This window comes from Micropterus salmoides, unplaced genomic scaffold (assembly GCF_014851395.1).
Source record: "Micropterus salmoides isolate LMB-PRFRI ecotype aquatic unplaced genomic scaffold, ASM1485139v1 Ms_hic_scaffold_3, whole genome shotgun sequence".
Classification (NCBI taxonomy): Eukaryota; Metazoa; Chordata; class Actinopteri; order Centrarchiformes; family Centrarchidae; genus Micropterus; species Micropterus salmoides.
In genome coordinates, this window is record NW_024042261.1 from 25,539,488 (window position 1) to 26,116,203 (window position 576,716).

The following is a 576,716-nucleotide window of genomic DNA, read 5'->3' on the forward strand; positions in this document are numbered from 1 at the left end:
ATAGTATAAGTTACTCTCAAGTCCACAACATCATGTTCCACATCTTTCCATCAGGACTAAACGTTGAACTGTTGCCGGTGTTCTGACGATCTATGCTGCCTTACTGAAAAATGCTACCATAGCGCAAATCGATAGACTCGACTCTACTCGGCCCTGCTCCGTTTTCCATTGCAGATAGTACCCACAGATAGTACGTAGCTTGTCATCATACAGACGCCACACACAACTGCCGCGACGTAATGTTCAATGCGACACACACACCAGCGATCCACACAGCTTTCTCTTTTTTAAATTAAAACGTTTCAATATTACTCAGAATGTAAACGCAGATAAGCGGTATGAAAACCTTCCAGCTGTGTTTTGCTCTGCCGTTGTTGCTGCAGCGGTCTGTGTGACGGCGGGAGTGAATATATCTAGTCTTTTAACATTAAATTTGTAAATTCGTGAAATTACTGGAACTGACTAATACAGCTGAAGTCCTGCAGTAGTTCATTGTCAACAGCACAATAACATGTTATGTTTGTAAGTCCTTCAGGATTTCAAAAATAGTAACTGGAAGAGGCCCAGTTCAGTGGAAAAGTCATCATTCTCTTCAACTGGCCATCCAGAAAGAGAGAATATTGAGTCTTACAGTCCACTCACAGATTAAGTTGTACACTCTTTACTGTGACAGGAAGTCCGACTGCATCCTTAATTTCAATACAACACACTCCAAAAAGGTCAATGTCTTCTTCAGTCCTTTAGGATGCTGGATTCCAAACAAAATATAAGCACAGGAGGAGGCCCAGTGCCATTGAGATGTCCTCGCTCTCTTCTGTGATAAACTGGCTATCCAATGTGAGCCAAATGTGGTCACACTGCACAGCCTGAAGCCTTAACACACCATCTTAGGTATTGAGATGCCATGAGTGCTGGTCTAAGCATGGCCCTGGGGAAGAGGACAATAGCATTAACATCTTATCTCACATTTATTAGTCATGATGTGTTCTTCACCAAATTTAATACCATTTCTTTTTTTTAATTAACAAGAGTTTTAGTATGTTATTACACAGTGGATATTTTACAAGCATTGACCAGGTAAAGCAACACTGAACACACCTGGTTTAGTATAAAAATAATATCCATCCATCCATTAACTATACCCGCTTATGTTGTACAAGGCAGTGTAAAATGCCGTAGGCTTAAGCTCTGCAATGTTCACTGTTATGAATTGGCACTACATAAATAAAATGTATTTAATTTATTACAATGGTAATTTCAATGTGTGCAATTATTCTTATGTACTGTATGTGACATTAAAGGCCACACTGGAAATTAGTAGGCTACTGAATTTTTGAGTGTAGTGCTTAATGGTAAGGCAGAGGCTTGCTTTTAAAAAAAAATGTCATGTAAATTATTAAAAACTTTACTTACAGAATGATTCATTTAGGCCTACAAAACATAAAGATAACCAATGCTTTTCTGAGGTCAAAGAGTCTCCTGTGGGGGCCCTGGAATATTTCCTTAGACATGTTGGGGGAGTTTGAAGGAAAAAAGGTTGAGTACCACTGCTTTAATATGTTATCATCAGGAAATATACATTCTTTAAGTGTTGTTGTTTCTTCAAAAGACTAAAAAGAGAGTTTATAAAACCTCTTAAGAACCATACTGGGCTGAGCTGGTTCTTTACATGGTAGCGGTGCTATATAGCACCTCAACCACCCCAAAGAACCGCTGACGAACCAAAAATTTTTTGTGTATATCTTTGTATAGGCCGGTCTTTAAATATATTTAAAATAGACTAAAATGAACCCAACATTGTTTTCTACATTAACTGTTAAACCGGGGGACTGTGGAAAATCCATGATGACCATAAAAGGCACTCTTGGGTCTGCAAGTGACAACTTTTATGCAGCACAATTCACTGAATAACAGAATCTACAATGTTTCATAGTGATACCAAAACAAAAATTATAATCTAATAAACACACATTTGTTTTTTCCCTATAATGCTTTAATGAAACCAGATTACCGATTTATTTAATTGCAAATGGAGACAGCAAATGTTATAAAACAAAAGATCATTTGCAAAACACTTCCAGTTGAATTCAAAATTGAGTGGGCTAGAGCGTTCTGGAAGTAGTTGTAGCCTTATGGCAAGTCACTTCATTTGATCATTATAAATATCTCTTAAGTTCTTTGGATACCTTATCCACAAACATACCTCTCACCCACGCAAGATCCTTATAGAGCAAATATAAACTGTGGAAACTACACCTCTCAAATGTAGGTTACTCAAGAGATAGTATAGATACAAGGCTGTTTATTTGTCATTATAGGCTACAACACAAGGTTAGGCTATATAACTAAACAAAAGTGCGTAGTCCCTTCATGCTACACACACAGAACTTAAATTAAATGTGTATGAAAATATTGTTATTTATAGCCTTTATTTATAGCACAGTCCCCTCCAAAAGTATTGGAAGGGTAAGGCAAATTCCTTTGTTTTTGTTGTTCACTGAAGACATTCAAAAGATGAGTATGAGACAAGAGTTCAGAATTTCAGCTTTCATTCCCTGGTATTCATATCTAGATGTGTTAAACAACTCAGGACATATCACCCTTTGTTTGAACCCATTTTTCAAGTGAGCAAAACTATTGGAACATGTGACTGACAGATGTTTCTTGTTGCCTTTTAGGTTGATTGTCCAAACATTAAATTACTCTGCATGTCTAAGTTTTCATCCTTGGTTCAAATATATAAAGACTGCATTTCCTGTTAAAGAGGATAAACCAACATGAAGACCAGAGAGCTGTCTATGGGAGAAAGGCATGCCATTTTCAAGCTGAGAAAAGAAGGAAAACCGACCAGAGCCATTGGACAAACATTGGGCATAGCAAGCACAACAATTTGGAATATCCTGAAAAATAAAGAAACTACTGGTGTACTGAGCAACAGACGTCGACCAGGTCGGCCAAGGAAAACAACAGTAGTTGATGAGAGCTGTAAAGAAAACCCCCAAAACATCAGTAAGTGACATCACCAACGACCTCCACAGTGCAGTCCACAGTGAAGCTATCACAATCCACTGTTCGAAGAAAAAGAAATATATAGAGGCCACACCACAAGATGCAAACCACTCATCAGCAGGAAGAATCAGAAGTCCAGATTGAAATTTGCAAAGAAGTACAGAGATGAGCCGCAAAAGTTCTGCAACACAATCTTATGGACTGAGACCAAGATTAATCTCTACCAAAGTGATGGAAAGGCCAAAGTTTGGAGAAAGAAAGGAACTGCTTATGATCCGAAGCATACAAGCTCATCTGTGAAGCATGGTGGAGGTAATGTCATGGCTTGGGCCTGCATGGCTGCTTCTGCAACAGGCTCATTTATATTTATTGATGATGTAACTGATCATGGTAGCAGCAGAATGAATTCAGAAGTGTACAGAAACATTTTATCTGCCAATTTATGGAGAAATGCATTGAAACTAATTGGGAGGAAGTTTATCATGCAGCAGGACAATGACCCAAAGCACACTGTCAACAAAACAAAGGACTTCATCAGGGTAAAAAAGTGGAAGGGTTTACACTGGCCAAGTCAATCAGCTGACCTTAACCCAATAGAGCATGCATTTCAACTCCTTAAGAGGAGACTGAAGGGAGAAACACCCCGAAACAAACAACTGAAAGAAGCTGCGGTAAAAGCCTGGAATAGCATCACAAATGAAGAATGGAACAGTTTGGTGATGTCGATGGGTCGCAGTTGAGGCAGTCATTGCAAGCAAGGGTTATGGCACCAAATATTAAATGTTATTTACTTTAAGATTATTTGTTCCAAATGATGATATGTCCTAAGTTGTTTAACACATCTAGATGTGAATACCAGGAAATGAGCTCTTTTGATCTTAAACCCACATGTCTTCAGTGAACAAAACAAAAAAAAAAAAAGGAATTTGCCTTACCGTTCCAATACTTCTGGAGGGGACGGTATAGGCCTAGACTTAAACATGAGCATATATTCACAGTGTATTTTTTTTATTTGCGTCTGGGGAGAATGTAAAGCAGCAATATGCTTCATCTTTACATTAATACATTTAACATTTGGGAAACAGTGTCCCTCTTGACTGTGTTTGAGCACCCAGCATTATGATCTTTTACATCATCGATGTAAAAGACAGAGTCTCTGTAAAGATTTGGGCATGACAGATTTTCTGATTTCCCGTTGCTTTGCCAACACGAGTCTCATTTTGTCCAGACCAGACCTTTAGGAGCAGTCCATGCTGGGTCAACATGGCTCCTATGCCGGCTTTCTTTCCTCTCTTCTGAGATCACAGCACCTGCCGTGGTGTCTGGTCCGGGTTGATCTGGCTATTGAATCGTGGTCCGCTGCTGTTTAATCCAAAAAGATGAACATGCTTCTCCTAACTAACTAACTTCTCTTGACAAATTATCAACAAACTCACTCTGGTAATCTCCTTATACTGTATACAGGAATCATCATGAAGCCAGATAAATAAATAAAAGAGAGGCCTACACATTTTAGACTTCTTGACGGGTGTTTAAAGGTTCAATACAAAGTCATATTTAGCCTACATGAGGTGTCTGAAGATGTTAGCCTACATAGAACATAAAATTAACATGGTCAGATGGTTTGTTACACTGTGTCACAGTTGTTGAATTTTTGTTCTTCCTGTCCCATCCCAGTCCAGGATTCAGGAAAAAAATGTCAGCCTACAGGCTAATCAACAGTGTCAAGGAAACAGACTATTCAGTTTACAATGACCATCCTCCAAACAGACAAATATCAGCAAACAAAGGGTGTTCACACAATACATGAACCTCAAATGACATTGCAACAGTGGTCTTAATAATGTAGGTAAATTGTCTGCTTTGTATTTTTTCGGTATAGGATTCACTTTGACTCACTTGTTGAATTTTTGAATTCATCACATGTCCCATTTATGAAGCAAAGAAAAGTGATTTACTCTTTAACTGATTTTTTTCATGCAACCAAAAGAAGTTTTTGTTTTAGATTAGGTGGCAAACTATCAACACAGATTCGAGATTAAATGTCCTAACTGATATATTTATTAATTATAAAAACAATAGGCTATTAGACACACTTCCTTTGTAGAAACCTACACTCACTGCATTGGAGGAAAGTAACAAAACATCCTACTTATGTATACTTGTAGGCCTACTTGAGTATTTCCATTTTATACTACTTTAGTTTTTACTAGGTTACATGTCATAGTTTCCATTTAGGTCAAGATTCTACATACAAAACAAATGATCATCTAAAAAATATGTTTGCATTGTTGTAGATTAAACTACCCAACGGTAGGCTATATAAAAAGTAATATTATGCATCAGTGATTGTATGCAGGACTTCTACTTTATTTATTTTCACAATATCACTGCTTTGTAAAGGATACAAATATCTGCATTTATTTAACAGCTGATAGTTACACTGCACATTAAGAATTTAAGATACATTGTTATGGACTAGATAAAAATAAAAATGGTGCAGATACAGCAAATATTAAAGCAGATGTGTTACATTGTTTACATTTTTATTACCAGTTTAAGTAAAACATCTGATATTATTATTATTATAAGCTTTTTCTTCTTCCATAAACAGTGAGAACCAAATATAAGAGAAAGTCAGAAATGGAAAGTAACTAAGTACATTTACCGAAGTACAATATTTTGGTACTTGTAGCCTACATTACTTGAGTATTTCCTTTTAATGCCTTTTTCCTTTTGACAGCTTTAGTTAATGGTTACTTTTCAGATTTTGCATGAAAAAAATACAATGCCATGTCTAGTTGGGACCCTATATGCCTTCATGTCTTTTTTTTTTAAAGTGTTATTCTGCTACACACATATCTTAAAACTTTGATGACCACAACATGATAAACTTGATATATTCAAAAACATACTATAATGTGTTATAGTTTTCTTTACAATGCATTACAGTCTCAATAGGTTATGTTTACCAAAATGTGGGATCTAAGACCAAAACAGTGATTTCAGTTCTTGACAATATGATGAATAATATGGCTATTGCAGTGTGGTAACGCTGGGCGGCGATAACCACTTTGTTAACCTATTTTTCCACCTTCAGACAGAAATCAGAGAAGAAGAAACAACTCAGACAAAATGGCGGTGGGACAAAGCTAAGTGCTGTGCTAATGTAAACATTCACTAACTGTAGACTGCAGCTGGAGCGACGACAAGGTTACCCGATAGCTTTTTGACATCGCGAATGAGAGTGTATGTTGACACACAACTCGCGTAGCCAGCATTGAGCATGTTCATTAACGCAACGTCACTTTAGCTAGTTAAGTGTTTACCGTAGCTAGCTTTGTAATTAGCCTGGGTAAACATTGGTAGCTAGCTGTAGATTAGCTTGTTGATTTCGCGTTTTTGAGCATAAAACAAACTTTGCAGCGCGAACATACTTCTATAACGTTACGACAATAAAATACTATTCCACAACGAGGAAGTTATTGTTACTACGGGACACCGCTGTTTTGAGGGGAAATTATGTGTTAAAATAACTTAATTGCTCTGTCAGTTCAGTACAATGAGAGTCAGCTGCTGGCTATTAGCTAAAGTTAATGCTAACAAATACACAGGTCGAAGCCAGATACATTCACTTACACCAGATCTATTGCCCCCCCCCCCCCCAAAAAAAAAATCTAATTTTGGACTGTGCTAACTTACAAGAAAGAACTGTAGCGTTATGCCAAATTAGCTGGACGTGTGATGATATGGACTTGAGCTCGGCTACGAATCAAAGCCGTAGAAAGGTTTTAGCAATCTTGAATGGATTACTGAGAATGGGGACTGTCTTTTATTTGCACACGAAAATGCACCGTTTTGGTTGCAGGTCGTACTCACTGCTTTCGTTGTTTAAGTTTTCTGTCTTGTGGTCTCTCCAGCAGTCTCTTTGGTGAAGGATGATGAGCCAGCGGCGTGGGATTCATCTGGACCAATCAGAGCTGCTTTGCAAGAAAGGATGTGGTTTTTATGGCAACACTGGTTGGCAGGGCCTGTGCTCAAAGTGCTGGCGAGAGGAAAATCAGCGAGAAAAGCAAAAACAGATTCAAGAAGATTGGGCACTTGCTGAGAGGTTTGTCTGTTTCTCTGTGCCATGTGTACATGTATTCCTAAAAGTCAAATACTGTATCTTTTGTTCTATTACCTCTTTATATCTTTGTCTTGCTCCTGTGTCCGTCTGTCTTTCTGGCAACTACTACTTTCTTTTCCCTCCCAGGCTGCAGAGAGAGGAAGAGGAAGCTTATGCAAGCAGACATCAGAAGGCCCAGTCACAACCTATCACACCCTTCAGCAAGTTCGAGGAAAGAAAAACCAAGGAAAAGTACAGCAAAGTCAACACAGTCACAAAGTTTTTTACTCCTTCCTCAAAAACACCACCCAAAAAAGGTATATACTATTGCATATGTCCAACTATATAAGATGCTAGTTATTGTTTATCAGATCTTTAAAAAAGTTTTAAAGTATGTTGTTTTTTATTATTATTGTGTCTAAATACTATGCCCAGCCAAACAGGAACCAGAGTAGCAACATAAATCTCATGATGAATAATGTTAAAGAAATAAACCATATTGATGTTTTTTTCCAAGCTTTAGAAACAAAAACAGCCAACTTATAAGCATTAAAATTAAATCTGCCAACTTTAACAGCCAGAGGAAGGATTCCTGTTCTCGACTGTGTCACTAAAGACCTTTTGACTTTGTTAAGTTTAGAATTTTAAATTCCTGTCAAACATAAATTATGCTTGACTATATCTCTCTCTCAATTGTTGTCAACTCAAAGGATCATTACACTTAAAAATGTAGTTTTCCTTTCATTCCACAGCTTTTTAAGTTATAATTTCCAATACGGTTTCAGAGCTCCTTCTTTCCTGATGAGCCTTATTTTAATTAGATTTACTAGGTTGACATTTATCCATTTCTAAGATTAACATATCACAGAACTGATTATACCATCTATCAACTCAACTTTGTGTACAAGTTGTTACATAAAGTCCAACAATGCAGAGCAACACATATTGGAGGATAGAAAGAGTTCAATATCTTCTTTTTGTTTGAGTGACATGTTTCCCTCCGTTATTTCAACTCCAGCCTTAAATATAATCATTACTGTGCATAAGATCTGACACCAGACAGTCATGGGGTTTTATTAAATAGTTCACTATAGCTTTTCCTCTTACTGACATTGATGTAAAATTTTTTATTTGATTATGCCATTTAAAACAGCATTTAGAATCTGTAAGGAAGTCAAGAAATATTTCACCGTGGCTGCTCAGATCTAACTCTAGGTGGATCATGGTCCAAATCCGCAATACGACTCTTTAAGTTGCCATATACACTCACCTAGAGAATTATTAGGAATACCTGTTCAATTTCTCATTAATGCAATTATCTAGTCAACCAATTACATGGCAGTTGCTTCAATGCATTTAGGGGTGTGGTCCTGGTCAAGACAATCTCCTGAACTCCAAACTGAATGTCAGAATGGGAAAGAAAGGTGATTTAAGCAATTTTGAACGTGGCATGGTTGTTGGGGCCGGACGGGCCGGTCTGAGTATTTCACAATCTGCTCAGTTACTGGGATTTTCACACACAACCATTTCTAGGGTTTACAAAGAATGGTGTGAAAAGGGAAAAACATCCAGTATGCTGCAGTCCTGTGGGCGAAAATGCCTTGTTGATGCTAGAGGTCAGAGGAGAATGGGCCGACTGATTCAAGCTGATAGAAGAGCAACTTTGACTGAAATAAACACTCATTACAACCGATGCAGCCAAGCATTTGTGAAGCCACAACACGCACAACCTTGAGGCGGCCCCACCGGGTACCACTCATCTCCACTACAAATAGGAAAAAGAGGCTACAATTTGCAAGAGCTCACCAAAATTGGACAGTTGAAGATTGGAAAAATGTTGCCTGGTCTGATGAGTCATTAGTCATGAGACATTCAGATGGTAGAGTCAGAATTTGGCGTAAACAGAATGAGAACATGGATCCATCATGCCTTGTTACCACTGTGCAGGCTGGTGGTGGTGGTGGTGTAATGGTGTGGGGGATGTTTTCTTGGCACACTTTAGGCCCCTTAGTGCCAATTGGGCATCGTTTAAATGCCACGGCCTACCTGAGCATTGTTTCTGACCATGTCCATCCCTTTATGGCCACCATGTACCCATCCTCTGATGGCTACTTCCAGCAGGATAATGCACCATGTCACAAAGCTCGAATCATTTCAAATTGGTTTCTTGAACATGACAATGAGTTCACTGTACTAAAATGGCCCCCACAGTCACCAGATCTCAACCCAATAGAGTCTTTGGGATGTGGTGGAACGGGAGCTTCGTGCCCTGGATGTGCATCCCACAAATCTCCATCAACTGCAAGATGCTATCCTATCAATATGGGCCAACATTTCTAAAGAATGCTTTCAGCACCTTGATGAATCAATGCCACGTAGAATTAAGGCAGTTCTGAAGGCGAAAGGGGGTCAAACGCAGTATTAGTATGGTGTTCCTAATAATCCTTTAGGTGAGTGTATATAAATACTATCCGTGTCAAAAGAATTAAAAAATTAAACAAAAATTCCCATATAAGTTCTTTTGGTGACAAAACTATAATGCAAACCTCAATTTTCCACCACTCCACTCCACAGTAATATCGTCCACCGATTTGTCCACAACTTCAAAAAGTATTCAGAAACTTAATTTTTAACCAGAACTCCAACTCCTCACGAGCCATTTGGATCGCTTATAGAAAGTTATTTTGCTGTTCTTGAGTTGAGAGATAACTGGGTCGTTGTAGAGTGGTACTGATATTTTTATTCATTATTTGTTTTGCTTGATGTAAGCTTTTTTTGCTTTTTCTTCTGCATTATATGCGGAACTGGTTCTGGTGACCAGTTTTCCTGCAAAAATATTAAGCAAGAAGACTGAAGTTACTAAAACTGTTACTTTGGTTCAACCTCTTCCCTGGATTTGTAGCTTGATAACCCTCTCACAGTATGGTTAAAAGGGGCCAGCACATAGCGGCTCATGTGGTAAGGGATGTTAGGAGATAATGGAGTGTAGTGTTTGATTAAAGTAACATTAAATGTTTTCAAGCAGATGCTGCTCCTTTTGACACGCAGTCCAGCCCGAGCCCCAGCTCCTCTACAACCCGACATTCCTCTGTGGACAGTGACCAGGCAACACGAGAGTTCATTGACTTTCTCAAGCCTCTGAAGCCTGGCAGGGAGATCTTCAAACAGTGCCGGGCCTTCACTGAGAGCATGGTCTACAAGCGGGTGAGCTGAAGTGGATTACTCATCATGTTTTTGTGTGTTTGTGGAAATTAACTTTTAGGGAAACATTTCATTCTTGCCTATAAATAGTTGTGGAAGTCCTGACAATCGGTTAACAAATTACTATGGCTTAAATTCAGTTCTGCTTATCAAATTGTCAGCGCTCTGTGTCATTCATCCACTTTCTCCTCGCTCATCTTCCCCTTCATGGCTAAAGTGAAAGGAGTTTCTGTAGTAGAGCAGTGAATCCTTCACTATAAAAGGTGAATCAGCTCATCTGTGTGTTAGATGTTAATACTGTTAGCGTTAGCTGTGTCGTTCCCTCGTTTAGTGAAGCTAAGCCAAAATATTGAGTGTTTGTGGCAGTCTGCCATGGTCAAGGAATGTAAATCGAAGAACTCTCTTCTCGCATGCTTTGTTGATGTACTGCATAACAAATGATGTGACATTAGGTCCGCGTGGCAGGTCCTGGCAGATAAGTGACACTTTGATGGACTGTAAAATGCTCACTGCAGTTTAATCAGGAGCACGACTGAAAAATGCAATAACTTAGCAATAAGCAGAATCGAAATGCATGTGTTTTAGCGACGGTTCTTGTAAATTTGGTACCAACTTGGAACTGGTTCTCGATACCCAACCCTAACCACGTGTCAACTTGTTTATCTGTTGTACTGTGTCATTACCACCTGTCCTAATTTATTACAAAACACTTCTCTGTTTCCAGCATTGTAATCCCTGAATGAAACTGTCTCGGCTGAAATGCTTAAAAAAACATGGAGCATTTGTATTTTTCTTGACATTGTCAAATACCTTAAACAATTTTTTCTGCAGCAAGTGAAACCTTGAATGCTTCAAAGTGAGATGCTGACTGTCTCACATTGTTGCTGCAAATGAAAACAAGCTTCTGTTCATATATAATAGAGAAATAAAATATGCTCCTTCAGTTTTTTGAAATTTAGAATTTTTTTTTTTTTAGATGTTAACTATTTATCAATTAAAGCTTTCTAGTAATTGCCACATTTAAACAGGTAACATCAGAATTAAAATCTTGCACAATGAATCACTCTGTTTTGAAAACTATTCCTGTACCATTAGCAAATTTGTATGCTGAAATTCAATTAAATCTGATCTGAATTGTTCATTTCTGCTCCTTGTTTAGGACATGGGTGCAGATGAGCTGTCAGAGTGTGTGCAGGACTTCTACCAGAACCTCTCAGAACGCCTCCAGACCCAGTTCAGAGGTACTGCTTAACTCTTACACTCAAGAAGAATCAGCTATCATCGTTGAATATCGCTAACATTATACAGTGTACAATGTCTTGGCTCTGTATATCTCTGTTATTGTGCTTGTGTCCCTAGGTTCGTCAGACCATGTAGAGAGCATTATGGATGAAGTTGAGAAGTACATGATGACTCGTCTCTACAAGGAGGTTTTCTGTCCTGAGACCACAGACGATGAGAAGAAAGACCTGGCCATTCAGAAGAGAATTAGGTTAGAAACAAAGTTATAACAATGCTTTTAATTTTGCTGCATTCCCTCTGAGCACAAGCACAGTTGCAGGTAAAATAACTACATCTGAGAGTTACTTATTGTGTTCTGTTACAGATCCTTGCATTGGGTCACGATTGAGATGCTGTGTGTTCCTGTAGATGAGGAGATCCCTGTGGTGTCTGATAGTGTAGTCAAAGCCATCACCGGTAAGTGTCACTAGGTTTATTTTAGAGATTATTTTAGAAAGTTCCTTTAGAGATCCAGGGTACCCGCGGGGTCTTAAAAGTATTAAAAAAGTCTTAAATTTCATATTCCAAATATAAGGCCTTAAAAGTCTTAATTTTCATTACCAAAGTATTAAATTTTTTTTTTAATTAACATCATAAATGAATACTTTGTGAGACTTCATAATTTACTCCGTTTGGTGTGACTCTGATGTTGTATGGCAGTACAGGTAACATTACTGTTTACATCAGTGTTTAGCTTTACGCTTTGAACTGTGAAGTGTTCGCGGTGCAAGAGCTCTGGCATCCAGCTCTGCGCTAATCAGTCAGAAAGCCAGAGATACGAACAAGTTGGCGGACGAGGCTGAGTGCAGTGGCGCTGAGGTTAGCACGACAAGCTGATCAGTGTGCAAGCTAGTCACACTAATGGAACAGCAGAGCTGGAAGACCCGCAGAAGGTTACTGGTCACTGAATGATACAACAGCAACGGAGAGACAGATGTGTATGAGACGAGGACCGTGTCTGTGTGTCGGTGTTGCGCCGCTGTCGTAGGCTAACGTTATGTCAATGGAAACATCAAACGAACACACATTAAACTTATATCACCCAGATAAGCCGATCACGGGAACGAGGGAAAAACAAACCGGAGCCCAACTCCTTATCCCCGCTGCTTTCAAGCCATTACTATATTTCAAGCAGCCTTTAGATGCTTTAGAAAAACAGAACAGGATGAATAATCACTGAAGCAATTGGCATATTATACTCAGGGGTATTCAATTAGATTTCAAAGAGGTCCAGTTAGAGAATATTTCCAATATTCTGGTTTTGAACTGCCCGTGGGAGGAATGTACATGTAAAAATCTGTACATTCTAGATTAAAAGTCATGTGAAATCTCTTTTATCTTTCGTCTCCTCAATTCGGGTGTGTTTCCAAAACGTCTCTGGTGAATCTCGCGGACTCGACTCGCAAGCATCGGTATGCACAGGTTTGATTGGCTGAGCAGCGTCACATGAGACGATTGGAGCACATGCGATTGGTCTGTGAGTTTCCTGGTCCTCTAAACCAGTACAGTAAATGCTAGAAAAGCTGCGCGGGTTAAAATAGAAACGCTCCGTCACGAGGTAGTAAGTCTCAATAATAAATGGGCTGTAGGTCGGCGGTCCGGAGAGGCGGTCCGCCTATTAATGACCTCTGCATTACCTTATCGAGCCAAGGTGTAACTAATTGCAACAACTCATACCACACAATTTGTTTGTATTTTTGATTTCACCCCTTAAGAGTTCTTGGTGCACAAATATTGTATTAATTTCATAGGTGTCATTTACACTGGGGATACTGGGGACATGTCTCCATCACTTTTTATTTTAGTTTAAAGCATTTGTTAAATATGTTCTGAAAAATGGCTTGCAACAAGAAATGTTAAAAAAAACAAATGAAAATACTTTGAGGAAGGTTTATTTGCACAATAGGAAAACATGCAATGCAATTTTAAAGATAAAAGACACAAATGTGCATTGTTCAAAAAAGTTTAAGCTAGAAAAATCGGAATCACTTTTTTTTAAATAAAGACAATTCTACCATAAATTGGTGCAGAAAATGTCTCCAGAATGCAGGAAATTTTCTAGTGGACCCCCAGACCTCCATTTAAATATATTTCAGCAACGAGTATTTTATCAAATAGTGTTAAAATATCTTCTTGTCTTGTTCTTGTGAACCCAATATTGTGAATTGTGCATGTGAGCCAAGTGTATCGTCACACCCTTAATCTGAACCCTTATGTCCCCACCACTTTTCAACACAAAGTGACGTCATTGATTCATTTTATCTTATCAAAGTACAAAAACACCCCATGCTATAGTGTGTTAAATTTGAATGCATTATAATAAAATGTTTTATTAAATTCATGTAAATAATTTTCTCAGGCTTAAAATTAATACAGATTTTCCATTAAACGGCAGTGAAGTTGGTATTAAATTTCATCCTAGGTGGTATTAAAATGGTCTTTAAAAGTCTTAAATTTAACTTTTGGGGGTACCCTGAGATCCTTCAAGATTTTTAGATAAACAATGTATTATCTTGTGAAATCTCTGCATCACGTCAGATGTGATTGAAATGGATTCGAAGCGCGTGCCCAAGGACAAGCTGGGGTGCATCACTCGCTGCAGCAAGCACATCTTCAACGCTATCAAAGTCAGCAAGAAAGAGGCTGCGTCTGCGGATGACTTCCTCCCCACGCTCATCTACATTGTGCTAAAAGCAAACCCTCCGCGACTGCAATCTAACATCCAGTATATCACCCGCTTCAGCAACCCCAGCAGACTCATGACTGGAGAGGATGGTTACTACTTCACTAATCTGGTGAGCAAATGAGTACATGCTTGCTTGCATTTATGTGGTTTGAGTGTCAATATTTCCAGATTTTTTTTAAGGAAGTTGTGGTGCTGTTTTATTGTGTAGTGTTACACTTACTGGTGTTTCTATTATTTTGTCCATTCAACTTTATTTCAATGAAGGTCGGTGATATAACACTCCTCTGTAAAATTCAATGCAGTTCAACAGTGGCACAAACTGCAACCTCCAAAATGATCATTCACTTGAATAAAGGCCAATATATAAAATACTTTAAACAGAAACTTAACATTATAACCTTTACAATACTAGAATTTATTGAAGGACTGTTGTATTAGACCATGATGCGATGTACCCACAAGACATGTTAACATTTTGTGGAACATGCCTTACAGCTTTATTACTTTTTTATTTATTGAGCCTCTTGCTTCACTGAGAATATAAGTTACTATTAAAAAAGTAACCTACAGCCCTTTGTCAGAAATTACCTTCTGGAATTCACTGAATGTCAATAAAAAAGTTTTACAGTGTCTGAAACATTTAAGGATTAGGATTAGGGTCTGCTTTATTTTCATTGTTTTGTTAGTATAAATTGGTCATGAACACCAGAAGAAAATAATTAAGGCATACCCTCCCCCTCTCCTGTGATTTCCTATCTGACTCAGCTGTCCAATAAATGCCAAATAAGAAATGTTTTTAATCTAAGTGCATTGATGTTACAGAATGATGATCTCCATAGGTGAGGCTTTCTTCTAATGACTCTCTGCATCCCCTCTCCCCAGTGCTGTGCGGTGGCCTTCATTGAGAAGCTGGATGGCCAGTCTCTGAACCTAAGCTCTGAGGAGTTTGAGCTCTACATGTCGGGCCAGGCATCCCCTCACTGGCCACAGGCCACTGGGGCTTCCTCCTGCTCCTCAGGCAGCGCGGCTCTCAATCAGGTCCACAAACGGCTGGACCTTCTTACAGGGCTCGGGGAAAGGCAGGAGAGGGTCATGGAGAAGGCTCGCCAGCTGGAGAGCGACCTCATCGACTGGACGGACGAAGTGGAACAAAAGGTGCAGAGCGTTCTGGAGAGCTTTCCACCAGAAACACAAAACACTCCTGCAACAGCCAGTGGGCCAACCTCTGCGGCTTCATCAGCAATTGACGCTGATAACGTTGAGAATGAGCTCCTGCCCCCACCACTGCAACCGCAAGTGTTTGCTGGTTGATGTGAAGTGCTCTGCTCTAAATAAAATTTCCTTAGAGGCTTTATTCCACCCTCCCCCTTTTCCCTGCTGTCTGTATGCACATAAAAAAGACATCCAATATGGATCCCATTTCAGCTCCAGACATCTCTATTCCATCCATCCATTGTCCTAGAGAACCTGGAACTACACTATACAGATTTATTAAATTAAAGGAATAGTTTAGCATTTTAGGAAACACTTTTTTCGCTTTCTTGCAATGTTAGATGAGAAAATTAAAACCACTCTCGTGTCATGGTGAATATGAAGCTACAGCCGGTTAGCTTTTCTTTAGCATAAAGGTTCAAAACGGGGAAACCGCTATCCTGGCTCAGTCCACAAAAATCCACCCATCACACCTCTATAGCACAGAAATTAACACATTATATGTTGTCTGTTTAGTTCATACAAAACATATCTAGTTCGTTCAAAGGTGACTTGTTGCTTTGTGAGCTTTAAGGGTGCTAGTGGCTTCGAGTCTGTGCTAGGCTAAGCTAAGGTAACAGTCTCTGGGCTTCAGCTTCGTAATAACGGAGAGATGCGTGAGTGGTATCGATCTTGTCATCAAACTCAGCAAGAAAGTGAATAAGCATTTCCCAAAATGTCCCAGAGAGAGTCCCAGAGGCAAAGTATACTCCATGCCTTTTGTTATGGTTGATCAGTCAAGGCTCCAACGTAGCACCTGTGGTAACACATTCTGCAGTTTCAGGATAAGCAGATTTGTACTGACCCAGCCATTTACTTGGTTTTCCCAGGATATTTGGGAAATATTCTCCCATATAACCCCCCTCACCCCACACCCCAGCCCCTGCTTCTGACTGGTGCTTCCCCCGAGTGAGATGTGCAGGGAAACCTTCCACAGAGTGGCATCCAGGAAGAATCCTGACAAGATGCCCAGCCCACCTCAACTGACTCATTTTAATGCAAAGGAGCAAACTGTCTCCACTCCGAGCTCTTCCTGAACACATCTGCTGGTCACCCACAATGGCGTCTTCAGTACCTCAGTACTTCTTGGTCCTTGTTGTTACATTTGTGCAGGATAAATGTTTGGATGTGATTTTTAAAACATGATTTTTAAAAGATATTTCTGTCATTATTCACCACTTTTCAGACAAGGTTTTTGTTATTTTGTTGTGATGTCTCCAGGTGTAAATTGAGAAGCGAAGGCTGCAAAGTGACACTCAGAACCTCACTGCCCAGGTCATTTCTAATAACATAACAGGAATATTCAGCAAAATATGTGTTTGGCAGTGGAAATTGAGAAATGTGAATAATGCGAAACTTCCCCTTACTAAAATAGCCCTCCAGGCCATGCTCGTGATTTGTGCTGTATTTACTCTGTATTTCCATGTCCAGCGGAGAGATATCCGGAAAGAAAGAGATGTGCGTGGGTGCGGCGGCTGTGCATGCAGGAAAGTACGTGTGAATGTAAGCGTTTTGCATGGACATTCTGTAAATGTCGACAAATCATAAAGTCCTCCCGTTGTGTGTATGGATATTGTAGTCTTGTTGTCATGCCAAGCGTCTTACTCCAGTCATAAGCTGGATGTACAGAAGTGATTTTATTTTTCTATAGAGTGGTGGGTATCGATTCTTTAAGATGCAATAGGAGACATTAATCCTGTAATATTTACAGTAGTAAAGAACATTGCTTGAAGACATGTTACATGAATTCTAATTCATTGAATAGTAAAATGTTCATCTATTCATTTAATTTCTCAAAAGGGTGTCATAGGCATGCCCCATAAAAATAAAGGTTTTTGTTTTTTGTAGGTTAGAAGACAAGGATGTTTCCCCGTGAACACACTCCTAATACTGGTTGCTTTACTCGCACAGAAGAATCGACATAACATAACTGATTGAATTTACTTTAAAGCACTTTTCCTCTGTTTGATTTTAAAGCTCTTAATTCAGAAATACATTAATGAAGGAAGTAATGGCTACAGTCAGTTGAAAGGATAATTGGTGACTAACAGTGTAGATGTATTTCAACTGTGTCTGTTTGGCAGTCATGTAGTGGAAGGAAATGTTTTTGGAGAGTTGTATGTTTGCTTCCCTTTGCTACGATTTCCTTATGTTGCTATATTTAAATGTGCAGTTGCTGTCTAATTTCAGTTTGAGAAAAGACTTAAAGACTTAAACAATAGCTTGAATAACTTCGTATTGCACTGTATGCAGAAGCCATTTATCAGGTATTTTAAAGAAGTCTAAAACATCTTTGTAACCTTATAGGTTTGTTATTGTATCACTTGGGAGAAAGGAACTAAATACTGTCTTTTATTTAAATGTAACTTATTGTGGGCAGTATTGGTTTATTTGTATCTATGGGTGTATGTGAAAATGCAATCGTGTGCAAGTTCCTATCCATCCTGTTGTTTCACATGACTGTCATGAATTTGCAAGCTAGGATAAAGTAAAGAGTTTGACCCACTGAGAATTTAACTATTTATATAGCTCTGTATCATAGTGGAGAAATGAAAAGGATGGTAATAAAAGTAAAAGAAATAAAAGTTTTTTTCTGGAGATTGATTAACCTTTTTCCCCAGTGAAGTTAATGAATTTATGAAGTAATTTCAGATTTGCTGTAACAGCACAACAACAATATAAAGCTATAGGTAACATGAAGAACTATTCAAAATTATTAATAAACAAAGTAAGAAAATGACATTCAAAAGCAACAGTACATGCAAATATATCTGTGCCAAGTAGTGTAACTCCTTACTGTGGTATTAATCAGAGAGACAAAGAGTCATTGTAAAGTAGGAATAGCTATCTACATCTATAACATACATATATATATATATATATATATATATATATATAAAAACATAAATAATGTTAAATGTCAGCTTGTTTTGGAGGATAGTTTAGATTGATAGATAGATAGATTGTTTTTGAAGATAGGTTCACATATGTTTCTTAAAACGGTACTCGCATGCCCATATTTACAATGAAAGAGCTGAAATGTTTCTCCTGTGCACAGTGGCCACAAAGATATTCCCTCATAAAGGAATTTCAGTGTGAGACAGAATCCACTGTCCTTATTGTGTGTAAAATTTACAAATATAAAATCAAGGTTAAGATGATGATTTAATAGAGTTAGACAAATTAACTGGGTACATAGAAATACAATCATAAAATAATGCTAAAATAATTCAACTAGTAGAATTTCTATTGATGATATGAGTTTATTCAATGCCAAAACTTCCCCCCACCTCGTTGGAGAAAGATTTAAAATAAGCATTTTTTAGTACTTTCATTATTCTTCCTATATTTATTTCTCAATGGGCGTAGGTACATCATCAACTGAAACTCAGAAATCTGTGTTACTTTCTGGGTGTGTTACTTTCACTTCCCTTAGTTTTTCACGGGTTTCCAGGGTTGAGATATACTTCAAGGTCAAGGAGATGTAGAAGTAGAAATGACGAAAAAACTGAAAAGGATATAATTTTTGTTGTTTCTGAAAAAAGAAAAACCCCATCAGTTCCCGTAAGCTTGCTGAAGATAAAGATAAATGTATGTCATGTTATTTTTGAAAAAGGGGATATGCTCTGTGATGTTTTCATGCTCAGGAAAAACAACAAATTTTCACTTCCCTCCTCATTGGAAATAAAAGACTCTCCCTCAGTCTGTCTTTCGCACAGACAGAGCAACCGAAATGGACACGGTCATTTCCCTCCTTGGTGAGTTTTCTTCAGTTCATCCTCAATATTCCACAAATCTAACACTGTTTAAAATATTGTCTGTCTACTTTCATTTGTCTTATGCACGATTATTTTCCTTTTACAGTTCTTTCAGCACTACCCCAGCTTGTAGTACCTGATGGTATGTACCAATTAGTCTTATAATGAAATTCTAGATATGGAACAACTTCACAAAACGTTTGTGAGTGTGTTGTATACTGTATCAATATGTTGTTTTATATTTCCACTGAACAGGTTACTTCATGTAATTTCAAGTAGTTGAGTTGAACTTTCATAATCAAAACAGTGCAAGTATACAGATGATCAAGATTATTTTGGGATATATACCACCATAGCAAACCTTTATATTTTTGTTGTCATAGCTCCCTCTGTGACCTCATTCAGAGCTGTAACTGAGATGGTGTCAGGGGATTCAAGGATCTTCTCTGGGGAGAGTATCCAGCTGAAATGCAACATTCCTGACACCCACAATTCCTCCTGGGAATACCGGTGGTTCAGGGGATCTGAGCAGCTCTCATATTTTGGAAAGAACCTCATTCTGTGGAAATCCAGAGTTAAAGACAGTGGGAAATATTACTGCCAGGGAGTGAGGGACACAGTGGTGGGAAAAATTCGCACCCTACAAAGTCTGCCTATAGAGATCAACGTTGATGGTAAGAGCTTGTTTATCAGTATCGTGAGAAATCTCCTTGACTCGCATTTCAGAACCCCTTTTTCGTCTTTTTCTTGCTGCCCTGAACTACTTTTACGCATGCTTCCTGAGCATTTTTAGATTTGTGAAGAACTGAATGAATGTTAAAAGAAAAAAGAATGTTTTGGTCTCGTCGAGGTAACCTTCTCTGCAATCTTTGTTTAGGAGGGTGGGCTATCCTAAAAGTCCCCCTTCATCCCGGCCTTGTTGGACACACCTTAAGTGTGACATGTCGCGTCCGAGTTGGAACCCAACTTCATGAGGTGATTCTGTACAAAGATGGCGTTGAAGTTATGAGACAAAATGGCCTCAACCCACATTTCTACCTGACCAGGCTGACCCTCTGGGACCAAGGAATGTATTCTTGTAGAGCCTCCTGGGACACAGACAGACGTACACACTCTGTGATTTCAGCTGCCACACCAGTGCAGGTCTTAGGTGAGTTTATATACTGGGTTGCATACGCTGAGATTGGTTGTGGTTGCAGGTCCCATGTTGCATATAGAATTGATACTACTCTCATACAGTATTTTTCCATTCTATTTGTAGTAACAGCCAGCTAATCGTATCTTAGCATAAGGGTGCTCTGTTCAAAGATAACAAAATCTTCCTACCAGCACCTTTAAGGCTTATTAATTAACACGTTCTATCTTGTTGGGGTTTTTTTATGCACAAAAACTAAAGCTTAAAAACAACAATTTGTGGATGTGGGGTGTTACGTCCTGTACTATTTTAATGCCTGGAGCAGTGATTTGGTTATTTGGTGGAGTCTTCTTGTCAGATATTTCTTGCCCGGACAAGAAATAGTCCCATATACTGTCTAGCCACCTATAAAACCACAAATTGCTATTTTTACACCTATACCTAACGGTAAATATAAGGTTATGGCGAGCAGCCTGGACTGGAAACATGGGGAAAACAGCTATCCGGCTGCAAATTTGCGAATTTCCCCGGCTGTTTTCAAAGTAACAAAATCTCCATACCAATATTTCTCATTACACTTCAGTTTATTGAATTAATTAACAACTAAATATGACTATATAATTTTATAATTTGTGAGCTTCAAAGTTGCTGCTAGGAGGATTTTGTTAACTTTGAGATGTAGTGTTTTCCCCTGTTTCCAGTCTGTATGCTAAGCTAAGCTAACCAGCTGCTGGCTATAGCAACATATTTTGTGTACAGGCGTGAGCATAGTATCGATCTTCTCATTTAACCTCGGCAAGTATAAGTGGGAAACATACAACAGGGAAAAACACGTTCTATAGAAATAACTATTTCCGTGTTTTCTCTCCTGTGGCTCTATCTCAGAGGTTCTGTCACAGCCAATTTTGGAGATTGTTTCAGACAAAAACCTGGTTCCAGTAAATTTGATGAAGCTCATTTGCCACCTCCAATACAACGCCCCTGCTCCTGCCCCTCCATTAAACTACTATTTCTACAAGAATAACAACCGACTAGGAACAGCAACCTCTGAGAACTATGATCTGGTCAAACGGACTCCAGGCCAGTACCGCTGCAGGGCAAAGGTGCCCGAGTTAGACATCTTCAGGTGGAGTGAGCCCACAATCTTTGGACAAGTGACAGGTACTTAGAAGTTAATGTAACCTGTGTGTCCTCGACTACAAGTTTAAACAGTAATCCTCTTCCTGAATTGTCAAAATTGTGAAACAATGCGCAGCAGTTACGAAACATCTGAGGTCAACTTGTCTCTGACCCAATAGGACCACAGGTGATGATGCCTCCAATTCTTCGTTCCAGAGACCAGTTGTCTTTAGCGCCTCCAATCTTACTCCCAGACCTCTCCCAGCGTCTTGCAGCTGAACCAACAGCAGCCCAGCCCTCCCCTCATCAATCCACTGAAACTCCTACTTTTATTGAGCCTACTCAAATGAGCATCCAATCTAATCCAGGTCCTCCGCTGAAGCCTTCACAGTTAGCACCAAGCACTCTGCTATCTACAGTCCAGTCTCTCTACCAAACTGCTATCCCAAACTCTTACAATACATTGGGTGATACGTCTGGAGAATCTGGGGACATGCACGAGGAATCTGGTGACATGGCTAATGACTCTCCAGACACTTTACTATGGTAACAAGTTCATACATTACAGACCATTGCAGAAATTAATAATCCTAAATCAGAGTAATAACATGCAATTGTCACATCTTCAGCAAACTGATATCATATACTTATGCCAGTGCACACTTAATTGTGTAATATTCATGTTACAGATTACCAATCATCAGCTCCATGATCTCATCCGTACTAAAATAACTGGATCAGTAGTGTTAGTGATAATAACTAATGTCATACTGTGTAAAGCAAATAAAGCATTCCATAAATGATATGTACTACTGGATTTTATTTTCAACAAACACAATCTCTTTTTACAACCCTATTGTACAGTGATACTGCTTACATGTTAGTATTGGTATATTAACATGGAGAGTAGATTTACAGTAAGAAAGTTAATACAGTTATAGGTCACAGTGATATTCTCTGTATACTTGACACACACACACACACACACATATATATATATATGTCTCGTTTTTTGCATTTAGATATAGATGGCCGTGGTCATCAGTGATAGTGTAGATGGACAGGAAGCAGAGTTCAGAGTGCAACAAAGACAGCAGCATACAAGAAGAGGAAGACAGGAAGAACATGGTGACGTGGTGAAGGACCTTTTGGATTCAGACAAGTAAAGTGAGGGTGACATTGGGCCATGGAGGGCAAAGCTGCAGGTAGACCATCCATAAATACAAAGTATATTATTCAGCAACACTGTGCAGGGCTTGGAGAGGGCAACGCGTGTCCTCAAAAAAACTGGACAAAATATCTCTGCGTACTTGAATGTGTTACAGGTGCATTGGTGGGAAGCACAATTTGAAGAAAACACCCTACACACTGTCTTACTTACTGCTGGTATTAACAAAGTTGTGGTCTACAAGTATATGGATGTTGTTGTAGTACTCTCTGTATGAGGGCATTGTAAGATTTACAATGAATACTGGCACTTTTAACCTTTTAAAATGTCTGGTCCTTTAATTACTTGGTTATCAATATGCGTGTTTTCTCAAGATGTTTCACCCACAAACTGACCTCATTTTTGTCGGTCAAATAATTTTATCCTGCATCTATGAATGTATAAAGAACTGTTGTGATGCATGTTCATATACCTGATGAAGGTTGTGTAGATCAAAACATTGTAAATAAATATACCAGCAATAAACGAGACAGTGTGTGTGAAGTTGTTGTTTTTTTTCATTTTTATTTAAAACAGGTAAAATAAGAAGATACTAGTAAGGTGATAATACAATAAAGGTGGTCTTGATATGGCCAGTCCATACATTTTCAGTCTAATGTGCAGAACAGCTTTTGAGCAGTTCATCAGTAATGAGTATAGTGTAGCACCACCGGTATTTGGCCTTTTCACAGATATAGTCAAGTTGGTGGAACAGTCCAGTAGAAGAAAATAGTTTCAGTAGAGTGTCAGGCCTTGTCTGAGTAAAGCAGGAATCCAGAGAAGATGCTGTCATCCTCACTGCTGGCATATGCCCCATTCCAGTCTCTGAGTGTCTCCATCCACACCTCATCACCCACCGCCAGCTGCAGCACCACCAGTGTGGATGCCTGGTCGATGTCTTGACCATACAGAGAGTCCCGTGTCCTTACCCGCCGTGACCCATTCACTACCAGTGTGGCTCGCAGGGGCTGATTGCGTACCGTGATGTGGAAGGAGAAGACGTAAACCCCGGCATGGACGCATGTGAAGCTGTTGGAAGTCACATTGTAGTGGTTGTCTTCGTTGTAGAACACTTTGTCGAAGCGTATTGGAAAGCCAGAAGGAGGGAAGGACTTTCTTGGAGAGATACCCACGCTGAAGGCAGAGCGCTTCTGGGGAAACCCTGATCCCTTAGCTCCTTTGAATCCACGAATGCCCCGCTCACCTCTCATCCCAGGGTAACCTCTGTCCCCTTTTGGCCCCATCATCCCTCTCATGCCTTGTGGTCCCTGAGATCCTCTAACCCCTGGTTCTCCTTGTGGTCCAGGAGGTCCTTGATCCCCTCGGACGCCTACAGGACCAGGGGAACCATGCTTGCCGTTCATTCCTGGAATGCCCATCACTCCTGGGATGCCAGGATGCCCAGGATCCCCTCGCTCACCTTTCTGTCCTCTCTCCCCGAACGTGCCACACTCCCCCTTATCCCCCTTATCTCCCTTAGCACCTGACTCAACAGCCACACCCGGAGGTCCAGCTGGCCCCTCCTTTCCCGGTTCTCCTTTCTCACCAGCAGTCCCATTCTGGCCAGGTTCCCCTTTCTCCCCAATACCACCCATGACACCTTGCAACCCTATTTCACCTTTCTCACCTTTTGAGCCAACATCACCTGCAAGGTTGAGAAAACTGTGTCAGAACTATTGACTGCTGTCTGGCAACAATATAAAAGAATTCAACAATAGCCTGAACAAGTTTTTACCTTTATGTCCTGGTTTTCCTGGGATTCCTGGTGACCCGCCTGTTCCACTGCTTCCTCTGTCACCCTTTTCCCCTAAGAAATTGAAATAATAAAGCTGATAGTCCATAAACAAAATCCAACATAAGCAATATGAATATTTAGTTTTTCTCACTAGTGCTACTAGATGACGAGGAAGAATATATTTAACAGGCCAAAGCAGCATGAGCACAGGTCCAGAGGCTCAAAGGGTTGGGGGACAATAACTAGAGGTGTTCAGTACAAGAACAAATAAATATTCATTTCAAAGTGAACTGATAATACTGAATCACAATTGCAACTGACTTAATCATTAGCTTTTAGCAGTGGAGCTCACTGGTGACTGAGAGCGCCATTGTCAGCTCAGCTGTGATTCACAGTATGTTACTTCCTTGTTAAAAGATTATTAAGAGTCCATGAAAACCACAGAAACAATCTGATAAAAGAGTCAAATAATAGGCTGCTTAGCTTTTAACCTTACGTGCAGTGCGTGTATAGGTTAGTTTTGTACTGAACTGAACATAAACAGCTTGTACTAGCAACATACTGAACGTACTACTGAACTGAAGACAGTAAGAATCAGAGCTGAATGTCGGGCCATGTGAATGGTAACACATTGACTTACTGACATACATACTGAAGGTTAATGCGCCCATGTGCTTTATAAGTCTGTGCCCAGGGGCCCATTGTGTCATAAAACGTCCTTGTAATATATGAGATGTCGATGACTGCATTCTGCATTCTAGCAATATGTCATAAATATTTTGTAATAAGCCATTTTAAATGGGTTTTTAACCATATTATACTCACCTTTGTCTCCTCTTAACCCCATAGGACCACTCACTCCCTGTGGTCCAGGTAAACCAGCTGCTCCTGTAAGGCCTCTCTCACCTGGTGGCCCTAGATAAGCAAACGTGCAAAGTTAACAATGTTGAAAGCAAGAATACAAACAAATAAGTTGATTCAATTCAAAAGCATTCTCTTATTGCACTTTATCAGTGAGACTTATACCTGTCAGGCCTCTGTCTCCCTTTGGGCCCCTGGGGCCTCTCTCAGGTGGACAGCACTCACAGAAGTTGAAGTAACACTCGTTGTAATCCAAGGTGTAGTTCTCAGGGCCAACACCAGGGGACTCAGTGCTCTCTGTGTAGTACTGTGGAAAGACGTGATTTGGATAGGTGGTCCTCTCTGTGGTGGGCAGTGGATGGGACTCCACAGGATTTGCACTCGGCACTATCTTGAGAGTCTTGGGCATGTTGGTGGTCACAGGGTTGTGCACAGTGATCTGAGGGACAGGCTTCTTGGTGTACTGGTACTTTGGTTTCGGAGTAGTCTTAGCTTCAGCGCAGGACACCACAGTGAGTGTAACCACAACTACAGCCAGAAGGGTCAACTGACAGGAGATAAACCTCATGGTTGACTGGGATCTGAGAACAGATGAGTTTATACATGACACTTAACTTCTGTTCATCTGCACTAATATCATTTTCCATCTACTTAAGGTTGAAAGGCAAGAGGTTACAACATTAATACAGATCAGCAGTTCACTGCTGCAAATCACTCAGTACTAACAAGTTATGCAGACTTTACTGTTGTCTAATATCATTCTCAATATTGTTTTTACTGTTCTGATTCTTTTTCTCTTTTTCCTTTTGTACATTTCTTACATTGCTAATTTCCGGTTGGAGCTACATTCAGTCATGTGCCATTGTAACTTGTTAAGTCTGCAGTTTGACCATTCAAAGTTGATTTTATGGCTGCGTATCAGTAAATCCAGCTGTTACAATGCATTGAAAACCTGCATCTTCTTGGCTAATGATGGCACTGTCCAGTGCGCTTCTCAACTAAGATATGGCATTCCTTACACATACACTAATAATTTTAATAGGTTGTCCATCATGCTGACATTCAACTTTCTGTACAAAATGTATATCAGCAAAATTGATGAGACTTACCCAGTTATGCATAAGTGGTATGGTCATTTATCCTCTATAGCAGTTGCTTGGACACAGCACAAGGAGCTCCAGGTCTCTCTGATATCTCTGCCAGGCTTGGGCGAAAGAATATCCCCACCAATGGGGGTGTTTGCTGGAAGCACAGGGGGAGGTCTGAAATCCAACTACGACGGGCTATAGCTAAACCAAGGAGAACCACTGTGCTGTGGCCCATTCTCTGTACCCCTGTTGTGTAGAAAGGTGCTTTTGTGACATGGGATACAGCGCCTGCCAGGAGCACTCCCTCGCTGCGAGCTAGGCAAGGAGCAAAGGCCGTGGGGCAATGGGTCACCCGATATGGGAGGCATTCCTCCAACATCCAACCTACTACCCAGGCTCTTACAGTGGGACAAAGCCAAGCAAAGAGGGTTCTGTGACAGAGGCCAGAGCACTACAACAGCCTTTTTTCAATTGTAGGTTTGGAGTAGTATTCTGTAGCTGCAAGCAGGAACGTTTTTACAGATCTTTTATGTGGATAGTGCCACTTGCAATCTTGCAAGTTGATGGTTTGGTTTGAGATTATACCCAGATGGTAATATCTGCAGCAATTCATTTAAAATGACTTACTGTTCGATCTGACAACTGGCACGCAGCATGGGAGCTCAGTATTTACAATCCCAGTAGATTGTAAATACTTGGTAAACATCCAGAAGAAAGCTTTAGCCTAAAGAGCACTGATAATCTCCTCACTCAACAGTTGCTAAACATGAGCTGTTTGTCAAAGGAACCAGCTTATCTCCCTCAAATCAGTGCAGTGCAGTGCACTTTCTGCACATGAGCCCCTGGGACTGCTGGCAGCTGCATTTGCTAACTATGATTCATACTGTGTGGCTGGACAATGATTCATTCTTATGGTGTAACTAGATAGCATTAGGGTTTTTTTGTAGAAAAGTGTTTTTCTGGTAGCTGTCTCGTTGAAACTCTCGACTTGCCCGTGACAATGAATGCTTGAGCAGTGGACATGCCTCAGTTGTCAAAGACCTCAAGTCCTCAGACGGATCTATGACCAGCTATGAGTGAGCAGAAAGAAGGGAAATGAAATTTGGGAAACAGAGATGGGGTGATGATGGGATGGAGGCATGAGGAGAGAGCTACTAAACAGGAGAAGATTGCATTTATTTAAACACTTTTTTATCTTTTAACATTCACACTTTAACTTATCACCTCCACTTACGCTGCTTCCCAGCAGCTCAGGTGAAGTGTCCCTCATTTGCCCCTTCATAAAAGACGAACAGATGGAGTGTAAGATATGCAGCTGAGTCCTGAGAGAGATGGGTTCCTCTGGGGTTCTCCATGCCCAACCTCAACCCCATCGTCTCTCAGTTCCATTCAGACCACACACAACAGCAGCGGTCAGCTTACAGTGCCCAGCTGGTCACAGAGGACCCAGGCACCATTCACCTGTCTGTTAATTTAACACTGGCACCATGCCTTCACCCTCCATCCACACTAACTATAGAGCAAGGGATAAGGAAGGAGTTAACTTACTCAACGGGTGCAGCCGAGCAGAGAGAGGACCAAAGATGACTTGGATGGATGGAAGTGTATTGCCTTACATTAACCCTATTCATGTAAAGGAGATCTTGAAACTGCACTGAATGTGTACAGAGTGAATTAGATAGTGAGACAATAAGATAGAGACTTGTTTAGTAACCAACACAGCACCCAGTCACTCTCTGTATAATTATTCCCCTGCTGTGTTCACCAGTGCTAATAAGGCCATAGGCAGTTTTTTGTTCTTTACTGTGGAACCGTATCAAAGAAAATCTAGATTCTGTAAAATTAGCAGCTAATGACTTGGCAAGAGAGCTGCTGGCAATGAGAACACATCTCATGTGGTCAGACAGAGTACAAAAACACTTTCTGCTGCCACACTTTCTTTGACAAGCCTCCCTGATGTTAGGGATTGGTTTCTTATGACATACATATGACTTATATGATTTTTCTGATTATATCATTTGAGGTTGTTCTTCAATAATGTTTGAGATTTGACTTTTGCATGTCTTGACAAACTGTTCTGTTTGTAATGTATTGTTGATTGAGCTTTTCCTTAGCTTATTTGGACATTTTCTGTTTAAAGGACTTTCTTAATGACAGCTAGATGAAAAGATTTATACCACTCGCATCTGTCTGTTAAATATGAAAACAGGTTAGCTTAGCTTGGCACAAAGACTGTAAACAAGGGCACAGCTAGTCTGGCTTTGTGCAAAGGTAACAAAATCTGCCTTGACAACCACTCGCAGTGACAAGACTTTCTCCCAGCCAAAAAATATTGTGACATATACAGTGCCTTGCGAAAGTATTCGTCCCCCTTGAACTTTTCGACCTTTTGCCACATTACAGGCTTCAGACACAAAGATATAAAACTGTAATTTTTTGTGAAGAACCAACAACAAGTGGGACACAATCATGAAGTGGAATGAAATTTATTGGATATTTCAAACTTTTTTAACAAATAAAAAAATGAAAAATTGGGCATGCAAAATTATTCAGCCCCTTTACTTTCAGTGCAGCAAACTCTCTCCAGACGTTCAGTGAGGATCTCTGAATGATCCAATGTTGACCTAAATGACTAATGATGATAAATAGAATCCACCTGTGTGAAATCAAGTCTCCGTATAAATGCACCTGCTCTGTGATAGTCTCAGAGGTCCGTTTAAAGCGCAGAGAGCATCATGAAGAACAAGGAACACACCAGGCAGGTCCGAGATACTGTTGTGGTGAAGTTTAAAGCCGGATTTGGATACAAAAAGATTTCCCAAGCTTTAAACATCCCAAGGAGCACTGTGCAAGCTTCATAATATTGAAATGGAAGGAGTATCAGACCACTGCAAATCCACGAAGACCCGGCCGTCCCTCTGAACTTTCAGCTCATACAAGGAGAAGACTGATCAGAGATGCAGCCAAGAGGCCCATGATCACTTTTGATAAACTGCAGAGATCTACAGCTGAGGTGGGAGACTCTGTCCATAGGACAACAATCAGTCGTATACTGCACAAATATGGCCTTTATGGAAGAGTGGCAAGAAGAAAGCCATTTCTTAAAGATATCCATAAAAAGTCTCGTTTAAAGTTTGCCACAAGCCACCTGGGAGACACACCAAACATGTGGAAGAAGGTGCTCTGGTCAGATGAAACCAAAATCGAACTTTTTGGCAACAATGCAAAACGTTATGTTTGGCGTAAAGGCAACACAGCTCATCACCCTGAACACACCATCCCCACTGTCAAACATGGTGGTGGCAGCATCATGGTTTGGGCCTGCTTTTCTTCAGCAGGGACAGGGAAGATGGTTAAAATTGATGGGAAGATGGATGGAGCCAAATACAGGACCATTCTGGAAGAAAACCTGATGGAGTCTGCAAAAGACCTGAGACTGGGACGGAGATTTGTCTTCCAACAAGACAATGATCCAAAACATAAAGCAAAATCTACACTGGAATGGTTCACAAATAAACATATCCAGGTGTTAGAATGGCCAAGTCAAAGTCCAGACCTGAATCCAATCGAGAATCTGTGGAAAGAACTGAAAACTGCTGTTCACAAACGCTCTCCATCCAACCTCACTGAACTCGAGCTGTTTTGCAAGGAGGAAAGGGCAAAAATTTCAGTCTCTCGATGTGCAAAACTGATAGAGACGTACCCCAAGCGACTTACAGCTATAATCGCAGCAAAAGGTGGCACTACAAAGTATTAACTTAAGGGGGCTGAATAATGTTGCACGCCCAATTTTTCAGTTTTTTATTTGTTAAAAAAGTTTGAAATATCCGATAAATTTCGTTCCACTTCATGATTGTGTCCCACTTGTTGTTGGTTCTTCACAAAAAATTACAGTTTCATATCTTTATGTTTGAAGCCTGCAATGTGGCAAAAGGTCAAAGTTCAAGGGGGCCGAATACTTTCGCAAGGCACTGTAATTATAAAACCACAAACTTTTTTCAGTGAATTAAACAAAGAAAATAATGTGTTAATTAGTGAACTTTTAGAGGTGCTGATGGGCAGATTTGCATAAGCCAGGCAAGTTGTTTCCCTGTCTCCAGTCTTTGTGCTATGTTAACCGGCTGCTTGCTGTAGCCTTATATTAAATGAACAGATCTCTTTAAATACAATGCAAAGGAATAAGTCACTGCAAGCAGAGAGCACTGTGTGGCTTATTTCTTTTAGTCAGTAAACATAACTGTTCAATTTGATGGTTGGACAGAAGAAAGTCATTGCAGAGTTTCAGGATGCAAGTATCTGTGGAAATTTAGAAAACAAGTAGGGTCCTGTCCATTATTGGAAGAACAAATAGAAACGCAAATTATTATCAGTAAAGCAGAGGTTAAATGTTTAATCTGGGAAAAGAAAAGTGGCACTGCAGCACTGTGCTGTTAACATAATGTTGAAGATGGTATAGGGAACACCAGACAGGTTTGTATGAGGGCTGTCAGGGTGGGAGTTGTATGGGTATGGGACACAGAGCAAGATGATGAAGAATAATCTGAGGGAATTAGGGGTGCAGGAAATCACATTAAAAGGATTGCTGAGTATGGGTGAGAAAGCACAGGTCAGGGTACTGTTAGCTAAGGGTCACAGGAGATTTTATAGGGTATGATGGATAAACAGGAATAGGTTCCTAGAGTGGCTGACATGGATAGGGATTTTATAATAGACTAAGGTGTAAAGCATAGAGGATAAAGCATAGTTTAGTGTGTGTGTGTGTGTGTGTGTGTGTGTGTGTGTGTGTGTGTGTGTGTGTGTCCAAACCTCAATAGTGGTGGTAACTAGTCGGTGGTCTTGAGTCGTCCTAGATAGGCTAAGGATTCCAAAACCAAAAAAAGAAAAGTCTTGGAGGAAAGTACAGAGTTTAATGTGTGGACAGATGCGTTCACCACCAACGCTGCTGATTCACAGGTGCTGTGTCGAATTGTGACCACCAAGAATTAAGCCCTACATGAAGGCTTACTTCGCAGGAGTGCGCACAACGAAACGGTCAGTGCCAATACACCATAAGCAATAAACACTATGAGATTCCTATTATAGTTTGATTTCAAGTGTGTACTGAATGTTAAGATGCATTATTTGGTAGAACTGATAGTAGCTGCATCACCTGGTATTTAAGCGTAGGTTGTTATGTAGACTATCATATGAATGAGCCTATGAAATTCACACTGTCAATAATTTCATATTGGCTCATTCATTTGATAGTCTTCCTGGCTGAGATAACAGGTGGATGCAAATCTTGGCAGGTAGAAAATCAGTTTTGCTGAATAATGCATCCACCTCTTAAGTTTGTTTTCAGACACTTGAGGGTCAAATTCTGTTAGCAGCTCACATTTTGGGCCATTTTTAATTGACATTAAGAATTTCATACATATAATACTGGTGGATGTAAACCTTGGCATGTAGGCCTACAACATCTGCTCTGCTGAATAATGCACCCACATCTTAAGTTCCTTTTCATACACTTTGCTGTGCTCTTTGATCAAATGCAAATGCCCATATTTTTGACTGGTTTGGCTTGACAGTGTGAATTTCATAGGCTACACTTTGTAAGAGCCATATTTAACACCAACCTACACTGAAATACCAGGTGATGCAGCTACTATCAGTTAGCCTATACCTAATCATGCATTTAGCCTAACCAATAGGTAACCAATAGGCCCTTAACACTCAGTAGGCCTACTTGAAATCAAACTGTGATAGGAATCTGATGGCACTGACAGAGTTCATTTATCAACATTAATTTTTCTGCAATTAAAAAAATGATTTTAAGATAACAGTTTGTAATGGTCAATCATTTATCACCATTGATAAACTCCACAAAGAATATTATATTGTTTTTAAATAATACTTTGCCATAGAAATCCTTGCAATGTTTGGCAGTTTATAGCCTAGTACAGCCTGGCCTACAGTCTAGCCTACATTGGTAGGCACAGTGTGGCACAATACCTGTAACTTTTGCTTGATCTGCAGCGAGAAATTAGCATTGTATGGCTTAAATGTGGGTAGGCCTACAGAAATGTTTTGCAAAAAATATGGCTCTGTGATTAGTAAAGGTAACTAACACCACCATAGTGTTTTGAGGTCATGAGTTGTGTCTCCAGAGAACCCTACACAATTTTGCTACACAATAAAAGGGTAATACCAAATCCCACCTCTTGTTCCCCCTCTTCTTCTTTACTCCTCCTATCCCATCCTTCAACTCTACAGAGCATACCACACCTCGCTAAGGTACCTTCTCACTGCAGTCTTATGGTTTCACTCCTTCTTTATAACTATAACAAAAGGTCCCATACCTAGTACACTAACTGCCCTCATATGCCCCTAGATTAACTAAAACCCCTAAAAAGCTTCACACAGTCAACTTTTGTTCTAAGATGATTATTTGTGCTATCTCCTCCCAAGTGATCAGGTGCAGGTCACCAAACAGACTCCATAACCCTGTGAAGATCAGGCAGGTTTGATATATAGTGGAAATTACCTTACAAAACTCTGTCTCTTGGTACTCTGTCAAACATTCCTTCACAGCAGCTTGCACACATTGATGAAATGTCCCTCATTTCCGTGAATATACAACACCATACTCATTGTACCACAATGTAAACCAGATAGTCTCAATTGAATGCTAACTATTAGTACTAGAGTGCTTTCCTGTGTAGACTGGGACTTGTGATAATTTTACATGTGCAAGAATGAGATTATTGTGCTACATTTAGTAAAAGATTTCTTCTCTACTTGGCCACTTGGTGGCAGACTTGTGTTTAGGTTTAACCACAGGGATCCTCACAGTTAGGAACTTGAATTATTTCCATAGAAAGATACCTGATTAGACAAAGATGCATAATGTATTTGAGGTATGTACAAAAATATATATCAGTGCATATAATACCTTACTTGAGCCTTTACAATTTACAAAATCCAGACAGTGATATATTCAGGGCAACAATCCTGTAATCCTGCCTCATTATTGGGATGCGCTGCTCTTCGCCAACTTTCACTAGCCAAATGAAGCATATTTTCTTTTGTAGTGAATGCCCATGGACCATGTCAGGATTTTTGCCTTCAGCTGTAGTTTCACGCCTTGCTGGGCACAGGTTTTTATCAGGCCAAGCACTCCTAGCCTCATATTGACTGATTCACAAGTCAGATATACTGTGGTTTCATGAGGATGAATTCTTCCTCCATCTTTGATCAACAAAGAATTGCCATAATTGCACAATCATTCTAAGTGCCACAGCACAAACCTTGTCTGAATGTTCAGAGATCAGCCTAGAAATAAATCGTGGTTTTGACATGAAGTAGACATAAAACATATTAATTTATGCACAGACGATGATAATGTGTTCCTGATCTCTGCTGTAGATGTGATTATTTTCACGAATCATGTTGTTACTTGGGCCATTGTGTCTAATCTAATCTATATGCCTATTGTTTGCTCAGTGGGTGATTTGCCAATAGTGTGTCCAGAGATTTGTTATTGTTTGTATATGAAGAGTTTCAATTCAAAATGCCAACCATTAAAGAAGCAAGATGACTGTGGAAATGTACAAATACAGAAACCTTTTGGCTAACACAGTAGTCCCAGGTTTATGGTGTAATGGGAAAATTGATTTAACCAACCATACAAAATGTGTAGATGGTATGAATGGGACTTTTTGGAAACCAACTTGTCTTATCATTCCAAAGAAAAACACAGTGAAAAGAGTGTGTTTAACCCACCAAAAACACTATATAACAACAAACACAGAGACACACACCCAATAGTGCAAACAATGTTCCCTCAAAACAAACCCATTAAATTACACTATAATACATTACAATAGCAGGGTATTGTCTTTTTTTTTTATGTGACGGATCTCTACACAGGTGACTCACAAACTTCCCAATCATTGCTAAATTTATTTTGTTTCTCAAAGAATCACAAGACTGAGTCATACCAGTTATGTAGAAAACATTCAGCTTAGTTGGTTATATAAAATAATAATATAACTTTAAATACACTGATGTATGGCAAACTCTTTATTAAGCCACAGGCTGCACTAGAATAAAATAAAAACAAAATGTACACGTTAGGCAAATACTTTACAGTGACAGATTTTTGTCATATAGGCGCTACAGAGCTCTGTACGCCAAAACAAACAGACTCAGGAACAGTTTCTTCCCACAAGCCATCACTCTGATGAACAGCTGATTTCTGACTCACAGTGTCAGGAACAATTCCTGTGCAATAACCCAGTAACTCTGTCTCTAATCAGCCACCTGTTTACTGGTTTCCACTTATTATATTTATTCACCATTCTCTATTTCAGTGCTGTTCATACTATGTCATATTGTATATACTGTATACCAATACACCTACCTCAGGTCATAAGGTCATAGGTCTTATTTATTTTTTCCAGCATCCTTTGCACTGTGCTCCATCACACTGTGTAGATGTGTACATGTATGTGTACCTGTATATCATATCCACCTTCAACATGTATATAATGAGAATAGTTTACTCTTGCATCCTTTGCACTCTGATTACTGCACTATTTGTCAATTTGTCAATATGTCTATATTGTTTTGTTCATAGTGTGTATATTAGTGTTGTCTACTCTGTAGTTTGTGTCTGATTTTATTTTATTATATATTATTTTATTATTGTATAAGTAAGCACATCGTGAGCAATGTACAATCCTGAGTCAAATTCCTTGTATGTGTACACATACCTGGCAATAAAACTGATTCTGATTCTGATATGGTAAGGTACAGTACATAAAGCATATGTTTGGTGACTCTCAAAAACTTCTTAGAAGTCTATTTTCTTATAAAAGGAAACATAGGATATAAAAGTGCTGTCTTTTTTGTTAATGACCAAAATATAACATGTAATAATTATAAAACTAACCAGCCAAGTGTTAATCAGGGAATATGAAGGTATCATCACAAAGTTAGTTGAAAAAAAAACATGTGCAAGATGTAATGCCATGTGTGTATGCGTGTGTCCAAATGTCTTTCATACTTACAGTTTAAGGTTATCATCATGGACACATTCGCTTTAATGGCTCACATCTGTTGGAAGGTATAGCTTAACAATAGCACCTGGCAGGAGGCTGTTTAGTTTAGTTAGTCTAATTGCAGTAGCTGTGTTACCATGCACAGGTGTCACATACCTTTCTGTCTGTGGACCCGACCGCTGCTAGGAGTAACCCACCCCCACTAGTTTTATTTGGGAGAATCAGTCACAGCAGGTCACATGTAAAAACAATAGAAACAATACACCACCCCTCTGAGTGTTTTGAGAGCGTTTGAGTCTGCAGATAGCTTTGTTTACACTTTACCATCATGGTGATAACCTCTAGCATTGTCCTTCATGGAACACAAATTAACATGTAAAGAGGAAACAGAAGACAGTTCTTCAAAGACCCTGAGGAAGATGTTAAAAAAAAATAAAGTGCACTACATACGATGCCATGGAAAAAGCAGATTTTTTATGTGACTGGAGAGAAGAGGAAATGAGGAGGATAGAGGAAAGGGAAGCAAAGGAAGGGAGAGGAGAGGGGAAAGGGATTAAAAATAGCAGAATAAAAAGGAAAGCAAAGAAAGGGAGATGAGAGGAAGTGAGGTAAAAAGAGCATAGAGGACAAGAAAGAAAGGGAAAGGAAAAAAGAAATATGGTAAGCACAGGAAAAAGAGAGAGGAGAGGAAAGAAAAGGAGAGGAAATGAAATGAAAAGAAAAGAGAAGAAACAAAAGAAAGGGAATGGAGAGGACAAGACAGGGCTTCAGAAATGTTTTGGGATGAGCTTGGACGTGGTTGAGAACAAAAGATTCAGTTATTGTGTTTCTGTGGGGAAAAAACAAGATGGAGGTGTCCACTTACAAGGCACAAAAATAGTTACCTGTCAAGTCCCTCTAGTGCTGCTAAACAAAAGGGAGACATACCATGGTAAAACTTAAACCAAAGTTAACCAAATTTAAGTATTTCAAACTAACATTAAAGTATGAGGTATGTAGTCTGTGGTTTCAGTAGTAATGTATATGTGAAGGTGTTGTAGTATGCAAAACAAGATAAATACCACAAAGCAATAGTCCAACCAAAGAAAACCAAACTAAATAGGAAACCAGGGAGCCGGCCCGCAGGGAGGTCTGAACTGGCCTCCACAGCAGCCTCTTTGCAGAATGAGAAGACAGTCCCAAATACTCTACAGGGCAATTATCCCAGGTGCCCAGAGTTACTGCAATCAGCTCTTCCTCTACGAGAGAGAGAAAGGGAGAGAGAGAGAGACAGGCCACACCCACTCATGACCCCACAGGGTGTCACAACTGATAACCAGAAAGATTTCCTGCTCTCTCATCCGGAGGAAATCTGCATGTGCAGCACAAATTAATTTTAGCACCATTCAACAAGCAAGCCTTTAAAACAGGTTTTGCTTATCATCCTTTACATGAATTGTATCTGTTCCAACAAAGAGAGTGGATATGGTAGACTTTAGGTAAACAGAGCTTTGTGGGCATAGACAGGTTGCTAGTATCTGCAGTAGGGAAAGCAAAGCCCCTGGGTATTCATGCCTGCACTGTCTAGTGAGAACTGGTTTGGCTGTGCCTGTTATTGTGTGATTTCACTTTATGTGGTACAGTCAGTTGTGCCAGGAATGTGTGTACCCATAAACCTTTGTTTTGCTTGTTCTTACATTTCAAAACAGAAATGAAAGGCTGCACGAATACACAATTAAATTTTATATCAAAAACCAAACTAGAATGAGAACAGTTAAATCTCCAGAGATCTTTATTTTTTGAATATTGCAGTGGTGTGTTGCTATCATGTATAAATATACCATTAATATTGGTGAATGGTGAAAAAAAAATATTCAGAGAGCTCTTCATTCTCAGTACAGGAAATGTCTGGAACTACTGCAAATGTTTAACAAAAATGAAATCACACAAACTGGGAACAATATAAAAGCACTTTCAGGTAGGGATACCAAGTAAAGAACAAATTATGTGTTATTTATGACAACAAGGCAACACAGATATAAATAATCAAAGAAGTTTGGTAATTGACATTGTAACCAGCCAAGCATTTACCAGTGTATATAAATATATAATTTCAAATAAATAAAGTTAACTTAGAGATCATCATTAGACTGTAATCAGCGAGCCCTTGACCCAAAGCACAAATAATCAAAGATCATCTTAGGCACACAACTAAATGCAATGCTCGTAACAACTACCAGATACACTACGACTTGTTCTCTCTTACAGCTTCATTCTCTATAGATCAACTATAGGTAAGTAAAACAGTAGTATTGGTCGGCCAGGAAGGCTTTACTTTTCAGTCAGGACAGTTTGACTACAGTGTCTTTGCATTTCACATGTGACAGCAAACAGTTTGGCTTTGAGTTCAAAGGCTGTCCATTTAGTAAAGCTACGTCAATAACAAAGCCAAGCCCAAAATGCAAAGTTGCGTTATATCAATATTTGCTCATGCTCAGTGCTGAGCACACCTTCCTGACATGCCAACAGTTAAAAAACAGGAGATTAAAAGAGGGCTTGGTACACATATATGCCGTTAGATTGTCACCAGTAAAGCAACTACACAGTGGCTTGAAATGTGCAAGTTTGCATTACAGTGCATAATGGCAACTAAAGAAGATGATGTGGTTCTGATACAAAACCATATATCAACCATAAACATTAAGTGCATGTCACAGATAGACACATACATAACACACATAATCAAAGGGGTACCCCGCCGATTTTACACATCATGTTTAGTTTACTCATCACAGAGTCCTACTTAGACTGTGAAAACAGTTGAATAATTTCTTCTGTGGCTCTGAAGGGTGCTTGCCTATGGCTGTGTCTGAAATCACCCCCTCGTTCACTCATTCACTACTCTCTATATAACAAACACGCAATAGTGTCAAAGTGTCATTGTCACTTTGTGTCATCACTGGCAGGTGTGAGGAGTCGCACAATGGTAATTTTCATGCCATGAATACTACTTTTTCATTCCAGTATTTTGAACTTTTGATGGCACTATATAGTGTATAAATTTCACAATCAAAATTCTGACACTATGAAATGGCAGAGGGTTAATATAGTGAATTATAATGTAAATAGTGATTTCGGACACAGTCAAAGTATGAAAACAACCCAGATAATGTCAATAAGGGTTGCTTTGGCTTGGGTTTGGAGACTACGCATTTTTAACAGAGGCCATCTTGGGGTGTTGTGTTTAAAAGATGCTGTCTTCCAAAAGACCCTATTGAGTTGTATTGTGGGAAATGTACGATCCAGAGTACGGTTTTGACTAAAAGTAAAGATATCTCGGCCTCTGCTGCTTTCATTATGATCTCTCTCTTTTTAATCCGCTTCTAATGAGTCCCCAGATTTTATAGAAGCAACAAAGTAATTCGCTGAGATTCCCCTTTACAGGCTGTAGCTGAAAAGTGTTGATGGAAAGAAACAAGTCTAGTTGTATTTTGTAGTGAGACGAGCATGCAAATGTTCTTCCCACATATGGCCCTATCATGCAAAAACCCAGAGGTCGTATGCACTCACCCAGGACATAATGAGAGAAAAACAAAAACAAATACGACAAACAACATTTCACAAGATGTTTCACAGCAAGGGAGTGAAAGTAATGTACAGTTGTGTGTCTAATACCATGGGTAAAAGCCAGACGGTTCGGGATAAGGAGGATGATAAGGCTGTGATTTCCAAATGATTCTATTAAGATCTTCATGATTTCAGTCTTGATTAGCTGAGGTGACAGACCGCCATGGTTCGGGATGAATGTGGTGTAAAGACGTGCTCAAAATGCTCCATGAGCTAAGGAGGTGAGTTATAGGAAATATTTGGGGACTCATGCTAATCCACACATTCGCTGCATCTTTCCCCCAATATTCTCTACTTCGTTTAGGTCATGAGTGCCATGGTGCTCTCAGGCTGGCCTCCAAAGATCCCAGAGAAAAACACCAGTGCAAGTCGCACATGGATGGGCACAAAGACATATGAGGTGTAGATCACCATGGCAATGGCCGAGAAGAGGATGGAGTTGAAGATGGACTTTTCCCAGGGCTCCAGGACATAGATGCCAGTGATTAGCAGGTACTGGTAGTACAGCCAGGCCAGGTACTCCCTAAAGTTCTTGAAGCTCATCTTGCAAGCTGGAAAGAAGGGAAATGGAGGTGGATTGTTCAAGCCGTAAGAAAGAGATTGTGAAGGAGGATAAAAACACAGTGGAGGTGAGGGAGGAAGAAAACTGGATGATAGTGATTACAAGAATTTAAATAGTTTGTAAAAAAAGTACACTCTTATCTTATGAGGACACAGAGGCAGCATCTTAAAGAGGTGGTATTGTGCTTTTTGGCTTTTTCCCTCTCCTTTATTGAGTTATATATCTTTTTTGTGCATGTAACAAGTTTGCAAAGTGAAAAAGCCCAAAGTCCAGGCCAAAGGGAGTTCCCATCTCCCACAGAAAACTCTGCTCTGAACCGCTTGAAAACAGCTCGTTTGTAGTCCAGCCCTTCACTTACTTTACTTGTGACATCACAATAAAAACGCGTCATAAAGCTTGCAAAGCGGCTAGCAGAGGTCAGGCACACCCTCAAACCAAGCTAGTCTGAGCGGAGGCCCTTTGGCTCGACTAGCCTTTGTTTGGTTTTCCAATTCAGAAATGTTGTACCAGTACCTGCTTCCAGGTACTTTTTGTTCGTATCACCTCACCTCCATTGAGGTTCCAAGCAAGCTGAGGGATACTAAAATGTAACACGAAAACACGACAGACTGCTGATTGGTCAGAGAGAATATTCACTATTCACTGCATCATCATTGTGTGCACCAGGCAGAGGCCAGCAACAGGAAGTTTTATATTTTACAGTTTTCGTATGGAATTTCATAACTAAATCCACTTCTGAGAAGTTTTGAGGTGAGAAATCAGCTGTGTAGATTTCAAATATTGACAGTTTTACGAGAAGTGATGGCGGAACAAAAATGTGCTTGAATATTTTCGGAGTTGAGGAGCTCCGCAAGTGGCTGCGGGGGAAGCCTGTGCCAACCCGCGGGAGGAGCGCGTGAGGCCGGCCAGCCGCCCGCTCACAGAGCCCTCTGCTCCCACCGTCACACAGACCGCTGCAGCAACAACGGCAGAGCAAAACACAGCTGGAAGGTTGAAACGTTTTAACTTAAAAAAGAGAAAGCTGTGTGGATCGCTGGTGTGTGTGTCGCATTGAACATTACGTCGCGGCAGTTGTGTGTGGTGTTGCTATGACTACAAGCTACGTACTATCTCTGTCTGCAATGGAAAACGGAGCAGGGCCGAGTAGAGTCGAGTCTATCGATTTGCGCTATGGTAGCATTTTTCAGTAAGGCAGCATAGATCGTCAGAACACCGGCCACAGTTCAACGTTTAGTCCTGATGGAAAGATGTGGAACATGATGTTGTGGACTTGAGAGTAACTTATACTATCTGCTAGGTTATGGTCTCAGTCTGAAGCGGCTGTGATTTGGATCACGCTACCTTGTTTCTTAGGACCCGCCCTTCTCTGCCTCTGATTGGCTAGTAGTCCTTACCTGGGAACTGCGCATGTGCAACTCCCAACAAAGAATTTGTACAAGTAAGATGCATCACTCTGTAGCTCAAGAGCGGAGCGTACAACACATAGGGTGAAAAGAGGAGCTGCAGCAATGTGCAGTATGAGAAAAATATGGTGTTTTTTGAAAATGAAACCATTTAAACCTGTTCTGGTACAACCCCTAATTAAGATTTTGAACCTGAAAATGAGCATAATACCACCTCTTTAATGTAAACTTCTGCACTACACGTCCTGAATTCAAAATGTTACTAGAGGTATAGCAGTTATATCAGCAAAATGTACCCAAAGTATTAAAAATCGAAATACCCGTCAGTCTTTTATAATATTATAGCATTATCATTACTCATGAATTACTGTGTAAGCAGCATTTTAAAGCTACTGTTAGGTAGTTTAATCTACAACAGTGCATCACATATTATGAGCTGATTATATATTATAAATGTGAGCAACCTTCAAAGTTAGACATTATGTCCTAATAGCCCAATATTTATGAATACTCCTTAAACTGATTAATATATGTTCTGCACTGTGCAACCACAGTGGAAAATAATCCTTGTAATTGTGGCTGTGTGTTTATTAATTAGAAGGTGTGAAAGGGAATTAGGAGCTCTCCTCTAGTCCCCCTAAACCTACAGCATAGCCCTGAGGGGGCCATTTAGCAGGCCTCAGGAGAACTGAGGCACTTATAGAACTCAGTTGGGTGGGTAGGGCAACCCCAATGAAATGAAACCCAGGGCTCCCACATAAGAGTCCTCACTTACTTTTTTGGCACACTTATTCCCACACTTGACACACATACACGTGTTCTCCACACACATGGGACACTTAGAAATAAGTTTATGCACTAGGTAATGAGCAACGGGTACAGCACAGGCCAAAACACGCACTTTGATGTAAAGATGTAAAGCTGTCTTTACATGGGTTGAATCAATTAGAATTGGTTACTTTAACGTTTTCCAAATGTTTCATTAAAAAAGCAATGTGTTTGGCTGAGGTAAAGGCTAACAAAGCTACAAGATCTGGTAATGCAATACACGGGCAGGGGGCGGGGCCAACAGGTGCGCTGCAAGTGCAGGTGTAGGCCTAGTCATCTGGCTTTCTAGAATACAGGCTACTTTAAATAGGGAGGATTTGGGGGGGTTCCCGCCCTTTTCAGTTACTGTCTGCAACCAAATTAACTTCCCTAATGTAAATAGCTTACTGCAGTAAGACTGTTGTATTGAATTTACAGTTAAAGCGCATTTAGGTCGCATTTCGTTATGATCAGCATTTTTTAATCAGAATTAGGATAGGACCTTAATTAAAATGTCTTCCTAAATCACTCAATTAACAAGATTGGCCAACAAAACTGTAGAAGAAGTTATGTCCCGTCCAGATGGTATAAATGTGGGATAGGCTATGATTAATGATCACATATGATAGGCTACATTTTATACATCACTATTGCTGATTTTTTTTAAGTACACACAATATTTGAGGAGATATATCAGCTCCTGAGCTCTCACAGTAGCCTGTATTGTGTTGACTATAATCGAATCCATATATTGACTCACCTTAGTAGCCGACGTATGATCCCCTGGATATCTAAAGAGAAAACTAGAGAGGCGAGCTACAGACAACGGCCCGCGTCCTTCTGCTGATCCGCTGCTTTGTGTAAATGAAAAGCTGTCTCACTAGTTTCCACCGGCCTGTAGGTTATGCAGACTATGAGAATAACACCACACCCACAAACCTACTCGAGCTTTTACCACTCACCTGGCTCACAGATCATGGAGTGACTATAACGTGTGTTTACGCAGCACCCCCCCCCCCAAAAAAAACAAAACAACACAGTTCTTGGATCAGAAGGAGGAGCCGATGTGTTGATTGTAGCTCTCCTTCAGCCCTGTAAAGCCTGCTGCTTCGTGCAGCATCTTTAAACTTTCTCCAGTCCGTGTCGCATTCTTCTGCGCATCTGTCCCACCATGCTGCAGCCCGACGCCGCCCCGCAGTAGCTACCTTCTCTGACGTGTAGGGCAGCGGCAGCAGCAGCAGGAGCAGCAGCCAGGATAACAGCATGGAAAAACAAGCCGAGGCTGCACAGACGCCACACTTATGCACTTATACCGCAGCGTAGGGATGTTTATATTAGGCATTATAAATGCAGTCTTTGCATAGTTCAGAAACGTAGCTAAACCATTCACTAACATTCCTGTTTCTCTCTCCTCCTCTGTGATAGGTAAGGACTAAATAAGAAACAAACTGGACATATTTTCACTAGAATATATTGCAGATTTTTTCGCAGCCTTTTCAGTGCATGCAGAATGTACAGGACCTGTGTTCTCAAAGTAATTTTGGAGATTAATGTTATCAGCAATTTTGAAACAATTTCTCTTTTGTATATCTAGTCTATGCTTTTCTGCATTTTGGTGGCAGATACATGATTACATTACATGACTGATAATGCTATATTGAAACCAAGAAACTCAGGGCCAGAGAATTGACTGATGCGTTTGACTGCAGGTGCTGAATCCATAAACCTATCAGGCACCAACCACAGATTTTACTAACTCAAGCGGCAGCTGGGTCTCAAAAGCCTACTACGCACACTCACAAAATACACAAAATATATTCAGAAAAGTATTAATTTAGCATCTCTTCTCTTCAAAGTCACTACCTAAAGAGAAAAAAAAACACAGAGGGAAATCCAAGTACAAGCTGAGAAGCTGCCCCTTTGTTTTGATGCAATCCCACATACAGTGAGAAAAACTGTACAAGTGTCACAAGAATGAGGACTGGTTTAAAGTCTAGACGTATTGTATGAACATTTTCCACTTGCAGAGATTTAATACCTCTTTGTAGTATCAATATTGACTGTGTGTCTTTTCATGAACTGGCCTGATCTGCTCTGCTAAAAGTACTTTGGAAATCATTATTCAAATCAGACAGTAAGCCTCCTTAGACCTTAATAGCTCAGATGTTGTTGAGACTCAAAGCTCCAACAAGATCTCACTAGTCTTTTTATACTTAGAATGTGAGTCTGTAATACTAGAAATTAGGTTAAGGGGGTTAGAGGCAAAACATTGGGGTCACAAGGGGTCAGTTTGTGCACATGCAAAGATGCTGAGGAAACCAGGCCAACATGAGGGTGCTCCACACAGTTGTTGCCCACCCCTACCAAAACCAACCACACACACACACACACAAACACCCAAAGAGGTTTCACCTCATTCACTTTCCCAAGTAGATCTAATTACCATTAACAACCAGCTCAGGTTTGTAAAAAACAAGACTGGGCCGTTTCCTCCCTCTTCAAGTTAGAATGCAAGACATGTAACAGACTAATACACACTGTGATACACACATTCCTCCGGTGGCTTAGATTACATAAAGCTTCATATCAGAAAGGTCTCTGCACAGCTATGCAACAAAGCTAGAGACAAAATAAAATAAAAACAAACGCTTTAATTCTACGTTAAATAATGGTTTGGATTTAATGCAGCAGGCTGTGTGTGCGCAAATGTCATGGTTTTACCTTCCCAAAATGATCAGAGATCTTCAAAAATGTTTGTGATATAAATGCTGCCCCTTCAAGTTATTTTAAAGGGTGCATTATACTGCAACCAGATAATACAGGCACATTCTCCCCTGGGTTTCTAACTATTTAGAAGCGGCAATATACAGCTACCTTTGGTTAGGATCAAGATATATGCATGTGTGTGCAAATGTAATTGTGTCACACTATAGAGTGGAATCTAGCATTGATTAAGTGTGGATTTGTCAATGAGTGTACCTATGCAGTATAAATGGTGACAGGTTGGAGTTGGGAACTGTTTACACATGAGCCATGGCTCCAATCAGTTGATCATATCACATATCACTTCAGATTGTATGAGGACATCAGTGTTGTTAATAGGGGCCTTGATTCAAACCTCATAAGCCCATATCGCAGTACAGACAGCTCTTTCTTGGACTGAAAAGATGGTTCAGCCGGATGAGTATTTGAATATTGCCTATGTTAGCCAAATGATGCCATTAACAGGCCTGGCTGGGGTAACTATAAGTGTGGCTATTTGAATACATTACCCCCCTGTTCTTAGTGGCCCAAAGCTCCCTCTGGTGGATATGTACAGCCAAGATGACATGATGATGAAGATGAAGTCACCGTGTCCCAATTTCTACATACTGATTCGAAGCAAGACAGTATGCACACAAAAAACATTTTGACGTCTTTTAGCAAAGTTTAACTGGCAGCAGCTTTCCAAAATTGCCCATTGACTGATTTGACATCACACGTTTTGTATAATTTCTCTGACGATTATTACATTGTATATACAGTTCAGAATTAGTATGGATATGGTACACAGCTAATGTCTTGCATACGCAAACAGAAAATATTCATAAAAAGTGTGCATTGGGACAAATATTTATTTCGATAGTGAACCAGAAGCACTCCATTTCCACATCACTTCAAAATTTTACATGTCAAGGGGAAAAACACTACTTTGAAAAGAGCCAAAAATGTTAATTTTGTAGCGTCAGTGTGATAGATCCACTGAGATGAGGTGGACAAGATTAATGATCAGTTGAAACAACTGAAAGTCCAGTTTTTCAGCAGAAACTTATTTGTGACCATTATAACCCATAGTTTATGGGGTTTAACTGTATTGAGTCATTACACCACAGTCTGATTATGAGCTGTGGCTCTTTTCAGTATGAAACATTATTTGTCAATGGTTCAATCAGTCCTCAATCTGCTGTCGGGTTAAAATCAGAGGCCTCAGCTTTGTGTGTAATTGCATCACTGTAACATCAGCAGATCTGTATTTCACAGATCAACTGGTCTTTGTCACAGAGGCAGGATGGCGACTGGCTATTCTGTCATCATATCAGCACCCTCTTCTCCTGTGGCATCTGTTAGGCTGAGCTCCTCCAGCATCTCCATCAGGGAGATCCGTGGTGCTCCATCATCATCAGTGTCGCTCTCCACTGGGATCTTTGACGCATCTGAAATTCAAAAATCAACCTCCATTCATTCAACTATCTAATACATTGTCTAATAAATGGTGTATCATTAGATTTACCAGCAAACAGAAGCAGTCATTAACAGTAAATGAGCCGTATCTTAACTATTTAAGTTGAAACAATGGAAACAGAAAACATGGCAACAGAAGGACTTAAGTCTCTGGGGTTTCAAGCGAAGTGAAAAGGTTGTTCACCTCTGTAGATGTTAACATTTTTCCTCAGAGCCTCATCTTCCTCCAGGTCCTCCAGGAAGTCCTGGTATTGTCTGAAGACAGAAAAGCAAGTTACAGGAAAACCCATGTGGTACGACGAAAAAAAAAAATTCACAGGATACTTGGCCTTCTTGGCACATTTTCAAACTATTCACTAACCAAAACAATGTCATGTCTTAAGCAACCATTTCAGTTATGTTAAGTGTTTTTCCTTATTTTCTGCGCCAGAGACATTTGTGCAGAAAACAAACTCATAACCTCAAAATACACTTGAGGATAAAACTTGTTTATTCAGGTTGGTATTTTCGAAAGGACAGGGTTGTCTAATTTTATGCACCTAATTTTTTGCAACTGGATACGATAATTTAAGCATTCTCGCATTTAGGGATAAGCCTAGGGGCATTCTACATTTTTGTTATTGTCAACATGTCCCACAAAAAGACTAAAACCAACATGAATTGATCCTACAAACACATATTACCTGCGTAGCCAGATACGAGGTAGCCGATATAGCTTATTCCTTTGTCCAAAAACACATACATGAACCACACCGTTGCAGTGAGCGACATGTTTTTTCATCACAATGACCACGGGTACTGCAATTTAATTTGTCAATCCAAGAAACTGTTCTCCTACTGTAAATACTCAATAGAGGACCAAATATGTATTACTTTATGAATAAAAATAATGCACTATTTACTTCTGTTTGGCTGTGATTGCAAAGATACATTCTTAAACCTTTAAAGCATTCAGATCAAAAGAATTCACTAAATCTGCATTATTCTCCTACCTCTCATCATCTGAGTCCATGCCCTCACGGTCTCTAGGCATCTCCTGCAGTTTCCAGTTCCTGCGCTTCACCCTCCTGGTGCGGTCGTAGCTCTTCTTGATCAGCACCTTAGAGAGTCCACATTCAGGATGTACAAATTAAAACACTAGAACATAGTGCATACACACACTTTTCTTATATTATGCTATGCAGGAATGTTGTATTGTTCCAAGAATGTGATCAACTCTACAGCCAGTATTTCATGTTGCCACTAGGGGTCAGTGTTAATCAAGTCGACAACAGCCACTAAAGGCATTGTCCCCAGCCCAGGTTCATTTACTGAGGATGTTCAGTGGAGCGCAGGTGAGTCTTACCACATCAGGAATGTGGTGAGGGTTCATCTTATTGAGGTACTCATCATTGACGTTGGAATTGGCAAAGTCAAACCTGTAGGGTGAGAAGTCAGGTTTATTTATAAGGCCCCATGTTTCCCAAACTTATGGTCGGGACCCAAAATTGGTCACAGGCCCATTTTTATTGGGTCGCCAATTAAAATTCTTAATGTTACAATATGTAAATATGTGAATGAGCATTCTTTTTTACTACACGTGTATGTTCAACTATGGTTCAGCTCAGATGCTGTGTGAGGTTCTCGCTCTCTCTCTTCTCTTAAAACTGATCTTCAGTCCACATTCATACAAATTTTTTTATCTGTAGTCTTTGATCTGTCACTGTTGATCCTATGATGTCATAACTAATGTACAAGGACGAGTTCATAGAAGCTTCACTGTGTAATATGTGGAGAAGTGCTCAGGATTGAGGGTTTGGTTTTAAAATGAATAAATTGGACACATATCTCCAAACAAAACATTTGCTGTATCTGGGAAAGTCAAAACATTTTTTTAAATAAGTCTTTCATAAATAAATTTTAAATACTTGGTTTGTTTTGCCCGTAACCCGTAGTTTGTAAATGTGCATTTAGGTCCCAGGGAGATTTCTCTATCTGGTCTTGAGCTGAAAAAGTTCAAAGTGATGTAGCCCATTATCACAAATTTTTGTCAAGGAGCTACAGCATAAGTCACTCTGTCCTTAGACCCTCAATTCAAATGACAAAAAATAAAATAAAAAAACTTTTAATGGGGGAAAAAAACCCTCACTCCCAGGACAGACACCATGCAATAGATGTCGTGTGTAAAGAATAAACCAACATAATAAAATGACAGTATGGGCAATCACGACAACATTATTTTGAAAAGATTTAGATTTTTTGTGCAAATGGACTTCAGGTCAAATACCTAAGCCACTTAAAGTAAAGCTCACAGCCTGCTGACAATCTTTACTGCCAACCTGACAAACATCTGAACTTCTCTTCAATAACCTCACACTCACCCCATCACCAGGTCTCCGATGTTGAGCAGATGGCCGAGGAATGTACGGCAGTGATACTGCTGACTGGTGTCCATCTCTGATGTTTTCTGAACCCACACCTCAGCCAGGGTGTGCTGCAACACACACACGGAACATAAATTAGTTCCAAGACATTGAAACATTACTCTTTTCCTCCAATTGTTTCGACAGTTTCATCAATACTAATGCAACATTCAGACAGAGGAAAGAGATAGCGAACAGTTTCCCTACAAGCCTCATTCCCTCCGCCATCAAAACAAACGCTCCAGTGTGTTTCTGTCATTTTGGCTTGAATCCCGTATATACGAGGAGTTCAAGGATAATGTAATGGTTCGCTATTGATTTTGCTTCCAGGAGAAAAGCAATGTTCCACCATAATGCAATCTGTTCTGCAACAATACACAAACACACACACACACACACACCCACACCCTCACCTTATTGGACTTCATGCCTGCTCCAGCACCCAGCTTCTGGTCTCTGATGATGTCGATGTCCATAACAATGAACTCCTCCAGCTGCCGTGGGTTACATAGACTGTTGAAGGGGTTACGCCAGTATGTGTTCCCATCCACCTCGGCAACTAGTGAGTAAGAGATTATTTATGCATTTATTAGCGACAGTTCTATACTGATAAGACAAGTCTTTAGAGCAAAATGTGAGCATGAAATAAATCACATGCCTTTCATCCACCGTCATTTTGTAGAAAGCTTTTCAAGAGATGAGTCACTCTTAGTACATTTGATTGTTTCAGATATTTCTGAAAAGTCAAACTTCAACATATTCTCAGTTCCTTTATCAAAAAGCCATATGGGTACTACAAATAATGTGAATCCGTGCGTTTTTCCATCTGTACATATTCCAAATAAACCAGACAGAATAATGTGTTTCTATGTTATCCGATTAAATGAAACAAGCAGACAAACACACCGCAAATATTTTTAATACCGGAGTTAATTTCCTACTGCTGTCCAAATCTGCCGAACAGAGGTCTGCCTCGAGGCCGTTTCTGCTTCAGTTTGTTAAAAAACCTTCTGCAACAAAAATAGCCTGCTCTTTGAAGAGTAATTAAAAACGTGTGTGCCGCTTCCATAATGTCAGAATTCTGTTGAGGAGCCTCTCAGCCTCTCACACAATGAGTGATTACAGCAGATACAGAGGAAACACATCGCTAATTGTCACCATACTTGTAGTGAATATAAATACATCTAAATAAGCCGCCTTTGCTATGACAGCATGCATAACGCAAAACAAAAGAAAAAATTTGTTTGTGATGTTTGTGTCGCTTTGTCGTCGTGTGTTGTGCCGTGAGTGGGAGCAGAGGGAAGCTGTTGAGTTAAGACAGCTTTGATGAACATGTGGTCAGCAGACCGGGGTTCGTTTAAAACAGCACTGAAGGTTTTCATGCAAAACTTGTAGCAGTTATTACCAAAGTGTAAATTCTAAAATCCAACTCAAAAGCGTAATAAAGTGTCGAGGGGAAACAATTAGTAAATCAACAGAACATTATTGAGCAACTATTTTGATGATCATTTAAATGTTCAAGTCATTTATCAAAAATGTGCTGGTTCCAGTCTTATGTAACAGTAAACTGAACTTCACAGACATCCCCCGTGGGCATATTTTTACTACTTTCTGACAAAACAATTTAAAGAATAAATTCAATAATGTTGGTTGCAGCAGTTATGAAGTGAGCGGTCTAATCTAGGGCTTCAACTAGGGTTGGGCGATGTCTACAAAATTTCCATCGGACGATGTCTACACTGAAACATCAGGATGGACGATGGCATTGGGGGTGCACTCGCACACGTGTGGCGGGGATAGCGGTCGTCTTAAGTGTTCACTCACACAGACTTCAATTGGTTAAAAACTTGGTAGCCTATGACATTACAAGTCACAGGGGATATTTTACAAGCACGGACCAGGTAAAGCAGCAGTGAACACACATGGCGCAGATGTTGGTTTCGGCTGTTTGATAGGCTGCATCATAACAAGCCCACAAGCGGCTTACCTGCTGCCATGATAATAGATCGCTGGTGGAAATATGCAGAAAATAGTTCTGTGTCTTTTTGGCGACTTTATAAAACGTAGGCTACTGCTGATGAAGAAAGTGGATTAGACAGGTGAGGGGGTGGAGACAGAGAGAGGCGGGGCAAGCCGGTGTGTTTATCTGAAGTGTAGGCTTCTTGTGTGTCTGAATGTGGGGAGAAGAGAATTCCAAAGAAGGTGCAAAGCATATTTAAAATTTATTATAATAATAATAATAATGTTCGTGATGATTAAAACTTGCTTTCACATGGAGTTTTTTTTTTTTTTTTTTTTTTAACCGGGGTTACAATCATGATGCCTGCTCAACCATCGACCATCTTTCAGACATCGCCGATGGACAATGGCATCGTCTATCGGCCAAACCCTAGCTTCAACTAACGATTATTTCATTTCATGGGCAAATGTCAAATCGCTTCTGTGATTACAAGGTAACTTCTTCAAATTGCACAACAAACAGTAAAAAGTTATTCAGTTTACAGTGATTTAAAACGGAGTTAAACTCCTCTTGTCTTTCATAATGTCTACACATAGAGCTTACATTACTGAATAAATGCATGTAATGGATCAACTACAAAACAGGTGACTACAACCAGATACACCAGCTCCATTAAAACCACTACAGGATGAGATGTAGTTAAACCTGTTAATACTCAGCAGTACTCTGGCAGTAGAAATACTCACTTTGCAGTGTGTTTGGATCGATGAGGTGAATGGTGCTGGTGACACGGACGCACACACAAACTTGACCCATGTTCCCCAGGCTCTGCGCCAGTCGTGGTGAAAGGCACACTACGTTGTCCTGGAAACCAGTCAAAAAACAGACAACATGGGGTCAAACCGAGGTCGAAGGGAAAGTGAAAAGACTTTGGATTTGGTACTGAAAAAGGTCACAACGAGTCCAAAAGCTCGTTTCCCAAATGAAGGCTCTTGTTATCCTAAAACTGAGATAAAGGCTCTGTTGGGATTAAAACTTCCTGCTCTAAACAGTAAGAATAAGATGGCTGCTAAGATTTTGAATCTAATCCAGTTAAAATGATGATATCTGTGGATTGCAAAACAAAGAACTATTCAGATTCCTGTTTTCAAAATACCCTGTGTGACCCATGTTGCTCAAACACTGAACTTAAAGCTACATGTCAAATGGGAATAAGAAAGAACAAAATACACACCTGCCAAGAATCTAACTTATCACTACATTTTTTTAACATAAAAATTAAAATCGGCCTCGAGGCAGACAGCTCTCTAAAAAAAAAAAAAAAAAAACCTTTTTACCAAACTAACAAAGTAAAGGCTTGACGTGATGTTTAAAGAAATATGACAGTTCTGGCTTGTCTGAGGTGTTGAGCAGATACGGGTGTGTCTCAAAATCCCACTTAAATTAAAAGCAAATAAAATCACATTTCCGTGTACCTTGCAGACAGGTACAATCTCCATAGAGAAGGTGCTCTTATAGTTGTATGTGTTTGAATGGATGTCATGTGAGATGAGGCGCTGGGATGTCTTTGACCTTTAAAATCGAAAAGAAAGAATTTATTATTATTATTATTATCATCATCATTATGCAGAGACACAGCAGAGCAGAGTTCACATTGTCCCTGTTGGACAAATCAGAACAACAAAAGGGGCATTAACACAATAAGATGTTCCGTTCACATGGAAAAGAAAAGTATACTGTGCTTTTTTTTTTAGGAATCCTGTGGGTCAAGGGATTCCTGTGGGATTCCCGCAGGATGGGAGTCAATTTCACTATTCATAACGGGACAGGAAAAAAAGAACAGAAAAAGAAATGTCAAGCGGAGTGGGGGGGGCTTTATTTGATAGAACAGCTGAAGGGATAGAAAATTGGGGGGGGGACAGAGAGAGAGGATGACATGCAGCAAAGGGCCGTGGACTGGAATTGAACCCAGGCCGCTGTGGTAAGGACTTAGCCTTGTACGTGGTGCTTCTACCAGATGAGCTAGATGAGTGCGTACTACACACTACACACTACACACCTACTAGCAAATTATTTTTCTGTTACACTGCCACATTTGCCCATACATTTCGGGATTGTTGGATGAAGAGAGCAGGACAGACATCACTTTGAATCCTCTTATGATTTGCATTTAAATAAAATGGGGTGTGTTGTTCTAATTATGAGCACAATGTTTTCATCTGCACAGACTTGAAGCGTTGCTCACCTGCAGGGAACGGTGCACTGGAGGAAGTCGACCATCTTCTGAGCGTGCTGCTTGGTGCCGTAGTAGAAATCAATCCCATCTACGAGAAAAGAGCGATACCATCAAATGCTCCACCAGTAAATTCAACACATGTGCACTTTGCTGCATGCAAACAACACACATAAGAGAGCAGACAAAGATAGATGAATAAAATATGGCGGCCACATGCAACCTTCATAAAGCTTTTAAGTCCTGCCGAGATGTGGAGATGATTTAAATTACGCTCTCAGCCAAAACTCCACTTCACAGTCCCGTCCAAGAGCACGGAGAGCTGCTGCTGAGCTGCCACTCAATGCACAGCATGTGTGCTTGTGTGTCTGGATGCCTCTGTGTGTGTGTGTTCGCGTGTGTGTAGCAGTTAGCATCTCTAAATCAGGTATGGCATGCCTGTTCTGATTACAGCACGCTGATTAGATGCCCAACGCATGCCCCTCCGAGGCCCACATGAAGACAGCTGTATGGACTGATTGGCGCCAGGGATATGCATGCATGGCTTGCTGTCTGGTACGTGGGAGGGGTAATTAACACTCGACACATAATTATGTTCTGCTTAGTTCTAATCCACATTAGTTATGCTGGTGACGAATGAGACAAGTTTCCCACTTTTCAGTGTAATTTGGTTAGAGGCCCTACAGAACAGTGCAGGCCCCTCCCTTTAATGATAAGTACAGCATCATACATGAATACATTTATCATATAAATCATATATCATAGTCCTACCATGGATTTCTTTGATGTTGAGGGCATTCTGGTGGAGTTTATGCTTGAGGATCAGCTGCTCTAGGTAATAGAATGTCTTTTTATGAACAGTCTGTAAATAGAAAAAGATTTTCAGCATCATCATTATCATACAGCTCTATAGATACCCCCAGCCATGCCCCAATTATTTAAACATTTATAGGTATGAAACTCAGATGAACTGCTTGCCGTCTGCAACAACCTGTCGCCACCTTACACCTTTCAGGAAAACACACCAGTTTAGTACCTTTAGCCTCTAAGGCTGTACGGATATTTTTACTTCTACTAAAAAGTGTTGTTTGGAAGACGTACTGCTGGGAAACAAGTAAGAACAAGTAGGCCATTCATGATTTTAGTATGCTGTTTACTCAAAATTCCTGTTTAGCTGCTTTACAGTAAAAGCTTTTCAGTGAAGACAAATGACTTTGGCTTTTATAATGAAGTAGCTGCAGAAGTCGTTAAGCTATACAATTCCAGAGGGTACTATCGTAGCTTATTTGAGTTTAGTTGAGTGGTAAAAGAGGCTGATGGTTTTAATCAACAACAGGACTAAATTCGCCTGTTTCTGAGGAATAATCTCATATCTGTTGTCTCTGTAGCATGGCAGCTAAGCTTGGTTTACCTCCACACATCAGTGATAAAAGGAAAAGAGTGCGGGCACCCTCGCCCCATAAATGCTATTGGCAAACATGTATTTATGCGTCCCTTTGCAGCCCTTCAGTATCATTTAATTTCTTCTGTATGTTTCCAGCCCAGAACATGAGCAGTTTTTCAAGTGCTTTTGCTGCCTGCACAACCAGATGCACAGAATATAGCATTGACAATATAATGAATGTTTCAACTAATCAATAAATACTTCCCTGTTTTTAAAAGGTTCAAATTGTGAACAGAGTTCAGGTGAAATAGATAGATGGAAACAGATGACCGACAGATGAATATTTGTTTATACGATATTTCATGACACCACACTCCTACCTTCTGCCTAACTTGAACCACGGCCTTCCAGAAGTCCTTGGCTTCCACACGGTGGCAGTCGTCACACATCTGGTACTGGATGACAAACTCGACCACAAACACCTGCTGTAGGATAGCGCCATTCATCACCTGGAGAGGGAAAGATAGCAACAACTTACAACATATGCTCCAACGGCGAGGCAAACACCATGACAAAAACTCTGCGCTTACTCATTCATGTTACCATATCTGAGCCTTTTGGATATATCCGACCAGTGGGATCTGGAAACAGTATTATACAGACCCCCCCCCCCAAAGAAAAACACTAAGGAGCTGGCCCTGAAAAGCACAGGGCTCAGGTTCTCAATTAAAGGTCAAGGAGATGAGATGACAGGCACTGGCAAAACTCACATCCCTCAAACACACACAACTCAGTCAAGAACAGACGACTCCATTTTTAAGAGTTCATCTTGAAGTTGGTTGCATATATGCCACTTACAGCAGCTTCATGTGTGTTACACCTTGACATTTTTATTTTCACACATCTGTTAACCAAAAGGTTTAAATTCAAACATAAACTGTGCTTTCTTCCAATTATCACCTGAACAAATAACCCAGATAGCCTTTAGATGAAAAGCACATTGCCTATCTCAGGTCCCTAAAACTGTCTTTAATCCGTTAGTTTAAATGTCACGCTCCCACATTTATCACTTGCGCTCCGTTTTCTTACCTCTTTCTGAATGGTCACTTTCATCTTAATCCTTTTGGAGTGTGGCTCTGTCCAGAGGAAGCCAGCATCAATGAGACGCACCTGTGAGGAGTGAAGCGTTGTTGAATCCATGAAGTAGCATGAGCCCCAACTGAATATTCATTCTCACAGTACTGTGGTGAACATTGTCAAGACAAGTCAGACACATTGATTCATTCATGACAAACATCCTGCAAAGAATACTATAAACATGAACAACAATCTTTATTTTAGTTTGAACTGTTTTAAAAGGTGTAAATTCAACTTTGTGGTTATTATGAGGCCATAATTTCTTATATTGTATTAGACAGTATTAAATTAAATTTTTTTTTTTACTAAAATGACTTCTTTTTACAATTAACCATATTTTTAAAGAATATAATAAAAATAAGTATAAATAACAACAAGATGGGACTTAAACAAGCAGTTTATCCTCTACATCAAAATCATTGAATCCAAAGAGTAGGAGGAGACAGGGGGCTGGAATTTATACCTACGATATGTACATGTACACTTTAATCTGAGTGCAAGTATACTAGTAGGTGCGTTTGACTTCATGCAGCGCTGCCTTAACATGATGCATGCTGGACTTGCGGTATTTTTCTTTGCAATTGCCGCGAGAGTCATTGATCACAGCAAGCTCACGCAGGTAGAATGTGTCCGACTTGACAGCGCCGTTTTTATGCCCCGCCCCTGCAGTCACCTGCTGCTCACATTAGACTGTCAAGTCGGCGAAAGTCAGCCGCAGTCATCTCAAGTGCACCTACTGTCTTTTGTGAAGTTTAGAAAGAACCCCACTTACTTTGGTCATAGAGCTCTTAATCTTTTTCAGGCACAGGGCCAGCAGTTCCCTTGACTCCAGGGCACACTGCACCCAACTGGCTGGAGGCTGTAAGTACCTGCATGAAAGAGGAAGATGTACATTTAAGCCTCAACTTTCCCAATAAACTTTATCAAGAACATTTTGTACCTGAAAATGTTTTCTAGAGAGAAACAGTGAAATAATCTGTGAAACACACTGTAATAAAAATGTATTAAACTAACCTTTCACACTGCTTGCAGAAGTGCACTGTGACTTGCTTGGGAATCCCCTCTGAGATGTCTACCTGAGTACGCAGGCAGGCTACACACATGTTGGCTGGGTTGGGAGGAATGGGGACGCCACAGGTACAGCACAGGCTGGGGAGGAGTGACACAAATAGAAATTGATGTGGCATTTTACACCTCTATATAGTCTTTTCCCCACCTTTCCCCATTTGTTTCTGTTCCCTTTAGCATGCCATGCAAGTCAAACAGTTCATTTTTACATGAGATCATGAACAATGAACATTTTGATGTCTAAGGTTTTGTTGCAACTGCATTGTCGTTGTTGAAATTACGTAGTGTGTAGAAAACTCTGCCTAGTTGCTGTGTTACAGAGCATGTGGGAAACTTGGACATTGGAGACTTAAGAACTAGCACACTATCAGCAACCTGTCTTGTCAAAGAAGTTACCAAATTCATGTGTCCCAAATCTTATTCACCCATAAAACTTCATAAAGGTTGCTCTCAGCAGCTTAGCCAAGAACTTTTGTAGGAAACGTTAACATACTTTGTGACATTTTTCAATTATGCTTTCAACTGTAATACAAGGATCTAATTTTACCTTTGATAGATTATCAGATCTCCTTACAGGTAGATTATTATTCTGTTTGTCTTTCTTTAAAACTACTACAGAGGGGAAAGTGTCTGCTTTAATTAGGGCTGAGCAATAAAACAATGATACTGATCGCAAAAGAGCACTATAACAAATGTTCAATAAATGTTTTACTTAATTCATTTGAAACATGAACGAATTAGCCCTTACTATTAAGATATTTGTTTGGTTGAGAAACAGGGACTGAAAGTAGATTTTACTTAATTTTAGTCTTGCATATTTGTTGAAAAAATATAAAAATTGTTTTCAATGATCTACCTTAGATATGTTAAGTCATAACCATAAAAGAGCAGCTTAAAACCACAATTAACAATCTGGTTTCTTCAACTTTCCCCCAGGAGCAAAAATCAGCCTTTAAACTTTAAAGAAATAATGATTTGACATTTATCATGATATTTATCAATATCGAATGATATCAAATTTTTTATCATGATAGCATTTTTGCCCACATCGCCCCGCCCTACATCTGTCAATAAGGTAAACAACTGACAAGCATTTCTCATTGACAACATTTTGACTTAGCAAACAAATGTCAAAATGTCAGTCTTGATTAGGTCTATAATGTGTCAGGATCAACACGCAATACTTAAAATGTAAATGAAAAGACCCTTATTTTTTTCACTTACATATTCCCCTGGCTGCTTGTGGCAGGAGCTTGCATGTACTCCATTCTAGTCAACTAGACAGCTCAGTGTTCAGACAGGTCAGTGGATCTTTGTGTAGCCCAATAATCTCTGTGGACAGAAAACAACAGGACCCGTCAACGATAAAGCACAGCTTTGACTGCAGCAAGACTGATAGTACTAGGGAATAGCTAACGTTAGCTGGGAGCACAGTCTAACGACTACTTACAGCACCAACTGTTTCTAACAGCAGTTCAATAATAAATGGTCTCATTGTTGTTACAAGTTTAAACTCAGAAATAGATAGGCAGTTATAAAGACTGCTAGATCATTGAGAAGTTGCACTGCAGGCTCTCTGCACTAAAATCAGTATCAGACAGTTAGCATTAGAGGCTAACCTGCTAGTTTTCACGAGTGATTCTAGCTGATATTCGTGAAGAAACAAGCGCACAATGTCAACCGAAAGTATTCTATAACTAGAATTGTTACAAGCGAGCGATGACAAAACTTATTGGAGTTATTTTGATGGTAAATCCACAACATACCGTGAAGCAAAGTCCTCCACGTTTTCCCCACCGAGGACCGAGGGAGGCTTGATGACGTCGTGCAGGACTCAAGGACCCCGGGATTGTCTTTGCGTGCCTGAATAAATTTCCTTCAAAAAACACACAATTTTAATTGAAAAAGGTCAATAAACAAGAAAAGAAAAGAAGAACGGTCAAGAAAAATTTAAAAATAAAGTTTACAACTTTATTATTTAGGTCCAAATTTAGTCTAATGTATAGTCAAGTGAATTAATAACTTAAAAGGAAAATATTTTCGAGAAATGTATCCCACATTAGACTGTAAGACCTTAACTTGGACAGCAAACACTCGTCTACTCAGAGCTGAAGCTGAGTCTCTGAGCTGAGGGATCTGATTTGTAGTTTTTGATCATATTTAACTATTTCATCATTCTGACTGACTCAGGCTTGCCTGACCTGGTCTTGTTCAGCCTTACTTATACATACTTACGGTAAGAGGCAGGTGTCATAAAAAGTTTCTTGAAGGTCTTCATCATAATGAAACTTTCTGTACACAAGTACAAAACTATATATTAAAATAACTGCAAAAAATCTTTCTCCGCGCCCCCAACTCGGCGCTCGTATTAAAGGCATTCTGTCTCAAAGTCCTGGGCTGAATTTCAGTCCCAATAGTACATCCCTGCTTTGATAGCATTCCTTATGTGCATGTAGGTTTGTTTTAATGAATCACACTGCCTGGACCTATTTGCAAATAATTTTAGCAATGATTTTTTAGGAGGGAGTGTCTAGTAGGCTACTATTTATTTGACTGTTTTTGTTTGAGTTAAGTGTCACTTAGTAACGTAAAACCATTTATAGGGCTTGAACTTTCATGACCCCTCAAAATTTAAAATACAGAACTGAACCTCAACATTCATAACCAAAACCTGCATTTATTTTCCCTCTAGCTATGGCCAGATTAACTTGCCTGGAGGGCCTGGAGCAAAATGAGATGCTGGCACCCACTAACCCCTCCCTCTCTCTCAGATCCAGTCACATTTCTCTTATGCTGGAAAAAGAGAAGATAAGATAGACTTTATTGATCCCACACTGGGGAAATTCACTTGTTAAAGCAGTTCCAGACACAACACAACAGATATGAAACACAACACACATGAAATAAAGGAAATATAATAAGGAAATTATGTAATATGGAATATTACATGACCTAAAGTTTGCTGTGGGGTGTTTTGATTATTATCTTGGAATATGCACCATGTAAGCACAAAACTAATGAGGAAGACTAGATTTTGACGAAAGGACCCTCCACAAGACAGGTAGGCTAATCAATGCACCGCCCTGTCAGTTGGCCCTGTCAGTTGACATTTGGCTTTAGTCAGGAATATTCTAATTACAGTTAATGTTGTCAAATATTAGCACTCAAGTTTGGGATTTTTTTTCAGACAGAACTATCAGACTCAGGTTATTAATAAGTAGCCTAATCAATCAACGTTCTTTGTGCGCACCTGCGCTCCTACAGCATGGAAGCTCTGTGGATGCCTTCACATGGTATCGGAAATATCTAGTATTAACAATTGTGTCTTAATAGTTAGTGAAAAATGACAGGAAACGTGTGAATACTTACAGCTACGCTAAGTTTAGCATAGAAGCTTAGAAGCCATGTCGAAAATTTATGTTAGCCTAAACGTGTTATGGTCTTTTTTACGGGCCATTCATCCATCCATCCTTAACCGCTTATCCCGCCTACCTTAAACTTTTTAGTTTTTTTAGTGTTTTTTCAGAACTAAATAGAAACTAACTGAATTGTGCTGGAGCTCTGTTACTGCTTCAGCTTAAGTCTAAGGCTACCCATTGTAACCGCCAGTGATGTTTGTGGGTCCAAAATGTGTGTGTGTGTGTGGGGGGGGGGGGGGTCCTAAAGTAGCCTATCCGATACCAACGCTCTAGAAGATAGGCTACTCATATAGAAGGATCGATATCCAAACTCAGTAAATTGGAGTGAATGTGTGTTTTATTATAAGTATCTTACTGTCACCAGGATGGTCTAACTACTTGGTTGATAGGAACTACTTTTCCTTCTGCCTGTTACAGTCATGCTTGCCCTAAGGCTCTGTGACGGATCTTCTTTGAAGTGAGCCGCTGCAGCCCTTTACATTTCCAGTGATTGAATACTGACTGTAAAAACAGTAATTTCTGGCTGTATTTTAGCTGTGAAGGTAATAATGTTGGTCTGTGTGATGTGTGTGCAAAGACAGTGTAATACTTTGTTAACACCGTAAACTTTGCTAAACATCTGAGATTAAGTCAAAATAATATGATGATGTTATGAAGCAGCAGTTCTGAGCAGGATATTTTCATTATAATTAAGGAATATGACAGTAGTTTGATATCTTGTCATTATGCAGCTATTATTTTGAATTTTTATTATTGAATTATATTTGAATTAAAGACTCCTTTAATTTAACAGTTAAATGAGTCTATAGTCTCTCAGGCTTACGAGCTGCCCCTGAATGCAGCACCACTGTTTGGTCAGGCAGCAGCAGAGTCGCAGCCAGTGTGGCAGCTGGGAATGTGAGGGTTTCAACCTTCAATACAGACCGCTATTTTCAGGATAGGGGACAGTAGCAGCAGGGCTTCGTCCCACAGCTCGACTCCAGCCAGCACACTCGCTTAATTTGAAGTCCAAGCGTGCGACCTGCGTTTTCTGTCAGGGGTGTCGGCGCTCTCGGACCGCATCCGATGGTCAACGGACAGCCGTTGGTGGCTCACTGCGGGGCTGCACGCTAGAGGGAACAAGCCGGAGCACCCCCGGTCTGTGTACGTACGCCAACACGTTAACTCCTGCTCGGCGTGTCCGGTAAAGAATGCAGTGAAGTGTCACGGGTTTAGTCAGTACAATCTTTGATGTATCCCGGTGTGCAACGCTCGGTTAAATGTGCCTGTTTCACCGCTACCAAACCACTCACGCCAACGACTATGGACTGAAACCTGCGGCGGGGGCGAGCGACACACAACCTGCCGCGATTTCCTGCATGTGAATAAATAAATGATAGAGGATACAATGACCCTGCTGTCTCTGTTAGGTCGGATCATGCGTTATTTTCTTCTCAGACCGGAGACCTTGTTCCTGCTGTGTATCAGCCTGGCTCTGTGGAGTTACTTCTTCCATACGGACGAAGTGAAGACCATCGTCAAGTCCAGCCGGGATGCGGTCAAGATGGTCAAGGGGAAAGTGGCCGAGATGATGCAAAACGAGCGGTTCGGTGGGCTGGATGTGCTGGACGCCGAGTTCTCCAAGACCTGGGAGTTAAAGAGCAACAACGTGGCCGTGTACTCCATCCAAGGCCGGCGAGACCACATGGAAGACCGGTTCGAGGTGCTCACCGACATCGTCAACAAGAGTCACCCATCCATATTTGGGGTTTTTGATGGCCATGGAGGAGAGGTGAGGTGTCTACTTACCGCATCCAGTCTACATTACTCCTCACTCTGTCTCTCCAACACATGCACACATGTGGGGGTACCCCGGGGCCCTAAAGTGCCTGGATTAAGATGCACCAAGTAATCTAAAAGTGTGTATTTATCAGTGTTTTTGGTCTGGTTTTGGAAGCAGTTTTTAAACAAGACCAGAGTCTTTCAAAACTGCTGTCAAAAAAGTATTAAATCTGCATGGAAGACAGAGTGTAGCAAACCAAAAAATCTGCTTCTTGGATGTTGGAAAGGGAATTTTTAAGAAGAAGAAATTATCCTCATTATGACTGCAACTAACAATTAATACATTCTTCAATGATTAAATTAATAAGCAGCCTTATCAAATGTTAAAAATGATGTCAAATGACCATCAGAAGTGGTCAGAGCTGAGTTACTGCTGCTTAGCCTGTTCTTCTGACCAGCTGACAGGTTCATCTTTTCAGATCAAATGTTTGATCAAGCATCAGATGTGTGATCAAGTTGTGGATATTTGCAGGGCTGGATCAACCTGCCAGGGGGGCAACACTGAGCTGCTGGGCCCTTTAATACACAAAGTCCCCATTCCTCACACTGTTTTAAACAATGTGGATATTTTTTACTACCCAACCCCAGATTTGCTGTATGGTAACTGGAATAAATGCCCAAAATGCCCAAAACTGAAATACTGAAGGACTTTTAAACTAAATTTTCACACAAAGACCCTCTTTAAGACATGGCCTCAAGATCAGGTAAGAAAGCAGGACCTACTTTAAGGCCCTTTTCATTCCGTTGAAATGTGTGCGGTAGTGCTGCATATTTCCATACAAGTTTTCACTTGAATTAAGACAAACAAGGTGACGCACAGCAAGACTGGAGCTATCGGGGCCCCTCTGGGGCAATTGGTAATCCACCCTTGAGCATTGAGTTTTTGTGGATAAGTGGAAACCGGGACCCCTACTGTGCATAGGAGCCCATAATTTCTTGCTACAGCTCTGTACACACATGCACCCACACTTACTCTGTTCTCTTCCAAATGGCAAGGCAACTGCATCATGTCTATTCACAGCTTAAAAATCATGCCAGAAATATCCATCTCTCATATTTCTTTGCCAAAACAACATTTTTAGGATGCAGACAGCATAGGCCCCATGGTCTAACATGATTATAGCTGGAAGGAGGAGGATGCACTCAAATCAGCATGCTTCAGAGGCATAAGTACAGCTAGCTGAGCTCAGTATTATGAGCAAAGCATATCTGGAGTTGGTCATTAGATCACTTATTTGCTGGCCACGTCCACCCCCTGTCAATACTTGTTGGCAGCTGAGAAATCTCCCTTCTTTCTGCTTCCTTGGTGCAAACTAATGTTGTTGACACAAGTGCATGTACGTGGTAGTGCGTTCAGGGCAGCAAGGGAACTGCTTTGCAAAGCCGCTCACACTGAGACCCTTAAAAAAAGTTGTCAGTTAAAGGGACAAAGAGCATTTGAGATGATGCCACGGCTGGACGGGAACATGAAAACACTGATATCATGAGGTCATGGCATGCTTGAAAACTGGCATTGTCTCTTAGGACTTTCGCCCATGACCTCAGCTGACAGTATTGATGCAACAGAGCCACATAGAAAACTGTAAGTGACAGGGTATCCCATTTTGCTCTGTCTCTCAACTTCTCTTCCCTTCCAGAAGCATGTACATTAGACATTATACAGTTTTTGATCAGCCAGTTCTGGTTGCAGAGGAGCCCCATGCTGTTTTGGGCCTGACAGCGACTGTCTTCATTCTGAGTTTGACTGGTCTGATTGAGGCTGAACGATAACATGCTAAAAATAGGCAGCCAAAGGCATAGAGGATAGCTGTTCTTTTAGGGGAAATTAAATTTTAGTCCGTGGTGCTGACTGCTGCAGCTTTTGACCAAAAGTGGTCATTGGATTGTTTTTCCCTGCGGTCTTCTTCCCTCTGTGGAGTTTCTTTTTAGAGGCTGGTGACCTAACCTGTGAGCCCTGCTACAGCTACCACACACATGGTTAAGAGATTAGGAGAAATGGTGAATAGAAGATAAATATGTTTTTGACAGAAAAAGGAGAAAACGAGTGGGAGAGCATAAATGGTGAGAGAGTGTTCAGATTTGCCCATGTAGGCGAGAGGCTGTTTTATCACTGCATGTCCATGGGCAACAATTTGGTCTGTCTTCATTCCCACGCCCTCTTTTGAAGTGTGTGTGAAATGGTTGCCAGAAAGCAGGCTTCTGAAACAACTTCCTTCTAATTTTTTATTTTTTATTTTTTTTGTAAGGCGTTGAAGAAAGCAGAGAGATGCTGTGTGGCCCAAGGCAACCCCAGGAATACTGGCTGCCTCAGCTGGCTAGTTAGTGAGGTGTCAGCCGCTTCCATTTCATTGCGCACACACTCAACCAAACCACATACACACTCATTAAAGCAATGTCGGACTTGTGTCAACATCTATCTAGCATAGAAGACTTTGCATCAACATCAACAGGTCTTGGACACTGTAAGGGACAGAAATACATTTTCACTGGGGAGCGAGTGTGCCAACTAAAAAGAACAGACTCCACAAAAGCATCCAGGCAAAAGATAGTGGATCCAAATGCAATTAGGTCTGCAGCTAATGATTATTTTTATCATTGATTCATTTGTCGGCGACGAGACTCAACATGCAACTCTTGGTAAAACCACAAATTGTCGTTTTACATTCTGGTTGTGTATGGGTTAAACAAACGAGGTCTATGTAGATTAGTAGGTGGTGGGTGTACTTGTCACTTTTGACAGAGACAGGCCAGCTATTTCCCCCTGGTTCCAGTCGGTAAACTAAGCTAATCTCCACTTGGGTCTATAGCTGCATACCTGTCGTGCAAACATGAGTGGTATTGAGCTTCTCATCTGTCTCTCTTCAAGAAAGCTTATTTCTCAAAATGTCAAAGTATACCTAACAGTGTCAATCTGCATTACTGTCGTGGTCCTGGGTGGTTTGAATCCTGTGATGTGAGTCCAGCATGTTGGAGGATAGGAAGTTTTACCAGAAAACTGAATCCTTAAGTTCTACCCTGTCGCTCTTCTGCCGCCTTGACAGAGAGGGTGTTGATGGTTGACTACCAGATAAATCATAAGTCAGTGCTAAATAACATCTAGAAATAACCTTTTTTCTTTCTCTCTCGCCGCACCGCACACACGCACGCATGCACGCACGCACGCACGCACACACCAACTCAAATTACATTTTTAAAGTATTAAAAATCAGTGTTTAATGGGAACATATCCATTGGCGGTCTCAGTCATATTATTGGCTCAGAGAGGGGATTTGTCTGTTAAAATGGAGATTGATTTTTAGCTGACTTATGGGAATAACCTACTTGAAAAGTGATAACCCTGGGCTCTCCATCCATATAAAGGCAACATGAGCCATTTGTTCCTTACTGGCATGTAGAGCGTCAGCCAGTACTCTGCTCCTTCCTGCCTCAGTGTCAGGTTGTGGCTTCAGGCGCTGCATATTACCTGAACAGTAGAGGATAGTTTAACTTAAGTGCGGGCAGCTTTTCTGTTTTGCCATCCTTTTAGCTTTTGTTCTGTTGATTTTCTTTTTCTATCACTGCTCAGTCATTTATTTTTTCGATCAGTGGGTTTGTGAGTGGGTTGTGGTAGATATGGCCTCTTAACTGTGGAGGAGGCGATGCAAGAGTGTAGAATAAAGAAGCTGGGAAAACCGCAGGGACAATGACCATTTTTAGAGGGATCCTCTGTCTTTTTTTCAGCTCTTTGCTTGTCTGCAGTTAAGCTTTGCTTCACATTCAGGCTGAATGGCCATTTTATTTTCAGCTTCATTATTTATTTCTTGAATTGCAAAGTAGACAGTACTTTTGAGAGCAATTGAAGCATAGCTCACCTTCTTTGGCACTTCACAGTGAAGGACATTTATCATCAGAAAGGCTGGTTTTTGAATTTAAGGTATTTTAATGTGCTTATGTGCATGTTTGTGTTTTACTCCAGGATGGGGTGGTTTCTGTAGTTTAGATGCTAAGCAGTTTGAATTCCCCTCAGTTTTCTCTCACCAGAGAGATGAAAGAAAGAGCCGGCATGTGACTAATTGCACTGTTGGCATTACAGGATTTGAGAGAGAGCAAACGAAGAGAGGGGGTGTGTGAAGGCGACCAAGGACGTGTGTGTGTGTGTGTGTGTGTGTGTGTCTGAGAGTATGAATATTTATGTGCGGGTTGCAAGCTTTCACAAGAAGTACACTGCTTCTCCTTCATGGACGTTGAGGATTCAGACAGAGATGAGAGGGGCAGTTTGGTTTTATCTGGTCTTCCAGGCAGAGTCTATACTTCACTGTGAGAGACTGAAATGCCAAAGGCCTATCAGGACCAGACACCTGCATCACACTATTATACATCACGTTGTCAATCCGTGTCCCCCAGCAATTTTATAAAATAGACTTAACAGGCACTCATTTTGAAATAAATGACATCAACTAAATTAATTAAGATGGTCAATTGTATAAAAGTTATATTCAGCTATATTCAGTATTTTTATATTGACACTGGATCACGTGGCTTCATGTGAAAGGGCTTGCCCGCAGTGATGGACTAACAGAAAATTATCACACAGATCTGCAGTTTCCTTCAGCTCTACGGAGCTTTATAGCATCTTTTGGCTCATTGTTTGGTTTTTATGGCTCACAACTTTGCTGTTATGGTTAGTTTTCTGACATATCAGGCAGGCAGTTTCAGTAAAATATGTCTGTACACTACCTTCACAACACCAAATGGCAGACGGACAAAGTTAGCGAGTAGGGGAGCATTTAGCAACTAAAGAGCCAGATATTTCCCTTAGGAGTTGGTGAAGACCAAAAATAAATCTAAAAGAGAGTGAATATTGGACTTACCTTCATCAGGTGGTCGCAAGCACCACTCCAAACTGCTGGATGTGTAAATAGGAAATAATTCACACTCTTTCCATAACTTTAAAGGTGATAAATATGTCAATAGTTGACTTCATGTGGTGTTGCGCAGCGCTGAGTTAACGCCATGCATGCTGGACTTAAAATAAGGCATGCTGGTTAGAAATTGTGTCCGACTTTCGCCGGTGTTGCAAAACGTCGCCATAACACATGACATTGAAACCTTGTGGTCACATTATGCTAATTTTCAGGTTCATAATTTTATTTAGGGGTTGTACCAGAATAGGTTTACATGGTTTAATTTTCAAAAAACAGAATATTTTTGTGTTGCTGGACATCGCTGCAGCAACATCACTCCTGTTCAATCTTTGTTGGTAGTTGCACATGTGCAGAACCTAGATAAGGACTACTAACCAATCAGAAGCACGGTAGGGTGGGTCCTTACAAGCAAGGTAGTGTGATCCAAAACAAAGCTCTTCAGCTGGTAACCATGGCTTCAGTTCAACCGTACATGTTCGAGACCAAGTCTGATCCCGAAACACAGGCAGAACAACCTGAACCAGCTTCTCAACCTAGACTGGAGCAAGACTTTCAGAGCGGTACGTTATTAATTTGTAACAAATTTATCTTTTTAATTGTTACCGTCTCTACATCACACAACTTTATCTCCTCCTGCACTACAATCGAGCTGTTGTCAGGCAGTTCAGAGCAGTGTTTTCTGTGGGAGATGGTAACTCCCTTTAAGGTCAACTTTGGGCTTTTTCACTTCGCTAAAGGCCTCTCATCGCTAAAGGAAAGGGAAAAGGCCAAAAAGCATAATATGACCTCTTTAAGGACATAGAGTCCCTGTGTGGATGTGATTTCACCGGCTAGCTCATTCCCTTGTTTAACTATGACATGACTGTGACCGGCACATTTGCTCTGTAGGGTGGTACAGTAAATAGGGAGAGTGTCCATTAGGGGTATGACGATACACTGAGCTGACAAGACGAGACGATACACAATACAGGGTTCAAGAGGACAAGGCAATATTTAAACGCTACTTTTTAAGAAATCTGCAATGACAAATATATGACTGTTATATTCGTCTGAAAGTCACAATATGCAAAACAATGCAGGTGCATTTTGAAATGTTGCTTACGTATTGTTCGTGTCTTGTGTGTCACTCTGTCTCTGTGTAGTGTTTCCACCGGGTACACAAAATGGTTATGTGTTATGTTTTAATATCATGGCACACAAAATTTTGTCACACCCTTACTGTCCATTGACCACCAGGCTCAGGACGTAGCATTAACATCAAGTCCCCAGTCTCTCACACTTAAGTGCCCTCAAGTAGGACTGAATTCCTGGCAGCTCCAGCAGTTTACTCTGTACATTGACTGTACATGGAAAGAAAAGAAGAATTAAATAGATGAGGGTGAGTAAAATTGCTTATTACTACTGTTATCTTCCTGTACCCACTTCTGTCATTTGTGGCGAAAGCTGACGCTCAACATTTCATCCCGTCCTTGATGTCAAGTGAAGCGGAAAGTGGAAAGCACACAGGAGGTCATGTTCTGCTGGAAAATACTTGTGCAGCAGAGAAGAGACCGGAGAGCTGGAGGGTTCTGCTGAAAAGTCTTCTGACCTTTTGGTAATTTTCCCCCTGTGGTGAGGTTTGTTTTCTTTGTAGCGAGAGGACTGTCAGGGACCGGCTGAGGAGTGGAGTCATGGAGTAAAACACACCAAATAAATGGATGAATGGGGCTGGTGCCTGTCAAGCAACCTAAATGTTTAGCCCTGGAGTAAACATCTGTAATCTCTTCTTTTCCACTGTCACCCTTTCCATAAAATAAATGTCAGGCTCATTCACAAATCCACTAATTTTAATAATATTTTTGCCTCAGTGTGTCTTAGCATGTAAAAACCTTCTCCTCTCTTAAGATAAGAAAATTTAGTAGGTTAAAAAGAACATGCACTCCAGTGGTTTGATAGGGGGTTGTGTGTGTGTTTGCCAACAGCATGCAGTGCCAGATAAGGGTGCCTTCTTCAGCCTCAGTGTGCTATCCTTCCCTGCTGGCAGTGGCTGCTCAATAATTTAACACCCTCTCTGTCAAACACTTCTGCTAAAACCCCTTGACTAAATATACATGCACATCCAAGCAGAGGAAGCCACAAGGTCATTGTTCACACACACACATGCATCACATCACACATCATTGTGTATGTTGAGGTTTTTGGGAGGAGGTCTTGTCTGGAAAGTTGTTTGCGAAGTTGGAGCTTCATGGCATTTAGCTTCTCTTTGTCCAGCTCCCCTCCCCATCACCTATTTCCCCCTCCTCTCTCCTAGGGATTTGGCAGTGAATGAATGGGCCACAAAAGCTCCATCTTCAAGGCCATGTCAACCTGCTGTCCCCCTATTATAGCATCTCCCCCGACCCCACTGTGCCCACACTTGCCTCTGCTGTTTGCCACACTGAGTCGCTCGATGTGGTGCACCAGCATACTAACCCATGTGATGTGTTCCCTGTTTTAAATGCCAAGCATGCTGATTGTGTTTGAAGTGTAGGTTTAGAATCCAATTCGTCGTGAAGCTATAAGACTGGCTCTGAATGCATAATGCTTGCCTACAGCAGTACTATACTTGTCCAAGGCAATGTTATTAGATTGTACAGCTGATTAGCAGTCTCTAAATCTAATCACATGACTGGAATTGACTGGACTGCTTGGTCTTATCTACACTTTGTTTTGAAAGGGGGTCATTCTTCACATAGAAGGCAGTTATGTAAAATGCTGAAATGAAAGAGTGCTTGTAAGGTTTTGTTTTTTTTTCTATTGAGGATCATGTACAATTTGAATCATCTGACTATAGGAATCAGGAGTCTTAATGCCAGCGCCGGGCTCCACAATTGTTTGTTTGTTTGTTTTGTGTGTGTCGGTGATCGAGAAAATAGATGAGTCAGTTGGAGTTTGCCTGCTCGCTGTCTTGGCAGTGAAGGGCGGCGGCAGAAGAATGTTGGCTCAGGAAAGGTAGCAAGTCGCAGCTGTGCAGAGTTAGCGACATTGGCGCGATTGTGTGCACAAACAGACTGGGCCATGATTTTTCTAACGCTCACAGTTGTGGCTCTTCGTCTCTTCTCGCTGGCCAGATGGGCCTGTGGGGTAGGGCAGGTGCATCCGGGTAAATCAAAACAGGCCTCCTGGTTGTGTTTGTCTGCCGCCTTCTCTTCTTATCATTACACACTGTGAGTTCTCTCTGACGAAAATGAAACTGTTGTTTTCTTTAATGTAACTTGAATGTATGACTCCACTGCCCACATGTTTGTGTGTATGTTTGCATGCTGGAGCTGGTCTGCCGCACACATGTGCAACAAAGCCTTCCAGACATCGATCCATCCAGACAGGAGGAATGCGACTGATATGAATGTTTGATATTTGCACATGGTTTTTATTCACTGTGAGCTGCAAACCTTCAAATTGTATTCTGTGGTGTACCAACCCTGAGCCAGGTTGTCTTTAATTTACACTGTAACGAAAGCTCACAGGATGGGAGAGAGGATCTGACTCGATAGCTTGTCATTAATTTGTGCTTGTGATTAAAATTGGGAGGAAGAGGGATCTTATCAGCACACAAGTGTGTGTTTGTTTGTGTGTGTGTTCTGCATGCTTTTTTAGGCACAGTATGGGTGATTGTTTGTATACTAGGGTCTTACTGGATCTCTGCCATGTACTGTTGATTATGGTCCTTTGAGATTTATGACCCTTAAGAGTTTTTTTACACCCTGTTTTTCTCTGTGGTTCCCTCTCTTTTTTTTCAGGGCACTTACTGAGAAGGGTGGTGCAGGGGCAATCTAACACTGGTAAGGCTTTCTTGGGAACCATCTGCTGCGTAGTGGGTAGATAAAGTTCCTAGTCCTAAAGAGAAAACGGAAGAGGGGAAAAGAAGCAGATTGAGAGTTATTTGCAGACAGATTGAAGCCCACCAGTGGGATTTAAAGTTGGTTTCAATCTGGATTTGTTTGACCTTTTGTTTATAATCCCAAATTAAGTCAACAGTGGCTAAATGCCACAACTAGCAGTGTAACCCATGTACTTAGCCATGTCCCAGTAAAGAGATAGGCTATCTGCTGGCTGCAAGAGCTTAATATTTGAAGCCTCCAGAGGTATTGTTGGCCTCATTCAGAAAATCAGAAATGGGTTGTTCACATGCTCTGACCCCATTGACATAACTGCTCTCCCAAACATTCTTCCTCTTAACATCTAAACTTGTTTTTTACTTTGGCACTAGGGTCAAACTTACATTACATATATGTCTGACAAGATGAATCACAATACATATTACTAAAATAATAAACATATTATTGTAAAATGTAAATGTTTTAACCCAATACCATACATACCACTCACAAGTAAATGCAAATATTTGGGACACGTTACTAATTCTAACAAAATCACATGCAATTTTGTAAAACCAGGTTTTCTGTTAGCAGAGAGAAACAAAAAAACAAACAGCAAATCGTTTTCATGATTGATTAATCTGCCATTTATCTTAATTTATTTGACCAACAGTCCAAAACCTGAAAATATTCATGTAATTCATATAAAACAGAGAAGAGTATCGGAGAATTGGAGAAGCTGGAAATGAGAGAATGTTTTGTGTTTTGCTTGAAAAAATAACCTAAGCAAATAATCAGTGATAAATAATTAGTACATTAATTTCATCATGTCTGCTCTTTCTGATACGTTTACGGAAAATATACAGTCTTGGCCTTCTCCATCTATGCTTTTCCCCATACGGCCATGGCAGGTTATTACGTTAAATATGGTTATTGGAATATTGTAAAATAAACTGATGTGATAACTTTCCAAAGACATTGATGCGCTACCCATTAGGACAACAGATACAGTAGACATCAGATCCATTGTGTTAGTAAATGGGTCTCAGTTAAAGGAGCGTGTGTGTGTGTGTGTGTGTGTTCACTGAGGTCACGGGCTGGTGATGGCTTGGAGTGGATTGGAAGTTTAGAGGCAGATAAGCAGGGTTGGTAATTGATTAGTGTGGTGCAGAGGGAGCTTACTGTGATGTGAGCTAATGCTAACAGCTCAAGGCTCTTAGGATCCCTGCTCTCTTCCTGAGAGCGTCTCTAAGCCGAGGCTAAAAGGAGTAGAAGAGACAGCAGGGCAGATTAGATTTACGCTAATCCCACTGGGGAGATTGGGACTATACGTTCTCTCCATGGATTGAGTTTTTTTTTTTTTCACCATACCACCCCGCTCTTATGTATTTATTTATTTCTCCAATTAATTCCTCATTCTTCCTAGATTTCCCCCTCCTTCTTGTGCATGCGTTCACACATCCAGTACCTGCATGTGTTGCCCTGTTCTTGAGTTGATTTAATGAGCTTATCCAGCACCAGAATTGGCAGCTATACAACTGCTCAGAGGAGGGTAAATGCCTTATTGAGGGTGAGATGAGAGGAAAATGATGGCATGGATGATAAGTGTGGGTCAGGACAGAAGAAAACAGGAGGGACAAAGCAGCCCAGAAATAAAAATTCTACGGGTTTACAGAAGTATAAGTGAAGATAGTGGAAGAGGGAGCTTAAAGCTGCTGTTTGGAGGTGGAGAAAAGGCAGGGAAGAAGTTATTTCTTTCAGAGGATATGGGGATCAAAACATGGATGCCCATGACCTAAAGATTTTCCAGGCTTGCAGCATAACTTGTGTTAGTCAGAAAGTTTGTGTAGATTCAGTGGCTTAAAGAGTCCGTGTGAAGCAAAGAGTTGACAGGCTAAACATACTCTAACTGTACAGCAAGCTTTGAGTTAGATTGTGTATAAGTGCCAGTAGAGCTTTATCATCTTTTGATCATAAGTCTGTCAGACTAAAGGCCACGGCACCGTGGGCCAGTTCCTCCTCCGAGAAAGCATGACCTCCTTTTTCCACCTCCTTTCTTCAGTTTTTCATCTTCTCTCTCACACTTGCTCTCTGTCTCTGTTGACCTTTCCCTACAGCAACTGTCTCTGTTTTCTCTCTCACTTCTTCTCCCCCTCTACCTTTTCATCCACTCCTCTTCTTTCCTCCTTACCTGCTTATATCTTCTTTCCTTTCTCTCTTTCTGATCCCCATCCGATCACTTTTGTTTGCAGAAATCAAAATCTTGCTGTAGTGCCTTATACAGAATAAGACTTTTTGTTTTCCCCCATTCCTTTTCATCATGTCTTCTCTGACCTTTTGCTCTATTACCTTATATATATCTCTCTTCACCTCACTGTATCCATTTCTCCCACTGTCTCCCTCCTCCCTCCCCTCTTCACCCCTACCCGCAGAGTCACCTTATCTCTCTGCAGTCTGTCTGACTTATTTATCGCTGCTCTGAAATATTAAAGAGTCTGCTGCCTCCAATCCTGAGGGGAGTCCACGACACACACTCACACAACACATGCACACACAACCTATATTATAATGTCTTCTGAAGATGGCACATGCTCTGCGGCACAAACTTGTTGTCTTGCTGTTTTGGAGTCTCCCCTTGGTTCTTACAGACTGACATACTGAACAGATACAGAACCTGTAGATGCATGTGTACTGTCAGAAAAACTGTTGGCATGTATGCCTGAGTGACTTGTCAGTCTGCCCTTGCAAGTTACTGTTTGATATTAGTTGGTGTTGCAAAACAACAACGTTCTGACTAGAGCTGAAAGGATTAGTTGATATCATTTTTTATATATATATAATAATCTCAATTAGACGATTGTCAGAAAATGACTTGTCAACTATTCTAATAATTGAGTAATCATTTTTCACAATTAAAGTATATTTCTGTAAGCTGAATATCTTTGTGCTTTGGACTGTTGATTAATTGAGAAATGAATCAACAGATTATGAAAAGAATCGTTAGTTGCCATCCTAGTCCTGGCTCATCTGGCCTAGTGGCAGCACAGCATTCACCCTTAATAGCTCATAGCTGCTAGATGGTGGCTTCATTAAAACTCAAGACTTCAGTGACATGATTGTGAGAAAATCTTTTCTCAGTCAGTATATCATTCCACAAGGCATTAGCGCCTCAAAAGCTAATTTCACCTCTTGATATGATAAATATTAGATAAATATTGATGCAGAAAAGGCTGAGAGATCCTTATTTTATTCATAGCAGGCAGTCCATTGAGGGGGGCAGTGGTGTCTAAGGCTGGAAATAATGAGCAGGCTAAAGTGGAGTGGTGGTGATGGTACTGCACCTGCTTTCAAGAGCTTGCGAACCAAAAGTGAACAAAAATGATTAGAAGCATTTTTAATCCAAAATGATTCCCTATGTGGGCGTTCAGCATACAAGCGTTGATTTAATTCATTAGCTGGACGCTACTGAAGGCCGAGTTGTTGGACAGTCTCTGTGTAAAACTTATTGAACGTGGCCAGCCCAAATGGCCACGGTGTAGTTTAGAGCTTTAATGGGCAACATTTGGGATTGTTTTGGAAAGTGGGCACTGGGCTTGGTCTTTGGCTACACATCCTGTCCTCATTATGTTGTATGGGAACTTGGCTGCACTGATGATTCGAGCCAGCATGGAGCATGTGTCATCGTCACCACCTCATCTGTCATTATACTGTTTACCACGTAAATCAGTTTGTCCAGAGGGAATAAGTCAAGTTTAAGGTATAAATGAAGGAAAATGAACATCAGCAGTGTCACAGAGCCAATGTGAATTTTGTGTTTGTTGCTTCTAGACCGTAACTGATTTTTAGGCTCAGTCAGTGTCTTGTTTTCATTTGCAGACTGAAGAAAACGAGTGTTAGAAGATGCAGTGATCCTGGATCCGATTGTTATTTTTGTGAGACATCCGTTACTCTCAGGCAGTATCTCCTCTGCTGGAGTGTGGGAAGGGATGTCTCCCACAAGCCTGTCACACAGACTGATGTGATGCAGGATCTACCTTTGTCTCTGCCCTTTGCATCTGGCATGACTCACATGCTGAAAGTAGCAACTTCTCTTTAGTTTACTCATATCTGCCAGTCCTATTCTACTGTATAGTTCCCATATTCATAGCTTCATCATGGAAAGCCTTATCCCCATATGCACTTAACAATCCAACTCTTATGAGTGCATTAAATCTAATCAATCTTCTGATTGATAGGTCTATATTCTCCACAAATGGACTCCTCTACACACTGGAGATTTAATTTTTGTCTGCAGCAGTGGACAAAGTAGATGTGTATTGATTATTATTATTTTTTTATATATATATATATTTTTTTTTTAAATGAATGTCTGTATGTTTATCAGCCAGTGCAGTTTGGTTTTGCTCTATGTCACACACACAAACAAGCATTGCATTGATCACCATGTGCTTTTTCTTCTCTCTGAATGGGAATGCAGAGTGGGGGAGATGCCAAGAGGCCAGTGTTTGGACTAGTGAAGGGAAAGTCAGATTTTCAGCATTGCATATCACTGAATCATCAAGAGGACAGGGGTTAGGATTGGTGTTGAATAACCTTGTGGTGAACTCGTATTGCACTTGTATTTGTGGCACGTATTTTTTTTCTATGTCACTAATCAGGCCCAGAAAAGAGGCAGGCGGTTTGTAATTGATGTGATGAACCCAACATCTGTCTCCAGAGTGACAGCGAGAGAAAGCTGGTTAGGTTAAGAAAAAAGGAGGATTTATGTGGAAGCAGTGGAAGCAGTGGAAGGGGGGGGGGGGGCATGATCATATATTAGAGTGAGATGATGAGAAGTGAAAGAAAGTGGTGTTGTGAGCAGGAGGTGTATGTAAAAGTGTAAGGGGGAGGGAGTAATCCAGATGACAGCAGCAGAGTGTCATTAAAATGAAAAGCCATCAATTTATTCACACATGCATCTCCTGCAAAACAGATCAGCAGAAATCCAGGCATCACTCTGTTCCTTATTTATGGGTGCCCCAATTATAGGCCTGCCGTCTGCTGCTGCTCAACATGCTGTATGGGTATATGGAAATGAGTTAAATGTGAAATATGGAATGGTTACTTTGCACCATATGCCCACTGTCTGGTTATTTTTCATGTGTGCCATGTTGTTTAATTGAAAGAGTTGTTGTGCCAAAGAAGCCAGCTGTATGGAGATGAGAGCAATCATGAATGGATGGACACAGGAAGGGATGAATGGAGTCCAGGAAGCTGTTGACTCAGGATGGTGGAAGCGGCACTTGGCAGAGCTTGCTGCAATGTGCCTTGTGGTTGCAAGAGTCATTCACAATGCCAACGACTCAATCTGCATTTCAGTAATCATCAGGCGTCTGTATTGATAAAGGTTATGTGATATTTATAGCTGAAATGATTTGCTTAATAATCAATTAGTCGATATAAAGAAAAACATTTTATATAAGCAATGAGCAATTCAAGCAAACATTCCCTGGGAACTGCTTCTAAATGGGTGGATTTGATGTTTTTCTTTGTCACATTTTGACACATATTTGTCACATATTAAACTGACTGTGGGGTAGATAAACCAAGCAATCTTCATATGTCATGCTGGACACCTTGTTTAAATAAAATATTTTATGGAATTGACAATGGACAAAACTGATATACTTTTACTGTTTATCTTATATTTTTTATAACACTGGGAATCCAGTGTTATACTTTCATTGTGAGCACACATGTCTAGACCAGTTGATCAAAGTCATAAGATTTCTTATAAATCTTATGACTTATGAATGATAAATTTTGATTAAAATGTGAAGTTAGAGTTAACATTAATAAAATCATACAGTGTCTGCCCAGCATTATGCCATAGTTGTATGTTGTATCAATTCAATTCAATTTTTCAATTTTTTTATTTATATCACAATTCGATATTAGACTGCATGGTAGAAGGCATTCACCTCTGTCAGAAAGAAGTAATAGAGTGGAAAGGAGGAGCTGCAGGAACAGTAGGCCAGTGTTTACTTCAATCTGTAAACAACTCCATCCTTCCTTCCTTCCTTCCTATGTCTCTGTTTCCCTCTGGCCCACATTGAAGGCATTGTGGTGGTAAAACACTCACACAACAGAGGTGGTAATCTGTAAACAGAAAACTTCCTCTCAAACTAAAGCTTTGGTATTAACACTGAAATTCTCTTATCTGACATTCCCTCCTTTCATCTCTAAATCTTTGTGTTTCCTCCATCCACTGTAGATCTAACAGCGAGCGCACACTTTGTACTCCGTCTCTATTTATTTCACTTTCATTTTCTTGCCATGCTTACATTGCCTTTCTGTCTTTGATGAGAGCAGAAGATGTATTCACCTGAAGAAAGGATGAGGAAGGGAGTGAGAGAAACCAAGAGTTTTGAGTTGAGATTCTGCTTTATGAAGGCCACATGCATAATCACACCTTCAATAAAAGCACGGGAAGGCGAGACTGAAAAGGACAAGGTTTCTCCGAGAGTGAGTGATATGGTGTCGCCGCGTTGATATGCATTGGGCTTGCAGTGAAGTGGAGAGAAATGCAAATTGATATTTCAGATCAGAGGAGCTGTAAGAGTGTATGGCTGCAACGTGTGTGCGTGTGTGTGTGGAGAGAAAGAGACGGAGCATGGGAGCAATGAGCTGTGAAGACGTAGGAGAGAAAATTGGTGAGCGGAGATGACGAATGAACAATGACAGAGGTCCTGAATTGTCTCTCCACCACCAGCCCCTTAATAGCTTCCTACCCACAAATGGTGAGATTGTAGATTTATACTCCCACTCTAATGAAGTTGACAACATCAGCGTCCAACTAAAAACTCCAATAATGTGGAGAAATGCAGCTTCAGCTGTGGTCTTGTAAATTACTTACTGAAAATTCCTTCTTAATACATTTTACATTATATCAGACTGAATTCTAGCTAATGTCTTTTGCTAGAAAAGAAAGACTGACTCGTGTGTGTGTGTGTGCAGCTTGGTTCATTAGCTCGTGGTGAAAGACCCTGCTGTGGCAGCTCTCAACAGTTACTGTACGTGCATTTGGACAGTTAGCATTGTTTGGGAATGCATCACCATAGTGTGAGATACGTGTGTGTTTGTGTGTGCAATCACATTTGTGAGGAGAGAAGGGGCTGGTGAAGTTTGCCACTCTGACTAGTGAATGAATATTCATGCAGTTGATGTATCAGTGTCTGCCAGAGAAAGCAGGCTCCAGATCGCAGGAATACAAATAAGAACACTTGCCAAGTGAGTGAGTGTGTGTGTGTGTGTGTGTGTGTGTGGGCACAGAGGGAGACTATAGGCCCCGAGTGCATAAGCAATTGGGAGGGTGGAAGATTGTGATAGGTGTGTGTGTGTCAGAAAGAGAAAGAGAGGCGTAGCTGACATTTACTTAGCTCTTCTCCTCTAGGCTTTTTGTGCCCCACATTCAAATGAGGGAGAGGAACACTCACTCTGTTTTTTTTTTTTGTTTTTTTTGTTTTTTACTTTTGCCTGCTGTCTTCAAAAGTCAGCCGTCGTCATTACATTACATCCTGCTGTGTGTTCAGAGCGCATGGATAAAATAAGCTCTATGTGTGACAGTACAGTAAAATAAGAGATGAAAGACTGTGAAACATCACTGTTATAACAACTTAAAAAAACCCAGATGCTAAATGTCAACCAGCTGTTCAGTCAGTGTTATTAATAAACATCAGGTGGTTTAAAGGATAAATTCACTTTTTTCAAATCTGTACTGTACACTGAAAGAATGATTGGTCGCTGGAATTTTACTCTGTCTGGTTGTGAAAAGATCCCCAATGGAAGAGAATGGGGGCAAAAAAAGGGAATTGTGTACTAAAAAGACTGCTGAAGCCCTTGGGATGCATTTTTCCACACAATGAGGACTGTGGAATTTGTCCCACATTACCGGCATTGAAATTGCATTAAGAAGCTATTATGGACAGGAGTAATTATTATTGAGAATTGTAACTCTTTAATGGATATATGAGCATGTGAGTATATTCAACTTGAATTTTTCCTTTAAATCAGATTGAAGTGGTTAGATTTTGTTAGTTAGTGCTGGGTGTTGCTTGACATTTATAGATACTAGTGATAATATGGTTCTTAGGTTTCTGTACAGCAGCAAAAGCCATAATGTTTTTTAGATAAATTATCACAAAAGAAGCCAAACTTATCTAGCCTGGCTCAAGACCTCTGAATGGCTTCTTTTGTAAAGTAAACATCTCATGCTGTGGCAGTTTAGATCCAGTTATCATTGGAGATTAAAAATATGAGCAAGGAATTGTGCCCCACAGTAATTTTATTTCAATGGCATTATTTGGAGAGACAATAAGTGGTAATATTGACATTGTTCAGCCAGGTACACTTTGGACCTTTCAGTTGAAGAGAAGAGGCAAGGGTCCCTAAACAAGAATTATGAGTTTTAATTGCAGGAAACGTGTTGTTTTAAAGGTTTCTGCAAATACAGTTGCAATCAAGTGGTTGTCTGTAAACACACAAAAAGATGGAACAAAGGCAATAACAGCAGAAAAACAGACGACTGCAAAAACAAGAAGACAGCATTTTGACTCTGCATGTAAAGAATAATGCTGCTGATTAGTGTAATATAAATAAACTCCCTCAGGTTTTTCCTTTTGTGCAAAGCAAAAGGGAGAATGATGGCCAGTAAATGTCAACTCCACACACACAGAGAAATTGTGCAGAGGTGTCTATATAAATAGACCAGAGATAGGTGTTGGGGTCTGAAGGACAAGTGAAATTCTAATAGATGCTAAAGGACAAGCCTATGGAGACACCAAGCGGCTATATTTGATTAGTGTCTCATTCTTCTTCTCTATCTTACTTCGAGCTATAGATCAGCACTTTCCTTACATGTACAGCCCTAAAGAGTCTGTATTGTTACGTACAAATGTGTTTCAGAAACTTTTAATAGTGCTGGCTTTGTCCTCAGCACAAGGACATCTGTGAACTGATGGATATCTGAGAAGTGCTTAGCCAAACCCTCTGGGTCCTGAACAGAAGCAGTCATCATTCTAGTCTTACATCTGTTCATTTAAGAAAATTGCAAATGTGCAATAATTTTGTCTTCTTCCTGTGACAATCCTGTATGCTATGCCTCAAACTAAACAGTTTTTTAAAAAGATTTGGCATTATTCAGACTTTATCAATTAACTATCTGCTTGTCAATGTCCGTATTGATTCTTTACATAGATTGCCACCATTGTAGTTTTTTTTTTTTAGTATGTTTTTACCTTTTAAGTTCTGCAGCAAACAATTATTTTCATTATACATTCGACTGCTGATGTTTTGTTTGTTTTCTTTGGACTAATTAAGTTGTTTTGTTCATAAAAACAGAAACATGTCTGCAATAATTTTCCAGAACTCAAATTGATGTCTTCAAATTGCTTGTTTTGTCCAAAACTTCAAAGTATTTAGAATGACATAAACCAGAAAAAAGCAGCAAATCAGAGGTCGGAATCAGCAATCTAGAGCTGTAGCGATTATTGACATTATCAATTTAAGATGGAGAATATTTTCTCAATAAATTGATTATTTGTCTGTGTTGTTTACAATTTTCCTAAAGCCCAAGTCATTTTGCTTCTTTTGTCTGACCAACAGAAGAAAAGCGTCAAGTCTTTGCTTGATAAATGACTTAAATGATTCATGTCATGGGGCTACCCCATGCCTTCATTTAAGACTATGGTAGAATTGGTATTAGCATGCTAAGCCAATCTTAGAATGAACATTTTCATAAGCCTGTTAGCCATGAAATGGATCTAAGCATTACTGTTAGCATTAGCATTACCATTAGCATGTGGGCTTGCATCAATGGACACATGGCTTGTCATTTCATGTAATTTCATTTCAGTTCAATTAAGTACTAGTGGAAAGAGTAAAAAATCAGATAATCATGAATAACATACACAGTTAATTTCAAGTAATTTATTTTAGGTTATTGGGGTTACCCCAAGGTCATCCAAATGTTTGCTTGTTTCATTCAACTGTTTTCATCTTCAATTAGGGATCTAATCTATATTGATGTAGCCTGGGCTGAACGATATTGGAAAATAATCTAATTGTGATTTTTATATATTTTTTATTTTTTTAAACCAACATTGCGATTGCGATAAATGTTTACCCTCTGTATTATTCAAAATGGACAAGCAGTAAATCAGTGTATAGTTTGACCAACACAATATTAGATAGATTAAACATGTACTGTTCTTTCTTGTGGGTCAGGCCTACGTTATGATGAAGTTAGGTGATGCATGAATTGCATGAATTATTTGGAGCAATGGTGTAGAAGAAGTATCAAATCTTAATAATGAGAAAGATAATTTGAGAGTCAAGTCATGGCATTAAATTTATATGAAATAATATCAGGTCAGCCTACCTACAGACCACAAGAAAAACTAAGTTCACCACAGTGTATTATATAGTAAGCGCTCAATACAAAACCCACAGTTCAACCACCAATTAATGAGTCCTTATCTCAGTTCACATCTCCTAGGCGTCCATCTTTATGTATCCCAGTAAGCAAACAAAAAATACTCAGTTTGAGGTTCAATTCAAAAGTTGGCTAACGAAAATAAAACCAAGTGACGCCTCTCGTGTTTAATAGACAAGCTTTGGCCCCATCCACACTACTCCGTTTTAGTTTACAAACGGAGAATTAAAACGAATACGATCTCCGTCCACACCAGCGTTTTAGCTGCGTTTTTGGAGTTGATCTCCGTCTACATTAAAACGACTGAAAACGCACATCTATTGGCCGTTCAGGTACACTGGGCATGTGCGTGCTGGTGTAAACATGAAGCAGATGGTCTCTTCCTGGTTACAGAAGATTTGACGAAAGAAAAAATAAATACAGACGAAGAAGTTTTTTTTTTGTTTGTTTTTTTTTTTGCATGCACCAATAATGACTTCTAAGACCCAATCAGAGAGCCAAGCGTGAGCGGCTGCTCATCGTTTCTAAAGTCCTCCGTTTTGGCCCGTCTTCACTAAAACGCCCTCCAGAGTTTTGAAACGCAAAACGGGGACGGCTGCGTTTCTAAAGTTCTGCGTTTTAGGTCTTCGTTTTCGCCGTTGTAGTCTGGAGGGGAGGTGCAAACGTAGCAAAAGGTCTCCGTTTTAATTAGAAAACGCAGTAGTGTGGATGGGGCCTTAGTAATTCTCCGACAACACCGGAGTTCCCCACCCACAGGCTCCGATGCTGGTAAGCAGCACACTGGCTGTAACTCGGGACAGACTGGGCCTCTTTTCAGACTTGTGCATGTGGTTTGAAACGCCGTTTCACAGATATTTCCTGAGCTGTCTGGTGGCTGTGTGTATGACGCAGGCGCCGATCGCCACAATACGCTTACCGTACTACACGTGTCTTTGTTGTGGATTTTTCCTGTCCGTCAAAGCGGGGGATGGCCCAAAGATTTCACCCACCACCACCAAGTTACCCGCGGGTGCTACTTTAATTCCCTGTGTGACACTAAAGTTTCTGTATTTTCAGCTTCTGTCAAGCTTAAGGTCATTGTACAACAACAAGTCAAGGTATAGCGTAAGGTGTGAAGTTGATGCTTCGTCCGCAGACTGCTTTACTCTTGAGTGTCATGTGACCAGAGTGTAATCGCAGCCTTTGCGATTAGAAAATCTAATTTTATCACATCACCATAATATCGCGAATGCAAGTAATCGTTCAGCTCTAGTTTGATTGATTTCCAATTAACTTTGGTTTGTCTTGTAGGAGGGACTTCCGGTATAAAGGAAGGAGGCAGAGGTAGTTGTAGGTACAAATCCGTGCTGCCTGTCGGATCCCTATCTGCACATGAGCAAAAGTGGTCCTGTTTGTCAAAGAAGATTACCACAAATGTGCCTGATCATAATTACTGGCATGTTGTTGTCTGTTCTCATCTCAGGGCGTCAAATACTGACGCTTTCAAAAAGGCTGACAAAGCGCTAGTAGCTAGCTTGGTAGTTAGCTATGCTAGTAAAAAAGGCATTCACAGCTTCCCAAAGCCCCTTACCCTAACCACAACAGGCGTGTGTGCCATAATCTAAGCTAGCGATTGTATGCATGTCAACCAGCTTACCCTACATCTGTACACATCGATGTGCTAGCAGCTAGGGTTAGCCTCCTTTGTATTGCTAACGTTACTTTGTTAGATTGTCGTTATTATTAGAAATTTAAAATGTACTGTTGAATAAGGTTTTTCATATCTTAAGTATATAATTTTTACATCATAGTGAACAGTTTAATCTCCAGTTATTAAAAAAACATTTTGTTTTCTTGATTTGAAAGATTTAGTTGCATCATTTTGAATCGGCAGATTTGCGGTAACCTTCTTTGACTGACAGAACCACTATTGTGCATGTGCAGAATGGATCTGGCAGGCAGTACGGATTTGGCACTGACAGTAGTGATGGTGAGATGATGCTTCATGAAGCGTTCCATCCAATTGGTTCACTCATGGGCTGAAGCTTCATGGTGCTTTATTTTCTCTACTGTGCCATCAAGTGAACAATAAATGTAAAACAGGCAAAGTGATTATAATGGCACCATGGCTTTGATGTGTAAAGCTTTGAAGTGAATAAATTAATGAGTGATGTTTGTGATGCCAATACATAACTGATTAACATATTATGGTGTCTGTCTTTATGATACAATGACAGGGTCAAAGAGGAGGAGATGATTTTTACCTGCTTTAGAAAATTATTATTTAGGTAATATGGAGTAAGAGCCCTCAGTTTAATTCTTCTCAAAAAATACAATGTCAAAAAAAGAAAATTCTTACTTTACTAAACTAAATCAAAGCAATTCTGACATAAGCTGATGAAATGTTTTAGTCATTTAAAATAAGTTGTAGATACAATCTAATTGTGTTCAATTAAAAATCAAATCAAAAGTCCACAAAATATTGAGGAGGGTCCATTGCATTTTGCTGCTCCTTTCAAATCGCACACCAAACCCATAAACCATTTCCTGAATCAGTCACGTGGTACGACCGGCTCGCAAAAGCCTCGATACGCGCTTCATAAAAATAATCCTGGATCACTCGACACATGCTTCGAAGCCTCGATATGGAAGGATACATCACTAGGCAGAGGCTCCTCTGGGCAGAACAGCTGTGGCCTGGAAGGGTGGATGTGTTAGAGCCCAATAGTCAAAAGTTTGTAGATTATTTGATCAATCATTTAGCTGCTTGTTTGGTTTCCTTATTTTGTCCAGTTCAAACCCAAAACATATTTAGTGTAGTATAATTTAAGATAAGGAAAGCAGCAAATCTGGAAAATTACAACAATTAATTGATCAAAATGGCTGCTAACTTGTTTTTCGGTTGACTGATGTTGATTATGTTTCAGCTCTACACTGATGAACAAACTCTAACATAATATAATCGGTTGAATGAATAAGCCAGATAGGACTCTCATTCTTGTTATATAATGCCTTAGCTTGCACAATCAATAATGCATTTTGCCTGCCTAAAAGACGGAGGCATATCTGTGCACTGGAAATGTTGACCCTGCAACATGTGACATTGCTCTACTTGCTTCTCCCACATTGAGCCAATATGATCACAGTCTGTAGTTTTCCTAAGGAGACTTGGAAGAGGAGACTTGTGGGAAGTCTTCTTTGCTTGGTATTGTAGTAGGAATGTGTAATGTGTATTTATTCAGAATTATCATTTGTTTTTTTGCTGTAGTAGTAATGGCGTGGGATTATGGATTGTTGTTGGCAGCTGTTGGTAATAATAGATTTACCGGAGGTGGAGGATGAGAAAGTATCCAAACATATTGTCTGTGCTGAGATCACAACACGAAACCATCATACAGTTCTAGCATGTATTACCCCGTAATCATGTCTGAAATGTTGCTGTGCACTACACCATTCATTGGAAAATGGAGATCTAGAAATCAGCTTGGTTAAAAAAAAAAAAAGGTGACACTATGATTGCTTGTTGCAGTCAGTCGTGGCTCATTCTGTTGTCATTACTCCTCTCTGGTTGGAAGGAATAAACGAATGCTTTGTAAAAAAGAAAAGAAAAAAAAGTAATTGTCTTGCAAGTAAGCCGTATGACAAAAGTAAATACATTTAACATAAACATGACAGTAAGCACACCCACTGTGTATGTTTTAATCAGTCCCACACCTCAAAGAAATTTGCACATCTGCAGTAGGAAGTGTTTCTCTATTCACATTCTTTTTCTCTCCATCATTTTTCCTCGAATTCACCTCACTCTTCTCACCTAGGTGAACATCTAAAATGGTTTTATCACTCCTGCTCTCTTCCTCTCACCTCCTGATTTCATTTTTTCTTACTTCCATCACTCTCTTTTCCCCCTCACTGTGGGTGTTTATGGCCCGTGCTGATTTATGCCAGCTGGAGTTATTCTAATTGCCACCCCTCCGCTCTGTGAGACAGGCATGCGGCGTGTGGAGCACACAGGCCAAATGTAATAACTTTTTCTGTCTGTCTTGACACACACACACACGCACAAATATTGGCACATGCTCATACAGCACAAGGCTATTCCTCTGAAACACTCTGAAATGCTGCTTAGCACTCAGACCTATGTAGATTATTACCCAAGAAATTACGTTGCCGTAGTGCTTAACAAATAGCATTACATTTCACGCCGCATTTACTGTGTGTGTTTGTGTGTGTGTGTGTGCATGTGTGTATATGCGTGTGTATACGTGCATGTGTTTAAAAAGAAGGCAGCGAGTTGCAAGTCTGAATGTTATTTACTACCATGCTGGAGATGTGTCAGCATCAGTGCCTATGCACCCTTTGCGCTTTTTTTGGTGGGAGCAGTTTTCTTGCTGCTATCAGGTGAATATAGAAGGAAAACAATGTTACTGTGATGCAGATGCATTGGTCAGGTAGATATTAGTGGCAGATTTTAGTTAATCGCAGAACTCTATTTGCATATGTGATGGTTGATAAGTAGGAAAAAACATACGTTTTAGGTCCTTTAGAAAAAGCATTGCCGTTACACTGCTTTGTGGTGGACGATTTTCAGACACATTTATCTGTAATTTGCTGGTTGTGGCTCAGTACACATCTTGAACACAGGGATCCTTATCAGAAATGTTTATGTCAAAAGAATTAATATCAGCCATTATTTGCAAATATCCAGTATCAGTCAGGCTGTAATACAAGCAGCAGCTCAAATCCCTGCACGCTTCAGCAGGTATATGAATCAAGTCCTGGCATCACAGAGCCCTTGAAATGATGGTCAGCCTCCTTTCTATACATCACTCTATTATTGTGTACAGGCCGTAGACACCGACTAGGAAGCCATGGATCAGCCAGACAGCCACCTTCTAATAGACTGTTTAGGTTTAATATGAGTTTTCAGCTCCTTTAATGGACCCGGCTGTTGCAGGAAGGATGCACAGTGAAATCTTACTCCAAGTTATGTGTATTGTGAAAGGAGGGGCAGACTGATGGCTCTGAGTATGTTCACTGCCTGAATGTGAATCACATCCGTAATAGTTCCCTTCACTTTTTGAGTAAAGAGGGACAAGAACTGTCTGTGTGTGTGTGTGTGTGTGTGTGTGTGTGTGTGTGTGTGTGTGTGTGTACCTGTGTATGAGGGGTATATTTGGAGCCACTAGACGGTCACCTTCGCTGTAAAATCTGCTTTATTGGCAACTGAATGAGCCAACAACCTGCGGTCTGTTGTCCTCGAGGGCAGGTCTTTGTGTTTTACCGCAAGTTTGAGGGGACTTTGAATGAGGCTTGTGCTGAGGTGGGACAGATGTTCAGCCAATCGGGGTCTCTGGCAGCCGTTACCATGGTTCCCAGATGTTCTTATCATACCAGTCTTACACCTCTAATTCTTTCACAGTCAGAGAGAGAGCGAAAGAGAAAGGAGCTGGAGCAGACTCTGTTTTGCCAAGAGGCAGTATTTCATGTCAAGTTCTCTCTCTGAAGGCTGAAGGCACTGAAGCATTTCCTGCCACTTTTAATGGACTTCTATTCAACTTTCTAGTCTTGATCCACTTTTATAGCTCTGCTTTTCGCTACTGAAATCTTCATTCACTTTACAGAAGTCATTTCTCCTCTTTTACACTGTCAGCCATGCAGCACAGTGTTGGCCATTACATATATTACATATACCCTCTGAGACATAACTGGTATTTGAATATGAATGTTGCTCTGAGTGGTTTATTTTTGAATGTTTCTTGAGCGTGTGTGTGTGTGTATGTGTGTGTGTGTGTTTGCAGATAAAGAAGTTCACAGTACCACCACCATCCCCGCCCAACCCCAGCCCTCCATCCCTGAGCCCATCTGTGCTCAGTGTTTGTTGTGGTTTTGGGTGGGATTTAAAGGCTGGGTGAGCGAAATAGTTTTAGGATGCCTGGGTAAAATCTGTGTGTTTGGGCGCAAAGGGGTATTTTCAGGGCCACACAAACACTTTCAATCTGGCTCCAGGCTCACACTGCAAAGGAAGCCAATTATTGAGTAGCAATACAATCGTTTTTCTAAAAACAAGTGAAACGGATCTGCAAATTGTTTCAGTGTAGTTGTACTTGTTTGAGGACTATTCTAGCAATAAGTCAGTATTTTAAAAACCATACAGAAATAGAAAGAAAAGTGTTTATTTATTGATTTTGGCTCTTTATTTACAGGTTACAATGCAAATTATTGTCCTTTTTAAAAATAAAAAAACGTAAATGTGCTAAGGTTGGCTTAACAGGTAAGTTATATTGGAAAAGAATGGATTTTAAAACATTTTTGATTTAAAATAGTCATGCTATTGGATGGTTGGTTTCTTTTCTTAATACCAGTAATCAACATTTGATAATCAAAATGACCCATTAATGTAATCCTACAAAAACAAATAAATCATATCTACAAATTGGTTCCTGTGGTTTCCTGGAAAAAAAAAAAAAAAAACATTCTCACTGCAAGGTCTATTTAGTAGCTTTTCTGGAGCTTTCGATTGTATCGAATGATCTTCCCCAGCAGATCGAGTTTGCTCAGTTATGATGGAAAATGGTAAAATTCACATTTAGCATTTAGGACTTGTCGTCTATGTTAACATAACTATGTTTTGCGGTTTCCAGTGTCAAGAGTTAACTTTCAGTCTCAGCCTTTGAAATGATGACTATGTGCTGTGGGTTTGTGTGTTATTCACCCCAGCGGTGTTTTCCTTCATTCACATTGCTCTCAAGTACAAACAAGGGGGCTTCTATTTATGTTACAGTGACCACATTATGCCAGCACACACACACACACACACGCATATCGACACACACTCACAATGTGCTCTTGGCATCGCCTTGACACATACAAAGCTCAGGTGTGAGATAATGAAATGAGGACTCTGTGGACCCTGTGGACAGACTGAGCTCTACAATGTCATCCTGAGGAGAAACTACTACACATCTGCAATGAACACATGTTTTTATACAACACCAGCCCTTGCCCCCTTTTAGTTATCAATATAATCTATTTGTTTTAATCTGGTTAATTCATTTTTTCTCAAACTTTTTCTGTCACGCACTCTTCTGAAGCCAAAAAAAGTTAATGCCCCCCACCCCAGCAAAAGTGGATTTCATTTTTATCAATCATCAACAATACAAGCGATTTGAAATAAAGATTCAGATAAGCCTTGCTAGCATCAGAGAACTTTTGTTTGTTTAACACATAAATCATATTCATGCAACTTTAGGTCATTTCAACATCCACGACTCCCCGAAGTGGCTCTAACCCCCCCCCCCCCCCCCCCCCTCAGTTTGAGAACCGCTGGGTTCATTCAAAGTAAAGACAAATGATATGAAAAATGTCTGAAACATTACGCACATAGCCATTTATAGTCATTGCAGACTGTACTGGGATTAGAAAACTGCAAATATAGTATCCTCAGACATCACTTTTGTGATTTTACTTTAAAACATGTGAATTGGAAATCAAAACAACAAAGAGAAATATTTTTAAATGATCTTTCTCCAGACTCCCTCTTCTGTTATCCACTGCTTTCTCTGTATTCCATTGCTTTGATGATTTTTTTTGTCACTTATCTTGCTATTTAAACTGGGACTGTCTCTATTTCTCTCTCTCCTTAATGATGTGCTTGAGTGATGCTAATGAATGGTTCTTAGACTCCTCTTCACTCTTCTCCTCCTCCATTCCCATTTTTCTTCTCTCCATCTGCCTTGATCTGTCAGAGAGACCGCAGAAAGAGATTTTTCTACTTTGGTTATGAAACTCCCTCAGGGTGATTCTAAAGGAAAACTGATGACTCTCCTCATTTCTGCCAGTCTGCGACGTGATGGATTGAAGTGTTTAAAAGGCCTGACTATTTCTGTTGGACTGTCCATCTGAGTGGCTCACAGTTAGGAGTCAGGAGGGAGTTTTGGTGGATGATGCAAAGGGCGAATGTGTGTAGGTGGCCCTGTGTGTGGGTTTGTGGATTTACTGTATGTGCATACATGCCTTTGTGCTTGCATATGTGGTGCAAGTGAAGTCTGGTGTGAAGGAGAGGCCAATGTAACGCTCTGCACAGCCATGACTGATTGCACTCTGAGTCAACTCTCCTGTGTTGGGAGTGGGAGTCACAATAGTAATTTTTTACACTCCAAAAAAAACAATTGTTTGTAATAAGTTTTGAAATGACAACACGTTTTATATCACTTTTAAATTGAATATATCTAGGTTTTGGAATCAGTTAGTCAGCATTTTGTGTACTATTCTTTCATTATTATGTTACATTTTGTAAAATAGACAATTAATTGATTAATCTAAAAAGGAATCGACAGACTAATCGACAGTGAAAATACATTTTAGTTGCAGCTTTATTAGTTGTAATTAAGGACTTAAACTTGCACTAGGCTAGTTAATGTTTTTGTATTAACTGTGAATAAAATGACACATGTGTAATGTGAAAGGAGTCACTCATAGTGACAAAGCCAGAATCACCAGATTCTGACATTTCGGTGGTGAACAAAGCGGAGCTAAAAGGTAAGTAAATATTGGATTTACAATCATCAGATGTCTAGTTACTCATCTTGCAAAATAGTTTAAAGCGAAGTGAAACACCTAACAATACAAACATATCCAGTAAATGTCTTTTGTAGTGACACTTATTATGGTTATAAAGGAGTTTGACCACTAGTAGTGTATGATACAATGTTTTTAAGTGAGTACATTCAGTCCAGCAGTTGGTGGCGGTAACACACCAACAAATGTAGAAGTGCGCATACAAAGACAGGAAAGAAGACTGCTAGCAAGTAAAATTATTTCAAATATTAAAGAATGCAAATGTTCTGAGAAAGCAAATACATTCAACATGTTTGTAAAACCACTGAATGTAATGATAACTTAAAGAAAACACCTTTAACCCTGCCTTATTGCAGATTATTAGAACTTTCCTCTCTAAAACAGGGTGTCATACAGTTTGTTCATTAACATTTCTCTGTCTTTTTTCCCCATGACCATAGAAACTCATCTTAACTTTCAGTTTCAGCACGTTTTTACTTTCTCCACTGCTGTGCATTGGACCCCTGCTGCTTTGACCCCTCTTTGTCTTTTCGGCTTTCAGCCCTGTTATTCTGGTTCTGCCTTCTCATCCTTTAGCTCTTCCTGCAATCCTCCATTGTGCTTTTATGCCAAACGCCAATCTCATCCTCCATTTTGTTCCCCCCTGTATTACTATCCTTGATCCTTACCATCTTGTCTTCATCCCCATCCATCCCTGCTATCCCTTCCTCATCCGCCCTTCCCTCCTTTCATCCTCTAAGCCGGTGCAGATGCTTTAGCCAGGTGTTCAATGTGTTGATCTGGTTAGCCAGCAAGATAGATTGCCAGATAATCAAGACTTAGCCTCCACTTCCCATTCTGTCAAGGCTATCTGTCTGCTGTTTCCAAGCTAAGACACACATGCAGTCACACTGGCTCAAATAGTTTGGAGGAATGCAGCTGGAAAAAAAGGTTTAGTGACCACAGTGCTTTGTGAAGGACTGACAGGCAGACAATTAAATTGCTCGGTAATTGGCACAGCATTACCCAAGCAGACAATAGTCTTCCTGTTCTATTTATGACCTTTGAACTTAGTTTATGACTCCTGCTCTCTGCATGGTAACTGCAGGATGAAAGTATGCCAACAGTGATTGTCTTCATGCAAAAGAACGGAGTGTGTCAGAAAGAGAAGTAGAAAAGGTCCGGAGTGATTTTTGGACTGAACATCATTAGGGAAGCAGAGACAATGGACCCTGGGAAATGGAACATTTGAAGTGTTTGGGTTTCATGGTGAAGATAGGGGATGAGTGACGGAGCTTGCAGAAGAAAGCTTCAATAACACTCACAAAATATAACAAGAGAGGAGTAGATGAGTTGTTTTCATGTGTGGAGAAGAAGCAGCAGAGGCAGGGTTATCTGAGTCCTTGAAAGTAATTTCCCAGAGCAGTATGAGATATAGTTGGGGAGAGAGAGAGAGAGAGAGAGCGAGAGGGAGGCGTAGATAGGAGAGAGAGCTAAATGAGGACAGTGTATGAGCACTTGAGACATAAGGTTCATCTATGGTTCTCTGCCATATGACCTCAAAGCATTATATTCAGCGCCAGGAAATTGCAAATGTTTTTCTGCAGTCTTGACTGGCTCACTCTATTTTCTTAATCCAATGCTTTTTAATCGTTGCAGGTATGTCTACAAGTGAAAAGCAGGTATGAAATATGAGCTGTATGAATTGCGGGGGCTTCAGATCATTTGTGCTTGAAACTTTTTGAACTTCATGACCTTGGTCTGGCTTGTCTTCACTGTTTGGCACTGAGCCAGGGGGAGGGAGGCATTATTTGCTCTAAAATGGCAGTGGGAACGTGTGGGGGGAAAAACGGTTTAGTTGGTGTTACCCTGAGAGCAAAATGGATAGAGGTGAGGATACAGTTTATCTGGCTCAGCTCTATCCCACAGCAGGTGTGAGGTTGTGTGGGTTTGACTGGCGATGCACTTTTTCTTTCTTTATCTCTGTTTATCTGTGATTTATCTGTGATTTATCTGCTTCAGCAAGGCAGGAAGGACAAGCAGGTTACTGCCACTGTGGCCTGATGTGTAAGCCACTTGCCAAATACACTGAGTGCGGGTGCATGTTTATAGATATACATTGTTTTGTTTGTTTTTAAATCAACCGCTACGTAACAATATTCTGTATCAGTAATGTTGTAGTGTATATGTGTATGTGTAGCTATCTTAAAACTTTTTTAAATGCAGTTTTAAAGGGAGCATTTTGGAGTGGCTTAAGTAGCTTTCCCAGAACACACAATACATTGGCAGTCAGGTTTTCATTATGCCTCGGTCGGCCTTAAATGATTAGTTAATCAATAGAAAATCAACTTTTTTGATTATCAAGAAATTATTTTAGTAATTTAAAAATGGCAAAACATTCACTGGTTCCAGTCTGTCAACTTCTCATCTGTCCGTTTGGAAATGGTGACATAAGCATTAGCAACTCACACATTTTCTGTATTGATGATTAACCTACTGATTTCCCCACCCCCAAATTTGATCGTTTAGTCTATAAAATGTGACAAAAAAATGTGAAGAATGCCTGACAAAAGCTCCTGGAGCCAGAGGGGATCTCTTGAAATTGTTTTGGGGGTGTTTGTCGACCAACCGTCCAAAAAACACAAATGTTCCATTTAAATGTATTAATCAGATAAAAGCAGCAAATTCTCATATTTGAGAAGCTAAAAACCAGAGAATGTTTGTCGTTTTTTGGTAAATGCATTAACAATAAGTCGATTATAAAATGATTGATAAATTTTCCGTCCCTTGTTGAATCGATTAATTGTCTCAGCACTGGTCGACACCATATGAATTAATACTGCTTGAACATAGTGGGTTGAAAAAACAAAAGAAATTTGGTTACAGCTCTGATAGTCTTTTTGACCAAACAAATTTTTATCTGCAGCCATTTAACTTGTCTTCTCTTTCTCTGTGCACTTCGTTACCAGGCTGCTGCTGACTATGCCAAGGCCCACCTGACTGAGGCTCTTCGCCAGCAGCTACTGACCTACGAACGGGAGAAAGAGCGAGACAGAGAAAAAGACAAGGAGAAAGATGAAAAAAAGGGAGGGAGGTGGCCTGTCCTATCCTTCCATCTTGGAGCAGCAGATCCTCAATTTGGACAGAGAAATGCTAGACAAGCTCTCTGCCACTTACAATGAAGCAGGTGTGTGTATGTGTATGTGTATTTGTTTGTTATACATCACAATAGCCTGGACCCCCACCCCCCCCAATCTGTAAAAGCATGTACACATAACTATATACATGATATATTCAAGCGTAATCATGCAAACATTTGTGCATGTTCTTGCATGTATGAAAATTTGCAGATATTTTTTCTTGCAGTGGTTTTGTCTGTTTAGATGCTTCCCTGGTTCATATTAATTAGCAGTGATCTGCAGTGTGCATACAGTATATCAGCTTGAATGTGTGGCCACAATAGAGGGCAGAGGCCACATACAGATGGTTTTCATCCATGAGTGTTGCTCATTCCTGGGGACAAGAAAAGCACCAGTTAGTGCAAGACGATGCTTTTAAATGTCCCCTATTATTCTGCAAGCAAACTATTATTATTTTTCACTCCACTGTTTCACTTGACTGTTGTTGAATAGTGACTGTGAGCAGCACCAGGCCTTGCTTATTCAGCTGTTTAAATACAAGCTGATCTTCACAAGGCTTGTAGTAATTATCTCTGGAGGGAGGCAGGGAGGGCGCGGTGACGCGCAACAGAGAGAGTGATGGATGGAAAGAGGTAGGAGAAGGGTAAGAGGGAAGGATATATGTGTGGAAGGAGGACATTTTGCTGATAAGAGCTATATGTAGAAACGAATGAGAGACTCGTGCGAGAGGCAAAATGAAGGCAGAACGATAAAAAAAAGAAGTGCTGAGACAAAGGGTAAGGAAAGGGACAAACAGAAAGCTGGACGTTGAAAGGGCGAGGAGAGTGAGAACATAGATACAAAGGGTGATGAAAAACCTTTGTGGGAGAGGAGGAAGAGAACAGTGCAATGTACTGTAGAGGCATACAGGTTTCATTCATAAACATATTTGACTTTGTTCTAAAAGGTTTTGTAGACATCAGAGAGACAGCAACAGAACAATTAAGGGAGGGGTGCAGCATAGCAATGAGTTTCATGTGGTTTTCATCCAATGCTATTAATTTAACAGATCTACTATAGGGAGTAAATACTGGAGCATAGGAAATTAGAGGAGGCCAATACCATATGTTGACACTGGTGATTATGAATCTTTTTTTGTATATGGCAGAAACATTATTGGCTTATTGAACGTGCAGGGGAAAGATCTGAAATTCAGATTTTAAAATGATTACACGGACTAACTGTAGTCACATGCTGGGACCTCAAGAATTCAGCGTTCCTGTGGAAAGGTATCTTTTCCTTCCTGTGTCGCTGATTAAACCAACTCTCAGCTACGTGAGGAGCAGACAGTGCGCAGCTTCTAAATAGAGTTTGAGGTTGTTGGATTTTTTTCTGTGACTAACTGACCAATATAATCTTTAAGTTCAAAATGTAACTTTAAAAAGAAAGCTGTAGATAATCTATATAAACCTGATCATCTGACCACTTGCATTTCTTTCCCCGTTGGACTTTCGTGCAGCAGTGTCACCAGCAGTGTCTCTGTGCTCCCAGTCACCGGCAATTACATTGGTTATTGTTATCATAGCAGATAGAAATGATGGCCAAAACTAAGAAAATACCCAAGTTCTAATATACAGGAAGAAAAGATGAGGAGAAAGAGAATGTTAAAGTTTACAACTAGATTGTAGGTCCAAACAGCCTAAATGAATACCTGCATAGACAGCTGACATGTGACTCACATGTAAGTTGGTGAGGGAGTCACTGGTATGCAAGGGCCATTGAGAAGGTCTCACATCCTCCAGAGAAGGATGGGTCACATGATACCCTGATTGCTGAAGAGAAGAATTAAAATCTCCAGACCTAGAGTGCCCTGTCCAGAGGCAACAGCTGATTATTAACTCACAGAAAAGCTCAACATACTGCAGCTGTAACGCTTTTTGTTACACTTACCTTCTCTCCACCTCTTCATCTTCTTTTATCCTCAACCTCCTCTCCTTCGGTGCTTCCGCAGCTGCAGATAAAGCATCAGCTTTCTGATCCATGTAGGCTACAGCCACCAAGTAGACTGCCTACATGACCTGTTGCATCCAGACTCTAAAAAGATCTGTCCAAACCATTTTTTATTTGTCTGTATATTTCTATCATCCTTTATTTGGACAGCACAGCAAGAAGGACAGATACTGCGGTTAGAGATAAACTTACAGTCAGGCTCCATTACAGTGCAAAAGCTCAAAGCCCTGTGTTGTTGTCTAATCCAAGCATTAGATATTCAGGGATTGAATATGTTTCAGTCTTTGTCAGCATCTCAGAGGGGGATCTGCTGATCAGGTAATTGTTGTGAATTCTTCTCCCTGTATCTAATTCAACAATCGCATCATTTAAGGGGCACAGCTCCCTGCTTTCTGTCGCAATCAGGGCCAAATTAAGCTGGCAGGGAAGGAGAAGAGAGAGGGAAAATAGAGAGAGACTCTCTCAATTCAGCTCTCAGTCCCCAGGACAACAGTGTATCAGATTTATCCCTCTGTTATTTATCGGCTAAGAAAATTGCTTGAAAGAAAGATAAGGGAGATGGGACTTTGATAGAATGGCCAGAAGCTTAGAGTCTATTATGGAAACAGTCTCCTTAACGCTGTGTGGTATTCGGTTAGCAATCACCTTCATGTAGCTGTGTGTGACATGTCTCTCAGCACATGTTTGCACCCACTCAAGCACACAAAAGTGTCCAGTAGTGCATTTTTACAATAATTAGTAGTTAATGTGGCAAACAGCAATGTAGAGACAGGTTAGGGCATTTTTGAGATTAGTTAGCTTAGGTTAGATTTTTGTCCACAATGAGAGCTTGGAGTTCAATCATAAGCAATCAAAAACAGTTCAATAGACCTATTATAAAAAGTAAAATTTTAAACTCCACAAACATAAGACAAATGTATAAATTCAGCGAGGGGTGGGGTAAGGCGGTGGCCCTTACAATTACAAAGTGCTGCACAAGTAAAAAAAAACAAAACATAAAACACATTTAAAACACACAGAACACAATACAACATAGATTACACACAAACTAATGGTTCACAAGCAATCGAAAGGCAACAACAGAAGACCACACAGGTTTCATGCTGGGTTAAAAGCCAGGGGAAAAAGTGAGTTTTCAGATAGGATTTAAGTTTCGACCTCCCATTTTGGGAGAAACTGGCTCCGGGAATAGAAAAATATAAATATAAATAGTGACATAAAAAAGTGAATGCGCCTCTTAAGCAACATGAACAATGCTATGTCATCATTTCAAGGCCAGAAAGCCGAAAATTTTGGAAATCAAATATCTGCAAGAAGAAAGGAAATATTTCTGCCTAATGCAACAGGAAGTGTTCGTATTACTGGTGCCAGACTATTGATATTGAAAATGTATCAATATAGGCTACAGTATATCGCTATGGTAATAACCACATGCCTCTTCCCTAGTTCAAAGTGTTGAGCCTTTCCTGAACTACCAGAGACAATCTAAATGTTTTCAGAACACACGTTTTCTGAGGAAAACTCCCTTTAATGAATTACCAGGAATTTTGTTTTTGCCCTAAGCTTTGCATTTATTTTCTTATCAGATCACGGAGATAATCAGCTATATTTGTTATAATCACTTGAGCAAAATGTTGATGTAATTGTTCTTTATTGATACGAGTCATTTCTTCTGCTCTGACTCCAATGATTTGTTTGAATTGTTGTTTTTTTTTTGTGAAGTGATTACTTTTAAAAGTACTTCACATTCCATTCCCCTTTTTAAGTAAATGTTTGTTCACACCAAATATGTTTCCAGCAGTTTGTTCAAACTCTTCAGCGTCTCCTTCTTTAGATCACTTTGTTTGTAACACACAGTCAAGGCCATATGAACTGTGGTGGCACCAAATGGTCTTACAGCCTCATTTATGTACTCAAACTGGTATCAAACTTTTTTTTTTCATCCACTTGTGAATGTTATCACACCGTATTGTTTCTGAATTTTAATCATTTATTGCCATAGTAACTACTTCCACTCTGTGTGTCAAACACCAAGCTTCTCATTTAAAGGGTGACAGGGCAATAATTTATCACTCGTTTGACAATAGTGAGCAGATCTGAATAAAATGCACACTGAGGCTACAGCAACATGATCAAAATGTGTCTTTGGCCTTCGGGTAATGGAGGAAGAAAGATGAGGACCTGTGGCTCTTCCAAGTAATTTTGTTCAAAAGAAGACAAAACACAATTTTCTGTGTTACAGAAATGGAGACAAAGCAACATTTTTTTTAACACAGTTCACTGCTCGCTGTCAGTTTGGATATAGTTAATTGAAACTGCTTGCTGTGTAGTTGTGCGTGTCGCTCTTCGGTTCTATTACAGAATAGCATCCAGTGAGGCGTTTCTGTGTACCCAGCTGTCAAATAAATTACAGATGCGTAGGTGTACAATAAAGTATCAAAAATGGATCAAACTTTATAGAGCTGATAGCAATAAATAAAAAAAAGTGCCTGATACTGATCCTTGCAAATCAGATACAGGACGTAGTATTCAAGTGCCTAAATTCTATAGCCATAGGCGAAGCAAAAAAATGTGTCTATAGTGCACATTTATAAAACTTTAAAATGGGATATTATTTCAAGTGCACTGGGAAATGTGTGGCCTAGAGACATAACATCATAATTTTGATCAAATATTTGACAAAGACCAAACATGTTTGACAGGCTCTGACATCGGAGAGGATATAACAACACAGCTCATTATCGCAGTGGTTTTATGTCTGTTTCCTGAGCTCACCAAGGACACTTTTTAAAGCCGCTCCTGCTCACTGCATGACTGTGGGACCATTAGATAGCTAAGATGGAGAGTTTTTCATTGTGATGAATTATCTATCCTCTCAAGCAAGTTTCAAGTCTTTGCAGGTTTGTGTTGGATTTAAAAGTGCTCTGACTTTCTGACCTCCACATGAAAAACGGAATTTTTTGTGTTTAGCCATACTTTATGAGTATGTGTGTACTCTGGCACAAAAAAAACTTCATTTTTCTGCACCCACTTGGTTGTGTGAAGACGAGGGAGATTTAATAAGGAGATTGGTTATCTTAAAGGAGAACACCACCGATTTACAGGTCTTGGGGAGTACTACCAGAGACATTTTAGGAGGAGGAGGAGACACGCCACTTTAAGAATCCTCACTACAACTCTATAGGGAAAACCCGTAATGCTAAAGTTGGCAGTTATCCCGCCCCTCCTGCTAGAAAGCCAATTGTCTGCTTTTAACAGCTGAGTCTGAAACATATTCAGCCAATCTGGAGCCTGGTCTTGTTAGTCTGAAATAACTGCCCAGAGGCGTTACCAAGATGTCTGCTGAGTGGCAGGATTTGCCTATAAGGACTTTGGTATTACTAATTATCTGGGGGAAAACGTTTTAAAGCCTTTTGTGGCTCCAGAGGAAGTCTGATAAATTGCCTGAAGTAATGTCACTTGATGCATTGGTTGGAGACTGCAAGTTTGAGAATTAAAAAAAAAGTCTGGTGCTGAATTAGTTAAGTGAGCTTAGCAGTCCTCTCTAGCCTGCTGCTCACTGCTTACTCTGCTTGAAGCTAGCAGCTTGAGGCTACGTTAGCCGCTACTGTAGACTGAAATGCTGTTGTCAAGTTGCAATATGGGTAATGTAGAACTAGGTTTTGACAAAGAATTTGTGGAATAAAACAGACAATATCTCTGGTTCTGCTGCATTGATGTTGATCCTTCTTTTTTTCCCCCCACTCATTGTGACTCCCACAATGGTAAAAGAGTACAAAGCTAAATTGCTGGAGTACTCTTTGAAACCACTTTGTGACCCACAAGGCTGACTTTGTCAATGTTGCCATAATCACTTTGCATAATTAAGCAAGATCCATAAGCTTGTCCAATCATATTGCCCAGATATGACCTGAATGTCACTGTAGTTTATGATTAAAAATGATCTACCCTTCTATTTAGCATCTTAAAGATTACAAAAGGTACAAGAAATTACTGGTGGTCCAAATGTACACAGGAGCCCAAAGCACAATCTCACATCCAAGCTCCAAAAAGGCTGAGGCTGGTGCTGAGACAGCTAGTTATTTAGAATGGAAAGGAATGAATGGAATCAAAGCTATACGTTAAACATGACATAGTATGCAAATACAGAGTGTTGCACAGACCTGATAAAGCAGTTCAAAATAGTTTATGAAGTACAAAATGGTAAAAAAATAGCACTGCTATAAATGTTAACATTGCAAGTTCGAGGAGGGCAGATAAGACAGGATGGCAGCTCTTAGGGGGGAAACGGTCGCTGTTGTGGGTGAAGTAATGGGCAGGTAGTGTTTTTTAGAAAGGCTCTGAAGGAGACAATGAGCCGGGGTAAGCAGGGCGGTGGCAGTTCTACCCTCACATTTTTCACCTAAATGCTAAGCAGCTTGGTTACAAACATAAATAAATGGGATGTGTTTTGGTGCTATATGGACACTTGTACCCTCCAGACTTATTGAGATTGCAGACACAGAGTCTCTCTGAAAGAGCAAATCAGTGCAATGATACAAATTGGAGTGGGCGACTAACTGAGGCTGAGATGTTAATCTTAATGGAAAGTTGAAGTTGTGCCCAGCCAAGCTAACCCAATAATTAGCATGAGCACAGGGTGCATGCGGGCCATGGTGCCATTTTAATATGGAATGCTGAACGTAAGCTTGGTATGGCTGGGCTAATTGGGGAAGGGTGCGCTAGCAAGGCACCTCAGTCCATTATCTGTATTGCCATGGGAACTAGATAAGGATAATTAGCTGGACAGCATGGCACAGTGCAGCGGCAGCTATGGGCACAAGCAGCAGGATTAGGGATGCATACAATGATGAAACTAATAGAAATGGATTTTTCACAAACTGTAAAAGATTAAGTAATTTATGATTAAGTGGCATCAATATTCACTTCATTCATTCCAGCTAAACTCAAAGCTAGTGCCGTTTCTCATAGTTATTTTGTGTCTCCTTCTTTTTTTTGCCCAATTTTCTGTTTATCACTTATCATCCAAAGCTATAAATGGGAATAATGAAGACATTGTCCTGCTGAGAAGTAATCACTTGTCTTGTTCTTTCCTCACATCTCTCCTATTCTCCTAGCTATCCACCCCTGGTCAACTCTTACTATTCATTTCATCTGCATCCACTGCTGCATGTGTTACCTTCATCTCTCATCTCATTCCTCTCACACTGACTTGTATCTAGGACAGAGTAACTGTGGATAACCCTTCATGGGGGAGATAGATTTATTTCATTCAGCTCAACATAAACTTGTCAGTCGGTCAACATCGCACCAAGACATGGAACTTATGTTAGTAGGTCATCCGCATTCTTAGGATGGCATTTAAACCAGCTTTGTTTTAGTCTTTTCTCTACCTCCTGGGACATTCTGTGCACTAAAACCCTGAGAATATTTCCATTCTATGTCCCATTTTCCCATCTCTCTCTCTGGATCCCACCCCTATCTCTCTGTCCGGGTGGTCCAGACCAGTAGGACCCCCTACTTTCTCCGTTATTTTTTTCTCTCTCCTCTGTTCCCCTCTCTCTCTCTCCAGTTTTGTCTTTCTCTGTGTGAACAGATGGCCAAACAGGCAGATCTGTTCTTTCTCTACAGGATTTTGGATCTCACACAATAGGCCTCAGATTCTAAGTCCAGACTCTGTTTCTGCCTGGCTGGGAAGCTAAACAAAGAGAGGAAGGAGGATAAGAAATGAAAGCATTTTGCAGAGTGGTACAAGGAAGAGAGTTACTTCAAAGAGTTTTTGCAATGTTTGCACATGGTTTCATGTGTTGCACTTTAGTGCAGGGTGTGTATTGTACAGAACTTGTGCATCTTAACAAACATCGTTTTTAGGTTGTTATGTTTTATGGTTGGTTGATATGACAATATCACGGGGCGCTATCGTATACAGTCAAGGAGTATTATCAATGGGCGTCAACCAAAATGCCTCTGGATGCAATTGCATAGACCTACACCCAGTCAGAGCAACGAAATGTGTGATTTAGCGTAGTTGTTAAATTAAACTTAACCAAAACTTGTTGGAAGTACATCTAACACATCTTGTTTTTAACAACAATCAAAGCTTGTGCAGTTGTTTGTTTATCTTTTACAGAAAATACAGCTATCTTGGTTGTTGTCCGACCAGTAAGGTTGCACTCCTCTGTACAGTCATTGTGTCAAACCCATCCCATATTAGATGAATGGTTGTGATTGGCCCGACCAGATCCAGGACAGATGGAAATCTGTCTGAATGGAAAGGTGGCCTGATGTATCTGCCAGAGCAAATAAAACACAAGCTTGCAGATTTGTGTTGTTCCCAGGCCATCACATAATTTTTAAGCAGGACTGTTTTATGGCAATATTGGATTATTTTAGCCACTTTTTTTATTTTAGCATTGTGGTTCTATGGATGGCAATGCCAGCTTGTCAGTCAGTCCACTATTTTGGTCCAGACTGAAATATCTAAATGTATATTTATGGCCCCCAGAAGATGAATCCTAATAACTTTGGTGAGCCGCTGACTTTTCCTGTAGCGCCACCGTGAAGTTGACATTTAATGATTGCAGTTGAATGTCTTTACAATTATTGGGGATGGGCTGCCTTGATATTTGGTGCACACATTCATGTCCACATCAAGATGAACTGTCGTAATTTTGGTGATCCTCTAGCTTTTCATATACCGCCATCATCTGGTCAAGTTTTGAATTGTCCAGAACTTTGTTGGTTTGTTGGTTAATGACCAAATAACTGTAAAAGACATCAGCCTTAGCTCTACTCTGCCCTTAGAGCTAACTAGCAAATAGCATGCTAACTTGCACAACTAAGATGGTAAACACGGCAAACATACCTGCTAAACAGCATATTAGCATTGTCTCTGTGATGCATGTTAGCTAGCAAACTTTAGCATTTAGCTGAAAGCCCCTCTGTGCTGTACATAGTGCTGCTAGCTTGGCTGTAGGACAGTCTTAGTCTTGCTGTATGTCGATTTATGCATAAATATAATATTTTCAGGTATTTGATTTGCTGGATTAGACAAAAACTCTGATTCTCATCTTTCTACTTCCCCCACCCTTTCTCCTGCTCCATCTTTATTTTCTCTGTCTTTCTCTGCTGCCCCCCTCTCTCCTCTGTTTCAGGTACTACATGTCTGGTGGCCCTGCTGTCTGATAAGGAGTTAACAGTGGCCAACGTCGGAGACTCGCGTGGAGTTCTTTGCGATAAAGATGGCAACGCCATTCCTCTCTCTCATGACCACAAACCTTACCAGCTCAAAGAACGCAAGAGGATCAAGAAGGCTGGTGAGAAAATAGCTGGAGGCCAGACCAACAGACTTTTCTCAGCTAATTCTAAAGAACACAATAATGCTTTAGTTCAAACTTTGATGAACATCAAAACTCATGAAAGCATAAAATGTCTTTTTATGATCAAAGCTAAGCACCATTATCCCTTTTTTCACATCTTGTGTCTCTGTGCTCAGACTGACATCAAACCCCAGTGACTGATAACACAATCTGCTTCTAAAGCCGCATGTTATCAAATGCAGCCAGACAGTGCACAGTATTTAAGGTGTGTCTGTAGGCATAATTCTCCCTCCTACCCAATCTGCATAAACTCTGTGCTGAGAAGAGTTTGACAGCAGTTTGCCAGATTAGTCAGTCAGTGTGGTCACCATAAGGAAAGCCCACCATCTCCATCTAATGGTCTAAATGAGTACTGAACAAAAAAGCATTGAGATTTAGTTGCTGTTAACTTATTCCTGTTACATGCTTTGTAATTATTCTTGTACTGCAGATGCTTCCCTACTGTTATCAGTGACCTTCAGTGAAGGTGGCCACCTGATGTTTTAAACCTAATTCTCCTATACAAGAACCACTAGTTTACTAATAGAACTGCTTATACAGTAGCCCCCTCTCAAGGGGTGGCATTACCTTGTTACAGTGGTGTCTCTCTGTGACTCATCCCTAAACAGACACTCAACAACAATTAATGACCGAACCTTTAAACCCACAGGTTAAGCTCATGATCTGATTAGATTGTGGAGCACCTTGCTGCATACATCATTTTTAAACTATTGTAACTTCTAAATGCTAAATAAATAAAAGCAAAAATTCCATCCATTGAGCAACATGACAAAAACTCCCCCAAATTAGATCAACGTACTGTACGACCCACAGAATACAGTGAATATGTATTAGGAAAGGTTTTACTTGAAATATTAAATGCGAAATATCAGACTATTAACTTAATATTTCCTTAATAATTCATTAAATTGACTTAAATGTAAATTTGCTGTATGTAAGATTATTTTCTGTTTGTATATGAGATTTGGCCATATGGAATTTATTTTGTACTGCCTGACCAGTATTTCTATTTCCTTTTTTCCCCCCATTGTATTCTGGGGGATCTTAAGATACATTGTTGGTCATAATAGGGATCTTTTTAATCAAATATTAATTGCCCCAGGTGCTTGTGATTTTACTTACTTTTAGTTGGAGTGATTGCAGTCTGTGGTGGTTAGTTTGATGCCTGATGAATGCCTTTTTACTGAAAGGTTGCATTTTCAATAAATTTAGTGCTGCTGACAGTATACGGGAATGAAAACTAACTAATGAAATGCATTGATTTCAACTAAATACAAGCCATTAGACATATGAAGACACATAAATACTAGTGAAGGCAGAAATGTTTGCTAATTAATGAATTTATTAGCTTAACTACTGCTCTGAGCAGCTAATTGCTTAAGTTAATACCTCATAGTGCTTAAGAGAGACATTAGGCACTGTCTAATGTCTCATGTTTCTAACTGCAAAGCATTTCCCCAACAATGACATCAAAGCAGATGGCTAAAGAGACAGTAGCTACTATCAAGGACACAGAGATCATGTCCTCTACTTTTCTGGGAATTCTGAGATTTTAGCTGTTTATAATAGGAAGTTATGCATAATAGAATTTTCTATAGCCTCCGTGTTTTTAAAATGCTGTCTATGTCGTTGCTCACTAGGGAGGCATCCTGGCCTAGGATGGAAGTCTTCATCTTATCCAGTCATTTCCAGTATACAATTCCCTACTTGCAAATCTGTTGAAGCCACAGAGGACACACAGCTGTACTTGCAGGATGTGACATTAATTGAAATGTATCCAACAGAAACAATGATCCATATTATTAATTGCAATTTAAATGCAGCGGTGATAGAAATGAATAGACATTCTGCCAGTTGGTTAAAAGGAACAAAATAAACTTTTACCTTTGGTTTAATGGCAAAAACATGGAAATGTTTTGCATGTTTCTCTACTTGTCCTCTCACCTTTTGTGTTCCTCGTTTTTTGCTGTACTTCTTTCTCACATACTTTATAACCCTTCCTGCTCCTTGTTTTAATAATTTCCCAACTATTTCTCTTCTATCTTCCTCCTCAGGTGGGTTCATCAGCTTCAATGGCTCGTGGCGTGTCCAGGGCATCCTGGCCATGTCCCGCTCTCTGGGCGATTACCCCCTGAAGAACCTCAACGTGGTCATCCCTGATCCTGACATCATGTCGTTTGACCTGAACAAGCTACAGCCGGAGTTCATGATCCTGGCGACAGACGGCCTGTGGGACACCTTCAGCAACGAGGAGGCGGTTCGCTTCATCAGGGAACGACTGGACGAGCCTCATTTTGGTGCCAAGAGCATCGTCCTCCAGTCCTTCTATCGTGGTTGCCCTGACAACATCACGGTTATGGTGGTCAAGTTTAAAGGCAAGGCCAGTGAGCAGTAGACTGTCCGTCTACCACACACAGGATCTATATTATGTTTTAAAATCAGTAAGAATAAAATAGGCTTAAGATGAAAGTGTGAAAAACCGAGCCCGTAACTTTTTTGAACGAGAACTATTTCTATCACAGGTATGTACTTCAATGTCCTCCCCTGTCCTCCCTCTCATCCCCCCTCCTCTACTTTTACTGCTGAAAAAGTGGCACTTGTAAGAATATGTCTTTCATTTAGGCTTAGCCATATCGTTCAGACACCGCAATGCGCGCTGGGTCACTGTTATGCAAATAAACAGATTTAGCTCTGTGCAGCTGTAGGTGAGCCCTTGAGTCTGCGTGTGTGTGTGTGGTTGAGAGGAGAAAGAGTAATAGATGTCTGTCTTTGTGTGATAAACTTGCACACAAGCATCACATTAATCATAAATTCATTGTTTAGCCAATAATGAGAAATACAAGAGTATACAAGATAGCGTGGAGTTTCACTTCCACATCATTTCAAGCCTGATGTCTTTCCCTCAACTATTTGACTATTGACCACTAATTTTTATATTTTAAGTCTCTAAACTCAGTTTCCACATAATTTAATTGTATTGACGTCTACGAAGTGTCTGCACTGAAGAGTCTGCACTGAAGAGTCTGTCGTTTAAAAATGTTGACAGGTCATTTATTCCTGGATCAAATACATGTCACTGGTGCAAATCCTCAATATGAATTTATTCTCTTTATACATGAACAACTCAAATGATAATATGCATATGCTTGTTTGAATATCACCCTTTCACGTTGTACAGCAAGGGAACCTATTACAGCGTCATATCACACTTACTAGATGTGGGAATTCTCGATGTCTGAATAAAGTGTTTTGTCTTGAGTTGCCCAATTTTATAAGTTTAAAGTTTTAGTTCACTTAAAATGATTGCTGTCAGTTTCCGTGCAGATAAAGTCTCAGTTCTGTTGTGATTGTTTATACATTTCAAGACTTTTTAAAGCTGAGACTCCAGATTGATCTGTTCTGTCACTCTGTTTAGCATCAACTTATCAGTATCCACATAACTATTGATAATGTAATAACTGTTTGATAATTCAGTAGGTTGTCAAATTGTAACCAAATCTCACTTTAAATGGGTGTAAAGTGTAACTTTTAAAAGCAGCATCTTTTCAGATATTGTGGTGATAATGTTAACATGGCATTATTACTCTAACTGCTAATTATTATTTCTTAAGGTTTGTTAAGTTATATATATATATAATAACTTTGAGTTATCACATAATTGAAATAAAAACTGGCAGTTATGATTTTAATATAAGATGTACAACTATACATAACATAAGATGTATTTTTAATGGACTTATTTTTTACATATTGACATGCTATTCCTTTATCTGACTTTTCTTACATTATCGTTTACTACATTGTACATGAGATATAAATAAACTGAAATTGACAATTTACTGTTAATGTCATCAGTTAATGCCTTGCCATTTTAGTTCCATCATTTTGAGACAAATGTCATTGTTCAATCTCCATTTCCCTGAACTGTAACTCAAAATGGTACACGCCTTTCAATGAAATGTGTCATTGTTGCCTTATTTTTTTAACTGTTCATTTCCTGTGATGAAGTCTGCTGCCAAAACTTCTTCTCGGTTTTTAATGTAACGCAGTTGATCATATCATGCACACTGCACGACCTCAGTGTCATTCCTTGATAACTCACGTGACATTGTGAGATGAATGTACATACTGTCACATAATGTTAGTATCACCCCTCCACTGTTTATACCGCAATGAAGAACGCAATGCGCCTGTTCCTGGACTGTTTAACTTCAGAAATGTATACCTGATAAAAAAGTTTGTGCTTTTTTAGTTCACATTCTTCCTTGACAGTGTACATTACAGAATGTTTGTGGCATTTGTACTTGTTTTTGTTGACTTTAATAGACTGAAAAATAAAGAATTCAGACATTTTAAAATGTAAATCAAAAGGTAACATTAAAATGAGAGATGATCATGTACTATTCTATGTTGTGTGTGTGTTCTTTAAAGAAAATAAAAAGTAAGGTATACAGAGAGAATATAAACGACAACAACATAGACAAAAAATAGAAAGAGAAGACAAAAACAAAACCCTTATATAGTCTATATTCTGGGGACTCATTTCACAAAAAGGAATAATGAGGATGAAATTTTCCTTGGTTAAAGAGAAAATGCAGCAACAACTTCACTTGAAATCAGACTATGACCCTTAACTTTTGTAAAAAGCCCCCTGTTTCATCTGCTGGGTGATCAGAAGATGTTCATTACAGCAGTCAACACTATTATGTTAGAGTTTGGCAATAAACCAAGTTCACTGCAATGGGACATCCAGGCAGTGAGAACACACATTCTTCCAGTTGAGCCAAACATGGACTTTCTGGCTGCTGGTGTGTATGATGGTCTGAAGCAGGTGTGATGTGATTCCACTAACTGTGGTGTGCTAACCAGAGAACTGCATCACTTTGGATATAAATAGCCTTACAGAGGGGGAGGGACCACTCTGCCTGTGTGTGCATAAAGCATACTGATTGCACACAGTCTCTATAAGAGAGCAGACACACTAAGCCTACAGATAGACAGTACAAAGGAGCCACTGGGTGCTGACAACTTAGTTTTTACAGTTACGCTGGAAGAAAAAGCCACAGATTTTTGGATATACACAAGCTACACTTTTTAGACATGGGCATGTATGGATCCAAGCCTCGTAAACAAGCACAGGTCCTGATGCTGGGTCTGGACGGCTCGGGAAAGACCACCCTGCTCTACAAACTGAAGTACAACGAGTGCGTGGTGACCGTGCCAACTGTGGGCTTCAACGTAGAGACACTGGAGACAGACAGGAGCAGCCCGGGCCTGACTGTGTGGGACGTTGGGGGCCAGAAGAGGATGAGGCCCCATTGGAGGCATCACTATACTGATACAGCCGGACTGGTGTTCGTAGTGGACAGCCGGGATGAAAAACGGCTGGACGAGGCCTGCAAGGAACTTCGTCGGGTAATTAAATCAGAATGAATTCCTGAGTGAGGCTTAACGTTTAAAACCTTTATTTTGCATTAATATGCAGTATATGAACACCACCTCCCTTCATTCACTTGGATCCTTAACCTTAACAGTCAAAATCAGACAAAATCAAATATTCAGTTCATGTATGTTCAAAGAGATCAAAGCAGAGGACTTTTGTATGTCTTGAAGCATGTCTGGAGGGGGTCTTAAATAAATGGCTTATAGCACATTATAATTTTATTGTAAGCAAATATAGGAACATATATAAGTGCTTATTAATGTATTTGTCAACTATAACTCCATTACTTTGTATATAATTTGAATGAATTCTGAATGATAACAATAACTGATAAATAATAATACTGTATATTATACTTGTAATCATATTTATTGATATATGATGACAGATTATACATGTGATAAAGCATTCCTTCTTTGTACAAATCATTAACAAACAGGTTTATATGTTTATAAATGCATTAATCTCATGAAGACATGTTGATCTTGAAGGTTTATTCTTGAGTTTGAAAATAGTAGTTTGACCCAAAAAAATATTCTTAATTCACTGCCCACTTTCTGCTAGAGTTTTCAGCAGGACCTTATGGCCTTCAATAGGATGGAGTTTGCTCCATTGTCATCTAGAGTGAAAAAGAAGTATTTCTAAAAGCATACATTCTTGTATAAATATTATAAATAGATACTTCATATTTAACTAGAATTGTGTTATATGTGTTTAAAAGGCATAATAATTGTTAACAAATACCTTAATAATTGCTAAATATGTCCTTATCTCTGTTTTCAACAACTTTACAGTGTGTTAGAAGCCATATAATGTGTCTATATATACTGCTTAATGCTAAAACATCAAGGTTTAAGTAAAGTTTTCTTTTCCCCTGAACACTGTGTGCAATGGACAGGTTAATTTAATAGTGTGTTTTAAACTGCAGTAATTAATTAAAGTAATTATTGTTTGTATTAGGTCCTGAAGTACGAAAGCCTCAGAGGAGTTCCTCTTGTGGTCCTTGCCAACAAACAGGACCTACAGGGAGCTCTAAGCCCAGAAGCACTTTGCCTGAAACTGGAATTGAGAAGAGTGTGTGAGGGCAGGCCCTGGTTCATCCAGCCCTGCTCAGCCAGCACCGGCATGGGACTCGAGGAAGGTTTCAGGAGGATAGTCTATCTGATGAAGACTCCATTGAAACAAACTCAGGAGGACATTAAGGTTAAGATGAGATCTAAGGGCCTCAGTGTCACAGCTATGAAACAAGTCTTGCTCTGCAGCAGATGATGGATAAAAATCTTAAGGTTCATTTATACAATGTGTAGGATTCCTTCTTGCTGGCCCCATCAGCAAATGGCCTCACTCTGGCAAGATCAGATGTGAGGAGGTGATACCAAAAGGGATGACACGATTGCAGTTAGAAGTGTTAATCTCTGTGGCAGAAAGAATTTTCACTCGATCCTGGTGTCTTTGGACCATGGTGATCTGTACGTAATGAGGATGAGAACACAGCCAGTGTGTCACAAGCTGATATTAGCTGTTTGCAAAAAATATTCAGACGCACAGTGTACATACAGTCAATGGTCAAGTTTCCATGGCTAAAAGAAATGTGCTTGTGCATTGTCCATTTTTCTTTATTTCTTGTGTCTGTATTTGTATTTATTTGTATAAAATAAAAAATACTTCTCATTACTATTTCATACAAGCCTTATTTATTTATTGTATATATTAATTATAATGACATTACCAGTGTTAATATTGTTAATAGTGATGTAAAGTATATGTGTTGTTACATTAAAGACATTAAAACAACAACAAAACTGTGTGTTTTCAATGTTATGCTATTGCTGTCTCAGTATTGTTTTGTCTATTTGTTGCAAAAGTTGTTAAATTATGTTGACTTGAAAGATATCGGGAGTTTGGGTGATAAAAAAAATTGAAGAAGATAGGTATTTAGATTCTTTAATTGAGTAAAGGTTGCAATACAAGAATGTAAAAATGGCATGTAACATGTTACCTGTGAAAGTCCAGAAATTCAAAATCTTAGATTTTGACACAGGGCCCATACAAGCCATTAAAGGATAGTTTAGTCACTATAATTGTCCATTCTGACTTTAAAGAGATCCTCTTGTAATCATAATGTAGGAGATGGGGGACAAAGTCCTTGTTCTATAAAAAAATGCTTTTCGAAGTTAAAAGTTAAGACGAGGTTTTATCATCATCATCCAAAGTAACTGTGTTTCCAGCACAATATTCTGTTTTTGTTTTACTTTCAAGGTTAGAAACACTGTCCAGGGAAAACAAAAAGAGGGGATATAGCAAAAAATATTGTCTAACAATGAAAGCTGCTTTGTCAATCTGGTTGCAGTTGATCAATTTACCAAAAATCTATTAACGGTCTGTTTTTTGATGGTTGACAATCCAGCATTGTTTGTAGGCTATACTATTGGTAGTTTAATTTACAGTAAAACAGTGGATCATATTTTTAAGATGACTGTGTACTTTATCAATATTTTGATAAATAAAAGAATAATCTACAAAGTAATTATAGGCAAAAAAGTAGAAATACTCAAGTAAAGAACAAATATCAACATTGTACTAGTAAATGTACTTCCTTCTATCAGTGTATAAAATACACATGAATACAAATGCAGTTATGGAAAGTATATTTACTCAAGTACTATTTTTAAGTACACATTTGAGGTACTTGTACTTGAGTATTTTGATTTAATGCTACTTTAAAGTTCTACTGAACTAGATTTTCTAGGTAAATGTTGTACTTTTTCCTCCACTACATACATTTTTAATTACTAGTTCATTTGCAGATTTATATTATTAATATAAAAAATACATCAACTTATAAATTATGATATATTATCACACCCAGCAGTATATGAAGTAATCAAATTTAGCGCTCCCCTTTGCCAACTGTAACATTAAAGTGGTGTACACATTAATGCATCACTAATTATAATACAGTAAATTAATATGTATGATTCTGAAATGGGCCATTCTGCATGAGTACTTTTACTTTTGGTCAAGGGCATCACTTTGTGTTCAAAAGTGGTGGGGACTTAAGAGTTCAGATTAGGGGTGTGACGATACACTTAGCTCACGAGATGTGATGATGCACAATATTAGGTTCACGAGAACAAGATAAGAAGATGTTTTAGCATTACTGAAGAAATATTCAGTGCTAATGTGTAAGTCTGGTGAGGTTGTTCCCCAGAATTTTTTAAGCATTAAACACTTCTGGAGAAATTTAGAAAAATCTAAACATAATTTATAGTGGAAATGACTTTATTTAAATAAAGGGAAACACAAAATTCAGGTGGCAGGTGACAATTCAAAATATAATAATGTATCATGTAATATAATGCAGTAATCAGTAGCTTGTGTTTTTTAGCTTAAGTTACTGTTTTTGGACAATACACATTTGTTTCTTCTATTTTTACACTGCAGTGCATGTTTTCCTATTGTGTAAACAAACCTTTCTCAAATTTATTTAATTTTTTTGTTGCAAGCTATATTCAGAACATTTTTAACAAATGCTTTCAAAAAGTAATGGGGACAAAATCAGCAATTTCAAAAGGTGATGGGGCCATGTCCTTTTACTTAAGTAAAATGTTGAATGCAGGATTTTTACGTTGTGGTATTTCTACTTTTAATTTTTTTATGCAGGATGTCAACTACACTGGACAGATATTTGGAAGCCATTTTGAGCCATTTTAGTCATAGTACCATGTCTCAACCACCACATGGTGGACCCCCAAAGCCTTTTCCACAATTCTCTTTGATTACTATGTTTTACATCTCTGTCATTTTGATATACTGCATCATACATTTTAAATAGGGGAGAGAAGTGGAGATGCACCAAGTACCTCAGCAATAACTATTAAATCATTTTATTCTCAGAAAAGTAGAGTACAGTGTTCTGTGACTGAAAATAAACCTGTCCACTCCAGTGGTGTTTAAAATGATGACTTGTATAACTTTATGTTTATTTATAACACTTGCTTTTAATAAATGTTTTAAAAACATATCGTTTTTTGGACCTATACTGAGATCCACTGATTCAGTTTTGATGCCATTGATGCATGGTGTCCACATATGAAAATTAAATATATTAGGGGGAGAAGTTTATCAATCAACTTTTAGGTGCATATCAGTAAAATAAAATAAAATAAATATAAAGACACAATACAAGACACCCAGTACAAAATATGTACAAGCTCACATCATAACACAATCCACCATAATTAAAACACATATAAACAAAAACACGAGGAATACCTTGTATCACTTTTTGTAGATTTATATTTTTTCCACTTGTTTGAAAGTAAAAACAAACAAAAAATATTTCTTTGTGATTTAATAATTCATGCGTGAAAGGGTTACATACTTCTCCCACCACTGTATAAGCATATAACTGATGTAAATTGTCATTTATATAAATAACGATCAAATAGGCTATGAATTTGTATATTGTTATGTGGCGCGCCCTGCAGATCGATGTGAAGACCGAAGCCAATGAGAGTAAAGGGGATTTCCCCACCCTTCCTCTACGCCAGAGCTAGGCTGCCCTACACCACCGGCATTCCCAGTATGCACCGCGGACAGAGCAGCAAAAAATAGTCCGTTAGCGAAAGGCTGAGAAAAGGGAACCAGAAAAGGGTAGCACACAAGCTAAATCCACGAGTTAAACTGTATTTAACGTACCGAGAACTGCTAACATGGCTGACAACGAGAAACTGGACAACCAGCGGCTGAAGAATTTCAAGAATAAGGGCCGTGATTTGGAGGTAAAAGTTATGCAGATTGGTGTCGAGGATCTCCTCTTTTCCTCACCGCTCTGTTCACCAGCTTCGCCTCTTGGCTTCCTTGTGACGTCGTTTCTAATTTCCACTATCGGGAACTTTGTACCTAAAGCCTCGGCCGGGGCCTGTACGGATCACCCGTTTTCTAACGCGGGCCTTGCCTGCTTGATTTCCCTTTGAGTTTCACTGGTTTCGCTGCGCCACGAGCCCGCGTTGGTTATGAAACATGTCAGAAACGCTAGTCAGAGTTCATCGCCTCCGCTGGATGAGCTCTGCTAGCTTGCTGCTAACCAGGCCCACGGGGGGACATGCTAGTTTAACTGAAGCATATCATCCACCGGATCAGTTTGGGTTGATGTGTTAGCTAGTGAAATTGTTTAATGTGTTACTAAAAGTACATAAAATTGACCTTCAGGTTGTCCTATGGCTGGCATTTGCTTGACTGGTATGCTAACTCCGCGGCAGATTAGCATTATTTTGATACTGCAGTTAGCTAACCTGCGCGCTAGCTTACGCACTAGCCACTGTTAAGCTCGGTGGTTGGGCTTGATGGTGCTGGTGGCTTCAGTTCCACCCATCCCCCGTCTTTTATCATCAAAAACAATAGCGGAAACCAGTTAGCCTCCTAGCCAGTCAGTTACCTAGGTGTTTTAAGTTGTGGCGTAGTGTTAAAATTGTACTCCGTGGTTTTATTAACATCACAAATGCGTACAAAACAAGGTTAACACGACGCGATCACATGACTGATAGATCAAAGCTCTGCGTTAGCTAACGTTGGACTCATAAGTTACCAGTTAAATATATAGTCAGCCCAGCTTGCCCGTTAATTGATTAATGTTATGAGGGGATGGTTATGTTTCAGGCGGCTCTCTTAAGATGTTTATGAGCAGGATATAGTCACACATCCTGTTTGACAAGTATTTCTGTTGCGAGCAAGGCCACACTAGACATTAATTGTCTTTGCCCTACAAGCAACCTGTTAAAAGTTACTATCACCATGGTGGAGGTTTGTCTGTGATGAACACAAGCATTACCGACAAACATCTACTCTTTAACTGCAGCTTAAACAGTACTCCTCATAAAACATATAATAATCCTTATACTCCCACCTAGCTAAAAACTAATGCAAGCTAATACAACATTCTTGAAATAAATTGTATATATAATATTACATTTTTGTTGAACCTGTTTCAGAGAGGTGTTTATTCAACTTTATGGTCATTTCAGAGGCAGTAGGTGGTGGTGTACTTGAGTTTTATTGTGTTACACTGGTACGTGTTAGAAATACTTTTTGACTGGCTCATGAATGACAGTGCTGGTAGACTAAATATTGGAAGCAACTCATCATATAACGCACTACAGTTGAACTCGTTTTATAAAGACTGCAAATCAGAATTGGCATCTCTCTAAAGCAGTTACAACCAAAACTGTACATTATAATCTTCATGAAGACAGTGCCTAACAAATTGGCAACTGAGTGTATCATCATTGTATCTGTTGGATGCTTTTTGTGGTTAAGAACGCAAATAAAAAATGCTATATATCACAGAATGAGGACGTTAGCTGTCTTGTTAAGGCACATAAAATGATCTTGCAGTAATTTCAGCTGAGTCATATTAAGTCAGACTCATGATAAGTGGGTTTAGGTGCTGTCATATACTGTGTGTGTGTGTGTGTGTTTGACTCAGTTCTCCATATGTGACTGATACTGCTGATTAGGTTTAGTCGCACAAACTATCCTGATCTGAAAACTGTGCCCGGATTTAATGTTGTGAGTGGTGTTACTCTTTTGGGCAAAGGCAGGTTGGGATTTAATGTCCTTGTTGTATTATAATGTTAATATGCTATCTTGCCCATAGACTATGAGAAGACAGAGGACTGAGGTGGTGGTGGAACTCAGAAAGGTAAATACAATTGTGTTCTATTGTGCCGACTACAAACACCCAATGATTTTCAGTAACTGACTTTTATAGCTACATTCAATTCTGGCATTTTATCTGCAGTTTATCTTTGAAAATAATGTAGTGGCAAATGGTGAATTGTCCTTGTTATCATCATGACCTTCTGCTGGAATATACATAAAGTGATATTTCTGTTCCCTTTTTATTACAGAACAAAAGAGACGAGCACCTTCTGAAGAGGAGAAATGTGCCCCATGAGGACATCTGTGAGGACTCTGATGTCGATGGAGATTTCAGATCGGTACAGTTGTTTTATATACCACTCAAAATGAATCTTAAAGCTCAGCAGTAAATGTCTCAGTATTCATCCCTTCAATATTCCCTACATAATTTAGGCTAATGTCGTCACAGCAAATAGATCGTTCACGAATCCTGCCACAAAAGGTTTGGTGGCATTCCTGGATTAAAATTGCCACTCAGCAGTTCAGAAATTCAATCACAGTAACTACCTAGCGGTATTGAGGGGCTGCTTAACAATATATCAACAATGACATGCTGCTCTGATTCGCCTGCAATACGTCATAGAGGCTTTTGTGAAAAATTGTGAAGGCAAATCCAGTTTAAATACTAAACGAACTAATGATCACGGTGTGTGTGTGTGTTTTGTTGGTCTAAAATAACACATTAGTTGTGTTGCCTTAAAGACATTAGCTTTACCCATTTTGTGGTTCACTCTTTTAAATTTAATTGGACAGGCTCAACTTGTTAGAATATAAGTGCTCTTTTCTGATGTATCAGATGCTTCACAAAGCCTCACATTCCCTCAGTATTCTTCTAAATTGTTCTCAGTCATGGAATGTAAATAAACAAATATAAATCTGCTTCAAGTACACACACACACACTTGTATGCAGATTTGTATTTGCACAGGCAATCAGCTGCAATTACTGGCTATCGGAGGCATTGGCCAACTTTATTTAATAGGGGCCACAGTCATGGTCAGTGCTTGATTGAAAGTGGAAAAGTCCCCACCAGAGGCAGCCTACATTGGGCTCTGAACCCCCGGGAGAGGGCATCAGGTGAGGTTGCCAGTTGGCAAATTGTCATGTTGAATGCTGGCCTGCACGTCCAGCCTGCTGACTGTTACACCATAGTGGATCAAGTGAGTCTGCACGTCACTACGTTGTTGTGATTTTTTCCCAATCACCATCCTTCCCTTGCCGTTCTCAGTGGCACTTTGGTGACCTTTTATTCCTGCTTTGTCAGCTTCACATACAAAATGAGTTTTACTGCAGAGCAAGAAGCTAACAGATGTCTGCTCGCTCTCCTTTGGTACTCGTCTGAGTATTCAGATGGCTTTTGTCTGGTGGGCACCGCTGTGTTCGACAGTGCTGACCCCCCTTCCAGCAGTTTAAGAGTTAACAGTTACTGATCATCTTGAAACTCTTAACATCACACACTGTGTGTGTGTGTGTGTGTGTGTGTGTATCTACTAATGTGTGCCAAAGCATTATTCTAGACTAATGACTTTACAATTTTTGTTTTCTTTTTCAGCAAAACACCTCTCTTGAAGCAATAGTACAAGTAAGTAGGATGTATAATGTATTTACTTTTCTTCTACGGAATCTTATGGGCAGTGTATATATGCATTTAAAGCCCCCTCCAGCCAGTTTTAACTGCTGTTTTTGGCTTATGGAATTACTATAGTCATACGTCACAACCCCGTTTTAACAACTAAGCAACTTTTGCAATTTTGAGCACAAAATTAAGCTATTTGTCAAAAAATGTGGGTAATTAACATTGTAAGGAAATGACTCAGAAAAATATGAAATATCATTGTGTTGTGTTTTTAGAATGCCACCAGTGATAACCAGGGTGTCCAGCTGAGTGCTGTTCAGGCTGCCAGGTAAGAACACGCACACCTCACACTACTGATTATCATGTTTGTTTAAACTAGTAGTTGGAAAATTGAGTATTGTCTCTGTATCGTCATTTAGTATTGTCATGTTGTAATCTTGATGTCCCTAGTTAGCTAAATTTCTAGGGGTGCTTGGACACCTAACCTGTTAAGTTTGGTTTGTTTGGGTGCAGTGAATCAATTTCAAACTTTGGTGCAGACTATATAACCAAGGCCAAAGAGGATGCTGGTGCAGTTTATTTGTGGTGTGAAAGCAAAGTGGACCGACTACAGGATTTAACGCCTGACTTTAGTGTCAAGTCTAAGTAAATGCTACTACCGAATTTGTTTGCTGAGTGTGAAGTGTCAACAAGGCGATCTTTTAGTGATCTGTATAGTTCAGAATAAACAGAACTACAGGTGTGAAAGTGACTTAAATGACTCAGTGAAATTTGACACAGCATGAAATTTTCAAAACTTAAAAATCCCTCCTATAATACCATAGAAAGATAACTTGAATTTGATGAATATCGGTGTTCCTTTTTGACATGTGAAATGGTTAATATTGTCACACATCAATATCAAGACAATGCTGCCATGATTATCAGGATGTTACTATTGCCCATTGCACCCAAACCTTATTTTTTGCTACGTGTAAAGTACAGCAACTAAGTAATAACAGTTTGAATGTAATCCAGCTTCACATCTGGTTCATCTGGTATATATATGAACCAGAGATTCTGTACCAGTACACAAATTTTTTGTCTTAAGAGGTTTTCTGATTAAAATTGATGGCCTCTTGTGAAATACAGTCAAGTGTTGAAATTTAAGGGCCTAAATGTTTTTCCAGCTTGGTTAGACAGTGGTGATTTAGAGTATTGTCAGTCCTCTGATTAATGGACAGTGTAAATGGCATTGCAGCTTAGTAGTTCAGCCCTCCTGAAGTTGGATCAGGTTCAGCCTCCGGTAGTACTCATGAAACATGTTCACATTCCAGTATTTATTTTCCTATTTTTTATTATTATTGTGATTATTATTTTTTTCCCTTGAAGTCTACCCTGCATCTTTGTCTTGACACTGAAGATGTCATCACACTGTACCCAATGGTGTGCAGTGTGAACACAAGTAGGCTCCTGTCATCACTGATGGTGACTGACTTTCAATGTGTAGATACGTCAACATACTTAAGATGTTTTCTGTGTAATTGGTTCTTGTTGTTGGTATGTGGCAGTAAAGCTATGAGTGTGGGAATAATGGTCTTTTGTTTCGTCTTTTGTTTTTGTAGGAAGTTGTTGTCCAGTGACCGTAACCCTCCCATAGATGACCTGATTAAGTCTGGGATACTTCCTATACTGGTCCACTGCCTGGACAGAGATGACAAGTAAGCTGGCTGTAATTCTGTTTGTCTGCATGTATCAGTGAATCACGCTTTTTCATGAGCGATAATTATAATACAAGTTAGCCCCTTTTCCGGATCATGTCGAGTTTATGTACACTTCAAAGTTATGCAAATGAGCCAGCAGGGTTTAGCCCATCTTATATCTGCACGGTGTAGCAGTTATGTAAATGTGTTCTAGTTTTCACCTTCCAGTATTGGCAGAGATATAAATGACTCATCAGCAATACACTTTTGACGCCCCTGCCCAGTCACACTCACTCTTAAACGTTGCCTCTGTGGCCTTTGTTCATCTCTCATCTCTCTACAGCCCATCTCTCCAGTTTGAGGCAGCCTGGGCTCTAACCAACATTGCGTCTGGTACCTCAGAGCAGACCCAAGCTGTGGTCCAGTCCAGTAAGTGCCACTGTATCATGACACACCATGTTTTTCTTTCTCTTGATTATCTTTATTTTCTTTTTGATGTATCTTTCTTATCTTTGCCGTGTCCTAAAGATTTGGAATTATTTTTATGTTGGTGGTTGTGTGCACTTCTATGCTGCATTTAAACATGTCCATGTTTCTTTAAAATTAATATATTGCTATTAAATTTGATAATCTGTTTGGATAGTTATGAAACGATATAAACTCCACATTTTTTTTGGAAATGCTGATTGTTTCTGTAGCGCTCACAGCTCTATCTTCCTGTTTTACATTCACATCATAATCAGTTGATGAAATTCTAAACAAGGTGAAAGTACAGCACATTGGCAAATTGCACACAAGAATGACAAATGGAAATGTGTCAGGCACTATCACATGGATGCACAGGAGCAAGCTGCGACATAAAGCAATTGAAACACTTTGGTGAACTTCAGGATTATTCATTTTGACAATACGTAACATCATAATCTATGATTATGTATGCCGGCTTTGAATGAAGCGGATTTCATCCGAATTTTGAGCTTTCTCTGGTAACACTTTTGGTTCTTTCAGATCTAATTTAAAAGATCTGAATTTGTTTGGACATTGTTATATGTCCACATTAAGGAATGTACGAGAAGATGTCTGTTAGTAATTCTTCTACTCCCCCTTCATCCCTTTGTTTTCTTAGCTTGTTGTGGCTCTATTGTACTTTAGTCAAATTGCAAACGTGGCCAAATCTAGAGTCTAGCTCTGTCCCAAGTGGTCATTTCATGTATGATCAGATGATTAAAGTATCCCCATTTATATCTCCTACTAGGGCTGTTTATAAATGATGTGAACATGGTGTTGTACCTGAATTGAGGGAACAGATGTCAGACCATGTGATGCCTGTTACATGATTGACAAATCTGTTTCTTTTGTGTAGATGCTGTGCCACTGTTCCTGAGGCTGCTTCACTCCCCTCACCAGAATGTGTGCGAGCAGGCTGTCTGGGCCCTGGGCAACATCATAGGTGAGTTCCTGTTGGTGTGAACCTGAGTATGTTAGAAATAAACACAGTCAGGCCTGAAACAACATGCGCTCCATCTGTGTGTTTGTATGTGTTCTCTCCAGGTGATGGTCCTCAATGCAGAGACTATGTGATCAGCTTGAGTGTGGTCAAGCCATTGCTCTCTTTCATCAGTCCCTCCATCCCCATCACCTTCCTCCGCAATGTCACCTGGGTCATGGTCAATCTTTGTCGCCACAAGGACCCTCCACCACCCATGGAGACCATCCAGGAGGTGTGTATGTGTGTAGAGGGCAAGAATGAGTGAGCAGTTCATATGTATATAGAGCTGCAATCAATCAATTTGTCGGTTTGAGTAATTTGTTAAGGAATAAAAAGTCACAATTACATAATATTTTCTGTATTTTCTATAATAGTTTCTTTTCTCCTCCATGATAGTAAACTAAATATATTTGTGCTGTGGATGAAGAGTGAAAACATTTTTCAATTTTTTGAGATTTTATAGACAAAACTATTAAGAAAATAATTGACAATGAAAATATTTGTTAGTTGCAGCCCATGTATGTATGCTAGATTGCTGGGGAACTTGGGCCTTTATGGAAAGGCAGTTCATGTGTTTATGCACAGTGTTTATGTATAGGAAGCCAGTGAGTGAAAAGCCACCACCATGTCAGAAAAGAAGAGAGGAATGCTACATACTGGCTGACTATTTTAGGAATAAAGTGAATATATTTCAATCCAACAAGGATCTTACTCAGGTCACTGAAGTCAGGTCCGTCCTGGACACCTTAAACAAATAAAATAGTTGTGAACTTTGGGCAGCATATAAGATCCCTTCTTATCTTTAGGCCTGATGGTGAGTGCATGTTTACAGGATGTGTTGCAAACTACAAAAATGGTTACCACAGGAGAATCTTAACTTTACCTGCTGCGAATGCTCATTGCTTCTGTATCTAAGTGAAGGCACTGTGACTCTGACTCTCTGGAAGGGAGAGAGAGGCGGCGAAGAAGAGCTCCATCAGTGGTCTCACCTTAGCTGGTTTAAAAAAAGAGGAACTTTAGTGTGTTGCTTTTATGTGATGAAATAAGTGTAGCGGTTATTGCAGAATATGGGCCGTGCATCTGTCTCTAACTATTATTAAGCCTTTGTAGATTACATAGGAACCCTGTTGATGTTTTTGTACTCATGCCTTTTCCTCTTTTCACTTCTCTCAGATCCTGCCAGCTCTCTGCGTGCTGATCCACCACACTGATGTCAGTGTGAGTATACTGACTTTTCAATTATTTTTTTTTTTTAAAGCGAGCTGTGGTGCCTTGGGCCTCACTTAGCTATTAGCAGTGCTATAGTCCCACAAAATAAATCTCTAATAAATTATTACTGTTAAGAAGTTGTACAGGAAGGACAAATGTATTTATTAGTTTCTTTTCTTTGCTGCCTCCAGATCTTGGTAGACACAGTTTGGGCTCTGTCTTATCTGACTGACGCTGGGAACGAGCAGATCCAAATGGTCATTGACTCTGGCATCGTTCCTCACCTGGTGCCCCTGCTCAGTCACCAGGAGGTCAAAGTTCAGGTATGAAGTAGGGCTGTACATATCGATTATTTTTCAAGTCGATTAATTTAACGATTATTTTTTGATTAGTTGATTAATCTAACGACTAATTTTGTTTATTCTAAAGAAAGAAAAGTTGCCTATTACTCGATTAACATACCAATTTATCCAAAATAAATATCAAAAACATGTCTAATCAATAATCATCCAGATGAAGCACATTAGAGTAATGACAATAGCAGCAAATATTAAAATGAATCACATTTCCACGTCACTGATGTGTTGTGATAACAGACATTAATTAGGCTACTTTACTTAAAACTTTAAATGTTTCTGACATGGATTCATTTCAATATTAAGCAATGCAGTATGATAATAAAATGTATTTCTGCATCAGTGAACACCTGATAGGACTCAGACTGTTCAGTCACGGATTGTCTGTAATTAGATTCAGCTGTTTTCTCGCTCATACGTGGCCGTTAAATAAAAAGAAAATACGAAACAGCCGATCGTTACACAGGGTGTCCGCGGGGTCTTAAAAAGTCTTAAAAGGTAATAAATCAATTTTGCGAAAATTAAGGCCATTAAAAAGTATTAAAGTCTTAATCGCCATTTAACAAGGTATTAAATTTTGAAGATATTTTTTTCAATGTGAAAATCCTGTTTGTCCAAAAGTTTGTTTGCTAAAAGTGCAGGTGAACGTATTTATTTATAATGCATAGCCAAAAACACTAGACAGGCAGTGAGTAGCGAGTAGTGCGATTGCCTATTTCACTCTGAAACGCTCCAAAAAATGGATCTGTGCGAACCGGAAAATGATTTCCGAGTAAAACCATAAAATATAGTAAATAAAAAAATAGTCGGAGTGGCGATCAGGAGTAACGGGATTAACCCGGTTGGCCAGCCCCGTTCCTGGAAAATAAGCACCAGCGGAATCGATAAGACAGAAGACAACAGGGAAAATTCAAGGAGCGTGTGGGTTTGGCTAACGTTAGCTGGCTATTTAGCTAAATCTCTGCCTTTTATTGAAACGCATTCAGCTTTTCATAATGCCGATGCTCTCGTCAGTGTCACTTTTTGTGCACAGATCAATCACAGCCTGGGTGGAACGGGATTTTTTTTTAAAGTTTGATGTGCTGCAACAAACTTTTATAAATGTTGAACTCAATGTTCTGCATAAATGGTTATGATTACTGACAAGTTAGTAGCATGCCCACCATCAAGGTTGGAGACTATCATGTAGCCTAGAGCATTTTTCTTACACAAAGTTAATGAATAAAAAACAACCCCAAACTGAAACAGCTGTAATTTGAACTAATATTATACTAGTGGTAAGTTATATACTATTATATTGAATATAGTAACATAATGAATATATTAATATCAAACTTTTAGTTTACTATTAAATTAACAATATACTTTTAATGTTATATTATTATACTAATACAGTCATTTAGACTAGCTCCTCCTCCAGGTTGTGCCTGTGCTACACCGCCTACACTACTTACGTTATTTATTCTCCATCTTTGTTCCCTCCTGGCTTATTTGAATTTTGTTGTATTGATCGAGTGGTCGATTAAAGTTATCACACACCGTTGCAGGCAAGCTCACATTATCTAGTTTAAACCAACTAAAACACAAAATTACACTGGTTCACATGATTTGCTGTAATATTGCGTACATAAACATCATAGCTTATGTAAGACAGTTGCTTTTCGCAGGAAATCTGACCAGTCCTTCACATAGAAAACTGTTGGCCCATACAGGCTGTTATAGGCAACTGAGAAAGTTGGTGAATGCCTCAATTTTTAGGTGGGGTTACAACCTGATGACATATAGGCAATAAATATACTTAAATTCCTTTTAAAAACTCAAATGTCCCTTTTTAAAGGTGTGTGACTGATTTAATCGGTTACAGTTCAAATTGGCGCGGCAGTTAAAAATATGTTGAAGTCTTGAAAAGGTCTTAAAAAGGTTTTTTTACGTCAGGGTTCCTGTATATACCATGTTACATGACTCGCGGTGTAACATTATGTTACCATAACAGCAGCGGGGCAGAAATTACTTTTAACATGAAGGCAATGCAGAAATACTACGTGTCCTCGTGCTGATAATGTGCCGTGCTTGTGTGGCGACAGAAAGTAGTAAGAAGTAAGCGGTGCTGCAGTCTAAACAAAGTGCTGCGGGATACTTTCGTTTCACCTGTTCGTGGACAGCAGTTGTGCTGCAGTGAAGCTGTTTCCAGTTCACAGAGCTCACGGAGCAGCACGTTGTTGAGTGTCTGTCTGAAATACTCCAAACTTTAGACGGTTGAAGGCGCGGTCTTGTAGCTGGAGCTTGTCCGGGAGAATCCCACACCAGATGCAGCGAGGCGTCGACGCACGCAAAGCACGTCGACGTATTTACGTAATCGATTACGTTGACGAATCGCCCCAGCCCTAGTATAAAGAGATTGCTTTGGATTAGATTGATAAAACTTATTTTGGTATTCAGTTGTATTTAACAACATTACAGAAATGCATGTATAGTGAGACTTCTTCTGGATTTCAGCTGCGTGCATCTAGGAAAAGCAATCTATATATAAAATGTATTATTATTATAACAATTTCACACTCTCACCCCACATTCAGACTGCTGCCCTGAGGGCCGTTGGGAACATAGTGACTGGCACAGATGAACAGACCCAGGTGGTGCTCAACTGTGACGCTCTCGGCCACTTCCCTGCACTCCTTACACACCCGAAGGAGAAAATCAACAAGGTAATACATTCTGCTCTTCTCTTCTTCCTCCTACGTGTGTGCACAACCCTCATAGATCTCAAAGTACTGCAAGATGTGTAGTCTGGAAGTGATGAAATCAGAGACTTGGTGCAAGTGCGAATGCTGTGTGGAAGGTAGAGACGGGACAGATAGCTACTTGTAGCAATTCACAACACTGAGAATCGCAACCATGAAGAAGACGAAGAGGACATCAGTGGCTGGCTAGTTAGTGAGACAAATGGGTTGGGGTGGGGGGTTGTCTGTGTGCGTGTGATTTGAATGTGTGATACTATGGGTTGGTGGCTATTGGGTGCTGAAGACAATGCGTCTCTGCTGATATCGGAGTGCATCTGAGACCAGTCACTTGAAAGCGAGGCCCCCTGTTGTGACATGGACGATGATTAGAGCCTCAACACCGCCCTTGCCCCACCCGCAGCACTCGAGTCTCGACCAGAGGTCAAACTCTCAGAGTGGACCTCTGGGTTCTGATCCAGTTCAGACACACAAGCTTATTTTTAAGTTTTAGTCTTCAAGGAGCAATATGCTCATACCGTCATATTTCATTCTAATCAAAGTTTTGAGCAGGTGATTTCTCCGTCAAGTTTTCACTCTCTGGCTGATGGTGTGATACAGTCTTTGGTTTGGATAAAACCCGTGTATACACTTAAACCTCCATGGCTCAGCTGCCCAGCTGAACAGTACTGTCACTTACTCTTGGATCTTTGCTTTTTGTCCTGTAGGAGGCAGTGTGGTTCCTGTCCAACATCACAGCAGGCAACCAGCAGCAGGTGCAGGCTGTCATTGATGCCAAGCTAGTTCCCATGATCATTCACCTGCTTGACAAGGTGTGTATCCATCGCTCTTTATAAACTGTGTGAAATACAAGTGGATCATATATTAGTACTCTTGGAGAGCATATATGGAAATATGTTTTGCTCACAATGAATATATATTTTATTTTAGGGTGACTTTGGCACTCAGAAGGAAGCAGCCTGGGCCATCAGCAACCTGACAATAAGTGGGAGGAAAGATCAGGTAAGAATCTTGTAAACAAATCACATACTAATGTACTTTCACAGCTGCAGGCTTAAACTTTTTCAGCTGCCCTTTCAGCAAAAAAAAACAAACTATTGCTGAATTTTTGATCTTTGATTATAGGATTGCAAATCATGAAAAACTGTATGAGGCATTATTGTGAACACATGTAGTGGTCAGTGTGGTTGAAAAAATAGTTTTTCCGACGTTGAATTAGTTTAGAAATTAGTTTTCTGAAACTAATAAATTTAGACATTAAATTTGTAAAACTTGAGTTGACTTCTATTGTTAAACCTTTTTATTGGCTTTCTTTTAAATATTTTGCTGAAATATTCAGATGCTGCTATGAAAATAAAATCAGCAAAAACTGTAAATTTGAAATGGAGAATGACAAAACTCTGTTGGTGAAGCATTCCGTCCTTTTCTAGTATGTCTCAGATTACTGCTCTTCCTCATTGTCCCTGCCTGCCTACAGGTAGCACACCTGATTGAGAAGCAGGTGATCCCCCCATTCTGCAACCTGCTGACAGTGAAGGATGCGCAGGTTGTTCAGGTTGTTCTCGACGGTCTCAGCAATATCCTCAAGATGGCAGATGACGAGGCTGAAACGATTGCTAACCTTATTGAGGAATGTGGAGGTAAGTTCTCCTTAAACCATCAAGGTTTTTATCATGTTTTGTATTCGTTATCAATAGGTATTCATGCGTGATTGATTAGTGTGAAAATTTATAATTTTGTTGTTTTTGTTCCTCAGGTTTGGAAAAAGTGGAGCAACTGCAGAATCACGAAAATGAAGATATCTACAAATTGGCATACGAAATTATTGATCAGTTCTTCTCATCTGATGATGTAAGTTACATGTGAATGCAGATATTAGTAAAGTTGATTTTGTCACTACAGTTTAAAGCTTTCTTTCAGTTGTGGTTTTCACTTTTTTAAAACTCTTTTAATAGTACTGCTATGCTTTAGTGACATAACCTTTGAGTATTTTACTTTTTTAAAAAGTACCATCACATTTAAGTTATTGGCCGAAGTGTTGAAGATCAAATGATAACTCACAAGCTAAAGGTGGCATTTGCCACCAGTGTTTGATCTACTGTGATGTCTGCTGTACATTGTTAACGCTCTGTTGCTTCGTCTTTTTATTCAGATTGATGAAGACACCAGCCTGGTCCCAGAGGCCATCCAGGGTGGAACTTACGGCTTTAACTCAGCCAACGTGCCAGCCGAGGGATTCCAGTTCTAGACGGCATCTGGGGTATTCTGGAGTTTTGTTCACGATGCAGCACTCTGTTCAACATAAAAAAATTAGGAGAGAAAGAGCGAAAGAGAGCGAGAGTGTGAGAAATTTGATCCATTGTGCTTGGCTCGTGGGATCCATGGCTGCATCTTATCTGAGAGAAAAATGTGTGGATTTCATTTGGCATTCCAGGGGAACCAGCCCAAATGAAGTTTGAGATGGCGAGTGGGTGCGAGTGAGAATGAGTGGCTACATGTTGCAAAAAAAAGCAAAAACATCTACATCGAATGCGTTGAGAGACATGCTGACATAACTTCTGTTATTGGAGCTGTCGTCTTCGGAAAACTACTTCAAATGACAACCAAAAAAACGATGTCTGCCCGGGGAGAACCAAGGACATCCAAAAATAAGAAATCAAGAGATCTTAATACAACAAAATGCAGCAATGAATATAACTTTAATTATGAACTGAGATGAACCACGAACCATCACAATTCTGCGGTCCTCCGACTAGAGAGGGTGCCACCCTCAATGTGCCCCTCCCCCAATCGGCCACGCTATCAGACATGTGTGTGAATGGACCCATTATGTATGAATGTCTGGACTCAGTGCTGAGGAGCCAGGTTCATCTCCTCCAACGAAACGCCCCAACAGGGCGCCATCCTCTCCCCCTGGTGGGCGGGGCCAGGAGTCCGGCTGCGCGTGTCGCATGTGCGAGAGAATGGACGGATGAGTTGTGTGTGCTTGGCTGCGTGCGTGACTGGGAGTATGCAAGACTGGGTGAGAACGCATGCAGAGACGGAAGGGAATAAAATAAAAAAAAGATGAATACAACATCTGAAGAGAAACAAAATTGAGAAACGCAACAATGAGGTTAGCTAAGGTTTCAGGAAAGAAAATTCTGCCTTTGAAAGAGAGGCTGATCCTCAAGTCCCTGAAAGGAAGAACGTTGGATATGAAAAAAAAAAAAATCATCGTCATCACAAGGATTATTATTTTGTTTTGAATTATTTTTAAGTTAGTATTAATTGACACTGGACAATGCTATTGGCAGGTGTGGAGCAGCAGTGCATTGTATTAAGATGCATTTGGTGGCTTTTGGGCTTTTGTTTTTGCCTCCAGTGTGTTCCTTTTTATGATATTTTTGTTTTTTTTAATTTTCAGCTTTTAGTTTCATTGCTTCTGTAAAGGTGATTGATGACGATCGTATTCCACCCTCACACCAGAACCCTAACCTACGCACCAGACATGGGCTTGATGCTGTGAAATTCTGACACCATCACTATAATCAAGACAACCAAATGACCTGTTCCCCTTGTGGCACTTCATTACTTTCCCTTCAGCAAAATCACTGCTTTGCAGTATTGTTGCCATAGCTATGACTTATCACCAAGGGAGAAGAGAACAATGGCCATTTCACGTAGGATTGTGAATCATAACCTTTGCATGTACTAAACTTATAGCACAGTTATTTTTTTAGGGTATTTTAGTTTCCTTAGGCTGTGGATACAGTGTAATTTTCATTTTAAGTAAAACTGTGCTTAAATGTTACATGTTTCCCCTTCCCTTACCCCCCACTAGTTTCCGATTTGCTAAATAATCTATGGTTTTGCACATGTACTGCAAAGTGAGGCCTGAAATCTTTCTGAAGGTGTGTTGGTCGGCTTCATAGGTTTTGGCCTGCCAACAACCTCTACAATATGCATCACTCAACCACAATCTTTGTTGTCTTTCTAGAGTAATCCAATTATGCTTTTTTTTAGTGATACTTGAGAAAATAATGACTATTTCAGGAGCAGCGATAATAAATCTGCTAATGTATCTCGGCTAAACTAAGAGGGAGTTTAACGTCCCTTTTCTCAAGGTCAAAGGGTGTCCCACATGTCAGACTGGAGTTGTCCTAAGTGGGTTCTCCTGAATAATAAATAAACCCATGAACAAGTTTGCTGTACCTTGCGGAGCCCTTTGCCCCATACTCCTTTCCTCTTATACCAGCTAGGTGTCCTTGCTTACCCTTACCCATTTTTTTGTGTTAATTTCAAACACTGTAGTAAATGATTACACATTGTGCTCATACACCTTCTGTTGAACATAGGGGTATTTTTTGCAGCATTCCTTGTTAGCAAACTTGTGGTTTCAAATCTAAAGTTATGACATGGAAGAGAAAAAAAAGTGGTTTACCCAAAAAAAATCTTTTTGGGAGACAGGATAGGTAGGTTGTCTTCGAGAAAATAAATAGTGAAACCCAAATTGAGAGACTGTGTGTGTGTGTGGTCTGTTGTGAAGAAGTGGTGTGATTAATCATTTTGCGCTTATTTGCTTGTATAAGTTAAAAAAAAAAAAAAAAAAAAGTCTGTTTGCCTTCGTTTCTCAACGGTTGAGCTTGTTTTCAAATCAAGAAATGGCGTAGCCTTATTGGCTAGGGAAACAGTTTATGCGCATGCGTTCTTCGGGAAATAGAAATGTTGCATTCATACCTGTCGGAAATGGCGGTTATAGACGGGCATAGTACATTCATACCTGCCATAGCGCCAATATGTAATAATTTAAGACGTTACATAGGTTAACTATATATTTGCAGAAAAAAAGCAGATAAAATCAGGTGAAATCTGAAAACGTCAAACATTACATACATTTTCGTATTTTTCCTACACTAGCATTTGAATGCATTCTGGACGTTGGATACGTTCTCAAATTTTCATCTCCTGCAGGTCTCAGCAGTAGGAATTTACTGATAACACTTGAAGGCAGCAGGAGAAGGAACAGGAAATGAAAGCTTTGTTTTGGGCAGACACTTTGCTCCGAGCAGACGGTGAGTTTTAACCGAAGATGAACATCTTTTATAAAAAGTTTACGTTGTGTCACCAAAACTAAAACGAAGACACGATGAAATGAGTCAACAAATGTTTAACGTTACCAGGTTGTTGAAAGAGTGGCAACAGTAATGTATTGTGGTTAAAGTGACGTTACTATTAGTTGGGAGTGCCAAGTTAGTTGAAAGTAAATATAAAAAGGACAATTCAATATGTAGACGCAACATTTTCGGTTTGTTTGAGATGTCACCTAGTTACCTTCAAACTAACGTCGCGGAATATTTGACAATACACAATATAGAGTAAAAAAAAGAAAGGTGTCAGGTTTTAAAAATACATGCTGTGGATATGGCTTAAATGAGCTTAATTGATAGGATTCTTCTGGACACCCGTTTACCTGTTTGAATCTGGGCGCCTGATCGGCTGCAGTTTGACTCCAATGAATGCATCAGGTTTTGGGGTCAGTTGCACAACTGAGCCGCCTGTCCCGACCACAAAGTGTGTCTGTGCATGTGTGTGTTGGGACTGGGTGGGTGCTGGCATGAGGCCTCCTATTGTCACTGCCGTGCTGGCTGTAACTAGAGGAGAGAGGCGCGCCCCCCCCCCCCCTAACTGATCCTCTAATAGGAGCTGAGCCGTTTTTTTGGCTGTTTTTCCAGTACAAGATCTGCTCTTCCACACATGCTTGTTAGACTTAGTTGAGTGAGATAATCCCTATTAGTTAAACCTCCTGGTACTAATAGGGGAAGCACTAATTATACACTCAGTGGGCACTTTATTAGCTACACCTATACAGTCTAATGCCATCCAACAGTTGTTCTATCATAAAGTCTACTTTTATGATGCCTACAATTTTGAGCTTTTTTTTTTTAACATATAATTGAATTCAAACATATCTGTCGATGTCACCATAAACTTTACAAAAGTAAACTTTGTTACAGAGTACCTAATAAAATACCTAATAAAATGCCCACTGACTTTATAATACTCATTATAGGACAGTCATGAAAATGCCACACCCAAGTGTAGGACATTGTTTTTTGACTTAACCCCATTAGGGCTGCTGCAGCTACAGATTATTATTATTTTTTTAAATCGCGCAATATTTTCTCAATTCATAATTTTATCTCGAAAATGTCACAAAATGTCCTATGTCTGACCAACAATCCAAATCCCAAATATATTCACTTTACTGTCATGACAAAAAGAAAGCATCAAACCATTACACAAGTGTTGCTTGTAAAATTAATGAAACTATTAACTGATTATCAAAATTGTGATACAATTTCTGTTGATCAACTTACAGTAGTCACCAGGTTATATTCACTTTATATTTGCAGCAAGTTAATGTATTCTGCTGAACAGGTGCAACACGTAGCTTTTCATCCATCCTGCCGTCCTGAGCCGGGCCTCTTTTCTCCACCATGGACACCCTTGAGGAGGACCTGACGTGCTCGGTGTGCTACTCACTGTTCTCTGACCCGCGAGTCCTGCCGTGCTCACACACCTTCTGTAAGACCTGCTTGGACAACTTGCTCCAGGTGTCCACCAACTATTCCATCTGGCGTCCCCTCCGCCTGCCGCTAAAATGCCCCAACTGTCGCAGCGTGGTGGAGCTGCCCCCAGCGGGCGTAGACGCTCTGCCCACCAACGTATCTCTGCGGGCCATCATCGAGAAAGTAGGAGAGAATCCCTTGTGTTCAACCGAAAAACATTTACCCTTTCACTACCCATCAGTCTGAAATCCTCTTTATTTGGGAAATCTTTTTGCTGCTTCAGTTTGTGCTCATCTGTCTTGCATTTCTGTTCGCTCATCTGCTGTCTCAGTACCAGAGCGATAGCGAGCCGCGACCCCCTTCCTGTCAGGAGCACCCCAGGCAGCCTCTGAACATGTACTGCATCGAGGACCGGCAACTGATCTGCGGGCTGTGTCTGACTGTCGGGCAGCACCAGGGCCATCCCATAGATGACCTGCAGGCGGCATACATCAGAGAAAAGCAGACCCCATCGCTACTGTTGGCCAAACTCTCTGAGTGTAGATGGGCGCAGGTAGAGAATCTTGTCAATATGGCCAGTGATTGTCATGTGGAAAGACACTGTGCCACTGCAATTGATATATGGACATTTTTTAACTAAAGATAATCATATAATGCATGTTCCCCTCATCCTCTGTTAGGTGTGTGAGCTCGGGGAGCAGCTGGAGCAGGAGAAGTCTCACTGTGAGGGTCTGCTGAGGCAGGACCGCCAGGAGGTCATTCAGTTCTTTCAGACACTGGAGGCGGTGCTGACCAGGAAGAGACATGCCTACCTGGAGGCCCTGGATAAAGCTGGTGTGGAGGTGTCCCGGGCCTACGACCCGCTCATCCACAGAGTAAAGGAGCTGCAGGTGCGTTTCAGGGGCCAATGGCCGATTTAGATAGTCATCGCCCACGCCATCACCCTCACACATTTAGTATTTCCCACAAACTGCGTGCTTAAGCATGGACAGGTAATCACAGGAAATGTTTTCAGCGCTCCACAGCTGTGCAACATGTGCTCATTAGGTAGTACTAAAGACAAGTGTCAAAATCAAACTGATCTCAGAACAAGTTTAAGAGAGGTGCATGTGGCTGTTTAAAATGAAACAACTATCAGTCACTGGTGTGCACACTTGTGCTGCATTTATGGGATCAATGGTGGAGTTATGCGAGTGTTTGGCATCACTTTATGATTCAAGACGACGTTGGATTTCAGAGTTGGTTGTGTGAGGGTAAAAATACCGTGCACTGAAAATTTTGCACTATATCGACTGAATTTGGATTTTGCTACTTTCGGTGACAGACTTTGGCCAACATGAGGCGTCCATGTTTGTTTGGTTTTCAGGCACCTCTAAATTATTAAGCGCCATTATATGGTAATTACAGCAGCTCCCTAATGACATGAATGCTGCATTGACTTTTATTTATCTTGAAAATTGGTGTGGGACATTTTGTGGTTAAAATCAGTGTGTTTTATATTGTGGTTTATAGCGTCGAAACTAAAAAGGATTTTTGTTATTGATTGTTTAGTCTATAAAATGTTAGAATCTAATGGAAAATGTCCATCACAGGTGGAGCCCCAGGTTGTTTTGTCTGACAAAAGCAGCAAATCCTCATATTTAGAAGCAGGAACAAGCTATTTTTGTATAATAAATGACAAACAATTCACTGACAATCTGATTTTGGATTTGTTTTCCGTAGTCTGCTGACTTGATTAATCGTTTCAGCACCACTGGTGTGCCTTAATCATAACAGTCTCGTTTCCTGCAGGAAGAACAGTTGGACCTGGTGTCCTTGGGTTCATCAGTAGATGAGGAGGACTCGCCGCTGGTCTTCCTGGAGCAGGTGCATTTGTTCAGAGAGAGGGTGGAGGAGTTTATTAAAACACCTCTGCCCTCCATGATAAACCTCTCAGTCACCCCGCGGGCAGCAGAGCACCTCCAGCAGCACTGGCCAGCTGTGACCATCGGTAGCCTGGAGGAAGCACCTGTCCCTAAGGTGTGCTGCTGTTCCAGATGCGGCAGCGTGGAGACTGGTGTGGAAGTGGAAGCAGTGAGGGATCGGTCCGACAGCTGGGTGCAGAACACGTGGCGTCAGGTGCAGCCTTCTTCTTCGTTGGTGCTGCTGGGGCTGCTGCTGCTGGCAGCGCTGTGGATCAACCCGGTCGGAGGGGCGTCACTCAGCTTCTCTCGGTTCAGTCAGTTACTCCACGGTCTGAGCAGTGAACTGATCACAACTATCTGGGACATGGCAGGGTCAGCATACACAGTGATGGAGGCCACCGCAGAGAGGTGGAGCGCTCACCTCTCCTCTGTGGGTGAAAAGGCCTTCCAGCAGCTGGCGGCTTTATTTAAAACTCTGACATCCAACTGAAAGAGACCAAACTGGAACCCTCAACTTTCATTTAGAAACTGAGAAAGTCTCACGTGTGTTTTCACGAAGTGTTTTCCAAAACAGGGAACATAATATTTTGCTGTCAGCTTCACAACGAAACAAGTTTTTTAGATTTAGACCAACATTAAATCTTATGTGATGACAGTGGAGTTAATAGACCACAATGCAGTGCTGGTACTCTTCCTGAACTTGAAAATTCAGGTAATGAGATATTCAAGGCTGATTGAGGGAATATTTACATAAGAATAATAATAGAATTTAATATAACATTAATATTCATTCAACTAAAACAGATAGACAAAGTTATGTCTACTCAGATGGTGAATTTTCCCCTTCAGCCTCACTTTAAAGATTCTGGGGAGCCTATGCACCCCAGGGGGAGCATGGGATAGGATTTGCATGCTTGGGAACTGCACAGAAAATATTACAATACTGCTGTCGAATTCTTTTAAAAAACGCATGCTGTTTATGTATCTGTAAATCTTTTTACATATTGTAGCGTTATGTTTCTTTGTGGTCTATTACTGTTGGTTTACCATTTTGCACAATAATGGACATTTTTTAAACAGATTAAGGTTCGCTAAAATCCAAGTGAAAGTGTTCATAGACTTTCCTTTCCCATCATGCAGTGGGGCAATTCAGTTACTTTCCCCCCTTGTCAGAGAGCTCAGGACAGGAGTACAGATATACATGTATCTCCTTACACACGACTGTTTGCTGTATGTGAACTTTAGAGCCTGGTGAGTGGACCCGACTTCACCCGACCCGAGTCCACAGGTCATGTTGCAGTGATGCACAGCTGACGGGCTCCCTTGCTGTGCCTTTAACCCCCTTGCCTTACCTCGCCTCATTTAATAGCCTTATAGTAGTGGACTGTACCACCAGGATCAATAGAAAGTGCTTAGGACAGTACTCTTTTTTTACAATGGTACTGACATACAGTCTATTTTTAAATGAGTATAGTCTTTGGAAAAGTTTAACCAGCGCATCCAACAAATGTTAGTTATTTTGCTCAACCAGACTTCCCGAGTATCTGTCAGATATCAGTTATGTACACATATACAAACTAGGATCTTATGTTACTGCAAGCATCTGACAGAACAAATGGCACTTTGCTCAATGTTTCAGCAGTATATGGTATGTATATAGTATGGTGTATTTTTCTAAACTTTCTCACTTATATTTTAAAATTATCATAATACATTTCTTTAAATGCTTTGTTTTTGTAGTATTCATCGTTTTCTAAAGCCATCCATGTGCCAGTGTGAGAAGCAGTACAATTAGTGTTTCAGTGAACTCAATTAACTGATACAGTTACAGTTAATGCTACAGTTGTCTTTGTAGTGTGAAATATGATGTCCAAGCCATTGCAACCTCAGCAGAACATTACCAGTGTTCACACGTCAGCCAATCATGACGGTGCTGATCTAACACGTTTTCAGATAATTATTTAAAATTTATTTATTTAAATATAGCCTACTGTGAATTCACCATAATTGACTGACAAATATTAAATTTATACTTGACGAAAGTATATTCAAACCTTTTAAGGTTATGTTTGTATGTCTGCATTAAGGAATCTCTTACCATAAAACATTTATTGATTCAAACAGTTATAAAGAATAGCAGCAATTCATTGTAAAGGACAAAATAAAAAGACATGTAAAAAGGTGTGTGAAAAGGAAAGTAAAAACAGAAAAGATAGTCCTTAGTTCCATTCAGGTTTAAGCGGTGACAGCGTCGTGTTCCTTAAACACGATTGTCTTGGGGTTGATTCCCACGCTCTTGGTCGTGTTGTGAGTTTTGTAGATGCCAATAAGACGATCAGCGATCTCAAACATGTTGTTCCTCAGGGAGATGATTATGAACTGAGCGTTCTTTGTTTGCTCCTGCAGAGATGAGGGAGAGGGGGGAAAACATTGATATTCATCTCAATTGAGTTTTATATACTGTAAGAATGAAGTCAACATTTATCCAAACGCCTATAGCAACAATGGACACAGTGTAGGCTAACAGTTAAAGGGCTTAGCACTTTGTTTTGGTCCAGCTCCCAAAAACAGGTGATTTTTCTCAAATCCTCCATCATTCCAGTGTTACACAACAGAAACACTGAGCCAGTTATTACTGCACTGATTAGCTCCACACTTCTTAAACTGCCTAATGCACTTTAGTTGGATCACTGTAACATCCATCAGCAGCTCTCAGATTCAGTATCTTTCCCCAGGACACTAAAATTAAAGCCCCCCTCCAGTGTATTGACATTTCTATGATATTTCATATTTTTCTGAGTCACTTCCTTAAAATGTTGTTTACCCACATAGTTTGCCAAATAGCTTAGTTTTGTGCTCAAAGTTGCTTAGTAGTTAAAACGGGGTTGTGACATATGACTATAGTAATTCCATAAGTCATACATCATTCTCCAAGCTCACGCAGGCGCACTGTCATGCCTCGTTAAACTGTCACGCCTCGTTAAGTCAGAGCATCAAAGCGATAAACATCGTTGTGAGCTAGCTAACCAATTTATCATGTCATTTACTTGGAACTTACAGTAGGTATGTCTCACTGTGTCTGATTGTTGGTTTGTCGTTGTAGTTAGCTAGCATAGTTATTGCAGAAAGTTGTCATTTTATTTTTCCTCCTCTTGGTTTAGTGTGCTGTTCATTTTCATTATGGCATCTGTGCGTGCCGGTGTTGGAGGACAGATGACAGAAAACACGTCGCACTTTAACCTGCCACCGTCTTATATACAGTCTGCAACATGCATTTTACTGACGGCTGTTTCACCAATGCATCGGCGGAGGCACCCACCACACCCCCGCGGTAAAGTAAGCGCACCATAAAACGTAGTGGGAGTTATCGTTTGCAGTGCGTGACAGGACCATCGACTGTATGATTGATAACAGCTGATACTCGCACATTAGTTTCTGTCATGGTTAAGTAATAGCTACTACTGCCAGACAGTGAAGTATACTAAACTAATACAGTGTAGTGATGTTAACACAGCATATCGTTAATGAACACTGGTAATGTATTACGTCCGACTATTAACCACACCCCCATTCTCTGTTTGAGAAAGAACGTTAACCAGAAACGGCAGTTAAAACTGGCTTAAGCAGGTGTTTGCCACTAATTAGGCTTTTCATGACTTCGTGTTACAACATCTTGCTACTAAAATGTACTTTGAACTTAAAAGTGATAGATTTTGAACACTTCGCCATGCAGCTTCTCTTATTGCCTAATACACACATCCACACTCACATAAATGTAACAGGCCACAATGGAGACGTTTTTGAAATCAAGAGCAGCATCTATCTCGTCCATGAAGTAGAGCGGTGTAGGTTTGTAGTGGTGCAGAGCAAACACCAGTGCCAGGGAGCTGAGGGTCTTTTCCCCCCCTGACAGGTTAAAGATCTTCTTCCAACTCTTCTTTGGTGGACGCACACTACAGAGAGAAACAGAAAACCATTGCTTAAACAAAAGGACATGATTTATATCTAGACAAGGTTTTGAATCAACAAGAATCCACCTAATGCGCCGTTGGTCTCTGAACTATTTTTCTCCTCACCTGAACATGATGCCCTCAGAGAAAGGGTCTAAACTGTCCACGAGCTCCAACTCTGCATCGCCACCCAGTGTAAGCATCTGGTAGTTTTCCTTCAGCTTGTTTGTGATCATGTTGAAACCAGTCATAAACTCATTGAGGCGCTGTTTGCGCAGGTCCTCGTAGCCGCGTTTGAATGAGTCCCTCTCTGTAGTGATCTCGTCCAGCTGAGCTACACGCTGCAGGTACAGCTCCTCCTGAGAACGCAGTGACACATGTTGAAATCGTTGCTTGAGTAAGTTTCCTTTTTAATAACTTCAAAATAGTTTCATAATTACCCTCTCAGCATGGCTCCCTTTACTTTTTTTTTTTTTAGTTGAAAACTCTAAAACTTAACTAGGAAATGCGCCTCTTATGTTTATTTGCTGTAAACTGAAGAAATGCATCCAGTGTATGACTGATCAGGGTTCTCCAAAACACTTTAAAGCCAACTTTGCGGCCATACTGGCAAAGCCCCTTTAAGCCCTAGATTTACCAAGTAGCCTTGTTGAATTTAATAAAATATTTTATTATAATAATACTCGCATAGATTTTTAAACACACAATAGCTTTGTGAGGTGTGTGTTCACTATAATAAAATAAAATTAAAAAGATGCGTATTTTGTTGTATTAAGTGCCTCCACCCCTCTCCAAACAGGAAGTCAGATGGCATGCAAGTAGTCAATTGTAACAGTACACACAAAAAACATTTTTTATGTTAACAGTATTTATTTAATCCTAGGAAAAGTCAAGAAAACTACTTATTTTGAGAATTTTTAATACTTTTAAGACCTTGCGGGTACCCTGTTGATTAATGGCAAAACTTATAAACCTCAGCTAAAGTTAGAGAGAAGGATCCCTGGTCATATTTGTGCATACCTTCTTCTTGTACTCTGCAATGGCTCCGAGGTTGGGCTTCATCTGAGCACACTGGGTCTCCAACGCCGCGATCTTGTTGATGATGACGTTGGGCTCTGAGATTTCTGCGAGTTCAGCAGAAGTAAGAACGGGAAGTTCCTCTGCTGGCTTGTCCTCAATGGTATGAAGGGACAGCTTGGTGGCCTGAACAACATAAACAGAAACATTACATACATGAAGCATTTATTGCCCGTGTCAGTTACCCTGTTGATCCAGTTTTCAGCAATATAGCTGAGCTCCCTGTTCTCAACAATAGCTTTGGTAAGTATAATGTTATCATTACCAAAAGCTCCTAAAATCAGTTCCAAAAATAAAACCCAAGTTGTACTTGAATTCACACTCGCACGCACACACGCCGTTCCTCACCCACCTCTTTCTGCCAGTGTTTGATCTTGTTGTTGTGCTCAGTGATGGTGGTTTCTATCTGCTCAATGCGGAGCCGGACACTGAGGGACTCCTCCTGCAGTGCGTGCTCCTGCTGCTGTAGCAACTTTATCTCCTTCAACACCCCCTGATACTGCTCCTGCACCTCAGGAAGTGCAGCCTAAAGGACAAGACAAAAACAGCGGAACTTATTTAAGAATTTACTTACAATAAATTTAGATGTTGAGATTTTACAAAGCTAAAGCAAAAAAAATTTAATAAAAAGTTACTAAACCTAGAAATGGTTCATAATTACGAATTATCCCCACAGATATACAATAGTAAATCACTTGCATACTTAAAATGTTTTGACAGGCTGTAATACAGCAGCACCTTTGAAACACTTTAATTAAAAAGAGTAACTAAACTCATAACAGTTTATTGTATTTTCCTTTGGGAGTAATCAGCAATTGTTCTCTTTAGTTTTCAAATTACAAGATGCAGTCCTTGCTATCTGCATTGCAAGAAGACCAGATTTATAATAAACTGCTGTCAAGAATGTCGTCTTGGAACAGTAAACTACTTTTGGATATATTTGACATAATATATCTGGAAATGTTCTGTGAAAATCTGTAAAGAAAAAACAAAACAATGAGCACAAAGTGAATAAAGAGTGCTAACCTCAGCCTCCTGACAGGCCTTCATGACCTCCCCAGCCTCATCTTCCAGTTTCTTGAGCTGTTCTGTGAGCTCAGCCATCGACTTCTCGTTCTCCTCCAGCTCACCCTGCACTCGAATCACACTCTCCTCACACTTCTTCAGGTTGCTGCAGAGGGGACATGGGCAGCGAAAGACACAGATATTAGCCTCTGTCAGGGTAGCAGTTAGTGAGGACTGTGTGTCTGAGTGAAACATTACTGATAATGTCAAAACAAAAATGTCAGTAACCGCTTTTCAACTTTTGAACTTCTGATATTTATCACAGTTAACCCACTCTGAAACTACACAGGAGGAGTAATGTGAGCTACATGTTGCAATGCTGCAAAAATGGTAAACCCTCACTTTCCATTGTCAAAACCACATGTATTACAGCTATTATCAGGTCAGAAATGGTGTTGATGGAACATACTACACTTGCTTTCAGCACGATTAACCTATTTTGTCTCATCTTGTGCACTTACACTAAATTTCAATTTAGCCAAAGGCACATCCATTTCTGTTGTCAGGTGCTTAAAGTAGTGATTTGATGCAGCTCATACATACTACCCTACTCTAATTAATATGATACGCCTGTGAAGTCAATACACAATACAGATCAATGATAACACTTGCCATGAAAAAAATGACTAACAGGAAGAATTAGAGGCAATAAAATGCATCTCAGAATTTGAAAAGGGCTGGCTTAGTCTGGATGTAAAGCCAAAATGGAGGATTTCAGAGTGAACCTGGTTAGAGCAGACATGTCTCTTAAGTTCCATGTTGACTCCATTCAAACATTACAGGACAGTTATGAACACAACTGCAAAGTTTGTGCAAAACAAAAGATCTTTTGCCCTTCTAACTATGGTGGAAGCACTGCTGGAGAACAGTAGTGAGTTGGAAATAGGGATGCAGCGATTACCGGATTTCACTATTAACCGCGCTTTAAAACGTCACGGTTAATTAATCGTAAAGGCGCCGCTACACCGAGTGTTTCTGTTGCACGGAACGAAACTGTGGCAACTTGCTTAAAACAAAGTTACAGGAGCGGTGCACCAGCTTAAGTGTTGTGCTTATCAGAAGCTACTGTACACTGGCTAAACTATGGCAGAGGGGCCAAACTGTGAAGCTTTATTTCCACCAAAGAAACTGCTCATGGCGGCAGTGTGGGAGCATTTCGGCTACACTAAGACTGACCAGCGCGTTACTGAAGATAACTGATCACATGTTCAAAAACTTGCCGTTAAAAAGGTTCCTGCTAAAACAGCGAATAATTACATTAAACTTGATGCAGCACCTGCGGGATCACCACCTAGCTTTGCACGCCCAAATAAATTTAGGCCTAATACATTATATTGAATAACGTAGCAAGTTGGTAGGGAATTAAATATAAACGTGTCACTTACAATCGATGCCGTAGCGATGAGAGTCAAGCTTTCAGTGCAACGTAAACAAACCAAGCAGATGTAAACTTTCAGACCCACTGCAACGACAGCTCCGCTGCGCTATGAGGCCCATTATTTTCAATAGCTTGGTTTGTTGCTGCGTTGAACAACGTGCACCGCACGGCGAGCTTGCGCGGCATGCTGCGGTCAAAGTAGTTGAACTTTAGCTCTGAGCAGCTTCCAGTGCAAATCGCTTCTTTTCTGAAAAGGCCATTATGGAAGACGTAGTCCTCTCAAGACCTTGAGCCACTGAACACTAACACTAAAACACTAACATATATCAGGAGCTTATAGACTTTCAGGACTATAGGACTTAACTGCATTTCAGTTAACACTGCACTCAATTTCTTTCTCTCATTTTCACTAAAACTTGTATGGATGAGAGTCGATCACAGTAACAGTTCAGTTTATTCCCCTCCTTTATAACAATTTCCCCTGGGCGATAAAAGTTAATATTCCTCTTATAGTAATGACACTTACATATTATAGAAATATAATTGTTAATGTAATTAAATATTAAAAATCAACTTAAGTCATTACTAGTGTTGTGAAATTAATTAATGCATAATAATCGTGAAACCGTGATTATTTCTCTGACAATAATCGTACCAACAAAATCTGTAATCGTTGCATCCCTAGTGGGAAACTGTATCAAGGCTGTATTTAACATGAAGGAAGAGGCACGTTCACACAGGCTGCCTCTTTACATCTCAGTTTAGAATCTCCACTGGGTTCTTAACTGTCTGGACAGCTCCTCCAGCCAAACAAACCAAGTCACATGCAGCCACCAGCGTCGCTTTGCTCCAGCAGACTGCTTGCCTGGCTGGCTGTCCTGCCCACATGATCAATTTTAATGTTCCAGCTACAGATACTAATTACTAGATGTCCGTTTTAGTTGCTACCACAACATTGATCTCAAAGAAACCAATGACAACAACAGGAGGAAGAGAGGAGTCTAGTGAGCATTCCTGTATGCTGATGTTACTTATATGTGATGTACAACCTGACACAAATGTTGGCATCCTTAAGTGTTGGGCACAACTACAGAGTTACTTCCTTGCTGAGTCAGACATGCAGATTTTAACTACACCCAGAACCCCAGTAGTTATTACCAGGTACTGATAATGACTAAAATGTCTTAACTGACTAAAAGGTCTGCAGAGAACAATAAAAGCAGTTGTGTGTTCCTCTTGATAACATTATGTCAAGTTGTTTTTTTAAATAATTGTGTGACTTCAGTACAGTTTCATTTACAATTTAAATCAGATACCGTAACAAATACAGTCAAACTTAGTTGCTTAAAAATGGCTCAACAAGTGTGTGAACAATGTAAAACATGCATTGTTTCCTCACCGGTCAGCTGTCTTAATGGCCACTTGGGCCTTGGTTATGGTGGAGGAGCAGTCATCTAGCTCCTTGTTGATCTTGTCAAGCTTGTCCTGCTGAGCCTTTAGCTTGTGACTATTGATGTCTACAATCAGGTTGTGGAGCCTTTTCACCTCACTTTCCACCTTCCCCGCTTTACTGGATGCTGCCTCATAATCTGAGAGAGCAAGAGAGGGTAATGAAGGGACAGAACAGGGAGAAAGGAGTTAGACAGATTAAGTGTACTTTCACACAATCACAACTTAGTCTGACATGAGAATGAACATTTACAAAATGATGTTTTCAACATTTAACAACCCTTTACAGTTTACAGGGGGATCCCACCTTTTTTGAAGGCCTCCAGGCTCTTCTCCATCTGTTTCTGTTTGGCCTTGTCTGGGGCAGCAGCCAGCACATTGGCCTCAAGTTCCTTGATTTGAAGTTTCAAGTGTGCCTCCTGGTCAGCTAGGCTCTGAAGGAAGGAAAGGAGGAAAATGCTCAGTCACACAGGCTTGCTGAGAGCGAAACGTTTGTTTCACAGTGAATGAAAAGGAAGTGGCGTATTTGCTGTACAGTCATGCTGTTGGCGTATTTTTCCAGAGTGTTCTTCATATCTCTGAGCTGTGGCCCCAGGCGCTGGACGTTCTCCTCAAGCTGCAGCCTTCTCTCTTGGCAGCCCTGCAGCTTCAACACTTTCTCATTCAGCTTGCTCTCCATACGGTCAAGCTGCAAAAAACACATGAAAATCATCATCTCTCCTACACCAGTGGCTCTCCAACGATTTCACGCCAAGGACCCCAAAATTGAAACCAAATTAGCCACAGACCCTCTATTTCATCTGATTTTGTGTCAGGTTCATCCCTGTGATAGGATTTTTGCTTTTGGATGTTTCATTACAGAAAGTGTATGAAACCCATGACCAAATAGTCATAGTCTGCCATTGTATAACTCATGGATGTAATTATAGTTAAAATGAATGATTCCCCTTTTTGCTAGGTACCCCTGGGAACACCCCTTAGGACCCCACTTTGAGAACCACTGTCCCACACTAATGGCCTGCTGTGGTGATAGCGGGGTCCATATTCATCCAGCATCTCAAAATCTCTTCTAGGAAATGTGCTCAGTAAAACTTAAATACTACTGCCAAACAGGAATTACAAGTTATTTATGAAGCTTCACCCACTTGGAGTAAAAATTATAAGGCCTCCTTTGAGTGAATAACATCACCGTTTTATGATACTTATGATGATACTTAGAACTTAATGATGATGCCTTATAGTTTGTCTCAGTAGTTCTGGATAAAATCGGTAACAAGAAGAAATCTAATCCATTTCTTTGAAAAAGTTTGTTGCATAACATTTTATTTAAAACATTTTCCTATCTAGAAAAAAAATTAGCTAAAAGTTGCACCAAATATGCGCTGCTTTAAATTTTAGGTCAGTTAGGACTAGGTGTGTGACGAGATTTCATGAGATTAAATTGCGACAAGGATTCTCATCAGGTAAAAAGCTGTCTCGCGAGACTCACGCAAATGACATTTTTCACCCGCTGCCAAGCCACCCATTAATTTTCTCACACAGCGAAATACAAATGTTTAACTGATAAGATTAAACTCACACAGCGAATCAACTCCGCCCAGCTGATGCCACACCGGCGTACTACAAGTGTGTAATCAAGAGAGTAATCAACTGCACCTCTCGCGCTGTGATTCCAGACAGCTGTGAGGAGTGGTAACGTAGCTCGTAGAGTTTTGAAACATAAACATCTAATAACTGAAGCACAGCCTGCTCTGTTTGGGACTGTGAGCTGCACTTTATGAGCTGCTGAAGTTAATGTATGTTCCACTAGAAAACCATTTGACTATTAATATGACTATTATCAGATACATAAGGCAACAATAACACAACATCTGAACCTTTCTAACAGGATCTGTGATGAGATTTCTGCCTGATCAAAAGTGTTTTAGTTACTTTCAGTTTCACATGCATCATGCAATCCCAAACTGCGTCGGGCAAACTGTTTGAAGGGAATAACGTTACTACCAGCGGATCAAAAACATAATGCACAGCAGAATATTGGGCAGATAGACTTCTCATTAAATGATGACGTTAGTCTGGTAATATCCTGTCTTGTCTCTGGACATGACAGAACACAGATGTGTGGGAGAGATTCTGAATGTGCAGAAAATTTTGACCATGAGCAGAAATTCTGCTGAAACACAGGAGCTATTAAAGTCCAGCAGTTTATAACTATATTAAAATGAAATGATTTCACTACGATGAAAAAGGTGCCACAGTCACATTTAAAGAGGTTACTTCTAAATCATGAAACAGCGGGGATGATATTAAATAAGTTGATCTACAGGAGAAACAGATCTGATAGCAGCACAGAATGACTGAGGGCTGCACTGACTTATATTCTGTCATAGTTAGGTTATAGATTTTGAATAGTCATCTGCCACCTGAATTGTGTGTTTAATGCTCGAAATTTTCATATAATTCTAGTTAGGACCAACTTTCTACTCAAAGACATCCGATTAACACAAACCTTTTATGTGTGTATTTTGCACTCACCTCCTCCTGAGTGAACTCTGTGCCAATAGAGGAACCCATTCTGCCCTTCAATACTCTTCCTCCTCCAGTCATGGTTCCTGTGCAGCACAACCCAGACCAGTATTATTATCTTCAGTGAGAGAGCCATTAAGTATATGAGCTAGAGAAAAAAATGTTATGTTATGACCACCCACCAGCCATCTCAATTATCTGTCCCTTCAGGGTGACCACTCTCCAGCGCCTGTCTTTCTGAAAGGCCATCCTTGTGGCCTGCTCCATGTCCTGTGCCACCAAGGTGTCCCTTAGGGCAAAGTAGAAAGCTGGTCGTACACTCGCATCCTTCACTCGCACCATGTCAAAGAGACGAGGGCTGTCCTCTGGAGTGCGAATAGGAGCCATGTTCTTCTCCCACACCTTCATCTGAGCAAAGGAAGTAATGGGGAATGAGAGGGAGCTCAGAAAGGCGGAACCAAACTAGCCTCTAAGAGACAAAATCATCGGTTTGCAATCTCTTGATTGAAGTATAATGACCTTTACCTTGTCAAGACCAATAAAGGTGGCGACCCCGATGTTCTGTTCTTTGAGGAATGTAACACATTTCTGAGCTGTATCAATGGTGTCCACCACGATGTTGTCAAGAGCACCACAACTAGAGGAAATGGCCACGTCATACTTCTCGTCTATGGCTCCCAGGTCTCCCTACAAGCACAAAAATAAGTTATAATACAGCTATTACAGACTTCTGCTTTCCAGTCTAGACACTGAATGCTAAAATGTTAAATAAAATAAACTTGTAAAAAGGTGGAGTTGATAATTAATATAGCAATGATGAAATTCAATCTGTTGTGCACACCATAGATGATCGTAAACGAAACTGTAGCTGTGTAACCCTGTATATTTATATATTATAACTGCTTTTTACCAATCGTCCAAAGATGCCAGAGATTCTGCCTTTGTTCTTCTGCTGCATGAGGGCATCCAGGACTTTTCCTCGACTGCGGTTGGAGGATAGAGAGCTCTTGGCTTCATCCACCTTCTGCCTCATTTCCCTTACCACTTCTCTAGTCTCATTATCCATCTTCATCAGCTCCCCCAGCTCTCCCTCATCCTGCAGAGGGGGAAAAAAGGGAGGGAGAGAGGAGCAATTAAAGGAGAAGCTCACACTAATGACACCATCTACTGGGCAGAAATACGCAACAGATGTAGTGAGTACAGCTGGAATTGTAGTGGTTTCAACAGAAGTTGCTTATTTTTACAGATGCAAAATGTCCCATGTAAATGCTGCCTTAACAAAGTACCATCTAAAAACAATGTTGGTTTTACCTTCTTAAGCTCCTGTTCTTTCTGGGGTATTTTGACTTCCAGGTCTTTGATGGCAGCACGTCGCTCACGCAGTGTGTCAGTGGTTGTCTGAAGTGTCTGCTTGGCCGTGTTGAGCTGCGTCACAGCTGTGTTGTGGCGGCTAAGGTATATGTCAAGCTCCGACTGAGCCAGGTCCATACGAGACCGGGTCTCATTTACAGCCTTACTGAGCTCCATCAGCTCTTTCTCTTTGGTCTGGAGAGCACAAAAAGAAGATTTTACAGGAAACGATGCACAATGTTTACTATCGAAAGTTGAATAAAGCATGCAACAAACTAATACCAATATGTATACATACCTCTTTGTCCTGCTGCAGGCCGCTGGTCTCTTCCTTCAGACTCTCCATCACCTCCTTAAGTTTTTCTTCTTCTTTCACTTTTTTCTTCTCCAGCTCTTCCTTGCGAGCAGTTGCCTCAGAGATGGCCTTTTCGCTGCTGGCTGGTACACCGCGCACTTCCTCCAGCTAAAAGACGAGCCAGACAGGAGAACATCCAAAAACAGATGAGATGTGTCCGACTCTGGATTCTAAGCAATGGTGGCTTCATCTGTCTAGATTCAACTTGAGGACACAATCTATCAATACACACTTCAACCAACCACAGAGTAATAGCCCTTTACCTCTTAAATTAGATGTTGAGATAAAGGGATCAGTGAAGACTTTAGGAGACAAGAGGTATAAAGTAAATGGATTCAGTAGGGTTTTTTTTTTTTTTTAACCAGTGCCAGTTACAAGCAGCTGTGCTACACATTCAGAAACAGGCCAAAACACACAACTGTAATCAACTATAAACACACACTGAGCAAGCCCTGGTTAAGACTGGCACAACAGTCTGCCACTTGGCAGGGCTGAAACAAGGCAAGGAGTGGTGTGGTATATAGTCTATGTTTTGTAGGGTTAACTGCGGGTGAAATGTGAATGTGGCTGCTGGGAGTGTTACACAAGCCAGGCCATAGTTGACTACCACACAGCAGAACACTGCTCCCCAGAGGTCTGCCTGCCTCTGACCAAGTCGTTTCCAGAGCATAGCCATTGTAGGTGGAGCAGATGGGGGTTTTACAGCAGAGAGGGAGATGAGAAGCTATACCTACAGTTACGAGGGAACTCTCAGCTCCAGGTTTGTGTGAAAACATTTTTTAAGTAAGTGCGCAAGTTAGAGAAACATTCTAAAAGACAGGAACATCATTATAGTAAAACAGAGCACAAACAACGATCAACAGGCACACACTCTAACAATCAACTTGTGTGTTACTTCACACCCCCCTAGTGGCTAGTTTAAGGCAGATAGCCCTTCCTGCCATGAAATTTGATTTTCAAGTCAACAGGTCCCCCCCTTATATGGCTAATGTTAATAATTTAGAAATACAGGGATTTCTCCTTACCCAAGGAAAGAAAAAGTATGAAAAATGAAAGCACACACTTTTGCAAATGACAGCATAATTTTTCAGTAGCAAAATTTCACAATCTCTTTGTACAAAAGCCAATTTCACTGTACAACAACTACCATCCAAGGCTTTTTGTTGAAACACTACATTGCCTGACTTTTTTTTTTTTTTTACACAAATTATCCTTACAACTTAAAGTATAGTTGATTTTCATTAAACATTTTTTAAAATTCTTTCTCAAGGAAATGACTGTAGAGTCTATGTGTGGTTTTGAAATTGAAATGTAGACAACATAAAATGAACCAAAGTTTAAAAACACACACATTGTACACTGTTGTGTTTACAATTGTAAAACATAAACGAAATTTGATTGCAAACCAAATAAATAAGGCACAGATAGCAGTTAAATTGTAGTTTATCACTTATGTGCAAATTTCTGTAATGCCTTGACAAATGTCTTTTTCTTTAGGCCTCAAAAAACAGCCCTTGTGTTTTCTATAAGCAACGGAAATTGTATTTTTAGTGCCCATGTTTCTTTCTTGGCCACGGGACAAAATAAACAGAGTAACACTGGAGTGTCATACCAGTGGTGCTAGCTTGCTTTGATTTAGTGCAAGTATTGTAAATTCTTATAAAATGGCTACATTTACGCTCTCCTGACAGATTATGTGTCTGGTTGAACACTGCAAATCCCCACTGTGATATTATCAGAGTGAAATAATCAAAACTACAGCATAGTAGCAAACAGTAATAACAACTTTAATTAAGTCACTGAACTGTGTGTAATAGTGGACACAATTTAAAGGCCAACACACCTTTTCTTTGTCCTTTTCCAGCTGCTTCTGTAGTTTCTTGTTCTTGCTCTTTGAGTGTTTTATCTTCTCACGCACTTCAACGTCCTGCAGATCAAGCTGGGTGAACTTCTCCTTCTGGGTCTCAATGTACTTGTTGAGCTTGTTTTGTTTCCTGGTGGAGGAACATCATTTTTACTGGGTCAATCATGGAAAAAAAATTACTGAAATATTATATAACCTATGAGAATCTAAAAAAGAAAAACACAAAGAATAATAGGCTCAGTTTCTATAATATAACACAGCAAGCTCTTCACAGTAAAGCTCTGCCATTTTTCATTTCAAGGAAGTTTTGTCAGTTTAAAAAAAATAAAAATAAAAAAATCTATGATCACCGAAGCCAACAAATAGCAAAATTATGGTATCTAGAACGTCAAGTTTATACCCTTTTTTGGCAAGAGAACAACACTTTTTCTATACTTTTTGCAGCCATTTGTGGAACAATCAAATTTTAGGACACACAAATTACTACTGTTGCTTTTCCAGACCTGAACTGGAATTTTGCCTCTAAACAGAAATGTGAAGAGCAAGAGATGCCCTGACAACAACCACAACATTATTGATTTAGCAGAAAAGACAGTAACCTTCTAAGCATGTTACATTGGCTAATGGAAAGAAAGAAAAGGAACATGAACACAAAATGCCTTACTTCTCCACATTTCTGAGCTCTTGGTTCATTTTCTCTGTCTCCTGTGATATCTTTGCATTTTTCTCAGTGAGTTCTTTGGTGTCCTCCAAGATCTTCTGCTTTTCCTGTTCTTTATCCACCATACGTTTCTGCAGATCATGACTAATGGCAAAGAGATATCAGAAAATTTAATAATTTACACATAAAACAAAGAAAATGGGGTCCGACAAAGTGTCATGGTGCCCCTATTAAAGTTTAAAAATAGTATATTAATAAATATTTGCATTCATTGAACAGATTTTTTTCTCTCCTTTTACTGTTGGGTCTACACTGAAATTTAATGAGGTTATATTATTGTTTCATTGGTCTTGTAGGGAACAGAGAAACGGTGCTGGTGCTCACACATAATATTGGCAGAGCTGACTCTTGTGTTTGAAGATGTCATTCTCCAGGGTGAGGAAGTCCACAGCTTTGTTCTTTTCTCCCTCCAAAGCATTCTTCTCCTTTTCCACTAGCTTTACTCGGTTTAGCTAGAATAGTAAACATATTGCAGTAGTTAATATCAGGTGACAAAACTTCAACACAATTTCTACACATAAATCACAAGCATTGGTGACATGTTAAAAAAAAAAGAAAAAGGTACAGCATTTTTTAAAAGTTTCTCGATTGCTGATGCCACATACATATTTTAATAAAAGTTTTAATACCATTAATTTTTTTCTAATCGCTATAAATATATGTGCACAAAACGTTTTCAATGAAGAGCCATGAATCATGTCTGGGGTTGTTGGCCCACCCAAGTACCAACTAATCTGACATACTTTCGTTAAACACTAAAAACTGTATAATTTTCATCTCGGATATGTGCATGAAAAACTTCCCAACACATGCATATGTAAACAAAAACCTCTTTCAACACTAACCTCTACTGTATAAAAACAGCACAGCAAATGAAGTCAGGACACAGGAAGCAAAGTTGGTTAGCTGTGTGAGCAGATTATGTGTGAGTGTATGTCACCTTCTCTCCCCTCTGCTCATTGAGAAGCTCAATGCGACGGGCCAGGGTTAGGATGGGCTCCTTGAGGCGGCAGGAGCCGATAATGTCCTCCAGGTACTCAAGCATGCCCTCATCGTGATCTGTCTGACCTTTAGGCTTCATCATGGCAATCTGCTCCACTTCGCCCTAGTTACAGTCCAGAACACCACATGGACAAGAAATGTATGCAATCATTCACAGAAAACAAAGCTAAAAGTTCTAATAAAACAACCCCCCCATTTAATTTGTAGTAATAAAAAAAAATGCCCACAACACTCACTATTAAGATATGTGGTCAACTGAATTCATATTTCTAGACTTTCAATAATGCTGGTCTGCTACACACACAACTTGACACAAAATGCAGTCATGTACAGTGTACCAACATTTATTTCTAGAGATTCTCTTTGAGGCTAAACTGTTACAGCAATTCAAAACAAAAGGAGAACAGAAAACGAAAAGATTGAACTACATTTTCTTCATAAATAATGGATATAATTCAATTTGACAAATTAGTTCCAACACGTTTCACAACACAAGTATTAATGTTGTAATATCCACAGTCAATGGTAATATATCATCATCACCTCACCAACAATCACTACCCATTATAGGACTTGTGTTAAAATTATAATTAACCAAATTTAAAATGATGTAAAAACAAATGCTTTTCATAGCACGCAAATGCTGACTTCTTGTAGCTACACTTTGGTTGAATTTCCAATGTATACTACTTGCCCCTAAGTTCTCTCCAAACACTCCAGTGTAATCACATTTGTCTGAACATGTGTTCATTTTTATTTATTTATTTTATTTAGATAAACTTGCTTAGAATAACAATATTGCTACACAGTAAAATTCAAGGTAAACACAAATTCAGTCCAGATATAGGAAAAACAAAGTCTCAAATTATGTTTAATTTATATGTAGGGGAAACAAATGGAGCACACATATTATTTTTTGGTATGAAAGAAAAGAGAAGCCAGTAGTGGAAGGGGAAGAATCCCACGTCATCCTGTACTCTGACCAATGCACAAAATAGACAGTTTCCCCTTTAGCCAAAAGCCTAGAAAAGTGACCTTGGAGAACAGGCTAAAGTCTTCTCCCATAGCCATATCATAAACAGAGAGCTGAAAATCTAACATCCAACAAGAGTGAGAATGGACATGTGCGCGCACACACACACACACACACACACACACACACACACACACTAAAAAGGCAAGCAGGACACAATAAAGCACCTAACCACAAAACTAGTGTAGGGTAGAAACTAAATGTTCACCTGAAACTACCACACAGTAAAAATAATGAAATCAAATTCAATTTAAAAATTGGGACAACAGAGACTTAATAAGTCACTTTGTTATACCCATTACCTCGACATGAGTCATTGCCCCATAAGCCTTGGGGCAATCAGCAATAATGGGCAGATCACACATGTATTACAATCACAGGGGGTAGGAGTGTAACTAGTGGACTGGTTCAAACTGTGCAACACAATGCTAAATAAATAAAAAATATTTAAAAAAAATATGACAAGAAAAAAAATAATTAAAAATATACAGAAATGCATTACATTCACAGTGGGAGTAAAAAAAAACAACAACACACAAACAAAATGTTGAACCAATATTTAAGCCATGGTAATGGAGGGTGTTTGATCCGGTCACACTGAAGCAGCACTGCCAATATTGGGGTTGGGGTCTATTCTCACACGCCAATATTTACGTGCTGCTAAAGCGTGGCAGGTACATGGGAAAGGGAGGGGAAGGGAGGTCCAACCTGTCCCCAATGGAGGGTCAATCCCATCCAAAAATCTGAGTTAGTTGTTCAACTACAGCCACTTACATGCTGGCCCATTTATGAGGAAACTGCCTTTTTTCCTTAAAATTCTAAAGCAGCAAATAATGGTTCGCACCTTTTCCACATTGTTTCAAACCATGATGCGCTGCTATAGCAGTCTAAGGGCTGGCAGAGGACACATCCTCTCCTTTCCACTTCCATTGCAACAGGTTATTACCACAGACAGGCATGGCCTTAAGGTAGCCATGAAACATTTGACTCAAAGAGGACTGGGGAATGGGCAGAGAACGAAAAGCAGGAAATCTCTGACAGAATGGGATGGTCACAGCAAGTATAAAAAAAAAAGCAGAGTTAGAAGTGGAAGAGGAAATTACATGAAAAAAGTAAAATTACCTGTAAGATCAGAAATCTGTTGTGGTCTAGGTCAATACCATGGCTTCGGAGTAAAGCCCCCACTTCTTTGAATGTGGCTTTCTTGCCATTGATATGGTAGGCTGAGGAATTGTCTTTGTTGGCAGTCCTGGAAACATAGAACTTGCTGTTGGGGATGACTTCGTAGTCATCTCCTTCCTGGCTCAGAGGGGGGAGGGGCAGAAGACACAGAGCAGCTTAGAGAAGAACAGTTCAGAAGAAACTCACGTAGCTCTACACATCAAATGATAATACTCATAATACTGACAAAGCCACTGAGGGTGGTTAGAGAAAAACACTACACAGTACAAACAATTAAGAAGAAGCACAACAGAACAAGGCCAGCAACACTGCCATGTAAATAAACAATATCAATACTGAAGTTTATTCCATCATGTTACATTTACATTTAAGTTTTAACAACTACATGTTAGTTAAAATGATGAGATATAACTGCAATGCAAAAGAGTCAGTCATTTTCCTAAAAAATGTATTAATTTTAGAAGCAAGTCAAATAATTTAAGTTGTGTACACCACTCCTTAAAAACATATTTTTAAGTTTCAGAAATGGCAGATTGTAAAGCTGGCAGGGTTCATAGAATTATGGCACTAATTTAGCAAACTGATTTTAATTTATTGTGCACTAATGGACCAAACAGAAAGGCTTATATTTGACAGTGGGCAAGGCAAGACTTGCACCCCCTGCAGCAGATCAAATACAGAAACATGATAAACTCTAGTTATTTTTACTACAGTCAGTTTTCACAGTAATTTGTGATCTAATACAACAGAATAAATTTGTCTCTTAATACAAACACTCGTTTTATTGAATTTTCACAGTATATTCAAATAAAGTAGAGCCTAGTCACTAAATAACACATTTAAAAATTATTCAAAAAACACAGGAATCAATTCTAGCACATTCTGAATTGACTATGGTATGTGTGGGTGTTAGTTGTAACTTTCATGATCAATTTGAGTCTGTGTTTAGTCACTGGTGTGATAATCATGTAGCAATATTACCTCATGAGCATAGAAAATAAATAATTTTAAATTTGAGGGAAAAACAAAATCTGTCCACTGGTAAATATTTCTAATTTAGGAGAGGCCAGAGTGTGTGTAGAAGGTATCTGTGTGACTGATATATAGATAGATACATATATACCTTATCAATAATCTTTTGAAAATGCACCTCCACAGTACAGCTTTGCACATCTTTGTGTTTATCAGAGCTGTGAATCAGCACTGAGAGCTTTTTCGATCTGATCTTTTGAGCTCTGTATCCAAACACAAAGAGCATCGAATCTATCACATTGGACTTCCCACTCCCATTTGGACCAATGATGCATGAAAAGCGCTGAGAGAAAGAAGAGAGATGATGTAAAAAATTATATAAATAAATTATATAAATATATACTGCATCCACAAACAAATAATGTAAATGTCATAACATTAAAAGGCACATATTAACATTTAAGCATAGTAAGATTGAGATAGTGAATGTATTCCAAGAGGGTGTAGTTAACATTTATTTTAATATACAGATATTTGCAGAGCAATGAGGGGAGCAAAAAAAGGTAAAAATTTAAAATTTAATGAAAATCTTAATTTAAGGGAAAAGTCAGCACATCACTAGATCACTAACCCTTGTATGATAAACCCACTAGATCAAAATGGAGGAGTGCGACTTTTTCCTCTTTGAAAAAAATATTTTCCAAAAATTAAATAAATGTTTTAATGTGGTGTAATTTATATTTCTGTACTTGTTTGTGTCTACCACAACACAAGGCAACTGTGTTTGACATTTGCATAATATGAAATTAAAGAGAAATGAAATAAAATTGAGAAACACTACAAATAGTAGTAAATCTGTGAGCTTAACACAGCACACAAATATTTCCCACACAGGGTTGACATTTGTAACCATGTTTGGTCGTACCTTGTGAAAAGGCCCCAGAATCTGCTCGCCTGCGTAAGATTTAAAGTTGCGATTAACTAAATGTGTTATCATCAGGCGAGGAGCGCCCGGTTCATTGGTCATTGCTGGGGGCGGGGGTGGAGGGATGCAACTGAGAATCTCCTCCAAACTTCGATTATCAACCGCCTCGACAGCTTCCCCGTGAGACGGATCTGTGGCACAGAAAAAAGTACAACTTTTATTCCTCTGCGCGAGTCGTTTCAGGTGGGGGGCAGTGGTGCGTGGGGGAGGGGTAGAGGAGCAAAAAAACAAACAAACAAAACACTGGCAGCAAGTTACAACAGCAGTCAAACAACGACTCCCGAGAAAGTTGACAGACGTTATTTTTCTTTGTTCTGAAAACAAGAGCCAACCCAGGGAAGAAGAAAAAAACAGAAAGCGACCATGGCCGCTTATGAACAAACCCACATTATTATAGAAACGCTCTCCACGAGAAGCGTTGATACGTGAGAGTAGATGCGCCACATTCATTTCGTCGATGATAAATAACTAAAGTGTGCATTTCGATCATCAACGTCACATTTTCACTCATGCTGAACTGCACTGGCAACACAGACTGATGATAATGATGATAATGTATAACGTAAAAACGATTGTGTTGCCATCACACCAAGCCAAAACGACCTGTCCAAAATCTATTGTGCTCACACAAGCATAAACAAGCTATGGGGGTCGATGTTTGTAAATCTAATTCTTGTAGCCAGACACACAGTTAAGCATTTCAACATATTCTATAGAACACAAACATCACTTAATACTTACGTGCATCTTAAGCTTCGCATTCAAATTATTATACAAATTATAAATCGTCAAGTTGTAAGAATTAAGCCAAACACCATTTTGGTCTACTACATAAAACATTTCATTATCTTCAAATAAATTACCTCATTTGCTGAGAAGATCCGGGGAAGTAGTACACTCGACGATATCAAAATCATCACAAAAATCACAAGACATTTATTGATGACTGACACTTTGGAAAAAATATATCGGCCATTCTAACTACGTGTTGAGATTTAAGTAAGAAAAAAGCTCTACAGCTGTGCCAATTGGCCACTACCAACACAGCAATACACGCAACGCCATTAAGTGAACACAACTTATTTAGATTCAGACACCAAAACACCCTTTGTTACTTGCCAGTTGTCGGCGGTGCCTCCTCTTGGCCATTGGATTTGGTTTCTTGATGGGGTACATCCAGCTCGTCTTCGGAGTCATCCCGAGGCTGCGACCCTTTCCCTCTTGGCTTGGCGGAGGCAGTTGAGCTCTTTGCAGTTTTAGATGGCATGATTTGAAATCTGAAGGGGTCATTGGTAAAAAAGGCATATCTATGAGTGGTTTTTGTGCCTGTCAATCTCACAGCTCCACTTTAAGTCGGTCACACGCAGCTACCGATGTCAGGCTGAAATAATTACCACAGTCTGATCTCACTGCCGCCCATCTTACAGTTAGTCGGTATATTTTTCATATGGTAACAGTTTTTTACAACAGTAAATAAAGTAACAGCATTAGTAAAGTCTGAGTTGAACAAAGTGAGTTATTAAAAAAGCTCTTGGTCAAATAACGTTAGAAGAGATGGCAAGGAACAGGCTGCCAATCTGCGTGATGATTGTAACGAATTAGATGCTATTCTTTCACTAACCCCAAACAACAGTATAAAAACATAATGGCCTCCTTATGTGACAGATACGTTTGAGTACCCTTCTGCATCTTACATAGTTATTTGATTTGAGCGTCACAAAGTTGAACGGTTAAGGACCCTTGCAATGTTGGGTAAAACAGGAAAATAAGGTTAACGTAACGACAATTCAAAACAAATTCAGTTAATATGCAAATAGCTAAATAATCTCCCCACAGCTCTTAGCCTAACCTATGTTATGTGGCCATTGAATAGACGCAGCTCTCCGGACACAGCGTCCTAAATTGATCGAGGTCTCAAAATGACACCAATATTAACTTTAATCCCCTCAACTTTTATGTTGGGGGCGGAGGTGTAACGTTACACTGGGGCGACCTAACGTTAACTCGCTAGCTAACGTTAATTGGAAAGCACATTCAAATAAGGAATTTAACTTTATGATAACGTTGGACTGATAGTAACGTTATACGTTAATTAAACGCATGTTTGACAAATAAGTGATTTTGTACAGCTAGCGTGGCCACCGGATATTAAGAAAAAAAAGTGTCCACGTTACTGTCCTATTTTTACTTCGCTAATGTTAACGTTAAGTTAACGTAGCTGCCGTAGGCTAGCTAACTATGTGATCATACATAACTCAGCAAGGCTAAAGCTAACGTAATGGCTAACTGTGACTTGCAAACGTATCTGCGCTGTGGATCTGTAACGCAGACACCGTAACGTTAACTGTAACTTACTTAACGTATAGTTTGCATTATACGACTTGAAAGGGGTGCTTAACTTAAGTAAACTTAACTGAAGTAACGTTAACTTAGTCACCGTTAACTAGACAAATGTTTTGTAGCTCAAAGTTTAGCAACCACCAGTAAGATTAACGTTAACATTATCTTAAAGTTAGACAATCGGAAAAGTTGCATGTTAACGGTAACGTTAACTTACGGTTAGGGGTGTGTGTGTGCCTACGAAAAGCCTATTTGCGTTAACGTTAAATGTAATAAGGCAAAAAAAAGTATCCGGAGTATTGGTAACGTTTTCCACGGCAGCTAATGTTAAAACTAAAGTTAACGTGTTGTTAATGTTGGTTCTGGTTTGGAACTAACGTTTTGCATTTCAGCAAATAGACGGAACCCAGTCATTACTCTCAGCTAAAATGCTTCTATGTACCTTCCACAATACGGACACGGTCTGTCAAGAGTATTCCTTTCTGACCCAAATCACGATTTCGGAAAAAAAGAAGAATTCGTTAGTCCAAAGTTTGGCAAATATATTCCACAAAATTTCAGCCCCGTGTCATTCCAACTCGCTCTCCTAACTTGTAAATGGCGCCTAAACTGTGCTGTCGAACCAAATTCGTTACAAACTGACGCAAGGTACCATGGAACGTTCAAAGGGCAAGGGAAAAAAACATGAAATTCAAAAAAGGGGACGAAGCCAACTCCGCCTCGTTTCAAACAAACGATAATCATACGACAAAAACAACCAGACGAAACACGCAGAAAGCAACAATACTTTTGTACAATGTTATATGTTATTTAAGATTATTTGTCAAATTCAAAACCTAATGTTTCTACATGTTCAAACGGTTGCCTGGTTACAGTAGAAGGAAGTACCACCCGGAAGAATAGTTTGCATTTCAGGAAATATTGTTCAATGGATCAACTATTAATGTTAGTGTATTTTTAATTTTAATGAGTTATATTAAATACATTTGTTTTAACAGATATCATAATGTAGTTTTACATTGTCAAAATATCTATTTTCAAAGAAGCGATATTTGCAAATCTCGCGATAACTAATTTTTCAAGCTGTTTATGATTAGCAGATTAAATGGCTACCAAAGGTTAGCCTTGATAACGCTAGCGACACATTTCGTGATGGGTGGGCTTGCGCTGTACCGTTCTGACTCTTCATGCAACTTTTGCAGGAGTAAATGATACGCATGCAATTGCTGGTTGTCCCACAGTAAACTCGGAAACGACAGAACGATGTCTGGTTTAACCAGACAACCAATTTCACGTTAGCATAAGTTTCAAGACTCGGGGACATCTGAGGATTCACGTTAGCGACAGTGGCAGGTACCGTAGCAACTGCAGACGCTAGTTTCAGCTACCAGAGCATGCCAACAACTGACTCGCCTAATTTACGGGGTAGGGTTAATAGTTTCATGGTTTTTGTCCTGTATAGTGTTTCTTCTTGTGTGTTGGTTTTACATTAATCTGATATAAGAAGCTTTACAATTACAGTTACTATCACTAACGGACAATTTCTTGTTCGTGTAACGTTAGGGATCAACAGAGCAAACATCCACCATGAGACTGAAAACATCGCTGCTACAAGAACCCAAACATATCCTTTTTATAATGTCGTTAGTTATCTAGCCTTGTATTTGTGTTTCTGTGCAGCTGAAATATATTTTATGTAACAAAAACTTTGCTGACGTACCATTATTATTGTAGTTCTATCTATCTACTAGAAGTAATGATATAATTGTAGTAATAACCTAACCCCTAAGTTACCATACCAAATCTTGAATCTGTTCATTCTTTTTTTTTTTTGAAGACCCTATTTATTGCAGAAGCTACTATGGCATTTCATATGAACAACTAAAATACCTAACCTAATAACTCCACTTGATTTCACACTTTCCTTAACAGCAGATCACATAAGGAACTTGTGAGTTGTGTTGGCTGGACCACAGCTGATGAGCTGTACTCATGCAGTGAGGACCACCATATCCTCAAGTGGAACCTGCTGACGAGTGAGACCAATCTGGTTGTCAAATTGCCAGAGGACATTTACCCCATTGACCTACACTGGTTCCCCAAAGCAGTTGGTGGCAAGAAACAGAACCAGGCTGAAATCTTTGTCCTTACCAGTACTGATGGCAAGTCTCTTTATTCTCTAAAATTGGGCAAGCAGGCTATGGAGCTCTGTAGGAGTAAATAAAATGTATAGAGAAACTATTAACTGAGTTTTCACTCCTCACTTGTCTGCCTCTGGTCTTTTTTCCGCTCAGCTCCTCTGGTTTTATTCTGAGTAGGATGACAGTGTTTTGCTTAATCACGAGAAGATCTAGGCGACAACTCAGGAGTTCTTCTTTATAGTTAAGATTCATACCTTTGCAGTAAAACTGATCTCTAAACAGAATAATCCAGTTTTCTTTAGGATAACAAGTAGTATTGCAGAAAAGAGAATCAGAATCAGGTTTATTGCTAAGTTATTGTTAAGTAGAAAATATATATGACTGAAAGAGATGTACAGCTTTGTGCATTGATGTGCAGAATGTGAGGAGTGAGTCCCTATGCTCTAGTTTTCATGCGACCTTCAATGACAAATTACTAAAGGTGCATTTTCGTTTGTTTCTGTGTCTTTGTAATACTAAATTTGGCGACACATTCTGTAAGACATGAATCCACATTGCCTCTTATGTCTCTTCTTTGGCTTATATTAGATATAAACACACATAATATGGATGTACTGTTATGGCAGGCGATGTGTGGTCACAACACTAATGGCAGTGTAGGGTTGCATAAACACACCCACAAACTGAAGCAGCAATTTTCTCTGGCAGACTAGAGAGTAGTGAAAACTCTGTTACGATTCACTTTTTTGCAACTTTCTTCTGCTTCTTGCCGTGTTACAGTGAAACAAATATCAGTATTGCTAGAATTTCTTGCTTGAAAATAAATTTGTGTTTTTTATTGAAAGCAAAAACATGATAGACCACACAGTTTTATTTATTGTAACTATGGTGTGCACTGAAATACTTTGGCGCTAATTTTTAAATCTGGATTCTGCAGAAGGTGTTTAACATTTTCTAAAAGGTCTGTATGATATAGATGTAACAGAAGCAGTCCAACAGCCAGGGTTTTATTGTGTGGAGGACTCCATATTAATGTTGTGGCTTTTCTTAACCTTTAGTTGATTTTTCAGCCTCAGTCACCTTGTTTTTTTGTATAGTTCATGTGCAGTTTGACCTTTTTTCCAGTCACATTTTTTTATGAAAAATAGTTTTTTTGTGTTACATTATATATTGCTATTTTCTGTCTCTGCTTTTTAAAACTAAATATTGAACATCTAATTAGTTAAGAATGCATTCATTTTGGATGCCTAATATTTCTCCATGGCTAAGCACCACTGCATAGCTTAGATGCCTCATTTGCCATTCTACTACAAAGGATATTGTGTGGAATGGAAGTAGATTTGTCCCAAAGAGCACTAAATTAAGAATGAAGGATATCGCTGGGCCTTCTTTTTGGAACAAAAGTCTCATTCTCTTTTACCCTGTGTAACTACAATGTGGTGTCATAATATATTTCACACAAATGCGTTGTCAAGAATTTCTCAACAAACCATTTTAAAAAGTAAATAGCAAAGGGTTAATGTGTTGACATGGTATCATAAAAAACACCTCCCAGATAACAAGCAAACAAAAAAATGAGCAAACCAAAGGTATTGTACCCAGAATGTTTGGCTACAAAGATAATTACTGTTGATATGAGTGCACATGTAAAAGAAAAAGATATTATAAGTCCTTAAGTACAGCTGCACATTCCTGTTATACTCGGTACCTGCTGGGCCAGTGACATCCACTTTTGTTAGGATGTCCAAATTTAGAAATGGGAGAGAGCAGCAGTATGCTGATTTGCAGTTTTAGGCCGCCAGAAATTACATAGAACATTCAGAATTTTTTAATACGCACTGCCACAAAGTATATGTTAGGCTAGCGTCTTCAATAACTGTCTCCATGCCTGATCACCCTTCGTGTCTAGGAAATAGAAAATTGCCCTGATTTAATCAACAGAAACACTTCAGCCTCACTTATCCGCTTTATGCTATAAGTTTGTAATTTAGCTGGAGGGAGAAAATATAGCTTAGTTTATAATTGTTGATAAGGATCTGTGTTAGGGGATGGTGGTTAATATACTTTGTCAATTATTTCTCCTCACTGTTTTTATGGATTGGCTGTAAAAAAAATAAATAAATAAATAAATAGTTCGGCTGATTTGCCTCACACAGCAACCTCAATCACTCAAACTAATGAAACCCTGGTCTCTGTAGTCTGTGTAGAAGAGATGGAAAAGAGACATCCACATAGTAGCAGGGAATTACAGCAGACACTAGTGTTCTGAATTATAGATCGTAAGCACCCAGGCCTTGAGAGGCAATACAGTAAGCCTCTTTTTGTCTGTTCACAGGGAAGTTCCACCTGGCCTCCAAGATAGGGCGCATTGAGAAGAGTGTTGAAGCACACAAAGGAGCTGTTTTGGCTGGAAGATGGAACTACGATGGGACTGCACTTATCACAGGTAAAGATGACAGGGACAAACATATTTTTATTACCATTGAACAAATACTGGTTTAATCTGCCTGCTATATATTTTTCATCAAAATTAAATAGTTTATATCCTTGAGGTCCACTTAATCTTTGTCTTTAATAGCTGGAGAAGATGGACAGATCAAGATCTGGTCAAAAAGTGGGATGTTACGCTCAACACTAGCCAACCAGGGTAAGGCGAAAGACCCTTGCTTTACTTCACTGAATTTAAGCTACATATTTTTGTGAAGCTGCTATCTGTGATTTATATATGACCACTTAACCAAAAATGTATGAAAAAAAGCAACGCGGAGCAAATGGTTTTGTTATACATGCATCCTCTACACTGTATACAATTTTTGCCTGTTTAATGAGTTTAATATACTCTCTGCATGCCGGTGTGTGAGCAATATTTACACTTGTCCAAATATGATTTCTTGAAGACAGAAAATATATTCTATACACTATTACACTATATTGTTATTTTTTATATGTAAGATAGTATTTCACATGTAATAAAAGACCAACAGAATGGTGAGTGTTTCTGTAGGATTGCATCTCATCATTTTCACACAAACAGGTAGTTAGCAGCTAGATAATAACAGTAGATAGTAAACATCATTGTTTTTACCTTATCACCTTAAAGCCACTATGTGTCGTATTTGAAAAGAATTCAGCCCTATGCCAATATTTTTACATTAAAACTCTCACAAAACTCTTTAAAACTACACATGAAAGCTGGTACACTCTTAATGGCCTCATCTGCTGTTATCAGCTCATCCATCATGATAAAGTAACTTGTGACCAACTGTAAATACAGTAGTAATATCCTGAACAATAAGGCTAGACACTGCATAATCAAGGTGGGTATAGCCCTCATCTATAAATATTGATTGTCATCATTTGAACGTCGGTGTGAGAAAGAGCCGATGTGAGATTTAGACTGATACGATTTAAAACAGGTCACATTCATAACAGCTGCCAGCCAGTAGCAGAAGCCATGTGCAGCCAGACACTGACCAACCAGTTGCAGGCGTTTAGTAAACACAAAACAACATACTGACACCAATTACACCCTCTCTATCTCGGTCTGTCACACAGACACACACAATACTGATTTATTTTGGATTTTCTGGCTCAAAGACTGCCTCTTATGACAGAGAGAGAACTGATTAAAAGCACAGACACACAGAACTTTTTCGTTTTGTTAATGTGTATCAGGGAAGCCATCTCCTTTTCGCCATCTCTACTACACACGTTCACCTCCTCTTCTGCCTCCTGTTTGGCTGTCGCAAATAAATCGCTACACTTGACATGTTGCCTAATTCTATTCCAGACTTTCATTTTACTCTTTTTAATAATATTGTGCGTGCATTATAAAAGTGAATGTGTGGTTGTTGCAATTACCAGCATATCCCTCCCGTGTAAGTGTGTCTGCGCTTGCATGCTCGCAAAATGATCTGCAAGATTTGCATTTATGTTGAAGCCGCCTTTTTACTGAAGCCAGATCATTTAAAATGACAATCAAGGAGGAAATGGTTTTTTTTTCCCTCTCCTTGGCTGTGCGATAGTGTTAACATGCATGTGGTGTGTGTTGGGCTTAATTGTGCTCAGCCAGTACAACCAAAAGCGAGAGTTAGTCTTCCAGTTCTATGTTTTTTTTATTAAAAGTGCAATAAAATTTCAAAGGTTTATAGGAGTGGAGTTTTATTAAAAGCCATAAAAAAGACTCCTAATGATACATTTCTTTATCCAGCATTCACATTACAGATGGCTTACTTATTAATTGATTCATCATGCTGTTTGACTTATTAAATATTTTTTTCTCAGTTGTGGGACAGAAAAAAGATGGGGGCTGGATAAAAGTTGGCTTCTGGGGAAATGGATGGCACACTCCTGCTGAATGACGGGTGCTGTGGAAAACCTGGCAGGGGCACGGCAATTCAGCCCCTGTATGTAGGAACATTTTTTCTTAGCTGGCTGTTTGGAGAATGTTCTGCGGGGTGGTGGGCTGCCCAACAGACCTACAGAACACACCTGTATATAGTAGCGTTGATACACACCAACCTCCACATGGCACTCAGATCACTACAGGTGTTGCTGCTTTTCCACTGAGACGCCAACACACACACACACACACACACACACACACACTACAGCAGCAGGCTGTCCTTCATGGTTACTATGACCCATTTTAAGAGAGAGGGAGAGAAAGAGAGAGCTCTACAAAGACATTGGAAGTGAGTGAGAGAGAGGGAGGAGAGAGGAACTTGTCTCAACCCCTCTCTTCGCCTTTGTCAGATTTAGATCATGTGACCAGTTGACATTTGTGAGAAACCACATGCACCTGGAGTGGGGTTAAATGTCAGGCCCTCTCCCCTCCACACACGTGTAGCCACAACCCGACTCTCTCTCTCACACACACACACACACACACACATACACACACACGCGCACACACACGCACTTTTTCCCTCACACATGCGCACGTAAGCTGTATTGTAGAGGTTAGGCAGATTTTCTCAGCTGGTGTGGTGTGCCTGCATACTAAGTGTTCCAAAGGCTGAATGAGGTGAGATATTTGAGGGAATATGATACCTTCTAAAAGGAGGAATTAGCACTGATGTTATCCAGGAGCTATTGTTCATACAAACTCCTTGTTTGTCAAAGAGATACATTCGTACACAGTTTTCATTCACAAAAGAAATATTACATCAAGTAAAAGGCAAAGTCCTAATGTGTTATGCGCCCAATCCATTGCTCTAGGCTTGAGGTTAATACTGTAGTCATCTGCTGTGTACCTGTGTTTCTGCATATCTTCCAGGGTCTCCTGTGTATTCTGTGGCCTGGGGTCCAGACTCAGACAGAATCCTCTACACATCAGGAAGACAGCTAGTCATCAAGCCCCTGCAACCCAGCGCCAAAGTCATACAGGTACACTTTATGTATTCTTTTAAGAGGTAAACATCTACATTGGTTACTTAAGATTAGTCATAGAAGTCAAATTTTTGAAATACCTGTAAGTAACTGTTACTGGTAACAAAGGTAACCGTATATGACATAAAATTAAAAACTGTCAAAAATTGTTACTACATGAATCACGTGGACAATACCTTTATTATGGTCTATACACATGCTCATTTTTTTCTAATTATAAAGAGTAAATAGATAATTAATGTCAATGATTTTTACTTTATTAGCCACATTGGCTGTACTTGCTATGCCATCATCACAATGTGCTTAACTTGTTTAAAATGATTAATTAAATGAAAAATCGTTTTTTCAATAGATTCTAGGTCATTATTGTTGACCCTTTTCTCTCTGCTCTGCTCACCTGCCATTAACCGGTCTTGTGTCGAGTTGTGCATGCCCGCCGAGAATTGCATGTATGTCGAGGTTCCTCGTGGGTTTATTACAAATACTGTTTAAAAATGATATAATATTCTTTATGCGGTTCATTAATGGTTATAAATGATTTAAACATCCCACAAGATGCACACACAATTCAGCACAACACTGGCGTAGCTGGTGCTCTGTCTCTCTTACTCTTCTACCACCACATAAACTAATCCACACGTGCACACCGACGCCCCCTATCTTAAGGGTTAGGGTTAGAATTTTGAATTTATTCATGCACTTAAAAAGCTTCTTTCTTCTCACATTTTTATTTACAGCATTATATGTTGATATAGTAGTTCTATGTAAAATCAGGGTTGAGCACCCCCATATAGCCAAAATGACATGATGATGGTTTCTACATGTGTCACATGACCAGTAAAGTGTTGAGGGAGGTGAGATACCCTATTCTGTGACTACTAACGTTTGCCAGGCAGAGGTTGTAATTTAGCTTCTTTGCTGTTAAGATGGTTACCATTTAGATGTGTGCTATATGTCAAAGCCAACACGCGCCTTTATTATCCAGTTCCTGTCTTCACTGGAAGATTTGCAGGCTCTGTACAGGAGCTTTTGCAATTTCTTGATTTTTACTTCTGAGTATATCTTTATACAATACAGTGAAATTGATAGATTTCTTTCTTTATTGTGGCAAAATGTGAGCTTCCCAATGGATCGTTGAATTAATAGCATAACAGACTCGATATAAATATATTACTGTGTAATAAGCAATATTACTATGGACACACCAAGTCCCTATAGTAACCCTACAGTTTTGCACAGTGTTGTAAGTTGTCTTTTTTGAGTTTATGGGCTCTGTAGCTACATTCATGTTATCTGCTTTGCCACTTATGTAGTATCTAATGTACAGTGTCTTTTCTGTTGTTGATATCTTTGTGTGATAGTTTTTCTGTTGTGTGTGTGGATTTTGCTTATGATTTGATCTGTCGAATGACCTGACATCACTAGGCCCTTTGGCTCTTTTTGCGTCATTGATTTGTTATGCTATATAAAGGCTAAATAATAGAAATATATTGCTTTCAATAGATCTCTATGTCTTTGAGTGCTTCTGCATTAAGGAAGGGTGCAGCACTGAAGACCTTGTCCATATATAAATTTGTTTATTATTCTTCTTGAAGCCGAATAGCTACTGGGACCTTAGATAAACAGTGGAGGGTTTAATGTGCGCCTTCTCAACCCTTTGCTTTCTTTCAGCTATTATCACACATGCATGGGCAGGCAGAAGTATACACACACATCCAACTTCATCACCTCTCCTTGAGACCCCCTTGAGACCAACACAGTGATGCGAGTCAAACCTATGTGGGCTCAGTCTGAATGGGTCAACATGCATCAGCCAACTGGGGTTAAACATGGGTTGGACATAGTCTGGCTTGGGTATCTGATATGAAAGGGGTCTGACATACAGCTTCATGTAAAGAACCCCCGAAAGATCCTCTTTGACATTTGCATTCCCTTACACAACACACGTGTATTTATCCACATGTGTTTCCCTTGGATGCATGGAGTGAGCAAGTGGGGTACAAAAAATAGAAGGCGTGTGAGAGTAGGCATGTAGAGAGAGCAGGAGCAAGATAGGAAGGAACATAGTAGGATAAGGCTGGTGACAGGCTTTATGCTCTGTGTTACACACAGTGTAAAGAGTAAACTCTTAGTTAGGCTGATATGAGACATTTCATAAACTGCAAGACCAAGAATAACTGCAAATCTCTCTGGAGTTTACTCAATGGAAAAATGTTAACAGACGACAGCGTGCAGAGATAAGTTGTGATGATGTAGCATCGATATGTCTGTGTTGCTGTTTTTGCCATCAGAAACCAGAGATTCAGTTGGTTTAATACTGACTTGAGCGGATTCAACAGAACAGTCCACATCAGCAGCAGCCATCTTGGTTGTTTTTGAAAGTGCCTCAAAGGCACTCCTCTATATCCCATATTAGATGAACAGTTGTGATTGGCTCAACCTGGATCAGGTCGGTTGGAAATCTGTTTGAATGGGATCTGCCAGAGCTAAAAAACAGCTAGAGAAGTCATGTATGGATCATCAACGTCATTATGTTGTGTTGACATAAAATTGAGTTTGCCCCCCCCTACCCCCCACCCCACCCCTGTGTCTCTCTCCCTCCCTGTCTCTCTCTGTAGTGGAAGGCTCATGATGGGGTTGTTCTGAAGGTGGACTGGAACTCAGTCAATGACCTCATACTGTCAGGTGGAGAAGACTGTAAATATAAGGTGGGCAGTGTTTGAGTATACTTGTAGACGTCTCGGTGTGTTGAATTGTTTTTTACCTTTCAAACCATGTCCTCCCTCAATAGGTATGGGACAGCTTTGGCCGTCTGCTTTACTCCTCGTCGTCTCATGACTACCCGGTCACCTCTTTGTCCTGGGCTCCAGATGGAGAGGTGTTTTCTGTGGGCTCCTTCAACACCCTGCGGCTCTGTGACAAGACTGGAGTAAGAAAAAAAACCTTTATTCTCCATCAGTACCTCATGTTGTGTGCCATCAAATAATATGAAGTTATTCTTTTGCTACAGTGGCATGTCGGCAATTAGCAGCTGTAGAAACTCAAAACTGTTCATATTGGAGAGCTGGTAATTAGCCCTCCTCAGTCTAATACCCCTTTCACACTTGACCAAGGACTGTTAAAACAGTGATGGCAATTACATGCCATTGTGTGAAAAGGTAATGGATGATTTTGTTCTATCAAAGATTGCACCACGTCATTTCAGTGAAAGAAGTTCTGCTTGTCATTCGATAAAATGATGCAGATGCAGGTTTAAGGGAAGTTATAATCTGCTTGTCAGATGGTCTAATAGCTTCGGAAACCCCCTCCAGATTCAGCATCCAGCATCCAGAATGCTAGATGACACAATCCTGCACAAAACAAAATATGCATGCTCTTGACCCTAAAGCAAGGATTATACTTTCTGCGAGTACGCGAGGATCCGCTATGGTCTGCATGAAGAAAAAATCGTCATCAGAGGGTGTACGCGTTGGCTCTGTGAGAACATCCGCGTGCCTCCGCTTTTTTATGACCACGCGGACAGGTCTGCGTGCCAACTACACTACCAGGCCACCAAACGATCGACTGCGCATGTGTGGAACGAGTCTGCCAAGCTGACTCCAGAAAGTAGTATAAACAGAAGTCGTCCACATCCGCAGCTGTCCGTGTGCTCCTCCGCTCCCAAGTAAATTCAGGCCTTAAACAAATCCCTGATCTTGATCATTTTTTGAGGACATCGAACACTTTTAATTGATTCTTTGTTTGGTCCGTAAAATGTCAAAAATGTTGATCAGTGTTTCCCAAAGCCCAAGATGACATCCTCAAATGTCTAGTTTTGTCCACAACACAATGATATGCAGTTTACTGTCATAGAGGACAAAAGAAGGCAAAAATTAGTTACGGTTGAGAGGCTGAAGTAAAAATTACTAAAAAAGGATTAATCGATTATCAAAATAGTTGCCGATTTATTTAATATTTGACAACTAATCGATTATATGACTAATCGTTGCAGCTGTACTGACAACCTTTGCAGCTATGCAACTGTAGAGCTTTGGCTCCATGTTCTTTCTGCATATTGTAAGCTTCTGTTTTGTGTATTTTATTTGTTTATTCTCATCTACCAATATGACATTTATGCTTTGCAGTCAGTGAAGTCATTATCCCTAAAACATACTGTATCTATGGTACCCTGTCAACTTTTCCATTGCAGTATGGTTTATATTGTGCAGCTCACCACAGGCCTTATGCTTTCTATACATTGTTCATCTCTGTAAACCACATTCGGCTGCATGCCACATGTTCTTGTTACCTGGTGCTGATGTTAAGTGGAGTTGTAATGAGAAGGGAAATGAGAGAATGATGAATGGTAATTGTTGTTTTATTATTGCTGAATGTTTGGCCAGGAACAATATTACTAGTTCCCCACTCTGCACTCGTGGGACGTTAAGGGCTTCTTTGAGTTTACGTGGAGACATCCGTGTATTACTGTTTCAGACCTGTTGTAATGAAAACAAACAGCCAAGGCTAGGTTTTTGTATGCTGATCACCAGGCATTTCATGCTCCATTTTGATTTAATTAGGATCAAATGGCTTTTTTTTTTCTGGAGCACTAAAACCAATGGGCTGGAGAGAGGTCTGTGCCAACACATATGTCTTCTCCAGAAGAGTAAGGTGTGTGTTTGTATGTGTTTTGGAGAGGTTACATTAATATAATGTGTAGAGTATGAACATCCAAACTGAGACTGGGGAAACCTCTTAACCTTGACCATTTAATTTTGGTTTTCTGAACCAGGAATATCAATAGGTTTGAGGAAAATTGCCAGATTATAGTCGTGAGTTGATGAAATAATTCAAATGAAGCCAGCTTGTAGCCTTTTTCTTTGTGTAAACAAAAACAGAAATCATAGTGCTATTAAAACTATAACAGACAGAATTACAACTTGCTCCTTTATTTTTTGTAATGACCCGATTCACCTTACGTCCTCCCATTATGGGTTTGTTTACATGGTTGGTTTGTTCCATTGTTCCGTCATTGCACCACTTGCTTTGCTGTGGTGTGTCTTGGTTAAGGCGGTGTGATGATGATGACAATTATGATGATTATGGTTCTGCCCTGCTCTAACTGGAGGAAGGGTATGCTTGCATTCTCCTCCCTAAGCCCCTCTGAGACAGTGTGTACTGTAGCATGGCGTGGGAGGCTTGCTCAAGAAGAGGATGGGGGGGGGGAACAGAAAAAGAGTTTAGAAAAAGAAAATCCCCCTCAAAGGTCACTCCATCTGAGTTGCTTTCAACGTGTGGAAAGACACTCACTCCTCTCACGCATAAGTTAGAAAAAGTTGAACTTGTACGCAAAGGCACACTTGGTCACTGCACTGTAATTACGGCAATGTCATTCTGCGTGTGAGTTTACACACAAACACAGAAGCTATTAACCAATTACAAGGGCTTTACCTGTGTTGTTGCTGTGGTTTGTTTGCGGTGCAGTGTTAAGCAGTGCGAAGAGCCTTTTCAGTTACTAGCGTGACTAATGGGAAGGAGTTTCATTCTGTATCTGCTGCAATGAAACCTTGCACTTTAACGTATTGCTGCTGGCTCAGCAGGATCAGCCCTGCGCATTTAACCCCTTCACCTCCCGTCCAGCTTGGCTCTCCTCTCGTCCTAAGCTCAACTCTCTCCTACTCCAGATTTTCTCCCTCCACGCACCACAGGACAGATGTAGTGTGTAACCCCCCTCATTATCACCGTGGAGGGAGAGAGAACGCACACAGACACATACAAAGTTTACAGCGACGCTAAAGTGTTAGGAAAGATAAGTCTTGCTGTTCCAGCAAGACACCCATGGACTGAGCACAAAGTTTGTTCTGTTTGGCTTTTCCATAAAGCAATAAGCATCAACATTTAGTTATTATTGAATACGTTATTTAATTATTAATACATGTTTAATCATTTTATTTGCAGTTTTGTTGATTTCTTGTGTGTGGAGTACATTTTCTCTTCACAGGAGCTTTAACAGGACACAAGGCACAAAGAGGTTCCCTGTCCCTTTTACAAGATTTGGGAGAGACAATAAGTCAGTGTCTGTCTGTGTGCCTGCCATAGTATATGCATGTGCCCACATGCCTGTGTGTGTCTGTGTGTGTGTGTGTGCGCGTGTGTGCAACCATTGCCGTGCAAATGTGCCTGCGAGACAGCAGTCTATTTACGAGGCGCTGCAGCTGGTGTCTAGCGTCTGGACCCTGTCACGATCCCTGACACTGTCACTGGCTAACAAGTAGGACTCATTGTGCCAGGCGAGCACCCTCTCGCTTCTTTTTCTTCGCCTCCCCCCCGCTTTCCTCCCCCTTCTATTCCCTTTGCTTGTTTTTTTTCTCTTTCTACTGTACACCCATGCTCACATACATAAGTGTAATAGCTGCTTGGTTTTGCTTTTCCAATTCCTCCACAATATTTGACTCCCCCTTAATTTTTTAAAAAATGTAAAACTCATCGGTTGGATGAGAAATCACTATATTTATGTAAGATTTTCTTTGGTCGAAATTAAGCGAAAATTCTACTTTCTTAGAGGACAGCCGGACATTGTCCCATATTGTCCCAAGAGCTGATTGAAGTTCAGTGTTTTTGCTCAAGGTCACATAAACAGGGCAGAATATTGTAATCAAGAGGGCGTGAACACAGCTTTTATTATCGTTTCTTTTGGTTTTATGCTCATTTAGGACTTAGCGAGTATTCAAACTGAATACATCTCTATTCCCCTCCACTCTCCAACCCTCTTCTTTCTAGTCCCCCATTTTTAGTTTATACTGAACCACAGGCAAGCTAGTTAGGATCATCAGATGGTTTTAATATTAGCTCAGTTTCAGGGTAAGCTATTTCTTACAGACATCCTTGTCATGTGTAATAAATAAAATGTCTCCTTCTAAGTGGTTTACATGCTTTCATTTTTCCTTCCACACTTTGTATTTCAGGAAGGTTAAAATCAAGGGCAACTGGACTTGGTTGAAGATACCTGAAGAGGTTTTGCCTCTCATCCGAGGGGTTTCTTCAGTTCTGACTGCCTGGTGAGGGAATCCCAACCCTTTAACCTTTTTTAGGTTGTTATCAAGGTGATGGATACCACTTAGTTTGTTAGTGCTCCTGGCTGTTGTAACGACAGTCAGAGTTACGTGAGGCCATGTATGAACGACCGTGCTTGGCATTGTCACATAAGGCCAAATGTTAGCGTATGTTCCTCTGTTTAGCGATTGTCTTTTTTTTTTTTTGTCACCGGTATTGTTGGTGTTGTTCCTGGATCTTGTGGCTGTTTGGCAGTCTGGCTTTCCACAAGCTTTAGACGCCTCCTTCAGGTGTTGTATGCTCCTTCTCTTTGGCTTTGGCACTTGTTGGCATGTTGTCAGCTCGTTGGTGCAGGGTTCTGATGACCCCTAGCTAATGCTCCAGAGGGTGGTGAGAATCAAAGAGTAAATATTGGTCTCTGTGTGGGTTTACTCATTAATTTGCAGGCTTTTGTCCTCTTTAATGTATACGTCACAGTCCAAGAAGGCCAAGCTCTTGTTGCTGACATCCTCTCGTGTGAACTTGATGTTACTGTCCACGGAGTTGATAAGTTCTGTGAAGGCTTGCACTTTCTAGGTTTTAATATTGACCCATGTGTCGTCCACATATCTTTACCGATGACTTAGGGCTGTTCCTCTGAAGAAGTTCAGGGCTCTGCCTTCTACTTCTTCTATGTAGATGTTGGCCACACCTGGTTGACTTATTCACATACATATTCCACAATGTGATAACAGCTGTCACCCCCACAAAGTTTTGGGAGTGGTCATAAATGATGTATCAAAGTTATAGATCAAAATGTCAGCATTGTTCTCGAGAGTTGGTTAACACCACTAAAACCACGTATCTACTTGTGGATACTGTTATTTAATACAATGGCAATCATGACAATGAATAATTTATTATCTCTAGCTGTGATTTTCTTTCAGCTCCACTGTTTTTGGAAAAACAAAACTGCTTCTACCCTTATCTCCCTACCCACCCGGACTACTTTGTGCCTGTACATTGATCTAACAGCGATTCTGTATGAACTTAAGTGGGAGACTGACCTATATCATTTTCCTTCCTCTTTGTCTGTGAGAAACAAGCACACATTCCTTTTTAAAGAGGGAATTCTCCCATTTTGTGATGATAAATGTAAATCCCTTTCTATCTTTCCTCTTTTTGCTGCACATGCCTCACTCCTCCCTGTGTCAGGGTGTGTTGGACTACCTTGTGCTTCTCAGTGCTCCCCCTCTTGGCTCCCTTTCCCTTCTGCCTTCCCCGAGGCCCTCTTTACCTCCCTTTTTTCTGGGTGAGTCTGGGGGGTCCCCCTAGGGTCTTTGTGAGCCTTGCTCAGCACTACCACTCTGGGAATGGGTCCATGTCCAGCTGGACTTTCTTTCTTTCTTTCTTTCTTTCTTTCTTTCTTTCTTTAACGTGCAGCCTCACTCTCTATAGGATCTTTGTCTGCCATCCTTATAGCTGCCAATCATTGTATTCTCTCAGAGAGTCTATCATTCTTGACTGTCCATTAGTTTGTTGTTTTTAAGGCTCTTCTTAGCTGTTGACTGTCATCCTCTGTGACATGCCAACTTCTCCCTAATTCAGGGTTCCCTGTCTTCTCAGGGAGTCCCTCTAACAGTTTTCCCCCTCTCTCATTGGGAAGCATACCTGAGCATGTGCTGGCAGTTTGCTGCCAACCGCTGTCCGGCCAACATCTGGAAATTGTCGCTGCTGGAAGAGAATAAAACGGCCAGAGTTCTGGTCCTGATCGTGAACCACAGTTAGTGGAGCATGAAAAGGCAAAAGAAACCACTGTAGATTTATTAGACTGCAAGCCTTTATCTTTTTTCATCACATTAGAAGGGGTGCGTTTAGTACAGTATAGTTCAGATGGAGAAAAATGTCACTGCAAAAGAAGAGAAAGACAGCAGAAGTAGGACAAACAGACACACACACAACCCCCTTTTTATATAGCCTGTTCAAGACGGGAATGTTGCACTGTTATTCCTTCTTGCCATTCTGTATAAAAAATACAAACACTGAATGGGGAGGGGGCATTGTTGTTCCGCCATTAGGCTGGCAGTGGAGGTCGTAACAGTGCTGAATCGACGTCTGTGTAAAATGGGGGAGCCGGCAGGATGGGACACACTAGGCGACAACGCTGTTGTGTTACACGTCACGCGTCTTTTGCTTCCAGAAACGCCTGCATGCTATCTAAAATCACACACTGGGGCAGTATTATGCTGCCGTTGTTTGGCTGAGTGTAAAAAAGCAAAACCGGCATAATGACAGGTCTTCTTTATGGCCGCATTTCAGTATCTCTGTTTAAAAAGGGCTGTAGAGGATAGGGGTGGAAAAACAACAGGGTGGGGTGGGGTGGTTGTAAAGTAAGTCAAAGTGAAATTATTTGCACAAGTCTGACAAAGAAAGAGCATGTGCACTTGAGAAAAGATGGTGACTTTAGCATTTGAAAAAAGATGAGTAAGTTTGAGAGCGTGAGTGTGTCAGAGAGAGAGAGCAAGAGCGAGGGAGCATTGTCAAACAAAGAGAGTCCTGAGTCAGCAGCTGAGCAGTTTTCTCCCCAGGCAACTGGGCAGGGCGACTCCGCCCCCCCTCCCCCCACTTGTTTTACCCCTCCCTCCCTCCTCTTTCAAATCTGTGCTTTTGCATGCTATTTCTTGCTCTCTGCACTCTTCCTCTCTGTTCTCTCACTGTTGTAGGCCTGCTCTCTCCGTACACTGTGAACTGGTAGAAAGAGATCACAAGTTCTGAAAAGGGCAATTGGGGTCTATGTCACCCTTCAGAGCTCTCTTCCTCTGCCGTTTTCTGTCTTGTTTTTATAGGAATAATTTTACTTTTAAACACATTTTGAGGTTGCCAGGCCTGTTGAAGTTTGGTTTAGAGTGTGTGAACAGCATAAGACTGTAAGATGCAGTACTTACATGTAGACTTAATCTATCATCCCAAGGAGCTCATTAGTTTCCCTACCAGAATGGGAGGATAACGGTTTCTCCTTTGTATTCCAGGTTCTTTGTGCCGAACAGGCTTTGGTTTTCTGTGTTGCTGAACTTATTCTGGCACACTCTGTGGAACAGTGTATACTAAGGTCGTTCTTGCAGATGATTGACCCCAATTTTTTTGTGCAAGCGCATGTGTGTGTGTTTGAGCCAGTGACTGTGTGCACAAAGTGGGTTAGAGTAAAAGGCACTTGTTGACATGGTAATACTTTTACACCTCTCTAGAGTTCGGCTAAAGGCTTGCCTTGTTGGAAACCAAAAAGGAGGGGAGCCTGAAAAAGAGCTGAGAAAAGAGAGCAGTTGGAGGGGTGGGGGGCGGGGTAGTGTGGAACTGTCCAATATATCCTGTAAAGTTGGCCTAGGCAGTGAGGCTTGGAGGATTGGTCTCCATAAAAGATGGTGGTTTCTCTTTCCCTCAAGTTTCTCTCTCTCACTCTGCTCTCCTCCCTCTCCCTTTTCCCCCCCCCCCCCCCCCCCCCAGGCTGGAGTAAGCGTATGACAGTGAGACAGTGCCCTGCCAGCCCCTCTGGCAGAGTCATCATTCTTAGCGGCACTAAATCACTACCTTCACTAGCTAGACAAACATGTCACACTCACAGAGAGAAAGGAGCAGAAAGAGAGGAAAGACGGATAAAATTGTACAAGGAGTGAGGGTGATACTGAATGACGAAGGCAGGGAGCAAATAAAGTGCTTCAGTGGTGCACACAAATAAGCTAAAATAGAGCATGTGTGTTACTGGGGTATCACTTCAAACTTTACTGCCAACACAGAGTTCATTAAGGGCTGTTATTGAGGACTAGGGCTGGGCTGGAGGCAGTGGACCATGGTCCAGAAAAGGATTATTTGAAAGGGTTTAATTTTGGCTGCACCCTAGGGTTCCTCCCCCCTTCTGCTGGCTTCCGCATAGATCAGAATGTTGTTACGCTTTGACGTAGCTTAATGTGTGTGCTTGTATTGCTGTGTGGATACCTGTATTTGTTTAATTTCTATGAAACCAGTATTCCTTGGCCTGTGTGATTTCTCTTTATAGAAGACTAGCCAAGATGTAAGTATGAAATTTAGACTATCTATTATCAACACGCAATACATAACACTGAAGAACAGTTTAGAGGCCTGCTTGTCAGTGTCTTACAAAATAAACTCTCTGTGTCTGCGGGGATCCCTTAGAAAGTTGTCTCGGCTCATTGGCAAAATGAGTGTAGGCCGTTGGATGAACTAAGTGATCCAGTATATTGTAGACCTACCAGCAGTTGGGCACTAGGTCCATTGGAGAGTAAAGGGTCTTATGTGTTGTGCCATTTGTAGCATGCCAAAACACAGTCAAATACCAAAATTACCTGTGTGTGTGTGTGTGTGTGTGTGTGTGCATGTTTGCAAGCGCATGTGTGCATAGTTGGTGCTAATAGAATTCTGCTGTCCAGCTCACAGCTGTGTCCTGCTGATGAGTCCCAGGAGGCCCCAGCATGTGTCTATGGTTACTATGTTGAGGCTCCAGCATGAAACCATGTGTAGATCATTACTCTCTCTCTTTCCCCCTCTCTCTCTCGCTATCTTCTAGTTTGTCTTGCTTCCTCCTCGCTCACCCACCCCTCTATTTCTCCTTTTCCCCTTGCACGACCAAAGCTCCAACTTGTGCCACTCTGCACTCGTCCCAGGCCCAGCCTCTGTATCTCTTTAGCTGAGCCAAGTGGGTATTACAATACAGAGATTTGCAGAGCTGAAGTGGGCTTAAATTATATATATTGTTATTGTGTATTGTTGCAGAGTCAGAAAATGGAAATGGTTTATTGTGCTGCAGGCAGAGAAAACACAAAGGGCTGGTAAGTTCACTTAGTGTATGTTGGGTACTTGAACAGTTGGAAAATTACATTATATTATGTTGCAGGCAATAACTTTATAATACAAAGAAATAAGATTCAATTTCTAGCTTATCTTGCTGTGTACATTAAGCCTGGATTTCACCAGGCACGGCTGCATCTCGTTCTGCCTGCAATACAGCCGCCGAAGCTGGTTACGGCCATTCTAGACAATGCTTGTGGTTCCACCAGATGTGCCGCAGCCAAGCTGCAACCTCCGGCTTTTACGAGTGAATCCATCCAGGAAGTAACTTAAACTTGCATTCTGACTAACGCCCAGCAGGGGGCGACTCCTCCGCCAGAAGAAGTCCTGTTCCATTATAAATAATGGTAAAATGACCCTACTTCTTACCCGATTTATTACCTCACTATACACTTTCTATTGGTTTATGGTGTCAGTATCTAGTTTCAAGTCTTCTTCAATACAGCATGATGTTTATTTAGTAAATTATGGTCCTATTTAGGAGAAAATAGACAATAAAGCAGCTTTAGTAAGGGACTACTTTGTGATTGACAAGTCACTACCTTGGCGACCTGTCAATCAGGATAGACTGACTTGTATTAACTGCACTGTGTAACTTTAACCAGTACTGTTGAACAAGCTTGTTTGGAGTTGCCTGTAAATCTTTTCCAGGAAGTACATTTTGTTTTAAGCCTGTTTTTAGCTAGCCAAAATTAGCATCCCAGTTAAAATCACATGTAACATGAATAACAGATAACACCTAGCTAACCAAGCTTGCTAGCGCCACCGTCTCGTCCAAATATGGTCACCTGCCTGGTTGCAAAAAATCAACATGGCGTGGCCAAACTGCCAAACTCGAGGATTCAAAACGGCATCCACAAACCAATGGGTGACGTCATGATGACTATGGCCACTTCTTTTATACAGTCTATGGCCACAGCATGTTGTGCAGAGCAGATCAACTGGACGGGAAGTCAGGCACATAAAACGGAATAGAGAATCAAGTACATTTATACAATAAAACACTCACAGCAGAATCCTGATCGTTTATCAATAATAAACACAATTAAAACAGATAAAAAAGAATCAAGGTGTTATACATAATTTATCCACATTACCCCTGTTTTAGCCTCGCTCCACTGGCTTCCTTTCTGCTTTAGGATTGATTTTAAGATTTTATTGCTTGTCTTTAAAATTTTAAATGGGTTGGCACCTTCTTATTTATCAGAACTTTTACATCTACACAATCCTGTCAAAGCACTGAGGTCATCTAATCAGATGCTCCTCAATGTCCCCAGATCCAGGTTAAAAACTAAAGGTGACCGAGCCTTTTCAGTAGCTGCTCCATATCTTTGGAACAGTTTACCTGTTGAAATAAGAATTGCCCTGACTCCTGACAATTTCAAATCCTTGATAAAGACTTATCTTTATTCACTGGCCTTCAAACAGAGTTGAGTAGTGACATTTTTTACTTCTTTCTACTTTTGTTGTCCTGTATATTTGTTGTGTATTGTGGAAAGCACTTTGGTCAAGACACACAAGTTCTCTGTGAAGTCTGTTAGACATGTGCTACTGACAGGATTGATTGCATGTTTTGTAGTTCTTACAATCACAACCTTACAAATTCCTTAAAGAACTGCTTTTTGCTAATTTGTTTATAAACCTACATGAGCTAGAGCGTCAAAGGGTAAAGGTTGAGTTATAAATTTCTCCCGTTACAATATATCTCATGTGTATAGACCTGAGACTTGTATCTAGGTAGTCTGCTGCTCCTAGGTAATTTGTGAGTGTTCACTGTGTGTGCAGGTAGATGTGTGTATGTTAATCTAGTGTGATCATAGATGTTTAGACTATGCGGTGTCAGGGAACATTTGAAAGCAGTCCTCATTCGGTTTGATAGTTTGTAATTTGACACAGAGGGTTAAGCTTTAATATGAAGCACAGCCCATTAAATAGCCCTCATTTTCCTCCCAAAGAGCATATTACTCATTTACCATGAAAAATAATTTATCTTCAGGTATTGCTTGTGGATTTATGACGTGTACATTGCACTTTACAAAAATGACTAAGAACACAGTCTTGGTAGGGTTGTTGCATAAACATAGTAATTACTTACATAGAAACGTAGCATTAACTGTCACTGTATAGGAAATCAAATCTAGAGTGATGTGGCATTGCAGCACATTGGTGGTTGAGTAAAACTGTAACTCCACATTTAAACATACACATTCATTTACAGGTAATGAGGTTCATAGTCACAGCGTCATCTCTAGAAAAGCTGTGGTTGATTTGGATTGTGTAGTCCATCTTAGAAGTCAGTTCTCAGCCATGCATAGGTCTGACCAGTCCTGGATATAGGCCCAGCTTGTCCTTATCCTCATAGTCCACCCCATCCCCCATGGAGGGGTCAGTGCAAGCTGACATTTACAAGGCCTCCTTATCTGCTGAGAGATTGATGAACCCTCACACAAAACCACCTCCTCCTCCCCTCAAAATAAATGGCTTTTTTTAGTTTCATTTTCAAACTTTTCAAACTCAAACTTTTTCATCATACAGAATTGGTTTGGGAATGGGTTTTGTCTTGAAGAGTAGATTTGTGTCCGCTTTTTCATACATGCACACACTATGACTGTTTATGGCTAGATAGTTGCCTGTATATGTCTGGTGTCCATTACACTCAGACATGTGTGTTGTGTTTATTATGTGCATGGAGTTACACTCTGTACCTGCACTGTCAGGTCCTGTCCTGCACACAGACACACATGCAAACTGAAGCCAGCTGTCTTTGTAGAGAGTCTGCCATCTGTTCTGATTTATGTAAGACTGTTAACCCTGGACTAAGTTGGCTCCCACTAGCCCACTAGCCCAGTGATAAATTAACATAGAAGATAGCCCTGTGTAAAGTGTACACACTATTATAGGCTTGAAAAATCTGGGACTTTTGATGACAATATCTTTAATGTAATGATTAGAGAAACCAGTACTTTTACCACTTCTAGCAAAATTCTAATTTCATCTTGCTAAACAGTCAGAACACACATAGATGGTAAAAAGTTGGGTTGAAAAGGATTTAATTTCAGACCTTTGTCCACAATATGTATTACAACATAAAAAAGTATCAAAAATTTACAAGATATATGCGGCTTTAATCAATTGTTAGCAAAGGTCATTCAACATGTACAACATGTGAACTTTGTAACTTTTTATTTGTTTTCTTTTGTTTGGGAAAGTTTCTCTGTAGCGTCCACGGGATCTTAGATGTTGAACATGTTTATCGCACTCATTCATACTATCAATGTTGGCCACAGGAAAATTCCATGTCATTTAAAGTGGATTACACATTGGACTAACCCCTTGTCTATACTGTTGTCACATGGCAATGTGTAACTTCATGTAACAACTTATACTTGACATATTAAAACATTGCAATTGAGAGGAGTGGATTTTGATAGGGCTACAGGTCTATAATAGGTCGTCAATATTTACTGCAGTATAATTTCTTACTATTTATATAGTACTGTATATGTACTACATGTACATCATTGTGCTCATCTTTTTATACTAATGCCCAGCAGTGTTGTAGCTACATAAAGTGCAGGTTTTTAGCAGTGTCACAGACTCAGGTTGACCCATTAACACTAATCGATGTTTTAGTTTTTCCTAGATGTTTGCTTCAGTGTGACAGACCTGCCAGAGATGAAGAGATAGAAAAGCATAGAAAGTCTGGAAATATCATGTCCGCCATTTTGATTAGCATGTTGTTGACTTGCATTGGGGCTGGGGGGAGCAGAGAGCGGTCAGGGCAGACGTATTTAATGCTTGTGAAGTAATGGGGCTGAATCAGCAGATAGCTCCACTGGGAGCCATTAGTCCAGACATGTGTCATTAACCCTTTCCCTGGCCCGATCTCCACCCCCGCCCACTCCTATTCCCCTCAGCCTGGGCCATGAAGACCAGAGCACTGTTTCAGGTAGTGCAGATAGGGAGAGGGGGAAGGGGTAAACCAGTGGTACAGATACACGCTTTCATTTTCTTCTTTGACTGTGTTGCTAATGTTTTCCCTGCTCCCCTCTGTCTGTTTGCTTCTCTCTTTTTCAGTGCTTTGTTTTCAAGATAGCCTGTTCTGTGCATGTTGTTTCAGTCAATGTTTCATATTCTTGGCAAGTCTTACATATAACCATCTCCAGAGCAAGTTAAATAAGGGTGTTGGATAGAGTTAAAGTTATGCTCCACTACAAATATATATTTTATGTAGGCTTTGCCTTTAGTAACAGGTTTGGGTTATAATTTTGGGGGGTTCTCAGAGTAAGAACGTCCTTGCCTCTGAGCGTAACTTTTTTTTACGTAACCTTTTCACAGGCCTTCCCATGTTGGCTACGGCTGCAGGGCAACAATAGAGAGTAGGGGCAGGCCCACAACACCTGCCAGTCTTAATGGTAAACATATGTCGAGAAATGCAGAGAGAGTGAGGAGGAGGAAGAAGGGCGGAGAGAGAGGGCAAGCACACTCTTTAAAGAGGCTCTGGTTTCGTAGAGTGTGTGTGTGTGTGTGTGTGTAAATGTGCTGTTGTCTGCAGAACTGTCAGCATGTCTGTGTGGGCCTATGGGTAGGTTGCATGCTCCAGGCCAGGGTCTGTGGATCATCACTTGAGTCTGCCCCTGAAACAAAAAGAGATCCAGATAGTAACACTGTCAGCCAAAGTATGGTATATGGTAGTGCAGTGTTGTTATTTTGTGTGGTACCACAACATCCCACAGGGTCGTTTTACCAGTTTAGCACTCCAGGGTTTGTCACCTACATGCAACTAACGTCTGTGCGTCTGAGTCACATTAACACACACATGTCAACACACACAGGATGCATGTGTGGGTGTTTTGCTTGGTGCTCAAAGTGATCATCACAAGTGTTAAGACTACCAGCCTTGGTCTCCTGCCATGTTTTTGACACATTAGTACATGTGTGGGCGTGTGTGTTCCTGTCTGCATTGTAGTGTATGCCTAGACTTACATGCACAGCCATCCGTTGCTGCTATATGTACACACATGGTCTGTGTGTATAAGCTCATTGTAAGTTCGAGGGGGCCTCCCCCTCTCTCCCCCAGAGCTCAGCTGAGAACTACACGTCATGTCTGCCACCTTCTCTCTGACCACAAAGCTGCCCATTATGGACAGACAAAGTTCAGTGACCAGAGAGTGGACTCAAGCTAAATGAAGGCCTAAGCCCACTTTCCACATCCCACTTACCCCTCCTAAATCTTCATTTTGGCCATACTACACTCCTTTTACATTTCTGCTCTTTCTTCTCGCTGTATACAGTCTCTCTGCACTAATCTTGAATCTTCCTCCAGCCTTGTCCAGTAGAGTTCGCAGTATGTAGTTGAGTTCAACCCCTTTTTCGCTGCAATAAAACCAATGGCCAAACCAACTGCCACTGGTTCACCTTCCCATCTCCTCCATCTCCCCCATCTCCCCTATCATCGTAATAGTCCTCACATCCCTTGTAAGATCTGAAAATACAAGTCTGGCTTTGTTGTCTGAAAAAGAAATAAATGGCATTTTCAGAATGATGAAATACGTCTGCTCAGACACTGTAGCAGAAATGTGCTTATCATAGATGCTGATCCCACAACACAGGTGTTGTCATTGATGTGTATTTATGTGTATGTTGTCAGACAGTATTGCTTCTATAAATTAGTTATTTGATCAACAGTCTCAATGCAGTCTCAAATTGCGTCCAGCCGTCCAAACATCTAAACTCTTTACCAATAAGGAGAGAAGGAATAAATGAGAGAGATGCAGAGATTTTGGGTCTGAATGCTGCTTTGGAAAAGGTTTTCATATCCCAGGTTTCTCCTCTGCTGGCGCAGTCTGACCATCTCAGGACTGCTATAGGAATCCTCCTGTGTCCCATAGTCAGACACCAGCTGACAACTCTGACAGGCCTGAGGATTTTCACCTCTTTTACACACATGCACACGCACCTTCAAAACAGACACTGGACACTCATGGGAGGGGGTTGAGCTCACATTTCTTTCTCCCTGTACACACACAAATAAATTACTCTGATCTATTATCTTATCCTCACAATTACTGTATTTAACATTTCTTTCACTCATCTATACTTCCACTCTCACACACATTCACTCACTCACTCACTCACTCACACACGCACACTCACACACACGCAAACACGCACACTCGCACACACTCACACACACACACACACACACACACACACACACACACACACACACACACACACACACACACCCCGATATTCCCATTTGCTGGCTTGCCGGCTGGCTCTAGAAAGAGTCAAATGGCTCAATGTGTTAAAAGCATTACATAAGCATGGATCCAGCAGTGCTCCTCGGGCCGATATCGTATGTCCTGCTTCATTACAGTCTGGTGTATACATTCAGCTGCATCTCTGACCCTCCATCCATCCTTCTCCCTTCCATCCCTCCCCTCTCCTTTCCCCCTGGGGGGCTTTAACACAGAGCGGGCCATCTCAAGATGTTAGCCGAAGAATAGATGACATCTCTCATTATTGTAAATGTTGGCCCAAGCTGCCTGGCTGTGGAGCAGCACACGAACAAGCACATGGATGGACTGAGAAAAGAGAGAAAAAAAAAAGTAAAAAATTATATATATATAAAGAAGGGCTAATTCCTGTTTAGGATTTTTAAGTAAGGAAGCTTAGGAGTTGCAGAAATTAAAGGGAGAGGAGAAGCGAAAGAAGTTAAATAGCAATTAATTTAACTTTTAATTTAACTAACTATTTCTTTCTAACTATTTTGGGTCCTGATACGACATTAACTGCTGGGAGGTTGCTGACCAAAACCAGCTGAGCCGTGTGTGTATGATGCTGGCAGACAGACCAGGAGAGGGGGAGAGATCCAAGCAGCGGGCCTGTAACCTGTAGCCTGCCGACTGTTACCTCACGCCACACCTCACATCCCGCAGCTGCTTGTGTGTGAGGCAGCGAGCACACTGAGACCTTTTCTCCAAACTTCACCGCAGCACTTGGCCTGCTGCACCACACTTGTCTCTCCATCGCAGACAGCACTGGGCTAACATTAGCACTTTTCTTCCTTCATAAGCAGTTTATAGTGTGAATGTATGTATTTGTGTGGAAGATCACAGCTGAGAAACCCCTAATGCAACTCAGATCAGTCAACCACTTGGAGGTCAGGGAGGGCCGGGTGAGGATGAGGAAGGCTGATGGTTGTGGTGGCTGGTGGCTGAGCGAGAAAGTCAGCAGTAGTTATAGCAGAAAGATTCACAACAAATTATATTTGGAGGGGATAGAAACTTATTTAGTGTACCTAACTCTGCTAATGTAGCTACTGTCTGGCCTTATGAGTGATGGTCCTGAAAAATCACAAATTGAACAACTTTTAACTGTTGGTGGATCTAGATTCAACTGTTTTTGTGTTGAATTAAAGCAGAAGAATGTCGTGATACTCCACAGAAGAGGTGAAGGACATGAGTGTGGAAAAGCAGTAGCAGGAAACAGAGAAAATAAACAGATTACACAGAGAAAAGGGATACCTCAAGGGAAACAAGGACAGATGAGAGAGGTCTTGTCTTACATGCTGTAAAGGGCTTTGTGTCTCTCAGTTGTGTCTTTTGCCATCACTGACAGTGATCAACAGTGCAGAGTCTGGCTGACTCAACGCAATGCAGCAGACATGGAGACCCAAGCTCTACGTCTTTCAAAACGTTTATTATAAAAAGAAGGGCGGGGTCTTAATCAGCTTTTGGCTTCAGTTTGGGGGCTTGTATATAACCCCCCCCCTCCCCTTCCTCCCTTTCCCCCTGCCCCCCGTGTATGTAATAAATGAGGATAGCAGAGTGTATGTTTATGAGAGCGAGTGCTGGACTTGGCAGGGCCGAGCGCTACTTCAGTGTCTCACAGTTCATCACAGCTCAATGACTGACTGACTGGGCCCCTGTCTTTCTAGCAGAGTTTACTTTACGTACACACACATACGCATTCACTAATACATGACTCTTCACTCTCACCGTTTCTCTTCTCTAAACTTCTCATTGTTTCTAGATGCAAAGCTGCACCCCAGGTAATTGTTTGAGATTGTAGATACATTTCTGTAGCCATTAACCATATTGTTCTCTCTCTCCCATCCTCAGTGGTCCTATGCGTTGGAGAAGCCCAACACAGGCAGTGTGTTCAGCTTGGCCTGGTCTGCAGACGGCACCCAGCTGGCTGGGGCCTGTGGCAATGGGCATGTCATATTTGCCCATGTGGTGGAGCAGCATTGGGAGTGGAAGAATTTCGTGATCACCCTTACCAAGAGGAGAACCATGCAGGTAGAATGAGAGCCACACACACAACCCCACTCATGTTTCTGCTCCTTTTAAACTTTAAAAAGTCAGTTGTCTATGGACTCAGTGACTGATGTCAATGTTAAGTTTGAGTTCATTTGATGAAACAAAAGAAGTGATAAAATATTACCGGTATGTTAACGCATTTATTAATTAATGCTGACAATTATTTTATCACACATTAACGCAGTTTTTATTATTATTATTATATTATTTTGAAAGTCTGTTGCTCACTGGCTCTGAATACACATCAAACCATGGGTCACAGGAGGGGTGGGATGTTGATCAGCCTGCAAATCACCCACCCAAACAAGCAGTGGGGGGAGGCTTCAGCAGACTACTTGGATGCAGCATGTGGGAGAAGTAGATAAACAAAAGCAAGACAAGTGAACAAATGCCATAGTGAAGTGGATAGCTACACACTGAATGCTGATTAGTATTGGGGAAGATGTCGATCTTAGGAACGTTCTTAAAATCACAATGTAGTCGCTTGGCCCCATGGGGTTGCTCTTTTCTCCGGTGATCAAAAAGGGAGACGGTACTCCGCGAGTAAACACCAGGCGTTTTATGGATAGTAACCATGGCGATGGATTCTACGCGCTACACAGCTGTAGCCTATTTTACTTAAGTTAAAATTATTCATTACTTTACCTGATAGGCATTCATCTAGTTTTGCGGGGGTGCTCTGCCGTGCGAATTCCCTCCTGTTGATGTCCTATTTAGTAAACAGTAATAGATTCTGGAAACTCACAAACACGAGGATCAGTCTCTCTTCCAATGATTTGTGCTGGGTGTCGCGTACGAAAAGTTCAAGACAATTCACCTTCGGCGGCGGGCGTGTGCGTGAGGTGACCATTTCACATCACTCTAACAGGGACACTTGCTACTGAACATAAACTGTTTCTGCTGATACCTGTTCAGAAAAAAAAAACAAGGAAACAGATTTATGTATGTTAACCTGTTGCTAAGAAGGTGCGTCTTACGATGTTATGATCATGGCTCTCGACTCTGGTAACTTGTTTTATCAAGCTAGATTAAAAGGTAATGCCCTGGCAGTGGCAAATAGCTTTGGTTTTATATTTGATTTGATTACATTAATGTTTAAGATGAGATTTACAAGAAATATTTTGTTTGCTACTAAACTCATCAGTCCAGAAGAGGGCCAGTCTGTTACAGCCAGAGCACTGCTTATAAGCAGCATCGGGCGGCTGCAGGGGGGGGGACTCCAGTGTTGTCGGATAATTACTAAGCTGGTCTATTAGACGCGAGAGGCATCACTTTGTTTTATTTTTGTTGGCCAACTTTTGTATTGAACCTCAAACTGAGTATTTTTTGTGTGCTTGAAGGTATATAAAAAAAGGAGTATTTTGTTGAGATATGGACTCATGGATTTGATTCGCTTACTGTATAATACACTGTGGTGAACTTTGTTTTTCTTGTCGTTTGTAGGTAGGCCTACCTGATGGTATTATATATTATTTAATGCCATGATTTGACTCAAATTAGCTTTCTCTGAAATTATTATAATTTGATACTACTTCACCACCATTGCTCATAATAATAATTTATACAATTATGCATCATCTAATTTCATCATAAAATAGGAAAGAAAGAACAGTTTATTTTTAATCTACAACAACAAAACATATTGTGTTGGTCGTACTACACACTGATTTATTGCTTGTCTGTTTCAAATAATACAGAAGATAAAGAGCTGCCATTGCCATTTTGGTAAAAAAATTAGATTACTTACCAAAATCCTTCAGCCCTTGTCCATTATAAGAGTTATGGTTTTACATAATGTGGACAAATATCAGTAAAAATCAGCATGTCTGTGAGGAAAAGATAGATTATAGATTATATAGGATTATAGATTTTCACCAGGCCAACATTAACAGTGCCAAGCTCAGTTATGTGTTAGCATTACAAGGGAATTGAAAAGTACTATAATGCCATAGACAGACTGTAAAGAGGTGAGTGAATATGCTATGTAGAGGAGCAAATGTTTCCTAGACCTTGACTAGTTGTGGCCATATATTACGGTAGGACCCTCCCAGTGTGCAGCCCTTCAATGACAATGACCAGCCTGTCTAGCTGCCTCTCTCACTCCACCATTCTCTACTGTTTAAACTCATGCTAACCACAAGGTAGCGTTTACATGCGGTTAACACACCCAAATGTACATATACACACACACTTTTATACTTTGAGACACGGATACACACGCACACCTACAGAAACAAGGTCAGCACATACATGTGTGCCAACACACATGTGCATCTTTACAAAGCACAGCTTGTGTAAACCAAACAATCATAAGCCATTTATTTTCAGCCTTGCAGGCGCTTTTCTGTCTCCCTCCTCCCCCTCTCCTCCTCGCAGTCCTTTTTAAAAGTGCACATCTGCCAGTGGTTTGTGAATCAGCCAGCTAAATTTACCACCTTGCGGTCAAATGTTTTTTATTCCTGGTTGTGTTGCATGTAAATTTGGCTTGCTGTAGGGAGCAGAGGAGGAAGATTTGTAAAGCTGTAAAAATAACCCCACCTTTCACCTGGTGCTGGAAAAGGCCTTTTCATTCATTTACAGAGAGAGCTGGAGGGAAGTATTTATCTATGCAGGTGAAAAAATGAGTACCAACCACTGCACGCACACACTTAAAACAGTAAAAACTGCTTTCTCTGACCACAGTTACCCTACGTATACTTGGACATACTGTAGACAGTTTCTTGTGTATATTAAGGATAAATACACTCCAATGTTGACGTGACTGTATTCACCCCTCTGTCTCCCCTTTGTTGTTTGCGAGTTTAAATGTAAAGTGTTTGCTCAGTAGTATAAAGTTTATGCCTGTTCAGTCATTGCTAAGACCTTTATTCATTCCGTATCCTCTTTTTTTCCCACTTTTTTCGCCAGGTGAGGAATGTGATGAACGATGCAGTGGACGTATTGGAGTTTAGAGATCGAGTCATCAAAGCCTCTCTGGCAAACGGTCACCTAGTGGTCGCCACTTCCCTCCAGTGCTATGTCTACAAGTCAGTAGCCTACTCCTCCTTCACTTGTCTCCTCTGGTCCTCTTGTCCCCTATTAATGCTACATGGAAAATTTTAGGATTTCAGAATTTTCCTCACACATAGGGATTTGTGCAACATATACTCATCTTTTTCATGTATTGACCAAATCCTGGGGCTACTCCTCTGATCTTGCTGAAGTATACTTTTTGTGTTTGTGTAATCCTTTCTCAATGCACTCTTCATGCTCTATCTGTAGATTTATCTCCTCTCCTTTCATATATATTTCCTTTATTTTGTTGTCTGTTGACTTTTTGCCTTTCTGCTCTTGGTATTGTTTCTGTGGCATTCTCACCTCTACACCTAATGTGAGATGTAGCACTTTGTTATTAGATAACTGTGTTTTCACACATTTTGCTGTGTGTGTGTTTTTGTGATTATGCCAGCTCAAGAAACTGGAATACTCCCCTCATCTTTGACCTGAAGGAGGGAACAGTGAGCCTCATCCTGCAAGCGGAGAAGTGAGTCTCTCTATTCCAGGAGCAGTGCAACAAGAGAGAAAACACGCTGCTGGATCAGCTTCTCTAATGCTTCATTACTCTGCACTGACAACTCACCAAGCAGCCAACCAAGCACACACATGTAAACACACACACAGAGGCTGTGCTCTAGATTAGCCAGCTCTGTCATACAATATGGCTGTGAGTGAAACCACTGGGGGAAATTAGATTAATATGGAGTAGCTCTTGTGCAATACTCCAGTGCAGTGTCCCTGATACTCAACATTGAAGGTAAATAGATTACTGGCCATTCTGAAATCACAGTTGAGTATGATAAGTCTTGCTGAGTAAGTCAGTGCATTACAGTAACACATTAAATTAGCTGCTGTGTCAGTTGATTAACTGTTATCGACTCTTCATTTTCTTACTCATTTCATTCATCTCATGTCCCTCTTTTCACCCCTTCTTCCCACTTCATGCTACCCCACAGTCACATACAGTACACTTATTCCACGATCATCTATACTTTATCTACATAGTATATATCACTATTTCCTCTTGTCTCCCCCACCCAGATATTTTCTGCTAGTTGACGGAGCAGGATTGTATACGTTCTCCTATGAGGCTCGATTGATATCCTCCCCCAAGTTCCCTGGAATGAGAGCTGACATCCTAAATGCCCAGGGTGTCTCACTTAGTAATGACACCATTGCCATCCGAGACAAGAGTGATGAAAAAGGTGAGGGGACTGCTGTCGCCACTATAATTATATAAATATGATGGACTGTGCTTTTATGGTGTTCCTTCCTTTCTCCTCACCAGTCATCCTTCTCTTTGACACTCTGACCGGGAAAGCACTTGGCGATGGGAAGCCCTTGACTCACAAGGTGGGTAATCCTTTGCCCTTATATTGACCTTCTGTGTTTCAGCAACAAGGAAGTGTGCCGACTGAATTGCTTTGTTTTTTAACTTGCTGTCTAGACTGGCAGCGCGGAAACGTGTCGCTTTGGTTTTAATATAACGTGCAGTGCCAAAGCTGGAGGAAAATTTCTCTTTCTCTTACAACAGTCTGACAAACATTGATCACTATTTACATAGTGGCGCTAATTAGATCAGTTTTCCCACATATTGCTGGGATCAGCTTGTCATGGTACTGTCATAATAGTCATGATGACTGTTCAGAATGTGTTGGTATTTGTGTTTTATTATCTGTTTATAACAATGTGATATCGTAACAGAAGCTGTCTGTAGCTGTTCAAGACGTGTGTTAATACAATATTTCTTCATCCAAAACCCAGTGCACAGTGAAGACTAATTTAGTTACACTATTACACACAGGCCAGTTATCTATGACATGAACTCATTGATAGCTCATGGATATTACATAGTTTGGTGAAAAGATGTGTTTTATTACATTCCACCCCAGTAAATCAAAAATGCTCTGGTTGAGTGATGGTTTATGAAGAATGTAGATAGTTAATACTTAATAACCTGCATCATTTAATTGATACATTAGAATTAACAGCTCTTGATACTTTTCAACAAATATACTGCTGCACACAGTAAGCTATTTGTAAGCTAGTTAACGAATGTAATTTAGGGCATAAAATCTTTTTCTGTGGTGGATGTGCTGGTGTTTTCCCAACCTTGAGAAAATTTATTGTAGACTATGTGAACCGATCAGGACCACAACGTTTTACATGTATTTACTATAGCCAGCAATAGAGGGTATGCGCATGACATCACAGAATGCAGTTATGCTCACTGAGTGGCAGAAAGACGAGCAGCAGTGTTAGCTTGAATCAGCTAAAACACAAACAACACATCTAAGATGGGAAAGAGCTGGACCACTGGTTCTTTGGTAAGCAGTAAGGATCACTGTCAAGTCCAACTGCCTTTAATTTGAGCAAATAATCACATGTTTTACTCCCTGTTTGCTAAACGCAGCCATGGTAACAGATGTTTTGCCACTAAGTCCAGCGTGTTCCGGAAGGGGAAGTGACATCAACACATACCCTCTATAGCAACCTTAAGTTTAGAGGAAAAAAAAATGAAATGGGACCCCATAAGGTCAATAGAGTTGTTTAGTATTTTTATTTTGATAATGTAAATTTTGATTTTATTGTACTCTGACCATCAATGATACTTAGGACAGAAACACAGAGAATTTACCACTTTATCTACAGGATTATGTTTTTCATGGCTGTATTTGGTATTATTTGTGTAAATAAAATGTTAAATATGACAAGTTCCCATCTTAAATTACTAGAGCTTGTGACATCTTAAAGGCCCTACACACCCAGTCACCCACATAGGTGTTTTCACATTTGCCAGATTAGACAGGACTGTGTGTGTACAGACTGCGCTTGATTGACATCCCTCTTACTCTCCTCTGTTTTGCTACACCTTAGGGCGGAACACCCTACACCTTTATCATTCTTACTAGTTCATGAGATTGGCTGACCCTTCTCACAAACATCAATTGTCCAGCCATAGCTTAGCAATGTTAACAACCTTATTTTAGCAAGCCAAAGTCATGTTCATGGGGCAGTAGTAAGTGTAATAGCTGCAAATTTTGATGCTGACATGACCAGACCCTTAAAATGCTAATAAAAAGGCCTAAATCTCACTTTTGTTTGGCTTTGCCGAGTATTTTTTGTTATAGAATGCATCCAAAGAGGCAAATCTTTCAACTTCCGCTAAAGGTAGTGGGTAATTTTTTGTCCTAATCATTCAACAGGCTGTGTTTCATCTAAATATACTTTTTTGAGGGAACAGTCTTTTCAAAGTGGGAGTCTGTGCTAAAATAATATACTAACCCATATCCAGAACGGGGAGAGACAATAAAGACACAGGAAGAGAATGGGGGAAGGGCTTTGGAGTCAAACTATAAGAGGGCAAGAGACAAAAAGAAGGAAAGAATTGGAAGAGAAGGAAAAGGAGTGGAGGTAGCAGTACTTACTGTTTGTCAGCATGGCTTTGTCTGCCAGTACTGCACAGCTCCAAGACACTGCACTGAAGCCAGCTGGCTTTGGCCAAAAACACACACGCACACACACACACACACGTTCACTTACACACAGGTTCAGACACACGTAGACCCATTCGATGTCTCTCTCTCTCTTTCATACACACTCACACACATACTTGGCTGAAAGGCTGTTGGGTCACGGTAAAAACCAGCCCCCCCCGTCCTTTCCTTTCTTTTCCTGATCTTTTGTCGTCCCTCCATCATTCATTCCTATGTTCCACTCTTACCTTTGTGCTTGTGTGTGTGTCATTGTTCATATGTAGCTGGAGGTGGTGGAGATAGCTCTGGATCAGCGTGGTCCATCCACTGAAAGGAAAATTGCCTTAATAGACAAGAACCGTGACCTTTACTTGACCTCTGTGCATCATCTTGGGCGAGAACCCAAAATCTGCAAAATTGGTGAGACAAGGAGGCGTGAACTCACTTGGCATGATGTGTAGTGACTCTCTTTGCTTTTACACACAAGTGTAGGTAACAATGGATGAACATGATTGTATGTGTGCTCTGTCCCATAGGTAGCATGGTTCACAGTATGGCATGGAATGATGCCTCTAACATCCTGTGTGGAGTCCAAGACAACCAGTTAACAGTGTGGTATTACCCGAGTGCTGTCTTCACTGACAAGGAGTTGCTGCCAAAAACACTGTGCATAAAGGATGGCAGGTAGACATGTGCAGACCTTTGCTCTCACTGTTATACTTAGCTGATACTGGGTGGTTATGGTATAAGATAAGAGCTTAAAACGGAGGTAGAAGCAGCTTTTTCGCACCTTCCAGCTCATTCCCCAAGGTCCAACACATAGCGCTTTAGGCATTCTTTTTTGTTTTGCCAGCAGCTGTCAAACTGTACAATATTTCCTGCCCAAAAGTTGTCAGCTTCAGCCAGTACAGGAGGTGCTAAGGCATAGTGTCTGCACTGTCTATACAGGCGATCCTGAACTGTTTTTGCATGTCTCTGCTGCAGTTAACGGAACATTTGGTTGCACAGCTTTGTTTTTATTTGTCCTCATATTGTACTTAGTGTATGTTTCTTTATTTTGTTTTGCATCTTTTAGGGCTTGCTGTTAATTTATTATACCGTTTCAGATATACAGTTGCTCTTAATAGAATCATGTTTTGCAATTCTAGGTTACTTTTGTGAAAACTACCTGAATTTGTGTTGCTATGTGTCAGGGGCTTTTTTGTTGTAGTTTTGCTCCTACTATTTTGGTGTCCCAACACACAGATTTTATCATTATCATGTCATTAAAATCTTGTTTTTAAGCAATGTGCATAGAAATGTGCGCAAAACACCACATATACAGTGGCAGGAGCTAATAAATAAGCATATACAAAGACTCCATTTGTACAAATGCGTCTAGGTTTTTAGGATAGACGTTACTGAACTGTTTTGTCTTCCCACATGAGCATTCATACTTTTTTCACACCCACTTTTGATACTTGCAAACAGTCAAACACTGAGTATGTTCCTTGCTGGCTTTACCATGACAACAAAACTGTGAGGATGTGGTTGCATGTATTTTTTCTCTTTTTATATATATATATATATATATATATATATAGTGTGTGTATTTGTCCTTTTCAAAGCGAGTTTAGCCGTGCACCCCACATTCTGAGCTATGTTGGCACGAAGGTGACCTTACGCCAAGGAGACGGTTCACTTGTGTTCAGCACTGTACCTCCCTACCCAGCCCTCCTGCACGAATACAGCACCTCTGCACGCTGGGAGGATGCACTGCGCCTCTGCCGCTTCGCCAAGGTAAAAATTATAATAATAATACTATTTATTATAGAGCACTTTTCATGGTACTCAAAGACACTTCACATAGGTTAAAAAGGTCATTAAAACGCATTCAAATATATATGTACAACACCGCGTAAAAGACTGAAAAATTAAAGAAAACTCTGTAAAGTAAAGGCCATTTTACATAGGAAGCAATTTACGCCCCACGCACATGCCCTCCTGCTGCCGAAGTTGAATTGTCTTGAACTTTTTGTACTCAACATGCAGCACAGATCAATGGAGGAGAGACTCATCCTCGCTGTTTGAGTTTGCAGAAATATTATTGTTTACTAAATAGTTATCAGGACATCTACAGGAAGGAATTCACTTGGCAGAGTATCCTCGCAAAGCTGGATATATCTGGTAACGTTATGTATAATTTTAACTTAAGTTAAATAGGGTACAGCTGTGTAGCACACAGAGGCCATTGCCCTGGTTACATCCATAGAGCGACTGCCTTTTACTCGCAGAGCGCTTTTCTCCCTGTCTGTTCACATGAGAAGCGCAGAGCAACCCCGTGGGGCCAAGCAACTACGCAGGCGGAGTGTCGCTTCCCGTGTGAAAAGACCTTAAGAATGCAATCAAAAATATACAAGTAATAGACTATGTTTATCAATTAACAAAATATAAAGTGAGTAGAAAAATCTAAATCAAATTATCAATTTGGTGTGACCACCCTTAGCCTTCAAATTCATGATTTATGATTCAAACAATTAAACAGGTGCTAATGATCATAAATGAAATATGTAGGTTGAAACACAAATCATTAACTAAAACAGAAACAGCTGTGTAGGAGGAAAAAAATTGGGTGGGGAACAGCCAAACTCAGCTAACAAGGTGAGGTTTAAAGAAGACCGTTTACTGTCAAAAGCAATGCACCATGGCAAGAACAACAGCAATAAGAAACAAGGTAGTTAAACTGCATCAGCAAGGTCTCTCCCAGGTAGGACATTTCATGGCAGACAGGGGTTTCCATATGTGCTGTCCAAGCTCTTTTGAAGAAGCACAAAGAAACACAGAAGAACTGTGGGTGGTTCTCCAAGATGTTTGGGCCAAGCTACCTGCCGAGTTACTTCAAAAAACTTTGTGCAAGTGTACCTAGAAGAATTGATACTGTTTTGAAGGCACAGGGTGGTCTGGTTTTGAAAGCATTCTTTACAGGTGTGTGTGTGTGTGTGTGTGTGTGTGTGTGGTTTTGATTAGTTTTTTGAACATGGACAGATCAGTAAAGTCTTAGATATTTAAAATACCTACATATCTTTATTAATGTGTACATTCTTACATATGGTCTTAGTGTTTGTATACCCATTAGAATTTTTTCTTTACATTTTAAATACCTTAAACAATATTTTATTTTGCGTTTGTATTTATATAATTGACCTCAAGATACCGTGGGCTCTGGCAAAGTCCAGGTTCATGTGGCGTGTGTCACGCATGTATGTATGCATGCAAGAGAGTGAGACAGAGTCTGAAATGAGAAGGTAGTAGACAGGTTTATGGGACCAGAACAGCAGGCTTTAATTATCCTTCAATTAGCCTGGTGACACCATTTACCGGATTTAGCCTCCATAGACCTCACTCATAAATACATACTCCGTTGTATGCATGGTTAAACTCTCCACATGCATACATGCTCACGCTGAACTCAGTGTAAAGACTGTGTCTTTGCTTGGGCAAAGAGAAATTGACAGCTAGTGGCAAGAGGAGGGTGGGACAAATGGGATGGAGAGAGAGCACTGGTTTTAAGAGTTTTTTCCCTGGACCCCTCCCCCCTTCTATTCCTGGTAAGAGTCTGGTGGCAGCACGACTTTTCCCAGAATCACAGTTGTTGTTTTGAGTAAGCCCTCACCTGATAGATGTTGATACATGTTGTAGTTTAGAGCCATACATCCAAACTTAACAAGCAGTAGATGACATTAATAAAGTAATAATGATACAGGCACACAAAAGGAAGATTTTCCCTTTAATTGTGATAGGTGGCCAAGGTTTTGTGTCAAGTTTATGACCTCGGGCAGTGGCTGCCAGCTCTAATCGGAAACCACTCCCGGAAACAACAAATTACACTGTTTGTCTTGGTGATGGACACTGATTAAGGGTGGGGGGGGGGATTACAGAGTGGTGACTCCAGTGTGAAGTTTGCTGAACTGTTGGCGAGTTGGTGGTTAAAGCTTCATTTTAATGAGTGCAGCTGCACGGAATAAAGTGGTGACACATTTGTTTACATTCATAGATGTTGTGTACAGCAAATGTCTGTTTGTTTTTATGTGTGTCATGCAATGTTGTCATAATGGCGTGGAGCGTGACTACAATAAGGCCTGCCAGGATATGAGCAGGATGTGAAGGGGGCTATAAAGACACTGTCATACTCACTGTGTGTACACACACACATACACCTCAAACTGTTTTGAATCTGCCATCCCCATCATGCTTTGTTATATTCTTAATCCCTGCTAGCTAGTACTGACTTTGCATTTTAAATAAAACTTTTAGGACACAGTTAAATAAAATGTACATATGTTCAGATAGTATTTAGAATCCTGCAAAAATAGCTAACTAACTCAAACTCACTTCACTTTCAACATGACTGTGTGTCACTTACTTGTGCTTCTACACAGCAGTCTGAGCAGCAGCAGCTTCAGTTGTTTCAGTTCTGTGTCTACACAGAATGTGTTCAGGCACAGTATTGATTGTAGTTGACCTGCATTATGACTTTATGACGCCTAGAGTCAACACACAATACATTTATGCGCGCGTAAACTAAAACGAGAGCTTGTATACACAGCTGGATTGATAAAAGCGTATCGGTTTCGTCAGATTTGCATGAGATGAAGACAACTAAAAAAAGCAGCTGCAACGTTTTCTGTGCTGACACATCATGAGATCTTACAACAAGCTTTTCAATAAGGCACAAGGTCATGGAAATTACATATATAGAAACAGGGGAAACAGACTAGTAGACTAGTCTCCAAGTCAGTTTGTCAGATGGTGAGATTTTATTATTTAAAGAAGCTCACAGCCTCTGCTCCCCATATTTATAGGACCAATCTTTGTGGGCATGTCTTGCTTGTATGGCAATGGCAAACAGGGAGCTGACTACAGCGGAGATGGCCTATGCTGCCATTGGAGAGGTAAGAGCATTGGTTAATGGTTAATTCAGTCAAACGCACCGTTTTATTTCCAACACAATCACACATGTACATAATTGAATTCATTTCAACTTTAATTATATTAAAAGAATAGTTGAGTCAAAGCGACCAATTATAAGGTATCTCATTCACAATCTCTTTTTTTCCCCCTCTGCATTTCCTCTCTCCTTTTAGTTACCTAGGGTGCAGTACATCAACTTTATAAAGGAGCAGCCATCTAAGGAGTCATCTTTGGCCCACATGCTGATGTTCAGTGGTCAGGTCCACGAGGCTGAGGCCACACTGTTACAAGCTGGTCTCATCTACCAGGCCATACGAATCAACATTGACCTGTTCAGCTGGGAGAGGTACAGCTCAGTGTTTGTGTGAATGTGTGTACAATGGGACAGCTGGAAGGAGGGGGACTGTACGAGTCGTTTTGGAGGAGGCTTTTTCTCAGCCTTGTAAGCGAGCGAGAGTTAAAGTGTAGCATGTTTGTACATACAGGATGGATGTGTATCTACATATTGTCATCTTGTGTCTAGGGCACTGGAGCTGGCAGTCAAACACAAGACCCATGTGGACACCGTGCTGGCCTATAGACAGAAGTTCCTACAGACATTTGGCAGGAAGGAGACCAATAAAAGATTCCTGCAGTATGCTGAAGGGGTAAGTTATGGGAGCCTGTCTGCTGCACTGCATTAATTGATTTGTGCAGTGATCACATTGGATGCCTTTTTAGCAATGGAGGGTCTCTCTTTATAATTTTTTCCCACGGGAAACACTTCGGGCGCCAGTGTAACCCCCGCCTTATCATGTAATGTAACCAATTTAGCTGCTTTGCGTATCAATCCCAAACTGATCCGAGCAAAATACAGTAGCCTATCTAATCTCATTTCATCTCGTCTTTCTGTCTCTCTGCCAGGTTGAGGTGGACTGGGAAAAAATCCAGGCGAAGATAGAGATGGAGTTGTCTAAAGAGAGAGAGAAAGCTGCTAATGCCTCTATGAGGAGTAGCATGGCTTCACGACGTTAATGTTCAGGGGACCTTTCTCTAAAACATCAGCTTTGCAGAATTTGATTCCTATGTGTTTTTAACATTTGGTGAAGATTAGGTGGTTTGGCTTGGCCTCAGTAATAAAAAAATGTCTGTACTTGCCCACCGTTAGTTAAAACGTACATGCAAGCAAAAACAAAAGGGACCATCTGGAGATGTGAAGATCAGTAGGCCACGATTAATATGACACTCGACTTACTACAGTCGTGTGGCACATGTTGCATAATGTAAAACATTTGCACAATGTTGTACATGACATTCTGTTTCTGTGGGTGGATGATGTGACATTTGAACTGTATCTATATTTTTCAGCAACAACAACAATATGGCTTTCCAGTCATATCAGCTTCTTGGTGATTTCAGTGTGTCACATTCAAAGTTGATTGTTTTCCATTTGTCAAAATTAGCTTGGTATGCTCAGTCATGCCCAAACATATTGCTTTGTTTTTGTCAGTGATGTTTGATGTGTTTTTTATGTATAGATATTTTTACAGTTCATATATTCATGCCTTCTGTAAACACTAAAAAGAATGTTGGTTAATAAAACAGCTGGAAATGCTGTGTATATTCAGCCAAGATATCCTCTTTTATCTTGCTTTCTCTATTTTTCATATTCCTTTAATGTCTTGATGCTTCACTGGTTTTATACAAAAATAGTAATAGTATCTTTGAGATGTTTTTTCAGCTTTGCACATTCACCAGAGAGTATTTCTGGGTGCATGTGTGTTTTTTGAGTCCAATATATCTACAGTATGGGCTTCTCTTTGAGTTATTCTTGTATTTCCTTTTTTGCTGAGGTGTGAAACCAACTGCTTGCCATTCAGCTCCACCCCCTGGCTGGCAGCAGGCCAGTACGTCAGCAGACCATTATAGCCTATCCTTCCACTCTAGTGGCACAGGAGGGACAAACGAGAGAGAAGATCTGCGTCAGGCCTCCAAGAAACAACTGCTAGATCATATCACGATGATGTGAACAGATATGGTAGAATTTGATTGGCATAATCCTTTAAACTGTGAGAGGCCATAGATGCTGAAACATCAGAGAAAATGGTAGATGTAGGTAAATCTATCAATGGGTTCATTTTTTCTTGTGCTTGCTTTTTTTTCCTCAGCACCCTGCACTTTTAACCGCTTCTCGCCTAAGTCTCTCTCTGACTCACTGTCTTTCTCTTATTTTACTCCCTCCATCCGCTTTCTTTCTAAGCCTACTCACTGTGTGATAAACCATAGTCATCCAGAACAAACACCATTAATCTATGAAAAGACTTATCAGCGAGGAGTCAGGTTTCAAATGCATTACCACTGAGAACGACCACACACAGTGAAACAGCCAATTGTATTCATACTTCCTGTTCAACTATGCAATTCATACTGTACCCAATCTCAGTAATGTCACTAGGATTTTTTATATTATATATTTGATTCTGTATTAATATATATTGTCTGCTATGTAGCAGAAGGGAGTTATAAAGCTCAATTTCATTATATAATGTTATACTGTGACAATAAATGTACCTATCTCTATTGGTAATGAAAAAGAATTAACTGGACAATTTATTAAACCTATATTATGTATTTTTATGCAGTTCTACACTAGACATTTTGAGCCTCATCTGTATATTAAGAATAGAAAAGTCTCGTTTAGACCAATCTTAGTAGTAAGTATTTCATAATTGTGAAACTACACAGCACAAAATACTAAACAGATTCTGTACTTTTATTAAACCACAGAGCTGTATTCCCACTTTCAATGACTAGCAAGTTCTCATTTATTAGATTGATGGAACAAATCAGCTCCCCCAAAAATACACTTCCCGTGTATCATGGAGAATTTATGAAGATGTTAATGCTTATTGATTTGACCTTTATAGTTTATCTGTTCTTTGGTCCAGTGAGCAATAGAATGACTGGATCATTAGCGCAGATTCTAATGTTGCTTACACTAAATCCATTTTGAGTGTGTGTGTGTGTGTACTGTGTATTCATCGCTGTGTTTATTTGTGTACATGTATGCTTTTTTCTGTCTGTGTCTTTGTATGCGTCGATGCACATACAGTATATGTTTGGATTTGTAATATGTGTATTTGAGGAGAAGAAAACTCACTCTTCACTGTTCTCTTGCCTGCCTGGGCCAAGGGAAGTCACAGCTTTACGTTGTCTGATTTCAAGTTTCATTCTAGGAACTGTAAAAGACTGTGTATGCCCTCTGCTCTGCAGTACCACTGTCAGGTATATGAGCTGCTTCACCATGAACTGCAACAATTTTCCAGGGAGAGAGTGACATGCAACATTCACACCTCTTGAGTTGCACTAATACATGGATTCATGCATCCTAGTGTCACGTACTCTGCCTCATTTAACCAGCCATGGGTTTTAAGCATGGATTTAATGCTTTTAAGTCCAAACTCCACCCATCCACAAATGTCCTTCTGGAAAGGAAAGTAATCAGTGTTCACTATTGGCTCTGCCATCATGGTCTGCTAGTATTGGATTACACAAGCCACCACAATCACACTCAGGCTTTTAGTGTCAGGAGCATTAGAGGAGCTCAGGCCTCTAATTGTAAAGTCTAGGTTTGCAGATACAGATGCTTCTTCCACATTTAAGTAGCTAGTTTACTTGCGTTGAATAAGAATCTCTTTGATATCCTGTCTAGTATTACACTGTTCTAACAAGTATGCATTGGTCTATCTGATGGCACCCTGGATGGATAGTCACCCTGGAGCTTCACAGATAAACCAGTTGAGTTGATTAAATAAAGTAAAGTCACCAGGTGCTTTACACCTACTTATGCACTATTAAAAGAACCATTGAAAAAAGAAGAGTTAAATAAAGCTGCACAGTTTATATACTATATACAACACTTCCTATTTGGGACAGGTAAATAAATGAGTATTTGTTGGCCATGGGTGGAGAGATTTGTTTGATGTCATGGAGATTTGAGCTGAAATGATAATTATTTTAGTGGATTGACAGAAAATTAATTGCCGACTATTTTGATAATGGATTGAAGTTTGAAGTTTGTCATTTTATAAGCAAAGTTGAACGTGAGTTTTTGTAGGTTTTCTGAGCCTCCTATGATGGTAAGCAAAATGTCACTGTGTTTTGGACTGTTGGTCAGACAAAACAAGCCATTTGAAGATGTCATATTGGGCACTGGAAACCTATGGTAGACATTTTTCACTGTTCTGTGTCATTTTATAGACCAATGATAAGTCAGTTCATCATTACTGAAATTGGAAGGTTATTGAACAATGAAAATAATTGTTTTGTTACTTACAGCCCTAGTGGAGATTATCTTTGTAATGTACTTGCTGCCTTCTGTTTTGGCCTGGAACTAAAGGTGTGTTGACATTTCTTTAAGTCTGGGCTGGAGAGAGAATATGCTAATTGTGACCATTTACCCCACGCCCAGTTAATGTCAAAGTAAAGTAATCTCTAATGACAAATCAGCCTTTTCAATAATGAGGCATTTTAATGGCCAGTTAATAGCAAATACACCTAAAGCTTTAATCCAGGTAAACAGGCCATTACGCCTGATGTAATGAAGTGTGCAGTGTCAGCTTGGTTTTCAGTTTGTAGCAGCATATACTTTTGCCTCATTAGTCAGAATGCAAATTACCAGGGGACAGTTACAAACTTATGAGCCACATACTAGTAGATCTGAAGGTATTCTCAGTCTGCATCTTCAGACTACTCTGCCAGAACAAAAAAATGATTACCTCCTGTCTCTGTCTCACCCATTTTTACAGTGTTAGTTCTGCTTGGAGCAGCAGTTGTGATCTTGTCTGACATGTTATCATCAAAATACAACTTTGTTTCTTGGCAGCTGTACACCCTATCAGTATGCCAGCTGTAATCTCTGCCATTGTTTTTCCTGAATTCAAAACCTGGGAGACGCTGATACATGTAGCCTCTGGCAGCAAGGCTCCCAGGATGAGAGCATTTAAAAAAAAAAAAGAGAGAGGAAAAAAACATAACTTCTCTGCTGTGGCTTCAGCTTTTTGCAATAGGCATATCAGACATTGCACAGGTCACTGATAAAATGCTCATCAGTGTAAGCATGTGTGTATGTGCATGTGAGTCAGTTTGAAAGAATATTGCTTTCATGGTGATAAGCTATAAAAATGAACTGGCACTAAAGCTGGCTGATAATGTGTGCCTTAGAAAGTTTTTGAATTGATATTCTTCCCTTCACTCCCTCTTTCACCCCACATTTCAGGTTACTGAGGGGGAAAATCTAAATATTCCTCCTTTTGTATGCAAATTCAATAAATACTAAATAAAAGAAAGGGAGGTCTTTCAGGTCCAGCCGAATATTTAGCATTGGGACTAAGAAAGGACGAAAAATTTGACAGAAGAAAAACTGTTTCACGGTGCCACTTAAAATTGAGGTGCTGAAGTAAAACTTAATGCGATTATACCGGGGCCAAATTAGCTGTCCCCATCACAAAGAGCGTCAATTTCAGCCGCCTTCGCTTACTTTATAATCTCCTTTGCTTAACCCAAGCGGCCATTTGCATACAAAAGGCGAGAAATCCCCTAAAATCTTACAAAACACGTACATTTTCTCAGCTTCCTCCTTTATTCTTAACATTCAGGATTATAATTGCACTTGAGCTGATACCTATGCAAGATAATTACCCTGATTATATTAAAAATAAGAATGCTAAATTGTCTCCAGCTTTGTCTCTAGCTTTGCCCCATCTCTGTTCTCCGTCAGACGGAGTTCCGAGATGTCCTTGGGCTGAGTTGCGGTCCTGACACCTCCAGGACATCCCGTCTCTGGTCTCCAACTCTCGGTCCCGCCGCTCTCGCCCTGCCTTGACCGCCCCTCTCGTTTTCCGATAGCAAGTTATCATCGGACCGGTCTCTGTGCATTTCCTGCATGCTTTCCTCATACGTGGGCAAATATTTGACCTCGTCGTAGGCTGGCAGGTTCGGAGAGGCGAAGTCCCCGAGGCTGCACTCGGGGTACCGGTCCAGCAGGGAGTCCTGGGACGCCGATGCGCGCCCGTGAAAGAGGGAGGGCTCCTCGCTGCGGTCATTGTGCGGGTGCCGGCGGGGCCGAGGGCAGATGATCCGCTGGATGAAGTAGCCCATGGCAAAGAGCAGTAACAGGATCAGGATGCCCGACAGCTTCCGCGTAAACCAGCCTACGTTATCGAAGAATACGTTGATGGGGAGCTTGCAGCAGCGCACCGTGGAGCTGGCACTGCCGTTCCCGGTGACGATGGGTGGACAGCACTGCTGGCCATCGCCGCACTCTACCTCCCCGCAGCTCCGGAGGGCTTGACAAGCGGAGACGAGAAATGCCGACAAAAATGTGCCAGTGGTCCCACACCTTGTCCTGCCGCCGCCCGGCTGACGTAGTATCATATCTTGATCTCCCGGGATGGAACGTAACGCGCGTCTTGCGGCTCCCGCGCGTGCGATGCTGTAATGTTAAAGTCCGCTCAGGTGTTAACAGGTCTGCCTTTCTTCCCAGCTGTGCACTAATCGTGTGCTCTCATCCGCCTTCACAGTCACTGCAGCGCAGAGCGGGACAGCAGGTGCCCCCCCGCCGAGGACGACCTGTCTGTTTTAGTATGAACGATAGAAGAGGAGCAATCTGGAGGGAGCAGTGATGTGAATCATGAATAATCTTACATCATTATAGGTAAAGACATTTTTATCAGCTTCCTTGCATGTCCTTGTACCAGTGCAGCCCACAGATGTGGTACCCATCACGTACAGGGTCAGTGTTCAACCTTACCCAAAGTGTCTTGCCCGAAAGACTTGTGACTCCAGCTATTGTGTATCAACAACCCCCCTCTCAGATAAGTGCAATGTTTGCTGCAGAGCCCCATGATTTATGCTGTGTGTGTTGCAGAAGGGAAATCCCTTACATATAGGAGGGGTGACAAATACAGTTGGAATAGTTATAAATCCTACTGTGTTTGGATAGCCTATGAAACTAAATTAGTCCTCATTCTGCAGTGGTGCAGGAAGTAATGAGATCCGTTTCATATGGAAAAGCACAAATACTGCAATAAAGCATTGAAAATGACACTTAAAGTATCTAAATATTAGTATCAAAAGTAAAAGTGCAGGAACATGGTCCCTATGAGTGTGTGTATTTGTATATAATATCATTAGATTATAATTTCTAATGCATTGTAAGTAGCATTTTACTTTTGGTTGAGGTGGAGCTAATTTGAACTATTTGAAGCACTAGTTGGTAATTAAATCTGTAATAGTGCCTCCTTTTTCATCCTTCCATGTTTTGTAGGTAAAATCCTTAAGCTGTAAAGTTGCTAAAGTAAGAACTAAAGCTGTCAAATAAATAGTGGAGTAAAAAGTACAATATTTTCATCTCAATTTTAGTAGAGTGGCAGAATAAAGTACAAAAAAAATAGAAATACTCAAGTAAAGCACAAGCACCTCAACTTTGGACTAAAGTACAGTACTTTAAAATAAAGTACACTCAGTCCACTACTGGGGGCCTACAACCCTCTAAAGGATGCCTGCAAGTCCTCAGACCCTTTGTGACCCATTGCCCCCTAAAAGACTGAACCATACCTTTACTGAATCCTGCACGGCCAGATGTAACCAGTAAGGGTGAATGCCCCTGATATAAGGCGCCAACAGATCCACCCCTCTCATAAAAAATGAATAGTTCTTGCAATGTGGGCTGTAATGGCCCCCCATTAGAAGAGTGTCTGGATTCACATTAGTCCAGCATCACCCTAGAGGACAATGTGTCTGCAGCATTGAAGAACATAATCATAAAACTAAGTCTCCAGTTTAAACGACAGTCTCCTCACCCAACGTGTTAATTTACTCTAAAGATTTCCCTTTGGATAACATCCAAGAATGACAGAGGGCACGGTAAACTGCTCTACAAGTACTTAATATTAACTGATTAATTAAATCAGTCAGCATAATTGGCTGCATTGCAATGTAACAGTGACTGTATCAATCATTTTCTATAGTGCTTGTATAGCATGATCAATGTCACTTTCAAAGCCTTATACCCCTATTAGATTTGGAAGGATTATGACTTTTCCTCAGAGAATAGGATTTATGATATTAAGACAGAACAAAGAAGACTATAGCCTCTTACATTGTTAATAAAGGGGATCTTAGTGATGAGACAGTCTTGTCAAGTGTTCATGGTGTAAATCATGTAGCGAATCCTTTTTAAATTACAAGAACATTTCACCCCTTTCTGTCTTCACGTTACTCTTTGTCACTAATAGCCAGTCTGTATTCCTTTCTTTCCTAAACAAGGCCTAATGCACAGTACACCAAATCTAATTACTGGAGCATTATGACATGAAATTCAGTAGAAGGGTAACATCACGCAGCCTAATTTATGCAGCATCGTATTTCTTTCTACAATCTGCCTCGATTAGGGAAACGCGATCGCCGGGCTCCCTTGTAACCAAATAAACAAATACACAATCAATAGCCTGTGGACAGTGGCTCTGAGAGAAACCCTTTTCAGTTCCTTTGTTTCAAGGGCTTTCCCAGCACTTCTGCTATTCTTATTGACATGTATAGGGAAGAACAGCTATTTTTGATCACAGCCTTTCGCTCTTTGGAAAAAGGAGAAACATGCTGCTATCGCCACAGTGTAGAGGAATACTTGAGAGCATTTGACTTTTTAATCACACCCAAATCCAATCCGTGTAAGCAAGATAAGAAATAACATAATAAAGGATCTTATTCACCCTGAACAAAAGTGGAAGTATAAATTAAATATATTACATTACGTAACTTCCCCACTTTTAGTCTTTGATGTTTTTCACTGATCACATGTATTCGATGACAATATATTAAAATATAATCCTTTCCTTTTCCTGTCTTGTTTGTCTTCTTTCTCTGACTATTTCTCCTCTTCAAGTCTGTTTCTAACCCACCACATCCTGCTTCTTTTCCCCCCTTTCCCTGAAATCCACCACAAAGTGTTGTTCTTGTGTGAGTAAGATTGATTGAATAAATTCTCTTTTTTTTTTATCGCCCCCTCCCCGTTGTTCGTCCATCTAGGAGAAGCTTTCAGCAAACACATCAAACTAATTGAAGACCAACAACATCCCACAGGAAACGGAAAAGGACAAGTCTTTTTTGTTTTCTCGTAATGTGTAGTATATTCACAGAAAGCGGTGTTTCCGTGCTCTAACAGATGTCATGGGACTCGTGAGTCCTTGATGCACACAGGCAGAAACGGAGATACTGATAGAGTGATGTAGAATGTGAAAGGTGGATTGAGATGAAACGGTGAGACGTATGTACACAACAAATCTGTTAACAACAGCAACACAAAGGCAACTTTGCTCATGTTGCATTAACTAACACAATAATTTGAAGTTGCAGCCTCCTGTGTGGCTATCAAAGTGAAAACACTATACTATGCTATCACCGTGATAAATGTGCTGTGCTGGATGCTTCCATTAATCTGGCACAAAGGTCTCTTGTGTTGTGCTTAAGAATTCAGTCTTATGGGGTCCATTAGCCCTGCGTGATGATGAATGGCAGCGTTCATTTTCATGTGTGAGAGACGTTGATGTACAGACCTCCCAACTGTCAATGTCACGGTTATCACGTTTGCATTAATTATGAAACAAAGAGAGCCTTGTCAGGACTCTGGCTTTGTTAATGGACCCACTGATGGTTCTGGGTTTCGCTTTGTTAGCACCAGAGTTGAAGTCACAACCCCAGTGTTACTGCCCTGGGACCAACTTCACCCTCTTTAGCTTCTTTACTCACTGTATTTAAGGAAACAGTCTGACCTTTACATGATGTGAATGTCCACACATACATTGTATAAAGCATCCCTTGCTAGGTAAGCATGTGTAAGAATAGTTATGTATGGATTTGCAGACTATGGAGGATGAATGCACAAGTTTTGTCTTTTTTAATGTGTGTATGTTCTATCTGTGTAGTTCATAGGCCAGAATTGCAGGATACGTGTGGGTGTCACCAGCGTCTGTGAATTCCCATCAGCTTGAACTCTAATAAAAAGCAGGGCCTACAGTCAGTGTAGATTGTGTGAATCCAGAAAGTCCCACACAGCTATTTCACACCCACGTACTTCCTCTAATCTTATCGCTCTGCTGGCTCAGAGGTACCAGAGGTATGTGCGTGTGTTTGTGTTGAGAGTGTGGGGCAACTATATTTATGTTTTGACTCGTTTGTGTGGGCGTCTTTGTAAAGTCGCAAGCATTTTCCCCCTGTTTTCTTTGAGTCACTGAACAACATGTGGTTGAGAGGGACACGGCAAATGGAAGCCGGAAGGGATGACATGTGACATAGGTCACTGGACCGACTTCATTTCAAACACAGCGGGGTGTAAACTTTGAGCTTTCCCTCAGAATTCTACTGAACAAGCGTGTGGATGTGGTCACTTCTAGCAAATATGTTTGAAAGAAAGTGCGCGCCTCTTACCTCTGTGCAGCTTATTCTCCCAGCGATGTGTAGTTTTTGGCTCGGAGAAGAATCAGAATCCCGACTAACTTTGAGGAGAAAACCTGCGCTTTAAGAAGAGAGAGGAGTAGAATTTTCTTTCTGTCTCGGGGAATTACTAAGAGCTCTTAATAATTCTGATGAGTTGGGCTTTTTGACTTAACATCCCTTATGATGATCTTAGGCCATTATACATTGCTATCATTGTTTGATGGGTAATGGCACTAAGTGATTTGACTCAGCGTTGCTGCTTTCTCTTCAAATGGGAACATCATGTTGCCAGAAAGAATGTATATAGATGTGTCTCAACCACTGTCTTTTTACCTTTTCAGAATCCTGTCCCTTCTCACAAACCTGACTAATGTTACTTTCTGTGTAAGAAATGATGTATTAATTAACTCAACTCAACTCAACTTTCAACACCACAAGTGGAACCAGAGCTCTGTACAGAAGGTATAAAAGAGAAAATAAAAACACAGCAAATATATAACATACACAAGTTACAGAGCATTATCAAATGCTAAAGAAAACAAATAAGTTTTAAGCGCACTCTGAAAAGTACTCAATGAAGGACAAGTTTTTACAGACAGAGGAAGGTCATTCCAGAGCCTAGGAGCAGCAACATAGAAAGCCCGATCACCTTTACATTTTAAACGGGATCACTGAACCATGAGAAGCAATTGATCATTTGAGCGCAGAGATCTACTGGATTGACAGTGGCTGATTAAATCAGTAACATACTCTGGTGCGAGGCCACGCAGAGACTTAAAAACAAACAACAACACTTTGTATTTAATTCTGTATCATATGGTTAACCAATGTAATTTAATTAACACCGGAGTAATGTGCTCTCTCTTCTTAGTACCCGTTAAAAGTCTGGCTGCTGAGTTCTGAATGAGCTGCTAACGGGAGAGAGAAGCCTGACTCACACCCAGATACAGCACATTACAATAATCCAAACGGGATGACACAAAGGCATGAACAACCTTCTCCATATCGTCAAAAGAGAGGATAGATTTCAATTTAGATATTGATCTAAGATGGAAGAAACTATTCTTAACGACAGCATTGATTTGCCGGTCAAATTTAAGCTCAGAGTCAAAAATGACACCAAGGTTCCTCACGCTAGACAGTTTTTTCCCAGAAAACAACCCCAGGCAGTCATCATCCACACACCCCTTATTTCCAAATAAAATCATCTCGGTCTTATCCTCATTTAATTGGAGAAAGTTATTCGCAAGCCAACACTTAACTTCGGCCAAACATGCATGAAGAGACTGAATGGCACATTTCATATTCAATTTGAGAATCATCCGCATACAAATGATACTGAATCCCAAATTTCTCAAACATTGAACCTAGAGGGAGCATATAAAGGGAAAATAAAATTGGTCCCAGTATAGAGCCCTGTGGAACCCCACACACAAGAGGGGTAATGGAAGAAAAATAATCCCCTAAACTGACTGAAAAAGTCCTATCCTTCAAATAGGAAGAGAACCATTTCAGGGCTAAGCCCTGAATACCAACCTGATCCCTAAGATGATGATGACAATGAGAATGTTATGATCAAATGCCGCTGTAAGATCTAACAAAAGCAAAACAACACGGTTTCCAGAATCAACACCTCGTAGGATATCATTAGAGATCCTCAAAAGAGCAGATTCTGTACTATGACCAGCTCTAAAACCTGACTGGAATCTATCGGAAATCTTATTACTCATTAAGAAGTCATTAAGCTATGCATTTACAATTTTTTCCAGTATCTTAGAAATAAAAGGTAATTGTGATGAAGGACAAAACATTAATTTTGAGATCGGACAAAAACTACTCATGTCAGAGGTGTATAAACCGTTTTTTTAAAAAAGGGGCTGAATAACCGCATGCTTAAAACTAACCGGAACAACACCAGATGACAAGCTAATATTCATAATAGGCAGAATACTTGGGCCAATTGAATCAAGTACCTTCTTAAACAGAGAAGAAGGGAGCACATCACCAGGAGACCTGCTGGGCCTCATATGAGCAGTTATATCATTAAGCTGCTGCAAAGAAACAGGCATAAAACTAGTTAATTTGTTCGTAGGGTCAACAGAAGGAATAAAATCCATGCCAACAGATGAAATCTGTTCACACATGTCAGCAGAAGGAGTGAATGAAAGAGTAGCAGTAGGATGAAGAACAGCATTTACAGTAGAGAAAAGTACTCTAGAATTATTATAATTTCTGGAAATAATGACATAGAAATAATTTGATCTAGCCAATTTAACAGCTCTTTGATACTTGTTCAAACGGTTCTTCAAAATCTCATAAGAGACTTGTAATTTATCTTTAACCCATTCGCGTTCAGCCCTCCTACACTCCTGTCTAAGAGCACGGGTAGTACTGTTCAACCAGGGCTGTGATTTGACTTTTTTCCCCCTGACTGTGACAGGAGCCACAACATCTAAAATCTCTAAACAAGAAGAGTTAAACTGATCGACCAACTCTTCTAAACCCATACAGGGAGAGTGCGACTCGGTCAATGAAAAGGTATTAAAAGCAGCTGAAAAACTACTAGCTGTACATGGATTGAGAATGTGAGATGAAACCGAGGCAGAAACAATATTACCCAGCGCACCACAAGGAAAGTTAGAATTTAAAATAATAGTCTTATGATCAGAAAAAACAGTATCAACAATCTTCATGCTATCAACAGAGAATCCCAGAGATAATACAAGGTCAAGCGTATGACCACGTTCATGAGTTGGACCCAAAACGCATTGTAAAAAATCAAATGATTCTAATAAATTTAAAAATTCTTTGACCAGGGGCTATTGTCAAAAGAAGGGACAATACCAGGATGTTTTACTCTTTATAAGTAGGGGAGCTGTTTCTCTGTTGCATTAAACTTTGCGGTATTATGTGGCTGACACAGCAGGATAGTCAGCGGACACTTTTTGTTTAATTCTCTGCATATCACACAAATCTAATATACACACACACCAACCTCAGACACATTTAATGGGGAAAGTTCTCATCAGAGGGGGGTGATTATGGGGCATACTCACAGTTTTTCCTAGACTTTTAAAAGCCCCCAACAAAGGACAAACTCATTGTTCCCATATAAGATAAATTGTCTACCAACACCCAGCTGCTGATGACTCAGTTAGCCTACTGGGACTCACATACATACATACATACACAGGCAAACCAGACAGACACCTGGAAGTTAAATATAGGATAACGTTTTCCCATTCCCACATGTTTTGAGTGGAGGCGCTGCGTTGAGTCACACTTAAAGGATGAGGGGTGACTAGACAACGGCCTACGGTTGTGTCCCTCCTACCAAATGCCCGCATTAAATCCCAGGAACCCTCGTTCTTCTGTGGTCCCAGAATGCACAAAGTTTCCAGAGGGCTCCGAAATAATAAATCAACAACACAGAGAGAGAAAGTGGGAAAGATAGAAGCAGAACAAGGCCATAACATAACACACTTTAAACAAAAATGCTGACAGGCTTAGTATAATATAGAGCAATAAGTGGAGGGGGTTGTGTAAGAGAGGGCAGAATGTACCGGCTTCGACACTATACTGTAAAGACTTCTATATTTTTAAAATTAATTTACAGCATCAACAGTTGAAATAAAGGGGCATAATGAAAACTGGTGTTGTTATAGTGCTTTTTGAGAAACATGACAAAAACATCATCTAAATCACTGAAAATAGAAAACAAAAGTGTAAACTGTGTGGGTGAGATAAAAAAAACCCCGATGGACTCATAAAACATCTCAAGCCAAGGGGGGGGGGGGGGGGGGGACAGACGATGACAACAGCAAACCGAGGTGACTGCTGAAAAACAATAAAATGTATAAAAATAAATAACAAACAAATAGAGGCCGGGTAGATAATCAAAATGAAATCAAAGTGAAAAGGGGTGTTCGGTAGTGAGGTAAGCCGTAAGCAAGTCGCAAGTCACTAGCGTTTCAATGCAAGTCCAGGATTTGGTCTGCTATCAAATCAACTTACTCGTGATTCAAATCCCTGTATCTGAGAACAACACTGCTCTGTTTTGCACTGTTGCTGTCTCATATAGGGCATTTACCCTACTAAATGCACGAATGCATGAATTTTAAAGAAATGCCAACTGTTATATACACACATTATGCATTGTACCGTTGTGTGTGATTAAATGAGGTTGCATCTGAAATCTCTTGTGGCTGGACGATCTCCAGAGCCTCGCTCCCATTTTCTCAATGCAAAGGTGTTGCTCTTTGTCCTTGTTCACCTCTCTCCAGCTTCTTTATGCAGGCACGGCTCTTTTGTTACTATGGATCTTTCCAGTGATAACTCAACCCATTGAAATTGAAAGGATATGGCCTTTCTCATCTCCAGAGTAAGAGGACACCTTTTGTGCATCTCTGTATGTGAATACATGTATGTTATAAAGAGAATGTTTGAGCACAGAGTAATGGGTTTTCTTCCTGCCTGACTGAGTATCCTTATATGCAAGTGACTGTGTGTTTTTGTGTTATTCAGAGCATGTGTGCGTCTATGTGATGGATAATGAGTCTGCACAATGAGGGCTCATATTAACCCTCTAGGGTGTGTGACATCATCGTTTCCAAACAGGTTGGTCGATCTGTAAAAAAAAAAGCCTTGTCATAATAATACACACACACACACACACACACGCAGTGAAAATTTTAACTGAGCCACTGAGAGAAAGATTATGTCAGGGTTTCTTTTTGATAGAGACCTTTCCCAATACCTGTTTTTTAAAAATATCTCTTAGTTTAGATTTTTATGATTACAACACAATAGGGAAATATATAATTTCCAGGGCGGTTTTAAAAAAATATTTTTGGATTAAGTCCAAAGCATGTCTCAAGTCAAAAAGCAAATATTTCCAGTCTATCAATGGTTAACATGCTAACAATAGCACAATAGCCAAAAAAAAGGGAAACAGTGCATTAAATGTCCAGTTGCCTGTAATGAACCAAAGCATCTATATGTGAGTAAAATGCACAACAGTGTGGCATTATCTGTCACACTCAAGGCATGGCTCTATAGATCGGTCGGTAAGTCTACCGGAGTGGAGAATCTCAACAACTATTGGATAAATTCAGATTCCATTTTGTACAGCCATTCATGATCCCCAGAGGATGAACCTTGGTGACTTTGGTGATCGTCTGACTTTCCCTCACCACCAGCTGGTCAGAAATGATCACTTATCCTTAAATATCTCAACATCTCTTGATAGAGATGAATTGGCATAAAGGTTTGTACTTACATTCATGGTTCTGGCGGGGGGGTTGTGTCATAGTGCCACCGCAGAGGGGCATAGGTGTTGAGCAGACCTAAAGTTGCATGAGTGTAATTCATGAGGTGGCATAAACAAAGTTTATACCTGCCAGTACAGCCTCGCAGAGCTGCTAGAGTGGCTTTAGTCATAGTCTTGTTAAACATCTGTTGATCTGAGGTCAAGTCTCACTAGCTTTTTCTCTAAAGTCTAGTTGAATATTTAGGCAGACAAGTCCAAGTTTCAAGTTTCAAGCCTCCAGCTCTGATAATTTCATACTTGAAATGACTTGAATGTCTTCGTCTATTCTCTGAGCTAATCTTTTCTCTCACTTCCTCTCATCTCCTCTCCTCCTGACCTTCTCTGTCCTCCCCTCTGTCTAACCTCTCCTCCACTTCTCTCACTTTATCTCCTCTAATTTCCTGAGGTATTGGGGGTATCGTCTCACCACAGAGTCTGATGTTGTACTGTCTCTCCCTTCACTGAGGAGCTGATCTCTCCCTTTATACTCTGAGACTTGAATAATGTCCCTGTTAGTCTGCGGCATCTCTCTCTCTCTCTCTCCTCCCTTCTGCAAACTACATATCCAGCCATGAAAGTTGGACGAATGGATGGAAAGAGGAGAAAAGGAAAAAGATCAATGAGAGGAAGATCAATAGGAAAGCCCTTGATACTTCCCTCATTCCTCCCATTGGATCTCAGACGCTCACAGAAAGCTGTCCCTCTCTTGCTCTCTCTGATGGACAGTGAGTTTATGCCACAGATGGATACTTTGATTCCTTACACATTTCATTTAAACAATTTGCTAGGTTAACCATCGTGAATGTAGTTTGAATGTGTCTTCCGGTGCAAGGATATTTAGGGGAGGCATAGTTTTGCTGCTGTGTATGTACTTGTTTTGTTGTCTAATGTGACATCTGGTGGTGCCTTTACGGTAATGCAGGCATCTCTACAATCTGATGTGCACGTTTCCCGCTCAAAGTGACCTAGTTGCACTGTGGAGTGCTGGCTGCTTCTTTTATGTGCGGGAGAAAAATTACAAATATGTCCCAGATGAATGCAGACATCTTATTTTGAAAGCCGGGTAAACAGAATATCTGTTTTTCTTGTTATTTTCAACTCTCCTTCTCTTTACTTAGCCTAGTACTTATAAACTGTTGGGTGTGTAAAGTAATGCAAAAAACTTACTATGCATGGGGAATCTACAAATGTCTAAAATGTTAAGTGGTTTTCTTTTCTGTTATCATTCCACAAACAACAGGGTCAGACATGCAGCTGATTTTAGTATAATGTGTCACAGCGAACATCTCCTCATCTGCGCTACTAATCCTAAATATATTCTTGACATATAAAAAAGTGGTTAAAGCCTGGCTGTAAATCATCCACAAAACTTCACAAAGCTCGTGCAGAAGGCGGGATGCTGCACCACGCCCACACGTGGCGGTCATTGGTGTGCTTTCACGTACTGCGCCGCAACTGCGCAGCACCGCTGATCTTAAAGACTGCACCTTCTGCTGTAACCAGCGCAGCATTGAACAACATGATGTGAAGATCTGTTTTCTTAAACTGCTTGCACCCAAGCACAGTAGCCTATTTGTTAAAGGAAACAATACATCCACATTTACACTGCAGAACGACAGACTCGCTGTTTTCTTTTCAGATTTTTGGAAACTATGATCGCCTTTTTTTGTCACATCCAGATGTTTTGTTTTGCTGAAGAGGAGATGCTGCGGGACTAAGTGATGTTAAGAAGTAGTTCAGCTGCGAGGGCTCCGATATCCATTATTGCCTCAATTACCACCTAGCGCTTTAACGAGACACTGATTGCCAATGATAGGATCGTATCGCCTTTCAGGTGCTCTTAACGCGCAGGTGCTGAGCTAACAGAAAGTATAACGGGGTTTGCTTACAGAGGGAGGATGGTGGCGAAGATGGCGAGCTGCGGAACCTCTTGTCACTTGGAGGACGGGTAAGACTTTTTGTTGTTACCACGAAAAAAACAGATGAGTTTTGGCCTCTGGCTTTATATGAGTGTTTGTGTTTCATCGTGTGCAGTTTAGACAACGTAATGCATGCAGTGGAAGCAGCGCTAAAATCGCTCAGCGTCAACATAGGAAGTGCTGTCTTTTGTTGCTGTCGGGCAGTCGGGCTCTTGTGGTTGTGCTTTTTAAGTAAAATAAACAAATATACCATGAACTATACAATGCTTCCTTGTTATAAATTCGTATAACTGAATGTAGAAACAAAGAGGAAGAGGAGATCTCTGTTGGTGCCTCTCAGCGCTGCATGCTGCTGTGTTATTACAATGTGATGATTCACTGACAAGAAGAGACTACAGTGGGCGAGTAGCGTGTTTGATACCGTGAGATTACGATCTAAATATAGGTTAATAAACAGAAACAACTTTATAGGAGACTACTACAAAAGCAAAAAAAAATGCTACAGGAGAGAAAAACAACCAAATGTGATAATGTAACCTTATCTTACAGTAGACCACAAACAAGCACTTAAATGTAACTTGCTACTTACATTTTTATGATAATGCTCTGAAACACGTGCCATGTTACACACAAACACACACAGATGTTTTTTCTTACCAACACATAGTCTAATTTAAAAAAGTTTTTTTATTTAAAAACTGAGCATAATCCTCATCTGATTCTCGCCAATCTATGTAATAAATACAATATGTTTTAAAAGTTGTATTGTGAACCACAGACAGGTGAGGTGATACTGATGACTCATTGTCCTCTGTTAATGCTACTAAGTTGTCTCCTTGTCATCATTCACCCATAATAAGGACAAGGAAAGTCCCTGAACGAACAATACCACATAGGGTTTTACAAACATTGTACTACAACATATTAAAATGTTCAGTGAAATTACAATTAAATGTTCGCGAGGAACATGTAAATGGTTTAATTTAAAGGAAACTATATATAAGAAGGACGTTTATTTTTATGTTTATGACCCCACTATAAACATCATAGGGAAAGTAGTGAGGTTTAATATTAATGACTGAAGGTAGCAAAGGCCAACAGTTTTTTTTTTTTTGTACTTGTGTGCAGTAGATGCGGACCAGCTGACAGTTGTTTATCTACACCCAGATGTTTTCTCTCTTCAGTATGTTTATGGGAAGTTGTAGGAAGCATGAAGACCTAAATGTTATGGCCGTTATCTTTCAGCCAGACACAGACCAACACCCTAACAGAGGATTTTGTTATCTTATTTTGGATTAGGGAGGTAGAACGTCTGAGAACTCATGCAGGGAGTTTAATCATTGTCTGAAAACATTTGGCCGATGAAAAAGCAACCTTTTTTGTCAGAGGAAGAGAGGATTACCATGGCAACATATGAGCCTCAGTGTTGTTGTGGTGTGACTATTTGGCAGAGCCGCAAACGAGTTGACCTTGAACAGAAGAAAACAGTGTTTCCTGGACAGATGTTTGAAAACAAAGGAAACTACAGTGCCTTATCAGGATTAACAGACGCCAAATGAAAGACTACAAATTGGTCAGGCTTAATAATCCTAATTTCCTGATGCATCATTTTGCTTTTGATCACCCAGTTTGGCGTTTTTAGGAAAAGACGCCAGACGGGATATGACCTACTTTACTTCTGCTGGTGGTGAACTCGTTCTTCTTGTGGAGTTGGCTCTCTGTCTGTTCTCCCTGATGGATTTCAGGCGTGTTGCCTCTTGTTAAAGCTCTGTCTGCGCCAACAGGTTGCTCCAGTCCTCTGCTCAGATACAAGATTTGAACTATTGCACTTAGATCATTGTTTGTTTGATATACTACATTCCTGGATAGTCAGGCACAAATCACATATCAGAGGTAAATAGTCAGGAGGAACTGGTGTTGACGTCTGCCGTGCAGGGCTGGGCGTTATGGTTGAAGTTAATGTCACGTTAATAATATATATCACAATATAGCAGATGTGTCCAAAATCACAAGCAAAATAATCAAAATTATAATCAATGCAATGAAGTTATGCTTTATATGCTTTCATGTGTGCAAAACAAAGCTTTCAATTACTCATTTTTAATTACAGTGTGCTTAGAATCAGTCAATTAGACAGCAGAATTTTGCAGCTGACCATATGAACACCATATGATGTTGTCATCACAATATAATAGCACTAAAATTAAATAAATTATTATATCGAATATGAATCGTCCAGCCCCACTGCTGTGTCTGAAACAGAAAGCAGTGTCCACATGAATCTGACCAGCTTTATTTAATGGTAAAAGTACTCGGCTAGTATCTTTCCACAGCTGGTTTCCTGTGCTATCAACACTGCCCTGAAAGTGGGTCAGAGTGGGAGTTTGGGTGGGAAGGTGAATCTATCATTCGACAGGATGGGTTGATGTGAGAAGTGTGAGAAAGTGAGATGCAGGCCGCTTGTACACGCTTCCTGTTTTTCTAATTCATGCAACGGGTGTTCGTGTTCAAAAAGCAGAAGTGGTTTGAAGAGCCTGCAGCTGCACACTTTTAATTTAAAGTTGTCTGAATGTTATCTCCTCTGCCCTACAGAGACGGAGATATCCCTGCGCCTGAACACAAAGGTAAACATTAACCCATTTTCAACACCCTCCCTCCGTGTCTGTCCTCTGGCTCTTTTTAATATTTAAAAGGCTTAAATCCTATTATTTTGTCACTACTTTTGTTTTCCTTCCTTCCTTTGGCCTCACTGATCTCCATATCATTTTCCTTTAAAGGGCAGCAAGATTTATGCAGAGTCATACACTCACTTGTATCCCCAGTTTTGCATTTGCTATTTTTGCTAACTGCACCACCAGGTAGCTGCAAATTGAGCTTGCTGTATGTGGCAAGTCATGAACATGCTTTATTTTGTTTGTCTAGATCGGACTGTAGGGACAGAGCACAATGAGTCATCAGTTTCACCTTACCAGTGTTTTTTTAGGAAGAGACGCAGGGCGGGATATGACCTAGCCTACCTTTTCACGCCTGCTGATGGTGAACTTGTTTTTGGCCTATCCTGTCAATGGAGGGTCTAGATTAAATTTCACAGATTTTAAGTAGACCGTTTCTGAGTTGGTGATATCTCCAGAAATAATCTTTGTGCAGATTAAACTGACCCTTAGAGATCTCAAATTAACACAAAATTCTACTTATTAGATAGCAAAAAAAGCACTCTGTAGTTGACCTGGTAATAATAGATACACACGTACATACAACTGGTGATGATCTGAATTTTTCTCTCCTCATGCTGATGTAATAGGCTCAATACTGCCAAAGTTGGTGGCCTGCCATGTCTTAATGAATATAACAGGTAGCAGAAACACTGATTTTAATGACAATGACCAAGACACTGAATTTAGCAGACTTTGCTTCTTTTTCAGGAGTCATAAGCCAAAAAGGTTAAGAAACCACTGCTGTGCACCACACATCAACCCTTTCATGCCCTTGGTTTTGATATTTTTTTAGACCAGCAGATGGCAGGCAACACCCATTAAACTATCCAAACCTTTGTGGCTGTAGACAAGTGTGTGTGTGGATGTGGGTGTTTGCTCTCCACCTTGTTTGTCAGTCTGATGAAGGGAAGCGCCCATGCCAGAGTGAAGAGGGATGCCTGCTGGCCCACATGAGGCAGCAGAGAAAGAGATTGGCCATGGGAGGCATATGAGGACAAGGAGAGAGAAATGGAGGAGAGAGAGTGCAGAGGGAGGTGAAGCAGACAGATCGAGCAGAGTGGAGGAGAGAGATTGATGAGGGAGGTGCTGCGAGTGGAGCAGCGATGGCAGCATCTGCTTGTTAGTCTAAGATAAAACTCTGCGGGCCAGAGAGGATGGGCTCCATCCATTAGCCGGCCAGGCACCCAGCCAGATGGCTAGGCCCACGGACATTCACCGCTGCTGGGAAGAGAGGAGAAGCAGCTTCTCTGGACCCTTCTGTATAATGCGCCAGAATGTTAATGCATGGCACTCATCACAGGCGTCTTCACAGGGAGCCACAGTTCAGCTGCTAAGGAATGATGGATATGTAAAACCTGGTGGTGTATGTCAGACATGCTGAGATTTTTTGATGACTAATATGGATGAAGATGTTTTTGTTTTTTTTAAACACACACACAAACATAGAGGTACTCTAAAAGTAGAGGTCTCCACTGGGGCTGCACCTGTTAAAGAAATAGCCCCAGTGACAAAAAATAAAATTTGGTACTTTTACTCTTTTTTTCCTGACATTTCAATAGACAAGTCCATCTATTATTACTTTCCTTATGTAAGGAAATTCTTAAACAGTCTGTGTGTGGAGATGACGTGGCTGAACCTGAGGTTTTCTCTGATTTATGTTGCACGAGAAAGACAAATATGCTTTCCCCCTTATAAAACAAAACATTGGTTTGTTGAAAAGGACTGATGATAGCTACAAGCTTTACATATTATAGGGTGCTGTATGCTTGTTTTTGCTGTAGAATTATGGTTCCTTCTAAGGATAAATTAACACAAGACACTCTAGCTTTACTCTTCCTGAAGACTCTAACTGTTCATACATTAACTGTTGGGCAGTGAGTTGATGATGTGATCAAACCTTTAAAAGTGGTGAGTTTCCAAAAAGATGACGATGATATAGTTAACAAAAAATACTAATGACTAATTATTTGGAAATGTACAAGGACTTTTTTTCACATTTTGACATTATTGCATCAGTTTTTACTGACCAAACCGCACTGACCTCAAAACAATTGCTAATTTGTTACAGATAATCTGACAGAAAGTGACAACAGTAGTTCAGGTAAGCACATATATCACACCGGACATTTGTTCTTTCCACATAACTATTACAAAATCTTCATCTTCTTCAAAACTTTGCCATCTGCAGAAAATCTAATTTGTTCTGAAGATTAATTCCTTATTTTATTTCCAAAGTCATGTTACCTTCATGGCATGAATCCCTTTTACGCATCGTTCATTGGAAATTTGGTCTCTCACATGTCCATGTTGCATATTGTTTTATCAAACAGAGAACACAGGAACGTCCACTGAGGACAGCTCAGAGGGAGAGGAGGAAGATGAAGAGGAGGATGAGGATTCTGGTGAGAGATACACTTTGAATTGCTCCATTACAGCGCACATCTTAAAGGAATAGTTTAATTTGCTTATTCGGTTTCTTGCCGTCATATCTGTACATTAAAAATGAAGCTACTGCCGGGAGATGGTTAGTTTAGCTTAGCCTGGCTCTGTCCAGGGGTAGAAAAAATCTGCCTACCAACACATCTAAATCTCACTAAGTAACATGTTATATCTCGTAGAAGTGTAGTTTCCAAAATGTTGAACTACTGTGTTCTATTCATTTCTCTCTTTCTCACCCTACCCTACGTCGTGTTCTGACATTCTGACCAGAAGGCTGCGCTGAGAAGGATGGTGGAGAGGGAGGTAAGAACCAACATCCTATTATCAACCCTAGAAAATTATTTTTTAAGAACGTTTTAACTGAGTTAATCTCCTTTGTGTTCTTTGCAGACAACAAAGAGGCCGATGCAGAGGACAAACACGGTGCGATGCGTCAACATTGTGTCTACAAAATATCAGTACCTGTATTGTCAGACTATGCAACTTTTTATAACAGTCTTGTTAGTTGTTTACATCCAGACCGCCATGTCAGCTTGTTGTCGTAGTTGACATGACTTTAGTGGTAACTTAGTGGACGTTGGCTACAGCCTTATCTTAATGGCAACCCTGTTTCATAATTATAGCACAAAATGTCAGAACACAGAATTTGATTTGACATGTAATTGAGCCTATAATTGGACTTGTTTTATCCTCTAGAGTCAGACCCTGGGCCTGAAGCAGGGGTTTCAAATGGGAAAGGTAAGCAGATACATAACCAATGTAACACAACTAATCTTCTGGAGATAGCTTGTCTTCTAAATAACATCCCGTTTTTTGTCACACATTCTGACAGACGAGAGACACTTTAACATATGCTGTGACAAATGCAAAGCCATCCAGCAGGTGAGCTCTGAAACCAGATGTTTGTCTGGTAAAATGTGGTGATTTTAAATGTCTTGTCTGCCTGATGTTTTTAATTATACCTGATTTATATTTGACATTCCTCTGATATTGGACAGGACCTTGTAAAAGCCTTTCCTCCTTTGCGCATATCTATATATAGTATTTTAAAAATGTTTTAGCTCTTATGTTGTCTATGAAGATTCTCAGTCATCCAGGTCATAGTTATCCAACGAAGGTTAAAATCAAGGGCAACTGGACTTGGTTGAAGATACTGGAAGACGTTTCGTCTCAGTTCTCTGAACTGAAGAAGTCCTTTGGATGAGGGACGAAACGTCTTCCAGTATCTTCAACCAAGTCCAGTTGCCCTTGATTTTAACCTTCGTTGGATAGCTCTGATGTTATAATTGTCCAAACACATACCAACTGTGTTGGTTTGTCTGACAGAACCGTGGCTATGAGCTTGTTACGCCCAGGAGGATCACTAAGGGACGATTACAGTGAGTACCACTCTGATCTGCTCTGCACACATTTACATTGATTCTGTATGTACAGCATCACTGACTCTGTTTGTGTTTTAGGGTGCAGCTGGAAGGAGAGGGCACGTATGAGTGTTCGGTCACCGGCCTGGTGTTTGAAGCAGCGGAGCGGGTGCTTGTGCGGTACTCCGTCCTGTCCTGGTCCAAGTTCGGCGCCTTCCTCCGGGACTCCTGGAAATTTGCTGGACCCATCTTTAACGTGGACACAATCAATAAGGATGCGTCTGTCCTCAAGTCCATCCAGTTCCCTCACTCTGTCTGCCTTGCCGGTAAGAATGGATATCAGTGTGGTCTCAGTCTTATGTTATGAACATCCAATATTTCTGACAAAGATGTCACCTGGAGGTTGTTTTGAATGTAGCTTATGTCTGTGAGGTACAATTCTTTATTATTAAAATTACGACCCATTTGAAGGCCTTTACAGAAAATAGTTAATTTTAGTGAATATCATAATCTTTTATATATCATTTAAAGACGCTCTAGGTGAAAGATAAGACCTTCTTGTTCTTTTTTATCCTGACACAGATCCAGAAAATGAGATGATATTCAGCGTCCTGCACATAAAGGACAACCGTCCACTCATCGAGCCGACAATGGACCACTCAGGTAGCCATGTGAAGTGGAATGTCACATCACTGTCACCCGTGGGTCCCATCATTCAGACGAGCCAATCTGTAGAGCACCACGGGGTGGTCCTGGTCTACAAGCAGCTGGGCGGTGACAGCAACAACAATTACAGCTTCCACGTCTACCTGGCCACCAACAGTTCATCTGACATTAAGGTGAGTGTTGGTTAATAATGCGAGCGTCTTATTGTTACAAAGTCATCCCAGACATGGAAATTGATTAATTTCTTTAAAACAAAATGTAGGCTCAAGCAGGCTCTAAAACAAACGATTGATAGTCTTCCTACTCTTTACTAATGCAACACTGTCCGGGCAGTCTTTGCTCTGTCACAGTCTAATTTCTCCAAAACGTCATGTTGTTGCAGGATCCTATTTCATTTTGCCGCACTCAGTTCTTGGAAACCACATTCAAGTAGAGCCTTTAATTTGTCAGTGTTGTGACTGAAAAAAGAACCTTAATAATAATAATAACTCAGGAACCAGTAATATTTCAGTACCTGTACGGTGATGAAATTCTGCAATTATGTTAGTGGATACACATGTTATGTCTGAATACATACACCCATGTTTATTAGATGCACTTCTAATGCCCAGCTTCTTAAGACACCAATACATTTCACATTTAATTACCATTTCGTATGCATAAAACCGATAACAATTCACTTTTAAAATAATGTGAGTCAGCCAAAGTGTCAACCTTCTCGTGACTTTTCACTTCAAAGCACATTTTGTGTTTTAATTGAGGAATTTTTCTCTTGACGTGCCACGAAAGACAAACAAAAAAATACTTCCTTACATGCACGGCACAAAGAAATATTCCATTCATGAGATCATCACCTGAGCCTCTCTAAATTTTCACAACCTTTCTATCATGCCAACTAACGTACTTGATAAAACTCCAGCAAAATGCCTATGATACCTATGAAATTGTGTCTGAAAAGTAAGAACAGTATTAGAGGCAAAATGTAACTTTCACTTCATTTTTGGTAATTTCACCGGCGTTGATGGTGTAATACTTTATAGAACAGTCACCAGATTTCCAGGTTTGTGTAATACACCGAAGTGAAAATCTAGCAGAGAGTTGTTGTCATGAAATTATTCAGTATATTACAGTGCAAAAACTCTATGATATACTACATTATATCATATTGTCTATACGCATAAATGTGAGCATCTGTTTAAGTGATCATTGACTCTCTGGTGTTATTGACCTTATCAAACACTATGATATATATTATATGTTATTTTGTGCTTTTGTTTAGACTAGCCTTTATGGTCAAGTGAGAAATGTCAGTAGTATGTGTCAAAATGGTACTGATGCAACTGGTGTGTGTATTACTGTAAGCGCACCACATAATTATGACAGCTGCATGACAATAATGCTGAGTCATTTTTTAACACTGCGCTGCTGAGGTCACGCAGGAAGTGTGCTTGTGGTTGCGTGAGCATGTGTGTTGGAGAGGATGCAGCAAGTGAATAATCATACTTTATTTATTTTAACCTGGAAAATTGTAGTAATTTGTGTTTTCCCTTCTGATGATTTTTTCCATCACTGTGTATTATGCTAGCCTGTCCAGCAGTCACTGACCGGGGCTGAACTCTGAGTGGTTTGTTCTTCAGACACGCCTTCAGTTTTTCCACTTCAACTATGGAAAATGTGTTTTTTGAATGTTAATCACCTTTCAGCCTGCTAATCATCGATCTGCAAGAAACTGACTTATCTTCTGCCTCGTCTTGTCTTCCTGCTGTCCTTATGTGAACCAGGATGTAAACAAACAGGTGCGGGGCTACAAGAATCGTTACATTCAGATAGACAAGCCTCCCACATGTAAACTGGATGAGGGGACGTATCGTCTCATGAGCGAGCCAGAGGGAGACATCAAACCTCAGGTGTCTCTCTTTGCATGTGCATGTGTGTCTGCACACATGTTATCTTTTATATTGCAACTTATGTGTTGAAAACTACAGTATTGTGACTGTCAAGTGCTACACCATTATCATTGTCATCATCATCCTCATTAAGTTTGCATTTGTTATGCATTGACTACACAGTTACAGCATTTTTTATTATGTGTATGTGTCTCTGTGCAGGATTTGAAATTCACCCTTGCTGTGACTAAGATGAAGGGCTACTTTGAAGCTTTCTTTGAGCAGCCTCCTCCCTTTAAACTGTGTCTCATAGAGATTAACACTGAGGAGACTGTGTGGTCCGCAACCATCAGAGAAGGTACCAGTGCATTTAGTCACATTTGATGATTTACAGGTGAAAATCATCTAGGTGTTGTGGCTAAAATCAGGCTATGTTTGTTTGAATAGTCAAAGGTTTTGCAAACATTTTTCAAATGAACCAAAACATGTTCACATGGTGTTTTAAATGTTTCTTTGTTCGAATGTGGTTTCTACTCCAGAGTGATGACAATCTGTTTTTTCTCTACTCTTAGGTGACTGTGTGGATAACACAGAAAAAAAGGCAAGGAAAAGGACAAACAGTAAGCTGCTTGTTTTTCTTTCTTTTAATCAGATCTGTCCATCACAACATGATTTCAGCTTCTACAGGTTATATCTGGTTATATCTCTCCTAGGCAGACAGAGGAGCAGCAGCCCCTCAGAAGAAGAAACTGCCTGTAAAAGACCTCGATGGCAGGACGAGTCAGGTGACTTTCCACGTCTTTTACTAACTAGTAATTTGAGAGGAACTTGAAGCACATCTTTGTTTAGGCCCAATCAAGTTACCAAAACCTACTTCCAAATGCACCTCTCTGTCTAAAATTATACTGAAATAAAGTACCAGTGTGTGTTGTGTGTCTTTTCCAGATGGAGTCAAAAGAGTGATGACTCTGGGCCAGGACATGTCTGAGAAGCAGCTACTGCAGGTGGCCAAGCGGCTCGGGAAGGAGTGGAAGCAGGTGGCCATCTATCTAGACCTGAACTCCAGGGAAGTGGACGATATCCAGGCAGCAGAGAAAGATGTGACCATGCAGAAACTGAAGATGCTGGTGGAGTGGAAGAGCAGAAGGAGGCCAGGAGAGGCCACGGCGCACCACCTGTGGAAAAGTGTGGAGGAACTGGATGACTTGCCAAATGAGGTCCATCAGACACTGCACGGTAATAAACTACAGACAAACATATGAACCATCTAATAAATATAATAAAAAAACACCAGAGCTAATATGATCATGAGTCAATTCATTTCATCAATTGACCATCATTTTGATAATTTATAAACCATTCCAGCAATAAAAAAACTATCAAGACCAAGAGTCTATAGCCATGCTAGCAGCACTGTGAGACTATATTTAGACATAGTGGTGATTTAAGGTAAACGCTAATGTTAGTATTCTGAAAGACTCACAGTGACAATGATAACATGCTGTTTAGCAGATGTTTACCATGTTATCCATGGTAGTTTAGCGTGTTTGCATGCTAACATGTGCTAATTAGAACTAAATTACAAAGTGCAGCTGAGGGTGATGGGAATGTCTTCAGTTTTGCAGGTATTTGTTCATAAACCGAAGTACTGGACAAATTGACATTTTGAACTGATGGTGGTGGCGCTAGATAAAAACTCAGAGTCCTTGCAAACCAAAGACATAATAAAAAAACATGAATGTGCAAACCAAATTTTATTACAATTCATTCAATAGTTGTTGAGACATTTCGCTAAAATTCACAAATGTCAGCCTGCTGTGGTTGTAGTGGAAAAGTCAGGGTACCACCTAAGTCAGTATGATTTATCCTCTGGGGATCATGAATTTATATAGAAAATTCTGTGTCAATCCATCTAGTAGTTCAGATATTTCGGTCTGGACCTAATCCTAGCGTATAGATGTTGGGAACAGCATTACAAATGCTGAAATGTAATTATATTCTCACTCACACAGGAAAATAAAATTAATACTTTTATTTATTTAACTAGCCCTGATCCAGAGCTGTATATTACAGCACAATCTGCTCAAATGTGTTCCTGCATGTTGGTGGATAGATGTCTTCTTAGCTACCTATAAGCTGGGAAATATGAGTTAGGTGGCTGAAATACCAATTTAAGTCAGTACAAGCCATTAAAAATCAAAAATAGTTCAGGACTGCTTCCTTGCCCACTGCCCAGAGTGCTCAGTACTGTCACTGGTGGCCATAAGATATTTAATGTATATTATACTGTTCTACGGTTTGATCAAAATAAGGATCCATAGATTCATCATGGTTCTAATGACCACACATACACAATGGACAGACAAGTTATTCTGTTTTGTTTTTTGTCATTTTTCAGAGATGATGAACAATCGAGCAGCTAAGTGAAAGGCCACCATCTGGAAGAAAACTAAATCTCAGGAATACAACAAAGTAGAGTCGATCTACGAACCAAACATCAGCTCTCAGTTTGTGTTTCTCCTTTGTACGACATACCTAGACATGAAACTGACTGATGGGCTTCTGTCCTGCGGCATTACATGAAAGGGGCCATTGTTTATCTTTCAATGGGCACTTTCCCTCATTTAGTTCAAAGTTTGTGTAGCCAGAATTTGATGCTTAGAATTATCATGTTCAACAATAACCACGAGGTAAAGAGGTGTAGAGGTGTAGAGGTTGTTGAGAATATTTAGTAGCTAATCGTGTAGCCAGTAACACATGTAAATGTAGGTGCTGCAGTGTTGAAACTGCAAAAAATGGGAAAAATCCAACCTGTGTCTTGTTTCACTTTTAAATGTTATGTTTGTGGGACTTTTTAAAAAACAAGTAGGCATTACATCACATGCACATGCTTGTGACTGTCCAAAAACATCTTGGATGTTTTTTCAATTACGTTTTTATATCTGCAGATTTGTGCATATTTGTAAATCTCTTTTTTTTACCAACTTTTTCAAACCTGTGATCTATTTTTCTACTTTGTCTGTTTATGCCTATTTGTGCTGAACCTGTAGAACTAAACTGAGTCATCTAATTATGTTTATTTTGTTTAACTTGAATTATGAACCCATTCCTGCTCTCACGTGACTAGAATGCTCATTTTGAGTTTTGTTAAAGTGTAAATGTTGTTTGTTTGTGTGTATTACAAAAGTGTACACTGTTGGGGAAAAAAAACAAATCCTAAGCATTTGGATTCAGGGCTTCATTTAAGTAGTCTACCTGCATGAGTGCAGCTACAGCCTAGCAACATTCATATATTTTTTTAAGGCGTATTTCATATCTGTAGAGGTTAGAACAGTTAACGAAAACAAAATATACTGTAAGATGCCTCTGGACATATTTTAAATGTTCTCAACATCCATGCATTAGTGACAGATTTGTTTCTCTTTTACCCGTTGCCAAATGACACTGTTTCTAGATAACACTATTTGGGAAAAGCTGTAGAAATGGCATCTGAAATGTCGAATGTTTTAGGGTTGTCCATGCTGATATTATGCAGTAATACCACCAACAATCCAGTCCGTCCTTTTTGCACTTGGTTTCTATCCTATCTGAGTCCCTCCGAAGAACTGTGGAATAAATGTTGACTGAATTACAAAAGAAGGTCTCCCGGTTGTTTCTTTCTTACTTCTTTCTTCAGTAGTGTTATCTGTAATTACTGGTAAGTATCATCAGTTCTATTTTAATTCCAGTCAAAAATGACTTCCACTTCAACACTTGATACCAAAACATATTTATATTTATTTATTTTATATTTATATTTATTATAAATAACATCATGGGCCATCAAATAAATAAATAAATAGATGTAATAAATATATCACAAATAAATAGATAAATAAATAGATACATTCCCCCAAATATTGGAATACATTCATATATTTAAATGGGCCAAAATGGCCCCACTGCTAACCTTAGTAATAGTTTGACTGTCATTCAGCTCTCACTGTATGAAGAGTCTGGAGTCTGGCCATCTAGCTTATGCCTGAGCAGTAATCATGCAGTGTAAAGCACTACTTGGTCAGTAGTTGTAAATGATAGTAGTGAATGATCGAGAAGGCTTGTTTAGTTGGGATGAAATAAAGGAGAAAAGATATTGTGGTATTATGATGGTGGTGATGATGATGATGAGGTTGCTGGATGTTTACTTCCTGTGGTCTCCTGAGGAGATATAGCCCATAGCTCGGTTGATGGTGATGGTTCGAACATGGAAGCCCCTCATCATCTTACACATCTCCTGCCTGTTGCTGAAGGTGTCATTTCCCCACATCTGGGCAGCTTCCTCCTAAAAGGCAATGCAAAAAGAAAACACCATGAATGCACAATAATCACCTTCCAGTTTCACACATAATCACAAAAAACCCCATCCTAACTTCCCTGCATGTTTTTTTCAAGGATAGATTTTATCTCAGTTTTCCTCTTAAAGACAGAACGATGAGGAGTAAATAGGGAACAAACAAAAAAGAAGGAATAGAAAAATACCTCTGCAGAGTCGTTCTCTCCATTCGGCATCAGGGAGCAGTTCTGTATAAAGCAAAGAAAATTTCGTCAGGCGACTTTCAAACGTTATTTCCCAGGAGATTCTCTCTCACTACTTAAAATCATGACTCTGTTTCACTCTATGTATTTTATTTTTACCCCTCCCACACATGCAAAATAAACACACCATCCTCAGGCTCTGTATTATTCCCAGAGTTTGGTCCAGAAGTGGAACTTCTTTCTCAGGACTTATGAGTGTGGAGCTGCGGTAAGACTGAATAACAGCGGTGTAGTGGGTCAAGTCCTTCATGATGTTCCTCAGACATTCACTCTGTCAAGACAAACAAGAAAAATTACCCATCAATTGTCTGTCTGTATTATAAAAAATTTGAAAATTTGAACAAGTGATTGGGGGTAGCCTATAATGTCATAATTATGATGTGTAGAGTGGACAACCAAACACAAATGTAAAGCTTTATTCAAGTAAAATAGATACTGGATTTATAATTTATAATTATATATATATATCAATTTGGCATCATGGAGCATTAAAAAAATAAAGCATACCTCACTAAAGGATGAATTCCTTTGCATCATGCATCCTGTGTTCTGTGGGATAAAAGACATTTTAAACATGAGCCATTTATTGATGAACTAATTTCACCAGATGCCCATAAACATCTTTGGACCATTATAGGTGTCCAAGTAAATGTTGGTGAAAGCTGAGCTGAAATAGTGAGGCTTGAAGCTGTTTCCATTAATTAAGTACAAAAACAACTGAATCCTCATTTCTTTTTTGAAAAATTAAAAATATGCCTCAAAGAATCATTAGGATTTATAGCCTTACAAGAAAAGTAAAGATAATTCAATCATGAGCTGGTCTTTAAATAATAACTCCAAATTCATAATTGATCTCACTGTTAAATCAACAAGTTTCACCTGATTCAGAGTGGGTGCGCAGGCCAGTACTGTCTCTGATTTGCTCCTCACCACCACTGTATCAGAGGTGATGCCATAACACAAAACATCCTGTAAGACAAGATAATGCTATTCATTGTTAACAAACTACAGAGGTGTGTGGCAGAGTAAAACAAAGAAATAATACAGTATTACAACATAAAAATGCTACAATAAATTGTACTCACACCGACGAGAAGCCCCGTGAGATTCCGCAGGAGGTCCTTGAAGAGCGATGGACAGTCTCCACACTTTTCTGCGCTCGGAGTGCGCACCGGGAGTCCCGTGGATGTGCGCCAGCTCAGAGTCAGCAGAAGCACACAGCTGGCGAAGTCTGCATGACAAGAGAATAACAACCATAAACACATGCGTCTTATGGGTCTATACAATCCTACTGGTGCTCAACTTGCATGACTAAACACAGTAGAACCATATGGGAAAAAATAGTAGCCAATCTTAGATCTCATTCTGTGTTTCAGGCTTGCTGACTTACAGAAATTATAGATAGCCATCTTTCTGATCTGATTGATATCGTTGGTCGAGCCTGGTAAATCAACACTGTGTTGCTGCCTTCTTATCTGATGGATTTATATGTATTCATAGGGGATTCCCTCGGCCTGCCTGCAGGAGGGCCAGCAAATGAAAGCTAACGTAACATTGAAATTTCCTCATCGGTGTTCCAGCACACACAGTGAAAACGAGAAGTCGCAATGTTTGTATCATGAAAGCAACTACTGGTGGGAAAAAGTCAACTCAAAGTGTAATGCAACTGTGATTTAGATACAATAGCCAACTTAAGGTTTTGCATGCGCGTAGGCCTACTTATTTGATTTGCCTAAAATAAATAGCCTATGATTAGATGAGTAGGCCTACAGAAGATAAATAATAGATGAGTATATCATATAAAATAATTGTTTTTAGTTAGCTCTTATGCAGATTTGCAAGGAAGCGGCTGCAAACCGCACCAACATAAATGATAAGTAGCTGTATGATGATAAGAATGTGGTCCAGTCCGCAGCAGCAGTAGCACATGGGAAGTGGCAGCGTTTTATAAACAGTGGCATTAACCACAGGCTACCACAACATATGGGATCTATACCTTCTGTCAGTACAGCATCTGAAAAACACACCGAATAAAAACAATAGACAGGAATCTTATCGAAAGAGATTCCACCTCAGAAATGTGTGCAAATACTTTTTAACAAATACACATGTTGACGGACTACCTCTGCCCCGCATCTGTCTGACCCACCAGGTCATGCCCAGTCAATGTCACTGCGGAGGAGGGTTCGTTTGGGTTTTCCCTCTGCCCAGCACGGGTGGGCGGTGGATTTATCACTGCTCTGTTCTCACGTAAAGATACCAAGATCACGCAAACGAGCAATCCCAAAATGTTCTAAAATATATCTCTGTCCTCAAGCACTGTGATTAAGTAGGCCTACTATTTTCAGGTTGCTTCTGTTTTATACTACTTTATTCTTCTACTGCACCACATTTCAGAGGAATATACTATAATATTTCTACTCCACAATTGCTTTGCTGATTAAGATTCTGCATACAAAACATATGATCAGTTTATAAAATATGATCGATTAAACAACGACAGTAGTTATAATTAGCTCCATCTTAACAAGCAACTATTAAAATACTGTTTAATGCATCAGTAATAATACAGCACTCTGAAAGGAGCCATTCTGCATCATGAGCACCTTTTTTATTTGCAGAATTCTGCTTAGGCTATAATATTTCTGACACTTTACTTAAGTAATATTTTGAATGTTTGTCTTTTACTTAAAAGGCCAGTTTTTTTGTGAAGGATCTGAACACTTTTTTCCACCACTTACGTACTTATCCATGTAAACACAACACAAATGCTATTTTAAATTGATATTGAAAGCTAATTTTTTCATCTTATATAGACTACAATGATCTATTTGTAGGCTATATGTTGTGTGGGGATCTCAAAGTTCTTTGTTAAATTTATGTGGAGAATATCTACTGTAGGTTTTGGTATAATATATAAAATTTAATTAAATGCTTGTTTGTTATAATTTAAACATATTTTGGGTTAAATATATGAAACGGGAGTATATAATAAGGTTGAGAATTAACTTTCAATATTAACTGTTAAGCCAACGTGGACAAAGGTCCTCAGAAAAATGTATATTGAACCATCTACATTTCCATGACAACTGGGCAAATTCATTTGCTGTGATATGATTTAAAGCCCCAGAACAGCTACTAATGGGCCTTATGGTGAGATTATTTTGCCATTTTCTGTTTCCAAGGTCAGGAATGATCTTTAAATGTAAAGTATTTTTCAGATGTTAGGCTATATTATAGCAAAAGTTTGGTAATCAGTATTTGAGACGTGTTCAAGTCTCAAAATAATATGAAATTCATCAGTACATACAGCATGACTACATCCTGTCCTTTCACCCTTTAGTCCCTGTTTTTTTTAAACACATGTTTTTGTAAGGAAGTGCACTCTCTGAAATGACAGTGGTCAGTAAGTGGTTGACAGGAGTTTCCTGGCCTTTCTCTGGCTTCACTGCAGCATATGAAAGTGTGAAACTTACCATCACTCTTTGAAGACAGTATACGATCAGACAGATGACCCACCAGGGTGGTGGTAGGGGGGACTTCCTCAGTGAAACATGTATATTACATGAAAAATAACATTGTATTCATTACTAAATCTTCCAGTCATATAGAATACTTTCTGAACATGTATACCATGAACCACAAGTGACCATTCATAATATTTTTGAGAGTCCACAAGCTTTTTCACTTGAAAGAAAAATTCCTAATTGCAACTTTAAAGGGGTTGTCCAAATTAATATGGAGTCCCTTTAGAAGTAGTACACTAACCCCCAGTGAGAGAGTGATGATGAGGCAAGACCGAAACAGAGTTGAGTCATACTATATTAAATGTGATGTTTTAGTCTCACTGCAGTTGTGACCAGTGATTACACTTCCTACATTCATTAGAAAGAGGAAGCTTATTTGAAAGAGCAAATACCTCCAGCTGATTTGCAGCAACATGCAGCTTTACAAATTCAACAAATAGCACAACAAACCAACATATATGAAACAAAGTTTATTCTTTATTTTACATATCTGTACATAAACATTTCTTCCCTCAATAAAGTTTCTGATTACAATAGGATGAAAACAATATTAACACACTTATTCATTTAAAATGACTCGTGTCAGAAAATCAACATTCACAAAATGTTGAAGAGCAATTAGAGTGAACGTATTACCAAAAGCTACGACTCCACTACAAGGCAGGCATGTTTCCTTTACACTCTTTTAGCACCTTCAAATAAACATTTCTCAGTTGAAAACTACCATTGTGCAGAATAAAAACAGGTCGACTTTGAAATACTTTAAAATTACTGTCCAACTTAAAATGTTCTGAAGAAGTTAGTTTCCATCAGCTTTTTTTTATACAATGTTGTTTCTTTTTTCTCATGACTGACTTTCTACTAAATTTTGCACTATTATTTTATTTTTTTCCCACAATTTTTGCATTTGACAGTTATAATTTAGTGGCGAATGTAGAAAGTTAAAAAGAAACAATCGCAAAGCAAGGCCGATCACTGCACAGGAAGCTGGGGACAGAATCCATGACAACACACAATCAGTTTCCTCTTCTCCCAGGAAGCAGGAAGTGCTCCTCTGTCCTTAGCACTGGGAGAAATCACAGAAGCAAAAGAAAGAGAGTGGCCTTCTTCTGTGCTGCTGCTGGAGTCAATAGGTTGGACAGGAGGTTAGACATTGGGAGACGGGGAAGCAGCAAGGAGCAAAATACTTGGGACAAGCGGGCAGGATTTGGATCGACACAGGGCAGAGGTGGAATGGCCTAAGGGGAAAAGTCTGGTTTGGAGCAGGAGCTTAGCTTGGCACAGGGGAGAAAGGTGGAGCAGGGATGGGCATCTTATTTAGATAGGGTCCTCTCAGCCAAATGTTTCTGCTGGCTCTCAGCATGCCTGGAAAAGGAACATAAAGTCACGTAAAGCACACATCTAGTGATATTTTATATTTTTCTTCCAAAGAAAACACCCAAACCAACAATGAACTGAACTTAGTAACAAGTATTGTCTGTTTAGCTGAATTTAGTGAAGCTTATTCCTTTGTGCCGTTCCATTATTGTTCCATTGTTGTCCAAAAAACTTTAAACCATGAAAAAAACATACGAGTAAACCGTGCAGTTGTAGTGACATGTGACATGTTATTTTGAGTCAATCTCAAATACACCGTCCTGTAGCAGGATCACTAAATTGGTGGCTGAAAATATTCCCTAACTAACCGCTGGCAATATGCAAATGCACCTTAAAGGGGAACTCCACTAATTTTACATTTCGCATTTTATATACAGTCTGTTTACAGGTTACAGGTATTACTGTATATGTTAAAAAATGCTGTATGAAGCATTTTGTAGCTACAGAGGGAGGTACTCCAAGTCAGTTAAATTGCCTTCAAGTGACGTCAGTGTCGGCTGAATATAAAAGATTCTTGGGGTGTGAAGCTAGAAAGACGTGATCTGACCAGACCTCTGTAGTCCCTCCTCATCTCTGCTTGTGGTTAGCAACATGAGGCTACATTAGCCGCTACTAGCATAGTAGCACCCAAATCTCTGACCAAACTGTTGTGGTTGTGTTGCATTGTTGGCAGACGTAAGGTTTTGATTAGGAAGAAAAATGCGGAATAATATTTTTCCTACGTTGTTTTTTTAACTGAGTCATCATGAGTTCGACAATGTGATAGCAGTGAAAGATTAAATTGGTGGAGTAATCTTGAGTTGTTTCAGGAAATCTGTATAAATTTGGTAGTTATTTCTAAATATTTACAGCGTCAGTAGGAACAAATGTGCCCCCAACAGTGTAGGCTTTGCCAGAGAGTATTGAGAGATGGACTAACGCCTTTTTCATGAGATTTCTTGACAATATCTCTTTCCGACCTTATTCTTTAAAAAGATTTTTCGATAAAACACAAGATAAGTAAAAAAATAATAGTAAATGCAGTTCAGTAAGTTCCTCATTAAGAGACTCTGACCTAGTGAGGTCCTCTATGTCAACCAGCATGGCATCTTGCTCCATGTGTAGTTCATCCCGAATCAGCAGCAACTGTACAAGCTCCTCATTCAGACCTGGAGTGGTAGATAATATTACTTTAAACACCCCAATGACCACAGTTGACCATAAAACACATTCTCTTGTGACCTGCATCCATAGATCTACATCTACATGCAATACTGTACAGTATGTGACCGCCTAAAATCTTCCACTGTGGCTTCATAAAATGACCTCACAAAGCCATCAAAAACATTATGAGCTCTGACCACACATCAGTGGCTGCGGTTGTTTTCACATCACATGTTTGAGCTATTGTTCCTTCAGCTTTGCCAGACAATATGAAGAGCTAACAAAAGAGATTTTCAGGGAAAGTCTGTTTTGTAAGTAAAAACTGGCTAATGCTTTTGGACTCATGGGGATTTTTGGAGCTGTTTAATGTAAGATGACAGATTATTCATCCAGGATCAATGATCTGTACAGTGCGGTAACAGTAAATGCTGAGGGGAAGCTGTCAAGTGGTACAATTCTTTGAACTGACTAACATATATAAAAGTACTTTCACATCCACTTAGAGGATTAGGGGTCAGTATGCATCTGCATGTTTTTCCCCATTTGCTCTCTTGCTCATTTCTGCAATTGAAAGTGGAGGTCAGTGACTCTGCATATGTGTGTATGTACTGTATATGTGTGTATGGGGTCAACTTACTCTCAATCTGGGAGTGCAGGTCATTGACTATAACCTGGAGCTGTCCAAGAGTCATATCTCTCAAGTCGGTGGGCTTCAAGCTTCTCTTCATTAGACACTCACTGATGTGAGGCATATGTGGAAGCTAAAACACATGCACGCACGCACGCACACACACACACACACACACACACACACAGAGTACGTGAGAAATACATGTTAGACCTTATGCGTTCCCTATCTGAGGGGTTGAAACCTCATGACATGGATAAAAACAAGGTTCAGCTACAAAGAATGTTCCTGCTGTAGAATTAGTTTTTTGGATCTTTGTGTCATATGCTTCAGTTCTTGCAAGAAATAAGATACTGTATACTATTGTAAGCGCATGGACCTATTATCATCTGATCGTATATATTATTAAATAAGTAAGAAACAGAAAATGTATCATTCATCAAGCAACACTGCCAAACATTCACAGGTGCTAGGTTCTCAAAAGTGAGGTTGTTTTCTGTCTCTGAGAATGGCCAATTGGCATTTATCTCTATTTTCTGATATTTTATACTAAACAATTGATCTATTCACTGTAAAAGAATAATCAGCAGGTTATTTGCTAATGAATATAAGAGCTTAATGTAGCCCTAAATTTGCTGAAATCTGCTTGGCATGAATTATTAACAGAACAAGAGCATTCAAATTTAATCAAATCAGTAACTGAAAGAGTCAGCTATTTTGATCGACTGACAGTATCTGCTGCCTGAACTTATTTGATTAGTTGCTTTTTCATTTGTTGCTCTTTCTATAAGAAATGACTGCTTTTCAGTCTCTTTTTGCTTCTTCTGATAATGTCCCTGATGAAACAAAAGGGAATATCAACCTTTCTTTGAGGTGTTTGCCACTCTGCGTAGGGGGACTGTAAAGTTAGGGGATTCCAAGTAGGCACTGCTGTTTGGTCACAAACAGATTTTATACAAATACACAGTGGATGAACTCAGTGACGTTGTGATGTTTTAATACTGCTGTTCCTGAAGCCACTGAGTGCTTTTCCCCACAATGTACACAGACTGGATCAACCTGGTTCATTTTTTCTTTTCATATGGCTCATCTTGCATAGTGCATTTTGATTTCTCTTTTCATGGGAACTTTAAAAATTCCCTAGACTTTATTATTGAGCACAAACTCCCACTCATCCACAGTAGTGAAAACATGTGTTGTAATCACAGACAAAGGTGGAATGACAATAAAGTATGAGAAATTACAAATTATTTCCCTGAGTGAAAATAGAAGGCTTCCACATAATGCAGTGTCCTTGAAGTTTTGGAGTTGTGCTTGTATATTGTATGTCCATGTATTATTGTACTGACCAGTACCTGAACAAGTATGGCTCCAAACTGAGCTTTTATTTTCAGTATTACCTTTATTGTGTTCTTAGAAACCAAATAATAATTTCTCAAATGCTTCTGGCTCCGACTCTGGGAGTTGGCCCGTGTTCTCAGTCAACCTCAGAGTGTATAGCAACAACATGCAATAAAATCACAAAGCATCACATGTGCCTTCTCACTTTGCTTTTTGTTTACCAGACTCTCCCTCTGTCAACATTCCCATCCAACCGGTCTACATTCTTTCTCTTTCCCTCCCACTTCATCTGCAGTCTTGACAAACAGTAGGTGAGAAGCACGCATGTGCTACACTTTAAGCGTTTGCATGCGTTGGTGTCTGGCAGGCTCTTCTTCTTGCTAGTTTCTCACCCCTCTTTCACTTTCACATTGGCACTGACGCAACCGTACTTGAGGCTGGCATGTGTCAGTTTCAGTTTCGAGTGAGTGGACATACACAAGGCGGTGACCGAAGAGTGACATAGAGAGACGTGATGTCAGAGTGAGTGGGTGAAGGGAAAGGTTGTAGATTAGTGTCAGTCCTGACTCAACAGGCTAGTGTGCTGAACACAGTGTGAGTTTCTGTAGCAGGCTACTAAACAAAAATTGGGTGTCCAATACAAGCAAATGAACCTCTAGAAATGACTCAATATCACATTGAGGAACTACACTTCTCTCTGAATGAAGTTAGTTGATAATGGAGGTTTTACAGTGGAATCTAAATCTCTCCCCATCTTTTTTCTCGCTGACTTACTTGCTTTCTCTCCTGTTTGAACAGATTAAGGAAAAACCCACACACCCAGTACAGACATTTGGAGGCAGGCTTACTGTGCTGGCCAAATTCCCATTCTTTGCCCTTGACAAGCATTATAGTAAGACAATCCAGTTTAGTTGGAACTGAGTTATACTAAATGGCAGCAGTATAACTGCAGAATGATTGTTCTACAACTTTTTTCTTTTGACGTAAGCCCACACCTCTAATTTTATGAGCTCAAGTTCCAAATGTGTTTGTTTTAATTTATTTTGGTAATCAGAAATACTACACAAAGTAGATTGTTGCAATCATTATTTTATACATTTAAATAGTCCAGAAGCTGGATCTTTCAACCATTTATCCATCACTTATAGCTAATTATATAAACTGGTTATTGATTTTTTTAGCAAATGAATTCAACTGTGTATCCATTACTTCACTATTATCCTACATTACCATTTTATTGTAGCTATTTCAACCATTTATTCATTATTTTTAGCTAATTATTTCAAATGTTCATCGTCAGTCTACCAGTATTTAAACCATCATCCAAAGCTTTAAGCTAACTTTTTCGACTTCTTACTAGTTTTCATGTAATTTCTGTGGCGATGCGGGACTTTATGTTGGTACAACTGACTCAGGTTGGTGGAAGGTGAAGCCATCACACCAATTTGCAATCTTATTTTGATTGGTGCATCCTTTCAATAATAATCACAATTTACTTTTTTCATGTTAGTTGAGCTACTCCACAATACTTCCATGTACCCCAGGCAACTTTGGAAGTACCCCTTGGATAGGAATCAATGTTCTAGGGAACCATTTAGCATATGTAATTTTTGCAGTATATTGGATCTCTGGTGCTGTGGACATGACAGATGGCTGTAGCCTTAATATATTTTAATATTCACTGTGTGTTCAGTCTGGATGTGACAGTGATGTCTTCTGACTGCTGAGCACTGCTACATCCCTAAACACTGAAGTCAATGCTTTCCGGCATATGAATTATAGATGGACCTGGCCAAGCTGCCCTTCTCTTCTCTGAATAAGTAAAGTGGTTCTGCCTGCAAGTCCGGGTGGAAATATAGTTTGTGTGAGTCTGGTGGTGTGGGTGTCTGAGTGTGCTGGTGTTTGTGCTCCCAAAGAGGCAGTGAGGCAGATAAAAACGGATGAAATAATGATGAGCAGGGTCGTCATCACCTTCCTTCCTCTAAATGAGGGCAGAGGACGAGAGTGAACAGAGGAAGGGGTAGGGGGAGGCTTCCTGTGACACCAGCACAATATGTATATGACCCACTCACCTTCCATATAATACTCATATGTTACTAAATCACCCACCCAACTATTCTTACGTACTTTGACTAATGCATCAAACAATGGACCTGACATGTCACATGACAGACGTTGACCACGATATGCCTGACATTTTGTTCTAAAACGGTAAGAAGAAAATGACAAAAAGTTATATTGGATGTCTGTACACATTATTTCTGGTGGTTCTCTGCTCCAATTAGCTATCTTAATCATCTTTATGGTAAACATGTGACTTTATGATTTGTGTCCATTACAAGCCAGTGTATGCCATAACAGAAAAATGTCAACATAATGTACTGTCTTGTCACTGATAGAAAGTACTGGTTATTTCTGTTACAATCTTCTTCCTAAATTATCAGCAAAATGTGTCAGTGATGCAACTGAGCAATTAGCTGGCACTGCTGATATATTGTTCATGAATGTAGTTTTAAACCTGAAAAAACAGATTTTCTGGCCATCTGTGGACAGCAGAAATGAGTTGCAAACAAAACACTAGCACATTATGATCTTTTAATTAATACGACAAACTTGTTAGCAAGCAATTGATGCCTTACACATCCAGCACATCTGGAGCAACATTAGCATTCCTTTGGATGCCCACTTTCCACACCAGCTAGTCGCGAACTTTGTCTGTTTACTGTTTGGTGGTGGGCAGGTAGCTTACAGCAGGTTTTTTAGAGTATTTTTGATTAAAACAGCTGCTCATTTCCTGAAAAACTACACTGATGAGAGTGATAAGAGTAAAGCAAAACTGTAAAATTGTGGGTCGGGAAACCAAATTAACGAGCTGAAAGATGCTATAAAGCTCTGTAGAGCTGAGGGGAACAGCAGAGTCATATGTGATAATTCCACAAGAAATCATCACAACAAGAAGCCCCTTTCACATACAAGTGATTCATTTGTTAATATAAAAGTAAAACCAAAAGCTTGAAACAGCAAATACACCTTTTTTTGTCCATTTTTGTGGAAGTATAAATCAGTACATATCTTGGTTCCAATGTAATAATTTTGTGTTGTCTTTGTCTGCTAATCATGTTTATATAAAAGTATGTAACTCTTTCCTCTCCAGTGTCTTGCTCAGGGACACATGAGTGGGTGTGTTGCAGTGGGAATCGAACCCCTAGAGGCGTTGCGACCTCTGACATATATAGCAATTGTAAAGCTAAATGAATAAATGTAATTGTAATGACAATTAAAATTTGCCAGGTCTTTCCCCTTCTTTTTCTTGTGGAAAAGATGTCCGTATTGATGAAAAACTTCATCATCTGTCAAAGGGAGCATTACTGTGTAATTCTGGTACTGACCAGGTCGGCCACCGGTGACTTCTTGCGATTCTGTTTCTCCACCTCCACCTGCATCTTGGCCATGGGCTTGGCCATAGCCAGGGCCAGCTTCGCCTCCGCCTGCAGCTTCTTCTGTCGACTCAGGAAGTCCATGTCCTCCAGAGACTCGGAGTCGTCCTCTGTGGTGTCCCTGTCCGAGTAGGACGAACTCTGCTTGGACTGCAGGGATGATGTGGTGAAAGGAGGAAGAGGGACGACAAGACATGTATGGCAAGGTGGAATCAAATATGAAGAAGAAGTATTCTTGGCATTTTGGTGTGTAGATTTTTCACAACAGGATTTTTCACAGGAATGTCATTGCACATCAAATGGGCTGTGAGGAGAGCGAGGATGAACATGTAAAGAGATGATCTCCCTCTCTTTCTGTTAAATGTGTCTCAGGCTGACAGGAGGTTAATGTGGCCAGTCATCCATGGCCATGGGGAGCATATTCCAATTCACCTCTCGTTTGCTACCCATGAATTGGTTAACAGGCCAGAAAACGTGAGCAAAAACATTTATAGAGCGACTAAGCCAACAGTTATTGCTCTGATTCATAATGAATATCTCGTTTTCACCGCTTTCATTCTTGTTCTGTCTCACTCTCACTTTTACACAATAAGAGCTCTAAACTTCGACACTTTCACACCAGTCAGTCCTGTATCTCATAATACACATTTCACAGTGATTTCAAGATTTCTGTCCTTTTCTTTCATTCTTGAATTCTGAAGAAACCCTAAAATAACTCTATGTGGGTTTCAAAGTGAATACGAGGGTATCAGCGCATACCATGGGGGACAAAGGTGTGTCCAGACTGGTCTCTGTCTTGCTGTCATCTGCATCACTGTCCTTGTCGCTGCCGCTGTCATTGACAAAACAGATCTGTAGGTTCATTCCACTCTGCAGCCTGCAGAGATAATGATAGATTCAAACAGAGGGAGAAGTGTTAATATTAACAAAAATTGCAGATAAGAGCCATGTCAGTTCAGTGTTGGCTCTTTCTGCAGTAATTGACTGGGACCGGGGCCAAAACACACAGCAAGGTCAACAGCAGCTGCTTATACAAATGACCTGTGATGAGTTCAACAAAGTGCTTTGCCTCAATAAAGGATTTAGAGTGCTCTGACTATGCACACTGTACTGTGTGCACTACGCCATGTGTTAAAGAGAGAAAAAGTGTAAAACAATTAAGACAAATGCAAAGAAAATCCTAAGCGACGCTAGCTGCCTTCATCACCAGAGCAAGGTGCCGGCTGAGAACAGAATTAAGGAGGGCTTGTGTTTTTAATCATCTCCTCTCTTGTCTTCAATATGGATCGATCCAGGATGCCTCCGGTAGGTCTGATCCAATATACATTGGACTGGTGGGGGTGTTTTTGTGCCACGGAGGAGCAGAATATCACTAGGTGTAGATCCAGCCCACTGTGGATCAATAATCTTCTTATTCAATGCGGTAATTACAAACAGAGCAGACTGGTTACATAGCATAGATCCAATCAGTCCAGATTAAAACAGGACCTGAATGGTGGATTGTATTTTCCCCCATGAAAAGCAGCATCAAAATCTCCCTATAACTTGAATTTAATAGATTGTGGGAGTGTTTACTAACTTTTCAGATGACTAGCAGCTGATATAGTGTGATGCCTCTACAGTTTAGAGGCTCACTGATATATCTGCCAATATGAGCTTATTGCATAGCATTATTACCAAGGAAAATGTCAGCTGATAAGTAACAAGAAACAGTTGAGAAATCCCAAAGATATGTTTGAGTATCACCATTACATCATTTGTAATGAGTGTTATGAGTGGATTTATATTTTAAATATGAAATGTCACACATATCTTGGTCACAATTCTTTACAACTGAAGAGGTGTAATAATACACGCTCATCATATTTTCACACAGTACTGTCATTAAACTGTTTCCCCGTAATCATCAATAAGGTATTAAGCATCACAACCAGTCATTGATCTGTCGCAGCAATATTGAGAAAGAGCACTGGAGTGTTTACAGAATATCTGCAGAGTTCCAGTAAAGTATAGTGTAGGAGGTGGTAGTAGTGGATCTATGTATGTGTGTGCGTGCACATGTAGGTGGCTTTTGAGAAGTGAGAGCTAGACTGACTGTGCGTGGCTAACTCACGCTACGCAAATCCTCTCTGCTTCCTGTCATTCTCTTTCTCCCTGTTTGTCTTTTCTTTATTGGTGCCTGTGACATGAGTCATTTTAAAAAAAATATTTGTATACAGCTGATTTTAACATAACAACATCTGCTGCCATCTCCTTTCAGTATACCCTTCTTCAGAGAATTATGAGACTCCAAAAAAGTACCAGTCACATGTTTATTGGTTAAGAATGAATAAATGTGACAGAGCTTAGAGGTCTTACCGTGAGGATAGGCTGGGTTTGCCGCTCTTGCTGCAGCTGGTGTAGATGCCTGGCCCATCGTCAAAGAAACTGCCCAGAGCCAACTTCTGCCTGATAGACTCCCTCTCATTCTTTTGGGCCTGCAACAGGAGATGAGCAAGATGAGGTTACGTTTTCTGTGATGTTTTTGATAAGTTATTTTGTAGTTTCACATATGTGGTCAGAGGTCAGGGATGGGCTGGTAGGGATTAAGTGTCTTTGTCAATGACTCTTCAACAGGGTGGATGCTTGTTGTCATGGCACCTGCAACCCATGTACTTATATATAGCTTTCTGGCATGCTACATTACCCTCACACCCTTCTCCCCCACGTGGCTAGTTGCATGCACGAATAGAAGTTACCCCGAGCACTGACAGTCCAAATCATTGGTACAAGTATATTAGTAGCAGCAGCTTCCTCTCTATTTGCAGTAAGAGGTTCAGTGTCATCCTAAGAAGCTCTGATACAAAGTGTGGAGTCAGCTGAAGTACTAAATTAATGTATAAAAAATATCTAGGAATCATTACAAGTTGACATCACCAGTATTCACAAGCAGGTGGTGCTGTTGTCTCAGAGAACAACCAGGGAGCGCTACAGTACTGCACACACAATGTAGATCTTCTAACACAGGACTTACACCGGATTAAGTTTATGTATAGTAAACTCCAGATGAAGAACAGTATTAGCCATTTTATACATGCTTAAATCTGTAAGTATCCCTGAATTACATAATTCCAGAGTTGATCTCACTTGGCCTCTTCCCAATCCTGAATTCCTAACTCAGAGCAGCTTAAGGTTTGGCAGCACTTCACACACGCTCACACACACCGGTCCTCATATGATGTCTTGTCTGTGCCGATAACAGGTAAACACATCCAACTGAGGTGCATACGACTTATGAGTGGCTCAGAGTGTTTCTGATCAAACGGGAAGAGTTGAATTCTCTGTAGTACTTTTTGAGTAGAGCCCAGATTTTTGTCATGGCAAAACGACTTAGGAAGGCCTTTCCGTGGTCTTTAAGTTTTCAGCCTGCTAGCCTAAACACTGCAGTGCTCCTGCCCTTCTTCTCAAACAGAAATCACTAGGCCTGAAGGACACGAAGAATGGAAATAAAGTTTCACAAGATGTGAGCTATAGGAAAGTTTGGAGGTTCAAATCACTGGTTCTCAACCTTTTTGGCTTGTGAATCTTTACAGAAAAGCAATGCATAATGATGCCACGTCCACAACATATGGGATGGATGGTTGAGGTTGCCGTTGTTACAAAAAATCAGCTGGAGATGGATGTTTTAGCTTCTCATTGAAACCTGTATGAACCAGCATCTGGAGCAAAACTATATCATGATTAAACATTTGGATGGGGGTGGAGAGTGACAGGTAGAATATTAATATTCAAGTTAAACAAGAAATTAAAATAATTAGTTTGGACATCTGTAACAGAGAATGCCATGAAAGAAACTGGGAGAGATTGTGAAATAAAAAAAGAACTGTAGAAACAGGGAAAAAATACAAATAATTAACAAGACATTGTTAAAACCTTTATCTTATCCAAACTCTTTTTTTTTCTATAAACATTTTTTTCCACCCAACAAAATGATAATCAAACTAAACATACCATGGTTTAACTTCATTTGGGGAACAATCAGGAAAGTAACTAAAAGAGCATTAATGTATAAAAGCAAAGAATAGGGGGTTGGGTCCTGTAGAGCTGGATATTCAATTAAAACGGCTTTTGTAAAAAAATGTATCTTGAGATTGCAGGTGGCTAATTTCTTTTGGCAGACTTCCTGTAAGAGCTGTAGAATCTTGGAGCTGTTGTGAAACAACAAAAAAATGATTTTCTGTGATGAGGAGATACACAAGTTCCACCTGAATTATAACTTGGTCATGCATGGACTTAAAATGAACTACTAATCAGCATAGTTTGCACAAAAATATGGAAATTTTGATGTTCCATGACAATGAATCAGACTGTGATAGACAGCGATGGTAGTTAAAATACATACTGCCTGACCTCCTCCGGTGGAGAACTTTAGAGTCTCCCCTGGCACGTACTAGACACCAATCTCTAAAGCACTCTATCACATAGCACTTTAAATAATCACATAAGCAATAAAATAAGAGAGACTCCCACCAGCTTGCACTGGTCATTGGACAACAATTGTATTGCAGAGTTGGTCGTGTGGAGGTTAACAATACTGTGCATTGACAACATAAAACTATATCTATTACATTTGAGTTTTATTACCATGGACAGTGAACTTTGGGTGACCATGTATTTTTGGTTATTGGGCACTTCTGTATTATTAACAGCCAAGCCAGAAAAAGAAATATAATTCTATCTATCAAAATGTTTTTTCTACTTTTTTCTTAACTTGTTAACCATCTTGCAATGTCTAATGTTATCTTGACACCTTGGAGGGCCTTGATCCCAAAGTCGGGAACTACTGGTTTAAATATTCTAGATTTCAAGGTTTAAAAAGCTTGTAAGGGATGTCTGAGGCCTAATAGTTAAGACGTATACCACGCAACATCCTTGGTTTGAATCTGGCTAGAGACCCTCTCCCTTCCACCATATATTTCACTAAAAGGCAAAATGACTAACAAAGGGAAAAAGAGATTATGAGAATCAAGGTGAGATGGAGAGTTGCCAGTTGTATGTATGCCTGGAGTATAAGATCTATCCTTTCCTCCTTAGATCTGTCTCTTCCCCATTATTGTCCCTTTCCACTTACTCCTCTACTCATCTTCCACCTTTCTCATCTATCTCTGTTCCTCACAATCCCACCTGATTCAGCCTCACCAGTGTTTTGTCTTGCTTTATCTTCCTCATTATCCCCAATTCCACTCATCTCTCTCCATCAGCCTAAGGTCTCTCCTATTCTTCCACCAAGCTATATCTCTCTGCTGTCCATTCAGCTCTTCTCTCTCCAAATTGCTAATCACAGCTTCCCCTCTCTCCCACTCGTTTTCTCAACTCCTTCGCTGCCTCCTTTCCTCTCTCTCTGTCTGTCTCTTTTGACAATTGTGTGCAGGCGTTGGTGAAGAGTGCTTCCACCAAGGACAAATTAACATAATCCTACTCCACACAAGAGCCTGCAAGACGCACTTGGCGCTGCCAGCACACAAACTGGTATGAAGAGAACTGGACCTGGCACTGCTCCGTTGTGTGTGTATGTTTGAAAGATAGCCTGGGGAGTCAAGATGAACACACTGGAGAGTTTCATTTCAGTGTTTCAAAGGCGCAACGGCAGTCTCCGCGGTACGGTGCAGGCACACATGCATGTACACACGCATCACTCATACAAGCTGGACTAGAACATAGCTGTCAGTGAAGTTGTTTCGAGCAAAACTGAAAACCAGAAGCAGCAGGTTCACTGAGCATTGTTAAGTGTTTGCTCCCCTCATGAGGTGAGGGCTGAGAAAAACAAATATGGGGGGTTGTGCTGGGGTCCGGGGGCCCCTATACTATAAAGCATGTTCAACATACATCTACAACAACATCTTTTCGTTATCTGGTTTCACTAACCAATCGAGATCAGGCTAAGCAGTCACATGAGGCTGATTAATTTATTTACAACCCTGGAAAATCCAGGGTTAATCCTGAAATTAACTTGATAACCTCAAATCCTGCTTTGTAGTACAGGCCCCTCTTTACCAGTGATAATAACTTGTTTTTTCAGACCATCATAAAATCAGTTTAAATTAGGCCATAAACCGTATGAGGCAGTATTTTCATGCATTTTGCATTTTACATTCAGTGATCAGAATTGAAAGTTGTTTAAATATATGAGGCAGAGCATATGCTGTTGCAATGATGTAAAACGAAAAAACATTTCATACACTACCATTGGCAGGATCATCAGCCCTCAAGGTCAAATGTGTAACTTTCTGGATAATATTTGTGATTTATATAAACATGGGCACACAAAGACACACTTTTGCACAAGGCTACTGATGACACCCAAACATAAGGGCAGTGTTTTAACATAGTTAAATTCCTTTTGAGCTCTATTTATACTACCTTACATAAAATGATAGTCAGGGTGAAATGTATTGCTTTGTATCAGTAAGTGGTCAATCACATTAGGGCTTTAAGTAACAATTATTTTCATTATTATTATTATATAATCTGCTGATTATTTTCTTGACTAATCATTTAGTCTCTAAAATGCTGGAAACCAGTTTATCTCCCATTTGTTTTGTGTTGACCAACATCCAAAACACAAAGATATTCAGTTTACAATTATAAGAAACTGAGAAAAGCAGCAGATATTCACACAGAAGAAGCTGGAACCAGCAAATGTTTGGTGTTTGTCTTAAAATGACTGAAACTATTATCAAAATAGTTGCCAAATAATTTTGTGTTGATTGACTGAAAAATTATCTAAATCTTACAAACATCCGTACAAACTTAGCAAGTGGAATAGACTGCCGGCATAGTCAGGATGCACAGGTGAAATCAACTGGGGGAAAAAGCACCACTAGTCAAAAGTTATCACTGGTCAGCAGCTGGATTAGCATGCGGGACTTCAGCTCTGCACACCACACTTGCTTGACAACACAATTTAACATCATCTGTTGTATTGTGTGCTTGTGTGATTGTTTGTGTGTGGTAATACAGTCATCATGGAAGCCCCATAAACCATTTACAAAGGTGTGGAATATGCCACTGAGGCCCCAACCACACTACTGTGCTTTCGTTTTGAAACAGAGACCTTTTGCTACGTTAGCACCTCCCGACCAGACTAAAACAAAGACCTAAAACGGAGAAGTTTGAAAGCGCTGCCGGCCCCCGTTTTTCGTTTTGAAACTTGAAGAGCGTTTTAGTGAACACGGGTAAAAATGGAGGACTTCAGAAACGAAGACGCAGACACTCTTGTTTGGCTCTCTGATTGGGTCATGTAATGCAAAGTCATGCAAAGTAGAAACACGATGCTGCTGACAGAGTTTTTGACAGAGTATTTTTATTAAAATATTTTTTACTGTGTAAATAACACTTATAGCCTACACTTGTACTGTGTATGTTGCCGTATTTACTTTGCAATGACTCCCAGTCTGTTTTTCGGATACGAGGTTGATCCTTTTTGTGTGCTTTAATTTTCCAGCTAGAGCTTCTTATAAAACCTTGTTAATTGGCAAATAATCTGAATGCCTGTTTCCCTATGATGATGACATGGAAAATTGTCTGATACATTACATTAACATTTTAAGATGCATGTGTTAAAGGAAGTAGAGAGAGAGAGAGAGAGAGACAGAGAGAGAGAGAGAGAGAGAGAGAGCGAGAGAGAGAGAGAGAGAGAGAGAGAGGGAGAGAGTGACAGTCCTCCCTCATTTCCTGGCCTTGAGCAGAGTAGTCACTGTCCAAATTAGATTTGGAGGAACACAATTGGGCTAATTTGGGTTTTTCCTCAAATTCACCAAGCAATTTCCTCTACTGAAAAACCTCATTGACAAAGACATTTTCTCCTCTACTCTGCACTACAACCATTTAACCGCAGACCTTGAGGGTGATTTAGCGTTGGCTGTGGGCGACAGGGTACTTGTTTTGAGCCCTCAAATCTTCCCTGAAAATCTATATTAGAGGAAGGAGATGAATTTAATTATCTGTGCTAACAAAGAGCATCCTACCTCTTCCTACCCCAAATTGCTGGCTCTTGTGGCCAGAAATTGTTTAGTGGTTAAGATCTGAGATGTGTATAAATGTGGATGTGTGTGTGTGTGTGTTTATCGCTGCATGCCTACAGAGTTATGTAGGCATGCTTTTCTTTACTCTGATTCCAGTCTCCCATTTAGCTTCTACATTTGAAAAAACAAATGCTAAAAGGACCTTTAAATTGTGTCACCTCGTCATTTATTAATAGCTCTTTCTCCTTTCTTCTCTTTCCCCCCATTCCTAAGTGCTCTTCGTTTTTTTTGCACAATGGTGGCTTTTCACCGGCCGATACCTCACTCCCTGGTTGGAGACAAGAACCCACTGTTCACACAAATAGCAGGTCTTGTGAGTACAGTCTGTGTGTCTATTTAAGTGAAGCTACAGTGTTGACGTGTGTGTGGTAGATTTGGGACAGCTTCAGCACGATATGTATTCCAGGCCCGACAGTGAGCTGCTGCTGAGCTCACAGCTCTACAAACAGATACAAGGTCACTGTGTCTTCACGGTGTGTGTGTTAGTGTGTTTTGACTGCGCTGCATAGCTTCACAGTTCACACAGATGTTCTTGCAGACTTAGATTTGACTACAGCTGTATCTACTTGTACATCAGATAATGTATATTCCATTTAAAGGAATAGCTTGATATTTGGGGGAAATACACATATTCTCTTTCTTGCCGAGAGTAAGACAAGAACATTAATTCCACTCTCATGTTTGTATGCTAAATATGTAGCTATAGCCAACAGTAGGTGAGTTTGGCTAAACCCTGGAAACTCTGGGAAACATCTTCTCTTTTTGTGCTATCTGAGACCAGTCTGTCAAGGCAGAGCAGCATTCCATCCCAGATAATGGACCTGACCTCTGGCCCCTCATACAGTTCAGACTCAGGTCAGGACAAGGCTGCTCCTGTCACTCACATTGGAATAGAACAACTCAGCAAGTGGTAGAGGGCTACACATGAGTGTATGTGGTGGTAAAAGAAGTAGGGAAGCGTTATGGTGGGATAAAGGGCAAAAAAGATAAAGGGGGAGAATGACAAAGGGAGGGAGGAGAGATGGGGAGCATGAAGATGGTTTAGACAGGACAATAGGTCTCCAAGTGACATTTGAGCTTTCTCTGCGAGAAGGCCACACTATGGATTTGTGGGAAAAGATTTAATGGAGGAATCTGTTTTTTTACCTAAGACTGAAGCAGATTTGAGGATAAAATCCTGGTTACTCACACCATTATGTCATAGCCTTGACCCAAATATCTAAGCACTTTAATACCCAAACTTCAGCATTACATCAGCCTCAGTCTTTGGGCTGTATCACTCAGCTGCAGACAGCACATGAAACCCTGTTTAAGGAAAATTTTAAAATACGCTCATTTGCCTTCTTGCTGGGTGTTAGATGAGAAGATCAATGCCACTCTCATATCTGTCTGTTCAGTATGTAGCTGGAGCCAGCGGCTGGTTAGCTTAGCTTAGCATAAATATTGGGAACCGGTGGAACAGCTACCCTGACTCTGCCCAATCGGAACAAAATTGAAGAAGATATGTTTTGTTTCTTTTCAAATACCAAACAGTAAAAATTACAATTTGGTGTTCAGTGTTAAGGTGGGTAATGTGCTTAACTATTTCTTGACTGGGAGCAGTCATTTCCTGAAGCACTGTCATCCCCGTGAGGTTGCTAGTCAATGCTTCAGGCCAAGAATTTGTCCAGCACATAACCCACCACAACTTGTTATTTTCACACTTTGGTGTGGATTGGACAAACGTGATACGGCATAATAATCGATGAGCCTTAGAGGTGCCAGTAGACAATTTTTTTTATCACTATACAGAGCCAAATTAGCTGTTTCCCCTTGCTTTGAGCTAAGCTACGGTAACCGGCTGGTGGCTGTGGGTTCATATTTAAGGGACAGATTTGACAGTGGCACTGATTTTCTCATCTATCTCTTGACAAGAAAGAGAGAGTGTATTCACTAAAATGTTGAACTTTAACAAAACATAGCAAAAGTAGCTGTCTGTATGAGTGAGTGTACTTGGCAGACATCGAGAAGAGCAAACCTTCAAAGTAAACATAGCCACATGTATCACCCAAAATATTCCACCTCTATTGACCACGGATGTTTTTCCAGTAGTCCTCAGCTGGTGTTAGTTTAAATTATTAATGATTCAACTTATAACATATAAACATGGAATAAGAGACATGCAAACATGATATGGTCCTTTACCTCTTTGTAGTCATCACTGAGGTAGAGGCTAGATGTATGCCTGCTGACATCATCCACTCCACCACATCCGTCCATATTATCCAGTGCCTCCCTCATCCTTCCCTCCTTTCTTGTCTTTCTGCCTTTTCCTCTCTACTCCTCAGTCAGTAGGTTAGTCCAGACCGACTCCTGAGGTTGATTCCAGTCAGTACACATCATATTTCCAGCCAACTCACCCCTGCCATGGTCTGACATAAAAAAAAAATCTACTCCTCTACAGGTGGCTTCTCCTTGTCTTTCTCTTACATGTTGTGACACTATTTCTCTTTCACTTCCCTGCACTTTCTGACTACTCCTCTCTCCTCTGTCGTTCCGCCTCTCCCACAGGACTGTGAAAGCACAATGGTCAGAGGTAAGGGCCCTTTAGACCCTCCCTACCTTCCACCCTCTGGTCAGGGTGGCCTCTCACAGCCAGAGAGAGCAAAAAAGTGGGAGAGGGAGAAACTCACACTGTTTTTTTTTTTTTTCATTTTCACGCCCTGACGTGAGGACAGCAGCTGCTCACAACCAATTTGGAAAGACACACCTCAGCCATGGGATTGCCACAAAGTGTGTGTGTGTGTGTTTGTTTATATGACTCCTGGTGTGTCTGGAGCCTCTCCTGGACACCATCTTGCACGGCCTATGTTTATTCTCCCTCTGTTACACCCTAGGACTCCTTTCTGAATTTTTACTTTTAAGCTTCCTAACGCTCTAATCTAGAAATGCTTACAATTATGTGAACGTTTGTGAAAGAGATTAACCTAAAATGTTGATTAGCCTACATATTTTTGATTCTACAATGAACATGAAAGTGTGTGTGTGTGTTTATGTAACAGAGGAGGCAGTGTGCTCCCTTTCTGCCAAGGTAAAAATAGTACCCTGTCTGGACTCCAAAGCCAGCAGCCCCACAGCCCCGGCCAGCTAAATAAACCCTGACAGAGCACAATGGACCATTACTCTAGCACACAAACACACATATATGCACAAAGTCACCCACTCACTCACATACACAGAGATTGCTTGTGCTTTGTCTCAGTGACTTACATTTTCAATCTGAGCTCTCCACGGTGTGTAATGATCTCATCTTTGCAAGACGCTATCGACCCGTGACTCATATATTTGTCATAGCAGCCCAGACAGAAAATTATGTCCACATAGGGCTGCAGAATAACACTGCAGGGGAACATGACTTCACAAACTGGCTACACAGAAAAATGGGATATGCATCAAAACATGGGATCACATCCACCTTTTATACGGTATAATGATTAAAGAGGCATTATGAAGTTTCCAGCGGCCACTAGCGGTGCGGTTTTAAGATTGCAACCAAGAGTGTGCTCATATGCGTGCTCGCTTGAACTCATGAGCGAGCATAATCCGAAACACAACCACTTTCATACAGAAATCCTGCAATAAATGCATAAACACACAATGCAGGCTGTGGCTTTTCACACAGACATGTTCAGGCTCTGTTACTTCAACATTCCCGTCTCAGAGGCAGATCAACACCGGCGCCGTACCTTTCATTCAGCGCAGCGAGACACCGGCATATTGGCACAGTCCTCCCGAAAAAAGGCAGAGTGGGAGCGGCATTAGAGAGACAGGGAGACAGCTTCACACAAAATGGTGGAAACTCAGGTAAACTCCCACTGCAACGTTACAGTAATGTTTTTATCAGCTTGATGTAAAACTAATCCATGCTCGTTACATGATAATGGTACAGTGACTGCATTTATAACAAGATTGTGTCACACTTTATAACAGTTAGACTGCAGTAAGTAACTTTACTGTAACTAGTGTTAGTGGATGGCTCTTCCTCTGTGTTGTATATTATGTGGGTCACGTTAGTTACAGCAACTGAGAGGTGGAGAATCTGTGTACCTGAGTATCTGTAAAAGGCAATAAAATCTAAATTGAACGTTACGAAGCAAACAGCGGCAGGTCCGAGCTAATGTAGCATTAGCTGGCTGCTCCTGGCTGCATCACTATAGGATAATAAACAAATCGCTCTACATTTGCTCATTTCATCATTTCTTGCGTGTCGTTAGCTGCCGTGTTGTTGCTGTAGTGTGAGAGGCTCAGGAGCGCACACAGTGTCCTTACATTAAAAGCAGAATAGTGCCTGATGCAAGCCACGAAGAAAACAGGCGTGTGCTTCATTTCTAAGTGAGTTTTGAGCCCATTGACAATAATAATAATAATAATAATAATAATAATATCTATTTTGATAATTTTGTGACATTTAATAAAGCATAACGTTATTACAGCACAGTTATGTTGTGCTAAGTTATAGTTTTAACACAGTCGCACCGTAACTTTAGTCCTGCTAGTGTTTACAGCCAACAGCTGATGTGAGTTGTTCTGGGTCTGCTCCACTTCAGAGCGGCTCATTAAACCATTAAAAACACAGCCACATAGCAACGTTAGCGTTAGCCCTGTAATGTGTTTACAGCTAACAGCTGATCCGGTCCGCCAGAGAACGCAACTTAACTATTACTTTTTATTTATCGACAGAGCCGTGCTGTTGTTTCACCGCTCCTCACTGGTGAACAACCTGGCCGTGTTTCCGATTATTATTAAATTTGCTTTTAATCAAAACTGTACAGATTTTTACATGTAGCCTACATTCCTCCCACGGGCAGTTCAAAACCAGAATATCTCATAGATCTCAATGCTAGCTGGCAGGACAAACTAGAGCTCACGTTTCTCACTGAACAAGAGAAAGTAGGAAAGTGGTAGCCCTGTAAGAGGGAATGAAAGAGAAGAGCTGTTCATTTGATATGATGTGTTGAGAGTTTATTATAAAATTGGTTAAGACTATGCTTCATCACTTCAAGCTACACTTTTTATTCCATTTTTTCTAAAAATGAGGCACTTCAATTTAGTTTACTTAAATTTAGAATTTATTATTAGAGTAGTTATTTATTATCCCTCCAGTTTGATGTGAAAACTGACTTGATTTGACAGTCAGTTGTTGACTAAAAACATATGTTGATACAACTATACTATGGGACTGAATGATAAGGCAAGTTAGTCGTTTTGATGTTCCGGACCTTTTTCTCTAACTGGACCTCTTTGAATTCTAATTGAATACCCATGCTGTAGGGAATGTAAAATCGTGTACTAAGTACTATGTACTATATGTATTATATAGCTATAGGTCAAGGAAATGAAAAAATATAAACATATAATATATACAAATAAGACTACAATAAACTGAAACAATAGCACTTTTATAAGCCTCTGAGAAATCACGGAACTTTAACCCCTCCCTAAAGCATCAAACATCCACCTGCAGGCTCATTCAGGGGATAAATCAGTAAACAGTCAGAGATCTAATGGGAAGACCTGGATATCAGATAAGAAATAAAATAGTCAGCCAAGGATAAAGAGAGATGAGAGGAGAAAGACGAGAGGGAAGAGAACGCCAACTGATACTGATGAACATGAGTCACGTTCATCTGTTACTCTGCTGAGAGAGAGCGCGAAGACGAAAACAATGTGAGAAAAAAGAATTAGAGATGAAGACGGTTGGGGAATAATGCATTTGCATGATAACATCAAAGAGCATTTGAACGTATGCACACAGACACACACACACACAGGCACGCACGCATGCACGCACGCACGCACGCACGCACGCACACACACACAAACACACACAGGGGTTAAATGAAAAAATAGGAAGTGGGCTTAATTCAGTGTTGATCCCTAAGGATTATGGGTAGAGCACAGCGAATTGTCTGGCTGGCTCCTGAATCCACCCACATTGGACTGCTGCTGCTGGGGACAGTACACACACACACACACACACACATACACACACGCCAATAAAACTGGTGTTAGTTGTGAGTGAGAGTGGCCTGTATGGGGGGCTGAAGGGTGGAGCACGGGCTGCCCCGCTGGTTCTCTGCTTCATTACTGAGGCTGACTTCATAGTGAAGGTGAAGTCATTGCTGATTCAAATGGGATAGGCGGTCGAGAGAGAAGGGTTACCTGCGTTACCTATGAATGGGTAGCCGGCAATGGGAATTGTGGGAAACACCCACAAACACATGTGTACACAAGCACTGCATTAATCATAGACGTCAGCTGCATATTTGAGACATATACTCAGGTCAGGTTAATTCCTCTGATGCTTGACTGTTGGGTCAGCTGAGAGAGCAAGCAAATGAGAGGGAGAGAGCAAGAGAGAGAGAGAGAGAGATACACAGAATGGCTTATTGTTTCAAGTGAACAGAGGGTGACTGTGAGAGAGAGAGTTCCTGGCACCTCCTGTAAGCCTGGGATCCAAGGCCAATGGCGCTGTGCGTGTGTGAATGTGTGTGTGTGTGTGTGAGCACGAATATGTCCGATACGAGTGAACCTATACTTGTTATGCACTCACTCTTTTCAGCCTTATTCCATGTTTGTTCATATACGTTTCTGTATCTAAAAGTGGGCACACTGCTCCTTAATGGGTTTTTTTGTGTTTGCTTGTGTGATATTATAACACCAGATCACATTTACTGACACCTATGAAAGGAGTGCTACAGACTAGGATCTGGTCTTACTTTGGAAAGCAGGAGGAAAAAAACGGGGGCTGCTACCATAGCAACGTGTTGAGAATTTCTCCATGGCGTTGCTCTGTGTTCCAAACAAATTGGGCTGCGAAAGGAGCGTGGGGCGGCCCATCGGGAAGTCTGCTAACTCACACAGAGGCCAATGTTTGAGGGAGCTGACGTTTTGGCAAATTGTGTAATATTAAGACAAAGTATACTCTTGTTTTCAAAGGAAAAACAGACCTACTGCACAACAAATGTGTGATATGTAGGGCACAAATCATGTTCTACACAAAGTCAAAATCACATTACACACACAGCCTTAAAAATTGCAATTAATACAGAAACATCTAACTACACTTGTGTCCTGCTTTATCTGTGTGTATCCTGGGGCATGACATGCTCTTATTTTACCATCCAGTGTTCCTGTCTGTATAGATTAACAGGGCTTGACGATATGCGCTAAAGTCTATCCCATGATAAGTTCTCACATTTAATTTGATAACATTAGATGGATCTATTCATTCTTATGTATCTATTCAGTATATATATATATATATATATATATATACATATTTATACATATTTTATTTCCTTTTTTGTGTAGTACACATTGGCTTTATTCAAGAATCATATGAGTCGGTGCGTTAACTACAGAGCTGGAGGTGGGACATGTTGAGCTTAGCATAATGACTGGAGACCGCTAGCTTGGCTCTATCCAAAGTGAAAAGATATGCCTTCACTATGGTGAATTTTGTTTGTTTAATTTGTACATGAAATGACAATAGAGGAAGTTAGGTGCTATGACTACTTCCTGACAAACTTCTCCTTAAATTTATTTATTGTCTAGCAATATTGATCAACTCTGTCATTGTAGTAAGATCCATCAGTGGTATCGACTGTACTGCTAGTCATCATTTACAGTATAATTCATCAGGCCACATCTCATTTACTGTTACACTGACATTGGAGCACTCCTTTGTCCCTCTCCAGGCAAGCATGAAAAACTGTATGAGCTTGCAGACACATATGCATAATTTAAATACACATTAATCCTCACACACAGACACACTGATACTGTGTGTGACACGTTTCAACATTCAGTCCGAGTTCCTGGGGCCTCTGCAAGCTGACAGTATTCCTGTTGCCCGGGATGACACAGTGCGGGCAAGCTGATGGCCCTTCCACCTGCTAGTACTATTGCTGCAGCACACGGCAACATGGCACTGCGAGATTCATAGATTTACATGAGAATCAGAAAACAGGATGACATATTGAAACCTCAGCCTCTAGTAAACACACTGAGGAACAGCTTTTACTCACTTAAGCACTTAATAAAATGAAGAGCAACAACAAGATGAAGTGGATGGCTGCAGTAGATGATTGGTTATACTTGTGATCTGATGATCAACATTTCTTCGCTCTTTTTGCCTCATGGTTTATTTGGAAAAATTGACACGGCTGAAGTCGATAGATGGTTTTGGTCGACTAATGGGTCAAATGGCCACTTTATTGGTTCTCCCAGGGGTCAGCCTATGACTTAATTGGCTAATGGTTTCTGACATTAAGTGAGAGCTTGCCCCAAACATCATGGGGTGAGCAGTCAGTGAAGGAGAGATGTTTTCCATGTTTCTTGTCCTTTCCCTCCTCTACCATTTCTCTACTCGTTGCCTTAAACCGCAAAGACAGAACGTCGAGGACCACACCCTAATTACAGCACAGGAAAACAATGATGCTGATAACCTAAACAGACATCGCCCCAGGACATGGACTGTCCCAGGAGACAAACTGAAATACAGGGACAACACCCCGCCTACTTCCATCTACATCTGTTCTCTCCTTGTCCATTTTATTCCACTATTAACCCCTTCACCTGTTCTGTCTCCAACTATTTTCCTCTGTTCTTTCCCCCATCGCACTTTGCTTCTTTCCATCCCTCAGTGTGTGTGTGTTGTATGTGTATGAGGGGCGCTGTCTGCCTGCTGGTTGCCAGGTTACCAGTCTAATTGAGGGGCCTCTGGAGAGTCGCTGTTATCAGAGCCTGAACCCTGTGTTCTGCTTACCCCTTTCATTCTTCCTCTTATTTGCTCCATCTCTCTTTTCTAGTACATCCATTGTATTAAAGCCATCTCAACTTCCTTCACTTCTTTCAATAAACTTTTTTCATCTCCTTAAATTTACACTCTTTATATTTTTTCCATTCTCCCTATCACGTATCATCTCAGTTGCCTCAAAAAGCAGTATGCTATTTTCATTTCTCTATATCTCTATTTCTAACCATCTCTCCCTTTGTTTTGCTTAACCTGTGTTGTCAATACTTCTGTTACTGTTTCATCTCTGCCTTTCATCTGCAGTCTCCACCACTTTTCTCTGGTTATCTGCTTCTCTTTCCTTCCACCTCTCTGTCGCTCCATCTAGCTTTTATCTACCATAAAACATGGCAGGAAGTCCTTATCCCGTTACACAACTGGTCCCTCATCCCTACAAGCACAAATCCACCCTCCTGACATGCAAATACAAACATGTAGAACTTGCACCAAGATTAATACAAATGTTTTTGTTTTGTTGATGATTTGAGTCGTTTGAGGTTTTGTAACAGCAGAAATCCTTAACCACAGAACTGAGGGCAGTTTATTTATTCCCAAACCTAATCTCAAGCATTAAGAGGATGCATATGGAACTGACAAGAAATCAGCTTTTATAAATGTCGATAATGCCACAGAGGTGAATACTTCTAACAACAATTGTTAGCTCCCAGATGGAAGCCCTTCAACTTAGCTGAAACCGTAAGACTACACGGAAAGCAGCAGCACATACTAGATCAATCACATTATTTCCAATGCATACACGAAATCTTCTTCTCCATTTAAATCCAAAGGAAATGTAGGAAGAGAGAATCTAGAAGTTTCATGTTGATAAAACGCCCATAAGGCCCATTCATCTCTTTAGGACCGTCATGTTTCCTTCTCATCACTTCCTCTGCAGTTTTCCACGCATCTCTCTTTGCTTCTACACTTGCTTCTTGCCATCAAAGAAGCTCCATCTTTCCCCCTCAGTGCCTCCCCTGGCATATTCAGCTCATCTCTTTTGCCTTTCATCTACCTATCTGCTCTGTTCCCACTCTCTATCTCCACTGCACTGCAGACTTTCTACCCTAGTAGGGCTGGCTATAGAAAAGCACATGTATAGCTGTGATGTACTCGCTTTCCTTTTAATCATGACTGGATCATTCCTCCCAGTTCCTCGTTAGATAAAGTGGGGCACTGCTGTCACATGTCCCAACTGAATCACACACAATCATGTACGCACACATTTACACAACCCTCCAAGCAACCATTCACATTTAAATTCTCTTTATCAGTATGTTGTCCGGATCATACACTGCATCATACATGCATCTTCTGCATGAAACTCACAGCACAGAATACATTTGCGCACACACAGAGTTCAGTCATGACACTATAAACTTGCAGTAATATTCACACCTCATGCCTTCTTGACATGGATTGATGAGGCTGGATGAAGAGGAGGTAGAGGGGAGTTAGGGCATTATTCCCTTGAGTCAAGTGCTCTCTTAGCAACCAACCAGCCATCAGATTCACAACACAATCACATAACCACAAAATACAGAGAAATACTCCTGCACAGTTCCCCGCAATGACACACAAGTTATACACATGTGCAACAATGTTCTAGCTTCTACATGACATTCAAGGATGTACGATAAACTGAACTGAAGAGACAGAACATGATATACCCACATCAGCGAAGCTAACAACAACAAATTCAACAGGCAAAGAAGCTTCTGTCTGTAAAAATGGCAAAGAAATTTGCAATTAAATTAATGCAATGTGCCATGTGGCTCTGAGAACTACCTGGTAAGAACAGTTTTCCTGGTGGACCATCCTTCACAGCATCATAGAGCGGAACTGGCTGAGTTGGAGGAACAGGAGCAGGACTGGGATGAGATTCCCAGCCCTGCAGTGGTATTCCAGCGGAGAGGAGGGGAGAGGAGAGGAGGAGGGATCCCACTCTGTCCTCGATCCAAACTAAAAAATGTAATTCTCTCTCTCCTTGCCAGTCAGGTCAGCCGTCACCCTCTGCTGTCTATGTCTGTTTTCTGATTGTTTTCTGGTCTGTCTGTTTGTTAAGAGAGAAGGGCAGGGTCTGATCGCTGCTTCCCCAAAACCGAAAGAGGGAGAGGGAGTGAGAGACGGGAGGAGGGGTGTGAGAACGGGAGAGAGAGGAAAAGAGGGAGGGAGGGGAGCAGTGAAAAGCAGAGTACACTCCCAGTCGCCTTTTTCTGTCTGATTCGGACTGAAAAGGGGGAGGAGCTCTGGGTGCTGAATGTATGCAGAGTTGGCCAGTGGGGAGAGGGGATGGTGGACAAGGGAGGGAGGGTGAGGGTGGTGTGGGTCAGGGTGGGAATGTCATTCTGCTGTTTCATATGGAGTCATGCCAGACAGAGGGACAGCAAGAGAGGAAGGGAAGGGCAGAGGAGTGACTTTCTTCATTTACCTTTATCTTAATCCCTGTTTGTGCAGCATGATGCTACAATACTTTAAAACTTTTAAAAACAACAAGGATGTGGAAATGTACAAAAGAAATCACATTAATGTCTGGTTACATATGTAATGTTCTATTTTTTATTCGATCAGACAGTTTCTGATTTGAGTCACAATTTCATTTAATGTTTCAACTGATTTATCTGTCACCTTTGCATCACTATGTACTGTATGCATGTTTGTGTTAAGTATACACAGAACACAAGCATTGCATGGCATGTTGATCTTCTGCTCATTCTCTGTTTGTCTCTTTGTAGGATTATTATCTCATAGTGACAGATGGTAGGTCTATAATCCACATGCAGGCCAACCTACTCAGATAATCTCTCCCTTCTCCATCTCTTCATCCATTCCTCTATCCTGACCTCTACCCATTACTGTTAGAAATACTGTACATCTCTGTGTTTTCTGGTTTGCCCGTAGTTTTTGATCTCACTTGCATTGGTACAGATTATTTAGCAATTAACTGATTAACCATTTAGTTAGGCCAAGTAAATTTTATATGCAGCATACAACTTCTATGCTTAGACCATTAGTTAAAATACTTAAAACCTCCTCCCCCTACAAAACAGGAAAAAAACTCAGAACTGTAAAAAACAAAAGTGTTAAAAGTGTCTTCAATTTATATTGTTAGACTAAGTGTTGTTATTGTCAATTATCCATTTAAAAAATAAATAATAATAATCCATCCTCCATTAAAAATCCACCTTTTAAAGTTGGTTTGGTTTTATCTAAAACTGTAAACACTGTATGTTTATCCGCTATCAACACTCCCATTAAAGCAGTGGAACAGCTTTGCACCAGAATGTGGGGAATGTGGCATCCTGATGCAATTAAATCATACATCTGTTTCAGCTTTAATTTTTGTCTTTTTTGGCAAGGTAGCTAGCAACACACGCCTCCTGTTATCTCATCTCTGCTCTCAGGCCGGATCTCTCTATCTGATATTGATCTCTGCTGGGTGACGCTGCTTTTCCCCAATAAGACCACTCTTGGCTTTAATGACCCAGAAGTGGATCGATGAGCTCCCTGCTCGGATTTCTCGGCTCAAGCATGCACATCACTGGCTCTGGTTTGGCCTTCTGCCTGGTGCCCAGCTGGGGCAGACTGGAACAGTGCCCATTATGTCACACTAACCTTGGATATAATTATCTGTGGATGATATTCACCTGTGATAAACTTGGTTTTCTTACAGTGAAAGCTGTCAACTGGGCCTCGTAAAAGCACTCTTAAGCTGATGCTGAGTTTACAAGCACACGGTAAGTAGGGGAAAAACAGTAAAGCCAAGTGAAAAATGGAAGATTAAAAAGTAGCTGGTGAGTCAAACATATAGTATATGTGTGTGTGTGTGTGTGTGTAAATCTTTATCTATCTATCTACATATATATATACATACATACATACATACATACAGGTGCTGGTCATATAATTAGAATATCATCAAAAAGTTGATTTATTTCAGTAATTCCATTCAAAAAGGGCAAACCTGTATAATGTATACATTCATTCCACACAGACTGATATATTTCAAATGTTTATTTCATTTAATTGTGATGATTAAAACTGACAACTAATGAAAATCCCAAAATCAGTATCTCAGAAAATTAGAATATTACTTAAGACCAATACAAAAAAAGGATTTTTAGAAATGTTGGCCAACTGAAAAGTATGAACATGACAAGTATGAGCATGTACAGCACTTAGTACTTAGTTGGGGCTCCTTTTCTGAATTACTGCAGCAATGCGGCGTGGCATGGAGTCGATCAGTCTGTGGCACTGCTCAGGTGTTATTAGAGCCCAGGTTGCTCTGATAGTGGCCTTCAGCTCTTCTGCATTGTTGGGTCTGGCGTATCGCATCTCCCTCTTCACAATACCCCACAGATTTTCTATAGGGTTAAAGTCAGGCGAGTTTGCTGGCCAATTATGAACAGGGATACCATGGTCCTTCAACCAGGTACTGGTAGCTTTGGCACTGTGTGCAGGTGCCAAGTCCTGTTGGAAAATGAAATCTGCATCTCCATAAAGTTGGTCAGCAGCAGGAAGCATGAAGTGCTCTAAAACTTCCTGGTAGACGGCTGTGTTGACCTTGGACCTCAGAAAACACAGTGGACCAACACCAGCAGATGACATGGCAGCGCAAACCATCACTGACTGTGGAAACTTTACACTGGACTTCAAGCAATGTGGATTCTGTGCCTCTCCTCTCCTCCAGACTCTGGGACCTTGACTTCCAAAGGAAATGCAAAATTTACTTTCATCAGAGAACATAACTTTGGACCACTCAGCAGCAGTCCAGTCCTTTTTGTCTTTAGCCCAGGCGAGACGCTTCTGACGCTGTGTCTTGTTCAAGAGTGGCTTGACACAAGGAATGCGACAGCTGAAACCCATGTCTTGCATATGTCTGTCCGTGGTGGTTCTTGAAGCACTGACTCCAGCTGCAGTCCACTCTTTGTGAATCTCCCCCACATTTTTGAATGGGTTTTGTTTCACAATCCTCTCCAGGGTGCGGTTATCCCTATTGCTTGTACACTTTTTTCTACCACATCTTTTCCTTCTCTTCGCCTCTCTATTAATGTGCTGGACACAGAGCTCTGTGAACAGCCAGCCTCTTTAGCAATGACCTTTAGTGTCTTGCCCTCCTTGTGCAAGGTGTCATGGTCGTCTTTTGGACAGCTGTCAAGTCAGCAGTCTTCCCCATGATTGTGGAGCCTGCAGAACTAGACTGAGAGACCATTTAAAGCCTTTGCAGGTGTTTTGAGTTAATTAGCTGATTAGAGTGTGGCACCAGGCGTCTTCAATATTGAACCTTTTCACAATATTCTAATTTTCTGAGATACTGATTTTGGGGTTTTCATTAGTTGTCAGTTATAATCATCAAAATTAAAAGGAATGAACACTTGAAATATATCAGTCAGTGTGGAATGAATGTATACATTATACAAGTTTCACTTTTTGAATGGAATTACTGAAATAAATCAACTTTTTGATGATATTCTAATTATATGCCCAGCACCTGTATATATATATATATATATATATATATATATATATATATATATATATATATATATATATATATATATATATATATATATATATAGACATAGGACAAGAAGTTTAACAACTTAATATGAAGACCCTTAAATCTGGTGGCAAGAATCAAACTGAGTTTCTCTAAAGGTGTTTGTATGCTACGTCCAAAAGTGTGACAAACATGCAGACTTCATGCAGTTATTGGTCAGGTGCCCAGAAGCGAGATTGTCAGCAACACTCAATCACTCTTTTTTTATTCACCACACAACTACTGCACTTTCTTTACTTTTCATGTGTACAAACAAGGGCAACACCTTGAACGTTTTTGAGGAGAAATCTTTCAAATTTTTCAAAAGTGTGTGCAGCTATATCCATTTGTGTGATTCATCACATCTCACCACCCTCTCTTTATGACATTAGTCTTTTCACTCTACTTTTGAGTGGGGCTGTTGGGAACAGGTTTAAACACTTTGATGTGTCAGACAACTCTGTGCAAACTACTGAACGACATCAAAATGGAAGCCAATTTCCTGTAGTAGTGAGTCACCGAGGTCATGTACTAGCTCCAGCATTACATCTTTACAGCTTCACACGCATTAAAGCCTGACGCGTCTCCCTTTTGAATTTAAATGCATAGTACTGATAAGTCTTTATAGTGCATGTGCACATGTACACAGGAGAAAAAACTTTGATGTCCAACATCTGTGAGTCATGCTTTGATATAAGAAGCCACAGCAACCCCTCCTCTCTCTCCTCTATCACCATGGCAGCAGTCACTCTGAAGACACCCCCCCGCTGACCTTCACACGGTTGTCAAGGTTACAATCTGAGTCACAGCACAGGTGGAGACAGAGACAGCACCTCTTTATCCAAACTAGAAAAGAAAACAATATCTCACACTACCCAGACTGCATAGTGTATATCCCCTGACATTAGCCAACATAAATAGCAAAATAATAAGCTCCAAGAACAGACACAGCAAACAAACTCCAACAACTGTAGTTATGTAAGTGGCCTAAATCAACACAAAGAAGACTCAGAACAAAGATCATTAACTACAGACAGGAGGAGACAACAGGCAGGAAGACTGCAGTTTAATCTCCCACACACTGACAACATTATGAGATTTTCGTCTGGGTGGTGTAAATCTAAGAACTAAAAGACAAGTAGATTTCAGCAAATAGTGCCTTTCTCCTGTTATACCGCTGTATGCTGATTCTAATGCCAAACTTTAACATTAGCATGTAATGTATGCCTGCATGGAGCAGGAGAAATTACTGCTATGTGTGTCACTCTTCTTATTGTACTGTACACTGAGCACTGGGCCTCATATGGGGCTCTGTGTGTTTAACTCTGCAACGTGGGTATATTTATAGACGCAAACAGAAATAACATAACCTAATCATAAGTTGCTAATAACAGAGTGAATTACATGGTGGTTCACTCTTTTGTACTCGACTAGTGGGATACAGAGAGAGCTACAAATGATACTGTAGGCGGTAACACCACAACACTCTGTACAGCACATGGAAAAAACAGCATTCTCAGTCATGCTGCGACGCCTCCTCCCTTTCACTGACAAACAGCTTGCCCTCTCTCTTTTTAGCTTCCCTGCCATCGAGCCCTCCCTCCTCTCTCTCTGGCCTTTCAGTGTAGCTACATTTGCTTTCTTTTCACCACTTTCCTCCATCTTCCTCCTCCTTCCCTCTCTTTCTCTCCCTCTGCCTCCCTCTCCTTCTCAGCAGGAAGAGGGGAGCACAGATGCTTTCAGTGAGCTGACATTTTGTGCCAGTGTAAAAACACTGCATAGCAAAGCAGGTTGGCTCAGTGTGAGGGCCAGATTCTGGCGGTAATGAGCTCGCTCTGACAGCGAGGAACTGATGTGGAAGGCCAGGGAGTGCATGTGTGTGTGTGTGTGCTCGCTCTTATGATCAGCCACCAGAGGTTGCTCTAATGAGGACTGTCTAGAGTTGGTGGTGGAAAGACGGAGCATGCTGTGACCTGCAGGCTGTATTAATATTTGTTTCACATTTTTAAATGCGTCAACAAATTTGTGTACCAACTGAGTAAATGTCTATCTGACCACCAATTACACTTGTGCAATGACAAAGCCCATTAAGAAACAGGAGGTGTGAGTCACATAATAAGAATAATAAGCTGCTGAGACAGACTCGTTTTTTTCAATATGCTTCTTGTCGTCTTGAGTATAGATATACATTTTAGGAAAGCAAACAGGAAATCCCAAAACTGTGGGAAAGAACTGACTTTAATCTAGAGTTGAAACAATTAGTAGACAGTTTAAATGATTGGTCCATGAATCAGTTAGTTGTTTGACAAATAGTTTACCACTTTTCAAGCAAAAATGGTAAACATTCTGTGATACCAGCTCTCAAATATGAGGATTGCATTTGTTTATATAGGCCTTTAAAATGAAAATATGTGAACTGTTGGTTGGACAAGACAAAATACTTTTTCTATTTTCTGAGATTTTATAGGTCAAAATGATTGCGTATTCAAGAAAATAATCTGCGGATTAGGTTAGTAATGTAGTCGATTGCCAGGACAATCAGCAACTATTTTGACAATAGATTAATCGTGAAAGCTATTTTACAAGAAAAATTGCCAAACATTCACTAGTACAAGCTTTTCAAATGTGATGATTTTCTTATGTGATAGTTGATTGAATATTTTGGGGTTTTGGACTGTTGGTTGGACAAAACAAGCAATATGAAGATGTCATCTCAGGCACTGGTTGCCGATGGAATGATTATTCTTGTGTTTTGAGTATGTGAGGAGATAAAAGTGCTCTGTGCTGTGTTCTCTTCAGCAACAGATGAAGCTCTCTGCATGACCTGGCACAAAGTCACTGTCTCTCTCTCTCTCTCTGTGTCTCATATGCACACACACAAGCACACACAGTCACATGAACAACTTAGATAAGACAGAGCTAGAAACATGAAGGTAAAAATACCCTTGTTTTGTTAGGGTCTGTGTGGGTGTGTAGACATGACATGCCTTGTATTTTTAGCCCCGATATAAACAGACCAAGTTCACAACCCACTCTACCTCTCACATAAACACACATGCACTCTCTATAATTAGGAGCAGAAAAGACTAGTGTTTCGTGTTTACTCCACCCAAAGGAGCACACATGTCCATGCAAGCGCACACACACACACACACACACACACTCACCACAAACACAGGCCACTATGTGTGTGTCTGACTCAACCCTTTATATGCCGACAAGAGACAGGACAGGTGATGGATTGGAGTTTAAAATCCTTCACTGTTTGGAAAACATAAACCCTCTCAATTTCTCGCTCTCGCTCTCTTTTTGTTGCCCTCTTGCAATAAACCTTGTTTTTTTTAAATCTCCATTCTTACTTCTAAAGCCGGCCCGTGTGTGTTTGTATGTGTGTATTCGGCCCTGCTCTGTAGTGATTGTGCAGTATGAGGACTGACATGAAGTTATAACATTAGAGGCCGTCTCCTCACTGCTACATAAATCCCCATTTCCTCCACAGCACGCTCTGCCACTCACAGCCTGCGCCCCTCTTTGATAGTTTTCATAGGGTGGAGAGGGGGAGCCAGGAGGAGGGGGGGAAATGGTCTCCTGCTGTATTTGTGAGAACATTAGGCTATAATGCTTCCTGACAGCTTGAGGAATAGGACAATTAGCAGGGAACAGGAGTGGGAATGGTAGTGAAGGACAGTGGATGTCTGGAAGAAAAGAAGAAGAAAAGAAAAGAGAAAAAGGTGGAGAGCTGTGTAATGATATGAGTTTGAGACTTGGTATAAGCCTAAACTGACTTCCATGCCAGATAGGATATCACACATGCTGAAGAGGGGTTTGACTCTCAGACCTTTGTGAATCACGGTTGAATGAATCAGAGGAAGGGTGTGTTGTGTGAGCTTTTGTGTATCAATCAAGATGATCAACCAGACAAACACTGGTGGAATGTGTAGCTGTAGGCTATACCTTTCCACCGAAAACATTGTTATTTTATCTCCAATTATAGCAGCATCCCTATCTGATTTACCCACAATGCAGCTGGCTTGCCTTGGGAACATGACTCTAGATTATTAAATGCACAAGCATAGGTGAAATCCTCAGTAACCTTCCACCTGTCTGTCCACTTGTCTGTCAGTTCATCTACAACTACAGTGTCATTATATCTCATCAATACAAATTGGTGTGTATGTATTTGTGTTTGTTTACCTGTGCAGACAAGGAGAGATTATCATCAGGCAGCTGATTAAACTGTACTTTGACACCAGATAAGAGCAGTTTAGACAGCACCACTCCTGTCTTGAACTTAATAACCCGTGGTATTTTCTCTGACATTTGTGTTTCCCCTGGTTACAGTTTGTATGTAGTTTGCAAGAAGGACATTTTGACAATACCTGTCAGCCAGCAGGTCAATTTAAACAGTTTTGATTTCACATGTGGATATGCATACCCCCTCGAGGCAAAACATAGCATAGCAGACCACCTCACTTTTCAAATTACTTCACTTTTCAACCAAGCCGAGAGTCAAGCAGGCCATTAGGGTCAATGCTGTCTGACTTATTCTCAATTTGAATTGTGACTGTATATAAGAAGACCCTCTAAACATAATTACTTTCTTTTCTGTGTTGTTGGATTTGACACTCTCCTGTCAAATCTATATGCAGTTGCCAGTCTTTGTGGTGTGTGCAAGTGTAAAATTTCTTTTTAGTTCTTTGAGCTCGGCTTGGTGTTTCACAAACTTTGTCTACACCTCAAGGTTCATTCAACATTCAAAACAGGTGTATAGTACAAAGCTTTGCTTATTTAAAACAGGATTCAAATACACATGCACTGGATATTTTGCAATATTCTTACTTTGCCAGAAAGGAAAAAAAATAGAGGGCTACCAAGTACAAACCCACATATGGTCAGAGTCCTGCCAGCATGAACCTGCTCTTTGTTAACAGGTCATACAGAACATAGTTCTGAGGAAATTGAGATGCATTGACGGATGTGCAGCTGGTTCTACTTTATGTTCCATTCTCTACATATTTAACTTTTCTGTTACACACAAACTGAAAAGACAACATGTCACAGAAGAGAATTGTAGTGCCCTAGGCTGTAATTACATTTGGAGGTTTTGTGAAACAAGTGAATTTTGTATGAATTTTGTATAGCTTTGGCTTTGTTTGACTACAACCGCATCACATGTACATGTGCATGTACATGTTGAAAAGGTTCTGACAAACCGCTCAGAAAGCACACTTTTTTCTCCAAGAGGTCATACTCTGTTTTACCTGAGTTAAGTGCCCGACTTGCTGTGAGGAATCCAAGGTTAAGCTGAGATGAAAAATACTCCACTGATAAAAAGAGAAAAGGAAAAAAATAAATAAAATATACCAACACTCACGGACTGTCAGGATACAAAACTCACGGACTGTCAGGATACCATGAGAAGAAAAAGATATCCTTTGATTTAGAGAGGTGTGTGTGTGTGGACTAACAGAAAACTGCTTGACTCTAAAGCAGAGGCAGTGCAGTCAGTACATGCAAGAAGAGTGTGTTAGTTGTGGTGTGCAAAGGGCCGGGCGTGTTTCGGCTGGTACCGGCACATACGCGCACTCACATACACGAGGAACAGTGGCTAAGCCTAGGGGGCTGAACCAGACACCAGAGCCTCACAGGGCTCTCTCCACACCTGGCAAAAACCCTGCCCCCAATATCTGAAGCCAACTCCCACTTCCTACCAATATACTGTATACGTTGAGTATCTACTCCTCCAACTCTCTGCCCTCTTTGGCTCGCTCAAACTATAACTCTAACCGCACAAACCTTCTCTCACCTCCCTCCTTCTCCACAGATTCTTTTTGATCCCACCTATCACTGCCCCGTTTGTTTCCCCATGCAGGACCTAACACCTAATGTGACTGCTTTACACTCATTGTTTGTGTCCATTTATATCCACTGTAAGTGTACTCAAGACCTCTCAAACCCTACAATTTCTTCCTTCTCCTAACGTTGCCCTCTCTCCCTCTACATAGCACAGTCTGAGTACTGGGTGAAGGTAGTAGTTAGTGGAGGGTGGCAAGCACAGTTCAACTGTTGATCTTGTACATAATCCCAGAGCACAGAGTAGAGAGAGACACACAGAGAAATCTCTCTCTGCCTTTGCTCTTTTCTCTAACTTCTCCCTGCTTCTTTCTCATCCTTTTATTTTCTACTGCCCTCGAGTGCTTTTCTGAGGCAAAGCGCTCCACACTAGAGTTCAGTTCGGCTTGTGGCCTTTTTGCTGTTTATATGATACGGTGTGCTTGAGCAGCACTTTCCTATTAAGTACATGCTCGTTGACCTGTTACTTCCAGGTTACAGCTGGGAACAGACAAAGGTAAATCGTCACATCTGTAGCACAGAAATTATACATTTAGAAGCTTTCCAATTTGTTACAAGGCAGACTTGGCAATTTGTAATCTCACATGTAACATCAATTATGTGGTAACTTTGTTAAATGCCATTTTAAATTACATAATTATGTATTGCATTTGCATCCAGTAGTGAGACTCACAAGAAACAGATAAAAAAAAGATGGTCAAAATTGATGCAGCTGAGGCCGGCATATACTTTAATTTCCTAGTGTGAGTCAAGCTCCACAAACAAGGATCATCCATGTCCCATAATACAACATGATACAGTCTTTTCATTAGACCTTTCCAAACTCCATGCGTCCAGATTTGTACACAGGTTTTTGGTTTAAATTGTTACATCATCAGGGGCTATTCACTAAATTGTTTTCAACTGATCCAGATGGGGTGGGGCTCACATTTAAAATAGTGACAATATTTGAGAGGACATGCAGTGCTAAAGTATAAGAGAAAAACACTGCTGTTACTGACATGCACAGGTGTTGTGTTTTTTTTAGTGTATAAGGAGAAGATGTAAGTGTTGGTGGTGTGTTTAGGGGCAATACGCTTAATCTTTGTATTGTGTTGCATGAATATGTGTATTATGGATTTCAGACATGTCATGAGGTGTACGTGATTCAGTGTGTGAACATGTGCCTGAAGTACAAATTTGCTCAGTGCTTGATAAAAAACTATGAACTCATATGTGCAGCAAATACGAGATCAAGAGTACAGCAGATGTGTGTGTGTGTGTGTGTGTGTGAGTGTGTATGTGTCTGAGAGAAAGAGAGCTCTTCTCTGCACTTTTAAAGTAGGAGTGGTGCTGCAGGTCTCAGCACAGTCCCATATCTTACTAACCACAGTTTTCCCATGGGGTGTTTTTAAATTGTGTGAGTAAGTCTGAGTGTGTGCACAGACTGAAAAAAGAAGTAGCCTGTAGGCATGGATTTAATTCTTTTCCAGTATGTGCCTTAGACAACACACATGTACGTAGAGATAGCCACTCTTGTAGACTGACCCCACCTCTGCCTTTTTCAGTTCAAGACAGACTCAGAAGAATAATATTATTGTTTCCCTTTCAGGGGTGTGGAGCTAAATTGAGGCTTAGGGGTAGTGTTACCCCTAGTGTACTTGAGGTCCCTGCGGGCCCCTTTCTGCCATGCGACTCCAGAGTTCATTAGAAACAAATTATGAACAGGTCAGCATGCCCCTCATCCTCATGAATCCTCCTGACCCCACACCCACAGCCTGTAGGCAGATGATGAGATTACAGCAGCCACCACACCCTAACAAAACACACCTGCACCAATATGACTGGCTCATTAATACAAAAATGAAGCAACATAACACAACACAAGTGAAGGATTTTATGGCACAGACTAGTGCCATTGCCAAAGAACTCCGGGTTCATCTACAAGTAGATGACCTAGACCTACAGCACAAAGAAATATCAAGAAATAAATGCAAATCTGCTAGGTTCATGTTTACAATTTAAAATATATGTAGTCTTATCTAAATCTGTGTAGAAAACGACACAGGAAATAATCCGACAACCCGTAACTTGTTGTGTTTAAACTTCGGTTTTTGTGTGGATTAAACAAACATGATATAAAGTGTTAACAAGTGAGCTTTAGAGGAGCTAGCAGGTGGATTTTGGTATTGTTGGACAGTACGAGGTTACCTGTTTCCAGTCTTTATGCCATGCTAAAATAACCTACTGCTGGCTTCAAAATTATCATTCACGTATCAATCTTTTCATCAAAATGTTGAACCTTTCTTTTAAATGTAGCTAAATGAACTTTTCAAGACCTGCAGGCTCCCCTCTACTATGATTCAACCTTGTCATCGACCAGACAATGCAAAAGGGACTGTTGCCATGGAGATGTGGACGGGACAACCCCAATGGGGGAAGATGTCTTAATGATAGTGACTGTGCATGTGTATCCTGGCTGATGTGCTGTGTGTCTGATTTACAGCTCATTTTAAGTGATGTGTATGTATTGTACTGTAGCTACTGTGTCTGATTGGAGACCAACTAAACCAGTCTCCAGGCACTTCTAGCGACCACTACAGATTATTTAGCTTCACTGTTTCTTTCTGAAAGCACAGATGCTTTAGAAGCTCTTCTAAAGCATGAATATCTCTGTCCCTCTGGACCCCATCAACATCCCAGATAGACAGACCCCTTTATGAACCCCGTCTGAGTGGATGTCTAAATATTTAACAACATTTTAAAAGCTCCAGCCCCCATTTCCTCCAGGGTGTCTGCTAAGTCCTGCAAATTAAAGAGTTAAGAAACTCAGTTGCCTCCTGACATATAAAGACACCTGGAATGTCTTGTGGGAATGTCTCCTACTTGACTGCTTTTGTGCTCCTTAGCAGTTTAGCGGAGGGTCAGCACTAGCATTGTCTTCTTTTACCATATGTGGTAGCACAGATATAGGACTAAATACACCAGAATGTCAAAGTACATATCAGAAACTCAGTAATGGATTGTATTGATATGATGGTCTTTCCTCTACAGAAGTAGCAACAGCACTAAAATGATTTTAAGAGTGGTATTGTCCGGGATATGAGCTTGTGTCTCTCTTTCTGGTATATCTCCTCTGCTCCCTGGTCAGGTGGGATTACATGGCTAATTCCAATTTCTTATCTACTCAGGGCCATCATATTCTGAGGCCCGTCTTTTTCTTAGGGCTGATTTTTCCTTATAATAGGAGAGACAGGTGGAAGCTGTGGCACTTCAGGAGAAGGCTATCTCTATCTACCACATCCAGCCTAGTCTACAGTACCTTCATGTACACACAGGTAACACACCAGCTGAGTCCGAGAATGAGTCTATGGTGAAGAGCATGTGTGTGAATGTGTGCATTCAAGAGATTTTCTTCCACCCAGGTCAATTATATCCCACTGCCTAGGGAGAGAGAGAGGGAGAGAGAGAGAGAGGGAGAGAGAGAAAGGGAGAGAGAGAGAGAGAGAGAGAGAAACGTATAGAGCGCAGACTTTCCCCAGACTACAGCGAACCAGGAGGTGACCTTCTCATTTAAGACAGACAGCAGGTAATGAACATTGACACAAACACACGAGCCATGTGGCCCTGAACTGCCTGGTCCTAAAGATAACATCTTCGTGTCCTTTCCTCCCTCTTTCCTTCCTCTCATCCCCCACTTCTCCCTCTGCATTCCTGACATGCCTCCGGCAGACAGAGGGGGCCTCCAGGACGGACAAACAAAGACACACAACACACTCACAATGGCACTGGTTGCAGCCATTGTCTGTGTGCACTGAAGAAAGTGTCTTGGTGCTTGTATACCAAAAGAGAACACCAACCCCCTTTTCTCAAACACACACTTGCTTAGTTTTAGTCAGTGACATAAGAGCAAAGTGCCTGCACTGAAACTGTGGCTGCTGTAAACACTTTTCTTCTGCTCCTCCCTTGAAGCTACACCCTTGAAGCTACACCCTTTTGGACCCACAAACTAACAATAAACCATAAAACTCTGGCTGGGACTGTGATTTAAACTCAGTGATGTCATGAAATTGTAAATGAATCATAACAGCATTTAGTACTGTAGCTGATGGTGTGGCATGAAAGGCTTGCAGCAGCTTTCTGCAGAATGTCAATGCAACACTGACCTCTTCTGGTAGAAACACCACATGGCCACAACAAAGGACATCCAGATATCAAACGAAAATAGGTTTAACAGACACAAGACTGTAAGGTCAGCAATAAATCTTTGCTGTATAAGTCACCTGTCCAAAGTCATCAAATAATAACAATTATTTGTTATGATAGCTTTTACTAATACAAAAATTATATACCTACAGTTCTGAGAGTACCTAAGTCCAGTTTGCTTGCACTGTATAACAGAGGTTCTCTGAATCAGTGCACTAATGTAGCCCAGATTTCCATGATGGTCAAGTTAATAGCTGGGCCACATAGCTTTGCGCTACATTAGGCCACTAATCCCTCTTCCTTACTTCAGCTGACCTAACCTCATGTTTCCAGGGTGCCTCTGACACGAATTACAGATGCCCACCAGAGCATGGGAAAACTCAGAAACACGTATGAGATAACCTTTCATATACACATGTGGAAAAGCTCAAAACTTTAAAAAACCCACAGGAACATCGAAAAAATCCATAGACACTTACAGAGGTGTAGTTGGTCTTGCCCATGTTGTGGTTCTGGTTATGGTTGAGGTTCTGGTTCTCTTGCTCTCTGCACTGCAGCCCAGCCAGGTGTCTCTCCAGGGCTGCCCAGTCCATGGTGGGCAGAGGCTCCTCCTCTACACCCTCCTCCTCTCTGTAAACCCCCATCCTTCCCCCAGTCCCTGCACTGCCTCCTCCTCCTCCTCCACCACCGCCACCTCCGCCAGTGCTGCGGCTCCCCCTGCCTTGACTGGAGCTGCGGTGGCTGGGCTTGAGAGTCCCTGTGCCTCCCTGTGGTGTACCGGGGGAGTGGAGCTGGCTGCTCCTGGGCAAAATGAGATTGCCGTTCTGTTTCAGTTCATCTGGGACAACTGCGACTGAGGTTGCAGTACGTCCGCTGGGGGCCGGGAGGGGTGGGACGGTCTTCACATCCTGGAATTCTTCAGCGAGGCTGCGACTGTTTACTGTCTTCCTGTAGCCTTCGCCAAGGCCGTCAACCCCAACAATGCCTCCTCCGCCTTCTTCCTGACTAGGAGGCTGTGGAGAGGTGTAGTCCTCTCCATACTCGCTCTCCCACTCCTCTATCACCTTCTTCTTATACTCTTGGTAGTCCTCATCCTCCTCATAGTCCTCTAAGGTGACCAGGTCCAGAGAGGGGGAGGATTTGTAGTCCTCTAAAGTGGCCAGGTCAAGAGAAGGGGAGCAAGGTGTAACCTTGTTGGAATTAGACTCTGAGCTGGAGCGACTGGATACATCGCTCCCCAGGTCCATGCCATCCTCCCGGTAATCCTGCAATGACAAAGGAACAGAGAAAAAGAGTGAAATTGAGGAACATGTATGTAGAAAGAACAAGAGTTGTAGAGAGAGAAAGAAAATATGGGGAAGAAGAGGAAAAGAAAAAGAGAATTTAGGGAAGTGAGTATATTTTGATTAGTCACACCAGTATGGTGGTTTGAGACCAGCAACCACAAAGCACTTCCTGTCCCACGGGAACTTCCTTTCTGCGCATAATTTTGCAGTGACTGTCTCTCTTGGACTTGTTGTCCAGCCTTCTGCTATAGCCTACAACTGTACTTCTCCAAAACTTCCCAGTCTTACTAGACAATGCTAACTGATTCATTCCTCTGTACTGGTGAATATGTGTGTGTGTGGGCAACACTTAACACGCACAAAGCGAAGGCGGAGTCTGTGTGGTAGGATGTGTCAGAATATTATCCCACCACCCACTGCTACATCTGCACAGCACCACAGGGACAGAACAGGGTGTTATGAGGGGTGAGAGTGAGTGACACTGACATGTCAATACACAGCACACCAAACTGTGACATGGTCAGATGAGTAGAGTTGTTGTCTAACCTTGACTCTGTTGCTCCTGCAGAGACCCCAATCACCGCCTGACTGATTAGTTCACAGCTAATGAAAACGTCCGTGTTGTTTACAACCATCCACAAATCTCCACCTGACCTGAGCCTTCTCTGGCGGAGTTATCAGTCTTTTATCCACAGGAGCGCATTATCATAGTGCCTCACACCAGTTTTAAAAGTTAATGAAAAGCAAGGAGCAGCAAGATTTCTCTCAGGGCAAAGAGAAATTAGCGACACATTCCTACCTGATCCACATTATGAGTTGTTCTGGAAAAGGAATTAATTATGAAGATTGCTGATTACTGGTTAAGACCAGGAGGACTTACAGTAGTTTTGCCTCTTACACGAGAACTGCAATACATACAGTGTTATTCTAATGATAATAAATAATATTTCTTGAGTTATGGCTACTAGACCACACCTGTGCAGACACCGGCTGTTGACGTCAAAGGGAAATGCAGAAAATATCTCTGTTTGGCAAAGCAATATGACTCAGCATCTTGGACACTAGATACACGAATTGCTGATGCGGTGTAGAGACATAAGCCACTTTATGCTGAGGAACTTGCATTTCTCCACGAAATGTTAACAGGTCAAAGAGAATACAAGCAAAGCTGCTGCAGGGAAGAAGATGGGACTGGCTACACAAATGGGGCCACAAACGCTACATTTTGCTTTGACATGTCATAGATAGTTAAAACACTGTTATTTTCAGAAAAGCATTAGTAACATATTGCATTGTGACTGGGGTATTGGGACCTCCAGGGTAAGGATACATTTCAGTGTTATTTTATTCCCTCATAACTTTGATCAGTGCCAGAAGGTATGATTACTGTTTTGCTTTTTACCCCTCAGTCTAGACAGTAATAACAGGTTAAAACCACATATCCAGTTCCTTGGGATAATTTTCAACAATCTGTGGGGTTTTTTACATGAAAAAATTCAGGAGCCCCTGTAGGTTTACAACTGAAGGGGGAGGACTTAAGGGCACACAACATTACCAGCCTACTTGTAGCCTAATACTCTGAAATCTCTCAGAGCCAGTATTTTACAGTATTTGTAAAGGGCAACATTTAGGCTCGGAAATGGGTGCTCTGTATTTTATGGTGCAATATATTAATATATCAGTACAGCGGGGAACAACCTTACCGACGTGCTCATCAAACGCGCTGGATCACTTCACGGTCACCAGTCCCTGTGGTGTGTGAACCAGCCTGTCATCTTGGCTTTGTCACCCTGCTATAAAAACTCGGATTCAGGAACCGGGTGGGTTTTCTCTCCAAAGTAGGAAGATCTAAAAGTAGAAGCTGTAGTATCCAGGCTGCGATCGCGTTTCAAATCTCGGTCACTGATCCTTTCTTGGAAGTGCCGTTTTGTGCAGCCTCCAAACGGCGCTTGCTTTCCAGATATTATCGCGTCAATGCATGATGGTCACATGAGCCCGATTAAAATAATGTAATCATTTAAAGTGTCTGTGTAGGGGAGAGAGGGGGAGAGAGAGCGAGAGAGAGAGAGATAGAGAGACGGCAGGCTGGAGCATAAAGCTGATCCGCTGTGGGATTAACCGAAGCGCAGGCGGACCATACAGGCTGGATTTGGCCACAAAATACATGCAAATTGACAGCTGCACAGATCCCCACCCCGCATCCAGGCGGGTGTTTTTTTGGGGGGGCGGGGGGGCGTCTAATTTATGTAAAAGACTACCCTTCACAACTCTGCCCGTCGTTCCCTGGGCGGTTTGCAAGGGGACATCATCGCATACGCCCAGCCTTTACGTGCATCGAGTGCACTCCAAGCGGCATTTCTGCACGCATGACAGTTGCATGATGACATCTGCCATCATATAGGCTGTAATCGATTTGCATGGGGAGGGCATTTGACACATTATTCAGGTTGTAAACATGTGGATAATGCGCGTGCGTATTTGTCAGGCTACTCCTATGATGTAATGTTCCCAAAAAGTCCCGGGAGGAAACTGATATCCCCCCGGCAACAGCGGTGACAGAAACGCCCAATATCACACTATGACACGAAGGATGAGACCCACTACAGCTGTGACCAGACTGACACCTTCTGCCCCCCGCCCCCCATTCGATACACTCTTATCGGTCAAAATTAAAGTCACCGCCTGCATTAATACAACCTACCCTGGCAGACGAGCTAAAAGTACCCTGGGTGCAACATCAGTGCCATTTAAACGAGCCGATACTCACTGTCATCATCTCTGTAGCGTCCCCGTCGCGTCTCAAGACATTGTAAAGTGTAAATCCCAGCTGTTAGACAACGGCAATGATGCTGACTTGTTTCACAGCAGCTTTATTTTAAGGGCGGGTGGTGGTGGTGGATCCGGCTTCGCTGGAGAAATCACAGAAAACCGGTGGATAATTCAGTACAGTCATCGCTCTGAGTGAGTGTGTAGTCTGTCCACAGATGAGCCAAAATGAGTCTAGAGTCCTGATAGAAAATATAATAACGTAGATGTCTTCAAATCCCCGTAGGTTCTCTCCTCTACTCCCCGGCACACAGAAGAGATGCCCAACCAACAGTTCAGCCTGCGCTCTCTCGCTCCCACGTCAGCCGGAAAATAAATAGGCTCTGGGTTAAGTGCGTCCCTATATATGGTGGGCTTGCGCACGTTTCAGAGGTTTCACACAAACAGGGGGTCTTTATAACTCGGTTATTACCCAGAAACAAGATTTAAAACTAAGCGCAAAACAAGTATGCTGCTGCTCCCTGGCTGGCACAGGTTTTTTTTATGTTTGTGGTGGCTCTGTCTGTGTAAGCCGGCTCCCTGTCGCAGCCTGCAGCTCGGAGAAAGTGACGACGACAGAACAGAACTAAAGCCCAACCTTCTGCACCCACTGACCTTGCAAATGGCAGGGAGAGACAGAGTGATAGGGGGAGATTGAGTGTGAGAAGAACAGATGAAACTATTTAGGTGAATTATTAAACATACTTACTGGTGTTCTGAATTTAGAATAGCCTACTTCCAGACCTTTTTTTCTGTCACATCTAAAAAACAAGGATCTCAAGGACCCTGTTGTTACATTCAGGCTCCTATTTGGATTTAAAAAAAGGCTTTAATTTTCAGTTTAGTGATACACCTGTACAATCTAATGCAAGCAAAGCCTTGCAATAGATCCAGCCTTTGTGAAGCATATATTGTTCGGTTTTGGTTTAGACAGTCTCCCACAGGAGTGGATTCAAATTATACTACAAGTTACCACAGAAAACAGGTTCCAAACAAATATGATGTTTTTCTATTAAATCAGCTACAGAACAGAAGGCAAGTTTATCGTCAAACACCTACCACAAACCCAAATGTCACATATTGCTTAGAGACTTCAATATTAACAAAGCTGGTTGAATTCCCAACTGATCACAATCTCTCCAACACTCTATACACCATTCAGCACTACTGATATTCTGCCTTAGCCAGTACTTTCTCGAGTTTTCTAGTGAATATTAGACCTCTCTAATGCAGTACAACACCACTGACAACAGCCTTGAGAAATGACCATGATAAACTCATCTTAACATTTTGCCAACAACAAACTGAACATTATTAGCGTCACAAAGACAAAATGCAGTAGAATAATGATGAATTGTAGAAAAGCTAAAACTATTAGTTGATTAATCAATTAGTCAGTCGGCATAATATTCATCAGTTCATATTTTGATAATCAATTGGTTGTTTCAGCAATTCTTTAAGCAAAAATGCCAAATAATTTCTGGCTCCAATTCTCAACTGTGAGGATTTGCATTTTCCTTCTGTCATTATCTTTGGGTTTTGTACAGTTGATTGGACAATAAATTGGACAAAATATTGCTAATATCTTTTAAATACACATCAGTCTATTATTATATTTCATACTAGGGTCATTTGTTTATATTTTATTTTATTTTGTCTTACATGGGGATTGCTCCTGCTGGATGAATACACTGTAGTATACATGAGTTACACACGGACACGCACATGCACACACACACACACACACCACGTGCACACATGGCAGCTGTAGTGTCAGGGCTATAGAGGGTTTAACACCAACATGGCATGATATCTTCATGTTGCATGTTTCCTCTTGCAACAGCTGGCAATTTACATATTCTGAAATGTAGATCAAGTTGTCAGCGATATAGCAATGGAATCCACAGTAGAAGAACATACTCCAGCGTTTGTGTAACAAGTGTTTAGGAACCAGATCTGCGTCTCTTCAGTGGTAGGGCAAACATTTGGAATAACAAAAGTGCTGTGTTGTACTCCAGTGATGTTGTTGGGAATCTCTCAGTGAGTCACAACTTTTGCCGCTCTGCAAGGCCGGATGGGCTCAGCCTAGATTTGTAGCTGTTTGTAGGACGGGAGCTGTCTTCAGAAATGGTGCGTTGAATGTATAATAGTAGTACAAATGAGCTCCATCCATGTAATAACAGAGCAGTACTTCAAAGACCCCTGGCTGAGCCTCTCCATACACTACAGTAGGGACAGCACTAGTGGGGATCTCCCGAAAGAGGAGACAGCAGGAGTCCAGCCTATTGCTACCACGCCATTCCCGACCGCTGCTTTCAACTCTCTTATCAGCCCTTCCACTCCCCCCCTCTGCTTTTCCTCCCAAATTCCCCAAACATTAACTGGTCACAGTGATATAAAGAAAAAAAAGTTGTAGAGTTAACTGAATGCCTTCAGCTACTTCTGGGGGTTTTATCTTGGAGAGAATGTGAGGACTACAAGTTCATATGCTCACCAGGCAATTAACTTATCATTAACTTGTCAACAGGAGGCTGATATTGTTTAGGTCACTCTTGCACACATACAGGCGCGCACACACAGTTTGCTTTCTTTGAAGTTTCCGTTTTCCTTCAGAGTCAAAGCCTCTAAAGACAGTTTTGACATGGCGTCCTTTCCCTCAGTGAATTGTTTCACAAAACAATAAAAGCAGCAACAAGCTCCAAGTCAGCAGGACCAGATGAAGATGTCCATGGTATGTCACATCAAAGCTCTCTGATGCATGTCTTCATCACACCTGGAAGAAGAAGATGACTTTTATTGTACTTTTGATTGAGGAGCTGGTCAAAGAGAGTTCACCGTACAACACTTCAGGCACCTCGGAGCAATCACTCCTCCCTTTATGTTTTTCCACCCACTCTATAAGAAGCAGAGGTGCGGCGTCTGTCAAACTGCCATTCAGTGGGATTTACCAATCACTGAGGGCCAGAAACATGGGAAAAAAGCCAGGTCTAGATCTACAGTATCTGAGAAAGCTTTGCTCTATCTGCCTGCCTAACAGTCCATCCACAGCAGCTATCTCGCAGGAATCACTGAAGGCCCATTTCTGAAAGAGAGATAAGGCTGGAGAAAACAATGCCCCTCAGATAATATGGTAAAGTCAGGGAACATCTTCCTCTGCTTATATCTGTCTCACAGGCATTTAAAAAACAGGGAGCTCCTGACAGTTGGTGAGAAATTGAAACTGTCTCTGCCTTGTCAGGAACTCACAAACTCTAACGGAGAGACACCAAAAGTGACCTTGGATGATTCTCCCTCTCACTTTTTCTCTCTCCCTCTCACGTTTCAGGGACCAAAGGGGAAGAGCTTACCTTGAAATAAGGCTCGGGCCAAACCAGACGACAGAAAATGAAGCATCTGAAACATGACTGTGGTACAAGGACAGACCTGCAGTTGGGAAATGTCCTGCTTGGTTATGAGAGACACGGGGACCACAAGAGGCCGGACAATAGACTGAACAGCTAGGCATCTCAGCATGTCATGTCTTTTTCAGATAAAGAAGACCCAATCCTGGCTGCCATGAAAGAGATCTTTATACATGGTAAATAGTCTGTACTTGTATAGCACCTCTAGATGAAACCACTCAAAGTGCTTTCACTGCCAACTGCTCATCAGAATAGAAAGTAACAGTCACATACTAATGTATCTTTCCCACACATGCAGACTGGAGGAGCCAGGGGATCGAACTGCCGATCTTTTTATCCGCCGATCATTTGATCTGCTGATCTTTTGATTAGTGGGCAACCCGCTGTACCTCCTGAGCCTAAGCCGCCCCCATACCTCACTGCATACCTTTTTAATGTAACACTTGTACCACTTAAATGACTCCCTAGCTTCTACATATACAGTGCCCTCCTCAGTATCTATTATCTAATGCCAAAAAGAGCCCTGTGTACTAGGCTCTAAGAAAGTGATGCCTATGTAAGGGTAAATGGAAAATGGTAAACATTTACCAACCTATTACTGTCTGAGCAACACTGCATGATTCTCTGTGTCTCTGTTGTTCACTCTTGTCTGTAGAGGATTTCTACAACAGACTAAAACACCCAACATTGTTGTAGTAAATAAATCACAGGGCATATGTTCTATAAGAAGAACTAATTTGGCCTCATTGTACCACAAAACTCATTCTACTTAACCTAGCTGTCTACTACTACTTTTGTTAACTAGGAAATATACATTTACAGTAAGTTACCTTGCGGGAGAGTGTGCACATAGGAATGGGTGATATGGATAAAAATGGTATATGTAATGTTATGTTGTGATATCTATATATATTGTGATATAATAAATGTTCTGAAAAATAAAATAATAATAATTATGTTACTAGAAGAAATAACCATACATGAATGTCCGTTCTGACTAATCCAGCAAATTAACCTGGACCATGTCTGAGCAAATACAATCCTTTTGTTTGCCAAAATGTCACGTTACATAGTGAAGTTGCTAATATTTTGGGTCAATTAGAGAAGAACAGAATCAAATACAAATAGATTAATTTGACATTTAGGGAGAAAAGTGTTGCACAATGTTAAATACAAGCTGGAGTATCTGAGACTCAATACAGAAGCAATGTGTCATTTATTGTAGTGAAACATATCATCAGTTCAGGTAAAGTAGTAAAGTATCAAGGTGATAAAACAATGTTTTATTGCCAGGACAAGGCTCCAAGACCCAAACAGGACATTAGGGTTAAATACCTGATGAATGAAAAGGAATTTCAACCCACTATTGCGATAAAGCAGTCCTGCAACATTTCCCACAATGACCTAATACACAGAGAACAGCATGGCAAAATGTTTCACAAATCTATATGGTCATATTCTATCGCCAACCCTATGCATGTACATACACTTTTAAACCCCACATCTGCTGCAGCATGTACACAAAGTGCCACACCAAGCAGTCTCAAGTGCCTTGAGACGGCAACAGCAGGATGCTGCAATGTGCAATGGTGAATAGAGATGTCAGATGGCCACAAAATAGGTCGGATCCTTAACTGGTCCACTGACCTGCCGTTCTAAATAGAAAGGGTAGCTAAACCATTGAGACAGGGCATCAATCTCCTTCCTAACACAATGATAATTTACTCCATTCAAATCACTGGGTGACTGAAGAGGAGCAGAACAAGGAGGACCGTGTGTGTATTCATTTCCAAGGCAATTACATGCATGTGTGTGCACTAAACACTGGCACGTTTATGCATGTTTGGGTCTGATATGTGTTCACCCACTATGATGCATAACTGTGCACTTTTATGTCATGTTTTTGTAATTGTGTTTACACAATCAGTCGAACCCCAGCGGGTGTATTGGATTGCACCACTAATACCTAGGTGTAATATATTGATCTTCCCTTCCATACTGTATATCCAGATCACAATTTCACTTGCTAACGAAGTGTGAAATGAATTGTGTGAGCAACATCTTGTCCAATGTATATACAAGCACTCACAGCAATAAGATTAATTTAAATGGGAAGCACGTCGGGTTCCAGTCTGCAGTATGTGTGTGCTTGTCACCCAATGAGGACAGACTCAGACTTACCAACTTTATTTAATCTAGCGTGGTTTACAGAGGTTATATGAATGATTCAGTGGTAGACAGCATTTCACACAGCTAAGCATTTGTCAAGAAGCCTTAAATCCAAATGAGCAATTAAAAAAAAGGCCAGAATGTACAATATGGTCATAACCATAAAGAATGTCAGGGCTGAAAACAAAAAGCGATAAATGTGATGAAGGGAGAGGCAATAGTATTATAGAGGGGGAGGAGGAAGGAAGAGTATTACAGTGATGAAAAAGTTGAGAAAGATTTTGCTAATGATAATGTTGACATTTGCTACAGAAATCTGAGCGATCACGGCCATGCTTGTGCTGACAAAAATGATAGTTTCTTAGACTACAGTTACGAGTAAGGGGATGATCGTGATGACAAGCATGATTAAAACAAAAGCAATATGTTCTGGATACATACGGAGCACAAAATAAGACAGTACCCTCAGATTATACATTAGGGAAGCTAAATTCAGACCCATCCTCCTTCGGGACACTGGAACCAGCAGAGTTGGAAAAAGTCAGCCAAGTCGTTAAGAAGTTATGACCAGGGTCACTGCTGTGGAAGGAGATCTTAATCACCTGCAAGAGTGGAGGGCTGAGACCTAGTCCAGACCCATTTAGTCCACGGCACTCTAATGCTAATTAGAGGGAACGAAGGGAAGGTTTGTAATCTGTTCAATTAGCTCAGCCTGGAGAGGTGTCCTGTGGGGCTGAGGAGAGACTCAGACCCGGGGCTGTGTGCTGTGCTTTACACACAGCTGTTTGGGGCACTTTGCTGTAAAGGAGGGGGAAGGGAGACCTGAAGGTTAATACGATAGTCATGGTGAGATTTGTAACGCTTTTCTATTCATTTTCAAATTCACCACATCTCTCACAAACTAGATGAAATTTAGGTCAGACCTCTTTTCTCCTCCTCTCACTTCTCTTTCCATTATCCTACACCTTATTACCCTCCCCTCTTGCTCTTTCTGCAACGCGGCAGAAAACATCCACTGTGGTTAAAGAGTCAGATATAGAGACGGAAACCCTGAGAGTGTGTCAGGTCCCTATCCCTTGTCTCTCGCTCTCTCTCTGCTGCCTGTCTGGCACCCCTCCATGACTGTTTCCGTGCCCTGTCAGCAGTACAGCCAGGCAGAGATATGCATCCACCCTGCCCTGGGCTCAGCTCCGCACCTTGCAGTGCGCAGATGTCCACACAATTTACTGCCCACACCAAATTGGATCACTTCTCTGGTGTTTTGTGCAGGCCTCGCACCTGCTGTTTTCCACCTTCTCTCATAAATGACTGAACATCCAGAGATTGGGGGGAAAGAGAGAATGGAAGCAGCAGTAGTTGCTGGGTAGTTGATTTAAGGAGCAAATTAAACTAGGAAAGGCTGAATGAGATAGAAAAGAAAGGACAAGGGTTAATGTGAAAAGAAGAGGAGACTGTTCTTAACTTTTGCAGTAAATCCTTTTTGTACATACACACAGTACATACACATACATCTGTGAAAAGATTCCTTAAGTTGTTGTTGCTGGAAAATAGCGCCCACAGAAATACCAGAAGCCCAGCATCAATATAGCCACTGATGATCTACAGCTTGCACAGATTGACCTCAAAGTCAGCCATGTAGTCTGCCAGGTCACCAGTGTTGTCGAGGTGAAGCACAATCTGACATCTGATCAGCTGTGATGTGACAGAGTGATAACTGATTTGGTTGTGTAATAGATCATTACAGTAATAGGAATAAAAGACATGTATGCGTCTGTTTTTTTTCTGGTTATACACATGCCCATGTCATCCTTGAGGTACTCTGGCAGGTGGTGGCACACGGCCTAGATAAATTATTGATATCTCCTGGACGGCCAGGTGTGAGATACTACATCACACTTGTGACGTGGAATGATAAGTCACCATCGCAGAGTGGCAAGAGAGAAGAACCTAGCAGCAACAGGATAACGATTCCTTCACTCTGACTGTGTTGGAGGGCAGCTGTCATGCTGCATGGCAAACCCATGACCAGACAGATCGCTGATACTGGATAATAATTTTTTAAAACTTTGTTAAAGAGTAAGACAACTTACTGACCCACGTTTCCACCGTCATCTTGCAACAACTTCTTCCTGTTTTATTATTATTATTTCACAGATTAGGTTAGGTTAGGTTAACTTTAATTTTAAAGACATAATGAAAGGCAGTGACACTCCATCAACTGAAGGGAAGATTTTCTCAGCATTTCAGATAAAAATCTGTTTTTTAGTGTTGATCTTCTGTGTACAGTTTATTCAAGTAAGAGTTCTCCTTATCTGGTATGTATTTGATTTGAGTCAGTTACCTCTGGTATAATCATGAGCAGTCTGCCACGGAGCAACTTTTACAGTCAATCAGGTTATTGGGCGTTACAGTGTACAACATGCAGTCTTTGCCCTCTTTGTTTATCACAGTAATTACAGGGAGTCACTGTGTGTTTCCCACTGACTCTGACAGTTGAATGTTCATTCAACAGCTGGAAGAAGCTCCTCCATATGGATTTCACATGTTACCAGTTATCAAAGGAGTAAATTGTCATTCGAACGATGCTGAAATTATTCTTAATAAAATAATATCCCCGACTGGACTTTATTATCATCTTCTGACCTTTGTATTCTTTATATACATTTTTTCATTTAGCTGACACTTTTATCTAAAGCGACTTACAATTGCTGTACATGTCAGAAGTTGCACGCCTCTGGAGCAACTAGGGGTTAAGTATCTTGCTCAGGGACACACTGGTGGATGGGTCACAGTGGGGGACTGAACCTGGGTCACCAAAGGCATGTGTCTTATCCATTGCGCCATCACCACCCCCGTACTGTAGCAATATCTGTCTTTAATAGAGGTTAGGTTTAATTTTTGTCTTTATCTTATTGACAGGAATTGCATTGCCTTTTCTCTAATATCATTTTATTGTTGTTTGGTGACCAAACCGTATTGTTTCTATCTTTTCAGCTAATAGCCTTTCTAAATGTTTTCATGCTTCCTAAAAGCAAATCAAAATAATTACCCCTACCCTAATAGTGTGCACAAACTCATCACTGTCCTACTTGCTCTTTCTCCCCAAATGCAGCATTTAATATACAGTAATTTCCCCTCTAATTACTGGTGTTGCTGCCGTCCAGGATAACAGGGCCACATTTTCCTATAATACTTTAATCTGAAAATCTTCTCCCAAAAGTGCAGCCCTCCCCAAGGTGAAGTTTCAGCTTGCTCTGTTTTATATATTCTGACAAAATCATCAGCTGCCTTCTTGCACACTTGTTACTGTACATTGTTCCTCTAAAATATAATTGACTTCAAAGATTTGAAAAGTCCAATTTTATTTGCCACCCTTCTCATTATCCTCATTTTGTCTGTGTCTATTTTTCGGTATCTCTAACTGGATAAATGATGATCTTTGCACCATGTGCATTTGGATGGTCTTGTCTTGAATTTTGTAACACAAATATTCCTGACTTCAATCAGTATTTTTATTGCAACATATTCGTATTCCCCAATTTGGTGCAGATAGAGGACACATTCAGAGATTAGCTAAATGATGAAGCAATTGAGGAGACAGTGGAGGAAATGAGATCAGATTATAGCAGTTTAAATCATAATAGCCTTCTTTTTCAAGTGGATTATATAATACAACAGTGATGATTACAGCTAATCCATGACCACAGAGCATGGATAATGGAAGAATCAGTGAATAGATTGCCAGAGTTTGTATGAAGTGATGGTTTGGTTTCTGTAATTACATCTGTCATTTGTTAATGAAACCATTCTGTGGAGATCGGGGTAAATATTAGATCCAGTGGCCCCTGGTTTGGTCATCGCAACTCTGCTCTGTTAACTGGGCAGGTGGATTAGCAAGGAAGATAATCAGAGAGATTCTTTGAATAAAATCCAGCAGGATTTAAATATGTGTGATTAAAATGATGCTGAGCCAGAACAGTTTGCAGGATTTGTTTTAAATAAGAAGTGATAAGATAATTCATCCAGTAGCACCTTCAGAAATCCTTACTCTGCAGGTTTGAACATTTTCTCTACTGAAAAGCCATAATGTACAAAAGGAACTCCAGCCTGGACCACTGAGAGAGCCATAATGGTAACTAGCCACTCCTGCAGAGATGCATGCCCTGTCAGAGGCAGTGCCCAAAGCCCCCGGAACTAAAAAAGGAGGATGTCACCTTGGCCATTTTGGCACAGAATACACCTGGAGGGGGCTTTATCGCACCCATAATGATGAGCACTCTCCTCTCAAAACCTAGCCTACTTGTGCGCTCCCTTTCATTTGTCACATTCCTCCTTCATCAGAGCTTCTCAATGAAGCACTTGTGTGTCTTTTTTTCATCTTCACTGGCCCTATTCTTCCCTCTTTTAACTCTTTTGTATTCTACATTCACTACCTCTCTTCATCTCTCTCCTCCAGGCTCTATGTGCGATCTCTGATGCTTTATGCTTTATGCAGCATCAGAGATGCTGCTGAAGAGGCTGAGAGGGTAAATAGTCATGAGGGCATGAAGCCCACGGCTCTCTGACAGAGACAGGGGGGAGGGATAATCAGCAAAACATTGAGAAAACCACACTGACAAAAGGAATCAGACAGCAAATGGACCTTGCAATAGAGTGTGTTGAATCATTCAGAAGATAAACAATAGGGTAGAACATCAATATAGTAGCTAATAGGTGAATAGTGTGCATGCACGTGTGTTTGTGTGCGCGCGTGACTGCAAGTCATGTAAGAGTTTCCCATTTGCAGTACTAGATGGATTCTGATTGTTCTAATTTATAGAAAAGTCAGGTCACTGGGAGTTTAGGAGAGTAAGTTCTGTACAGTATCACTTGGATAAAAGCGTCAAACTGTATGTTAATTTACATTTGAAAGCATTGCTTGTTCAGTAAATAAACTGAATTATGGCTCCTATTTGTGTTATGTAGGAGGGTGAGATGAGGGAGGAGGTAAACACAGCACAAGGCAGTTTTATGAAAACATGCTGCAATTTTAATGGACACTAACGTCCTTAGCAGGCCCCCCGGTGAGGATTGGAGGGGATGGAGGAGATGGAGGTGAGGGAGGATGTGGGAGGCTTTCAGACCACTTTGCTCCTTTCAATCTGTCAATTTTGCCCTGCTTTCCCCATCCTCCCCCTCTCCTCATCTTCCCATCTTCTTTCACCCAAGGTCTACTCATGCATGTTATCACTAAGCTGGCAGCAGTGGGAGGCTACAGAGGAATTCTTATGCCCGAAATTCTCCCCCAGTGCCATCCAACCCTCCACCACTCCATCTCCATTTTTACTGCCATCGTTCCACTGCTGTCCTCCTCTCTCACTACTGTAACCATTATACCTTCCCTGCATCCAATGTATGTCAGCTAATCCTCTTCTCTTCTCTTCTCTTCTCTTCTCTCCTCTGCTCTCTTCTGCTCTCCTCTCCTCTCCTCTGCTCTCCTCTCCTCTCCTCTCAAAACTTGCTGATAAGCAGAGCAGACTTCAAACAGGTGTGAAAGGTTTGTATTTCCCCCACCACCAACTGACTCCCTCCCCTCCAGTGGAACCAAAACACTGCGACTAAATCCACTATCCTGCACCCTCACCTGCTGCTGGCGCTCCATTATACGCCCCTGCAGTTACTGTGCCACTCTGGGCCATATCCCAGATATGTGTGCCAGTCACCCAATGATTCTGCAGTGATGATGATGACAGCCCTGCACTTTCATTCAACAGCTATGTCCCTCAGACAAGTATTCACAACTTGGTACGAGTGGACCTCCCATTAGAAGAAATACAATTGAGTGAGCATAAACAAATGAGCCGCTGTGCATGCACAAACACACAGAGAGGCTGACACAGTACATGTTTGTGCATGGAGGAGGGAGGGCCACCCCTTGCTTGCAGTTTTGGTATAGAGTTTCCATCCACCTGTTGCTTTCATAACTTGAGTGGAAATTAGTGAAAAAGTTTTAAGCACATATGGCACCCCACTGGAGAATTAGCGTCACCAACTGTTAATCTCAATGAACCTCCTAATATTTGCACAACAGTAGTGGATGGAAACATTCATCACTCTGCATTTTCTGGAAATTTGTTTAAAATGTGTGCTATGTGCTTCAGTTTTTATTGTCTTCATTTTTGTTTGTTCCTTGTCCGATCATCATCATATTTCAAACTGTACTCTGTTCTCTGGTGTCTTTAGGTTTGGGCCCAAAGCCTGTTAAACCTGTCAAATCTGGACAGATTTTGTTTTCTGCAGGTTCTGCGAGACAGATGTCAAAACAATTGTGCCACCAAAGGAACATGATTTGGCTTTTAAAGTTCAATGCATAATTTAAAGTCCAGTCATTGTGTCTTCCATGCGATCCGCACAAGATCCACATGCTCAGTTACTTAATCTGTAGTTAAATAAAACTAGAGAAATAAATTAACTAAATAATATGAAGCACAGAAGTGTGGTTATTTTACACCAGTCTAGTGTTGCCTTTGCATGATTCAGTCAAGATGTAGATGTGTGCAATGACACTACACTTTGGCATGGCACTTTTCAAATAAGAAGCTACAGGAGGAACAAACATATTGCCTGTCTTGCTGCCATCAGAAGGCTATGTAGGGGGTTAAAAGCAGTTGTAAATGACACATGTACTGTACTCGTAAGAATAACCAATTACTATGAGGTGCCCCTAGGGACATTATTCAGAATTACCATGCATATACATGTACTTTTCCTCTCACATACACATATGAAACCAAACTCATTCACATACTATACTGAAAAGCTCACACACATACAAGTAAAATGCTTTTACATACACAACTGAAATGCTCTCACACACACAACTGAAAAGCTCACACATTTCTGTGGTGTCCGAACAATAATGCTGCGATGATGTGTTGAGAAGAAATCCGCTTGACACTGTTTTTGATCATAAAAGTTTATTACATCAAGGAGTTCAGCATCAATTACAAGCTCTGCAGCAGCTTGGAGAGTGACCCAGCCCGATGACCACTCTGTCTCTCTGTACATCAAACACAGCTTATATAGGACATGTTTAGGTATCTGCTGGATACCATATAAGGGTCAGAGTCTGCAAACTAAGGCTCCAATCCATATAAGGGCAAAGTTCTATAGGATAAGTGTAGACATCTTGTTGGACAGCAGATAAGGGTCTGAGCCTCCACGTAACCACTGACCTCCGCTCTCTCCTTAAAGGTCACTAATCCTCTATCCAGCTGCTACAGTGCTATGTTAAACTGTTATGCGTCAAATGCACATATGTTATACACCACACATACAAGTGAAATGCTCTCACACACACAACTGAAACGCTCACACACATACAAGTGAAATGCTCTCACACACAACTGAAACGCTCTCACACACACAACTGAAACGCTCACACACATACAAGTGAAATGCTCTCACACACAACTGAAACGCTCACACACATACAAGTGAAATGCTCTCACACACACAACTGAAACGCTCACACACATACAAGTGAAATGCTCTCACACACACAACTGAAACGCTCACACACATACAAGTGAAATGCTCTCACACACAACTGAAACGCTCTCACACACACAACTGAAACGCTCACACACACACAACTGAAACATATACATATTATTCAATAATATATGGATAATATGTCCAAGGGGAAGCAGATACAAGGAAAACAAAATGGGTCCTAAGACCGACCCCTGAGGCACACCATATTTAACTGGACAGAACGAAGAGACATAGTTGTTTACAGACACGCAAAACTTCCATTTGACAGGTAGGATGAAAACCATTCTAGGGTAGTACCAGAGATCCCCACCCAGTGCCTCAGTCTGTCTAACATGATGTTGTGATCAATGGTGTCAAAAGCAGCACTATGGTCCAGGAGTACCAGGACTGAGCACATACCTTCATCAGCAGACATTAAAAGGTCATTGGTGACTTTAAGCAGGGCAGTCTCAGTGCTGTGGTACTTCCTGAAACCAGACTGAAACTTTTCTAATAATTTGTTATTTTCAGTGCAGTGAGCAGCTGTTTGGATGCAATTCTTTCTAGAATCTTTGCAATAAAAGGCAGTTTTGAAATTGGTCTAAAATTTTGTGGGAGGGAGGGATCTAACCCAGATTTCTTTAAAAGCGGGTTCACGCAAGCCGTTTTAAAATAATCAGGGACACAACCAGTAGATAGGGAGCTGTTAAAAACAGAGATCAAATGGGACCCAACAGAATCTATTACTTTCAGTAAAAACTGTAAAAAAGTGGGCTGGAGGACACTCTCATTTGTGATACTGTTCAAATATCAGACTAGTCGATGGGATAAAACTGGTTAAAACTCTCTTGTTGCTGGTGAGGGAACTCTGAGTAAGAGGCCACGGGGGTAATAGAGGCTCTGATTGACACCACCTTATTGGTAAAATAAGATAAAAACAATTCACAGTCATCATTACTTCCAGCTGAGGCACAAGGAGGGGTTGGGTTTACCAGCTGATCCACAGTCTTAAACAGAAACCTGGGATTGTGTTTATGTGTAGTAATGAGTTCAGAAAAATAGTGTGTTCTCGCATCCTTAACCAAGTTATTGTAGTTAATTAATAAATCCTTCAGACTGAGGTAATGGACTTGGAGACTGGATATTTTCCATCTGCACTCTGCTTTCCTGCATTCCCTTTTTAGGCTGCAAATGCTGTCATTTATCCAGGGTTGCTTACTAGCTTTAGACGTAGGCCTAACCTTTAGAGGAGCAGTAATATTTAATGACAACAAGCAGATATGATTGAAGTGATCGACCAGATTGTTGGTGTTGAAATCAGACAGGTGATGGCTTTGGCTCTGAAAGAATGCGCATGTCACGATCCTGTCTGCCATGTCATGTTTTGTACTTTTAGTCAGTTTTCTTATCTGATCCGTATCAGGGAGACCCGATGTGCGGAGGAGAGGCAGCCCCGTCCGAGCCTCTCTTGCAGCCACGGACCACTACTTCAGCCCAGGTTGACTGATGCTTCGGAGTTGAGCAGGAGGAAAGCCTTGAAGGGTAGAGGGGTCCCATAACACGTTGTCCTGGATGTTAGCGGTTGCGCTAAGAGAAACAATCTGTTTGGCTTGTACTGAAGCCACATCCATAAAGCCAGTCACCAGGGAATCTTTCTCTTTGAGTTCCTCTGAAAGTCGTCAGATGTCTTCCATAAGGTCAGCAATCTTTTTGTTTGCTGTCTTAAGGAGTGTGCAGTCCTCATGGGGCAGAGTTATCTCGGCTAGCATATCAGTAGCGTTTTTACGGTCATCTAGCTTAAAATCCAGGTCGGATGACTAAAATCCTTAACCCACGTAAAACTTAAGTTAAAAACATAAGTTAAATAAAAAGGATATAAAAAATGTAACGTAAAAGTGTGGATTAAAACTGGATAAGAGTCAGGTTTAAGACGGAGCTTCCGACAGGTAGCTACAGACGCCAACGCATGCCCACATACAAGTAAAAGCATTTTACTTGTATGTGTGTGAGCTTTTCAGTATAGTATGTGAATGAGTTTGGTTTCAAATGTGTATGTGAGAGGAAAAGTACATGTATATGCATGGTAATTCTGAATAATGTCCCTAGGGACACCTCATAAACTACAGTTTTTCACAATTGCTAAGACACATTTCTTGAAACCTTCATACATTTTCTCGAAACTTTAAACACAAAACCCAGTCTTAAAACTACATTCACAAAACCCCTGACTCTTCTGGCAAAATCAAACAATCACCTCAAAACCATGTGATCTGTGCTCAAAATCAAACAATGCTTTCAAAACATACAGTTTTTCTCAATTGCTAAAACACTAAACCCTATTGTCTGAACCAAATGCTCCGTTGCCTGAACCCACTGATTGAATCAATCACTCTTTTGGCAAAACCATAAGCACTTTTCACCTGTTTAGACACAACTTGCCAACACATTTTCATTGTGATGCACACGTGCTGCATATTGGTGAGCACAGGTGACAAAACAATTAAAGCACAGGTGTCACCACTTGAACACAACAACTCAAAATTGATCACACTTGTGGCTAATGATGTGAGGGAACATATACAGTAAGCCAGTTCAGAGAGCACTGGTTTGTGAGGCCCTACAATGGATAGAAATCTGAGAGGAGGAGTTCGTGTGAGAGGAGGTCGAGGTGGTCAGCGAAGACAAAGAACAGTAATATCTGATGAAATCAGAGCTACTGTGATTGACCATGTTCTTGTCCATGGTATGAGCATGAGGGAGGCTGGACAAAGGGTACAACCAAACATCAGTAGATTCACTGTGTCCACCATAATCCGAAGATTTAGAGAAGAGAACAGGTAATTACCTTTTTTTGACATTATAGTATAGAATGTAAATGTTTACAGCAGTTACTGTATGACATACTATATACTGTACCACAGTATACTGTAAGTAAATATATGTTTCAGTACATCACTGTACCAATGTACTGTAGTATTGTAATGGAGGGTTGGTCTAACTGTTTGTAGGCCTAGTATTCCATGGTGTAGTATCCCCACACCAAGAGACCCTAATTGTTGATATGGTCCGTGAGAACAATGCCATTAAACTGAGTGAAATTCAGCAGAAGATCATTGAGGACCATGTAAATTTTGAGGGTATCAACAGTGTCAGCCTCTCTACTGTTGATTGTGTCCTCAAGCGCAACAGACTGCGCATGAAACAGCTATACAGAGTGCCCTTTGATTGCAACTCAGACAGAGTCAAAGAGCAAAGATTCCAGCATGTACAGGTTGGCATATATCCAGACACATTCAATGTTGATTACTCTAAGTAGTGATTTACTGTAGTGGCCTAAATCACTTTTTCCGGATCACTTACAAAACTATATCTATTTCTACAGAGGGTTTTTCAACTGGATGCAATGGAAAGACCCCATTAATACATCTACATGGATGAAGCTGGGTTTAATCTCACCAAAAGGAGAAGGAGAGACCGTAATGTGATTGGCCAATGTCACATTATGTGCTGCCATCAGCAATCATGGGGTTGTCCACCATCATGCCAACCTGGGGCCCTACAACACTCACCAGCTCCTCATTTCCCTCAATCACATGCGAGATGCTCTGTTAGGGCAGCAGGATGAGCATCCCATCTATGTTGTTGTTTGGGACAATGTGAGTTTTCACAGAGCCCTCCAGGTTAGAGAATGGTTCAATATGAACCAAGGTTTTATCAATCTTTGCCTTCCACCGTACTCCCCTTTCCTAAACCCCATTGAGGAATTCTTCTCCTCATGGCGGTGGAAGGTATATGAACGCCAACCTTACACCAGGGTAAATCTCCTGCAAGCCATGGGACTTGCCTGTGGTGACATAGGTGTGGAGGCATGCCAAGCCTGGATACGGCATGCCAGGGTTTTTTTCCCCCGTTGCCTGGCCAGACAAAATGTGGCCTGTGATGTGGATGAAGTCCTGTGGCCTGACCCAGTACGGAGACATGATGCTGTGGCTGAGTAATGCACTTATTTGTATATTTTTGTACTTTATTTTTACATGGGCTTACTGTACACAAGTGGCAAATGCACAAGATTTCTGTTTTGTCTTTTTGTACAAGTGCCTAATGCACAGGTATTTTTTGTTTTGCAACATGCATTTAGCCTACAGTGAACAATAAACATTTATTTCTCCAGCTTCATGTCCTGAGCATTGTGTTTTCTATTTTTCTACGTAGTGTTTAGTGACTGTTCAGTAGTGTTTTTAATTTTGATTGACTCGGGGCACGATTTGACAACATAGTTCAGTTTTGAGCACAGATTGAACTGTTTTGAGGTGAAAGTTTGGTTTTGCAAGAAGAGTATGAGGTTTTGTGAATGTAGCTTGAAAATTGGGTTTTGTGTTCACAGTTTAGAGAAAAGGAGAGCAGCTTTCAAGAGCTGTGTCTTAGCAATGGAGAAAAACTGTAAACACAGCCAGACAATATGACGCAAAATTAAAGTCAATGAGAGATTCATTCTACCTCAGCATCATGTCTTTGTGCTGGGTCCGGCCAGAGGACTTCGTCCACATCACATGCAACCTTGTCCCTTGCCCAGCAAAGGAGGACAACCCTCGCGTGTGCTGGACGCAGCCTGACTGTAACAACACTTCATACCTATCTCACCACAGGCCAATTCCATTGCCTGTAAGAGATTTTCCCTAGTAAATGAGTTTCGGCCATAGACCTTCCACCATCAGTCAGAGAAAAATTCTTTTGGATTGAAGTAAAGGCTGTAGGTTGAAGGTAATCATTTATGAATCACTGGTTGCAAGAAGTGATTTTCTCTCTGGGTCACCTGGCTGACGTACTGCGGTAAGCGTGTCGACTCATTTCCATTTCCGGTGCTTGTGTGTTGGTACCGTGTTGTGCTGCTCTCGCTAAATAATGGGATGGTGGGAACTGTTGGGCTTCTGTAAATAGCATCATAGAGTATGGTCTAGACCTGCTCTTTTATGAAAAGCGCTGTGAGATAACTGTTGTTGTGATTTGGCGCTATATAAATAAAATTGAATTGAATTGAATTGGTTGCTGGTTTACATTGAACTTCTTGCTTAGCCACAGTGAAAGGTGACATTGTCCCATAGACAGGATGTACTGCTGGCTGATGATCCTGCTGCTCATGCTCAAATACAAAATTCCAACGACCACCCAGAAAAGTAGAGAAGATGTTCAGTGTTATATGGCCCCAAGGTTGAATGAGGGTAGAGAAACTGTCCCTTACGTATAGCTTGGTCAAAGGGTGACATTGCCACCACGCCAGGGACTTGACCACATTTTGGTTTGATCACATCATTAGAAACAAGTGTGCAGAATTATGAGTTGTTGTGTGTAAAAGATGACAGCTGTGTTGTAGTTGTGTTTAACTTTTGCCGTATGTATTTATCATTTTGCAACACAAGTGCATCACAGTGCAAAATGTGTTTTAGTGAGTGAGAATGTGTTTAGAGTTTTGCAAAAAGAGTGGATGACATTTCCAAAATGTGTATTAACTACCTGAACTTGTTTAAGGTTTTGCCAAAAGAGAGATTGGTTTGACAAATGGGTTTAGGCCACTGAACATTGGGTTCAGAGAATGGGGTTTAGTATTTTAGCAGTTGTGAAAAACTGTAATCTTTAGTTTAGTTCAGCTCAGTTCAGACTGCCTTGCTGGCCATTTTAGTTAAGTTCTCCCACACTACAAAAACACATTCTTCCATCTTTCCTTGCAGAAAGTTTTGGTTGTTGGAGCAGCAGAAGGCACAAATTGTGTGATACATAATCTTGAGATGACAGTGTAGCAAGAGTGGGATATATAGAAGTTTCAGTAAACATGTAAAGATGGATGTAGCAGTAATTTAAAAGCAAGATGCAGCCATGCTTGTAGAAAATAGAAAGAGGTTAAGGAAGTAAAAAAAAACATTAGAAAAGAAATATGCTTGCAGAGGATGTTTCAGAAGTGTAAAGCAGAGGTCAGGAAGAAGGAGGGAGGGGGCTGGAGGAGAGGAACAAGTTTTGAACAATCTCCAGCATCCCTGTGCAGTGTGAACAAGGTGAGGTCATCACTGGGGGAGCTGGGGATGAATTCTAATCACAACAGTAAGGTCAACAGAGTAATCCCTGTCCGCTGAAATGTCATTGTTTCCCTGCTCTGATGCGGCTCCCCACGCACAGCATCACAACAACCAGCTATCGATCACATACTAATTAGGAATGGATGAGGCCTGCTGTATGCTGTACAGGATACAAGGGATACACAAATGTGGATATAACTCGCAAATACACGAGAGAATTAAAGATATGGCTTTTAAACACACACATGCTGACATATACTTATGTGACAAAATATTTGGCTTATATACACTCTCCTGGGATGGGAAGTCAGGTGTGTAATCTGAACCTGAATGGAGCATAGGCAGAGATGAAAAGGAAATGGGACTGCAAGATAAAGATGAACAAGCTAACGTGGTACACAAATGCAAAAAAGATGAAAGACAGTATGGAGGAACGTCAACATTTTATTTGGATCAGTGGTGCTCCTGGGAAATATTAGTTTATAACTAACTAACAGTGGGAAATCTGGATTATGGATTTTCATCAGACTGAGAATGCAATCAGAGGGTGAACTGCTGACCTCAGCTTGACATGCTTAATGGAAACTGTAGCAACTAGTAACTACAAATGTTTATTAGGGATCCAAGCGGCGAAGCTGCTGGAGCCCTATTGGTTTTGTTCTGATTCTTCTTCTTCTTTCTTTCTCCTTTTTCTCCGCTACAGGTGTTTAGGCAGTTTGCAGAGCAGTCCTGGGATATTCTTCCACTAGGGGGCGGTCATCTAGCTACACTTGCAAAAAGTTAATACCTCGTAATTCGCTGGATCGATTTGTACAAAATTCTGCAACCTATGGTCAATTCAGAAGTCAGTGACTATATTTTTCAGAATATGCTAATTAAATTAACATCTATATCTCCACAAGTCTTTCTTCAAACGCTACCGAACTCGACAGAGTCGTTCTTCAGATGGCCAATATCAAGTGTTTCAAAGGGTTTTCACATCAGTCAAATGGTGAGTCTGCAGTGATATCCAGTATCTTGCTGTAGCTTGTGCAGTATGAACAACATTTTCTTTTTAACTCAGTTTTGGATGAAATGCCACCAAAATAATACACAACACACCAAAAACTGGCAGAATGATGCATGATTTATTTATTTATTTTTCTCACCAACATCTTGACTGTTGTAAGCGTTCCGGGTCTGGCACATGTGACGTCACTATCTCAACTTGAGAGAAGGTGTGCCAAAACAGCCTCTCACTAGTCGCTCAGTCAGTAAGTCACCTAACCTGGAGATCTGAAGTTCCAGGATTCAAACCCCCAGGTGGTTTAGGCAGACTTGCAGACAGTGGGGGTGTTCAGATCATGGTAGTTCTCTATTTTATTTGGATCCTGAGACACTTTAGTCTTATTTTTCTCTGTTTAAATGTGTGCAGCTTAAACTTTAAATCTTGGAAACACAAAATGTCGCAGGTGGGTTGCACATTTCACCCAGTAGTCAACATATAATGACACTCTCTGATTTTAAGGTGATGCTGAAAAAATTAAGTTTGCGATTCCACAATTATATCAAAGTTCGAAGTTATCCTCTCCTTATTTTTTATTGTACATTCAAAGGATATTTTCTATATTATTTTTTACAGTTCATCTTTTGTACTGATCCAACCAGGAGAGTTTCATGTTGATTCAAACTGTATAAGTGCTCCAACTGCATTACTAGCATTATGAAAAAAATGAAGGGGTCTTCTACAAATCAGGGGTGCCCTAAATAGCTCCTCCTATTTTGCAACTATATGTGAAACTTTAAATCATGATATTAATGTACAGTATATTATGATATAGTACATTTTCAACTGAGAAAGCAATTATAGAAAAAAACAACATGGGACAACGTGAGTTGTTTTGCTAATCCACCGAAATAATACTTGAAAAATCAAGAAACTTCAATTACATTGATGCAAAAAATCCTATGTCTACACTGCCATAATGTTATCCTTCTGAATAATTTGCATCATATGCTGCAATGGTCTACTACCTGTATAAACAGGAAAAGCAGAAAAGCAACGTCCCTGGCAGATGACAAATGTTATGGTATATAGTAGATTGTCATGTTGCCCTAATTACAGTTTGTAACACCTCTCTCTCTATCTCTCTCTCTCCTCTCAAACACACACAAACACACACACACACGTACACACACAAACCAGCAGTAAAGAGGACCAGAGAGACGCATTATGCTCTGCCATCTTGGTTCAACCAATCTAAACTAACATCTAGATAATGGGAGCGACAGCATTGCTCGTGTGTGTGTGTGCGCGTGTGTGTGAAAAACACAGGAAACAGCCCTCGTCAGAAAGACAACAACTAAAGGAAAAAACAACAGCAAGTTGCAGCTCAAAACTGAGAAGGAAATGCCTGGAGAGAAAAAGTACATTCAAAAGACACAGGCAGCAAAGCAGCACAAAAAGTCGAAAGAGAAGTAAGAATAATAGTTTTTGAAAGGAAAGTATAAAAGGAAGTAAGTCTGGAGGATGGGATGCATTAAACTGTACACAAAGAAATTTATCAACATGAGAAAAAGCCACAGTATTTTTAAAGCTAGGCCCATAATGATTCTTAATTTGCATTGAGTCTGTATCCACGTCAGCAATATGGTATTCCATATGAACCTATGATTGATGAGCCTTGCTCTGATGACATTATTAAACTGATCCAACTCATTAACATTTTAACTACCTGGGTGCTTTGGTCAGAAAGGCAAAGAGAAGGAAAGAAATGCTAATGTAATGCAAAGATATAATACAGTCGTAAGTTTTATTCACTTGGGCGACGCAATTATATATATATATATAGAATGGGTTGAAGTGTAAAATTCACTCAAATTCACATGATGTGCTAGATTTTGATGGTGGCGTCAATATATATGTCATTCCCAATATGGCTTCATCTTTTACCTCTATTCTTTCATCTTGCCTCCTTTCAGTCAATTACCCTGAGTACAGTTTTATAATATACAAGCTACCAGTCTGCTGACTAAGATGCATTATCTATGCATCCACAGAGGATCACAAACAGATTATTGCTCATAAAATGCAACCAGGCTTTAAACCCCACATACACACACATACAGACAACACACCTACCTATGGAGGACCTGTTTTTCAATCAATTGTCAGCATGTCTGTGCAATCTAAAACTGCTTAGAGATAGACAGAGTGCTATATAAAAATGGGCTGTGAAATCTGGCCTCCATAACTGTGAGAAACAAAAAGCGGTGGCAATACTTACAACACTGAGCACAATTATACCACCTTTCGTCTGCCTCTGTTGCTCTCAGACAAATGGATAGGTAGATTAGTTTTGCACTTGAGTGGTTTTGTCTGGCAGCTCCAGGCAGTCCCCATGTTACGTGCTGACGACAAGGCCACCACTTCCCCAGGTCTGGTCACAGCTAGACAAACTCATTTGATCTGCTGCAGGGTCTTTAACTGTCATTGCCATCCTGCCTCCTACTCACAGTAAACAGGAGATACAGAAACGTATAGATGGATATATGAGGGACACATAGATGGCAATAACAAAGGCACTACAAAGATATAAGGGATGAATAGAAGGTTATTTGTAAGGATGGGTGCAGTGATGGATGAAAAGAAGGATTTAAGGATGGATGGATGATGAGAGGAAATAGAAACAGCCAGATTCATGGGAGGGGCATGCGATAAACATAAAATGTTCTATCAATAAAATAAGATATCTTGTAACACAACAAATATATATAACACTGAGGGATAATGACAAACTCAAATATTGTGACATTTATTTAATGCAGCTATTGGTGTTTTAGGAAAGACTTTCAAATTTGTAATATGAATATATGATGACCAAACAAGTAGGATGATTCATTGTTCTTTTTATTGAGCTTTAACACTACAAACAAACTCAGAAAAATTATATCACTCAACTGTAACAGCCTCAAGGCATCAGTATGCGTCTGACAGTTTTTGTAACTTTCTGAAACTTTCATATGTACAAACCAGAGCTGGACACTATCAATGCCTCAGAGGAAAGATAGCTTCCCTGATTGAATGTTTATCCCAATGAGAGCAGACTTTTCACCACGTCAGCTGTGGCCGTTAAGCTATGAACATTTTTGCCAGTTACCCTGAAGGGACATCGTTTAAAATATACCAACAGGTGATTTTATTGGAGACAAAATGCTGAATAAATGAGTGGAGAAACATAACAATATCAGTGAAGTTCTCTCTGCCACCTTTACCACTTTCAAAACACAAAAGGGAAGACATTTTGAAAGAATCATTCCAGCACCTACAACGGACCCTCTTCCCCCTATCCCGCCTGACCTCCCTCCTCCTCCTCCACACCGCCTCCTCTCCCAGTTTGACCTGGTCACAACTCCTGAAATCTCTAAACTCATCAGCTCTTCCAAACCCACTACCTGCTCACTTGACTGCCTCCCTACTCCACTCTTGAAGTAATGCCTCCCCGTCCTTTCCCCCTACCTCACTAACCTCTTCAACTCCTCACTGTCCCTTGGAACTGTCCTCTCTGCTTTCAGAACTGCCGCTGTCACCCCAGTCCTTAAAAAACCTGGTCTGGATCCCTCTTCCCTTAATAACTACCACCCAATATCAAACCTCCCCTTTCTGTCTAAAACCCTTGAACGTATAGTCGCCTCACAATTACAAACTCATCTTCATGCCAATAACCAATGTGAATCTTTCCAATCTGGTTTTCGCCCCCTCCACAGCACAGAAACTGCTCTCCTCAAAGTCTTCAACGACCTCCTCACTTCTGCTGATAACGGTTCCCTTAACATCCTTATACTCCGCCACTTCAACCTGAACTTCCACTGTTATGCTGATGACACCAAGATCTACCTCAGCACCAAATCCCCCCACAATCCCCCCCTCTCCCACATCAACTCCTGTCTGTCAGTGATTAAACAGCAATAAAACAGAATTCCTCCTCATAGGCTCCAAATCCACTCTCAGCAAAGCCAATAACCCCACTCTCACCATTGACGGCACCATTGTCTCCCAATCTCCCCAGGCCCTCAACCTCGGTATGATTTCTTGATTCAACCCTCTCCCTTGAGCCCCACATCCGTCATGTCATTAAAACCTCCTTCTTTCATCTTCGCAACGTTGCCAAAATCAGACCCTCACTCACACCCTCTGCTGCTGAAAGACTCATTCACGCCTTCATCTCCTCACGGCTGGACTACTGCAACTCACTACTCCTTGGTATCAGCTCAACCTACATAAAAAGACTCCAACTGGTCCAGAACTCTCACAACTACACTGGCTTCCCATTTCTCACCGGATCACATACAAAATCCTGGTCCTTACCTACAAAGCCATTCACCACCTGGCCCCTTCATACCTCACTGTCCTCCTCTCCCCCTACCAGCCCTCATGGTCCTATCCGTAGCCGTTTGTTGTCATGTTTTTTTGTCTGCTCTGTAAAGCGACTTTGAGTTCACTATACAAATTCAATTTATTATTATTATTATTATTCCCTCCAGTAGAGTTCAGAGACTCATAGAATATATGCCAAGGAGCATTGAAGCTGTTCTCTAGGCTCATTGTGGCCCGACACTAAGGTAACTTATACTATTTTTTTTATGTATTACCCATCTTGACATAATGATAACCACAGAATTGAATCTTACATCACAGTATCAGTATTAGGGTGGAGGAACAATGATGATGAATGAATACAAGCATGCATGTGAGTAAAGATACGTGGGTGTATGGACAGATAAATAGAATGTAGGAATGCACTGAATTAGGGAAGAATAAAGAGGTTGATAGCTACAGAGAGGAAGTGGGTGAGAATGGATGAGAACAATACAGGCCAGGGGAAAATCATAATGAACCACATGGCCTAAAAACCATTTATAAGTATATATGTCGAGGCTCTCTCTCTCTCTATCTGCCTCTGTCCCAGTGTAGACAGGTGTAGCTGCAGCCCAATAAACAGCATGGCTAGTATTTCAGTGTCTTGGCTTAATGCTAAGAATAGTCAGCCATGTGTCTGAAGCGCCAACTCACTGGGAAAGCCTTTCAGTTCACACATACCAAATGACCTCACCTCACACACAGCAGGATCTCACAGCTATACTGACGTGTAAACGGCATTTCTGTTTATGTGCATGCCCTTTACCCGCAGATACATGCACACCACATGCCCCATCTCGAACTATTTTGGCCGCAGCCACAGCCACAGCCACAGCCACAGCCACAGCCACAGCCACAGCCAGATCTCTTCCCATCTCCCATTTCACTATATGTATCTCTCCTGCTCATGCAGCACCCTCGGCCCCCGGGGGACAACAAGCTGCTGGGTTGTCAGACTGCAGAGCCCTCAGAGATGGGAGCGATGACAACGTACATCCCCTCTGGGATTGGCCAGGGACAGAAGGAGAGATAGAAAAGCAGCATGGAGGGACAGAGAAGGAGCGAAAGGGACAAGAGGATGCAGAAGTAAAAGGAGTTATAGTCTGTGAAGTGATTTAACCCCACAAGGTAATACAGTATCTGAGTGAAGACAGAAAAGGAAAATCCTAAACCACCTTCTCGGGCCCCAATTCCCTTTTCTTCAAAGTGATATATTCTCTGCCTGTCCCGGCGGATATGGAGCACATATACGCTCTATTGTTCACTTTAATGCTATCTCTACTGCAATTCCCTGATGAGAAAGGGACAATGAAACTTTATGGTATGAAGAGAAAAGAGTCTGTCTGCTCTGCTGTCATAGGCCATATTCTATAGGGCCTAAATACTCACTTAAATACAAAGAGACAGGCAGGACAGGGAAGCACAGTGAAAAAGCTAAAGCCTGAATAAAAGTCTGAAACAAATACATCAGCTAAATCAAATCACAGAATTATTCAAGATTTTCATAGTAAAAAACAATAATTTTGCATTGTCTAAATCTCAAAATATGAGAGAACAAAATAGCAACAATAAAAGTAGTTTTAAAGGTCACAAATGCCAAATCATCCTTGACATTGCTGGTCTTGGGTAAATCCAAATAATAAAGTGATAGCAGTCATTTCCTTGAAGTGTCAAAATATATATTTTTTGAGATTATTGTGCATTATCAAATAATGCCAACACATAAACTCTCATTCACAAATTCTACTGACTGAAGAGGAAGTAAGTGGAACAGGAACAACTTCCAGTAAGCATGTGATAATATACAGTGTGTGTCAGTTTATATGTGTTATGTGTGTGTGTGCGTGTGTGTGTGTGAGTGTCATTTGCCTCCAGCCTCTGTGCTGTCTGGCCTCTCTCTGGGGCCCATCTGTGTAACCATAGTGATTGAGCAGTCCCCATCTCTGTGTGTTAATCTAGTCTTCCCTGTGGGCAGTGATGTGTGTGTCCATGTGTGTGTGTCTGTGTGTTTCTGTAGTCTCCCCATAGGCAACGGCACAAAGGATGGTTATGGATTCATTATAAGAGCTCAGTAATTTCTTTTACAGTAAACTGCTGCTGGTTGACACCCACTGTCTGGAGGATTCTTTAAAAAACGTGGTGTGTGTGTTGGTCTGTGCTTGCGTCGGTGTGTGGTTACTGGTACATCTGCGTCATTTGTCAGGGGTGTGTGGAGAGAGCAGGATGACATGCACAGGGCAGCTGCTAGTTAAATTGAGTCTGAGCAATGTGCCATGTAAACAGATGCACACACACATAACTTTTGCCTAGGTTTATTTAGAAACACGTGGGCAATGTGTGACTGTATATATGTGTGTACTCTTAATCGCTGCACTCTCTGCCAACAAAGATCCATTATCAGTCTTGTGTTATTCTAGAAGGACTCTCCTCCACAACATAACTATCTGATAAATTTATGACACAACAGTATTTCCTCTGTGTCACAGTGCGAGCAGGTGGAGACAACTTTGTGAAAGGTGATGTTGATCTGTGGCACTCCATTAGAGGGAGGGAGGAAAAGAGAGAGTAGAAGGACAACAGACTGTGTGTTTTATGTTTAATGAGCAGGTCCATCACAGCTTCTACATCCTTCCTGAAGGCTGTCTTTAACACTGAAGATGAGAGGCAGCGTTTTTCTTGCTAACCCGTCTCTAGTCTAGGACTTAACTATGACTCAGAAAGGGTTCTCCACCTGCAGAGCATCTTCAGAGACCTCAACTACAGACAATATGTGGAAAGGTTTCCAGCAAGGCAGACAATAAGCCTTGACCGAACATGTTCTTGCTTATCCCTGCTTTTTCCTTTGAACCCACTGACCACCCTCCTTTTTCCTCCTTTTTCCTTTCCCCACTCCATTTGCACTCCTCTCAAACACTTCATCTACTTTACTTTTGTGCTTTCAGACACCTTTCCCACGAAGTACCCTTCCTCTCCCTCCTCCCAGGAGGTCTGTAACTGGCAATTAATGACGGACAGATCTGCCAGTCTTGGGGTACTGCGTACTACTACTTACTCATTTACATCCAATTACACATGTGCATGAAGGTTTGTGCATGTGCATGCTGAAGTGTGTGTGCATGTATGTGCACAGACCAACATATAACCCAATGTACAAGCAGGAACACGGTGTGTCTCACTCAAACACACACAGATAAAGAAAGTCCCTGTGTGTGTTAATGTGTCAGGATAAGTTTCTTTGACAGGTTGCAGAATTCGCAACTATGTCTGAGACAAATCATAACTCTGCATGCCAGTTCTTTCAGTCAAAAACTAATAAGAGATTCAGAGACTGAGATGGCTAGGGAGAGAGGAAGACAGAGGAGAGAGAAATCAAGTCAATAAAAAAGGGAGCCAAAGAAAAAGATATATACAGGAAGAAAACAGAGAGTATATAGCATTTATCATCCATATTGCGAAAGTTGATATACAGCTCCTCAGAAAGGCTGTTCCACTGGTCACAAGCAAAAAAGCCAGCTGGAGGAATTGCTTGACAAATCAGTCATCCTTGGACCACAGGGAGGAGACCTGAGTGGCGTAAGGACCAGAGGTGGCCAGCAAACTGCCTGACACATCAATCATCCGAGTCCTATGGGACACAAGTTTTACAGGGAGACACAGGTGGCTGAGAGGCGTGGGCTGGCAGGTTCAGTACACACAGAGATGTCGCCAAAAACTGCCTGACCCATCAGTCGGACAGGGAATGTAAAGCCGAACACTTAAACTCAAACTGAAGCTGAAACATTTACATACAAACTGACAGACAGAGACACCCAGGACAGAGAAAATGGACAGCTTGTAAAAAAAGTATGATACATCCATTTATTTTTTCAGAAATACTCTCAAACACACATACATATAACAGCAAACAAATGCAAGTTGGTGTACATATGCACATATAAAATGCAGCAAGCATATGCTTTTGGGCTCTTCTTAGACAGTGCACCCGAGGGAAATTAAACAATTTCAGTAATGTCTCTTCTTGTTCCCAATCATACTCCCATGACTCGATGTAAGAGTTTTAATATGGCTGTGCATATATGAGTGTGAGAAAAAAAAGAGAGAGGGAGGAAAGGGATGATAACAGAAAGAAAGAAACTATCTGAGGATGCATGTATACTGAATATATGAATATGTATTGTACTAGCAGATGGGCTGGCTGCGGTGTCAGGGGGTGCACATCATGATTTGACGATGAGAAGCTATATTTAAATGAATATGAATTTGCATACCCCTGACACATCCAGACCAATGAATTAGTGTGTCTGTCCCAAGCTGACAAGCAGTGCATCTGTTTGAAAAGCTGAAGAGATAAAAAGAATCACAATTGCTTGAAGTGTTCTTCCCTCAGTTTCTCTTTCATTTGTTCCATGGGTCACAAACTTGAACTATTTTTCAACAGTTGGGACTTGTGGGATTTTGCGCCACTGTTACAGGTTTCTTGCTTGAAGGGGTTTGAAGAAGTACTCAAAAGGTCTGGACTAGGACAAAAAATCGACCCTGTCATATTTGGCTGAGGCGGCCAACTAAAATCGGTCGGACACCCTTCACTAATACACCGTTGATCCATTTAGGGGGTCAGATTAGGGGTGTGATGAAACACTGAGACGTAACATTAGGCCAAGATTGGTGTCCATGACTACAAGACAAGAATATGTTAACAGACCATAAAAAAGTTGATTTATTTCAGTAATGCCATTCAAAAAGTGAAACTTGTATAATGTATACATTCATTCCACACAGACTGATATATTTCAAGTGTTCATTCCTTTTAATTTTGATGATTATAACTGACAACTAATGAAAACCCCAAAATCAGTATCTCAGAAAATTAGAATATTGTGAAAAGGTTCAATATTGAACACACCTGGTGCCACACTCTAATCAGCTAATTAACTCAAAACACCTGCAAAGGCCTTTAAATGGTCTCTCAGTCTAGTTCTGTAGGCTACACAATCATGGGGAAGACGACCATTGACACCATTGACTGTCCAAAAGACGACCATTGACACCTTGCACAAGGAGGGCAAGACACTAAAGGTCATTGCTAAAGAGGCTGGCTGTTCACAGAGCTCTGTGTCCAAGCACATTAATAGAGAGGCGAAGGGAAGGAAAAGATGTGGTAAAAAAGTGTACAAGCAATAGGGATAACCGCACCCTGGAGAGGATTGTGAAACAAAACCCATTCAAAAATGTAGGGGAGATTCACAAAGAGTGGACTGCAGCTGGAGTCAGTGCTTCAAGAACCACCACGGACAGACGTATGCAAGACATGGGTTTCAGCTGTCGCATTCCTTGTGTCAAGCCACTCTTGAACAAGACACAGCGTCAGAAGCGTCTCGCCTGGGCTAAAGACAAAAAGGACTGGACTGCTGCTGAGTGGTCCAAAGTTATGTTCTCTGATGAAAGTATATTTTGCATTTCCTTTGGAAATCAAGGTCCCAGAGTCTGGAGGAAGAGAGGAGAGGCACAGAATCCACGTTGCTTGAAGTCCAGTGTAAAGTTTCCACAGTCAGTGATGGTTTGGGCTGCCATGTCATCTGCTGTGTTTTCTGAGGTCCAAGGTCAACGCAGCCATCTACCAGGACGTTTTAGAGCACTTCATGCTTCCTGCTGCTGACCAACTTTATGGAGATGCAGATTTCATTTTCCAACAGGACTTGGCACCTGCACACAGTGCCAAAGCTACCTGTACCTGGTTTAAGGACCATGGTATCCCTGTTCCTAATTGGCCGGCAAACTCGCCTGACCTTAACCCTATAGAAAATCTATGGGGTATTGTGAATAGGAAGATGCGATACGCCAGACCCAACAACGCAGAAGAGCTGAAGGCCACTATCAGAGCAACCTGGGCTCTCATAACACCTGAGCAGTGCCACAGACTGATCGACTCCATGCCACGCCGCATTGCTGCAGTAATTCAGGCAAAAGGAGCCCCAACTAAGTACTGAGTGCTGTACATGCTCATACTTTTCATGTTCATACTTTTCAGTTGGCCAACATTTCTAAAAATCCTTTTTTTGTATTGGTAGTAATAAAAAGTAATATTCTAATTTTCGGAGATACCGAATTTGGGATTTTCATTAGTTGTCAGTTTTAATCATCACAATTAAATGAAATAAACATTTGAAATATATTCAGTCTGTGTGTAATGAATGAATATAATATCCAAGTTTCACTTTTTGAATGGAATTACTGAAATAAATCAACTTTTTGATGATATTCTAATTATATGACCAGCACCTGTATTTGGCAATAATATTTCTAGATAAAATATTCGATTGGGGGGTCTGGAGTACCTCCCCCAGAAGATTTTTAGCATTAAACACTTAATTTCCTGCATTCTGGAGACATTTTCTAATGTTTATTACTTATATTTATTACTTTTTACTTTTTGCTCTCGTTGGGTCCTGTCACTTTGTCCCTCTGTTTCGCTAACACACGCCTCCTCCTCTGCCTGGCAGTGGCCACCACAGCTCTTTTACTCCTTCAAGTGCCTGTGCCTGCTCTACGCAGGGTACTGCAGGTGATGTTGAAGCTTCTGCAGTGCCCACCTGGCATTTGCCTGGTATGCCAGATTACCAGTCCAGCCTTCGTACTCACCAAGAAATAAAGATGAATAACACTGACTGGACGAGTAAAACACTATATCTGATTTTCAGGCGCACCTGTTGAAATGATCTTGTTCATACAAGCAATGTAGAATGTAGAAAATGGAGGGAGGGACAGCGAGAAGTATTGCAGCTCAATAACGGGCTGGCATTTTTGCTCCCTGTCCTCCACTCACACAAGGATTACGTAGACAGGGAGAACCCCGCGTTTGCGCTGTAGCCTAATAAAATGGCCATCATATAGAGAGGCATTTGGGAGCAATGAATACCAATGAGTGACTACAGAATACATTCAGCAAACTGGTAAATGAAAGCCATGCATCACAATGACGGAGTATAATCCATCTGTTGGCTGACTGGTGCTCAGCTGTAGCTCAACATGTTTGCTTCCTTGCAGTGAGACACATCTTAGGAGAACCATTTTGTGGTCCACAGCAGAAAAAGGAAATTATGGAAGCTAAATGGTTTAGACTGCAAGCGTGACAGTGCCCAAACACACACACTACCATGGTAAGGGGGTCTTTCTTACCTGTAACTGTAAAAATTACAATATACTTCCCATATTCATACCTCAAGAACCTTGAAATACGATTTCAGACACCCTTAAAATGGACCATACTATTTCCATAACCTTAACGTAAGTTGAATGTCTTGTCTGCCTGTATTCACTCGCAGCTGCTCCAGTCCAGTGCATCATACGCAAATGGAGTCTGTAGGTTAATTTCAGTAGTTAACTATCTAGCTTGTTGTACGCTTAACTTTCCTACTTTCAGAGTTTTGTAATTAGCATTTCTTTCACTTAAAATGAGCTATCTGAATTTACCTATCTGATAGCCCACCCTTTCATTTCCAATGTTGGCTTGGCATTTCATTACCATTATAAAACATTACATTTTATTTAATTGTTAGCTAACACTGGTGCTTAGGCATGAGCAGTACTAGTTATTGTAGAGATAAATCAATATAAAATTTATTATTTCATTTTGAGTCTTTTTATGATAAGCACGCCATTTGTTTTCACTCTGGAATTCAGGAGTTTTACCTGGCAAGGTAACAAAATGTTTTAAAAAAGTTATTTCAAATGTATGACTGCTGCTTTATTGAATACAGATAACTTTTAATTCACAGTCAACATGAGCAAAAGGAAAGAAGTTATTTGCTAAAAGAAATAATAAATTATCATCATCTACAGACTGCATACAGACATTAGTTAAACAAGCAAGGATATTTTAAGCATTGTGACACAGTCCAATGTTTAAAACTGGGTATTACAGTATTGGGTATTACAGTATTTTTCTGTAAAGTTTGTTTTCATGCTGAAATGGTGAAAAATGAGGCCAGCAAAAATATAAATAAGAAAATGTGATTGACTTCAAGTAGACTATATTGGTGATCGATACCAACAAGTTGTGCCTACTATAAATATAGGCTAATTGATAGCCTACATGTAAAATCTGTGGTTCTGCTTCTTTACATATTTGAAAAGCCTGATTTATGTTTTCAAATCTGCAATAATAGAGTTTTTGGTCACTTGGGCGCAGGGAAATCCAAAATTCACTCTCCTTATAGCTCTGATTTGGTCTCAACTAACTCCCACAGGAAATATATGGCTCTTAAGCTTTTATATGCTCTACTATTTTCACCAGCGAATCACTGACTTTGTTGGCCTGCCATTTGGTGCTGAGCAGGCATAGAGTCGATTAATTTGAGTATTTTTTGCTGAAAACAGCTGCCGGAAAGCAGCCAGAGTGCCAGACAACCAAAATTAGCTAAAAGTCACTAAAAGCTTCTAAATCTGAGATCTGCAGAGTCTGGCAATACTATGACCTGTTCATAAACAAGAAGTCACGTGATCCAAAGTTCAAGGAAAACAACTTAAGAAGATAATAAGATAAGTTGCGTCTGACATTTAGAATGACATAAAGTCAGCAAATCCTCACATTTGAGAAGCTGGAACTACCAAATATTTGGCATTTTTGCTTGACTAATGGTTTAAATGAATATTTGGGTATCCAAATAGTTGCTTGTTAATTTTCTGCAGATTGATTATGAACACTAAAACAGAATTTCATTGTGTATGCTCAACACAGAAAGGTCAGTCTTCTCATCATCTAGAAGCAGAGTTGCTGCTGACATGAGACAGAGGAGAAAGGCAGATGGGGGGAGAGTCTCAGTGAGTCTAAGTGACGGACAGAGGAGGAGAGAAAGAGAGGGGGACAATGATGAGTGTGGTTCAGCTGTGTTAATAGTTCTGCCCTCGCTGGCCATCTCTCCCCACCATGCCAAGCCTCAATGATTTATGGGCTATTTGGAGATAGCTGGGCCACTGAATGTACACAATCCCTCACATGCAGCTGAGAGAGAGAGAGAGACAGAGAGAGAGAGAGAGAGAGAGAGAGAGAGAGAGAGAGAGAGAGAGAGAGAGAGAGAGAGCGAGCGAGAGAGAGAGAGGCTTCAGGTATATGGGGGAGATAGCTTGGCCGTGGATCATTCCGTAGAAAGAGAAAACAGAGGGCATTCGAAGGTGGCAAGGAGCACAGGAGCACAGGAGCACAGGCAGAAGGGAGAAGTGACCAGAAGAGGAGAAGTAAAGGGGAGTGAGTGTTGATGAATGCAGGGAGGTAAAAAGTGTCCGAGCAGAGAAACAGATGAGACGGATGGTTAGATAAAAGAAAGACTCAGCAAGAAGCTAGGAGGGGAGTGAGTGAAGGAAGGAATGAAGAAGAGCGAGGAAGGGGAGATGAACAGAAAGATAAGAGGTGGCCAGCACTTTGATCTGGACCACAGAGCATTGGTATTCACGTTCAACACTGCAGAGGGAATTCTCTCCCTCACTCATTCTACCTTTTTAGTTTTCTATCGTTATACTCCACACCCTCTTCTATCCTTATGTTTTTGCATTATTAGGGCTAGAGACACACAGCAGTTTTCTTAATTCTCATGTGCTATCTTTAATCTCATCAATATCTTTAATCACATTGATATTTTAGTCAAAAGAATTGTTGAATGCATTTTGTGTGTGCGCACGTGTGTGTGTGTGTGCGCGTGCATGTGAAAATAATAGCAGAGATGGAACAGATGTCTACTGGCTTCTTGAATCTCTTATTGGAATTATTTATCATTTAAATAAGTACAATTCCATTAAATTGTTGCAGTTTAAGTGAATTCCTGATATTTTGTAGTAAAATGTAAATCAGTGTGTGTTTACATAGCTTTATGAGAATATATTACAAGATAATGTAACAAAATTACATGATTAATCAAGCACTAGCAACTCTGGTGCAATGTGACATTTGCATCTGAAAAGGCATTTTAAATGAGGTTTTCACAACCATCAGAAATGCCACAATCCATATGATGAGAGAGAGGGAGTTGACAAGCAACAAGGGTCCTTGTCTGGACTTAAACCAGGGTCACTGACCTAACATATGCCCCTGTTCTTTTTATTTCTTATTTTATGGGCTTTCTAGCGGAGTGGAGGAATTTAACAGTGAAGTACAGCATGATATGAAACAGGGGTGGGCCGACAAACCTTTGGGGCCAGTTTAACACAAATTATTTATTTATATAACTGTTTTTTAAAAATGATATGTCGATATGTTTGCTACTGGGGCTGCAGCAGCTACAACATCAGCTGCAGTACCCAACGTAGTGCAGATGTATGCACTTGAAGGAGTAAAGGAGAACCGTGGCCACTGCCAGGCAGAGAAGGAGGCGTGTGTTAGCAGAGCAGAGGGCCAGAGTCTCTGTGACAGGGCCAGAGAGAGAGCAGGAGGAGAGGTGAAGGCTAAGCATGGAGTAGCTCAACCTGTAGGGAGGGAGCAGGGAGGTAGGGTCAAAGATGTAATTTACACTGGGGACGCTGGGGACATGTACCCACCACTTTTTGAAAGCATTCGTTGAAAATGTTCAGAAAAATAACTTGCACCAAGAAATGTTAATTAACAAATGAAAATGCTTTGAGAAAGGTTTATTTGCACAATAAGAAAACTTGCAATGCATTTTAAATATAGAATAAACCTCTGTTGTCCAAAAAAGTAAAAAAGTTACTCTAAAAAAATTATAAGCTAGTGATTACTACATTATATTGCATTATATTTTTATATTCTAAATTATCATCTGCCACCTAATTTTGTGCTTCCTTTTATATAAATAAAGACATTTCTACCATAAATTGGTGCAGAAAATGTCTCCAGAATGCTCAAAATCTTAAAATCCCTCAGACCCCCCAATCGTATATTTCATCAATGAATATTTTTTCTAAATAGTATTAAAATATATTCTTGTGTTGTTCTTGTGATCCCAGTCTTGTGCAATGTTACTTCTCATGGATTATGTGTTTCTTCACACCCCTAATCTGAACCCTTACGTCCCCACAAACACAACAGTAATGCCCTTAGGGTGTGTGCCCTATTGTAGTGACAATGATGATGACTACTTCAATTAAGGTCAATGATTATAACATAATCATAACGCTATCATAAAGTGAGACTGTCACCTACTGCTGGTGATCACTCACTGTCATACAGCGCTGTAAGCTATTAGACATTGTTTTTGTAGCCAGCATAGTTTCCTAATGCAGTCTTAACTTTGGCTAACTGTTCAAATGGCTGAGGTGAGGTTATTTTGTCAGCACTGCGTTGGCTAATCCCACACTGCTGTGAAAATGACTTGTAGGCTACTTGAGTATGAGCTGAGCACTCCATGGCCACCTCTGATTACCATGGAGTCAGTAAATAAGTGTGAATAAGTATACTGATCCACTTGCACTGGTACACTTATCCACGACATATACCACTCAGCTGGTTTGGGGGAATATTACAGTAGGTACACATGTTATATGGAAGCACGGTATATTGGTGAGGGGTGTCCAACCAATTTTGGTGGGCCGCTAGGGCCGATTTTTTGTTCCAGTCCAGCCCTGATATGAAAGCTTTGTCTAAGAAGAGGAATAATAGCTATAGACAAAAAATATACAGTGGAAAATGAGCTTCTGATTAAAGGAAAACAAGATGAATTGGAGAGCCTCTATTATGAATGTGTGAATGGAATTATTGTTAATTCACATGCGAATTGGATGAAGAATGGGGAAAAATGTACAGCCCTATTTCTAAAACTAAATCAAAGAAATTTGGCAAAAAAAAATATCATGAGTTTATATAAAAATAATGTTCTATTAACAAACCCACAAGAAATACTACAGGAAGAAATAGAATACTTTAAATCTCTATACTCTCAAGATGAAGAATTACAGCATCTAAGCAATGTGACTGAACAGTTCTTCCCTTCCGACAACGTTCCTAAGCTCTCCTCTTCCAAACAGTTAAGCTGTGAGGGAGAAATAACAGAGCAGGAGTTATTGGAGGCTATCAACTCATTTTCGTCAGGAAAATCGCCTGGCATTGATGGTATTCCAATTGAAATTTATAAGACATTTCTTCTAGAAATAAAAAAACCTCTGTTGACCTCATTCAATTATTCATTTCAGAAAGGAATATTATCTAATTCCCAAAGAGAAGGAGTATGAGTATCATTACTCTTAAAGCAAAACCCAGATGGCAAATTTAAAGATCCTATGCATTTAGAAAATTTGAGGCCTCTGACCTTGCTCTGTTGTGACACCCGAATTCTTTCCAAATGCATTGCATTAAGAATGAAAAAAGGGATTTATTGTATTATAGGGAATGAGCAAGTAGGGTTTGTAAAAGGAAGATTTATTGGTGACAATTTGAGACAGATACTTGACACAGGATTACTATTTATAGCAGATTTTGAAAAGGAATTCATTAAGAAATGTCTTTGTTATTTTAATTTTGGAGAGAATTTTATCAAATGGTTTGAGACACTCTATAAACACACCATCAGTAGAGTCATAAATAATGGGTATTTATCTACTGGATTTCCCCTAACACAACGGGTTCGCCAGGGGTGTCCATTGTCACTGTATTTGTTCCTGATATGTATTGAAATATTAGCAATTAAAATTAGAAAGAATACAGATATTATGGTTTTGAAGCCAAATGGTATAGAGACAAAACTTGTATGCTGATGATGCAAGCTTTTTTATACAACCAGAACAATCTACTTTGGAATCCTTGATCACAGATCTAAATATGTTTTCCAAAATATCAGGTTTGAAACCAAATTTTGAGAATAGCGATGATAAATGGTACAGATTTTAATTTAAGTTGTTCTGCTCCAATTAGATGGACAAACGGTTCTGTAGACATTTTAGTTATTCACATACCAGATAATTTTAAAAATATTATTAAATACAACTATGACAAAAAAATGCAAAAAGTAGATAGAATTTTACAGCCATGGAGGAGCAGTTCACTTACATTACAAGGAAAGGTCACATTGATTAATTTGGTTTAATTGGTTTATTTAATAATGACTCTCCCAACTCCTGACACTTCTTTTGTTAGATGCTTTGAACAAAAATTTTAAAATTTTTTATGGAATAGTAAACCAGATAAAATTAAGAGACAATATTTATACAATTCATATGAAAATGGTGGATTAAATTTGAAAAATTTCCAAGCAATGAACGGTTCTTTAAAAGCTTCTTGGGTTACTAAAATATATCATCACAGGCAATGGCTCACCAGTAAAAGATTATATACATCCTTTCCTTTCTTTGGTTCTGATTTATTTCCATTTTTTCAATTAAAATCATTACATATTAAAGAAATATTTCAGAACCAATTAAAAGAACTCTCACCCTTTTTTAAAGACGTACTTAAAGCATGGTTGAATTTCCAGTACCATCCTCCTGACACTCCAGATGATATGCAGAATCAGATACTATGGATGAACTCTGAAATTACTGTAGGAGACCAACCACTTCTGTGGAATACATGTATTCAAAACAGGTTAATTTTTGTGAATGACTTCTTAGATACATCTGGTCACATTATCTAATTATACGATTTCTCAATACAATTTAACAAATGTTTAGATTTGTATCGATTCAATCAGATTGTTTCAGCAATTCTGATTGGCTGGAAACAAAATATACAATATAAACACAAGCAATTGGTTTGTCTCCCAAAAGTACAATGCCAAAAATGGTTACATAATATAAAAATAAATAAAATAATTTATAATTGGAAGTTATATTCTGCAGGTTCTGCACTTTTTCCTCAGAAAATCTGCCAATACTGGGAAGATGAAATTCCAACTAAAAATACTAAACAAAAATTTTTTTACAAGATAATTGCAACTAAAATTTTTTTATATTTATGTCACATAAAGAAGAGGAAGAAGAGGAAGACCTATGGAGGAAGATTTATTTTACTTTTTCCACTGGTATATAAATTCTGGTCAAGTGTCCAAGTCTGGTTAAGGACCGCTGGAATAGAACTTACCATAACACCACAAACTATTGTACTTGGTCATTTTACAGGTAGTTTTTTAATTGTGTTTTAATTTTATTAATAGGGAAACTGTTTATTTTTAACACAAAGTATCACCAAGCCTGTGTTTAAGTCACTTTAAGAATGTTACAAGGTCTCATCTTCTTTTAGAAAAGATAATAGCAGAAAGCAACAATCAATTAGATAATAACTGAATAATATTTTATGTGTATTATAATTATATGAAACCATGTAGTCTTTCCTTTCTCTTTCATATCATATTTATTCTTCTGTTGTAATACATTTTGTAAAAATTGTTAAAATTTTGTATCCTTGTATAGTGTGAATGAAGCGTGTAGCGTTTTTGTAGAGTTTTGTTCTGTATTTTCTATTTTCTATTAATAAAAGAAAGTAAAAAAAAAAAAGAAGAGGAAGGAGAAGGAAGTACTGTAATGTCAAGATGTGTTAGACCTTTTTGGTTATATAATTCTCTGATATCACATTACTTTTTAGGAGATATTTTAGAAAATGAACATACAAATTGGTGGATGAGATTGTGTCTAGTACAGATATTACACTCACATGATGTCTAAAGTCCACAGGAAATCATTCCAGTCACTGAATCTTCTAGATCTTCTAGCTGTTTGTCTGCCTTACTTCTCTCTCTCTCTCTCTCTCTCTCTCTCTGTCTCTCTCTCTCTCTTGGTCAGTGTGTCACATTCCCCCAAATACCTGTCCGTTCCTTAGTCTAGCAATTACATGAACAATTTAAGTTGTCATGGTTTTTGCCACAGTTGTCTTTCATCCTCCATTTCCCTTTTACGAACACTTTCATCTGAGCTCTGGCTCTTCTAAACACACCTTCAACTCTTGTCACTTCTTGAAACAATAACACTTCTTCAGTACCGCCATCTTACCTCCACTCCTCTTTGACTTCTGCCTTGCTTTGCAAAACATCACATAACTGATTTTGTTGCTTTTATTTTTCTGTTTCCTTCTTTGTCCGTTCATGAATTTTTGGTCACCTTACTCAAACAGATCATAGGGGAAAAAAAGAACATCATTTTATTCAGCCTTTATATGAAAACCCAGGGAGGCACAAAATGTTCATGCTTTTAGTCTTCTAACAGTATGTTTTAATATTGCCCATTAATTTATGTTGAATAACAAATAACAAAATTAAGGATGCAGGTGTTTAAATGCATAACTGGTATATTTCATGTACTTCAAGGCAGAGTTCAGTTGTCTTTCATTTCAGGTAAACAATCCGTTGCAGCCCTCTCCTTCTGCTCTATTATACTGTCCAGCTGCTCTCAGTCAGTCCATCAAATACACTGCATGAAATAGCTTACCGACTGTTCTCCAGCCAAGAGTTTGACAAAAAACATCAACAACGAAGCTGCAGAATAAACAAAGAACAATGACCACTACACTGGACAGAAAGAGCCTGTCCACCACATATTCTCCACTAAATGAAGCAGGATTTCCTTTTCATAGTCTCCTGGCTGGCTTCTGACAGCCATCGCTTCCTGGCTTTACCTCTTCTGTGCTTTACTGCCAGATTCCCCTCCAAACAGCCAAGTAGTAATGGCACACAATGAGAGAGCTACTAACCTGGTTATAACCCTAAACAAGGAGCTGCCAAGGTGGGACACCTGTCACTTATGTGTGTATGTGTGAGTGCATGTGTGTGGGTTAGTGTGAGACTGTAAGCATGTCTGTCAAAGGATTTAGAACCTCATGGATCACAAACATGCAGTACTACAGTATATACACACATGTGCACATACATGATGCACACACAGAGGGGATGAAGGGAATTTTACTTCTTTGATCAGAGCCAATTAAAGTGTAGGCAAAACATCACTTAGCATTGTCTAGGAAGTCATGTATGTAAGAATATTCCACATAACATTTTTATATGTAATTATAGACTGTGCAAGACTGTTTCCAGGGCTTTCTAACAGTGAGGAAATGTAATGTGGCCAAAGGGTGCCAGAAACATGAGTAATGTTTACCTATACGGCTTTTAAACTGTAGCAAACTCAACATTGGACCTCTGGATAAAATTCTGCTCCTGCACACTCCTTGTAAACACTTAAGACTTGATGCTAAAACCAAATGATGATGACTAAACAAATAATTGTGTGCATGTCTTTCCTACTGGTAGCCTCATATTCAAGTTGAATTGCCATTCAATTATCAGTCTGACATTTGCTTCTTGTTAGCCTTTTTTTTCTGTCGGGGGTGGAGAGTTATTTTGCCTAAACCAATGTCTGTAAAAGGTGTATCTGTCCACTCCATGCCATTTTCACTCAATACAAGTCGTGGAAACAGGAACAGTTAACTTGCTCTTTATCAAACTTTATCAGTCTCAGATTATTTGTTACATGTTGAGCAATCTCTGATAAACTATCTAGTATTTACTATTTTGTTTTTGCTGTGCATTAAAAATTGTGCATCCCATTTCCTCAAGTACCAGCGGGACCACATGATCAATTCAACCTTTTCCCAAAACCTGCAGGGAAAACAACAAAATCATCATTCTTCTGAAGAAGCACATCCAGTGCAGGGTTCTGTTTCAAAGCTGTAATTTCACTTGTCAAATTTACAAAAGCCTTGATATCTGCGTTGAGTTAATCCATACATACATGGGCACTAACGCTCTGGGACAGTTAGAAAACATTCCCACCCTTATTCCCACCTACCTAGCTGCTAATTGGCTTTCTCCAAAGCCTCCAAATGCTAAATTGGAGATGTGGGTGGCGATTTAGACACCTGGAAGCAGCGAAGAGGATTACACAAAAATATGCACAACCTGTCAGACCTGTAATTGATTGAATCAGGCTTACCGGTTTGGAGGTAACACAGCGGATGAGAGTTGTTACTCAGCAGCTGTAGAAGAGTGGGATGCGCAGATAACTCTGTGTCACATTATGTAATAAATAAACAATGTAGAATAAAATGTATTAATCTATATAGCACTAGAATAACACTTAATTCTCTTCTCTATACACATACTGTATGCCAGTGGACTTATGTGCGTGCTTATGTTTTATGTTGAAGAGATTGATGAGTTGAAGGCCAGTGGGTTGCACAGTTGTGTGGGTGTAAAGCCAGCAGGCCTCTGTCAGTCTGTCAGAAAACTGAGGCATGCCAGCAGCTGTGTGTGTGCATTAGCAAGTGTATATTTGTGTGCAAGCATGGTGTGTGAGGTGCAGGAGTGTGTGTGTGTGTGTGTGTGTGTTTGACATGGGGACAGCCTGGTCTATTGCCAACAGCTCAACATGTGCCAAGTTTCCTCTCAATGTGACACCTGCTGGCCATGGGCAAGAACAGGACACACTGGGGACGGCCCTGATGGATGGTGGCAACTAAGTGTGTGTGTGTGTGTTTGTGTGTGACATTTGTGTAAAGACAAATCTATCACACATGTACAGCTTCCCACTGTGAATTTATGAATGTTTAAGCGGACATCTCTGCGTGTGTGCATGCATGCATAACAGCGATGAGCATGTTGGATCCCAAAGAATTAACATGCTCCTTTGGTGTGGGACAGAAAAAAGAGAGAGAGGGAAGCCCCAGGCACTTTAACTGCTGCCTCACAGATAAGGGAGCCTAAATCTGCAGCCCAGCCTTTTATGCTTTCATCTGTCCATCCATCTTCAACACACACACACACACACACACACACACACACACACACACACACACACACACACACACACACACACACACACACACAGGTCTCTGCCTCAACCTCTGTCTAAAGCTTAGCCTGTATTCCTCATAAATATCTGGAGTTTCCTTATTTCATTTTCAAATTTCATCAAACCTTTCCTAACCTCATTTAGTCTGTGCTGAGAGGCACCTTCTTTTCATTCCTATTTAATACCGTCCTTCTCCTATTCATCTAGTAATTTTCCAATATCAGTCAATATTTCCCCTCCCTCCTTCATCATTTCTCCATTTTCCTCCTCTCTCTTTCTCTCTGTGATTTTTTTTTGACTTTCTTGTCTCAAGGCTTGGCCATTGTTTTCATCCTCTGAGCTAATCTACTAGCAGCAGACATTGCTGCACAGACACATCTGCGTGCAAGCTCACATACACATCCATACACAAGCGTCCAGACGCATAAGAGCAAAATCACACTCGCACACACAAGGAACACAGAGTGCAGCCGCCACAGACATAAGGGCTTAAACAGCGGTTAATCCTCTAGCACAGTGTTTTTGTCTTCCACAGGGCATTTGGCCCGGTGCCATTCATCCAGATCAGTGTGAATTCACCTCCCATCCACTCCCCTTCCATTCACACAAACACACACTGCAGCGCTGTCACAGACACCACAGCACAACTCCAAATGTGAGGAAATCAGAGGTCTGAGAAGGGCAACGTAAAAGACAAACAGCATTAATAACAGGTAAAAAGGCAGGAAGATGAAATATGTATGTGACACAATGTGAACAGTGCTGTTAGTTTGGGAGCAGATCTGATTAGACAGAGTGGATACAAATAGGAAAATAGGATACAACAATGTGACATGTGGTTGATGGGATTGTAAGAAACCAGATGAAAACCTGGTGCCTACAATGAGCATGAAGGGCTTGAAGTATCTTTCGACAAACCTCTGACTCACGGAGAAAAAGGAGAACTGAAGAGAGAGAGAGAGAGAGAGACAAGTGAGCAGTGTAAATATGGGTCTTTTGAGTTATGGTCAGGCAGACAGATTGGCTCTGCATCAGAAACGCACATGAAAAGACGAAATCTGGGCGATTTCTCCATTTGCCATGGACGAGGCCTGCACAAATGAGACTCATCCATGTGCACCCCCACCAGCCCCACTCTCCATCGCCTTCCAGGAATCCTCCATCCATCCCTCCCTCTGTCTGTCTTTTACTCCAGTTCTTCATGTCTCCGTCTATCCTCCCCAACTCTAACTCTGTTGTATCTCGGGTGCCTCTCCTGCCAACAGTGCCTCTGTCACACCTTTTCTCCATTCCATATGTTAATCTGTTTCCATGATTCTCTCTATTTCATTACCACTATCTCAGAGTTTTTCTTGCTCCCTCTAGCACTCATTCCTTCACTCGGCTCTATTCGAGGTGCTTTAATGAGTCTGTTCTTTCAATTTCATTAGAGGGTGGACAATGATTGATGCAGGGAGGAGCTGAAAGTATGCAGGCTAAGAGATTGTGTGCACATGCAAACACAAGCATGCACACAAAGGTGCACAATCAACACCTTGACCAGACTTGCTGCGTGTGTGTGCGTTTGTAGAAAAGCCGGCCTCAATACATCTGAGAGAGATTGCCACTTTGCCAGGGCCTGATGGGAAGAACAGTTGGTAATGATCAATTGGCAAACACATATGTGAGTGTGTACGCGTGTGTGTATACATAAGTAAACAGCAATGCCTGTGGAGGCAGAATAGCTTTGTCTGGCCCCCTTTGGGCTCCATACTGGTTCTGGGTGGTCCCATTTGAGCAGGGAGTGCGCCCCCCCTCCCTCAGTAACACAAATTACAGAGACACTAAACTTGACTGCAAATCTACTGTAAGAGGGAGTGAAAGGGCCAACAGGAAAGAAAAATGTGTGAAGAGATTTCAAATCACTGTGAGATTTCACATTCTCATCCCACTCACACACACACATGCACATTTTTGATGAGTCAATCAGCATCAGGCCTCTCTGGGTGAAGAGGTAATTACAAATTGCTAATTGGATGTCATTATTATTAGTTCCTGATGAAGGGGAGAAAGTGGAGGGAAGGAGGGCAGATGACAAAACCAAAGACCTCAGCACACGGCAGTTCATGACAGGGAAGCCTGAGTACATTAGCCACAATGAGATGAAGGCCAAACGACACATTGTGCAGTATCTGACAGTAAAGCTAGTCAGAAAATGAAAGGTGATAATCAAACAGCCCACTGATATTAAATTTAGATATATAGGTGAAATTTAAAAAAATCTGGAAGGGACGACATTAATTCTAAACAGGAGGAGGGTAGTTAAGACATTGTACAAGTACAAACACAGATGGCATCTGAATGAATGTATTATCCTGCATTTGACCCTGAAATTCACAAATAACTTTACATTAATGTTTATCTGTTTGAGCCTTTGATATCAGAGGAAGCCCTAATAAACAAAACCTGAACTTGGTGGCAGCCAGACGGAGACAGGCAGATGAAACGCAAGAGGAAACATAAAAGACTATTTTGGTGTAATCATGCTGTTAAAAAGAGGGCAAGCACTGAAAAAGAGGAGAGAGAAGGTAAGGGAGAGGGGCAGTGAAAGACAGAGAGAGAGAGAGAGAGCGAGTCATAGAGAAAACTGGGGTTTGAGTCGAACATCAATCAGGAAGATGAGAGGATAGAAGAGGCATGAAAAGGGAGAAAGACACAGGGCGAGAAAGGCAAAGCGACAGGGAGTTGTTTGATGAGTTCACACGAGTCAGGTCCTGGCTGGCCTGGAGTCAGGGATTAGCTGTTGTGGAAAAGGCTGAAAGGTCAGTATTGATTGACACCTTGGCTTCATAGATGGATGATCTTTGTTTTGCATGTCCATGATGCAGCATTCCTCGCCTCAAATCTTTAACAAAATCTTTAAATTGATTTGTTTTCAAACCTTAAATGAGACCTATGTTTTTTTATTTTGTTTTTTTTAATCAAACAGTCGAATATATAACCCTAACTTAAACTCTGAACTGCTAAAAACCTTAATACAACCCACAGACCTAACCCTTAATCCCTTAACAGAAATATCCCTGAAGAAAGGACGGTAGTTGTGTATTATCAGGGATCTTCAAAAAGTTTGTGGAAAACTGTTGCATCAATGTTGATCTTTCTACTAAATTCACCTTTCCCCTGCCCACTGTTTTCTCATAAACAGGAACAAAGGGCATTTTATCTTTCTCTAGTTGAAATATGTCTGTCACATGGACCTATCCTCCTAAAGCCAAGTTCTCTGACCTATAGCTTGAAGCCCTCGATGGCACAGAATGACACTATTTGATGAGAAAATATTGTTACAAATTGTGTCACAATTTATATACTGTATTATCTACTTATACCACTTTCCAGCACAGCTCAACAGCCCACAAAACGCCATGCCCATGTTAAAAATCTGCGAGAATACAGAATGTTATACCATCCAACAGCTTATTTGTGCATGGTAAATGGCACTAAAATGCTCAGTAAAATATTATATGTGTGCTTGTGTGTACACTCATGCACAAAAGTATAGTGATGTGCAAATGAGTGCTCATTTGAAGGTGGAAAAAAGTGAAACCCTTCAGCCACTGCAATCAATCACTCGAACAGATCAATGGCGTGCGGTTCAGCTCAGCCAGCGCTGCAGAAATGAGAGGTGTGGTAGGTAAAGATGTGTGTGTGTGGGTGTGCATGTATATGTACTGCAAGTAGAAAAGAAGAAGATAGAAAGCATCTGAATGAGAAAGCAAGTGGTAAGAGAAGGTTAAATGAATTAGATTACAGTGTGATACAATCTTCATATCAGATGACGTGTTCTGCCTCTCCAGATCCAAGGAGCTGCAACATGTGACACACAGATGATGAAAAAGATGGCCATGATGATGATGCAGATTCTCATCGAACTCTGAAAAGGTCCATTGATAAATAGTCACATCTGACGCATGTGAGGAAAACCATATGTATCCATTTTTCACTCATGCATTCTGCCCTGTCCTCGTTCTATCTTTCTTCAAATTAAACCTCTAACACACTTTCACGCCCTTTCTCACGCTATGTGAATAAAGCTCTATGTCTCTCAGCCTCTCCCATCAGATGCTATACTGTAATGCGGTTTAGTGGGATGTGGTGGTGCAGCGCTTCTGGAGATAGACACTTCAGACACCAGTGGAATAGAGAAACAGGGGCAATTCCTGTGTCCAGCATCCTTTACACTGACATCAGATTTTTGAAAAGGCTGCTTCTCTTTCTCTGCTTGAACCAAACCAAGTGATAATAGCTTCCCTTAAATTGTGAATTTTTCTGATTCTGACTGAATTAGAAGTTTCTGTTGAGCTGTCATGTAGTCAGGCATGACTGTGAAAACTGACCCTGTAAGTGACGCAGGGAAGCCTATATGACTGGAGTGAGAAAATGTATTGGGAAATCACGTATTATAAAGCCTACAGCAATTCATCATGTTGGTGAGAGAAATACAAGATAATGCAAAGAATTGAGAAGGCAGCACTGGCATCGTTGCTTTCTGCAAGGCATTATGTGCTTTTTTTTAGCTGTGGGAAAGAAGTTAAAATAACTCTTTTTAGAACAAATTGAGCATTTACTTCCCAATATGTACATCTCATTATTTTCAGGTTTGTTTGGTGTTTATTTTGAATATCAATCAATAGTAGAAGAAAATGAGATTAAAAAAATATGATACACTATGGATTTTTAAAATCCATCACAATACAGGCACTTGGTGAAGCTCTTAAGCAAAACCAGCAGCTTGTTTGCATTTTCATTCTGGAACATTTTGTCATCAGTTCTCATTGCAGGTGGACCTTGTTTACAGTACACGATGATAAACAATAGCGTCTTGATGCAGCAGGAAGCTACTGTTTTGCTAGACACAAAACCATAGAGAGAATTGGTTTAAACCTATTTATTCCTTTTAAAACATTTTTGCTCAGTGGAAAGTGATAGTAATGATCAAAAACCACTTGATTCTAAAATATGAATTGTATGAATATATTTTACTTGATTTAAATTAATAGAAAATTCCTATAAATTCTATTTGATGCCTGAGGACTAAAATGTTCTGAATAAAGTGATGGACAGTTTGCAGAATTCTTTATCATTTTTAAGAGCCTTTTCAAAATGCAAGACACTTATTTCACTGTTAAACAACAATGACCCTGAAAAGCATGAAAATTCTTCAAAGAATTAAACCATGGGGAGAAAAAGAGTTTTCCCATACTAGTGGGGATATTGAATTACAAAAAAGGTCATCCTTGGACAAGAATTCCAGAGATAGTTTATAATATCCATACCCCACAGATATGATTAAGAGAATTAAGGTCAGGGAATGCATATGAGAAGAAACACAGGTAAGGGTTTTGTTAGAGAGAGAGCACAGGAAAAGAACATGCAACTGACTGAACTCATCCACTATAGTAAACTCCAGTCTACCCGTCAGTCCTAGAAAATACACTGTAGAGGACACAAATCCGTGGGTTCACACATGCAGACACACACACAGACACATTGTAGAAGTGAAGAAGTGTATGCAGCTGGTGAATTGAGTGGTCGGTCCGACAAAGCCATGAACTAGTGATGAACCAATGAAGTGCATTAGTAAGGGATCTACAACTGGGCTGGCAAGGAGGTCACTGAGGTGCATTAGATGGCAGAGGGATGCACTGACAAAATGAATATTGTATTGATCTTTCATTGGATGTTTTTCCAGTGCGGTCTGCCACGTGTGAATTGTATGAGAAGAGGTGTTAATAGGCTACTGTGGAGGAGCAAATGAGTGCAATTAAATAGACTGAATGGATGCAAGTGAGATGCAGCCTGTTGGGCTGAAGCAACATATCATGACTCTCATGATGTCTTTTACAAAAACCAGACAATGTAGAAAAAGTTAGCAAGCAGCTGTTGAACACAGTGTAGACCAGCATTAATAGGAGAGTTAATTGTATGTCAGGGGTCCAAAACCAGGACTGCAAATGAATGCTAATGTTGTCTGTGTGTGCTGCATATAGTTAATTTAAATGGGCAGTGGAGTTTGCATGTTCTCTCCGGTTGCTCCGGCTTCCTCCCACCGTCCAAAGACATGCGACCTAAATTGTTCGTAGATGTGAGTGTGCAATGGATTGGCAACCTGTCCAGGGTGTACACCGCCTTTCGCCTGATGTCAGCCCCCTCCGCGACCCTGTATGCAGGATAAGCGGTTGGCGATGGATGGATTATTTGTTAACAAACCTTTTATTACCTGCTATTTGCTGTATATATCAACAGTAAGTGGTGATGTCAATGTTGTGTTAGTGATGTCAATGTTGTGGTTACAGCTTGCTGCCCCAAGTGGCCAAACACATCAGTTAATACTGCTTTAAGCACATGACCCATGTTTACATTTTCCTGACAAGTGACCCCTTGTGATTGTATGTATAATGATTGTTCTCTCTCTGAGGTTAAGGTGGAAGCTGCAAAATTGCTTTGGGAAAGAGTCTGGGTGGCCGCATCTGACACCACAGGCCGTGGTTTCCTACAAACTGGAAGCTAGTTTCTTTTAACCCGTAACCCAACACTCCCAAGTCCTCACATAATGGAAACTGATGTAGTATAAAGAGCGACAAAGTCCATGTAGGAAGGTGGTCAGGGCGGATGGGTAGGTCAAACAAACAGCACACTTTCACCCAGGAGACTGATTCGTTTCACGTGTGAAACCAATAGTCAACGTTGACTTCTATTTAAGCTTAATATATGTAAGCTACGTAACGTATGTAAGCTATGTAATCAAGGTAACTAACTTAAGTTACGTAACTTAACTTACTTACCTAACATACTTATTTGAACTCAAACCATGATCTTTTCCTAAACCTAAAAAAGTAGTTTTGGTGCCAAAACTGCGTACATTTCACAATGTTTTATTTTGAAAGTCTAACAGCATATTTAGTGTTGCCTGGCATGTCTGGAAAGGGCAACCCAGTGTGTTAAAAAGTGACGCCAAGGGGTCTTGACCAAACGTATTTGTGACAACCTGGGATTGAGAATGCGTTACATGACCACCAAAAACGTACATTTCAACATTTACAACTAAAAATTGTGTCTTACCTTTGTTGTTTTGGTAGGTCTGGTCACTTAAATCCACTAGTATTATAACTCTTGGAATAATTTCAACTGCCATGTATTCATTTGTATTATATGCGGAAAACACTGCAGTAGCTGTAAGTGAGTCTTATACCAGTCTCTTCACCGCTATTACGTTATGTCAAGAGAGACTGCTGAGCCCTGTTCCACTGTTACATAGCGCAGTAGCAGGCACTGCGGGCTAGAGTGGCAATGATAGAGACACTATTCATCCTGTTACAAGTCAGTGTACCATCAAAATGATTTTGCTGTTATTTTAAGATACAGTTACTACATAATGTTGCATTAATATTTAAATGTTTTTGGGACATGTACAGTCCCCTCCAAAAGTATTGGAACGGTAAGTTGTTTAACACATCTAGATGTGAATACCACGAAATGAGAGCTGAAATTCTGAACACTTGTCTCATAATCTTTTGATCTTGAACCCAAATGTCTTCAGTGAACAACAAAAACAAAGGAATTTGCCTTACCGTTCCAATACTTTTGGAGGGGACTGTATAATATTTGTAACATGGCTACATGAAAGTAAATAGTGTTTTAAAATTCATCAACATGTCAACATGTAAGTAGTAAACATGGCCAAAACATGGAGACTGCCTGAGTAGATTTTTATAAATTGTATCATAAATCTTGCATTTTAGTGTCTTTTACATTCATTAAATGTACAGTTACAGTTGTAGTCAAGGATTTGGAGAAGACATTGAGTTGCATTATTAACTACAGGATCTTGGTTATAATGGTGACATTGCCTTTGAGATTTAGATTTTATACTAGACAAGGATGAACATTTCATCTTTTCTTTTATTGCATCTCCATTTACGCTGGAAAATATGTTTACTTACAATGGATTAATAGCTTCTGATCTATCAAAGGACACCAGAAATATGCAGATAGGCCTTATGTTTGAGGAGTTATTATTTTAGGTATGTTAATTTAGTTTATGCCTGGGATAAGGCTAGGGGAGAGGTGGCAAAAAATGCTCTCATGAAATCTTTTTGTAATAGTTATATGATTCATTTTGAAAGGCACTCTTTATTGTCCCCCTGACAGGGGCATCAGACAACACTAGGGTGGGAGAATTGGGAAGTCAGTGACAAACAACCTATTTTGTAATTTGGTATGACGACTTGTTACTTTAAGAATTACCTGAGAGATTTCTCCTTCCTGGGCTCGTAAACCTCTTTCAAACCCAGCTGAATTAGGTCAACAATGTGCTATTACCAGGCTTAAAACAAGACTGTTTTTTATGAGCTCCTGAAACGTTCACATTTTCAAAATACATGGTCTTCAAGTACCAATATCCAGAATTTCACTTGTGAGTCTTGTTTGTGATCTGCGGATGGTCCCCCAGAGGAATGAGTCAATGGTAATATTAGCAGTCAAGATAGAACATGTTTCCATAGCCTAACTTTCTCCTCCTTTCCAAAGGGTTTCTTGGCCTGCCATTCTATCTGTGGAAGAGACACCCAATATCGATCTGGCTCTGACACATCACCGATGACTCACTGAAGGGGGAGAGAGAAAGGGAATTTGTGTGTCAGTGTGAGTGTGTATGAGAGGGAAAGAGAGAGAGACTGGGACAGAAAAAAATGTGGGTCTTCACAGGGATCTTAGTGTCCTTCAAAGAGGAGTCATCAGGGACAGTTTATCTGGCTCTTCTTCTTTCTTTCATGGTACAGTTTGAAGTTAACAGAATGTTCAAGCTAATGACCTTGAACAATAAAAAAAGGCTAGGGACTGGTTAACACATGCCCATGTACACTTTTTATAGAGCCTGAACTCTGTCTCTCCTTACAAGGAGAAGCTGTCCCTCCCTCTGTTTTTCTCTATTTTTCTTCTTGTTGTGCCTTTGTGTCACTGATTGCCTCCTCTTCTTCACCTCTTGCTCTCACTGTCTCTGTCTGTGGCACCACTCCTTCCTGGTTTGAAGGAGATGACTGGCTGCGGTATACAGATTAGGTCCAAGCTTGCTTTGCTTTGTGTGCAATTGCGAGGCCAGTGGCACGGTCGAAAACTGGACTTCACAACACATTAGATGAATCATTACACCAGGGAGAGCGAGGGAGCAAAGTGGAGGAAGAGGGCAAAAGGAAGAGAGGTAAAAAGGTTGACTTCAAAACAAAATATTCCACTCTCACAAAGTGATTGCTGACATGAAAGTAGAACTCATGACTGACTATTTTTGAGATTTATTTGGACCTTTATTTATATTAATATGATGTTGAGAGTAAAAGCACAAATATCTATATTTGGAAATACTGAGTAATGAACATTTCTTTAAAAAATGGTTTTATACCCAGTATCTGGGAATGAAAAGCCTTTAGCAAGACAAGAGAAATGGAGAGGAAGGCTGAATTAGAAAGAGAATGATTGGAGGAAAGAAATCGAAAATGAAAAAATGAGAAATGTGATGAAAACGAAAGCAGAAAAAAAGACCAGGAGACGTTATTTGGACAGCGACGGCAGAGACAGAAACAAAGAAGGAGAGAAAATAACTGCGGCAGACACTTTATTCTCTCTCGGTTTAACAATGCAAGGTAGTGTTCCAGAGCAAATCACAGACAGCCTGTGCATACTAATATATTAATACTCCAGTCATTACTGCTACCATCAGCACAATGGCAAATATTCCCATAATTGCATATCACAGATAAGACTACAGCTTTATGTTGTTTATGTGTGCCTTTGTGTGGGTATGTTTGTGTATTTATCCATATTTGTGTGACTATGCATGAAGTTAATTGGCTGCCACAGATAACAAAGCAGTGTCACGTTCCATTGCTCTGCTCTATGCTGGATTTGAACATGTTTTAAATGAAATGTAAGAAAATAAAAATAAATTACCATGATAATTGTAAATAACATAATTTAGCAGACTGCATTGTGCTGAAATGATTAGTTGATTTGTCAATTAGTCAGTTGACAGAAAATGAATAACTATTAGCTGGTTCTAGTTTCTGAAATAGAAGGATTTGCTTCCTTTCTCTCTTTTCTAATTGTAAATAACAGAAAAATTTCTTTGGGTGATGGACATTTGGTTGGACAAAACAAGGAATCTTAAGGAATTACCCCATGCTCATGTCATCCTGTGCTTCGGGGGTAATTGGGATTTGCTGATGGCACATTTCAGATTTTTTCAAACATTTTATACATTTCACAATAAATCAATTAGTCAACAAGACTAAGAGTATAAAGTCATGCAAGCAGCTCTGTAAGGCTGTATTTAGCCACAGCTGTGCTCTGAGCTAAATGCTAACATCAAGATGCTAACATGCTTACAACGACAATGTTAACAAGCTTATGGTTAGCAGGTATACTGTTTACTATGTTCACCAGATTAGTTTGGAGTTTGTCGATTTGTTAATAATGACTAAACACAAAATAAAGTAGAGGCTAATGGCAATGTTATTAGTTTTGCAGGTATTTGGTCATAAACTTTACTGTCCAAAGGAAAAATCTTTTGCTCAGAATAGTCTTTCTTTAACTCTTGAGAAAGCACTTTCTGAGATCACTTCAATCTGAATTGTTGCTCCTAAAACCACATAAGGAGAAAAGATGAGATAAGGAGAGATTGAGTTTTTGAGTCTTGGGTAAGACAAATGGACGCTGAATTGAGACTACAATAGGAGAAATGGAAGTAACAGATGAGATCTCATCATTGTATATCGTTTTGAAATCACTTCAATCGGAATTGTTGCTCCTGGATTTGAACCCCAGTCTTTTTGATTTAAGGATGACAACACTGCCACTGCACCATCCAGTTACATTAAACAGTGAAGAATTGATTGTCTTTAAATATAGCACAATTTTCCTTCCTTTGAAAAGAGGAGAAATATCTATTAAAGTCGCCAAAATTCTACTCTACTCTAAAAGTATTCCATGGTGAATGTACTTAAGTGTCAAATGTAAAAGTGCTCATTCTGTATGACATTGTTATATCGCAGTTCTTGTGTGCATTCAGTCCTTAATGAATTAATCTCTAAATATCATGTCAAAGTGGTGGGTGTTCCAGTTATGCTGCCTGTGACTACCTCAACAAATTGGAAAACAAATTGGAAAATTGGATCTTCAAATTGGAAATTTGAAAATGCATTATTTTCAGCAACAACAAATACAACAAATATATATTTTATTCTTCCTCTCAGTAACTTGTAGCAGGGTTCAGATTAACAGCAATAAATACTCAGGGGAGTAAAAGTATAAAACCCTCTAAAATGAAAATACTCAAGTGCAAGTACCTCAACAGTAGAAAACTATTTGAGAAAGAAAGTGAGAATTTTATTTTCCACACCGAGATATTTCTTGGAGCTTTTTTTCCTGATCCACATTCCACATGGAGACTTAAATTACACTAAATTAAGATAATTTAGAAATCAAATCTTTTGAGTAAGACACAGATAAGTTATTTGCACCTGAGGTCACTATGAGAAAACAGACATATTTGAGAAGAATCATGACGTCCTAGGAGTCATAGCTGAGTTTTCTTTAGGCTCTTTCTCTGATCTCATGGTCCAATGTTCAGACTTAAATTAGACTAATTAGATTAGAAGTAGGAAAAAAGCCTTTGGTCCCGCCTTAGTATTAAAAGTAGCTCATTTGTGTCTAGAAGAAATGAAAGAAACAGCTATGAGATCTCTTGTTGGACTTTGCTTTCCTATAGGTGGAAAAAAATAATTTTTTGATCATGGTTTAGGATGAAAATAATTGTTAGTTGCAGCCTTATACTGCTACAGTATGTTGTGGTAAATATAAAGATCAGATTCCTCACTGTAATAATGAAGCAGCTACTTTCCTTCATTTAATGTGGAAAAGCTCTTTTGTTTTAGAAGCAGTATAATCAAGAATATTTGAGAGGGAATCTTCCCAGCTGCGTTTATATCCCAACATGAATTTGGACTTGCACTGCCAGGCTTTAGTGGTGCGTCAAGGATTATTCTCCACCATTGGAAAAGTTGGACACCCTGATTTTGCTGAAAGTTTAAAAGTAATGATGGACATGGCCTTTTTAAAATCTCTGATTGCAAGGACTGATAATTATTGAGAGCATTTTAATGACGTGGGCAGCAAGAAGGTCGTGGGTTCAAACCCCGGTTGCCCTGGCCTTTCTGTGTGGAGTTTGCATGTTCTCCCCGTGCCTGCGTGGGTTCTCTCCGAGTGCTCCGGCTTCCTCCCACTGTCCAAAGACATGTGGACTAGGTTAATTGGTGACCCTAAATTGTCCTTAGGTGTGAGTGTGGGCCTGAGTGGTTGTGGCCCTGTGATAGACCACACCCTGTCCAGGGTGTACCCTGCCTTTTGTCAGCTGGGATTGGCTCCAGCCCCCCTTGTGCGCAGGATAAGTGGTTGACGATGGATGGATGGATTTTAATGACATTTGGTGTCATTCTTTACAATTTATATACAAAAGGAAATGTAATAGGAAGTTAATCTTAATGTGAAAATCGGCTGCCCCATTTAAGTATGCTGTATTTTATTAGTGCCTTTGTTTGGTAATGATTGGTTTGCCCTATTTTATTTGTATTAGCTACTTTAGTTTAGCTTTGTCCAGGTTTGATCTGTTCGTTCTGTTACCAGTTCTTCAATGATTTACTGCAGGATGCATTATGGTCTTCATGGTGTTGGAAAAGTCAATAAAAAACTTACAAAAAGCTTTGAAAGTATCTTGCATAATGCTGCTTACTTAGCTGAGGATGCAGCCAAGTTTGACAAATGCTTCCAAATTTTGTTTACACTTTACAACCCGTTGAGCACTCTTTCATCGTGGGCTGAGTTGACATTGGAGTGACAGCAACACACCAAAAAATCTGGGAACAATACTCTGAATCTGAATAAATGAAAGAAACTAACATAATGTCTGTTCCCCCTCACCAAACACTTTACTAAACCATCCAGCCTTGTTTTCATTCATGAATATTACATAGTGTGTGATTGGCTGCCAGATCATTACACTGATGAGTGAGAGCAGGCCATCTGGTGGCTGTGAGAGGGTTATCACGACTCACTACCACTAAGCAGCCCACACTTGTGAACAGGTTTGCTATGAGAACAATGTGTTTCTGTGTCTGTGGGTGCAGCTGTGTGCGCCCAGCTGTGTTTGAATGTGTGTTAAAGTACAGCAGAGAAGAGATAAGACAGTCCCCAGCTTCCTAAACACAGAGAGAGTATGCAGCAAAATCCCCCCTCCAGAAACACAATCTCTGGGGTAGCTCTGGCTCTCCAGAGGGGAGGCAGGCAGGCTGGCTGTGTGAGGTATCTACTCAGTGGGAGAGAACTCGTGACAGGCTGCTTGCGACGGCATCCTGGCCCCCTTTCCTGGAACTCACTGCTCATTCACAGGTGTTGGGCTCAGGTGGGCGAGAGATGAGGAAACTTGGCAGGCAGGTAGAGCAGAGGAAGAAGTGAGGGCAGGATCGTGGGAGGCGGAGAGAGAAGGAATGAGGGAAAAAATGGAGGAAAGGTGGAAAAGGAAGAATCGGGTACAGTTGGACTGGTCTGTCAAACATACGAAGCACAATTTCTGCTTACATAAGTCACCTTACACTGAAGGGTTAAAAAAAATGCCTGGCTTTCTTCAGCGTCCTCTCTAGCTCTCACTTCTTTTTCCGCACTCTAAAACAAGCCTATATGCATCTCTAGGGAACACATGTGAATAAGGAGAGCTGAGAGGTACTCAGCGTGTCCTCCTTTTACATCCTGCACACATACACAAACGCAACACACTCATTCACTATTTAAGGAATACCAGTAACTACAGAGGCAAAAAAGAGACCAAGCCCCCAAGTGGGATCCATTCTAATTTTTCACAACATTCCCACACTTGGCTGCCATCTTATCTATTATCAGTGTGCCCCTCCCTATAGGCCATGTTCGCCTGTGCTCACTTGACCATCGCTGAGACAGTGTGTTCCAAATTGAGCCTGAAATGAAAATGGTGATAGTGCGCATGTTTACTGCGAGGCAAGCAATCCTGTGTGAAAAAAGATAGTGTTTGTTGACACGGCATCAATACTAGAAACTCCCTTTGGTGAAAGCCACATCACTGAGTGGGAAACACAATAATCATCCCATGATAATTTACCCCATGGGCAGCATTAGCGCTATTAAATGAACAGTAAGCAGCCTGACTTGTAAAATGATCAGTGTTTATGAGCATTTACACAAAAACCACTGGAGAGATCAGTCAGTTAGTTAAATCACCTCACCGCACAACAGAGCTAAGCCTTGAAACACAGCTAAACATCTTACACCCATGTATCAGTAACTGCTAATTCAATATAGGGTGGATTGGTTATGCAGCACCATCTGGGAGCCACTGTTAATTGTTCAGTCCCTCTAACAACTTTCCAATGTTTTACAATCTTTATTACTCTGTTGTGTGACAGTGAGATTAACTTCCCCTCTAAGTAGAGACCAGTTAAGACGATCTGATGTGAGAGTGTATCCTGCTGATTTCCGCAGATCCCTGAGGCAGGCCACCTAATCTACAAAGCCTTAACACTCATCCGCATGGATCAATGGCTAACCAGGCAAATATTAGCACACATCTCCCCTCATTCTGCCCGCTTGTCAAACAATCACTGGGTCTGCATTGAGAAAATGTAACATGTCCATGTCCACTGAGCGAAATGCCAGTTAACCTTGACAGCCCCTTAAAGCTGAAATTCTAAAAGGTTTGTAAATATTTACAAGGACAGTAACTGTGATTGAATATTACCTTATCTAAATTAAATAAAAGTTACTCTAAAAGTATTTATAGACAGTCAGTCTATGGTGGTCAAATTCAGCAAATATCTGTTAGTTAGTCTGCTAGCTGTCTATTCTGTGTGTGCTCTGAAAAAAGATCTGGTGTTTGGAGTTCTCCAAAATTGCTTGTTCCACGTTTAACATAGAACAGTTCAAAATCTGATGAAATCTGCTGAGTTAGATTAGAAGATTGATACCCCTCACATATCCATGAATATGAGGATATAGCCAGTAGCTAGTAAGCTTGATTAGCATAAATACTCGAAACAGGGGGAAAGAACTAACTTAGCTCTATCTGAAGATACCAAAGAAATGGCATATCCAACTATCAGCTCCTCTAAAGCTCACTAATTAAAATGTAAAAACGACAATAAAGACAATTTGTGGTGTTACTGTGGGTTATGTGAGTTCCAGACAACTTCACGGTGATGACGAGATTCCAAGAAGTTGCTGCTCCCGGCCAATAAACAGTGTCAACGTGTTGATTAGTGAGCTATATTTCATATTTCCCATACAGACATGAGAGTCGTATTAGTCTTCTCATCGAGCTATCTGCAGGAAAATGAATATGCCTTTTTCACAAAAGGTCACACTCTTGCTTTAAGTATTTCATTTCGCCTTTATTTTATGTCTTAGCAAGATATGTGTTTGGTGAAAATAAAAGCTTAAGGGAGCTCTGACTACAGTGCACCGATAGCTTTCTATTTTATTTTCATTTTGCATATATTCCCATTTTGTGATATACAGTATATTGCTATTGGAAACTAATTATTTCATGATATTGATTTCAGCCCTATTGCTCAGGCCTCTCTGAAAATAAAATTACATGGTTTTGATGGAGTCAAGATTCATGCAGATGAGTTACCACATTGCACTCACAGATTAAAAATATGTATGGTAACACAGATGGTCCAAATATTGTATATCTGTCTCCACTTTCCAGCCCTGTTGGTTTGGTAATTGAAGCACAGCTTAGGGAGAATGGTGTATGTGTCTAGAAATCTGAGCAGTTCAGCTTCTGTGGGATGTATAATGTGGAGTCTGGAAGATATAATGTTTCTTTAGTTTTCGTTTCGTTAGTGTGCGTGGGTATATGTGTGGTATGTTTTATAGGCTGTAGGGGGTGTTTTGAATATGGGAAGGAGAAGACAAATGGGTTTACTCTGCGCTGATAGTTCCGTGCCATCTCTCATCACATCCCTCCTTCTCTCTGGCCTTGCATCGTTAGAGTTGTTGTCTGGGTTGTGAGGCCCTGTGGTGCGATATTGAACATGTTGTAAAAGATTCACGCCCCACACATTAACTGCTAACACACACAGACACACAGAGAGGAAGGCAATGGCATAAAGAAGGTGTGTCAAAAGTTTTGAATTACTGCAGGGCTGTCTGGGGCAGCAGCGCAGAGAGGACAAAGCAGAGAAACGGGGAGAAAGGGAAAATAGGTTTTTCAGTCCTCTTTTAATTTTCCTCGGGGATATGAGGGGAGCGGCACCGTTCAGCAGATCAATAGCAAAGACTGTTGCTGTCAATGCAGAGTTCAGCTTGGAATAGAAGAGAATCAGGCAAAGGAAAAACAAACTTATGAAAAGTCACACACTTGTGCTGATTATGACCCTTACCTTGTCACACATATGCACAAAAGAGCTCATGCATGAGTGTTTTTTGTTCAAATGTGTAGCCCAACATGCATTGCAAAATCTTTGTGACACACAAAAATTGACTTATAAAGAAGAAACCTTTCTTTTGTAGGTGTACACCTTAAGCTGTTGCTCTACATTTCTAGCATGAGATGTATGATGACACTGTGTGTCACCAACTGTAAACTCCTCATGAACAGAGAAATTAAAAATAGGTCACCCTACTCTAAGTAAAAATGTTTTTGCAGTAACATGTGCTTGCATCATAGGAGTATGCAAAGGGTTACTGAGTATGTCTGTGTACTTGTTGCAGATTAGTTTTGGCAAGCCATGTGTATTTTGGCTCTGAATTAGGCAGGGTAATCAGCTGCCATTCATGTGAGGGGCGGGTGAGTTAAATTCGACTATGCTAAACTGTGAAAAAGGATGAAACAGCAAAGGAAATCAAGAAAACAGATTCAGAGAATATATTTAGACCGCAGACTGTGAAAATAATCCACACATTTGTCTTTCTGTGAATAGTTTATGAATAATTTGCACAATTTACATATGCCTGAGAAATTAAGCTACAAATCTTGAGTCTCAAGGAGGATACTGAACCTACGAGGGCTCTGACATTTTGTTTTAATTTACTAACAGAAAACATACAGTATTAGTCCCATATGGCACTTTTGTTCATGGGAACAAATAGTGAATGATGGTGCATGAAACATTTCTTGCAAGACTGAATTTGTGAATTTCTGGTTTGGGTTTTATAGAACACAGAGAGGGCACAGAGGGTAATAGGAGACAGAGATGTAACAGCATCGTATAAGCTAGTTTCAATATCATATATTAGACGAGGAGTGGTTTCGCAGGAAACTGTATTTGAGCTTGTTGCCGCTGCTGCCTGTCAGTGAGCACTTTTCTTGTAATTCACTGTGCACACTGGGTGCAGACAGAATATGACCTGCTTAATTGATGCTGACACGTTACAACACAGTCACACAATATGCCACTGACACATAACCTTCATATTTTCCTTTTGATAGTGATGTAGTGTGGTGTAGTGATTAAAGAGATTGCCCATCATTTCAAGGACTTGGATTCAATCTCCTGTGTTAGAAACAAAAGTCCACCAGGTTGAAACATTGAATATCAGTATTAGTTCAAAAGATTCTGCTCTGTGCAGCTCCTTGGAAAGTTCTCAAGCGAAAGTAAAAATGTTCAATATGTTTTTTTTTCTTTAAAAAAAAAACATACTCCTGTTGTATCTTTGTGTGTGAAGTCAATCTGCTTATGTTCTGCCAAAAAAAAGGAATTACTTTTCTTGGTTTTGAAAATGCTGCCACACTGTTTTGACTGAGCTCCTCTGCTCTTACTCTGTGTTCCACCACCCACCAAACAGCCTGAAGACTTGATTTGAACTCTGGCATGAGTGCAGCTCATTATTGCAATGGCACAGAAGTGGAGAAACAATCAGATGATACAAAATTAAATTTACATAAAGAAACCTTGAGGTGAAATTTAGCAGCTGATAGTATTAGTCAGTGACTTAAAATGACACCTTCCATATTCCTTTATTTCTTCACATTCTCAGTCTCCCTTAATCCTGTGAAGTCAAGGATTTAGTGGGTGATTAATTATCAAGTACTCTCTACATAGAGAACAGACATTTACCTCCTCCATTCTTATGGTTTCCTCCTCACTCCCCTTCTTCCTCCTTTCTTTTCCTCTCCTACCCAACATATCTCCTGTCTGTGATACACAGGGAATCAATAAACCCAGCGTCAACATTATAACAACATTATATCAGTTCTGTCAGTGCAAAGGCGGGCCAATCGTTACTGCAGAGATGAACGCTTGCCGTGTCAGTTTGGGCTGAAGCAACATTCTGATTGGCAGAATGCGGCATTGATTTATCTATTACTGAGAGGAGATAGCATTAGTGCTTATCACACAGACTTTATGTCCTGCCAGGACTGCCAAGTTAGGGAGACAATTGGTGTGGTTGTGAGAGTGATTACAGGAGGTGTGTGTGCGTTTTGGGGGTTATGTATTATTCATTTAGCCTATAGATCTAGGAGTGAATGTAAAAATGTGTGTGTGCATGGAAGCATTCTGGAGATGAACATTTCTTTTAATTAAAAGGCATTGGACAGGTTAAATTGGATTTGCTGCCTGTGGCAAGTTTAAAGGTCAGGCTTGAATGCGATATGGTGTTCCATTGCTGATGGGACTGCAAGGAAATTTCTTAAATGAATTAGAAAGTAACAGCTAAAATCATTCTAACAGCCTGCACATCGTTAAATATTCATTCTGTAATAATATGAAACAAAGCAAAACAACTGAGACTTAGATTTTTAATGTGCAGCATAATTTTGTCTTGATCAGTTAACCCACAAAAACGTAATTCTAGATCCACTGTACTGATACATAGACCAAAGGCAAAAAGCTCATATATGTTTTAAAGGTGTCAAAAAAAGAAAATGCATTTGATGACACATTGACATTATTTTTGAGAAATAAAAAGAAAAAACATGGGTGACAGAAAAGCCATGGCTTTAGTAACGGTTGCCGGGAAACTGTTTTCTTGTGGTCTGGTTCCCACTGTTGACAACCACTTGTCCTATGTTAAAAAAAATGACGGTATCACTTGCTCTTGTCATGAAATCTTCTGCCAAGGTGAATCAGAGGGCTGCTGTCACGTTGATTCACTCCTTGACATGGTGAAACAAGTGACATTATTACACGATTACCTGTAAGCTTCATAGAGTAATCCACATGACAATACCACTACCTAGATAAATTAGAAGTAAACACTTCATCACAGGTTAAAAGTTAAATATAAACCTGGATAAACAGGAGCAGGCAGCCACAAAATGTGCGCTAAACTATACATGGCCCCAGTGAACAAACACTTGAGAATATGAATGCAGCAAACAGGATGTTCTGGCAAAACACTGTTTACTGCTCTCACAGAAACGTCATCTGCTGCATCTCAAGATCAAAAACAGGACATGAAGTATTGTAAATGCACATTATAAAGCATGAAAGTATTTCTATATACAGCATTTCTATTTAACTTTTTATTTGATCTTTCATTTGATTATTAGTTAAATTTGCAATCATTCTTGATTTAAATTGAAATATGAGGTATACTGCTGCACAAGACCACTGTCAAATATGACAAACCACCATGTCTGTTACTCCCCTCGAGTTTTAATAAAGGCTCAAGTCATTCCTGGGTTTTCACGGGCATATTTATTCAATGACGGGCATGTCTTTACATGTTCACTTGCATTTCCAAATTGCCGTCAGAACTGGTATATAAATAAAACACAGAAAAACGTAAATTAACCTTAAATTCTTGACATACTTGCAAACAATACTAAACAGAATCACATAGAAACTAAGAAATAAAGTATACATTTATGCCATGTAAAATAATTGGCTTGTTACAAACACAGTCACGTAACACAAATAAATGACAAAGAAAGAGAAAATATATACCTCATTGGCCACATGAACCCAAGAGGGTAAACTTAGGTTATTAGTCTTCAATCAACGACAACAAAACTTATGGATAATCTTAACAATCTTCCATGGCTCTTGAGAAAACTGCAGCACATTCCTCTCATCTAGATCTTAGCGAGTGTACCCATACAGCGTCCCTGTAGCAACAAATTATCATTTCCGCACGGAACAAAAAAATAAGTTCCACCCTTTTCCTCACAGTTTTTAACAAAAGAAATAATCATGAACTTATTATTTATTGACCATGAAATATTTCAATCATATGATTTTTAACCTCATATATATTTATATTTTAATTGTGAACCATATTTAACAGAAATGCATGAGTTGCCTTTGATTGCAGCTACAATGTCATTTTAGCCAACCAAAAGTTTATGCCTGCTTGACTGCTTGGCAGCTTTTCAGAAACTTCCCTGAAAGGTGTAATCCAGCTCTCTTTCCGTTCCTCTCATGCTTTACTCTGCTCCATGCGACTCGCTCGAAGCATTATGAGAACCACAGTATGTGCCTGTCCATGAGCAGATGAGAGGGTAAATCCAATCTGTTAAAAAGCCACAACTCAACTCCAGAGCCATACGGCCACCATCCAGCACTTGACCCAAATCTGTGCAGCACTGCAGTTGTGCTGCCACACAGCACTCGTGGATGTTTTGTTTTTTGGGAACAAATGTCTTTTCTTGTGTGTGTGTGCCTGTTTTGAGCAAAGGACATGATGTGTATATAAAAACACTGTCTGGAGTTATTTTGGTCTGTAGGTGCTAATGAATACGCATATATGCATATCCTCTTATTCATTACCGAGACTCTTAGTGCATGCCCTGTATTAAAGTCCATGCATTGTGTTTGTTTGCATTTACTTGAGCAAATGCTTAACTCAGACCTTTGCAAAAAGAGAGTACCACGTCAATGAGCCACTAGATTACTGAGGCATAATTATGGCTTAATGGCCTGCAACAGATTTAGAGCAATGGACATCATTGCCCTACATTCACAGAGCATGGCTTGAATATTTACTGCTTTACTGCAGTTAATACGGCTAAGAGCACATGCAACCACCTGTAAGCCACTAAAATGTATTGATACTAAATACCAAAAATAGAATAACTATTTTAGGAAAAAATTTAATTCAGTTTGGCCACAGTATGTACAAGTATGTATTTCTGTTGGCAGAATAACTAATGAACATGCTTCAGTGGGTTAATTATAACTCTTCTTCAACGAGCAAATATAGTAAAAGTATGGCATGTACATTTGAACACACAACGGGCGAAAGAACAAAGAAGAGAAGGGAAACTTTCAGAAATCACTCATAGAAAACCACAAAGGTTCAGTACTTGTCGCTCACCTTAAGAAAACACCACAGATATTTATACATTTTCAGGAGGGGTGAGTGGATGGACGATATTGATAAAGAAAGAGACAAAAACAAGTATTAAAAAAGGAAGGAAAAGGCTGTCTTGATAAAGGTCAAACTTCAATCATCTGAAATCTTACAGAATAAGTCCATTATTAACATTGAAAAACAGAAGCTGTGAAGAGAGAGTGAGTACAGAGTAGTAGGTGTGTAGCAATGGAGAAAAGCAATCAAACATTCCTTGCTGTCAATAATTAACCACATGTTTTACTCACATGTGGCTTTCAAAAATATCTGCTTTCTCTCTCGGTATCTCTCCCCTATGCATTCCATCTCTCGCTGGTCTCTCTCTATTGGTTTCTTGTTCTCTCTGAAGTTATCCTCCTGGTCCCTGCATTAACACATCATCTCCATCGCTCTCTCCCCTACTCTTTTGCCTGTCTTTATTTGAACAGATAAAAGTGCTGTTGCTCTTTGACAAGTCATACTTGGTTGCTTCCTCCTCTGAGAGGGAGAAAAAGTTAGTATATGAGTGACGCAAAGAGGAGATGGCTGATATATGCAGGTACAAGAGTTCATTGCATTTACGCAGCCTTTGATCTGTTGAGCACCTGTCTGCAGCCCCGAGGGCACAGTTCACAAGGTCAGCCGTGCAAAGATCTGCCACTCATTTCTAGTACATGTGAAATATTAAAGCTGTAAGGTTTGCAACAGAGCGACTAGCTGCCACTCTACTCTAACAATGTTGGAAACAACACTTTCATCCCAGGTGTTGAGATCCACATTTTGCCCCATACTTACAAAAACAGTAACGCTAACTGGTAAATGGACAATATGGTCTTGATGATCTTTCAATGACTATATAGCTACATTTTCTGGTAGATGATCCCATACCACACAAGAGGATATACAGTATATACATATTTGACATAATTCTGTGAATGCTAGATGGGTATCAAAGGGTCTTGGACTAGGAAAGACAATCAGATTCAACAGACATCTTCTAGTAAAGCCAGAGAGATACAGCGGCACAGGGGAGAGGCCTCCTTGTGTCTGAACAGAGACTGCAGGATGGAGGTGGAATGGGGGGAAGCGGGCAGGAACAGAGGGAGCGGCATCCCCGACACAGAACTACAGTCTGTTTGGATTACATCACATACATCTTTCAGACCCATTACCACTCTGACTGGGAAGAAGGGAGAAGCGGTAGCAGAGATATAGAATCAAGGGTCGGACACTGAGAAAAAAAAAGGGAAACTGTGTGGGTGAGAATAGAGAGGCAGGGATAGAGAGAGACATATGTAGAGAAAGAGAGAGTAAGAGAGAGAGAGGGTAGAGGGAAGTAGGGCGATGTGGCAGAGCATAATTTATTATGGTTCCCTTTCTCTTGGAGAGAGCCCAGGAGCAAACGGCAGTGTGAAATATTCAGAGAAGGACCAGGAACAGAAAAACCGGCTCTCGGTGACGTAACGCAGCTGCAATGCTGGAACAATGCCCACAGAACTCCATGTTTGTGCGGCCAGCTTTGATATTCATTTCCAAAGTTATGAAACAATGAAACACATTTAGACTTACAGACCAACTTTCCTGAGGAACTCATTCCAAAAATATCTTATTTGCTACATCTCATTAGATTGTTTGATGCATTTGTGATGCAAATGTAGCATCTTGATTTAATGACTGTTTCAAACAACGAATCTAAATGAATATGCATAGGCATGAGAACCTTAAAAATAGGTCCTGTAAAAGTTTAAGTAGAAAAGTACCTCCAATAATACATGATCAGACGTTATCTCCATCACTCTTCATTCATAACATCTCTCCCACAATCCCTTTTCATGAAGGACTTTCACTATTACTCCTGTCCATCCCCTGCCACTCTTCTCCCCCTGCTAAACCCTAAGCTTGTCTTTCACCTCCTCCAGCCTTTAATCAAACTCAACCTGTTTGTCCCTCTTGTCTCTATTACCATCCCAAGGTCACTCATTCAATCATTTCCTCTCTTATCCAGTCAAATGTAACTTTCTACACCCCTATCCCAACAGACTCTGCTTCTAATATGTCCTGGGCACAAACAGAGGAGAATGTGTGTGCATGTGTGAGTGTATCTGCGTGTGTGTGTATGGAAGGGTTGTAACATTATGGATGACTTCATTTAGGAGGGCTATTAACAGAGCATGTCCCTGGGCTGTGGTCCTTTCATACGAGTCCTCCCTGGAGAGACAAAGTGAGAAAATACAATAGAAAGCATCTGAGGGAATGCAGAGGAAAGGAGATGTCATTGAGTGTGTGATGTGTGTTTGTATATGATTTAAAAGTCAGATTTGATAACTGTGCCCTGAATAATGCCCATTATGTCCCAACTCGAAGAAAAATGTGCGGTAAAACGTCCCAGGACTCTGAACTGCAGTGGTGTTGTAGAATACATGATCAGGTCCAGTGCTAATTTATGTATCCACTACTCTCCCATATAACCTTGTATTTGCAAAACACACACATGTGCACAAACAGTGCATGCTTAGTACACACAGTTTAGTGTTTGTGTGTGTGAAGAATATTGGTAATATTATATTATTCTGGCTTGATATAAGCCCCAGCACACCGTCAGTTTGCCTGCATGAGTGATGATACTCATAATATCATACTGATGTTGTGTGACCATCAATCATATAGATCAAGAGGGGAAAATATACAAAGAAAATTGCATGAAGTGAATCATCAACTGTACTCCTCCCATAGAGTTTATGGTTTGATTGTTTGTTGTATTATTATTAGTTGGGTGGTTTGGAACTGGCAATGTTGCTGCTATGAAGGGCCACCACAGCTAGATAAATGAACAGTAAAAGAAACATGAATACTTACAACTGCTGTATTCGTTAACCGTCACACAGACTGGCCAGGTTCAGAGGTGTAACAGAGTTTGTTCTGAGAAAGACTGAGGTGTTCTTGAGCAAAGCAGAAGGCTGTAAAACATGTCATAATATACCAGGAGACAAGAAGCACAGGCTCCTGCCCATTCTCTTAATCGCTGCACCTCACAGTATATTATAGCAACACCTACAAAATGGCCAGAGAGAGTGAGAGAGAAGGGGGATGAAGGTAATGAAAATGTGTCATTTCTGAGACTGTGTGATATGTGTTGACAAATGAAAAGACAAAAAAAGGTGTCTTTTTATTCCCATTTTTATTGCAAAGATGAATGCACAATACTGTAGACACATGACGCAGCTTGGTAGAGGAGCTGTGGGAATAGTGAACATGGAGGGCAGGATTGTTCAAGAGAAGGGCTTGTGGCGAAACCCGGTACATACATTTACATACTGTTTCCTCACCTCCAGTTGAGTGGCGAGTGCGAATGTGTTCAATATGAGGGAACAGGCCGTGAACGGGAGCAGGTGAATTGAAAAATGAAGTGATGGAGGCAGACTAAAGAACAGAAATCTAAAGATTATGAAAGTAAACAACACACACAGTTTCTGTACTAAACACCCATCCACCCACACACAGATTTGTGCTTTTCCATGAATTCACTTTCAGTCGCTCTGGGCTTCCTTGTCTTCATGGTAGTGGACAGTGGCAGTGGATGGTGGGTGGGTGGAGGTGAATGAGAATTGATAGAGTTAAGGAAAAAGAAGAATGCTCCTCTCCCACTGCATTGATACTCTGCTCCCTGGGGTATGGTCCTAAAGTTGTAGGCTCTGACCTGACACACAGAACAGCTTTAATTAAGAGAAAGACTCCTGCAGACCACCAGCCACCTTAAAGCTACTCATAAAAAGAACAATCTAATCTTAATCTCTCTGGAATGAAATGCATGTAGAAAATAAAATGCACAGCTATGGCTCAACATGTTATCAGTTTTTGTTGTTTTCTTACACTAAATTACATGATAATTAAGGATTTCACTGGCTGATCTATGCTTCTTTACTTATTAGGCCAAAGATTTACCACTGAAGGATTAAAAAAAACCGATTCATTATAAGTTGTACATTGCACAATTGTAATGGGTGACACAGCAGCTAAGTTTCCCTGTGCAAAGACTCAATTCAAATCAGCTTTATTGGCATGAATGTATAACAACAAAATTGCCAAAGCTAAAGCTACACTCTCTATTGCTCCCTCTCACACTCTTTGTTCACATCTTGTTTTCTGTGCAGTTTTGGTCATGTCTACTCTACTTTTCCTTGCAGCTGTCCCTCAGATCTGTGGGCTACCAGCTTCATCTTAGCTAACATAGCTAATTTAAAAGTTTTCCTCCTCCTAGCATTAATTGATTGACAGACACTGATACACTGAAACACACTGAAACTGAGAAACGATGAGACACTGAAACACCAAGAGACACTGAAACACTGTGATACATTGAAAAACTGAGAGACACTGAGAAATACTGAAACACTGAAAGACAGAGAGGCAAACGCTGAGAGACACTGAGACAGTAAAACGCTGAGAGACACTGAGACAGTAAAACACTGAGAGACATTGAGACAGTGAAACACTGATAAATAGTGAAACACTGAGAGACAGTGAAACACTGATAAATAGTGAAACACTGAGAGACAGTGAAACACTGAGAGGCACTGAAACACTGAGAGACACTGAAACACTGAGAGACATTGAGACAGTGAAACACTGATAAATAGTGAAACACTGAGAGACAGTGAAACACTGAGAGGCACTGAAACACTGAGAGACACTGAAACACTGAGAGACATTGAGACAGTGAAACACTGATAAATAGTGAAACACTGAGAGACAGTGAAACACTGAGAGGCACTGAAACACTGAGAGACACTGAGACAGTGAAACACTTTAGCTAAGTGTCATTATTGCTGTCTTTAAGGTTTGATAGCCTACTGGTGCATTAATTTAAAACGGCAAACAAACACCTTTGACTAGTTACTAAATAGGGTTGGTGCCGATAGACGATGCCATCGTCCATCGGCGATGGCTGACTTACGTTGAGCCCGCATCGTGATTGTAAAACCCCCGCCCCCCCAGCAAAAAAAATCTCAAATTTTCACATTATACAATCCTGTGGAAGTAGCCTATGCTTTGCACCTGCCTTGGAATTCTCTTCTCCCCACACTGTGACACACTCACACACACCTATGTGTCAGGTAAACACCGGCTTGCCCCGCCTCACTCTGTCTCTCTCGCCCCCCTCTGTTCCATTTACTCTTTCGTATGTTTTCTAAAGTCACCTAAAAGACTGAGAACTCGTCTTCAATCCGTTATCACGGCAGCAGGTGAGCCGCACGTCGGCTTATTAATTACGTAGCCTATCAAACAAATGAAACCAACATCTGCACTCTGTGTGTCCCAGGTCAAAAAGAAGTGCTCTTAAAGGCACTGAAAATATACTTGAAATTCACATAGTATGCTTATAGTACATTTATACTCCTAACATGCTTACTACAAGTATATTAAAGATATATTCTCCTGAGCTTTAACATACTTCTCAAAAGTATACTTTGAATAAATTGGTAATAAATATATACTTAATTAAACTTTTAATAAATATGCTTAAATAAAAGCATTGTTTTTTTTTTTTTTTACAACACTTTAGTCTATTTGTTAAAATGACTAGTGAGGTCTTTATCAGAGTAATAAATGCAACTAATATGTTGCTGTCTGTGTGCTAAAGGTTCACATTTTTATAGTCTACCTTAATACTCGCATGTCCGTGTGTACAGTAGTTATTGGTCACTGTAATCATTATTCCTGCCCACAGTCTGTAACGTTAAAGACATCACCACAGTTGTCATTTTTGTATAAATTCACTCTAAAATTTAGCTGAAGCTACTATGAATCATCAGCTAAGCATCTGTGTTAGACTATTCAAAAGTGGATATCTTCTAAAGGTACACTGTTTTTTTAGAGATATCTCTTCACTGCAACCATGGAGGGGGAATTATTACAGTGACCAATAACTCAGTTAAAACAGCAATGTTAAAGTGTACAACATGCGTATGTGAGAATTGTTTTAAGACGCGCTTGAAATAATGTTTTTATGTACTGCAATGCCTGACCACACGATATAATAGCATGTGATGTTATGTAAAATACTGCTCAACTTAATATCCATTTGTATGGTCATAGATCCTGTATTCAACTTTAACCAACTTAATGCTAAACCCAGAGTTGGAATTTCCTGCCTTAGCTCAAGAAAATGAAATAAAGAATAATAATAAAGATTTGCAATAAGAATAGTATTACAGTGTTTATAATGATACGCAAATGAAGAACTAAACTCATTTTACTGATTTTATTTTTATTTGAAGGTATTTTGGTCAAGATGTGATACATGCTGCTGTACATTTTAATGTACAGGAATTTATTTTTGTAATGTACACAAAATTAAACATTAATATACATAATATGTACACAAAATTATACATAATATACACTTAGTATAGTATAATTAAAATATGATAAGTGCATCCAAAAAAAGTGCTACTTAAGTATATTTCTTTTTCACTTGGGGTTCCCTACTGCTTTACTTGGTCCATGCGTAAAATTTCCACTGTGACTTGTGACGTAAGTTAATAGTCTACTTTTTTTTTTACCGACTGAAGACTGCGTGAGAACACATGAGACAACTGGCCTCCCATGTGCGTACACGTACCCGATGACATCGTCCATCCCGTCCGATGGAAATTTTGCAGACATTGGCCAACCCTATGACTAAAAGTTATACGCAACGCACCTTCCAACCAGATAGACTGAAGAATTTTTAATGGCCGATGCATGGGGGGTAGAGGTGAATCATTGGTTGGGGTCACTTGTAACAATCTTGTGAACAGGAGAGAAAACACTGCCCTGCCCTTTCTGTTGTCGAAGAAGTTAACTCATGTTTAGAATGGTGTCAGATGTCTCCAAACTTGACCTGTACTTTTTGGCCATGTTCTTGTGTACAAGACATGTGCAGGCGATTACAGGGCATTTTACTTGTGAATTGATGGAATCCCAAGTTCCCTCACTCTAACAGCTAACCTCTGGCCCTGCCAACTGCATCTAACACTACATTGTTATCAAAGAGGCAGCAATATTGCACAGTGAGGCTCTAGCACAGGAAGTGCAGAGAGACTCACCATGGTATCAGCTCGAAGTGAAAAAATGGAGAGGAAATTAGAAACAATCTAGCCTGTGGAAAGCTTGTGACCTCTTAGACTGGCAATCAGACACACTTACACACACATACACACACCACATCCCCCGCTCTTATTGGTCGGCTCATCTAATGACTGTGTCTCTTTAGGTCAAAGGCAGGAAATGTCAAACCAATTAAGAACATGACAGGAGAAAAGGGAGATCGCTGCTTTAGAGAAGGCAGACAAAGAGGAAGGAGGTGTGCTGTAAACAACACCTCTTCTGCAGCAACACATATGCAGTGCATTGCAATTTACTCATTTGTTTTTCACCAGAAAGGACACATATTTTCCATGAACTGCATTATTGTATCACTGCAGTTGTCTTGATGTTAAAAACAGAGCTCATAGTGCACAGCTGTGGTGAGAGGAATGAATAAAGCTGAACAGAGGCATAAAGGAAGACAAACTAATGTTGACACTGGGGTGTAATGATTCAAATTTTCTCTCTGTGCTTCAATGCACTCTCTCCCACACAATAAATGGATGAAAATGAGAGGCAATAAAAGGATGAGATGAAATCATTTTCAAAGGCACTATATTTATTTTCCTCCCATCTACCTCATTAAATGCTGCGCTCTGTTGATGATAACAAACACATGGACACACTAACATGCATGGGGACACATAAAGAGAAGGCTCACGTATATAGATGGGAAGAGATGGGAAATGGACAGAAAACAAACAATCAAACAAAAACAACCAAATATATAAATATATGGATTCATCAGTGCAGTACATATATACATAACGAGACATTGAGAAAAGGGATTATCATGAATTAGACAGAAAACCCTCCCTCTTCAGCCAATACATACACATGTGCCAGTCTTTTAATGGTTTCCCTACAGGTCGTTAGAGGGTGGCGGAGCATTGACATCTTGGCTCATGGTGGGTGCTTCAGGTGATGTTAAACAGCATGAGGCCCCTCTGACCCTGCCCTTGCTGCAAATAGACCCATTTACATACAAACCTTTCCCTGCAGCCTTTAACTAAGCTCCCAAGGCCATTCAAGGCCTAGAGTGGCTCTGCCTATTAGCTGAGGAGTGTTATGTTAGATTGCGTGTGTGTTTTTTTTGCTTGTGCGTGTTTGATATGCTACCACTAACAGCCTAATACACTAGGCTGATTATGTGATGCCAATTCAAGATTGATACTGTGGATCTCAGCGCTGCCTCAGCATGCTCTCATGAACTTTGACCCTCGAGGAGAAGAGAGGGGATAGTTAATAATGAGATACTTTCTCCCTGTGTTTTACAGCCTCTCAACATCACTCTCTGAATTTCCTTTCTTTGTAAGTACAGTAGATGGTGTTACGCATGTTTATAATTAATCATATTGCCTATTATGCAAAATAAGTGTGAAGCCATGTAAAATGACCCTATGCTGTACACAGCTTCAGATGTACAGCAGAGTAAAACACAGAAACAGATTTAATTCTCATCTCTTTACAATAAGGGAGGGCTGATGAGGATGCCAAAAGTCACTCTGCAAACTGTCAACAAGCACAAGTTTGGTGATGCCCCCACAGCATATCCACACTCTATCATGATGAATTGATTGTCAGATTTGTTTGTGTCAGGGGAACCAGGAGGCGTCCCGCTGCTGAGTGATTTATAGAACCAAACTCTGAAAGAGAGACACCCCTCTCACGGACGACAGCTCTGCTTGTCATTTGGTCAAGGGTGGACAGAGTGGGGTCTGTCTGTTTTTCAGCACAGCCTTACTGTATGTGTGTGTGTGTGTGTACATTTGTGTAGGTGGGAGGCTGGATGTGCAAGCAGGTGCATGCAGGCTTACTAGTGTGTGAAAAACGATAGATGTGTTAGTTGTCCAGTATAGTGTGTGTGTAAATGAAGAGGGCTAAGATGACAGTGTGTGTATTTATTTATCATTGCAGAGTTGTAATGTGTTACAGAAACACATTTCCCAATGACAACTGGTGTGAAGTTGGTACATTATGAACCCTTCTAAATATCATCTTGAGGTTTAACAAAAACAAATAATCAACTCCCTGTCCCTGAGTCACTGTCATCATAAGTAAAGTAGTTGTTAATTAGTTTTTAATTGAAAGGAAGAAATGCCCTCTTATTTGCTGCGCATAGCAATGAGCCCTCCGTGATGAAGCTTCTTTTCTCCAAGTGGAACTATTCAAGGTGCCTTGATTTAAAAAATATTTCCAGTGCAGATACAGTAACACACAATGTCACCCTACTGAAGTACCCACCCAGCAAAATGACAAGAGCAAACACTTAAAGAAAAGCAGAGGCTAAGTGCTCAATCAGTTTAACATCCATCAAAATTAGATGTCCTTAAGTCATTCTTAGGTAGAGTAAAGAGAAAAGTCACCAAATATTAAAAGTCTTTGTAAGTCTGGCATATTCATTTGTTAAAACACCAACCCGTCTCATCAGGGAGGACATAATAAAAACAGATTACACCTGGTACTCTATGTAGACAATATACCGAAATATCACAATAATAATAATAATACGTACAAAGAAACACATAAAAATAAATAAATAAATAAAAATAATAGCTAAACAAATCATATCACAGAATAATGCAGTTGTTTCAAATACCTGAAAGTACAAGCAAAAAGCATAGATGTATAAAGTCAGAGAAAAAAAATCCCATAAGCTGCAAATACTTACATTAAAAACTAAAATTACTTTCAGGGAGTACCAAGTATTTTAACTTTTAAAATGAGCAACAAATGTATCTTTTGTGCAACGAGCCAAACACTGTGCGCACTGGGCTCTGAAATGAGCGAACACTGTAGAGGAAGGCAGGAGGATCAGGCATGGAGTGGTGACAAGTGTTTGCATACATTATGGCATGAAACCCATCAGCCCCTTCTCCCATCCCCCTAATTCATTTCCTCCACCCCTCCGTTCTGACACAGACCACTGCCCTCTTGCCCCTTTCATGAAAATTAGTGCATGTGCACATACACACTTCCACTGGTTCATATGGCGACTACTTTATTAGTTTTACTCTGTAATTAGCATTGGAGGAGGAAATTATATCAGATTTTACTTTCCATCTGAGTCCAAATGTCAGAGGGCAGCAGCAGCATTTCTGTCATCACAGCACAAACTCTCTCACACGCAAGCTCATAAAGGAATGCTGATTGATTACACTCATAATCTCTCACCTCATTTACTTGTGCATGTGTGTTTGATATGTAGGCTTTTAATAATAAAAGCTCTATAATCATTTTGTGCTTTACATAATGTCCAATTTGGTAAATTGGAGCTGATCAAGTATTGCTGATCAATACTTGTCATGTGCAGTGCTCTCCAATCTTCGCTTAACAAGGAGCATCTGCTAGAGGCTTTAATGGGATCATTGATCTCAATGGGTATTATTTGGTTTGTTCAGGCTTAAATATCTTTATTGTTTTTTGTTTAATATCTGCTGTCTTTCTTGTTTTGTCTCTATCCAGCTCTTATACTCTCAAAGTCAGCCCCTGATTGTCTCTCTTTTCTCTTTTTTTCTCCTTCAGGCACTATATCTTAATATGCAAGACATTGTCTTGTTGTGGCTTGTTGTGGCAAATATTCTGTTTTGTTTCTCTCCTCTCCTCCCCATAATTAAGGTCATGTGAGCTTTAGTTGGCATATGCTCTTCTGTCCATAACACACACCTGCCAGGATGCACCTCCTGTAAGTGATGCTTTCTTGCACTTTCTTCTGCTCACAATGTCTTACATATTCCAACTTTCTCAAAAGCACTGAGTGGCAATGAACTTGGTCTTTCAGGTGTGTAGAATAAACACGCACACATTTACCTAGTCTGTAATCTCATACAAATGGTGGAAGACATTTTTATTTAGCTAGTAGCTAATGTTATTACAAATCGACTGTATGTAGGTTGGACAGATCGCCATGAATCAATGTGACAACAGCCATGCAGAAGGCATGTGAAGCACTCTGTGGATTTATGTACATGTGTGTTTATTATTGGTCCATGCACTCAAATGTGCAAATAATGCACCCGTTAGTCTGAAATTCTTCCCTGTTTGACTTATTTGCGGTGAGTTGATAGGTCATTAATCATTCAGCACTGTTTCTAGTTATAATGTCTCTCCTCTCTCTTGCTCTCATTCCCTTTTCTCTACTGGCAGGTATGTTAATGTAGCACACTATGGAAGTACTTTTCAGCCATGGTGGCTGAATGCAGCTGTAGGGTGCTGGTGTGCTTTGGAGTGAGCTTGAGGTTTTGCTCCTAGAGAAGTTAAGAAAAGATAAAAGTTTAATGATCCCCCACAGTGAAACTGGGTCATTGCACCAACAAATAACATGAAATGTATAAGATTCTGGACAATAGAACAAACGGAATAATTTTAATTTTGTGTCTTTTCCATACTAATGTATTGCTCAAATGTATCAAATGATTCTTACTTTGCTTTCTCCTATCAAATTGTAAAGTTATTGCTTTCAATTCTACAAATGGACAGTACAGATCTTATAATATTTGCATGCTCGTCATTGAAATTGAGCTAATTTAAATGTATGCAATTACACATACAGCCAACTTTTCAATTCACATTAATTCAATAGTGAACTGTGGTGGGCCCAGCGCACATAGAATGGATGTATGAGAACACATTCAACAACACTTTGGGCAAAATCCACGCAAAAATAGTTTTGAAAGTTATTTGTATAGTATTGTATAGCTCACTTTTGATTTTGAAGTTTGAATAAGTAAAAATGTTATGGAGCACTGTGTACAGACAATTCTTTCAATTCTACAAATTTTGTCAGCAATGCATATAAAAACTCAGAATGATGTGGGAGTTCAAGCTGGAGCTAGAAGCCCTCTCCAGGGTTGGAAATTCAACCTCTGCTGCAAAGCCAATTCTGTTTAATGACAGCATACCAAAGATTTAGAAATGATCTGATTTGAGAGTTTGTAAAAAAGTCCCCCTGCTGGTGAGAGGCAGGTTTGACCATCTGTATCACTCCATAGTCCATAGTCCATAGTGTAGCAAGTCAACTGGGGGTACTAGCCTACCACGAAACCCAATACCTGTCACCATACTCCCTAAACTTCAGCTGATTTTCACATCTGTGTAGGAGGTGGAGACAGATAGAGAGATAGAAAGGCAATATTTTGTTACTCTGTTAGCCAATCTGTGTAAAGTTAACAAAACAATTTCACCATAAGTTCTATTACTGTCTTGGGGCTTTCAATCCTAATTGCTACCTTGGTAGTGGCTAATGTGGATCCAAACAAATAAATACAAATCACGTAATCTCCCTTAAAAGTGAGCAAAAGCTCCAGAACAGCTATTAGGAATGAACTTCAAGCCAACATGGACAAGACGTCCTTAAATTGCTTAGAAGAATCCACAATTCTATGACAACTGAGCAAACACAATTTGCTGAGGAAGATTTTATTTTAAATTTTTAATTTAACCTTTATTTAACCAGAGGAAAAGACCCTTTGAGATAAAATCTCTTTTTCAAGGGTGCCCTGGCCAAGAAAGGGAGTTGGTTGGTAGTTGGTAGTTCCCCGTACCCACTTTAAGACCTGAGGAGACTGGTCTTTCCAAGCAGCTGCACCCAGGTTGTGGAATGCACTCCCTAGTTTGTTACGCACCTTAAACTGTGTTGTTTCTTTTAAAAAGCAGCTGAAGACTCTGTTATTCAAATAGGCGTTTGCTAAACATTAAGCTTGGTTTTAAAGTTGTCTGTCATATGTCAACGTGTTTCCGGTGTTTAGCTAGAACTGTATTTTGTTGTTTTATTGTGAAGCACCTTGTGCTCATGAAATCATGAAAAGTAAAGTCATGAAAAGTAAAATTGTGTTTTTTTGGGTTTTAGCCTTTAATGGTTAGGGAGCTGGACAAAAAATATACAGTATAACTATCTCTACAAGTCAAGGTTCTTGAGAGGATGATGAAGCAATAGGAGATGGGGTTGTGGGTATACAGGGTGGGGTGGTGTGGGAGACACTGACACTGATGAAGTGAGACAGCAGTCATGTGTTAAATCACTGCTTCACTCTCCTCTGCTCTCTGCAGCCAGTGTTGAGTAACCAGAAAACAAGATAGACAGGTATGGGCAGACAATTCCCTTCTTCTCTTCAGCTAAAAGGATCCCCCCCCCCCCCCCCCCACCCAACACCTCCCCCTCCATCCCCCTCAGGGAAACTATCTGACACATGGGATGGTTTTGTGAAATCCCTGTAAAAAGAAAAAGTGAGCTTCTTACATCTCTCTCTCTTTCCTCTCCCCTTCTCCGGTGCTTCATCCTCCTGAATGGCTGCCAAGCTCATTTCACTGCTACAAAGCCAAGTCTGATTTAAATAATCAGATCCATTGCAAAAAAAAAAATAGAGCTTCTTTCTTCCTCATTAATTTCCATTTGTCAATCCATTCACACACCTGCCTCCCCGTGACTGGTGTGTGTGTGAGCGTGCACGTGCTTGTGTACACAGAAGGGTGCTGTATGAATGAGAATTGGTGGCAAAGTGACAAATTGAGAAGAGCTAGTCATTGAGAGTAAGAAAACGTAAAAGGGTGATAGGGAGACAGTGGGAGAGGAAACATGTGGGACCAAGGGAGAAATAGGCCATGTGCTGTAGATGCAGACAATTAGTCCTTAAAGTTGTAGACAGCTGTGCAGAGGGAGTAGACGTGATTGTCCTTGTGTGTGAAGTATTTGTGTATATCTACAATTTTTTGTGTGCACTTCCTATTTTGAAACGAATAGATAATCATCCCCAGGCATTTTTCAACCACACACTTACTGTACATACAGCCTAATCCCGCCTTCCTTATTTCTCTACCTTATTGTTGCCATTACTTATCCGTGAGTATTTTCTTTTATAACCTTGCTTCTAGCCCTTCATCATTTTAATGACCTGGAAAAGCAAATGGGCTTCATGGGCCACTAACAAGGAGGGGGGGGGGGGGGGGGGGGGGGGGACACACACACACATTAATTAATTGATTACATGATCAATTATGTGTGTGTGGGCAAGTGTAATTAAGGCCTGCCATATGCGCCTGGCTGATGTGACCAAATCCCTCACAGAGATGTCCTGTCACTGCTGTACACACTGCCATTTGTTTCCAAGACAAAAACGACTGTGTGTGTATTCGTGAGCTCATTTCAGATAGACTTCTTCTATCTTCTTCTTCTATTTGGGGGTCTCATTATTGTATTTATTTATTTATTTTTGGGTGTGTTTATCTCAATTACATGCCAGACAAATCTGAATTACATTTGAGTATGATGTGAGGACGTGCATGTGTATTTGTTTGTGTGTTTGTGTCGTCTACTCCGGGCCTGCGGGCTGATAAAGACTTAAAGGTCAGGTGTTCCCTCTCATTTCTCTGCCTCTCCAGGTAATTACTCCAAAGCACAGTTCAAGGCACACAGAGAGACATGAGGCAGGTACACACTCACCATGGGGATCAGGCAGAGAGAGGGAGCGGGAGATAAACTCACTTCTGCTCTTGGAGCCTAACCAGAGAATTAAAGACAGACACCCGGATAAAAGATAAAAGCGAAGCCAAAAGGCAAAAAAAGAAAGAACACTGACAAAAGTTTTGAATAAAAGATGATTTGTGTGACTTCATTTGCACAGGTGAGTGTACTCATATAATTTGTACCATAAATTTGGTTAATACTGTAACAAATCATTCAATTCCGCACACACCTCTAACCCGTGCACAGAACTGTGTAGAGCATCTGGACTCGAGGGAACTACAATGCAGAGAGCTTGAGGCTGTCCTGATCAATACGTCAGAGAGCAGGGCGAGGCAGGGCACTGCAGTAAGGGCATAGGCACGTAGTTAACAGTGGATGTTAAAGTGGATACACATATAGAAAAGGGCTAAAATTGCAAGAAAAATCTCATGCCTTTTATCAGAGCTATTAAATAGCAGAAAGGGGAAAACATGCCAAAACACTAAACATAATACTTTCTTCTCTACTTTTCCTTTGCTGTTTTATGATTTCTTTCCCTCTGGTGGCAATGTGTGCTCACACTGTGGGTGGTATATGATGTGTTTTTGAAGAATCCTTTAAATAGTTGCATGTAATCTGCACTAATAATCCTCTTCCCTGAATAGCAGCAGTGATAGTAACAGTGCCGATTACAGTCTCATACAAAATGCATGTTGAGAAATCCTCTTAAAGCCAAAACATGCTGATCTAATTCAATCAAGGATCAGATGCAGTGGATGAGGGCTCAAAGATGATTTGCTATTAGAAATGTGCATGCATCAGTGTGTGTGTATGGGGGGGGGGGTCTCCAATATCAGGAGAGCTCTTACAGTTTGTGATACAAGTAATAGCTCTGTACACACACATACGTGCGCGTACACAGGCAGTAGTATCATGACGACAGGCTTAGTGTCGCTGAGAATGTGCGCATGTGAAAGAATCTCAGAACATCCCCATATTCCCAGAGAGAGGAAAATCTCATCACTCTCCTCTCCTTCTTTATCCCATTTCTTACAGCATCCTTGATCCGATCACCAGGCTTCTCCCGAGCTTCAAAGCATGCAGTGAAGAAAGAGGAATTTCTAATTCAAATAGGTCTCTCTCTTTCTTTCTCTTTACCCTTGTGTTTATCATTTGTTGCCTACAGAGGACTTTGGTTTGTCTGACAAACAGTCAAGACATCACAGAGATCCGATTACAAAGGCAAAGGACACAAGCACGCCAACACACATAAGCAGACACACACATGTACAGAGGAGCATTCAAAGAAAGCTGTGTGTTTATAATAGGCTTGCCTTCGGAGAGTGTGGCCCCTGTGCTTTTGTGTGGAACAAACTGAAAAACCTCAGACTTGCATGAATTCCACATCCAAGATACAGGCTGGATCACTTCTTTAAAATAAGGGACTCTGTATGTATTGAATGAAAGGATTTCAAAGGATGTTTTGTGTTCAAGTTTCTCGGGAATGTTGGTTGAAAACCTTGTTACCATGCTGAGCTCCAGCATGCATGAGGACGGCAAAGAAGAGAAATTCAGTGTGGAATTGAGACATTGGTGTGTAATGTGTAATTTATGCCCATGACAACTCTCTTTGCACAGTTTCTTACATGGGTGCATCTGCTGCAAGGCCACCGGCATTTTAAGCTCATCTGGTTGATACTGCACACACACAAAAGCTCATCATTTCAGAAATCATTTCAGATCTGACACTCACATGCAGACCAGGTGATGCTGACGATTGTTAAACTAAAAGACACACAGAAACAATCTTTGTTTGAAGAACAGTGTGTCGCCCTGACTTGATCTGCTGGGATTTGCAAGGACAGACGTCGGGCATGATGTCTAGGTAGAGCGCAATGCTCCGACAGCACTTTGACAGCTTTCCAGCAGCTCCTTGTCATCCTGCAGCATAATCAGAGCCACACTGTGCCCGATTAACCCTGTTAATCATTGTTATGGCTAACGAATGTACAAACATTACACACACCTAGCACCAGCCTCAGGATATCAGCCTGTCAGTAGCAGCTGTCAATGTTATAACCTGATTGAAGATAAATTCCCCATGCATGAAAGGAGGGTCTTTGGAATAACTATGTGAAAGACTGCAGCTTGATAAGGAGTCTTATGAGCTGACATGAAATGACAACTATTGACCGCTGAATCAGTGCTCCAGTTTCATCGCTGTGCAGGAGCAAAAGCCTGAACCTCCTGGGAAGCTCCGGTGGGACCAGGACTGACGAACACAGACTGTAATCCATCACTTTACTGTTCATGCATTAGAGTTGTGTCCACAGCAGAGCAGACCAATAGACCATTAGCTCTGTAATTAGCCAGGCACTAGCACAAAGAAGTAGGCAGCATACAGAAACACTATCTCAGCCACAATTAGCCAGGAAACTTTAATTAGTGTTGTGATTAAAGACAGAGAGGCAGAAAATCCTTCAGCAAATTCCTCAGCCTCCCACTCCCTACGAACTCTGACAAGAGCGTTCAACTTGAGCTGCGTTTGCGTTTTTCTAAACAAATATGTGTGCAAGCCTGTGGTCTATCTGGGCTTAAACTAACGCGACTCAGCATTTGCACATGCCGAGGATGAGGACAAAGCTGCTGACAACACAGCAAATACGGGACAGAGAGGGCTGCGCTGCCAAACAAGAGCATGGATTTGGTTCATACTCTCACTTGGCTGTATGAACTACAACATATGGGCAGCCAGAAACACGTGTGTGCACCACTGTATCTGCATACATACTGTATACACAGCGCTGAAAGAAGTATTCAGGTCCCTTACTTTTGTGAAAGTAGCAATACCCTGATGTAAATATACTCCTTCGTATTTGAAAGTCTTGCGTTAAGCAAAAAAGTTTACTTAAAGCATGTCATAAAAATCTTGATCTGGCTAGCATTTGTTTTGGGAGCAAGTGATGTAACAAATTTTTAATACTATTTTTATTCTTTAAACACAGCTGTTTGCAGGATGCATGATGAGTGATGAGGTAATGTAACTATTTGTGGCTGTGTACGATTAATAACTATAATATGACAATGGTGAAACAAAGTAAACTTTGATTTAATGCCATTCATGCAACTAGGTTACATGTAATCCTACAACTAACAGATTTGTCTTTATAGCAGTATCTAGTGGTGGAAGTACTCAATTTTCATACTTAAGTAAAAGTACAGATACCACATGAAAAATGTTACTCAAGTAAAAGTAGAAGTCATCCAGAATAAACCTACTCAAGTAAAAGTAAAAAAGTACCTGATTTTAAAAATACTTAAGTAATCAAAAGTAAAAATACTACACATTAGAATCTATTGATCTTACAAACCGCATCTATCTTTTTACAGCAATACAGCATTATAAGTTATAGTGAATCACAATAAGGACAACTGAGTTGCAAGAGGACAAGTAGGATATTTACTTTATGTGGGGTGGCCAAGTCTGCGTTATTGCTCTGCTGGTGTGGTAGTACCCCCTTCAGACTGTCTGACAGACACAGAACCCCATTTTGGACTTTGGGTATGTAAGAATGAGATAAGCAGATGGAAACCAAAACTAACTGAAACACTTCTTAATTCACAATCTCACCAAAAATCCACACGTTAACTTCAGCACCTGTCATAAAGTTCAGCTCACAGTCCCAAACAGAGCAAGGTTGGCTTCAGTTTTCAGATGTTTATTTTGCAAAACTCTACCAGCTACGTTACCACTCGGTCATAAACTGTCTGCGAGTCACAGTGCAAAAACAGAGCTGCTGCACTGTCACACCTGACGCCACAATGTTTTCCCTACATTCCTCCCTTTGTAAGAAGCTTGAATAGAAACCTCTTCTAGAAAAAAACAGTGCTGGTTTGAAAAGACCTCTGCGCACTAACTCAGACCTCATGAAGTCTGATAAGACTTGGGGTCAATCTGCTGGGTCATCTGGTGAAGCAGCAACTGTTCCATTAGGGTCTGAGCTTCTGGCTGTACATCTCTGGCTTTGCTCGTACTGGCTGAGGCTGGATGTGTTTCACCTGGGTCTGTGGGACCTGCTAAAGACATCTCGACTGGGTTTGTGCTGGTGATGGCTGAGGCTGGATGTGGGTCTGTGCTTGATGTGGCTGATGATCCAGCATCTACGCTACTGACAAACTTAAGCACAGCCCCTGTAAATTATAGATATTTTCGATATTTTAATGTTATCAGCTGCATCAAGCACATTCAAACGGGCTCCTCCAGGTTTCCTTCAATACATTTTCAAATATAAAATACTATTTATAAAATGACTGGGCTGAATATTTGATGCTTATTATTTACTGAGATGTGCATCCGTTTTGGCCAGTCTGTCCAGCTAATCAACATTTTAATAGTCAATGTGAATCCACTGCTTCCCATCTTGCATTAGTCCAGAGTTGTCACTGAACTTCACTGCCTTGTTTTAAAATAATGTATGAGGAGTGCCATAGAAAATGGTGAATAAATAAATAATAAGTGGTAACCTGTAAACAGGTGGCTGATTAGAGACAGAGTTACTGGGTTATTGCACAAGAATAGTTCCTGACACTGTGACTCAGAAATCAGCTGTTCATCAGAGTGATGGCTTGTGGGAAGAAACCTGCTTCTGAGTCTGTTGGTTTTGGCGTACAGTGCTCTGTAGTGCCTACTAGAGGGGAGGAGCTGGAACAGGTTGTGTCTGGGGTGAGATGGATCTGCAGTGATGTTTCCTGCCCGTTTCCTGACTCTGGAAATGTATAAGTCCTGAATGGAGGGCAGGTTGGCACCGATTATTTTTTCTGCAGTGCTGACTGTACGTTGTAGTCTGTCCCTGTCCTTTTTGATCCAAACTGACAGTGGTGGAGGTGCAGAGGACAGACTGGATGATGGCTGTGTAGAACTGGATCAGCAGCTCCTTAGGCAGGTTGAGCTTCCTGAGCTGACGCAGGAAGTACATCCTCTGCTGGGCCTTCTTGATGATCGTGTTAGTGTTGGGCTCCCACTTCAGGTCCTGGGATATAGTGGAACCCAGAAACCTGAAGGATTCCACAGCAGACACAGGGCTGTTGAGTATGGTGATGGGGGGCAGAGTGGGGGGGCTTCTCCTGAAGTCCACGGTCATCTCCACAGTTTTGAGCGTGTTAAGCTCCAGGTTGTTTTGACCGCACCAGAGAGTCAGCTGATCAACCTCCCGTCTGTAGGCCGACTTGTCACCATCCCGGATGAGGCTGATGACCGTTGTGTCATCAGCGAACTTCAGGGGTTTGACAGATGGGTCCCCTGAGGTGCAGTCGTTGGTGTAGAGGGAGAAGAGCAGTGGGGAGAGCACACACCCCTGGGGGGCGCCAGTGCTGATAGTCCGTGTGCTGGATGTGATGTTCCCCAGCCTCACCTGCTGACTCCTGTCAGTCAGGAAGTCTGTGATCCACTGAGAGGTGGAGGCTGGCACAGTGAGCTGGGTGAGTTTGGTGATGAGGCATCCTAGCATCCCCCCCGCAACATCATTCCGAGCTGCAGTTTATAAACACCATGGCTCGTCTGCGTTTATCAAAAATTAAATAGTTATATTTCACTCAACATTGTTCAGTCACAGTCTAGCAAGCAAACCAAGACACAGAAGGACAAGAGCTGCACTGCTCAGTTGGTTAGCAGGACAGACAGACAGAGAGATTCACTGCAGCTGCACATTAACGTTACTGTTAAGCTATCTGCTGACATCAGACTCTGAGAGGAGAGAACAAGTTTACCGGACTGCTGTTCCCGCACTTCACTCTCATTGAGTCTTTTCCCTTCTCGTGCTTAGAAGGATAGTCTCTCTTCATCCTCTCATCAAAGTTTTAAACATTCGCGTTCATGCGAGGGCGTCCAGCTCTGCGCTGGACTGTCACTGAGTATGTTGGTGACTCATCATCTGGCTGAAGTTGATTCGTGCCGTGTCTGCTTTATCAGTTTTACATTTGTTTTTCAGTGCTGCCCTACTCAGGTGCCATAGATACATAGGCGACTAATAACAATGTAACAAAGTCTCATGCAGAAGAAAAAGTTGGATATTTGGCTTTGAAATGTAGCGAAGTGAAAGTAAAAAGTTGTAACAACTACAGATACCGAAAAACAAATGTAAAGTATGTCATTTATCCTTTTGGTCTTATTGGTTGCCAACCGTCAAGAAGGGCAATCTACAGGAAGACAGAAAGGAGAGGTGGGAGAGAGGACAGTGGTGTGCTCGGGGGGGGGGGGGGACTGGCAAACTGGCGTATGCCCTGTGGGCCGACGAACCTTTGGGGCCAGTTTAACACAAATAATTTATTTATATTTATATATATTTATAACTGTTTTATGTTAAAATGGGCCAACGTTCGGCCCATAAAGTACAGACACCACCCACTTAATCCCATAAAGCACAGATAGCATGGTGGTTTGGGCGAATATTACAGTAGGTACACCTAGGCCAAAAATGCCAGGGCCGATATTTTGTCCCAGTCCAGCCCTGGGTGTGCTGGTGATAGAAAGGATATATTTTATTGAGACTGTGATAGACAACGAATGATATCCCTCATCCCTTAAGTATTTTTGGTTTAGCGCTAAGCTTCCAGTCCGGGCAGAGTCAGCTAAGATGATGGCTAGCTGCATAGCTAACTGAGCTCACTAGCTAGCAGCAGCTACTGTTAGCAGTAGTTAGCTAAAGTAACTTACAACAAGTAAAGCTGTCTGTCCATCAGGAAACTGGAAAATATCTTCTTCATAAAATATGATCCAGTTTCACCAAAATCAGTGAATAAAGTTATAAAGTTGCCTTCTTGTACTGTAATTAGTGAGGCCCAGTCTTGCATAGTCAGAAATATCACCACACTTCGATTCAGAGCTGTCCCAGCTATTTCCTGCCCCTCGGCTGGCATGCAGAGGTTGGCCAATCAGAAGAAAGTGGGCTTTTAAGGAGAGGGTCCTTAAAGAGACAGGAGCTAAAACGGAGTGCTTAGTGAGAGAGTGTGAAAAGAGGTGCTGTAACAATGGATAGTATGAGAAAAATAAATTTTTTGAACATTAAAGCATGTAAACATTTTCTAGTAGACATCCAAAATAAAAGTACATGAGCATTATATGCAACCTTTAACCTAAATGAAGTACAACCAATGCAAAAGACCTTCATTGCATGTTCTTGTTATAACCAGGAGGCTTGCTCACATACATCGCTTGAAGTGATCCATAATTCAGGCCATGGATGGACTGAGCAAAGGAAATGCTTGACAGGATTGACAGAAGTGTAGTGGAAGACTATTGCCTGGTTTGTTGTCTCTTGCTTTATCCACTCCACATCTTCATCAACAACCTGCCATAGGTCAGGTAGGCATGACTTGAACATGTAAAGAAGAAAAACAAAGAGATGTTGTATATATAATTGACTTTAGAGGAAAGAAAACATGAACAGAATAGAAAAAACAAATCTTTCTGAACAAAGTCGTATAGGGCCAAACAATGGGAGTAGCTAGTGACACAGCCCTTTCTGCCATCACTGCAGGTGCAATGATTCATTGGAGAATTCATCTCGGGATGAGCTGGCGGGCTATAAATCACCTCTACTGCAAGACGAGCCAAAACCCAGCCAGCTCTTTCTCTGTGTTTGGTGAAGTTTATGAATGCCCGTGTGCAGGTGGAGAGGCGTGGTTGTGCATGTATTTGAGTGTTATTGTGGAAATGCTGTCGATCATTATTTAAATCTCCACAGGACCCATTCTGTTGATCTTAGTAAGACTTAGCCCACTGATATGTGACTGAGCAGTGAGGCATATTTAAAACATGAACTGACGCTGTTTCCCCCCTCCTTCTCTCTCTGTCACTCACCCACTCTCTACTTGTCTGTCATGCATCGCAGCAAGTATGCAGCATTAGAGCTTGGTTAAAACTAAGTTGCTCTGTCCGTCTGTCTATCTCACACTGTTTCATTCTGCTAAACCTCCCTCTGTCTCTCTCTCTGCAGTGCGGACTGTCCCTCAGCAGTGAGCCGGTCTTTAAAGCAACTTATTTATCTCTGCATCAATGACATCACCAGTGAACAGGACAGCACAAACAGAAAGAGGGAGAGAGTGAAGGAATAGGAGAAGAAATAAAAAAGATATGTAGCATCCAGTCTGCTATCTGTCTGGCAGAGGTTACTCTCCCAGAGGAGAGGATAGGAGAGGAGAAAGTTTAGACAGAGGAGAAAAAAGACATATTGCTGTTCTTGTATACACTATGAGTTTAACCCCCCTTACATTATGAACATACACTAAGAAATCCCCCTTATACTGTAAAATCTCCCTTTTATTGTCCTTCAGCGCACCCTTCGAGGTTATCCTGAGGATTGTACAGGTGTCTCCATCCCAAACTAATGGACCCCTGCTGGCTGGGAGGGATGGAAAACGGGGGGAAAATGAAGGTGGTTAAAAACAGAAGCAGAAAACAAGGTGGGCAGAAGATCAAGCTGTGGAGCCCTGAGGAATGCTTCTCTCAAACAGACAAGCTGGCTGACCTTTTCTGCTTTTTAGTTCCATAAGAGTGGCTTTGGTATTACTCAGACAGCTTTCCCTTACTCTGTGTGTCTCTCTGTGTTGTTTCTTTTGTGGCCAGTGCTGCTTATCTATCTCCATTTCTCTAGTCTTCTTTCTGAATTGCAGTCTCTCGCTTTTAGTGCCTCTTTTGGTCCCATGGCTGTGGGTTAATACAACAATGCCAAGAGTCTCCACTGACGGCACACATGCACGCACACACGGTCACTGTCATGAATATGAAGGGGTCTTTATGAATGTTCGCAACTGTTGTCATTCGGTCAATTATGTCTTTTTTGTCGACATTGTTTGAGATGTTGTTGTTATGACTACTTGACATTAAACAAGACAACAATGTCTTTGTTATGGGAACTTGAAAATAACCAAGACAACATAACCCGCCAGAAATTCAATGCCTTCAGAAGGGAAAATCAGAATGATGTCCAATAAATACATCAGATCTCTTCCTAAGTGGTTGACAGGGTAACGTTTCTATATCAGAAATAAATGTTTGAAGCTTTTCCTAAGTTCTTCCCTACATGACAATGGTGTAGTGTACCTCTCATCTAGGGGCATTCCTGATGCTCCCACAGTTTTCACACATTTAGCACTCATTCTGGGAGCATTTTCAAATTCTTCATGTTTGATGACTGACTCTGTTACAAAGAATGTGATATTTTTCCCGCTACAATGATTGTGTAATATACAAGAAACAACATGTAAAAGGATATTTTTTGTATTTCTTGGGCTGCTTTGCTATAAACCATAACTATAAACTATAAACCTTCATAGTTTAAACACTCACTAACTGACTAATAATTAATCTTGTTTACAGATGGAGGTGTCCTATCAAGAGTTTACCAGAAGCCTCATTTATAATGGTGGTCTCTGGGTTAAAAGACCCAAGGCTTTTCACATCCTCTAGCTTTGGCAGAAACCAGGACTGCAGTGTATAGAAAAAGAAAGGAAAAAAGGATGAAAGAATGGCCTAAAGTCAAATACAGCACAAACAGTGCACAAGTGTAGTACCAGAACATGGCCCTGGTTGAGATAGTTATAGTAGCCTACATGGGAAGGTGGACCAGAGAACATGTTCATGTTGCTCAATAAAATAGGACTTGTAAGATGAAGAAGCCGGAGAGGAGAGAGTGGACACGGAAGTGAGGTGTGAAATTAACAGATTCAGTCTGACTTCATACAAGCTGTAGCAGTTATGACCCCTTGTTCTCCACCGTTGCTCTCATCGTTTCTCACACTCTATTCCTGTCGTCTTCCAATGTGCAGTCAGGGACATACTGGCTACTTTTTTATTACTGGAAACAGCCCCCCCCGTCCTTTATTTCCACACCATATCAGCTCTTCCTTCCACTGCCTCTCCTCCTTCCACTTGTCTGTTGAGCCAAATCCAGTTATTCACAGCTTGATCCAATGGGTCTTATCAGCCTGACTGTTTATCTGTTTGCATTTTGCAGCCTTATCTGCTGAGGTGTTGTCCATCTGTCCCAATCGACAAAACACTGGCTCTGTTTATTTTAAACCATTCTTTACCCAGGGAAAGTTGGCTGAGCAATTATCGTCTTTTCTACCATTGCACATCACATTCAGTTATTCACACCCAAGGCAACCACATCTTAGCCAATGGGCAGGTGCACTGGGAGTTTAAGGAACCGTGTGGCATTTTTGACCACTAGTGTTATGGAGCAATGATTTGGTAGTCTCCATTTTGATTGTATTTCATAATTTACTCATGCACACACACATGGAAACAAATGGTTGATGCTATACACAATGACAGCACAGGAAGGTATAGTAATTATGCAAGCCACACAACAGTTACAGTAAGTAAGAAAAGGACAAATAGCCCAAAGTGATGATGGCAAATCCCTTGATTTCCTGCCTTTTCTCTGACTGGTAGCAGTAACATTCTAAGACACGTAGCAATTTGCCAACAATGAAAAAAAGAAGTTGGCTGGCTTATTCAAACAATAAGGCAAGCCATATTCTATAAATTTGTCAGTGTCAACAAATCCTATTAAAAGAACACAACCAACAATACCATCTCTCAATACTTTCTTAATTCATTAGTAATGCAGGAACATGTCACCCAATGCAACAATGTTGCTCATTGAGTTTTTGGCAACAATGGCGCTCTATGGCACAGAGAAACAAGATATATCAGGCTTTGTATTCGCAGACAAAACTTGTTATTAGGATCAGTTCATTGTTGATTTTGGTCTTTTTCTGTTATTTGTTGACAATAAGAAAAATATAGCCTAGAATATCACCTTCCTTTTATCCTTTTTAACAATGCAAGATGAAAAATATAAAGACTAATTTGCAAAAACAGATAAACACCATTCATAAAATGAATAAGACAACACCAGTTTCATTAATATTTAATTGAGCGCATAATAAAAGTGCAATAATAAAACATGATTTATGAAAAAAAAATTTAGATATCTAAACAACCCAACACTTGTTTGAGTGCTATTTCTTGGAGTACAGCAAAACAAAAACATGATTTAGCAAAATAAATAAAAAAGGAGATATCTGTTTATTTGCAAATGAAGGCTTCATATCTAAAATATGTAAATGCTTTATAAGGATTGCATTCAACATATTTGTTAGAAATGAAATTCGCACATAATGCATTTTGGTAAGAAACACTGAATCAACACAACTGTGTTTGGTACTTTTAGGTGCCTTGCTAAAGGGCCCCTTAGTGGAGGTTTGCTGTGGAAGTGTTTTCTCACCCACTTTGGTCCACAATGGATTAAAATGGCTACATGCCCACTTCTCTAGTCTTTACTCTTCTACTGCCCCTTTTACAGAAGGTTTATGTTCATTTATCTGTCTGGCGAGTGCTTTCTGTCTGTCCTGTCCAAACTACTGACTCAAGTTTCCTGCAGCACACTATGGCTGCCATTTTTAAGTTTAATCATGAAGCGCAGACACCACTGTGTACTTGGCACACCTCTAATAGGTACCTCCCGTCTAGACGTGAGGGCTTATGTGGGCTAAATAGAAAACATAAGACATCTGCAGGGCACTATCCATTCAGTCTCCATTACCCCACAGATAGGCTTTCTCGGTCCCACACTAGCCATCATCATCAGTCAGTAGCCAGCCTAAGCACCCATATAGACTCTGTGTTCTGTCTCCTAGCCAATTAAGTAGTGGTTATGAGTCCAGCAACACAGCTCTGATGGGACAAATGACAAATAATCAGACATGCTCAGTCCAAAATGAGCCTGGGCCTAATTAGTGGACATTAAGCACACTGAGAGTAACTTGGACCAGACAGAAGTGTTAAATGCCTGTAACAGTGGGAGTAGGTGGAAATATGATTGGATGGGGGTGTGATGGCAAGCATTAGAACTAAGAAAGCCGGCATTTTGCTCTCCATTTTGCTGTATTGTTACTTTTATCTGTTTTCATTGTGCTCTTCCCTCCTCTTTCCTCCTCTTTCATACCTCTGCTTTCATCTTCCATACACAAACTGGCAGCCTGAAACACTTCCAGATGCAAACAGCCGTACAGGTGAGATCTTAAACCACGAAGAAGAAGTGAGCCAGACTTGAGAGAGAGAGAGAGTGGTAAAAGAAGGAACACCAAAGGGAGGAGCTGAGAAAGAGCATCAGGGATTGAACAGCCTGCAACATTTCATCATCAAAAATCCAACAAGCAGCTATTCAGAAAAAAAAGAAGCCCTGAACCGTGTCGATTTGTTTCGGAGGGTGAAAAGCCGGCGGTGAGATCAAACAGGCCTTTGATATTTCTGTCATGTATAAAGGGAACTACTCTTGGGAGGATACGGTGGTGAACAAGCTCTTCTTATATTCATTGTTTATCTTATGCTCTCTGCCAATGTATACATGTACCTCCATGGAATCAGTCCCAAAATATACTATGCAGGCTTCTGTTCCGCATTGCAAATGGATACAAAACCCTTGTGCTTTGGTTGTACTGTGTCTGTCTGTACTTGTCAGAAGAATTTACAGCTTCTTATTTCTTTGACAAGGCTTCCTTGGCTGTCATAAACCTCCAAAAGCAGCAACCAGTGGTTCGACACAATGCCACTAAAGCAACTTTTTTCTGTCTCTGTGTTGCATGGACCTCTGGCCTGGACTGATGTTTTATTTGGGCAAAATGCATCAAGAGTCTATATACTGATGAAGAGGAATGGCTGCAGAGTTATTTTAACATACTGTGGGCACAGGTGTTAAATGGCATGAAGCTGATGGGGACAGAGGAGACAAAGCGCTGTGCCATCAAATAACTTGCTATGAAAACAATTAGTGCTGCTGTGATATTGATGGATACTTTCTTATATTTATGCCTGGCTCTCTCATCATGGCTTGCGCGCTCTCTCTCTGCCTCTTTCAACCTCTCCCAATTACATAGTAGTTAATAAAGAAAGAAGAAACAAACCCTAGAGCAGGGGTCTGCAAATAAGTCTGGCATCGGGCCAAATCTTTTTCAAGCTGTTACACGGCGGGCCAGAACATTGTCAAATTATTTCAAACCCTTAGATACTCGTGCACGTTTAGCTCAGCTGGTAGACTGCAGGATTTCCATTGGGAGAGTTAGCCTATAAGGACACATTTGCACATGCTCAAGCAGGTGCTGCATTGTGTGTGCGCATCCAGGAGTTTGATCTGCATTCATAAACCTATGGACGCTTATTTTCATTTCCCTGAGGAAATTCAGGGGAATCCAATCATACGATTACTGACGGCTTTTTCAGAGGTGTGTCAAGCAGGCCAGAGACTCTTTTAAATGTCCTTCAGAACGTTTCAAAGTAAAAGCTCTCAATAAACTCAACATGAAGCATTGCTGCAAAAAACTTTCTGTGATTATGTGAGCAATTGTAGCTGTCATGGCTGAGATCTGTTTCAGCACCTGCCACTATCAATTTATTTATTTTTTATTTTTCTTCTATCAAAGCAATTTGGCCACTGGCCAGATATTATTGCTGGCGGGCCAGTTTTGGCCCGCGGGCAGCCTATTTCCAACCACTGCCCTAGAGTACTATCATCATATTGTCTCTCAACCTTTGGAATCAATTCACCAGTGAAGAAAAAATGGACTAAAAGTATGCAATGATAAATCAAATTACCTAGATGAGGAATCATTATTCATAAGCCACTAGAGCTGTCTGGCTTTTAGATTCATTCTGTTTTGTGGTTCAATAAGGCCAATAAGTTACTGAATAAACTCTGAGCTAATTGTGTAACTGTGTGGGTGTTCGCTCCTGCAGTTCAATGTTTGACATAAGTAGTTTTTCTAGATTAATAATAGTCTTGTATATGAATGAACATACACAAATGTTGCGCGCACACACACACACACACACACACACACACACACACACACACACACACACACACACACACAGAAGCTTTCAGCAGTAAAGGTCAGGTATAAATAGAAATTGTTAAATGCTTGTATCAACTCTTGGTTACTTTACAGCACAATGTACGGTCTGAAATAGTGCTACATCACTGCTATATATCTGTGTGTGTCTGTGCTGCAACGCATGTGTGAGTGTGTGTGTGATTGCGTATGACTGTTCTGACTTCATGGAGGATTAATTGATTGCTGCTCTGCTGTCATCCAGATTTAATTTCCTTCAGAGAGAGATGTGCATCCTAGCAACAATCTTACTGTCTCCACATATATCGTAGAGTTGCTTGATGGGAGCCTCTCTCTCTTTCTCTCTCTCTCTCACACACAGACACACACAGTCCCATTTCTCAGTATAGGTCAGCACACTGAGGAAACTCAAATCAATCTCCAGTGATCAAATCCAACTGCATTTGAATTCATTTTGAGGTTTCAGGACAATGAAGTAAAGTTTGAAATATCCAGCTGAGAGCCAATGATTAGGATATTATGTAAGTGCAGACCCACTGATTTATGGGAACAGCCTGGAGATGAAAGAGAAAATTGGTTGGGCAGTGGGAATGATTAGGATGAGTCATCAACCTAGAGCCAAGTCATGGTTGAGTTTCCTTGCACACCTTGAGAGATTTTATTATGATGCAAGGCAAGGAAATGTTTGATGCTCTAAAAAATACATGCTGTGTTGGTGAGGTTTGTATTGTATAGTTTTATACTTTGTAGACACCCATGTTCTATATTTATTATATATTATATATGTATGTAAATAGGATGTGCATATGCTTTATTGCAGGAAGAGGGAAAGGGATATAAACTGAGTGGTCTGTGCTTATGCCTACAGAGTATGTGTCTGCATGTGCAACTAAAGCAAATAGGTCTCTGTGGATATCTTTATGTGTACTGTACGTGCGAGTGTGTGACAGACTGTCTCTTGTGATGTTAGGCCTGATTACATCAGAAAACCATTTGGCTTGTGCTGAAAGTGCCTACTATAAATCCACAAAGTTCTCTCCGAGTGAGCTCATTTTATTCTGGTAAAAGATGCGTCCTCAGTTCCATATAGCAGCAGAACAGCTGGAGCTTCCTCAACTTGACAAAGCAGGTCCCAGTCTCTCAGACATAGCAGTGCTGCAGTTGAAACGATCCACTGCTTATCCAGGGAAACTGGACCAGTGGGAGATATTCAGGGACTTAGCTGAGTACCTCCCTCCCATTTGCAGAGATCAGTTTTTGGAGGGTTTAATTGGAAGAGGTAGAATGATGTCCGAGGAAGGTATTCTGTGGTGAAACATAATGATCCTGCGCCACCCCTCTTCTCCACAAGCTGCTCTCTCCTACATTACTTTGTTGTCTAATTACTTTCCTCGGTTCTCTACTGGTCCACCGGTGTCAAACACTTTTCTAGTTTGTTTTTGCTCACACATATTGTTCTTTGTCCTTCTCACATTATTCTTTTCTCTGTGTGTACTGACAGCAAAATAAACAAACTTGGTGAAAGCAAGAACTTAATGGACCCCTGCTAAACAATGAGAAAGTCCAGCCCCGATAAAAATCACTACACACTGGCTGGAAGCGCACTTGATTAACAAGAACAGACGTTAGAAGGTAAAGGAAGAAGAAGAAGCATAGAAATTCACTGTGGAGCTTATTATTTGGAATGAAAACGTGGCTGTATGTAGTGTTGATACAGAATTTGCTCGAGGCACAGAGTGAAATGTTGCAGCTGGTTACAGATATTGAAGCCTGAATTTTTGCCAGATTACCATATTATTTACATCAGTCTAATGGCTCCTCTCCATGCAATGGGGAAGGGGGAAGTCCTCCCAAAATACATAATGCCTTTCACCACAGGCCCTCAGCAGCTGCGACAAAGTAAATGAATGGATATGGGGGCATTAAAAATGGAAATTAATCAAAAGGAGTAATTACCTGTGGATTATCTCGGTGTAGTAATTAAACAGCATTGTCATATGCCTGACACTGATATGCCTGCAGAGCTTTATGAATTTTGCTGATGGCAGATCAGCCTGCAGCTATTGTTTTGCTTTGTGCTATCTCTGATATGGGCGGGATGTTACACCAAGGTGGCTAGGAATGGACCAAAGGGGATTCTACATATTTCTGTTTTCAGATGATGTAATCTAGGACAGGTGACAATTAGCATTTAGCTGTGCTTTTAGCAGGTATTCTCACTACTGAACAAAATGGAATTGATCTGCACTGGGAAATATTTGTATTGTCTTTCTTTCCAAGAATTGGATGAGATAGACATCACTCTCATGTCTGTCCATTAAGTATATGAAGCTTGGGCCAGCAGATAGTTGGCATTACTTAGCATAAAGACTTGAAACAGTGGAAAACAGCTAGACAGGCTCTGTCCAAGGGTCACCTCTAAACCTCACTAGTTAACACGTTATATCTTGTTTATTTAATCTGTACAAAAACAAAAATGTAAAAATGACATGTGGTTTTATAGGCGTCTATGTGTGGGACTACTCTTTGCCCAAATATGTTGTTCCCCGTGTTCCCAGTCTTTATGCTAAGCTAACTGTCACCTGGCTGAAGCTTCATGTATGTAATGTGTAATCAGAGTGGCGGCAATCCTCTTACCTACGGTAACTCTCAACAAGAACGCGAACAACTGTATTTCCTAGAATGTTGAGGTTTTGCTTAAAGGCTGATCTTTTATGCTTGCAGAAACTCTGCAAGAAGGGACAATTCACTCTGATCTACAGGATGAAAATTGCGTATAAAAAGAGATTTCCACTCAATTTTGAAAACCAACATTAAGACTGGAAATTAGAATGACCCCGTTCTATTATCCTGTTAAATGTCAGGTTTAATACCAGGTACATTTTGAATGCAGTTCAATCCTAAGCTTCTTTATAACTGCTGCCATTCCAGAAGATGTACAGCTGACCTATTCTCTCTCTAATCATCTTTGTGTAATTATGCTCATACCTTGTTAAATATTGTGCCATACAGTCATGGAACATGAGCTGAGTGGTACAGGCAAACCTGGCACTAATGACACTGGATGGTAGCAATCAGGTTCAACTGGAATACCTTGTTGCTCACTGTCGATAACCACTGCCTATGCTGTTGCACTGAGAGTACATAATGAAATATTGTATTAATTTTAATGAAGAGAAAACACGGTTCTACACTTATTGCCCTTCAGCCATTCTGGAACAGGCACGTGTACAGTTATGCACGCTCAAACAAACAGAGAGAGTGAGTGAGAAGGACAGACAGAGGGGGATGTGTCTTCCCATTGTGGTTCCCCAAGAGGGTGTCCATCAGGCTAAATGAGAGATGAGAGGTTCAGCTTGGTGTGATTTGGATATGATCCTAATGACTGAAACTTGGCTGACAGACAGACCAACCGCATTCAAGCATATGGAGGAGCCCAGGCAGACACGCATGCAAATGCACAAAAACGAACACATCAAAACACATGCACGCACACGCACACGCATACACACACACACACACACACGCTTACAAACAAAGAGGGACAATCCATGACTATTGGCATCTGTCACCTTCAATCAACATATTTTTCTTTAGGTCTGAGGGTGTGTTCATCAGAAAGATGAGGCAAGGACACATTTGGGTGAAAGCCTCTATAACAGCCTTCAGTTCTCCTCTACAACAATGGAAGAAAGAAGAAGAAGAAAAGGCAGAAAGAAAAGACCAAAGGGCTACTTCTTTTGCTTGATTACAGCCAAGCACTCTCACACAAGAGAAATCCCTTTAGGAGATATTTATAGGGCTTGCTCAATGATTAATGGCTGCATATCAGGTAGGTGTATGCAGGCAGCATAGCGTGACCATAGCTGTCCCAGTGTTCACACTACACAGGCATCAAACAAGGGTGCACACACATACACCTGCACGCAAACATGGACTAACACACATTTGCCACTGTGGATGTGGACGTGACAGTGGGAGTTAGGCAGGCAGGGCTGATCTACCTGTACTTTAGCTAATGGATTGGAAGGGCCCCTGCTGGGTGCTGTTCAGCTTGATTTCCCCTGGCACCACAGTCAGCCGGGGGCCACCACTGGATGATTATTCATGTCTGCACACACATATTACTCAGTAAGACCATAACAATGTTTATGTCTGCTCCAGAGAGCCTGTCGATGCTCTGGTACTCTCTGTGCTCTCAAAGCATGGTGTGTTGTCACAACATGTAGTATGCAACAATATGTCATTAATATCTTTGGTTTTAGTTTTTTTTAATTTATGGTTGGCAGAATTATATAAGATGTGTGTATATGTATTCACTTATCAAGCAAAATTGCCAAACTCTTAATGGTTCCAGCTTCTCAAAAAACAAGGGATATCTTGGTCTACAGGAAACTGTGAATGGATTCTGACCATGCTATGGCTCTAGGGATGGCAGTGTTTATTGGTCCAGACAGAAATATCTCAACAGCTACTGGATGAATTGCCATGAAATTTTAAAGACATTCATAGCTCCCAAAGGATGAATCCTTATGACTCTAGTGATCCACTTTTTGTCTAGCACCATCATCACATTAAATTATATTTAAAAAATGTTCATGTATGTGTATTTATTTACTCATTATGTATTTATGTATTACATATATACAGTATGTGTATATTTATGTATGCATGTACGTTGTCTGTCTGTGCAGGTATGTACACGTGTCACAAAGCTAGTTTGTGTGTGTGTGTGTGTGTGTGTGTGTGTGTGTGTGTGTGTGTGTGCCTTTATCTTTGTGTGTGCATGTGTGTTGACCTCTCTGACTCAATTATTATTATGCCTGTAGCAATAAGGATTAGAAGTTTTTCACCACTACAGAAAAAACTCAGTTCATTGGCTGAAATTATGACACTAAAAACGAAATTGGTTTACTTTGGCTGAGGAGATAAAAAAAAAATCTGAAAATAATTTTCCGCCCCTCCGCCCCTACATGACATTTTTCAGTTTAGAAAAGCTGTTTAGTTTTTATTTTCCAGGGAATACCACTTCACATAAAGGGCCGGAAGATTAAAGGACAGCTGTGCCTACAGTATACCTTACTGTGAACAAGACTATTGAGGGCAGAGGAACTTAGAACAAGGCTGGTTAACATGAGACACTCATACAGTAATGCTCAGTGAGGGCTGAGAGCAGCTATGGCATAATTTCAACAGCACAGTCCACATCAGTGTACTTAACATGGCAGCTGTTAGGCTTTGACACCTAGACAGAACACTGCAGAGTTTAAGGCTCGAGGTCATGGTGGTGGATGGACTTCTACTCTAAATTCCTTATTTTTTGAGCGAATTACACCAAAAAACATAAAAGTGAAAGATGATTGGTGTCACAAATGTCACTGGAATAGGCAATGAATACCTTCTCCCCCCTGCTGAGTGAGTAAATGGCTTGTGGGGGTCTGACTTAGTGTGTACTATAGCTTAGAAATGACTGGAGCAAATTTAACATGCAAAAAACATCACACACAAGGCAGCGCTAGGTTTTGATTTTGAAAGCTTTACTTAAAAATGCATTGCGTATGCATGTGTGTACCCACGTACAAAGCAATTTCTCACTGTAAAACATCACAGGGAACAGATTAAGACTTTGATTTTAAAATGCTTACTGAATGATGTATAATTGTGTATGTGTGTATGTGTGTATGCGCATGCAAAATAAAACGATTTATCTGTGGAACGGGGTATTTGTCTTTGTGGTTATCATTTCATATGAATGATTGGAGCAGACTTTCTCTCATCTATCGATCAACTTGACTCCATTACTTCTTTCTTCTGTACATACATTCAGCAATAATTGGCTGTACTCCATCATCCGTCTCTCTCTCTTTCTTCTTAACAAATAAACAAACTAATTCCATTTAATGTCTGATTGATTTCCCAGCTCTGTTTTTTTACATTTATCTTTGTGTTAATGCATTTAAGTTAATGTGTTGTCATCATCAGCATGATTGAGTAGTGGTGGTTCTTGGCCAGGCAAGTACTGATTTGTGTTTTCCAGAGTCCCTCTGAAGACTGAGTACTAAGCTTAATGAAACTGCACTGGTTCTGTAATATGTCAGAGAACTCTGCATTGCATTCGTCACACCTCATCACGTCAAATGTCAGCTAAGTAAAAGGCTGTTTAGACAACCGTCCTCATGCCAAAACACAATGATGTAGAGCACTGGATAAGCAGTTGCCTAAATGCTTGGCACTCTTGTGGATAGTGGGATAATGATTGGAAATTTACAAATCTCAAACCAGCTGGGGAAAGCAAGGCAGGGAGTATGTATGAAAAATGTTCCCCCGTCTGTATGCATACTCTACATGTGCCCTTGAACAAGGCACTTAACCACACCAGCTGTCAGCAGTGGAAAGTAACCAAGTACATTTACTCAAGTACTGTACTTAAGCGCAGTTTTGAATATCCATTTTATGCTACTTTACACCTCTACACCACCACGTACATTTCAGAAAGAGAAATATTGCACTCCACTATGTTAATTTGACAGCTATAATTATAAGTACTTTGCAGATAAATTATATTACACTATTATACTAATGATGAGTTTATAAAATATGATTTATGTTAAACCACCAAGCAATCTAAAATAATTAGCACTCCCTTGACTAAATACAACTATAACACAACTATCCATTCATCCATCCATCGTCAACCGCTTATCCTGCATACAGGGTCGCGGGGGGGCTGGAGCCAATCCCAGCTGACACTGGGGGTACACCCTGGACAGTTCGCCAGTTATAACACAACTAACTTTTGGTAATTGATAGTTTTCAATAGTCGATACTACATATTTCATTCAGACAGTCAAAAACTGAGGTTCAATACCCTCCTTTGGATTGTGTGGATCTGCACTGCTATGTATTTGAGGCAGGGCATTGCTCATAAGGTCATCGTAGTAAATCTAATCAACTATTTCCAGTATCACTGCATTAAAACCATGCCCTACAGTAATAACTTTAAAATGCTTTAAAAAAGTGAAAACAAGAAGCAGCAAGCCAGGCACCTAACTCTCCTCACTCCCTGAGGGCAAAACATCATGCTGGTTTCTCTGTGACATTAAGACCAACTGGCGTTAAAAGTCATTCTGCAACTGGGAATAGAGAGCAGCACCATCAAGTTAACTGTGGATGATCAGACATTCCACCTCATATGGTAAACAGAGACAGGCCCAGTGGTGAACGTTTTAACAGTCACAAACTCTCTTTCTATAACTTTGGATATCTTTTTACAACACAATCGATCCAGGCTGTACGACTGATGCTCCACGAGGAGAACAAGGTGGTGACAGTGTCGCTCTGTCTTTCCCTGAGCAATTATGTTCTCTTGGAGAGGGGGGGGTATCGTCACTTGGCCCACTCTTTTCACATGTGGTGCAATTATAGTTCTTTTTTACAGCACTCAGCCATTCTACACACATTAAGGCAGGAGAGCTGAACATATATTTTCTTGGCTTTAAATTGATGGCACTAAAAACAGGAGGGGAAATAGCCCCCTAACACACACACACACACACACACACACACACACACACACACACACACACACACACACACACACACACACACACACAGATAAAGTATTATCACCAAGATTATCACCAGATTGTAGTTTAGACATTAAATTGATGAAAGAAGTAAGAAGCACAATAACAGAAAAGGAGGATGGAGCTAAATTAAACAGAAAAGGTGCAAAAAAAACAAAACAGAAATAATAACACAAAGAAGGTAAGTGAATTAGTAGCAGATAAAGCAAGGAGATAAGATTGCCCAAAAAGTCAAGCAGAATCAGGAAAGGGGCAGGAAAGAAAAGCAAAAGAAGAAGATGGCAGAAGTTGAGGTCAGTAAATGAGAGACAGAGCTAGTCTTTAAGTCTGGGAGCTGCCTAATAGCCCATAGCTGCTGATCGGGCTGTTTCTGGGCACCGACACTAAACGTCCTGTTCAGTTGTCCTCAGTCCCGTAATCCTCTTATCCGAGTTGATTTCAGCACTGTGAAGTCACAAGCCACTGTTTGCTGTGAAACCATCTATGGCAGCTGTGTCTTCAGCTCAGGGAACAAAGCCCAGAAGAGCAGGGGATACAACATGGTAGATAGGGGTGGACATAAAGTGATGTACTGCGAGATCAAATTAAAAGCAACCAAAGCAACCTGAAAAAAAAGATTTGACCTGAAAATATTACTGTACTGCATTCCTAGGAGATGTAGCCCTTTGTATCTCACTGCACTTAAAACAATATTACCTGGAAAGAAGAAAAAACCATAAATCTTCTCTGTTATTCCTTCCAAGGTCTTCCACAGAGGGCTCTGTTAAATCAATGAAGGGGTGTTCTGAGATGACCGGAGGTCAAGGACTCACCCTTGAGTCACACCTCAGTCATGTGACATGTTGTATGAACTGGGCGCGACCTGCAAGTCAGATTTGATCACACTAGCTTTTACTCAGTGTCTGACTCTGGTTGGATCAATGCATGCAAGATAAATCATTGGATTGGATGAGACATATGAGGATGATTGTGCATCAGTGATATTAATCAAAAAGGGAAAACCGCTTTCGTGTCTTCAGGAAAGCTGCATTCGCATAAGCTCCCAGAACTTTTCATCACCCTTTCCACATGTTTTCCCAAAAAGGATACCTGTAGCGCTTCAATTTGGGAGAACCAAAGCAATGAGTGTTTCTGAGTGGCTGTGTGTGTGTGTGTGTACGTGTGTGTGCATGTGCCCCACTGTGAGAGAGATGGGCCCCCAGCTGATCAGCTCTACAGGATGCTCCATGCTCTGTTAAAGAGGATTGAGGCCTTCCAGCATGGGCCGCCTACATGCACACACACACACACACACACACACACACACACACACACACACACACACACACACACACACACACGGATGAAGGCCGCACGGATGAAAACTGATTGGAGACAGGGGCTCTGGAACATGCCAGGGTTTATAGATATTTACTGTTTCAGGGACATGAGTGAGCTGTTTTCAGGAATTTCCAGCAGTTACACACAAAAACCTTTCTCTGCAGGTGCCTCCTGCCTTCTGCTACTGCTCGCAAGAGAGAGACAATCAGTGTAAATGTCTGATCTTGTCACATTCATTCAGTTGCACTGTACATGTACGCTTATAGTCTGAAACTAATCTGCGCCGCATCAGAGCATTCATCTTTATTTGATCAATTTCTCCAATTATAAATGACCTTGTTAGGTTGACTATAAAGGAAAGAGATTTTGTTGTGCCTTTCATTTCTACCAGTACGACCATGCAGAAAAAGTGATAATGTACAATGAGGTAAGTATTTACTCTTTAAATATGCAGGAATTCTCCTCAACAAAATCGCAATAACTTACAGAAAAGCCTTTGTTGTATTCATGCAACATGTGCAAACGTGGATGTTTGTTTTTTTAACTGAATGAGGTAAAAGATGAAGTATTTCTCTGGGTGTCCTTTATTGTACTGCTTGGAAGCATGAAATATTGCAATATTTCAGGATTTTAGTAGTTGAACAAACAACACTTCTCTGTTGGTTCCATGTCTTTTGCCATGTCTTATATAATTGTGGTGTGACTCTAAGCAGTTCATAAACCCAGTGACAGCCAAATGTAGACATTATTCCACCCAGGTCATATTGTACACAGAGGTATTTTAATCTCTCTTCGTCTCTCTCTTTTATTTAATTAGAATGGGCTCATCTCACTCATCTTATACTGAATGATCACCAGGCTTACACAGGAGGGCAGATTGTGCATGTTATACCACGTAATTAAGGCTGTGGTGAGATAGCGGCCATTGAATCAATGGCCTCAGTATTAAAACCCAACGGAGTAGCTGTGATTTTCATATTTCAGCTGCGGGGGAAGAGTCAAAATGTTCCTTTAGTGATGGATTAAGCTTAACTATGCAATCTGGCAGCTAGTGGTGTCATTGAGACTATTCATTACAGATCCCATAACTCACATTTTCTCTCCACCCTTCTCACTTCTACTATAGCTACTACGCAGAATGGTCTTGGGTTTTGTGGGGAAACATGCAGAAAGTGTCAAGGCCATCTTTTCTCATTTGTTTTCAAATGTCAACAGCTTGGTTTTATACAGTAAATTTTTATTTAACTGAAGACAGCAGTCTACAGTTCATATATACAGAAATTCACGGCAGACTCTTTCTCTTTCTCCTCTTTACCTGTCTTATCCTCTGTCCGTCTGTCTGTCTGTCAGGTGAACATCTGTGTTAATAAAGCATTCACTACTACCTCACATAACACATTCTCAGTTCATGGTCTCGGTAGATAAGTGCTGTAGATGAGCACTGGGTGTACATCAGCCTCTACAAAGGAGTGCAAGATGAGCACAAACAGCTATGATAGCAGGCCTAAAGACATTGTATGCGTCCACATAATGTGCCCAGCTGTTTTCTATTACATAGGAGAGTAGAAGACAAAGCAGCTGAAATTGTTCAGATTGAGGACACTGTCTTATCTTATTTACTGTAATTAAACATCAGAGCTAATGAAAGACACGCACAAATGCAGACAGAACACACCCACATGTCATCACACACTCAAAAGTGATTTTAGCAGAAATTACTTTCTGTTCACTGCAAAGTAAACCACACTATTACTAATGCCACTGTATGATTGTCTGTGGCAAAACCTTTTCCCTATGTTCTTTTGTGATTTCCACTTCCCTCAGTGTCTGGTTAAGCACATGCGGTTGAAATGGATCCAAACAACCATGCTATGCGCATTCTCTCCTACAGGATAATTAGCCGTGCAGAGCCGAACAGAACCGGCTCACTGATCTGACAGTTGTTTAAGGAAAATCCCTTGCAGGTTCAGCTTCAAACTGTTAGGGACACCTGTTTGGGTTTTCATTATAGTGAAATCACATGCGTTGTTGCTTCCTAATGTGATACAGTAAACAGTTCTTCAAAGGAAATGTAGTTTTATTCTATTCTAACAACAAATCTTACAGTATTATACAGATGGCAAAGCGTGTAAACTTCCTTTATTACATATACTGTATGGCAGTTTTATTAACAAGTGTGCACAATTATATATTACAAGTTACTATCCTCCCATCATTTAACTTAACATGGCTATGTTTTCACTTTTTGCACACCGCATATGGACCTTTTTGACCCCAGTCCATTCTCAAATCTGAATCCACAGCAATGTAGACAGGCTTTCCATCATTACAGAGAGAGAATAGAGTGCTGCACAGAGCAAAGTGTGCTTTTGGGCAGAGCAATCTTCCTTAACGAAAAGTGAATTAGCTAATCTTAGTACATAACTGGCATGACACTGGCTGCACTGAGGCCAGCCATATGGAAGCACGGTCCAGTGAGTTCTACTTAATAGCACATGCAGGCATACCAGCATTCACACAAGCTAACACCAGTCTTTCTGTGTGCACTCACACAGGACTTGATGAAATATGTGTCCGCTTGCCTTGAAATGATAAAGTTTGCTTTCTGTCAAACCCTTTTAATCTCCCTCTCAGCCTGTGTTTGTCTCAAGTTTCTCAAGTCTTGGACATGTACACAGTTGCAAGTTTATTAGGTACACCTAGCTAAAACGAATGCAGTGTAATACAACAGTCCTGCAATCAATCCTACATTCATGAAGGTTATAGTTTCAATTTTTAATAAAACTATTTTAGAGGTATGGAAGCTGCCACACCTTGCCATACGCAATTGATGCCTATGAACTGTATTGTGCTATACTGACAGTTGTTACTGTTATTTTATTCACCCTATTTATATGAATGAGGGTAGGCTAAACAACTGACATTATAATGCAAATGAAAATTCAACAGCACTTCCAACATCCTCCAAAATGATCATACATTTGAATCAACAGCTTTCTGAAACAGTTACCAACATAAGAAGATGATGTTTTATATAGCAATATGGTATTTAATATAATAATAGAACTATAGTGTATGTTACAAGTGTATTTATCTACACCTTATCTACAACATAAACAACATAAACTGTCTAATCTTCTTGAGAAAAATGTGACTGAAGTTAACATAAATCAGTCTTGATTTGAATGCACTTGACTAAAACAGGATATCCTTAATGGTGTTATTTAATCAAATTTCAGTATTTATGTCCCCCAGCAGACACTCCTGACGTACATGTTTGTACCACCAAAGTCTTCTTATGCCCTTGACTGCAGTAATATATCAAATCAACTCCTGTTCAACAAATTAGTGTCTGCTTACTCATTTGTCATTTAATTATAGCTGTTGACTGAAATATGGTAGCTGTGCCTACTATGCTGCCTTCATTTACTGAACATGATGGATTTTTACTGGAAACCCAACACAGCTGTGTTGAATAAGGATTTTTGTGCTGTTCTCCATTCAAAATAGTACTTGTAAAAGCACAATATTGAATTTGTAAAAGACTCTGAAACATATGCAAATAACGGATGCTGGTATAGAGGTGTATTAGATATATATTGTGATGTTTGTGATTTTAATACATTCACTGTGTCAGAGAGATTCTGGTAATTCCCATATTCCAGCCTTTATGGCGGGTAGACAGCTGCCTACTGGAGAATGAAATAAAAACAACTGGTGTGCAGAGAGAAAGTTAACACAAATGTAGGACAGGAAGGAACCTATAGCAGTGATGTTTGACAAGATATTCATTTCCAGTACTGCAATTAATAAAACATAGCTGGAACTGGAAAACTTCCCTGTCTCTAAACTAGTTAGCTTCTCCTTGCTTATACCTGCTGAACTTTCTACCTCTGCTAGTCCCAAGTGAGCTCTGCTTACTACAAAGCAGTTAACATGCCTTTGTCTAAATAGTGATATGATTTCAGTTCTCAGCAAAACCTCTGTTCTCCCCACAGGAGTGGGACACCAGTGAAGAGTTGTACAGGAATAAAAGAGTTCTTCTTCCCTCGCATTCTCCCCTACATTGTACATCTCTCTCCAATCGCTTTTTTCTCTCTCCCTCTTTCTAGTTTTTCTGAGTTCGTGAACTCAGTGAGTGACTGATTTTGAGACCGTGGAGCTCTACATGAAGGGAAAAGCAGTGTCATATCAAAGCTGTCAGGCATTCTCTTTTTGCTCTATGAATTCTGCATGCATCGTTTCCTAGACAGTTGATGTGAAAAAGCAGACATTGTAGTCTGGGACAGTACGTCTGCTGTCATCCAGTATACAACAAGGGGACACAGTCATATGTACTATAGTACTGAATACAAAAACACATCCTGAATCCTTGACAAACCTAAAATAAGTAGTTGACTCAATTCTAACAAATACTATAAACTCTACTCTGCTGCCAGTTTATTAGGTATACCTATCTAAAACCAATGCAGTCCAATATAACAATAAATCCTACAAGAAGGTTAAAATGTTCAGGTTTTGTTGAAACTGTTTTAAAGAGATGTTGATCCAACTTTATGGTCATTTTGGGGTACCGCCATACAAATCAATGATGGTAGACTAAATATGTGAGGAGGCATTTTTCTCAAGTGGAACGTTCAGGTATCTTCGGTGTTCCTCAGGAGAGGATAAAACTTGTGAAACTGAGTAATCGCTGGTTAGATACAGCAATTGCAGTGCGCAGACATATCAGACTGTTGTGGAGAATAGGGAGCTCAAACGAGAAGAAAAGCTTGTTTCACAGGTTAAAGGAGGTGTTCCTGTCTTTATCAATAGCCATGAAATCTGGGTTTACTGAAAGAAAGATCTGAAAAAAGAAAAAGGCTTCTATACCCAACTCTTGGTGAGACAGAGTGAAAAGCTTGACAAACCCAGGTCTTTGTGCTCAGTTCCTGCTCCCTCCAGCCAATGGAGGTGATTTGAGCACCAGCTAAGGAAGGTCCTAAGTAGTCTACCCTAGGAGGTATTCTGTTGGAAAGGAGGAAGACATTCAAGCTATTCTCACAGAGACCCTACTCCCTGTAAGTGGCTAGAAAATTATTTGATGAACTTTCTTTCTTTATTTCTATTATTTTTTTATTCGCTGGTAACTCCTTTTAAATTTCTTAAAGTCTCTCCTCGTTTCCCTTATCCTTATGTGACCCTCACCCCTGCGTGGCACTCTCTTTCACATTAAAACTCCATGACATTATTCATAAAATCACATCTTGTCAACATCCTGCATTTCAGGAGAAATGCTGTTTTTCTTCCTAATTACCATCTTTCCCTTTACGCCTCAGTTTTCCTGTCGCCACATTTGACATACTAACAACATTTTGCTCTCCCTAAGTAATGTTCTGTGAATGACGGATTGTGCCGTGGTTGCTGTGAAGTCTCCCTTGCGACAGGATGGAGCGGCATAGCACTGTGGCTTCTGATCTTCCAGGTGGCTCTCATGATGATACTTTTGCTCACCCCGGTTCCATCTCTACACATCTTACGACACATTTTACTAGTTTTCAACCAGTTTTTCTTTTGCCTGCCTCATTCCTCTACTTACTGCGTGCGAGCACAGTTTAAAGACAAACTTAATTCTGCGTTATCCACATGCCTTGCTCCCCTTGACCTTTCCATTTGCCACTGGCTAAATAAGGAGGCCAAAGTGATGTGCTGTAATATTAGTGGAGCACAGGGATGGTAGAGATGATGATAAGCACAGCACAGCTGACATCAGTTTCCTGGGCTAATGAGGCATGATTGAATGATACACAATGCAGGATTTTCCTCTTTCCCTCATCTGTATGTGTTTTAAACTCTCTTTTATTTCTTATCAACTTACTTACTCTGCACCATCACCTGCCTATATCAACACTGTAGGAATTGTTCTCATTTTAAAGCTCACTCATTTGTTTGTCATTTTCTAAATTGGTAACTAGTGTTATGCAAACTTGTTGTAAAAGTGGAAAGAAAGTTACACAGGAGAAGGTTGTGACTTTGTATTTTGCAAGAGGTCAAGTGTTTACTTCATGATAGCACGTTATCTCTGTTCGCTCGCAGAGTGGTTGTGTGATGATAATACTGAAGAATGTTTTTGTGTTCCTTTTATTGGCTGATTTTTCCTTTATCTGCTCCATAATCATTTCCTACACACAGACATCATTAGTGAGATGGACTTTCTGGGGGAGAGAGTTAGGTTAGAGAAAGAAAGGGAAGGGAGAGAAAGAAAGAGAGAGAGAAAGCCTCTTCTCCATCTTTTCATTAATCACAAATCAGTATATTTCTCTCCGGAGACCAGATCGCTCAGTGGGAAGGTGAATAGGCTCTTTCTCCCCTCTTTTTATCTCCCTTCTGTTCAATACATTTCCCTCCCTTCTTCTTCCCGGGATTTCTGCAGTCTATAAATGCCAAACCAATAAACCGAAAAGCAAAATTCCCCTTCCTCTCTCTCTTCTTCTCAAACAGACTGCATGCTCAGTATTTTAATAAAAATCACAGCTTAGATGGTCACATCTGAGAGAGCAGGCACACACACTCAAACACATGCAGACAATATATTTCCAGAGTCAGTTTGGTGTAGCCCACTGTTCCACGCCTCAGCAGCCACTGTGACTATTAGTGGGATCTCGCAGGGCTGAATAAGCAGTGGAATTGTTCAAGTTGAATAACAACATAGCAAACTTCTCAGATATATGAGTTCAGACTAGGCAGTGAAAATCACAGAAACGGAATGGGAGAAGGCTGTAATTTTGACACGAAACAGGAACAATGCAGCAACAGTAGTAGGAGTAGTGAAATCATTTGAGCCACAGAACGGTTAATGCTCCATTTCCTGTTATTCCCACCTGTGTACACAGACAAATGTCTCCTTTCATGACCACATATATATGTCCTTGGTGTGCAACATAAACTGCATTCTATTATGTTCAACAGTGTGGTGTACATGTGCATGAAAGAAGACAATAAGTGAGTGGTATTCCACTGGTAGCAGAGTTGAAACCATAATCTCCTTTTAGATGTTTACCTCTGCATCTTCATACCCTGCAAGCCATTGGTGACAGGAGTGAAGACAAGTGCATATACAAACAGCCACACTAACCTAATTTTGTCTTCTTTTTTTTCTTACTGCCACAGGAATACTGCAACAAAAAATAACAAAACTTTGCACCTACCGCAGGTGCACATAGACACTCTGCAGTTAACTATTTTCTATTTTTTTTTGGTTCACATGTAAAAAGAGTGAAGAATAATAAGCATTCTGGGTGAGTGTGTGTGTGAGTGAGATGTGTGTGTTGATATTTTGGTGTGCCACCGTGAGTCCCAGTAGAAGTGAGTTAGTGAGGGCAGAGAGGAGAGAGGATAATGATCCTGCTGATAATGGAGGAGTGGAATCTGGTAAATGAGGCTCGATATGCACAGTGCTGCAGGCTGTTCCTTTACACCCAGTGTCACACACACACGCACACACACACCTCACAGCTCTTGAGGTATACAGTATGTGCAAAATCTTGTCACATACAAATGAATGGCAATACACTTTCCCTTACCTCTTCACTTGCCTGTGTGTATATGCATATACAGTAGATGTGTATGTGTGTGTGTGAATACCTGAGCTTGTGTGTGAGGCTGAGAGCATGGCCACTGATGATTTCCCTATTAATAAAACATTGTAAGCACCAGCACTGGCAATAAGAAGGCAGTGAATGCTTCAGAGGAACAAGAAGCAGCTTTACCCCCATCTCTACTCAGGTGATAGTTCTCAACATTGCTTTAATGGGGACAAAAATGCACTGGCAAAGTTAATGAGCTACAGCAGAGATTTTGTTGTTAAATTTTGGAAGGACGCAGCGCATGATGTGATAAATATCATGTTTCGTTCCAAAATGAGATATTCACTGTTTGTTGATAAACACTACAATCAGTTTTTACATACAAAATGACTGATAGCAAATTAAAACAAACTAAACGGTGCTCAGTAAATGGCATACCTACCAACACAATTGTTGCATTTGCAAAAGCATAGCAGTTTCAAATAATGCTTTACCTAATATCAGTTTTTCTACCATGCCTTATAACCATCCTTTCTCCACGTTCATTTAAATCCATTCAAAACATTTTAGCAGCTTTCCTTTTTATGCTAACAGACAAAGAAACAAGCAGGCAGAATGTGTCTACTACTACTACTTTACTGTTTGAATGTGGAAAGACCGGTGTAGTGTAGTGTAGTTCGTGCTTATCAGCTTTCAGCAGCAAATCGTGTCCTGCATCCATCAGCTGAATGATCCATTTAAAGTTTTTATAGAAATCTGACATGGATGATGTCTTCAGAATAAAGACACTTTGCAGCATGTGGCTGATCTGGCCTTGATTACCCCTACAAAGCTACAATCAATAGATTCCAGAGCTAAAATGATTAGTAATTGTATCAATCTGCTTCTCCTCATATCAACACGGTCCCCAATCAGGCATTAATGATCAATTATGGCCGCGTTGCTGGGCAAGCAGAGATCAATTAGATAATGTGGTGGTGGATGTGGGATCCGTAAAGAGAGAAAGGCTCTCTTGGTATGAGAGAAAGGGAGAGAGTGAGAGAGACGATAAGCAAAAACCAAAGGATAAAAAAGAAGAAACAAAAACAAAATGTATTTTGTTGTCTTAATGTTATATACAGTACAGCCAAACAGACAGTATTTTGGTTTTTCAAAGTAAAATATAACAACAGGTTCAACATTAACTGGATCAACCTAGTTTTTAAATAGGTGACCTGCTGTAAGAAAATACAATGCACACTTACAATATGTATCAGAAAGACACATTGTATGTTGCAGCATCAGCACAGTCATCGGAGTACAATTCTTATGGCCCCAAAAGGGTTTGATCCAGCATAGTTGACAAATAACCAGTCCATTATTATCATTGTCTAATTTTTTTTATCCCTGCATATTTAGGCAACACAAATGTATTTACATGTTATGCCAGAAAAGCAAGTTTTAAACAGAAACTGAAAAAAAAGTAAAAAAGGGAAGCAGGATATGTATATATAGAAGGCGCGCTGGAATAATCTGGCATCTTGTTCACAAGTCTGACGTAATCCTGAAACACTTTAATATTTAATTGAAGTGTCATGAAATTAAAAGGCTCAAGGAGAAGAGGCAGAGGGTGAAAGATAGAACAGAGCCACAGTGAGAGAGAGAGAGAGAGAGAGTCCTAAATAAGCCACTAAAATACAAAACAGCAGCTCTTTTTAATTACAAATGATACAAAAAATTGATAATAAGTTATTATCTTTGAAAGAACAAGCCCTTGACTAGTATTATCAAAGGGAAAAAGAGGAGGAGGGGTGCTGACTGACAGTGTCCTCTACACAACAACAACATCAAACAATTTGGACAAGATTTTCTGAATCTGAATACATCATGCTTTTAAATCCAGAGGAATGCCCTCCACAGATTAGAGGGTTGTTCTGGACCTGGACTAAACTCAACTGCTCTGCTGTTTGGCTAGTCTGTCCCAACAAAGCAGAACAGTGACCCCCTGTGGATTCTACTAGATAATACAACATGACATCACTCAGAAGCAAGAGCAGCTATCACTTGTAAACAACTGTCCTACAAACATCTAAATATATAAGTGTAGGTATAGTGCAGTTTTCAATTCAAAAGAAAAAAAATATTAACTGATGCTCTATTAGTTTCAACGAGCCTTCTTAGGCACTTCACGTATGAGAGACCATGCTGCTCCGGGGTTTGACTAATTAAGACTCCGTGTACATTCACACACACACACACACACACACACACACACACACACACACACACACACACACACACACACACACACACACACACACACATTGTCCAGCATGTTACATGGACGTAATGTATATTATACACCTCAGAGAGTATATGACATGACATGTCCCAGGTGTGAAAGGGCCCATGTTTGACTTGACATGCCGCTGGCAGGTGATTAGCAAAGAGTCAGGCCTCGCTGCCCCCCATCAGACATTATTGCACAGAAGGCTCCATCTCCCTAATACATGTTTGTAAAAGTCATATGAATGTCCTTCACATGTCTTCAGGGGGTTAAAGCATTTACAAAGAAACCTAGAGCTGGAGTGCACAGACAGAAAGGGTAATATTATTTTAAGTTAATTTGGTTGGTTGCAATCATAATTTTCACATTTTCACATCATTGCACATACCCGGTATATTTCACATATTTGTTGTTTGTTGTTAAGTGTTAATTATCCTTCTATATTTTATATTTTGTCAATCTACTCCATATTTATATGTTTCTACATTTATTTATGTCGACTGCATGTTTGTCTACGAGTAGCACCTTATCTCCAAAGCAAATTCCTCACACTTTTAAAAACTACTTGGCAATAAAGCCTGATTCTGATAAGACGATGTAAATTATGTAGCTTCAAGATATAGAGCCAGGTTTGCTCCATGTACAAGGTGGTGATGGAGTGGTGGTCATTAATGATTCTGTCAATCAATACCTTGGCTGGTGTGTCACAGCAGTCTTCTTACATTGTGCCAGGGCTGTCACTCTGCCCGGCCCACCTCAGACACAGTGGAGATACAGCACACACACACCTGCACCACTACCACACAGTAAATCTTATCTAGGTGAGAGATTATGACAAGAGGGATTATGTCAATTAAATCTGAAGCCTACAGACCCAGCATCCCTCCTCATGGAATAAGAAAAAGTATAAAACCATGTGTAGGCTGCCTCTTCAATCAATTTGCACCTAATGAATGAAGAGAAATGATTAAACACGTGAATTGCCTCCATAAGGCTTCAATAAACCTAAACTAATTCAAGTGAATCCTTAATCGCCTGACCCAGGCTTTTTGCATTGTCCCTGGTATTACTTTAACAGGATTGCAAAAGCATTGGCTCCAGTTACACCCATCCTCCAGTGACGAAGAGACTGGTGGGGGTTAGCATTCATTTCCAAAGCCTTATGTTGCATTTGCATAATTACCATAAATCATCACAGGGATGTTCTGGTCTACAATGGAACAGAAGTGGGAAATGCCATTGCTTGGAAAGGTGACAGTGTGCAGTAGACCACTGACTTGATAGCTGACTTTGTAATAATTGAGAATAATCTTATGGTTCTTGAAACAACGTTAAGTACATGACAAGGCAGGTCCTTGTGTCAAGTAAACTACAGGTTTATACAGAATCTATGCTCTGTATTATCTGCAGCATGTGATTGCTGCATTGAATGTTCATGTTAATATTATAAGTGGTAACTGCTGTAATAATAATGATCTGCTACTGATTTACTTGGGTTTTTACACGGAAGAATGTTTGATTTGCTTTGTGGTTTCTTTTTTCCCTGTTACTTGACTTGACTACGCTATGAGGTTATTGTATAGTAAATAAAATAGAATGGGGGCACCGAGAGCTGAGGGGAGTCATTCATATAATAAGAATGCTGAGGGCGTAGTGTAATAGTTTTCTACTGATACAATATGTGACCTTTCCTGCTTTTTTTCCATTTATAGTAATGAAAGGGTGGCTTGTAGAGTGAATAGAAAAGGACTGCAAGGATTAAAATGATGCAAGCTCAGTGACAGGGCAACAATTTGTACTCTGCTTTGGATTAGATGGGTAAAAATGAATGTGAGGGGTTAAATGCTTTGACAACGGGCACAGTCTGTGCAGGCTGCTGTCTCAGTAATCTGCTGAAGTTGTTATGCTTTGTGTAATGATGAATTTGAGTCAGCTACAGAAGCGTCAGTGGGTTATTTTAGGACAGATCCACAAGCAGACCTAAAAGTTAACCTGGAGACCTGACTAGGTAGTGCAACACTGCTGACTGTCTCTTATCTCTGTGGAGTCCACTATGTACCTGCACTGTACATACAAAGTAGACATACAGTAACTCCACAAAAAATCCCCACACTTTGCCTAACCTCTTTAATCTCTCCTGCCAGGCAAGCCAAGAGAACAGTAGGTGGGGTAAGCAAGTGATAAAGAGAAAGACACTGAAACAGAGATTGAGAGCCAGAATGAGGCTCTGACAGAAGCAAAAGGAAGCAGACGAGAAAAATAGAAAGACATTAAATATGAAAAGGTAAAGGTGAAAATAAACTATGACATGGCAGAAAAGATAAGGAGGAGGGGAACATTAAGCGAGCATTGATGGATGGAGAGGGCAGAGATGGAGAAGCCTGACAGCTGGCAGACACGAAGGCAATGCTGCACTGCTCAGCCCAGTCTCACTGCACCTTAGTAGGCCAGATGGACAAACCTGCCCCTGTGTGCCCTTCACCAGCCAACACACACACACACACACACACACACACACACACACACACACACACACACACACACACACACACACAGCCTTGTGGCACTATCTTCGTGGGGACTTCCCTAGCATTCCCTAGCACCTAACCATAACCTTAACATAATTATAACCTAAGTATGTTCAAGTTTGTTTATTGTCAATGATCCACATACTGGGTATAAAAATGAGTATAGTGTTAGACAGTTCTTGTCAGTGTTAGACAAGATCACAATTAATCAACTGGCTGCAGCATTATAAAGTAGCGGGAGTAATAGGTAAACAGTTAAATAAAAGCCCCCCCACCCACCCAGGACCACCCAGGAGTTATATTCCTTGAGATCTTGAGGTTGTTGCTTTCCCAAAAATGTCAACATATGTGTTTACAACTCCCCTTGTCACTCCACAGAAGAGCAAAAGTGCCCACTACTATACAGGATCTCCCTCTAGTGTCAGGACTTGGCTACTACATCACCAATCATAGTTCAGCACCAAGACAATGGACAGCTCCCATGACCAAAATGCAGGCAATCCATAAGGTAAGGAGCCAGACAGGAAACTGAACTTTATTCTGAAATCCAGGATTTAAACACATCAAAATTTTAACAATTAAAAACAAACATCTTGCGTAGGTGTAGATGTTCTCTTGGCGTTTGTTTTTGTCCTCATTTCTCAAGTAATTTAGTGGTAATCTTGCTAGAAAAACATTCAACCAGTCCCCAAACAGTATTGATGGATGTCTGGTTATAAAAAGACATCTATCATCCAGACAGTGTGAAATTAAAGTTGTAGTGGTCTCTGTGTCCACGTGCCTGTGTGTGTGTGTGCTCACTGTCCCTCGTGTGTGTGCATGTGTGTGTACTTGCAGGTGGTCTGGGGGCTGTGTGTTGATGTGGTACAGTATTATGAAACAATAAAATGTAGACAGCTGATTCATATCTTGGCATAAAAGCCAGAGTTTTGTTAGGTTCCTTTTTAATGAAACCTATAATTTCTGCCTCCCTCTATGGCGTTGCTATGGAGCTGAGGGATTGATCATAAAGAGAGATATCCGGAGTTGCTCTCTTTGTCAGGTTTGCCGTGGCAATGAGTGAGCCAAGTTACAGTGTGTAAGGTCATTTGCACAAAAAGAGTCGCATGTCAACTCTATCTCTCAGTCATACACTCCTGAGAACATTAACCGCATCCCTCTTGAGAACACATGTGGATGAAAAAAAAGCTTGCTTACATATAAAAACATAAAAACCCCTGTTTGATGGTCATCCCTCCATGGTCACACACACTTTTTGTCAAAGACTGATGTTAGAGGCACAAAGGTTACAAATTCAATCACTTTAGAGATGGATGCCACATCAATGTGTCTCCTTCCATGCACGCACGTGTGTGTGTAAGTGTGCGTGCGTGCGTGTGTGTGTGTGTGTGTGTGTTAGTGTGCGTGCATCCATATATGTATAGATCCCGGTGGGGATTGAGAATGTATCGCTGGGTCAACAGAAACAGAATGGTTATAAATTCAAACAGGGTGGAGCTGTCACATCCGCCAAATGCATTACTTTAAAGAAAGGACGATCAAATAGCCTAAAGAAAGAAAAAAAAAAGAGAGAAAAAATGTATGGAGCAAGAAACAGTTAAGATGATATAGCAGATATCATGTGGACTGTTGGGATCAGTCAGGTTTTTTTTTTTTTTTTTAAAGTATTGAACTTATATGAGAGGAGAAGCTGAGCCTCCATATCCCACAGAGGACAGCTGATCTACAGTATCAGCACATTTAACTGGAGAACCAACATCTGTTTTTCATCTTCCTTTCCCCTCTACCGCTGTACTCTATCTCCATTGACCTAAAGTACGCACGCACGCACGCATGCACACACACACACACACACACACACACACACACACACACACACACACACACACACACACACACACACACACACACACACACACACACACACACACACACACACACACACACACACACACTGTCAGTAGGTCTAAGTTACTGAGCTAAGCATTTCCTGGCCATCCCGAAGGACCTCAAACACAACCAGTATTTACTATATGTGTGTTTGCTGTATGTGTGTGTATAAGCTTACATAGAGCTTTATCCACAACCTTGTTAGTGTGAACACTGACCGTCAGCTACTCACAGGTTCATGTAAACCTAACGGCTCTGAAGAGAGCACACACTTATTCCAGTTACTCGAATTCTCTTCACTCAAAACCCATCTGCCACTCTTTTATCCACAGAAATCCAAATCAAACAGTCTTCTTCTGTGTAAAAGCTTTTCTCTGTAGCAACTGAGTGGACAAGTACCACCTAAGTGTGCTCATACACACAACTCACCCAGCTGTCTCTGAGGTTTAACCTGCCTGTTGACTTCAGGCTCAGAGATTAGTAGGGAAGTTTACACACACTTGCCATTCAGCCAGAAGGCTGCAGCCGACGTCAGTGTAGAATTATAATGAACAGAACAGACACAGTAGAGAAAGTCCTGGGGATTTATTGTGGTCTGGTTAAATGAAGGGAAGAAGAGCTGAATGAGAATGACTTTTCCACTGATTTCAGTTCTCAGTGTGCTGTTGCTGTGAGAGAGAGAGAGAGAGAGAGTGTGTATGTCAGACCAAATCCTTGTATATTTACTCTCTGTTCCCAGAGAGGAGGATGGTTGGGAGTCTGCATACTGAAGAAAATAACTAAGTGATATTGCCCCCTGCTGGAGAGGAATGGAACTATATGCACTGTCCCAATTTCTCCACATAAGGCAGCACAAAACTCTAAACTATGACATCTTAATATATGTCGTATATCTATAACACAAGTCTACACGCACAAAGCCTTATGGAGACAGTTGAAGAACAAATTTAAACATTGCTGCAAAAGCCAACATGTGTCCATTGGCAGTCCTACCTACACAAGTATTTAAGCAAAGACACTTACTGGGGTGCTGCCATCTGACAGGGTTGTCATGCTGATCGACATGCTCATCTTGTCAGAGGAGGAGAGAGACGGTGGGGAGGGGCTCCTCTTCTCCACATCCTGTCTCTGGAGGAAGTCACGCCAGGCCCGCTGGATGCTACATGTAGTGTTGAAAAGACGGCACATAAATACACGCACAGGTGAGCATTCAAGCTTTCAGATACAATGCATTTCTGAATTGCTAAAATGTTAAGATTAAAGTGGGTCAGTTCGCATGTGAATTTCCTTTAAAGTTCAGACAATTCGCAGAATCAGTCAGTGTATGCACTATACTTAATAATATACTTATTAATACTTTTAAAAGTTCAGTGTGTAATATTTCTGAGGATCTATTGACAGAAATGCAATATAAGATCAATAACATTATGTTTTCAGTGGTGTATAAAACCTTACATAATGAACCGTTATGTTTTTACCTTAGAATGAGCAATTTCTGTACCAAGGGTCCCCCATTCCATGGACGTTGCCATGTTGCGCTGTCATGTTTCTACAGTAGCTTAAAAAAGACAAACAGCTCTACAGAGCGAGTTTCTACTTCTGGTAGAATTCAGGCAATGTGGACAGTCATCACTATGTTGAATACGTATGTTTACAGCAGGGGTCGGCAAAATAAGTTTTACATCGAAGCAATTTTTTCAAACATTAGGTGGTGGGTGAGGATAGAAGACAAATTTTTTAAAGTCATTGTTACAGTGTGCGGATACCTCAGTTTGTAAAGTGCAGGGATCTCACAGAAAAGACTGAGTGTTTGATCCCACCTCGGGGCAACTTTTTTTCCCCCCAACAAATGGATTCTGCAGCAACTGTTTCTCACGCTCACGTTATGGTATGTGCTGCAGTGAGTGTTTCGGTGTTTGATCCGTATCCATCAACCTACAGACACTTTTTCATTTCTCCAGTATCTCCATGCAGAGGACATTTATGGGAATCACGTTTTCTGACAGCTCTTTCAGAGGTGTGTCACGCACGCTACAGACTCTTTTAATGTTATTCAGAATTTTTCAAAGTAATGCTCTCAATTCAACACAAGCTTCTCGCACTTTTATTTTGCAGGCAAAACCACTAAAGAGGAAGTGATTATGTGAGTAACTGTTGCTGTCATGACTGAGATCTATTTCAGAACCACTATCAAAGTATTTATTAATTTATATTTTTTGCTGCTATCAAAGCACCATAATCTGGCAGCGGGTCAGATTTTATTGCTGGTGGGCAGTGTTGGCGATGGTCCATAATCACAGAGAGAATGAATGTGTTTCCCTTGTCAATGTTTGTATAAACTTTATCTATTACGTGGTTTATTATGAAAAGTGGTGCAAAAACCGTGACAATGTTTCACACTCTTGGCTTACATTTTCCACATTATCTGTCAGTGGCCAAGTCGCAATAACATATGGTTTTACTGAATAATAAAGTAAATATAATTTCTTAATATATCTACCTAAAGAAACCTAATTTCTTGACTGGCTACTCTCTGCTGTCTCAGAAGACGACACTTTTAGTGCTGTGTTTAGTGCAGCCACTGTAGCTGTCCTACGCTCTTTGACAGGGTAGGGGGCAGTGATCGACTGGACAGTTGGTTGCAATTCGCAACCTCACCGCTCGATGCCACTAAATCTTTCACACTAAACCTTTAAAAGAGGTAGAAAAGTCCTATCCTGTAAATCACTGACCAGGATTTATCTTGCTACCTCATGGAGGGGTCTTGAATCTCAGGTTGGGAACCACTGACTTAGAGGAAGGATTAGAATTACAAAAAAGGTATCTAGGAGGCGGGTTTCTGCTTTATTAGATAGCAGTATGTAATCAAGATTAAATGTGCTCCATTTCAGCTTTAGATAGAATATACTCACATCAACACCTTGGTCTCAATGGACGGCATATTGATGTTGATGTTGTTGTCTAGGTCCATGGTCAGATGATTACTGAGCCGGGAGAGAAGGGGAAGGGGAGTAGGGGATATTCAGAGGACACATCTCAGTCTGGGTTATCAGTAATTAAACAAAGATGGCTTGGTCCCCATCTGCAGGGAAATGGGCTTTCACAGCAGAAGAAGAGCAGACTGCTCATTCTGAGTCTGTGTTGTATTTATTGTGTGTGTGTGTGTGGTGTGTGAACCCACCTCTGCAGCTGGAAACCTTCATAATTAACATGCTTGAAGCCACTCTGGAGGCTCTTCAGCTGCTTCTGTATGAGAGAGGGACAAAATGAGAGACATAGAGACAAAAATAAGAAAGCACATACGTGGCTTTGGTGGAGACACAGGGAGAAGCCCTTGCAGTAAGAGAATATCTCTACAGTGTATGTGTGCCAGCAAATATGAGTGAATGTGTTTGGCAGATGTGTGATCATTGTGCTGAGCTCAGGGACCCCTGCAGCGAGTGGTTTGGAAGCATTTAGGCTCAGTTGGATGTTTTCTTGTAAAGTTAGTGGAATAAGCTTGGGAAGAACTTGGCCAAATTGCAGATTCAGCATTTTCCAGGCATTTGGCCCAGAAGCACAGAGAGAGTCTAAGCGGAAAGTCAAACATAGAGAGACAGGCAAGGCTGCGAAGATATAGCCGGACATAATTCATGAACTGTGGCACAGTTGTTGCACAGATGTAGCAGACAGGTTGGAGATTAGAGCCATGAAACTTTACACTTTCACTAAAATGACTTTTCGCTCCGCTCTCCACTCCTTGCCTGCTGCTCTCCTCCCCTCTGCTCCATCCTCGAGCTTTAATAGTGCTGTGTAATGAGGACAGGCCTGCCTCTACATAATTGAGCAGACTAATTCAATTACAAGGGAGCAACAAAGTTTAAGTGGAACAGTTCTTCCTGATGAGCCAAGAGGGTCACATCAGGGCACCGAGCAGCTACCAGCTGCATCACTATGTTTGCAGGTGTATGTGTGTGTGTTTACAGTGAAACCTGCTAAATTCACCACTTTTATTTGACTTTTTGTTTGATTGCTCCATTATTGCATAATGAAGTATGCATGAAAGAATATATTGCATCTATTAGATGCCAGATTGGCCTATAAATAGAATCACACTGAGAAATATATTACATCTATTAAATTAACTACAGCACGAGAAAGAAAAATCGCTGTACTGCAGTGGTTACTTGCCATTTTGGCCCTAGGTTTAATATTCATTATAGAGTGATCTATATATATATATATATATATATATATGCTTCCCCCTTAATAACTACAAAAGGGTCTCAGAAAAGTACCCCTTTGAAGTGTAAATGAGTACATATATATGTATCTAACTGAAACACTGTCTCACAAAATTTTCAGCTAAACACAAAGTCATTGTGGAAACACAACAGCATCATATCTTTTCTTTAAAATAAAAAGGTCTATCTTGTTTGTCTAATTTTACTGTGGAAGACAGTGTTCTCCTTCCCAGAAGGAACAAGCTGGTCATTAAACAGAATCAAGTCATCACGTTGACTAGTGATGAATGATTGCTTCCAAGGAGCTGTTTCTCATCTCTTTCTGTCGGTTTGCCTTTCCCTCGCAATTTCTCTTTGATGAAAAGTAAAACTGCAAAAACTTAAGTGTGGCTCGGATGTGGATTCTGTAAAAACCCAAACCTCCCTGAACTTTCTTCTTTGAGTTAAAGTCACCTCCGCCTCTCCAAATCCAAATCCTGAACAGAAAGATGTCTCTCTCTTTTGCCGTCGGTCACTCACACACACATCCAGTTAGACACCTTTGAGCAGACTAAAAAAGTGCCATTTGGGCAATTTTGAGATGGGCAGAACAAGGCAGAGAGGATGAAAATAAAGTAAGACAAAAAAAGAAGAAGAAGAATTAACTTAAAAGACACTGAAATAAATGAAATGCAAAGTAAAGACTTGGGTAGGGAAAGAGACAACAGACAGAGAAATGAGCAAGTGGCAATGATGGAAAGATGTGCCAAGTATATACGAGGAGGGGTAATTTGTGTGAGTGTCTCTTTGTGTGTATGTGAGAGAGAGAGCGCGCGTGTGTGTGTGATTGTTAGGTTCTGGGTAATGGAGTTGCTGGGAGACTGAATGAGCCGATCAGTTCAATTTCCCATTAGAGTTACTGATAGCCCTGCCATGGGCATGGCAAGGCAAACTATTAACCCACCTCAGAAACAAGAACACACACACACACACACACACACACACACACACACACATACACAGACATAAACAAAAATTAATGCAAATGTCCACGTGGAAAAACATGTACTTATAAGCCTGCAGGACCTGCATACCTTTATGCACACATGAACATGTCCTTACACACACACAGAAGAATCTCCATTTATATACTAGCCTTTCTATCAACAGCTCAACTACATATCATCCTCTCCTTTATTTAGTGTTCCTTTAAAATAATTCATCAGTGGTACAAACATTACATCAAACAGAGATTGTGTTAAATCTAATTATAATGACGCTGTGACATACAAAAACACATTTAATAGCAAAATCACAGTAAATTTGAGCAAAAACTATTACTGCTGCAGATTATGATCAGCTTCTCATACTGTCATCACTAAGCTTGGATAATTATCTGTTGATATTTGCGCTGTAATTATGTATCTTTTTAGGTAAATAACTAGCACAAAATTTATGGGTATTTTTGGAATTTTTTTGTTGGAACATCTAAAGGAGAAAATGTCAGATTACATTGAAATGTGAAGTAATTTTGGTTTGTGTCAGATTTGTCCCACCGGTGACTCCCGCAACACAGTATGAAGAGCATGTCAAATCTCAGCAAAACTGCCCTTTTTGCTCGTCCGCTCATGTGCTTTAATTAAACTGTTTGTTTGACCTTTGTGAATATATAGTTTTCAAGACTATACTCCACTCTGAATTTATTGAATGGCACTCTGAGGATCGAATCTTGCACTGTGTCTATTTTTTTCTTTATCTTTGTATCATTGATTTTATTATTGGTGATGTTTGTGTGATATGTGTGTGCATGCTTGCAAAACAGAAATTTCAACACTGATATCCGGAGCTTATTATTTAACCCTAAACAAACCCCTGACTTCAGCAGGACATTTACAACTTCTTCTTAATACATGGTATTGATCTAGAAAATCTATAGCAGTAAACATTTTGCAATTATTTTGCACCAAACCAAATGCTGTATGTAATGTATTTGGTCCTGTCCAAAAGCCTCTTCTTCTGCAAACCTGAGTCCTTCCATTCCATGCCTCAGTGGAAAACCCCATCCCGTATCTGGAGTAGGAATGCCAAAAAAGTACTGGAACATAAACCAGAGGTTTGCATAATTTAGTGGCAGTGTCGACAGAAGATCTATAGTCATTTTGGGCTCTGGCAGCGCCAAGCAGGCTTGTATTGATTGCTGTGTGTTTGTGTGTGTGTGTGTGTGTGTGTGTGTGTGTGTAAATATGTGTGTTGGTGAATTTATGGCAGAGTCAGGCAGAGTCGAGAGAGAAGAAGGCAGGGAGGGAGAGAGGGAGATGCTGATGGAAGAGAGATCTTGAACCAACACTACATACAACAACAGAGGAAACTGAGCTACCGACAGCCAAATACAGCCCACAAGCCTTCTTATGTTATCCATCACCCCCTCTCTAGCTCTCCCTCTTTCATCAGTATTTCCTCCTTAATCCCACTTTCCCAAAAATAAATGAAGATAAAACAAGATAGGCATGAGGAGGTGATGAGAAGAGAAAGTGCAGAATTAAGAGAAGTGGAAAAGGAGAAAATTATGATTCAATCACATTATGAGAAATGTACTGTCCTCCCTCTTGCAGAAGAGGACAGGGTTCCAGGTGGATCTGCCATACCACAGTGTGCTCTGTACCTAGGCAAAGGAGACATTTCAGGAGCAAATCCATTGTGGCAATCATGATGGAGCAAAGGAGGCAGGGAGACATAGCATTTTAGTTAAATTCTAGCCAAACACAAGTTTGAATGTCTGCTTTGGTACAAAATTGGCCTAAATTCAGCCCCCTCTGCTAAACTTAAACCTGTAAATGTTCACACAGGCTGAAATAAATTGAGAAATGTGCCTGTTCAACAAAATAAAATGCACATCAACAAACTACAAATGCACACAAAAGGACATCCAGTTCTGATTGTAAAAATCGTCAAAGCCCACAATTACACTTCACAACATGATATAACTACTCAGAAACAAAAATTTATTTTCCTCTGCTGCTCTGATGACTCTAGCTTTTTGACAGAAACAGTTTTAGTCTTTTGTATTGATGGCCATACACGTCGCCATTAAGAATAGGCTTGACAGGCTTGCTAATGTGCCAAGCAGGACAGGTGGGTAGAGTCAAGCTCAGTTTAGGGATATTTACAACAGGCAGGTCTTTAGGAAGGCCAAAACAATCTTAGACTCTCCTGACCACTCTCTGTGCAAACAACCTGAGCTATTGTCTTCAGGCTGCAGCTATAGATCACCTGCTATGAGGAAAAAAACACTAAAAGAATGCCTTTGTATTGTATAGCTATTGATATGCTGAACATGGAATAGCTCATTTCCATTAACAGCTGCCCTCTCTGCTTTTTATATGCACTTTATGCCACCTCAAATCTGATATGATCTCAGGGTTCTTATACTGCTTATTGTTTTCATATCGTTTTACAGTCTTATTGTTTTAACTGCCTTATAGTTGTTTTTATCATTTTTTATTGTCTTACAATTGTGTGTGGCGTGGTTGATAAAACATGGCTGCACATCACATTCTGTAATGGGACAATCGAGAATGACCTAACCTGACTTGACTTGACAAAAAAGACTGGGGAAGGGAATTTCTTTATTAGAGAACATACTTCTGGTGTTGTTCCTGCTGAAATCAGCAGTTTGATTCATCAGTTCTAGTAGGAAGCTGTATTGTGGAGGAGAGACAACACAGGAGACAGAGTGGGGGACAAAGGGCAGGGGAGATATAAAGATACAGAACTCTGAAGAGAGGCAGAAAGTGATTCGGTTGAGAGCCGTCGAGGGAGTTAAAGAGGAAGAGAATATGAAAGTAGGTTCTTCGTTGGCGGTGAGAAGAAGGGATTTGTAGGTGAAAGAACAAGCCTATGGGCTCTGAAGAAATTAAACTGGACCAATGCCAGCCAGCCAGAGAAACGCAGAAAAGAGAGAAATGGCCTGCCTGGTATATGGCCTTCAACTGTCCTGTACATGCGGCGTAAATCTGTCCCTTGCACCTCCAACTGATGCAGACACACACACACACACACACACACACACACACACACACACACACACACACACACACACATGATTTAAATAGCTATCCTGCTCCTATAAATGTTCCCTTAACGCAGTTCAGGGGACAAATTGACAGACATAGAGAGGAGACAAATGCACAAACATACACACATCTAAAGAGCTTATTAAAATACCCCACAAAAATAGTCTTAGTCTTTTTTCAACTCTGGGCGTGTTTACACCAGCCTTGTTCGGTCCGACTGAACCAAACCCTGGAGCCTTTACCCCACTGGTGCGGTTCGCTTGCGTTGGTGTGGACCAAACATCCGCTCCCAGGTCCATCTCGAAGGGGTGGTCTCAGACCGCTGTTAAGTGGAGTAGTTCATTTCTGCTGTGAACACCATTTAAACCTACAATAGGAAGCATAGTATTGAGTGGGCCATTTAATTGGCTATAAAACATTTTCTCATCCTGTTCATCATCATGTTTTAGTGACTGGTGAACTAATAGTGCATTTGCTACCAAAACGTCGATTAGTAAGGGGCAAACTTTGACTAGCGACAAAGTGAGCTGCCTCCTGAATATTTGGGTTGAAGAGAATATTTCTCAATTACTAGAGGTGGGTAAGAACACTGCGGCATTAAAGATTTTCAGCGATAAAATGAAGAATGGATTCCAGCGATCTGTTGAGTAGTGTTGTGTGAAAGTAAACAAATTGCATCAACAATACTGTTGTACTGTTGTATGTATTTGGAGTTTTTTTTTTTTTTTACCAGCCGACTGTATGACCAATAATCGAACAGCATTTCTACCACACAGCTTAAGTTTGCCTTTGTCAAGGCAAACTGGATATTTAAACAATGTATCATCCTCGCATTGGTTTGATTCAGGAACTAGACCTTTAAGTGTGAATCCGTCCGCTGTTGCTCTTTAAGGTCACTATCTTCTTCTCTCCCTGCAACATAAAAAATATGTTTTTTCTACTTCTTTGTATCTACTTCTTTACTCTCATCTCATCTTGTTTGTTTTGTATTCCCTCTACAGTCCCTCGGTCTAAGTTGGTTTTCCTTTTCAATACTTGATGAGCTTCCTGATGTGAAGTGCTGGCAACAGATTCCGGATTGTCACTCTATCGTCATCCAGCACTGCATAACATCGGGCAGCTGTGTTAGTTTTCCTGATGAACTCAATTAAATCTGGTATACAGTCTCCAGAAAGCTGCACACACACACACACACACACACACAGAGACACACACACACACACACACACACAAACTCTTGTTTTTTTTGTATTATTCTTTACACTTGTTAAAGCACTTTGTAACTTGTTTTTGAAAAGTGCTCTACAAATAAGGATTATTATTATTATTATTATTACACACACAGTGTGCATTTTTTGTCTTTTAGCCTACAACTAAACTGAACACTCAGCTTACTTATGTTATATATATATATATATATATATATATATATATATATATATATATATATATATATATATATAACTCCTGGATAGCTCAGTGGTTAATGCCACTGACTTTGGTACAGGTGATTGTGGAACAAGACATTCATGGACTAGAGCAGAAAATATGGATCTGATGCAATGCTACTATACAAGCAATCAATATATGCATAGACTGTGGGATATATGGATGCTTTGAAACCCATCATCAACACTGACAAAGAAACAACTCCTTCTAACATCCGCTCCTATCACAACTAGAGATTGATGAGGTACAATTGATGAGGTACAACAAATATGCTACAGCAAGGGGGAGCCAAGACGACAGGATGGCCACTGAGACAGTACAACACATAACAGCAGGGTGTAAGATGCAGGCAGGAAGTGCGTAAGTGGAACGCCATAGTGCCAGGTAGCTGGCATAGTGTACAGGAACATCTGCCATGAGTATGGAAGTCCCAAGGTCAAAATGGAAGACACCTCCTAAGGTAGTTGAGAATGACCGAGCTAAGATCTTGTGGGACTTCAAGATCCAGACTGACAAACTGGTGATGGCTAACCAACCAGACATCGTGATCGACAAACAGCATATATATATTCCTAAATGGCATGCCATAATATATATATATATATATATATATATATATATATATATATATATGATAAATATATATATATATATATATATATATATATATATATATATATATATATATATATATATATATATATGATAAATATATATATATATATATATATATATATATATATGATAAATATATATATATATATATATATATATATGATAAATATATATATATATATATATATGATAAATATATATATATATATATATATATATATATATATATATATGATAAATATATATGAAGTTTGCCCATCTGAATATATGGAATGAAAGTCTGAATATCTCTCTCTCTATATATAACATAAAACCAGGAATCCAATATACCAATGAGCAAAAGCAAGTTTAGAACCTCTTTGCATGCATAATGAAATCGAGTACTGTATGTTTGCACAGATATGCAATACACAAATTTATCCTATCGGGTTATTAACAATAATCTATATGACCTGCTATTATTAGCAAAATGTTTTTAAATTATGAGAAGCACTGGCATTACTGTGAATGTTACACTATCTTAAAGTATACTATTAGATTATTATTACTGATACATTCACATGTAAGTAGCATTTTATCATTGCAGTTGATCGAGATGGAAATATTTAGAACTTCTTACACGGTGTTGGGTAGTTTCATCCTTAACATGCATCATATTTTATAAGCTCATCACGCTTTATATGTAATTGATTTATGTAAGTAACATGTACTGCTGTAAAATAAATGTAGTACAAAAAATACAATACTTCCATGTAACTTGTAGTGATATAGAAGGATAAAGGATGGAAAGCAAATAATAAAGAATAAAATAGAAATAATGAAGTAAAGTGCAGTGATTGAGTACCATGTTACATTTCACCACTGCCTGGAACCACCAACAATATGTCAGCCATCTTTAAGCAAACAAAGCCACATAAGCATTAATTTTAACTCCCCTTATCCATGCATGGATTATTTTTTATTAGCTCTGTTTGGAAACTGACCAAGTACTCCTAACCCAATAATGGTATAACCATGAGGCTAGGAGTTATTCTAGTCAGCTTTCAGCCAAAAAGCTGTCATGACCTAGTCCTCCACTGATGGTAACCTAACTGGTTTAAACACCATCATACCATCTGCCATACCATATAGATCCCCACACACACACACACACACACGCCACACACGCACACACACACACACACAAGCTATCCAGAGGGCTTGGAGGCAGCCTCTATCAGTCAAGCCTCCCTGGGGTCCTTTGGCCCAGCCAGCCAGCCGGCGCCATCTATGCCATCACATTCACATCCTCATCGCTCTCCTCTGCCATGGAGACACAGAACCTGTCAGTACACTGTGTGTTGTGTATGTGTGTGTGTGTGAGTGATAACAACTGAGGACAGGTGCTGTTATCTGTAGCCAGTCCTGGCCAGATACTGTGTCTTCTGGCACCTGCATGTGTGTGACGATTTGCCAGTGTCCATAGGGATTCAGTGTCCAGACACAATCGTCCCTTAGTGACCCTGCAATCAGAGCTGGCTGGCACTCTCTTTCTATAGCACTCTCTCTCTCACACACACACACACACACACACACACACACACACACACACGCACAAACACAGCCCGTCTTTCTGCTCTGGGGGTTAGGCTAATGACTGACGGTGTCAGAGACAGAGAGAAGAGCTGCATACTGAGAATAGAGGAAATGGAGCAGGGAGAAAATCTAAAGACAGTCACAGAAACTAATACAAAACCATGGATTAAAGGTTCAACAACACATCACTGTTGTATAATATAAATAATAATAAATGACAAGGTAATGATGATGTTGATGGAGAAGAGCGCTGAAAAGGTCTTTTTTTCTGTGAGTTTCCTGTGCTTAACAAAAACATAGTAGCAGTATTCAGAAGAGAACAATGTACCCCGTATGAGGATCTTTTTAACGTCACTGTAAAGGCATGCACAAACTGAAGCAATGTACATTATCGCTTCCTCCTGTCCTTTTTGCCTGCATCATTTTCCCTGTGTTACCACTTCCAGCTGCCCCAGAGGGCCATAATCAGAGTTGTAAAGCCAGCCGTTAACATGCCAGAACAAACACACAGTAAAGCAGCTCTTTTTACAACACCGCTCAATAGTACCTGTCTTCCACGGCAGCCGAGCAGAACACCGCTGTACTAACAACTGCACTGCTGGGTGTAGAGCAATATATATGCAAAGATCTAAAGGTAAATGTATGTAACCGTAAATTCTCTTTTATTGTACATTATGGTCAAATGGAGGGATCGGCATTTTTGCTTAATAACATTGTAAAGGCAGTTGTGGAGAGAGTAGTAAAATAGACGTAGACTAAGGAATAAGAGCTCCCCAGGGGCTTTTTAGTTAAGGTGATATGAACTTTATTTTAAAATTTTATCATTATCTGAACAAGTTTTGTGAAAAACCATATTTGTGCTTTCCCCATAGGAAATTACTTTTTAGAGCTCTCAGTGGAAGAACTTAGACCAAAGCCCTCTTGTCAGAAGAGTTTAAATTTCACCTACAAACCAAAGAACACGTTAAGGACCAGTATCTAGGATTTAGTGGCATCTAGCGGTGAGGTCGCAGATTGCAACCAACTGATAACCCTTACCCTCACTCATCCCGTTATAGGAGAGGGTAGCTGCTAAACTCCTGACAACACACGAAAAGCCCTCTCTAGATCCAAATCAGAGGTCAAATCAATACAGCATAGGTATTGCAAGATATTCTGATCATTAGGCCATAATATGGGTCAATCTCCAAAAACACAAGATCATTTGTTTACTCAGGCTGTGCTGTACCCTCTGTGACAGTTACATTGACTTTAACATGTAAAATAGGTGGAGTAAACCATTAAAGGTGTGATAAGTAAAGTGATGGTCATCATGATTTGATAGTTCTGTAAAACCACATGCAAATTAAACAGAAACATTAAACATCATTTCTTAACAATGTTTGTGACAAAACTACATGTGCACAAGTTTACATTTGGTACTCACAAAATGCCCCCCCACACACAAACACACGCACAAACAATTATAGCCAGGCTTGAGTTGTGAGTTAGAGCTGAGACTGTCCATTAGCAGTGGACCATTGCTGTTTCAGACTTAATGAAGTAGAAAACCAGAAGAAAGAGAAAGCCTGCAGACCTGATTAATGAGTGTGAGAGAGAGGGGGGAGAGAGAGAGGAAGAGAGGAATAGGAATGAAGACAAAAGGAGAAAATAGGGGTTGAAAAGAGAGAGAGAGGGACATGAAATGCACTGTTAGATGTGATGAAGTAAGAGGGGAAGGGCAGAGAACTAGAGAGGGGGAGATAGTGCTTTATTTTTAATTGATCCATGTAAAGCTGCTAGGTGAAAAGCGCTTACCTAGTCTTAATTCCTTCAACCTTTTCACTAAATGGTCCCACTCACCTCCTCTCAAAGCTATCACTCTATCGCCTTCTCTGAAAGTCTTTTGAAGAATCTTTGTGTCTATGACCGTAGCTTAACACTGTGGAAACCCTGGCTTACTTCTCCTCAGCTCAGCAGGAAATGATTAAAGTCACGGTCCAGTTAACTGCTGGTCGCCCTCAGCCCTGTGGGCCTTGAATGGAACCACCCACCTGTGCTGGGCCTCTTAGCAAGGCTAAGTGCACAGCCACATAGACACACACATGGCAATGAAATCAGCCACCTGTGCAGGGCCATGCAGTGAGCATTAGCTGTGGTGGGCTCTAGCTAAAGCTTGGCTATGCTCTAAAAAGCAGCAGCATGAATGGCACAGCAGGCTGGCGAGGCAGGCAGGCAGCATGAGTGTTCATTAAAACACCCAGCACCATTCACAGGCAGAAACAAGGCCATAAAAGCAATTAATCTGCCCATAAACAAGCCATTCCGCCTGTCCAGCACACCCACGAACACACGGGCATGACAGTGGGTGCAGGGAGGAGGGGAGCTGTGCTTCTTGTTCCTCCCAGCTCTCTTTCTCATTATCTCTCTTTTACTCAGATAAATCAAAAGATCTTAAGTTTTTTTAATCTAAAAAGCGTTGCTATCTAAATCCTGCAGTGCTAAGTTGTAGAGATAGCTCCGGACAGAAGGTGGGTTAAAAGTCTCACATCACACTCGCTACAGATCAGCTGAGGGTGTAGATACAGCAGCCCGACCCAGAGGATTTTCTGGAGCTGTCAGTGATCCCATCTCAAAGGTTTACGCACTGTTTTGCACTGTTAAAAATATGTTGTGTTTTGGATGTGTAATATACATCACAAAATAGCAAATGTGTGCATAATTTTATTTAGAATAATCTAATTTATGCTTAGTGCAATAAACAATGCTGTATGAAGACAAAACTCTTCACATACATAAATTTTAAAAAATGAAAACTGAATTTCATAAAAAACAACAACATATGATTATAGTACCACAACACAATTCCACTGAAAAACCATAGGCTGATATGATAACACCAAACTTTAGGTATCAGGTAATATTGTAGTACTTGAGATTGGTCTTTTTGAAGGTCTCGTCTCAGAATCGACTGCATTTCTATTCAGTCTTGTCATAGTCTCAAACATAGAGGACTCTGGATTTTACACTCACCTAAAGGATTATTAGGAACACCATACTAATACTGTGTTTGACCCCCTTTCACCTTCAGAACTGCCTTAATTCTACGTGGCATTGATTCAACAAGGTGCTGAAAGCATTCTTTAGAAATGTTGGCCCATATTGATAGAATAGCATCTTGCAGTTGATGGAGATTTGTGGGATGCACATCCAGGGCACGAAGCTCCCGTTCCTCCACATCCCAAAGACTCTCTATTGGGTTGAGATCTGGTGACTGTGGGGGCCATTTTAGTACAGTGAACTCATTGTCATGTTCAAGAAACCAATTTGAAATGATTCGAGCTTTGTGACATGGTGCATTATCCTGCTGGAAGTAGCCATCAGAGGATGGGTACATGGTGGCCATAAAGGGATGGACATGGTCAGAAACAATGCTCAGGTAGGCCGTGGCATTTAAACGATACCCAATTGGCACTAAGGGGCCTAAAGTGTGCCAAGAAAACATCCCCCACACCATTACACCACCACCACCACCAGCCTGCACAGTGGTAACAAGGCATGATTGATCCATGTTCTCATTCTGTTTACGCCAAATTCTGACTCCATCTGAATGTCTCAACAGAAATCGAGACTTATCAGAACAGGCAACATTTTTCCAGTCTTCAACTGTCCAATTTTGGTGAGCTCTTGCAAATTGTAGCCTCTTTTTCCTATTTGTAGTGGAGATGAGTGGTACCCGGTGGGGTCTTCTGCTGTTGTAGCCCATCCGCCTCAACGTTGTGCGTGTTGTGGCTTCACAAATGCTTTGCTGCATACCTCGGTTGTAACGAGTGGTTATTTCAGTCAAAGTTGCTCTTCTATCAGCTTGAATCAGTCGGCCAATTCTCCTCTGACCTCTAGCATCAACAAGGCATTTTCGCCCACAGGACTGCCGCATACTGGATGTTTTTCCCTTTTCACACCATTCTTTGTAAACCCTAGAAATGGTTGTGCGTGAAAATCCCAGTAACTGAGCAGATTGTGAAATACTCAGACCGGCCCGTCTGGCACCAACAACCATCCCAAGCTCAAAATTGCTTAAATCACCTTTCTTTCCCATTCTGACATTCAGTTTGGAGTTCAGTAGATTGTCTTGACCAGGACCACACCCCTAAATGCATTGAAGCAACTGCCATGTGATTGGTTGATTAGATAATTGCATTAATGAGAAATTGAACAGGTATTCCTAATAATCCTTTAGGTGAGTGTATTTCAAGACCAGTCAAGACCCCAACTGTGGCAATATCACAGAATTTCTTGTGTATTGTCTGATTTATTTGTTAACATCCTTACTTTGAAGTGAATGAAGGAGAGGCTGCGGCTGTCTGGCAGCGGGAGAATATGTCAGCAAAATCTTTGTAATAAAATTTTGATATTGTCCCATAAAGAATTAATCTGTAAAACAACATCCAGAAAAAAACAACAATCTGTAAAATCTGCAGTGTAATGCTTGTGGAGATGGCTTGTACCACGTTATACTTTTGTTGCCACCTAGAAAGCATAAGGAAAGATAAGCTATGTGTGAGGGATGTTAGCAATGCTAGCAAGCTTATGTATATGCTATATGTTTCAGGGCACTAGTTTCAGTTGCTTGCCAGCTATTTGCTACCTAGCTAGGTTCACAAGCTTCCTAATTTAGTTAAAATATCTTGGGGAGTAGCTAATGTAGTGTTAACTTTGTGATATATTGAGGGAACGGGGCATGTGGTTAGAACTTGTTTCTAAGTTACATTTTTGCTTGTGATAAACGACGAGACAGGCTACATAAAGCTATGCAGCTAGTGTGTAAGTTAAGTTACATCACCCTTAGCTAATGTCAGCTGCATACAGCTCCCAACATTAAAGCTACATACAGTAGTACCGCTCCCTCATTTGGGGAGAGAGCTAGCCTAGAGATGTGACAGCAGACAGTAGAAACCAAGCAATGTGCCTCCACTTCTGAATATGAATGGCCATAGGCACATTACTTTAAGAGTGTTAATTTTGAGTTTAAATACACAGTTGCAGATCAAATATCAAGCATTAAATATGGAAGACAAGAGTCAAAAAGAAAACCTAATACTTGCACAAAAGAATTATATTATATTAGGTGGATGGTACAACATGGAAAAGGAGTGTTGAACAAAGATGGTTATTAATTAATCCTTAGGCATTTTCCCTCACAACAGATATGTCTTACACCAGAGAGAGAATAATCAGTCATTCTCACATACACAAATACACAAATTATCCACTGCGGACTATGATAACTCAGAAGGTTTATCAGTATTGGTATTGGTGTATACCCCCTCCCCTCCCTACTTGTTTCACTTTTGTACAATACACGTATCAGATACAATATGTGGTAATAAGCAACTGAGTGGGTTTGTGTGTTTTTGTGTGTGTGCGTGTGTGTGTGCGCATATGCAAAATCATTTATTGCTGGAGGCTGTGCAGATGATGAGAGATCATGAGTTGCATGCCTCCACTCTGTTGAGTAATAATGAAAGTGCAGTGATTGCCACCGCTAAAAATAGCAGGCTGCCAGTAGCTTTAATAGTGGGATTGTCTCTCTGCTATCCCACCCTACGGCTACTTTGTAACTAGATTTATCACTACAGGAGAAGCTGCAACAATGCCGGGAAGGCATACACACAGATCATGCGATAATGCATGCACAAACACGTGCGCACGCACAAGCACATTCAGAACATGCTTTAGCTGTCAGGCATACAGGAAATGGAGAAAGAAATAGAGGACATACAGAATACAGAGGGGAAAACACACAGAGACAGTGAAGGATAGGTGGAAAATATTTTTACTCCACCAAAGGTCAGATCTGGAGTTTAGACAGGAAACCAAAGCTCCCATACCTCTACCTTCCTAACATCCAATTATCTTTTATCCATATCCACTCCACAGCTTTCCTTCAGAAATGCACAAATTTTCTTCACTTTCTGTTGTCCTTCTAACCATTATTTTAGAAAAACATGAAATTCTTGTCTGTTTTTTAACCCTGACTTTCTCTGATTCATCCCAGCATGTCCGTTATCCCAGCACAGTGTTATTCTTCCCTTCAGGGTCCATGGAAACACGAGCACACCAGGTCATGCACAATAGTATACATTATCATGCTATAATGTAAAAAAAGGCAAATGAGATGAGAGACATGCAAAAACAGGTTGCATTCCCCATGCAACATAGCAGAAGAAAATATATTGTCATTCCTCTTGTAAACCATCTGCTTATTCTCAGCCTCAAAGAGGGACGGAATAAACATATACTTCTTCCCCAGTATAGGTCCCTGAATTTTATATCTTTATAACTCTCCCTCTTCTTCTAGCGAGTGGCCATCACCGAGAGCCAATCTTGTGGAAAATGAAAACTATGTGAATATTCTTGGGGAGCTCAGGGAGAGTTGTGTGCTGACCGAGCCCCATTTAACCTGCCGTGTTTACGGCTCCACGCTGAGCTATTGCATGACTTGCGCTTTGCTCTAAGGATCGCAGATGGGAGAATGAAGTTGAAATGAATTCCGGGGGATATATGTGTGTGAACGTGCAAGCATTTCAAGTGCACAGACACACTCATGCAGGAGCACGCACACAAACACACACAGGTTCAATTAGATTTCAATCGTATGGGACATGAGGGATAAGTCATGTTTAGCGCACCTGTCTCTCCAGCAGGACTTGTGCTAGAATTAAAGCAGAACGTTTGGGAGCTTGGCCACGAAAGCATCAACTGGAGGTCATAAACACACAGGAGATAAGCTGCAGTCTATCCTGCTTACATGATGACTCACAGGGACAGATGCAATAAATAAATCAGTACATCCCCAACCCTCAAGCAAACACACCACATTAATATAAACTCAAATATGCGTGCGTACACATGAATGCATAGTGTGAATAAAAACAAGAAATGCACAAATATCCCAATGCAGCGGCAGTATACAGTAAACACCACAGGATATTTTCAAGGATGAGTGTGTGTAGTATTTTCCAAACTGTACCCACCAGAGACTCTGAGTGACAGGTACATGGGTAACTGTCACTGGTACACAGCTAATGAATATTCACACTGTTCTTCTTGCTGCATTATTTACACCAGCATGAACTCTGCATGCACAAAAGCGCACATCTGCAAGCTTGCATTTTAACTCACTTGAACCCAACAACAAGCAAATACAAATAAAAGAAAGACAGATACAGAGACGGTCAGAGAAATTTCCATTTCTGCTGCTCACAACTGTATGCGTAGCTGTCAGTATGTGAGCTGACAACAGGGAGAGAAATTCAGCCCACTAGGGTGACCTTGACTTTAAACACACAATAGTTAACTCCACAGTTACTACACAAGTTGCCATTATTCTTCCTTCTGTGTTTGACTCTTTGTTGGGTGCACACGCGCCTGTCATTCTGTCCATCTCCGTCAGTCTGCTAGTCTCTCCTTGTCTAATGCTGTTTCCAAATGTGAGAGGAAATGTCAGTGTTGGTCTGTAAATCATTCTTTTAGATTGGGTGTGTGCGTGTGCGTGTGCATGCTTGTGTTATGTGTTTAAATGCAAGGCTCAGGAGAGCAGTAGAAGAGGCAGTGACTTCCTCCCACCACTGAATAAAACATCCCATTTAGAGCCAACAGCCATACTACCATAAATCACCGTTCCACTACCACTGTTCCCCCACCCAGAGACAGAGAAGAGGGATGAGTGGATATATATGAGAAAGACAATGTAAAAGAGATGCCAGTGATAATAAAGTGGAGCAGTGACGTGGAGGGGAAAACACACACACACACACACACACACACACACACAGAATCCACAATAAGATTGGTGTTGTGTTGTCAAATTAAACCCTACAGATTGGTTTACCTTTTGAAATGAATGTCAAATTAGTTCTGAATGTGGAATTATTTTCAAGTAAGAGCTACCTTAAAGGAATCAAAGAACAGACTATGCTAAGCAAGAAGCTACAGCTGGCTAACTTACCTTAGCACAAAGACTGGAAACAGGTGGAAACCACTAGCCTGGCTCTGTCCCAAAGTAACCAAATCTGTCTACCAGCACACTTAAAGCTTGTTGTATTGTGTTTGTTAAAAACCAAGTGTAAAAACAAAAAGCTGGAATTCCAATTGACCCTTCGCTAAGCCACACCCCAAATACAAAGCTGACCAATCACAGTGCAGAATAGGACTCAGGCTCCATTGACTCTAATGCAAAAGGAATCGTTTTCTAGCTTTTTTTTGCTGTATTTTTCCAAGATACGGTCAAACACTGTTCCTGGGGCACTTACAGTTTCTACACAGAGAAGTTGATAGGAGAAGTACGATTTATTCTTTTTCCAAAACCTAAAATAAATCCAGAAAAATTACGGCTGTGGGTCGTTCCTAATGTAATGTTAGTTAACTAACGCCTTCCTACTGAATGTAATGTAATAAAACCCCACTCATCTGATTTTTAATGATTGTACTAATGAATAGAGGCCTACCCAGCTTTACAGAAACAGTGTTGATCCTTAATACCGTCTTTTGTCTCAATTGTCGGGGGAGGTGGTGGTTCACTTGTACTGTGTGATTGGTAGGCTTTAGCTTCAATCTTTAATTTTTTTCACATCCGTGTGAGTCAGTTATTAGTATACAACTCTTTGCCAACCAATACAGCGCGTAATTTGTTACAGATAAAAATATAATTACTTGAAAGTACTATGTGTGGTTTGTAAATGTATATTTTTCACTTTCATCAAATTGTTCTTGATGTCTGCATGCATGCTATCATTTCTGCTCATAATCACGTCTATGTGCAAGTTTGTACAAGTGAAGGTCAACTTTAATTATTATTCTCTTTACAGAATGAACAGAGTTCATATGAACATGACAGCAGAAGTGGGAGGGTAGGAGGCAGCAGTCAGACAGGGTAAGTGCTGCCTTTTCTATTTTTTATTTTTTTTGAGAGGAGTGATCTTAATAGAATACTGGGGAGAGGTAATCACATCAGAGTGCCAATCATTTCTGCATTAGGGGGCAAAAGTGGGTTCCCGCAATAGGCTGACTGTTAGTAGAGGGTATCTAAATCGAAGTGGCTATCAAACCACATCAACTGTCCTCCTGGCTGAGTGAAAAAGGAGGGGCAGGGTTGTTTAACAGCTTGCGTCTGTCCATTCAACCATCTGTCTATGTACCTGTGAATATGAATGCATGGGATGAAGGTGGTTCTTGTGTATGTCCACTTGCCTGAGCCTGCAGTGTATTTCACCAGCTACAGTTCCAACATTTTCTAATAACTTGCCAGTTATTTACTGCAACACATGCTGCTGCATTTAGCCAGTCATATATCAGGCTGTGTGTGGCAAGAATGGGCACATCCACACTCAGACACATGCAGTGAGGTAATACTTTGGAATTGGATGCAGTTACACAACAATAAATCTCACTCTTTAATTATCTTGCTCTTACAAACAATAAAAAGGTAAAATGCATACAACATTATAGAAATATATTTGAAGAAACCACTGTAGACAAATTAAAGGCCTATAAATTCCAAAGCAATCATTTAAAGCTGCACCTAGTCAATGTTCTTATATTAACAATTTGTCAAATGATTATGTGTAATGTGAAAGGTGTCACAAAGAATCACCATTTAACAATTCAATTCACTTTCACAGCTCTCAGCAACATCGTTTTCAGATGCAGCAGGCAGCTGTTTTCAGCGACTAGCTGGTGAACAGAGCAGAGCACTATGCAGCTAAAGAGACAAAAATTTCCCTTAGGAGTTGATAGTGACCAAGGACATGCTGAAATTAGAGTGAAATTTGAACTTAAATTCATCAGAAGTCCAGAAACATCTGTGACTCAAAATGAATGCTAACGTTGCACCACGTTGTGTCTGCTGGATGTGTAACAAGTTTGCTAAACACATTTCCCAAATAACTTTATAAAGCAATAATTATCACATTATTCTGCTGCTCACAAGTGGCCAAACATAAATTATTGGTGCTTTAAATATGTTAGGAGCACTCTTATGTTTTATTTCTGAACCTGACTTTGTATGTAGGATACACTTAATTTTTGTTTACACTTAGCCACATATATGTGTTGGCATAAGACAAACCAAAAATTTGATTCCGATCTGTTTTAGTTTTGCCAGGCTACATGCACATAAGGGTAAGCCCTAGTCCAGTCCAGAGGGAAGCATTAATGCACCTGAAGCTGTTAGTGCCAAACACTCATCCCACATCCAGAAATGGCTTGAACAATTGGATTTTAATCCATCTCATATGCCTCTTGAGTTTATTTACACTGAGCTTTTTATATGTCCGATAGCTGTCCGATAGCTATCCGATCTGCCCAAGAGGCATGAAGTGACTAAGTGTAAACTGGGTTTTATAGAATTGAAGGTTTTGTTAAAAACACTCCAGAAAAATGTTCAGCCGTTAAGGCTGGCCAACAGGAGGCAGTGGCTTATAACAAGAAAATACTGAAAGCTTGTGTTGTAAATTATGTTTTATTCACCATTCCTGCTTTAATAAAAGTTCTCTCTCACACACACACACACACACACGCACTTGTAACCTGGTCAGCACATAAACACACATAGAGGGGGAAAAAAAGGCACATTATGGGCATGTTGCAGGGGAAATGGACTTTGTAATTGCTTAGCAACAGGCAATGGCACCACCACCTGTCTACCAAGGTACCCACTGAAGGTCAGTGTGTGTGCGTGTGGTAACAGGTGTAGGGGGGCACCTTATAGCAGGACAGTAACAGCCATAACCACACACTATCACCGTTTCATTGTTTTTCTTCTTTTCTCCAGTCTCGTTAAGTCCCTTCTGGGTTTGCTGGAAATGGTGCCATCAGATATATCACATTACATTACATGGCATCCCAACAATGTTAAAGTTGTAAAGCCTTATCTAAAGCTCAGCTAGTGCAACAGACACATTGATAATGATGATGGTGTTAGCATGTGGGTGCTCTTTGTGTGGGAGGACCGTACTTGTTTGTTTGTGTGTGTGTATGCACTTGTATTTCCGACATAGTGAGGACATTTTGGCTAGTCCGTTCACAACTTCAAAGGGCTGTTTGAAGGTTAAGACTTGGTTTTAAGGGCTGGGGTAGAATTTAGGTTTAGGTAAAGGTTAGGTAAGGGTTAGGGTCGGCATTATGTCAATGAGGGTCCTCACAACTATTGAAATACAAGGGTGTGTGTGTGTGTGTCTGTGTGTGTGTGTGTGTGTGTGTGAGAGAGAGAGAGAGAGAGAGGGACCTGCCGGGTTGTCCTGCTGTGGGTCTTTCAAGTGCCTCAGAGGAAGATGGAGTGATCTTTCCGCCCCAGTAGAGGAGGTGTGTGACGATGCTCTGCTTTTACGTCCTCTGGTCTCTTTATCTCACCCTTTCATCACCCACCTCCAACCCTCCTTCTCTCTCCACCTCACTCTGTCACTAACCCTGCTCCTGAGTTACATCACATGGCACACACACTGGGAGCCCCTCTATATCAGGCGCTGACTTACCTCTCCCTTTGTTGATGTGAGGTGTGTGTGTAAGAGAAAGAGAGACCTTGAGTGCATGCTTGATTTTGAGAGTTTAAAGATGGACGAGCGAGAGGGAGGATTACTGACTGCACTATGCGTGTGTACGTGTGTGCACATTAGTATAATGTATATATGTGTGGTGCCTACAAGCGAAGTAGTGGGGAAAAAAGAGTTAGGACCCCCCTCCAGCAGTGCACAGACTATATTTCTCCAGCAAATGAAAAAGGAGTGGGCCTGCCACCGGTGTTTTAGAGTACAGAGACAGGCATGAGGTTTAAATCAAATACAGGACTAGATCACAGTCACAGTGAATAATACATGGACTTCATATTCATGGTTGCTTGTGCATTTCATGAATACCCTGCGAGTTGACAGGACTCTTCAGGGTTATAACTGCCAGCTATTGTTTAGCTAACAGCAGTGAATAAAAGGAACACAAAGGAAAACTCTCACCATTAGTACACCTGCTCATTCTCTACTGTCAGTGCCGTTGTAATGGGAAAACTGGTTCTGACAGTACACTGTGCACTGGCATATACGCAGGCAGTTTGCATGGACAAGCTTAGTGGATAAGCATGTGATCATACACACGTACAGTATAAATACTACAACTTAGAGCTTTCATTAATGATTGTTGTCATTATGTATTAACTTGTTATTTTCTCTTCTTATTAATAAATTGATTGTTGGCAACAGATTGCCTATTACAAGTTGCCAGAGCTCAAGCTGACGTCTTTAAATTGCTTGTTTAATCTGACCGATGCAAAACCCAAAGATATTAAGTTTACAATTATACAGAGAAAAGAGAAAAGCACCAGATCTTTATATCTGAGAGGCTTGAACCAGTGCATATTTGGCATTTTTGCTTGATGAATTAATTATCAGAATCAAACTGTTCATTTTCTGTCACCCGACTAGTTGGTCGACCTAATTGTTTCAACACCACAACTTTACTTGCGAGAACCCTGCATGGCCACACTCATGTATTTAACCTAATGTTAACCCTCTCTGCTATCTATAGCTAACCTTAAACCTAACCTTAAAAAATTCAAATGCTGTAGTGTAACTCCCAAAATGACAGAACTTTTAATACTTAGATTAACACAACAGAAAAGTTATGTTGATTGTTTTGTGATTCCATGGGTTTATATCAGTAATGTCTGTATTTTGAATTATGACCAGATCAGAAACACAGAAATGTGTATTTTGTATAGGTTTTTGATTAGATGTGAATTTTATTGTAAGCTATAGAAAATTGCTGATTGACCCTCCTAATCCTAAATCCGAACACTGACTCCAAGAAGTCATGAATATATTCACACACAGGGTTCAAAAACAGGTCTCTCCACACAGATGTGCGGAAACACATTGACACATGCAATCACGGCACACTTTAGCAAGGCCATTTTTTATGGGGAGCAGAGAAATGAGCAGTAATTCACTCTACACATGCAGTCAGCACGTTCCAGGTCAGTCAGTCTGTCTGCCTCTCTCTCTCTCTGTCCCATTCATACATATGGATGACCAAACTTGTCTGTGCTTCTCCAATACAAAGCATGGTCTCTTTGTCTGGTTCACTATCTTCTTTCTCATCCTCTTCCTCGCCTTATCCCTCCTCCACCTCCTCTGTCACATGCAGCGACACTGCTGGGTTTCTCCAGACATTTCGTTTTTCATTGTTTGCCTTTTGGTGAGGTGACACACGACACATCGTGGAGTCTAGCCACCCTGGGGGAATACTAATAGAGAAGAACCATGAGTCAGTGAGTCAGGGAAACAGAGAGAGGCCGAGGCAGTGCAGTGAGACAGCATGAGACAAAGGGGAAGTGAAAAAGACAGATTGTCATCAAAAGAAATAAAATGAAAGGCAGTCTGAGCGAAACAGACAGAACAAAGTATGATGAAAATCTAAATTAAAGAATGAGAGAGAAAAAGCATAGGGAGCAGTGGACCAGAGAAAGAGGGGAAAAAATGAAGAACTGAAAGGCAAAGGGTCAGATAAAGGAAGTAGATGTGGACAGTGAAAGGATAAAAAAGAATATGTGAAGAGGAGAGAGTGAGGACAGGACAGAATGAGTTGAGGAGATGGATAGGAGGAAGGATTGGAAAAAGTGTTGCGTTTAGTCAAACTGAAAGGGCACGAGGAATAGGGCAGAGAGGGATGAAAGAGTTTTGCCCTAATGAATAATTCAAATAGCAAAAACAAGGGAATCAGCAGAATAAAGCTTTGACTCTCTATATCCGCCCACACATGGTCATGGTCATATAGTACATGTATGGACATGTATGCACATGCAGTAAAATGCACATCATGTACATACAGGTGATGTGTTTGATTCCTAAATGACTCCTGTGATTGTTTCCCTCTTATATAGTAGAAAACCACTTTCTCCATACTATTTATTTCTCCTTGCCTCACAAAGCTTTTATTTTAATGCAGCACTGGTTAACAACACTTAAATCTTTTCTTGAGTATGTCTAAATGTGTTTGCAAAATGTTTTTATCCGTCAACGTACACACTGAGCTCTGGTACCACATGTGGCACTAACCTGACTTTCATTTAAATCTCCCAGTCTCACGACCCCCTGCTGCTTCACACCAGCAACCCTTTTCTCTTAGATCAGTAACTATAGCAACACCCAAAAGCAGACAAAGATGACGGTGAAGAGAGATATATAGCATGAAAGGGGGAACTCGGGAGATGAGCGGCTAAAAACTAAACTGGTGAAAGACAGAAAAGAGGGAGAGGGCATTCAGTCTGGCTAAGTGAGGCCGGGTTTATTTTCAACATGTGGTTAACAGGTTTAATCCCATATCACCTTAAAAGAAAAGGTCAAGATAAACAACAGCAAAGGATGAAACTTGATTTGGTTTTACATAAACAAGCAATGTTAACCAAAGTCATATTTTCAAATGAGTGGGCCCCCTCTCTCTGTGGGCATTGCTTCATTTACTGAGTTGTGGCTGGAATGTGGCCAGTAACCTTGCACGTAAACATGTTCTACACTTCGCTGCTCTGCCAAGTAAAACTAAAACAACACTGATGGCAATAAGCTGCGAGGGCAGTGGTAGTAAAATGGATTTCTCTGCTGGTATATTTATTTCTCTCAGAAGAAGTGTATCAAAAGCTGGCACAGAATGAAACCCACATTTGTTTATACTCAGCTGTATAGATGTCAGGCGGTCAGTAAACACAGTAAATATCGAGTTTTGGTAATGCTTGAAAGTGTGATGCAGCGTGATTACTGACCATCTCTCTTTCTAGAGCTTCATCTATCCATCTATCTTGCCTGCACCCACCTCGTCCTCATTCCTGCTGGCTTTTCATTTATCCCTTAATATAAATCCTTTGTTATGGTGCCTCATAAACAGGTCAAGTTTCACCCAACCAGAACTCCAACATACTTGCACCCGTGCACACACACCATAATTAAAGGAGGAACAATCAGATAAATCAAGAACTGTGATTATTTTGTCACAAAACACACCCTTCATTCAACATGTTATGATTGGTAGTGTCATGATGTTTCTGTCAACCCTATGTATGTGTGTAAACAGAGAGCGTGGGGCCACTGATAACCTGAGCAGTGGTTTTATGGAGCATGCTATGTTTTTCCACTAAGGGTGACATTTAGTTGATCTGTACCTTCTATATGCTGCACTGTTAATGCCAGAGAACAGCCTCGTCAATCAGACGTAGCTAAAACAAACCCTGTGAGCATTTACGTTCTCTCCACGCACTCACCTTTTTTCTTTTCCTTCCCTTATAGCTGTGACTTTCCCATCATCAATCCCTCTACCCTGCTCTCTGTCTGATTCTTGCTATCTGAAAGAAAATCTCCTTAAAACAGCAATCTCGTTCTTCCCTCCTCATCCCTCTCCCTTTGTCTCCCGTGTCTCTCTTTTTCCCACAGATTGCCCTCTGCCCATCACCAGACCTCTCTGTCTTCCCACCTGTCTGCCTGTCCACCTTCCCTCATTTCTCTTTCCTCATATCTCCACCCATCATTCTTTACAGCCCAAACAACTCTGCTCCTGTTTCCCTCTGTCCCTACTGATGGATAGCTTTTTTGCTATCCACGACTTTCTTACTCTTCACATCACATTAGCCTCATTTCAAGGTGAGGTTCATACGAAATGGATAATTTTTCAATCCTGCAGCTAATTTGAACTATTAATAATGTATTATATATGATGCAGTCACCAAATACCCACATCTATTCTTAATGTTGATCATTCCACAAATCAGATATGGGCTATGTAAAGGTCAAACAAATTACCAGAATGCCCTCCCCCACACACGAATGACATTTTCATTAACAGAAGAGACAAATATTCAATTAGAAAGAGGATAAGAATTGTTTGCCTTACTGCACACTAAAAAGAATGTGAGGAAGAAATTGAAAAATGTGAAATAGGACTGGAGAGTTTAGATAGATAGAGTGGGAGGATGGGTTGAGGGATGGGAGGAGAGATGAAGGACCAGCTGAAGGGAAAGTGTTACACAGTGCAGTGAGGGAAATGGAGACAGGTGGCAGGTTGAGTTGCTCGTGATTGACTGATGTTCAGGGCAGAAGGAGATTAAAGTAGAGCCTAGAGGCGACCTTAGACAACACACAGAGGGACAACTGGGAGGGGTGGGAGATAAAACAAAGCACAAGAGGGGAATATAGAATATGGAAGAGGAGCAAAACATAGCAGGAAGGTATGTTAAATAAAGTTAAATAACAAAAATAAAATAAAATGTTCAATAGCATCTTTTTAGGAGGATATTAACTGTAAATAAAAAATACTGCATGAAAAACAACCTATTCCTCTAAGGCTGCTTGCTTGATCCAAATCCTTAAAGGCATTATTTGCTTCCATACATACAGCCCCAACGACCTTCACCAATAAAGTAGGCAGCCTGTATGTACAGTATGTAGCCTGCTGCTTTTCCTGTGAAAAAGACATCATGTATTGGGAGCTGTCACCTGTCTTTGATTGCGTTTTGAAAAGACACAACACTTCGCTACAAACTTTATCTTCATATCTACAACGCCTTGTTCGAGCCAACAGTTGGTTCAGGAGATTGGAGATAGGGCAAGTCACATTAGTCTCTTATTTCTTGGTCTGGTATATATCTGACTAAGCCACTTCTTTTCTTGAGTGGTCATATTTTGAGGTGTAAACTGAACTAATGATTTGTAGTCTGGTTGTGTGAGGTTTGTATTGTAATTTGTTGTTACCGTTTACTGTAGTTGTGCCTTCATACACCTGATGCCCGTGCTGACCAGTAATTTAGGACCCAGCTGGGGTTCACATCAAGGGTTAATTCTTACAGGTAAGGATGGAGAAAGAGGAATTGTGAGGGGATAAATGGTCACAGGTTTGGATGGAGATAAGAAAAGGCTTACAACAAAGTGCAAAATAGTGATGGAAAGGGGGACAAAACAGAAAGAGAGCAACAAAACAGGACGGAGGTGGAGGTCACCAAAGGAAACATGAGCATAAGGACCAGCACAAAGAAAGATTTTGTAGCACGTAAGAAAAGGAGAGAAGTAAAGGTACAATGAGAGGCTGGCAGAGAAGAGTGTATAATGGAAGTGCACCATTAGAAAGATGAAAAAAAGACACAAAGAGGTTTCATAGATGTAAGGGGGGAACTATGGGAAGGATTGCCAAAAACATGACGAAGCAAACAAAAAGGTAAAAATAGAGATGGATGGACATAGAGTAGGCTACAAGCAAAGGGTTTAAAGAGAAAAGAAGGGGGTTATTACAGGGAGGGAGGGGAAATAGACAAAGGGGAAACAAAAAAGGATAGATGGAGAGGGAGAAGGGATGCTGGTTGGGCGTGGAGGGGGTTCAATGGGCCACAACGAATCTTACTCCCAGTGTGACGTCTTTCCACTCAAAAAGTCACAGGTGGAGACAATACACACATACTTACACATGCCTACACGCATACATGCACTAACAAAGCTCCAGTAGAGCCTATGCCATGTTTCACTGCCAGTCTTCCCGTGTGTGTCTCTGTTGTAGCTAAACTGAGAGCTCAGTACCCTGGATAACAACGCTCTATGAGACCACAGCAGCCAAAAGAGCTCAGTGTCACAGATAATAAGTGAGTGTGCGTCCGTGTGTTGTGTGACAACCCTGGAGCTGGCATGTGCACTGCTGCACATTCTTATATCCAATTACTGTGTAGTTGCTGTGAATGAATAATGCATTTGTCTGATATGCATTATATGGATTATGAGTTCAATGTGACTGAATTAAATCATTTGTTTCAAGGATAATCTGAAGTTACAAAATATGGGACAGTAATTCTAGTTAAATTTATTCATATCTCATACAAATAACGCACAATACTATACAGCGTCAGTTAAATATTTAGTGTGAATTTGTTCACTACAATTGGACTTGATGGAACAGAATAAAAGCATGTCGTTTGAGAAACGGGTAGGTCATTTCACAGTCTACTTTAGAGGCTCATGTGAGACAGGAGTGTGTAATTTCCAGAGGAATGAAAGACCAACTCTGTGGTGCGGTCAGGAGTCGGCAGGAATTCATATGCTATGCTGTACTACATCTGTTTTATGATTTGACATTCCTTTTATATGCTGCCACCATTTCAGTATGAGGTCATGATGTATGATTATTCATGCGGCACAAGTCCCTGCTTTTTCAAATACGAGCTAGATCAGTATACAGTAGAAGATACAAGTTCAATACCCAGGCCTCAAAATGATCCCTTTAATATTTAGAAGTGCTGCCTGTTACATTAAGATTTATGCAGGGTTATGGGTAGAAGTACTGTACTCACAGAATCTCTAGAATGTACTGCTCAGGACTGACACAGGGCTGGGAGTGTAAGAGAAGGGATTTATGCAAAGTCCTGCAAAGGCCCTTTAATTCTGAACTCAGCGTAACCCATCTCACCTTCACAACCCCTCTTCATTATGATTACGAGCACTTTGCTGATGCCACCTGCAATTTGTAAGTGGCTCATACTCAATGGCTCATGCTGTATCTCAGTAGAGAATATAATCTCTGGTATAATTGCAACATTGGTGAATGTCAATATTGCAATATTGTGCTACAGAGGAGGGTTAAAGCCAATGAAGGCAATTCTTGGAACATTTGCTGCCCTGATTAGGAAAATCCTTAATAGGAATATGAATTTGGACTGGAGATGTATCTTTGGCAGTGTCAGTGAATGGGTCATTATTGCAATGCAGTGTACATGTCTGAATACAATGTATCTGCTTCATTGTGTTGCCGGTAAAGGACATGAACATCTGTTTGCTCATGCGTGCACTGTGAATGCCATTGTCTTGTAGGTTATTTGGCTGCCATGTCTTAGCCTGGGTGCCTCGCCAATACACTTCACCACTTATCTCAATGAATGATTGAGCAGCAGCATGTATAAATTTGTGTGTGAGAGCATTTTGCAGCCACTCTATGACATTATAAATAAATTATAATAATAAATTATAAAGAGAAATTTTGTGAGAGAACAATTTGGTTTTAATATTTCCTGTGGCGTGTGTACCACAGAATATGCTTGGTCGAAGTGGGAATATGTCAGCAGACTTTGGAACTACTATGCTCTCTAAGACACGAACACAGGCTTGTTTTTGACTTAGTAGTACAGTATATTCATCCCCTAGAGACCTTCTCTCACCTATGAACCAGTGTAAAGAGGAGAACGACTGAGTGTGTGGCCACACAGAAAAACGCATATTTGCACACATACAACAACAATGGATAATCAGTAAAGTTTAATAACTATTTCTCCACCAAGCAGTGGTTGGCTTAGAGTTTAGGGATTTTATGAGACTTTTCCAAAAAACTGACACTAAGATATCATGTATTGGTCCCAGTGCCAGCTGCCAGACATGTCCCATCTGCATCAAACAGGTTTCTGACATCCACTAGGAGTGACAACCATGAGACCTGACATTTGTTGATCTAATGACTAATTCTAGTCCGTTAATGGGAAGGTTTCCCTGCTTCTTATCAGTTCAGGACAGATGAGCTAATATGGATGGAAATTGCCTCACAGAATTACGACCAAAACATGATTGTTATCAGTGTAATATTAGTCTATTAGTCATGCAGCTTGATGCTGGAGTTAATGAGGCAGTGGTGAGCAATAGGACTGTACAAAGTTAGTAAACTGGATGTGGGCTAAGGTGTTGCCAGCAAAACTATTGCTCCTATCACCTAAATAAATAAAAAAAAGACTGTGGCTGTACTAATATGAATCATAGATATTGCTGTCTCCTTCTTTGTCCAATCACTGTGCCATTCTCACTGTAAAGCAGACAGCCACACAAACACAGAGAAAAGGTGATGGTGGCATCTCTAATCCTGTAAAAGCTGCAGCAGGAAGGAGAAAGCCTTGTGACGGGAGTGGTAGGAAAGAGAAAGCTTGCATACAGCGGTGTCTTAGCTTTTGGATACACTCCGCTGGTAGAAAAACCATGCAGCTACACACACTTTGTGCACATATGCCTGAAAACAGATGCGCACACACACACATCTTTGGGGTTTCTACATTCTCTGCTTGCTGTCCCACCTGGATGCTCATAAAGCCTGAGGAGCATGGAAAAGAAAGGCAGCGAGCAGTGAAAAGCATTTCACCTCACTGTGGGAGTGGGTGACAGGGCTCAGCTAGCACAGACTGGGGCCCTGTCAGGTAAACACCCACACATACACACACCCAGACATACACACAGTGGCATGCGAGCAAACAGAAGGAAGTGGCTGATCCTGCATTGCAGTGCAACAATTTGTTGAGAAAAGTTCAATAATGATCCAAGTTAGAGGGCGATAAACCTGTCGCAGGGGTGTGCAGTAAAAGGCAGTGAATTAGTAATCATGCATGAAATTATGTAGAAATTGATGCTTGAGCCTGAGCTTGTTGTGGACTGAATTGCTTACAGGTGTTTGATGGCAGTTAAGTTCCTACAGGTCATAAAATTTCAACTCCCTACGTCACATGGCTCTTAAAATTAAATCTAAACGGGTTCATATATGTTAGTATGTGCTTATCTTTTCTTCCTTCCTGTGAACGACTCTGTAAGGAGCACTGCAAACGTTTCCAGGTCTACTGATGGCCAAGAAGAAATGTCACTTGGGATTTAAAGTTGCTGTTAGGCCATATATTTTTATATATGTAAATGTATATACCATACTATACATAAACTAGCACTATACTGCTAAAAAAATACAGTTAAGTTTTAAATCAGTTTTAGCATCAGTTGTTGACAAAAGTTTCAGCCTAATGTCACATCTCAGCAATGTGTGGATTATAGAAAGTGCTGTCCCTGTCATACAGCACACCCTCCTTTCTTGATCACACACTCACACTCACTGATATTTCCAACACGCAGGTGACATGATGTTACTTGTCAGAACAACTTGCTCGTCAAGCAATATATAACTAGTCTGACATTGTCAGCTCAGTGTATGAAAGGTAACACATACCACAGTAAGGCTGTAGGGGAAGACAGACATTTTTATAGCACCACATTTCATCAGTATGGAAGTGGCAGGTTAGTCTAATGGAGGACTACCAAAACCATGGGACATTTTTTTATACAATTACATTTTTTTTTGCGGACAGCAGTGTGGGGAAAATTTGTTCAAACCCACAGGAAATCACAGCGTTTCCAAAGATACCAAATAATGTACTATAAATGTAGCCTTAAAACTCACCATCTGTGAATCACCAGGTATAATGGGTTTGTATATTCCTTCATTTAGCTCCATGATTAGCTCTTACTTGCTAGTGTCAGGCACCTACAGTATGCTTTCCCTGCTGAACTTAACTGAAAGTGATACAGCACTTGGCTCCTAACAAATAAGACACAGGACTGCTGCTGCAATCAGTTTAGATTTTTCACTTGGGGACCAGAGATATGACATGTAGGCCCACTAAACCATGAGCAAAGATAATAAAAATTTCTCAGTGATTAATGCTGTTTAATTATTTACATCAATCCAAAAGGTAAATTAAATGTTTCTCATTCCCTTATCGCTAAAGGGAATTTAGTCACAAACTGTTTCCCAGGAAACCACAGAAGAAGAAGTATGGAGAAGAGGTAAGAAGAGAGGAGGAGGGGAAATAAGCTAAGAAGAAAAGGCAATATTCAAAATGAGTAACTCAGTAGGATACGTTCAACAATACAAAGGAGCGTCGACATGGTTTAACTTAATTCTACAAGGCAACCTCAACAGAAAGTCATTCTAACATCATGTCTCTTGTTCAAAGCTGGGACATTCTCATTTCTGCAGTACAGGATCATATTCAACAGAACAATTCACAAAAAGTCTATCTGTTTTTTCTATCAGCTGAGTGATGAAAACCATGATCCCGTCTGAAGTCTTGAGGTGTTCAGCTTTTATCATCTCCTCCTTTCACACTCATATTATGCTCTCTTTTCACTGTCTGCCTCTGTCTCAGACTAAAGGAAAAGACGGAGGGGGTTTAAGAGAGAAGGCAAAGTGTTCTTTCCTTTGTGCCATTCCATCCCATTTTTTCTCTGCACTGCCCCAAATGGATCTTTCACAAGTCGGAGAAACCCCCTTCACAGCTATTCAGCAAGGAAACTAGTTTTGAGTGTGTGTCATTTGTGTGTTTGCCAGGTTCCACATACAGTAATATAATTCACCACAATTAAAAGTGCAACCTGATGTTTTAAACCTGTTCTAAACCCTCCTTTCAGTCTCAATATAAATCATTTGGGGTGTTCTCATCTTATGTCATTTCCCTCCAATCCTCCTCTCCTAGCTCACTTACCATACCTCCGCTTCCCGGGCCCATCTTCTCACACCCCATGCAGAATTACCGCTAATATAATGCGCCACAGTGTTGGGTAAATTAAGAGAACAACGTTGTTCATGACAGTTCTGTGGCTTGATATGATCTTAATGGGCTCGTTAATGTTGGAGTAAATACTTGTCAGGAACAAAGCGGCTTCTCGCTGGGCCATGAGAAGAATTCACTTAGAGAGGATTTGTCTAACAAACACCTGTGTTGACAACAGGCTCATAAATGTTAATCTGCTTATTTCCTTCATATTCCAAATTGTACACATCACATATAATATTTACATGTACGCAACACACATAATACTTGCATTTATTTATTAGGTTATGTTTATTATGAAAGATGTTTCTTAATTTAACTTGTGCCAATCTACGGGTCTCTGTAATTGCCCCTTGGAGATAAATAAGTGTTTGAAATTGAACTTGAAAATTGTACTAAATACAGTACATGTTATTTAGGTTAGTCATGTTTTCATGAAGTTAGAAGAGGGTGCAGTTTATATATGGTTGCAGTGAATCAACTATAAATGAAAAAGGTTAAACTAGAAAGTACTTTTATATTTCCACAGGTAGAGTGCACATGAATGAACACCATTGTAAATATGCCAGTGTTAGCCAAACAATAAGATTTTCAAATACTTACCCCATGTCCCTTTAATATGAAAAAACAAGCCTTTTGAAACACTGTCATTGGACCCGGGCAAATTTCCATCTGTTCTCCTTTGTCCAAATGCTGCATTGGCCATTGAACCCAAAGACAATTTTAACAGGCAAGATATGAAATCTAGGATTAAGAGCAATAACAATGTAGGTTAAATTACAGAAAAAAATTACCTACAGTGAGTAGTACTCCTTGTGAGGATTAAACTGTTCTTAATGTATAACATCGGTGCAGTGCGCCTTTAATGTGAGGAAAAAAAGCCTTTTATCATGAACTTTTAGAAGCTTTTTCTTTTTTTCTTTCTTCCATCAGCTATTTGGTGCACAATTGTTTTGAATTTTTGTACCTAAATATATGTATAAAATATGCAGAATGGTATAATTGACATCTTTCTTTTGATTTTACTGAAAGATGTCTTCCTGTATTTGTATTTAATATACAGTAATTTTTGGCATGACACAGAAAATAAAACTAAATGACTATATAAATTAAAGGTTTATGTCATAAACATGTCATAAGGAAGGTGATTGTGTGATATGGGTTTACTTGGAGCAGTTAAATCTCATCTCATCCCAAGTTAAACTCCAAATTAAAGAGGGAATTAATTATCTTTACAACAAATCTGCCAGCTTTTTTATAGGCTGCTGTCCTATCTTTTGCAAAGGAGCCAGCAAATTGAGGGCCGCGTGTAGTGCATAGGTACGTGTTATCTTCTGTGTGTGTATCCTCTTGTATCACACTGTGTTGCAGCCTTCCAAAGTGCCTTTAAGATGGGAGCGGGGGGTGCAGTAACACCTGGAGCGTGTTTGGCTCTTTAACAGCCCAAGAACATCTACATAAAACTCCAATTACACACATTCATAAAAACTCACACTTCCTACGATAAATCACCTTCTCTAAACTAGATTGATGGGGAATGGAAAAGTGGGCATATTTCAAAAGAGCAAGGAGCACCCTGAAACAGAATGCATCAAACTTTGCCCCCCAGCAATTCTTGGCATTAGAAGGCTACATTTAATGCCATATTAATGAGCATCAGCACACACACACACACACACACACACACACACACACACACACACAAAGACAGCGTGAGATATAGAGGGAGGGGGAGAGAGGGACAGAGAGAGAAAATTAAATCATGACGTCAAATTTATGTCCCGGCCATATTTACTGCTTTAATAAGAGTTGGGTAAGCAAAGAGAACTGCTGGAGGGCACATAGCCTATGTCAGCAGATATTCAAACACACACACAAACCCACACACACACACACACACACATCCATGCACTGACACACACACGTCCTTGTTGATGTGACCTGTTTTACATATCAGTCTCCAACCGACAGCTTTTAAGTAGCCCATCCGCCGCCATATTTCCACATAACAGGCATATAAATGTGTGTGCATATACTCGCACTCTGCTTCAACCGCACTCCTAACAAGCTATAGGGGTCATCCCTAACTGGCAACAGCTGAAAATGGTGTGTGTGTCTTCATCTTATTGTGAGTGTGAGTGAGAGAAAAATGAGAAAAATGAGAAAAACGTAGGTGGGATGGAGGGCAAGTGAGAAAATTGGCCAGATCTAATTAAATGCCCCTCAGACATGAGCTGCCTGCAGAACTATTCACTGATAAACCCATCTTGACTCTATCTCTATTGTAAACAGCGCCTTAACAATATCCCTCTCATTCTCCCTTTTAACTCATTCGTATGTTCACACCTGCCTGCACACAAGAAGAAGAATAAGACCCAAAACACATTGTAGCTTGTGAAACATATTGATGTCCACGCAACTCATGCCCAATGGTGAAATGGTTCTTTTGACGACAGTGGTGGAAGGTGGTGGTGGTGGTGTGAGGGAGGTGGAATGAGCAGCTGGCTACCCCAGCAGCTTGCAGGGTTCAGGGGTAGGCTGTGATATCTGACTGCTGGGTCGAGGTGAGAGGATGGGGGTTGCAGGGGGTGGGTAAAAGTCCACTGATAAAAGCACTGAGCGCATACCAGCATAGCAATATGACCTCGAAGAAAAAGGACAGGGACTGTGTTGTGTTTGCATATGTGTTGGTGCATTTAAATGTCATAGCTGCAGTAGATGGGTGGCTTTACCATCTGCTGGTATGAGAGTAGAACTTTCGGTAACCCTTTGAGAAGATGAAATGTCATTGTGTTATCACAGCCTGGATAAGCCCTACCCCAGTGCTAATGAGGGACGTAGCTTCATATGGAGCTATCAAACATGCTACATTTGTGACACTTTGAAGACCATCGCACTGTGAAGAATGACATTTCAGAATTCAACAGTACATAAAATCAATGCAAGACCATGACCTGAATGCTGCTGAGGGGTGTATCTATTTTCTTTTTTAATTAAATCACCACAAAGAAAGACAGAAAAAATAATGTCAAGTTTCTGTGTAGGTCATTTTTAATGCTCACTCACCATCTCCCTTTCTCAAATCAATTCCTTCTATTTCTTATTTTTTAACTAGATATTTCAAGGCTTGTTTAGCCTATGTTTTGGGATGTTTTTTAACAGGCATATAAAAACACAAATAAGCTCTAAGCATCAACAATCGCAGGTTTTTATGGACCTTTCAATTGTAACACATGGTTACTGAGCAGATCCATCTCTGTGACAAGTGAGCAAATTCTATTCTATTCATCTGATGTGGTTGAAAACTACAGAAAAAGATAGTAAGTGAACCCTGAGACCGAATTATTTATGCCAAACTACTATAATCATGTGCAGTTTTTTGCTACATATCAGTTTGTCAGCTACATATATCTAGATAATATTTGTTTGGGCATAAGCGGCATCTTGCTCTATCTTCTCAAAGCTAAATAGTGTGTGAAAATTATTATTTTGCATCCTGTGACAGATGCGGGTTTTAGGCTCTACAATACATTTGTTCCAAACAATCAAACAAGTCGCTGAGGTGACTACTTACAAATACACAATTCAGCTTTAAAGTTTATTTTTGACCTTGAGATGTGTGCATATATGTGACAATATAATCTCAGGGTGCACTCACTAGCTTTTTCAGAGCTGACACACATATCTTTTGGCCTTCATTATCTCTGCCAAGGAGGTTATGTTATCTGTGCCGCTTGTTTGTTTGTTTGTCAGCAGGATAAAGGAAAATCTACTGCCCAGATTTTCATTAAACTTAGAGGAAGGTCATAGCATTTCAAAGTACATGATAAATAAACAGCTGAGATGATGAGGCTTCAACTAGGCACATCCAAATTTAGACATACTGTAATTCTAATAGTTTTAGAAATACTGATGTGCACGCAGATTTGCAAAACTGGATTAATTGGCCTTGGCGGAGGTCTGGGCTCTCTGAGTGCCCTTCTCCGTAGTAAATAGAATTGGTACAAATATGTATATGTAATCACATGACCTAAGTGTGGAAAGTTGGTCATATACTGTAAATGACCATGAGATCTGGTTGAAAGCTCTTAAAGATAGTAAATGGACATTGTGTTGAGAGTATTTCACTTGCTTCTATCGATATCTGGCCATGCAGAAAGTTTTTCATTTTATATGCCCCGGTGTTGTGATATGCACCTTTGAGATTACTGCTAGTAAAACGAAGTCAAAGACCCTTCAGAGCCACGTTTGGTTGAGACTTCAGATTTTAAAAGCGCTAAATGTCCGAATCTGATCTTTGGTAATGGGATTTTCACACTGGAGCTTCACCTACTGATACTTTGCTGGTAATATTTTAGAAGCAGTTCAGTGTTTTGAAAATTGTACAAACTGCATATTTCACCATTAGTGGACGAGCTGCAAAAAGTATTCTATTCAGCGTCAAATGGCACAGCTATACACGCGCGCACACGCACACACACACCCCAACACATGGACAATAACCCATTTCCCAGTCTGAAAACATACTCCATATCTGTGGAAATAAATGTCAGTCAGTGACCCTATGTCCCACTGGGCAGGGTGGACAGAAAGTTGGAGAGGAACAGAGAAGAGAAGGAGGGAGGTCTGACCTCTAGCTATCTTCCCCCCTCGGGGCCATACTGACTGACCTCATGGACAAGGGAATGAGGGTGAGGTAGGGAGACAAACAGATAGATGGGAGACTGATATGTCATTTCTCCTTGACATTCAGGGTGGTCAGGTTGACTGACGTGGGAATAGGTCCAGGACAGGAATGATTTCAATAGAGATCACACACCATAATAATGTGGATTCCATAGACCATGTTATGCCTGTGTGTATGTGTGTGTGTGTGTGTGTGTGTGTGTGTGTGTGTGTGTGTGTGTGTGTGTGTGTGTGTGTCCATAAGGTGAGCATATAAGCATTCAAGGTTAAGGATCAACCTCAGCATGAGGTAGAGACAAGCCCAGAGTCATTCACAGAACATTAACTGCCATCCAGTCAAGCAGAGAGGCAATGCTCTCATTGTTTGTTTGTTTTTATGTGTAGTGCATGCATGTGATGTAGCAGATCAACAAGTCTCTCTCGGTAAAGCTAAGTGTATATATAAGTGTGCTTGTGTTTGTGAGCATGATTTGTACCGGCAAACTGAGCAGCAACTCTTCCTTCTATCATCCTCTTTGTCTCTCTGAGATTCAATGGCCTCTGACCCAGCTCTGTCCAAGTCTGACCAGAGAAAATAAACCAGAGAGGAATAGAAAGGACAGCTGGTCCAGCCTGGATAAAGGTTATACAAAGGTGCAGGAACTTGTGATTCACCCACCCAGAGCGCAGTAAGAGTGTGACAGAGCAACACAAACAGACACAGACAAGAGATAATTGACAGAGGGGCTGAGAATTGGAAACTCCACACCAATCTAGCCACACTAAGCTCTCTCTTAGTATATCAAACTATTACTTAAAGAGATTGTGGAGCAGAATAGTATATACAAGAACATTTGATTTATTGTGAATAAATGTCACTGAAATGGCTCTGCACTTTGTTGCATGTCTGATTTTGTTCATTCAGACTATAATATTCTGTTGCTCTGACGTAAACCAAATCAGGAGCACAAAAGGAAATATGCACAATGTCAATGATCATTGTCAAACCGCAAACAATCCAACGCTCTTCTTCGGACATTCTGTGATCAGTGGAGAGCATCCGAGATGGAAATAGAGACAAAGTGAGACAGTAAACAGTGGATGAATTGCGGAAGATAATCGTGGATATGGACATAATGTCGCAACTGGTTTTCTGAAAGGAATTCTGAGGCCTGGATTTTCAGATTTCCAGGGATAGAGCCTGGGTGGATCTAAGGTTTTTTGATGAGGTAGCAACTTCACTTTAAGCCTTAATGTCTCATTAATGACACAATATTTTGCCAACAATAGAAGTACTCAATACACAATGGTATTAGTGTGTATAAACAGGTTTGGGAGGGTTATTTTAAAAATGTAATCCAGTACAATTATTAATTACTTGTAACGTAATCCAAGTACCACAAAATAAAAGTAATGTAATCTTTAATTATTTTTAGTTACTTTTGGATTACTTCAATGCCAAATAGGCAAATGAAGACAAGAGAAGTATCAATGATGCATTGTCTGCTCAGTGTAACCTATTTTTAGAGAAACATAGAACAACAAAATCTCCCATTCCCCAAATCCATGTTTAAATGTTTTATATGATCTGCTTTGCTTTGGCCCATCAATGACAAAAACATTGTTTTGTAGGTATTCTTGATGACATTTAAGAGTTTGTAATTTGGAAAACCATTTTAAGATACTGATGACTCATTCTGCGCTTGCTATATTCAATTACCATCCAGTGAAAAGATTTCTTAATATGATGCTGCTGAAGTACTTCTGGGGCCGGGCCCCACTGATTACTGTACAAAAACACAACTTTTTTCACTGATTTTGGTGAAACTGAATCATATTTGATATAGAATTATTAGAAATATGGAGAAAATATTTTCTAATTTTCTCTCTGATGTTCCCCTGCTGCTCTGGCTCAACTACGTGATTCACAGAATTTCCTACAAAGCAATGCACAGGCATCATTATTTAGTAACCACTATCCATGAGCAAAATTTATGAATGAACATCAGATTTGATTGGAATATAACAAAAAACTATAGGCTATGCTTGACCATTAAACAGCTTTTTTGTGTGGGAGTATAATGAAGAGACACACTATAAAGTTTGTTACAAATTCAATAACAAAATGGATAAAGCCATCAAGTTCTTAAAATAACTCCGGCACAGAGAAAGAAACACAAACATAAAATTGCGACAATTTGGAAGGTTAGTAAAACAAAGACCCTAGAACTAAATTTAAACCCTGGTCCTTACAGTGGAAACGTAGTGAGTTCCTCCAAAGGTTCCTCGTTATGGGCTATAGTTCCTTTGGTCGAAATGCAGCTTTAGCTCTGCTCGATTGGGATCTCGGAGCACCGGGGGAGTGTTAGTGTTTACTTTACACTGTATAAAGCACTGGAGGTTTTCAGGAAGGGGCGGGGCGGGTTCTCACCACCGAGTGATGGAGGGGTGCAGTGTCTGATTGTGAACAGGAAGCGGGCAAGCGGAAAACAAAACCTTGCTCAGCAGCTTCCCAGTGAACACGGCATCAAGAGCAACAGGGAATCCAATACTGAGCTGATTTACACAAAGCTTCTTGATGGATAACTTTACTTTTTGCTAAACCACTAACTGTATCTACCTGTATCTGTGGCTGGTTAGCTCGGTCGGTTAGCCGTGCTGCTAGCGGTTAGCTTACTCAGCCCCGGGGTGCTAAGAGCCAAACCCGGCAAGAAAACCACCACGGTAATGTATTCCCAGAAGTCAAACTAGCCTCGGTCGGTCTCGCAGGATGTGTTTGGTCTAGGTCCAGCTGCCGTGTTCACTCACTGATAGCTGGAACCAGTCCGCACAGACTTTGTATGGACTGGTCACGGGGTGGGGGTATAACGTTAACACTCACTTGGCACTAAGGCGAATATAGACGCCAATCAATGTCTGCGACACGTCCCTCCCTAGCTTTGGGTTTTCACAGAAAAATGTACATATACCATATACTGTATATAAAAAACATGGAGGCAAATAGCACTGCATTTTCTGTTTCATGGAAACTTTCTGCTTAAAGTAATCTCTATGAGTAATCCCGATGTTTACAAAATGTGCCTGTAATCTGATTACGTCTTTATTTTTTGTACTGTAACTGAATACAGTTACTGTTTTTGTATCCTGATTATGTTCCAGCTTAGAGGGCGTATTACTTCCTTATACAAGGGGCAGCATGCATTAACTATGAGAGCTGCTCACACCAAATACCAGCAGAGATCCTTCTTACACTGCAAACATGCAGAAAACACTGACGTGCTCAAGTGTTGGCTCGTCTTGAGGTGTAAAGAGCCAACATTCAACAACTCTCAGAGCAAGACAGAGGCAACGAGAGAGAGAGGAGAGAAGACTTTATTTAGAAAGCAAACAAGCTGTTCACACCTTCCTCATCTATAATGCAGAAGAGAAAGGCCCGGTGTTCCAGCAGTAGCAGAATATACTGATGTCATCTGCACACATACCTGTAACCATAAAGGTGTGCATCGTGCACGCATTCATGCACATGTTTTGAGCCTGTGTGTATATACAAGCAAAACTAGTTGTGTGTATGTGTGTTTCAAATGTTTATGCAGGATGAATGGGAAATCAATGCCTCAGCTCACCCCTCTTCCTCCTCACACACAGATAAACTATGACAGAGGGGCTTTAGAGGCAGTATAGAGAATCTGATGTAATGCAGCTTCAAACACTCAGAGGGATCAGAAGGAACATCAGACACTGTCACAAAAAACACAAACCCTCTTTCCAACTCTTATTCTGCCGGACAGATTGAGGGAAACTAGCTCTGGGAGAGAATGGAAGAAGGGAAAGAGACAATACGGGTAAGGAGAAAACACATAGGAATTGAAAAAAGTGAAAAATGAGGCAAATCTGTATTTCTTAGGCTATAAGCGAGACCGGGGTAAAACAAAACTGACAACCACTGCAAAAAGAACACAATCATTTCACACATAAGGGCAAGAAATACTGAGCAAAATTCTTGTCCAAACAAAAGATTATTATTGAGGCTATAGGTTTGTCTGGCATTAACTGTTCCTGGTTTCTGAAGTTCTCACCACAATAGTCTGCTGTGCCAGGCGACTGTGTGCTCAGAGAGCCGTCTGGGAGATAAGGCGCTAAATATAACCATTACAGAGCCTCTACACATGCTACTACAGACACCAGCCCAGCTGTCACAGATACAGCCAAGCTCCTTCCAACAGGCTACTGAATTATCTTGATGTAGCTCAAGTGTGTTTAGCTACACGGCAGGGGCGGAGGCAAACAATGTAAACATTTGGGGCTTAGCCCAAACCAAGTGGGGTCCAGGGGCATGCTCAACCTGTGACGCCATAACACAACAAATGTTGAAGATTGATGTTTAAGTTAAATAACATTGGTAGGGGAGGAATTTGGTGTAAACTGCATTACTAATCTTTAAATTTATTTTTGTAATACTATGTTGGAGTAGAGTTCACAGAATGAATGTTTAGCTGAAAAATCTGCTACTATTTAATCCATGCCCTTATAATTTGGGTTGCTCTAATAGCAAATCAAGGATCCCCAACAGTGCCAAGTAAATGAGGTCTTCACTTGAACTGAATATTAGATGTAGAACATTTACCCAGAACACAACAAGCGGGTCCAACTGCAGACCTCCACTTTCAGGCCACTTCCGCTGCAGACCTCCTCTGTCGGGCCACCTCCACTGTCAGGCCGGTCAGGACAGGAAATACACACAAAAACTACAAAATAAAAGCCTGCGATTTGACAAGAAACGCATTCAAATATTATAAAGTTTAATCATGTATACATAGGGGGAGGGTTTTTGTAATTGATTTATATTTAATTATTTAGTCAACATTGTAACGGGAAGCTAGCAGGCTAATTCCTTAAATATAGCATATTGATTTGAGGCTATTGTACTTAGCACTTAACGTGCCAATGTAGCAACAAAGCCCACTGTATATCGCTTCTATCATTCAACTAGTAAGAGTATCTTTTGTTACAGGCACTATTTATTTATTCTGTCAAAATATGAAGTTAAGCCTGGACAGAGACTTCATTGCTCATTATGTGGTCAACACTTTCTCTCACACACAGCAGCCCACTACTTGCCCCAGATGTGATACTGCAACAAAGTTTTAAAAGCCTGAAATAAACCACACACACACACACACACACACACACACACACACACACACACACACACACACACACACACACACACACACACACACACACACACACACACACACACACACACACCTAGTCATAGGTTAATGAGAAGGTAATTAGTGCTTTTATAGGTTCAGACATGGCAGCACTAAAATTCAGACTCCATTTAAACACATTAAATTCACAGATCTGCTCCATATACTTCATGAGCTCTAAGTGTGTGGCCTCTATATATGAGTAATCTGACCTTGTAGAGTGGTGCCAGAAATTATTATTATTTAAGGTCTCATACTGTTTTGGTTAAAGTGTGGAAAGGAAATAGAAAAATGAGAGAATGAAGTATAAAGGAGAGAGAGAGACAGAGAAATAAATGGAAGATATGAAAAGCAGAATATGAAACAGTTGGAAAATAGTACGTCCACACTCAAGTTTACCATGCAATATTTTGAAAATTTCTAATCATTTTGTCAAGCCTGAGGTTATTCTAAGTTTACCATGTTCTAAAGTTACCATTTCTTAAAAAAAGACTTCAATGCCTCAGGTGTGACTCTCTAGTCATTTTGTAAGTGAAGATGACCCTTTTATCAAAAATTAATTATTGTATTGTATTTATACTTTATATTTTATATAAATCAAACAACAAACCAGGGAAAGAGAGAGTGAGGCTAAAAGAAAATTTACATTTATATTCCTCACACACTGAGTATGTTGGGGTGACAGACAAGCCAATTAACAGTCAACGCAGTGAGAGTGTGAAAGAACAAGAAAGAAAAAAAAATAGGGATTTTAAAATAAGAGGTAATTAAGATCTCATGAGCCCAGTAATTCTTCCTCTTTTTGTGATTGTATTTGCAGTGGACTCTCTACACTTGTGCAACCATTTTCAACACCAGTAGATATGGTTAACTACTATACCAATTAAAGGAGTAAAATGTATGAAGAGACATTTTTAACTTCTAGAAGTCAACTAACTGTCTTTAGTGTTGAGTAAATAAAACTCCACCAGAGGAAAAACTGGATCCACAGAATGCCATCTGGGGTTAGTAATTTGCTGCTATGCTGTAATGGTGCTACTTTCCTACAGTATTTAATAAGGGTAACATACTCTCATTGCTGCCTCACTTAAAAGGTTCTGTGTGGCCATAAAATGGAAAAGGCGAAATTGTTTTATCAGTCATTTTTCTTCCTGAAAGCTGCATATTACAATTTTTAAGATTCATATGTCCCATTCTTCACCTAAGCTCTTTATCTCCTCATCCTCCTGCCAACTCAATCTCTTATGACTCTGAGCCAACTTCTCATTGAATACATAAAAGTATGTAGTATTAATTTTCTGTGCTTAAAACAATAACAAAAAACTAGCAACCCTGTGTTATGTTCTCTCTGTATCTGCTTACTTTATAACATAGCTTTGCACCAGACCTTAAAATATTAGAGCTCAAGAAAAGTGTGCATGATGACATGAGCTGCAGTGAAAGGGTAACAGGAGCAGCTAAAACACAAGTAGGTTTGAGGAGTCATGTAAACTATGTATTTTGTGCACATTAATGCTGAAACAGCAAATCCATTAAGTTGCAGAAAATGAATGCGCTTTTGAAAATCTGCATCTGGAGTTTGAAATAACACATAATACACCACCATACCTTTCCGGCATAGGTTACTAATAAAATCCATCCACAACAGCAAAACAGAAAATACAAAAAAGTAAGTTTAAAAATATTGTGTTAGGAAGAAATTTGCATGTATGTGATTATAAAGTTTATTTTAAACCTGCTCTAGAAATGTGCAAATACATGTGCAATAACTATGCCAAACTGTGGATTAATGAGCAAAAGTTGTAGTTAGCTCAAAAGTAATTTAAAATCAGTAATCTTAAGATATTAAGGTTTTTATAGTCTAGTGATACATGTATAGTGTAATTGGCTTTTTATTGAAAAAGCACAGGAAGTTAAGCAAAAATACAAAGTTGACCTTTTAACCCCCCAAAACTAAACTATCTTTGTGCTGTCAACGGCAGCAGAAAGAAGAGAAATGACAATGTGTCGGTACAGCAAGTGTTTTGTCCTCTTCCAATGATCTTATTCTCTCTCTTTTCTCTCTGCCACTCTTCTCAATGTGTTGCTATTTTGGGTTTAATACTATTTCTGCACGCTCATTCCTAGTTTACTCTGTGGCAGGAAATAGCATCTGCTAAATGACTGTAGGAGAAGGAGCATTTGGAGTTGACACATGATATCATTGTTCAAAATAAATGTTTTACTGTAAACAGTATCGTAAACCTCTCTTCCTCACACACACACACCGTTATGTTCATGGAGATAGAACAGTAACTCATCAGCGGTCATTAACCATACACACTGTCAGGCCCAAAGTGTTTCCTGTTTGCCATAACTGATCAGGCTTTTTGAAATTGCTTTGTGAGGAGGATCACTGAGCTATTTGTGTTTCATTTATTCAAAACAAGCTGTGACAATCACCAGGATCTCAGCCATCATTATTCCCGCCCAAGTTGTCAGGATCCTCTGATACCATTATTTTCCATCTTTATCCATTTTCTCCTAGTCATGGGGGTGCAGGATAATAGCCAAGTAACTAAAATGCCTCTCTCCCTACCTACTTCCTCCACCTCTGCCTGTGTGATCCCAGGGTGTTGAAAGGCCAGATCTGATATACAATACCTCCACCATATTCTGGGTATGCTCAGGGTGGTCAAGATTGGACGCCTCAAACAGTCAGAAGACCAGATATCTTAACCACCGCAAATGACTCTTTCAAAGGCAAAAAGAGGAGATGTTCTCAAAGTTGCTTCCAAATTCCTGAGCTCCTCACACTGTCTCAAAGGGTCAGCCCAGACATCCTGTGAGGGGAACTCATTTTGGTTGCTTGCATCCACAACCTCATGCCAAAGCTTGTGATCGATTGGTGAGGGTTGGCATGCTAGTTGGTACAATGCCCGCATTAGTGGCGGTCCTGCACTGATCTGCTTGTCAATCTCACGCCCCACCCTGACTTCTAAAAAGGACTTAGAGATACTTTAACTGCTTCCTGTTTCCAGCACATAGAGTAAACTAACATCAGACTCAGAGGTGCTGACTCTCATCCCAGATGGATTAGCCAATAACAGACAATGCGAACTTGCCTAGAATAAGATAAAGCATTTTTTGCTAAACGATTCCATTGCATAATTTGTCATTTTAAAACATACATATTGTAAAGAATTACACAACAAATCCAGTTGTTTCAGAAGTGAAATGTAAAAGAAAAAGAAATTATGACACTTGGGAAAGGAGCTTTAGGAAGGACCTGGTGAGATGGATGAAAGTGGGGGAGTACAGAAAGGCAGATAGAAGAAGAGAGGGGAGAGATGAAGAAGCTGGACAAAGACGAAGAGTTTCTGGTATCTTACAAAGAAGAGAATAAACAAATGCAACCTCAAGATGTAAGGCTCGGGAGAGACTCAGGCCAGACCAAGATGAGAAAAAGACGAACGAAAACAATGGGGACTTCTATAGCTTTTGCAAGGCGTAGGAGACAGTTGAGGGATCCTGCTGCCTGTCTAAATCATCCCTCTTCATTTCTAAAAACCTCTCTATCAATCGTAAACAAACAAAATAAATAGGCAGATACATGAGGGTCTGCTTGCACAGGTATAACGATATAGTAGTTTATATAGATTATAAATACATAAACAAAACAAAAGTTTTCCCTTAGAACTCACCAACATGGCCGTGAGGTAATGTAAACTTTGCCACGGCTTCAAAAATTTTCAGAGGCACTAGCTTCTGCAGAGAGCACTTGGACATGACATATTGTGTTTTGGACAAAGTAGCACAGACTCACCTTTTTGGCTGGATTTTTACAATATTCTTTTGTGGATTGGGATTGACAAATTGGAGAGCTGCAGGATGTCATTTGCATACGTAAATAAGGACATCCTGAGCCAAGTTCACTGTTACCATGGTGATAGTAGAAGATTCTGAGGACACGTTGGGCCAATATTTAAACTGCTAGAGGGGCAACTAGACAGGTGCTCTATATGTGGGTACACACAACGCACACAAACACACACATGCTTGCCACACACATGCCTGCACCGTACAATTACAGTTGATGTGAATGCTTATGCAAATACAAAGGATTTCACAGTGGCTTCAAAGATTCAACAATCTACTATAGACAAAGGCACAACTTCAAAGCAAAGGCTCTTGGCTGGGAAGATTCCCCAACACACCAAAGCATACAAACATCCAACAACACTAATTTTTTCACACCAACATGTGCACATGGACCGCTTAAGAGGAACTCCTGGCATTCGGCCCATAGCAATCTCCAATCTATCCTCCTTTAGGTTGGTACACATAATGAATATGCATTCTTTACCGCATCACAAAGAAAAGCACATTAGAGGACGAAATGCCCTCCATTCCTCCCTGACTCATAGATCAAGAAGACATGAGAAAGGGCGGACAGAGATCAAATGCCCACAGGACATCTCCAGAGCGTGCACTGGCACACTTAACACATTCAATGTTACAAATATACATTTGCATACACAGACACTCACATATTCAGCATGGCTGAGTGGTTAAAGGTTAGTCTTGCAGAAGCCGACCTAAATCTCACATGGTCAGTTTTGAGTATGAGATCTCAGTCTGGAAAACACTGACAGAGAATGAACTGAGCCCTGCAATTGCAAGCCTCACCAAAAAGCAAACTCTGAGGAGACGATAACAAGACTTGCTGCCTCACAAATCTCCTGTGACTTGGGTTCAATTATTTACACATAGCATTGTAGAAATAACATCATGCATGACTTTGTAACTGCACTAATTCCAACATCAAATTAATTCAGAAACAACTCTGGGGGGTAATTTGTGATAGCTTTAACAGTAACTACAGATAACCCATCATATCTATCTGAAAATCAAAATAAAAGACAAAACAACAGCCCAGTGTATTAATATATTACTAGTTACTTATTAAAAAAGTAATATTATTACTTTACTTATTAGTGGGTGATAAAACTAACTAGTTACGTTTCCCACAGAATGACCGCGGGAGGGGGGGGGGTTTAACTTTGGACAGGTTTGGGCCCTGGTGTTCACGAGAGAGAGAGAGAGAGAGAGAGAGAGAGAGAGAGAGAGAGAGAGAGAGAGAGAGAGAGAGAGAGAGAGAGAGTGAAAGCATGTGTGATGCTTTGGCAATGTTGTTGTTACACATTCATGCCAATGTAAGCTACTTTGTTGAGTAGAGTCTTTTATTTTGAAGTGGGGGAGAAACGGAAGTTGGGATGCTGTTCCGGTTCAACAATGTGCAAGAGAGGAAAAAAAATAAATAAAGATGTCCCATCTTGGTTCAGACAATGGAACCTCCGTGTTGTTATTTTGGTAGCCACATAAAACGTATAGGCGAACTAATAACCGCTCGGTTACACCAATAAAGCTAATTTGAATTGAATTGAATTGAAAGAGGGAGCGAGCGAGGAGGTGCTGCATGAATATATGCTCCTCAATCAAATATGATTTTAAATACTTAAATATTTAAAAAACCCTGTAGAAAATCAATATGTGGCAGTCAGCGTTGGTAATTATCCAAATTATAGGCTAATTATGGGAAACACTGCTTTCACTACCACCCCCCTTCACCCCCAAAAAATCAGTCTCTCCCGACTTTTTAACTAATATCACATTCAACAGCAGCAAGGAGTATGGTTTTTACAAAGCATATATCCTAAGCCGAACGTTTCTTGACGCCACCGGCTGAAATAAAAAAATAAAGCAAGTAAATCCCGACTTTTAAACAGCTGTTTTTCTGCACATGTAGCCTATTTATAAGAGCGGTCTTCAGTAGTTACGAAACTTTATGTTAACGCCACTCTCTCCCGACAAGTCCAAGTATCAGTGTGAAAGTAGCTGCTAGAGTTTCTATCTGTAAGTTTCAAGTTGCTGTGCTACTTTAGCAGATGCTTCAATAAATCAGATGTAGAAATGTTCGCGGTTAACAGCATTTTGCTGGTTTACACTAGACAATGTTCTTTGCATCTTAGATTGTGACACAATAATGCCAGTAGCTACTTACAGTTGTGGAAAGAACGTCTTTCTCCCTCGTTCTATTTTCTTCCTTTAGTTTTGGCTATCAGCTGACATGAACAACAAAGTCACGTGCCGCTGACCTGCCACACAGTCGTGAATTCATGTCAAGGATGGTGCGTTCAGTAACAAGTAACGTAGTGTTATTTGCCTTAGTAACTGTAATAACATTACTATTTTAGAAAAGTAATTAGTTACAATACTTAGTTACTGGGAAAGGTAATATTATTACAGTACTGCCCAACACTGGACACAACAGCACACTAGCCACTGAAATACTCATTTAAATGTGTATTTACTACATCTCTTTCAAGACCATCACGGTACCTCAGAGATAGACAAACATACAGATGTACATACATAAGGAAAAATAGACAGAGAGGCAGATAAATAGATAGAGGGAATAAGAAAACATGCATGTGTCTGTAAGGACAACCACCGCCACATTGCCAGAAACAATGTCTCCTTAAATGGCAAGAGAACATTTCATGAGTATTCCCTTTTATCGAACACCTGCTTAAACTATTAATATACTGTTAGAGCTGTGATGAGGAGCTTGGCTCTCTGCTAGGGCAGACTAATGAGACAATCAGCAGCTAGCTGTCAAAGCCTGGACTTTATGATATCAGGGAGGTACCTCTAGTTTAGCAGTCATTGACCGGCTCATGACTCCTTTCTACTTAGCCTCCTCATGGTCGATGGAAAGAGGATTAATCCTTGGGTGGTCTCAAATAAAGCTAAATAATGGAAGAGAAAATATTACACAAAGAGGACAAACAAACTTTAAATGAGCTCTTTAGCTGGCAATCCCTAAAGCATACAAGCAAGATGCCAATGATTTGATCAGAAGAAAAGAAGGGAATACCTAATGGACCTGCTGCACACCATATGAGATAAAAAATGTAACTCGCAGCCTGGACTTCATTTATTCTTTCTCTTCTAACCTTCCATAGCATTCCCCAGTCTCCTCTTACATACCGCATGCCCGCTTTCGATTTCACTCTACAACACAGAAACCCTCTCCTCTCTGAGGATTGCTGCCAACTTCTGTCTCCACATCTCTCTCAGCACCTCCTGACCACCATGTGTACTGTACACACAGCAGGAATGCTGTCAGAAGAGGATTATAATGCCTCTGATCCGGTTAATGGACAGTAATGGTAGGTCGCGGATGAACAGAAGAGAGGGAGGAAGATACAATGGATTGAGGAAGACAAAGATGAGGGTTGACGAGGGAAAGCAAAAGGCATAGATGGGGGGGGGGTTCCTATCTGAGCAGGTCAGAGAGAAGACCAACCGTCAACGACTCTCCTCCCTTCTGCTGCCCCCCACTCTCTCCCCCTGCTCTTTACGCTCCTCCTCTGTCCTCCAGGGATCTCATTATGGGAGACTCACTGGCCATGAGGACTGAGCCTATTTGTGTATGAGATGGGCTAAAGAGGGGGACAAGCCCTATGTGTGAGAGGAAGGGCGCAAGTAGGGGTGAGAAAGCAGGAGACTGAAAGAGATAGAGGTAGAGAAGTGAGGCTGGAGAAAAGAGGGTAGAGGAGATAACTGGAGGGAAAGTGTGTGTGCGTGCTGAGAGAAGTGTGCTGTAATAGAACAGTAGAGAATATAGCCTTAGGTACCCGATTGTTATTACTGCTGCAGATGGTTGGGAGACACCTCCAGCTGATTTATGTTTCGTTACAGCCTGTGCATGTGTATATATGTGTCGCATCCATGTCTGTGGCATGCATGTGGCTACAGTATATTTAGTTTAAGTAATGTCAGCTAAATGGCATGTTTTCCTAGATAAATAACCAATTAGAAGCTCAGGGGGAGTTTGCAGTGAGCTACAGAATCCAATCAAATCCCCATACACCAGCTGGAAAGCATCTCTCTCATAGAAATGCTGCACACAGCCTGCTGTAAATATCCAATCAAGTGATTCAGAATCGTGTGTTCACAAAAACAACAGTGAATGCCATAAAGTGAGAAGAGAAAAATGAGCTGAAATGCTCACGCACTTTTCACTCCATATTCTTGCTATCTTCCGTCAGTGCCTTGATCAAGATCTATTTTGGCCCTATCCATTTGTGTAACAGCTTATATTGATTTTTTTTTGGTGGGGTCATAAGATGCTCTTAATGTGCCGCTGAAGACTGTTGGTGTGTTTATATTTGTGTACAGAAGCTGATGTGAACATGTAAGTGTGTTCATCTTTGCAGATCCACAGATATAATGGTCAGCATTAATCTTTGATGCAGTTTGGACAGATATAGTGATGAAGAAGAATCTTTGACAGACATACTGTACACACGCCATACACGCAATCTCTCACACACACACACACACACACAAATGGAGGCTCATGGAGACCCTAATGCAGAGTTATTATCCTCATAATCACTCAAAACCCCACATTTTCCCGATGTTCTCACACCCCCTCCTTTCAGATTTCTAGCCATTTATCGTTCTCTCTCTACATCATGGAGACAGCTCTCTCTTCTCCTCGTTTTTCCTCTTTACCACATAGCCATGATGAATCTCTAAGATATCTTCCCAATGGGCTTTCACAAAATCAATGGTTATTTTGGAGCACTTTCTTGGTATGAGATTGTGTGCATGCTGGACATGTGCAATCTAAGTAGGTTCTCATATGCTGGAAATACTCAAACAAAAAAGTGTTACAACTAAATAAAGGGTAAAAAAATATTGAGGGGTGTATAATAACCTATTCTGTAAGGGCTCACATGTACAATATACATTTCTGCAGCACAAATATCTTCAGTTCTTTATAATTTACTCAGTTTAACAGGAAAGAGAGGGATCAGGTACTTTAAGCCACAGGCTTTTAAGGTGGAACAACTGTGTGTATTAGTGTGTAGTGTTCATGGCATGTACACTTCTTCTTCTTTCTGCTAACAATCCCACAATGCAATGCAAAAATGATGATTAGTAAGTGTCCAAAATCTCAATTTACTGCTCACAATTGAGATACAGTTACTAATGAGTGTCTACTGAGTAGTGAATGAGTGAATTAGGTAGTGGTTTTGGACACAGACATAATTTACAATGAAAACGGGTGCAGATTAACACTAAAATTTTCATTGTCCTTTGAAAAGAATACGTCTTATTTCTTGCTGGCTCATATACCAACTAAAATGACAACTGTTGCTGGCATATGTTATCAGCTGTAGCTAGCTAGCTAATTAGGCAAATGTTACCTCTAATAATTAGTTGAAAATGCAGTCTCTGGCTGACTTTTTAATTTTTCAAGTGGACTTTTATTAAAACAGTAACCCTGTAAAGGATATTAAATATGCACTTGATATATATGATATTGTGCTAAAAGGCTGAGGCTGGTACACTGTTTGGCAACTTAGCTGACATACTTAGACAAGCAAGACAAGGTTAGATTTATGCTTTATTGTTTTCATTTTCAAATAGTATGCTTCAGTTTTAACATTACAAGAGAAAATGTAATCACTAACCACACAAAATAATGTGTTGTGGAACTTTTCTTGGCCTTGCAAGTACAGCCATGTTACATTACTACTGTAGGTGGTAAAATAGCTAGTCGGGCACGCTAATAAGAAGACAAACACATTGTTTAATCCATTGCTTTGCACTCTATTTTTTGTTTTTAATAAGCTTAAAAAAGGTACTCTTACTCTTACAGCCCCGTGCACACTGCTTTAACATGTGGAGAAATCTAAATCTTGACAGAGTGAGAGTGCTATTTAGGTTAACAGTATTGAATATGGCATGACTCTGTGTACTGATACAATAATAATTAGTGCTGAGAAAATGTGTTTTGCCCTGATTTATCAAGACAACAGGGAGCACTTTTGAGTTTGAACTACCAGCAAACACATCAACAACTGCAAAGTAAAGCAGGAGCAGATTAGAAAACAGGGAGACATCTTTCTAAAATATGATAAAATAAAAAATTCAGACAAGTAAAGAGTAAAGACCTGTGTCTAACATAAGCTTGTGCTGAGTTAAATAAATACCTTGGCTGCTATTTGGAAATGTATAGTATACAATGAATGTGTGTTTATATATGATGGGCGTTCACTTAGATATGAGTCCATGTTTCTGTGTGTACTTGAATAGAATATTCCTCTAGAGTTTATATTTTGCAAATGCAATCACATTTTCTTCCCTAACAGATACAAATGCAAGAGTTACTGTCTCTCAGGAAGCCAGCTGAGCCTGGGCCTGTTTTGACAGTAAATAAGCTAATAGGCAAACGCCATGGCTATTAAATGAGTTAAGCCCGATTGATGTCAACTCTGGGGCAGAGGTATATAAATTTATTTCAAATGAGACACCAACTGACACCAATAAAACAAGTAATCTGTTAGCATCTGTCTGCAGAAACAGGGGAACCGGTGCGTGTTTGTGAATGTGGATGTATGGATGTGTGGATGTGTGCGTGTGAATCAAGAGGCAGTGGGAGGGAAAGCGAGGGATGACATAGAGTGAGGGTGGGAAAAAGGGATTAAGGGGGGTAGAGGTGGAGGCATGGATGAAGCCGTCACATCGCTTTGTGAGATTCTTGGTGCTGAGAGATGAGAGAATGATCTCCCACGCAGGCTGCAGGAATGCTTACACTAACACTTTCCCTCCGCCTGGGCCACAGAAAGGGAGGGGAAAAAGTGCAAACATGTCACAGAGATAGGAACAGATCAATGCCCACAAACAGCGTTCGCAAACAGCCACGAACACATAAACTTGTATTAGCACAGCCCAAGCAAAGATGATGTAATGTGTTTTTATCTATTTTTCATACTCATGCTCTTTTTCTCTTTTCTACTCACAGTCCTTATCTTCTCTTAACTATCCATCACTGAACTCATTTCATTAGTGTTAAGGCAACCCAGTAGCAGTATTAGTTTCTTTGTAATGACATGCCCAGCACTGAAGCATTTCATCTTCATTCTCATTTCAACACTTTAGCTTTGATCACTGGTTTGTGTCTCTGAATAAAGCTCACCAAACCATCCCAGAGGGTCACACTCACCTGCGAATCATGGGGAAACACTCGAGCAACAAAGTCAGCACGTACGGATGCTCACATACAAATGCACACTTCTAAGCACACATACACATCACACTACAAAAGAGCATAGTTTCAAAGTTAAATACAGACCAAACTGTGCAAGCTGCCTAATAATACTATTCTACATTTATGCTATTGCTAATATAGAGCACCACTAAGATCCACCTTATGTCTATTACAACTTTCAAATCTATTAGAATTCAAAACTGCCACCAATCAATTATAAGGGATCTTTGTCAAATTCATCCTGATAAGTAGCCATGCCGAATGTTAAAAATGTCATAAAGTCACTGCACCTGGCCTAGAAAGAGTCCTGCCCCCATAAGACAACAAATTTTCATTAACACACTTTGAAATAAATTTAATCACCGGTGCACCTGCTGCCGTGAAAAAGGATGAGGGGTGGAAATATCCCGAAAAAAGATGAGTTCTGTGTCTTTTCTGCGACTTTATAAAACATAACCTACTGCTGATGGAGAAACTCAGCGGAGCAGACAGGGAGAGAGAGAGACAGAGAGAGGCGGGGAAAACCAGTGTGTTTGCAGTGAGAGACCAGAGTGTGTGTGTGAGTGCAGGGAGAAGTCGAGGCAAGTGCAAAGCAGGTACATTTACAAATAATAATAAAAATAATGTCCATGAGGATTAAAACATGCTTTCACAGGGGTATATAAAGTAAAAAATTAAGATGGTATTTTTGTGTTGGGGGTTTGGTGGTCATCCTCCAAAAAAGAAATATGCAATTCCACATAATTTTGGAACACTGTTATTACCTCGTCTGTGAATAATAAGTTGAAAATCTACTACACCCCAAAAGCTAAACTTGCTAAATAAGTCTACTGGGTTAAAATTATACCCATTAGATCTGGGACAATTTATGTGATTAATTTTTATGCTCTCCACAATGAATTTACATTCATGGCACAGCACCAAGCTGTTTTGAGCCTCACCACCTTATAATGGCAGGAAAATATTGTTAATATGACCTCAGAATCAAGAACTCTCTTGTGCGGATGCTGTTTGTTGATTACAGCTTGGCATTCAACACCATAATCCCCCAGCATCTGGTCAACAAGCTGGGCTCAGACGCACTGGGCATAAGTTCTCCTCTATGTAACTGGATACTGGATTTTCTCACAGACAGGCCTCAGTTTGTGCGGGTAGGCAACAACACATCCACCATCATCTCACTGAGCACTGGCTCCCCGCAGGGATGTGTCCTCAGCCCTCTTCTCTTCACACTGATGACTCATGACTGTTGTGCAGTCCAGCACCAATCACATCATAAAGTACGAGGACCACACAACACTGGTGGGTCTTATCCAGGACAGAGATGATAGGGCATATAGGGAGGAGGTGAGACTTTTTGCAGACTGGTGCAGGACAAACAACTTAGCCCTGAACGTCGAGAAAACCAAGGAGATGGTGATTGACTTCAGGAGAAATCAGCCCGTGCACACCCCGATCCACATCGGTGGGACTGCTGTGGAGATCGTGAAAAACACAAAGTTCCCTGGGGTTCACGTGGCTGACAATCTGTCCTGGGACCTGCACACCTCCTCCCTCATCAAAAAGGCACACCAGTGTCTGCACTTCCTGCGGCGGTTGAAGAGGGCCCACCTCAGTCCATCCATCCTGACCACTTTCTACAGGGGCACCATTGAAAGTGTTCTGACCAGCAACATTTATCTCTGGTTTGGGAACTGTAAAGCTACAGAGAAAAAGGCGCTGAGCAGAGTGGTGAGGATAGCTAAGTGGACTATTGGGACTATGTTGACCATTCAGGAACTGGCCCAGAAAAGATGCCTATCAAGAGCAATGGGCATCATCAAGGACCCCATTCACCCTGCCCACAGACTATTTTCCCACCTCCCCTGTGGCAGGAGGTACCGCAGTCTGAGAACAAGGACTGCAAGGTTCAAAAACAGCTTCTTCCCCACTGCTGTCCCCACTATTGAACACAAAAACCCACTAAAACATACCAAATCGAGGAGAATACTACATGTACATAATTATTTGTTTGACTGCACCTTATTATCTGTTCTGACTGCACCTTATTCTCAACTGCCCTATTTTAAATATGGATATTTATAGGTAGCATTACATGGACGTTGGAAAATTAAGACCTGTTTAAAATAATTTAAGACCTCAAACACAAACTTCACCGAATTTAAGACTTTTTAAGGCCTTAAATTTTTAAGACCCTGCAGAAACCCTGTTTAACAAATACAGTAAGATATAATGTGGTAACAGGACCGGGCTAGCTGTTTTCCTGTTTCCAATCTTTATGCTAAGCTAAGCTAACTGTCTCATGGCCATAGCTTCATATTTAATGGACAGACATTAAAATGGTATCAGTCTTGTCATCTAACTCTTGGATAGAAAGCCAGTAAGCATATTTCACAAACATCTTCACATCCTCACAACATCACCTTTACTTAAGAATTGCACTTTTGCATATCACACAATGACCATTTCTGAGTGGATTTCATACCGGTATTGATCATTACATTGCCAGGTGTTTAGATGTTGTGGCTTTAAAATGCTCACATAGGGTTCATGTTGTTGTCCCACACCCAACATCTTACACAATCATCAACACAGCAGTCTCCACAGGTCAGCCAGCATACAGCAGGAGTGTGTTCAGAACCGTCAGACCTATTGATTTTCTATCAATGGGCTAGGCATGACCAGAGCGGACATGTAGGGCCTTGCCCTTCACTGTATAAATAATGCATTTGGACCTAGGGTTACAGCAGGCTTGAGCCCACCATGGCTGGACAACAGCAATATATGGAAGACACAGACAAAAAGAAGTAAGAGTCAACTTGACATTGATATAAACAGTGTTGATTTCTGGGAGGTGCTATGAGAAGGAGAGTGTGGATCGATGTTTTTCTATGTTAGAGCAGATGAGGGAGAAAAACCTTGGTTTGTGCTGCAGTGTCTTATACTGTATGACTGTTTGTGTGTGTAGTGTTCAATATCAGGGTTCCATGAAATATGCATGAAGTATGTTTGAACCTTCCCCTACAGGCCAGTTGCAAGGTCCTCTAAGCCCACATGAGCTTACCTGAACACTCCCACATACACGCATCCACACACACATATGATGTGGCACCCTGGCCTTACACTGATGAATGCCTGTCCTTCAGATAGCACAACAGCCACAGGAGAGTGATACAGTGTGAATGAGGACAAACGAAGAGAGCATGAGAAAAGGCGGTGTAAGAAAAAAAAAGAGAGGTAGGTGAGAGTGTTGTGGGCAGAGGTGGAGGCAAGAGGAGTGATGAAAGTGAGGGGAGAGGGTAAAGAAGCTGGAGTGAAAAACAGCAGTGCCGCTCCAGCATTACTCCCAAAATATATCTGTTTCCAACTGAAGCTAAGGTGGTTTGTATGATAAAACTAATTTTGCTTTTTTATTACAGTGAATTCAGCCATATTTGGCAGACTTTTAATTTTCAGCAGCATAGGATTACCATGCACATTAGGTCCAGTATGAACTGTATTAGGAATATTCATTTAGGGAGGGAGCTAATAGATGTACTTTATATTATGTGCATGTATGTTTAATTCAAATGTATTTTGATTGGATTTATGTACTTGTTATTTTTGAGGATAGAGGAGCTAGGGAAAGATGACAGATGAACATTGGAGTACTGGTGCATATATACAAGTATACCACCTCTGGGAACAGGGATTTACCATATACCTCCCTAAAGGTAGCCAGCGATATGCGCATCTTGTAGAGCAATACTACAGCCAATCATGTAACAGTCTTTCAAATAATCTGTGTGTTGCTGAGTGGTGGAAGAAGTTTTCAGATATTTTACTTGACTAAAAATTGCAATACTGCCGTGCTTCATTACGAGTAAAAGTCCTGCATTGAAAATGTACAGAAAGTATAATAAGCAGAGGTACATTGTTTCTATCTCAAATGTAGTGGAGTTGCTCTATAAAGTAGCACGGACTGGAAATAATCAATTAAAGTACTATTAAAGAACATTAGTTGAGTAAATGTACATTCCACTACAGGTGTTGATCAATGCCACCCAGACCCTATTAAAAGGTGGGGTTGGGAGGGGGGTACAGAAGCCCCATACCCACCTACCAAGTCACACTACACTAGGCTACTGATGGGGCTGAATGGTAGGGAGATACGTATAAAACATAATTTAATACTTTGAATATAGGCAATACTGAAAAAAGGAATGTAAGAGGGAAGAGATGGGGGAGAGGAGGGGGGTTTCTTTGTCTTCTTGGTTTTTAAGTTACAGTAACTTTCTAATTAGGAAGACATTTGCTGCTGTGCTAATGAACAACAAACTCCTTCAAGCAGAACAAACAACCTAAAAACAAAGCGCGCGCGCGCACACACACACACACACACACTCCGACACTCACCAGGACACCAGCCCATCTGTTTTTGCTAAGGGAATCTTGCTTTCCTTTAGCAATGCTTTAAAAGAGAGTGGGAAAAATGCATCCCCCACACACTTGTGAGTATGCAGACATGACATCATATTTTTCTGTGTCTCTGCAAAGAGCGTGGGCAGGCTTGTGCGCGGGTAACTTGTGTGTCTCACTGTGATTACTACACTGCGAGAGCCAACGCAGAGTGAGAAACCAGCAGAGCAGACTGTGCCTGTGTGTGTTTGTTTGTGTGTGCCTGTCCTTGTCTGTCACTTAGAACTTGGGGCGATCTAAAGGCATCTTTTTGCGTCTCCGCATTCATCTCCTTATCTCTGCCTCTGCATTTCCCCCCGACTTTGTTTCTTTCTCCCTCCTTCTCTGCTGCTCCTAGTTATTTTTTTCTCTCTGGCTTTTGTTTGGCTGCCATGCCCTGTGAGCACTGTTTAATTCCCCCCTGCGCTCCATCGGGAGAAGGAACGGGTGAAGAGGGTGAGACGGGGGAGGACAAGGGCAGAGGCACTTCATTAATCAATCAACCAGCTTTGAAAATTTACCTAATTAACGGCTAATTACAGTTCTGGGCACAGTGCCAGCTGGCATCCCATCCACCTCCACCAATAACCCCCGTGGTCCCCCAGATGACACTAGAGGTAAACACCCCTCCCTCGTTCCCTCCCTTGTTCTTTTCTTTATTAGTTTATCCATCTATTCATCCACTCGCCCATTCCTTTTCCTTCCTCTGCTGAAACAACAGATCACAGCTGATAACTTATAGATGTCTAGATATCTCGCCACCTGCCTCATTCTCATGTTGCACCATATGGTTGTCTATTTGATTTTCTTTACGCTGTCTTACCGGAGAAATATTGGTGGTCATCGCAGGGTCCTGGAGGTTCTCAGAAGGCACCGTCTCCCCCTGATGATGGCTGGTACGGTTCTTGTCTGGTCCCTGCCAGCTGCCTCTGCGGGACACGCTTGCTCGCCAGGCCCGCTGGATACTGGGAACGCAAGTGGACAAAATCTGTATATCAATGACATCTGCATCTCATAATCAAAGTTGAGCTGGATAATGGCATGGAGATGCCATGTGGGAGGAGTATTTTGGGGCATCCAGGGTTTTAAGAATTAGAAGTCATTTGCATAGACAATATTAGGTGACTGGCATTTCTGGCAAGTTTTGGATAGGCAAAACCAAGAATGTTTACATAAAAAAACCCAGAAGGAACAAAGTCAACTACAACTTCCAAGGCAGATCTCCATGAAAAATGTCCAGTCTCTGAGCTTAGAATTTGAAAAAACCTGATAATACATTCAGCAGTTTGATTCTGTTTACTTTCCGGTGAATTTTGGATAAATTTAGCATCTGTGGTACAATGGGACCCTCCTGTGGGCTCCAAAGTCCCACCTTGTCACAAAAGGTGGCTTGGCATTGGGAAAAAAGGGCTCTTCATTTATGGAACTCCCTACCTGAGTATCTCACGGTAGAAAAGTCAGTTTGAATCTCGTCTCAAAACATAATTTCTTGAAAAAGCCTTCTTATAGTAAACAATGAATTTATTTTTTACTCGTTCTTTGTACTTTTTCGTCTACACTAGTTTTTGCCTTTACCAGTTCTTTATTCCCCTATTGCTGTATAAATGCACTGTGTAAATCTGTTTTCTTTTGCTGTATTTACTGCATACCCTGTTTATAAAGCAATTTATAACTCTGTTTTGAATGGTGCTATATAAATATAGTTATTATAAAGTTATTATAATGCTTTGTTTACAATTTCACATTCGCAGAAGCAACAGGAGACATTTTGTATTGTAGAATAAATATTTGCCCTGATTACTATTATAGAAACAGAGTGATTAACGATGTGACCATGGACCATCTTTCACTTCCCTCTAAATTTCTCTTTGTGACATTCCTTTCCCACATTTATTGGACATTCTTGAACATCTTTTTTCTCAACTTCTTCTCTTGGTCACACACTTTTCTGACCCTCCTCAGTTCTCAACTCCACAGATCGCTCTCTTCCATCTCTCACTTTCCACTCTCTTTCATCCCTGTAGTAACATCCCAGCACTAGGGTTCAGGATGGAGTGTAGGATCAATTACCCAATGGAGGAACACATTCACCTCCAGTGAAGCAGAGAGACAGCTGAGCCAAATGGAACAAACTGAATTAAGCCATAACTCCTAGCTCCAAAACCAATACCTTTCTCCATTTTCTCCACTTTTATTCTCACTTTGCTCCTTCCACCTCTCCACCCCTCCCTGCTTCCTGTTCCACTGCCATTTTTTTCCCTATCTGTCTCAACTTTCCACACCCCAATCATGTTAACTCTACACAGAGACATTGGTTTTCTCTTCTCTATCCTCGAGTTTCAAGGAATCAAAAGCCTGAGGCGAGAGCTGTCCTTCACTGTTACACCTATAAAAGTGTGGGCCCATGTTTAAGTAAAATGGCATTAGATGGCAGTCTACGAGGGTTCAGACACTCAAAAGTGCACTCTGACCCCGACTCTGAAACTTAATCAGATGGAAGGTTGAATTAAAGCCACACATACATCGATCTCTCTCACATAACCAACATAATGCAATTTTAAGGTCAAAGGTAACATCGGTGACACTCAAAGTGAAACTGATTCAAAAATACAGAAAAGAAACACATATTCTGAAAAAAAACACACACACAGATACACAAATACACCACAAGTGATACCTACACAATAGCCTTGCTCTCCAGGTGCTGCTGCTGTTCATGATGATGAGGGCTATTGTCATCCTCTTCTTCACTCCTACGAGGACGGCTTCTATAATAATAACGAGAAAAGACAGATGAACAGAAATGTGAGATCAGAAACAACAAAAACAAAACACACTGTTTGTGATCTGCATGCTAAAAAATTATGAGCTTATTCATGTATATGCATATTCAAATGAAATTGGAAGTCACAGCAGCATAAGAACTGCTTTTGGTAGAGTAAGAGGATGACATGGTGGAGTTTATGTTTAAGAGTTAGGCCTTGTTAGAATACGGGTCTTTAGAACAAGGGCTTTAACGTTACAGTATACTATCCTCATCCTCAGATTGAGTTCTGTCCTTAAAATATGAGAATTTTTCATGTAAAAGTAGTGACACTACTGTGTAGTGTCTTACCTCTCCAACTTGGGAACCCCTCCACCGTGGTTGCAGTAGTGATGATACCTCTTCACTTCATCCTGCACAGTGACAAGCACCAATATGTCAACAAGATTTTTAATTCTCTAAGCCAAGGACATGACACATGAGAAGCTGTGCTTCAATAAGATACAATAATAAATCTGCAGCATTTCGTGTATGTGTAATTGCTTCCCCACCCACGCACACTGTCTGTCAGGCAAAGCTGCATAACTCAGATTTTCTGTTATCTGTTTATCTGTTTATTAACCTTAAAGTGGTTTCTCTGGGTCTGTCAACATAGGCATAAATAATCATAAACACACACAGCGGTAAGGGAAAACCTAATTGCCGTGTGTATGCCCTTTTGCTGATGCATAATAGCGTTTGTGTGCACTGCAGGTGCAAACCAGCCAGATACCGGCTGCAGGGCAGGAGGTGAGGCCCATCTGAGGCAGCACTGGAGCCCCTGCCATAACGTTTAACGGGACTGGACAGATGGATGTGCTTCCAAAGCAGCTCCACTCCATCTCTAGTATTCACTCATCTGTCTATTAGCCAGCAGGGTGCAAGCTGTGAGTATTTGTTTGGGTTTGTGTGCATGTGCTTGTGTCTACATCAAGGGTGAAGGGGACAGTCAGCTCACAGATCCGTACTATAAAGGATCAAATGACGTAGTGACTGGCCCACAGAAATGATAACCCGACTCAGCAATTCCCTTCAGCTCTTCAAGTTATGTTTTAGTCTCATTTACTCGTTTTCAAGGAAAAAGGTTGATGAACCCACTGTCCTCTACCCACCCAGCACCAATCAGCAGACATACAAAGTTAGTGAATATCTAGTGACCACAGCAGAGCAGGTAGCAACTAAAGAGCCCGATATTTTCCTCAGAAGTGGGTGACGCCCAAAGTGGGGCAGCAGTTGAGATCTCAGACAGTTCACAGTGTTAATAAATAGGCATTTAATAAATTCATAAAAGCAATACATTTTTCTGCTGCACAATGCATATTGTCACAATTTAAAACTACTTTACTACTGTGCAACAACATAATTACCCGCAGCATACATGTGTGTTTGTAAGCTTATGCAGTGTAACATTGGGTACATGTAGTCCCAATACTGTGCATTGTTGCTGTATTAGCTGAACAGTTCTGAATGTTCTTGCTTCTCCTCTCAGCAAAGCCATGAGGGATTAAGTGTTCAGGATGCCAGGCAAAAGGCCAATAAGGGTTTAAAATATAACTGTATCAACAAGTGTTATGCTGTATTGACTGTAGAATCCATCCAGATGCTCAAGCTAACATCCGTGACAATTGGTAACGGTGGTGTTTCATTTGGGAGTGAAAATAAATAAACGTGTAATTAAAATTCATAGCTAAAATGACAGAAATGTCGAATTTAAAGCCACAGTAATTCATCTTAATGACATTATAATGATTAGTTGTCTGCTGTCTTTCAACTACTGACTGAACATTAAGAGCATTAATACTATGATCTAAACATGGACTATCACAGTAAACATTTCATTAGGAATTGTTACTATTCCTATGAGTTTTCACATGACACTTGCTTGATATACTTGTGTTGGTCATTTTTTTTGCAGCTGCTATCATTGCTTAGTAATTTCTTTTTACAGCTACTATCTTTTGTGTGTTTACACCCTACCATAATGTCTTGGGTCTCTGGACCAGGTAAAATGGACTAAAGTTATATGAGAGCGATGGAAATACCAAGGGAGTGGCACAACTGCAGCTGATAACAGAAGAAACACATTAGGGGAAGGAACCTAAAGTGTTCATGACAATCTATTAAATCAATAGCTGAATATCTGATTGCATATAAACAGGGATATTAACAGAAACCTCTTCTGCTGGGCATGTAAACAGCTTAATTGCACTTTTGTCATTATCAATATGAGGGCAATCAATTGACTGAAAGGCTAGGGTAGGTGAAGGTAGACAGTAATAAGCATTATGCAACTGAAAAATTAGAAAAGAAAGGCAAAGAGGATGGAAGGGGAGAGAAAATGTCAGCACATAGCAGAAAGTCTGCTGCCCTTTAATTTATGAGTTATTAAAATCATAATTTCTCAGAGTCCTAGTTCTATCACAGAGATCGATGGGAGGCATAGCTGAATGTCCACACTAAAACACGCACGCACACAAGCACACACGCGCGCACACACGCATACAGGGGCGCACACACACACACACACACACACACACACACACACACAAGAGATGGTCAGCTCCTTGTGCCCTTCAGAGTAGTATGGTCTCTCAGTGAGATAAACTCCCACACACACACACACAAGCACACGGCACACACACACACACACACACACACACATCAATCTGATCTCAGAGTATTTGATTGCAGTGTGGCGATGCACTGAACCATCAGACTATTGGCTGTTTAGCTGCAGCTTGACTTGCAGATCGGCCCGGGGAAACATCCAATCAGGAGGAGAGCTGTACCAGTGAAGATGCTCTTTAATCGCAACATCGGAAATCAATTTACATGTGCAGTGCGTGCAAGGAGTAATATGGAAGTCAACATTTACTCTTTCGCCTGAGTCCCTGAGTAAAAAATAGGCCTGCTGAGAGATGTAGGTGTTGCTGATGTGTTCATGTGATTACATGATTTGAAATGCTATTTTCTCTTAGTGTTATGGATATGGGGTAAATCAAGTACTTTGTACTGAGGCAAATGGATTTGTTTATGTAATTTCGCTCAAACCTTTAAATCCTACTTGAGCAGAGAGAAGGAGCACAAAAGCATAAGAGAGAAAGAAAATGATACTTTGGAGACGAAATTGACAAAGAATCAAAATTATTAACTTTTATTGACTAAAAAAGCAGTGAGAAAGCAGTTTCATACTGATCAGATAACAGTGTGTATGGACCTAAATATTCCCACAATACACAGACTGCTGCAGTTACACAGTCATCAACACCAGACTGGAGCAGGAGGTGTTAAACCTCCAAGGCGGCTTACATCATGCACACATACAGATGTAATGTTAATTTCATATTTGAAGTACGCTATAGACAGACCTATTTCTTTGAGAGCCATATACAGGTTTTATAGGTATGATTCAAAAGATATGGCTCCCTTATAAGACCCATTTAGAACACCAGGGTTGCACTAGTGATTACTTTCATTATCAGTTTATCTTTTGATATATTTTTCCATTAATGCTTTCATCTAGAAGATTTAAAAAAAACAACTTAGGGTGACATCGTCAAAGTGCTTGTTTTGTCAGACCAACAGCCCATGACTTCAAAGCATTACAGTAACAATGATATAAAAAGAGATAAAGGCATCAACTCCTCACATTTGAGATGCTGGAACAGTCTATTGCTTGACATTTCTACTTGTCGATTCAGTTTCTGCTGATTTCTGCTAACTGCTTAATCACTTCAGGTCTAATGCACACAATGCATGTTTTCAAACCCACATGTTTTGACCTGAAGGTAATGCAGTGAAGAATGGTGAGAGGATGGAAAGAGGGCATATGGGATGTACAATGAGGGAAGCAAGAGGATATAAAGAAGAGGGGGGCCATACGTTTATTCTAAACTGGGGAGAGGAGGAGAAGAGAAAGACATGCCAAGACGTGTGGCAGTGGGTGGGGTGTGATGAGTAGAGATGAAAGAGGTGTGAGAGTGAGAAAATGACCATAGAGTCTATCTATCAAAATGCAAAATGGAGCGCTTGGGACTATTCTGCTGCTATTAACCGATATGAAGCTGCTGTGGTTAACATATGGTGAGGGAGAGAGTGGGAACATGTACACACACACACGTATGCCCATCATCGGCAAGGGTGCTTCTTTCAGTGATCAAAGACTAAGCTCACTCATTTAGACCAAACCAGCCTTCCAGGGCATGGTAATAGGCCCGGATGAAAATGACTACAAAATTATCAGGAGCGTCTGTGTGTGCACTCATGTGTGCGTCTAGGCACGCATCTTTGTGTATATTTTGCAGGAGTTATAGTGCATTTAAATTTTTTAAAAAGGGCATTTAATTTTTTTCTGTGGCATTTTAACGCACGCACGCAGAGGGTATATCTATCTCTTCATCATATGAACGTGGCGGGCCAAGAGACACCTATCTATCTGTCAGTGTGCAGGCTCATCTCACTCCCGCACAGCGCAGGTTATTACGACTCAATTGTGGAGCGTTTGAGTAAGCTGGCACAAACAACACTCAGCACAGCTCTGTCCCACCGGGGGAGAGACGATAATGCACTTCTGAAATATGACACCCTTCCCTGGCACCACACTCCTGCTATGTACATCCCGCTATGTATTACAGCACGCCATATCTATTTCTGACTCCCACGGTTTGTGTTCAGGTGCACAGATGCTGCCCTTTCCTATGATACATGGTCTGAATGACACCAGTGTATTGGATTTCTGCTCCTGTTGAGCAAAAACACAAGTTCATTAAAAAAGGTGGCATAGTGGGACATGCATGGTATTGATGAATGACATCAAGATTCAAGCTGCTGTGTCAACAATATCACCTGTACGGTATATTTCATGCTTAACCCCATTACATGTGACCCCCTTTGGCATGCTGTTTAAATAAGCTCTGTGTAAAATGGTTAGCAACACGGGCCTGTGGCCGTAAAATTCAGCTGTCCCATTGATTATGGGGTAATACATGGATAGATTAATGTGTTTCTCAGGGGGTTCATGCCTCAACAATTAATCTGAATCACTCACAAAGACACAGCCTGTGAAACAGTCTCCATATCCAATAACCTGCATTTCTATCCTCATATTTCACACGCCAATTACTGGTTAGTCCTTTACCAAGCTTCTTCGTGTCGTCCTCTGCAGTCTTATGTGGACCTCCTCTGACATGGCGTCTCACTCAGTTAAGCTGGATCAATTTGGAAATGTAATTTTTGGGAAAGCTATAATGAAATTTAACTGTCAGGTGGTACAGAAGAAACCGATTGGAACCAATCTGGAGTCAAAATGAGAGAGTTTAGGTGAACAAGATTGTGTGTGTGTGTGTGTGTGTGTGTGTGTGCGCGCGTTGGGGGGTGGGGGGTTGCACCATCATAATATATTGCAGAGGTAGTCAAACGCTGTGATGGAACAGTGCTTTCAGAGCTCACACACTCAATATCCCCAGCCGCCGATAATGCGCAACACTACATCACTGCCATTAAATATTCAGAAGCTCAATACTACCAGGTGAACTTGTGCACCTGCGCTCAACCAAGCACACAAAGGAAATATCATACTTCTGTTGAAGATGATTCCACTGATATATATTATGGACACAATTCAGCCACTCTCCTCAAACCAGCTGTCTGAGTTTTAAAATCATATATTTTATCTATGCACGAGCTCTGGTCTCAACTTGAAGAGGAGAACATGCCAACTCAGTCAGCTGAGCAGTTCAGCTGCTGAAACTGAAGTAATATATAGGAGGAGGTGCAACATGTAGTATTAATGAGACCTTTTCAGCTGCTGCCATTACAAAATCTTTAAGTGACCTCAAGCCAACAAGAAAAGGCAATTTCCCAAAACATGTTGAATGTAGTCAACTGTGTCATTTAAATGGGTGAATAAGGGAAGTGAAATTCAAAGCAGTTAAGGTGACTACATGGAAGGGGAGAGAATGAGTTTTGGTAATACAGCAGTTTTCACTGTCCATGGTGCTGATACTTCTCTGTTGTCTCTCCAGCTGCAAAAAACACTGGGGAATAGTTGCCTAAGCAGGGTCATACTGCAGAGAAACATCTCTTTAAATGTGATGTGGGCTATGGGCTCCTTTTTCCCCCTTAGGAAACTTTGCTTCTGAGCAGTATAAGCATCAACTTACTGCCTTCCAAAAAAAGATCAGAAAGTGAATTACATCATTGCTGACATGTTCCCTCACCAACAGAGAAGATACCATCATCCATGAGCAATATTTATCCAGAGAAGTATATACAATTCAGTTTACAGCAAAGACATAGTCTAATAGACTGTAATCGCCCTCTCTTCTGAATGCCTCTTACCAGGTTATTAATGCACAGAGCAAGGTGTTTCCTCTCCCGAGCCCCAACCACACTCCCGCTGCGCAGCCTCGCCTCCTCTCCCTGGTACATGCTTCTGGAAGGACACCGCTCAAAGTTAAAACACAAAAACTCTCCAAATATGATATATGCTGTAAACCCTCAATATTTGACCAGTCTGTTCTCGTCTCTGTCCAGCCGCAGAGAGTGCCGTTATGCAGGATTTTATCACTCACCAGTGCATGTCGAAGCAGCCTGTACTGAAGCTTCTCATTTAAATCCTAAATAAACATACATGAATGATGAGTCGGTGGATGTGACACTAACCTGTATGTGCCGTTCCTCAGCATGACGAGCTATCTCTTTCTCCGCAGTCAGACAGAGATGAAGTGAACACTTTGAGTCGGAGCAGCCAGAGAGAGACCAGACTTGGAAAATGCTCGCAGCCAATGGGACACTGAGCGTGTGTGCCTTTTTATACAGCGTCCAACGCCCGCGTGTTGACGGTGTCGTTTAACTTGGCAATCGGCTTTAATCACAGCATTAATTATTCTGCACGCCTTCTCTCTGGGGGGGGGGGGGGGGGGGTCGCATACTCTACAGTATCTCAGCCTATTATGCCAGGCTTTTGAAATGCCTCACTGTGTGCCAATCTATTTGTTCATATCCTAGATATGGCGTTAAATGGTTTACATAACAGAGGTGTGGGCTGGGAACAGGAGGGACGCGCAAGTTGAACAAACACCTGCATTTGGTATTTTTCTGACAACGGACACGTCATCCTTTCAAAGTAGCTGGGGTGAGCTGCAGGCAGGTGAGGTGTCAGGAGAACAGGTCCATTTATTAGGCCTAATTAGGACAAGGTTAAGTGACTGGGCCTCCACATTTTTTTTCAAACCACCTGAGCCGGTGAATGGAGGCCTTCCATATCTGCCCAGTGACTAACTACTACGAAAGGATCCTTCTACCAGTGTCTTACAGCCTTGTGTTTCTGCTGGGCTTGGGTTTGAACTGTGCCCTGCTGTGGCGTGTGTGCTGTCGGACGCGCCGCTGGAGCTGCACAGAGATCTACATGACCAACCTCGCCGTGGCGGATCTCCTCTACGTGCTGGCCTTGCCCCCTCTCATCATCAGCAATTCCATGAGCGGCCTGTGGCCTTTCGGCAACATCATCTGCAAAACAGTCAGATTTTTCTTTTTTGTCAACCTCCACTGTAGCATGATGTTTCTTACCTGCGTCAGCGTGCACCGTTTCCTTGGGGTGTGCTTCCCTATCGTCGCTGTGCGCCTCAGGACTAAAAAACTTGCCCTCTTTGCGTCGGGCTCTGTTTGGATCCTGGCCACCGCTGAGATATTACCGACACTGGTCTTTGCGCACACGGGTGTGATTAACAACATGACTGTGTGCTTTGAAATGACAAACCCTGGACAATTTAAGGTTTACTTCCCCTATGGGCTGTTTTTAGCTATAGTGGGTTTTCTGATACCATTCATGGTCGTTATCACCTGCTACTTCTCCATTATGAAGGTGCTTTATTGTAGGGCCGCGGACAGCATCTCTAATGCCAGGATAGCTCGTATGCGCAACAAGTCCCTGTACACCCTCTTAATTGTGTTCCTCATGTTTGTGGTATGTTTTGTGCCATATCACATTATTCGGACAGTCTACTTGTTTGTGAGGGTCTACATGCCCGGAGACTGTCGTCTTCTGAACGTGGTCATGATCTCCTTCAATGTCTGTAAGCCCCTGGCCAGTTTTAACTGCTGCGCAAACCCTCTCCTCTACTTTTTGGGCACTGATCGTCACCGTCAGAAGCTGCGGGCCTGTTGGTGGAGGAGGAAGAAGAGAGTGCAACCCAGCGTGTGTCTGGTGGATGTAGGCAGCATAAACAGGAGCGCAGGGTAGAAAGCGTCCATCAGAGGTCTCATGATGGGTGGCTTTCATCATGAGTCAGTGGGCAGTTATAACACCAACAACCAACATTGTTTTTGATAACTCGTTTTATTATTTTAAATTAAAGAATATGTATTTGCTTACATTCAACAAGTCACTGACTTGCGATGAGTACTTTGTACACTGATTTATTCTAACTAACAACCTATAACACCTGAAGGAAAAAGAAAATGAAGGAAGTAACTCATACTGCAAATGCTGAGCCTGCTAAAGGCTATTATAAAGGTTATTAAAAAGCAATGATACTGTGGCCAGGGGTGACATTAAACATTTGAGGGAATTGGTGCCCTCTGTTGTTTGCAAAGGGTTGAGTCTCTAAAACAGCATCAAGGCACCATAAAGCATCAGCCCAATTTGATATGATACAGTCTCCCAGAAAAGAAAATACTTCTGTTGTGTTCTTTTCTATAAAAAGACACAACACCTCAAGTGTGACACAAATAGAAAATAACTTAAGATCCAAAAATAATCCCTGTGGTGATAATAATTAGTCAATGAACAGATACCCTTTCTAAATACCTGGAACAACTGTCATGTGAAGGTTAAAAATACCTTGAAGGTAAAAAGTGCTACAACATTTTGTTCAAAAAAAAAAAAAGGGGACACTGTTGTGCATACTTGTCTGGAGCCACAGACCTAAAGTGTTGGGAGGAGCAGACAGCTGAATGAACGGCATCATTTCAGAACACTCCTGTGGGCAAGTGATGACAGATGGGTACTGCAGTGGTCTGGGAGCTGAGAGCAGAGAGGAAAAGAAAGATTAAGTGAAGACCACAGTTGAAGTGAAAGTTACTTTAATTATAGTGTAGCAGTAAAATCAACCCCTCTGTCCTTCTTTTGAAGAAAAAAAAAAAATAAAAAAAAAGGATATCCCAGTGTCAAGATTACAGGCTCAAAGAATTCATAAATAGATTTCTGTTTGGCTTATGTCTAATTGTTAAGTGGTATGTGTGCATGTGTGCGTGCATGCATTTATGCATGCATTTATGCATGCATACCTGCGCGCCCAGCCTGGAGAGGTACCAGTTGCGCAAGTCAAAAGAAGACATGGGTGCTATAGTACACTCACCCTCTGTCAGCTTACAGGGTTGCCTTTTAATCCTGCAGGGATAATAACGTAGCCATCTTTATCAATTCTACAGCCAACACTAACATGAGCACTGGCACAGCTATATTAATGTTACCAACAGGATTAATCGCCCACAGTCTGTTGCTAAACCCTGCAGAAGAAAAAAAAGCTTGAATGCTTTCAAAAAATGTGTTTAATTGTCATTATTCCATGAACAATCTGGTATTAAATGTGAAGTGATTTTCCTTCCAATTTCGTCATCTTTGATTGTACAATGGCTCTTCTGTAATTTCTCTATGGTATAAGTTTTTGTACACAGCTCAACAGTCAACACATGGTAGTTTAACACAAATATTCTCAGTTAGGCAAAGACTACGTATGACACTGTGGTCATTGTAATGTGCAATCACAACATTGTAACTTCAATGCTACTGACCGTCTTCTTACATGTTGGGCCTTTTCCTTGAAGAGTAACTTAACGCCAGACTGAATAGCAGACCACACGCAGCATCACTGATAGGTGTGGTCAGAAGTGTGCTCTTATGCATCACTACAAATGATGTCACAGTGTACTGACACACCATAGAGTACATTTGCGCATCACTGCAGCAAGTTAAACTATGGGAGGTCAGAAATGACAAGGTTTTCAGAGGGTATCCAAGGAAGGTTAAAATCAAGGGGAACTGGACTTGGTTGAAGATACCTGAAGACATTTCGCCTCTCATTCAAGGGGCTTCTTCAGTTCTGGTTCAGGGGGTGTTTAGTTACTCTTAACATTTTGATGGCAAATTTGCCCAACTGAGGTAGTGAATTTTTAATCACCCGCTGGCTGTCTACGACCCTGATAGGGAGACAGGGAGACAAAAACCTGTCCACATTACTGGAATGGTGAGAGTTAAACAGAGTGCCTGAATATTTTTGTCTCACCGTTCAGATGAAGCAACAATTTGTGGCAGTTCTTACAAGTTAGTTACCTGAGCTTGATAAATGAGCAAAACACAGTCTACAAAACATGATTTATATGTGGAAATGATTCTTTAAAAGGTCATACAAATAAAACAGTTTATAAAAAGTTTAAAATTGTGAATATCATTACACGGGTCAATGCGTTCAAAAGGGTGCCTTCCTCTTTTTCTTATCATTATACTAATGTACCTTCTGATGATGCAGAAACTAAATTTTTAAGAAGCACCGAAACCAGTGAAGAGCAGATAAAGGAATTAAGAAAAATAATAATTGAGCAATAAAGATATAAACAATAAAAAGTTAGCTTTTTAAGATTATCCACCATAAAAGGTCAATGACGCATATGATTAAAATTGAATATGAACTTACTCTGCCTAAAGAGTCCAGTGAGGAAAATTTTGGTTGGCAATTATTGTGAATGCTGACAAATGACATGCACATAAATGAACTGCTGAGTTGTCTGCAATAAGGCAAGTAACAGAGTCCTGCTGAAAACAATTTGTAAAAAAACAAACACATCCACAAATTTACCTCTATATACATATAAAATAACTGAATTAATATAGGAATCCTATATTGTGAGTTTCATTAGCATGTAATAAAATTGAGCGCTATTTACCAAAGATATAGGCTCTTTTTCACATCTTCTGATGAAAATTTAAAATAGTTAAAACACTTTGGAAGCATCTCAACTTTCTTTCTGTAACTTACAAAACTTCATGCTGAAGTTCGGCACACGCACAAGAGTCAGTAGGGGGTGGATATTGGAGGAGATGAAGTCAGAACAGCGGAGTCCAAACTGAGATGTGTCTTTTGTCGGTGTCCTGGCAGGGACATTCTAAGCTATTAATAAAGAGTTGCTTATATAATTGCCAGGGCCAGACCATCAGTTCTGGTGGGAAGGGCCACAGATGACAGCACTGGGCGAAGTCAGTATCACATCCCTGCCCCATGGCAGTTGATTGACAGCTCAAGGGTGGACAGTGCAGCCTGCTGGCTCTGAAGCCCAGGACTATGTGTGTTCCATCAGCATCATCATCATCTGGAAAATATCAGTTACAGGACGGACCAGAAAATTTTAGTTCCCTTTTTCACACAGCATAAACCATATATAATAGGGGTGTCATGATTTTGATTCTAAATTGAAAAGTGTTCAAAATGAGCTTTCAATTTCAACCTTTGAAATCATAAGCAGGATCGACAATACTCACAGTATCTTTTTAAAAGAAAATTTGAAAACGTAAATGACAGTTGTCAGGACACAAAAACAATCATCAGCTGATCTTTACAAATCAAGCCGTCAGTGCTGAAAAAAAAGTTTAAATTAAAAATCGAATTGTGACCTAAAAATCGAAAGTCAACTAATATCGTGGATCGGGAGAACCGTGACACACCTAATATATAACATAAAACAAATCATATGTATACAGATTACACAGGCTAGATATATTAATAGAGAGACAGAGAGATAGACAGTTAATAGATGTAACCTCGAAGCCTGCCCACTGTGATGACTCAATGCCAAGAATGAGAACAGAAAGTAACCATCACAAAATAAACCAACCACATGTGGTGTGCTATTGACATGAGACAGTCAGCATGCATAAATTTGAAAACTGAAACCTAAATAAATGTACTAGCTTGGTCTTCTGATATAAAAAAAACTTTTCCCCCTTCTCGTTGCAGTAAAGGAAGTCACGAACTTCTTTCGGTTATTTATATATATATATATATATATATATATATATATATATATATATATATATATATCAAATGTGATCTAGGTAGTATCTAACGCTCATAAAGTTTTTTGCATGAGCGCTTTGCCATCACCTAAGAAGCTTTTTCTTTTTAAAGTATTTTTGGGGGCTTTTTTGCCTTATGCCTTATGTCTGGCTAACAGAGAGAGGAAACTTGGGAGAGAGACCGGGGATGACATGCAGCAAAGGGCTGCGTGTTGGATTCGACCCTGGGCTGCTGCAGCAAGGACTCATGCATTTGCACATGAGGCACACGCTAGCGGTGAGGTAACTGGTGCCCCACAAGTAAAGCTTTTAAGCAAAAGACAGTGAAACACAGAACAGATAGCGTTCAGTTTTTCTCTTTAAATTTAAATATTCTGGAAATAAATTAACACTGACAGTGATAAGTGACACCCTGTACCAGCAGGGCGATGAGCAGTTTTGCAGTAACAACCATTCAAGAATAAATTAAAAGGCCAATCAGCCAACATATCGCTGACAACACCACTCGTCACATGATCTCATTAAACTCTTGAACCTGGTAAACTGAATAAAATGAAGCATGACTGCAACTCTGCATGTCATGTGGTTGGAGTGTAGAATATGGGACTCAAGACAAATCCATAAAAACGTCACTTAAGAGTCACTTATTATCATATTAAAAATCATGCTCATTATGTTAAACCATTTATTTTTATCTCGATCAGACTAGAACGGATGAGAAAGTATAGCAATTTCAGTAGATTTGGATTAAATTGACTGCAGCAGGTTCAGATAAGGACACATCCAGAGTCAATTAGTACAAGTGTCCCTATCCAAAAAAAACTGCCTGTGCAACTTGATTATGTGAGTGGGTTGCTCATTATGTTTCTGAGATGCTTGTCTAATTGTTGGGTAAGTAGGTGGAAAATCAGTGATGGAGGGTGAAGGGTCAAAACTACTCACTCTGCAGCTGAAGTGGCTTCTTTGTGGAGTTTGGCTCTGGCTGTGGCTGACAGGTTCAAATCACCTCCTGGAGAAAAGAGGAGAAATGAAGACGTGAGTGAGTCTGATGGCAGGGAGATGGGGTGCGCTGAAGAGTGACAGAGTAAAGTGCAGCTATGTCACATGAGAAAAGGAAGAGGAGTAGGGCTGAACAATTAATGAAAATCTTATCCAAATCGCAATATGGCCTGCTGCAATTTTCAAATTGCAGGAGGTGTAATATTTCTTAAAGGCTAAATGTGTGTCAAAAATACCATTTTAAATTAAATATTATCCAATCACTCCATAACCATTTAAATATACTGAACAAAATTATAAACGCAACACGTTAACTTCTGTTTTTGCCCACATTCATCAAGGGCAGAACTCAAAGATGTAAGACTTTCTCTATGTACACAAAAGACCTATTTCTCTCAAATACTGTTCACAAATCTGTCAAAATTTGTTAGGGAGCACTTCTCCTTTGCCGAGATAATCCATCCACCTCACAGGTGTGGCATATCAAGATGCTGATCAGACAGCATGGGTATTGCACAGGTGTGCCTTAGGCTGGCCACAGTAAAAGGCCACTTGAAAATGTGCAGTTCCATCACACAGCACAATGCCATAGATGGCGCAAGTTTGAGGGAGCAATTGGCATGCTGACTGCAGGAACGTCCACCAGAGCTGTTGCCCGTGAATTGAATGTTCATTTCTCTACCATAAGCCATCTCCTAAGGCGTTTCAGAAAATTTGGCAGTACATCCAACCGGCCTCACAACCGGAGACAACGTGTAACCACACCAGGCCAGGACCTCCACATCCAGCATCTTCATCTCCAAGATTGCTGCAACAATCAGTTTGCATAACCAAATAATTTCTGCACAAACTGTCAGGAACTGTCTCAGGGAAGCTCATCTGCATGCTCGTCGTGCGCATCGGGGTCTCGACCCAACTGCAACTTCACACAGCCATTAAAGAGGAGTGGACAACATTCCACAGGCCACAATCAACAACCTGATCAACTCTGAGTGAGGCAAAAGAGGTGGGGACAATATTGAGGTGGAAAGCAGGGAGGAGTGAGAGAAGTGAAGCAGTGGGAGAGTTCAATGCTCCAGTCTTCACTTACCTCTGAGATAATTCACAAAGTACAGCATCACCACTGCTATCAGTGCAACTGCAAGAAAGAAGGGGAACAATGTGGAAAATGACAAAAGTGTCTGACAGGAGTTTCAAAGACTATAATCTCATAAAGCACACAGACGGAAAATACTGACTGCAGATGCAGGCGCAGAAAAACACTTCCAAAAACAGGTACCCTCTGGTGTCTAGGATGCTTCCTGCTGCCATGGCAATGAGAGCGAGTCCCAGGTTCTGGATCGACTGCATGCTGGTGGACAAAGATCAACATCAGTGTCAATAAAAAGTAACAAAAATAACAATTAACAGGCATAACTGATTCTTTTAAATGTGAATATGTATGAAGACCAGTCATAACACTGCCATAACAGGTACATACAAGCCATAGGCCGTCCCCAGCTGATGCTCAGGTACCACAAAGGCCACCATGGGCCACAGTGCACAAGCCAGTAAGGAGTAGGAAACGCCCATCAGGGACTGGAAAACAAGCGAGAACACATATGCTGTTGTTACTTTAAATATTCCAAGGCTCACTAAAGAATTCCTGGGTATGATTTACTACCTAGCTTGTATATTGTATGATAAAACAATAATTTGAATGAGAATACAGATTTAATGTCCTATTCTGGAAACTGAGGAATGGTAAAGAAACGTGTTTGTTTCATTCTTCAAGCATAACCAGTTGATCAATTACATTTTCAAATCCTACTGCTATCCGGTAGGAGATGAATATAGTAGTTTTTTCATTAAATAAAACTACAATTAAGTGTTTTAATTACTTTATATGCAAATATAAATTTTCCCTAGAAACTAAGGCTGTATACAAACCAATGGGATTGCAAAAGTGCAACGATAACTTTAAAGTCACTAAAGAACTTGTATCTACATTCGCTATGACTCAGTTCTTCCACTTTTCATGGAGTACAAAGCAGGGGCGTGCCAGGGGCATTACCATGGCGATCCATGGGTTCCAGAAGGTGAAGGCCAGCATCATGTGAGCGAGGAGTGTGGCGACCACAGCAATCATTACCCAAACCACATTCCTCCCTGTCTTATCAACCACAAAGCCCAGAACTGGAGATGCAGGGGCTGAGATGATGTAGACAATACTGGGAAAGATAGACAACGGCATGAAGAGATCTGTACTGAACATACATCTTTTAAAAAGAAAAACGTAATGAACGGAACCTATGCAAATCTAAAATCCTATCGTGTAGTTTAAAGGTATAGTTAATGACAGAAATCTGAGTGGAGAAAATCTATCTGTAAAGTCAATCCTTATGGGTGTGTGATACCATGTTGTTTGGTTTTACATTATGTGGGATTTTAAAAGGTCTTTTAGCATGTTCCCTGTTTCAGGGAGCTGAATATCTCTAAGCTCAAACGCTGCTGTTGTCACACTGGAAAAGTAATTTGGCCAGTCATCCAATGGAATAAGAAAGAAATGTACCCAACAAAAGAAATGCAAGATAAATCAGCAACTGCAAACTATAATGGTGTTAGTGCATTGAGGGAGATTGGCCTCAACGGCCTATTACACTTGATCCAAGTTACCTGTTGACAGCTCTGGCTTCAGCTGGAGAGAAGTTGAATTTTTCAATGAAGAACACCCTGTAAAAAAACAAAAAACAAATATAGCCCTTTTATATGTGATCATAAGAAAAGGAGATATCATGTTCACGCCTTCGGCAGGTGGCTCTCATACTTCCATACATTGTTTTCTGCCTCATTTGCATAACAACTATTTGCGCTGTAAGCACCGGCCCTCTGTGGAAAAACCATGTCAGTTGCCAAGTGATTTGAGTGTGTCTTTCAGTGACTGAAAGGCAGGTTGTGATAGCTTCAATTGGTTTCTTTCACTGCAAACCCATTTGTCAAACCTCTTTCCATCTCTGACTCCCTCTTTTGTTCGATGACAACATAGCATTGTGAGGTTGCACTGTTGAATCTTTCTTCAGACACAGGCACTGTACCGATTTAATAGAGCTTCTCTATTTAATTCATACCACACAATTTAGCCACAATACCATCTTGTTTGTGAAGTGAATTCTATTTACCAAGATACTTTCATCAAGTACCCAAACAAATATGCTGCACCATAATTTCAGCATGTGAAGCCCCTACTGTTTTTCCAGAATTTGTATGTGGTTAAGGCATCTGTCAATTTTCTCTGTTGATGGTTGGTAGACAAATCAGAAACTTTGGTGGTAAGTGGCAGAAATTGGGGAAGAAAATGTCAGAAATGTTAAAATCTTACACATTAAAAAGAATAGTGACGTGATTTTTTTTTTATTATTGTCAACAAATCAACAATTAATTGATCCTACTAACAAGTAGCCTTTTGTCTGTGTGTCCAAAGCCTGATATATCTTGTACCCTGTACAAGACCTCTATTGTACAAAAAATACATAAACTCATTAATGAGGCACACTGTTGCACTGGGTGACAGGTTCCTTCATAACAATAAACATGGGCACTGTTGCTGTTGTTGTTTTCTGAATACCACATACACAGTCCTGCTGCCATACAAAGAATACTCACAAAAGCACCACATGTGTAGTAATTCGCATTTGACAACAGTCTACACAATCTTCTTCTGTTTGAGCTGTGTTTTCTATAAACTACAAAACCCAGCTGAAATGATATATACAGACAGGGTACAGAAGTCAAAAAGCATTTGTGGTTATGGTGTTATTGTGGGATTTGCTGACATTACAAAAATACACTCACTTTATTAGGTACACCTTGCTAGTACCAGGTTAGCCTTCAGAACTGCCTTAATTCTTTGTGGCATACTTTCAACAAAGTGTTGGAAACATTCCTCAGAGACTTTGGTCCATATTGACAGGATAGCATCACACAGTTGCTGCAGATTTGTTGGCTGTACATCCATGATGCGAATCTCTCGTTCCACCACATCCCAGTGGTTCTCTATTAGACTGAGATCTGGTGAGTGTGGTGGCCAGTGGAGTACAGTGAACACATTGTCATGTCTGAGATGATTTGAGCTTTGTGACATAGTGCATTATCCTGCTGGAAGTAGTCATCAGAAGATGGGTACATTGTGGCCATAAAGGGATGAACATGGTCAGCAACAATACTCAGGGAGGCTGTTGCATTTAAACGATTGTCATTTGGTTCTAAGGGGCCCAAAGTGTGCCAAGAAAATATCCCCCACACAATTACACCACCACCACCAGCCTGAACCGTTGATACAAGGCAGGATGGATCCAAGATTTCATGTTGTTTACACCAAATTCTGACCCACCCATCTGAATGTCGCAGCTGAAATCGGGACCAGACAAAGTTTCTCCAATCTTCTATTGTCTAATTTTGGCGAGCCTGTGCGAATTGTAGCCTCAGTTTCCTGTTCTTAGCTGACAGGACAGGTACCCGGAATGGTCTTATGCTGGTGTAGCCCATCTGCTTCAAGGCTCGATGTGTTGTGTGTTCAGAGATGGTATTCTGCATACCTTGGTTGTGATGAGTGGTTATTTGAGTTACTGTTGCCTTTCTGTCATCTTGTCTACCCATTGTCGTCTGACCTCAGACATCAACAAGGCATTTTTGTCCACCCAACTGCCACTCACTGGATATTTTCTCTTTTTCGGACCATGCCAAGTTCAAAGTCACTTAAATTACCTTTCTTCCCCATTCTGATTCTCAGTTGGAACTTCAGCAAGTTGTCTTGACCACGTCTACTTGCCTAAATGTATTGAGTTGCTGCCATGTGATTGGCTGATTAGCTACTTGTGTAAACAAGCAACTGAACAATGACAACAACTGTAACTATTGAAGTGGCCAGTGAGTGTATTTTATTATATTATATACTTGCTGGCCACCTTATTAGGCACACCTGGACAATCTAATGCAGTCCAATACAACTGTTCTGCCAGTCTACTACCAAGTCTACTTTTATGATTTCTATAACGTTCACTATTTGTTGACACTGACATAGAGGAGTTTATTCAGTACTGTATGTGTTAGCGTTAATGTCATAGTGTCAGTGGTGGTGTTGTACTGTAATGCATCGTGTATGTAAAAAGGGATGGCAAAACATTTTTAAGAGTTCATATGCTCATTTTCAGGTTTAAAATCTTATTTAGGGGTTGTACCAGAATAGGTTTACATGGTTTCATTTTCAAAAAACACCATATATTTTGTCACATAATTTTAGCTATGGAGTGATACATCTCACCTCTACAAGATCTTTGTTGGGAGTTGTACATGCGCAGTTCCTAATTAAGGACTACTAGCCAATCAGAAGAGTAGGGCGGGTAGTGAGAAGCCGGTAAACACAGCTTTGGTTCCAGCTGTATATCCCCTTACCATCTTAGCAACATAGACTGGAGCAAGAGTTTCAGAGGGGTGAGTTATTAATTTGTAACAAATGTATCTTTCATCCATAAAGTTTTAACTGAGCTCTGTCTCTACATCACAGTAACAACTTTATGTCCATTGACTGCCTGGAGGGTAGCTAGTGTTTGGAAGGGAGAGGAGAGGCAGCAGGCGGATGTCTTGGTTTTTCCACCGGTGTTTTTGAGGGCGTTGGATAAGCCGCTTGGTGAGCGTTATGACGCGCATTTGGCCATGTTGTCACACGGATCAAAGGGAAAAGGCTGGACTACAAACTAACTATTTTCAGGAAGTTCAGAGCAGTGTTTTCTGTGGGAGATGGGAACTCCTTTTGGGGTGGACTGTGGGCTTTTTCAATTTGCAAACCTATTACATGCACAAAAAAGGTATATAACTCAACGAAGGAGGGAAAAAACCAAAAAGCATAATATGAACTCTTTAAACATCTCTCAAATTAATGTAGTCCAGTACAACACCACTTTTAAATAGGACTTCAATAATATGTCACCAAAAAATTTAACTGAGCTTTGTAGATATTGTGGCAGGACTGTTGTATTGGATTGCCTTAGTTTGTACAGGTGTATCTACACTGGTTTCTTGAACATGACAATGAGTTCCAATGGCACCCACAGTAACCAGATCTCAATCCAATAGAGCCCCTTTGGGATATGGTGGAACTGGAGATACACATCATGGCTGTGCAGCCGACAAATCTGCAGCAACTGCGTGATGCTATCATGTCAGTATGGACCAAAGTCTCAGAGGAATGTTTCCAGCACCTTGTTGAAAGTATGCCACGAGGAAATAAGGCAATTCTGAAGGCAAAGGGGGGTCCAACCCGGTAGCAAGGTGTGCCTAATAAAGTGGCCGGTGAGTTTAAATACAAGATAATATAATAAATAACTTTTTAAAAAAGATACTTTTTAATAGGAAACATGTATCGCCATATAACCCTTGCATAGCCTTGATCTAAAAACCACTGGCCAATTCTAAGCATCAAAGTGCATTTAGAATAAGTAAAACATAGAAATTAATACCACTAGGCACTGATATGTGAGATGGCATTGATGTAATACTCACTGTCCCAGTCCAATGAAGGGGAAAATGGCGACATAGTAGCCCACACAAATGATGAAGATGAGCCAGAGGGGGAAGGAGAAGTCTTTCACGTCTGTCAGCTTGATCACCTCACCTAATATGCAATATAAACATACACATGCAGCTCAGATTCAGAGCATTTTTTTCCTTTAATAAAAAAAAACAAAACAAACACCTGATCTTAGAATCAATACCTGTTTTGCCTTCTTCTTTGTGGAGGATCTTTTCTGCTCTTTTGTCAAGGAATGCCAACACCAAGGCACAGATTAGTGAAAACAGGCAGGTTACAGAAGCTGAGGAGCGAAAAAAGGAAGTATGTAAGAAAGTAAGGAAATGTAAGTTACAGTAAAACTTTGGTGATAAGATTATCAAGGAGTTCAAATTTGGATGCATGGCGACTGCTGACTGATTCTATTGTTAACATGAATTTATCTCAAGTGGTCACACATTAAGTTTAGATAAAGTTCTGTCACACTGGCAGAAGAAATGAGCTATAAAAGAAAACATACAACTGCAAGGTGTGAAAAAGCAGGAGCAATTTTAGCATAACTAAGAAGTGGAGAAAATAAGAACTGACACTTCATCTAACTCATGTGACTCATGTGTAGCAGCCAGCAGCACTTTTAGTTCTCTATATCACTTCTCTCTATCACACAGTCACTCTGCTGGCTGTTATGTGAGATCATTAATTGCAGAGAAATGATCTAGTATCTCCAGCGGAGACAGAGATACAGCACATGTAACCTGAGTCTTAATATTTAACACTTGCCAATTTCAAGTCTGCTTGAGTGAAGCACATGCCCTCAGCTAAAGCAAAAAGCGTATAATATTCACCTATCATGAGTGATGCGCCTAGTGTGGTGTGTCCTGGAGAGCCAACCAGGGCTGCGACTTTGTTGTACACCCAGCCCATGATGTTCATGTTCACTGTGCTGCCCTTGAGACATGTGGAGAGCAGGGTGAATTGACTTGAGGCATATCAATAACTGCATCAATGACATGTATTCTGTGTAGTAGGCCCATTCATCATGGTTACAGTTAAGAAAAGCATTAACATGTAATTTAAAAGGCCTCATGTTCTGTTAGAAATCTCCTTACCAGTCGAGCCATGCTCAGCTGAAGGCCAAACACCAGATTGAGCTCCTTTCCTTTGAACCAGTTGACTGCATAGGTGTTCTGGGCCACAGCCAAGGACTCCCCTCCAATACTACCCAGAAAAAGAAAACATCTGATAGTATAAGATCCACCTGAGCAGCAGATGGTCCGTGACAAAATTTGGGACAGATTAGGCTGAGTATTGGACATTTGATGCGGGTTCCGATATTCTAGGTTGAATTTTGACTATCCTGTTGAAAGATACCCAATGTGTGGTGATATCATACATATGGTGTGTAAATTTGATTGATTATGTTGGTAAAATGTATAAGTTTTAACACAATGGAGAAATTATTCTCTCACCCAAATATAAAACGTCCAACTTCCATCAGCCAGAAATGATTGACCAAAGCTCCAGTAGCAAATATTACCTGTGCCGAGCAGAAAAGATCAAATACAACCATTTAATCAATATTCATTTTCTGTGCCTATTGATTGAAAAACAAGTAGCAATTATATTCTCTGACACAGAATACCTTTCACATCTAGATTTCAAAGTAAACCCACCTGTCCAACACAAACAAAGAGGGAAAAGATGATGGTTCCCAGCCTATAAAAAACAATATGAAAGATAAAACTGCCCAAGATGACAAGCACAAAAACTATGCAACTCTTTCACTTTTGCTTATGGCGAATATAAATAATAAACACATACTGAACTCAAAATAGATGGTTACTTTGTTAATATTTGTACCTGATGCCAAAAACCCTGTCAAGCAGAAATCCCCCAAAGAAGCAGAGAACCACATTGGGCCAAGAGTACCAGGCATACAGCTGCATGAACTTTGCAGTGTTCAGGTTCAGATCCTGGTACAGTCAGGGAGGAAGGACATCAGATTCTTGTCAGTCACTTCAACTGTTTTGGTTTAAATTTTCATTGTTGAAAAATCTAGGTGTGAAACACAGGATATTTTGTGTGGACTTGAAATTATATCCTTTAATGGCAGCACTTAGGCTCATTTGACTGTTCTGGTTGGATTATTATGCAGATTTCACTCTACGCATAGATGCTTCCCTAAATGCAAAAGTCTAACTTCTGTGTAAAATAATGGGGGGCTGTGTTTAAGCCTGGGGTGGTATAACGTTATTATTCTGGTGTACAACTTTGCATTTAAAGATGATGGATTACCTGGATGACTTGAGTTTGAAGTGCAGCTGGGTTGTCATAACAGAAGTAGCTTCCTGGAACAAATTAACTAACGTTACATTAACTGACCACATATATTTCTTTTAAGTTACACGAGCCACGATGGGCAACAACTCTTCTCTTTGTCCATGCCAGCAACACGACAAACTTTCTTTTAACCAAATGTAACTTATCGTAGTCCACACATTTGCGCAATAACCATTCAGGATGCTGAGGGGAAGTAGGAAGTTAGGGATTTTTGCTGCTCACCGAATCCCAAGAAGCACATGAATGTCAGGACAACCACTCGGTGCAGCAGGTGGCTGGGGTCGCAGATGGCCGGCATCGGTCTGCCGGGTCCTCTGTCTGTCTGTCTGCCGGTGGACGAGCCCTCGTCCTCATCTCCCAACAGACTCCGCCGCTCTTCGTAGTCCGCCATGTTCGTTTGTTTGGAATTTGCTGGGGGAAAAGTCGACGGCAGCGAGGAGCAGCGTAGACCGATCACATGACCCGGCCCTGGGCAGGTCACGTGGCGTTAGCCTTGAGAGAGCAGCACATCCGGGTACTGGGTGGAAGCAGCCCCTCTAATTTGTCAGGTGGTGAAAGCAAATTCCGAGTTCTTTGCCAGGTCAGTAGTATGCAATAAGAAAACCGTATTACCTTTTAGCTATTAGGAGCCCAAATCCTATGGCCAGTTAGGCAGGTTTGTCATGGTTTATCGACGTCGCTATATAGAAAAATAGTAAAGTAATGCGTAATGCGTCCTTTCAATCTGCCTCTAATGTGGATGAAACTGGCATACCGTGTAACGTTATACAACTACTTTTGTTGAATCTCCAAGTAATGTTTTTCTGACACTTGTCACTTATCTGTCGTTAAGACACTTTATTTTGCTGTCTTTGTAGCCTTTTCACTGTGACGTTAACTTACTGTAAACTAATTACATTGCTGTGGTAACGAAGTGGAACTATTAGATATTTCATAGCTGTTTATGGTTATTAAACGACTTTTTACCACGAGCAGAGAAGTAGAAAACGGGTCGGTTTTTGCCCATTTCCCACTCAACATTAATGGTGTTTACATGGTTCATTAGTAAAAAGGTAGATCAGCTCAATTTATATGAATTATTATTAAAATTAAAATACTCTGGTGGTATTAAGAGTGGAATGACTGTTAAACCAAACAAATGCTATAAGCAGGTGTTATATGTTAGGGCTGCCTTTTTTGACAGTAAAAACTTACACATAACTTGCTTTGATCTACAGGCACAATCGCACACAAATAATTTACCAGCAGGGCTCTCCGCTAACCTTTTTCCCAAGGAGCACATGTGCAGGAGCACACAAAGAAATTTAGGAGCACAGTGAAAAATGTTCAAGTAACACAGAGTTTAACAAACTATTTATTATATACATATTTATACTACCTGTGTGTGTTCCTTCTCTTTGTGTTCAACTATGGTGTGAAACCATTAGAGGACTATGAAGACCTTTGTATCTGGACACTCAGCATCTGCCTTAATAATTTGTCAAAGCATTTCAAAATATTGAAACAGATATTTTGAAAACAGCTTTTAAAACACTGATCATTCATCACAAAAATCTTTACTATGATTGGTGCTTGTGTAGTTTTTGAACCAGGGACGGATTCACGATACACCAGCAGCACCCACACAACCCACACCAAATGTAAATAAGACTACTGACCAGTATTACAATCACTTTAGTAAAACAGATGTAAAACAGAACAAGGGGAGCTAGGAGCACATACTGGCATCAAGAGCCTCTGCAGTGGAAAGATGCAGATTTCCACTGTAGAGGCTCTTTCACACAACATGGAGGAGAAACTAGTTTAAATGAGTGTAATTAGTATTTATATAATAGTATTAGATAAAACTATTGGTTAGCCAAAGCTATCGTGTCATGTAATCTAAAATCACACAAGTTCTCAATTGGCCGACAGGAGGCACCTGTGTAAAGACCACCCAATTGTCAGTGACATAGAGTTTTGTCAAACACCCCTGATATTTTTTGGCCTATTGTGCTTATAAAATGTTTGTCCATCAAAAAATAATCTAACTTTGCATGTTCAGGTTTTGAAAAGTGGGAAAGTATGATTTACCTAATGTGGGACAGTACAAAAAAGTGTAGAGGGGCATGGTTTGTGGGACAAAAATGTTTTTTACAGGGTTTTAGTGGTCTTATGCACTATTAGAATGCTGTACTACGTGTTTATGGTCATGGGAAATTGTTATTGTTATTGGGGATGGTGGTCTGAAGGCTTTTGGTGGGGTGTGTGTGAAGGGAGTAGATCTCTTTAAATGAAAAAAACAGCTCTTAATTTAAAAAAACAATAAAACCGATACACTTAATTTTATGCATCTAATGATTAATTCATTTAAATGTATTTCAAATCACAATGGCAAAGCAGAAAAAGACAGGGAGAGATTTTCAGATGCAGAGCAAGATGCAGAAAAAAGGACGAGTGAAAAGGCAGGATTAAAGGCATTGTTTGTGTTGTGAAGTAAAATAAACTAGAGTCAGGAATTCTGATTGTGCATTTAACTCTTTTCTATCTGCACAACATAACACAGGCCTGTGTCAACAGTTGCTTAATGTCTTTGTCATAATTGCATCAAAACTATCATATGATATATACATATTATTAGTTGATGTTCAGTTATTAATGTTTCATTCATCCATAACCAAGCGAGTTACTAACTTATTTAATATTCTACATGAGTAAAGGTTATTTTTTACAATCTACTTTCAGTGTCCCACATTAGGGACACACCTGTCCCACATTACCAAGTCACTGATGGTCTCAAAGAATTTGCACTAAGAGCACCAATATGTCTGTCATTTCCTTTAGGAATGTGTTATCTGTATTTTCTCTTTTGATTTGATTAGGACACATCCTGAGGTTTTTAAAATGGTATTGGGTGTTGATTTAGTACATTGGGTTCACATCACAATATGCCACAGAAGTCTGAAAAACAATAAATGTCCCACATTAGGGCAATTCACTGTATTTATTCCAGTTGGACAAAACAGCAGTTTCATGTTTTCATTCATTAAATCCTTGTGCAAGAAAAATGGCCTAAATTTGTCTCTTAATTTGTTAAAGCTACTATCTCATCAATAATCAGAACCATTCATGCAGGAAAGTTTACTGTAGCACGTTAATGTCCCGCCCCATCCAGGCTGTGATTGGTCAGTAAAATTGATGAGCACATCGATTTTATGAAAAGTGGAACACGTTTCAACAAAAGGCACCTGGTATAGCTCAATATCCAGCTCGCCAAACCCACAAACCTCTTTATCTTCTCCCTTCTGTCTTCTGTCTCACCGCTCCAGTTGATGACGCTGCATCTGTCTTTGTTTTTATAACGAGTAGCTCAAGCGGCCACGGAGCGACCCGCCCACTGGTAACTCACCCGGTGCTCCGATGACTAGCTGGCTTTATTCCTGCCAGAGTTTCAATAACTCTCATACACCAGTTTTGCGTCGCATCCTGCAAGCTACTCGGGGCGTTTATTTATTTATTTTTTTTAACTATTAGCACTGCGTCGGAGGCGAGGGGATTATGGTAGATTGTAGTTACCCACACATTGTGCTCGTACATCATTTTCCCGGTTCGCACGTATTGATTTTTAGGGGCATATGCGAGCAAAATGGTCGCACTGTAGAGCCCTGACCAGGTAACGTTAACATCATTAACTAATCTGTGATGAAGGAGCCTTCACTGATGGGTCCATTTACCATTTTCATCCTCTAGTAATGGCCTGAAGCCACCTCTTATTTCACTGTCCAAAATGCGACTCATCAGCTTTTAGACATGGTGACTGTAGTTTTTGGCCGTGCCATTTTTACAGCGCTTGTTTGTTTTTGGTTTTGGTTTTCTACTACAAAGTGGACGTGGTTCTGACTATAGCAAAGTGACGTGCGCTTGTTTATGTCGGCGCGTGCCTGCCGAGAAGTTCAAGCACCACACGGAAAAGGCGCACAGCGAAAGCCTCAAGTTTATTGATTTCTGAGTAGACTGATGGTTAAAAACAGAGATGGCACTGTTTAACAGGAAAACGGTTTTAAAAATGACTCATCTGATAAGAGATTATATCTCGTAATTATAAGGAAATACAAGATAAAAATACTTTAATCTCCTGGGGAAAGGAACCAGCAATTTAATAGTTTGTGTTGACTTTTGTAGACTTAATGACAGATTTTACACATCAAACTCCCTACTTAAGGAATATATATATAAAAAAGTTGTTGGTATAAAACCTTTTGTGTAGTGCAGCCAGTGTCAGGGAAACAGCCATAATGTTAAGCATTAGAGTACTCAAACCGTTACTGTTAAAATGTTAACATATTTTCCTGTTCCATTTGTTGCTACAAAAAAAGAAAATCCCTAACACATTTACACTATTTCTTTCCTACTTCCTAAAGGGTAGCTGCATTCAAATGGGAGGGATCAAGTCCTGCAGTTGTGTTAGTGCTCATGTCAACTCGTGAGATGGCAGAGATGACAGCCTTTAGGTCATGGAAATAAGTATCTAAGCATTGACCTAGTTAACTGGTTTCCTGATGTTCTGTAAACTATACTAGCCAGTGGTTTTTTTTCTTCATAGAGGCAGCTGTGCTAATATGCCTTTACCCAGTTCACTGTCAAATTGTTTGTAACCAAAAGGCTGCACAGGTGCCAGTGGTCAGGTACACTATTTACCTTCATGCACTTTAAATAATTTAACGTCTCTTTTTTTTGCAGTTGAATTGCAAAAAAAATTACATGTTGTTCTCAGTAAGTAATGCTGTAGCGTACAGGTTTTCACCTTTTAGTTTACTACATTATTTTCAAGCTGAAAGCTTTCTTTTGTATTATGGTATGGCTCAGTCTTACTGCATTTCTCTGTTCAAGCGGGAACAAGTAGACATTTTCAGCTATCTCTGAATGCACTATTTGGCTTTTCTCTCTACTTTGACTTTATGAATGTCAAAGTTAAGTCTACTTTGTTTTTGCATGTTGTTCTTTTTGTACCTGTTATGATCTATAATGTAAATCCTCCATTTCAAATAAAGTGTTTGTTTGAGAAAAGTGAGGTACGCCTGTTCCGTTTCTTGCTTGTTTTTCGGTTACTGGAAGTTTGAACAACGGCTGACTTTTTTGACCTAAAGCTTAAATCTAAGCTCTAATAAGCTGCCTATAAGCCATTTCCCTGGGGCGTCTTGGCATGAAATTGTTTTTAAACCTCTGCTGATTGGCATCACTGACTTGACAGTTTTCCCTGACATGCAAGCGGTACCACCTTGTTTCATTAGGTCATCCAGTTATATGAAACTGTCAGCACCCACCTGTACCTGCCTCCAATTTATCTGGCTCTTTTCTATCCCCAACTTGTGTCTGTGCATACTGCTTGGCTACACTATCTCCAGGGTTTATTTAATTTTCATGAATGTCCTATAGAATTTCTCATAATTCACTACTGTGGGGTCATCTGTCAGAGGATTTAATCTGAGGGTGACGAACGGTCCTTCCCCTGGCTGCAGTCACCGCTCCGACCGCTCTGTAGCTCATTAATTTCCTGCCCAAATATCAGCTTCTGTCGTAGCCAACAGTGGGATGGAGGATGATCATATTTCATTATTACATTAATCAGACCCACATGCAGACATGATTGTAAATCAGGCCGGAGGTGACATTAATCCTGCAGAACCAGTTTGTGAATATCCTGAAACCCGGCTTCGAATTGTTGCGGTGGTGGAAAAAGTCAATATATTCTAGTTAATTTTTTTTCTACTCTTGTTCAATTCAAAAATTAATTACTTAGTGACACTACTGCAATATTGTGAAACACTTTATGCCCTATTTGCAAATGCTTGCAGCTTTGCAGAGCAATATGAGTCTGCAGCTCCCATTGGTCAATTGCTCAATTGTCAGGTGTCTCAGATACTGATCACCACTAGTAGTAAATAAAAAGATAAGTAAATATAATTATCTCTAGTCAGTGCTTACCATAAGGGATGCCGCTAGAAAAACCCATGATGGTATATTTCATATTTTAGCTTGAGCATGTTATTAACTGCAGTATGAATCATTTGATCTGTGTCAGAACTAGTGTGGTGGAGGAACTGGGTTTACTGGAACTGGTATTGTCCTCAATTTTTATTGGCTACCGTTGTTGCACAGCAGCGTGCTGTGTATGTGAATGCATAATGTAATCTATCTTTTTCTTAGATTTAATGACAAATTCCATTTCAACACGTTTTAGACTCATGTCCTTCCCCCTTAACTAAGTTGACCCAATAAAAATGTTCATGTTCATATTAATATTTCCAGCATAAAAGTTGAACACCATGCAATTGTATTGTGAAAAATCTAAATTTTATTATTATTGCTATTTATATTGCACATACGGTGTGTGTGTGTGTGTGTGTGTGTGTGTGTGTGTGTGTGTGTGTGTGTGTGTGTGTACGTGGTGTAATAATTGGAGAATATGTGCTGTCAAGATGTTTAGCCAAAGTTTTGTGAAGGGAAAGTGCAGTGTGAACGAGATTAGAAAGAAGGAAGTAGAAAATGACAGTAAGCACAATTAAGGAAATGTGTTGGATGACTTAGCAGACACAGGGCGGTTAAAAATGTTAAAAAACTTCATGGCCACCTCCAGACACTTTTTCTGTTTCAGAACATTGTCCATTAAAATATTTTGCATTACATTCATTTTACAGAGTCATCAAGATAAAATGGTATTTAAAAGTAAAACAACACGTTCTTTTAGGCCATGTCTCATCCCACCTTGAGAGTTAAAGTTATTCATGTGTGCACATGTACATTGTCCTGTGTGTTACTGTGGCATCCCATTATATGACTAGTCTGTTACTTTGGGTGATCTGTGTCATCTCCAGCTGAGTTGATGTTGCTGTGGGAGACTCCATGGCACCCTTGTGGAAATGCTTACAGCAGAGTGTGGCTGTAAGTCTTTTCCTGAACACCTTACACAGAAACACATAGATAAGCGGGTCCAGACACACATTAGTGGCTGACAGCCACAGGGTGGTTTCCTTGGCAATGTAGAGTGCGTTCTGTGCCTGGCAGTGACTCATCATGCTACGTGTTTGGGTTAGGGTGTAGGGAACGCGAGCAAAGTGAAAGGGGGCAAAGCAGATGAAAAACACCCCCACCACTACAAACACTTTTGCCTTGGTTCTGCGACTCGCTGCTTTAGAGCCGCTCTTTGAGGCTTTGTATGACTCATAAACCTTCTTGCTGATGAATGTGTAGCAAACCACCATCAAGGCCAGTGTGCCCCAGAAAACCACCTGAAGGGACACATAAGCATAGCATTGAGCAAGGAAGTGGCTTCTGGCTACATTTCTCACAACAATGGTCAGTTGTTGTCGCTTTCTTGCAGAGAGTTAGATGAGAAGATTGAGACCACTCTCATGTCAGTACAGTAAATATGAAGCTACTGCTAGCTTACGGTTAGAGTGGAAACAGCGGGTAAATGGTTAGCCTGTCTCCGTCCAATAACAAAATCCAGATGGCAGCACCTCTTAAGCTCACTAAATAAAATGTTATGCTGTATCTCGTTTAATCCGTACAAAACTCAAGTTGTGGTTTTGTTACTGTTCCTGGCCAGGAAATAGTCTGACACATAATCCCTGACACAAAAGCATGTTGTGTGTTTTTTAGCTTTTTAGTTTTTATATGTAAACAAACCTGATGTAATGTGTTGATTGACTGTACAGTCGCGAGAGTGGTATTGATCTGCCCTTCAAACTCTCAGCACAAAAGCGAATAAGCGTATTTCCCAAAATGTCAAACTGTGGCTTTTTTAATAGCTACCTGACAGAAGTAGTTGAATCCTTCATGCCAGAGCAGGCCGGCTTTGCTCTTCATGGAGGAGCACTTCAGTTTGCCTCCATAGACCCGTGGTGGCTGGTCACTTAGAATAACGTTGGGTAATGCTAAAGATAACATTACCACCCAGACAGCAGCACTCAGCACCTGACCAACACGAACCCGCTGCAGGGGACACTTCCCAAATGGCCTGACTATCTTTAGGTAGCGATCCAGGCTGATGAGGCCCAGCAAGAGGATGCTGATGTACATGGTGATGTAGAAGAGAACCGCAGAGTATCGGCAGTGAAAGGCACGTAGTTGCCAGGAACCCACACCTGCGTCACTTAAAACTCTCAGAGGGATGGTCAGGGTCATCAGCAAGTCTGCCACCACCTGTTAATGAAGTATTTATTTTTTTGTTGTTGTTCTGACACCAAAATGTACACAGCAAACGCCACTCATGTCTTACCACATTTTTTAGAAAAACCACAAATGTTGAGGTGCTGGGGATGCTGAAGAAGATCCATGCAGCCAGGGAATTCATTATCAGGGCAACTATGAAGAGGAGGCTGTATAGACAGGGGAAAACCACAGCTGTCACACTGGTGTCCCGAACACACTTGATGGAAGTGTTTGACAGGGTGTTGTTCATCTTCTTATCTTTGGTGGACCTTCGGAAAGGGGTGAGAGAGGAGAGATGATAAAATAAGACTAAGACTGATTCATAATGCAGATAAAGGCCAATATACACAGTGAAGTTATAAAGAAATGTTGAAACATGCAAAGAATTTATCTACTGTTTGCAGAGTCTTCTGGAAATCTCCCAAAATAACTGTAGCAGGCTTACTCTGTATGATTCTTGTTATTTTTAACTACTCCTTTCATAACTAGTTTTAAGACTTATGTCTAAATATTACAGTTTCTTTCTGTCTGAATTAAACAACTACCAGCCACTTTCAGGAGCATAAAATTTTACCACATTTAAGGGGTCACTCAGTTATGCCAATTTAGTTCAGAATACCGAGATGCACTTAATATACAGTGATGAAGGCGTGTAACCACGGGTGTAGAATTGGTTAGGGATGGGACATGTACCTACCCAAATCCAGCAACTACTGAATTGTCCTAAGCAATAATAATTTATACATATATATATAACCACTGTATACAACTCAAAAAAATGGTACACAAACGGTTAACAGTCAAATTAGGGAGAATAGCAAAAACCGAAAGTTGCAAATTGTAGTATTAGGGCCATTGTTGGAAAAGTATAATAGTAATCTAAGATTTTAAGAATTTAGTCAGAATATGAGATTAAAAGGTGTATAAAGTCATAATAGAACAGGTTGCTACGAGTCATATGTGATTTAGTATTTCCTGGCAGTCTACAGTTAGTTAGACTTGAGTATATAGTTTGGACTGTACTGTGACGTCTTTACTCTGACCGGAAGCTCTGTGTTGCTGTCCCTGCATCACTCTCACTTAGAGACACCTTTGCTCTGTTCTGTGTTCTTCCCACTGAAACGTCTGTTAGCTGCAATTTATCAGATGGCAAAGTTAACATTTATGTGGATTTGGGTTGAGATTTATGCGTTTTTCAGTTAGTTTCAGTTTTCCACCTCCGATGAAGAGCAGGACACACTTCTCATTCAGTACAGTGCCTAAATATTATAACTTTATTCTTGAGATGTCAGAGAATGCAGATGTGAGATAGATGTCAGGATTCAATGGCTGAAAAACAAGATTTGGGCCCAACGCAAGACATAAAACTCGGTTGGATCAGTTCTCTTAATAAACAAACACAAAATGGACAGCTTACTGTTGTCCAAATGCAAAAGGGAAGCAGTCCAGTAAAACAAGGCAGTCCAAAAAGTAGGGCTGCAACTAATGATTATTTTCGTAGTTAACAAATGTGTTAATTATTTATTTGATTAGTCGACTAGTCACGATTATTTTTGTCTCACCCTAACCCTTATTGAACCATTTAACTAATTAAATATCTTTCAAGTGAATTACTGATCTCCAACACACAGCCTATCTAGCTAACATTATCATTAAGTGAATGAGGTTTACTATTCAGAATGAACACTAGTATCTACGCCAGGGGGAAACCAGGGAAGAAGACAAGACAGTGTAGGCTACTTCTATAATTCACTGGTTTAAACTAACTTTAAAACTTTTAACTGTTTAACAAATATTTTTGCTATGGAACTATATAAAATAAAAGCAAATTAAAAGCAAGAACTATAACCACAACTTTACACTGACAATGTAATGTTTATTTAGAATAATAAAGCGGAAGTCCCTTTTCTTGCTACTTCTCTTGTTTATTTTTATTAAGTGCTTATAAGTTTTAGGCTATAACTTAGTGGAGAATGTTCTGTAGGCTACATCACGAGCCAGCTGTTTCTTGATTTACCTTAAACCATTACTCAGATTGTAATGACAGAGTAGCAGCGGTATGAACATTGAAACTATCTTACAGTTGTGGCCTTTCCTCTGTCGCTGCTGCTCTGTTGTTGTTGTTGTTGCTGCTGCAGTGGTCTGAGATCAGAGGGCTCTCTGTTAAGAATTTAGTCAGAATATGAGATTAAAAGGTGTATAAAGTCATAATAGAACAGGTTGCTACGAGTCATATGTGAATTTTTTAGTATTTCCTGGCAGTCTACAGTTAGTTAGACTTGAGTATATAGTTTGGACTGTACTGTGACGTCTTTACTCTGACCGGAAGCTCTGTGTTGCTGTCCCTGCATCACTCTCACTTAGAGACACCTTTGCTCTGTTCTGTGTTCTTCCCACTGAAATGTCTGTTAGCTGCAATTTATCAGATGGCAAAGTTAACATTTATGTGGATTTGGGCTGAGATTTATGCGTTTTTCAGTTAGTTTCAGTTTTCCACCTCCGATGAAGAGCAGGACACACTTCTCATTCAGTACAGTGCCTAAATATTATAACTTTATTCTTGAGATGTCAGAGAATGCGGATGTGAGATAGATGTCAGGATTCAATGGCTGAAAAACAAGATTTGGGCCCAACGCAAGACATAAAACTCGGTTGGATCAGTTCTCTTAATAAACAAACACAAAATGGACAGCTTACTGTTGTCCAAATGCAAAAGGGAAGCAGTCCAGTAAAACAAGGCAGTCCAAAAAGTAGGGCTGCAACTAATGATTATTTTCGTAGTTAACAAATGTGTTAATTATTTATTTGATTAGTCGACTAGTCACGATTATTTTTGTCTCACCCTAACCCTTATTGAACCATTTAACTAATTAAATATCTTTCAAGTGAATTACTGATCTCCAACACACAGCCTATCTAGCTAACATTATCATTAAGTGAATGAGGTTTACTATTCAGAATGAACACTAGTATCTACGCCAGGGGGAAACCAGGGAAGAAGACAAGACAGTGTAGGCTACTTCTATAATTCACTGGTTTAAACTAACTTTAAAACTTTTAACTGTTTAACAAATATTTTTGCTATGGAACTATATAAAATAAAAGCAAATTAAAAGCAAGAACTATAACCACAACTTTACACTGACAATGTAATGTTTATTTAGAATAATAAAGCGGAAGTCCCTTTTCTTGCTACTTCTCTTGTTTATTTTTATTAAGTGCTTATAAGTTTTAGGCTATAACTTAGTGGAGAATGTTCTGTAGGCTACATCACGAGCCAGCTGTTTCTTGATTTACCTTAAACCATTACTCAGATTGTAATGACAGAGTAGCAGCGGTATGAACATTGAAACTATCTTACAGTTGTGGCCTTTCCTCTGTCGCTGCTGCTCTGTTGTTGTTGTTGTTGCTGCTGCAGTGGTCTGAGATCAGAGGGCTCTGTGGGCGTGCCGGCCCTGGGCGTGATCTGATTGGCCGGCCGGCAGGCACCGCTAACCTTGTTGGCGTTTATGGAGCTTCTCAACTCCGAAAAAGTGCAAGCTAATTTTTTGATTCGCCATCAACTTTCGTAAAACTGCCAATATTCAAGTTCTACACAGTTGATTTCTCATCTCAAAACTGCTCAAAAGTGTAATTAGTGATTAAATAGAGTACTAAACTTGTAAAAACAAAAAACGTTCTGCTGTTACCAAGCGGGAAGCTCACGGTCTGAGACGTAATTCCAATGCAGAAGTCCCTTAAACCTGCATTCTATTGAACGGCCAGCAGGGGGCGACTCTTCTGGTTGCAAAAAGAAATCCGGTTCCTTAGGAATAATGGTAAAATGACCCTACTTTTCACCTGGTTTATTACCTCAGTAAACACTTTCCTAATGAGTTTATGGTTTCAGTTGTTTCATGTCTTCTTCAATACAACATGATGTTCATTTAATAAATTATGGTCCCATTTAGAAGAAAATAGACTATAAGCCAACAGCCAAACTTGAGGCTTCAAAACGGCAGTCCACAAATCAACGGGTGACGTCACGCTGACTACATCCACTTCTTATGGTGCGTTCAATTTGACATGGGAAGTCGGAATTTCCGAGTTCAAAGGTCAAAATTTCAAAGGGAACGCCCCTTAAGTCGGGATTCTGTCTGACAAGTCGGGAGAATCGCACTACTCCGACTTCGTGGTCCCAGATGGCTGTCGGGGTATCAACAGTTAGTGAAAGCTCTAGTTTATACTGTTTATTAGCACTTCTGTGTACTTGTGTCTCATAGAAATGTTCATAGACAAAGTGCTGTCCAACAGCTGTATGTGTTAGTGTTGCTACAGTGTTTAGTATAAGTAAATACCACACAATGCGTTTTTTAAAAATTAACCAGCGTATCAATAGCTAACCTGGCTAGTTGTAAACAACGGCTATCCATGCGAGGTTTTCCGACTTGTTAACTGGAACGCCGTCAGCTCGGGTGTGACGTCATTCCCAGCTCCGACCTCCGACTTCCGAAGTAAATGGAACGCACCATTATATACAGTCTATGGCTGTTACCCTTTTTCTCCATTGCTTTCCACATCTCGCATGAATCCTTCTTCTTCGTGAGTAGTCTTGGCATACAGTGGAACCTAGCATTCCATGTAGTACATTGCAGTTAGAAATTAACAACCACAAATGTTCTTATTCGAAGATGGCTATCGCTCCCTTAAACGGCATCTTTGGAACAACGTGTCAACATTTTATAGTCGTTGTCGATTACGTCGATTGATTGTTGCAGCCCTACCAACAAGCAAAGAAAACCTAATCCAAACCAACTATTTTCCAGAATGGCAGGCAAGTGAGACAATATAACTACAAAAAAAACTTGACGATGCACAGAACTCAAATGACAGAAAGCATATACAAGACGGTCCAATGAGGTCAAACTGGCAATGCGGGACACATCAGGTGTAACACATTGGGGTAATCAGAATGAACTAGAACAGAAAAAACTAGACAGAACCCTAACTCTAACCCTAACCCTGGAAACAGGTGCAGACATTTAAAAACTAAAACAGGAAACAGGACAACAGAAAGAAACAAACATGAGACACTGACTGGGAACAGAAAAGCACACGAACAAAACAGGTAAACATGCAGATCAAAACCAAAACAAGCATGCGACAACCACCCGACACAGACCATTTCTCAATAAAACACAGAAACAAGCAGACAATGGACAAAACTCACAGACACAAATCTAAAAAAAAATTAAAAAGAATTAATAATAATAAATAAGGCACCGACTGACTTGAGTTGTGTCAATAGATTTTTCAAAGTGGAGAAAGAGCAGAAAAGGTTCTGGAATACAGGAGTTATTAAAGTCCAGTGGTTTATAAATTAATTAACTTATGTTTGAACAGGTGCTACATGCATGTTTAAAGAGGTAACTTCCCCAAACAAAATATACAAAAGAAGAAGGAAGACTGAATTATGCCTACATTGTACATACTGTTGACTCAGCAGGGATCATATTAAATGAGAAAAGTTGATCTACGGGAGAATACACTATACATACAGAATGAATGAGAGCCTTACTGCATTAAATTCCATTGTACTTTTATATTTTGAATTGTCACCTGCTGCCTGAATTTTGTATTTCCCCTAACAAAAAGACATTTTCACCATAAATATATGCAGAAATTGGTACAGATAAAAATCACTAGAAAATTAAATGTTTAACACGCAAAATCCCCAGACCTCCCACTTAATATGTCTCCATTCCAATGTTAAAAAGAAACCTAGACCGTTGCATCCAACAACTAGCCTAGATATTGCATGTGTTCATTCTGAATTCTCCTCCTGTCTGACAGAATATCTGCCTTGTGTGCTGTCTTTACAGTGAAGACCTTAACAGCTTAGAATAACATCGGTGCCAAGAGCAAGTGCTATGGCAACCATATACACAATATTCTCAAAGATTTGTCTGTTTAAGTGTGATACTTATGTTGATTAGGTCTGTTAAAGCTATTGTTACACACATTCTATCTTGCCCGGCTTGGACTGGTATTTTATCTAGAAGATGTACTTGTAAAGCCAATAATTGAGTTTTACCTTCTTAATGTCCTTATTGTCTGTGACTGCAGGGCTCATGAAGAATAATGAGTAAAGAAATGAAAAACGTCAGTATTTCAAAAAAAAAAAAAAGGAAGAAGTGAGATCCAATTCCCCTTTCTTCTTCTTACCAAATGCAATGATAGAAAATCCAACATTGAAAACCTCTTAGTGTTACTTTTAGTTCTTCAATCAAAGAATACCACTTCTGACCTAAAGACTTTCAGGCTCTGTCTTATATCTCTCTCTCTCTCTCTTTGTGTGTGTGTGTGTGTGTTTGATGCTCTTACAATGGGTGGTCTCTGGAGCTACTGTGTGGCTGTCTTGTCACAATCCCAATGAGTTTGCCAGTCTTCCTCTGGGTGAAAGACCCTTCCTTCCTTGCTTCCTGTCCCAATTGTCTGCAGAGAGGCTTGTTCTGCTCCGTGCCAGTCCTCCTGCCTCCGCTAGCTTGCGTCAGTCTCAGTAACTGTTGACAGGCAAACACCAAAGGCATGGACTCATTTCTCAACCCACATCTAGCGACCTCCTGCACTCCTCTACTCCTCCTTCCACCCTGCAGCTTATGTACCCCACCTCCTATGTGTCTGTCTTTTCTCATCATGAGACTCATGATTAAAAGCACCAATCAAAGAGACGAATTAAACAAACGCTATAGTGAGAGAGAAATGTAATGCGCCTCTATCTTCTCAGAGTGTTTTTCTGGTTCCCTTCAATTCATTTATCATAAATGCAAGCAGTGACATGCATGTGGTTAAGACCACATGTACTCCGCGAGTCTGCTTATGATAACTAACATCATCTGTAACTATTGTCTAACCCAAGAAACTACAAGTAAGTGATTAAACATTCCCTTCCACTTATATCTGATTAAGTTTTGCCTTTGCTTGGAGTTTTATTCCCTTTTGTGCTGTTTTGATAAAAATAGTGCATTCTGAGAACAACATTTCCTGTGTGATTTCACTTGGTTTTGGGCCAGGAAATGTGACCAATGGGAAAGAAAAGTAGCTGGGACATGTACATGTTTACTACAGGTTCCCAAGTGAACTTTCAATGTATGTTACAATAACGCATTCTTGTTTAATCAGAATCTCTTTTACTGTAAGTACCCACAAAGACTATAGGTCTTAATAAATAATCAGAATGGCAGTTAACCCCAGATTACCACATTTTATTTTATTATTAATTTTTATTTAGACAGGTAGTCTCATAAAGATCGGGATCTCTTTTGCAGGAGAGACTGTACAAAAAATAATACAGTTCAAACATAGGCTGATGCACAGACAATTCACAGATACATATTATACATATTCACGCTTAAGAAAAGCATTTACAAGTAGGATTGCAAATACATAAATACAACCTTTTTTTAAATGCTCAAATAAAAGAAGAGAATGCAACATCATATGTTTTGGTGCTCATTCCATTTGTATGCAGTACAGTATTTACCAGCAGTCATATTTTCTGTTTCAGTCACAATCTTAGCAAACCCTTTATTGAGTATATAGTGGAAAGAAAGAAGAAACTTCATTTGCTCAACTGGAATATACAATCAGGGCCCCTTTTAATGGAAAATAAATATATATAAAAGTAGTTTTTATCTGAGAATAATATCTGAGAATAATAATTTAATTTAAAGAATAATTTTCTGTTTATTTACGGATTCATTGTTATAGTTTCTTTTATAGCTTAACACCTTATTGATAAAAAGAAACATGTAAGTAAAACTTGGTCCTTTTAGCCCACATCTTTTTATTATTTGCATTAACTATCCATGGTGAGTGCAGAGTGGCATGCTACAAAATGATCACATTGGCTTATAGACACATTGCAACATTGCACATGTGCAACACCCTATTAAAGACATGACCCAGTTTGACTGTTACCACAAACACAGTACATGAAGTGTGCGATGCAAATGTCAGCTTTCGCTTTAACTTAACTTGCTTTGCATGGCACCTTCATTTACAGTCCCACACCTAGAACTGTATTTGTCTTTGGATTTTGAACTTCCAGAGCTGCTATAAAACTGTTTTGTTGACATGGAAAAACTGCATTATAACATCACCCCCTTGTCTCCTGTTTATCTCAGCCATCCTTATTGTATTTCCTGTTAATGGTTTTCAAGTTATTTGGAGCGACGCTCTGACAAGACACAAAGCAGCAAAGCACAACTGAACACAACACAAAGTAAAAAGTAACTGCAGTAAATAGCAAAATCTTAATATATAATGCTGTATAAGTCAAACAATAATCTGACATTCAGTCTGCAAAATCTTCAGTAACATCTAGCCGTGGTATAGCATTTTCATGACCTCTTTCAGAATCTACTCTGTGCCCTCTGCTTTCCCTGCTGAGGCTACTCGGCATAAGAGGGAAACATTTTTCATCATAGACACCAGCTTCTCCTTGAACTCCCTACACAGAAAGACATAGAGGAGTGGGTTCATGCAGATGTTTGTGGTGGCAAACCAGAGACTGAGTTCCTTAGTAAACCTGCCCTTTAAGTAAGCGCAGCCCGTTGGAACGTAGTTGACTTGTTGAAAAGTGTACGGGATCCTCACAATGTGGTACGGTCCGAATGACACAAAAAACACCACGACAACAAGAAAGACACGTAGTTTGATCTTCTGCTTCCCCTGGTTGTTATTGCTGCCAGAGTTTCTAAAAGACTGGATAACCTTGTTTGTGATGCAAATGTAGCAAACCGCAATGACCACGCTGACAAGCCAGAACAAAACATTCAGGTATATTACTGTTCTTTGATGGAGTTCAAGCCCAGCTGGTTCTTTCAGCGTCATACAAGAGGTGATCTTGGTCAAATTGCCTACTGATTTGTTACTAAACATGATATTTGGTAAAGCTGTGCCTCCAAACATTATTACCCAGACTGAGCCTGATATCAGTTTGCTAAAGGTCAGATTCTGACCAAACTTGATGCGGGGTGCCACGATCTTGAAGAAACGGTCGAGACTTATTAACCCCAACAGGGTGATACATGTGTACAGTGTACTGTAGAAAATGACACTGAAAAAACGGCATGAAAGTACAAATAATAATTTTGACGCAGTGGGCAAGTCGCTTGCAGCATTGATTGGGATGATCAAGGTCATGATAACATCAGCAGCTACTAGATTTTTCAGGTACACCACAAAGGTGGAGGTGGACTTGAGGTGCAGAGACACCCAGGCTGCCACACCATTCAGCACCAAAGCTATGGGGAACATCAAAAAGTAGAGAGCTGGGACTAAATTTGGGTAGTAGATGAAACCGTCACACTCCAAACCGTTGGCCAATGTTTGATTCAGTGGCATCACTGCACCTGAGGAAAATAAAACCGTTACATAATAATAAATTATAATCCAATGTTATTATAAATACATTATTTGACCCACAATTCAACTTGTCAAGAAACATTGTCATGTAAGCTATAAATCATGCATTTTAAACAAATTGTCCCTCTGAATATGTGCAATGTTCAGCAGTTCATGATTCTAATAGTATCCCACAGTCGCTGAGAAATAATTCAACAAAAAATAATTTGTGTGAGTTAACTTAGTGTTAAGATCGGGAGTGTGGTGACATTGAGTTCTCCACTCACTTTCCTGGTTAATGTCAAGGGGAGGATCCATCCATTCCTCCATCGTCCGTCACTTATTCGAGTCAGGATTGTACGCTAAGCAAAGCATATAAATAGGAGCAGCATGTCATTTATGGTGGTGTTTACTACAAAGTAGTGTATATAAATGTGTTTTTTAGTATAATATTTTCCATTATACATGTATGTTTTCTCCAACACATTTAGTCATATTTTTTTCCAACCCTAACCAAAAAAGTGAATTAATAAGTAAGTATAAATACATTTGAGTATAGATTTAGAATTAAGTAAAGGGAGCATATAGGTTTCCTTGCCCTGGTAGGACTGCTCATTTTTTCTTTATACACATATACACGAGAAGAAGTAACTGTTTCAACTAATTAAAAACATGGAAACCTTATTATTATGAACGTTATCATTTAAAAACAACATATTTCATGTAGGAAAGTCTCTTTCCCCTACTAACGGAACACAAGGCTCACATTTCTTTATAGTATGTTTTAGCTGGTAGTGAAAAACATTGTTTCAGATTGATTAAGTTGTTTTTTGGCTTCATTATTTTTTTTGCATTCACTGAGTGCATTTTAACTTAAAACATGCTTTGCCATGCTTTTGTTGTATAATAGTACATTATAGTTAATGTTTTAAGAGACCTCTTCAGAAGGAGATGTTAAAGGGATTAGCTGAGCTGCTATCTTTGTTATCACGGATTAGACTATCATTGATCAAATACTACATTATCAACTAATGATGTATATAAGATACATTTTGATAATAACTTACAGTTGATGACTTGATTTCCTCTTCTCAAACGCAAAGCTGCAAGATGGACATCTGTGACAACGCACTGGTATGGCAGGTGTTTAAGACACACTTTTGATTTTCCTAGAAAACAAATCAACATTTCAGCTGTGATAAGACTGGCAATCATATGCAAAAATAGGAAAAACTTCCTAGTCTTTAGCCAAAAGCAAACAGATGTCATACACCACACAGAGCATCTATTGGATAAGATGAAGTCTCGGATTCCTTTAGCCCCCACATGAACCTCAGACATCGCTATTTCTTGTCTTAATTTTTGAGATGGAGTTGAGCAAAGCTTAGTGTTTATGAAAAGAACCTTCGATCCGAACTCTCGCGCATTCTTAATGCAAGTCATCATCCTCTCAGTCATTAGCATAATAAATGTTCCTGATATTAGTGTGACCTTAGCTCTGAGCATCATTTGGAAGGCTAAATACACATAATTTGTTTCCCCACTTACCATCACTGTATTGTTTATTGTTGGAAGAAGAAACTAAATTTTATTTATATGTATATAGCAGCAATTGATGATTCTTTGATAAAAAAGGTAAGCAGGCAAGTCATTTCCTTTTTTTGTGCTTGTCATTTGGTTGTCTTTTCTCTTTGTTACGTGGTTAACTTTGCTTATTGATTGACTGATTGATTGCACCAGTTTCTGCAAGAATTGAAGAGCTGATTATGCTCAGTTGTTGCAGTGGCATCATCTGACCAAAGGGTGGCCTCAGTTAGTTTTGATTGCTAACATACAATCGTCAAAACTAAAGCCTTTTTCAAAACTCTTAATACAGTTTGCATTACCTAAACTGAGAGTCACTGCCAAAATGAAAACACATTTTGTTTGCAAAATGCTTTCCACTCACTAAACATTAAAAACAAGCAAATATTTTCATCAAACAACACAACTTGTGTTAAAACTAATATATCATTTTAATCAATCATTACACAATGGACAACAAAATGCAGTTATCAATATGGACCAGTTCACCCATAATATTTGCTATATGCCTGTGCCAAAAAGGCAAACAAAGCCATTCATACCCTCTTACTCTCCTTATGTGCCTTTGGCCCCTTTGATCCATGCTTGCAAGTAAGCAACACAGAGGTGGCATCTTCTATAGATGGATGAGGACTGATTGCTGATTAAAGAGTTGTGCAAAGGACTTTCACACAGGTGCATTAGAGATTCATAATGATGCAAGCAATTTCCTGCAACTGTGAATAAATGTTTTCCTTTTGTTCTGCACAGTTCATTCAGTAGAGTTTGGGGTCTTTCAATGCGATCTGCGTGAACTGTCTCTAAAAAAGGGTATGAAACCAATGAAAAAGTACACATTGGCAAGAGAAGACCATTTCATTAAGTGTGTCTTAGCAATGGAGAACGACTAACACTGCTACTTGAGACACATTGACCAACTTATAATTTATGTACCAACCCCATGAACCAAGTCTGCTAATACAAGCACATTTCCTACATTACACTTAGTTTGCAGTTCTAAACTACATTTTATCTATTTCAAAACACTTCACACAGTTATTTATGCTCATAGATGGAAACATAACATTTACGTAAATATTGTGCTAATATTTTCTACATGTTTCCTTCTGGTTACTGAGAAATAAAGGACATTTGCCATTATTCTGTTTTGAATGCTTATTTTAAAAAAAAAGTATATTTATTTTATTTTATTTATTTATTTATTTTTTTTTACAGTTTTGGACACTGTTGGCATTTGAAAAATGTGCTGCAAATATACAGTGTTTTGTGGTGGAGAAGTAATGACAAAAGAGTTCATGGATTTTGGAGAAAATGGTCAGTGAATACATTTTGTGTGAAAGCAGTGAAAAATGATTCAAAGTTTGGTCTGCATACACTTCAGTTTTGACAGGCTAAACTGGAGCATAGGCGATTGTCTGCTTAAACAAATGAAGTTGTATAAAGGGGTGGATTTCAGTTCCATTTCAGTCAAATCAATTAGAAATATTTGGAATATGTGTTATGTGTGTATTAGTGACCAAAATTATTGTTCCATTGTAGTCTAGAGTATTGTGGTTACTAACCAAGTGGGTGCATTGGTATTTAATTTAGATTCTTCATTTCATTTCTTGGCACTGAGAAAGATTGTTGCATACACACATAGTTTATTATGTAGAGAGTTATTAAATATAATGAGATTGTTTAATGAGGCCATGAAAAACTGAAAATGAGAAATGTATTATTCAAATAAAAATAAATCATTTTTTGGCAACTAAACAATGCTCTTTTGCGAGTTATTACGTTTGGGTACAGGATTTATGAGAATTGTTGTGAAGAGATTTATGTTACCATTTATTTTAGCCCTTGAAATAAAAGACCAATACTTTGTAGGATATCATATTGTTCTTTGGTGTAGTAAATAAATGGCAGTCCCTGTTTCCATTCTTTTCTGTGTGCAGGGAATAGTTGTAATAATGATGGAGATAATCTAGTTAAGTTATGGTGAGTTGTGAAAACATGCAAGAAAGAGTGTATATATATGTATGCATGTGTGTGTGTGTGCGCACAACACTATACACAACACTATAATACATTTTATTTATATAGCATTTTAAAAGGTACTCAAAGACACTTTACAAGGTAAAACACACAAAACAAGATCACCATAAAAAACACAATGACAAATAAAAGACACACTGCTCTGAGACATGACCACTGAGATTTAACACAGAATTTGGTGTTCAAATGGTCGAACCCACTTAATTTAGAATCAAATAATACATTTGCATAGTTTTACAATGAAATTTACATCACATTTATCATGTGGTTTTTATCATGTTCCTACTTTGTTTCTCTCAGTGGACCTTAGTCTCAATAGATGCTAATCTGCATTAGATCACTAGAGGGCAGTACAACATAAAATGTAAAGATTAAAAGTTACTGGAAGATTCTAAGGCGGTCTTGCTTGCTAAAATATTCATGTTTGTCAATCCATAAAACAAAAGAACAATGCAATTTGTGACTGAGGACATATTATTAGTCTCTCATTTCATCCAACATTTGCTGAAGTCTCCCCTCTTTCACCTGAGTATAACCCAACACAGATCCCTTTAGCTTTCATTATGTCAACCAGTTTGTCTCTGTACTCCTTACACAGGTAAATGTAAAGAAGAGGGTCCAGACAGACATTAGTTGTAGAGAGCCACAGGACAAATTTTTGGACTATAAGCACCCACATTTGAGCACAGCCCTCAATGCCAAAGATTTCGTATTGTGTGAATGGAACACGCATAACGTGAAGAGGCACAAAACACACAAAAAACACAAAAAGGATCAAGAAGACTCGTAGTTTAGTCTTGTTCTTTCCTTGGCTGTTGTTGCTCCCAGATTTTCGGAAGGACTGTATGACTTTCAGAGTGATGCAGATGTAGCAAAACACAATCAGTATGCTGACAAGCCAGAAAAGAATCTCCATAGAAATAACCACATTCTTGTGAATCGTCACACCAGCTAGACTTTTCAGGGATATACAGAAATCTCCTGTTATATTAACAGGAGTTTGGTCAGTCAGAATGATAGTTGGGATGACTGTAAAGCCAAATAAACCCATCCAAACCAAGGTGGACATTACAAGACTGAAGACCACGTTTTGTCCTAACATTTTTCCACATGGTCTAACAATTTTGAAAAAGCGGTCAAGGCTGATAAGACCCATTAAAGCAATACTTGTGTACAAACAGCAGTAGAAAATTACATAAGAGTAACGGCAAGCAAAAATCCTTAACTCGACTGCCGCTTCAGGTAGCATGCTAGCTGCTGTCACTGGTAGTGTCAGTGTCAGGAGCAGGTCAGAAGCCACCAGGTTTTTGAGATACACTATGAAGGTGGAGGTGGACGGGAGATGCAAAGACACCCACGCTGCTATCCCATTGAGCAGTAATGCAACAGGGAACAAGAAGAAGAAAAGGTACGTGATGGCCACATTTACAGTCACTTGGCTGAAAGTAGCACAGTCAGAGGAGAAGAGTGCTGAGTTGTTGGACATGATCGTAAAATCTGGAATGAAAAAATAAATACAGACACATCATAGAAAAACTCTTTTGAATTCTGCTGATTTTCATCAGAATCCTTAGCTGGTTTCTTGTATGATCAGCTCATAGGAGAGACAGAGTCTGTAGACCAGACCCAAATCATGATCTTAAGCTTTTAAATAATATGTCTTAACTATGTTTCAACAAATTTGGAGGGGAAATGAGTTGATTCATGTGTTGGAGCAACATTTAGTGAGATAAAATCTCAAAGGGGTTTTGGAGTAAATGATTGGACAGAAGCGAGTTCCAGGGGCTGAGGTTTAATGAGCGTTGGCCCCTGCCAAAGACTCTTTGCTCTAAATGTTTCCTGCTTGTCCACTTGGACCTGATTTGCACTTGTCATTAGTCTAAAATACATTTGTTACTTTGATTTGTTTTTTTCAACCAGAGCATTTGAATGCATGTGCAATGGGTGTTGATGGGGCAACGGATAAGTTTTTGGTGTGAGAGACCCGGGTTCAATTCCCACTGTGATCCATCCACCATTGTGTCCCTGAGCAAGACACTTAACCCCTAGTTGCTCCAGAGGCGTGTGACCTCTGACATAGATAGCAATTGTAAGTCCCTTTGGATAAAAGTATCAGCTAAATGAATAAATTGAAATGGGATGCAGAACCTGACACTGAATGACGGAAGTTTTGCAATTGTTGAATTTGTTTTCACCATACTAAGTACCAAAGCAAAAATACTGGATTGTATTATTTTTATTTATTATTATGAGACTATTACTGAGTCACAGTCCCTTCTGCACAACAGATCTTTGTTGCTTCAAAGCTGCATTAATTTGTCTTATTGTCCTTGTCGCCTTTGTAATTGGTTTATTAAGTGTGATCATTAAGTTTTACCTGTCTTCATCAGTGTATTCAGTGTACAAATTTTATACATTCAGTGCATTTGTGCAGTTAAATTTAGACTGATATTAGGAGGAAATACAATGTATAGAACGGTAATATTACGGTAATAACTATACCCAGTTTAACAGTGGCAAAAGATAAAGCAAGTATTTACTATTGATTGATTCTAAGATACTTTTACTATGTATAGTCTACAGTCACACAGTGTCTACTTCTAATCAATGCGTACATTTGATTTATTCATTTACCTCTCAATCTACCCCCCCTCCCTCACACCCCCAAAAATCTTGTGTAGCAAAACATAAAATTAAGCCACTCACCAACAATGGTCTCCATCTCAATCTCCTTAACCTCCTCACTGTACAGCCTAGGAGATTAACTACCAAAATGTGCCAGTCTTTTCAACCAGAGATGCAAATCATAATGAGTGAGCTTGTTTGTGTGTGTGTGTGTGTGTGTGGTGTGTGTGGTGGTGTGTGTGGGGGGGTATTCAAACAACATGCATCACCATGTGTTTTCATGCCACACTGAAGTTGTATCTGTCTTAAGTCAGCAAAACCAGGTTGCTTTCTTGTACTAGTTCTTAAAATATACTTTAAATGCTTTTAATGGGCATCCTTCTCTTGTACATACAATACAATTTTTCATTTCCAAGAGTGTAATGGTGCAACAGTGAACATTTAGTGACAATGTGACTGTTATCTTCTTTGTTAAAAGTGTCAATAAATAATGTGACACAACCACATGGCCAACAAACAATAAAGCTGTCTTTACTTCCTTATTGTTGTTTCAGGAGCCATTTCTGTAAAACCGGTCGGTTGTAATAATGGTACACACAACTAAGTCACTAGGAAAGCCCCTAATATTATGTCTGTAAGTACTTTCTACTCCTTAAAAACTTACTTAGTTACTTACTTAGATAGATGCGGATCACTGTTAGCGGCAAAACTGAACAAGAATAAATCACAAATGTATTGCCGAGAGATTATTTGGGAGACTTGAGGTTTAATATACAGGTAGATTATTTTAGAGCAGTTTGTAAATGAATGCATCATATTTCTTTTCAAGATTAGTATGTATGAAAAAAATTAAGAGGAACTTCATGTTGTTATTAACTGGAATAGAGAACAGAAAGGAAAACAAATAAAAACATGCCAGCATAGGTTCTTCAGGTTTAACACAAGTAAGAACACATCATCATTCATGTTAACACTTTTTAACTTTTCCCACTGGCAATGACCTTATTCTCTGTTTTGAAAAAGCTTAATTTGGACTTGATCTTAATCAAATACTACTTGATCTGGCAACAGAACGTGCACATTCAGATACGTATGAATGTCTTTATCCCATCTAATGGTTTTACGTACAGACAGAAGAGTCTCTTAGAGGGGTGCTGCTTGTATCCGTGTCTGACCCCCTTATCAGCCAGCTACAGGTACCAGAACGCAGCTGCAGGGTCTTGAACAAAGTTGTCCTGAAGGACTTACAGAGGAAGAAGTAGATGAGAGGGTCCAGAAGAGAGTTTAAAGATGAGAGGAAGAGTGTGCTTTCCTTCAGCTGGAAGAAGAAGAGTTTGAGTTTACAGTCAAATAGAACTCGGGTCTGGCTGATGGTGTACGGCACACGGGCAAAGTGAAATGGCACAAAGCACACGAAGAACACTGCCAGAACAAGGAACACATTTGCATTCATTTTTCTTTTGGCCTGGTCGGGCTTCCCTGACCCTCCAGTGCTGCGGGACTTTGTGCGGGAGTAGGATCTGTACAGCTCTTTGCTGATTAGAGTGTAGCATGCTATTACAGTCACCAGGTTGGCCCAGAAAATAACTTGACAGACATGATTTACCACCTCATGCCAGTACAGCCCAGCCCCTGTCTTTAGGTCGCTGCACTTGAAGTACGGAGAAGTCGGGGTTTTATGTGTCAGGATCACATTGGGCAGACAGAGAACCAGCAGAAAGGTCCAGATGGCTCCTGATAGGACTTTCCGGCGGACCAACCGGGCTGCATTAGTCCCCCTGAAAGGCTTGAGGGTCTTTCTGCAGCGATCAATACTGATGAGGCCAAAGAAGAGGATGCTGATATACATGGTGAGGTAGAAGAGCACTGAGGAAACACGACACACAAATATCCGCAGCCCAGTGGAAGCCATGTTGGAGTCTGACAACACCTGCAGAAACACATCATTCAGTCTTTAACATTTTACATTTACATTTTTTAAACACTCAAATTCAAGCGTTAGGGCATATTTTGCGTAGAAGTTAACACTGTCACTTTCTAATTAGTCAGTCTTTATAAAGGGTTTCTAAGTTGTAACTGCTTTATTATTGATTATGAAAGCCTTTACTAAAGCTTTATAGCTCAATTATGAGCCAATAATTTTGGGTTGCCAAGTTGTCAAAAAAATACTACTAATGAGTTATTAACATTTATAAAAAGTGAGGAACTCATGACCCTTTTTGATGACTTGATGATCAACAACAAGAGAGATTTTTCACAACCCAGCAACCAAAACTTTTAATCACCATTAGTTACAGTAAGTTAACTTACAAACCATTTTATAAGTGTGCCTTTTAAGTAAATGGTACTTGTAAAACCAAACCTTGAAAGGGAATGTGAAAGTCATCATGACATCCGCAACCACAATATTCTTCAGGTAGATAATGAAGTGAGACTTTGAGGGGATGCGAAAAAACACCCAGACCGCCATGCCATTGAGTGATAGCCCCACCAAGAAAAGGAAAGAGTAGAGAACAGGGAAAGCCACCGTCTTCAAAACGTTGTCCCGGGAACAAGTGCTGTTGGTGTGGCTGTGATTGAAAGTTGTATTTCCCTCCATGACCGTTGTCTAAAACATACAAGAGAAAGTTGTTTGTCAAAAACAAACAAAAACACTTGAACATTGAAATTAAGTCTGATACTCTCCTAAATTACTTTTTCATGAAGAAGTGAGTAATTCTTATGACTACATATAGCCTACAGAAGGTGAAAAAAATTACATAAAAACCTGCACAAAATAAAGAAATCCAATATAACAGCCTTGCAATTTTGCTGTCATATTGTACACATTTTCAGTTTGCTTTGAGATGTGTCACAGTATTGAAAAACACTGAACAATATACCATTCCTAAAAACATTATTTAGAGCTGTTACATTTATAGTATATCCGGTATTCACGCCTTTATGTAAACTGCCTTTAGGCCTAAAATCGGCAGTTGCACAGTCTTTAAATATGTTCTGCACATCTACCCTGAGTTATTGTAATTAAATACGATTTAGTTTTATAACTGACCTGCTAATGTTTCTGATATGTGTCAGTGGATTTCCATCAAGGTCCAGTTCTTATAGCGTTTTTTGGTCTCTCTCTTTTCTCTACTCTGTACATATGTGATCTGTCACCGACCATCTGTCTCGTCCACATAGTTTTGGTGTTTCAACAAACAACTGTGTGTGTGTGTGTGTGTGTAGATTGGTGATACATAAGCCACAGGAAGACTTTGTCTTTTTCTTCTCCTTTCTCTTTCCTGTCATAAGGCTACTGGCTGCATATCTAGATCTTTTTTTTTACAGACATGAAGAAGTTTAGTTCAGTGTCCTTTGGGGCAGCAGATAAACATGTTAAACACAAGCAATAGACATATTTTAAACAGCAAATAGGCATGATTAAAGATCACCAAAAAGTTGTTTGGATAAATTTGTTAAGGTCTCCTCCTGAATTTCCTCTTATTCACTAACTTTTGATACCCATTCTTATGTAATCTCCACTGCTTCTGCATTATTTTATATGGTAGGCTAGCTCTCATATAATTACTGTACTCGAAAGCATTATTTAAAGAAATGCTCTATGTGAATAAAAGAAGCAAATGGCAGAAAAACCTTCTGTTCAGAGGTGGAAAAAATATGAAACCGTTTTTGGTAGATGCTTCACTCAAATTTTCCCATTGCTCATAATCCCCTTCTAATTTTGAATTCCCACGTACAGGTGGTTGTAATGTTTTCTACCATGTTGTCTCTAAGATATAGTCCATATTGTAAAATTGATATTTGTTTCCATTTAAGTGGTTTCACTATCTCATCTTACTCTCAAATACCCTTTTTACACCAAAATTAACGGGTAGTCTATAGGCTTTGAAGGTAAACCCACTAAAATAGGCAACTGACTCCATTTTGCATTGTCTGTGTATATTTTGTGTTTTTTGCTGATGTGCCAGAAAACAGGGTTAGTAAACAGAAGAAAGCAGCTTGGGGCCAATGTTATGGTGGTTTAGTGTTTAGGGTAAAGTGCACTGTGCTGGGCAGTTGACAGGTGTGATTACGGTGTTTGTCTGTTCTGAAAGATGTCACAGCGCAGATATAAAGTCACAGCTGACATATTGTTAGCCTAGCATATTAATACTATAAACATGTGGATGAGATGTTTACAGACATCCACAGAAACAGATGCCCGAAAAAAGGAACATTTGCTTGTCCGCCCGGGTGTCATGATAAATACCCGCGACCAGGCCCGCCAATAGGAATTATGTACAGGGGGACAACATTTTTCAAATTGGGCTCCTCATCGACCCTTACTCCAGGACCACCTCCACCTACCCTTAGTTCTAATACAAACATGGGCAATTTCAAAGAAGCTCTTGGCCTTAGCCTTATAGTGACACAGATGGAGTCCCTAACAACACAGGTGTGATGTGGTCCCTCTTCTTCTTTCCTGTCAGGAGGCGGGCAGCAGCATTTTGGACCAGCTGCAGGTGCTGAATATATGACTTGTCTAAGCCCACATAGAAGGAGTACAATAGTCAAGGCGGGAAGTTATGAAGGCATTAATCACCCTCTCTATTTATTTAGGAGGGAGATAGGCCTTTACATTGGCTATAGTTCTCAACTGTAAAAAGCTTTATCTAACAGTGGCGGATATCTTTTTATCAAATTTAAACGCACTATCCAATACAACACCAAGACTCCTCACAGGAGAACAGGACAGAGAAACTCCTATCTGTTAGATAGGATTGAAACCACCTAAGTAAAGTACCTTTGATTCCCACACAGTTTTCCAACCGGGACAAGAGGATTGAGTGATCAACAGTGTCAAAGGCAGCAGTGAGGTCTAAGAGAACTAGGAAGGCAGAGACTCCTGAAAAAACTTATGATCGGGCAGAAATCTCACCACAAATCCACATGAATGTTCACTTCAGCACCTCAGATAAAGTGCAGTTCATAGTCCCAAACAGAGCAAGTCTGTGCCTCAGATTTTAATCTTAGATGGTTATTTTGCAAAACTTTTTCAGTTAGTTACCGCGACTCACAGTGCGACACACCAGTGTCGCATCAGCTGGATGGAGTTTCTCGCCTCGAGTCATTATAATAGTAGTAGTAGTATAAAAGCGCTTTGAGTGGTTGAAAAGACTAGAAACGCTCTATAAAAATATACATTTGTTTTTCACTGCGGGAGAAAACTGATGTGTAACGTGAGAGCGTGTAAAAATTGTCAATTATGTGAGAGCACTTAAAGGTTAAGCTAGCTAAAGCTTTGCTAGTCTGCCTAACTGTTAGCTCCTCACCTTCGCCTGTCACACATACGTAGTTTCTTAACACTTTTTTGGCCAAAAATTTGACCATTGCCTCCCTATGATTTATTTTTCTCTGTGTGTTTTGGCTTTTTGTTTTCTTGGGCCCCTGACAGGCTGCAGTGTTACTTAAAATGACTTGCTTTACATTTGTGGCTCCTACACATCTGAATGGCCAAATGTTTCGACCGTAACATTTTCACAATTGCAGGGGGTGGGTTACCAGATGAAAAGTATGAAATGTGTTACATTTGTTTATCATGTAAACACATCTAAAAAGTTTTGTTACTCATATTAGACAGTAAGTAAAATGTTGTACTTGATCCCATTTTAGGGTCAACCATAGACCTTTGCATAGACCCCCCTCGGCCTTGAACCAGGGTCATCTGTACCCTTTGACCCCTCTGACGGTGGGCCTGTCCGCGACTACTACAGAGTCATTTGACCCTGGAGTGAATGCCGACTGTACCCTTTTACACTGAAGGCAAAAGCCAGATGTTAGTGGATGTTTGTTTTTTTGTCCACTGTAAAAGGAGCTTAAGAGACAGAGCATGAAGAAACATCACCAAATTGTTGTCTGTTGTAATGTCTAACTAACCTGTGGGGATAATAAATTACAGACAGGGGGAAAATCAATCAATCATTCACCACCTGCCCTGTTTAAAGCAAGAGCTTTTGTCATGGATTTTAGAGTGTGAGCATATGGCTATTTCCTGGCAGCAGTAGGCCTCCATGCCAACTCAGTGCGAATCAAACTACAGAACTGTTTGTTAATTGTTTTTGCCAGTACTATTGCAGAATTGTTGATTCATTATATTGGGATGATATTATATGAGTCTAGTGTGGAGTCTGAGTTATCCACTGGAATAATAAATCTCATTTTTATTGTACTGTGGCCTTCAAATGTTGTAGCCAAAGACAAATGAACTATGAGATAGAACATAAAAGGATGACAGGTTAGTAAATGTTCTTTTAAAATTTGGTGAATTTAGTCAGAATGTAAATGTAAAAAATAATGAGAAGGAATAAGTAATTTGCACATTTATTGATGGTTCAATAACTTATTTTTACCAGGTTATGCCTTTAAAGGACATCACTTAAATGTAATTTATCATTTATTATGTTATGTCTTATCTTACTGTGCAGTTAATGGTAGTTAGTACTGTGTTTGATATAATCCTGTTTGTGTTTTAGTTCACATTTCCCTTTTTAAAAAAAAAGTGTATATTATTTTAGGAAGTGAGGACCAATGAAACCTTGGTATCTACTTCTCTCCTCTCCACATGACCCTGATGGTCATCTGCCCTTAATTCTATTGAGTGCCAGCAGTTAGCATAGCGATACTGCAACTTCCTCTGTCTGTTTGCAAGAGTGGCATAGTCAGCAGCACTTACTTCTTAGGAAAATGCGTGTTTGTGTGTGTGTGTTGTGACATGTATGGCTAAGTCTAATATACTGTATGTGAAGCCGATTTCACAACCATCCATATTTACATGCAGTCATGTTTCGCACAGCTGTGGTCTCTTATCATCTGGGTCTGGTCAGGACTGCATCAAGCATGAACTCTCCTGCAGAGGACTCAACAGCTACACTTGCCACTTTTCAGCTTAACACTTTTCTGTCTGCGTAGCTTTCTGGCCACCCTTTCGATTTTTCTACCTTTTTTATTGCTTCTATTTGAATGTCTTTGGTTTCACCTCAGATGTGAGTTGGCCAAACTATCAATCCATTTCTTAAACGATCTGTCTTGAGTTCTCCAGGACTAGGGTCATTGTGTAATCCTACCTCTTCTATTGATGTTCTAGCTTTACATGAATCATTTACACAAAGGTATAATCAAATAGTGTGTGAATGCACAGTGCAGACATGCAGGCAGGCCCAGGCAAAGTTGCACTATATTCACACACACACACACACAGTAATCCCTCTCAGACAGACAGGAAGAAGGGAATAAGCAAAGGAAATAAAAATAATGTAACACAAGACTTGACTGACTTTCCATTTAAACCCCTCTGAGACTTCTCAACACCCTCTAACACACACACGCACACACACACACACACACACACACACACACACACACACACACACACACACACACACACACATTCTTTTCCCTCTCCGTATGTGCACTGCTTCCCTCACCTCTCACGTAACCCCTTGACCTTTAAGTCACCACTCGCCACTTTTTTGATGCGAGGGCAAGATGAGGTTGAACTGTGCCCCCTGACCTTTGGAAACGGTTGGCGGTTGATCATCATGTCATCATGACAGGTAGAAAGACGGAAGAAAGGAACTTCTTTCCATGCAGAGAAAAAGAGAAAAAACATTCAGGGTGGTCTTTGCTTGTGGTTTGTTTGGGACTGTCTTTGTCTTTATGTATGCATGTTTATGTGTATACATTTCCTTTGGCAGGCTTTCAAATTAGCTTCTACTCAGATAGTTGAAATGTGTGGGCCACACTTTGTTTTGACAGTGTAAGGTTTCTTTTGCTACTGCTGTGCTGCTCAGTGTAGGTTCCAGTGGGTCTGCCACCCATATGGTTATCCACATTGATCTACAGCAGCTCATATTGAGCTGTGTGTGTGTGTTGGGGTGGGTAAGATTTAACAAAAAGAAACTGACAGTGAACTACAGTATTTCTAGTTTTTATGTGGATTAGACCACATTTGCTGTCATGCGCCATTACGGTGTAAAGCATCATTCCATGCTGATCACAAAAATGTTTGGAAATGGTCTATTTGTTCTACTATAGCTGCTAGTTTTATTTCTTTATGAGCTATGTGATGGCCTACATTGGTAACTGCTGACTTGAGTAAATTCCTTCATTTCTCATGAGCCCCATGTGTCCAGTATGGGTGTGTTGACCGTCTGCATCAACACTGCACACACACGGACATCAGTGGTTCCAACTGGCTCCTGGGCTTCAGTTTCTACTGGTGAATGATGTCGTTGATTCCATCCTGAGCTCCAGTTTGTTCCTCACATAGATGATTTCCTAGCAACTGCTTTTGTTTGGGTATTGCTACAAATCACAGATCATGTCTTGGGTCTGGCATATGCATCAGTGAATGATCTACTAGACACTACCTGGCTTACACAATTGAACTTTTCACAACTGCATGCGACTAACACAAGCTTATTTCACGTTTTAATGGTAGTTTTATTTACCTTATGCGTTCATCCAACTGTGAAGCGTCATTTTTGCAAAAGTTTGAAGTTGCAGTAATCAGTATTTTTATATTAACAACTACTATCCAATTTTGCAGTTCTCCTCAGAAATGTTTTAGCATCTTTCAACCTCAGCAAACCTCTGTAGGCTAACCCTCCCTGCCCAGCTCCAAATGTCAGACAAACAAAGTTAGTAATTTGCTGGTGAATAGTGCACAGTGAAACATTTAAAGCCAGATATTTCCCTCAGGTGAGACCAACAGTCACCAACAGTGCTAAATCATCTCTAACCATGTGACAATCCCCTAAGTAATTTGTGTGCATATACAGTACAATTTCACCGTGACAGTTGTACAAATAGTGCATGGTGATGATGTTTTTAGGGATTTCCATGACATTAAAATATGGTCATGGTATGTAACATGTACGTCCTTGTGTAACAACCCAATTTCAACCATGTGTAGATCTGTCATGATGACAATGTGAATCCTGGCAGTGAGATTTCTTACCTAGTCAAGTTATGTACTCAAAACTGAATGGTGGTATCATTACTGATTGGTCCTATAATTAGGCCTAGCTATAGCTGTTATGTGGACATTTATTGTGTCATTGTGTGTATCAACATCTGGGTGTATTTACACAGCGCTTTTTTTCAAAGCAGTTTACAATTTTCCTCTCATTTACAAATTCACAAAGACACTCACACAACGATGGCCTGACCATCTGGAGCAATGTGGGGTTCAGTGTCTTGCCCAAGGACACTTCGACATGTATGGACAGGAGGAGCTGGGGATCATGGATGACACAGCCATACTATTTCCAGTCCAAACCACATTTTACACACAGCCACCCTTGACATACCCTCTCAGTGACTCATTGTCAACAAATAAAACTTAGAGCACCTACACAGTGTTGAGGCATTAAGACATCAGCTTGGTAATGAGGAAGAATTCCATCTGCAATGAAACCATAGCGGAGACACATTTTGAGTGCCTCCGGCACCTGACATTCCTCTTTATAATTCTCATCCAGAGTGTTGATGTTTGTCCGATAATCCCTCAGCCCACAGACTGAGAAAGCAGGATGCAGAGCTGTGGTTTGAGAATTGGAAAAAGAGGGACAACAGCTCCCTTTGAGAAACTGACCAGTCTGGGATACCAGGCATATTTGACAGGGTGTCTCTGTGTGCTCAACAGAGACCTGTGTGCACACGGAGGGCAGCATATAGGCCAAGGGACACGGCAGAAAGTGTCAGCTTCAGCTGTTAACCACAATGGTGGGGAATACATGTGCAAAAAGGTCAATTTCATGTATGAACTAGGAATGAAGGCACTAGATGCCAAAGACCTAAACCTATAACACACTTTCTTCATGTGCAAACTAAACCCTAAACCCTAACTGAATTATAAAAAAACTCCAACTAAGACATCTCTAGTGAAATACAGGTAGCACATGTATCTGATACTTAAAACAAGGCCATCCCAGCACTTTCCTTGTCTGGTTTGGATATTAGATATAAAGCAATATGTCATGAAATGATGTGACACAAAATTGCTTTAGGGAAAGTCTAGAGGAAGTTTTATAATCCAAGAGAAAACATGACTTCAGTAACAACCATTTAACTCAGAGCTATAATGAGGGTCTGTTTTTCCTGTGACGTCATCGTGGTATCTGAGGTTGCTAGGTGCAGACAGGCTGCAGCAGATGGTCTAAATGGTGTCATGTAAAATAATTTCACTGCAGTACTCGGTGTAAAGCTAAACCTGTGAGTCTGTTTACAACTTTAACAGAGTGACATGATTTATGTCTGACTTTCTTAATCTCTCTTCCAAAGATTTCATATTTAAATCGCACATATAATTTATCCAAGTTATTTAGGCTAAAAGAACAAATACAATACAATTATTAGAGCTGTTGATGCCATCTATTGGTTGCCTTGGTCAGGATAACACAGTCAGGGAACATACCCTGATTAATATTACTAGCCGAATAATAAACCAATTCTATCACTAGTCTGAAATCTTAATATTATCTCAAAGTGAAAATGAATATGATTGAGTCTCTGATCTTTGCTGTGATCTAAATAAATAAAAGCTTTGTCTTGATGATAGAAAAATACATTTCTACCAGAATGTCTGTCTAGAGAACATGCAGAAATATCTTACTTAAATCAGAGAAGGCTTTTATATTGAGATGGCAAAGCTATCTTGTGCTCCTGTCTTGTTATTTATGTGCTAGTTTTTCCTCAGCTGTGTTACAGCTCCTCCAGATTGCATCTAAATTACCCATTGCCTTTACTGCGGAGTGGTAAATTAAACTTTATTTCCAGGAGCACAGAGGAAATGCTGACAGTGGATATCTCTGAGAACACATGACTCTCTTTCACAACAGTTCCAACTTGGGCTTTGTCTTCAAGATCTCATTCCTAAGACCAGGGGCACAGAATGGAGTATGAAATTTATCCCCTCATCTCAGTAAAGATATGCAGGCCTCGGTTAAATTAAAGGTCAGGCCAAAGCTAATGTTGGGGATGTAACAACTAAACAGCCATATAATGTATCACAACTTCCACGGGGTGAAAAAAAGAGATTCTGCACAAAGCATTTCCATGCAGGGCTTAAAGCAATAAAACATTTTGTGCCTGAAATGTGTTTGGAGTTTATGAGACAGAATAGAGGGTAGGGGGCAAGGATATAACTTTGTGTAGAAAAGTGGTGGGGACATAGGGGCTCAGATTATGGGTGTGACATACACTTAGCTCACGAGACATGAGGAGACACGATATTGGGTTTGTCGTGGAAATTATATTCCTGGTGAGGGGTTGAGCAAAGAATTGAGTTCCAACCAACCGTTGTCTTTGAAGAATTTATTTAACAAAAGAGAATAAACAGAGAAGTACTTAAACACAAATACAGCTGGTCCAGAGACCTGCCGCCTAGGGCGGCTTCGGGCGTCTGGCCCCGAGCAAAAGGATGGATGCATCATCATTTACACAGCCTGGGTTTCTGTGTTTTGGGGAACAGAGATCCTCTCTCTGCCTTGAATGAACATTCCAGGAGAGAAGAGGAACAACAAGATGGGAAAACACCAAAACAATCTCACAGCTCTGACCTAAACCCTAGTAAATGTGGACAGACTAACATAAGAAGTAGGAAAGGTTAAGGATAAAAAACACAATACATATATCTATAAGCCATAACAAAATTAGTAATAACAATAGTAATAATAATAAAAGATCATACATAAAAGATTAAATGTAAGAGGACACAGTTTTCTGCCATAACAGGGTTCACGAAAACAAGACGAGAAGATAATTGTACACTGTTTTGAAGAAATCTTCAAGGATTCTGGAGGTCCCCCCCGATGTGAAATTCTGCACCAATTTCTTCCTTTTCTGCATTTTATGGTGGAAATGTTTTTATTCATGTAAAGGCCCCGGCCTTTCTGTGTGGAGTTTGCATGTTCTCCCCGTGTCTGCGTGGGTTCTCTCCGGGTGCTCTGGCTTCCTCCTACCCTCCAAAGACATGCGGTCTAGGTTGATTGGTGACCCTAAATTGTCCTTAGGTGTGAGTGTGAGCATGAGTGGTTGTTTGTCTATTTGTGGCCCTGCGATGGACTGGCGACCTGTCCAAGGTGTACCCTGCCTTTCGCCTGATTTGAGCTGGGATTGGCTCCAGCCCCCCACGACCTTGTACATAGGATAAGCGGTTGACGATGGATGGATGGATAATGCAGTAAGGCTCCTAGGCATTCTGTAATAGCTTTCAGATATATTTCTCCTGTAGATCAAAGTTTTTCATTTTTTGTTTTTCATCCCTGCTGAGCCAACACACATACAGGCATGATTTAGTCTTCCCTTCTCTTTTGTTTTGTTCACAAGGAAAACTTGGCCAAAAATAAACATCGTCACAAAGTTGTTAAATTTACTTATTGGTGCTGCATGTTCTGGGGTCATTTTATAATCAGAAGCTTGATTTTTTTTTAGCTTAAGTTACTTTTTTGGACAATGCACATTTGTTTCTTCCTTATTTAAATTACATTGCATGTTTACTTATTCTGCAAATAGCCTAAACCTTGCTCAAAGCCTTTTTATTTGTTGTTTATCATTTGTTGTTGCAAGCTATTTTTCTGAATATTTTTAACAAGTGCTTTTAAACAGTGGTAGGGACAAAATCAGCCACTTCAAATAGTGGTGGGAACATGTCCCCAACGTAAATGACAAGAAATTAACCAAGTGCCAATCTGTTTTCTGTCTCCACCAACAACCTCCTCTCCATTGTTTTTTGGCATAATCGTCAACTATGGTTGTTTTTTCACCAGTTTAATCAATTTCATTTCCATTTTTCACCACAAGAGAGCGTAACTTGAAGTGTCCATGACGACTGAACGTCATTATGTCAGGATTAGAGCAGGATGTCAGCCCTTTTGAGGGGCTTTAAGGATGTTTGCACAACTGCTATGCTTTATACAGTCTACGGTTGGTACTTATGCAACATACCATTGGAAAGCTAAGCTTTATGATTCAAGTGATGCAAACCTATTCAATCACAACATCAGGTACAATCAATGTATATATTAGACCCCTCCCTATAATCGGGGTTTGAAGCGGGAAAAAATAGGTGCTGGCAGGGACTTGCACAGGAATTTTGAAGGGCAGTTGCTCTGACCTGAAAAAAGGCACTAAACACAGTATCCAAAATGTATTAACAATATAAATGTCACCAAAATACATATGAGAAAAAGAGTTCCTTATATTATTGTTTTTTTTAATCATTATTATTATTTTTTTTTTTTCCTTTTTTTTTTTATTTGAAAATAAATAATCTAGATTGAATTGACAGATGGGGAAAACTCGCTTCTAATAAAATATTAAATAAAAAAACGCTTAGATTTCGGAAAAAAATACAATCCTTTTTTAACCTTTTGGCTTCCCGTACATTCAGTTGCGCTTCTAGCTCGTATTCACTTCTGTTGGTACGTATCACGTATGGTAACTGGGCAAAACTATGCATGATTTGTTGTAGTATGATCGCATAAAGGAAGGAAACAGGAATTCCGGTAGGGAACAGAATCGACTGACGTGCAGGCAGCGCTGCAGCAGTGCAGCCACTTAAACAGAGTTTGCCCTTCCCCTACTGACTTTCACTTTCGGTGCCCGAATGGAAGTGAATGAGGCTTTGTGATCGCGATTATTTTTTTATTTTTTATTTTTTTCTCGGAAGGGCGAGTCGGAAGGGCAACTTGAGTCAGGAAAGGCAAACGGGCAGTTGCCCGGGCAACCAGAGCAACCCCCCTGTGCACGTCCCTGGGTGCTGGTACTCCCCATTCACATGTTGCCCTGAGTATCGGCTAATGTTAATGTTAATGTCTAGGTCTAATGTTAGTGTGTTCATTATAATTTTGTAGTGGGACAATGGTGTGGATTTGTGCATTTTATATTAAATAAATTTGGAGCTACTCCAAATTCCTAATTTGTTAATGCAGTACTAGCTCGTCAATAATCACTCATGCAAAACAACGAGTTCAACATTTCTGAAGTTTGCTGTAGGGGTTCAAACTTTTTTTATGTCCCACCCTATCCAGGCTATGATTGGTCGGTTCACGAACAATGACATTGACAAGCTACTTTATGCACACGGCTGCATAAAAGGCACCTGGGCTTCTCCCAGCTCTGTTTCCGACGACGGAGAATAGCGAACAGGTGAGTGTCACAAAGTGCTTAGAGAACCTGATATGAAGAGTGCAAAGAGGACCAGAAGCTTGTGAAAAGTCCCAACACGCTCATGAGTACTGGGCAAGCGGGATCTACTGGTCTACAATATGAAGCGAATGCGGAAGTCCCTGAAACCTGCATTCTATTGAAAATCCAGCAGGGGGTGACTCTTCTGGTTGCAAAAAGAAGTCCGGCTCCATTAGAAATAATGGGAAAATGACTCTACTTCTCAGCTGAATAATTACCCTAGTAAACAACAAAAAACTTTCCTGATGAGTTTATGGTCTCGCCATGGTCGCTAGTTTCAAGTCTTCTTCAACACAAAATGACGTTCATTTTGTAAATTATGGTCCCATTTATTTTAAAATAGACCACAAAGCAGAGTATGTTTCAAAGTCGTTACCATGGTGACCTGTCAATCAGGCTAGAGCCGGCTCGTACCCTCGGTGCTGTGTAAATTTAACCAGCGCCGTTGAAAAAGCTTATTAGGAGTTGGCTGTTCACTTTCTCTGGTGAGTACATTTAGTTTTTAAAAATTTAAGTGACTGTTGTTCCCTAGACAAAGTTATCAGCCCTGTTAAAATGACAGTTAACGTGAGTTACAGTTGCATCTAGCTAAGCAGGCTAGCTAGATCCGCACACGGCCGTTAGATCCGCCGTATCGTCACTTCTGGGCACTTCCTGGTTGCAAAAACTCGACATTGCGGCGCCTTATCGGCCAAACTCGAGGCTTCAACACGGCAGTCCACAAACCAACGGGTGACATCACGATGACTACGTCCATTTCTTATATTTCTATGGTACTGGGCCACTTCGAGCACTGCCTTTCGGCTAATCAAAACTGATGCAACTAACCCATGAAGCCGTAGTCCAACAAAAATTGTCTTCTAATGTTGGCAAAGGTCCAGATGATCCAATCCTGTAAAATATTTAGTCCAAAACGCATTATTATATCATTAAATACCCATGAACTGCTGTTGTGTCGTTTTATATTAGCCTAACTACAGTTTGCATGAAAACAAAAAAAAAGCGCCTACACACTGACCTTTTGAGTGACACTTCAATTGACCCAATAAAAACTTCCATGCCCTGTCCACAGCCTACAATAGCCAGAGTGTCCACGTATTCGGGAAGTGCAAGTCCACTTTCTTTCGTGTATGCACGGTATGCACCAATTATGCTGACGACTCATGCTTCACACACACACGCAGTTTAAAAAATACGCAAGAATATTTTCCAGACACAATTATATATTGTCTAATATAACGCCCCCCCCCCGTGCCGGAGTCCTTTAAGTCCTGTCCCTTGTCATTGATTGCCTGGTGACTTTCTGGCCCCAAAGGATTCTTACCCCAAAGTTCCTACTGGCATCCACCCCACTTAACTTTATTAATTTATCACTGAACTTGGAAGATTTCCTGGAAAAGCTAAACCTGTCAAACAGAAAACATCAGCCTCTGCTGTAAAGTAGTAGTGCTACATTGTTGATGCAGCCTAATTGGGTGAGCTGCCTTGTTTAAAAGCTTTCCCCCCCATTCGGACTCAATAATTTAGAAGTGCTTTGATGTTTTCAGTTTGGTGTTTGTTTGACTGAAGTCAGAACAGTTAGGTATACAGCAGTGGGCTCCACCAGTCCTCAGGTACTCTCTGGGAACCAAAGGACCGCATCTGCACCCAATCAGATTGGAGAAACCCCAGTAGAGTACTTCCTCTGCCTTCAGGAGAGAGACTGAGGGATATGGTCCAGTTAAAAAGTGCCTTATAATACACATAAAATCTGTGTGCTGTGTTGGATACTTTTTGTTATTGTATTTATTGGGGCTCTCTTGCATTTAATGGTTGCAGTATCCACTTACTGAAAGCTTTGGCCAATTTATGGCTAGTCAGTTGATTTGTGATTGCACCTTTGCCCTTGTACCTGGCTCTTATACTTGCTTAAAGGCTCACTCTTAAGACTTTCATACGATATCTGAGAAAGAGAAAGCAGGGTTTCATGCAGTATATAGAGTCCCACTGCGACTGATACCTGCATACTTTCCTTTCCCTTACAAATGGCCAACATACTGTATAAGCTAAACTGACAGACTATCAAAACTAGTCCAGAGTCCTTTCCTGAGAAGCAATGGTCTGAGAAACCTGGAGCCGCCATCACAGCGTGACAGGTCCTACCTGGCAGAGAAGTGCAAAGATGGATATGTCTTACTTGTGGCTGGAAGGTGGATGTGTGGATTCTACAATGCTGGTGTGAAATTCCTCCAGCATCATAGGTACTGACAGAAACGCCGATCTACTGTATGAGCAAGCGTGTGTGTCTATCCACAAGGCTCCGTGCAAAGGAACAACCCACTTCAGTGTTTTGAAAAAAATTCCACCTATAGGTTTGGATTGCAGCAAAATTGAAGCAAGTGATCCACTTAACTTGTTGCCAATTTTGCAGCATCAAAGATCTAAGACAGACTCTCTGAGCTAACAGAGAAGTACTGTTTCAGACTGCTGTTGGTCAGCTCCCAGCAGCCCTCTCTTGAGATCTCCGTTTCCATGTTCAGGCTGCTAGCATTCTAGTTAAAGTATGGAATTCACACCACAGGCCTTGTGTGTCTCACCCTTCCCAGCTTTCCCTACCTATCAACTCTGTAGACTTTCTTTCTTTCCTTCCTCTTTTTCTCACTCAGCTCCAAATTTCCTCTACTTTCTTTTAAAAAGCTTTTTGTCATTACTCATTTCAGGTGTTGCCCACACAGATATATAACATACATTGTACATTCAGTTTCATAAGTAGTTATGAATGGCATGTATGGTACAATATGCAATTTTTCTACTATGAGTGTAAATTTGTTTTTTTTAATTATTGTAGGTAAATGTCTGATTCAAATACCTTTTGACACCATAGCACGAAAAGCACAGATGTAACTAAAATAAGCATCCCATTTAGCTTTGCCGTGGTAATGTGTATGATGACTCACTCATATGACTTCTTGTGACACTTACATATAACTTGGCCTTGTTAGTGAGCCAAGTTAGTCTTATTAGTTCCACTTGTTAGTTTGAAGCAAACATTTAACTTTATACAATGAATGTTGATTGAAAGTTGGCCTATGTTAAATTAATTATTAGCAACAGAGTTAGAGTGGTTGTAGCTAAGGAAGTAGTCATGGCTATGTACTCCGCAATTTCCTCTTTTTACACTGCAATACTTAACACTGCACTGAATTTTGGGGGCAACACTGATATATTATCTATGACCTTATAAGATGGATATAGCTCACATGTTAGCAAACAATTAGGGTCTACACATCTGGCAGTTACGGAGCATTTGGACCATGTCGTAAATTGTAAGTCCAATATTCACTCTCCTGTTGGATTTGCTTGTGGTCAGGCAGATATATATTGGCCAATATTAGCTTATTGCATATTAATCAGTATTGGTGAATGTGTTGGACGATAAGCAACAAGAACTTGCAGTACAGAACTACTTTCAAGGTAATTTAGATTCAGTGTCTTCAATTTGATCACCAGAGACCACTGATGTTTATTTTTCAACTGAAAACTGTCCCACTTAGTATCTATCTTGGTCACTATTCTTAAAAAAGTGATACTTATTGTTTGTTGAGTGTTTGATTATGCTGTGTGTATAATTTTTTTTAATCATAGGCTAGTTTGGATGTCAGGTTTTTCTTTCTAAATATCGTTATCAGTATCAGGCTCAAAAATCCAGTATCAGTCGGGCTACATTGAAAACTAATTCAATAATCACTCAAAAAGTAGTGCACTGGAACAGTGAGTGCAGAGCAGATTGTGTGTCCAGCACATATGCATAAGATTAGGGCTGACAAATAACGATTAAATCAATTACTATGGGGTGCCGCCGTCAAGCCAAAGTACTTCTTAAACGACGCATTGATGAAATAATCTGTAGAAGCTATGAGTACTAAAATCATCGTTACCTGCAGCCCTACATCTGATTAGTGTAATGAAGGGGGAAAAGTGTTTAATATAGAACAGTATAGTGTAGTATAGTTTAGTATATGTTTATACAGATGTACGCAATGTTTAATAAACATTAAAAATGTCTAACTGTATAAACCTAATAAGGAAACAAGAAATGGAATGCTAAGTCCAAATTTCTGAATCCCCCCTTCTTCCTTTCCCCTCTCAGACAAGAGTTAAATTTCACTCAGTTGTCAGTCCCTGGCCCTTTAGAGTCTAGATGGAGGTGAAGATAACAAAAACGGGCATTTATATTTGTCTCACATCGTGCCAAACTTTAGTTGTACCGCATATTGTAAAATGGCGAATACTGCTGAAAAGACGAAACGTCTAACTTTTAGGATAGGCTCAGTCAGTAAAATAGTTTTCTCAAACATTGTGAATGACTGCAACCACGAGAGATCCTGGAGCATACAATCATAAATGTGCACAAAAAATATTACACTGATGGGTCCAGTAGTATGTAAAATTAGCAATTAGATAGACAGATACACACGCACGCATGCAAGCACACACAGACACACACACACACACACACACAAATCCCTAAATGCCAGATGTATATAATAAGGGGTTTTGCTGTATAAAGCAGATCCTCCATTTGGTTCCTATACTGGAGATTGACAGCCTTACTGATGCATAAAAAAATAGATAATACATATTAAGGTAGTAACAGGGCTTAAAGCAAGAATTATTTCTGTGCCTGAAATGTGTTCGGGGTTTACGAAAGGTGGCGGGTAGGGGGCAAGAGCGTAACTTTGTGTTGAAAACTGACGGGGACATAGGGGCTCAGATTAGGGTTCTGACATACACTTAGCTCACGAAACACGAAGAAACACAATTCTGGGTTCACAAGAAAAAGACAAGAAGATTATTGTACACTGGTTTGATAAAACGTTCAAGGTGGAAATATATGAAGGGGCATTTGGGGGTCCTCCCCCAGAAGATTTTGAGCATTAAACAGTTCATTTCCTGCACTCTGGTAACATTTTCTGCCACCACCTATAGTGCTTGAAGTGGAAAATATAGGTGCTGAGCAATATGGCTGAAAACGTTATCACGATAAAACATTTCACATCGTTCAATATCGATTATTCTTATAATATATGTCAAATCATTATAAGGCAGATTTTTGTGAAAGTTGAAGAAACCAGATGGTATTTTTATGGTCAAAACAAACACATCATGCCAAACAGTGGATCCAGTGTTTCCCATACGTTCACCCAAACAAACGGGGCTCAGAAATGTTAGCTGCGCACATACAGCATGTGGTGCGGTCCACACATGACTTACGTGAATGACTCATCATTCATGCAGCACACCTGGACACACCATCGCTCACTGATCAGATCTCTGCCTCACTGCCACAAACAACTGTCTCCACCTGCTGGCATGTAAAGCCGTCTGCTCCCAGCGCTGTTCCACAGACTTCTATTCCTGTCATCATCACGCATAGACCAGTAAACCGAAATGTGCACATCCCACACAGAAATATTAGTAATCTCTTAAGGATTAGGACAACTGCACCAACTCCAGCACCCAGAACAAACTCATTTAAAATGGCTCTCTTCAATGTGAGATCACTTTCAAGTAAGACTTTTATCTTAAATGATTTTATCTTGTCTGCGAATCTAGATTTTATGTTTTTAACTGAATCCTGGTTGCAAATGAATGACTATAGCCAGCTAGCTGAACTGTGTCCGCCTCAATATGATTGTTTTAGTCAACCGAGGGTCAGTGGTCGTGGTGGTGGGCTAGTGAGCGTGTATAGGAAAAATTTTAAATGTCATCAAGTACGCTGTGATGAATTTAGCTCCTTTGAAGTTCTCACTCTTAAAGTTGGAGGGCTGCAACCTGTCATATTTGTTATAATTTATCGCCCCCCAAAACCGCCTGGAGGATTTTTATCAGAACTTCCTGAATTTTTATCTACTCTGGTTTTAAATTATGACAGAATTGTGATTGCGATTTTAATATTCATGTTGATGACCCCAACAATGTTAATGCAACTGACTTTTTAAATATGGCCACTTCTTTTAACTTCAAACAACATGTCAAAGGGCAAACACATAACCGTGGTCATACACTGGACTTGGTTTTTACCCTGGGTGTCAGCATTTCCTCGGTGGAGTTAGTGGACATGACCATATCTGACCACAGATGTATTGTTTTTAGCTGCGATTCGCCTGTTACTCATGCCGCCTCACCAAGCTCCGTGTGTTGTCGCATCTTTAATGAACAAAGTGTTTCAAAGTTTTGCGCAGTCTTTCAGAGCCAAAGCCAACACCTGTCTGATTCCAACACCAACAATCTGGTTGATCACTTCAATCATATCTGCTTGTCGTCACTAAATATTACTGCTCCTCTAAAGGTTAGGCCTACGTCTAAAGCTAGTAACAACCCTGGATAAATGACAGCATTCGCAGCCTAAAAAGGGAATGCAGGAAAGCAGAGCGCAGATGGAAAAAATCCAATCTCCAAGTCCATTACCTCAGTCTGAAGGATTTATTAATTAACTACAATAAAATGGTTAAGGATGCGAGAACACACTATTTTTCTGAACTCATTACTACACATAAACACAATCCCAGGTTTCTGTTTAAGACTGTGGATCAGCTGGTAAACCCAACCCCTCCTTGTGCCTCAGCTGGAAGTAATGATGACTGTGAATTGTTTTTATCTTATTTTACCAATAAGGTGGTGTCGATCAGAGCCTCTATTACCCCCGTGGCCTCTTACTCAGAGGTTCCTCACCAGCAACAACAGAGTTTTAACCAGTTTTATCCCATCGACTTGTCTGAGCTTTTAAAAACAATATCACAAATGAGAGTGTCCTCCAGCCCACTTGATATAATACCTACAAAATTTTTACTAAAAGTAATAGATTCTGTTGGGCCCCATTTGATCTCTGTTTTCAACAGCTCCCTATCTATTGGTTGTGTCCCTGATTATTTTAAAACGGCTTGCGTGAACCCACTTTTAAAGAAACCTGGTTTAGATCCCTCCCTCCCACAAAATTTTAGACCAATTTCCAAACTGCCTTTTATTGCAAAGATTCTAGAAAGAATTGTGTCCAAACAGCTGCTCACTGTGCTGGAAAATAACAAAATATTTGAAAAGTTTCAGTCTGGTTTTAGGAAGTACCACAGCACTGAGACTGCCCTGCTTAAAGTCACCAATGACCTTTTAATGTCTGCTGATGAAGGTATGTGCTCAGTCCTTGTACTCCTGGACCTTAGCGCTGCTTTTGACACCATTGATCACAACATCATGTTAGACAGACTGAGGCACTGGGTGGGGATCTCTGGTACTGCTCTAGAATGGTTTCCATCCTACCTGTCAAATAGGAAGTTTTGCGTGTCTGTAAACAACTATGTCTCTTCATTCTGTCCAGTTAAATATGGTGTGCCTCAGGGGTCGGTCTTAGGACCCATTTTGTTTTCCTTGTATCTGCTTCCCCTTGGACATATTATCCATAAACATGGCATTTCTTTTCATATTTATGCTGATGACACACAAATATACTTGCCCGTCAGATCCACAGACCCTGGAATGCTGAGTTCACTTAACAACTGCCTTTGTGAAGTTAAAAAATGGATGTCGAATAATTTCCTCCAGCTGAACTCAGACAAAACAGAAATCCTGGTCATCGGATCCCAGCAGATGGCAAATCAAATACTGCCATCTGCTGGTTCCCTAGTAAATCACATTAAGCCTGTGGCAAAGAACCTTGGTGTTTGGTTTGATAGTAATTTAAATTTCGAGCAGCACACCACAAAGCTTGTTCAATCATGTTTTTATCAACTTAGAAATATAGCTAAAATTCGATCTATGTTAACTTTTAAGGACACCGAGACCATTTTACACGCCTTCATCTCATCACGCCTGGATTATTGCAACAGCCTTTTCACCTGTTTAACCCAAAAATCTATTGATCGACTCCAGACTGTCCAGAACTCAGCTGCCAGGCTTTTAACCAGAACAAAGAAATATGACCACATTACTCCTATTTTAGCTTCATTACACTGGCTCCCAGTATGTTTTAGAATTGACTTTAAAATTCTATTGATCACTTTTAAAGCTCTTCATGGCCTCTCGCCTTGTTATATTTCTGACCTTTTAGTCCCATACGCACCAGCACGTACCTTGAGATCCTCGGGCAGAGGTCTGTTGTCTGTTCCAGAGTCTCGACTGAAAACTAAAGGGGACAGAGCGTTTGCTGTCAGGGCCCCGAGGCTCTGGAACAGCCTGCCCGAGGAAATCAGGTCGGCTGAGTCAGTGAACTCTTTTAAGTCCCTTCTTAAAACATACTTTTATAGGAGAGCTTTTCCCGATCTTATATGACTTTATTTTATCCCTTTTATTTTATTGTATTTTACTAATTTTATATTAAATTTTCATGCTCTTATCTTTTTTTGTATTATTCTTTACACTTGTTAAAGCACTTTGTAACTTGTTTTTGAAAAGTGCTCTACAAATAAGGATTATTATTATTATTATTTATTTGTGGCGGCCCACCACAATATCAACACTGACCGCCACATATTGATTTTCAATGTTTTTTTTTTTACTAGGCCTATTTAAAATGGTATTTGATTGCAGAGCACCATAGCTCATTCACATCTTCTCGCTCATCCCTCTCTTTCTCTCCCTCATGAACACCGCTGCACAAATCTGTCCAACACAATGCTGTCGGACTCCCAGTTTAAAAAAAGTTATTAGCAAGCATGTAAGGAGCCTAGCTAATAAGAAGAGCTAAGTTAACGTTAGAATACAGCTGGGTTGTCAAGGTTAGCACGCTGTTTATAGCTGGTGCCACAGTTACACTGTCATTCTGTGGGAAACACTGGGATCACTTAACAAATCTGAGGTAAAACATTCCAAACAATTATGATTAAGTAAATTTCAATTAAGTAATATTTTTCCTCCACAAAGTAAAGTGCTGATTTGTTCGTGATTCAAATTAATTAAATCAAACACTTATTAAACATGTGTTATATTGTTATTGAGGAAAATTATATTGCAATAATTATCATTATTGTTTTATTGCCCAGCCCTGCTGGTAATCCCTATTCACATGGGAGCTCACGGCTGCATGAAAGGCACCGAGCTTCTACCTGCTCCGTCTCCACTGACAGAGATTAGCAAAAGGCAAGAATGGGAACAGATGAGCGCCACATAGAGCACACCAATACGCAAGAAAAGTCCCAGGACGCCAAAGAGTAAAATGTAGAAGTAACTTACTGGTATCGGTGGCCCACTTCAAGCACTACCTATTATCAAAATTGACACCACTTATCTGTGAAGCCGTACTCCACAGGTGGATTACATTCCGACAAAAATGGCCTTGTTACATTTATTATTATTTTAATAAATACACACAGACTATTGCGTCGCTTTATATTAGCCTAACTACAGCTAGCATGTAAACAAAAAACGCGTCTGCACGTTGACTTTTTGAGTGAGACCTTAGTTAACCCACTAGAAACTTTCATGCCCTGTTCACGGCCTACAATAGCCAATGAGTGTCCACGTCGCCAGGAAGTGCCAGTCCCATTTCTTTCTGTATACACCGACACCAATTGTGCAGAGGAAGACTGGCGCTTCACACACACATAACACGTGACGGTTAAAAAAATGAAAGAGGTTTGTAAAATTTTTTATTTTCCACATATTTACACTATATATTGATAAATACAATTCCGCCTCGCGCCGGAATTCTGGCACAGCGCCGGAGAATTTTAAGCCCTGTAGGAAATACTACTAAACATAACTGAACTAGTGTGGACTGTGGGGTAATGAGGACAATTTCCCCAACAAGAAGTCATTTGATTCTATGCAGATTTGTTCTGTTTTTCCACAATCTTCGAGCTGGTCAAGGAGGTACCATACTTTTACACACCTCATCTAGAGTAAAAACAGGCTTTGTTTATTCATCTGGTGAAATGGTAGTGGTAGTGTAACTCTTCATGTTGACATGTCTCACCTCAACAGCTGTTGTGTGACCAGAAATTGGGTTCAGAGGTACAGTATATTTGACCTGGTAAAGGTAAAATTCACGCAGACAAACCCCCCCCCAAAAAACAAAAAAAACACAACTTTCAATAGCTTCTTACAAGACCATATTTTAAAATGGTACGTTTCACGTCATCTCTTTTCCTTGAAACACCCAAGAGGAAAGGAGCAAATGGGAAAATCACATGTTTAAAATCCTCATAAATACCCAAGTCAGTAGAAGGTAAACTCCATCATTCTCCAAACCGCAAAACCAGAACTGAACAAATAAACTTTTTAACCATCCACAGAGGGCACATGGTACGAATGGTGAACTGTCTCTCACATTGCAGAGAGTTAAAGAAATCACTGAACTACTTTAATTTGTGTTTGATTGTCGCATTGCTCGCATATGCAAGCAGTTTTCTCCAAAATCATGGAGCAAGTAGCCTGCATTCCAAAGTTTATGGAAGATGATTCCCTTTTTCCCCATATCTGCATAGGTCACATCACACTGCGCTAGACTGGCTCTAAACTTGTTTTCTCTAAGCTCTCAAAATTTGATTTATTGGTACCCACTTAAGGACAAACCGCTAACCTTTCCATTAAAATGCAGATGTTAGGTATTAGAAGCCACTGTAAATGAATTATGTCCTGTTTAATGGTTGTGTTTAAAGCACCAAGAAAAGATTGTAGGAAAGACTCTGATATGGCTTTATCAGAGATGTTTTATCATCCGGCATGCAAAAACTGGTCAGGGGTTAAAAAGGTGAGAAGGATACGCAAGCAGAGAAACGCAGAGACAGTGTAAGAGGGATCTGTTTTAAGCTAACATATTGTATAGATAACGTGTATTGTTGAAAGATACTGACATGCAAGGGCATCAAAGGCATTGGAAAGGGGTGGGGACAAAAGGGTTTTAGATTAGGGGTGTGAGGATACACTTAACTCACGAGACGTGACGATGCACAATATTGGGGTCAAGAGAACAAGATGTAACGATATTTTAACACTATTTTATGTACTTCATCAATGCTGAAATATATATGGGGAGGACCCCCCCCCCCAATATTTTCAGCATCAAACACTTAATTTTCGTCATTCTGGTGAATTTTCTGCACAAATTTCTGCCTTGCCTGCATCAATTTAGAAGTCATCAAAGAAGTGTGGTTAGAGAGCAAACCTCTATACATATACCATCTCACTCTTACCGTCTCCGATGGACCCTATTCACCTTTATTGATGAAATGTATTTGGAGACAGGAACAGAACATCAAATCAATGATATTTTAAATATATATGGCTTTGTTCCCCTTTTCTGTCAACATCTTCCCTCATCTCTGTTTAATTTGCAGGAGGGCAGTAAAATCAGCACACAATCACAAACAAAAATCAAAAGCTCCCCTGTGGGTCTTGCTCTTTGACGAGCTGGGTGAAGAACTATTTTCACAGCTGGAGATTAAAAACTGTATGTCTGGTAGATTTCTACTGCAACCACAGTCATGACCTCCTCCTGTGGGGTGAGGTACAGCTGGATAATCGTAATGACCTTCATTGCACTGTCATAATACTAGCAGTACCATTCTGTGTACCTTCAAAAGTGACATAGTGTATATACTTTCTCATCTAAAAGATGTTGATGTATCAAATAGTACAATGAAAACATTAAAAGGACAAGAACCATCTTTACTTTTTAATTACATTTTTTTCTGACATACTTTGATAAAGTAGATACTACAAATAGATACATATACTGTATTATTACAGATTAGCATAATGTATAACATTACTGTAGATTCTTGTGTACAACACAATAGACTGATAGTGTGTCTTTGTATTTTTTGACCAATGATCTGCACTGCTGATAGACATAAAGTCTATCAGCAAACTGTCAACAAAAATATAAAAAGTATAATAAAGAAAGCTGATGTAATTCTTTGGTGAAATCACTGCCCTGTCCATACAGATATGCATCCAGTGTTAAACAAGCCTCATATATTTTTTAGTAAACCTTTTTCGTTATTCAACAAATTGATTTTTTACAGCAGTCTATCTGCTGTCTTTTTCATTTGCTGTTAAAGGACAAAGCACCACGTCATGACAGCAACAACTTCTGACCAATGTCCAAAGGTAATTAAAATCCTCGTTGGAGCTTTTTTTTCTTTCAGTCTGCTACACAATCCTTCTCCTTCTTTGTGTGGTATGCGCTATGTGCTGAAATAGTATCCCTATAGCCAGCAGCATCTGGTCAGGGAAATCACTTTTAGTTTGACTACAGGCTGCCCCATTTGCTCCCATGAGAACCACCAATGAACTTCCAGACCCCTAGCTCCAAAATTACAACAACTTTCTAGCTCCAGGCTGGGTTTTCCAGTTTAAAAAAATCCCCTTCTTATGCTCTGCTTATTTTTTTTATCCACATTTGTCACTTTATTAATAATATTCCACAAGCCGTGATCCACATGTGAAAAAACATGTACTGTACCTCACAGACACAAGTGGCTGTGTGTGTGTTAATGTTTACCTCCGACTATGCCACTGTCCTCCCTCAGTCTTTTCTCTCACAGTACATGTACATATGTGGCTTTTGTGTCTGTACCCAGGTGGTTTTTGGCCAGGCACTTGTATGTGCCAGAGTCTGAGGCTGTGGGCCTCTGAATGATAAGTGTGCCCTGAGGGTGGAGCAGTTCGCTACCCATAGGCCGGCCCTGTTCTGCAGCTGACAGAATTGAATGATCGGGCAGCTCCCAGGTGATCTCTGGCTTGGGGATGCCAATGGCGGCACAGTTGAGCTGGATAGGTGTCCCGGTTACTGCCTTCACACTAGGAGGCGGCCCTGTTATGATCCGTGGAGGGTAGGCAATGATAATAACAGGGACAGTGAGCGATGCCTCCCCAGCATTGTTTCGGGCTCTGCAGATGTAGTTCCCTCTGTCGTGAAGAGTAGTATCCTGAATAACCAAAGTACCATTTTCTTGTAACTGGTAGCGCCCAAAGACTTGAGGGCGAGTAAGAGTGTGGCCACCAGGAATGGTCCAGTAGATTCGGGGTCTGGGACTTCCATCAGATAGACAGTGAAGGAAGAGAGGTTCCCCAGACACACTACGGATAATGCCCCTAGGCCTTGTCAGGATGTAAGGCTTCTGCCCAACATCCAAAATAATTAGCTTCTCAATGTAGCCCATTAAATTCCTAGCACCACAGCGGTACTTCCCGGCATCCTCTTTGTGAAGGTTGGAGATGACTAAAGTCCCATCGTTACCAAGGTGGTGGTGAGAGCCATGGTAGGGTTCACCAGTGAACCGTGATCCATTAGGCAAAGTCCAAATGATCTCCGGCATTGGGTGTCCATCAGCAGAGCAGTTCAGAACCGTGGTTCTCCCAATCCAAGACACAATACGTTCGTTGAAGGGGTTCTTGAAGATTGGTCTTCGGAGCATACTGGTCACCTCCAGATGCACCACCATTACTGCCTCGCCGCCATCATTCCTTGCCATGCAAATGAACTCTCCTGTATCAGTTGGCCGCACGTGACGGAACTCTAATGTCCCATTATAGTGAACATTAATCCTGCTGCCAAAGTATGGAGCTGTCAGAAATATGTTGTCAGGCATAATCCAAGTGACACTAGGAGCGGGATCGCCCTCTGCCTTGCAGTCTATAAATTTCCTAGAGAATTTAGCAGCTACATCTTTGATTACAGTCCTGTTCTGCCGGTAGCCATTGATCACTGGTGGATTGCCATCTATATCAAGCTTGTACACTTTTCTGTTTTCTCCACCAGGGTTGCGAGCCATACAAACATACTCCCCAGCATCGATAAGATTCACACCCCTGATATCCAGAGAGCCATTGACATGCATTAGGTAACGTTCATTAGATGCTGCAATTACATCGTTGGTGGGCAGCATCCACAGGATCTTGGGTTTGGGTTCCCCAGTTGCTTCACAGTCAAAGCGGATGTCCCCTCCAGGCATCACCTTGGCATAGGTCTGGCTGGGTGGACGTATCTTGGGGACAGCGGTCACCACGCTGATATGTACATGCATCTCATCCTTGCCGACTTGGTTTTCAGCATAGCAGGTGTAGTCCCCTTCCTCTGACATACCAACCTGGAGAAGCATGACACAGTAATGTAAATCTTTTGAAAAGGTTTTTATGTTTCATGGTTAGGGATGTGATTGCGTACCTGGTTTAGGTAGAGAGTTCCATTGTCAAAAAGTGTATAGCGCCGTGCTCGTCCTCCTCCAGTGCTGGCATCAGACTGAAGAGCGCTGTTAACCACTGTACCGTCTGGTAGACCCCAGGAGATCTCTGGCTTTGGTGCTCCTGAGGCTTTACAGTCGACCTTAAAGTCATTACCGTAGGGTACCTGCTTCTTTCCATAGAGCTTAGGCTCTATCTTGGCTGGCTTCATTGACACACTTACCCTCATGAGTTGGAGATCATCACCAATTTTGTTTCGTGCCACACAGAGATAGTCTCCAGCATCTTTATCACTCACAGTGCTAACAATGAGAGTACCATTATCCAGGACCTGAATTCTGCTGCCCATCCTATGGAAATACATGACAGAAAATAGGGTACACTCAATTACAATTGAGCAGCATTTACTATAGTGCAGGACAGGAACAAATGACACATATAATGTTAACATTGAATGAGTTACTGAACTTTGTAAAACCAGTGGGCGATGCTTTTTAGGAGCTATGCAAGGACTTATGGTAATATATCCACCGATGAGTTCATATTGACTTGTGCAGGGGGAAGCCAAGCTCTAGCAGGACTGGGTTGAGAGCCTGGATTGAAAGTGTATCTGACTGAGAGAGATTCAGGTATACCACCAGCTGCTACACGCACCCCTATCTGTTTGTGTGTCACCAACTTATCTTGAAAAATAATGGCCTGCTGGCATGAATTTTGCTGTGCACTTTAACAGGAAGAAGCAAATTGTTTTTATATTGTATATGTACTTTGAGAAAAACCTAATTTTAATTTAATTTAAAAAAATTGTGCTTTCACACATCCCAGTCGTCCATACTAACACTGAAGAATTTTATATTATTTCTTTAAAATTAAGGAAATGCATGAAAGAACTGATTGAGCCTATCACCGCCAGATAATTCTCAGGTAAAGCTCATAAGCACATGTTGACAGTGTTGTGTAATTACTCTCACTGTCAGAAGGCTGAGACAAGAGTTCTGCATTGCAGGTTTAAAAAAAAGGGACATGAAAAAAACAAAGGAAAAATACTAATGAGAACATTGTGGTTGCAAAGAAAATGTTCAAATGGATAAAAATGAGCACTAACAGCAGAAAACTAAATTACCTACTCATACCAAGCAAACATAATTCACTAGGGAGCTTGAATAGACTAAAGCTTTTATGAACTGAACAGTATAAAAGTAAGAATGGAAAAACATTAGCACTGCACTGTCATGTGAAAATAACAAGCTTTCTGCTTCTTTTCCTTGGTGATCAAAACATGACCTGTGCTGCCAATACTATTTATTTTTACTTTTTCTTTTACAAAATATTTCCACTTTCAGCTGTCTTTTGGAGAAAACTGAATATTCAGTACTTATATAGAATATATCAGAATAAATATAGCTTGTTTTGTCACTGCAGTACATCTCAGGTCTACAAAATTATTGTGCACAAACACATCATATCTCAACATAATGATATGCTTGAAAAACTCGAAAAATGTTTTGAAGTGAAATGTCTTACTATTTTGCTTGATCAAAATTAGTGATCTGGTGGATGCACACCAAAAGTGTGATGTCATGTTAATTATATATTTGAAAGGAGGAAGGCTAAAATTAGTGATACAATAAAATTACTTTAGCTTAGGGTGTGGTCATCCTTTTTTCAAATGACTATTTTACTCGAACATGTCCTATTCATGCTTATCAAACTAAACAGGCCATGTTTATAAAAATATAATATGTTTTTATTATGTGTAATCACGATTATAGCCAAAGGGTATTTAATTGTTCCGAGACCAAAATCCAAAATAAAGATGAGTTCTTTTTTTTCTCTCATCAAAGCTTTAATTGTATGTTCTGTATTTTTTCAGTTTCATTTACTTAGTATGAAGAAACTATCGTATTTGATTCCAAAATGTATGGACTGGGTAACCATCACATCAAAACACTGAATGGTTTATGGGGATAACCCAAATGGTCAATGCAGAAACCTTTGACCCACATTTTAAGATGGAAGCAGAAAAAAATTCACATAATACACAATAATCCCTTAACATGTTCCTTTTCTCAAGCTGTGCTGAAGGGTTCAGCTGTTGTGTGCCTGTTTGCAATTCAAGTTATATTTGTGTGCTCAGTGCATGAATGGAGACTTATTACTACATCCTAAAGTAAAGATGTGCATTCCTCTAAAAATAATAATGTTTCTTTTTACAAGTTCTTCACGGCCTTAAAACTGTTAAGAAATGGTTTATCTATTTTGTCTGTTTTAGCTTTTACTGATAAGTTCACAGTAAATGCAACCATGTATTCTTCTGTGCATCACTCCTACTGATTAAACATTTTTACCTGTGCCACTGGTCCACCACAGCTTTAGATGGAAGCCTCCAGATGATCCTGGGTTTAGGTTCTCCTGTAGCTAAACAGTTTAGTGTCAACTGGTCCCCAAAGTACAACTCTGTTATGCGCTGGGATGTCTCTAATATTTGAGGTGCAGATTCCTTCCTCTCTACTGTAAGAGTCACCACCCTTCTCTCTGAGCCAGTAGAGCTGGTTGCAATACATTCATATTTCCCACTGTCTGCGGGAGTCACGTTCTTGATGTTGAGTGTTCCATTCACATACACTGTTAATCGTGCGTTATTGGCAGGTCTGTTAGATCGTACCACTGACCCGTCATGGAGGACCCAGTGAATAGTAGGCTGAGGGCTGCCTTGGCCAGTGCAAGGTAGCCACATGTTTTGGCTTACAGCAGCTTTCACGTGCTGCCGTTTCTCCTCCACAATGCCTGGGGGAGCTGCCACCACCTGCAGTCGGACTGTAGCAGTATCAGCTCCAGCTGGGTTACTGGCAATGCATTTGTAATGACCTCTGTCATAAACAGACACCTGCTCAATGACCAAAGTCCCTTCAGCAGATACTGATGCCCTTCCTTTCTCTGTGTTTTGATCCCTGACCTGGGTTCGGTTAGCCAGGATCCAGGATATCATGGGTGTGGGCCGACCCTCTGCATTACATTTCATCTCCACAGTGTTTCCCGCATGAGACTTTATGTCACGCATTTTAGGCTCCAGGATGCGTGATGGGTAGGCCACCACAGAGAGGGTAACAAGGAGTTTATCTGATCCATGATCATTCTCAGCTAGACAGAGGTACTGGCCACGGTCCTTAATGTTGGCATTCTGGATCGACAGCGTGCCATTGCTCAATACCTCAAACTTGCCCATCCTCCTTTTAATAGTAATGGTGCTTCCTGAAGGAGAAAGAGAAAACATTCAATATAATTTTGCATCCAAAATAAAATACATTACCCAACATAATTTGTGTTCTTAAAACTCACTTCCTATCCTATTGTAATTTTTATTTACTTTATTACCATTTGTATTGTTTTTTTGTTCATGATGTTTTCTCATTGTTTTTGTTTTTATTATGTTATTAAAAATGCCATACAAACACACACAATAAACAACATAAGTTAATAATAAAACAGACAAGGAATATACATAATTGCTGACAATGTCACGACCAAATATAGTATGTCGGAAGCCCTTCATCAACTTAAACAATCAACAACATGGTGCTCTTGCAAATCATTCTTAGATATACAGCTACGCCTTAAGATTTTTTTTTTAAACTGGCTTTTAAAATACTTTTACACAACATCTGAACCTTTTCTAAACGTTTTGTTTTTCTGAAAGATAACAATAAATTAAACTGTTTCTGTACCTGTGCTTGAGGAGAAGCGTTTCCAGGTTATAGCTGGCTGAGGGTTTCCAACAGCCTCGCAAGGCAGGAAAGCATCTGAGTTGGATAACACGGTGAAGCTGGCTGCATTTCCCCCAACTATCTTAGGTTTGGTTGTCATAACCTTTGTAGTGGGTTCAAAGCCAGCAATATTGACACTTGTAGCTTCATTGCTAGTGACATGATTATAAACACTAAAGATGGTGTGTGTGTCTATGTTGTTGTATGGGGCAGGGGTGTTGCTGTATCCTTGCTCAGCTGTAAGGACGGTCATTGTGTCAAAGGTAAGGCGGTCATCTGCACTGTCTCTGGCACCACTGCTTTGTACAGTTGGTCTGATCCGTCTCATTGGTGGTCTACGAGTGGTGTGACCATTGTTCCTCTGTGTGGGTGGTCTGATGTTACTGTTGACTCTGGTCCGAGCTGTTGTATAAGGCCCTTTTGTGGTAGCTGGCATGAATGTGGTAGTAGGGGTGAATGTGGTTGAGGGGATCAACGGTGTCTTGGTTGTAGTATAGCCTGGTAAACTGCTAGATGTGCGCCAGTAAAATTCCTCATATAAGTCAGTCTCCCCTGTTGACGTTTGGTCAGTGGAAATGGCTATTGTGGTTCTGTCCTCTTTCCTTGATGGAGTGTACAGGGGCTTGTAGAATGAAACAGTACGTTGTGTTAGTGTGGTTGTCTCCATTGTAGTTTCCATAGTTGTTACCGCTGTAGTTAAAGCCTCAGTTGTCGTAGCAGAGTGTAATTTAATGATTGCAGGTTTCCTGAAGGGTCTTCTGCCCCTGAATGGCCTTCTTCTCCGTCCTTGCTTTCCTCTTCTCCCACCAGGTTTCTGTCTCATTTCATACCAATTATCAGGTAGTCCCCCAGACCCAGATGATATGGCTTCATCAGGATTTTCTCTTGAAGGCGGTTTGACAGTAGGTGGGGACGGTAGAGTCTGTGATTCTGGTGGTGTTTCAGCAGTAGTGGCAGACTTGGAGTAATAGGATGGGTTGGTAATAGTTAGATGGTAAAAGGTGGGTCCCAAAGTTGTGAACTCAAAATCTGCAGAGGACAAATCTCCATCGTCATCAACTAATGAGCCCTCTTTGTTCTCTGTGTGTCTGGATGGAGACAGAGTCTCAGGTTCAGTCAGTGAGTTTGCGGTGGTGGTGGGCACAGCAGCAGGAGTTGTGGTTAGGGTCACTGTTGTAGTTTCAGCTGTAGTTGAAGTTTTGAGGGGGATGAATGGCTTCCTTAATCTGCCCAGTATCTTTTCTCTCTCTTTGCCTCCAAACAGCCTGTTCCATGGAATTCTTCCACGAATAACCTTAGAGGGCGTAGTAGTAGTAGTAGTAGTAGTAGTAGTGGCCATGGTGGAAACTGATGGTTCTTTATTTGTGGTGAAATATGGATGTACTGTAGGGTCAAACTCAGGGGCATCAGCAGAGGTTATGTAGCCACTGGAAACATCTGGCCTAGACTCGGTATGGGTGAAGGGATCACTTGAAGTAATGTAATAGGTTGCATTAGAAGGTGCATCACTGGATGTCTTTTTTTTGTCCTCATCACAGTCACAGTCTGTGGGGAAAAAAAGGAAAAGGAAACAGATACACAGAATATTAGCTAAAGAAACACACACTGAACAATGAACCAAACATATAAAGACAGCTCTTTTTGCTTACAAAACAAGCTTACCTGTGGTCAGTTTGATTCTGTATGGCACTGTGGCATTCCCTTCTTTCTTCATGGAGGGCTGTTTAAGTTTATTGATGAAGGACTGTATGTCAGTGATCCTGTTTGGTTTAATGATCCTCCTGCGGCCTTGAAAGGTCCTCCTGCGACCCCCTCCTCTGCTATTCTTGTGTGGGATGATATGGATCTGCTGCCTTGAGATGATGGTGGATCCTACAGGCAGGCGCGGGGATTTGATTGTTTGGGTGGTGTGGACGGTTATCTCATCTCGCTGTCTCTCTGTTGTGGTGACTGCTGTGAATATTGTCTGGCTTTCTGGGTCTGTGGATGTGTGAACAACTACCTCCACTGGGCCTGGGCCATCCCTCATCGGTGTGACAGTAGGGTCTGTGGTAAAAGAGAGTTCCGCCCCAGTGAACGTCTCTGGCTCTGCCGGTTGTTCCCCTGAGAACTGGAGCTGAGTTTCTTGTGAAGTGTCTGTCACGGTAAGATGGAGAGTGACTGGGCGCCTGTCTGAGCCTCGCTTGGTAGTCTCATCAAAACTTGAAAGGCCTGTGTTGTATGACATCGTGTTATATGGTGTAACTGCATCATCTTGACTTTCACTCTCTTCTGTTGGAATGTGTGTGAATGCGTACTTGACTGGTGTAGAATCTGACTGCATATATGACTCTGTTGTTGCTGTGTTTGTCACTTGATTTGAATCAAAGTGATTTCTGACTGCAGATTCCATGCCAACAGTTTGCTGTGATGCTGTTGCTACATCACTACCCTGACCTGTCTGAGATGATGTTATAGCTTCAGGCTGCTTGTTTCCTTGCCCAAATTTTATAGCTTTTGTTGGATTATCTGTAGTTGGTTTGACTATCCTTGGCACAATTATGAGATGATCTTCATTATGATCCTCACCAGAGCCAGTTTCACCATCACCAGAAAGACCAGTGTTTGAGTCTGAGTCATAATTTCCCCTCTCTTTCTCTGTGTCAGTTTTTATTTTTGATCCATCTTGAGCCTTTTTCATAAATTCGGCAAATTTCTGTGGGTCCACTTTCCTGGAAGCTTTATCAAAGACCCTACCACTCCAGATGCGTCTGTTGCTGACTGACCCCCTCCTTCTCTGTTCCAGTCTTCTTTTACCACCTCCTCTAGTCTGTGACCTGAGTCTGGGGTAGGGTCGATCTGAGGTGATGGTTCTGGATTCTTGTCTAGTTTTGTCAGAGGGATTGGAAGAAGGGATCTCATTGAGGGTGACTGTGTTTTCAGTCAAGCTAGGATCAACCTTGTCCTCCATTTCCACCCCTGACCCCTCACTGTCCAAAATTGTTACTGTCTCAGACCTTTCTTCAGTCACGGTCACCTGGGACACGAGCAGGTCAAATCCCAGGGGACTAGCAACCAAACACCTATAAAATCCTCTGTCCCTCGCTGTGAGACCCTGAATCAGCAAGGTTCCATTCTCATAAACTTTCCTGTTCCCATGAGACTTGTCCAGAATTGAGTGGTCAGGGAGTATCCACTGGACCGACGCCTCAGGAGATGACGAGCTACAGTCAAAAACCAGATTTTCCCCCAGTGGCCTTGAGAGTTGGACGCCGTTGACCTCAGCTTCTTCCACATCAGGGGACAGAACTGTCACTCGAAAGATGAGGATATCTGCATCCAGGTAGTTTGTGGCAATGCACCGGTAGAGACCTGTGTCGGAGGCATCTGCACCCCGTAGAGTGAGCTTCCCATCAGCAGTGATTATGATCCTCCTGTCCTCACTGGAGTAAGGAGCTCTGACCTTACTTCCATCAGGTAAAATCCACTCCAGCAAAGGCTTTGGCTCACCCCGTATTTGACAGCTCAACTGTGCCACACCACCTATGTTAAAAATAAAACAAATATTTTATTACAGTAATTATTGCTTTCATATAAACATTTAAGTCATTTAGTCTTTTCAGTTCTGAAATGTCTTTACAACACTGTTTTGGCAATTGAAATGCTCCATGGATTTTTATCACGCAACATGCATTGGTTAATAGTTTAATTATATGTAGATTAAAGTGAAGGTCATATCAGCTATCAGCAAGTTCCCACCTGTAAGTACAGTGTGCTCAGTCTTGGTCTGATTATCTTGCTTGATCATTGTCCAGGAATAGCGGTCCCTCTTGGGTGATGTGTTTTCCACGCGTAGGTTGACCACCGACTGGTACTTAATGTGCAGAGTAGAGAAAGTGGTAGTGGTTCGGTCAAGTTGGAAGCTCACCTCTCCCTGCATCAACCACGCAGGGGAGGCTTTAATTTTAGCCTCTATGTTTGTGTGAATTCCTTCTTCTCCTGCCTTCGTTTTCATCTGACTGTACCTGTACACCATTTCTGGGCTTCTGGCCAGCATTAAGCCTCTCTCCAGTCTCATGGGAGAGTCACTGTAGGTGGCCAAGATCTGCCACAGCTGCTGTATGTGTTCATGGTCAATGTTACACACCAAATATGTAGTTATGACAGTGGTCAGCATGGTGACATTGTTACCCTCTTCCTCCTCTAAGGTTTGTGTCAGGTTCTCGAAAGCAGAGGGCCTCTGGACCGTGCAAAATAGACTGGCATCACTGTGAAACTGGTCAGTCAGGTTCATTTGTATGGAGCCTAATGGGGCAATGAAGTCCTTGGGGGAAACTGGCGTAAAGTCCCCCTCATCCAGGCTGATGTTTTTCTGCTTTAGGTGGGGATGGATCCAGGGTTTGCTACAAGTAAAGGCATCACTGGGGAGAAGGGATAAAGGTTCGCTGTGGTAAGGGGCAGGATTTTCACAAACAGGACACAGCTGGCCTCCCGGATATCTCTTGTCTCGCTTGCATTTCAGCACCCCTGGAAATATTTGAATCAATAGGTGTAGTCTTTAGCTGGTTGCATGTAAGAAAAGAACATTTACAGTTTCCACATAATAGGTCAGCCAAACCAAAACTCAAAAATCAGTAAAACTTGTGAACCAGAAAAGACATTCATCACCATACAGAAATGTAATTTATGAGTTGACTTTTACATTAGCCAAATCATGAATAGAAGGTATAACTTTTGTTCTTCTGTGTCTTTAGTGTTTTCTATAGCCCACATGATGAGAAGAAGATATGATCGCTGCCTCCAGTGATGTCAGTGCAAAGGTTTATATTCCCTTGGAAATGTCTTTCTTGCTTTGGATACAATCCCATGGACTATTACTTTGCAGGAAAACATACCACTTTAAACTCAGAGTAGAATAACTTTTTAAAGTACTAATGCAGTTAGAAACTTTACCAGATGTGTCTTACCAAAGCTGTTAGGAAATGTGGATTCACTAATGTTTAAATCTATTTTTTTTTGGATCTGTGCAAGGGATAAGAAGGAAGGGGTTCTTTTCCCTTGTAAACATGTTACAACCTTACACTTCTCTAAATGCTTTCAGACTGTTCCAAACACGCACTCCTCACCTGTGTTCCTCTGTGCCCACACTGAGAACCACTTCATACGGCAATCGCATGTCCATGGGTTGCCATGGAGGAAGACGTTCTCTAACCAGCTGCAGCCTGAGAAAATATCTGCAGGCAGAGTGGTGAGGAGGTTGTCTGACAGGTGGATATTTCTGACTGAAGACACCTTGAACACCTGGCTGTGTCTCAGTGTGATGAATGTGTCTGGGTGCAGCTGCTGGAGGTGGTTACCCTCCAGATGGACCAACTGTAGGTTGGTTAGGCCATAGAAAGCCTCTGGGCTGATAAACTCAATGTGATTACGGTCCATGTGGAGTCTCAGCAGACTGTCCAGGCCTTTGAATGTCTCTTTGTTGATTTCCTTTACTTTATTAAAGGACATCTTCAGGACCTATAAGAATTCAAAAGTTGGAGATGATGTCAAAAGAATGTCTTGTAAAAATAATTTCTACTTACTTTTACTGATGCATATTTGTTGAATTTTGTTTTATCATAATTGTTTTGAATGTTTTACCTCACATTTGTTAAATGATCTACTGTTTGGCAAGCGTTTGTCATGTTTTGACCATAAAGAGTAGTTTAAAACCACAGTTAACCGTCTGGTTTCTTCAACTTTCACTCAGGAGCAAAAATCAGCCTTTAAACTTGAAAGAAATAATGATTTGACATTTATCGTGATAATTATCACTATCCAATGACATGAAATTTTTTATCGTGATAACATTTTTGGCCATATCACCCCGCCCTAGTATGTCTTAAGACTATTTTGTTAACACACAACAGCACATTATTGGGAGTTACCATGAAATTCTGTCAATTTAGTAGTATAATTTTAAAACAGTGTATTTAGTCTGGAAAAGTGCAAGCAATCAGTTATTGGAGAGCATCCTTTATTTGAAATGAATAAAGTTAAATATAATGAAATCCACTATAAACGCTACACTATAATGCTCCCTTTGTGAAGCTTGTGGTGTTTAATTTTGTTAGCACTGTGCTATTGTGTTGTTGTTGTTGGTACGTTTTCCACCTGTTATAAATGCAATTACTTGAACATCTAAAAGCAGTGGAAGTAAACAGCAGATATCAACACCAAAAACCTATCTAATGTAGGGATGAAACTACAACATTGAACATTCTTGATATTTGTGTGTCATCGTTTACTAGGGTTGGGCGATGTCTACATTGAAACATCGGGATAGACGATGGTATCGGGGGCGCACGCATATGAAAAAAATTTTTTGCGGGGGGCAGGGTTTTACAATCACAATGTCTGCTCAACCATCGACCATCTGCCAGCCACCGCCGATGGACGTTGGCCTCGTCTATTGGCCCAACCAGGGTTCGAGTTATGTGGGAAGCAGAGGGAGCTCAGCTTCCATAAGGATGGTCCCATGGAAGAAGTAAAATCATACATCTGTGGGGGTCAATAATTCATTTATCAACAACCATTATTTTGAATCACAAATAATGTATTTTTCATTGTTATTAATACTATTATTTACATTAAAAAGACTTAAATGAGCTGCACCACGCATGACTGACAGTATGGATGCACTTCTCCACCATCAGCCACTATGGTGCACACAGTTGACAGGTTGAGGCCGTGACCCGCAAACATGTTCAACTAGAATTAGACTCTGTATTGACTGCTGCTTATTTTTTAGTATTAGTATTATTGGCTTTTTGATGCATCCTCCAATTAGTACAGCGCTTGCTACTGTGTGCCGGCGGCCCGCAGTGCCTAAAATAATAAAAAATTTTGCCTTGGAATTGTGCCTCTCCTTGAGCAATAGTCTTTAATGAAATTTTTCACACTATTGAAACTTAAACTTTGTTGCAATCGCAGACATCTGGGGCAAGTAGTGGACTGCTGCATGTGTGTTTGTGCGTTTGTGTGTGAGTGAGAGAGGGAAACGTTGAATCACGTAATAAGCACTGATCTCTCTCTCTCTCTGCCGGTAACGTTAGTTAGTATATTAGAGACCCCAACAAAGCTCAGATTATAACTCGAACCCTGGTCCCAACCCTATCATGTACAAGTATTGAACTAAACCATGGCATGATTGTCACACTACTATATACTTTTGATATTCCAGTGCAGTGCATTTATTGTCCAATATTAAAGACAGGTGTGTAATCTGTTCACAAGAGATTGACACATGATTTCACCTGTAAGTTCTTGAGGTCTCGGAAGGCTCTGTCTTCAATACTGTGGATAGTGTTGCTATGCAGCATCAAGAGCTCCAAATTCTCAAGTCCTGAAAGATCATTTTCTCTCAAGACAGTAATACTGTTGTACCTAAAAGCAGAGAAATGAAAAAGAGATTTCAAATTATCAGCTAAAATGTACCACACATAGTAGTATTTTATGGAAGTTAATGAACGATGAAAATGGTCTCATTTAAGGCCTACAAAAGTTTTTTCAATTACATAGTGGGCTATGCTGGTCAAGGGTGTAGAATTTAGCAGGGACAGTCTAGTGAGTGCATTTGGTACAAAAATAGTTAACAATAGAAGTTTAGTTAGTAGAAGAAGGAGGAGAACAGGCAAATGTCACAGGAGGAGAACAGGCAGACAACACAGGAGGAGACCAGGCAGACAACACAGGAGGAGAACAGGCAAATAACACAAGAGGAGAACAGGCAAACAACACTGGAGAAGAACAGGCAGAGAACACAGGAGGAGAACAGGCAGACAACACAGGAGAAGAACAGGCAAACAACACTGGAGGAGAACAGGCAAACAACACTGGAGGAGAACAGGCAAACAACACTGGAGAAGAACAGGCAGAGTACACAGGAGGAGAACAGGCAGACAACACAGGAGGAGACCAGGCAAACAATACAGGAGGAGAACAGACAGACAACACAGGAGGAGAACAGATAGACAACACAAGAGGAGACCAGGCAGACAATAGAGTTGGAGACCAGGCAGACAACACTGGAGAAGAACAGGCAGAGTACACAAGAGGAGACCAGGCAGACAACACAGGAGGTGAACAGACAGACAACACAGGAGGAGAACAGATAGACAACACAAGAGGAGACCAGGCAGACAATAGAGTTGGAGACCAGGCAGACAACACTGGAGAAGAACAGGCAGAGTACACAAGAGGAGACCAGGCAGACAACACAGGAGGTGAACAGACAGACAACACAGGAGGAGACCAGGCAAACAATACAGGAGGAGAACAGACAGACAACACAGGAGGAGACCAGGCAAACAATACAGGAGGAGAACAGACAGACAACACAGGAGGAGACCAGGCAGACAATAGAGGAGGAGACCAGGCAGACAATAGAGGAGGAGACCAGGCAGACAACACAGGATGAGAACAGACAGACAACACAGGAGGAGACCAGGCAGACAATAGAGGAGGAGACCAGGCAGACAACACAGGAGGTGAACAGACAGACAACACATGAGGAGACCAGGCAAACAATACAGGAGGAGAACAGACAGACAACACAGGAGGAGACCAGGCAGACAATAGAGGAGGAGACCAGGCAGACAACACAGGATGAGAACAGACAGACAACACAAGAGGAGACCAGGCAGACAACAGAGGAGGAGACCAGGCAGACAATAGAGGAGGAGACCAGGCAGACAACACAGGAGGAGGACAGACAGACAACACAGGAGGAGACCCGGCAGACAACACAGGAGGAGACCAGGCAAACAATACAGGAGGAGAACAGACAGACAACACAGGAGGAGAACAGATAGACAACACAAGAGGAGACCAGGCAGACAATAGAGTTGGAGACCAGGCAGACAACACTGGAGAAGAACAGGCAGAGTACACAAGAGGAGACCAGGCAGACAACACAGGAGGTGAACAGACAGACAACACAGGAGGAGAACAGGCAGACAACACAAGAGGAGACCAGGCAGACAATAGAGTTGGAGACCAGGCAGACAACACTGGAGAAGAACAGGCAGAGTACACAAGAGGAGACCAGGCAGACAACACAGGAGGTGAACAGACAGACAACACAGGAGGAGACCAGGCAAACAATACAGGAGGAGAACAGACAGACAACACAGGAGGAGACCAGGCAAACAATACAGGAGGAGAACAGACAGACAACACAGGAGGAGACCAGGCAGACAATAGAGGAGGAGACCAGGCAGACAATAGAGGAGGAGACCAGGCAGACAACACAGGATGAGAACAGACAGACAACACAGGAGGAGACCAGGCAGACAATAGAGGAGGAGACCAGGCAGACAACACAGGAGGTGAACAGACAGACAACACATGAGGAGACCAGGCAAACAATACAGGAGGAGAACAGACAGACAACACAGGAGGAGACCAGGCAGACAATAGAGGAGGAGACCAGGCAGACAACACAGGATGAGAACAGACAGACAACACAAGAGGAGACCAGGCAGACAATAGAGGAGGAGACCAGGCAGACAACACAGGAGGTGAACAGACAGACAACACATGAGGAGACCAGGCAAACAATACAGGAGGTGAACAGACAGACAACACATGAGGAGACCAGGCAAACAACACAGGAGGAGAACAGACAGACAACACAGGAGGAGACCAGGCAGACAATAGAGTTGGAGACCAGGCAGACAACACTGGAGAAGAACAGGCAGAGTACACAAGAGGAGACCAGGCAGACAATACAGGAGGTGAACAGACAGACAACACAGGAGGAGAACAGACAGACAACACAAGAGGAGACCAGGCAGACAATAGAGTTGGAGACCAGGCAGACAACACTGGAGAAGAACAGGCAGAGTACACAAGAGGAGACCAGGCAGACAACACAGGAGGTGAACAGACAGACAACACAGGAGGAGACCAGGCAAACAATACAGGAGGAGAACAGACAGACAACACAGGAGGAGACCAGGCAAACAATACAGGAGGAGAACAGACAGACAACACAGGAGGAGACCAGGCAGACAATAGAGGAGGAGACCAGGCAGACAATAGAGGAGGAGACCAGGCAGACAACACAGGATGAGAACAGACAGACAACACAGGAGGAGACCAGGCAGACAATAGAGGAGGAGACCAGGCAGACAACACAGGAGGTGAACAGACAGACAACACATGAGGAGACCAGGCAAACAATACAGGAGGAGAACAGACAGACAACACAGGAGGAGACCAGGCAGACAATAGAGGAGGAGACCAGGCAGACAACACAGGATGAGAACAGACAGACAACACAAGAGGAGACCAGGCAGACAATAGAGGAGGAGACCAGGCAGACAATAGAGGAGGAGACCAGGCAGACAACACAGGAGGAGGACAGACAGACAACACAGGAGGAGACCCGGCAGACAACACAGGAGGAGACCAGGCAGACAACACAGGACGAGAACAGACAGACCCCTCCACAATTAGCACCCTCCACCTGCCAAATATGGGTTTTTATGGCAGTGGTGGGTAAAATCATCAGGCCATCCGCCACTTTGGTGGACAGGGAAAATTCACAACAGAAAGATGTCATAAATGCTATGTAGTAAGGTTAGCATATTGTGGCAATCAGCATCACACACAACACACACACACACACACACCAGTCAGCTCAGGGAATATCTATGGCAGCATTTCAAACCAAACTCACCACTGGAAGAGGCCCAGTCTGTCCTGAGTGACAGCCAGTGTACCGCTTGCCAGCAGCCCCGACTGGACTACGGGAAATAACTCCGGTGCTGTCAGAGAATCACTAAGCTTGTCCACGTATACTTACTTTTAATTTCGTAGGCCAAACTTTTGTATTGAAAGTGAGTATTTCTTTGTTCGCTTGCTGGGATCCAAAAGAGGAGGTTTTTGTTGAGATGTGGACTCTTGAACAGAGATAAGGACTGATTTGCTGGTAGCTAAACCAGTGGGTTTTCTATTGAGTACTGACTGTATAAAACACTGTGGTGAACATTGTGTTTCTTGTCATCTGTAGGTACCTTTAAAATACCTGATTAAAGTGGAGTTATTGTCATGTACTGAAATACACGGTTGATTTTGTGTAAATATACTGAACATAGAATGACAACATTATTTAGATTAAATAATGCCTAAATGAGCCGAATGTTATTGCTCAATTTAACACATACATTTCAAAAGTGAGTGATAAAACTTGTCAGTGGCAGACAAAAAGAAAAGTGTAAAAAGTTCATTTCAGACAACATAGAAGAAGAATATGTTCTGTTCTGGTCTGACCACACCTTAAGAAGACATTTTCAGGCACAATCATATTACACGTTTAAAGTTAGTGGCAATCTGAGGAGCAATGCAACAAATGAACGGCACACTTCCTTTACCATCATCAGGCAAGTTCTATTTAAGGGCTGGGGCAAACAACACCAACAGCGGGACTTTAGCTCTTCCTGTGCGATTGGAAGTCAACCAGGGGCCGAATATGCAGCATCACTTTTCAGAAGCTGAGGATCCAGAACTGAGGAGCTGGTTGGTAACTGTTAGTTGCTGTAAAATGTGTATTATAGCTAAATGTTTGCTAGTTACGTAACGTAAGGTATAGTTGTCCCTGACTAACCCCTTTTAGCCTAAGCTAACATTAGCTTGTTAATCTTCCCCAAATGGCAAATTTAAGCTATGCTAACGTTACCCTTACTGTATGTCCAATAAACAAAAATTACTTTACATTTACATATTTATTTATTCATTTTCTTTTACTACCATTGATGGTGTCTAGTGTAGGTAGCGTTAGGCAATAAGTTAGACAACATTAGTTTCTTTGTAATGTTGTTCATGTTTATAAAATGAATCTTCCCCAAGAGTATGCATTCTCAAATCTGCAAAAAGCGGGAGTGAAAGAAAGCGGAAGCTCACCCGAGGTTAATTCTTTCCACAGATGGCTGGATGTGGTCAGGTATTGCGGTTAGGTATCTGAAGGTGCAGTGCACTTCAGTTGGAACATAGCAGGCGCATGATTTGGGGCAATCACCGCTCGTCGGGAGCACAGCGGCCAAGAACAGCAGAGCCCTCAGCAGCCACCTCCGCTCGTATGAAGCGCTGCACGCACAAACACTCATTGTGCACCGGGATGGGGCTTTAGCTGCACGGACAAGGGGGAGGGGGGGGCAAGACTTTAACCTGAAGCATTAATAATGAAACCCACCTGGGGAGAGAGGCACAGTGTGTTGAAAAATTACTCCAAATAGGAATACCAATAATATAACTTATATCAATATTACTTGTATTTTCTGCCTATTTCATTATTATTTAAAGGCATTAAAGAGTAAAATATTTTTGATAAGGGCACACATATTTAGAATGGTAATAAAGTCAAACATAGAATAATGATACATGCCAATACATAGGCTATGCAAAGATGATAAATATTCTGTCATAATAACTAGCCCAGAAAGAAAAACAAAATCTGAATTATCTGCTCTTTCTCTCACCGCACTTTAGCAGCTGTAGAAAACGGAACTGCTGCACTTGTAGGAATGTAAAAATTCCGATGAAAGAGTAATAGGTCCAGTTTCAGTAGTTCTCCAGTTTGACTCCTTAGATGAGTCCACTGTGTCCGAGGCGCAGAGGACGGGAGTCATCTCTGTTTGAGTGCCTGCTGCTGAACTGCACACACCCCGCCCCCCTGCGATCTGCTGTAATGTAATCCTAGAGTAACTGCAACTATGACAAACTAGGGAAGTGGTCTGCGGGAAATACCACGCATCTGACACAGCCATCAAAAACACATAAACCCTCCTCAACTCAATTGCTTGGGGACAAGAGTAGAATTATTTATTTCTGCCAAGACAATAATATGTGATTAGGTTTTAGAAGTAGGTCATCAAATTCTTTTACACAGAAGCACAGCTTAGAATTAGAATTGAAATGCTTCCCTGATGTGATTTATTAGATACAGCTCTCAAAGAATTTTTTAGATTTTTGCTTGAGCTTTACTGTCTATTCTAAGACTAGATAGTACATGATTAAATTTGGACATGGTATGACATGTGCCCCAAGCTTGACACCACAGGCTCTTTGGTAAAATCTTGTGTCAGTTGAAAGCTATATTCAGTCATGATAGTTGACAAGGACAAATGTGTTACAGATTAGCTCAATAAACATTTTACTTTCTTCTTTCCCATCAAATGGGCCATTTGAATTCTCTGTTTTTATTTGTGTGTTTTTGCTAATGATAAAAACCACAAGCCAGCCATCATCCCAGGCATGTGGGGCTCAGTTTCTGTTTTGTCTTCGTCCAAAATACAATTCTTTTGACTGTTTTGTAGAATTCCTCTGTGCCCGCAAATTAGCATATTTAGAGATGTAGACTTTTCCTTCACATTCTGCTCTTAGTAGTACGCACAGTAACTGAATCAGATAGACATGTCTAAACTTTTCTGACTTTTAAATCCCAGACTTTCAAATTAAATTGTTTTAGGAATGGTGTATTCACAGCTGGAAATCTATAACATAGACTTTAAAGGTTTATCTTTTGATATAGCATCATAAAGCATCGCAAATCCCTTAATTTGTGTCTTTTGGCATTATCAGCGAGTGTACCTTTAAATTAGACCTGCGTTCTCCAGTGCTTTTAGATAAAATAATATACTTGCCTAGATAGCAAACTGATCTCCAGCTTAAAGTTTGCATGTCGTCTATTTGTGGGTGCCTCACTGCGATTGTTGCCATCAACATTTCTGAGTCATTGTAAGCAGTACCTATGGTACATCAAACCACAGCTGCCACAAGCTGTCTTTAAATCCTACAGTGTGTGTTTTGGCCCTCCAAATAATATATGTATGTTCACTCTTACAAAGTGGCTGGTTCACCACACGTGCACACTATTAAACATCAACAAACATACACACACTTTGGACACTGGACTAGGTTGAAGATACTCTAAGCCATTTCGTCTCTCATACGAGAGACTTCTTTAGCTCTGGCTGACTAGTAGGGAAACTCAGTTATTTAATCTCTGTGGGGTCACGTTCAACTGTTTGGATACTAATGCATGCACACAGAGACTCACAAACACACACACACACACACACACACACACACAGATAAACATTTGCAGAGGGAAGATTTGTGCCTGTGTCTTTAGTTACACAGAAGACTGTATAACCTTTCAGTCATATTTGAACCACAGAGGAATAAGCAAAGAGATCATACATTTTCATTTCAAATGTGTTAGTGGACTTGTAATTTGCATGGAATGCGGGTGTTTGGGGATTCCTTTCATCAGTTCATTCAGGTCACAGGCAAAGTTGGCATTGCTTGTGTTGTTTACTCGAACATCTGGACAACACACCAACACATGTGAACAACAACTCTTCACTTCCCCACTAACCACTGTATCAGATTTTTTTGCTTCCATATGTTGTGGCTAGATACCAAGAAGTATACTGGGTTTGCTATAGCTGTTGTTACTGTAAATGTAGTGTAATTCAATAGTCATAGTGCTGGTAAGACATGTGCTATACTTGATTTACTAACCGTGGCGAGGGATGATTATTAATGAAATATTTTCTGAGGCTTCTCCCAGGCTTGTTGACGGCCACACATGTGACTCACTTACCAACTTTCATAACAGTTGGTGTTAGTGATTTTCTGTTCTCCTCTTTCCACCATAATCTTGATACAAACAAGACTTAATGCCTCAGTTATGCAGGATTTCATGCCTATTTCTATACCCCCAAGTGGATTTCATCTGCTAACTTGACCTTTGTCTTGAGCCAAGCCATCATTGTAACTGAACAGTCCACCCTCTTCTTGGCAAGATGGCAAGTTGCAGTTACAAGAGGCTTACAAGGTGCAGGAGAAGAGATGAGGGGAAGAGCATGGCCTGTCCCAGGTTTTGTGTGTGTGCATAGCTTTGTGGCCAGTACAATATGATTTGTTTGTTTGTAATTCTGCTGATCACAAAGTTGATTCTAGTCCACCATTCTTTCTTGCCAAGCAAACTGTTTCCCTTTGGCTTTAATTTACTCCAGATGACTGAGTACTACAAGGGCAGCTGTATTATTTTTCAAGCTACAGTACTGAAAATGTTCTGGGGGTAATACTGGGATTCCTGGTGGTTTTTAAATGGCTTTGATTCTGCTGCATGTTGCTTGACTTAAGGAAAGTCCTTATGTTTGCATACACAGTATATTCCCTAACTGACTGGCTGACAGCGGGGAATGATAAACTGATATTGCTCTCCTCTTCTCTCCACTCTCAGTGTGGGCTGAAGGGTGTGTGAAGGAACAGGTCAGCTGTTAAAAGTCACAGCTAGCTGGTAGGCTCTGAGGAATCTGTAGACACATACAGCATTGGCCTCAGCTCCTCTCACTCACTGCTCGGTAATGACTGGGGGCCCACTTCTGTGGGAGGAGAATGACAGGAATAATGTGGTTTGGAAAAAATATCGCCTTACATTAGACACTTTCGACATCCTTGATATGTTTGTGGATTTTTTTCTTATTAATTCAGCACATTTTATGTTCTTCTGTTTATGTTCTGTTTCTTGTGTTACAGTAATATCCTTCACATTTCTAAATGTTTATGATTTGACACATTTTACAGGTGTTTGTAATTTACAGTAGAAACAAATTTATTTGTATATCAGCTGGCACATGGCTGTGGCTCTTTTGAAAAAATAGTCTATCTAACTTAAATGTCATTGTTTCTGTGTTTAAACAGCAGTTTGTAGGTGTGCTGGCTCCAGCAGCATGTTTTGTCAGAGTGGTAAACAAACAGAGATTATCACTCTTTAGAGAACTAAAGCATCAAAGTGACTTTGCGTATACAGTACATTAGGGAAGGAAGATGTATTGTTTTGTAAGCTTGCATTTGGGTAGTTTGAGAAAGGGAGGGATTAGAAAATGCAAACCATGCAGACATTGGCCAGCAATTTGTGGAAAGATTGCCACATGTTTTCTTTCTTCACTTTGACAGTCCTTGAACCATGGAAGATGCGGGAGAACTGGCCAACAGGGTCAGCTCTGGCTGCTAATATTTTGGTCTCTCAGCTGTTCATTCGACTATTCCAGACCAGTATGGTCTGGGAGCTGTCCGTCTACTATCTCATGCAAAATGTGTGTTTTTCCTCCTTCTTCCTGTCTTTTCTGCACAAATTGCTGCATAGATTAGCATGGTAAACTGTTTTTGATGGATGTCACTTTCTGTTTAAGTGTCAAGTGACATGTAAAAATGTTCACGTGATGTGAGGTGTTATTTATCGAGTTGTTCAATGTGTGCTCCGCTCTGACTGTCATGAAAAAAAATCAATGTATATCGATGGAAATAGCTGTTACATGCAGGGTGTGTAGTCTTTTCAGTAATCTGACTCTCCTCACACTACGTCCAATTTCTCTGTTCTTTTGGCTTCTTTGACATCCCAAGCAAACTGAGCTGTAGTTATAGTAAACTAATATACCAGACTAGTGTGACTGATGAAATCAAAGTGACATTAGTCACACATGTTAACAGCTGTCTGTCTTGAGTCTGATGTGACCATTGGCCTTTTAGGGTCATGATATTGCATGGCAACTATTGTGTGAGACAGGGAGGCTATAGCAGCTCAGAATACATCTATCTCAGAGATATGTTGTGTACTTGTTCGTTTTGTAAAACTTCTTTCACAACACTATTATGATAACAGTCCTTCCACATTAAACAAGTTCTGGAATTTGGTTTCTGGAGCAGTTAAAGTTCAGTGCCTTGATTAAAGTTACCTCAACAGCAACTTATTTCACAACAGTTGACTGTGTGCAAAGTTGAATGACTTTTAAATACATAATCACAAATTTTAATGGTTGTACATACTACAACTTCAGTTGATATAAAAATGCTTTAATAAAACTAAATGCTGTGTCTGCTTGTCTTGTACTACTTGCAATTTCCAGTTACCAGTGATCGTCTCTAACTCCTAGACAGCCTGCCCCCTGGACCTCTATCTGTTTGACACTGACCTTTAATTAGAGAGCTTAAGCCTCTGCTTTCAGCTGGCGTCAGATGCTACTATCAGAATCATGTGGGATGACTTTTGGGGACAAGGCCTTCTGTTGCCGTGTGAGTGGGTCTATTTAATGCCTCACTTGTTTTGTTTGAATAAGTTCCACTTCTGATAGATATGTACCAGTTACTCCTAACAGAGTTAGGAGACAGAGTTAACAGAGTTGTTAACAGTTACAGAAAAAATCTAATCAACTTTCTCAATATATCACTTTTTGCTACAAACTGGGTCAGTATGGACATTTTGTAGGAAAATATTAGTTTAAAAAAACATGTCCAAGTTTTAAAATCATGCATAATTTATAGTATATTGTTTAAAATGTGGTGCATTTTAATAGCCCTAGTAGTATTAATAAGCAGTTATCTTGCGTTTTATATATCCACATATATTGTTATAGTAATAAGCTACATATTTTGTAGCTTAGCGTTGCCTGTTTGTCAAAACCCGTCTACCAATCTGAGAGTTATTGCAAGTTTCCAATTCTGTGTTTTGAATGCGGAGGGCTACAATTTTGTTTAAGTGTGAGTCAAAGGTTAGTATATATGTACTAAACTGCATAAAATATTTAATTGACACTATTTATCAACTTCTTGCCACCCTAAATACCAAGACTTCAAATGTGTTTATGGTTGGACGTGCTGTGACACCCCCTGGACCTTTAAGAAACATGACTACTGACATAAATAGTCTTTAACAGTCAACACATTCTTATTCCTTTTGTAAATGTGTGTCTGTGCTTGTGCATGATCACGTGAGTTGTGTATTCTCTCAGTGCTCGCTCTATTTGTATTTTGGGAATGTGAGAATAAGTTAATTTCCAAAATTACTTTCTCACAAGAAGTTCACTCACACATTGTGGTTATTGTGCTTGATTAGCCAGTATCTCCAGTTTTTATGTGTATACATTTATGCCTTCATTAATAAATATATCACTACAGGATAACCATACATCACATGGTTTCCATGTGTAAGAATTAACCTTTTGTAATTTCTTTATTCACTGTATGAGTGTTATTTTTTTATGATGGACTCGTAAATCAGGGATTTGTGGAATTGGGCCATGGTACTGCAGTATGTCACGCGCTGTGTGGATACACTTTTACATGTCTAACTGAGTGTGCTGAGCCATAGTTAGAGTTTGGAATTTGGTGATATATTTACCTAGAAATGTTTTCGGAGCCCTCAAAATCCACATGGCTGTTTGGCACTGAACTAGTCAGCGCTGATTTACGAACATGTCACTGACTGTCAGATGTGTCAGTGAGCATGTAAATCACAGTGATGTTGAAAAGAGTCTTGGCTTCATGGAGGATGCTCATGATCGCGAGCAAATGCTGGTGATTCTGAGCGGGCTGCTCAATGAGTTTATGATGGATCTTTGTTTTCCAGCTCTGAGATCAGCAGGATATTCTCATTGTAATGTGAGTGTTTGAGAGCCAGTGAGGATTGAGTAGTTGGGTCTTATAGACTAAGACAAAACAAAACCAGATGGTTGGATTTAGGCTTTATGAAAAAAACTAATAACAGAGGTTAGAAAAAAATAATGGAAGAACGACGAAAGTAATTTATTTCCACTCAGTTCCCTCTACCCTCATGTTTCTATACGGCTTTGGCAAAACTTTCTGAAATCCTCTCTGGGTCTAACAGGGTCTATATGTGTGGGGGTGAATAAAGTTAAATGCTCTTTGATGAGATTGCTATACTAAGGTCAGCTGAACTTTTTCATGTTTCTAATATCTCTTACCACACCCTCCTAACTCTGCAGAGTATGAAGCATAGACTGGAAGCAGCAGTCAGTAAAATAATTACAGTTTGCGGCTGCGTGTGTGTGTATGTAGGCCTACTTGTGTGCATATTTGTATTTATCTGTCCAGGCATGTGCTATGTGTACTTCTACATGCATGCATTGATTGAAACAAGCAACATTGTTAAAACAACAGGGAATAGAATTGGAAAATGTTGATTCAATTCTGGAGAAATACATTGTATGGAGAAATGTACTGATGCAAATTAAATTTCAATGTTAGAAATCCGGTTCTATCTGCCAATGATGATATAGCATAGTGTTTACACATGGGATTGGCTGATTGATCTTGACTGAAAATGTACTTATTAAATATGTTATTTAAAGCTGTGATGCACATTTAGAATGTCGGTAACTTGCGTGGCTGTTTTAAATTAGTTCCACCTTTATCACTCAATGAATGTGTTACCGCTGGCTGGCTTTACTTTATGCTGCGGTCTGTCAACAACCACATGCACCGCATGATCATATTTATCTCTACTGGTGTCAAATTAGAGGCCATTTTGTAGTGCCTCATAAAGTAAGCTCACTACTTTACACAACACAGAAAGACGTAAACAATACTTTTTTCCTGGTATGCATCACTAAACTATCAATTGACCCTCCAAGGTGTCAGACGCATGATGGTTATTTTTACCTGTAAACCTGAGAAGCGTATTATACTGTAACTGCTGGAAGAGGCCAAGTTTTGTCAATTTTTGTGAGTTTATGGAATTTATACTCATAACGATGAACTGAGAAAAGCTGTATTTGCTATTCGTTAATGGGTTCATATTTTTTGGTTTAATGCAGATAAACCTTAGAGATGGTGATCAACTCTTATTACTATTAGCCTTTTAATGTTTAGGCAACCTTACATAACTCTATAAACTGCATACAGAAACATAGTCAGCTAACTGGCTAAACCAGAACTAATCCAAGAGCATCAGTTCTCTGAAGAGGCACTGAATCTTAGATGTGAACGGTGTCCTCACTATAAAAAATATTTCATGGTTATCAGCGTGATGAAAATTTTTGTAACTCTGAATTATTGGTTACTGGTATCAGATGCTGCTCTGTGGTGTAGCTCTTGCAGCAGGCCCATCCTTAGGTGACCGATCTGTTGTCTAACATACACAATAGGACATTTCTGTAGGAAAATACAGAGATACATTCAGAGATTAAACGAAAACCAGAAGACAGAGAAAAGTTATGTATTTGCAATAACTGATGCATATAAAATTAATCAGTAAATTGTATATGTAGTAGATGCACATTCCATTTCTTCTTTCCTGTCAATGACAAAAGGTTTTAGATCTGTCACACATTATTTGTGATCATTTGCTTCATTTCTCATGTGTAGTGTGATAATGTGAAAATCTCTGGGATTCATCTGTGTTGTGTGTTCTGTATGCTCACAAACAACCTGCAATTTGTGATAAACATGGAGGAGTTTATAACTTAGGTGTACAATATGGTTGAACATATGCAGCTATTGCTGAAATCACCCACTGCTCTGTATGTATTTCCATTGCATTAGTGCTGATCTGTGCATGTCTTCTTTAGATTCAGCTCATAAATAATGCTCCAGCTTTCTGTCTTTTAACACAGCGGGACGCAGTGAAGGAGTGCAGGGATGTCACGTAGTGAACCATTTGTTATTTTCCCCCTCTTTTCACCCTGCCTTTTTTCATGTATTCCTCCTTTACTGCCGCCTGGAACTTGTGAGTCAGTTTCTGATAAACTGAAAGTATTTTTTTACTGCAAGGAGAAGAAAGCAGATCAGCAACTGTTTGATATTTTCCATTCACCTACCTCACTTTATCTTTGTGTCTGACAGTTGTTTTTGCCCTTGGTCAAAGTGTCTTACTCTGTCACACCATCCCCTTTAATCATTTTGATGTTGTTGTTTGAGACTTTTGAAAGAGGCCTGTTATATATGTGTCTGTGGAGTATGTATGGGGCCCTTGTTGATGTGCAGCTTGATGCACAAGCATGTTAGCGCATGTGAATGTGTCTGACCTAATTCTGGTATGTATAAACTTGCCAGGAACACATAATGTTATTCTAGAGAGTTGTAAACTCATGGCTTTACTGCTTTGTTTATCCCTCTGATTGCAGTGACTAGGTTACCATAGTAACCATATTCAACAGTGCCACAGACATTTTCTGTATTGCACACCCTGCCCCGTGCTGTGGATTGAATGGTCTCACCCATTCTGGCACTCCACCTGTGTGACAAGAATTAATAAATCTGAATACAAAATGTTGTGCGCTGGTTTGGTTTAAGACATGCAAGAAACACAAGTTTTTAGCTGTGAAATTACAATGTGAGCAATTCTGTGGTGTAACATTGATTACTAGTATTATCTAGTATACAAAATATACAATATTACAATATATACAATATATACAATATACAAATATATGCCTACATTCAAAAACATAATCTTAATACACTACTTATTACAGTCCTTGTTTAGATGAAGATATTTTTCAGAGCAATGATTTGCGTAGTATATACAGTATTATGTTTTACCTTTCTGCAGTCAGTGTGAGGTTAAAAAAATAGATCACCCATTTGGGAAGTAGAGCAACTAATGCAAAGAAGAGAGGATGTCCCAGGCTTGTGATCTGGCTGGTGTAGAAGGACTCAGCGGTGCACATTACCTGCCTCTTTTTGTTAGAGCCGAGTGATTCTACACAAAGGCCACTGCTGCGCTCTGAGCTTCCTGCCATGCATAGCTGCTGTTACTCCCAGTGATTCCAGAGGTTACAGCTATAGGCCTCATTAACTGAACATGAAGAAAACATGACAACATATGTTTCTGATCTACTGCTCCAGAACATAGGCTGGGTGACCCAGGACCATGAAAACAAAAGAGTCCCCAGCTACCTTTTCTTTATACCAGTTTATTTCCGTGCCTAGTGGTCCTTTGGGCCCTAATGGCGCCAATAAAAACATCCCATTAGAGCCATTAGAGGATATCAGGGTCCTGCTGGTAGTCCTGTATGTCCTTCTCTTTATTTATCGTCCTTCTCTTTCATCTGCACATACATAAAAGCACCACATTGAACACACATGTGTGAGTTAATTCATTGAAGGGGAATGTCATTAATGAAAACCAGCTCTCACTTTCTCAGTTGCATAAAATTAACACCAGGACTAAAATGTGTAAAAATCTTACATTAGGAACTTATTAAAGTAAAAGTAAATAATTAAAAGCGTGCAACAGGGTGCTCATTAAGTTGAAAAAGAAATGTATGGGAACAATTATATTGCTATAATCATGTCATTGTTAATGGAATAACAAAGATGAAGATGTGCACTTCCTGACAAGCATAAATTGTAGGCTCTCATGACAGAAGTTATGTGACGGTTCTGTCTTGTAGCACTAAACATAGAATGGATTCCAGGAAAGAAATCCAATCCATCTGATGTAGCAGGTGTAAAGTAAGAAAGAAGAATGGGAGGATTGTATTTGGATGAGTGGTATTGTGAGGATTTGATGGCTAGGCTGAGCAATAAATGGCAACAAGTTGTAACTCATCAACTTGGCTTCTAATCTGAATCTGATTCATTTAGCATCTTGTGTATATTCCTTTCACAATTTGCCAGATTGTCTAAGTTACATTAGAGTTCTCGCTATTACTGTAGCTTTACTTGTTAGCCTATCTGTTGCCAGTTCATTGATTGACCTGCTGATTCCACTCCTTATTCCTTGTTTGAATATGTACACCTTACTTGACTGATGTACTGGACGTGTCCTTCCTCCAGTGTCACAATTTAGATTTGAGTCCCTGCTTTCAGACAAGCAGATACTTACTTGAGAAGCATGTGGAGATACAGGCTGTCGTTATGTAAGCAAATCCATGATTGCATGACAATACACTATAACAATAAATCAATAAGAAATTGGAAATCTGAAATCAGAAAGAGTGATTGAAACATTGGTCAAGCATGTCTATCAGGCAGCTACAAAATATTGCTTTGTTATTTAATACTTTTATGATAAAAATGTCAATGGCTTCTTGAGTAACCTAGTTAGAACTCCCACCCTTTTAAAATTTTGCTGAAATAGTACTACCAGATGAATCTAGCCGTAAAACTAAATACATGATTTAAAATCATCGAATGAAATACTGTACAAAACAGACCTATAATGTTTAGTGCTGACTCCTTGCATAATTCCCAACATACATTGCTAAAATATGTCTGTGAGTGAGGGAAATTAAATCCTGCCACAGTCAATGTAATGACCTCACAGTGTCTCAGATGATACCATAAGCCCATCAAAATCAAACATGTGGCTCAGTGATCTCAGTCAGACCCAGTGGGCCTTCCAGTTTCTCTGTGTCCTCAATGCTGTCCAAGTCTTCCGTCACAGGAACTAATCTGAGTGCTTTACAAGTCTTACTATCGCCCGTCCAGAAACCTTTAAATTTAAAAGGCACAGAAGTCCAAAGCAGGAAGAGATGAGTCAGCCCGCTATCCTCTATGACCTTACTTCTTACCGAAGATTAAAACTGTATCTGTCCTTTGAGATTTTCAATTGATGGGTTAACAAGTCACTGTGCTGCATTGTTCAACTCAGAGGAGTGATATAAAAGACAGTATGAACAGCAGAGACGAGCTTCCACATTTCCAACCTCATATGAAAAGGACAAAACCTCCACTTTCTTGACTTATTATCAGTTTGGGGGCCATTTTAGATGATGAAAAAATATACTGTACTTGATCTACTACAAGAAATGTGTAGTAGATTAAATAGTTTAAAACAAAACACAACAAAAATAAAAAAACTAGTAAAGACAACCTGCGAGTTTGAGAGCAGCAACTAGTAATCTCATTAGAGCAGCCTCAGTGGTGTCAGTAAAACCAGTATGGAGGTTGCATCATTGCAACTGCAAATGCATCTGCTTGAAATATTGGAGATCCTTAACCTCCTGGGCCTTAAACTGCAATGAACCCACTGCTTTTGACGATCAAGGATTGCACAGTCTGAATAGGAATATAAGGTGATGATTGAGTGGTTTTAGTTTGCTTACTCAGTAGGTCTTTTCTGTTGGGGGACTGAAATTTAAGACTTTTAGCCAATAGTGAGAAGTCTACAGGCCTTCAAGTCTTATTGGATCCACAAGAATAATTTATGAATGTTATGCATACTGGACATATCTATTTTCAAGCTTTTATGTACATTTGTGAGGTGGCGAGTAATTGTAACCCTGAACTGAACATTCTAAATTTTTTCTGGGTGTGATTCGTTGTTACAACCTGATGAGTAATGGGGTTGAATGTGTCCAGTTTTTCTTTCCATTTACCAGGAGCAGAGAAGGATGGTAACTTTTCTCAAGGGAGTGATTCTCTAAATCACTCTGATTCTCCTCCTCTGTAATGGCTTGCATGAGCTAGTCGACTCAAACGGGCCCTTGGTGGCCCTGGGTCATTGCTACAACAAGTTTTAAGTGTTCTCAGTGTACTCAGGCCGGAAATCCTGGATCTATCAAATTACATAATAATTTTAATTTTTGTACACTTTATATTGCTTACAGCACTGTCTTTACCATAACTTGGTCAATTCTGTAAAATGTTTTATTAAAAGAAAATGAAAATAACCTGAATAGCAGCACAATTAACAAGCTAAGGAGTGACTATGCCATCAATTGCTACAGCTGTGTTACACAAGTAGGTGTGTCTGATCCGATTAGTCTCAGCTCTCCGGTGTCATGACTCTGGTTTTTCCATCTGCTCAACTCAGACAGAGAACCAGACTGTGGAAATCCTGCTACTGCTAAGAAAGCAACATTTAAACTGAACATTTAAAGGTGAATCAGAGGTTTCAAGGGGGGAAACTAAGGTTTGTTGATACAGTATGTTAAATGGTTATGTTATAGCCAAACAGCATGTCACTGCACGCACACCATGCTTCATCTGGATTTCAAAATTAATTTGTGACCAAGTTGAACTTTTTATTAATTTATTTTTCTTACATGTGTGTGATTTCTTACTGATTTGTTTGTGATTTACATTGTCATCTGTGAGAAAACAAAACAATACAATGCGTGTCTGATAAAGTTCAAACAGACAACATTTTGATATGATAAATCTGGAAGAGCTACAGTTTGTTGAATGCTTCAGTGAAGCTGAGCACATGACCGCTACCATAGCATAGTTTCCCAACCATATGTTTTACTGCTCATAGTCCATTTCTGAGACCTTTGTGTTTGTCTGTGTGTGGATGTGTGACACGTTTAATGGCAGTATGTCACCTGTGGTTTAGATGTAAGCTACTGTGTTTGGGCATGATTTACACATCTTTGACCTTTCACCTCTAGGTGTCAGCAAAGCAACACACAGTGAAACCTTAGGGACCAGCAGATTAAAGCTACAGGCAAGGAAGTCTGGATGAGTTGATAATGAAGGACATCTAGAGCTCACATAGCACTAAGAGACATAGTGTAATGTACAACCCCCAACCTCACCCTCATGCTGTCACACTCTGGTCTAATGTAGAAGCTTCCCAAATATAAATGATAAAGAAGCGAAAACATGATTTTGTTTATCTGTGTGTGTGTGTGTGTGTGTGTGTGTGTGTGTGTGTGTGTGTATACAGTATAAAATGTAATTTGGGAAATAGATATACAGTAATCAGATATGGAGAGATGTTATGATGCTACTTGTCTGGCCACTAGGTCTCATTGTTAACCCAGAATGCTTCTCTATTGGGTTCTCTATGGCAGTGAAGGGAGAAGAGCAACTGCATTAAATCCGTTGAGTAATCTAGACCAATCTGCAGCCTGTAGGCTGTTTATGTAGTTTCTGGACATATGTCTCCCAAAAATGTTAAATAATGCACTCAGTGGGAAAGAACAGTGAACATGCCCCATGCAGCATGACCTAAGTGTCAACTAATAATTGCTCTTCCGACCAGTTGACCAGTACAAAGATGCAGATAAAAGCATAAAGGTTAAGTTTGAATGTATATCAGTTACTAGGTTACCATAGTAACCATATTCAACAGTGCCACAGACATTTTCTGTATTGCAGAATCAATATCATATATGTTTTTTTTTTATCACCCTAGGCTTATAATGGCTCTCTAGAGAAATGTGATTGTGATTGTTTACTCTTAGGTACATAGGTAGGTACATTTTGTAGATATATGCTTTTGGCTTACCAACTGCAATATGTTTTGAAGAAGATGCATTGCAGTGTTATAGCAGTTGACTTAGGTCATTGCACCCTCTGCTGGAGACAAGTACTACCGATGAACTAATGCAATTCACTATTTTGCACTCTATTTGAAACCCTGCTTGATTTAGCAGTAGTGAACCACAACTGTTTGTAATTTTCCAACTAAATAACAAATGTTTTTTTTTATTTTTTTTATTATGGGTTTTTTTCATGAGAGTTCTACCAATCTGCAAACTGACTTGATCCATCCCACAGTTTTGTCAGTTTGAAGACTTGGCAGACAAGACAAAGAAGAGACTGAACACACACACACACACACACACACCCCTGGTGGGTTCTGAGATAATGTTTGCCAGATGCCTATTTTAAAGCTGAAAGGAAGTGAAGTAATTGTTATATCCTTCCTTTTCAGCCAGGTATGAATTAGATAGCCAACCTTTATTTTTACCGGACAAGAGATAAGCAAGTTATTAATTCACAGAAAAAAACCCTCTTGTTTTTACCATGTTACAACACAGCTATGTACTGACCAACGGACAGACATCTCTGCAACCATGACCATTATGAATCTTTGTAAGATTGTAATTGTTGTACTGTATTGTATGAGCAAAACGGTGTAGTGTTAAAATGTTGTTTTGACAGTTTAAGTAGTTAGAGTCTCAGGTAACTTGAATAATGTGCTGAAATAGCCGCTGGTTAAATCATGTTTCCCTGAATGTTTTATAACCACAATAGTATTTCATATTTTGAATAACTGTTCTCAAAATAGTAGCCTAAACCAAAACTCTTGGGATCAAGAGTTGGTGTTGAGTAAAATATATCAATTCCCTTATAGAGAAGTTTAAATGCCCCAGCACTACGTTAGCATGAATGTGTGTGTTGTGTTAGTTTCTGTTTGAGCACTTAGGCTCAGTGTATGAATATGTGTGAATGGTGAATGCAGATGTAGTGTAAAAGCGCTTTGAGTGGTCGAAAAGACTAGAAAGGCGCTATACAAGTACGGAGCATTTGCTTTTGTTTTAATAATGAGATACTTAACTATTGCCAATAACATTGGCATTTATATCAATTATTTAATATCTGCTACTCGTCTTTTGTGTTTTCTTTATCATAGACCTTATTAGTCCTTTATTTATAGGTATATATATATATATATAGGTTATAGGTATTTCGCTATAATAAATGCCCTCATGTAATCAGTAAGAAGTATGTGTGTTTTCTTTGAAGCGAAAGACAATGTTAATCTATGGAAAAAATACATTATGTGAAATATGTAGTTTTTCAGTGAAAACACTCAAATGAAATTTTTATTGTCTTTTTGTCAGTGGGCTTTAGCCTAACTGTCACACTCTGCCTGTCTGCCATGCGGTGCTTTGCACGTTTGTGTTTAGTTAGCAATATTTTGGTCTTTTGGGTTTTGGGGGTCTGTCTTGTCTTTCGTCTAGTATTCGGTAACCCTTGTCATTTCTGTTACCCCAGTGATCCCTCTGCATGTCTGTCTCTGTTTTCCCCTGCTCTCTCTCTCTCTCTCTCTCTCCCTACGTGTGCCTCGTTAGCCTCATGTCTTTCACCTGTGTTGCTCCCGCCCTGCTCGTTAGTCCCTGTGTATATACCTGGTGTTTCTGTCTTGTCTTTGTCTGGTCATTGTTTATTGTCACCCAGTATTACAGTGTGTTGCCTTGTTGCCTTGTTGCCAGCCTACTCGTCGTGTCTCCCTGTTTCCCTGCTTATTTTGGATTCTGGTTTTCTGGTTGGCCAAGAGACTGGCACCTGCACCATCCCCGTCGGTGGACCAACCAGTGCCAGCCCCGTCAGTGGTCCAGCCAACTCCTGTTCCCTGTGCTCCGTTGGTGGTCCAGCCAATTCCTGTTCCTAGTGCTCAGTCGGTGGTCCGACCGGCACCAGCTCCGTTGGTGGCCCAGCCGACTCCTGTTCCTTCGTCGGTGGTCCGACCAACACCAGTTCCGTTGGTGGCCCAGCCGACTCCCGTTCCTCGTGCTCCGTCGGTGGACCGACCGGCACCTGCTTCGCCGGTGGCCCAGCCGACTCCTGTTCCCTCGTCGGTGGTCCGACCAACACCAGCTCCGTTGGTGGCCCAGCCGACTCCTGTTCCCTCGTTGGTGGTCCGACCGGCACCTGCTTTGCCGGTGGCCCAGCCGACTCCTGTTCCCTTGTCGGTGGTCCGACCAACACCAGCTTCGTTGGTGGCCCAGCCGACTCCTGTTCCTCGTGCTCCGTCGGTGGTCCGACCGGCACCTGCTTTGCCGGTGGCCCAGCCGACTCCTGTACCCTCGTCGGTGGTCCGACCGGCACCAGCTCCGTTGGTGGCCCAGCCGGTTCCAGCTCCTCGTGTCTGTTCAATGGTCTACAGCCCAGCTGTCCAGTCGGTGGTCAGACCGACTCCAGCACCTCGTGTCCGGTCCATGGTCCTCAGCCCAGCTGTCTCGCCGGTGGTCCTCAGCCCAGCTGCTCAGTCTGTGGACCTCAGCCCAGCTGCTCAGTCCGTGGACCTCAGCCCAGCTGCTCAGTCCGTGGACCTCAGCCCAGCTGCGGCTCCAGAGCACCAAAGCTTTGGGTGCCGACCTCCGGAGAGGTCTTGCCGTCGGCCTCCTGCTCGGCCCCCAGGGGGTTTGCTGCCTCACTGTTGGCCGTCCTGCCAACCCCTTGAACTCTGTTGCCCCCTTGATCTGCCCAGCCTGTTGGGTCGTTCCCCGGGGCGACCTCCCGAATATTGTTGCCTCCCTGTTCTGCCCGGCCTGTTGGGACGGCCTCCCGAACTCTGTGGCCCCCCTGTTCTGCCCGGCCTGTTGGGTCGTCCTCCGGGAAGGCCTCCCGAACTCTGTTTCCCGCCTGGTCTGCCTGGCCTCATGGGTCGTCCCGCGGGACGCCCACCTGAACTGTTTTGCCCTCCAGGTCTGCTGTGTCGACCTCCAGGTCTGCCCCCTGAACTTTTGTTCACCTCTGGCCGCCTTGGTCGGCCTCCTGAACTGCCTTGCCCTGCCGGTATTTGGCCCTTTGAGACTTTTTGTTTTGTTTTTCTGGCCCTCCGCCTGGCCTCCCTCCGCCCACCCTGGGCCGGCTTGACCTGTTTGTTTTTTTTTGTGATGTTTTGTTGTAGGACGTTAGGGGCCGTCCTTTTGAGGGGGGGGGGGTACTGTCACACTCTGCCTGTCTGTGTTTTGCACTTTTGTGTTTAGTTAGCGTTATTTTGGTCTGTTGGGTTTTGGGGGTCTGTCTTGTCTTTTGTCTAGTATTCGGTAACCCTTGTCATGTCTGTTACCCCAGTGATCCCTCTGCATGTCTGTCTCTGTTTTTTCTCTCTCTCTCTCTCTCTCTCTCTCTCTCTCTCTCTCTCTCTCTCTCTCTCTCTCTCTCTCTCTACGTGTGCCTCGTTAGCCTCATGTCTTTCACCTGTGTTGCACCAAACCATGCACCTCGCAGTGCGCCACACCTGCACTAATTACCCAATGTCTTAAGTAGACTTGTGGCTGCACACAGCGCCAACCCATGGCTATACACAGAATGGCTCCAACAACCTCCTTTGCCTTGCGTCCTGCATTTGGGTCCTCCAACCTGCTCAACCCTGCCTTCACCACCAAACCGTGACACTAACTTAGAAGTGAACAACATGCCTGTTTTCTCTGTTGCTTGGAATAGTCACTATTCTGCTTTTAAAATGAAGGTATCGAGTAAGGATATGACTACATGCATGCCCCTGAGCCTCTCTCTGACTACAGCAACAAAACCACAGCAAGGACATGCAGTCTACACCAAAACAACAACCAGCTCCATAGAATTCAACACAAACTCCAACATAAACTCCACGTAAGGATAAAAAACAACAATAAAGTTTTATGTGCTTAAGCCTGTCAAGCCAAATGAGAATCAGATAACAGTCAACATCAGAAAGGCTGATGTTACCTCGCCGACATAGTCAGTGCTTGTGAGTCCACTAGACGCAGCCGCAGCGCGTCCCAGAAGTGTCCCAGAAGCGGCTCCCCACTCCGCAGAGAATAGGTAGCAGGTCTATTTTTGTCACAAGCCGTGTCAAGCAGCACAGAGCAGATCGAACCAGGCAGGATATCAGACACAGAACGGAATAGAGAATCCGGTCAATTTTCAAAATAAAACACCCTGTGGAGACTCCCGATCATAAAACAGAATAAGCAAAGTTAAAACAGACACAAAAAGAAATAATTTAACTATGTAGCCTGCTTAATCATAGTAGAAGCACAAAAAACAAGCACTAATGACCAAATCAACAAAATCTAAACATGTCAGCAAAATCAGGCAGGCAAAAACGCTCTGATTCTGAAATGCTCCTTGTGAGAAATGCAGCCTGAAGTTAAAAGAACGAAACAGGGTCAAATAGAGCTGTGAAGAAGGTAGTGGAAGCACAAAAATGACAAATTAATAACAAGTCAATAACGTGGAACAGGCTGCACGCTCTGCTGCTGAAATGCTTCTGAGACGCTTCCAGTGGACATTGACGCCGGGCTATGGACGCATCAAAACCGTGGCGCAGCCGTAACGTGCCGGTGACGGAGTCAGATTCCTGGTGTAACGCTGACCTGTTGGTAACGTTATCCGGTGCAATATACTATAGTTCTAATGTTATGTCTTTCCACATTATTTCACCAGCGAACGCAACCCATTTTACTATCCTGTGTATCACCGGTATAATGTCAAAGCGTTGATTTCAGCCTGCAAGAAATTATGTAATGGTACAAAGCAAACGTGAAGCGATCTGTTTAGCTTATAGTGAAGCAGGGCAGGGACAGCCAGCTAACGTTAGCACGGATCTACAGCTGTTTTCTTCGTAACGTTCAATTTAGGTTTATTGACGTTTCTTTACCATAAATTGCTGTAACTTACGTGACCCACATAATATACAACAATACAACATATAGCGCAGGACAACAATACAGTAGAAGCCCCATTTACTACTTACTGAGGTCTAACTGTTATAAAGTGTGGCAACAATCTAATTTATTATATTCAGTCTAGCTCACTTACCGTTTTGTTATCATTCAATACATTTAGCTGTTCTCACATTCCTGAGCCTCCGTTGAAAGATGCACAAATAGTAATGTTAGTTACCGAAGAGCAGACAGACTAGCTAACGATGTAGCATGTCGGCTAAATGCAGGCAGTGTAACTTTATCATGTAACAAGCATGGATTAGTTCAACCTCAAGCTGATAAAAATTACTGTAACACTGCAGTGGGAGTTTACTTGAGTTTCCAGGATGTTGTGTGAAGCTGTCTCCCTGTCTGTTTTCACACTGCCTTTTTTTTTAGAGAGTATTGTGCCAATATGCCGGCTTGCTGAGCTGTATGAAAGGAACGGAGCCTGTGTTGATCTGCCTCCGAGCCGGGAACATTGAAGTAACAGAGCTGGAAAATGTCGTTTCCGCAATTATTGTGGAATTATTTTGCATTAGCTCAGTCTGTTGGGACTTGGAAGCCGGTGGTGCTCCCCAGGCCCTGCATGATGGCAGCCCACTGCTCCTAAAGAGGATGGATTAAATGCAGAGAACTAATGTTCTCCCTTGGATCTTGACTAGATGGCGCAGCGGAGGATGGCAGCCTCTGGATTACGCTCCGTGCTTTTCATGTTTTTGTTTATTAACTCTTTTTTTTACTGCTTTCCCTCTCTGGTAACATTTACCAGAGAAGAGCTCTTAAATATTGGACTTTCAACTGCTCACACTATTCCACAGCCCCTTATTGAACTTGGAACTTTCTCGGAGTTATCAGTTGGAAGAGCAGCTGCTCTGTATGGAATCTATTGGAGACGCCGATGCCAAAGGGGGAAACGTGCTGCCGCGCTGGTTAAGCTGAGACAACGGGGTTTTTGCACTGCGCTCCCTTCTATCCACCTGGCGAATGTCCGCTCTCTGGCCAACAAAATGGATGAACTGCTCCTCAATAGAACTAACCCGGACTTCTGCAGATCTGCCGCCCTCTGTTTTACTGAATCCTGGCTCTCCCCACACATCCCGGATAGCGCACTTCACCTACCAGGATTTAATCTAATCCGTGCAGATCGCAAAAGGGAGCTGCACGGAGCTCTACTAAACATGTTGTAAAGACTGTGAAAAGATGGACCAACAAGTCAAAGCTGGAATTATAGGCCTGCTTTGACTGCACTGACTGGAGTGTTTTTGAGGCAGCCACTGACCTGGACGAACTAACCGACAGTGTGACATCTTACATCAGTTTTTGTGAGGACATGTGTGTGCCGACAGTGATGAGTCGGCCTACAGATGGAAGGTTGATCAGCTGGCTTTCTGGTGCGGTCAGAACAACCTGGAGCTTAACATGCTCAAAACTGTGGAGATGATCATGGACTTCTGGAGGAGCCCCTGCACTCTGCCCCCCATCACCATACTCATCAGCCCTGTGTCTGCTGTGGAAACATTCAGGTTTCTGGGTTCCACCATATCCCAGGACCTGAAGTAGAAGCCCAACAGTGACACCATCATCAAGAAGGCCCAGCAGAGGATGTACTTACTGCGCCAGCTCAGGAAGCTCAACCTGCCTAAGGAGCTGCTGATCCACTTCTACACAGCCATCATCCAGTCTGTCCTCTGCTCATCCATCACTGTCTGGTTTGGATCTGCCACCAAAAAGGACAGGAACAGACTACAACGGACAGTCAGGACTGCAGAAAAGATCATTGGTGCCAACCTGCCCTCCATTCAGGACTCATACATTTCCAGAGTCAGGAAACGGGCAGGAAACATCACTGCAGATCCATCTCACCCTGGACACCACCTGTCCCAGCTCCTCCCCTCTGGTAGGCGCTACAGAGCACTGTACACCAAAACCAACAGACTCAGGAACAGTTTCTGTTCACAGCTGATTTCTGACTCACAGTGTCAGGAACAACTCCTGTGCACTAACCCAGTAACTCTTGTTTTTTTGGTTTATTTCCCTGTTAATATTGTGTTACCCCATGCGTTATTAAAGTAATATTTCTCCCAGAATGATACAGATTATGTTCTTGTTTAAACAATACAAAAAAAATGATCACACATCATAGAGTAAAATATAAATATTACATTCAGGTCAAATAATCAAAACTTTCACAGCAATAAATTCATGCAAGGCTGAAGATTAAAGAAAATGATGGAATAGGATGATCAAGTCTCATGGCAAAGATGGATTTTACAGGTAGAGCAAAACACTAAATGGAAAAACAGTTTCAGAGCCAAGGTACCAGTAAAACTTGTTTTGTAATCAAAGAGTTGGCAGTAAACTAAACTGGTGAGCGAATGAGCGCCTGAGGTGTTGTGGTGGAAACACTCGTCTTGGTTGTCAGTATCCTTCTTACAGAGTTTTTCAAGTTAACTCTGAGCCCTAGATTTTTCCTCAAGAGCCTACATTTGTCATTTTGAATGAAATGTTTCTGTAACTACTGGATAAATTGTCATTTGGTACCAATATCAATGGTCATTGTTAGCATGTTAGCATGCTGACTTTAGCAGTTGCCTTAAAGCACTGCTGTCATTAATTACAATCTAGCAGAACTGCTAGCTATAGCATTGCTGTAGGCTCTGGTTTGAATGTGTCTAAGTTGATGTACACATCACCAAACCATTTTAGGTTTCTCAAAGCCAGGATCAAATATATGTAGCACCAGAAATTCTTAGACAGTGTTCAAGATGCATTTATTTTAGTTTATTATCATTTTAACTTTTAATGTGAATGAGTTGTCTTATCCATGTCTAACCATATGCCTTCTGGTATTCTTGTGTCTGGTGATAACATAGAAGAAATTCAATTGGAATGAGGTGAGAGGCCAAAATTCCTTATGACAGAAGTGCTGCATAGTCGACTACTGATAAAGAGCTTATCCACTGCTTATTACACCCAGTCCCATGATCACGAGACACAGCGTGGAAAAGATAAAGCTCAAGATTCTTAAAACTGCTTTGGTTACTAATCACATAATATCTGATGAAGACATATCCAATGAATAGCATACTTATGTTCACAATTAAATTTCCAAACTACATCACAAGTAAAAGGCAAGTCAATAATTTTGCAGACAATATGTTTTCTCTAATGGCTTAGCTGGTAAGATTGCTACAAGTCAAAGGGAAATGAAAATGGCAAGCAATTCTGTCTGTCTGCTGTATTTAAGCCAAAATCTTATATGTCCTTCAAAAATATAAAAATCTTTGTTTCATGTACTCTTACCTGTACAAGCACTGATGCGGAACAAAATATTTATGCCTTTTCGTCTGTTGTCTGTAAAGACTTCCATTAAGTGATTGAATGTGTTGGAGTAGTTGTTGCATGGTGTTGAAGAAAGTAGAGGTGTGAGAAGCAGTTCTTCTCAGCGTAAGGAATCGTTACAATCAATACATTAAAAAGATGTGTTCACTGAAATGTTCAGTGCTTGACCGGAGCTCCGACTGTGTATTGTCCCACTCACTGAACTGAAACACCAATAGGTCAGTTCAGCTCGCTGGTGAACTCAGAACTGTTGTTCATGTAGGATAAGCCAGTGAGATGAGAATTTAGTTGGATAAAGATCCTATTTGCAAACTGAAAGCTGCTAAATCCTTCCCTATTATGTACAGCACATATATTTGCACAATTATAAAGTAAAATATTTGGTACTACATCCTACTTTGAGACTTAAATTTTTTATTTAAATTACAGATGCAGCAATCTTGATCACACTATTACACTATCCCATCTCTCAAATTATGTCACAACTTGGTCTCAAGTAACAAAACAATGCTATAAACAAACACTGAAAAAGAAAACTGAAAAATCTAATTGTATAAATCCTTACTGCTGTCCTCTTTTTAAAACAGTAGCCTCACTGGTTAATTGGTTCAATTAAAAAGGAGGCGTAGCATTTTCATGTAGCTGGTCCCTGTAGTTTTTAGCAATGTTACTCTAACAGATGTAAAAACGTTTGTTCAGGATTATTTTCAGGATCGATACACATTTGATGTGCCAGTTAGTATTTACAGTAACAGGACGGTGTATGTGGGATTGTCTTAAAATAAAATACAGTGCCCATGTTCATTGTAATGAAGGAACATGAAGAAACACCTATTGCAACACTGTGGCTTATTTAGTTTGAGTTTTTGGATAGTAGTAGAGGCCTGCTTGTAGGATGAATCCATTGCTGTTTTGTTCATTGGATTTGTTTACAATAAGAAAAATAGAGAATATTTCCAGCCTTAATATGTAAGAACTTATTTAAATAAATGTTATTTAATTTGCTGCTTTAAAAGAAGGACACTGCAAATACACATATATATTTACAACAGACTTTAAAAAAAAAAGCTTTGGTACTGAAGCTGCAACATTTTACTCTCTAATCTGAATCAGCAATATTTTCTCCTCTCCTCTTCTGCTCCTAACTACTTTGACAGAATGTGCTGTCCATGTGACTATGACTGCCTTATTCACTTATATCTAGCACCCGCAAAGCTCTATTGCTGATTAAATATGTTGTTCCAGTCCTTTGTCAAATACTGACCAAAATTCCACCAGGTAAGTTATACAAACACGCCTTTCACACGCCAATATTTATTGGAATACCGGCTCAAAGACTAGATCACTTATCTTTCAGCCATGTACATAATAACAGCATTGGCCTCTAGGGAAAACTATCTAACAAGGTGCTGCTGGAATAAACAAGTCTCAGCCACCCACACTTTCTGGATGCATTGGTTGACACCACCCTACAATACTGTATAATACATTACAACATAATATGACTCCATTCTTTGCTTCCTGTGGTGTAGCTTTTTCTCGAAGAAATAAACACTTCGTCAGTATAGCTACTGATAAAGGTCTATGTGCGTCATGGCATGGCATGTTTAATATTTAGTAGTTTAGTACGGGAGACTGGGAATGGCTATAACATTGGTCAGTTGTGACACGTCCATTTTCTCCAACCAGGAATCACCTGACTCTCTCTGCACAAATAAAATGTTTAGCTGTGTTAATATAGTGGTGATGGCGCAGTGGATGAGACCAGGGTTCCCACTGTGACACATCAACTAATGTATCCCAGAGCAAGACACTTAACCCCTAGTTGCTCTAGAGGCGTGCGACCTCTGACATATAAAGTAAGTTGTAAATCGCTTTAGATAAAAGCCTCAGATAAATGTAAATGTTTTCTTTGAATTTCAGTATGGGTCTGTCACACACATTGTAATGTTTAATTATGTAAAAAGTGTTGAATAAAAAGCTTCCAATATCATGTTTTTCCCCTATCAGAATCAGAATCAGTTTTATATTACATAATGTAACATTTCACCCCAGTATATGTTACAACTAACCCAGACTATGGGGTGAATTGTAATGTGTCGTTCCTTGTGTTTGCGAATATACCGTGCATTTTCGGTCTGTGTTGCAGAGATAACAGTTACACCACTTAATAACAGACACACGTAACTAGTCTGTACCACATATTGAACGTACTGGCTTAAAAGAGTTCAGAGATACAAGCGGAAATGTCAAAAATGTTACAACCATCCCCTGTGTCCCCTTAATTCCTTTACTATTTGATTAATTGTTAATCTTGATATAATATATTTATATCTCAGTTAAGTTAGTAGTCGGAAGTTCATGAAAGCATAGAGTATGTTGAGATGCGCTATTGCACAGTATTTTGGTTGGGCAAGTGACAGGCGGAGGGACCAACAGCACAAAGCAACATGCCAAGCTCATAATTACAAATGGACAGGTTGCTTCTGGCCTGCAGCGCGAAATGCAAGCCAGTTTGTTTACCCTCTTCAGCCATACAGAATTACTGTAAGTAAATACAATGCATGTCCAGTTAATAGGCATATTGTTGTCTCTTTAGCAGAATAGACGACATGGGAAAGAAGCATTTTCTACTGCATCTCTCTTTTGTAGCTTGCATAATCTGGCAAAGATACTGTAACAGATATTCAGGGAAATTGCCTAGATTTTTGCACACATCTCACTCTTACTGTGTTAGAGTTTACAAAATTGAACTCCTAAGCTCTGGTAACTCTCTACAAAGACTTACTTCTCATGCATTCAGTGCTTGAAGTGGAAAAAAATAGGTGCCAGTACTCCTATACTATAGTACTGTTGTTTCATGTGTTATTGAACATTTCTTGTTGCTGTTTCTCAGAACATTTTTAACAAAAGCTTTCAAAAAGTGATGGAGACATTCAGATTCAGACCTGTCCCCAGCGTCAACAGTGTAAATGACACCTATCCCTAGCTACATTCAGCACACGGCTGCTTGAAAGGCACCTGAGCTTCTTTTCTCCCTTGTCTCTCTGCGCCACCAAGAGTTTAGCAGGCAGGGGAGAACGGGAACAGGTGAGCGTCACGGAGTGCCTAGTGAACCTGATATGGAGAGGGCAAAGGAGAGTACCGGTAGCGTGGGAGAAGTCCCGGTATGCAAGAAAATGTCCCGGTACGCCAAAGAGTAAAATGTCGAGGTGCCGGTACTGCATACTGGTGCGTTCCGACTCACTTCAAGCACTGCATGCATTGTTATTTTGGGGGTTTTGGTAAACTTAATCTTATTTGTTTTTAACAAGAAATTCAAATTTTTTGCCTTATTGCATTATTGCACTCTACAGATTTAATTTGATATCAATGAATATACAAAATGCAGTGGCATCTGACATCGTTCTGCACCCAGTTGTGAATTCAATTTTGGCCAGATTTTCTATCAGTGATGGTTCTGCTGTTTTCACACTTGATTGCAAAAACATGGAATCTGAAATGCCATACTCCTTAAAAATTCACAGGACTTGAACATTTGATACGAAACTACTAGTTAATTTCACTTCTAAATGGGGAAATTGTTGTCTGGTGTTCCTGCTGCCATTTTGTGGCAGTTAAAATAGTTAAAAGTTAATAGGACCTACAGTATACAATGACTGCATGCTCTGTTTGGTTGTTTGCTATACAGAGTTAAACTATGATAGCTTTTAAAATTTAAATTTGTTCCAAAGTGTGGGGGCAGAAACACAGAAGACTCTGTCCCCAAAAGACCATAGTCTGGAATGGGGAATGGCAAGCAGATTCTTGTCAGAGGACCGCAGAGATCTTTGTTGGATGTAGGGTTGGAGAAGATCAGTAAGGCATTGTGGTGCAAGTCCATGGAAGGCTTTGTAGGTGAGGAGGAGGATTTTGTAAGTGACACTGGACCTGACTGGCAGCCAGTGAAGCCGCATTAGGGTGGGGGTGATGTGCTGCCAGGATTTAGTGCGTTTTAAAACTCTAGCAGCTGAGTTCTGGGCATATTGGAGCATGTCGAGGGCTTTGCAAGGCACACCGAACAGGACACCATTGCAGTAATCAAGACGGGTCGTGATGAAAGAGTGGATGATGGTCTCAGCCACAGAGTCGGTGAGTGAAGGCCGGAGCCTGGAAATGTTTTTGATTTGAGACTGAAATGAAAGGGTGGAGTCCAGGATGACTCCCAGGTTGTGAACTTCAGAGGATGCAGAGATGGAGTAGCCATCTACCTTCAGGAGGATGTCGCCGACCTCCTTGAGCAGCAATGCTAGAGCCACCACCCTATGTTCAGTTTTATTGTTGAGTTTGAGAAGGTTAGCAGTTGTCCAAGTCATAATCTCAATGTCTCGCAGGGAGCTGTGTAGGTTTGAAGCTGATGTACAGCTGGGCGTCATCAGCATAGCAGTGGAAATTAAGTCCATGGTGACAGATAATCTGGCGAAGTCGTAGCAATATCACTAACAGCAGTCAAACTAACACAAAATTACATTGTAACATTTTTGTTTATCTTTGCTGCTTTTACTCGTTTTGAAGAAATAACAGTGAAAAGCATTATAAACTAAAACCCACCCAGAGTACAACCCCAATTCCAATGATTGGGATGTTGCGTAAAATGTAAATAAAACCAGAATACATTCATTTGCAAATCCTTTTCAACCTATATTCAATTTAATATACTACAAAGACAAGATATTTAATGTTCAAACTGATAAACTTTATTGTTTTTTGCAAATATTCACTCACTTTGAATTTGATGCCTGCAACATGTTCCAAAAAAGTTGGGACAGGGGCAACGAAAGACTGGGAAAGTTGTGGAATGCTCAAAAAACACCTCTTTGGAACATTCCACAGGTGAACAGGTTAATTGGAAACAGGTGAGTGTCATGATTGTGTATAAAAGGAGCATCCCCGAAAGGCTCAACAACTGTGTGAGCAAATAGCCCAACAGTTTAAGAACAACGTTTCTCAATGTACAATTGCAGGGAATTTAGGGATTTCATCATTTATGGTCCAAAATATCAAAAGATTCAGAGAATCTGGAGAAATCTCTGCACATAAGCGGCAAGGCTGAAAACCAACATTCAATGCCCGTGACCTTCGATCCCTCATGCGACACTGCATTAGAAACCGACATCAGTGTACCACCCACCACATGGGCTCAGGAACACTTCAGTTCTATATATCTCTATCATGCAAAGCGAAAGCCATATATCAACAACACCCAGAAACGCCACCGGCTTCTCTGGGCACGAGCTCATCTGAGATGGACTGACGCAAAGTGGAAAAGTGTGCTGTGGTCTGACGAGTCCACATTTCAAATTGTTTTTGGAAATGATGGACGTCGTGTCCTCCGGGCCAAAGAGGAAAAGGACCATCCGGATTGTTATCAGCGCAAAGTTCAAAAGCCAGCATCTGTGACGGTATGGGGGGTGTGTTAGTGCCCATGGCATGGGTAACATCTGTGAAGGCACCATTAATGCTGAAAGGTACAACAACAACATAGCAACATATGCTGCCATCCAAGCAACGTCTTTTTCAGGGACGTCCCTGTTTATTTCAGCAAGACAATGCCAAGCCACATTCTGCACGTGTTACAACAGCGGGGCTTCGTAGTAAGAGTGCGGGTACTAGACTGGCCTCCCTGCAGTCCAGACCTGTCTCCCATTGAAAATGTGTGGCGCATTATGAAGCGCAAAATACAACAACGGAGACCCTGGACTGTTGAGCAACCTAAGTTGTACATCAAGCAAGAATGGGAAAGAATTCCACCTACAAAGCTTCAACAGTTAGTGTCCTCAGTTCCCAAAGGCTCATTGAGTGTTGTTAAAAGGAAAGGTGATGTAACACAGTGGTAAACATGCCCCTGTCCCAGCTTTTTTGGACCGTGTTGCAGGCATCAAATTCAAAGTGAGTGAATATTTGCAAAAACAATAAACTTTATCAGTTTGAACATTAAATATCTTGTCTTTGTGGTGTATTCAATTGAACACAGGTTGAAAAGGATTTGCAAATCATTGTTTTCTGTTTGTATTCATGTTTTACACAACGTCCCAGCTTCAGCTTTTGGAATTGTGGTTGTAAATGCATGTGATGATTCTGTATGGGCTCTTGTCTAGTCAGGCCTGCTATGTTGCTTTTTATCACTGTTTTCTTTTAAAGAGGTCATATTATGCTCATTTTCAGGTTCAAAATCTTATTTAGGGGTTGTACCAGAATAGGTTTACATGGTTTCATTTTCAAAAAACACCATATTTTTTGTCATACTGCACATTGCTGCAGCTCCTCCTTCGTTTTATCTATGGTGTGATACATCATACCTCTACAAAATCTTTGTTGTGTAGTTCCTAGTTGAGGACTACTAGCCAATCAGAAGCAGTTTAGGGCGGGTCATGAGAAGCCGGTAAACACTGTTTTTGGTTCAGCTACATATGTTCCCCTTACCAGCTTAGCAACATAGACTGGAACAAGAGTTTCAGAGTGGTTAATTTGTAACAAATGTATCTTTCATCCATAAAGTTTTAACTGAGTTCTGTCTCTATTTCACAACAACTTTATATCCATTGACTGCCTGGAAGGTAGCTAGTGTTTGGAAAGGAGAGGAGAGGCAGCAGGCAGACATCTTGTCACTGTGTGCTGCAGCTCAGTGTGTTTTTCCACCGGTGTTTTGGCAGGCATTATGACACGCACTTGGATCAAAGGGAAAAGGCTGGACTACAAAAGAGCTGTTAGGCAGTTCAGAGCAGTGTTTTCTGTGGGAGATGGGAACTCCCTTTTGGGGTGGACTTCAAGCTTTTTCACTTTGCAAACCTCTTACATGCACAAAAAAGGTATATAATTCAATAAAGAAGTGGGAAAAGGCCAAAAAGCATGACCTCTTTAAGAGTTTCAAAGAAGCTAAGAATGACTTTATGTTTTCTCTTAAAACAACTCTTGAAGATCACAGGGGTTGTAGGTGGGTGGGGGGTAGCATAGGTTAAATGCACACATTCAATAACTATCTTCATCCCTTCTCACCAGATAGGAATGAAGCCAGTGTTAACCGCATCTATAAAGGGCACAGGGAAAACAGTGAGGTTCAAATTCATGTAGGTGAAACATAGTTGTTTGGCATGCAAAGGGAGCTAGCCATTGTATATCCCTAATACATTTGCAAATGTCAGGCCCTTATGTCTGACATTAGTTGGCTGAAGTTAGCAATGCACTCACGTCCATTTCTTGATTATTATATAAAAAAAAATGTTCCTTTCACAACTCACCCTTAACTCCAAATCAAGTGCCTTCAGATGCCTTTTCTCACGCAGCCCATCTACTTTGCCTCAGCAGGGGCTCTGCAAATTAAAAAGTTACAAAGATTGTTGCCCACACTCATCACTGGCAGTGGAGGTCTGGATTGAGTTCCTCAATTAAAAGAATTTGATGTGCCTCTGTAAATGTGTTAAACTAAAGAATGTGTGTGCACACAGAAAGGGATGAAACATGACCTGTCTGTACGGACACACATTCACATGCAAGCGTGAGCACACATTCACATGTATTCACACACACTCCAGCATTCAAAGAGAGCATTCTGACAAGCTGATCACCATGTGGTATGGCAGGACTACTGCTATGGACCGCAAACGGCTGCAGAGTGAAGACAGCTGAAAAGATCACCAGGACTCCACTACCCTCCCTACAGAGCATTTACCATCACAGAGTCCACAGGAGAGTTGCCTCCATTATCAAGGATCCCACTCACCCCCAACACAAACTGTTCACAGTTCTACCCTCAGGCCGGAGGTATAGGAGTGTGAAATGTAGGACTACAAGACCGAAGAACTCTTTCTGCCATCAAAGTCCTAAACAGTTAATACCCGTGTGGATTCCATAATCATGCCCATCTCTAAACTGTACTATGCCCATGTTATTGCACACACTACTACATGCACAATTTCCACATGTATAAAATTCATCATGTATATATTTCATCAGTTGCACAACTGTTTATAATTCGTCTGCCTGCGCAACGACAAAGTGAATATATTTGTTATTGCTTTTTTACATTTGATGTTTACATTTTTTTTACATTTTTATATTTGAAACTTTTTTTATATCGCTATCATATTTTTATTTAATTTTTATTTATACATATATTTAATTTTAATTTTATTTTTATTGTAGACTTTTGATGTGGACAGCAAAGTAAGAATTTCAATGTATAGGGAAACTTAAACATCTGACAATAAACAACTCCCTGTTTAAGTCTTCCTCTTCACATCTGCTTGAGCTACCCCCACACACAGCAGGGTGTTGGGCGGCCACGTGGCAGAGCACTGCACAGCATGGATGAAGACAACATCCCCACCCACGCACCCTTTCACACTCATCATCCCCACTGACAAGACTGAAGAGAGCTCCATGAAAGATTTACTAACCAACTGAGGTGTTTTCCCTTAGAAGCTGAGTGGAGGCCGGTGGTTGGAGGCAAAAAGGAGGGAGGGAATTCCAGGGAGAATCCTGGAGTGTCTGAAGTGTGATTTTGTATTCAGAGAAGAGATTTAGTATTCTACTGCTCAACAGTGATCAGTCTCACAGAGGCTTTCACCAAGCCTCCGTCACACCCTGGATCCCGCAGATTGCATCTCAATCGAGTTTGATGGCTGATGGAAGGAGACACTTTCCAGCCCCTAAACACCGGCCAAGTACACATTCCAACTTGACAGAGAGAAAGTTTGGAAAGATCATTACACAGAGGTCAGCAAAAGGTCACATGTGGTTCAGGTTTCTAAGATGACCTCTGAAGTTAAAACTTAATAATGTACAATACACACTGTTAACTCTCTCAATGGGAAACAACGCTAAAAAAGCCTTCACCTTGGCAGAGGCTTTTGCTTATAATCTCTGCGTTGTTTCACTATCTAAAAACATGCATGCCTGAAGTTTGCTTTGGAGATTTTCCCATCTCTTCATTAAAAGCACTAGCATTTTGTCTTGAGTGCAGCCTTATCCTTCACATTTAGTCTATTTCACTGTGTGAACTGGCAGCTAGGGAAAGTTTAGAATAAAGTAGTCTGCATCATAGTAAATCTCTGTGAATTCACTGATGTCATCAACCTGTCATTTGAGAATACTGCATGTGTACACATTTGTGCTAAGAAGATTTTCCTTTTGAAAACTGATATGGATGTGGTTTGCTAAGATACTTAGGCCAGTAATTACTTAAGAGACTTAAATAGTATAATAGAATATAAATAGAAATAATACTAGACATGGATCTGTGTGGACCTGTTTGACAGTTTCTCCCAAGTGTCATGTTATCATGAGTGTAGAACCTCTTGCAATAAGACATGGGGATAAAACTTTGATGAAACAAAAATGCTAATAATATCATGTACTGGAAAGAAAAAATAACTCTCCTGAATTTACAAAATTTTGTCAAACCCATGCAGCACTAAATCAGTTCATTCTGCAGGGTCCTTTCAAAACGTGAGTGCATGAAAGACTCATTGCTTTGGCTGTCCTGCCAGGAAATACATCTTGTCTGGCTCTGTCACAAGTAATATAATTAGCTCAGGCTGCCTTGCAACCATAGCTGTTTAGCTGCACTAAGGAGTCACTTTTTGTGCTAAAGCTACGAGATTATTTGTCACACCGATACTGAGGGTTTCTTTCGTTAAAAAACGACTTCATAGCGAGAATCATAGGCGGATCAGCATGTAAAGCTGATGATACACGGGGGCAACTTTTTGAGCAATGTGCTGGTCAGTCCTGCTGGTGGCAAGTCTGACTATGTTTTGAACGGATAGCTGCGGCCGGGACGGGTGGCGGAGTGGTGGGGGAAGGGGATTACGGTAATAATCTTTATTCATTACCATTGACGGCAACATTGCCCAGCTACCATCGCTTTAAAAATGTATCCATGTATCATCTCCTTAAGGTATTTCGTGGAGCGCACAGTTCATTTCTGTGTATAGTGGAATGTGGAGCTATTTTCCCTTAATAGCCCTGATATTTCTGACTTCCAAAATGTATGCTGGAACAGTTGGGGAAAAACAGTGTGCAAAATTGAATGCACGAGTTGTCTTACAAGCTATGGCATTTGTGCATAAGTTGCATCTTGGCTACAAAGTTTCGTTGCGCGTCCTGCAGTGTAAGCTGTATATGCTTAAGAGGCACCTGAGGAATTTGCGGTGCGGGCCAAGGTGGTACGTTTCTGCCTCGTGAGTACACAGGGTGCGCGCTCCTGTCTCCATATCACTGACACTTAAATGATTCCTCCGGCTCCATGAGACAGACATGCGTTACGGAAGGCGTACGAGCGGCGAAGAAAAGCACAGAACATGCCCGACGATAACCATCAAATGACACCAAACACGTGCTGTCATATTTAGCTGGTCTGGATCCAAAATTAATTCCTATCGTAAGCTTTGTCGCGCACCGGAGTGACTTGTTAACACAGCCTGTTTGTGTTTGTACCCTGCAGTCAGTTGCTGGGAACGCACGTTGTAAAATGAGGTTGGGAAGCATAATTTTATTCGTCGCTCTCTGCTCTTTTACCGCTTATTATATTTATGAGCCCATTCCTGAGGAGATAGAAGAGAGATGGAAACTCATGCTGACCAACACTTTCTTCAGAAGTCTCAGCCACCTGGTAAGGAAAAAAGAAAAACTGAATTGATCATCTCTTAGATGTGCTGATACTGATAATTACTTTAGAAATAAATCTCTGTTGAATAGGCTAGCACTGCGGGTAAATGTACGCGTGTTTTTTTATATCAGTTTAATGCATGTATTCAAGGGGCTTTGTCACAACATTATGAGGTAATTTGGCCATATGTTAAATAACAACATATGCACAATGTTCTTGTTTTTGTTTGTTCTCAGAGTAGGTAATAAGGTGGTAGGTTAAACGTTCATTGTGTTTTGCTGATGTGGATATACATGATGGTTACACCAGATTATGTCAGATGCTAATCCATGTGTTGTATAGTCCTGCTCACCTGTTCTAATAATAGACCCTATTAAGGAAACTGGACTCTGTTAATGAAGGTTAGACGCCTGTCGTTTACTGCAGCCCATTGCGGTGCGGCTAATAGGACTCTTACCAGATTTATAGTTAGGTTATACATTCATGGATGTAAAATTAGATAAAAAATGAGTGGTGGCTTTTATTTTGCTACACGTTTGTAACTCCACATACTTAGTCTATTCAACAACTAGAACAGTGTTGCAATAGTTTGATTTATATATAGTAGTCTACTGCCTCTAACACAACAGGACACTGTTATTTTTTTTGCTGTAGGGATAATAGTGTTCAGTTTGAAATACTCATCCTCTGTGAGGGAACCAATATAATTTCAGCCTGAAAAATTATTATTATATAAATATTATTCTGTTTCTCACTATAGTTAGTTAGATGCTAGTTAGTTATAGCATCTCATAATCTAACCTCTTGTCTAAGCCTTGAATTATATAGCCAAATGTATGGCCCTCTGCCAGGTACACAGCCACTCCTATAAATTATTGATTACCTGACTATGGTGTAATTACAATAAGTGTTTTAGAATTTAATCAGATGATACTCTTGGAGGATGTATTGTTGACAAATATTCAGTACTTTCACATTCATGTAAAATTCTGAATAGAATGTATTTTTACTGTATCCTGTTTTGTTAGGCTTCCTCTATTTTCACTTCAGCAAATGATCAAGTTTGGTCTTTGAAACAGAGAGAGATTGAATGCGCCAGTGTTTTTTTTTTTTTGCCTGATGGTAGATAAACCTTGGAGTAGATGACTCTTTGATGAGTTTGTTGTAGAAGAGTAGGCCTATCAGTAGAAGAGCATCAGCTGATTAGCCTCATGGCAGTTACTTACTGCCTACATCATCAGACATAATGGTGAATGAGTCATGCTTTTATAACTTACAATTTAGTTATGGCTTCTCAAAACAAATAACTGTAGGGGGTTGTTGACATTTTACAAGACAACATTCACATAGTCACCACCCATTTTCTCTCTCTGTTATGTAGCCACATAGTTTAGCATCTTAGCCCTTTCTGTTTTGAATATTATGAGCTTTGGTCAAGGCGATTGTTTATAGAAGATAGAAAGAACTGGCCTGCAATAGCTCAGCCATATGTAAAAGAGATAAAACTAATGGTTCAGGTTTGATGAACAATGATACATTCTGTAATGTGTCTGTCTCTATATCTCATGCTGTCGCCTTGTTTGCCTTTCCAGGCAGACCTCAGTGAGTTACTGGGGCTGAAGGACTACATGGATGTGATGTACTTCATTACTCTGGCTGAAAAGATAGTGCCTGTGTCTGACGAGCATGTCATGGTCACAGAGGAGAAGTTTGATGGAGTGGAGGTGGTGCTGTACCAGCCAAAGCAGCGGGGCGGTGACAGTGAGCTCAGAAGAGCTGTCATATACCTGCATGGTGGAGGATGGTGTCTGGGGAGTTCCCGTAAGTTGATGGGTTGACCTGTCTTCTCCTTTATCACACTGAATTATGACTTGACTTTCCGGAATGGAATAAAGATGGGTGGATGGATGAATGGGTAATTCATATTCTTGTAATGTGTTCATCAAACAGTATTACGCCGAGAAAATATGCCTTTACAGCTTTACATAAGACAGCTATTATGACAGTATCATAAATAATGAACAAACTATCAAACACAACCCACTAGGCTTTTACAGTTTCCTGAGGAAATAACACACCGTCTGCTGGAGCGGTGGGTACCTCCAAGGGTGGTTACCTTTGCTAATCCAAAATGTAAAGACATGACATGCAGTTTGACACATGTCATGCTGTTCTTGCAATCTGTTGATCGGCTGTAACAGTTACAGTAACATAGAATTTGCGAGGAAGTACTGCTAGACTAGATGGCAGGTTCATCTCTGTTACTGCAGTGTTAGCTTCATGTAAGGTGATGTGTGATGTCGGGAATGAGGAGATGTCAATTATTGTTGTTTTTTGTGTTCCATTAGAATATTTGTTCTGATCCGTGTCTGTCTTCTCTATCTGTGCAGGGATGAGTCCGTATGATCTCCTGGCCAGAAAAATGGTCACTGAGCTAGATGCTGTGGTTCTTTCTGTAGAGTAAGTATTTCATATTTTATAGCCAGTTACAAGCAGCTACTGTAATATACTGCACAAACTGTTGCGTAAAACACTTTGCCTGACATTCTGTCCATAAACGTTTGTTAATGTGTTGTACAGGCAGGCACATTTAATGTATAAAGGTCATTACTTGGCTCAACATTTTACTGTTTTATTTGTATTACTGATAGTTTTACTTATTTTAGTCTCTCACACACAATTTTCTGTTGTCATATATGCCTGTCCTTCTTCATTAGTCTCTGGCGAGGTGGAAGTGAGGGTGCAGTAGAGTGAAGCTAACAGGTTTTTGTTTGGGTCTCGCCAGGCCTTTCCCTGTCAAAGCTACACTCACT

General features: G+C 40.4%; 23 protein-coding genes and 2 long non-coding RNA genes across 45 annotated transcripts in view; 12 read left to right on the forward strand and 13 right to left on the reverse strand.

The window, feature by feature from the left end:
• The first annotated feature begins 6,103 nt into the window (after window positions 1–6,103).
• rabgef1l (RAB guanine nucleotide exchange factor (GEF) 1, like) lies at window positions 6,104–18,140 on the forward strand. 3 transcript variants are annotated; one of them, XM_038694361.1, is made up of 9 exons: window positions 6,104–6,222; window positions 6,933–7,120; window positions 7,265–7,434; window positions 10,140–10,321; window positions 11,478–11,559; window positions 11,678–11,810; window positions 11,925–12,016; window positions 14,138–14,394; window positions 15,168–18,140. In XM_038694361.1, the coding sequence occupies exons 2-9, from the start codon at window positions 6,948–6,950 to the stop codon at window positions 15,594–15,596; spliced, it is 1,518 nt and encodes a 505-aa protein (XP_038550289.1). In that variant the 5' UTR covers window positions 6,104–6,222; window positions 6,933–6,947; the 3' UTR covers window positions 15,597–18,140. The 3 variants fall into 3 exon arrangements, with proteins under 3 accessions (XP_038550289.1, XP_038550290.1, XP_038550288.1); XM_038694360.1 differs by having other exon boundaries at window positions 6,109–6,258; XM_038694362.1 differs by having other exon boundaries at window positions 6,106–7,120; window positions 10,143–10,321.
• A 1,025-nt stretch (window positions 18,141–19,165) lies between these two features.
• Window positions 19,166–22,353, forward strand: LOC119883615 (high affinity immunoglobulin gamma Fc receptor I-like). The gene is made up of 6 exons (XM_038694364.1): window positions 19,166–19,294; window positions 19,401–19,436; window positions 19,678–19,968; window positions 20,172–20,444; window positions 21,315–21,590; window positions 21,728–22,353. Exons 1-6 carry the CDS (start codon window positions 19,270–19,272, stop codon window positions 22,096–22,098), a joined length of 1,272 nt encoding a protein of 423 aa, XP_038550292.1. The 5' UTR covers window positions 19,166–19,269; the 3' UTR covers window positions 22,099–22,353.
• Window positions 22,354–23,363: 1,010 nt separating this feature from the next.
• otol1b (otolin 1b) lies at window positions 23,364–26,164 on the reverse strand. Its single transcript, XM_038694376.1, has 4 exons — window positions 25,517–26,164; window positions 25,316–25,405; window positions 24,491–24,562; window positions 23,364–24,400 (listed from the first exon to the last, which is right to left on the reverse strand). The coding sequence occupies exons 1-4, from the start codon at window positions 25,917–25,919 to the stop codon at window positions 23,502–23,504; spliced, it is 1,464 nt and encodes a 487-aa protein (XP_038550304.1). The 5' UTR covers window positions 25,920–26,164; the 3' UTR covers window positions 23,364–23,501.
• An 11,064-nt stretch (window positions 26,165–37,228) lies between these two features.
• On the reverse strand, window positions 37,229–43,123 carry sptssb (serine palmitoyltransferase, small subunit B). 2 transcript variants are annotated; one of them, XM_038694247.1, is made up of 2 exons: window positions 42,821–43,123; window positions 37,229–39,637 (listed from the first exon to the last, which is right to left on the reverse strand). In XM_038694247.1, the coding sequence occupies exons 1-2, from the start codon at window positions 42,834–42,836 to the stop codon at window positions 39,387–39,389; spliced, it is 267 nt and encodes an 88-aa protein (XP_038550175.1). In that variant the 5' UTR covers window positions 42,837–43,123; the 3' UTR covers window positions 37,229–39,386. The 2 variants fall into 2 exon arrangements, with proteins under 2 accessions (XP_038550175.1, XP_038550176.1); XM_038694248.1 differs by lacking the exon at window positions 42,821–43,123 and adding an exon at window positions 42,619–42,807.
• Window positions 43,124–45,452: 2,329 nt separating this feature from the next.
• On the reverse strand, window positions 45,453–58,139 carry nmd3 (NMD3 ribosome export adaptor). Its single transcript, XM_038692232.1, has 16 exons — window positions 58,030–58,139; window positions 57,488–57,595; window positions 56,210–56,344; window positions 55,968–56,064; window positions 55,148–55,228; window positions 54,439–54,567; window positions 53,446–53,536; window positions 52,687–52,765; window positions 51,917–52,013; window positions 51,188–51,305; window positions 48,895–49,040; window positions 48,440–48,552; window positions 47,425–47,497; window positions 47,072–47,178; window positions 46,264–46,334; window positions 45,453–46,051 (listed from the first exon to the last, which is right to left on the reverse strand). Exons 2-16 carry the CDS (start codon window positions 57,529–57,531, stop codon window positions 45,918–45,920), a joined length of 1,515 nt encoding a protein of 504 aa, XP_038548160.1. The 5' UTR covers window positions 57,532–57,595; window positions 58,030–58,139; the 3' UTR covers window positions 45,453–45,917.
• Window positions 58,140–60,533: 2,394 nt separating this feature from the next.
• Window positions 60,534–106,160, forward strand: ppm1lb (protein phosphatase, Mg2+/Mn2+ dependent, 1Lb). The gene is given in 5 exon segments (XM_038692233.1): window positions 60,534–61,453; window positions 92,219–92,335; window positions 92,337–92,436; window positions 101,533–101,694; window positions 103,812–106,160. Coding segments are annotated over 5 exon segments (1,119 nt in total). The 5' UTR covers window positions 60,534–61,054; the 3' UTR covers window positions 104,153–106,160.
• Window positions 106,161–106,694: 534 nt separating this feature from the next.
• Window positions 106,695–108,997, forward strand: LOC119882244 (ADP-ribosylation factor-like protein 14). The gene is made up of 2 exons (XM_038692234.1): window positions 106,695–107,172; window positions 108,161–108,997. Exons 1-2 carry the CDS (start codon window positions 106,858–106,860, stop codon window positions 108,467–108,469), a joined length of 624 nt encoding a protein of 207 aa, XP_038548162.1. The 5' UTR covers window positions 106,695–106,857; the 3' UTR covers window positions 108,470–108,997.
• A 2,774-nt stretch (window positions 108,998–111,771) lies between these two features.
• Window positions 111,772–127,447, forward strand: kpna4 (karyopherin alpha 4 (importin alpha 3)). The gene is made up of 17 exons (XM_038693015.1): window positions 111,772–111,984; window positions 113,859–113,903; window positions 114,112–114,201; window positions 115,454–115,483; window positions 115,753–115,805; window positions 117,082–117,177; window positions 117,503–117,588; window positions 118,523–118,609; window positions 118,711–118,880; window positions 119,822–119,866; window positions 120,049–120,180; window positions 122,790–122,918; window positions 123,659–123,763; window positions 123,882–123,953; window positions 124,429–124,591; window positions 124,708–124,802; window positions 125,104–127,447. The coding sequence occupies exons 1-17, from the start codon at window positions 111,916–111,918 to the stop codon at window positions 125,197–125,199; spliced, it is 1,563 nt and encodes a 520-aa protein (XP_038548943.1). The 5' UTR covers window positions 111,772–111,915; the 3' UTR covers window positions 125,200–127,447.
• Window positions 127,448–127,579: 132 nt separating this feature from the next.
• trim59 (tripartite motif containing 59) lies at window positions 127,580–133,135 on the forward strand. Its single transcript, XM_038693016.1, has 5 exons — window positions 127,580–128,005; window positions 129,372–129,685; window positions 129,834–130,055; window positions 130,183–130,392; window positions 131,294–133,135. Exons 2-5 carry the CDS (start codon window positions 129,431–129,433, stop codon window positions 131,894–131,896), a joined length of 1,290 nt encoding a protein of 429 aa, XP_038548944.1. The 5' UTR covers window positions 127,580–128,005; window positions 129,372–129,430; the 3' UTR covers window positions 131,897–133,135.
• A 361-nt stretch (window positions 133,136–133,496) lies between these two features.
• On the reverse strand, window positions 133,497–155,322 carry smc4 (structural maintenance of chromosomes 4). Of its 3 annotated transcripts, XM_038693010.1 has the most exons (24): window positions 155,098–155,322; window positions 153,435–153,592; window positions 152,256–152,446; window positions 151,482–151,673; window positions 150,299–150,475; window positions 148,082–148,246; window positions 147,466–147,593; window positions 147,085–147,225; window positions 146,400–146,550; window positions 144,500–144,664; window positions 144,163–144,396; window positions 143,762–143,947; window positions 143,377–143,538; window positions 143,034–143,259; window positions 142,861–142,937; window positions 140,861–141,013; window positions 140,633–140,759; window positions 140,276–140,465; window positions 137,460–137,604; window positions 136,786–136,959; window positions 136,377–136,559; window positions 135,483–135,715; window positions 135,176–135,359; window positions 133,642–133,806 (listed from the first exon to the last, which is right to left on the reverse strand). In XM_038693010.1, the coding sequence occupies exons 2-24, from the start codon at window positions 153,580–153,582 to the stop codon at window positions 133,642–133,644; spliced, it is 3,897 nt and encodes a 1,298-aa protein (XP_038548938.1). In that variant the 5' UTR covers window positions 153,583–153,592; window positions 155,098–155,322. The 3 variants fall into 3 exon arrangements, with proteins under 3 accessions (XP_038548939.1, XP_038548940.1, XP_038548938.1); XM_038693011.1 differs by lacking the exon at window positions 155,098–155,322 and having other exon boundaries at window positions 133,497–133,806; window positions 153,435–153,582; XM_038693012.1 differs by lacking the exons at window positions 153,435–153,592; window positions 155,098–155,322 and adding an exon at window positions 153,179–153,335 and having other exon boundaries at window positions 133,497–133,806.
• A 412-nt stretch (window positions 155,323–155,734) lies between these two features.
• Window positions 155,735–195,463, forward strand: ift80 (intraflagellar transport 80 homolog (Chlamydomonas)). 2 transcript variants are annotated; one of them, XM_038693014.1, is made up of 20 exons: window positions 155,735–156,008; window positions 156,219–156,279; window positions 156,596–156,817; window positions 159,132–159,242; window positions 159,375–159,443; window positions 162,075–162,184; window positions 164,806–164,895; window positions 164,979–165,116; window positions 182,188–182,367; window positions 185,296–185,414; window positions 185,837–185,911; window positions 186,466–186,629; window positions 186,713–186,777; window positions 189,185–189,320; window positions 189,437–189,584; window positions 190,508–190,679; window positions 193,742–193,831; window positions 194,024–194,196; window positions 194,374–194,497; window positions 194,754–195,463. In XM_038693014.1, the coding sequence occupies exons 2-20, from the start codon at window positions 156,243–156,245 to the stop codon at window positions 194,862–194,864; spliced, it is 2,334 nt and encodes a 777-aa protein (XP_038548942.1). In that variant the 5' UTR covers window positions 155,735–156,008; window positions 156,219–156,242; the 3' UTR covers window positions 194,865–195,463. The 2 variants fall into 2 exon arrangements, with proteins under 2 accessions (XP_038548942.1, XP_038548941.1); XM_038693013.1 differs by having other exon boundaries at window positions 155,736–156,080.
• Window positions 195,464–199,450: 3,987 nt separating this feature from the next.
• Window positions 199,451–200,669, reverse strand: LOC119882770 (uncharacterized membrane protein C3orf80). Its single transcript, XM_038693018.1, has one exon. The coding sequence runs from the start codon at window positions 200,262–200,264 to the stop codon at window positions 199,605–199,607; it is 660 nt and encodes a 219-aa protein (XP_038548946.1). The 5' UTR covers window positions 200,265–200,669; the 3' UTR covers window positions 199,451–199,604.
• Window positions 200,670–211,200: 10,531 nt separating this feature from the next.
• On the forward strand, window positions 211,201–224,252 carry si:dkeyp-97b10.3. 2 transcript variants are annotated; one of them, XM_038693657.1, is made up of 17 exons: window positions 211,201–211,579; window positions 214,143–214,174; window positions 216,333–216,365; window positions 216,595–216,666; window positions 216,974–217,006; window positions 217,094–217,126; window positions 217,400–217,441; window positions 217,536–217,585; window positions 218,030–218,082; window positions 218,164–218,390; window positions 218,647–218,903; window positions 220,512–220,637; window positions 220,839–220,974; window positions 221,189–221,236; window positions 221,330–221,401; window positions 221,562–221,852; window positions 223,015–224,252. In XM_038693657.1, the coding sequence occupies exons 1-17, from the start codon at window positions 211,530–211,532 to the stop codon at window positions 223,041–223,043; spliced, it is 1,584 nt and encodes a 527-aa protein (XP_038549585.1). In that variant the 5' UTR covers window positions 211,201–211,529; the 3' UTR covers window positions 223,044–224,252. The 2 variants fall into 2 exon arrangements, with proteins under 2 accessions (XP_038549585.1, XP_038549586.1); XM_038693658.1 differs by having other exon boundaries at window positions 216,977–217,006.
• Window positions 224,253–224,461: 209 nt separating this feature from the next.
• Window positions 224,462–227,348, reverse strand: il12a (interleukin 12a). The gene is made up of 8 exons (XM_038693841.1): window positions 227,315–227,348; window positions 227,188–227,205; window positions 226,277–226,422; window positions 226,071–226,160; window positions 225,699–225,740; window positions 225,319–225,462; window positions 225,135–225,176; window positions 224,462–224,937 (listed from the first exon to the last, which is right to left on the reverse strand). The coding sequence occupies exons 1-8, from the start codon at window positions 227,346–227,348 to the stop codon at window positions 224,797–224,799; spliced, it is 657 nt and encodes a 218-aa protein (XP_038549769.1). The 3' UTR covers window positions 224,462–224,796.
• A 1,825-nt stretch (window positions 227,349–229,173) lies between these two features.
• Window positions 229,174–391,732, reverse strand: schip1 (schwannomin interacting protein 1). Of its 6 annotated transcripts, XM_038693181.1 has the most exons (10): window positions 391,690–391,732; window positions 391,421–391,492; window positions 389,532–389,667; window positions 269,597–270,382; window positions 239,003–239,121; window positions 237,404–237,521; window positions 236,597–236,794; window positions 231,876–231,999; window positions 231,150–231,243; window positions 229,174–230,083 (listed from the first exon to the last, which is right to left on the reverse strand). In XM_038693181.1, exons 2-10 carry the CDS (start codon window positions 391,477–391,479, stop codon window positions 230,032–230,034), a joined length of 1,686 nt encoding a protein of 561 aa, XP_038549109.1. In that variant the 5' UTR covers window positions 391,480–391,492; window positions 391,690–391,732; the 3' UTR covers window positions 229,174–230,031. The 6 variants fall into 6 exon arrangements, with proteins under 6 accessions (XP_038549109.1, XP_038549112.1, XP_038549111.1 ...); XM_038693184.1 differs by lacking the exons at window positions 389,532–389,667; window positions 391,421–391,492; window positions 391,690–391,732 and adding an exon at window positions 273,171–273,567; XM_038693183.1 differs by lacking the exons at window positions 389,532–389,667; window positions 391,421–391,492; window positions 391,690–391,732 and adding an exon at window positions 272,107–272,422.
• LOC119882871 lies at window positions 288,955–290,463 on the forward strand. The gene is made up of 2 exons (XR_005440560.1): window positions 288,955–289,130; window positions 289,676–290,463. It is a non-coding gene; the product is annotated as an uncharacterized LOC119882871 (long non-coding RNA).
• Window positions 391,733–458,295: 66,563 nt separating the features above from the next.
• On the forward strand, window positions 458,296–459,306 carry LOC119882866 (P2Y purinoceptor 3-like). Its single transcript, XM_038693175.1, has one exon. It carries the CDS (start codon window positions 458,296–458,298, stop codon window positions 459,286–459,288), a length of 993 nt encoding a protein of 330 aa, XP_038549103.1. The 3' UTR covers window positions 459,289–459,306.
• A 76-nt stretch (window positions 459,307–459,382) lies between these two features.
• mfsd1 (major facilitator superfamily domain containing 1) lies at window positions 459,383–473,462 on the reverse strand. Of its 6 annotated transcripts, none has more exons than XM_038693166.1 (17): window positions 473,222–473,461; window positions 472,955–473,007; window positions 472,520–472,632; window positions 472,333–472,375; window positions 472,129–472,196; window positions 471,769–471,877; window positions 471,505–471,607; window positions 470,865–470,963; window positions 470,653–470,764; window positions 466,771–466,827; window positions 466,169–466,325; window positions 465,596–465,693; window positions 465,354–465,466; window positions 465,206–465,253; window positions 464,059–464,125; window positions 460,406–460,437; window positions 459,383–460,071 (listed from the first exon to the last, which is right to left on the reverse strand). In XM_038693166.1, exons 1-17 carry the CDS (start codon window positions 473,388–473,390, stop codon window positions 459,920–459,922), a joined length of 1,593 nt encoding a protein of 530 aa, XP_038549094.1. In that variant the 5' UTR covers window positions 473,391–473,461; the 3' UTR covers window positions 459,383–459,919. The 6 variants fall into 6 exon arrangements, with proteins under 6 accessions (XP_038549094.1, XP_038549095.1, XP_038549096.1 ...); XM_038693167.1 differs by having other exon boundaries at window positions 459,492–460,071; window positions 460,335–460,437; XM_038693171.1 differs by lacking the exons at window positions 459,383–460,071; window positions 460,406–460,437 and adding exons at window positions 460,581–462,413; window positions 463,619–463,620 and having other exon boundaries at window positions 464,055–464,125; window positions 473,222–473,459.
• Window positions 473,452–478,053, forward strand: LOC119882867. Its single transcript, XR_005440558.1, has 2 exons — window positions 473,452–473,579; window positions 477,400–478,053. It is a non-coding gene; the product is annotated as an uncharacterized LOC119882867 (long non-coding RNA).
• A 1,257-nt stretch (window positions 478,054–479,310) lies between these two features.
• LOC119882865 (P2Y purinoceptor 13-like) lies at window positions 479,311–487,909 on the reverse strand. 3 transcript variants are annotated; one of them, XM_038693172.1, is made up of 4 exons: window positions 487,556–487,909; window positions 481,260–481,461; window positions 480,794–481,183; window positions 479,311–480,267 (listed from the first exon to the last, which is right to left on the reverse strand). In XM_038693172.1, exons 1-4 carry the CDS (start codon window positions 487,876–487,878, stop codon window positions 479,809–479,811), a joined length of 1,374 nt encoding a protein of 457 aa, XP_038549100.1. In that variant the 5' UTR covers window positions 487,879–487,909; the 3' UTR covers window positions 479,311–479,808. The 3 variants fall into 3 exon arrangements, with proteins under 3 accessions (XP_038549100.1, XP_038549101.1, XP_038549102.1); XM_038693173.1 differs by lacking the exon at window positions 487,556–487,909 and adding an exon at window positions 487,266–487,480; XM_038693174.1 differs by lacking the exon at window positions 487,556–487,909 and adding an exon at window positions 483,274–483,485.
• Window positions 487,910–488,997: 1,088 nt separating this feature from the next.
• Window positions 488,998–492,894, reverse strand: LOC119883602 (P2Y purinoceptor 13-like). Its single transcript, XM_038694344.1, has 4 exons — window positions 492,706–492,894; window positions 491,647–491,748; window positions 490,867–490,941; window positions 488,998–490,587 (listed from the first exon to the last, which is right to left on the reverse strand). Exons 3-4 carry the CDS (start codon window positions 490,907–490,909, stop codon window positions 489,593–489,595), a joined length of 1,038 nt encoding a protein of 345 aa, XP_038550272.1. The 5' UTR covers window positions 490,910–490,941; window positions 491,647–491,748; window positions 492,706–492,894; the 3' UTR covers window positions 488,998–489,592.
• Window positions 492,895–494,410: 1,516 nt separating this feature from the next.
• On the reverse strand, window positions 494,411–495,691 carry LOC119882255 (P2Y purinoceptor 14-like). Its single transcript, XM_038692244.1, has one exon. The coding sequence runs from the start codon at window positions 495,684–495,686 to the stop codon at window positions 494,691–494,693; it is 996 nt and encodes a 331-aa protein (XP_038548172.1). The 5' UTR covers window positions 495,687–495,691; the 3' UTR covers window positions 494,411–494,690.
• A 1,879-nt stretch (window positions 495,692–497,570) lies between these two features.
• LOC119883445 (P2Y purinoceptor 12-like) lies at window positions 497,571–500,041 on the reverse strand. The gene is made up of 3 exons (XM_038694089.1): window positions 499,878–500,041; window positions 499,188–499,433; window positions 497,571–498,755 (listed from the first exon to the last, which is right to left on the reverse strand). The coding sequence occupies exons 2-3, from the start codon at window positions 499,422–499,424 to the stop codon at window positions 497,946–497,948; spliced, it is 1,047 nt and encodes a 348-aa protein (XP_038550017.1). The 5' UTR covers window positions 499,425–499,433; window positions 499,878–500,041; the 3' UTR covers window positions 497,571–497,945.
• Window positions 500,042–522,683: 22,642 nt separating this feature from the next.
• Window positions 522,684–542,087, reverse strand: igsf10 (immunoglobulin superfamily, member 10). Of its 2 annotated transcripts, none has more exons than XM_038693714.1 (10): window positions 541,482–542,087; window positions 540,907–541,132; window positions 536,256–536,385; window positions 534,087–534,477; window positions 532,720–533,487; window positions 530,644–532,503; window positions 528,943–530,526; window positions 527,566–528,469; window positions 525,201–525,567; window positions 522,684–525,123 (listed from the first exon to the last, which is right to left on the reverse strand). In XM_038693714.1, exons 2-10 carry the CDS (start codon window positions 541,107–541,109, stop codon window positions 523,573–523,575), a joined length of 7,758 nt encoding a protein of 2,585 aa, XP_038549642.1. In that variant the 5' UTR covers window positions 541,110–541,132; window positions 541,482–542,087; the 3' UTR covers window positions 522,684–523,572. The 2 variants fall into 2 exon arrangements, with proteins under 2 accessions (XP_038549642.1, XP_038549643.1); XM_038693715.1 differs by having other exon boundaries at window positions 540,907–541,195.
• A 31,019-nt stretch (window positions 542,088–573,106) lies between these two features.
• aadac (arylacetamide deacetylase) overlaps window positions 573,107–576,716 on the forward strand; it is an 8,411-nt gene continuing 4,801 nt past the window's right edge. The window contains exons 1-3 of the mRNA XM_038693907.1: window positions 573,107–573,906; window positions 575,496–575,724; window positions 576,294–576,363. Coding sequence (XP_038549835.1) covers window positions 573,766–573,906; window positions 575,496–575,724; window positions 576,294–576,363 — 440 coding nt within the window. The 5' untranslated portion in view covers window positions 573,107–573,765. The remainder of the gene's footprint in view (window positions 573,907–575,495; window positions 575,725–576,293; window positions 576,364–576,716) is intronic.

What these genes read in the sequence shown, in the direction of transcription:
- rabgef1l (XM_038694361.1), top strand. Translation starts at nt 6,948, where the DNA reads ATGATGAGCCAGCGGCGTGGGATTCATCTGGACCAATCAGAGCTGCTT. An exon ending in AGAGCATGGTCTACAAGCGG is followed by an intron (nt 10,322 to 11,477) that starts GTGAGCTGAAGT and finishes CTCCTTGTTTAG; the next exon opens with GACATGGGTGCAGATGAGCT. An exon ending in CCTCCAGACCCAGTTCAGAG is followed by an intron (nt 11,560 to 11,677) that starts GTACTGCTTAAC and finishes TTGTGTCCCTAG; the next exon opens with GTTCGTCAGACCATGTAGAG.
- LOC119883615 (XM_038694364.1), top strand. Translation starts at nt 19,270, where the DNA reads ATGGACACGGTCATTTCCCTCCTTG. An exon ending in CACACCAGTGCAGGTCTTAG is followed by an intron (nt 20,445 to 21,314) that starts GTGAGTTTATAT and finishes GCTCTATCTCAG; the next exon opens with AGGTTCTGTCACAGCCAATT. An exon ending in AATCTTTGGACAAGTGACAG is followed by an intron (nt 21,591 to 21,727) that starts GTACTTAGAAGT and finishes CTGACCCAATAG; the next exon opens with GACCACAGGTGATGATGCCT.
- otol1b (XM_038694376.1), bottom strand. Translation starts at nt 25,919, where the DNA reads ATGAGGTTTATCTCCTGTCAGTTGACCCTTCTGGCTGTAGTTGTGGTT. An exon ending in GGGAGACAGAGGCCTGACAG is followed by an intron (nt 25,406 to 25,516) that starts GTATAAGTCTCA and finishes TTGCTTATCTAG; the next exon opens with GGCCACCAGGTGAGAGAGGC. An exon ending in AGGAAAACCAGGACATAAAG is followed by an intron (nt 24,401 to 24,490) that starts GTAAAAACTTGT and finishes TCAACCTTGCAG; the next exon opens with GTGATGTTGGCTCAAAAGGT.
- nmd3 (XM_038692232.1), bottom strand. Translation starts at nt 57,531, where the DNA reads ATGGAGTACATGCAAGCTCCTGCCACAAGCAGCCAGGGGAATAT. An exon ending in AAGTGACCATTCAGAAAGAG is followed by an intron (nt 54,568 to 55,147) that starts GTAAGAAAACGG and finishes TTCCCTCTCCAG; the next exon opens with GTGATGAATGGCGCTATCCT. An exon ending in AAATGTTAACATCTACAGAG is followed by an intron (nt 46,052 to 46,263) that starts GTGAACAACCTT and finishes TTTGAATTTCAG; the next exon opens with ATGCGTCAAAGATCCCAGTG.
- LOC119882244 (XM_038692234.1), top strand. Translation starts at nt 106,858, where the DNA reads ATGGGCATGTATGGATCCAAGCCTCGTAAACAAGCACAGGTCCTGATG. An exon ending in CCTGCAAGGAACTTCGTCGG is followed by an intron (nt 107,173 to 108,160) that starts GTAATTAAATCA and finishes TGTTTGTATTAG; the next exon opens with GTCCTGAAGTACGAAAGCCT.
- kpna4 (XM_038693015.1), top strand. Translation starts at nt 111,916, where the DNA reads ATGGCTGACAACGAGAAACTGGACAACCAGCGGCTGAAGAATTTCAAG. An exon ending in TGGTGGTGGAACTCAGAAAG is followed by an intron (nt 113,904 to 114,111) that starts GTAAATACAATT and finishes TTTTTATTACAG; the next exon opens with AACAAAAGAGACGAGCACCT. An exon ending in ACCAGGAGGTCAAAGTTCAG is followed by an intron (nt 120,181 to 122,789) that starts GTATGAAGTAGG and finishes CCCCACATTCAG; the next exon opens with ACTGCTGCCCTGAGGGCCGT.
- trim59 (XM_038693016.1), top strand. Translation starts at nt 129,431, where the DNA reads ATGGACACCCTTGAGGAGGACCTGACGTGCTCGGTGTGCTACTCACTG. An exon ending in TGCGGGCCATCATCGAGAAA is followed by an intron (nt 129,686 to 129,833) that starts GTAGGAGAGAAT and finishes CTGCTGTCTCAG; the next exon opens with TACCAGAGCGATAGCGAGCC. An exon ending in CTGAGTGTAGATGGGCGCAG is followed by an intron (nt 130,056 to 130,182) that starts GTAGAGAATCTT and finishes ATCCTCTGTTAG; the next exon opens with GTGTGTGAGCTCGGGGAGCA.
- smc4 (XM_038693011.1), bottom strand. Translation starts at nt 153,582, where the DNA reads ATGCCATCTAAAACTGCAAAGAGCTCAACTGCCTCCGCCAAGCCAAGA. An exon ending in ACAGATTTCTGATCTTACAG is followed by an intron (nt 148,247 to 150,298) that starts GTAATTTTACTT and finishes GACTGTAACTAG; the next exon opens with GGCGAAGTGGAGCAGATTGC. An exon ending in CCTGGAGGCCTTCAAAAAAG is followed by an intron (nt 140,466 to 140,632) that starts GTGGGATCCCCC and finishes TTGCTCTCTCAG; the next exon opens with ATTATGAGGCAGCATCCAGT.
- ift80 (XM_038693014.1), top strand. Translation starts at nt 156,243, where the DNA reads ATGAGACTGAAAACATCGCTGCTACAAGAACCCAAAC. An exon ending in GCTGCTACAAGAACCCAAAC is followed by an intron (nt 156,280 to 156,595) that starts ATATCCTTTTTA and finishes ACAGCAGATCAC; the next exon opens with ATAAGGAACTTGTGAGTTGT. An exon ending in ACCCAAAATCTGCAAAATTG is followed by an intron (nt 189,321 to 189,436) that starts GTGAGACAAGGA and finishes TCTGTCCCATAG; the next exon opens with GTAGCATGGTTCACAGTATG.
- LOC119882770 (XM_038693018.1), bottom strand. Translation starts at nt 200,264, where the DNA reads ATGATACTACGTCAGCCGGGCGGCGGCAGGACAAGGTGTGGGACCACT.
- si:dkeyp-97b10.3 (XM_038693657.1), top strand. Translation starts at nt 211,530, where the DNA reads ATGGTGGCGAAGATGGCGAGCTGCGGAACCTCTTGTCACTTGGAGGAC. An exon ending in AGAGGAGGATGAGGATTCTG is followed by an intron (nt 216,667 to 216,973) that starts GTGAGAGATACA and finishes CATTCTGACCAG; the next exon opens with AAGGCTGCGCTGAGAAGGAT. An exon ending in GAAGGATGGTGGAGAGGGAG is followed by an intron (nt 217,007 to 217,093) that starts GTAAGAACCAAC and finishes TGTTCTTTGCAG; the next exon opens with ACAACAAAGAGGCCGATGCA.
- il12a (XM_038693841.1), bottom strand. Translation starts at nt 227,348, where the DNA reads ATGACCTGGTGGGTCAGACAGATGCGGGGCAGAG. An exon ending in TCACGGGGCTTCTCGTCGGT is followed by an intron (nt 226,161 to 226,276) that starts GTGAGTACAATT and finishes CTTGTCTTACAG; the next exon opens with GATGTTTTGTGTTATGGCAT. An exon ending in GCGCACCCACTCTGAATCAG is followed by an intron (nt 225,741 to 226,070) that starts GTGAAACTTGTT and finishes TTTATCCCACAG; the next exon opens with AACACAGGATGCATGATGCA.
- schip1 (XM_038693181.1), bottom strand. Translation starts at nt 391,479, where the DNA reads ATGGACCTAGACAACAACATCAACATCAATATGCCGTCCATTGAGACC. An exon ending in ATTGAGACCAAGGTGTTGAT is followed by an intron (nt 389,668 to 391,420) that starts GTGAGTATATTC and finishes CACTACATGTAG; the next exon opens with CATCCAGCGGGCCTGGCGTG. An exon ending in AAACCCAGCCTATCCTCACG is followed by an intron (nt 237,522 to 239,002) that starts GTAAGACCTCTA and finishes TTATCTCTGCAG; the next exon opens with GCTGCAGAGTGGAATGAACC.
- LOC119882866 (XM_038693175.1), top strand. Translation starts at nt 458,296, where the DNA reads ATGGAGGCCTTCCATATCTGCCCAGTGACTAACTACTACGAAAGGATC.
- mfsd1 (XM_038693165.1), bottom strand. Translation starts at nt 473,390, where the DNA reads ATGGCGGACTACGAAGAGCGGCGGAGTCTGTTGGGAGATGAGGACGAG. An exon ending in CCCTTCATTGGACTGGGACA is followed by an intron (nt 466,828 to 470,652) that starts GTGAGTATTACA and finishes GTTTTTTTACAG; the next exon opens with GGTGTTCTTCATTGAAAAAT. An exon ending in GAAGCCAGAGCTGTCAACAG is followed by an intron (nt 466,326 to 466,770) that starts GTAACTTGGATC and finishes TATCTTTCCCAG; the next exon opens with TATTGTCTACATCATCTCAG.
- LOC119882865 (XM_038693172.1), bottom strand. Translation starts at nt 487,878, where the DNA reads ATGAGTCTCATGATGAGAAAAGACAGACACATAGGAGGTGGGGTACAT. An exon ending in TGGTTTTTCTAAAAAATGTG is followed by an intron (nt 481,184 to 481,259) that starts GTAAGACATGAG and finishes CTTCATTAACAG; the next exon opens with GTGGTGGCAGACTTGCTGAT. An exon ending in GATTCAACTACTTCTGTCAG is followed by an intron (nt 480,268 to 480,793) that starts GTAGCTATTAAA and finishes GTGTCCCTTCAG; the next exon opens with GTGGTTTTCTGGGGCACACT.
- LOC119883602 (XM_038694344.1), bottom strand. Translation starts at nt 490,909, where the DNA reads ATGGAGGAATGGATGGATCCTCCCCTTGACATTAACCAGGAAA. An exon ending in CCTTGACATTAACCAGGAAA is followed by an intron (nt 490,588 to 490,866) that starts GTGAGTGGAGAA and finishes TATTTTCCTCAG; the next exon opens with GTGCAGTGATGCCACTGAAT.
- LOC119882255 (XM_038692244.1), bottom strand. Translation starts at nt 495,686, where the DNA reads ATGTCCAACAACTCAGCACTCTTCTCCTCTGACTGTGCTACTTTCAGC.
- LOC119883445 (XM_038694089.1), bottom strand. Translation starts at nt 499,424, where the DNA reads ATGGAGGGAAATACAACTTTCAATCACAGCCACACCAACAGCACTTGT. An exon ending in CTTTCACATTCCCTTTCAAG is followed by an intron (nt 498,756 to 499,187) that starts GTTTGGTTTTAC and finishes GTGTTTCTGCAG; the next exon opens with GTGTTGTCAGACTCCAACAT.
- igsf10 (XM_038693714.1), bottom strand. Translation starts at nt 541,109, where the DNA reads ATGAGTGTTTGTGCGTGCAGCGCTTCATACGAGCGGAGGTGGCTGCTG. An exon ending in GTGGAAAGAATTAACCTCGG is followed by an intron (nt 536,386 to 540,906) that starts GTGAGCTTCCGC and finishes CTCTGCTTTTAG; the next exon opens with GTACAACAGTATTACTGTCT. An exon ending in GAGACCTCAAGAACTTACAG is followed by an intron (nt 534,478 to 536,255) that starts GTGAAATCATGT and finishes GAATTCTTATAG; the next exon opens with GTCCTGAAGATGTCCTTTAA.